The sequence below is a fragment of the Crotalus tigris genome, unplaced genomic scaffold (genome assembly GCF_016545835.1).
Source record: "Crotalus tigris isolate CLP2741 ecotype Arizona unplaced genomic scaffold, ASM1654583v1 scf7180000024358.1859470, whole genome shotgun sequence".
NCBI classification, from domain to species: Eukaryota; Metazoa; Chordata; class Lepidosauria; order Squamata; family Viperidae; genus Crotalus; species Crotalus tigris.
The window spans coordinates 1,336,544-1,859,470 of record NW_024100527.1 but is presented as its reverse complement, the minus strand read 5'-3'; the positions used below and the strand labels follow the sequence as shown (position 1 = coordinate 1,859,470).

The 522,927-nt window shown below is 37.5% G+C and overlaps 5 protein-coding genes and 3 non-coding genes across 13 annotated transcripts; 1 reads left to right on the top strand and 7 right to left on the bottom strand.

Moving 5' to 3' along the window:
* Positions 1-72,663: 72,663 nt before the first annotated feature.
* ST6GALNAC3 (ST6 N-acetylgalactosaminide alpha-2,6-sialyltransferase 3) lies at positions 72,664-390,266 on the bottom strand. 5 transcript variants are annotated; one of them, XM_039327182.1, is made up of 5 exons: positions 390,018-390,266; positions 254,330-254,524; positions 183,921-184,330; positions 81,904-82,011; positions 72,664-76,187 (listed from the first exon to the last, which is right to left on the bottom strand). In XM_039327182.1, exons 1-5 carry the CDS (start codon positions 390,033-390,035, stop codon positions 76,001-76,003), a joined length of 918 nt encoding a protein of 305 aa, XP_039183116.1. In that variant the 5' UTR covers positions 390,036-390,266; the 3' UTR covers positions 72,664-76,000. The 5 variants fall into 5 exon arrangements, with proteins under 5 accessions (XP_039183116.1, XP_039183120.1, XP_039183121.1 ...); XM_039327186.1 differs by lacking the exon at positions 390,018-390,266 and adding an exon at positions 216,025-216,163 and having other exon boundaries at positions 254,330-254,415; XM_039327187.1 differs by lacking the exons at positions 254,330-254,524; positions 390,018-390,266 and adding exons at positions 216,025-216,163; positions 236,816-236,858.
* On the top strand, positions 388,190-393,022 carry LOC120300757. Its single transcript, XM_039327189.1, has 2 exons — positions 388,190-389,853; positions 392,858-393,022. The coding sequence occupies exons 1-2, from the start codon at positions 389,342-389,344 to the stop codon at positions 392,982-392,984; spliced, it is 639 nt and encodes a 212-aa protein (XP_039183123.1). The 5' UTR covers positions 388,190-389,341; the 3' UTR covers positions 392,985-393,022.
* Positions 393,023-427,434: 34,412 nt separating this feature from the next.
* MSH4 (mutS homolog 4) lies at positions 427,435-486,711 on the bottom strand. Its single transcript, XM_039327190.1, has 20 exons — positions 485,967-486,711; positions 483,048-483,212; positions 474,067-474,230; positions 472,378-472,488; positions 470,379-470,494; positions 466,537-466,710; positions 457,279-457,451; positions 452,725-452,792; positions 450,727-450,801; positions 448,060-448,124; positions 447,310-447,479; positions 445,911-446,047; positions 445,115-445,218; positions 438,125-438,249; positions 436,310-436,510; positions 435,810-435,928; positions 433,320-433,448; positions 433,058-433,232; positions 431,867-431,955; positions 427,435-428,558 (listed from the first exon to the last, which is right to left on the bottom strand). The coding sequence occupies exons 1-20, from the start codon at positions 486,181-486,183 to the stop codon at positions 428,364-428,366; spliced, it is 2,772 nt and encodes a 923-aa protein (XP_039183124.1). The 5' UTR covers positions 486,184-486,711; the 3' UTR covers positions 427,435-428,363.
* A 2,137-nt stretch (positions 486,712-488,848) lies between these two features.
* On the bottom strand, positions 488,849-498,682 carry RABGGTB (Rab geranylgeranyltransferase subunit beta). 2 transcript variants are annotated; one of them, XM_039327197.1, is made up of 9 exons: positions 498,595-498,682; positions 497,123-497,230; positions 496,017-496,214; positions 494,619-494,724; positions 494,007-494,059; positions 493,275-493,385; positions 492,749-492,874; positions 491,091-491,240; positions 488,849-489,681 (listed from the first exon to the last, which is right to left on the bottom strand). In XM_039327197.1, exons 1-9 carry the CDS (start codon positions 498,595-498,597, stop codon positions 489,541-489,543), a joined length of 996 nt encoding a protein of 331 aa, XP_039183131.1. In that variant the 5' UTR covers positions 498,598-498,682; the 3' UTR covers positions 488,849-489,540. The 2 variants fall into 2 exon arrangements, with proteins under 2 accessions (XP_039183131.1, XP_039183133.1); XM_039327199.1 differs by lacking the exon at positions 498,595-498,682 and adding an exon at positions 498,096-498,586.
* Positions 494,427-494,508, bottom strand: LOC120300773. Its single transcript, XR_005554736.1, has one exon. It is a non-coding gene; the product is annotated as a small nucleolar RNA SNORD45 (small nucleolar RNA).
* Positions 495,755-495,835, bottom strand: LOC120300774. Its single transcript, XR_005554737.1, has one exon. It is a non-coding gene; the product is annotated as a small nucleolar RNA SNORD45 (small nucleolar RNA).
* Positions 496,871-496,946, bottom strand: LOC120300775. The gene has a single exon (XR_005554738.1). It is a non-coding gene; the product is annotated as a small nucleolar RNA SNORD45 (small nucleolar RNA).
* A 1,105-nt stretch (positions 498,683-499,787) lies between the features above and the next one.
* On the bottom strand, positions 499,788-516,929 carry ACADM (acyl-CoA dehydrogenase medium chain). The gene is made up of 12 exons (XM_039327196.1): positions 516,784-516,929; positions 511,486-511,582; positions 510,633-510,730; positions 510,454-510,523; positions 509,386-509,486; positions 509,205-509,285; positions 507,969-508,099; positions 506,800-506,908; positions 506,204-506,344; positions 506,029-506,124; positions 503,908-504,156; positions 499,788-502,578 (listed from the first exon to the last, which is right to left on the bottom strand). Exons 1-12 carry the CDS (start codon positions 516,805-516,807, stop codon positions 502,507-502,509), a joined length of 1,269 nt encoding a protein of 422 aa, XP_039183130.1. The 5' UTR covers positions 516,808-516,929; the 3' UTR covers positions 499,788-502,506.
* Positions 516,930-522,927: the final 5,998 nt, after the last annotated feature.

Genomic DNA, 522,927 nt, shown 5'->3' with positions numbered 1-522,927 from the left:
AAATTCCACTTAGTGTTAGGTCATCATGAACTCACAGAGGAAAATGGACATCGCCAAGAATTTCAGAGTGCTTTGGTATGCTGAGGAGGGTACTAACCTTTCTAGGCTGTGCTATCTATGTTTCCTGGTAAAATACATGGGAGAATCCCATCAGAGGAAAATCCCACTTAGGGTTAGGATTAGGTCACCATGAACTCAGAGAGCAAAATGGAGATCACCCACAAACTCAAAGTTCTTGTATAATATTAGGAGGGTACTGACATTTATATGTTGCCCTATTTATGTTTCTTGAAAAGGTACATGGGAAAATCCTATTGGAGGAAAATTCCACTTAGGGTTAGGGTTAGGTCACCATGAACTCACAGAGGAAAATGGAGATCGCCAACAATTTCAGAGTGCTTTGGTATGCTTAGGAGGGTACTGACCTTTCTAGGTTGTCCTATCTATGTTTCTTGGAAAAATATATGGGAAAATCCCATTGGAGGAAAATTCCACTTAGGGTTAGGGTTAGGTCACCATGAACTCGTAGAGTAAATTGGACATTGCCTACAAACTGGGAGTGCTTTGGTATGGTTAGGAGGGTACTGACTTTTGTAGGCCGCTCTATCTATGTTTTCTGCAAAACTACATGGGAAAATCCCATTGGAGGAAAATTCCACTTAGAGTTAGGGTTAGGTCACCATGAACTCACAGAGGAAAATGGACATCGCCAACAATGTCAGAGTGCTTTGGTATGCTTAGGAGGGTACTGACCTTTCTAGGCTATGCTATCTATGTTTCCTGGTAAAATACATGGGAAAATCCCTTTGGAGGAAAATTCCACTTAGGGTTAGAGTTAGGTCACCATAAACTCTTAGAGCAAAATGGACATTGCCAAGAAACCCGGGGTTCTTGGGTATGGTTCGGAGGGCACTGACTTTTCTAGCCTGCCCTATCTATGTTTCCTGGAAGAATACATGGGAAAATCCCATCGGAGGAAAATCCCATTTAGCGTTAGGGTTAGGTCACCATGAACTCGGATAGCAAAACGAAGATCACCCACAATCTCCAAGTTCTTGGGTACTGTTAGGAGGGAACTGACATTTGTAGGCTGCCCTATCTATGTTTCTTGAAAAGATACATGGGAAAATCCCATTGGAGGAAAATTTCACTTGGGATTAGGGTTTGGTCACCATGAACTCAGAGAGCAAAATGTACATTGCCAACAAACTCGGAAGCGTTGGATAAGGTTAGGAGAGCATTGACTTTCTAGGTTGTCCTATCTATGTTTCCTGGAAAAATATATGGGAAAATCCCATTGGAGCAAAATTCCACTTAAGGTTAGGATTAGGTCACTATGAACTCGTAGAGCAAAATCGACATCGCCAACAAACTCGGGGTTCTTGGGAATGTTTAGGAGGGTATTGACTTTTCTAACCTGACGTATCTATGTTTTCTAGAAAAATACATGGGAAAATCCCATCAGAGGAAAATCCCACTTAGGGTTAGGATTAGGTCACCATGAACTCAGAGAGCAAAATGGAGATCACCCACAAACTCAAAGTTCTTGTATAATATTAGGAGGGTACTGACATCTCTATGTTGCCCTATTTATGTTTCTTGAAAAGGTACAAGGGAAAATCCTATTGGAGGAAAATTCCACTTAGGGTTAGGGTTAGGTCACCATGAACTCACAGAGGAAAATGGAGATCGCCAACAATTTCAGAGTGCTTTGGTATGCTTAGGAGGGTACTGACCTTTCTAGGCTGCGCTATCTATATTTCCTGGTAAAATACATGGGAAAATCCCATTGGAGGAAAATTCCACTTAGGGTTAGGGTTAGGTCACCATGAACTCGTAGAGTAAATTGGACATTGCCAACAAACTTAGAGTGCTTTGGTATGGTTAGGAGAGCACTGACTTCTCTAGGCTGCTCTATGTTTCCTGGTAAAATACATGGGAAAATCCCTTTGGAGGAAAATTCCACTTAGGGAGAGGGTTAGGTCACCATGAACATGCAGAGGTTAATGGACATCGCCAGCAAATTCAGAGTGCTTTGGTATGGTTAGGAGAGTACTGGCTTTTTTAGGCTGCCCTATCTATGTGTTCTGGAAAAATACATTGGAAAATCTCATTGGAGGAAAATTACACTGGGGGTTAGGGTTAGGTCACCATGAACTCACAGAGGAAAATGGACATCACCAACAATTTCAGAGTGCTTTGGTATGCTTAGGAGGGTACTGACTTTCTAGGTTGTCCTATCTATGTTTCCTGGAAAAATATATGGGAAAATCCTATTGGAGGAAAATTCCACTTAGGGTTAGGGTTAGGTCACCATGAACTCGTAGAGTAAATTGGACATTGCCAACAAACTTGGAGTGCTTTGGTATGGTTAGGAGGGCACTGACGTTCGTAGGCTGCTCTATCTATCTTTTCTGGAAAACTACATGGGAAAACCCCATTGGAGGAAAATTCCACTTAGGGTTAGGGTTAGGTCACCATGAACTCAAAGAGGAAAATGGACATCGCCAACAATTTCAAAGTGCTTTGGTATGCTTAGGAGGGTACTGACCTTTCTAAGCTGCGCTAGCTATGTTTCCTGGAAAAATACATGGGAGAATCCCATCAGAGGAAAATCCCACTTAGGGTTAGGATTAGGTCACCATGAACTCAGAGAGCAAAATGGAGATCACCCACAAACTCAAAGTTCTTGTATAATATTAGGAGGGTACTGACATCTCTATGTTGCCCTATTTATGTTTCTTGAAAAGGTACAAGGGAAAATCATATTGGACGAAAATTCCACTTAGGGTTAGGGTTAGGTCACCATGAACTCACAGAGGAAAATGGAGATCGCCAACAATTTCAGAGTGCTTTGGTATGCTTAGGAGGGTACTGACCTTTCTAGGCTGCGCTATCTATATTTCCTGGTAAAATACATGGGAAAATCCCATTGTAGGAAAATTCCACTTAGGGTTAGGGTTAGGTCACCATGAACTCGTAGAGTAAATTGGACATTGCCAACAAACTTAGAGTGCTTTGGTATGGTTAGGAGGGTACTGACTTTTGTAGGCTGCTCTATGTTTCCTGGTAAAATACATGGGAAAATCCCTTTGGAGGAAAATTCCACTTAGGGTTAGATTTAGGTCACCATGAATTTGTAGAGCAAAATGGAAATTGCCAAGAATTTCAGAGTGCTTTGGTATGCTTAGGAGGGTACTAACCTTTCAAGGCTGCGCTATCTATGTTTCCTGGTAAAATACATGGGAAAATCCCATTGGAGTAAAATTCCACTTAGGGTTAGAGTTAGGTGACCATGAACTCACAGAGGAAAATGGACATCGCCAACAATTATAAAGTGCTTTGGTATGCTTAGGAGAGTACTGACCTTTCTTGGCTGCGCTATCTATGTTTCCTGGTAAAATACATGGGAAAATCCCATTGGAGGAAAGTTCCACTTAGGGTTAGGGTTAGGTCACCATGAACTCGTAGAGTAAATTGGACATTGCCAACAAACGTGGAGTGCTTTGGTATGGTTAGGAGGGTACTGATTTTGTAGGCTGCCCTATCTATGTTTTCTGGAAAACTACATGGGAAAACCCCATTGGAGGAAAATTCCACTTAGGGTTAGAGTTAGGTGACCATGAACTCACAGAGGAAAATGGACATCGCCAACAATTATAAAGTGCTTTGGTATGCTTAGGAGAGTACTGACCTGTCTTGGCTGCGCTATCTATGTTTCCTGGTAAAATACATGGGAAAATCCCATTGGAGGAAAGTTCCACTTAGGGTTAGGGTTAGGTCACCATGAACTCGTAGAGTAAATTGGACATTGCCAACAAACCTGGAGTGCTTTGGTATGGTTAGGAGGGTAGTGACTTTTGTAGGCTGCTCTATCTATGTTTCCTGGTAAAATACATGGGAAAATCCCATTGGAGGAAAATTCCACTTAGTGTTAGGTCATCATGAACTCACAGAGGAAAATGGACATCGCCAAGAATTTCAGAGTGCTTTGGTATGCTGAGGAGGGTACTAACCTTTCTAGGCTGTGCTATCTATGTTTCCTGGTAAAATACATGGGAAAATCCCATTGGAGGAAAATTCCACTTAGGGTTAGGGTTAGGTCACCATGAACTTGCAGAGTAAATTGGACATTGCCAAGAAACTTGGAGTGCTTTGGTATGGTTAGGAGGGTACTGACTTTTGTAGGCTGCCCTATCTATGTTTTCTGGAAAACTACATGGGAAAACCCCATTGGAGGAAAATTCCACTTAGTGTTAGGTCATCATGAACTCACAGAGGAAAATGGACATCGCCAAGAATTTCAGAGTGCTTTGGTATGCTTAGGAGGGTACTAATCTTTCTAGGCTGCGCTAGCTATGTTTCCTGGAAAAATACATGGGAGAATCCCATTGGAGGAAAATTCCACTTAGGGTTAGGGTTAGGTCACCATGAACTTGTAGAGTAAATTGGACATTGCCAACAAACCTGGAGTGCTTTGGCATGGTTAGGAGGGTAGTGACTTTTGTAGGCTGCTCTATGTTTTCTGGAAAACTACATGGGAAAATCCCATTGGAGGAAAATTCCACTTAGGGTTAGGTCACCAAGAACTCACAGAGGAAAATGGACATCGCCAATAATGTCAGAGTGCTTTGGTATGCTTAGGAGGTTACTGACCTTTCTAGGCTATACTAGCTATGTTTCCTGGTAAAATACATGGGAAAATCCCTTTGGAGGAAAATTCCACTTAGGGTTAGGGTTAGGTCACCATAAACTCATAGAGCAAAATGGACATTGCCAAGGAACCCGGGGTTCTTGGGTATGTTTCGGAGGGCACTGACTTTTCTAGCCTGCCCTATCTATGTTTCCTGAAAGAATACATGGGAAAATCCCATCGGAGGAAAATCCCATTTAGCGTTAGGGTTAGGTCACCATGAACTCGGATAGCAAAACGAAGATCACCCACAATCTCAAAGTTCTTGGGTAGTGTTAGGAGGGAACTGACATTTGTAGGCTGCCCTATCTATGTTTCTTGAAAAGATACATGGGAAAATCCCATTGGAGGAAAATTTCACTTGGGATTAGGGTCAGTTCACCATGAACCTGCAGAGGTTAATGGACATCGCCAGTAAATTCAGAGTGCTTTGGTATGGTTAGGAGAGTACTGACTTTTTTAGGCTGCCCTATCTGTATTTTCTGGAAAAATACATGGGAAAATCTCATTGGAGGAAAATTTCACTTGAGGTTAGGGTTTGGTCACCATGAACTCAGAGAGCAAAATGTACATTGCCAACAAACTCGGAATCGTTGGATAAGGTTAGGAGAGCATTGACTTTCTAGGTTGTCCTATCTATGATTCCTGGAAAAATATATGGGAAAATCCCATTGGAGCAAAATTCCACTTAAGGTTAGGATTAGGTCACTATGAACTCATAGAGCAAAATTGACATCGCCAACAAACTCGGGGTTCTTGGGAATGGTTAGGAGGGTATTGACTTTTCTAACCTGCCGTATGTATGTTTTCTAGAAAAATACATGGGGAAATCCCATCAGAGGAAAATCCCACTTAGGGTTAGGATTAGGTCACCATGAACTCGGAGAGCAAAATGGAGATCACCCACAAACTCAAAGTTCTTGTATAATATTAGGAGGGTACTGACATTTCTATGTTGCCCTATTTATGTTTCTTGAAAAGGTACATGGGAAAATCCTATTGGAGGAAAAGTCCACTTAGGGTTAGGGTTTGGTCACCATGAACTCAGAGAGCAAAATGGACATTGCCAACAAACTCGGAGTTCTTGGATATGATTAGAAGGGCACTGACTTTCATGGTTGTCCTATCTATGTTTCCTGGAAAAATATATGGGAAAATCCCATTAGAGCAAAATTCCACTTAAGGGTAAGATTAGGTCACCATGAACTCATAGAGCAAAATGGACATTGCCAAGAAACCCGTGGTTCTTGGGTATGGTTAGGAGGGCACTGACTTTTCTAGCCTGCCCTATCTATGTTTCCTGGAAAAATACGTGGGAAAATCCCATCGGAGGAAAATCCCAATTAGGGTTAGGGTTAGGTCACCATGAATTCGGATAGCAAAATGGAGATCACCCACAATCTCAAAGTTCTTGGGTACTGTTGGGAGGAAATTGACATTTGTAGGCTGCCCTATCTATGTTTCTTGAAAAGATACATGTGAAAATGCATTGGACGAAAAGTCCACTTAGGGTTAGAGTTAGGTCACCATGAACTTGTAGAGCAAAATGGAAATTGCCAACAAATTCAAAGTGCTTTGGTATGCTTAGGAGGGTACTGACCTTTCTAGGCTGCCCTATCTATGTTTTCTTGAAAACTACATGGGAAAAACTCATTGGAGGAAAATTCCACTTAGGGTTAGGGTTAGGTCACCATGAACTCGTAGAATAAATTGGACATTGCCAACAAACTTGGAGTGCTTTTGTATGGTTAGGAGGGCACTGACTTTTGTAGGCTGCCCTATCTATGTTTCTTGAAATGATACATGTGAAAATGCATTGGACGAAAATTCCACTTAGGGTTAGAGTTAGGTCACCATGAACTTGTAGAGCAAAATGGAAATTGCCAACAAATTCAAAGTGCTTTGGTATGCTTAGGAGGGTACTGACCTTTCTAGGCTGCGCTATCTATGTTTTCTGGAAAACTGCATGGGAAAACCCCATTGGAGGAAAATTCCACTTAGGGTTAGGGTTAGGTCACCATGAACTCACAGAGGAAAATGGACATCGCCAACAATTTCAAAGTGCTTTGGTATGCTTAGGAGGGTACTGACCTTTCTAGGCTGTGCTAGCTATGTTTCCTGGAAAAATACATGGGAGAATCCCATTGGAGGAAAATTCCACTTAGGGTTAGGGTTAGGTCACCATTAACTCACAGAGGAAAATGGACATTGCCAACAAACTTGGAGTGCTTTGGTATGGTTAGGAGGGCACTGACTTTTGTAGGCTGCTCTATCTATCTTTTCTGGAAAACTACATGGGAAAAACCCATTGGAGGAAAATTCCACTTAGGGTTAGGGTTAGGTCACCATGAACTCGTAGAGTAAATTGGACATTGCCAACAAACTTGGAGTGCTTTGGTATGGTTAGGAGGGCACTGACTTTTGTAGGCTGCTCTATCTATCTTTTCTGGAAAACTACATGGGAAAAACCCATTGGAGGAAAATTCCACTTAGGGTTAGGGTTAGGTCACCATGAACTCACAGAGGAAAATGGACATCGCCAACAATTTCAAAGTGCTTTGGTATGCTTAGGAGGGTACTGACCTTTCTAGGCTGCGCTAGCTATGTTTCCTGGAAAAATACATGGGAGAATCCCATTGGAGGAAAATTCCACTTGGGGTTAGGGTTAGGTCACCATGAACTCACAGAGGAAAATGGACATCGCCAACAATTTCAGAGTGCTTTGGTATGCTAAGGAGGGTACTTACCTTTCTAGGCTGCGCTATCTATGTTTCCTGGTAAAATACATGGGAAAATCCCTTTGGAGGAAAATTCCACTTAGGGTTATGGTTAGGTTATCATGAACTCGGGTAGCAAAACAAAGATCACCCACAATCTCAAAGTTCTTGGGTACTGTTAGGAGGGAACTGACATTTGTAGGCTGCCTATCTATGTTTCTTGAAAAGATACATGTGAAAATCCCATTGGAGGAAAATTCCACTTAGGTTTAGAGTTAGGTCACCATGAATTTGTAGAGCAAAATGGAAATTGCCAAGAAATTCAAAGTGCTTTGGTATGCTTAGGAGGGTACTGACCTTTCTAGGCAGCCCTATCTATGTTTCCTGGTAAAATACATGGGAAAATCCCATTGGAGGAAAATTCCACTTAGGGTTAGGGTTAGGTCACCATGAACTTTTAGAGTAAATTGGACATTGCCAACAAACTTGGAGTGCTTTGGTATGGTTAGGAGGGTACTGACTTTTGTAGGCTGCCCTATCTATGTTTTCTGGAAAACTACATGGGAAAACCCCATTGGAGGAAAATTCCACTTAGGGTTAGAGTTAGATGACCATGAACTCATAGAGGAAAATGGACATCGCCAACAATTATAAAGTGCTTTGGTATGCTTAGGAGAGTACTGACCTTTCTAGGCTGCGCTATCTATGTTTCCTGGTAAAATATATGGGAAAATCCCATTGGAGGAAAGTTCCACTTAGGGTTAGGGTTAGGTCACCATGAACTCGTAGAGTAAATTGGACATTGCCAACAAACCTGGAGTGCTTTGGTATGGTTAGGAGGGTAGTGACTTTTGTAGGCTGCTCTATCTATGTTTCCTGGTAAAATACATGGGAAAATCCCATTGGAGGTAAATTCCACTTAGTGTTAGGTCATCATGAACTCACAGAGGAAAATGGACATCGCCAAGAATTTCTGAGTGCTTTGGTATGCTTAGGAGGGTACTAACCTTTCTAGGCTGCACTATCTATGTTTCCTGGTAAAATACATGGGAAAATCCCATTGGAGGAAAATTCCACTTAGGGTTAGGGTTAGGTCACCATGAACTTGTAGAGTAAATTGGACATTGCCAACAAACTTGGAGTGCTTTGGTATGGTTAGGAGGGTACTGACTTTTGTAGGCTGCGCTATCTATGTTTTCTGGAAAACTACATGGGAAAACCCCATTGGAGGAAAATTCCACTTAGTGTTAGGTCATCATGAACTCACAGAGGAAAATGGACATCGCCAAGAATTTCAGAGTGCTTTGGTATGCTTAGGAGGGTACTAACCTTTCTAGGCTGCGCTATCTATGTTTCCTGGTAAAATACATGGGAAAATCCCATTGGAGGAAAATTCCACTTAGGGTTAGGGTTAGGTCACCATGAAATCGTAGAGTAAATTGGACATTGCCAACAAACTTTGAGTGCTTTGGTATGGTTAGGAGGGCACTGACTTTTGTAGGCTGCTCTATCTATGTTTCCTGGTAAAATACATGGTAATATCCCATTGGAGGAAAATTCCACTTAGGGTTAGAGTTAGATGACCACGAACTCACAGAGGAAAATGGAGATCACCAACAATTATAAAGTGCTTTGGTATGCTTAGGAGAGTACTGACGTTTCTAGGCTGCGCTATCTATGTTTCCTGGTAAAATACATAGGAAAATCCCATTGGAGGAAAGTTCCACTTAGGGTTAGGGTTAGGTCACCATGAACTCACAGAGGAAAATGGACATCGCCAACAATTTTAGAGTTCTTTGGTATGCTTAGGACGGTATTGACCTTTCTAGGCTACGCTATCTATGTTTCCTGGTAAAATACATGGGAAAATCCCTTTGGCGGAAAATTCCACTTAGGGTTAGGGTTAGGTCATCATGAACATGCAGAGGTTAATGGACATCGCCAACAATTTTAGAGTTCTTTGGTATGCTTAGGAGGGTATTGACCTTTCTAGGCTGCGCTAACTATGTTTCCTGGTAAAATACATGGGAAAATCCCTTTGGAGGAAAATTCCACTTAGGGTTAGGGTTAGGTCGTCATGAACATGCAGAGGTTAATGGACATCGCCAGCAAATTCAGAGTGCTTTGGTATGGTTATGAGAGTACTGACTTTTTTAGGCTGCCCTATCTATGTTTCCTGGTAAAATACATGGGAAAATTCCTTTGGAGGAAAATTCCACTTAGGGTTAGGGTTAGATCACCATGAACTCATAGAGCAAAATGGACATTGCCAAGAAACCCGGGGTTCTTTGGTATGGTTCGGAGGGCACTGACTTTTCTAGCCTGGCCTATCTATGTTTCCTGGAAGAATACATGGGAAAATCCCATCGGAGGAAAATCCCATTTAGGGTTAGGGTTAGGTCATCATGAACTCGGATAGCAAAACGAGGATCACCCACAATCTCAAAGTTCTTGGGTACTGTTAGGAGGGAACTGACATTTGTATGCTGCCCTATCTATGTTTCTTGAAAAGATACATGTGAAAATCCCTTTGGAGGAAAATTCCACTTAGGGTTAGAGTTAGGTCACCATGAACTTGTAGAGTAAATTCGACATTGCTAACAAATTCAAAGTGCTTTCGTATGCTTAGGAGGGTACTGACCTTTCTAGGCTGCCCTATCTATGTTTCCTGGTAAAATACATGGGAAAATCCCATTGGAGGAAAATTCCACTTAGTGTTAGGGTTAGGTCACCATGAACTTGTAGAGTAAATTGGACATTGCCAACAAACCTGGAGTGCTTTGGTATGGTTAGGAGTGTACTGACTTTTGTAGGCTGCTCTATCTATGTTTTCTGGAAAACTACATGGGAAAATCCCATTGGAGGAAAATTCCACTTAGTGTTAGAGTTAGTTGACCATGAACTCACAGAGGAAAATGGACATCGCCAACAATTATAAAGTGCTTTGGTATGCTTAGGAGAGTACTGACCTTTCTAGGCTGCGCTATCTATGTTTCCTGGTAAAATACATGGGAAAATCCCTTTGGAGGAAAATTCCACTTAGGGTTAGGGTTAGGTCACCATGAAGTCGTAGACTAAATTGGACATTGCCAACAAACTTGGAGTGCTTTGGTATGGTTAGGAGGGTACTGACTTTTGTAGGCTGCTCTATCTATGTTTTCTGGAAAACTACATGAGAAAATCCCTTTGGAGGAAAATTCCACTTAGGGTTAGAGTTAGGTGACCATGAACTCACAGAGGAAAATGGACATCACCAACAATTATAAAGTGCTTTGGTATGCTTAGGAGGGTACTAACCTTTCTAGGCTGCGCTATCTATGTTTCCTGGTAAAATCCATGGGAAAATCCCTTTGGAGGAAAATTCCACTTAGGGTTAGGGTTAGGTCACCATGAACTCACAGAGGAAAATGGACATCGCCAACAATTTTAGAGTGCTTTGGTATGCTTAGGAGTGTATTGACCTTTCTAGGCTGCGCTATCTATGTTTCCTGGTAAAATACATGGGAAAATCCCAATGGAGGAAAGTTCCACTTAGGGTTAGGGTTAGGTCACCATGAACATGCAGAGGTTAATTGACATCGCCAGCAAATTCAGAGTGCTTTGGTATGGTTAGGAGAGTACTGACTTTTTTAGGCTGCCCTATCTATGTTTTCTGGAAAAATACATTGGAAAATCTCATTGGAGGAAAATTACACTTGGGCTTAGGGTTAGGTCACCATGAACTCACAGAGGAAAATGGACATCACCAACAATTTCAGAGTGTTTTGGTATGCTTAGGAGGGTACTGACTTTCTAGGTTGTCCTATCTATGTTTCCTGGAAAAATATATGGGAAAATCCCATTGGAGGAAAATTCCACTTAGGGTTAGGGTTAGGTCACCATGAACTGGTAGAGTAAATTGGACATTGCCAACAAGCCTGGAGTGCTTTGGTATGGTTAGGAGGGTACTGACTTTTGTAGGCCGCTCTATCTATGTTTTCTGGAAAACTACATGGGAAAATCCCATTGGAGGAAAATTCCACTTAGAGTTAGGGTTAGGTCACCATGAACTCACAGAGGATAATGGACATCGCCAACAATGTCAGAGTGCTTTGGTATGCTTAGGAGAGTACTGACCTTTCTAGGCTGTGCTATCTATGTTTCCTGGTAAAATACATGGGAAAATCCCTTTGGAGGAAAATTCCACTTAGGGTTAGGGTTAGGTCACCATGAACTCATAGAGCAAAATGGACATTGCCAAGAAACCCGGGGTTCTTGGGTATGGTTCGGAGGGCACTGACTTTTCTAGCCTGCCCTATCTATGTTTCCTGGAAGAATACATGGGAAAATCCCATCGGACGAAAATCCCATTTAGGGTTAGGGTTAGGTCACCATGAACTCGGCTAGCAAAACGAAGATCACCCACAATCTCAAAGTTCTTGGGTACTGTTAGGAGGGAACTGACATTTGTAGGCTGCCCTGTCTATGTTTCTTGAAAAGATACATGTGAAAATCCCATTGGAGGAAAATTTCACTTGGGATTAGGGTCAGGTCACCACGAACCTGCAGAGGTTAATGGACATCGCCAGTAAATTCAGAGTTAGGAATTTAGGAGAGTACTGACTTTTTTAGGCTGCCCTATCTATATTTTCTGGGAAAATACATGGGAAAATCCCTTTGGAGGAAATTTCCACATAGGGTTAGGGTTAGGTCACCATGAACCCGGAGAGCAAAATAAACATCGCCAACAAATTTGGAGTTCTTGGGTATGGTTAGGAGAGCACTGACTTCTCTAGGCTGCCCTATCTATTTTTCCTGTAAAAATATATGGGAAAATCCCATTGGAGGAAAATTCCACTTAGGGTTAGGGTTAGGTCACCATGAACTGGGAGAGCAAAATGGACATCACCAACAAACTCTGGGTTCTTGGGTATGGTTAGGAGGGCACTGACTTTTCTAGCCTGCCGTATCTATGTTTCCTGGAAAAATACATGGGAAAATCCCACTTAGGGTTAGGATTAGGTCACCATGAATTCGGAGAGCAAAATGGAGATCACCCACAATCTCAAAGTTCTTGTATAATATTAGGAGGGTACTGACATTTCTATGCTGCCCTATTTATGTTTCTTGAAAAGGTACATGGGAAAATCCTATTGGAGGAAAATTCCACTTAGGGTTAGAGTTAGGTCACCATGAACTTGTAAAGCAAAATGGACATTGCCAAGAAATTCAAAGTGCTTTGGTATGCTTAGGAGGGTACTGACCTTTCTAAGCTGCGCTAGCTATGTTTCCTGGAAAAATACATGGGAGAATCCCATCAGAGGAAAATCCCACTTAGGGTTAGGATTAGGTCACCATGAACTCAGAGAGCAAAATGGAGATCACCCACAAACTCAAAGTTCTTGTATAATATTAGGAGGGTACTGACATCTCTATGTTGCCCTATTTATGTTTCTTGAAAAGGTACAAGGGAAAATCATATTGGACGAAAATTCCACTTAGGGTTAGGGTTAGGTCACCATGAACTCACAGAGGAAAATGGAGATCGCCAACAATTTCAGAGTGCTTTGGTATGCTTAGGAGGGTACTGACCTTTCTAGGCTGCGCTATCTATATTTCCTGGTAAAATACATGGGAAAATCCCATTGGAGGAAAATTCCACTTAGGGTTAGGGTTAGGTCACCATGAACTCGTAGAGTAAATTGGACATTGCCAACAAACTTAGAGTGCTTTGGTATGGTTAGGAGGGTACTGACTTTTGTAGGCTGCTCTATGTTTCCTGGTAAAATACATGGGAAAATCCCTTTGGAGGAAAATTCCACTTAGGGTTAGATTTAGGTCACCATGAATTTGTAGAGCAAAATGGAAATTGCCAAGAAATTCAAAGTGCTTTGGTATGCTTAGGAGGGTACTGACCTTTCTAGGCTGCCCTATCTATGTTTCCTGGTAAAATACATGGGAAAATCCAATTGTAGGAAAATTCCACTTAGGGTTAGGGTTAGGTCACCATGAACTTGTAGAGTAAATTGGACATTTCCAACAAACTTGGAGTGCTTTGGTATGGTTAGGAGGGTACTGACTTTTGTAGGCTGCGCTATCTATGTTTTCTGGAAAACTACATGGGAAAACCCCATTGGAGGAAAATTCCACTTAGTGTTAGGTCATCATGAACTCACAGAGGAAAATGGACATCGCCAAGAATTTCAGAGTGCTTTGGTATGCTTAGGAGGGTACTAACCTTTCAAGGCTGCGCTATCTATGTTTCCTGGTAAAATACATGGGAAAATCCCATTGGAGTAAAATTCCACTTAGGGTTAGGGTTAGGTCACCATGAACTCGTAGAGTAAATTGGACATTGCCAACAAACTTGGAGTGCTTTGGTATGGTTAGGAGGGTACTGATTTTGTAGGCTGCCCTATCTATGTTTTCTGGAAAACTACATGGGAAAACCCCATTGGAGGAAAATTCCACTTAGGGTTAGAGTTAGGTGACCATGAACTCACAGAGGAAAATGGACATCGCCAACAATTATAAAGTGCTTTGGTATGCTTAGGAGAGTACTGACCTTTCTAGGCTGCGCTATCTATGTTTCCTGGTAAAATATATGGGAAAATCCCATTGGAGGAAAGTTCCACTTAGGGTTAGGGTTAGGTCACCATGAACTCGTAGAGTAAATTGGACATTGCCAACAAACCTGGAGTGCTTTGGTATGGTTAGGAGGGTAGTGACTTTTGTAGGCTGCTCTATCTATGTTTCCTGGTAAAATACATGGGAAAACCCCATTGGAGGAAAATTCCACTTAGTGTTAGGTCATCATGAACTCACAGAGGAAAATGGACATCGCCAAGAATTTCAGAGTGCTTTGGTATGCTGAGGAGGGTACTAACCTTTCTAGGCTGTGCTATCTATGTTTCCTGGTAAAATACATGGGAAAATCCCATTGGAGGAAAATTCCACTTAGGGTTAGGGTTAGGTCACCATGAACTTGCAGAGTAAATTGGACATTGCCAAGAAACTTGGAGTGCTTTGGTATGGTTAGGAGGGTACTGACTTTTGTAGGCTGCCCTATCTATGTTTTCTGGAAAACTACATGGGAAAACCCCATTGGAGGAAAATTCCACTTAGTGTTAGGTCATCATGAACTCACAGAGGAAAATGGACATCGCCAAGAATTTCAGAGTGCTTTGGTATGCTTAGGAGGGTACTAATCTTTCTAGGCTGCGCTAGCTATGTTTCCTGGAAAAATACATGGGAGAATCCCATTGGAGGAAAATTCCACTTAGGGTTAGGGTTAGGTCACCATGAACTTGTAGAGTAAATTGGACATTGCCAACAAACCTGGAGTGCTTTGGCATGGTTAGGAGGGTAGTGACTTTTGTAGGCTGCTCTATGTTTTCTGGAAAACTACATGGGAAAATCCCATTGGAGGAAAATTCCACTTAGGGTTAGGTCACCAAGAACTCACAGAGGAAAATGGACATCGCCAATAATGTCAGAGTGCTTTGGTATGCTTAGGAGGGTACTGACCTTTCTAGGCTATACTAGCTATGTTTCCTGGTAAAATACATGGGAAAATCCCTTTGGAGGAAAATTCCACTTAGGGTTAGGGTTAGGTCACCATAAACTCATAGAGCAAAATGGACATTGCCAAGGAACCCGGGGTTCTTGGGTATGGTTCGGAGGGCACTGACTTTTCTAGCCTGCCCTATCTATGTTTCCTGGAAGAATACATGGGAAAATCCCATCGGAGGAAAATCCCATTTAGCGTTAGGGTTAGGTCACCATGAACTCGGATAGCAAAACGAAGATCACCCACAATCTCAAAGTTCTTGGGTACTGTTAGGAGGGAACTGACATTTGTAGGCTGCCCTATCTATGTTTCTTGAAAAGATACATGGGAAAATCCCATTGGAGGAAAATTTCACTTGGGATTAAGGTTTGGTCACCATGAACTCAGAGAGCAAAATGTACATAGCCAACAAACTTGGAATCGTTGGATAAGGTTAGGAGAGCATTGACTTTCTAGGTTGTCCTATCTATGTTTCCTGGAAAAATATATGGGAAAATCCCATTGGAGCAATATTCCACTTAAGGTTAGGATTAGGTCACTATGAACTCGTAGAGCAAAATCGACATCGCCAACAAACTCGGGGTTCTTGGGAATGGTTAGGAGGGTATTGACTTTTCTAACCTGACGTATCTATGTTTTCTAGAAAAATACATGGGAAAACCCCATTGGAGGAAAATCCCACTTAGGGTTAGGATTAGGTCACCATGAACTCGGAGAGCAAAATGGAGATCACCCACAAACTCAAAGTTCTTGTATAATATTAGGAGGGTACTGACATTTATATGTTGCCCTATTTATGTTTCTTGAAAAGGTACATGGGAAAATCCTATTGGAGGAAAATTCCACTTAGGGTTAGGGTTAGGTCACCATGAACTCACAGAGGAAAATGGAGATCGCCAACAATTTCAGAGTGCTTTGGTATGCTTAGGAGGGTACTGACCTTTCTAGGTTGTCCTATCTATGTTTCTTGGAAAAATATATGGGAAAATCCCATTGGAGGAAAAGTCCACTTAGGGTTAGGGTTAGGTCACCATGAACTCGTAGAGTAAATTGGACATTGCCTACAAACTTGGAGTGCTTTGGTATGGTTAGGAGGGTACTGACTTTTGTAGGCCGCTCTATCTATGTTTTCTGCAAAACTACATGGGAAAATCCCATTGGAGGAAAATTCCACTTAGAGTTAGGGTTAGGTCACCATGAACTCACAGAGGAAAATGGACATCGCCAACAATGTCAGAGTGCTTTGGTATGCTTAGGAGGGTACTGACCTTTCTAGGTTATGCTATCTATGTTTCCTGGTAAAATACATGGGAAAATCCCTTTGGAGGAAAATTCCACTTAGGGTTAGAGTTAGGTCACCATAAACTCTTAGAGCAAAATGGACATTGCCAAGAAACCCGGGGTTCTTGGGTATGGTTCGGAGGGCACTGACTTTTCTAGCCTGCCCTATCTATGTTTCCTGGAAGAATACATGGGAAAATCCCATCGGAGGAAAATCCCATTTAGGGTTAGGGTTAGGTCACCATGAACTCGGATAGCAAAACGAAGATCACCTACAATCTCAAAGTTCTTGGGTACTGTTAGGAGGGAACTGACATTTGTAGGCTGCCCTATCTATGTTTCTTGAAAAGATACATGGGAAAATCCCATTGGAGGAAAATTTCACTTGGGATTAGGGTCAGTTCACCATGAACCTGCAGAGGTTAATGGACATCGCCAGTAAATTCAGAGTGCTTTGGTATGGTTAGGAGAGTACTGACTTTTTTAGGCTGCCCTATCTGTATTTTCTGGAAAAATACATGGGAAAATCTCATTGGAGGAAAATTTCACTTGAGGTTAGGGTTTGGTCACCATGAACTCAGAGAGCAAAATGTACATTGCCAACAAACTCGGAATCGTTGGATAAGGTTAGGAGAGCATTGACTTTCTAGGTTGTCCTATCTATGATTCCTGGAAAAATATATGGGAAAATCCCATTGGAGCAAAATTCCACTTAAGGTTAGGATTAGGTCACTATGAACTCATAGAGCAAAATTGACATCGCCAACAAACTCGGGGTTCTTGGGAATGGTTAGGAGGGTATTGACTTTTCTAACCTGCCGTATGTATGTTTTCTAGAAAAATACATGGGGAAATCCCATCAGAGGAAAATCCCACTTAGGGTTAGGATTAGGTCACCATGAACTCGGAGAGCAAAATGGAGATCACCCACAAACTCAAAGTTCTTGTATAATATTAGGAGGGTACTGACATTTCTATGTTGCCCTATTTATGTTTCTTGAAAAGGTACATGGGAAAATCCTATTGGAGGAAAATTCCACTTAGGGTTAGGGTTTGGTCACCATGAACTCAGAGAGCAAAATGGACATTGCCAACAAACTCGGAGTTCTTGGATATGATTAGAAGGGCACTGACTTTCATGGTTGTCCTATCTATGTTTCCTGGAAAAATATATGGGAAAATCCCATTAGAGCAAAATTCCACTTAAGGGTAAGATTAGGTCACCATGAACTCATAGAGCAAAATGGACATTGCCAAGAAACCCGTGGTTCTTGGGTATGGTTAGGAGGGCACTGACTTTTCTAGCCTGCCCTATCTATGTTTCCTGGAAAAATACGTGGGAAAATCCCATCGGAGGAAAATCCCAATTAGGGTTAGGGTTAGGTCACCATGAATTCGGATAGCAAAATGGAGATCACCCACAATCTCAAAGTTCTTGGGTACTGTTGGGAGGGAACTGACATTTGTAGGCTGCCCTATCTATGTTTCTTGAAAAGATACATGTGAAAATGCATTGGACGAAAATTCCACTTAGGGTTAGAGTTAGGTCACCATGAACTTGTAGAGCAAAATGGAAATTGCCAACAAATTCAAAGTGCTTTGGTATGCTTAGGAGGGTACTGACCTTTCTAGGCTGCCCTATCTATGTTTCCTGGTAAAGTACATGGGAAAATCCCATTGGAGGAAAATTCCACTTAGGGTTAGGGTTAGGTCACCATGAACTCGTAGAATAAATTGGACATTGCCAACAAACTTGGAGTGCTTTTGTATGGTTAGGAGGGCACTGACTTTTGTAGGCTGCCCTATCTATGTTTCTTGAAATGATACATGTGAAAATGCATTGGACGAAAATTCCACTTAGGGTTAGAGTTAGGTCACCATGAACTTGTAGAGCAAAATGGAAATTGCCAACAAATTCAAAGTGCTTTGGTATGCTTAGGAGGGTACTGACCTTTCTAGGCTGCGCTATCTATGTTTTCTGGAAAACTGCATGGGAAAACCCCATTGGAGGAAAATTCCACTTAGGGTTAGGGTTAGGTCACCATGAACTCACAGAGGAAAATGGACATCGCCAACAATTTCAAAGTGCTTTGGTATGCTTAGGAGGGTACTGACCTTTCTAGGCTGTGCTAGCTATGTTTCCTGGAAAAATACATGGGAGAATCCCATTGGAGGAAAATTCCACTTAGGGTTAGGGTTAGGTCACCATTAACTCACAGAGGAAAATGGACATTGCCAACAAACTTGGAGTGCTTTGGTATGGTTAGGAGGGCACTGACTTTTGTAGGCTGCTCTATCTATCTTTTCTGGAAAACTACATGGGAAAAACCCATTGGAGGAAAATTCCACTTAGGGTTAGGGTTAGGTCACCATGAACTCGTAGAGTAAATTGGACATTGCCAACAAACTTGGAGTGCTTTGGTATGGTTAGGAGGGCACTGACTTTTGTAGGCTGCTCTATCTATCTTTTCTGGAAAACTACATGGGAAAACCCCATTGGAGGAAAATTCCACTTTGGGTTAGGGTTAGGTCACCATGAACTCACAGAGGAAAATGGACATCGCCAACAATTTCAAAGTGCTTTGGTATGCTTAGGAGGGTACTGACCTTTCTAGGCTGCGCTATCTATGTTTCCTGGAAAAATACATGGGAAAATCCCATTGGAGGAAAGTTCCACTTAGGGTTAGGGTTGGTCACCATGAACTCACAGAGGAAAATGGAGATCGCCAACAATTTCAGAGTGCTTTGGTATGATAAGGAGGGTACTGACCTTTCTAGGCTGCGCTATCTATGTTTCCTGGTAAAATACATGGGAAAATCCCTTTGGAGGAAAATTCCACTTAGGGTTAGGGTTAGGTTATCATGAACTCGGGTAGCAAAACAAAGATCACCCACAATCTCAAAGTTCTTGGGTACTGTTAGGAGGGAACTGACATTTGTAGGCTGCCTATCTATGTTTCTTGAAAAGATACATGTGAAAATCCCATTGGAGGAAAATTCCACTTAGGTTTAGAGTTAGGTCACCATGAATTTGTAGAGCAAAATGGAAATTGCCAAGAAATTCAAAGTGCTTTGGTATGCTTAGGAGGGTACTGACCTTTCTAGGCAGCCCTATCTATGTTTCCTGGTAAAATACATGGGAAAATCCCATTGGAGGAAAATTCCACTTAGGGTTAGGGTTAGGTCACCATGAACTTTTAGAGTAAATTGGACATTGCCAACAAACTTGGAGTGCTTTGGTATGGTTAGGAGGGTACTGACTTTTGTAGGCTGCCCTATCTATGTTTTCTGGAAAACTACATGGGAAAACCCCATTGGAGGAAAATTCCACTTAGGGTTAGAGTTAGATGACCATGAACTCATAGAGGAAAATGGACATCGCCAACAATTATAAAGTGCTTTGGTATGCTTAGGAGAGTACTGACCTTTCTAGGCTGCGCTATCTATGTTTCCTGGTAAAATATATGGGAAAATCCCATTGGAGGAAAGTTCCACTTAGGGTTAGGGTTAGGTCACCATGAACTCGTAGAGTAAATTGGACATTGCCAACAAACCTGGAGTGCTTTGGTATGGTTAGGAGGGTAGTGACTTTTGTAGGCTGCTCTATCTATGTTTCCTGGTAAAATACATGGGAAAATCCCATTGGAGGTAAATTCCACTTAGTGTTAGGTCATCATGAACTCACAGAGGAAAATGGACATCGCCAAGAATTTCTGAGTGCTTTGGTATGCTTAGGAGGGTACTAACCTTTCTAGGCTGCACTATCTATGTTTCCTGGTAAAATACATGGGAAAATCCCATTGGAGGAAAATTCCACTTAGGGTTAGGGTTAGGTCACCATGAACTTGTAGAGTAAATTGGACATTGCCAACAAACTTGGAGTGCTTTGGTATGGTTAGGAGGGTACTGACTTTTGTAGGCTGCCCTATCTATGTTTTCTGGAAAACTACATGGGAAAACCCCATTGGAGGAAAATTCCACTTAGTGTTAGGTCATCATGAACTCACAGAGGAAAATGGACATCGCCAAGAATTTCAGAGTGCTTTGGTATGCTTAGGAGGGTACTAACCTTTCTAGGCTGCGCTATCTATGTTTCCTGGTAAAATACATGGGAAAATCCCATTGGAGGAAAATTCCACTTAGGGTTAGGGTTAGGTCACCATGAAATCGTAGAGTAAATTGGACATTGCCAACAAACTTTGAGTGCTTTGGTATGGTTAGGAGGGCACTGACTTTTGTAGGCTGCTCTATCTATGTTTCCTGGTAAAATACATGGTAATATCCCATTGGAGGAAAATTCCACTTAGGGTTAGAGTTAGATGACCACGAACTCACAGAGGAAAATGGAGATCACCAACAATTATAAAGTGCTTTGGTATGCTTAGGAGAGTACTGACGTTTCTAGGCTGCGCTATCTATGTTTCCTGGTAAAATACATAGGAAAATCCCATTGGAGGAAAGTTCCACTTAGGGTTAGGGTTAGGTCACCATGAACTCACAGAGGAAAATGGACATCGCCAACAATTTTAGAGTTCTTTGGTATGCTTAGGACGGTATTGACCTTTCTAGGCTACGCTATCTATGTTTCCTGGTAAAATACATGGGAAAATCCCTTTGGCGGAAAATTCCACTTAGGGTTAGGGTTAGGTCATCATGAACATGCAGAGGTTAATGGACATCGCCAACAATTTTAGAGTTCTTTGGTATGCTTAGGAGGGTATTGACCTTTCTAGGCTGCGCTAACTATGTTTCCTGGTAAAATACATGGGAAAATCCCTTTGGAGGAAAATTCCACTTAGGGTTAGGGTTAGGTCGTCATGAACATGCAGAGGTTAATGGACATCGCCAGCAAATTCAGAGTGCTTTGGTATGGTTATGAGAGTACTGACTTTTTTAGGCTGCCCTATCTATGTTTCCTGGTAAAATACATGGGAAAATTCCTTTGGAGGAAAATTCCACTTAGGGTTAGGGTTAGATCACCATGAACTCATAGAGCAAAATGGACATTGCCAAGAAACCCGGGGTTCTTTGGTATGGTTCGGAGGGCACTGACTTTTCTAGCCTGGCCTATCTATGTTTCCTGGAAGAATACATGGGAAAATCCCATCGGAGGAAAATCCCATTTAGGGTTAGGGTTAGGTCATCATGAACTCGGATAGCAAAACGAGGATCACCCACAATCTCAAAGTTCTTGGGTACTGTTAGGAGGGAACTGACATTTGTATGCTGCCCTATCTATGTTTCTTGAAAAGATACATGTGAAAATCCCTTTGGAGGAAAATTCCACTTAGGGTTAGAGTTAGGTCACCATGAACTTGTAGAGTAAATTCGACATTGCTAACAAATTCAAAGTGCTTTCGTATGCTTAGGAGGGTACTGACCTTTCTAGGCTGCCCTATCTATGTTTCCTGGTAAAATACATGGGAAAATCCCATTGGAGGAAAATTCCACTTAGTGTTAGGGTTAGGTCACCATGAACTTGTAGAGTAAATTGGACATTGCCAACAAACCTGGAGTGCTTTGGTATGGTTAGGAGTGTACTGACTTTTGTAGGCTGCTCTATCTATGTTTTCTGGAAAACTACATGGGAAAATCCCATTGGAGGAAAATTCCACTTAGTGTTAGAGTTAGTTGACCATGAACTCACAGAGGAAAATGGACATCGCCAACAATTATAAAGTGCTTTGGTATGCTTAGGAGAGTACTGACCTTTCTAGGCTGCGCTATCTATGTTTCCTGGTAAAATACATGGGAAAATCCCTTTGGAGGAAAATTCCACTTAGGGTTAGGGTTAGGTCACCATGAAGTCGTAGACTAAATTGGACATTGCCAACAAACTTGGAGTGCTTTGGTATGGTTAGGAGGGTACTGACTTTTGTAGGCTGCTCTATCTATGTTTTCTGGAAAACTACATGGGAAAATCCCTTTGGAGGAAAATTCCACTTAGGGTTAGAGTTAGGTGACCATGAACTCACAGAGGAAAATGGACATCACCAACAATTATAAAGTGCTTTGGTATGCTTAGGAGGGTACTAACCTTTCTAGGCTGCGCTATTTTTGTTTCCTGGTAAAATCCATGGGAAAATCCCTTTGGAGGAAAATTCCACTTAGGGTTAGGGTTAGGTCACCATGAACTCACAGAGGAAAATGGACATCGCCAACAATTTTAGAGTGCTTTGGTTTGCTTAGGAGTGTATTGACCTTTCTAGGCTGCGCTATCTATGTTTCCTGGTAAAATACATGGGAAAATCCCAATGGAGGAAAGTTCCACTTAGGGTTAGGGTTAGGTACCATGAACATGCAGAGGTTAATTGACATCGCCAGCAAATTCAGAGTGCTTTGGTATGGTTAGGAGAGTACTGACTTTTTTAGGCTGCCCTATCTATGTTTTCTGGAAAAATACATTGGAAAATCTCATTGGAGGAAAATTACACTTGGGCTTAGGGTTAGGTCACCATGAACTCACAGAGTAAAATGGACATCACCAACAATTTCAGAGTGTTTTGGTATGCTTAGGAGGGTACTGACTTTCTAGGTTGTCCTATCTATGTTTCCTGGAAAAATATATGGGAAAATCCCATTGGAGGAAAATTCCACTTAGGGTTAGGGTTAGGTCACCATGAACTGGTAGAGTAAATTGGACATTGCCAACAAGCCTGGAGTGCTTTGGTATGGTTAGGAGGGTACTGACTTTTGTAGGCCGCTCTATCTATGTTTTCTGGAAAACTACATGGGAAAATCCCATTGGAGGAAAATTCCACTTAGAGTTAGGGTTAGGTCACCATGAACTCACAGAGGATAATGGACATCGCCAACAATGTCAGAGTGCTTTGGTATGCTTAGGAGAGTACTGACCTTTCTAGGCTGTGCTATCTATGTTTCCTGGTAAAATACATGGGAAAATCCCTTTGGAGGAAAATTCCACTTAGGGTTAGGGTTAGGTCACCATGAACTCATAGAGCAAAATGGACATTGCCAAGAAACCCGGGGTTCTTGGGTATGGTTCGGAGGGCACTGACTTTTCTAGCCTGCCCTATCTATGTTTCCTGGAAGAATACATGGGAAAATCCCATCGGACGAAAATCCCATTTAGGGTTAGGGTTAGGTCACCATGAACTCGGCTAGCAAAACGAAGATCACCCACAATCTCAAAGTTCTTGGGTACTGTTAGGAGGGAACTGACATTTGTAGGCTGCCCTGTCTATGTTTCTTGAAAAGATACATGTGAAAATCCCATTGGAGGAAAATTTCACTTGGGATTAGGGTCAGGTCACCACGAACCTGCAGAGGTTAATGGACATCGCCAGTAAATTCAGAGTTAGGAATTTAGGAGAGTACTGACTTTTTTAGGCTGCCCTATCTATATTTTCTGGGAAAATACATGGGAAAATCCCTTTGGAGGAAAATTCCACATAGGGTTAGGGTTAGGTCACCATGAACCCGGAGAGCAAAATAAACATCGCCAACAAATTTGGAGTTCTTGGGTATGGTTAGGAGAGCACTGACTTCTCTAGGCTGCCCTATCTATGTTTCCTGTAAAAATATATGGGAAAATCCCATTGGAGGAAAATTCCACTTAGGGTTAGGGTTAGGTCACCATGAACTGGGAGAGCAAAATGGACATCACCAACAAACTCTGGGTTCTTGGGTATGGTTAGGAGGGCACTGACTTTTCTAGCCTGCCGTATCTATGTTTCCTGGAAAAATACATGGGAAAATCCCACTTAGGGTTAGGATTAGGTCACCATGAATTCGGAGAGCAAAATGGAGATCACCCACAATCTCAAAGTTCTTGTATAATATTAGGAGGGTACTGACATTTCTATGCTGCCCTATTTATGTTTCTTGAAAAGGTACATGGGAAAATCCTATTGGAGGAAAATTCCACTTAGGGTTAGAGTTAGGTCACCATGAACTTGTAAAGCAAAATGGACATTGCCAAGAAATTCAAAGTGCTTTGGTATGCTTAGGAGGGTACTGACCTTTCTAAGCTGCGCTAGCTATGTTTCCTGGAAAAATACATGGGAGAATCCCATCAGAGGAAAATCCCACTTAGGGTTAGGATTAGGTCACCATGAACTCAGAGAGCAAAATGGAGATCACCCACAAACTCAAAGTTCTTGTATAATATTAGGAGGGTACTGACATCTCTATGTTGCCCTATTTATGTTTCTTGAAAAGGTACAAGGGAAAATCATATTGGACGAAAATTCCACTTAGGGTTAGGGTTAGGTCACCATGAACTCACAGAGGAAAATGGAGATCGCCAACAATTTCAGAGTGCTTTGGTATGCTTAGGAGGGTACTGACCTTTCTAGGCTGCGCTATCTATATTTCCTGGTAAAATACATGGGAAAATCCCATTGGAGGAAAATTCCACTTAGGGTTAGGGTTAGGTCACCATGAACTCGTAGAGTAAATTGGACATTGCCAACAAACTTAGAGTGCTTTGGTATGGTTAGGAGGGTACTGACTTTTGTAGGCTGCTCTATGTTTCCTGGTAAAATACATGGGAAAATCCCTTTGGAGGAAAATTCCACTTAGGGTTAGATTTAGGTCACCATGAATTTGTAGAGCAAAATGGAAATTGCCAAGAAATTCAAAGTGCTTTGGTATGCTTAGGAGGGTACTGACCTTTCTAGGCTGCCCTATCTATGTTTCCTGGTAAAATACATGGGAAAATCCGATTGTAGGAAAATTCCACTTAGGGTTAGGGTTAGGTCACCATGAACTTGTAGAGTAAATTGGACATTTCCAAGAAACTTGGAGTGCTTTGGTATGGTTAGGAGGGTACTGACTTTTGTAGGCTGCGCTATCTATGTTTTCTGGAAAACTACATGGGAAAACCCCATTGGAGGAAAATTCCACTTAGTGTTAGGTCATCATGAACTCACAGAGGAAAATGGACATCGCCAAGAATTTCAGAGTGCTTTGGTATGCTTAGGAGGGTACTAACCTTTCAAGGCTGCGCTATCTATGTTTCCTGGTAAAATACATGGGAAAATCCCATTGGAGTAAAATTCCACTTAGGGTTAGGGTTAGGTCACCATGAACTCGTAGAGTAAATTGGACATTGCCAACAAACTTGGAGTGCTTTGGTATGGTTAGGAGGGTACTGATATTGTAGGCTGCCCTATCTATGTTTTCTGGAAAACTACATGGGAAAACCCCATTGGAGGAAAATTCCACTTAGGGTTAGAGTTAGGTGACCATGAACTCACAGAGGAAAATGGACATCGCCAACAATTATAAAGTGCTTTGGTATGCTTAGGAGAGTACTGACCTTTCTTGGCTGCGCTATCTATGTTTCCTGGTAAAATACATGGGAAAATCCCATTGGAGGAAAGTTCCACTTAGGGTTAGGGTTAGGTCACCATGAACTCGTAGAGTAAATTGGACATTGCCAACAAACCTGGAGTGCTTTGGTATGGTTAGGAGGGTAGTGACTTTTGTAGGCTGCTCTATCTATGTTTCCTGGTAAAATACATGGGAAAACCCCATTGGAGGAAAATTCCACTTAGTGTTAGGTCATCATGAACTCACAGAGGAAAATGGACATCGCCAAGAATTTCAGAGTGCTTTGGTATGCTGAGGAGGGTACTAACCTTTCTAGGCTGTGCTATCTATGTTTCCTGGTAAAATACATGGGAAAATCCCATTGGAGGAAAATTCCACTTAGGGTTAGGGTTAGGTCACCATGAACTTGCAGAGTAAATTGGACATTGCCAAGAAACTTGGAGTGCTTTGGTATGGTTAGGAGGGTACTGACTTTTGTAGGCTGCCCTATCTATGTTTTCTGGAAAACTACATGGGAAAACCCCATTGGAGGAAAATTCCACTTAGTGTTAGGTCATCATGAACTCACAGAGGAAAATGGACATCGCCAAGAATTTCAGAGTGCTTTGGTATGCTTAGGAGGGTACTAATCTTTCTAGGCTGCGCTAGCTATGTTTCCTGGAAAAATACATGGGAGAATCCCATTGGAGGAAAATTCCACTTAGGGTTAGGGTTAGGTCACCATGAACTCGTAGAGTAAATTGGACATTGCCAACAAACCTGGAGTGCTTTGGCATGGTTAGGAGGGTAGTGACTTTTGTAGGCTGCTCTATGTTTTCTGGAAAACTACATGGGAAAATCCCATTGGAGGAAAATTCCACTTAGGGTTAGGTCACCAAGAACTCACAGAGGAAAATGGACATCGCCAATAATGTCAGAGTGCTTTGGTATGCTTAGGAGGTTACTGACCTTTCTAGGCTATACTAGCTATGTTTCCTGGTAAAATACATGGGAAAATCCCTTTGGAGGAAAATTCCACTTAGGGTTAGGGTTAGGTCACCATAAACTCATAGAGCAAAATGGACATTGCCAAGGAACCCGGGGTTCTTGGGTATGGTTCGGAGGGCACTGACTTTTCTAGCCTGCCCTATCTATGTTTCCTGGAAGAATACATGGGAAAATCCCATCGGAGGAAAATCCCATTTAGCGTTAGGGTTAGGTCACCATGAACTCGGATAGCAAAACGAAGATCACCCACAATCTCAAAGTTCTTGGGTACTGTTAGGAGGGAACTGACATTTGTAGGCTGCCCTATCTATGTTTCTTGAAAAGATACATGGGAAAATCCCATTGGAGGAAAATTTCACTTGGGATTAAGGTTTGGTCACCATGAACTCAGAGAGCAAAATGTACATAGCCAACAAACTTGGAATCGTTGGATAAGGTTAGGAGAGCATTGACTTTCTAGGTTGTCCTATCTATGTTTCCTGGAAAAATATATGGGAAAATCCCATTGGAGCAATATTCCACTTAAGGTTAGGATTAGGTCACTATGAACTCGTAGAGCAAAATCGACATCGCCAACAAACTCGGGGTTCTTGGGAATGGTTAGGAGGGTATTGACTTTTCTAACCTGACGTATCTATGTTTTCTAGAAAAATACATGGGAAAACCCCATTGGAGGAAAATCCCACTTAGGGTTAGGATTAGGTCACCATGAACTCGGAGAGCAAAATGGAGATCACCCACAAACTCAAAGTTCTTGTATAATATTAGGAGGGTACTGACATTTATATGTTGCCCTATTTATGTTTCTTGAAAAGGTACATGGGAAAATCCTATTGGAGGAAAATTCCACTTAGGGTTAGGGTTAGGTCACCATGAACTCACAGAGGAAAATGGAGATCGCCAACAATTTCAGAGTGCTTTGGTATGCTTAGGAGGGTACTGACCTTTCTAGGTTGTCCTATCTATGTTTCTTGGAAAAATATATGGGAAAATCCCATTGGAGGAAAAGTCCACTTAGGGTTAGGGTTAGGTCACCATGAACTCGTAGAGTAAATTGGACATTGCCTACAAACTTGGAGTGCTTTGGTATGGTTAGGAGGGTACTGACTTTTGTAGGCCGCTCTATCTATGTTTTCTGCAAAACTACATGGGAAAATCCCATTGGAGGAAAATTCCACTTAGAGTTAGGGTTAGGTCACCATGAACTCACAGAGGAAAATGGACATCGCCAACAATGTCAGAGTGCTTTGGTATGCTTAGGAGGGTACTGACCTTTCTAGGCTATGCTATCTATGTTTCCTGGTAAAATACATGGGAAAATCCCTTTGGAGGAAAATTCCACTTAGGGTTAGAGTTAGGTCACCATAAACTCTTAGAGCAAAATGGACATTGCCAAGAAACCCGGGGTTCTTGGGTATGGTTCGGAGGGCACTGACTTTTCTAGCCTGCCCTATCTATGTTTCCTGGAAGAATACATGGGAAAATCCCATCGGAGGAAAATCCCATTTAGGGTTAGGGTTAGGTCACCATGAACTCGGATAGCAAAACGAAGATCACCTACAATCTCAAAGTTCTTGGGTACTGTTAGGAGGGAACTGACATTTGTAGGCTGCCCTATCTATGTTTCTTGAAAAGATACATGGGAAAATCCCATTGGAGGAAAATTTCACTTGGGATTAGGGTCAGTTCACCATGAACCTGCAGAGGTTAATGGACATCGCCAGTAAATTCAGAGTGCTTTGGTATGGTTAGGAGAGTACTGACTTTTTTAGGCTGCCCTATCTGTATTTTCTGGAAAAATACATGGGAAAATCTCATTGGAGGAAAATTTCACTTGAGGTTAGGGTTTGGTCACCATGAACTCAGAGAGCAAAATGTACATTGCCAACAAACTCGGAATCGTTGGATAAGGTTAGGAGAGCATTGACTTTCTAGGTTGTCCTATCTATGATTCCTGGAAAAATATATGGGAAAATCCCATTGGAGCAAAATTCCACTTAAGGTTAGGATTAGGTCACTATGAACTCATAGAGCAAAATTGACATCGCCAACAAACTCGGGGTTCTTGGGAATGGTTAGGAGGGTATTGACTTTTCTAACCTGCCGTATGTATGTTTTCTAGAAAAATACATGGGGAAATCCCATCAGAGGAAAATCCCACTTAGGGTTAGGATTAGGTCACCATGAACTCGGAGAGCAAAATGGAGATCACCCACAAACTCAAAGTTCTTGTATAATATTAGGAGGGTACTGACATTTCTATGTTGCCCTATTTATGTTTCTTGAAAAGGTACATGGGAAAATCCTATTGGAGGAAAATTCCACTTAGGGTTAGGGTTTGGTCACCATGAACTCAGAGAGCAAAATGGACATTGCCAACAAACTCGGAGTTCTTGGATATGATTAGAAGGGCACTGACTTTCATGGTTGTCCTATCTATGTTTCCTGGAAAAATATATGGGAAAATCCCATTAGAGCAAAATTCCACTTAAGGGTAAGATTAGGTCACCATGAACTCATAGAGCAAAATGGACATTGCCAAGAAACCCGTGGTTCTTGGGTATGGTTAGGAGGGCACTGACTTTTCTAGCCTGCCCTATCTATGTTTCCTGGAAAAATACGTGGGAAAATCCCATCGGAGGAAAATCCCAATTAGGGTTAGGGTTAGGTCACCATGAATTCGGATAGCAAAATGGAGATCACCCACAATCTCAAAGTTCTTGGGTACTGTTGGGAGGGAACTGACATTTGTAGGCTGCCCTATCTATGTTTCTTGAAAAGATACATGTGAAAATGCATTGGACGAAAATTCCACTTAGGGTTAGAGTTAGGTCACCATGAACTTGTAGAGCAAAATGGAAATTGCCAACAAATTCAAAGTGCTTTGGTATGCTTAGGAGGGTACTGACCTTTCTAGGCTGCCCTATCTATGTTTCCTGGTAAAGTACATGGGAAAATCCCATTGGAGGAAAATTCCACTTAGGGTTAGGGTTAGGTCACCATGAACTCGTAGAATAAATTGGACATTGCCAACAAACTTGGAGTGCTTTTGTATGGTTAGGAGGGCACTGACTTTTGTAGGCTGCCCTATCTATGTTTCTTGAAATGATACATGTGAAAATGCATTGGACGAAAATTCCACTTAGGGTTAGAGTTAGGTCACCATGAACTTGTAGAGCAAAATGGAAATTGCCAACAAATTCAAAGTGCTTTGGTATGCTTAGGAGGGTACTGACCTTTCTAGGCTGCGCTATCTATGTTTTCTGGAAAACTGCATGGGAAAACCCCATTGGAGGAAAATTCCACTTAGGGTTAGGGTTAGGTCACCATGAACTCACAGAGGAAAATGGACATCGCCAACAATTTCAAAGTGCTTTGGTATGCTTAGGAGGGTACTGACCTTTCTAGGCTGTGCTAGCTATGTTTCCTGGAAAAATACATGGGAGAATCCCATTGGAGGAAAATTCCACTTAGGGTTAGGGTTAGGTCACCATTAACTCACAGAGGAAAATGGACATTGCCAACAAACTTGGAGTGCTTTGGTATGGTTAGGAGGGCACTGACTTTTGTAGGCTGCTCTATCTATCTTTTCTGGAAAACTACATGGGAAAAACCCATTGGAGGAAAATTCCACTTAGGGTTAGGGTTAGGTCACCATGAACTCGTAGAGTAAATTGGACATTGCCAACAAACTTGGAGTGCTTTGGTATGGTTAGGAGGGCACTGACTTTTGTAGGCTGCTCTATCTATCTTTTCTGGAAAACTACATGGGAAAAACCCATTGGAGGAAAATTCCACTTAGGGTTAGGGTTAGGTCACCATGAACTCACAGAGGAAAATGGACATCGCCAACAATTTCAAAGTGCTTTGGTATGCTTAGGAGGGTACTGACCTTTCTAGGCTGCGCTAGCTATGTTTCCTGGAAAAATACATGGGAGAATCCCATTGGAGGAAAATTCCACTTGGGGTTAGGGTTAGGTCACCATGAACTCACAGAGGAAAATGGACATCGCCAACAATTTCAGAGTGCTTTGGTATGCTAAGGAGGGTACTTACCTTTCTAGGCTGCGCTATCTATGTTTCCTGGTAAAATACATGGGAAAATCCCTTTGGAGGAAAATTCCACTTAGGGTTATGGTTAGGTTATCATGAACTCGGGTAGCAAAACAAAGATCACCCACAATCTCCAAGTTCTTGGGTACTGTTAGGAGGGAACTGACATTTGTAGGCTGCCTATCTATGTTTCTTGAAAAGATACATGTGAAAATCCCATTGGAGGAAAATTCCACTTAGGTTTAGAGTTAGGTCACCATGAATTTGTAGAGCAAAATGGAAATTGCCAAGAAATTCAAAGTGCTTTGGTATGCTTAGGAGGGTACTGACCTTTCTAGGCAGCCCTATCTATGTTTCCTGGTAAAATACATGGGAAAATCCCATTGGAGGAAAATTCCACTTAGGGTTAGGGTTAGGTCACCATGAACTTTTAGAGTAAATTGGACATTGCCAACAAACTTGGAGTGCTTTGGTATGGTTAGGAGGGTACTGACTTCTGTAGGCTGCCCTATCTATGTTTTCTGGAAAACTACATGGGAAAACCCCATTGGAGGAAAATTCCACTTAGGGTTAGAGTTAGATGACCATGAACTCACAGAGGAAAATGGACATCGCCAACAATTATAAAGTGCTTTGGTATGCTTAGGAGAGTACTGACCTTTCTAGGCTGCGCTATCTATGTTTCCTGGTAAAATATATGGGAAAATCCCATTGGAGGAAAGTTCCACTTAGGGTTAGGGTTAGGTCACCATGAACTCGTAGAGTAAATTGGACATTGCCAACAAACCTGGAGTGCTTTGGTATGGTTAGGAGGGTAGTGACTTTTGTAGGCTGCTCTATCTATGTTTCCTGGTAAAATACATGGGAAAATCCCATTGGAGGTAAATTCCACTTAGTGTTAGGTCATCATGAACTCACAGAGGAAAATGGACATCGCCAAGAATTTCTGAGTGCTTTGGTATGCTTAGGAGGGTACTAACCTTTCTAGGCTGCACTATCTATGTTTCCTGGTAAAATACATGGGAAAATCCCATTGGAGGAAAATTCCACTTAGGGTTAGGGTTAGGTCACCATGAACTTGTAGAGTAAATTGGACATTGCCAACAAACTTGGAGTGCTTTGGTATGGTTAGGAGGGTACTGACTTTTGTAGGCTGCCCTATCTATGTTTTCTGGAAAACTACATGGGAAAACCCCATTGGAGGAAAATTCCACTTAGTGTTAGGTCATCATGAACTCACAGAGGAAAATGGACATCGCCAAGAATTTCAGAGTGCTTTGGTATGCTTAGGAGGGTACTAACCTTTCTAGGCTGCGCTATCTATGTTTCCTGGTAAAATACATGGGAAAATCCCATTGGAGGAAAATTCCACTTAGGGTTAGGGTTAGGTCACCATGAAATCGTAGAGTAAATTGGACATTGCCAACAAACTTGAGTGCTTTGGTATGGTTAGGAGGGCACTGACTTTTGTAGGCTGCTCTATCTATGTTTCCTGGTAAAATACATGGTAATATCCCATTGGAGGAAAATTCCACTTAGGGTTAGAGTTAGATGACCACGAACTCACAGAGGAAAATGGAGATCACCAACAATTATAAAGTGCTTTGGTATGCTTAGGAGAGTACTGACGTTTCTAGGCTGCGCTATCTATGTTTCCTGGTAAAATACATAGGAAAATCCCATTGGAGGAAAGTTCCACTTAGGGTTAGGGTTAGGTCACCATGAACTCACAGAGGAAAATGGACATCGCCAACAATTTTAGAGTTCTTTGGTATGCTTAGGACGGTATTGACCTTTCTAGGCTACGCTATCTATGTTTCCTGGTAAAATACATGGGAAAATCCCTTTGGCGGAAAATTCCACTTAGGGTTAGGGTTAGGTCATCATGAACATGCAGAGGTTAATGGACATCGCCAACAATTTTAGAGTTCTTTGGTATGCTTAGGAGGGTATTGACCTTTCTAGGCTGCGCTAACTATGTTTCCTGGTAAAATACATGGGAAAATCCCTTTGGAGGAAAATTCCACTTAGGGTTAGGGTTAGGTCGTCATGAACATGCAGAGGTTAATGGACATCGCCAGCAAATTCAGAGTGCTTTGGTATGGTTATGAGAGTACTGACTTTTTTAGGCTGCCCTATCTATGTTTCCTGGTAAAATACATGGGAAAATTCCTTTGGAGGAAAATTCCACTTAGGGTTAGGGTTAGATCACCATGAACTCATAGAGCAAAATGGACATTGCCAAGAAACCCGGGGTTCTTTGGTATGGTTCGGAGGGCACTGACTTTTCTAGCCTGGCCTATCTATGTTTCCTGGAAGAATACATGGGAAAATCCCATCGGAGGAAAATCCCATTTAGGGTTAGGGTTAGGTCATCATGAACTCGGATAGCAAAACGAGGATCACCCACAATCTCAAAGTTCTTGGGTACTGTTAGGAGGGAACTGACATTTGTATGCTGCCCTATCTATGTTTCTTGAAAAGATACATGTGAAAATCCCTTTGGAGGAAAATTCCACTTAGGGTTAGAGTTAGGTCACCATGAACTTGTAGAGTAAATTCGACATTGCTAACAAATTCAAAGTGCTTTCGTATGCTTAGGAGGGTACTGACCTTTCTAGGCTGCCCTATCTATGTTTCCTGGTAAAATACATGGGAAAATCCCATTGGAGGAAAATTCCACTTAGTGTTAGGGTTAGGTCACCATGAACTTGTAGAGTAAATTGGACATTGCCAACAAACCTGGAGTGCTTTGGTATGGTTAGGAGTGTACTGACTTTTGTAGGCTGCTCTATCTATGTTTTCTGGAAAACTACATGGGAAAATCCCATTGGAGGAAAATTCCACTTAGTGTTAGAGTTAGTTGACCATGAACTCACAGAGGAAAATGGACATCGCCAACAATTATAAAGTGCTTTGGTATGCTTAGGAGAGTACTGACCTTTCTAGGCTGCGCTATCTATGTTTCCTGGTAAAATACATGGGAAAATCCCTTTGGAGGAAAATTCCACTTAGGGTTAGGGTTAGGTCACCATGAAGTCGTAGACTAAATTGGACATTGCCAACAAACTTGGAGTGCTTTGGTATGGTTAGGAGGGTACTGACTTTTGTAGGCTGCTCTATCTATGTTTTCTGGAAAACTACATGGGAAAATCCCTTTGGAGGAAAATTCCACTTAGGGTTAGAGTTAGGTGACCATGAACTCACAGAGGAAAATGGACATCACCAACAATTATAAAGTGCTTTGGTATGCTTAGGAGGGTACTAACCTTTCTAGGCTGCGCTATCTATGTTTCCTGGTAAAATCCATGGGAAAATCCCTTTGGAGGAAAATTCCACTTAGGGTTAGGGTTAGGTCACCATGAACTCGTAGAGTAAATTGGACATTGCCAACAAACTTAGAGTGCTTTGGTATGGTTAGGAGGGTACTGACTTTTGTAGGCTGCGCTATCTATGTTTCCTGGTAAAATACATGGGAAAATCCCAATGGAGGAAAGTTCCACTTAGGGTTAGGGTTAGGTCACCATGAACATGCAGAGGTTAATTGACATCGCCAGCAAATTCAGAGTGCTTTGGTATGGTTAGGAGAGTACTGACTTTTTTAGGCTGCCCTATCTATGTTTTCTGGAAAAATACATTGGAAAATCTCATTGGAGGAAAATTACACTTGGGCTTAGGGTTAGGTCACCATGAACTCACAGAGGAAAATGGACATCACCAACAATTTCAGAGTGTTTTGGTATGCTTAGGAGGGTACTGACTTTCTAGGTTGTCCTATCTATGTTTCCTGGAAAAATATATGGGAAAATCCCATTGGAGGAAAATTCCACTTAGGGTTAGGGTTAGGTCACCATGAACTGGTAGAGTAAATTGGACATTGCCAACAAGCCTGGAGTGCTTTGGTATGGTTAGGAGGGTACTGACTTTTGTAGGCCGCTCTATCTATGTTTTCTGGAAAACTACATGGGAAAATCCCATTGGAGGAAAATTCCACTTAGAGTTAGGGTTAGGTCACCATGAACTCACAGAGGATAATGGACATCGCCAACAATGTCAGAGTGCTTTGGTATGCTTAGGAGAGTACTGACCTTTCTAGGCTGTGCTATCTATGTTTCCTGGTAAAATACATGGGAAAATCCCTTTGGAGGAAAATTCCACTTAGGGTTAGGGTTAGGTCACCATGAACTCATAGAGCAAAATGGACATTGCCAAGAAACCCGGGGTTCTTGGGTATGGTTCGGAGGGCACTGACTTTTCTAGCCTGCCCTATCTATGTTTCCTGGAAGAATACATGGGAAAATCCCATCGGACGAAAATCCCATTTAGGGTTAGGGTTAGGTCACCATGAACTCGGCTAGCAAAACGAAGATCACCCACAATCTCAAAGTTCTTGGGTACTGTTAGGAGGGAACTGACATTTGTAGGCTGCCCTGTCTATGTTTCTTGAAAAGATACATGTGAAAATCCCATTGGAGGAAAATTTCACTTGGGATTAGGGTCAGGTCACCACGAACCTGCAGAGGTTAATGGACATCGCCAGTAAATTCAGAGTTAGGAATTTAGGAGAGTACTGACTTTTTTAGGCTGCCCTATCTATATTTTCTGGGAAAATACATGGGAAAATCCCTTTGGAGGAAAATTCCACATAGGGTTAGGGTTAGGTCACCATGAACCCGGAGAGCAAAATAAACATCGCCAACAAATTTGGAGTTCTTGGGTATGGTTAGGAGAGCACTGACTTCTCTAGGCTGCCCTATCTATGTTTCCTGTAAAAATATATGGGAAAATCCCATTGGAGGAAAATTCCACTTAGGGTTAGGGTTAGGTCACCATGAACTGGGAGAGCAAAATGGACATCACCAACAAACTCGGGGTTCTTGGGTATGGTTAGGAGGGCACTGACTTTTCTAGCCTGCCGTATCTATGTTTCCTGGAAAAATACATGGGAAAATCCCACTTAGGGTTAGGATTAGGTCACCATGAATTCGGAGAGCAAAATGGAGATCACCCACAATCTCAAAGTTCTTGTATAATATTAGGAGGGTACTGACATTTCTATGCTGCCCTATTTATGTTTCTTGAAAAGGTACATGGGAAAATCCTATTGGAGGAAAATTCCACTTAGGGTTAGAGTTAGGTCACCATGAACTTGTAAAGCAAAATGGACATTGCCAAGAAATTCAAAGTGCTTTGGTATGCTTAGGAGGGTGCTGACCTTTCTAGGCTGCCCTATTTATGTTTCCTGGTAAAGTACATGGGAAAATCCCATTGGAGGAAAATTCCACTTAGGGTTAGGGTTAGGTCACCATGAACTGGTAGAGTAAATTGGACATTGCCAACAAACTTGGAGTGCTTTGGTATGGTTAAGAGGGTACTGACTTTTGTAGGCTGCTCTATCTATGTTTTCTGGAAAACTACATGGGAAAATCGCTTTGGAGGAAATATCCACTTAGGGTTAGGGTTAGGTCACCATGAACTCACAGAGGAAAATGGAGATCGCCAACAATTTCAGAGTGCTTTGGTATGCTTAGGAGGATACTGACCTTTCTAGGCTACGCTATCTATGTTTCCTGGTAAACTACATGGGAAAATCCCATTGGAGGAAAATTCCACTTAGGGTTAGGGTTAGGTCACCATGAACTGCTAGAGGAAATTGGACATTGCCAACAAACCTGGAGTGCTTTGGTATGGTTAAGAGGGTACTGACTTTTGTAGGCTGCTCTATCTATGTTTTCTGGAAAACTACATGGGAAAATCGCTTTGGAGGAAATATCCACTTAGGGTAAGAGTTAGGTCACCGTGAACTTGTAGAGCAAAATGGAAATTGCCAACAAATTCAAAGTACTGTGGTATGCTTAGGAGGGTACTGACCTTTCTAGGCTGCCCTATCTATGTTTCCTGGTAAAGTACATGGGAAAATCCCATTGGAGGAAAATTCCACTTGGAGTTAGGGTTTGGTCACCATGAACTCAGAGAGCAAAATGGACATTGCCAACAAACCCGGAGTTCTTGGATACGATTAGAAGGGCACTGACTTTCTAGGTTGTCCTATATATGTTTCCTGGAAAAATATATGGGAAAATCCCATTAGAGCAAATTCCACTTAAGGTTAAGATTAGGTCACCATGAACTCATAGAGCAAAGTGGACATTGCCAACAAACCTGGAGTTCTTTGGTATGCTTAGAAGGGTACTGACCTTTCTAGGGTGCCCTATCTATGTTTCCTGTTAAAATACATGGGAAAATCCCATTGGAGGAAAATTCCACTTGGGATTAGGGTCAGGTCACCATGAACCTGCAGAGGTTAATGGACATCACCAGTAAATTCAGAGTGCTTTGGTATGGTTAGGAGAGTACTGACCTTTTTAGGCTGCCCTATCTGTATTTTCTGGAAAAATACATGGGAAAATCTCATTGGAGGAAAATTCCAGTTGAGGTTAGGGTTTGGTCACCATGAACTTAGAGAGAAAAATGGACATTGCCAACAAACTGTTAGGAGGGCCCTGACTTTTCCAGGCTGCCCTATCTATGTTTCCTGCTCTATCTATTGTTCCTGGAAAAATATATGGGAATATCCCATCAGAGATAAATCCCACATAGGGCTAGCTCACCATGAACTCGAAGAACAAAATGGACATTGCCGACAAATTCAGAGTGCTTTGGTATGGTTAGGAGGGTACTGATGTTTCTAGGCTGCTCTATGTTTTCTGGAAAAATACATGGGAAAATCCCATTGGAGGAAAATTCCACTTAGGGTTTGGGTTAGGTCACCATGAACTCGCAGAGGAAAATGGACATCGCCACCAAATTCTGAGCTTTTTGGTATGGCTAGGAGGGCACTGACTTTTCCAGGCTGCCCTATCTATGTTTCCTGGTAAAGTACATGGGAAAATCCCATTGGAGGAAAGTTCCACTTAGGGTTAGGGTTAGGTCACCATGAACTCACAGAGGAAAATGGACATCGCCAACAATTTTAGAGTTCTTTGGTATGCTTAGGAGGGTATTGACCTTTCTAGGCTGCGCTATCTATGTTTCCTGGTAAAATACATGGGAAAATCCCTTTGGCGGAAAATTCCACTTAGGGTTAGGGTTAGGTCATCATGAACATGCAGAGGTTAATGGACATCGCCAACAATTTTAGAGTTCTTTGGTATGCTTAGGAGGTTATTGACCTTTCTAGGCTGCGCTAACTATGTTTCCTGGTAAAATACATGGGAAAATCCCTTTGGAGGAAAATTCCACTTAGGGTTAGGGTTAGGTCGTCATGAACATGCAGAGGTTAATGGACATCGCCAGCAAATTCAGAGTGCTTTGGTATGGTTATGAGAGTACTGACTTTTTTAGGCTGCCCTATCTATGTTTCCTGGTAAAATACATGGGAAAATTCCTTTGGAGGAAAATTCCACTTAGGGTTAGGGTTAGATCACCATGAACTCATAGAGCAAAATGGACATTGCCAAGAAACCCGGGGTTCTTTGGTATGGTTCGGAGGGCACTGACTTTTCTAGCCTGGCCTATCTATGTTTCCTGGAAGAATACATGGGAAAATCCCATCGGAGGAAAATTCCACTTAGGGTTAGGGTTAGGTCACCATGAACTTGTAGAGTAAATTGGACATTGCCAACAAACCTGGAGTGCTTTGGTATGGTTAGGAGTGTACTGACTTTTGTAGGCTGCTCTATCTATGTTTTCTGGAAAACTACATGGGAAAATCCCATTGGAGGAAAATTCCACTTAGTGTTAGAGTTAGTTGACCATGAACTCACAGAGGAAAATGGACATCGCCAACAATTATAAAGTGCTTTGGTATGCTTAGGAGAGTACTGACCTTTCTAGGCTGCGCTATCTATGTTTCCTGGTAAAATACATGGGAAAATCCCTTTGGAGGAAAATTCCACTTAGGGTTAGGGTTAGGTCACCATGAAGTCGTAGACTAAATTGGACATTGCCAACAAACTTGGAGTGCTTTGGTATGGTTAGGAGGGTACTGACTTTTGTAGGCTGCTCTATCTATGTTTTCTGGAAAACTACATGGGAAAATCCCTTTGGAGGAAAATTCCACTTAGGGTTAGAGTTAGGTGACCATGAACTCACAGAGGAAAATGGACATGCCAACAATTATAAAGTGCTTTGGTATGCTTAGGAGGGTACTAACCTTTCTAGGCTGCGCTATCTATGTTTCCTGGTAAAATCCATGGGAAAATCCCTTTGGAGGAAAATTCCACTTAGGGTTAGGGTTAGGTCACCATGAACTCACAGAGGAAAATGGACATCGCCAACAATTTTAGAGTGCTTTGGTATGCTTAGGAGTGTATTGACCTTTCTAGGCTGCGCTATCTATGTTTCCTGGTAAAATACATGGGAAAATCCCATTGGAGGAAAGTTCCACTTAGGGTTAGGGTTAGGTCACCATGAACATGCAGAGGTTAATTGACATCGCCAGCAAATTCAGAGTGCTTTGGTATGGTTAGGAGAGTACTGACTTTTTTAGGCTGCCCTATCTATGTTTTCTGGAAAAATACATTGGAAAATCTCATTGGAGGAAAATTACACTTGGGCTTAGGGTTAGGTCACCATGAACTCACAGAGGAAAATGGACATCACCAACAATTTCAGAGTGTTTTGGTATGCTTAGGAGGGTACTGACTTTCTAGGTTGTCCTATCTATGTTTCCTGGAAAAATATATGGGAAAATCCCATTGGAGGAAAATTCCACTTAGGGTTAGGGTTAGGTCACCATGAACTGGTAGAGTAAATTGGACATTGCCAACAAGCCTGGAGTGCTTTGGTATGGTTAGGAGGGTACTGACTTTTGTAGGCCGCTCTATCTATGTTTTCTGGAAAACTACATGGGAAAATCCCATTGGAGGAAAATTCCACTTAGAGTTAGGGTTAGGTCACCATGAACTCACAGAGGATAATGGACATCGCCAACAATGTCAGAGTGCTTTGGTATGCTTAGGAGAGTACTGACCTTTCTAGGCTGTGCTATCTATGTTTCCTGGTAAAATACATGGGAAAATCCCTTTGGAGGAAAATTCCACTTAGGGTTAGGGTTAGGTCACCATGAACTCATAGAGCAAAATGGACATTGCCAAGAAACCCGGGGTTCTTGGGTATGGTTCGGAGGGCACTGACTTTTCTAGCCTGCCCTATCTATGTTTCCTGGAAGAATACATGGGAAAATCCCATCGGACGAAAATCCCATTTAGGGTTAGGGTTAGGTCACCATGAACTCGGCTAGCAAAACGAAGATCACCCACAATCTCAAAGTTCTTGGGTACTGTTAGGAGGGAACTGACATTTGTAGGCTGCCCTGTCTATGTTTCTTGAAAAGATACATGTGAAAATCCCATTGGAGGAAAATTTCACTTGGGATTAGGGTCAGGTCACCACGAACCTGCAGAGGTTAATGGACATCGCCATTAAATTCAGAGTTAGGAATTTAGGAGAGTACTGACTTTTTTAGGCTGCCCTATCTATATTTTCTGGAAAAATACATGGGAAAATCCCTTTGGAGGAAAATTCCACATAGGGTTAGGGTTAGGTCACCATGAACCCGGAGAGCAAAATAATCATCGCCAACAAATTTGGAGTTCTTGGGTATGGTTAGGAGAGCACTGACTTCTCTAGGCTGCCCTATCTATGTTTCCTGGAAAAATATATGGGAAAATCCCATTGGAGGAAAATTCCACTTAGGGTTAGGGTTAGGTCACCATGAACTGGGAGAGCAAAATGGACATCACCAACAAACTCGGGGTTCTTGGGTATGGTTAGGAGGGCACTGACTTTTCTAGCCTGCCGTATCTATGTTTCCTGGAAAAATACATGGGAAAATCCCACTTAGGGTTAGGATTAGGTCACCATGAATTCGGAGAGCAAAATGGAGATCACCCACAATCTCAAAGTTCTTGTATAATATTAGGAGGGTACTGACATTTCTATGCTGCCCTATTTATGTTTCTTGAAAAGGTACATGGGAAAATCCTATTGGAGGAAAATTCCACTTAGGGTTAGAGTTAGGTCACCATGAACTTGTAAAGCAAAATGGACATTGCCAAGAAATTCAAAGTGCTTTGGTATGCTTAGGAGGGTGCTGACCTTTCTAGGCTGCCCTATTTATGTTTCCTGGTAAAGTACATGGGAAAATCCCATTGGAGGAAAATTCCACTTAGGGTTAGGGTTAGGTCACCATGAACTGGTAGAGTAAATTGGACATTGCCAACAAACTTGGAGTGCTTTGGTATGGTTAAGAGGGTACTGACTTTTGTAGGCTGCTCTATCTATGTTTTCTGGAAAACTACATGGGAAAATCGCTTTGGAGGAAATATCCACTTAGGGTTAGGGTTAGGTCACCATGAACTCACAGAGGAAAATGGAGATCGCCAACAATTTCAGAGTGCTTTGGTATGCTTAGGAGGATACTGACCTTTCTAGGCTACGCTATCTATGTTTCCTGGTAAACTACATGGGAAAATCCCATTGGAGGAAAATTCCACTTAGGGTTAGGGTTAGGTCACCATGAACTGGTAGAGTAAATTGGACATTGCCAACAAACCTGGAGTGCTTTGGTATGGTTAAGAGGGTACTGACTTTTGTAGGCTGCTCTATCTATGTTTTCTGGAAAACTACATGGGAAAATCGCTTTGGAGGAAATATCCACTTAGGGTAAGAGTTAGGTCACCATGAACTTGTAGAGCAAAATGGAAATTGCCAACAAATTCAAAGTACTGTGGTATGCTTAGGAGGGTACTGACCTTTCTAGGCTGCCCTATCTATGTTTCCTGGTAAAGTACATGGGAAAATCCCATTGGAGGAAAATTCCACTTGGGGTTAGGGTTTGGTCACCATGAACTCAGAGAGCAAAATGGACATTGCCAACAAACCCGGAGTTCTTGGATACGATTAGAAGGGCACTGACTTTCTAGGTTGTCCTATATATGTTTCCTGGAAAAATATATGGGAAAATCCCATTAGAGCAAATTCCACTTAAGGTTAAGATTAGGTCACCATGAACTCATAGAGCAAAGTGGACATTGCCAACAAACCTGGAGTTCTTTGGTATGCTTAGAAGGGTACTGACCTTTCTAGGGTGCCCTATCTATGTTTCCTGTTAAAATACATGGGAAAATCCCATTGGAGGAAAATTCCACTTGGGATTAGGGTCAGGTCACCATGAACCTGCAGAGGTTAATGGACATCACCAGTAAATTCAGAGTGCTTTGGTATGGTTAGGAGAGTACTGACCTTTTTAGGCTGCCCTATCTGTATTTTCTGGAAAAATACATGGGAAAATCTCATTGGAGGAAAATTCCAGTTGAGGTTAGGGTTTGGTCACCATGAACTTAGAGAGAAAAATGGACATTGCCAACAAACTGTTAGGAGGGCCCTGACTTTTCCAGGCTGCCCTATCTATGTTTCCTGCTCTATCTATTGTTCCTGGAAAAATATATGGGAATATCCCATCAGAGATAAATCCCACATAGGGCTAGCTCACCATGAACTCGAAGAACAAAATGGACATTGCCGACAAATTCAGAGTGCTTTGGTATGGTTAGGAGGGTACTGATGTTTCTAGGCTGCTCTATATTTTCTGGAAAAATACATGGGAAAATCCCATTGGAGGAAAATTCCACTTAGGGTTTGGGTTAGGTCACCATGAACTCGCAGAGGAAAATGGACATCGCCACCAAATTCTGAGCTTTTTGGTATGGCTAGGAGGGCACTGACTTTTCCAGGCTGCCCTATCTATGTTTCCTGGTAAAGTACATGGGAAAATCCCATTGGTGGAAAATTCCACTTAGGGTTAGGGTTAGGTCACCATAAACTCGGAGAGCAAAATGGAGATTGCCAATAATTTCGGAGTTCTTCGGTATGGTTAGAAGGGCACTGAGTTTTCTTATCTGCCCTATCTATGTTTCCTGATAAACCACATAGGAAAATCCCATTGGAGGAAAATTCCACTTAGTGTTAGGGTTAGGTCACCTAAACCTGAAGAGCAAAATGGACATCGCGAACAAATTTGGAGTTCTTGGGTATGGTTAGGCGGGCACTGACTTTTGTAGGCTACCCTATCTATGTTTCCTGGAATGATAATTGGTAAAATCCGATTGGAGGAATATTCCACTTAGGGTTAGTGTTAGGTCACCATGAACTCGGAGAGCAAAATGGATATCACCAGTGGATTCCTAGCCGATTGATACATTTAGGAAGCTACTAAGCTTTTGAGCCCACCCTTATTTAAGCTTACTGGTAAAATATATGGGAAAATCCCATTGGAGGGCAATTCCACTTAGGGTTAGTGTTAGGACTCCGTGACATCCGTGAGCAATGTGGACATCTGCAAAGGATTCCTATCCTTATTTTATTTTTTGACAAAGTGACTAAATTAGTAGACCAGCAAAATGCTGCGGACATAGTATACTTAAACTTCAACATGGCATTCAATAAAGTATACCATAACCTACTTCTTGATAAGCTAGAAAAATATGGGATAGACAGCATCACCACCAGATGGATTTGTAACTGGCTAACAAACCATACTCAATGTGTCATTCTCAATGGTACTACATATACATGGAGGAAAGTAAACAATGAGGTACCAAAAGGTTCTGTCTTAGGCCCAGTACTCTTCAATATCTTCATAAATGGCTTAGATGAGGGAACAGAAGGAGAACTCATCAAATTTGCAGATGACACTAAGCTGGCAAGAATAGCTAACACCCCAGAAGACAAACTAGGATCCAAAAAGTTCTTGACAATGGGCCTTATTCAACAACATGAAATTTAATGTAAAGAAAAGCAAAGTTTACATTTAAGTAGGAAAAACAAAGGTTCAAGTATAGATTAGGAGAAATCTGGCTCAAAAACAGTAACTGTGAGAGGGACCTTGGTGTCCTAGTGGACAATCATTTAAATATGAGCCAGCAATGTGCAGCAGCACCCAAAAAAAGCTAATTGCAATCCTTGGTTGTATAAACAGAGGCATAGAATCAAAATCATGTAAAGTATTAGTACGACTTTATAAAGCTTTAGTAAGGCCACACCTGGAATACTGCATCCAGTTTTGGTCATCACATTACAAAAAAGCTGTTGAGACTTTAGAAAAAGTGCAAAGAAGAGCAATAAGATGATTAAAGGCCTGGAAGCTAAAACATATGAAAAACGGCTGCAGGATTTGGGCTTGGCTAGTCTAGAGAAAAGAAAGACTAGGGGGTTACATGATAGCAGTGTTCCAATATTTAAGGGGCTGCCACAAAGAGGAGGGGATCAAATTATTTTCCAAAGCACCAGAGGACAGGACAAGGAACAATGGATGGAAACTAATCAAGGAGAGAAGCAACTTGGAATTAAGGAGAAACTTTCTAACAGTGAGGACAATTAACCAGTGGAACAGCTTGCTGTCAGAAGTTGTGGGCTTTAAGAAGAGACTGGACAGCCACTTATCTGAAATGGTATAGGGCAGTGCTTTTCAATGCTTGGTACGCATACCATTGATGGTACTTCAGCACCTGGTAGGTGATGTGCATATGATGGGTTGAAAAGCAGTGTAAAAGTGTAAAAAAAAGTGTAAAAAAAGTGTAAAAGTGTAGTGGGGGGATGAGCTTAAGAGGCAGCAGCGCTGCACAAGCCTGTGGGACAGTCAGCTGGAGTTGCGGTGTTGCTGGGGGTCTGCTGAGCGCCCAGGATTTGCACGGGGCTCTAGCTGATTGGTGCTTCCAGGAGCAGCGTGCAGCTTGACGGAGAGGAATTAGCTGGAGTTGCACCAAAGAGAAAAAGTGGAGGGGGAGAGAGGAGAGGATATAAAAGGAGGAGGTTTTGATAAGAAAGGGATAGAAAAAAAAGACAAAGAGGAGGGAGAAAGAGAGACGGACGAGAGGCTTCTTTGAGCCAAGCAGTGGGAGAGAGGGGATAGAACAGTGCAAAGATTAATGTCAGAGAAACAGGCACAAGTTTCCCATTAAAAGTGTGGTAAGTGGGTGTACAGATAGTCCTCAACTTATGACCACAATTGAGCCCAAAATTTATGTTGCTAAGTAAGTTTTGTCCCATTTTATGACTTTTCTTGCCACATTTGTTAGGTGAATCACTGCAGTTGTTAAATCAGTAATATGGTTGTTAAGTGAATCTGGTTTTCCCATTGACTTTTCTTGTCAGAAAGTTGTAAAAGAGGATCACATGATCCCGAAACATTGCAACCATCATAAATATGAATCAGTTGCCAAGCTGATCCGAATGTAAGTCACGTGACCCTGGGGATGCTGCAATGGTCATAAGTGTAAAAAATAGGCATAAGTCACTTTTTTCAGTGCCATTGTAAGAGTCACTAAGCCAGGGGTGTCAAACTTGCAACATCATGTACTAGGTCTTGCAGATTCTTTCTATTTTCAGCTATCAGGGTCATATCATCAGCATGGTGCAGGTTATTGATATGTCTAACTTCCGTTTTAAAACCATGCTCATCTTTTTCCAAAGTAACTTCCCTGGTTACAGTATATATCTGGCATATGGGTTAAATAAAAATAGGAAAATATGTAGGCTTGTCGCACTCGTGTGCCAATGAGAAGCTAAGCTTTCCCCATGTTCTACTCTTACTGTGGCTTCCTGATCTGTATATAAGTTTCTCACAAGGACAATAAAATGTTCTAGATTCTTTATGTTTCTGAGCACTTTCCATAGCCTGATGTGATTGACACAGTCAAAGGTTTGTTGTTGTTATTGTTGTTGTTGTGATAATTGATGAAGTACACACCGACTTCATTTTGGTATTCTTCGGCTTTCTCCTTGTAGCTCTTGACTTCTATAAAAGTCTTTGCTTTTCTGTTGTTTGCGATTCCTTTTTTCTTACAAAGCAGACAGGCCACTAGTCACTGAATTCAAGAGCTGACAATTTCTCCTTGGTGTGCTCCTTATGTGGATTGCTTTCCACAATGGGGGAAAAAAATAAAACTGGAGCACAACACTCCTCGCTGATCTTCCACAGTGACAATACAATGTGGTTTTTTTCCCTCTCTTCATGCATTTCCCTTGGCTTTTTTTCATAGGCTACCTTACACTCCATCGACAGCCTCACATTCCCAGCAGACTCTATCTGACACCAGCATTGTTCAAATAACTGTCATGCTGAACTGTGAGCACATACTCCATCATCGCTGCTGGAGATGACATGCTGGCAAGTCCCAGTGGCAGGCTAGATACAGTGGCAGGCTAGATACATAAACATTTTCCAAGCACACAGTGAAAAAATAGTGAAGTGTGACTATTACAGATAGATGGTTAATACCCACGTGGTGTGCTCAGAATACTTAAGTGTATAACACAGAGGTGAGACTTAAGCTGCCAAAGTGAATCAAGCAACTTTCTTTCTAGAATTTCCCCCCCTCCTTTTACATATTCAGCTCAACAGCATTCGTTTAAAGGCACAACCCTGAATGCATTTAGCAGGCAGATCTTAGAAGCAGAAGCAGAAAATTCAGAGGTGAAATTAGTAAGATTAAGTGAAAAGAAAATACATTAGGAAAATATCCATTAAAGCAGGATATTGGGACTGCCCTATCCTAATCTAGGAGTAGACTTGTGTTCCAAATAGTAAATAAACATTCTGATTGGAAATAGATGTTGTTCAAACAAAATGAACATGTTAAAGTGGCTTCCAGATTTTATGATTTCTCCATCATCATGAACATGAACATTAGTTAAACTCATTCCTTGAAGAAATCATTTGTAGTATTTGGAGGAAAATATATTTTAAGACACATCTCAGATTTCCTATTCATAAATTAAGTATTTCCTCTGAAGCAGCATTGCCTTGATTGCTGTAGAATTCTACAATGGGAAAAAGAGGGTGGATATTCAGATTATTCCATTAGTTGATATTGGGGAAACAAGAGTGGGCATTGACACAGAACATATGGAAAAATTAGGAGCCAAGGAACTGTGTAAATGAGTTATCCTACTATTTTATTTAGTCTGATAACCACCTAATACTATCACAATATGATAGTTACCTAGCACTCAAGATGGCTTTTCCTGAATCTTGAAATATATGCTTGTTTTGCTTTGATTTTACATTTTTAGCAGTTTTTCTGGAGTTTTTTTTGGTTTTGTTTTGTATGCCACCCAGAGCCCACTCGAGCTGAATATCGAATAAATTTAAATCAATTAATCTTAAAACTCCTCTAAAATTCCTGCGAATTAGAAAATCAGAGTTTTAAATTATTCATTCTATACATTGTCCCAATACACATCTATGATCAGCTATATATGTCTAGGTCTCACTTACTATTAATTACCTGATTATCTGACTATTCATTATTATTTTATCTTATCTATGTGATTCTAATCAGACAATATGGTTTTTAAGTTCTACTTTGGGCTATTGTTAAATTAGTCTGACAGATCCCAAGATACTTTACAATGCAATGCTTGTTTGTGTGACTCACAAAGAAAGCTAGTTTGAACTGAGATGCTGAAGAATATTTATTAGGACTTTTATTAGCTCATCTGCAAATGCTATTATATCATAATAAGTGCTACTATCTTAGTTAATTTATCTCTGTCAATAATATGTTACATTAGACTACTCATCAAGAAATATTTTTCACTCTCCTGTGATATATATTGATTGACTTGCACAGAATTGATTTTTTCAATTAACAGTTCCAAATTATTTGAATTAAATTATTTTTAAAAGTTGCATCCATTTGTAAAACCTCTATCCCACTTTTCACTGAGAAATCAATAATAAATTGGTTTATTGAGGAACATTCCTAGTAGTTGAATTACTAGTCAATATTTTTTCTTTTACCAGACAATTGATATGTTCATATTCTCCTTATGCATCAAACTATTGCTGGCAATCAAAAGTATACAACAGTTCTGACACATACACCAATTATATTCATGTCTTTCTCTAATTTCTTAAATTTAAGCACATTTTATAGAATAAATAGATTTACTGATTAATGTTATAAGTGAGCTATAAATCAACTATAAGAGGACAACATTTCTTCAAATAGTCATTTATGGAAGAATAATAATGGAAAACCAGAAGTATAAGTAAATATCTACAGCCATTTCCCTTACTGGAGCTCACTTCTTTTACAGCAGTGAGTCTTGATACATGCTGATGCTCTGGAGATGTGAAACTTAGTCAATAAATACTGGTGGCTGACTGCATGGATAGTTTAAGAGGTAATTATAAAATCTTGGCAAAACCTTCCTACCAAGGAAGACTTTAGCCCCAAAAGTGAAAACTAATTAGCACCATGAATCCATATGGTATTTTGGTAATCAACAATGAGTGTTAGAGCAACTGTTCTGAGCACTTCTAGGATAAAACAAGATGCGGTAGTCAAATTCTCTAAGGATGACAATTGAACGGCTCACTGATAGAATGTCAATGAATATGAATGGCAGTTGCCAGCAGTGATACCTCATGCATACTTCAACACCCCATATTAGCCTTCACAATCAAGAGGAAATAAAAATTCACGTACAGCACAAAGTTTCCATCTATCAGCATTCATCTTATCTGCCCTACTTCTTTGTTTCTGAATATTTTAGAATAATACTTTGCACAGCTAGAGATAAATTGGAGCTGTCACACCCACTTTTAGAGCAGTATTAAGATCGAGCTGAAACATTTATTGAGACAAGATGGGGGGTCAAGATTCAAGCTTTGATGGCAGGTTGCTTGATGTATCACTGATAGCTTGCTCAAAGAAATACATCTGAGTTGTTAAAGGCAATTTCTATAAATTAACAACTGTTAATTTTCATGACAGATTCTGTTGTGACATTTTTGCTAACATGTATATAATTTTCCTACTTTTCACTTCCCATGTAACTAAAATGGAAATCTTGGCTTGTACAGTTAACACAAACACATCACTAAACAACTCCAGTGTAATGATAATGGTGTCCTCTAAACTCAAACACAGTAGAACTACTGTTGTAAGGAAAACTGGGACAGTTTCCAGAAATATTGAATAAATGAAATAATATCAGGACAAGAAGAAAACCAGGGCACCGAGAATTCCCTAAGTTTATAGGATGGTATATACATGTATGTATATATGTGTATAAAGCTTCTCTAAAATTCTACCCCAGGAGGAAAAGCCTATTCATTATTCCTTTTTTATTTTGCAATATTTTGCAATATTTAACCTGAAAAGCAATTTACAGAAATGTAAATTTGTGGCATAGAAACCTGAATCAACCCCAAAGTTCCCTGAATATGATACTGGAGCTATTGTCCATTTACGCTTAAAAGAACATAATCACAATGACATCTACGCACACACAAAGAGGAAGCAAGAAACACATTACTGACAGATGAAGCACCCCGAAAGAGAGATTTTTTATTTAACACACTGATCAATATACAGTAACTAATGCAAAGCAAAATGTAGGAAAGGGACCATTTTGTGAAACTCCTTCCTCAGTAAATAAAATTCAATTAGCCCCTAATGGAAAATGCAAAGAACAAATATGTTTTCATACAATACAAATGTTATGAGTATTTACTCAGTAACAGTTCCGCTGATTTGTGTTGGATGCATGTATCAAGTCAGATTCCAGTGACTCTGTTTGCATTTCTTCAAGTACTGTACATGTTCTCATTAATTTATTTATTTTTTTAAAAAAATATTTAACGCATGCTCAGAATTTTAGTTAATAAGCAGTATATAAATCTATTAGATGAATAAACACAGAGACAAACTTTTACTTCATTACTGAAACCTGCCAAGTTTGAAAAACACGGTAATAATTACAGCACATTAATATACTCAGTGGTTGTTACTGCTGTAGCACAGCTTTGTTTAGGCTACCATGCAAATACAGAATAAAAGAGGGCTGTGGCTTGAAGAGTCATATCTGCTTCATGGAGCAAATTCAATGGGGCACTACGCCTTTTTCAGGGTGGCTTTAAAGCGTGCTTTGTGTGCACTCACGTGTGCTACCAAGCATTTCTTTAGAATCATTTTCAAAGCATACTGAGGTCTCCTTGGTATCAAGTCTCACTGAATTCAGTGGGGCTTATTTCCAACTATTCAAGGGCATTGTCAGCCCTATCAAAGTTGTCCAGAAACTGGTGCACATGGATTGTCCAGTCTGTGATTCTCCTACCACCTGTTTATCAAGGGAATTTCCACGTACCATTACAGAATGCACTTATCTCCTCCTTTACTTTTACCTTCTTTAAACGGGGAGGGGTCCCTTCTCAACCTTTTCCTTCTGTGGGCTGACATATCTTTTTTGTTGTTGTCAAGGCTGCAGTTCTTCCTCCTATCTCCCAAGATCATTCCTGCATACCAGTTCAGGTATCCAGAGGGCAGTTTTAAAAAATTAACCTAATATGTACTATGGTGTGATTGAAAAACCATCCTTTTTAGCATGCACCACATCACATGTGGGGGGGGGGCTTCAGTTTGTACAGTCACCCTTGACATATTATTTATTTATTTTTATTTATAGATCAAACTTCTTAACCGCCCTTGTCCCGCATAGATCTTCATCTTGATTCTCCTGCAATTGTATCTATCTTTCTGGGTGTTTGACTAAAGGATTCCACTTTACTGGAGCCTTGCTAGTTTATATGAGTTGATAAAGTGTTTTTTATTCATCAGCAGAACTATATTAAAGTTAAAAAAAAGATTTAAAAGCCTATTATAGTTTGCTAATGTCCACTTTGAAAAAAATGCGGGCATCTAGGAGACAAGAATTCAAGTGAAATGTACTTCCTGTCAGTCTCTAAAATTTGTCTCAGTTCCCATGGACCAACAGCATGTGCATAGTTGAATGCCTTTAGCTTTGCACTGAATTCAGTATGTCTTCTCATATGCAGCCTTCTCTGGATTTGCCCAATAAAAATTATTCTAGTCTAAGATTGTAATACAAATATTCATACTAAAATTTCAGAGTGCAAAGGGCCAATTTCCTATTTAATAACATCAATGATTCATTTCAGAGCATCGCTCTGTCCCTTGGGGTATTCCTAACACCCAAAACCTCATCTTGCAACTCTTTTCTTCAAGAATCGAGTATTTAACTGGCAGAATAAATGCTCTGTCAGCTGGATATTTCTGCCAATGTGGTAATATTCAGTGCTTGATTGGAAAAGTTTTAACGCTAGATTTCATGTGGATTTCAATGAGTGCATCTCAGGCTAGTGCATTCTATACAATAAGCAGTATCCCAAATAAATCCCACCTTTTCGTTTTTTGTCATTCCACAACATCCATTCCTATCTTCCTGTTTAGATAACTTTTACTTCTGGGATTTCAAACTTTTCTCTCTCACACAACTTTCAATTTGTATGAAAAAAAACCCCACAATCATTTGTATGTGCACAAACTTGTACCACCATCACCATCACAAAGGGAAACCTGAAACAAAATATTCTGTATTTCATTCCACCTTTCTTAACATACTGTCCTTCTAATAACTTCAGGCAATACTCAAACTCTGGCATTAGTTAAATAAAGCTTGGGTGAAAGATGTTTATTTTATTTTAGTGGAATTTTAACTGCTTACCTGAAGGACTGGGATCCTAGTGTGAAAGGTTGGTGGAGAGAAGTCTTGAATCTCCACTGTGGAACCAAATTGGATTAATCATACCACACCTACACAATGAGTCTCATTAAATAACCTGTGACCTTCTGGAGGCAAAGCAGAGATATAGGAATGTAATTTTGGCTGCAAAGGAGGCTCAATAGTTAATCTCCTCCCCTTTAAACTTAAGAATCTTGTTCTGCACAGAGGTGCATGCTTCATCTTATCTTAGTTTGGTATTTATTTGTAGTTTGGCACTTATTTGTGTTGATACTACTTCAAAAACACCTGTTGAATCTGCCCTTGAGTCAATTTTATGGAGGTTACCACTAAAAAAAACTTTGTCTTTGAATAAATTTATGTAAAATCAAATCTAGCAAAGCCTCAAACCATGAGTGCAAACATAGACAGTCCACCAACTGAAAGAAGACCACTAATTTAATCAATTAGATGCCCAGAAATATTCATGAGCTTTAATTATAGAAAGAATCTTGAGTGCTTTCAATCTGAGAACTGTCTGATTTAGTTAGTGCTTTCATTGCAATATTCAAATTCATTTGTAATTGCCACTTATTGTAGCAATGGGGAGCATATGATCTTCCAAATGATATTCAGCTACAACTTCTGGTAGCTCCAACCAACATTGCTAGCAGTCAGCGATGCTGAGTATATAAGGCAGGGGTCTTCAAATTTGGCCCTTTTATGACTTGTTGACTTCAACTCCCAGAATTCCTCAGCCAGCATGGTTGATATAAGGAGTCCTTGGTGTTCTCTGTGCTTGGTTATTTGCTTGCAGACAATTCATTACCTAACTAGGTAATATCAACAATGTGAGTTAGGGTTTGTTTCTTGTTTATATACAGTAGTTTGACTTTCCAATGTTGGTGGCCTGTGATTTCTTTCTCCTTGGTAGTTCCTAGATTAAGGTATTATCTTCTGCTATACCAGTGATGGTGAACCTTTTAGAGACCAAGAACTCAAAAACTGGCCCCACCCCCGCTCCACCCCCTTGCCCGTCCCTGCTCTGCCCCCCCATTCCCTGCCCCACCTGCCCACAGGACCACTCATCGCCTCCAGGGCCTGCTGCAGATTGCCCAGGCAGCCCAGCAGCGCTATGGCGGCCACACCCTCTGCTCGCACCCTGCAGCATCAACTGCAGAGTCTTGTCTACGCTGCCTGGCTGCCATGTCCTTGGCTGCGCTGCTCCGTGTGGGCCACGCTCGAGGGCGAGTCTCCTTCAGGGGGGCTGCTGGAGAGGAGGGAGTCGCGGGGGGAGGCAAGGCTGGGGTAATGGCACGTGTGCCCACAAAGAGGGCTCTGAGTGCCGCCTCTGGCACCCGTGCCATAGGTTCGCCACTACTGTGCTATACTGTTTGCCTGCTGTTAATACCTGCTTAGCTGGATGTTGATTGTTCTTTCTTAGCTTTTTTATTGCCTCTTTTGATTGGTGTGTAAATAAGCTTTATTTCTATGTGTCTATTGATGGCTGTTCTCCAGCTTTTACAGCTTTTTCTATTTTAGAGCTACCAGTTGTGAGCCATAAAAATCTGGATGATCAAAATCCAGATCTCATTAGTCCGTTTTATTCATCTTTATGTAAATTAATTTTTCTTTTATAAAATAGAGACTAACTAGCTGTCTTTTGTCTTGACTTCATGCAGTCAGTATCAGAGGTGAGACATAGCTGTTAACTAACAATGCTCTAATTCTGCAAGAGAGCTTTACAACTAAAGACTCCTTCATTTTCTTCCAACAGTTTATGCATCCAACAACTTCTTTCACTTGGCTTTCCACATCTAGACACCCATATCTGAATGCTGTGCCCAGAATCTAATCCAAAGATCCTTAACTAGGATCTTGAAGTATTACATTGGAACCTCCAGTATCCTGATGTGGTCTTCAATGAAAAGTAGGATTAATATATAAGAAATAAAGTAGGAATTTTTTTGTTAAAAAATAATTTTAAAAATGAAAAATGTAGACTTTGGATTGGTGGTATTTATTATTTGCCTTTTGCCACTTTAAGGGTCTATTTAACTTTTGCTTCCATTAGTTAAAGACTTGCTAAGTGGAAAACTTCTCTTGATGCTCTGTGGCAATAAATTATGCATCTGAAGTCGAGAGGCAGCGAAATTTGAAATGACAACTTTAGAAAAAGTAAAATAATGCAGCTAGAAACTGCAGTGAACAAGAAGAAACCACTTTCTGGAGAGAAAGCAAAGTCTTGAGATCAGAAAATGGCGATTCAAAAGCCCTAGTAATTGGTTCAATAAAAAAAAAGAGTCACCCAACATCACAATTTTGATAAAATGAAATGACTCATTTATAAGTTATTTGTAGAAATCATTTAAATATTCTTTAGACCCCAAGGAAAGATACATATAATCTGGGGAAGAAATTAATATGAAACATCTTTTCAGTGTAACTGGAATATAGTTAGAAATAGAAGGTGAGTGTCTGTTTCCATCCAACAAAAAACTCAATCCTATTGTAATGAGATTTTTAACAGGGGATCATAACTTCCATTTATCTTGGCAAGGATAACCTTTGGAATGAGAGGCAATGAAGAGAATTATTTTTCCGTAACAAATGGTTCAAAAATGTAAACTATTTAACGAAGCTTATTTGACAAAATAAAATAAAATTCCCCATCCCCCTAAAGCATTTTTAAAGCCATAAATCTTGAGATAGGGTTTTTATTCACAAATTGCAGAAAAGCTTCAGATCATTTGAAATAAACAGTGGAGATGTATGTGAGGATATGTGTAAATGTATGTATGTATGTGTATATGTATGTACACACACACGCATACACACACACACACACACACACACACACACACACACACACCTGTATTTTCAATGCATCTCTTTTGAAAATCCTTGTAGAATTAGGTTTTTTTTTTTAAAAAAGCTTCTTTTTGTGGTTTTGGATTTGCATGTTTCTTCTTTTATCATATCTCATTTTCTTATTCAATTTTCCTCCCTCTTTTTTCTCTTTATGGTTTTTGATGTTTTCTCTTTAGCTCTTTCAAAGTTTTGTCTTAATTGCATAAAAAAATTGTTTTGTTTTGTTTTGACCTGTCAGAATACTGGTTTCCTTAGGTATTCTTTTTTTCACTTAAAATCTTTGTTTCCTGGCATGTAGACTCCTTAAATCTCCTTGTAAGTTGAGGTGGATACTTACTAAATAGAGCAATTTAAAACCAAAAGTTTGGGGGTTTGCAAGAAACACATGTCCTTCCACATAAGAAATATCTCTCATCCAGATATATGGATTAAAATATAATTCAAAATCTGCAAGAGACATGGTCAATACATTTAACAGATTTTCAAAATACATAATATATAAGACATTTTATTCATAAGAATATATTTTAATGTCAATTTAATACTTTTATAATACTAATGCATTCATTGATTATTATGGCCCTAATAAGGAACATCCAAATATTTTATATGTGTATCTTTAATTTCTTTTTATTTTAGCTGTGAAATAAATAGCTGGAGACTCTAATCAAATTTTAAATTCTTTGTTAGATGGTAAAATCTCTTGTATACTGAAAGTGCTATAAATTGATTATTACTAATAAATTAGTAAATTATATATTATAGATGACTTTTAAAACCTTTGTAGGAAGATGTACTTTTTTGGTCCCTAATTCTTGATCCTTTTGTTGGAAGTAAAACCAGTCCAGTTCTAAGCAGGGAGAAAGAAGCAGGAGGCAAGCTGCAGTTGGAAAGGAGGTCTCCATTTATTTAGGATTCAGCTGAATATGGGACAGCTGACAAAACAGTCTGGTGAGTGGATACGTTTTTATGTGGTTCTAGGGTTTTGAGATTTAGATGCCCAGATTCATTGCGAAATGTACTTTAATCGGTGCTTGAGTATGCCCTTTTAATATTTTAATTGTTGTTGTCTGACTCCTGTTGGTACTGAAAGGTTGTGCCCTTGGAGCAGGGTGGGGAATGTAGATTTTAGGTGTCTTTGTCGCTCTGCTTTTTTAATCTGATCAATTTCAGCTTTCAGTGGAGGCTGTAGCTGAAGGTATTTTGGTTATGAATGGAATAGTTTGTGAAACTAAATATCCATTCACAGAGGCTGGCTGCTTGAGTGGTTTTACTTCAAGGAAGCTTTTTCTCTTCCGGGGGTGGGACATTTCTTTGCTAATATGGGGCTTTCTTATATTAAAAAAGGGGGGGTTCTCCTTACATTTAGTTGATCAAAAATATAAAAGTATTGGTTCTATTTTTAATATATGATCATGCTCCAGTAACATTATTAATAACAGTAACAGTGTTCTGTTTTGTTCTATTTATTAGAGCAAATTTGGCCTAATAAAATAAGCAAAAATAAATTTAAGAAACCTTTGAAAATATATATCTATTGTATCCAAGATATGGAAATCATGTGATGCTTGTCTTTAAATATCTAGTTGTCTATAATATTTATAATGCTGAATTGAAAGTGATGCTATTAATCTGTTAAACCATAAATACCTAACAAGACTATATAAGGAATTATGTTATAAGGTAATTGAATTTTTAACATCTTAAGAGAGACCCTTTGAAAATATTCTGTCTATAAGAAAGCTATCTTCTGCATGTACACGAAAACGTCTTCTGCACTGTTCTTAGAGTTTAGAAAATCAGTACATATGGATTTTTTTAAATCAGTCTTCCAGCTGTTGATGATATTAAAGATCTATTTTAGTATTATATATTTGTAGCATTTAATAGTTCTTTTTATTTTATATTCTTAACAATATAAGCCATACTGTTAACTCACCATAATGAGAAAGGCTAGAAAATTTGAAAGAACCTATCAGACATTTAGCCCAACCTGTTGCTCCACATAAAAAATCCACCCAACATCTGGGAACAGTTCCAGACTGAAGGCACTCAGTAATGGCTGGTCCAACACTCCTTTAGGCTATTGATTGCACTACCCAATGTCTCCTTGCTATCTTGCAAATTCCATACCTATCACTCAGGCTCATTCTGTTTAGGCTTGTCTTGAGACAACTGAATTCAAGAGTTTGCCCTTATTAGTATAAGTAATAAGATCCAGAGAATATTTTAAAAGAAATCCTTAGGATATGTGGGGATGAAGGGGGATGAGTTGGAAATAAAATAATAAAATTGGAAGTCCTAATCTGGGTGAGAAAATGAACCTCTGGTTTTCTGTTCTCCAGGTGAAACATATTGTAGGATCAATTGGAGATAGGCCAGCTGTAGGGCAGCTACTGGAATAGGCATGATTTACCAACCTATGCAGGGAAATATTTCACACAACTTGGGTACATCTTTGTGCAGTGGCAACCTGTTTGGCTACTGTACAACTTTATTGTTTAAGGGATCCCTTTCTGACATTGCCCATCCGTGAGATGGTAGGATTGGCGCAGTAGAGCAAATTCCAGAGATAACCTTGTTCTCTGCTCCTCCCTTACTCCACTCCTGAGCTGTGTTTACAAGCTGAGCTGTGTTTACAAGCTTTTTCTTCTTTAAAAATTGTATGCTGCCCACACAACCACAGCAGCAACATGCTTGTTATTTGGAGACTCTTAGCTAATCTGAGAAATGAGGATAGCATTGTGTGCTTTGGTGAGCAGAATGTCTCTTAAGACGGAAATTAATTTTAAAGGGCTCCTGCTGTTGTTTTCATGTCTAGAAGAGAGAAGGGCAGAGCTATAGATCTCTGGAAATTGAGCTTTAACAGTGCTGGTGATAATATGTAGCTAGAGCCTCAGGCAATTTTCCTTCTGAAAACAAAATCAACACAACAAGAGTTATAATAATCTGTTATAGGCTGCTCTGTTGTTGCGGGTTGGAGCTAGACTCTACCTTTTAAATTATTCTTTTAGGATCCAGAGTTATTGTAATAAGCCAGCTGTTTTATTTCCAGCTGTAAATGGTTTAATATTTGTTACAGTATATATCCATATAATGTCCTTTCTACTGGCATGGCTATTGCACTGTGATACTAACTTACAGGAAGTTTTTCTTCTTCTAAGAAACTATTTTTAAATTAATACTTGGAATCTGCACCATTAATTTTAATCTTGAGGAGCTGCCTATTTCTCCTTTTAAGCAAGAGGTACAATAACTATAGTAGCTCCTCTGAAAAGCAAATCTACCTTTCATCTCTCAGACACTTAAATGTATGCAGTGAGAATTATATTCACCTGCTGACTTTGATTAAGACTGTATCTTGAGCCATGGTGGTGCAGTGGTTAGACTGCAGTATTGGCAGTTCGATTCTCACCAGCTCAAGGTTGACTAATTTTTCATTCTTCTGAGGTCAATAAAATGAGGACCCAGATTGTTGGGGGCCATATGCTGATGCTGTAAACCGCTTAGAGAGGGCTGTAAAGCACTATGAAGAGGTGTATAAGTCTAAGTGCTATTGCTGTTGCTATTGTTATCTTTCAGGGAGTTGAGGTAAGGCATTTTTAGTTTGGCCTTGAACAAAATCTTCAATAAGTTCTTTCTCTTCTCTTCCTCATTTAAGAGAGGCAAAAAAAAAAGATGCACATTTTAAAACATTAGAGGAGTGGGGAGGAAAGACAAGTTTAATCTTTCTTTGATGTTTTTCTTGCAGAGAAGATACCCCCACAGATGGGATTGATGGCTATTTCTCCTCTCTATATCCATTGTCCGTTCTCTGCCTACATATGCAGGTAAAGCTTTTGTGAGACATTATTCCAGACTCACACAGAGGTGTGGCACTAGGGAGATTAAACTGTTTCTGTTATGTCTGTTCAGAAAATATCTTTTATCTGGTAAGCTTCAGGCTGATTGCAAGAAGGGTTTTTTTAATACTTAGTGGTGGAGGAACACAGGGGCTTTCAGCTGCTCAGAAGAGTAGATTATGTTGAGAGAGTATGGCAGCTTAATTATGCATTTTGTTTTGTGAGGCATACAATCAGTCAACCCCTTCCAGAAATTTAAAATTTCTCCCATGGCTAAAAGTGTTAAAGACTGGATTTTTTTTTAATTGCTTCTGTTGCTTATCAAAATGGAAGCAGAGAGACAGCAGCAAATAGCCTGGGAAACATAATGGAGATCTGCACACGCTTCTGCTGAAAATGTACAGCTCCAGGTAGAAAATAGTTTACCCTAACAAATTGGCAGCAGATTTGACTACCTGATGAGTAATTCTGCATCCAAGGATAGCAGAAAAGTTCAGGGTTGGGGTTGGATGGAAAGCTTTTATGTTGATAGAGGCAGCTTTGTAATTTGGATCAGAAGGGCCTCCAATGCTGCTTGAAGAGTGTGGGGCTCAGATACATTTGTTTCTCTGCATTCACAGCTTGTCTCAATGGAATTGTAATTGTCTTTCCCGGTTGATCATCAACCCGGATCATAGCATCTCCGAAGTTACATGTTACTTTCCACGGGGGCATCTTAGTGGCCTTATTCCTGCATTTCAGAGTACTCAGAAATTTCCAGAATATTAGTGCTGTGATCACTTTATTTGTTACAAAGCGCAAATTCAATTCTTATTGCAAGTTTATAAAATACTTGATTGGGTTTTGTAGATTTATTTACTTCCTTCCTCCCTTCTTTCTCATTTCCTTCCTAATTTTAGTGCTTTGATTTTTTGCTTTAAGATTATATTTTATATGGTAAGAATCAAAACTGGGGGATAATGTGGGCTAATACTTTCAAAAGTTCTTTGATAGCGTATTTATTGGATTTGATACTGCTCGGCATTAGATTGTTCTATCCAGCTCAAATTCCCTCAACAGAGAGAATAGGTCCACTGAAATCTTCCTTGGCAACAATCAGGGCAGTCAAATCAAGCAACTGCATACATAAAATACATATGGCACTCAACTAGAATAAATAATACATGTGATAAACTGCCTTCATTAAATCTCTCTTCTCATCTGTTCAATACAGATAGTCCTTAGACCTATAACATTCGATAGGGACCATTCAAAGTTACAACAGCACTGAAAAAAAAGTGACTTATGACTATTTTTCATACAACCGTTGCAGCATCCCCGTGGTCACCTGATCAAAATTTGGATGCTTGGCAACTGGCAGGTATTTATGATGGTTGCAGTGTCCCCAGATCATGTCGGCTAACACTTTCAGAAGTTTTTGAGAGCTCAAAGTGGAGTTTTGAGTTCAGAGCAAAGTCAGTGGGGAAGCCAGATTCACTTAACAATCACATTACTATCTTAAAACATGCAGTGATTCACTTAACAACTATGGCAAGGAAGGTTGTAAAATGAAGCAAAACTCATTCAGCAGTTGCCATGCTTAGCAATAGAAATGTTGAGCTTAATTGGGATAATATATCAAGGACTAACTCTACCTAGTTCCACACCAATATTTGGCATCAGGTTATGGCAAGAAACAAAATGACAAGAAGGTCAAGTAATATTTGTAATATTTTATCCCTGTAATTTCAAACAGTTGAGTTGAAATGAATTATAAATCTGTCTTTAAGATCTAGCACAATTCTATACAAGTCTAATCATAAATATTGTAGCTTTAGGGTGACTGTCATATAGGATAGCAACCTTAATGTGATGACTGAGGTATATCATATAAAGAAATATCATTTCCACAGTGACAAGAATCTCAAATAAAACTGTACTAAAACATAGCCTAGGAACATCCTAATGCCACGACCCCATAATACAGTTCCCCATGTTGTGGTGACCCCCAACCACTTATACATCACCGGGTGCCAGGGATGTGACCAAAGAAAAGGGGAAAAAAATGGCCGACAGCCTTGTTTGGCGACCCCCGTGAAATGGTCGTTTGACCCCAAATGAGGTCCCGACCCACTGTCCTAAATCAACCCACCTTAATATTCTGATTCCATCTCACAAGTCTACACACATACAGACATACGGGGAGTGGGGGGGGGATTAATGAGTACTATTTCCTTAAAGCACATTAAATACCACTGTCAAAATGTATAATTCTTCATTAAGAATAAATGAGAGTGTTAAATATTCATGAATTGTTGCTCATGTTATATAATTAATCCCATGGTCTGTGTGTCTAAAAGCATTTAGAATACGAAGAGTTGAGAAAATGCTGTGACAGAATGATCATATTTAAAAAGATGCTTTGGAAATCAAAGAAAAAAAACATTTTAGATCTTAAACATTTGCAATGGCTTCTATTTCCCTCCCAATACTTAATGGATATGCCAAGATACATTCACAACTTTCAGTCTGTATTTCTTTCAAGGGGAGAAAAAAAAATCTTAATAGCTACAAATTTTCTACTGTTAACATGTTATGCTTATTACCAAATGGAATGCGGGAACGACCTTGGGAGACAGGGAGAAGAGATGCTGCTTAGGGAACTGTCAGATAAGAGAAGACATAGCCCATAGTTTCATAATGGGTGGAGAAAGAAGATCAAACTTCTCAGAGACGTGTAAATGAGATGGTGGCAGATTTGTATTCTCAGAGTTGCAAGATTGGTGTCAGCCTCGCCAGGTAGAGCAGACAACAAACACAAGCAGATGAGCTAATACTACTTTATTGTAAGGCTACATTAATAATATCTTGCAAGTCTGAAATTACAAATATCCTGCCATCACTTTTGCAGCCTGAGAAGTTGGGGAGGGTCCCTTCTGAATCTCTTTCTCCACCTATTAGGCAGATCCAGGTTATATATTCTTATTGGACCATTCCCTAGGTAACATCAGTTCCCCTCCGTCCCATCTCCCAAAGTCTTTTTCACATACTATTACATCAAACATGGGATTTATGGGGGAAAAACCATATATGGGTTGCAATTCTTATTGATTTTAATAGCTGAAATTTTTGCTCAGTCAGTCTTATATGTCTACTCAGAAATAAAGTGTTCTTTCATCTAAGCTTGCAGCCAACATAGTAGAATTATTCGGACATAAATCTCATAGCAGTGGTCAATGAGATTTACTTTTTAAAAGCCTGCATAAGGTGACAACCCAATTCTCCTAATGTGCCCAGAACCATTTTTCTTCAAGAACTAAAATTACAGCAGAATGTTACTGGTTTTAGTCCTTAAGCCAACTATTACAGTAACTCAGAGTTATGAAGGTACCAGCGCACCAATAAATTCTTCACTTGGGGTGGCAGAACATCCTGGGAAGAAAAAGAGGTTAGTGGGAAATGACGTTACCTGTTTGCTTTCTAGTAGGAAATGCATTCTGATTTGGATCCAAAGCCAAAAAACTGTTTTGGAGCAGAGAAGGTGCCCAATTGCCCATGTTGGTGGATACTTAAATCAAATTTTGTTGGGTTGTTCCGAAACTACATGATTCCAGGAAAATGCACATTTGAGTTAAGATGTTATGCAACTGCTAGGCTGCAAGGCACTTTGTCAAACCTGCAGTTATTTTCTCAACCCCACAATCTTGTTTTTCAATGTAAGCAACCCCAGAGAAAGTTGTAGCATCTTTAAGAAGGTTCAGAGTGGCACAGCCCACTTTGGCTTCTGATCTGAAATGCAGCATATTTCTACTTTCTAGCTAATGGATTTTTTTTTGAATGACCACATGAGCCACTTTGTAGAGCATCTGTAACCTGCTCTTGAAATGAGATCACTGGATTTTTAAAAAGGCCCCTATTTCGATAAAATAATTCTAATTTTTGAATAAGGTAAATCTGATTTCCAATCTTCACTTAGATTTGAAAGACAGTAATTACTCTCAAGAAGTGATTTTCTATCACAAAGAACGTTTGTACAAGTTTGTATTGTTCGTCAGTTGCATCAGTCCCTGTTTGTGAGGGTCTGCTCTGGTCACTTCCCAAATGGACTACTGCAAAAAAAAAAAAAAAAAATCTACATGTAGCTGCCCTTAAACAGCATCCAGAAGTTTCATCTAGTGCAAAATAGGGTGGCATAGTCAGTTATGTGTGCTCCAATGCTCGACCGCTACTCCATGAGCTACAGTTTGCTTTCCAGTCTGATCCAGGGTGATAGTTTTGACCTTTAAAGCCCTAGGAGGCATGGGCCAGTATGAGGGATCGCCTCTTCCCAATTGCATCTGTTTGTCCCATCAGGTCTGGCAAGAGAGACAAGCTCAGGTTCCATCTGCAAAGAAGTTCCAGGGGACTCAGGAGATGAATGTTTTCTACCATAGCTTCTGCTCTCTGGAACATCATCCCTCCCAAGGTGAAGTTCGCCCCAAGCCTTGTGGCCCTACAGAAAGCCTTCAAAACATGTTTCATTGACCTCCTGATAATAGAAAACACGCACACTGGCTGAATTATATGTAATATCTTCCCTCCTGTGATCTTGTTTTATCTACCTTTATTGTTTTAACTGGTTTTGTAGAATGTTTTAATTGCTGGTTTTATTGTATGCTACCCAGAGCCACTTTGTGTGAAATGGGAGGCCATGTACATCTGACAAATAAATGTGAGGCCCAGGAATATAGCTGTAAAGTTTATATTCTAATTTCAAAGCCCCTTCCCAACTCCAGTCATCTCAAGGGAAGAAAGTACAGGTTCATCATTATAAGATCAATCCTGTTTCTTTGTGCTACATCTGAGGAACTGAGCATTCAGTTATGATCCAGGGGTTCTCCTTGAATAAGACAGATTTAGGGCAAGAGGTTTGTACATTTAAGTGCCTTTGGAATGAAAAGCTGAAAATGTGGTTGGGCCCTGAAATAGCACGAACACATTCCAAACCAACCTAAAAGAATGGATGCTATAATGAGTTGTGATTGTGCATACAAAGTGAGATGTATCAGTGTTTATTCTGCTGCTGAATTGGATGTGTACAGATGAAGAAAAATATACCAGATGTATGGATAAGCATGCAACGGAGAAGATGTAATTTATCCCAAAGGTTGCGATTAGAATTCCTTTCTGATAATACACTAATGATCCTGAATAAAACTTAAAAAGAAAATTCTGAAAAAAGCAAGAGCCACTATTAATACATTCTGTATTTTATAAAATATATTTTGAAAGATCCTTTCAGCCATAGCAATATATAAGAGTGCCCAGGGACTAGTTTGCACTGATCCAGAGAAAATTGCATATACTGTTAGGTTGTATTTGTCTGGGATTTCTGAAGGAGCAGTAAAATACTTAAGAAGAAAAGGCACTCACTTAGAAAGCTGGGTTCCCTAAAACCTGCATGTTATATATTCTTTCTGAGAACTAGGGCTAATAGCCAGGCATTTATTTGAGCTGCACTGTATCTATCATGTTGTTCTTGATGGATGCTGTTCTTTTGTCAAGGACACAAACACAAGTTGTCCAAGGCTGTAGAAGTGCACGAGAAAGCCAATAACCCAATAATCAGAAGTACTGAACAGCTTTCTGATTTCAAAAGGTTGCCCGCCTCCTAGATAAAACCTAAAAATAACGTAGTCTTCCAAGAATCCTGAAGATAGTAGATCTGAGTGTGGCTTTGCAGAAAGCCTCACAAAATTGTATTGAACTGGTATAAGAGGATAGCATTTTTAATTCATTGTTACTGTTCAGATGTTGTATAAATCGTGGTCCTGGCAGCATAGTAAATGTAATAACAAAACAACAACTCTTACTCAACCTCTGGAACAAGTTGTGAGACATAAGCTTTTCCAGCTTTTGTTCATGCAATAAAACCAACTCAAGTTAATTTGCGTACAGTAAGTGTTGTGTAGTGGGTTTCATAGGTAATAACCAGACCGGCATGGTACAACAGTGTTTATTAACTCAGAACAGAACTCATTAAAACCCGGCAAAATGCCTGCTATTTATACTGTCTGCCTCTGGGGCATCAGCCAATCACATTGTTAGCTTGCTCCCACCTAAACTTGAATTCTTGAACTTCCCTCCAAAACAGTTGGAGGTTCATTAGTCCATAATACATTAAGATTAGTTCTTAATAGATAACAGTAAGACTACTGTTTTGCAAATCACCATAAACCCTTAACCTTAATGAATGATCAATAAAATACAATTGATAGATTTTATGTCATGTTGTTTAAAGAAAAGAGAAAATCTGGGGGAGGGGAAGTGTATATGTTTATTAAGTTTAAAATATTTCAGGCACATTTTTTTCAAATACAAAAAAAAATCCTTTCCAAAGCATAAAAATATTGAAATGGAAAATGAAAGGCAAAATAATTTACAGTTAGAAAACAGACAAATGGCAATGTCAAAAGTGTATTTTAAAATGCCTACAGTAAAAAGTGACTTCAGATTCTAGAGGGAAATATATTATGCACACATCTGTCAGTACTAGCCAAACTTCAAAGTAATGTAGAAACATAACTAAAATGTGTAAATAGTTTTTCTTAACAGTGGTTATTAGTAATTTAAAAAAACAGATTGCATATATAAACTGTAGAGAAAGAAATAAAAATAAATAAAATATAATTCTAGAAACTAATTATAGCTTTGGAAACAGAAAAATGAAGGCTTCTGATTTCCATGGAATATAACCCATATGAAGGCATATGAGATAGCTATAAACATAAATCAACAAAATCCCTCTTATTTGCTTGGTTACCCTCAATATTTTTTAACTCAATTTAGCTTGTCTCCTAGACATCCTCTTCCTGCTATTAAAAACAATCTTGTTTGTGCTGAAAGGTCCACCATCTATTCACAATAAGCACTATGCAGTTTGTACTATAAGCTTTATGAGCATTTGAGCAAGTATGGATGTTTGCTCAATTCTATCAGCTACCTCCTTCTCCATCTTCCTTTTCTATTATACCAGGCTCAGTACTTAGCTTTGGGACAAGAAATACTAAAGGAGATCAGGTGGAAGACAATTCCCAATGTTCTTCAGAGCATATTTTCATACCAACATAGAACCGCTTGAAAATATATGAGACATATTTTCAGAGAATGGCTATATAGATAATATGAGATGGAGCCAGCAAATCACAAGGCATTTTAAATGCAACAGATTATTCATCACTAACCTATCATTTTAGATATATTTAGAACAAAGTTGGAATATGCATCATGAATGTCAGAACTACCAGCTCACACCTGCACTCAGTGATCTGCCAGGTGCCAGTCTGCCATGAACCCTTGGGGGGTGGTGAAAGGGAGGAGGAGTACTTGGTGGAAAAGTGAAAGTTAAGAAAGTGAAAGTGCCTCTCTGAGATGGTGTTTCAAGGTCGGTGTTTCAAGGTCGCTCCGCTATGAGAAGAATGCAGCTGCCAGCCAACCATCAGAGTGACGGTTTCAAAAACATCTTCTTGGAGATTAATGGGACGCTGGGGAAGGGGAAATGCCTAAGCAGGGAAAAAAATTACTTGGGGATTTGGTGCGCCAATTTCAGTTTTGGCTTTGTTTTACTGTATTTCACTTGACCTTTAGCAAACTATACCTTTCTCAACAAATGGAACCGAGGACCGTTCTTGCTTAAAGGTTCAAGCTGAGGCAGAACTGACAATAAGATAAAGATGAAAAGAAACAAAAATGGAACAGAAAGTCATAAGTCTAATATTTATTCATCAACTTATAGTTGATGAAGCATTGAAAAGGTATATTAGCTTTGCCTGGTATTTTATTGAAATGTAGAAACCTGAGAGCAATAAAATAATCAGAACATTTCCAGTCTTGATGGCCTTCCATTATGTCATGTCCATTTTAAGTCAGGACTATTTTGATAACATTATTTGATATTTATCTTCTTGGGGATATAAACATAATTCATTGAAATCCTCCTCTGTCAACTTTTTTTCAATAAGTATATGCACTCTTATATAAAATCATCTTGCATGACTTCTAGAAAACACTCCAGTTGCAGTCCAACATTTATTGAGCTATGTTCATCAAGTTAAAATTCTAATATATGGTTTGTATGTATTGTAAAATACATTCTTCCAGATTGTCTGAAATCAACTTCCCTTCAACTAAGCTAACTTGAAACATTAACTTTCTTTCAATTGTTTCGTATCAATTCTGCTTCAATTAAATCCTTTCCAAATCAATTTTACATCGAGAATAAACCTACTTCTATTCATTTATGTCCATTTTAAAAAAAAATCCCCATTTTTAAAAATTAATACATTCCAACTCTTTCAGTAAGGCTGATTTCTATAGAGGGCTGGATAAATACCTTTTTATTTTTTAAAAAATGTTATGCAAGCCAATGTTTGCAAGGAAGCTGAGTGGAAGACCAGAAAAGTTAAAATTGTCAACTAAATAGCTAGATTGAAGAACAGTGAAAATATAACATTTTAAAATAGGTAATTAGGCAAACAGAGGTACAGATCTTAGGAAGAGATAGAAACTTTTCCTAAGAGATATGCTGATGTCTCATAGTTCAGTTAATACCAGCCCTAAAACAATGGAGGATAGGATAGAATGAAGGAAAGAAAATGAGAGGAGCTAGGAAGCTATTTAAGAAACTTAATAAATCCAACTCATGGTATGATAGATAGCAAATGAGAAAGGAAAGGAAAGGAAAGGAAGACTACTTGTGAGCAAGAGATGAAGGAGAGAACACATGAGGCATACCAGAGCAATGCTTAATAGTCCAAGCACTATGAAGAGCCCAGTAGAAGATTATGAGAAACTGGAGGTTTAAGCAAGGAGAAAAGCGCTGTGGGGGGAGGGGAGGGAGAAAGAAAGACCAAAAACTGATTGAAAAACTGACTCATGGAGGTAAGCAGCAAGCAACCAGGGCCAAGGTCAAGATGGCCTGCAGATCAGGCACCAGCACTGATTAATAAATCATGTAGTGCATGCAAATACTATTCCTTGTTCAAGTAGCCCGGATTATGCAAATCTATGTCAGCTTCATGCTAAAGATTAGCTAATTTAAATAATAGCTCTGAGTTTCATTTGTTTTCCTCTGGAAAAGCAAACAGCAATGTGATTTTTCTTTCAGCTGGGAGGCCAAGGTGCCTATGTTCATAATTTAATTGCAACTTTCCCCTTTTCTATGCAATCAGTAAAAAAAAACACACTTCCAACATCTTTAAGTAAGACTTAAAAGTGTCTTTACTTTTAGACAAAAGTATTTTCAGAAAGCTGTGGATTCGCAGGGGGAGATATCAAGTGACTCTGTGAAAGTGAAGCTGACAACCATGGCAAAGACCAAGGTAAACTGGTTCCTTGGAAACCCTCCAGTTAAGGAGAGGATGAGAAATCACCCACGTGTGCTCCAGATGGCCACTTCTTGCTAGGATATAACAGGAGAGCACATCTTTGCAGGTTTGAGCACCAGGAAATGATAGAATCAACCATCTTGCTTACAACCATAGCAGACCCTTTTAAAGAACACTAAGTTCACAAATCTCACTGTCTAATCATTTTCAGAAATGGCCTATTAACCATATTAAAGCAATTAGAGACCTCTGAAAAGAGAATTCTGAAAAGTTATTATTGGATGAGTTGAAGATAAGCTCTGAACAAACTCTGAACCAAAAAAAGAATAATTATAAGCTTAAGAACTTAAAGAATTTAAAATAAACAGCAGAAAGCTAAATAAGACTTTGATCTAATAAAATTGTAAACCTGGAAAATGGTTTTGTAATGGATCTACAAAAGAGGCTTGGTAAAGCCTTGAAGAAATCTGCTTAAAATGAGGTTTTGTTTTGCAGTGTTCTGGCAACTCTTTATGGACTTTGCTGGTACCAGGATTGAACAGTTCACATTTTATGGATTTGCTAATACTGTAGATAAAGGATAGGATATGGGTTGAAAGATCTCTGTTTAACTTTATAAGGTGTGAAGAGTTTTAAAATTTGTTTATATTTGAGATTAGGTAACTTCTTTACATATTTGTTTTCATTATAATCTTTCTTTGTGCTCTCTTTTTTCTTTTTTCTTCTCTTATCTTTCTGTAAGGTTAGCATTGTAATTAAAATTCTTAATAAAGACTATACTCAAAAAATAAGGTTGCAAATGATACAAATCATATATATATATATATATATATATATATATATATATATATATATATACGTATGTATGTATGTATGTATGTATGTATGTATTCAAATTAAAGGCTACTTAATATTTGATAGTATGTTTTCCCAATATTTTAATTAAAACATGCCACTAAATCTAAAATTTGTACTGCTTTCCATAAATCAGGATCTATGAGGAAAAGAAAAAAAAATACTTGATTTTTAAGTAATATTCTCTTCAAATTGCCCGTATTACTCTGTTTATTTTAATGTAATAACCTGCTTTTTTAATCACACAAAGCTAAAGAAAGTGCTATTGTATGTATTAGTACGTATTGGTATATATTGGTAATTTTCCAAGATAAATAATTACATAGTAGAATATAACTTGGGATGTATTTTTTTATTAGAGCTATGTTTCAGATCAGCATAAATTCTAAACTAAAGTGGATTGGGATTCATTTTTAAAGTAGCGTATTGAAGTAAAGTATTGATGATAAAATAGACAGCTCTAATTTGACTTGTTCCAATTTAAAATCTTGTATTCTGCCTTCATCATTTAGTTCAGGAGCTCTGATTCAAAGCCCTTTGGAACTTGTTTTTAGAAAGAAGACCATTATTTCTTTGTAGGGAAATGACAGAGAGTATAACTTCAAGGAGTGAGTGCTTTGAGAAGAATCACCATGTAATCAGATGATACTCAGTTATCAATGTCTTGAGTAGACACAAGGAGATTCTTTAGAGCAGTGGTTCTCAACCTGTGGGTCGTGACCCCTATTTGGGGTCAAACGACCATTTCACAGGGGTTGCCAAACAACGCACTCCACCATTTCCCCCCCTTTTCCTTAGCTGTGCTACTCCCTTTTATTCTATTGGCTTTTGAAAGCCAATAGAATAGACTCTCTTGAATAGAGTCTAATTCTATTGGCTTTCAAAAGCCAATAGGAATTGTCCAGGCTGTCTCTGCCCTGCTGAGCCCGCCAAAAGTCCCATTCTGCAAACGGTGCTGCAAGTTGTCTGCAGTGAAGGCGAGCTGTCTGGAAGTTTCTACCCCTCCCTGCTGAGCAACTACTAAAAATGTAAGTAAAAGAGGGCCAGGGATGGGAGGTGGGAGGCTGGCGGGCGCAGGGAGGGTTGCTGGCGCATGTTGGGCCCGGCGGGTGCCTTACCTCCCTTGGGCTGGGCCAGCTGGTGGCCCAGCCGGTGGTCACCCTGCGCCGTCGCTGCCCCTTGCCAGCTACGCCTCGGCCAGCGCAGGAGGCAGCACCACGCATGCGTGGTGCTCCCGGGCCGGAAACGTCCTCGACTTACGACTGGTTGGGTAGTCCTCAACTTATGACCGGTTGGGTAGTCCTCGACTTATGACCGGTTGAATAGTCCTCAACTTATGACCGGTTGGGGTCGCAGCATTAAAAAGGTTGAGAACACTGCTTTAGAGAGAATCCTTACGTTGACCATTTATTTAGCTCACAATTTTTTAATTTTTAATTTTAATTTTTAATTTTTAACCCACTGAAGATGTTTTGTTGCTGTTCTAGATATGTAGCTGGCTTAAAAATTATATTTTCTTTTACTTTTCCTCACCTTCAATTCCTCAGGGTGGTGCTTCCCAAATGTCTTCCTTTGTTATTCCAAACTGTTTATCTTGCATGCTAGATGATGAGAAAATGGAATATCATTTTTTTTGTTCTTCAATGTATAGATTTAGGATGAGTTGGAATGAATATATGGACTAATATTCTGGGCCAAGGATATAGCTGCAAAATGGTTTAGGAAACCTTCCTGGAGTTCTGTTTATGACCGTTGTTTGATAATTTATAATATCTGGAAATGTTGTCTCTCCGTGGGACATTGCTAGATACTCTCAGCATCTCTTGAGCTTGCAAAATCTAAAAATCATGTTGGTGATACCTTCAGGCAATTTTCCTTCAGAAAAAAGGTGCTATGTTTTTATAAAGGATTCACATTGTTACATATTAATTCAGCCCATTTCTTCACAGTTCTAAGTAACTGAATAAAAATTCCATTCCACCTATAATATCTATATTTTCAATGACAGCTGTATTCCTATCATCTCCATTTTTCTTACCTCTTTTGAAATTTGAATTATTTAATAGAGTTTATAGAGGCAAACTGAGGGAATTATTTAAAAAACAGTGCCTATTTATTTATCTCTAGCTTGTGCCAAAAATTAATAAATAGATAACTTGCAACCCTAATTAATCACAATTTTTGCTGATGGCAGGCAAGTTAATCAGTGTATGAAAGTTTAACTTAAAATTAAGTATTTTTTTAAATAACCCAATATTTATACTCATTTCAGTGTTCATAAAATAAGTAATAATTAACAATAAATTAATCTATTGATTCTATTTGTTTGAATTCTCTATTTGTTCTATTTGTGCAAGGAATTTTGGCTTGTTCCTTTTCTATTTTTAGACAATATTTGTGGGTTGTTATATGGATAAATGGAATGGAATGACAAATCTTGGAGTTTGAGAAAGCAAGATAGAAAGAGTATTGACACTTCTGAACTATGGTGCTGGAGAAGACTCCTGAGAATATCAACTAAGGTATTGGCCAATTAAAAAAACAAACAAATGGATTATCGAACAAACCAATCCAGAGTTTTTAACTGAGACACAAATGATTACTCAAATTATCAAAGCACTAGCTCTCTGGAGAAGACTCTAATACTAGGAAAGGTGGAGGGAAAGAAATCAATAGTAGGTGAATAGACTCAGTAACCTCAACAAATGTTGGAAGACTTGAATGACTAAGTTGGGGACAGACCATCATGGAGAAAATCTGTCTCTAAGAGTCAGCTTAGAGACAAAACCTCTAAACTGCCTCTATTTGCTAGGAGTCAACACCTCCTTGATAGCACATAACTAGTGAACCAATTACAATATGCATTCAATGTTTTGTTAATTTACTTAGTTAATTTACTTATTTATTTATTAAATTTATACACTATCCATCTTGCTGTCTTTTGAATAACCATTCTAATGTCTTTCATTTGTTTTAGTTTGTCTATAATTTTATTATTTCTCTTAATGGCGAACTCAATGGCCTCCTGAAGTAATGGCACAGAAAGATAAAAAAAAACAATTAATATACAAGTATTTGTATATTAGCTTGCCACAAATTTATCAGTTATTTTAATAGGTCTTAGGATGAGCTAAGAAATTTCCCACTGTATTTCCATATTAAAATCCTAGTAGTTATGTTTTTTTAAAAAAAATCACAGAAGACGACATTGGCAAATTACTTCAATATCATCCCTCCAAAACTGTATGCATGTGTTCATGTAAGCTCAGTCAAGATACTATCTTTCTCCTATGATTTTCTTGTTTCTATATTTCAATTTTCAATTTCTCCAATGGCATTTTTAAAATCCGAACTTGCACTCGCACTGCTAAATTGCTCTTTCAAGCATCTCAAGCTATTCACCAAATCATTTTCAGACATCTCATGAATGAAGAAGAGGCATTTCCTCATGTTCTTTTATTAGTTTGGGTTTCTTATTTGGCTAAATTATTGAGTTTTTACCTTTCTAACTTCTTAAACGTATTCTTCATCTCCATTCCAAAAAGAGAGCATAATAAGTGGACTATTAAAGCTTTCTTAATTTATTACAACCGAAGAAAAGAAGTTGCAAAGTATGGTTGAAATCTCTCTCAGTGCAACATATACCGTATTTATGTAACATGCTGCTCTGGATTGTGAAGTAGCTAATACCAAATAACTTGGCATCTAAGTTATTCTCTTAGGTCTTTCTATGATAATTGGTGATAGTTGCCATGGTTTTTAGAATCTGTTTTTCGTGTGGAATCAGATTAAATTCAGTGAAGTTATGTGCAACTTAAATATAACTTCTGTAGTATTTAACTATTGTAAGTTTCACTGAAACCTACTTTCAGTCAGGAAAGCTTACAGTTGTAAAGCTAGCTTTTGATGTAGTTACTTGGAAGTCAATTTCTATACTCAATTGGAATTAAAGTGGATTCTTAATCATTACTACCAGTTACTAAATCAATATTTTTGGCAGCTTTTATGACAGATATTATAGTCTTTAATAAACTGGATACTTTGGAGGAACAAGTTCACTCTTAGAATATGTGAGTATAAATGGCAGGTATAATTAGTTAAATTATGCTAGGAACATAATAATTTCCAGCCCCATCCTTAAATCCACACTTCAGTGGCAAAGATGTGAAAATCTAGAAAACCAACATAAGAAAATGTTCTCATTAATGGGTCCTTCAGTTATGCTGGCATATAATTGTTTAAGATGCTTAAGTTTTTTCCTTAAATTTTAAGGAAAAAATATTTTATCCAATAAAATGATTGTACCATAGTACAGAGGGTGCTAAGACAAAAGGTGAATTGAATGGTATGTGGCTATTAATGCAAATATTACTCAAATACTGTATACAGGTAGTCCTTGACTTGCAACTACAATGGAGACCAAAATGTCTATTGCTAAGCAAGACAGTTGTTTAGTGAGTTGTGCCCCATTTTTTAACTTTTTAGGCTGCTAAGTAAATTATATGGTTGTTAAGTGAATATGGCTTTTCCCATTGACTTTGCTTGTCAGAAGCCAGCTGGGAAGGTTACCAACGGTGATCACATGACCCCAGGACAGTGCAACTGTCACAAATACATGCCAGTTGCCAAGCGTCCAAATTTTGATCATGTGACCATGGGAATGCTGCAATGATTGTAAGCTGAAAACCAGTCCTAAGTCACTTTCTTCAGTGCTGTTGGTCACTAAACAAATGGTTATAAGCCGAAGACTACCTCTAATTGAATCCAAAACACTGCAGGGCATATCACTCAATTCTTAGTGTAGTGTTTATGTGGAAAATCAATTCGTATGTTGTGGGTACATTTTTATTGAAGGTTTTATTCCATCATAGATAATGTGAGCTAGCAATGGAAAAAGCAAAGGATGATGGATTATGGACCCAGGGCCAAATATGGCATGGATGCTACTTTCTTTTTCTTTGCTATGCCCCGTTATTTTATTTTATTTCTTTTTGGTCTTACCTTCTCCTGCTTTTTTTTTCCTCTTCACCTCTAAGGAATGACAAACTATTCTTTTTACAAAGCCAAAGAATTGATTGCTCAGAGAAAAGTTTGGAATTAGCTCAAGGGCAGCAAATTCAAATCGCCAACTTCTGATTTATCCCAAATGGCAAACCCGGAAACTATTAAGATCAAAGAAACCTGTACAACACAATCAAGGGAACAGTTAAACGACAACCAAGTTTCTTCTCTCTTTCATTCTTTTAGATATGCCAATGACCATACTCTTGATTTAGTATTAAAACTTTCAGCTCCCACTTTGGTTGGTTCTTCTCTTGAATATATACCCTACAGCAGAGGTCCCCAACTTTCTGAGGGAAAGGGAGGGACAGGGACCTTTATGCATGCATTTAAAAATGGGACCGGGAGCATACGAGCACCGCAAACAGGGCCGTGAGCAAGCGTACACCACAAACAGGATGTTAGTGTCCACATGATGCTTGGGACGATGCTAGTGCCCACACGATACAAACAGGGCCTCTAGTGTCTGTGTGAAGCTCCGGGCAACACTCACATGAGTGGGGGGTAGTCCGTGCACACATGCGAGTGCACTGGCCAGCCACTCATGGCCCAGTGGCCAGCAGGCCATGGCCCGGTAGTGAGCTGCACCTAACGGCTTGGGGACCCCTGCCCTACAGACTCCTCAGTGATTTAATTTGATCATGTAATTCCAAGAAATACCAAGGATGTCTAGGAATCAAGTGTTCTTGACACTGTTGAATCTAGGAGAATTTTCTGGAAGGAAACTATATTATAGAGTTAGTATAAAATGGATATATGTGGGTATTGTACATAGAGTCATAAATTCCTAAATCCCACTTTAATAACTCAATAGCATTCATATCATGCTATTCCTACCAAGTACAATGCATATGAAGTTCTATAAAGAAGAAAAATATTAGACTTTCAAAAAAGATATATACATTAGCATATGAAGGCAATTCAAACAAGTCAGAAGTAATAATATAGTCATGGGGAAAAAACTGGAATCAACAGAAGAATAGTAAAAATGCAGAGCCCTGGAATATACTGATGGTAAATGATATTTTCCATACACACATTCTGTTGTAACCTCGACTGCTGAACCATCTGACACAACTTTGTGTTTTCTTAGAGGTAGTGACAAGCTTCTAAATAAAACAGAGATTTGTGGTAACTTATTAGATGTTACCAAAATTTCCCAGAATGAGAGTGAACAATTTACCTTTGGATACTGAAGCAGAAGGTAGCTATTCTTGGCTCAAAGTACACAACCACACAATATGTAGCAGCATGGCACTTAGTAACAGTGGTAACGCGACTATATAGGACTTATAGACCTTCATATACAAATATACAATACAAAAATCAGTCCTTATACAAACGTTTTAATATGTAAAAAAATATGACTTTGCTATTGCCTTTTCATGATTCAGCAAAGCAATACAAAATGTGGGATGAATTCAATACTTAGCCTCTTGGGCATTTTATACAAAAAAAAAAGATCAATAAATCTTTTTTTTTCAAGTTTTAGCAGTATGATTACAGTATTGCAGGAAGGATATCCAAGTATTTTGCAGATTTTTAAGGAACTTTTTGAAGTGATATGGAACTTAAAGTTATTTAGACGGTTTTACACACACACACACACACACACACACACACACTTCTGATATAAATTGAAATGATTCCTCAACTTAAAAATAGAATGAAATTTTGGTATAATGTCTGTCACTGCTTTCTTTCCTTCTTTTTAGATCTCATATCTCTGTAATAAATCTTTCTAAGTAAAATGGAATTTAAATGATCGAATGCTTTGCATGGTCTCTACGGCATGGATAAAACAAGGCGTGCAGCACTTCAATTACACATGGGCAGCTATTAAGCATTCCAGGCTCTCTTACCATCAAAAGGAAAAAAAATGTATGTGAAAAAGAATCTTTTGAAGAAATTAATCCACACTGAGCTTTTGGAGTTGGAATGTCGCTGTAGAGTTTCAAAGAAATCATTTCATACACATGGGTTTAGTATTCTTAAATAGGAGATAAGGAGGAATATGTGTCAAGAATCCATGAACTTATATAAAAATATAAATAAGCATATTGATTGATTAAAAAAAATCATTGTACTGTAGTAGCCTTGATTTCTCTTCACAACACCTTGTGAGGTAGGTGTTTGAGAACTGAGAACTGCTCAAGATCACAAGAAATGTCATTGCCCAAAACTATATTACCTGGACTTAGACACCACTCTTAGTTGTGCTCCAAAAAAGCGATATAACTTAAATAAATAGATGCTGAGAAAATTGAGACCATGACAGAACACCTGGAGGTTATGGAGGCATTCTGCCATACGGATTGTCTCTGAGCTTCAGACTTACTCAGTCCTCTTCTAGAAATCAAGAGCAATCAGGATCTTCTTAGCACATCTCTAAGTGGCTCATTTGCAATAAATCTTCAGCCATGCAAACTGTATAGTTACAAGACTGATTTGTCTGGCTGTTACTGCCCCAAACGATGGGTTGCTTTAATAGTAGCATTTATCATTTAAATTCAAGTACTAGAGACATTATCCACAAAACCCAGAGCAGTGTTTTCCCCTCCTAGCAGAACTTCATCTTCTAGCACAGGGGTCTTCAAACTTGGCCCTTTTATGACTTGTGGACTTCAACTCCCAGAATTCCTCAGCCAGCATGCCTGGTTGAGGAATTCTGGGAGTTGAAGTCCACAAGTCATAAAAGGGCCAAGTTTGAAGAACCCTGCTCTAGCAAATGTTGCCATGTCAAACTTCTAAAAAAAAATCCAGTTAAAATGAGACCGAGTAAGAATCTTCCATAGCTGAGCACACACAGACACACAAACAGCACACAGCAGAACCATCACTTTCTGCATTATCACCTAAGGAGGATTGTCATTTAAATCCAGAGCCTATGTTGTGGAAGTCTGTGACAACCAGCATCAAGACAAGGTCCAATTAGGGTGTGTAAATGTTATTGTATGTTTCTTAGCCCATTCAGCAAATACTTTCTTTTCTGTGATGAACCTGTGGCCTCCATAGGGTGCATTTTCATGAAGGACGTACTCATCGCATTCACTCCTCCCAGGTTCATAGTAGTGATACGGGACTTTCCTAAAGCCTTCTGACCTAGAACAAAGCCAAAACACAGACATCCATGAAATACTCATTTTCCCCTCATGCCATAACAATAGAGACACCCTTCTCTGCTGCTGCCCCCATCCTATGGAATATTTTGTCCTCAGAGGTGAGATTGATCCATGGTCTTTTGGCCTTCTGGCATTGTTTCTGTCAATTGGCTTGGAGATTCAAGAATGGCACCCAACCTAGGGTGGTGGTGGTTGGTAATGTGAGGGTGTTCATTCTGCCTTATAACTCTCCTTTTAAACTCTAATTTTATTCTGTTCCTCACTCTAATTATGTCTCTTTTATAAGGCCTTGTGGTTTGGATTTGTAAACCGCCCAGAATCACTTGGATAGGCATTTGATCAATAAATATGCTATATACACACATCTATCTATTTATAACAGGGCTCTTCAAACTTGGCCCTTTTATGACTTGTGGACTTCAATTCCCAGAATTCCTCAGCCAGGCAAGCTGGCGGAGGAATTCTGGGAGTTGAGGTCCACAAGTCATAAAAGGGCCAAATTTGAAGACCCCTGATCTATAAGCATACAAATAGCTTTTTCTTGCCTGTAACACTCAGATATTTGGGGTAACACCCTTCAAAAGTCCAGAAAAGAATGGCCTGGGTGACTTAGAATTCTGGAAATAACAGGTCAGAACAAATGGGAAGCCCCCAGGTTAAGGAAGCCTGCTTTATCTATTAAAAAGACAAATAGGTAGACCTTGATTTACAAGCATTTATCTAGTAACTGCTTGAAGCAACAATGGCACTGAAAAAAAATGAGGTATGATCGTTTTTCACACTTGCGACTGTAATAGGTAAAGTTCTATGGCCTATGGTAAGGATGGTGGTGAGTTATGGTGGTTTCTATTTTATCATGCAGTATGGCTGCTAATCCACAGATTCTAGCTGAATTACACCTTGTAGTGTGACACAGCAAAGAGACAAGATTCTGACTCTGCAACTGCACTACAGAAAACGCCAATGCCAGTAATACTTTTCTTACAGCCTGATTCAAGGCCGGTGTGAAAACAGCTTTGGGTCTTTTATCAAAAAGGTATTCTCAAAAAGGCTATGTTTTAAAAAAAAACACAAGTCCAATTGATATATATTCTGGCTTAGCTGCAGTGTATTTGAAACCACAATAAAGTTAGTCTTTTCTTTGAAGGACTATGAGACATTATGGATGGTCGGTTTCCACACTTTTACCAACTCTGTCCCAATGAACTTCCCAGCTCTTTTTCTAAGGAATGGAAGTGAGGGAAGGCTTGGTTCTTTGAGATCTCCAGCAACTGAAGAACTGATAGCCCTCCCCCCCCCAGCATTGAGAAGTTGGCAGAAGAGAAAACTATCATTTATTATCTTCAAAATGCTCTCATGGGACTGGAGGATAGAAGCAGTGACAGTGTAGAAGTGCCTAAATCAGAAGCTAGAAATGTCTATGGAGATTCTCAGTCATCCAGGTCATGGTTGTTCCAAAGGTGCTTTTTCATGAGGCAACTGGACTTTCTTTTTTCTCTTTGAAGACGTTTTGCTTCTCTTCCAAGAAGCTTCTCCAGTTCTGACTGGATGGTGGGGAATGGAAGGATTTACACTCCTTGCAGACAGCTGGTCATTTGCATTCTTTTAGAGAGTTATTGATGCCACCTGAAGGCTTATTATCTGTGTTGTCAGGGTCACCTGAGTAGTGCAAATCACAATGGTGTCTTTGACCCACCAACAAAATCCCAACAAAACAAAACAACCACTTCATAAACGTATGGCACAATTTAGGAGAACAAACTCATCAGGACAAGATTCAGCAGTCCATCTGCATTTAAAAGAAAAAGGCCATTCTTTTGAAAACAGCAAAGTCTCCATTTTGGGCAGAGAGGACCACTGGTTTGAAAGAGGGGTCAAAGAGGCCATCTATGTCAAAATTGAACAGCCCTCTCACAACAGAGGGGGAGGGATATGACATCATCTATCTCCAGTTTACAACCCAGTTCTTTCAACAGTTCCTAGAAGGCTCCACACCCATTTGCACCACACAGATGACCCTGATGACACAGATAAGCCTCCAGGTGGCATCAACGACTGTCTAAACAAGGGGTGTCAAACTCAATTTCATTGAGGGCCGCATCAGCATTGCGGTTGCCCTCCGGGGCCCAGTGGGTGTGGCCAGGGTGGGTGCGTCCTACTGGGTGGGTGTGGCCTACTGGGTGGGCATGGCCAGCTCTACATCGTTCGCGTCAAGGGTGCCTGTGGGGGCCTGGGCAGGAGTGGGACAGATCTGAGGTCTCTGGCAGAAGAGGGTGGGACCAGGGCAAGCGCCAAGGCATGGTCCATTTCTTCATTCCTCACAAAGGGTGACACCTCCCCAGCATGCACCCAGGGGGCGGGGCCAATGTGGCAGGGGCTGGTTTCTCGCTGTTTCCAGATGGCCTTGTGGAGCTAAGACTGAATGTGTTTCAGCATAGATGGCCACCATAAAATTGTACATTGGCTCCCGGCTGGCCTGGGCCAGGGCCAAGGCAGCGGGGGCCATTCCCTCACTGTTTCCAGGATGGCTTCGCAGGCCACATGAAACTACTTCGCGGGCCGCATCCGGCCCCCGGGCCTTGCGTTTGACATGTCTGGTCTAAAAGAATACAAATGACTAGCTGTCTACAAAGAGTATAAATCCTTCCATTCCCCACCATCCAGTCAGAGCTGAAGAAAATTCTTGGATGAGAAGCAAAACGTCTTCAAAGAGAAAAAAGAAAGTCCAGTTGCCTCATGAAACAGAAGCTAGAAATGTGCTGATTAACATTTTGCACACCCTCACAACTGCTATCAAATATGGTAGAAGATCCAGAAAACCTTTGTGGGAAATAACTACATTTTGTTACTGTTCTTGAGAACAGTATCATCCTTAATACCTTTCAAATATTATACCACAGTTATAATATTCTACAATTATTATACGGGCAGTCCTTGACTTATGACCGCAATTAGGTCTGAAATCTCAGCTGTTAAGAGAAGCAGCCATTACGCAAGATGTCATGTGACTGTTTTGCTCAATGTCTGCAATCCTTGCTCACCCACATTGTTGGCATGCTCCCCACCTTTTGAACTATTCTGCAAATGGATGCTATTACCATGATCCTTAAAGCCTCCTTAAAACAGAGCCTAAAGAGTTGTGAGAATAGTGCCCACTGGCAGAATGCCACAAGATGGCCCGTGTAGTAGGGTTGTGTCTGACATGGGCTGAGTGCATCTGTCAAAAGTTGCAGATGAATGGAAAGGTACATGGTGCACTGTTGAGTCCTGGAGCTGGCTGAGGGCTCTTGTGTATGGCTCGGTGGCAGCAGGCTGAATCAGTGCAAGGTACAGCAGCTTCATTTGTCCTGGTACCCCTTGGAGGCAGTCAAGGGCTCCCATGTGTGGCTGGGTGGGCAGTTCCTGTCTATCCCATCTGCTTATGACCGACTCTGCCAGCTTCCCTGTTGACTTTCTGGGGAAGTCAACAGAGAAGATTGCAAATAGCAATCATATGACCGTGGGATACTTAGCAACCAGTAGCAAATGCTAACAGATTGCCAAGCAACTGAAATGTGTTTTTGTGTCCACAAGGAAGGGACAGTATGACATTTCAAGTGCTTTATGGGCCATAAAAGCACCCTTTCCAAGGCGGTCATAAGTCAACGACTACTTATAACATTAGAACAATAGATGAAGTGTCAGCACTAGATTTACAGAAAAAAAATATCCACAACATCTTAATTTGATCAAGCTCAACAAATTTAATGTTATTATTCCCTCTAATATTATGATGTGATGATGCAGTATACCTTTCTGAAACAAGGCCACAACAAATAGAGTTTTTATATATTTGGGACATACAGGTAAACTAGAAACAAAATTTATCCATTAAAAGAAATGAATATTCTCCTTACAAATACTTGAAAAAAGGCTTCTAAAAGCAGCTTCGACAAAATGATTTTATATCTATATCTATAGTTGTCTGTATGTCTGTCTGTCTATGAAACATGGCAATAAACAATAAGAGTTTTTATATATTTGGAATATTCAGGTCTGTGTGTGCTTTTGTGTGTGTGTGTGTGTGTGTGTGTGTGTGTGTGTGTGTGTTTAAGTCGTCCTCAACGTACGACCACAATGGAGCCTAAAATTTCTGTTGCTAAGTGAGACATTTGTTAAGTGAATTTTTCCCCATTTTACAACCTTTCTTGCCACAGTCGTTAATTGAAACACCGCAGGTATTACATTAGTAACCTGGTTGTTAAGAAAATCTCGCTTTCTCATCAACTTTGCTTGTCAGAAGGTCACAAAAGGTGATCACATGACCCCAGGCACTGCAATCATCATAAGTATGAATCAGTTGCCAAGCATCCAAATTTGATCATGTGATCGTGGGGAACCTGCAATGGTCATAAGTGTGAAAAATGGTCGTAAGTCACTTTTTTTAGGGCTGTTGTAACTTTGAACAGTCACTAAATGAACTGTTGTATGTCGAGGACTACCTGTACATCTATTACATTTAGATTTTATGTTTATAGATAAAATCTAAATGTAATAGAATATAGCATGGATGTCAAACTGCCAGCCTGTGGGTCGGATGCATCATGTCGAAACCGCGCCCACCCCATTGCCGGCAATGGAAAAAAAAAAGTTGCGATGCGTCGTGACACGTCATGTGACGTTGCGAGTTTGACACCCCTGGAATATAGTCTCAAAAAATCCATATAACTAAGCCAATGATCATAATACTTTTAGGCTCAAAAAGTAATTAGTAAAGGAAAGCAATGTTGGCTTCAATAGGGAATTATGAAAAAAATATAACATTTTGTTCATAGGCTACAACAGGCTTATAAGTGAGTTTATACTTTTTGTTCCTGCATATTAGGAAGGGTTGTTTGTGTGTCTCTCTGTGTGTGTTTATTATTTTAAAAATGTTCAGCCTTTGGGGAGATCACAAAACCGCTTTTATAAGCTTCATTCTTCAAAATGACAGGAAACTGTGTTGCTCTTTTTTGAGGCTTGTAATTGGCACGGAAGGGAGAGAAGGGGCCAAATTCCTAATTAGGGCTGAGTTCTTAATTCCTGGAACATAAGGAGACTTTGCAAAGAAGGATAAACAGCACACACAATATTTTTCCCTTTTGGACTTTCCTTAAATTGGATCTCACTTTATCACCACAAAGCACCGATTTTTGTAGCCAACTCTGAACTTGCGCTCTTTACTGTTATAACAGAATTTCCTAATGTCTACATGGTTTGTATCATAGGCTTCTAATCTGGTAGGAAATAATTGTGCACCAGGCTCTTTATTCAAGTGATGGCACCGTGAAAGATGGGAATTTGCAAAGTTTGCTCAAAATCTGCTCAAGAACAAATTTGTGCTTTCTAACCTGAACATTCCTAACTGCACAAAAATTGTGGAACACAATTATACTTTCCTATTTCCCTAGTTCAGTCCAACTTGGCAGAAAGTTCTTTGATGTTAAAAGGCCTTTGTAACATTGGTCATTACATTTTTATAAAATACTTTTATTTAATCAATACCGCATATCATACGGGGACTAAATATACTGTCAATAAAATGCCATGTCAATATAGTTTTGCTAGGCAGCAGCTGCCTAATGCATTTGTTGGGTTTATGATATTAAAATGAATTGTGAAACTTTGACAGGGCATTAGATCTGTGGGCGGATCAAAATAATGTGCTGTGATCTTACTTGCAGTATGTGTCATTTATCATTCCGTAGACATGTATTCTGTAGCAGGCATCCATCGCTAGAATTAAGGTGAACCAACCAGTGCTGAGATAGGAACCTGACTGGATTCTGTAGAAGAAACAATACAAAGAAGACTTCACTGAGAAATTGCTTATACTTCCTTAAAGACATTATTATTTGTTACATGAACAAAGACATTGATAAACTGACAAAAATGTCTAACAATTTTGACTTAGATTCTGGTGCATTTGACCTGCAAGGGTCAGCATGAAAAATAAAAGCTTCATAAACTGTAGAAATAAGATCTGGCAGCAAAAACTGTTTTTTTAAGCAAGCATAAGTTTATTTTTTTATTTCTGGAATTTGGGGATTACTACTGCTATAGTATGATAGTGGTATATAAATTGAGGATAAATGTTTAGAATGAGAATTTGGCTTCAGGACTTGGTTAACTGAACCTCCTGATTCCTTTGCATTTAAATTCTGAAATAAATAGAAACCAGTGTAATAATACAGACCAGCATAAATTAATTCTAGCTAGCTAAATCCCATTTTATTCTAGTTGATGTTGTACTTATATGTACTGGGGGTATAATGAAGCCAGCAAAAACATAAAGGCTATGCATGATCCCTTACTATTGCCAACTATGCTATTAACATAAATTTGGAGTAGACCTCCAGTGCAAATAGAATTTTCTCCATGAGAACTAGTAGCCTTGTTAATAGATTTTTTTCCCAATTATTCCTTGGTTGTTCTAAACACAGTCACACATATGGAATGCCTGAAACTGATTTTTGCCCAGACCTCAGAGAATCCTAATTGCTAATTCTATTCATGACTGATGTGCTAATTACTGCATTAAGAAATACTGCTTGTTTTTAAGGCAATCTTTTATTTTTTTTATATTCATATCTAGACTATTATCATGTATATTCTATAGGTGAATCATGCAGTACATAATGTAATAGAATTTTTGCTTCCTGTAATATGGAAGATATCCTTCTATAAAAATCTTTAATCTCAACTTTATTTGAAATGTATTTTACATATCTTGCTTGAAGAAAAAAAACCCCACTGATGTGGGTGAACTCTTGTTTTTCTTTCTTCCTCTTTCAAATCAGACCTGACTCTTACCTAAACAAATCTATCTATAATAATAATAATAATAATAATAATAATAATAATAATAATAATAATAATAATAATAATAATAATAAAGTTGGAAGAGACCTTGGAGGTCATCTAGTCCAACCCTCTATCCAGGCAGGAAATCCTATACCATTATACCTGTCTCTTCTTAAAAACTTCCAGTGTTGGAGCATTCACAGCTTCTGGAGCAGATTGTTCTACTGATTAATTGTTCTAACTGTCAGGAAATTTCTCCTTAGTTCTAGGTTGCTTCTCTCTTTGGTTAGTTTCCATCCATTGCTTCTTGTCCTGCCTTCAGGTGCTTTGGAAAATAGCTTGACTCCCTCTTTTATGTGGCAGCCCCTGAGATATTGGAACACAGCTGTCATGTCACCCCTCGTCCTTGTCTTCATTAAACTAGACATACCCAATTCCAGCAACCGTTCCTTATATGTTTTAGCCTCCAGGCACCTAATCATCTTCGTTGCTCTTCTCTGTATTCTTTCTAGAGTACTAGGCAACATCATTGGAAATGGTGTGTCCTTGCTTTCTTTCTAGGGCTGAGGGAGAGTGACTGGCCAAAGGTTACCCAGCCTGATTCTGTGCCTAAGTCATGACAAGAAGTCAGGTTTCCCACTCTTGATCTAGTGCACGGGTCTTCAAACTTGGCCCTTTTATGACTTGCGGATTTCAACTCTCAGAATTCCTCAGCCAGCGTGCCTGGCTGAGGAATTCTGGGAGTTGAAGTCCGCAAGTCATAAAAGGGCCAAGTTTGAAGACCCCTGATCTAGCACCTTAATCACTACATCTCATTTGTTTAAATGTTTAAAAGAAGAACACGCATTTCCATCACCTGGAACAAGAAGCTTTCATTGACTCACTGACACATTGTCAAATAATTCATGTAAATATAGGAGAATATACTGTAACTGTCACCGATAAACACAGATTATTATTTAAAATCCAATGCACCACATTCTCAGTAGCAGGTTAGACTTCAAATAAAAGTAACCATTAAGCATTTCCTAGAGAAGGAAAAAAAAAAAGATGACCGAGAAAGGAAATGCTGTGCTGTTTGTGCACAGCATTAACAGAGCTAGACAAGTCCATGTATCAGCAAGTTTCTCATTACAGAAAACTCTACCCAAAGCATTTACACATTACCAAGAAATACATCATTTTTTTTTGTTCAATTTCATTTCCACTGACATGATGAGGATTTTATCAAATCTGTCCTCGGTAAAGATGTTCCCTCATTACCAAATCACCACAAATATCCATTCTTATTTTAGAAGGAATTAATTCTGCTTTTGCTGAAACAAAGAAATTAATCGTACATGTTGACAATAGATCAGTTACCTATATAATTATGGTAACCATCTATAAAAAGATGGATATTGTTGTTTATGTTGTAGGAATTTATGAAAAAAACCCCTTACATTGCTTTTGTTGACAAAAAAAATTAATAGTAATTTCTTGAACACATGTAGGACACCTGTCATCTATCTAAGGCATTTATACATAAAAATTTAAGCTGACAACATGGTATTTCAATAGAATACTACAAGTGAATCCTTCTCCACTCTGATCTTGATGGTCTGTGGGGTGACAAATATTCCTGAAATGTTGATATTTTCTTTAATAAAATTGTGCATATTGATGTCTGCAATTATTCCTTCTCTGAAATAATTACTACTGCACTACTGTATTTGGTGGGAGGTGTCTTCACAATCTAGAGCAGGGGTATCCAACTTTGGCAAATTTAAGATTTGTGGACTTCAACTCCCAGAATTGGCTGGCTGGGGAATTCTGGGTGTTGAAGTCCGCAAGTCTTGAAGTTGGCAAGGTTGGGCACTCCTGCTCTAGACTCTTAAAAAAACAACCACCTACTAAGAAGTACAGTATGTCTCAGAGAGACTTACTTGGAAGAAAGAAAACCAGCAGGAAATTGGCCATAAATATAACTCAATACCAATAAAGCCATACTGAAGCCAAGCTATTTTTTTTAATGCTCACAACTGCCAGCTTTGTACCATTCTCTTTATCCTTGTCTTTATTTATCCCTTGAGTTTCTCCAGCCACTCAGAAAAGTGTTCCCTCTAGCCACTTGGACTTACTGTTAAATACATTCAGAGCTCTAATATAAAGCCTGGCAAGAGACTAGAGAACAGCTATCAAGTCTGATGCTTTGCATTTAGCTGTCTTTGTTTTAACCAGTGTCTTGTCTGTGCAATGGAAGCACCAACCTTAGGATCAGAGGATTAGGATCAGAGGATTGTGAAAAAAAGAGGATGTTTCTGATAATGAATGTTTATTGGGAAATGCAATATTGCCAGTAGCCTCTAATTTTCTGCTATAAACAGGGAAAACAAAAAGCTTTTTATGTTTTATATTGAATAAAAAAGAATTAATCAATATGTCATGTTTTATTTTAACACAATTGGACCTTTGTCTTCTCATCAATATACCCTTCTGACACAATAAGTAAAAATAACAAATTATCTGATACTTTCCCTAAGAAATGGAAAACATGACAAAATACAAATGCCATAGTTTAAAGCAAACGTCCAATTTCATTTGTTTCCGTTCTGAAGAAAGGAATATAATGAAATGAAAACAGATGGTTTGTAACACCTTACATTTCAATCTGAATTCTCTAAACGTATTTCTACCAAATGAAGAAGTTGGTATTGGAAGTGTGAAAAACAATCTTAAATTTTTCATAAAGGTCGTAAGTTCCTAGATACTATTGTCAATCTCTCCCAAAACATATTGCAAATAAAGTTACACCTCCTGTCCAAAGCTATAACAATAATATAAACAGAATATTCTACAGTTTCACTTTCATGGCTTGTAATAAAGAACCTACACTAAAATTACTTAGTGTGGGACAATTTCTTAAATGTTTCTAATATGTTTGCATGAAAAACTGCATGCTGAATTTGTGTTCACATTACATGCAAATATCATGTAACTGCTTCCCTGGAAATTTAATCATGTACATATAATGGGCCAGAAAGCATTGTTTTTGGGTAGAGTCACTATATATTCAGATTCTCCCCAGATACATCTGTGTTTTCACCTAATTGTTGTCAGGTGCAAATAACCAACAGCATTTGTTGTGTTCAAAGGACAGAAGAATTTATTATTGCTGAAGGTGGAGATTCGTTCTCTGAGCTTGTAGGTTTGTTTCCATTTTGTTACCAGTTGAATTTAGGGAACGTCAGTGTCAGTGTTCTTCTGTTTATAAGGGCTTCGTGTGGTCAGTAGGTCTTCTGATGGTGAGGTCACATTAGGTGAGGGACACATCAGGTCAGGGTCTTGTGATAGGTCTTGTGATGGGTCTAGTGATAGGTCAGGTATGGGTCTGTTAAGTGAGGATCTTGTGGTGGGTCAGGGATGGATCACCAGTTAGAATCTTGTGATGGGTCTTATGATGGAGATGTTTTCATTGGGAGGTGAAGTGCTGGTGGTGGGGGGCTTGCATGGATTGGTTGAGGGTCAGTGCTGTCTTTTGTTGGCTATGCAGTTGATTTGAATTCTGAGGGGCTTGTTGGCTAGGAATAAAAATTATCCCATTGTATCATAGCATAAAGTTTCCAATCCTGGACATTTCAAGATGGAGTGGGAGAAAGCAATATTCAACATTAAGGAGAGAATAAGATCAACCTTCTAGTTTGGTCTAATGATTAAGGCAGCAGGTAGAAACCAGGAGACAGTGAGTTCTGGTCATGAAAGCCCACTGGGTGACTTTTGGCCAATCATTCTCTCAGCCTAACCCAACTCAGAGGATAGCCGTTATAGGAAAAATTGTGGGAGGAAAGAATATTAGATATATTTGTCACCTTGAGTTATTTATAAAAATAAAGAGGGGAAACAAACAAATAATCAATCAATAAATTTTCTGATTGGTAGATGAAAGAGGGTGGCTAGAAACGTATCAGCACTGTCCGTTAGATGCTAAAAGACAAGATGCACTGTTTGGCTTTGCTTCTTTAGTTAGTTTTTTTGTTTCTTGTTTGCTTTTGCTTGAGAGAGAATTTTGCTAAGACAGGTTTAAATGTCAGTGACTTTTGACTTCAGGTAGGAAATAGTGATTTAAATGGCAGAGAGGTGTAATTTCACACCACAAACATTGCTTTAAATGACAGGTACTTTGACTTTGAAATACTGCTTCAGGCCCAGTTAGCTCTGATAGGAACCATACCTGATTTAATGAGCCACTCAAATTTCACTGTAGTAGAGGAGCATGAAAATATGTAAATAAATAAATCCAGGCTTTGTTGTTGTTTTTAACATAAACATTTCCTTCTTACAGTGTATTTTTGTTCTCTAAATATGGCAACTTGGGGAGCTGTAATCCTTTCCAACTTAAAGAAAAAGCTTGAGGAAAACAAATGTGGAAAAAGTAAACAATGGCATCCAAATTATATGAATATTGTGACTAACAATTCTAAAGGGAGAAAATCTTATCACTAGGTCTTTCCACCTATGCCAAAAGGGCCAATAACCATCCTTGAACAGAAACCAGTAATAGAGAATAAATGTACCTCAGGAATGAACTGTGGGGTTCTTGGTATTCTCTGAGCTTGGTTGTTTCCTTCAGATGTTCAATCACCATGCTAGGTAACATTATTAGTTTTCAGGGGAATGAAGTTTGCTGGTTATTTATATGGGCCTGTTTATATATAATTATTTGTCCTGCCAGTTATGGTTGAGGTGTGGTATTGTTTCTTCCCTGATAGTTTATCTGCTCTTTTCTGTTTATCTGAAAGTTGGTTGCTGATAATGATGTGCTCTGGCTGCTGGTTTTCTTTTCAGCCTTTGTTTATATCCTTTAAATGATATGTAGGTGGGTTTTTTTTCATGAAGCAAGAAACTGCACCCCAACCAAGAATAAAGGACAAACTACTGTATATAAACAACTAGCAAACTTCACTACAGTATCCCATTTGGAGATGTCTGGAAGACAGAATCCTACTTCTATTATACCAATGGAAGAGAATATTTGTAGCTCAGGGTTCAACTGTGGGGAACTTAATAATAATAATAATTACCACACTAGGTAACATTGTCCATACTCGCTCCCCCTTTAGCACTGATAATGTTAACTAGTGTGGTAAAGAAACATCTGCAAGAAAACAACCAAGCTCAGAAGAGCTAGTATCAAGGACCCTACCTACTGCCATTGGTATACTGTATAACAAAATCTTAATTCTCAGGGATCAGTTCAAGACTTCCTATTCACTCAGGTACATCCAATGTAGAAAAAATAGAGACTGGAAAAGTCACATGATACTGGTAAAGTAATTTTCAAGAGAAGGGATCTAAGACCTTCTCTGGGCTGGAAGTGAGAAAAGAGGCTGAATTGTTGCCAAGAAAATCTTCAGAAAGACCAATAAGCCCTGCTTGAACAGGGTAGAGACAAGACAGTTTGAAACACAGGGTAAGGAAAGAGCTAAAGGCCCCAGAGACTAAATAGGAACTGAGAGGAAACGTGTCTTAAATTTGGACTGGAGGTTGAAATCTGTAAGAAATATGATTTAATGGAGAATCAACCTGGGGAGAATCCCTCCTCTCCAACAGAAAGTAAAAGCTGATTGTTTTAAAGTATGCTTGTCTGTCGTGACCTTTGTCCAGCCATTTACTACTGCATGCAATGGACAAATAGAATTCACCCCAAAACAAAGGACAAAGTCTACACATGTCATTTCTGTATAATTTGCATTATTATGTAATTGACATAAATGGATATGAATGATATAAAAATGTCAATTATGTAATTTAACAAAAGATGTAAATTACATTAGTGACATGAATTGAGATTTAATGAATGCCCCTTCCTGCCAAATGGGCCGTTAAATTGAGGTTTTGCTATACTTCTATGTTGCCTTCCCTTCATGCTTTTTTTCCCTTGAACAGGCCATCTTAAGACGTGATCTAAAACTTAAATACTATGTTTTAGGTGAGAAGATGGTTTGTTATCTGGAAAGTGTCATAAATTATCTAGATGACCTGGAAATCTGACTGGTTGTCATAATGCAGATTTATACAGAGGTGAGATTAGTCTCTCCGTTGGACCTTATGTGATGTCAGTACAGAACACTCTTTTGTAAGTCCATGATAATCTAAATATCCTGTGTTGTTTTGACTCTAAAATGGTATTTGAATGTTTCTGAGTTCTGTGTGTTTCAGCTAGGAAGCACAGATATTCATAAAGTCTAACTACCTTTCTTTTTTCTATTTCTGTTTTGAAGAAAAATGTTAGCAAATGGATTTTATCTAAAATTATGTTGTATTTACATTTTATACAGAGTACTACCAGAATTTTAATCAGGTATCCCATCAGTTTTTAAATCTGCATCTACACTAACACATTTCTCTGATATAATTAAAGTCTATAATGATCATGAAAATAAATAGATGTTGCTAGTAAAATTAACGGCTTGATCATTTTTTAATTTTTTTGTGTGTAATCACAGTAGCAGTAGAGTAAAATACAGGTAAAACTGAAAACCATTAAAGGAAGAATAGAAACTTCATTGATTGAGAAATTAAGATGTGTCAAGATTAAGTTGTTCAAAAAATCTACAGGCAAAGCTTGTAACAATAACTCAAGATTCGTGAGTGGAGAAATTGTTTTCTGAAATAAATGAGATTCTATATTTATTGAAGAAACTATCTCAACACCACAAAGAAAATAGAAAAGCATACTTTAAAATGACTGGGTGTTATTTTCTTCAGATTTTAAACTCCACAAAGAAATGAATGACCAAATTCACTAGACATAATTTTTCTTCTTGCAAAATGCAAAAGCACTTCTTCAAAAGCAAACAATCTGCTTTATAGAAGCAGATCTTAGGAGCAACCTAGACAAACATTTATGGCTATATTCACAGGGCTTACTTCCATGCAGTATGCCATGGTAAATGGCCTGTCTGGAGCAAAAGATTTATAACTTGGAATAGCTCAGTATGTTTGAGAATGCTGGCCTATCTGCACAATAAGCAACCAGAATGAGATGGATTGACTTGGATCAAGTTTTGGAATGGAGAATTCAATTTTTTCCACCAATCACCTTATTTTACAAAGTTTATTTTGTTAAGTAATTCTGTGCATTTAACACCAGTCTATCACCACCAATATCTTAGGGAGGATATTTATGCATGATCTGAATACATGAATTAATTTTCCCATCTATAGTCCCATTCTGAACCAGGCTATTGTCCATTTCTTATATGTTAAGGAAAGTGGGTGTTAGTAAATAATTGCATTCATTTGATCTAGCTTGAAGAGGACTTTTAAATACTTCCATCTTGTTTGCCAAACATATCTGTGTCTGGATCAGGAAGTGTGTTCATAATCATTCATGCCTTCATCACCATTGACATCACTAAATTGGCTAGATTTCTGCAATGTAATCTACAAGAGATTATTGCCCTTGAAACAGTAGTGGGATACAGCCGGTTCGCACCAGTTCAGTAGAACCGGTAGCTAAATTTTGCTGAGTTCGGAGAACCGGCTGAATGTCTAGAATGGCATGGATGCCACTTCCGGAAGTCTGTTCTAGATCTTGGAGGCTGAGAGGAGGCTTCCCAGGTCTAGAACGGCCTTCCGGAAGTGCATGGATGCCACTTCCAGAAGTCTGTTCTAGGCCTCGGAGGCCCAGGCCTGCATTCAATAAGAGAACTGGTTGTTCAGGTATTTGAATCCCACCACTGCCTTGAAGACCATCCTGAAACCAACTGATTCAGAAAGCAAGCAGCATAGATAATAATGGGCATGTCTCAATATGTCTGAATATCACCACTACTCTTGCAAGCTTCCAAGTTCAGTTCAAGAAGCTGGTTATCTCCTATAAAGTTCTAAGTAGCACAGGGCAGGTTTTTTGTGGGACTGCCTAGCTCTGGTTATTTTTGCCTTTCCCAATAAGCGAATGTGTTCCAGCTGACCTCTGTGGGGCTGTATCATCTAACGAAACCCTTTAGAACAAACTATTACCTAATGTTTGCACAGTTCTGACCCTTATGTTAGCCCCAGTAGGTAGACCAGACCAGGAAATATATTCTAACCAGAAAAAGGTTAGAATACCTAAAATGTGCAAATCTGATTGTGTGGTATTTCTGCCTCATCTGCTTCCATATAATATCTTGTTCATCAGGACTTAAAAAAATGTTTTATTCCCTTTTGGCCCTTGAATATTTCCTTCAAAGTAATTTCCTTACTTTCCAGATACTATTAGCCTTTAATGGAAATATGCAGACTTGGCTTTTTTCACATGCATTGGACCAGGATGGTAACTGAGCCTGTCCTGTTGGGAAAATGTTTGCTATTCCCAGCTTCAGTTATGCTGTGTTCATTTGTAGTTTATATTATTTTTGTTTTGTTTGAATTTTTTAAAACTAATATATACCACCTAGGGTAATAAATTATATGTTGGGTAGCTTTATACATTTATTAAGCAAACCTAATTAATCAAACAAATAATCTTGAGATGACTGACTTTAATAGGATCTTTTTGTCATGTGACCCTAACGGTTATAATTTTAACATAAGGACTTTATTTTGGACTTTAATCAAAAATACTTTTAATTTATATTTCTCTTTAAGATACAAGTAGTCCTTGACTTATGACTGTAATTGATCCCGAAATTATGGTCAAAAGGCATTGTGGCTATTAGGCGAGCCACCAATATACACTCAAAAAGGAATGGGCAAATGTTAACTGAATAATGTTACTCAGTTGAAACAGACATGTTTTAAATGTAAGTATCAGCAACTTAAATTGAGATTAGAAGTGAATGTAACTCTTTATGATTGATATAACGTGTTCCTCTCTCACTAAAGAGAATAACAGAATATAACAAAAATTCTGGTAATACATCAATGTCTTGAAGAAATTGCATGGCTTCCTTGAAGGTTTAAGAAAGAACCTGAGGTCTATAGCAGTTAAACCAGGGGTCTTCAAAGTTTGGCTCTTTATGACTTGTGGACTTCAACTCCCAGAATTCCTCAGAATCCATTTAAGTACATTAATATTCTATTTTAGATTTGTATACTGTACGTAAGTACTGCAATTCGCATTCCCTCAGCTATTTTACTTCACGCTACTTTGTGCTGAACTTCATGCTAATTTCTTTCTACCACCACAAGATATAAGACAATAAAGGAGGACAAATAAGCAAGCCACATAATCCAGGATGACTTGACGTGTAAAGTGTCTTCATTTTTGATTATCTGACATGGAGTTTGGTACGCTCCTATTCCTAATGGAACTGAGTGTCAACAGAATATAGTTAATTTATCCATGTACACTAAAGCTGCTGGCAAAGACTGCACCGAGATGAGGAAGAAGAAAACAATGTTGTTTTGCCAAGAACAGCTGCAAATACCTGGCTTTTGAAATATAACTTTTAGGAAGGAAGACTTCAATATATTTTAGAATGGTACTGTTTCATAACATTACTGCAAAACTATACTATTATGTCAAAATTCTCAACAGAAAATTCAATTTTTTCTACTCATATACAGAAAAGGGGAAAATAAGAGGGCTGCCATAGAGATTTTCCATTTGTCTCAAGATTACTAGCGCTCAAGAACATCTATCATTCTTTTGACATTTTCACATGTAAATACCAAATACCAAACCACTCTAAGAGCAATGGAATTTCTGGATTTAGCTTTCAAAGCATGTGTTTGTTATTCCCATTAGGCAAAATATTTATGTAATTTCATACAATCTTCCCTAAACACATTCTGGGACAAACTCACCACCCAGGGCTCATATGTTTAAACTGACATAACTTTATTGAAATGAATCAAACATGTTTTTTTAGCATGTACTTCTATTTTATCTGTTACATATAATAAAGTAATAGGTATAAGAATCAGTCTTCTTCTTCTTCTTCTTCTTCTTCTTCTTCTTCTTCTTCTTCTTCTTCTTCTTCTTCTTCTTCTTCTTCTTCTTCTTCTTCTTCTTCTCCTCCTCCTCCTCCTCCTCCTCCTCCTCCTCCTCCTCCTCCTCCTCCTCCTCCTCCTCCACCTTCTTAAAATCAGTCAGCCTGGAGTTGGAATGATTTTACCAGTTTCTAGCCTCATACAGGCTTAAATAGACAGCAAATAAGGTTAATACTATCTTACCTTACAGGATTGTAAGTTTATATAATTCTTTGCAGCTCATGCCGTTTTAGAGATAACACTATCCTCAGCATCTAAAACTACTGTATCTTTTCAATTGTACAAGTTCAAGCTTTATGAATGAGAGATGTCAAGCACTAAGTAATCAATTCATGGGCATATAAGTGGAAATTAAAGAGAAAGAAAATTTAAGAAATATGTTGGATCATTTGCATGGCATATATAATAGATAATGTTGCATGCAAGTACCAGCTCAAGGACAGAATGCTACCATTTAGGGTTCATCTGGATTTTTGCAGCCTTGGATCTGACAAGGCCTACATTCCAAACAAACTTGTAATGAAAAAAAGTGTGTGTGTGTGTGTGGGGGGGGAAATACACAACATTCTTACATTATCATCTAAGTCAGTGTTTCTCAACCTTGGCAATTTTAAGGCATGTGGACTTCAACTCCCAGAATTCCACAGCCAGCATTGCTGGCTGTGGAATTCTGGGAGTTGAAGTCCACATGCCTTAAAATTGCCAAGGTTGAGAAACACTGATCTAAGTACTAGGATATTGGGTTTCCTAAGACATAGGTAGCAACATTTTCATTAAAACAACGCAACAATGAAAAATTGCGTGCATTTTAAAATCAACATATAAAAGCCAGAGCTCAAAATTATACTAAATGAAAATTACTCTAAATGTATATTCTAATCAAAGTTGGTATTTTTGTGCATTGTTGAGAAAGTAAGATAAACAAAATACAGGTGAATCCAGGACCTTACGACAAAATTAATTGGGCAGCAATTTTTTTCGGTCTTTTTTTCTCTTTAACATTATGAAGTTCATGACACTATAGCATATTTCAGTGAAATTTACAATAGATGAATACAAAAGTAATAGCCTAGTTAGCTGGTAACCATGTCAAGGACAGCTATTGAATTACTTCGTATTCTCATAGGTGAAACCTTGTAATCGTATTAATCAAGTCCCCCAACTACCATCAACATACTTTAATTAAATAAATGAACAAAGGAAAAAAAGGGGCCAAATTTCTATTGAATTCTATCTGAGATACAATTTCATTTGTATTGGCAATTAAAAAAACCCCAGAAATATCTGGATGAGTCAAAACAAGAATAAGAATGTAAGTAGCAGAAAAGGGCAGCGATCAACACTGTGACACTGTGAATTGCTTAGCCAGAGGGATGGCTGAGTATCTCAGGTCTGCAAAACAATTTTTTCCTACAGGTAGTTCTGAACCACTGCTGGGTAACAAATCTGCAAACACAAACAGCTTTCAATCTGGTTCAGAAAATACTTGTTTCTGCTATGTGTTCTTTATCTCTACAATCTTGAAGAATTTTTTTTTTAAAAAAAAAACTGAAGTACCAGTACATTTTTTAAAAAAACAGGAGGATATTTGAAATTGAAAGCTCTGATGTATATATAAAATTTGGATTTGAATGGTTCAATGCAGAGAACTGTAATGCAAATAATACCGCACGTTACTTCTTTTTGACTAGCAAGCTACTGATTTCAGCACCATAGGCATGCTTTTTTGGCTGATTCTGCTGCCGTATCTAAGTACTAGATCATGAAGCAAACATTTTTCTGGGTTTCTTGCACCCAAGAATAATATAGAAACATAAATATAATGAAAGTATATATCATCAAGTGTGCTGTCCCGCACACACACACACATACACACACACACACACACCTGTGGTTTAGTGGGTTTATTAATATTCCCCTGCAACTCTCTTCACCAAAAACCCAGAAGTGTCCCAACTGGCAGTCAGAAGACATGATGCAAATTCTTTAATTTCACAACATATAGACAGATTTAACCGTAGTTTCAATTGGAAAAATGTGACCATCCTAGACCAAGCCAAGTCCAAAAATGCCAGGGAATTTCTAGAAGCCTGGCACTCTGACAAATCGGCCATCAATAGACACGTAAACATTAACAACATCTATAAACTATGCAAAAGAGACTATCACTTAGCCCAAAAAGGTACAAAAAGACCCAAGCACCTCTGCACATGCAATCCGCACCCAGATCAGCAAGGTTAACATCAAATCAGCAATCAAGTAAACAATACCCCAATCAAGAAACTGCCAAAGAACCAAAGAATCTCTAAGACCATCCCCACCACCACTGACGGGCAAGCTACTAGAATATGTCAGTGATGAGGAAGAGGAATTGCCTTCTGCACCTGATCCAAGAACACATAGGGACGAGAAAAGCAGGAGCAGAAAAGGTCAGCCAGATTAGTCACAAAGAGAAATGTTTGCTGATTTGAGTTATTTGTGAAAATAATAAAGACAAGGATACTAACAAACAAACAAACAAACAAGCACACACATACATACATACACACGGTTGTTGCATTATTATACAGTATATTATCCCAAATCACGGAAAGAAGGTCATTAGTAAAGTAGAGATTATACAAACTTCTAGGTCTATTTCCTGATTATTATAAAAGAGGCAGCAGCTATTTAAATTTATAGAATATATATTCCATCTTTTGCAGCATAAGGTGGAAATGTTCTATTCTTCTAGGCCTCTGGAACATACTATTTTTCTCCCCCATAAGATAATACAGTACAACTACAAGTCTCTCTAGATTAGAACGAGAGAACAGAATATAACTCTATAAATCATTTGCAGTCCTAAATTTTCACAATGCTTTTGTTTATCTTTTTGGCACTTTTCCTTGTGAAGAAAATTATGTTGCTAAATCTCTCAATAAATTGCTGAATTACCTTACTGGAAGCAAATTAGATTTTTGAAGGTGGGCATTAGAATAATATATCGCTGGTATGAGATGGGGGCTATATGAATGAATGAATCTGAAAAAAATCCTTTTTCCCCCATATATTCAATCTCAAAGTACAATAGAAATACCCAGCAAGCCTGAAAAAGTAAACAAAAAAAATGCACAGATTTGTGATGCAATACATATTTTTAGTATCCCTTTGGCTGGGTCTTCACAGACGTGATCCTGTTCTAATCAGTTTTACTGATTCCTTGAATGCTAAGTTAGGATCAATGGTCCAACAACAGAAATATGCAGGAAAGTAATACAGAAGTAACTCTTGGGATCATATTTTAACTACTGTCTTAAATGAAAAGTATCAGTTCATCCAACATTTACTTGGACTTCAGTAAGGCATTTGATAAAGTAGATCACAACCTACTACTTGACAAGATAGAAAAATGTGGGGTAGACAGAACCACCACCAGATGGATCCGTAGCTGGCTGACCGGCCGTACTCAGCGAGTGGTCCTCAATGGAACTGCATCTATATGGAGGGAATTGTGTAGTGGGGTGCCCCAGGGCTCTGTTCTGGGCCCAGTACTCTTCAACATCTTCATCAATGACTTGGATGAAGGGATAGATGGGGAACTCATCAAATTTGCAGACGACACCAAGCTGGCAGGAATAGCCAACACTCCAGAAGACAGGCTTCAGATACAGAAGGATCTGGACAGACTTGAACACTGGGTACTAACTAACAAAATGAAATTCAATGGTGAAAAAAGCAAGGTTCTACATTTAGGCAAGAAAAACCAAATGCACAAGTACAGCATAGGTGGCACCATGCTCAATAATAGTAACTGTGAGAGGGACCTCGGAGTCCTAGTAGACAATCACTTAAATATGAGCCAGCAGTGTGCGGCAGCTGCCAAAAAGGCCAACACAGTACTAGGCTGCATTAACAGAGGGATAGAATCAAGATCACGCGAAGTATTAATACCACTCTTCAATGCCTTGGTAAGGCCACACTTGGAATACTGCATCCAGTTTTGGTCACCACGATGTAAAAAATATGTTGAGACTCTAGAAAGAGTACAGAGAAGAGCAACAAAGATGATTAGGGGACTGGAGGCTAAAACATATAAGGAACGGTTGCTAGAATTGGGTATGTCTAGTTTAACGAAGAGAAGGACAAGGGGGGACATGATAGCAGTATTCCAATATCTCAGGGGCTGCCATAAAGAAGAGGGAATTAAGCTATTTTCCAAAGCACCTGAAGGCAGGACAAGAAGCAACGGGTGGAAACTAATCAAGGAGAGAAGCAACCTAGAACTAAGGAGAAACTTCCTGACAGTGAGAACAATTAATCAGTGGAACAGCTTGCCTCCAGAAGCAGTAAATGCTCCAACACTGGAAGTTTTTAAGAAGAGACTGGACAGCCATTTGTCCGAAATGGTGTAGGGTTTCCTGCCCGAGCAGGGGGTTGGACTAGATGACCTCCAAGGTCCCTTCCAACTTTACTACTATTACTATTACTAACATCTGAGATAATGAGCCATATTTTGAGTAGGGATCTCTCAGTAGGTGAGACCTGCAGCAATGCCACCACAGAGACTCTGCCCATAATTTATTTAAACACAGAACCACAATATTTCTAAATCTTTTAGTGAATGTTACAGACTGACTGCTTTTGAAAGTGATTAATGAACTATACTGACAAAAATACAAGCTAGTTCCAAAAATTTTAAACAATCAAATATACAACCGGAAATTTTGTAAGGTACAAATATTGTTTGAAGTAAAGGAAAATGTGAAATATCTTTAAATGACTTTTCAGCCACAGGCAAGTATTTTTAATTCAAAACGGATAACATTGCCCCAGTAATTTATTATACAAATGTGATGCTAGGAAGCAAAAGTAAATGCTAATGGAGACACCAGATTAAATATTAACAATTCAGTCACACAGAGTACCAGCCTCAGAACTGATAGTACTAACCATATTATGCTTCTTTAGGAACCTTTTTCCTGCTTCCAAATCCTGTTTGCCCGATAAGCTTTTGGCAACAAAGAGACTGTGAAAATTACAATTTATTACATAATCTGGGGAAACTGATAACAGATTTATTGATTTCACCTTGCAAAAATAATCCTACCATTTATGGTCTTTAGCAGTCATTAAAACAAGACTAAATGAAAGATCCAGATCACTGCCCAGCTATTTCTGAACTTCCTACGAATGATATGCAGAATGATGCATTAGGATGTTGTTGTTTTTAATGAAATTTTATTGATTTTCTATTTTTACAAATCATAAATGCTTAGTAAACAAAGTGTTGTCTGGTACACATTCAGGTATTTTCTTAATCCCCTCTTCTTTGAGTAATGTTTCTTCACTTTTCAAACACTAAACAAAGAGTAATTTGAAGAGTCAAAAACATTTATTTATCTATTTAGTGTATTTTCAGTATATGACTGCTCATTGCACATAACCTGATTCTGGGCAGCATACCAACACAGCAACAATGAAAACAACCAATTTTAAACTACTGAAGCATAAATCAAAATAAAAGCATGAAAAGTCGGGGAGAAAAATTATCATCAAATATAATATCAGCTTGCAGGCAAAATATGATAAGTTGGTGATGAGAGGAGCTCTAGGATTGGTTCAGAAAATAAGTTCTTTTCAATTTGGAGAAAATAGAAGGTAGACAGAAACAAATGCAGATTTTTTTTGCCATAAATAATTTTATTTTTTATTCTAATAGGTTTTTAGCTGATACAATTTCTCTCCAAGAACTAAATGCAGTGACTTGGATTATCTGCACACTGTTCAATTCCTTCAGTGTAGTCATAATGCACCATAATGATTGTAATGATTTTAATTCCTTCTGTATTTTTCCAGATAATGAGGACTAGAAAATTATCTATTTTAAAAAAAGCAATTGCAGAATGATTGGGTACTTAAATTATTAAAAGTTCTCAGAAATCCTGAGTCACATTGAGAATTTTGAATAGGTATAAGGCAAAATTGTCTCCTAAAATCCTTTTATAGTTGTTACCTCAAGAAGCCTTTTTTAGAAGGGAAATGATAGTTAAACAAAATCAGTTAATCTATGCCTATTTGTGGAATTGTTCTCAAGGAAAATTTAACTTAAAACAAGTAAAACCTTGGAGTTAGAAGGTTTTATATGACATTGGCTTCACTACACTCAGTTAATGGAAAGATTTAAGTTGGATAAGAAGAATCAGGTCTTTTTTTCTCATAGAATGCCCAGAACGGAGTTCTGGCACCTTTTTTTGGATGGAACCTTGTAGGGTAGGCAAGGCAGGTTGTATGACGTGTGTGAGTTCCGGCACCTTTCCTTTTTTTTCTTTTTTTTTTAGAAAAAAAGCACTGAGAAGAATTATGAATTTGAAAGGGGTAAAACAGAATTTGATTTAAAGCTCTATACAAATGATGATTGTACTATTGATATAATGTATAAAAATTTACTGAAAATGGAAACAAAGGAAAATGTTAAAGATTGTATGATAACATGGGTAAAAAAATTTGGAGGAATTGGTGGAGACAGTGAAATTGACAGCCTTGATCTAAGACAGGGGTGTCAAACTGCCAGTCCGTAGGCCAGACACGTCATGCAGAAGCCGCGCCTACCCCATTGCCAGCAATGGAAAAACCGTCCCGATACGTTGCACGACGTCATGTGACGTCGCGAGTTTGACATGTCTGATCTAAGAAAAGACTTTGGCAAACTTTTTTTTTCTGTTCTCTTACTAGACATTTTTCAGGAAACTGAAAGAAATTAAAAGCTGATTTTGGAGGGGGGTGGGGGGTGGAGGGGTTGAAGTTTAAGTAGTTCAGATAAAGTAGAAATAGTCTTATTGTATATAATATTAATGTTTTAATTTTGAGAGAGGAACTGCTCGGGCATTTCCCCTGGACCGCATCAAGAGGGAGGAGAAGAAGGTGAGAAGTAAGCAGGAAGGTTGAGGTGAAGGAGGAGAGGGGGTGAGTGAAGAAAAAGAGGAAAGAAGTAAGTTGGTTTGAGGTGGGATGCGGTTTGGGGGGAAATGGGCGGGCAAGACCGAATGTGGTATATATCAATTTGTTTTATTTTTTATCTGAAGTATTTGTAAGATTGTTATGTATTGTAAAGTTGAAAATAAAAATTTTTACAAAAAAAAAAAAAGAAAAGCTGATTTTGGGATTTGATGCTTAGTGTTATATGGAATTATTGAAATAATGTAAAGTTTGATGTATTCTTATATTTATACCAAAAAAAGTTGGAAGTCATTCTTTATTTCTCTTACTTTTTTTCTTTTCTGCACTTCTATTTTTTTTCTAAGCCTTTTCCTTTCCTACTTTTCAATTTCTGTTTATCTTGTAACTAACTTTATATCTTTTTTTGAAAACCAATAAAATTATAAAAAAAGAAAATAAGAAAATCTCCACCTACATATCACTCAATAATCTAGGAAAAGAACAGCCATGTGGTGAATGTATTGAAAACGCCTCTGCCCTATTGAACCAAAAGATGAATTGGTTCTACCGTATACTGAAAGCAGTACAGGGTTGAAATGTCAGAAAACTTACCTCTTACCTATTCAATAAATCTTGTTTAAAAAGTATCTGTGGGAATCCTGTTTTTGCTTGAGTCAGCTACCAAAACTCTAACAGTAGACCTGCTTCCATTGCTGTGTATTGTGACAAACAGCTCGTTATACAAATACACATATTGACCAAGTCTTAAGATCTTTTGTGATTGACTTCAAATAGTTTCTTAACATAGGATACTTTACATAACCAAAATCATAGGACCATCACAATGATAGCCCTCTTTTAAAAACCATGTTTAGTATATAATATTCTGGGATACAGTTTTACTCACTTTAATCTAATCTCCACAACTCTTAATGTTTCCCCTTTCGTATAATTTGTATCTTTTTAAAATCATGGATATTTGATAAACTGCTTAGTTTTTTTTATATAACACTCACCTGGGATTTGATTTGATGTGGAATGGTGCACGTTTAAATTTTATAAAATAATAAGTGTCAACTAAAGGAAGTAGGTTTCTATATATTAGAAACCTTCTAGTGATAGATTTTGCAAGATACAACATTACATTCTAGTGAAATATAGGATAACAATTTTTCTGTATGGTTCACAAGCCAACGTTATTTGAGTAGGTTTCTTTCCCAAGGATTTTACAGCAATCAGGGAGAGTATAAAATATTTCTAATAATAATCTACAAGAAACATTCTCTGAATTTTCTGGTTGGCTGCATTTACCAGAAATCTTTTTTTTTCATTTTTGTGCAAAAATGTTCTTTGTTCTACAAGCTGACTGCTGGCTGACACACAATCTAACCTAAAGGCTATGGCTCAGCAAGTAAGTGCCTGAATTCTATTAGTTTTTAGATCCAGAGTTTATGCCTTTCATTTCAAATAAAATCCAAACCTTACATATAAATAGGTAAAACATGAAACATACATCTTTTCCTGAGCCATCTGATTATCTATTACTGAGTACTAACAAGAAAGCCTTTTGGAACTTAGAAGGAAGTGAAATTCCTATGCTCAATTATTCTGCCAGAGACAGCAAATAGAACTCATAAAAGAGTCCATTTGGAGGAAAAAAAATTAAAACCATGACAATTACTATCAAGGAGAGGTAGGGAAGCGAAAACTTGTAGAAGGAGAAATATACTCTATTTAAACCCCATTCCAACTCTGATCGGGTTGCTGGAACGTGCTACATTCCACCAGCTGCTGCTTAAACTGTAAGTTTTGGGAGAATCCACCAGGAAAGTAGCAAGGCCCTGATTGGATCTCCATTATATTTATAGGGTATTATACTCTATTTAAACCCCATTCCAACTCTGATCGGGTTGCTGGAACGTGCTACATTCCACCAGCTGCTGCTTAAACTGTAAGTTTTGGGAGAATCCACCAGGAAAGTAGCAAGGCCCTGATTGGATCTCCATTATATATATAGGGTATTATACTCTATTTAAACCCCATTCCAACTCTGATCGGGTTGCTGGAACGTGCTACATTCCACCAGCTGCTGCTTAAACTGTAAGTTTTGGGAGAATCCACCAGGAAAGTAGCAAGGCCCTGATTGGATCTCCATTATATTTATAGGGTATTATACTCTATTTAAACCCCATTCCAACTCTGATCGGGTTGCTGGAACGTGCTACATTCCACCAGCTGCTGCTTAAACTGTAAGTTTTGGGAGAATCCACCAGGAAAGTAGCAAGGCCCTGATTGGATCTCCATTATATTTATAGGGTATTATACTCTATTTAAACCCCATTCCAACTCTGATCGGGTTGCTGGAACGTGCTACATTCCACCAGCTGCTGCTTAAACTGTAAGTTTTGGGAGAATCCACCAGGAAAGTAGCAAGGCCCTGATTGGATCTCCATTATATTTATAGGGTATTATACTCTATTTAAACCCCATTCCAACTCTGATCGGGTTGCTGGAACGTGCTACATTCCACCAGCTGCTGCTTAAACTGTAAGTTTTGGGAGAATCCACCAGGAAAGTAGCAAGGCCCTGATTGGATCTCCATTATATTTATAGGGTATTATACTCTATTTAAACCCCATTCCAACTCTGATCGGGTTGCTGGAACGTGCTACATTCCACCAGCTGCTGCTTAAACTGTAAGTTTTGGGAGAATCCACCAGGAAAGTAGCAAGGCCCTGATTGGATCTCCATTATATTTATAGGGTATTATACTCTATTTAAACCCCATTCCAACTCTGATCGGGTTGCTGGAACGTGCTACATTCCACCAGCTGCTGCTTAAACTGTAAGTTTTGGGAGAATCCACCAGGAAAGTAGCAAGGCCCTGATTGGATCTCCATTATATTTATAGGGTATTATACTCTATTTAAACCCCATTCCAACTCTGATCGGGTTGCTGGAACGTGCTACATTCCACCAGCTGCTGCTTAAACTGTAAGTTTTGGGAGAATCCACCAGGAAAGTAGCGGCCCGCGCGCCTAACGGCGCGCGAATTATATAACTATATAACTAAAAATCACAAACAGTAGCAGTACATTCAGGGCAAGTGTGTCTGACATCCCCTGTATCTAAGATGTCCGGCTTAGTTCAGTGCAACACCTGCTTTGCAGCCGTCCTTCGCAGTACCCTTTTCAAACTTGGAAACTGTCCTATCTGTAAACAAATCACTAGCCTACAAGGACAGATCATTTACCTAGGGTCTGTAATCCGTGCTCTTCGGGCAGAAATTAGGTGTCCAGTTCAGCCCCTCTACTCTAGTAAGCCTCCCTGCTATCAGCCCCCTTTACCACAAAGATCCTGCAGGAAAAGGGCAGTGTGGACAACCGTGGGATCTGGCAGGGTGAGAGCTGTGAACCATAAACACAAAGCTTTCGCTGTGTCCCTGCACAACAGCTACAGTGCTCTTGCTGACCTTAATAGGGACATTAAGGAGACTGGTAAAGGTATTTGTGAAGATAACTCAAATAAGCAGGGGATTGTGGTCCGAGATGAAGAACTAGATTTTGATAGGGAGAAGTGTGAATCAGGTATTGCACATCAGTCATGCAAGAATAGAAAGGCTCCCAAAAAGAGAAGCTACCTTCTGGTAGGTGATTCAATTATAAGGGATGTAAATTTAGGAAAGGACACAGAGGCTTTGAAAGAGGTCAGGTGTCTTCCAGGTGCTACTGCCAGTAGGGACAAGAAGCGTATTTCTAAAATAATCAAGAATGGCAGCAAGGACTGTGATGTGGAGGCTATTGTACACCTTGGCACTAATGATCTGTCCCAAAAAGATGTACTCTCTGTGCAGAATGATTTCCAGAGCTTGGGGAAGGAACTTAGCAGAATAGGCTGTAGGCTTACTTTCTCAGAGGTTTTACCAGTGTATAAGGAGCAAAACGGAAAAGGCCAGCGCATAGCACAATTCAATATGTGGCTAAAGGAATGGTGTAAAGGGGAAGGCTTTGGATATATTAGTCACGATGTCAGTAGCTGGTCCAATCAAAAGATGTACAAAAGAGATGGTTTGCATCCATCAAAAAAAGGGACTGAGTTACTCGGCTATAAATTCACAGATTTTCTGGAGGGAAATTTAAACTAAACAGCGGGGACAGGGAGTTAATTGATACGGAACAACCCTGTCCCCGGCAATTTAAAAACTATAGGGCTATCAGTGCATGTAGCACAGATGTGTGTGTGGACAAGAATACCAACCTTGCTACCAATCAAAATGAAGCCTCTAATAGCGAGTGCCATATAAAGTGCACTAACCAAATAGGTGGTAAGACAATAGGGGAACTCAGGCACCACACAGGTTATGTAGAAAGGAAACACAGGGCCACCCACAAAGGACTCAAATGTTTATACACCAATGCACAAAGTATGAACAGCAAACAGGGTGAACTAGAAATTCAGGTTAATGAGGGCAGATACGATATTGTTGCCATTACGGAAACATGGTGGGATGAAACTCACACATGGAACACACAGCTAGAGGGATTTAAATTATTTAAAAGAAACAGACCAAATAAAAGAGGAGGTGGAGTTGCTCTCTATATAAGAAATAACTACATCTTCACAGAAATAGAGTACAACAATGATAAAAACTGTCTTGAATGCATTTGGGTCAATATAAAAGGGGGGGGAAATGACATTGCCATAGGTGTATACTACAGACCACCCAACCAAACAGAGGAAATAGATGAACTTTTTGCTAGTCAGCTAACTAAGGTATGTAGGAAGCACATCACAATAGTAATGGGGGACTTTAACTACCCTGACATCAACTGGGAGACAAACTCCGCACCAAGTGGAAGATCAAACAGGTTCCTGGCAAACCTAGCAGACAACTTTGTCTCCCAAAAAGTAGAGAATGGAACTAGGGGATTAGCCATTTTGGATCTAATTCTCACTAACAGAGATGAAATGATAGACGGTGTTGGAGCCATAGGAACCCTGGGAGGAAGTGATCATGCAATATTAGAATTCAACATTATAGAAGCACAACCAATAGAACACAGTCAAACTAGAGTCTTGGACTTCAAGAGAGCTAATTTCAATAAACTTAGAGAGGGCTTGGGAAGGATTCCATGGATGAGAATCCTCAAGGGGAAAACAACTCAAGAAGCTTGGGAAATTTTGAAAAATGAGATAATAAAAGCACAGTCTAGCACAATACCAACAAAGAGGAAAAATAACAGCTCTCAAAAGAAACCAGCATGGCTGCATAAAGAACTCTCTGACAAATTGAAAGATAAAAAGGACAAGTATAGAAAGTGGAAAGAGGGGAACATAACTAAGTCAGAATATCAGCAAATAGCCCGAGCCTGCAAAGATGAAGTGAAGAAAGCCAAGGCTCAAAATGAACTGAGGCTTGCGACCAAAGTCAAAAATAACAAAAAAAGCTTCTTTCAACATGTAAAAAACAAGAAAAAAGTGAAGGAAATGATTGGTCCATTAGTGGGTGGAAGTGGCAAGAAGGTGACAAGCAACAGGGAGAAAGCAGAACTATTTAACTCATTTTTTGCATCTGTCTTTACACAAAGGGAAAAAACAGACCAACCTATCAAAAATAGTGCCACAAAAAACAAAACAGAAACACAAGTTAAGATAGGCAAGAAAATCGTTAGTGAGCACCTGTCCAGCCTAGATGAGTTCAAATCGCCAGGACCAGACGGATTACACCCCAGAGTTCTCAAGGAACTGGCAGATGTGATATCGGAGCCACTGAACTATATTTTTCAAAGATCCTGGAACACAGGGGAACTACCAGAGGACTGGAAAAGAGCTGATGTAGTTCCCATCCTCAAAAAAGGAAAAAAAATGGATCCAGGAAATTACAGACCTATCAGCCTGACCTCAATACCTGGGAAGATCCTGGAAAAGATAATCAAACAACGAATCAACGAACACCTAGAGGCAAACAAAGTCATTACTAAAAGCCAACATGGGTTTGTCAAAAATAGATCATGCCAGACAAATCTTATTGCATTCTTTGACCAAGTGACAAAATTAGTGGATCAGAGGAATGCTGTGGACATAATTTACTTGGACTTCAGTAAGGCATTTGATAAAGTAGATCACAACCTACTACTTGACAAGATAGAAAAATGTGGGGTAGACAGAACCACCACCAGATGGATCCGTAGCTGGCTGACCGGCCGTACTCAGCGAGTGGTCCTCAATGGAACTGCATCTATATGGAGGGAAGTGTGTAGTGGGGTGCCCCAGGGCTCTGTTCTGGGCCCAGTACTCTTCAACATCTTCATCAACGATTTGGATGAAGGGATAGATGGGGAACTCATCAAATTTGCAGATGACACCAAGCTGGCAGGAATAGCCAACACTCCAGAAGACAGGCTTCAGATACAGAAGGATCTGGACAGACTTGAACACTGGGCACTAACTAACAAAATGAAATTCAATGGTGAAAAAAGCAAGGTTCTACATTTAGGCAAGAAAAACCAAATGCACAAGTACAGCATAGGTGGCACCATGCTCAATAGTAGTAACTGTGAGAGGGACCTCGGAGTCCTAGTAGACAATCACTTAAATATGAGCCAGCAGTGTGCTGCAGCTGCCAAAAAGGCCAACACAGTGCTAGGCTGCATTAACAGAGGGATAGAATCAAGATCACGTGAAGTATTAATACCACTCTTCAATGCCTTGGTAAGGCCACACTTGGAATACTGCATCCAGTTTTGGTCACCACGATGTAAAAAAGATGTTGAGACTCTAGAAAGAGTACAGAGAAGAGCAACAAAGATGATTAGGGGACTGGAGGCTAAAACATATAAGGAACGGTTGCTAGAATTGGGTATGTCTAGTTTAACGAAGAGAAGGACAAGGGGGGACATGATAGCAGTATTCCAATATCTCAGGGGCTGCCATAAAGAAGAGGGAATTAAGCTATTTTCCAAAGCACCTGAAGGCAGGACAAGAAGCAACGGGTGGAAACTAATCAAGGAGAGAAGCAACCTAGAACTAAGGAGAAACTTCCTGACAGTGAGAACAATTAATCAGTGGAACAGCTTGCCTCCAGAAGCAGTAAATGCTCCAACACTGGAAGTTTTTAAGAAGAGACTGGACAGCCATTTGTCCGAAATGGTGTAGGGTTTCCTGCCCGAGCAGGGGGTTGGACTAGATGACCTCCAAGGTCCCTTCCAACTTTACTACTATTACTATTACTACTATTACTATATATTAGAAACCTTCTAGTGATAGATTTTGCAAGATACAACATTACATTCTAGTGAAATATAGGATAACAATTTTTCTGTATGGTTCACAAGCCAACGTTATTTGAGTAGGTTTCTTTCCCAAGGATTTTACAGCAATCAGGGAGAGTATAAAATATTTCTAATAATAATCTACAAGAAACATTCTCTGAATTTTCTGGTTGGCTGCATTTACCAGAAATCTTTTTTTTTCATTTTTGTGCAAAAATGTTCTTTGTTCTACAAGCTGACTGCTGGCTGACACACAATCTAACCTAAAGGCTATGGCTCAGCAAGTAAGTGCCTGAATTCTATTAGTTTTTAGATCCAGAGTTTATGCCTTTCATTTCAAATAAAATCCAAACCTTACATATAAATAGGTAAAACATGAAACATACATCTTTTCCTGAGCCATCTGATTATCTATTACTGAGTACTAACAAGAAAGCCTTTTGGAACTTAGAAGGAAGTGAAATTCCTATGCTCAATTATTCTGCCAGAGACAGCAAATAGAACTCATAAAAGAGTCCATTTGGAGGAAAAAAAATTAAAACCATGACAATTACTATCAAGGAGAGGTAGGGAAGCGAAAACTTGTAGAAGGAGAAATGCAGAGGAACTCCAATTAAATTTTAACATTCACAGAATGCAAAGTGTGCAAAACTAAAGTCTATATGAATTTAAAGAAACAAGCAAACTTGAATTTACAGGTATGTTTTCAATTATTTCATTAAGATGTACCATGATTAATAATCCAATAGAATTTTTTTTCTATCGGTGTAAATGTTTGCTAGATTTTTTTCTATATGGTACTTATCTACATTACTATACCAGATCCATTTATGAACTGATGAATGATCCATGCACATTTTTTTACTGTTACGTCTATCTCCTGCATTGATGGCAGAACACTGTATAAGTTCAGGTAAATGTCTGAAAGTATATGTCATTGCAGGATAGATAGGCTTTGAAATATGGTTTCTGTAAAGAAAATAAACAAACTGGATTTTGGAATGCTGGCACCAATTTGTAGATAAAAAGAATTATTTTCTCACAGTCTTTTCATATCAAAGGATATCAGACATTAAAGTTCCCCCAAATTCTTTTGAACATCAAGATGTATACTCAGAACAAACATTGCTGAAGCATCCATTTTGAACTAGGCAAAGTCATGCATACTGAGGGTCACGTTCTCAGCGTGTGGTCCTCAATGGAGCTGCATCTACATGGAGGGAAGAGTATAGTGGCGTGCCCCAGTGCTCTGTTCTGGGCCCAATGCTCTTCAACATCTTCATCAATAATTTGGATGACGGGATAGATGGGCAACTCATCAAATTTGCAGAGAACACCAAGCTAGCAGGAATAGCCAACACTCCAGAAGACAGGTTTAAGATACAGAAGGATATCGACAGACTTGAACATTGGGCGCCATCTAAAAAAATGAAATTAAATGGTGAAAAAAGTAATATTCTACATTTAGGCAAGAAAAACCAAATGCACAGCTATAGTATATACCTCAATAGCAGTAACTGTGAGAGGGATCTCGGAGTCCTAGTGGACAATAACTTAAATATGAACCAGCAGCGTGCTGCAGCTGCCAAAAAAGCCAACACAGTGCTAGGCTGCATTAACAGAGGGATAGAATCAAGATCATGTGAAGTGTTGAAACACTTTACAATGCCTTGGTAAGGCCACACTTGGAATACTGCATCCAGTTTTGGTCACCATGATGTAAAAAAGATGTTGAGACTCTAGAAAGAGTATAGAGAAGAGCAACAAAGATGATTAGGAGATTGGAGGCTAAAACGTATAAGGAATGGTTGCTGGAATTGGGTATGTCTAGTTTAATGAAGAGAAAGATGTGGGGTGTTATGATAGCAGTATTCCAGTATCTCAGGGGCTGCCACAAAGAAGAGGGAGTCAAGCTATTCTCCAAAACACCTTGGAAACTAACCAAAGAAAGAAGCAACCTAGAACTAAGGAGAAATTTCCTGAAAGTTAGAACAATTAATCAGTGGAACAGCCTGCATCCAGAAACTGTGAATGCTCCAACACTGGAAGTTTTAAAGAAGAGACTGGACAGCCATTTGTCTGAAATGGTATAGGGTTTCCTGCCTGAGCAGGGTTGAACTAAATGACCAAGGTCCCTTCCAACATTATTATTATTATTATTATTATTATTATTATTATTAATCATTATAGAGCTTCCAAAATTTTAAAAATATATGTTTAAAGTAAATATTTTCATGTATGCGTGTAAAATTGAATTAGGCATCGTATAAGTCTCATGGACAAGAAGAGATTGGAAAGGTCTGCTATCACTCTGAGTGGCTCTGTTGTCACTCTGCATTATTTTTTGATTTAGATGAACAGCTTATGGGGGAAGTTGAAAACTCTCTACAGGTATTCATAGATAACAATGATGATGAAGAAATACTGACACATACAGTATATATACTGTATAGTGTGTTCTTTTCTATCTGTGTCCCAACATAGGATGCAAGTATGTTCAATCAATGCGGTTCTGATGTGATTTCATCTTGCACACACACTATTATTTCTTGCCAATAGATGTCCATAATTTTCTTTTTATCCTACCACAAGTAGGATTTAAACAACTGATTTAGACTTATCCTGTTTCGAGACAAAGTGAGTGAAAGTTCCACTGTGCTATCCTTGAAAAACTACATAGATTGTAAACTTTTCTAAATGCTCCAGTATGGAAATAATTTGATACAGCTGCTACTCATAGAAAAATGACACTAACATTTGTATTTTTTAAAATAAGGGATGGTATATTTTCTTCATTTTGGAATCTAAAGTAACGTTTCTCAAAATGTGAGTCACAACACTGGAGATGCATATGTTGTGAGTCAATGGATGGAGGGTCATTTTCCTTCCAAGTCTCTTTCAAAGAGGTTTACCTGCTTAATGCCAATTATGATGAATACAAACCAATATGATGGCTTCACGACCCTGTATGAAGCCAGGCTCTTATTTTTTAAAGCATTTTTTCAGCTCATCTTGTCGCCTTATGCCAGGCATAATCATGCTTTTATGCCAAGCTCTGACCATCTGACTCTTGCAGAGGGAATTATAACAAAGAAGAGAAAATGGAAAAAACTAAAAAAAAAAATGAATATTTACAATACAACAATATATTAGCATTAAAAGCTCTACAATTATAAAAAAGCAAAGAAAAAAAATAGAATATTGGGCGAAGAGCAGATATTAAAAACAGTGGAGCCATCCCAATATTTCACCAGTCCCCTAGGATCCTCAAGTCTTGGGCATTAAAGGTCAAGCAGGGGATTAAAGGTCAAAACCAGCACCTTGAACTGGATCCACAAACAGACTGGTAACCAATGCAGTTAGCGGAGAAGAGGTGTAACATCTGTTTTTCTAGAAACAAACATAAGGGCCCCCACTGTTGCATTCTGCATCAGTTGAAGCTTCTGCCCTACTTGTATTTTCCGAGTAAGAAAAATTAATCTATAATTTGAAACTATTAATTGAAATTAATGTGAAATGAATTACTTATATCACTTGTATTCACTCTTACTATTTCTTGTCAGGATTCACATTTGACAAAAAAGTATTTTTGAACCATTTTCTTTTTTTTCTTTCTGCCTCCTATGTACTGTATATAGTTCAAGGACAAAACAATGCAGTTATTATTCCTGGATGGGAGACCATCTGGGAATTTCAGTGCTATTGGCTAGACTAGGAGGTCAAAGAACATTCTAGAAGATGAGAATGGAAAACCAGCTCTATACTGTCATCTACCAGAAGCTCAAGATCAATTCTAGCATCTCTTTCTCTTTTATTTTTAGTACGTGGAAATGTCTGAGTGCCATGTGGTATTTTTCATTCTATAATCATATCTATAAAATATTCATGTTTTAATTTTAGACAATATGGTATGAATTATCTGTAATTTTTTTTCCAGTGCTATCCATCATATATGAAATTCCTTCAAAAGAGTAGTGACCAAATGCTTCTATTTCTAGTGCTGTTGAAGAAGAATGATTTATTGTCAGAATACCTGCAAGTTAATTTAATCATAATCCCATTACTTGGGTTTCAGACAGAAGTTCTTCAGGATCTTTACTCTTAAAACTCTTGAAACTTTACTCTTAAATCTTTCTGCAAATAATCTACAAAAGAAATGTCTTCTATTCTTCCATAAGTCTAACTTAAATAAAGTAGTACTTGGATAAATTACTCTCTCCAAGATGCATTCAATTATTATTGTTCTTGCTGTTTAAAAAGAAACAATGAATGATCATAGGAAACCTGAGAACATAGGAGAATATACAACGAATTTTAGTTATACTGAACAAGATTTTCTCTCAAGTATGATAAAGTAAGATTAGTTTGCAAATAATAACAAATATAACAATCCTCACTATTGTTGGATTCTGATGAGAGTCAAGTGAACTAGAAAACCGAGTTTGTGATCTATGACTAGGTTCTTTCCTAACAAGCCAGAGATGTAAGTCAGTAATAAATGCAGTTTATGAATTTGACTTATTTAAGAAAGCAACACACCAGGGATCATAGATAACATTAAAGAAAGCAATTAGGAAGCTTTCTGATTGGTTTAACTACTCTTGTTGGTGGGAGGAGTCAGTTGGGAGTAATTGAGTTGTTAAGTTCATAGGGCAGGAAAAACAGGCAGCTTGTTAGTGGTGCTATATTATGACAGTTCCCTGTGAGATTTAGCTTGAGTTGCATGTATTTAATATCAGGATGGGCTGGTAGATTTATTCAGGAAATGCATGCTTTCAACTGTAAACTGGTATTTCTATTAAGTCAAGGGTTGGGATGAGGGGAGAGGTTCTTGACTTTCCTGCTCCATTAATTTGATTTTAAACGGATGAAAAATTATCTTGAAATGACTAGAAGACCTTAAGACAAAAATAAACAGCAGATAGGAACAGATAAAACTGGTGCTGCCCTAGCTTTTTCTGTACCTTCCTTTCTAGGGTGGTATTTGGATCTGTAGATAATTTGAGTTCCTCACTATCAACCTAATTTATCAGCTGATAATGTTACTGTGGTTTCATTTTCAATGGGTAAAGCCATTTCTTTTATCCATCCGATACTTTTAACAAATCACCAAGTAGTAACTGAAGTCCCCTATCCACTTTCACTTTTAGGCAATGTTTAAATGGTAAAAAGAAAAGTATTTTAAAAAGAGGTAAATCAGTTTCAAACCCCCTCCCTTCAGTCCATAAGTTGTCTCCATATGCCTGTGGGCATTTGTTCTGTGTTTACAAAGCTACGTGTGTAGTGGCATGGGTAAAATGGTAGCTACTTCATATGTAGGAGATGACCAGGCTGAGCCCAAGAGAGGTGTTAAAATGCATCATCTGTCTCGAATTCCTTCGCACCCAGAAGAGATGTAAGTCCAGTCCACCTTGAATTCCATTGACTGTTATCTACCACCAATATGCTTTCACCATTAGTAGTTCAGATTCTTGTAAAGAATCTTTAGCGTATAATAAATCTATACATTAATGTGAACCGACTGGATTTCTTGTACTTGACATCAGTATGGTATATTAGTTCTCCTTTGAGGGCCTTTTCAGGTCACTAAAGGAAGGCCCAGATCCAAAGCTCCACCCTATCTATCTCTTAGAAATACCACGTTTTTCCACATGAACCACATTTCATTGACCTGGGCTTTTCCCAGTAAGGTAAAGCAAAACACGGTTTTGCAAGCATTAAGCAAAAGTTCCTTGGCAAAAAATAAAAAAAATGCTTAGATTCAATATTCTGCTGGATCCACCCAGAAAAAAAAGTATTTTCTGAGATCTGTTTATCTGTAGCCAACAAAGAATAGTTTACACCATTTAGTGACAGACCATATATTCCATTCTAAAATAACTTGTCAAGTACAACAGGCATGAAATCAATTTTTCTTTTGAGCTGTACTTCATGCTTGCCATTTTAATACGGACTTTTCCCCTCGCATTTTGCAAAAAGCATGCTTGAAAGATTACAGTGCAGTACTGATTCCTGATTTCTACTAGTTTTATCTTCCAGTAATACTCCAAAAATAAAGCTAGCTGAAATAATTTCCCGTGCTTATGCTGAAAGGGAAGAAATGTTGTAGTAGTATGTGGTATGTGACCAAAGAAGCAAGATGAGAAATTTTTAAAGTCATTTTTTTCTGGGTTTACTGTTGTTAAAATGTATAGTCACATTAACTGTTATGTTTGCTGCAGAAGACACCAAATGGAAAATTGAAATGGAAGCCTCTGTTTGATTACTGGACTTAGAAAAGACCTAATTAGAAACTGTTCAGTATCTGAAAGAACTGGGGGGAACTGAATGACAGAGCCGTAAATAGGACTCTACTAGCAGAAAATAACGTCAGTTGCGAAGCAAAATGACAACAGAACTCTTTCTTTCCGCTTGCCTTAATGCTATGGAATAAGATATTCTGAAAAACCGTGATACCAGAAGGGGAACCATAGTATGTCTCAATACAAATTGTGTGTCCTTCTGTCCTTTTCCCCAACATTTACAAATGAAATCCAACAGCATATTTCTCTATGGGAAAATACATTTTAATCGGTTGGGCAAAAAGATATTTTTAATTTGAGAAGCATCAACCTCTCTGTGAATGGGGGTGAGAGGGAGCAAGGAGATGGAGCAAGGGCAGCAAAGGAGAACTGGGAAATTAAAGACTGAGTTCTAATCCCACCTTACCATGCAAGCCAGCTGGGTTTCTTTGGGTCAGTCACTCCCTCTCAGCCCAACTCACCTCACAGAGTTGTTGTTATGTAGAAAAAAGGAGTAAGAAGGAATATTAGAAATGTTTGTCACTTTGAGTGGTTTATATAAAAAATAAAATTTCCCTTCTTACAACCCTGTAATCTCTTAATTCTGGGTAGAGTTGGGGTGACTCGATGGAGTTAAAGGCAGGATATAAATAAAACACAAAAATAAAAATATTTAATTTTAAATAGGCTATCTTTGTACGGCCAGGGAAGCCCACCTCACTCAGACAATTTATTTGTCTCTGTACCAGGCACGTCCAACCCACGGCCCATGGGCTGCATGTGGCTCGGGACAGTTAGATATGCAGTTCCACAAGATTGTAAACTTTTAACATTATTATGTGATTTATATACATTAACTATATTATATATTTTATATGTGGCCCAAGACAATTCCTCTTCAGTCAATGCAGCCCAGGGAAGCCAAAAGATTGGACATCCATGCTCTATATTGCTGTAGCCCATGAGTGGGACGACTTGGTGAATTATCTGTTAGCCTAGTGTTTCTCAACCTTGACAATTTTAAGGCATGTGGACTTCAACTCCCAGAATTCCACAGCCAGCAATGCTGTCCACATGCCTTAAAATTGTCAAGGCTGGGAAACACTGTAATAGCCAATTTATATCCTATTGTCAATGTAAAACAAATGAGACATTTCACTTTCTTTTCTATCTCTCGTTTCCCTGAATCTCCTTTATATTTATCCCTTTCTCTCCCCCCCCCCCACACACACCTGTCAATAGAAAGTGAAAATTGAAAAGGCTACAAAGAAGAAATTCCTAAAGTTGCTCTTTCAATGTCACAGAAGGCAGAGAAGATTCCGATTCAGGTGTCTTAACTAAGGAAGGTACTTAAATTTGAAATGAACCTGAGGATCAATATTGATAACCAACTTTTTTTTTATTTGCATGACACACTAATAGCCTCCCTAAGCACAACCCAGTTAAAAGTGGCATGCAAAAGGAATTTTATTCATTTATTCACCACATTTTTATAGCCAATCTTCTTACATTGAGACTCTGGACAGGTGCAAAATAAAACAATCCAAATACATTAAAAACCATTAAAATATGACAAAAATAAATTAAAAGATAAAACTGGTGAAAAAAAATCATATAAGAGAGTGAATTCCAATTAACTATCATATAACTATCTAGCAGGCTTCATTCTCAAGGGATTTATTTATTTATTTATTAAAATTTATAGGCCGCCCCACTCCCGCAGGACTCCGGGCGGCTAACAATAAAAACACAATATAACTTAACAAGGTTAAGGTGAGTTGATCAAACCATGTTTTAAAAGCCTTCTGAAAGGTCAGTAGGGTTGGAGCCAGCCTTGGGGCAGAGAGGGGAAGGGAAATGATGTCCCATTGGCCGGGGCCTAGATTCCTAGATCCCACTAGGAATCACTGCGTATTTTGAATTATGTGATTATTTGTCAGGCGCATCATATCCCTAATTACTTTATTGGTTCTACATAATGACAGTGTGAGTAGCCAAAATGCTAATCCCTGCATTTGTCAGACCTGCCCCAGTCTGATCCCTTAAGAAACTAAAACTCTCGACTCCATTTGGTTGAAGTGAAAAGGCACTTTTATTCAAACATGCTGATTGTAGTAGAGTCAAGCAGAATCTAAAATTCCCGCACACCAATACAGAACTAAAACCCCTGGTTTCCCCTAGCCCAGTGTTTCTCAACCTTGACAATTTTAAGGCATGTGGACTTCAACTCCCAGAATTCCACAGCCAGCATTGCTGGCTGTGGAATGCTGGGAGTTGAAGTCCACATGCCTTAAAATTGTCAAGGTTGAGAAACACTGCGCCTAGCCCTCCTCCACCCAGTCTATCCATGCATAGCCAATCCAGCACCACAGAGAAGTTATAAGAAACTCTGAGGTATTTAGGCAGATGAAATTCCACTGTCAGGGCAAGTGGCCCTGAAGATGCCAGGGCACCAGCACTAACTGGATTTCCAAAATGCTCTGTTCTTCTTCAACTGTCAATTCCCACCCCCCCACCCCCAATTTCCCATATTAAAAGTATACAATTTTATTGCCCATTTGTTCCTCCCTCCCTTTCCCAATTGATGACAGAACACCAGCAATGCGCCAACATTCTATGGCAATTATACATTGGATAAACTATTTTGCTTTTCAAGTCTGCTATATTTATTCTGGCCACAAAGGCTCTAGATACTTTCTTTTGAAATGATCTGCCATCCCAACTGAAAGTTTAGAAAGGTGAAACATATAGATCTAATAAACATCAATAATAAGAATGACAAAACAAAACAAAACAAAATACAGACCTCTACAGTAATTGTCTCTTGTTCAACTAGAGTTCCTTAAGTGCCTCCTCCAACACCATACTTAGGTTTTTTTAAAAGGTAAAGGTATCCCCTGTCCAGTCATGTCCCACTCTAATGTGTGGTACTCATCTGTTTCCAAGCTGAGGGAGCCAGCATTGTCCAAAGATGTTACTGTGGTCATGCGACTGATATGCCTATACACTGAGGCGCATGGAATGCTGTTACCTTCCTACCAAAGTGGTACCTATGTACTTGCATTTGCATGCTTTCGAATTGCTAGGTTAACAGGAACTGGGGCAGGAATGGGAGCTCACCCCATCCGGTGGGTTTGGGTCTTGAACTGTTGACATTCTGGTTGACAGCCCATCATCTTAACCTCACCCCCATATCTGGGTTTATAGACATCTTAAACCACAATGTGATTGGTGCTTTGTGGCTTAGTATAATGGATGAACTCAACTACTAACACTGTAGCTGTGACAGTAACTATTAAGGATATATTAGGCACACCTAAAAGAATCGAAAGACATCTTCTGTTGTTCTGGGCACAAAATTCAACCTTGTATGTGCAAAAGTCAAAAGTCTTTCTTCAGCATTGGGGAAGGGATAACATTCTCTCCTGCTGACTAGCTTAGTAAAACCCAAAATCATATAGCTTTTTTCCTGATCATCTTATTGCCTTTTGGCATTTGCTACCTCAGATTACTATCTCACTCTGCCTAACACAGGACAGCCCTTGATGCTTGCTTGCTAGCAAAGTCATTGGTTTGTATGGATAAGATCTCTGATTTAATACTGAATGCTGCAGGTGGGAGAAAAAACTGCTAAAGAAGAACATCAATCAAATCGGACTGACAGCACTGAGTTAACCACAACTAGCCCAGAAAAAGATAGCATGATAGATCTAAATGTGTTATAGCATAGAGTAAGTTGGGTGTATCTTACTTTTTGTAATTGTGTCAAATTTCCCACTTCATCAAATCCTGCAGATATCTGATAACCAAGAAGAGATAAACCTATCATGGATTAATAATTTATTCTACTGAAAAAAAATATATAAAAACCTATAATTTAAAATAGAAAGATTGCAAGTTAAGGATATTGATTTTTCATTCATCACTAAATCAATTAGAATAAGATTTACATACTTTTAATTGTTGTTCCTTGAAGACATACAACATTGTTTACAGCATTTGTTGTCATTCTACAAACAACCTAAGATATACTGCTAAAAATAGTTGATTGGGCTATTTTAGTTTGATGTCTTTAAATACATTCAACATAGTAAATTCATTAATAATTTAATAAAGTGATGAATCATAAGGTCAATCTAATAAAATGAAATTAAAATTACAGATTTAAAAGTAAACTGTATTTTGCCGATTCTTTTACCATTTTTTTAAAAAATGAAAGTCAGATATTGTTCTCCTTTAGCTTATCCAACTGTTATTTCCAAGAATTTTAGAGATATTCAAATTAGGAAGGTTTAGCCCTTAGTTGCTGGAAATATTTAGGTAGATTCTATTTCATTTCTGCTTGAATTAACTGTCTGAAATATTCATTACTCACAGTTCAAATCTTTGAGCAAATCTGTATTAACTCCAAGTTCATTTTTCTAAGGACAGAAGATCACTTTTGTACACAGTTTCATTTAAACTTAAAACTGATAAGACTGTTTTGATCTGAATGTATTACAAGCAATATCAGAAAATATCAGAAAATAGTAAGCCTTTAAAGTTTCACAAAAACAAAAATAACACCTTGATTCCTAAATTGTATATCAACCTTCCTTATTATCTTAGGATAAAGCAAAGCTTGAGGTTCCTATCTGGAGTAACAAGTTGAACCGGATAATATCATCTCTCTCAAGCTAAAATGACTTTTATGGATCCAGATTTCATTTGGACTCTATGAGAGAAAGAGATTGAAAATCACTTCAGTGTCCCTTAGCTTCCCCATGTGGTTCCTGGCAGCAGGATACCTGCATATTCTTAACAACAATTTCTCTACAATCTCCTTAATGTTGATTTTTTTATTTCAAAAAATAAAGCTAATTAAGAAGAAAGGCCTCAGGTACCAAGCACTTAAGAAATACTGCTTCATAGTTTGGGGGGGGGGGAGAAATGTTTGATGCTATGATAATTGCTGAATATAAATATTCTGACATAATTGCTGAATACTGGTCAGGGGCCATTAAAACAAAAATGAAGTCCAGAGTATGCAAGTCTTTAAAAGGCAGCAAGTCAGAAATTCAAATTAGTTAAATCAAAACATTTGGATTGAACAGCCCCAGGCTTGTAGATTCCATGGTGAGTCAGATCTTTAGATAGCTAACTGGGGCAGTTATCTCAAAATTCCATGTAGATACCAATATTGCTTGGGCTATAATCACAAAGTACAAAATTAATCCAGTCTTGAAATATTCATCCGTGTTGTCTTTTGAGTTTAACAATTCTATAATGGCAGTTCCAAGCAACATGATCATGGATGAGGGATGCTGAGAGATGATGTTCTGCAATACCTGAAGAGATACAGATTGCTTATTTCTGATTTATCTGAAAATGACAAGCTTGTGTTATTCTAATTCTTTGTATAATTTATCAACTACCTAGCAAACTGGCTCTCAAGTCAAATATGCATAAAGTTTAAAAAACAAAATTAAAGATGCATTTGTTGGTTCATGTATAAAGACAAGTCCAATAAGAACAAAGAGAGAAGTTAACTTCTTCACTTCCTTATACTACTTTTTTTAAATAAAAATTTTCTACAGTTTCCCTCCAAAATTGAATATAGGCTGATAAATAAAACAATAGAACACAGAGTGATAAGGCTTCAGGACTGCTATAGTTCTCTACAATCCTTTGAAGTTTAATTTTTAGAAGTTAATCCCAGTCTTCTCCATTAGAATAAACTAATCAGTTTAAATATACTGATCAGCACATTGATTTGACTTCTACTTCTACTATTATTTCCCCTTATACTAATATAGGATGCTTGTGTGGCAACCTTTCAGACTCTACCCAGACTCCATGCTATTGACATCAATGCAATCAATATAGCTTGAAGATGTCTGATGGTGCCACGATTTGACTGAATCTGCTGTGTTTCTAGCATAAATTATATAGATGGTAGCATTAGCCAGTACAGTACAGAAACTTTATATAGACATAGGGATGGGCCATCATTAGCATGCATAGGTGCTTGATTATCAAATTGATCCTAATTTGTATGAACACTATAGAGTCCAGCCTAATAGTATTGCAGGTCAAGAAACAGTCTTGGAGTTACTCTTGGTATGCAACCTTTTCAAAGTTACATAAGGTGAATGCCTGTCAATTATTAATGGGGAGAGATGCAGATCTATGACACATGACAATAAACCATATTAAATCTGCTCTGATAATCTGTATTGTTAGCCCAATATTTTAAATCTGGGTGACACAATGTTAATTTCACAGAGGTTGGAAAGTGGCCTATATGAAGTTAAAATTCTGCCATCCAGCATTTCTATTTTATGTTCCAAGCATAGGCTCCAAGATTAGGTTATGATCCCTCTTTCACGTTTAGCTATAGGGCTTCAGCATCTTAGTCACTGGCTGTTAAGATTGCAACCTTTAAAAAGAAAGTGCTCATTTGTGTCTGCTTTCAGGGCAGGCTACATAATCCTTCTTCTTCCAAAGAGCTCATTATTGTATAACCTCATCAGCTCTGCAGTGTCCAGTTATTTGCAGTTTCAAATGCAAACTAGATTACAGCCTTTAAAGATATGGAATATGGAGAGGAGGGGAAGACTTTAATGACAAAGCTAATAAGCACTTTTCTTATATAGGATGGCATCTAAAGAGCTGATACTGGCTTTTAGTTGAAAGCAATCGGGTCTACAGTCTCAGAAAGTCATTCTCAGAGGTTGTGCTTGTCAAAACTGACATTAAACAAAGCAGCAAAAGAAAAACAATTGGATAAAGAAGAAAATGCATTAGCATACTTTGTTTGGAACTTGTCATTTAGATTTGCATGAGAACCTCTTTTTGATGTTGAGAGATCAAGGAAGACAAGTGATCTATCCAAGTCACATTGCACCAAAAGGCCTTGCTCCTCAGCTGGCAAGTGACCTGACTTGATTTGATTATTTCACTTGTAGGCTTAATCAGTTCTAAAAGTAATAGAATGATTATTCCGTTGTCCCTTTTAGATTTCCCAATGTAAATTTAGCTTTTCAGATGCAGACCCAATGTGGAACATCAAAAGCATATAAACTTGAAAATAAATAAACTTGAAGCAAAATAACAAATAAGTAAGGGCGGGGGGAAAATGCCCTCTTGTTTCTCCCTGCTGGTTCAAATAAGTGTCTGTTTCTTTACATCCTTGAAATTGAAGAGTTTTTCATCCATTTCAGGAAAGAAGCTGTTTTAGAGATTCATTCAAACTTAAAAACCAACAACAGCAAGAGCTCTTACATGTTGCCCTCATTTCAAGAGAGCCACTGGTCTAGTGGTTACGGCACCAGGCTATAAAGTCCTGCCTTAGGCATGAAAGCCAGGTGGGTGTTCTTGGGTCAATCCTTCTCTCTTAACCCAACCCTCCCTCACAGGGTTATAGTGGGAGGGGGGGGGAGGAAAAGGAAGGTGTGTTGGATATGTTTGCTGCCTTGAGTTATTTATAAAAATAATAAAGGCAGGATACAAACAAATAAATATCAGATAGCTTAAGGAAACATCTTGTCTCCTACTGAAGCAGGCCAGTCCCCTGAAGGTTTAGACGGGGGGGGGGTCTCAAAAAACTCAATATGAAAGCCATACTAGGTGCATCATGGCATCCTTTTGAATGTATCATGTTGCATTCAATTTTGACTGTTTTTGATATTTACCCCTCCTTCCCTGCCAAATAATCATGGGTCAGACAGAAGCTCTGAGTGGAATTTTGTTAATTTGGTTTTTTGTTCTAAATGAAAAGCACAGCCATTAACATCTGAAGAAAGTCAAGGTCCTTAATAGATAAGGCAGTAATGTAAAATGGGCAGATAGTATGACCTTTTAGTGTGTCTGTGTGTACACATATATAAGGTAAAATAGAAAAGAGTCTGCAAGTGATTATATAAAAAAGAAGATAAAGACGTTATAGAGATTAAAATAAACTGACACAAAATTAAAAAATGAGTTAACTGAAAAAATCCATATAATTGACAATATACATTTGACTCAATTATTATTTTTAGATCAAATAACATTTTGTATCTTCTCATTTTTGCTTACAGAGATACTTTTGAAAGATAGGCAACAAATTCATATTGTGAATTTATTTCTTAAAATCAGAGTACTTCCCCCCCCCAATAACATGCAATCATTCTCTTTGCCATACCTCAGACTGTATAGAGCCAAAGCCCTTCATGAAATAGCAATTTTATGTTTTAGAGATATTGAAACCCCTGACTATATTTATTTCCAAGCTTGTATTAACATGCCTAGTAATTTTAAACCCAAACAAATCTCAAACATAACACAACCAAATCATACCAGTTACAGGGCCTTCATATTTCTTACATCATCAGCAAAAGAAATCTAATACCCAGCTCTTTTGAAACATTCTTTGAAAAGCCCAAAAGCTGCAAAATATTTTTTTTATTAATAAATTTCATTTTTAATTTTGGTGAACTTAAGTAATTAAGGTTATGATTGTATGACTAAGAAGACTGAAGTTCAGATCATCACTTAACCACAAACTTTACTGTGAATGAATGGGACAATCCAAATTCTTTGCTCAACTTCCTTCCCTCAGGATTTGACTGAAGGGATAGAACTACTGTTGATATGATAGCAACTATGACTAGATTATTTATTTCCAGTCCATGATAAATACAGTTGTTTATTATGCAAACATAAGTTATGAACCCACAAAACTATAATTTTTGGCAGGATAAAAATGTAATTCTTATATTTCTTACCTTCATGTATTAGAAATATGAAGACAAATAGGTTAAGTTTATAGTACTATATATACCATACATAGTAAAATACTTTGAATAGATGATGGAGTTATGGATCTCTGGCTCTAAAGATTTTTTCTTGAGCTGTGTCCTTAAAAGACATTACAATTAACTATAGTTGAATATTCCACACGGTTTGTGCTCTCAATCAGAAAATATTAAAAAGTCATAGGAATTATTCTAGATCAGAGGTCCCTAACCTTTTGGGCACCAAAGACCGGTTCCGTGGAGAGATGTTTTTCCATGGACTGGAGGGTGCATGGTTTTGTGTGCTGCCTGCACCCCATGGATGGGGCTTTGCTTGTTTGTGTGGACCGGATGCTGGCATGCCACAGCCCAGTACTGGTCCACGGACTGGGGGTTGGGGACCCCTGCTCTAGATTCTTAAGGCATTCACTAAAAGCTATTAGTGCTGGTTAATCTTTGCAAACAAATCAGCATATTAAGAAAGAAGCTGCCTCCAAAAGAGACACGTTCAATCATTTCATTTTATCCTGTTTTTTTTAAAGTAAGCACAAAGATGATTTAATTTTGTATGTCAGTAAGGTTGATTAAGCTATCTATACAATCTCAAGGGGAATGGGAGAAGACCTCCTTCTACATGTTCATCTTCTTTCTCCCCATTCACTTGACAAATAGTCCACTATTAAAACGAATGTTTTTAATCAAACCATTAATTCAGATGACACTGATTTTACCTAAAGTGATTGCTTTTTCTATTGTATGTTTTCAAAAAGAAGAAAAGGTCAGTTTCTATATTTAATTAGGCAACCAATGATTACACAAATATTAAAACATTTCTAGAAGTTTTAAAGAGGGTATTTTAATTGAAATGGAGCTGTGCACCCATGCTTGCTGTCAATGCTGCTAACAATGGATGTTCCTGCTCTGACAACTGATGAAAATGCAGCCATTTTCTCTATTCCTTTAACATGCTTTTCCTTACTTTTAGAAATCAGGTGCAGCGGGGGGGGGGGGTTTAGGATATAAGCTCAGCTAGCCATAATAATAACGCTGCTGTGGGAACTCAAGGACAAGCTGATAATGTTTGGCAGGCTGAGGAGCTTAGGAGAAAGCCCATGCTTGAAGCTAACTGGGGAATGTGTTTTATGACAGTTTATTGGGGGTGAGAATTGTTACTTTGTATCCGGGGGAAGGGAATTTAGTTTTTGGGTTCAACTATGTAGTGCCGATACTTTGTTTCCCGAATAAATGTTCTCTAAGAAAGAATTTTGCCTTGAAGTTCTTTTGATGGGTTTTATCTATCGGAACCATGACACTTGCGTGCCCACTGCTGCATGCGTAAGTAGAGCTGCACACATGTGCGTGGTCGTCCATTGCTTCTGTGACCCAGTTCTGAATGGGCAGCATCCCAGGGATTGGGGACCTCTGATCTAAGAGACCCAGAAAGTCATAGTTTCTCAAGAGGTAAGGACATAAGGGCCATGAATACCCCAGTTATCTTCAGGAAATGAATTTACTTACTGTACATTAGATCCTTTTTGTAGATGATAGGATTGAAATCCTAGGCTAGCAGTCCTCTGATGTGAAAAAAATACTTGGAACTGAAAGCAGGCTACTGACTTCTAGCTCTGTTGTTGCCTGATTACAATCTCAATGTTTGGGTGGGGATGGGGTGGAGGGGACAGGTGAAGTAGAGGCACACCTACACGTTTTTGAAAAATATGACTTTTCAGTATAGATATTTTTGCTTCCAAACTTGGTGTTGTTTGTGAAATGTCAATGTGAAGTTTGCAATCCCAAATATTTGAAATCAGCACTGGAATCTAAATGGTTACATTTCTGTCTACCTTTATAGCATTATATATGTCTGGGAAGTCACTGTGGTGCCCATAAGGGTTGTTGGACAAACATATGGAAGTATCTTTCAGTCAATTTCTTCTAACAAATCCAGGAGTATGGCAACTCTCTCTTGATCCTCTTGATCCAAGTTTCAGGAGGCACAAGATTCTTTCATGGTGGTAGACTTCTCGTCTTTTTTTTTTCTTAGTGTAGTTTCTACTCTAGATGTAAACAATCTAAAGCTGTACTAATTTTCCTATGGGGAAAATATTTCTCCTCCTCTCAGAGAAAAGAACAAGAGCGCTCTCAACAATTTATTGCTCTTCAGTTATAACTGCATGTATCTGAGAACTCTTTCTGGATATATAATTGAGAGTTTTTCTCACAAAAAAGAGCTTCATTGGATTTTGTCCTTGCACCTTCTCCCAAATATTAAGCAATCATCAATGTACTGGGACACATACCTTTATAAGTTACAATTTGCCTAAAATTTGCTCTGTGTCTTTTAAAGGGAGAATAATACAGTTATAGCATAACCAATATAATAATATTATACTTGGAAAACATTCTAAAGCTTGCCTTGTATTTGTTGTTCCTATATTTAAAACTATCTTTAAAAATCTATACCTAATTACACATGCACACACAGGCTGTTCTTATTGGATCTGAATGTTAACATTTGGTTCCCAATAAAATTGGAGATCATGACTCATCAAAAAGATTAACATGTTGTCCTGCTTCTGCCTGAGAAATATCTACAGTAGATCAATCCACTGCTAAATTCTTTGCTGAGTTATTTGAAAGAGTGCTTTAAACTGAGATAATTATATCCTTCCAACTAAAGATAACTTTATAAACCCATATAGTCTATTAAACCTGAATTAAACTGAGAAAAAATTACTTTTAATAATAATAATAATGATAAAGTTGGAAGGGATCTTGGAGGTCATCTAGTCCAACCCCCTGCTCAGGCAGGAAACCCTATACCATTTTGGACAAATGGCTGTCCAGTCTCTTCTTTAAAACTTCCAGTGTTGGAGCATTCACCGCTTATGGAGGCAGGTTGTTCCACTGGTTAATTGTTCTAACTGTCAGGAAGTTTCTCCTTAGTTCTATGTTGCTTCTCTCTTTGGTTAGTTTCCACCCGTTGCTTCTTGTCCTGCCTTCAGGTGCTTTGGAAAATAGCTTGACTCCCTCTTCTTTGTGGCAGCCCCTGAGATATTGGAACACAGCTATCATGTCCTCCCTCGTCCTTCTCTTCGTTAAACTAGACATACCCAATCCCAGCAACCGTTCCTTATTTGTTTTAGCCTCCAGTCCCCTAATCATCTTTGTTGCTCTTCTCTGTACTCTTTCTAGAGTCTCAACATCTTTTTTACATTGTGGTGATGTAAAGATACAAATTTGATCAACTAAGGTGGTTATCTCAAATTTTATTAACTAAGACCTCACAATAACAAAGGTCATGTGGTAAAATCAGAGTACAGAGGATCTCTTCAAGACCATAATGGACCTATGTCCTTATTTTATTTTATTTTAATTTTAGAATCTTGTTTGTGATTTGCTATGCTTAACATTTATAAATGATTTCTGACTTCCCACCCACAGCCTGAGGACTTCACATTCCAGATTTATATTGAACATTCCCATTGGTATACAAAGAGCAAGGGAAATATTTAAAAACAAAGACAAGAATATGCACTTATTGGTCTAATTCTGCATGTTTTTTGAAGTTCAGTTTGTACAGAAACCTGGTCTACAAAAAAGTATTGCTGAACCAGAGAAGAAATGGATTGAATTCCTATTTTGTACCCAAGTGCAAACTGGATGCTATATTATATTATTCAGGAATACTTGATAAAGATTTATTGGAATTCAGAAAGAAGACAATGTCAGTTGCTAGTCAACAATATAAGTTGTTCGGTTGGATTGAATAGGATCATATCCTGGATTACGCAAAATGTCAAAATTATGGATTCCAGTTCTTCTGTACGGTGAAGAAGAAACACTAGGATTGTTATTTAACTGATCACCAAAGATCCAGGTAGCTGAGGAGAGGTCTATTAATAGAGCACTATTTTTATTTATCTTAAATTTGCTGCTGATACTCTAGATTCTTAGCTCTCCCATACTTTTCTACTACACTTAAAATAGTAACATATACATTTGGTCAAAATTGTTGTGATGCCAGATTCCTAAAAAACTAGCTTTTTCAAAAGCAGGAGAGCCCTTGAAGTACATTTGAAGAATAACCGCTTACTTTGATCCCTGGGAAGAAAACCTGTTCAAAGCTGAAGAGAAATTTCAGGAAAAGATGGTAGGTTGTCGGTATAAATAATCATTCCATTTGGGAGCAAGTAAATCTAGGGGATATAGGTAGCATAGAAAGAGTCAAGCACTTTCTTTTCTATCCCTTCTTGTTCACTTTGCTTTCTATTCCTCAAGACTGTTTACCCAACAGGACACATTTCTACTTTAGTTTTATGTGGTTAAACAATAAACTAAATCCCAATTTAACAAAATTCCTAATTTACTATCTCCAGCTGTGTGGGAATTTCAGCTCCCAGAATATTTAGCCAGCATTGGCATTGGTTGGGTGTTCTGGGAATTGAAGGCTATCTTCCGGGTTTCCAGAGGTTTTAGAGACTACATCTCACATCTCTTAGTTTTGGCCATGCTCACCAGGGTTAGAAGAAGTTGAAGTCCAAAATGTCTGGAGGACATCTGCTTATCTAGTGCCAAATTAGATTAGAGGGAGTCCTTGAGTTACAATTTCATGTGGGACTGGAACTGCTGTTGCTAAGCATAGGTTTTGCTTGAGTTGGGGAAGAGGGCGATGCAATATGCTGCAAGCTGAGGAAGGCAGGAGAAAGAGAACACAGGATGCCTGTGTTCATGTGTGTGAGCGCAAGGAAATCAGAGAAGGGGGGTATGGGTATATGACAGTGCAGGGAGGCTGAGGGATGAGCACGTAATCACAGAGATGCTGAGAAAATTGCGTGGAGTATGTGCAAGCATATGTATAGGTACAGGGTGGCCAGGGAATGACAGCACAGGGTACATGAATGCATGTGTGCAAGTATAGAAAAGTGGGGGTGCATGCTTGTATACGAGTGTAGGGAGGCCAAGAGGAACTAAGATGATGCGATCAAAGGGGAAAAGGTATATTGTGCATGCAAACAAAGACTGGGGGGTGGAGAAGACATACTGTGGGACTTGTGGTTTTCCCTGCTGGCTTTCCCATTGACTTTACTGTGGGAAGCTTGCAAGGAATGTCACAAGTGGTGATCATGGGACTGTGAGATGCTCCAACCTGTTGTAAGTGCGAGCTAATTGCCAATGTTCGAATTTTGTTCACATGACCACAGGGGTGCTGCAATGGCCACAACTCTGAGGACCAGTTATCAGTCCCTTCATGCAACAGTATCATAACTTCAGCCATTGAACAAATGGTTATAATTTAAGGACTGCCTTATAAGTTGTTCTGCAATCAATGCCTCCATTTTGTATTGTATTTATTTTCACTAGAGATAGAACTATCATATGATCTCTCTTTCATATAGGTGGATTTGTCATTTCTTTGTTCAAATTCATTGTGAAGCCCTTGTCATATAAATACAAATGTATTTTAATAAAATGATACACATAGAATAAACACTGGTCATTTTTCTTATACTCGACAGGTTATTTTTGTTTCTCTGTACATTGACATGATTTTATCTCAGAAAATTCAACAGAATTTTGCAACCATTGGGTAATTCAGCAATTCTTAAAGGTTAGTCTTGGATCAGTCAGTAGATTGTGAGGATTTTGTTACCAGGTTTCTTGGCCACTGTAATGTAAAATATCTACAATACAGAATATTATCTCTCAGATAGGTTCAGCTGTCGAAATGCTAAACAAAGTAGGGAAGGTATGGAATTATTTCTAGCCCATTCCCCAAATTCCTCATTACATATAATATTGTAAACATCAGTACCACAGCAGGCAAAATCCCCTGGTATAATAGGGCTACGTTATGATATTGTTATTACTAAATTTCAGTTATTCATGGCTTACTTTTTTAGCTTTTGAGATAAGCACAATACTGTCTCAAAATCTTTGGCTTTGGTTTTACAGCAGACTTATAGCTTCTATCTCTTCATTTTTTAACTTTAAAGTTATTGTCCCTACAGTTTTAGAAAAATTGCTTTTTTGATACAGTACAGTGGTTCACTTCACAGATTCTATGTTTTTATTTTATGCAGGTCAAACACCAAAATGAAGATGCTGTAGTGTACAGTATTGTATTTCAAAAGGGCAAATCATCTGGCAGTAGCTCCATCCAAATATATTGGAACTGCGGTTTCCAGAATTCTCGGCTTAGTACACCTGAGATGCAGCCAAGAAAGTGGTATCTTAACTTGTTGTTGACATGTATGGAAATGAGGCTGACTCAGATCCAAACCAGTTGGCTTAAAATTCCACTTACTCACACAGACTTTAATTATTGCAATTGTACTAAGAAACAATTCCAGTTTCAACAGGATATTTTAGATGTACATTTACAGGGTCATTTTTCCTTGTTCTACTGTAATTCATAACTCCAGTATACACAAATATAAGAGGAGCTTAATCTAAATAAAAGGGCTAAAATATATATCTCTCCATTTTACCCTAGATCATTAAAAAAAACACATTTAAGAACAACAAATATTGTCTTAAAAAACACTGGAAGAACACAGATGGAGATTTTAGTTTTAAACTTATGTCTATGGAATAAATCCCAGCTGAATTCAACTGGGCTGAATAAACATGCTTTCAATCAATTGGCAAGACTTTTAGAGCTTTAATATGCATCCAGCAATATCTAGAATATATTAAAAGACTTGTAGCCCCTTAAAGCCACACATTTATTAACTTCCTGCATTGATTTTGTCAGGGGCAACCCAGCTAGTGGTTTAATACAGAGAAAACAAATTGTATTTGGTTAAGTCCCAAATGTTATGAAATGTTAATTGCAAGATGAATATAAATCACCGGGACCTGATGGTTTACATCCAAAAGTTCTGAAGGAGCTGGCAAATGTTATCTCAGAACTACTTTCAAAAATCCTGGAGCACCAGGGAACTACAAGAGGATTGGAAAAGGGAACTACTAGAGGATTGGAAAAGAGGTTCCCATCTTCAAAAACAAAAAAAACCGAAACAAAAAAACCCAAAACAGACCCAGGAAACTATAGACCAATCAGCCTAACATCAATACCTGGGAAAGTACTGGAAAAGTGAATCAAAAAACAGATCTGCGAACATCTAGAAACAAATAAAGTTATAACTAAAAGTCAGCATGGGTTTGTTAAAAACAGATCATGCCAAACCAATTTTATTTCATTCTTTGACAAAGTGACTAAATTAGTAGACCAGTGAAACGTTCTGAACATATTATATTTAGACTTCAGCAAGGCATTCAACAAAGCAGACAACAACCTACTTCTTGGTAAGCTAGAAAAATGTGGGATAGACAGCATCACCTCCAGATGGATTTTTAACTGGCTGACAAACCATACTCGACGAGTCGTCCTTAATGGTACTACATCTACATGGAGGGAAGTAAACAGTGGGGTGCCATAGGGTTCCATCTCAAGCTCAGTACTCTTCAATATCTTCATAAATGACTTAGATGAGAAAATAGAAGGGGAACGTATCAAATTTGCAGATGACATTAAGCTGGCAGGAATATCTAACAAGCTCAGGATCCAAAAATATCTTGACAGTCTTGAACAATGGGCCCTATCCAACTACATGAAATTTAATGTGGAGAAAAACAAGGTTTTACACTTAGACAGGAAAAACCAAAGGTACAAGTACAGATTAGGTAAAACCCAGCTCAAAAGCAGTAACTGTGAGACGAACTTGGAGTCCTAATGGACGATCACTTAAATATGAGCCAGCAGTGTGCCGCCACAGCCAAAAAAGCTAATACAATCCGTGGTTGTAATAACAGAGACATAGAATCAAAATCACATGAAGTATTAGTACCACTTTATAAAGTCTTAGTAAGACCACACCTGGAATACTGCATCCAGTCTTGGTCACCATATTACAAAAAAGATGTTGAGACTTTGGAAAAAGTGCAAAGAAGAGCAACTAAGATGATTAAAGCCTAAAACATATGAAGAATGGTTACAGGATTTGGGTTTGGCTAGTCTAGAGAAAAGAAAGACTAGGAGTGACATGATAGGAGCATTCCAGTATTTGAGAGGTTGCCACAAAGAGGAGGGGATCAACCTATTTACCAAAGCACCTGTAGGCAGGACAAGAAACAATGGATAGAAACTAATCAAGGAGAGAAGCAGCCTGGAACTAAGGAGAAGCTTCCTAAGAGTGAGGACAATTAACCAGTGGAACAGCTTGTCTTCAGAAATTGTGTTTCATCACTGAAGATTTTAAAGAAGAGACTGGACAATCAGTTGTCTGAAATGGTATAGGGTCTCCTGCTTGATCAGGGGGTTGGACTAGAAGACCTCCATGGTCCTTCCAACTCTATTCTGATATAGCCTAAAATCATATTCACATCTGGGACCATGCAGGTCAGTTGAGCAAGAGACCCTTTCAATAAGCCTATCAAGTAACTCAGACAAAAGAAGAGGGAATGTTCTGCTTTCTATGTTCCAATCTTCCAGTTTCATTTTTCTATAATTTGAATGAATCAAGAGCTCAGAATATGTGTTCTTTTAGATAAGAAGAAGAACCCACAATGAAAATCAACTATGATCACTACAAGCAATGAATGACAATATCATGGGCATTTTACTATTTGTTGAACCACTATGTGCCCCCCCTTCATTGCTTTCCATCTCCCACTGCCCTCTTGAACTTACCAATTCCCCCCATCCCTGAGGAAGATGTAGAGTTGTGGTTCAATTCTCACTAATACAGATCAATAATGGGAGCACAATATAAGGGTGATTTGTTCCAGGCAGGTTTAGAACAGTCTTATAATTAAGTCCCCTTATATTATCTGAACATACAGCACAGTTATTATAGGAAAGGATGAAACCTTAATAAATAATGGGTGAATTCAGGAATATTTAATTGCTTTTGCTGCATTTGAAAATGAATCTGTGCATTTGAGTACCTCATATGCCCCTATTATTTCTAGATAAGCATAGAAGCACCTATTACCTCTAGATAAGTTTGTGCAAGCAAGCCATTAAAACTTCCTTAATCCCTGTTGCTAAACATTGCCTTATATTCTCTTCCTTGGAATAAATTCCATTAAATTCAATAGTGCTTACCTCTGTGAATAACACCATATGATAAAATGAATTTCCTTACATACTCTGTGCATGGGGTTTTTTTTGAGTCCAGCTTTGTAATGTCAACTTATCTTAACTTTAAAAAAAATCCATTTGAAAAGCCTAATTAGCTCCAAAGCAGTTGAATTAAAAATGTAGGCTACTAATATATGCTGATTGAGCTAATAAAGGAAACCAACAGCTGAATACACAAACAAGCAATACAGTGTAAAACAAAAGCCAGAGATGACTGCTTTTGTTTGGAAAACACACATTAAAGCATATGCAATACATTTCATTCTCTATGCAGACTGTTCAGAGTTTAGCATCTTAACATTTTATAAGACTAGCATACTTCTATGAAAGACAACAATTTTCTCCTTGAGACGGCCATCTATAATAGTTATCTGAACCTTGACAGCAAGATCCATTGAATTAAAGGGACTTAACAGTAATTCTGTATGGGCAAAAATGTTAATGACTGACTTTTTATATTGGAGGAAAACAATTACTTATATGGCAAAGATCACTGTCACAAGTTATATTATCTCCAGAGCTATACATTATGTAGATATAAAAGTAAATAAATATAAAACATTTATCTGACCTTCTGTATATTTAATAGCATGTACTTACTTCCTCAAGTTGCCTAGCAGTTAAGGGAAATTCTGTAAATAATATTCTGAATTTGATTAACTAGATTATAGGATTATGTGCTCAGGCTAGTGATACAATTAGATTGTGATTTCTATCCTTTCTATCTGAATATCCTTGCCATCATGGCAAAGACAAAGCATTCATTATTTTCTTTTATTAACAAACAGAAAAATGATTTGACAAGCAGACTTCAGAGGGACAAGTTTAGGTAGGAAAAAAAAATTATACCAAGCAATATGCTGAAGCAAACGTTTTGAAACTGAGTAATTCTAACTCTTGGTTGCTTCATAAAATCGTTTTTTTTAAAGGCAAGGTTTTCCATAAGTCTCTTGATAGAATAATTTGCTGTTGTTCTAGCAAGCATCCATTAAGACTTATTACAATTTATTGTTCCTTCTGGAAATCAAAGTTTTAGGAAATACTGCAAGTACAAATGAAAAATGCAAGATTAATCAGCAGATATAAATTGAAATGACTTCACAGTTTTCATATAGTTCCCTCTGCTGTTGATTCAATAAGAAAATTTAAAAATAATAGGATCCGATTTAAACACAACTTCTGCTCATGAACATTGCAGAAATAGTACTTTGAGCAATAGCTTGTGTATTTTGTCCTTAGACATATCAACTATACATAGGTATTTATAATCTAGAAAAAGTAAGCAGAAATATTTTATTGTTTGCAAATTATTGTTTGTGGCCTTCTGCTTATTATTGTGACACTTGCTGTTCTCTTTCACCTTAAGAAATGAAGTAGATTTTACCACCTGCCATTCCTTAATAAAACAACCCTCCTGTGTATCTTCCATCTGAATTCTTATAAATTTACTCCTGCTACCTCAGGAAGGCAAAATACTGAATGAATAAATACCTGCAATATGAATACAGATAGGTATTTCACAAAAGGCCAAATGCATACAGTAGAACAGAAAACATTCAGTAAATACATACATACATACATACATACATACATACATACATACATACATACATATCAAAAACAATCAGCGATCAGCCTAGTCCCCATATTGTTTCAAAAAGTTTATACATTTCATTCAAAGGAGCTCTTGCGCTATGAAATGAATTGTCAATGCTGCTAACATCAGATGTTTTTGCATTGACAACAGAAGGAAATGTAGCCATCTTTTACCTTTTGCTTTTAGAGTTAGATGATGCTGGGAGAGGGGATGTGAATGAGAGTCCAGCTAGACATAACAACACTAAACCTAGTGTGAGAAACAAGGTTATTGTAACCAGAGCTGATAAGGAATTGGCGGCTGGAGAACTGGAGAGGAGGCCCCTGCTTCAAGCTAATTGGGGAATGTGATTTATGACTGTTAATTGAAGGAGGGAATTGTGCTTTGATACTATGTGCTCAGGGGAGGGGACTTCAGTTTTTGGCTTCGATTATGTAATGCCAATATTATGCTACTCAAAATAAAGATTTTTTAAGGTAAACAATGCCTCAAAGTTCTTTTGAAGAGTTTCATCTGTCGGAACCATGATATGAATGGTATTGTGTGCCATGTGCATTCAAGTTGCAGTTAGGGATATAAAATTTATTACATTCAAGAGAAAATATAGTTAGTAGGACACACTCAAATATGTTATCACTATCCACTTTTATTTATAAAATCATCTAAATATATTAGAGGTGCATTAAAAAAAACATGATCCCTATCTATAGATTCAAAGGCTAGAGGGAAGAATACTGAAGAGAGAAAACAGAAGAAGGCAAAGAAAGATTTAAATAAAGTTATTAATTCTTAACTCCAATTAAAATCATATAAAAAAATTACAGATGGAAGAAATTTCAAGACATTTTTTTATGGGGCCCTTTAAGTTTGAAAGGCTTGCATGAAAGGGTTACTGTAGCAGGAAGTTTGAAATGTAAACAACTGAGCAAACAATACAAAATATAATTACAATACAATTCTATATATTGTATTCTAAAGCTAGATATCTGTATATGGGGGAAGCAAGGGTATTTCTTTGGAAAGGAAATATGGGCTATTTTGTAGCCCTTCATATGTTTTGGCTTGTACATGCCCTAAATCATGAATGAATCCTCTCACCATGTAAAGATTTAAACAGCAATTGGTCTAGGGCAGTGGTTCTCAACCTATGGGTCGGGACCCCATTTGGGATTGAACGACCATTTCACGGGGGTCGCCAAACAACGCAGTCCGCCATTTTTCCCCCCTTTTCCTTAGCTGTGCTACTCCTTTTTATTCTATTGGCTTTTGAAAGCCAATAGAATAGACTCTCTTGAATAGAGTCTAATTCTATTGGCTTTCAAAAGCCAATAGGAATTGTCCAGGCTGTCTCTGCCCTGCTGAGCCCGCCAAAAGTCCCATTCTGCAAACGGTGCTGCACCAGTTGAGTAGTCCTCGACTTACGACTGGTTGGGGGTCGCGGCATTAAAAAGGTTGAGAACCACTGGTCTAGGGAAAGGCAATGAAGCTTGAATTTAGAATACATTGCAGATTTTGAAAATCATTTCTCAGATATTCTAAAAGCAAAACAGGGAATGTTGTACCACAGAGCAGAAACAGTTTCTGTACTTTCTTGGTAAAGAGAAATAGAAAATACCTTGACTCTCTATACTGCATAGAAAATACCTTGACTCTCTATACTGGTCTTGAACATGTTTTGGCATACAATGTCGCAACTTTGTTCCATAACCAGTGGTGGGATTCAAATATGTGAACAATCAGTTCTCTGCGTGGATGTCACTTCCGGAAGTCCACTCTGGGCCTGGGCAACAAAAAATTAGCTACTAATTCTGCCAAAGTGATGAGAACTGGCTGAATCCCACCACTGTCCATAATACATTTACTGAAAAAGTGAAATTAACTTTTAATTAACTAGTTTAATTTAATTAATTAATTAAAATTAATAGGTGATTCCATTGGGTATTCTGCATCACCTACACTATTGCATCTGGTGGCAGACTAATTCTCTGTGGAACACAATAAGAGTGAGTTATTGCATCCTGTTGCTAAAGGGATAAAGAATCAGTGTGGAGTAATAGTTCAGATTTTACATTAGGAATGTAGGAAACCCAGGTACAGCTTTAACGCATGGAGGAATTGCTGGATGACTTTGGGCCAACCTCTCTTAACGCAACCTAACTTAAAGGCTTGGTGCTATGGGGAAAAATGGAGGAATAATCATTATCGCTTCTCATAAGCGTTAGGGTTAGGGTTAGCTGAATGTTAGGGTTAGCCTAATGTTCCTCTGCTTTTGATTTACTCCCATTGAAAGGAAGAGTGTGTTTGGGGAAATATTTTTGGTATGAATACTGTTAAAGCCTCCATTTGAGTACAAACTTTGCATAATCTGAGACCACAAGCATTATGAGGATTGTAACAGCATTCATGCAAATACAGTTATACCTGTATTTATATGTTATACCTTCAATATAAAAAATCAGAAAGTGACACAAATAATGTTTCTGTCATCTTTTAGGTGTGTGGGGAATTTTTTTTAATATAGAAGGCAGACTATTTTGGGGGGGGAGGGGAAAGTTCTGAGGCAGTAGAAAGAAATTGTATGTAATGGCTATATATATATGAATTTTGTTTTAACTTACTTGTATAACACTCACATTCATGTATCATGTAGCATTTTGATTCAGATGTTACAAAATGGCACACCTCTCACAAAGTCGTTTTGGAAAGCAGGGATCCAGTTAGATCCACATTTTCAAAAGGAAAAAAACCTGACCTTAGTCTAATAGTGATGTAGTTGCCTTTTCCATAATAGGTGTAGTTACTTGGATAGAACCAAGTCCAGTCATCTTACTTTTTCCAGGGGGGGGGGGGAAATACGCTTTCCCACAAGGTTGGGATACTTTTCTCCTACTACAGGTAGTCCTCGACTTACAACAGTTCATTCAGTGACTGTTTGAAGTTACAACGGCACTGAAAAAAAGTAACTTATGACTGTTTTTCACACTTAACAACCGTTGCAGCATCCCTATGATCACGTGATCAAAATTCAGATGCTTGGCAACCGACTCAAATTTATGGTGGTTGCAGTGTCCCAGGATCATGTGACAAGCTTTTGTGACCTTCTGACAAGCAAAGTCAATGTGGAAACCAGATTCACTTAACAACTATATTACTAACTTAACAACTGCAATGATTCGCTTATCATCTTTGGCATGAAAGGTCAAAACTCACTTAATAAATGTTTCACTTAGCAACAGAAATGTTGGGCTCAATTGTGGTCATAAGTTGAGAATTATTTGTGCTGGCCAACATCACCTTTCCCAATTCTCTATCAGGACCTAGGTCGATACCTGTTCTAAAAACCGAAAAGATCACAACAAAGTGTTACATGTGCAGTATATTCATTTCCAATATTCAAATAATTCAGATATTGATGTAGCTTATTGGAAAATGGAAGACTAAATGGAAATCAAAGATATTAGAGTTTAATTTCTAGAAACGAATTTTGATAGTGGAAAGCAAAACATGTCAGTTGAACATATTTTGAGAGCAACACATTTGGTAGAAAACATCTGCTCTTACTGCCTCTTTGTTTGGCGAGATGAAGACAAGAGCTCAAAAAAGACACTACATTTACCTCTACCTCAGTGTGCATACAGCTTTCCCCAAAATTGCGGACTCTGTTATCTTATGGACTAGATAATGAGAAGAATTGCATTTGCTTACAACACAAATTTCTTCCTTTTAGAAGTTCCAGCTTGAGAGCATAATTTAGTAGGAAGTGGGGACCGCATAGCTTCAACCACTTAGAATCCTTTATGCATTCAGATGAATGCTAAAAAAAGGCCTATAGAGAAAAAAAGAAGCCTAGCTTCAATAGAACAAAATAGCATAGTGAAGGAAGAACAAAGTGATTAAAGAAAATTGCGGGAAATAGATTTGAATGCTTTGGCATAAGGAGATGAGCTATTAACTGGGAAAATTAAGTATGAATGAGAATTAAGCATTCAACATGAAGAAACAGACAAAAGAGAAACTACGGCGTTTCGTAGTTGTTTTACAAACTTCCTGAAAAAAGATGAATAGTACTGCTGAAGAAAATTGTTCTTGGCGCTGCCTTTCCAATGCATTTGTGTGTTGGTATATGAACTTATCAATTCAGTTGTGGTTCTAGAACATCTTGGAGAGGTGAACAGTTTGAGAGATGTATATTGGTAAAATACTGATTCTCCTCAACTGCCTTCACCTTTATTCTTGTGAGTGGTTCAAATATATCTTATTTAGAAGGCTCTTGTGTGGTACATTGAGCTGTGATGGAACACTGGTTAGAATGCAGTATTGCAGCCTAATTCTGCTGACTGCAAGCAGTTTGATTCTGATCAGCTTAAGGTTGACACAGCCTTCTATTTTTTCCCAGGTTGGTAAAATGAGGAATCAGATTGTTGGGGGCAATATCCTGACTCTGTAAACTGCTTAGAAAGGGCTGTAAAGCACTGTGAAGCGGTATATAAGTCTAAGTGCTATTGCTATTGGATAAATGCACACTTATTCTTATGAATGGTTCAAATGTATCTTATTTAGAAGTCTCTTGTACATGGTGGATAAATGTATGTGGGAGAATTATATTTATATCAATAAAACCCTAACCCTTACCCTTATATACCCATACCTTTATATGGGCTTCACTCATATATTACAAAGTCTACTGGAAAAGGAGTCACAGGTTTATAACTTTTTTAATGCAAAAACAGGAAATGAGTATGGCTAAAATTCCAGATGATATGGGAGTCTGAATTTGTGATCCTTTCTCCTTGCAAATATTTGAAACACTATGCATGGATGCATCCATGCAAGCTGTCAATGTTGGGAATGGCTGGCTCTTAGTTCAGTGGGATTTTCCCTATTGGACTGTATTTAGATTGGAGATGGATTTGAATGATCTCATGGGCTCCCTTCTTCTTCAGCTTTCTTCCTTATGGACTTCTTTTCTTCTCTTGCCAGAGGAAAAAAGGGAAAGTTCTTAGTCTTGCTGACAATACAAGTATCTTCTCTTGGCTCTGCTTGTTCACTTCTCTCTGCAGAGATTATCAACTTGATGACACTCACTGATCTCTGCCAGGAGGTGGAAGAATTCTGCCTGAATACCTTCTAAGATTACTACTTTCCAAAGGAAAAGAAAAACTAATCTAGCCACTGAAAAATATGCATGCGACTCTCCATTAGTAAATTGTAGGAATTTCCATATTAGATTTTTTAAATATACTTTTTTGGATTAGGTCTTAGCTGTTCTTTTATAGACATCTCCCTGTGGCCCAGTTTTGTAATCAAAATGAATCATTCTTAAGGAGCCAATTAATTTTTTTAAAAAAATACTATAGAATCAATTCATCCCCTTTTTGTGCCCCCCCCCCAAATAATGTTCCTTAGCTATAGGGAAATAATAGATGCACCTAGAATATATATTTATGTTGAAAAGAGAGCTCTGGGGCTGAAATGTTATTACAAGAGCAGCAGAGCAATGGACTTTAAATGCAATTATCTCCCAAACAGAAATATAATCGGTTCTCTGCTTATATCCAATGGATATTTATGGCTGGAATGTAAAGCTCTTATCATTTCCATTGGAAATTGCTGTAAGCTAAAGAACAAAAGAGAGGATATTAGCATGACATCAATAACTAGTTTTAATGTATGAACGTTTACAGCTGTGTGAAAGGAAGTAAAGGAGGCCACATGATACTGAAGGAGAAAATGGCCTGAAGTAAGCTAAACAGATACCTTTCCCCATCCACCTAGTCATGTTTTCCGGCCCCCCATAAAATGCCAGAACAGCCATAAACATGAATAGAAGTAAAGGAAATTGGACAGTAAAGAAAAGGGATACTAGGAAACAAAGAAAGCTAGGGGAGCAGAACCAACACAGTTTTAAAAATTGTGGGGACTTGGTGCTCTCCAAGTTCAGTTGTTTCGTTGCATATGTTTCATTACCGAACTGATGGTGTTACCTAGTTTGGTAATAAAGCAAGACAATAACCAAGTTCAGAGAGCACCCAGGACCCCACAGTTCAACCCTGAGCTACAAATATTCTCTTCTATGGTAAATATATATATATAAACAAAAGAAAAACAAATCACATAAACTAACATTAATATTTCCTCCCCCTATTGGCTGTGTCTAGATTAGAAGTGTGGCTTTCACATTATTGATTGGCTATTCAAGTGGGAAGGGTGGTCAAAGAAGTCTTGTAAAATTAATGGAGAAGTGTCTTCTAGCAAATTTAGATCTGGCTGCATGCAATTCTCACTAAGAGCAATACAGTTGCCCCCTGTATCCACATCGTCCCTTTAAAGTTCTAAATTCTCTTTAACTAGTGCAGGGGTACATCATGTATGAATTAATCTTTCCTCTTCTGCCTTTGACTTTAAAAACTCCTGATGACTTAAATCAAAGTTGTTCTGAGGGAATGCAAAAGCCACCAGAGTTTTTGTGTCCCTCAAATCACCTTTATTGCATTTCTAGGATTTTCTCTCTTGTCCGTGGGTCTGTCTTTTGCATTTTGACATTTGTCTCTACCAAGCAACCAACTCTTGTTCAAATGGACTGAATACAGAACTTTCATCTATCAATGGATGTGGGTCATCAGCATCTTTCCCAGTGAGATGCTTTATATGGAGTGGGGAGACAATACCTATTGCTATTCAAGAATGGTTTCACATTATAATCACTAAAGACCTACATAGGAGAGATTCCAAAAAGTAAGTTGTTCTCCTTAACAACATAGATAAAATAGTTAAACAGTTAGCTGACAATGTAACCTCTTTTCTTCCATTACAGCTAAGCAAGCCAGGTGGTGCTATTAATATCAACTGCTTGCAGCTGGCAATGAAGAGGTTGGCTTCAGGAAAGTTTAATAGACTCTTTAGAGAACCATCTCTTGGCACCGGTAGTTGCTATGCATAAAAGCAATTTGCTGATAGTTAAGTGCACAATCTCTTTTATTAGCAAGTTCTTTTGTTGCTAAGAATTATTAGAATCCTTTGCCATTTAGGGACTTCATTGAAAGTGAGAGGGCCTTACAATATTACATAGGTTGTTGTAATATTTAATAAATATGATCAAAATGCCTCTATTTTATCTGTTTTTGCCAAAATTGCAGTTATTTATCTAAAAAAAAGGTCTCACTGGTTGAATAGTTCATTAATGGTGCTTAGCCACAATATTGGTGGCAGTAACACTAGGAGGAATATTATTTAAACCAGTATTGTTTAAAGCATGTAGATCATCCTCATTAAAAATAGAAAGCTCAGTAATTATTACACTTTCTTGAATATCTTTTCCCACAAATACTTTTCCTTTGTACAAGTTAATGGAGAATTTAAAGAGTCATCTGTCTCTTGGGTTGTCATTTTTTTGCAGTACATTTAGCAATTGTTTTGTCTGTGGAAACTTCGGGTTGTAGAATGTCAGTAATTTTCACCTGCTATGCTGCCTTAACTGGTTTAAAGATCCAAGGCTGTCTTTTTTTTTGGGGGGGGGGCTATATAGTAATGCAGGATTAACAAAACAAATAGTATTTATCTAAGACTTGGTTTATTATCTCGGAAGACATATTCTTTCTTCCGATCCTTCAGTTGGTTGCATCTTTCATAACACTTAGAAATTACCCACCAAATATTGACCACTGTTCTAACATAGTCTCTGTATTCTTAATAATACCATTGTCTCTGTAGTCCCATCTTCATAATTTCTCTGTCTCTGACCTTTACACATATACTTTGATTTGCATAAATCCATAAAAGGGGCTTCTGTCCCAATTCCTCTTTAGGTTTGCTATTGTAGTAGTGCAGTACTTTGGTAGTGAAATAAATACAGTGTGTCCTTTTATTGATGGGTGTTTTGGTCTCTGTTATTAAAGAAAGTCATAAAGGGGAATCAGAACACTGTGAGTGGCAGTTACAAATTAAGAGCTGTTTCTCTTTGATAAACACTATTCTAAGTCTGCCTGGATTTCTTCCTCATGTTAGAGGCAAATACACACAAGTGGAAACTGTTGCTTGAGGCTGCATTTATCGCAAGGTAGCAAAGCTGCTGCAAGATGCTACCGCATATAAACTATTCCATACTGGCAACATTTACAACTCATTTACTTGAACAAAGACCAGATTCTTCCACAGGATGCTTTTTTTTTTTTTGATGCTTCTTTTTCTCTTGATGTTTTCTTGAATGCCATTTGGGAAAATGATTGAGATTTTTAAGCAGGAGGAGAAGAGTATGTCCACCTTCTTTTAAATTTTTGCTACATTTGTTATATTTTTTATTGATCCATCCTAGGATCGTCCATCAACCTCATGCACAGATGCCCAATCTGTTTTCTCCATGTATCTTGGAGGCATCGTTTCCAAAATCCACAGCTACCATACTGTGACATCTGATTATTGTAATTATAAAATATCTGGAGGGTTTCAAGCTGGGAAGCCTGCTCTTAGCACTTTAATAATACTGTACTATATATTATGGTTGCATTTCATTCTTGTTACAATTATTAAGCCTCTATGTTTCTTCCTTTATGCCATCCTAAAAAAATAGCTTTAGATGTTGGAGTTACTAGAACCTGAAAAATACTTACATAGCTCATTTTTAATCTGGCAACTATGGGAATCTCTTTTTAAAAATAATTTTCCATGAATATTTAAAAATACAAAGATAAAAACTAATACAGACTACAAAAAATGTATAAAAGAAGAGAAAAAGGCTGAGAAAAATATTACCAGAAATAACAATATATCATCTACCTGTCTGTCTGTCTATCTATCATCTATGTATGTATCATCTATCAAAGAGTTAACAAATAAATCAATTTTATATTTTTACATTTAATACAGTAATCTACCACTTTCTCTAAAAATATAACAGAAAAAAACTTCCCATATCATCTCTTAAACAATCTTTAAAAATTTGTTATTTATACCTGTAAAGAAAAGTCCCTTAATAACTACCAGAAACAATATACTAATCCCTTCAAATAGTGTCTCACAAGTTGATATTTTATCATTTTGTTTCCCATTAGAAACACATACCAAAAACATTTTATTCTTAGTCAAATAAACCAACTTTGTAAGCCTTTCCTATACTTTTACAACATAGCTTATTACTCTAAAAACAGAACAAAAATTCTTCCCATATTTTATCTATAATCAATTGTTAAAGCTTCGTTATTCTGTTATAGCTAAGAAAACCAGTAAGAGGAACTAGAAAAACATGTTTTAATCTTGATCAAATAAGCCTATTTTATATTTTTTTTCTTTTTACTTTTAAAATGTGGATTTTTTTCTATTAAATAGTTTCCCAAAAGCTGATATCATTTCATTTTCTCTGTCTTTTCTCAGCAACTGTTGGAGAGCAACTGACTAAGTTGGAAGGAGAGCTCAAGTGGCAAATTAATCTAGAGGGCAAAGTCTGATCCCGTCTTCCCAAATACTTCCGAGACTTATCTAGTATTTCCTGGGTGAAAGCTACCAGTCTGGGGGAGATTCTTGTGAAATGGCCATAGAACAATAAAGTAATCTGTTTGAAGTCTACAAGGGTGGATCTGATTGTTCACACCTGACAGGGAGTCCTTCATAAGTCTAATACATCTCTTTTGTAAGTTCAAGATAAGAAAGTTGTCCAAGTCACTTTTCTGTTTTATTATTTGTGTGTCCATTTTAGTTATTAAGACATCAACTGGTATCATTTATAAATCCAGTGTAACACTTTTTTCCATAACAGAATAACAGAGTTGGAAGATCTTGGAGGTCTTCTAGTCCAACCCCATGCTCAAGCAGGAAACCTAGATCATTTCAGACAAATGGTTTTCCAATCTCTTCTTCCAGTTTTGGAGCATCCACAATTTCTGGAGGCAAGTCGTTCCATTGATTAATTTTTTCTAACTTTCAGGAAATTTCTCCTTGGTTCTAGGTTGCTTTTCTCCTTGACTAGTTTCCATACATTGCTTCTTGTCCTGCCTTCAGGTGCTTTGGAGAACAGGTTGACTTCCTCTTCTTTGTGGCAACCCCTGAGATATTGGAACACTGCTATCATGTCACCCCTACTCTTTTTTTCATTAAAGTAGACACACACAATTCCAGCAATTATGATAATTTTTTTCTAAGTAAGTCTGTCTAAAATGTGGGCATCTTTGGGCAACTATTATCATTTGCAAACAGAAGCTCAAGGTGCTATAACTGTCCTATTCGTAGATGAAATATCCTGTGAATAGTCAGAAAAATGTTTCAAAATAGTTCTAGCTTCATCCCATCTTCTGGACTTGACTACATGTACTGATTTTGAATCACCTGTAATTGCTGCATATATCTGCAAATTATGATATCATAGCCAGAGTTATTCCATCTTACATTTAGCAAAATATAAAGGGATAGCAATAGTGGTCAACAATAGGAAAATTTTCTTTATAATTTTACTTTTTCCCTGTAAGTCTTAAGGAATGTGAGAATGATTAAAATCCATCATTCCAGTGCTTTTCCCAGAGGTGCAAGGTCCATTGGAGAATGATTAGAATACATGTCCTGAAATAATTTCTGGCACTATCCACAATTGCATCAATCGACTTTATATTAATGTTAGTTTTTCAGCTTTCAGACAAAAGTATTATTTTTCTACTTGCCCACATCCCAGGCAACAGGTGAATTCCCAATTCGATTTGCATTATGTTTTCATTTTCAGATCTATTGACCTTCCAAGAATTTGGCATGAAGCTAAGCAATTTCTAATACTAAAAATTTATTTTACTGACTTTTCTATGCTTAACGAGAGCTTGCTCCTCCAGGACTATTTACACTTTATCTAGACATCAAGTTTTTCTTCCCCTAGGTTTTTTTGAGGGGTCATGTCTCTGTGGTTTTACAAAAAATAAGTTAATGAGTATAAATTTCTTCCTTTTCTAGATCAGCAGCTTTTCTTCTATAGTTCTCTTTAATTGGTTATTGACCTGTTGCTCTGCAACTATTTATCAAAAGCGTACTTGACTATTCCCAGGCAACTGACTCTGAGATCCAGTATAACTCTACAGTTGTGTTATCTTAGGTTCACCAAAAAGAATGAGGGTTAATATTGCTGAATAAACCGTACAGAGAGGCCTGAAGTTTGCAGAATTGTTTTAATCCTAGAGCCAAGAGGTTTTGGAAAGGAAAGAAAAGGCTACGAAGGCATGTCCAAGCAGCAAAGCTAAGGTCTACCACAAATGATATTAATGGCTTTTAGCAGATATATGTCATCCTGGAAATAATTTTCATTAAGTCTTCTATTTTTGTTTTTAATAAAATGAGGATTTGAAATGTTCCTCATGTTATTTTTACGGATATTATTTTCATCACAAAATTTTATTATCTTCCTCTCTCTTAAAATTGTCTGGATATATCGGGCAACAAATACTGTCAAATACTAAAGATACAGTGTCTGGGGTTGCACTGAAATCACCCTCCAATAACTAATACAGCCAAGTTTTCGGGATGTTCCCCTCCACTCTTCCCAACGTGGTGGTAGCTTATTGAAAATATTGGTCAGGAAATTGACAGAAATTCAGAAATACAGTAGTCTCTCCCCCCCCCCCCCGAATGTCCACTTCAGACAGGGATTTTTATTTTTGAGAAATGAAAACTGCTCCTTTCATTCTCTCTGAAGGCAAACAAACAAACAAAAAAAGTATTGTATATATGTATATGGAGATGTATATGTATTTTATATGCATACATACATACATATAAAATAAACCCCCACTAGCTAAGACAACTGAACAGTTTTCAAAAGAGCAAAGGAATAATAAAAAATTAAGAATGGAAACCTATGAAGGAATACTCAAAATTAAGGCTTACTGAATTCCTAGGATTTACTTCCAATAAATGTGAAGAATAATTACAAAATTATAATTAACAATTAGGGTTCTGGAAAATGATGCATTCATTTCTTGTTCTGTTACTTGCATCAATTTCAGGAATTCTTAGTGAAAACATGATCGGTCAACAGCACATACAGATGCTTTTCCCAAATGATTCGCATTTCTAGTACAGAGAATATTTTGGCCAGTAACAATTTATCAACTGTTTTGTGGGCTGAGAACTAGGAATTCTTAATTATATTTATAAAATATTTGATAGACATCAGATTGGGGGAAGGTCCACAGAAAAGTCCTTGTGAATACTCCTTGTTATAATGACTGTTTGAAGTTATGGTGATGGCGATAAAGTAACTTTTATGACCAATCTTCACATTTATGACCTCTGCAGGTCTGTAAAGCAAAGCAAAGCTGAGATAAGCTTAGGAGCTCAATTGTGTTTCTCTTAGCAACCACTTTGCTTAAAGACAAAGTTGCTGGTTCCATTTATGGTTGTTAAATAAGGATTACCTCTTCTGAAATGGTTTTGTAGCCAGCAAAGTTTTTCACTATCACCTGGTTCTACATAAATTGGAATGTCTGTATGTTGCTTGATATGAAACATATTGGCTAAGCTATAAGGAAAAAAATAATGTATACTCCCCTTGTCCAAACTTCTTGTGTGGGCACCAGCCTTCCTTCTACTAATCTCCTATCTCACTTTGATCAGTGGAATAATAAGGGGAGCTGTGTCTGCCTTTGCCTGAACATAATAAAACTTACTTGAGTGACCAGAAATCCTGCTTTGTATTAATATTCTGTGATTACAGTTCCCTTTAGACCAGGGTCTCAAAGGTGCTTTTTCAGGCGGTAACTGGACTTTTTCGTTTTTCTTTGAAGAAGTTTCGCTTCTCATCCAAGAAGCTTCTTCAACTTTGACTAGATGGTGGGGAGTGGAAGGATTTATACTGCTTACAGACAGCTGGTCTTTTGCATTCTGCCAGCCCATGGGCAAGTTGCGTCACACGGAAGTCATGCCCACCCCAGCTCCGGCAAAGAGAAAAAAGTCACAATACATTATGACATATCATATGATGCAGCAAGTTTGACACCCCTGTTTTAGAGAGTTGTTGGGGCCATTTGGAGGTTTACCTGTGTCTTCAGGGTCACCTGAGTAGTGCAAATGTATGTGGAGCTTTCTTGGCTGCAGGATATTTTCTGCCCGGTGTCTCTTCACTGTTGAAGATAGTGCTACTTCTACTGTTGGGGATGAATCTCAAACTTAAGATGGTTCCTCTAGTCTTCAGTTTGTGCTTCAAACTGAAGGTACGCAAAGCCCCCGCACATATTCCGGAATACATGAAGTAGTTTATGGGAAACAGTGATTTCTGCCTCTTTTTCTCATCTTTCTGTGTATAAGAAAGTCAAAGAGCCATGCCAACTGATATTGTATAAACTGGGGTTAAAAATGTACCAGCCAAGTGTCTAAATTAAGATTAACCAAAGCATTTCCAGCAAAAGCACTTCAATTACTGCCTGATTTTCAGTTAAAAGACCTTGGGATTCAGCATGGCAAAGAAATTGGTTCTAGAAATAGTACAACTCAATAGATGTTCTTGCAGTGCAGAAAAGCTACTAAAATGTTTAGTTGTTTTTTTGTTTGCTTTTTTACTATTTCTTAATAATAGTTTTTAAAACCATACATTTGGGAACTTATACAACTCTCTCAGAAGTTAAAGTGATTATTCTTCATTCCATCCTCTCAGACCAGTAATGGCATCTGGAACTTTGCAGTGCACTAAAATGTAGGCTTTTGCTCCAACCATGTTTGTTCTGCATGTACTATAAGGCTTTTAAAGAAGTTATGTTTTTAAAGCCACATGGAAGGGTGAAAGATTAATAACTGTGCTATATAATTCTTTGTATCTTTAGATCCATGTCTAGAAAGTTATTAACTATTCCACAGTCTCACAACGTAATAGTAGTGTTGCAGCTGGAACAAAGCTTTGCCAAACTGGCAAGATTCACTTCTCAAGAGATGCAAGAATAATTCAGCCTCCAGATTTATAGAAGTCTCTTGGGAGCAAAACCTGCTCACGGTGCCAAAAAAACAAAAACCAAAAACCAAACATTGTGCATAGTAGATGCAGAATGCTAAACTCAGTTAACACGAGAAAGTTAACGATATATTTTAAAAGGTAATCAAACTGTATAGACTATGGGATAGCTAAAACATTTGGCTCATTCGGCATTGGCAATCGAATCCACTGAGTTTAGTGGAATCTGTCCCAGATCACTGGGATATATTTTTAAGTTAGATTTTATTGCCTATATTGTGGGATTCTGCCAGTATGGAGAGGGTGTTAAACTGCTGGAGACTCCAAGTCTATTCTTAGCCACGGGAAGGTCACTGGGTGGTTTGAAGTCTCTCAGCCAAAGCTATCTCACAGGTTACTATTGTTGGAATAAAATAAAGGGGAAATTTCTCTATAAACTATCTACAGCTGCTGTAAAAAAAAAGCAGGTTGTAAGCTAAGTAAAACAAATAATGTCTTTGAATATAGCCAAGATGGATCTGTGGCACTCCAGCTGTTGTCTCTTGACATTCCAGCTGTAGTCCTCCAATTGCAAGTCTCTTGTGCCCTTCTCCAGGAAAACAAGTGTTGAGGGATGTTTGAAACTCCAGTTCATTAACATTTGAACAATACATCTACTTGTTATATAGATGCTATTTATTATCATGAAATGGCTTTGAGATAGTGGCTTATCCCATCTGCTGCCCTCTTAAATGGGATGTAATTCTTTACTGCACAGAGCATTTCCATTCTACTACTGTAAATCATAGCACCATTCTTCGTTAGTTGTGAAATAATGTCACCAGTGTCTCAGGAATGATCAAAAGCAGCGCACAAAGGATCCATTGTTGACCTCAGATGCAACCTTCAGTTTGAAAATGCTATTGACATTTCCATTAGACATTAAGAGAACTTCTGCATGAGGCCATCAGAGGCTGTTTCTTCACATTGTAGTGAAGAATTAATATAGTGATGATATTGATCCCATTTATCATGATATAGGATGTGGCTGATAGAGCACATACCTGAAGAAAGGGCAGGAGTGGGTGCAACTAAATGCACATTTTGACACTAGCAGACAGATACATGTTACGGTTGATAAAAACATTTTTTTTCTACCTTCACATGTCAACTGCATCTAATCTTAAACCCCAAATGTACAGCCCCACCATTAACCCACGTAGCCTACTGTAGTATACAAAGCAAACTATTCAAGGTACATGGTATTCTCCTAAGATTGTTTCTGGCATGTCAGGAATAAAGTCTTATGCAGCATTTAAGTGCACTACCAATGGACAGATAAAGTCACACAACACCTTCAAGGTATCTCTATCAATGCAAAAGCGTCTGGAAGAGCACAGTTGAATTTAGAATATGGTTGTTCTCACTGGATATCGTGGTTATCCCGATCCATGGATCTCTTGTAACTGTGGTGACTCTAGATTTACTCCTCGCTGTGGAAAATAAAATCATTCATAATTACTTTCAAATGGTATCAAAGCAGGACTGATTATTTATCCCTCAACCATTCCACAAGCTGGCTTTGTTTGACACACCCAGCAATGTTTAGAATGTCAAATCTTTTAGAATTATTTGATATCTGTGCTTTTCCAGCCTGCTGAAAATGTTGTGCATTCCAAAATGTCAGCAATGCAGTGTGCTTCTTCTTCTTCTTGCTTCTTTTGCCAGAGTCTCTCATCAGTATTAGTATTAGTGCAGTGACACTACGCAACAGACATATGGAAGTGTTATTTGTTTCTCGTTTAGCAAACAGATAAGAATATGGAAATAGTTTCAGTCCATTTGTTTGATGAGCTTCCTAAGCCAGTAATAAACAAATCAATACAATTAGTTTTGGCTCATCATCATTTAGAAACCTTCACTACTGGGACACAACTTAATTATACCTCTTGCAGTATAGCAGCAGAAAACCATTGAAAATGGGCTACTTTGCCATTTATTGAACCAAGAAGAAGAAGCCCTGGGAAACATCATAGACAACATTTGTCTTTTAACTAGGGCGGGCAAGATATAAAACATATTGTGCAGCACCACTTCCCTGATTGAAATGATAACATATTCCTACCATTAAGGGAAGATCTTGATGGAAACCCAGGCATAAAGAGACAGAGCCTATGACATCTGACATGCTTCGCGTGAATGGTGCCATTAATAGAAGCTGCATCAATCTCACTGGAATTGATTGCAAAGTATACTAGTTAATGCATTAATTAAAAGCATCAGAGAGATGGGGGGGATGCTGTATTCGCAAGGTGAATTGTTTCCTTCCTGTCTTCCTCAATAAAAAATATATTTTTGATGTAAAATGGAACTACTCTTGATGAACCTCCTGAACTGCAGCCTTTTAACAGACACAGTGAGAAGCTATTATGTGCAAAGACGTCCCTCAACCAACTGCTTTCTTTCATTTATCTAAGAGAAAGAAGAAGACTGAATATGACACCTGGATATTTGCTGGATACTGATTTCATTCAAGGGGCTGTATTAGCAAGATCTACCAATAGAGGCTGGAGACGGGATAGAAAAGAAGCCAGACCTACATACCCAGCTAGTGAATGTAGATAGTGCTGTCTGTTTGTACAAGAAGATATGTGTATATCTATTCACCTACCTAGTACCGTGGTATTTAAAGGTTTGTGAAACTCTCTCTGAATGTTCAATATTTCTGCTAAATATGATCTAAAACATGATCTGTTCTCCAAGTCCAAAACTAGATAAAGTGAATCCAATTAAATGAGTCAAAAACATTTCACTGGTTTATTTCTTTGTTGAGGGAAATGATCCAAAACTATATATTATGACTTAGTATAATTATGTATTCCAATATCTTATTACTCTGAACTTAACTAGCACCATTTAATATTTGTTTTATAGTACAATATTTGCTTATAGTACAACCTGTTGTTTCCTTCTCCCATGCTACCTTTTCTACAAGCTTAGGGATGCTATCTGCTTCTCCCCTTCTTATTCTTCTGACCAGTTATCCAGTACCTGAACCACATGGAGTTTGCTCTGCCATCTTCTTGACATCTTCCTGGATTTTCTCCCTAGCCATAGAACTTCTGGTTTTTGGTCCTCCTAGCCATGCCTCCTCTGCTTCGGGCCTTGTCAAGTTGCTTCTTTTTCCAGTAGCAACTCCTGCCAAATGTAGAAGAAATCCCTTCTTCTGCCTACCTCTTCTGGCTTCTTTTATACTTCATTCTTTTTAACCCTTTTTAAGCCAACCTAGAATAGAATAGAATGGAATGGAATGGAATGGAATAGAATGCAGAGTTGGAAGGGGCCTTGGAGGTCTTTTATTTCAAACCTCCTGCTCAGGCAGGAAGCCCTATGTCATTTCAGACAAATGGCTGTCTAGTCTCTTCTTAAAAGCTTCCAATGGTGAAGCATTCACAACTTCTGGAAGCAAGTTGTTCTACTGATTAATTGTTCTTACTGTCAGGAAATTTCTGCTTAGTTCTAGGTTGCTTCTAAGGAATTGTAAATTCCGCCTCCTTTCTTTGCAGTTGTCTATGTGGCTAAGCTGGGCAGTTGCCAGACCACTTTAGAGGAAAAAAAATGGTGACCTTGATAGTTTTAGAGTTTCTCCTTCCACAGCAAGATTTTTTTTCCAGGTTTTAGTTGTTTTTAACATTTTAATAAATTTGGGCTTATAGTTTTAATGTGATTGTATGCGCCTTTTGGTCTTTGATTGGGGAGCTGCTCAGAGCTGATTAAAAGATGGGCGGCTGTGTAAATGCTTTAAATAAATAAGATACATTAACTTAAAAGTTCCAGTAGAATTACTAGTGGCATACATTGATTCTAGAAATGGTTTAAAAAGAGTAGCAGCCTCTTTGTGAATAGCCCCAGATTACTGTAAGCAGGCAGTTCATTTTTGTGGTTTCTATTTTTTACGTATTGAATTTGTATGCTAATAAATCTGTTAAGACTTGTGGCTTTTTTGTAGCCACATAAAAATGTGGCTAAAACCCAGAGTAAAAAAATATGAAACAAAACTCAAAATACAAACATATATAAAACTATATTTATCATATTTATCTCATATTTGAGATGGCACACAGTCACTCCCTATGAAGTATAATTTTCACTACCTTTGGAAAAAATCATCTGAAGGTCAGGCTACAGCAGTGGTCAAAATTGTGGAAACCTTTTGGAAAAAGTGTATTTTTGAGGTTTGATAGCTAATAACATCACTTTTGGGGGGGAGTAGTACCATAAAATTATATATCAATGGAAAGATAATTTAATCAAGAATGTAATGCAACAAAGTTTGTTCAATTATCTGTACTGTACTCTATGAAAAGTTATAGCCAAATAACCAGAAAAAGGAAGCACAACTTGCTTAGGTTGATATCAGGTAGCTTTCCTTCATCTGATTGTAGCCAATGAGCATGAGTGTTTAGAGAGCCAATCAGGTGTCATCTTGTTTTGGCAATGAGCCAATCAGATCACAGTAGGATTCAGTTATTGATGTCATGTACTGAAGCTGAGAGGAGGACATTTGTCAGTGTTTTATGTGATCGCTATCAAGTTGGTTGGGCTTTTTTGTGTTCTTTCATTTAGTGAGCTTGTAAAATGTAATAAAATTAAAGTAATGGTGCAAAGAGTTGACTAGTTGCCCAGAAAGCGATGTAAAATAGTATTATTAGGTGAACAAGGCTACAGTTATAAAGAAATTAGAAGAAAAATGGGTGGAAACTTAACCAAAGGTGGTATTTCTATTGTACACTTTTCCCAAAAGGTTTCCACCATTTTGGCCACTACTTGTAGATTCCAGAGTATAGCTGTCACGATAGAAAAAGTCAGTGCTTCTGACTTCAATCCCTCTCACTTCATAAATGAAAGAGTCATATTTGCAAACAAATGTTTATAAATGATTTAGGAGAGACTAGACGATATCAACAAATGTATAGGTGAAACCAAGTTAGGTAGATAGTGGAAATAATGAACATCTCTGAGGATAATATCATGATTCAGGAGGATTCTGACAACTTGAAAGCACAGGAAGAAGCCAGGAAGTGAAGGGACAAAACCAAGGTCTTATATTTGGGTAAGAAAAATCAAACACATGAATATAGGAGAGAGGGAAACTCAGCTGGGGTTCAGTACATGAAAAGAAGGAGTTGGTTGCCTTGGTGGATCACAGGCTGAATATGAACCAATAATATCATGCAATTTTTAAAAAAAAGCAAATACTGTCCTGGCTGCATCAACAGAAGCAGGAGATTAGGATACATTTCCTGGCTTTGTGGAGGGTTTGATAGTGGGGATAGTGAACATGTCTGAGAACAATATCATGATTTGGGAGGATTCTGACAATTTGAAAGCATAGGAAGAAGCCAGCAAAATGAGTTGAAAAGATTTTAAAGGAAAGAACAAAAGGTCCATGATTATTAAACAAGGACTACCTGTAGTTTAATGCATGAGAATTTCCATGCAAATCTCAAAAATCTTCAATAAAAAGATAGCAAAAAGAAGTTGCTAATCACTGTTCTTCTCACCCATTTAAGCTTGCTGACAACACAAATCTATCTTTTTATTTGGCTGTTCATAATTTTCTCCATCTGTAGGCATTATATTTGTTTTCCATGCATAACTACTTCTATATCTGATAGGTGAATAACTTTTATTCATTTGGTAATGTGACCTTTAATTTCAGAAAGCTGATGGCATAATCAATTATTTCAAGGGTACACAAACTGACAGAGATTAGATGTTTCAGACCACTTATGCCCCAGGAAGTGTGGCCAATGGATATTGCCAATTATATTGCATACAATGTACTGAATAAAGCTTTAGTTATCTTTATTTATAGGCAGTTAAAAATGTAAAGCTATAATGTTGCCTTTATGTAGGTTTTGCATTTAATATTTTTTGCGTTATTCAGTTTGTTGTTTGAAAAGAATGGAGATAATACAAAATGAGCTATACGTAAGAATGGCACCTAATCAAAATCACCAGTAACTATTGTAATCTTGCTTTTCCCTAAGATGACTTCCAGATATACCTCAAAATTCTGATTTTTCTCTATAAGATAGAATTCCAAATAAATCAAAATAGCAAGTCTTATGCAAATCTATTTTAGTCAGCTGCCTGAATGTTAATACTTGCTATAACGAAAAACAAACTGCCCCAATTCTTTCTACCTCCCTTCAGCTTTTAACACAAATGAGTGGCTCAAACACCCATCCTACAGCTTTGCTTTCGGGATTATTTTCTTCATTTTAATTTTAAATGTAACATTTTATCAGTGGAAACCTGACTGTGACAGTACGGTTAGTCTCTTCATTTTTTCAGACGTACAGTTGTAAAATATATGCGTGGGGTTTTTTTTGGTAAGTCTTTACATATTGATTACCAAATCCTACTGGGTGGCAGAGGAAAAGTTACCATAAATAACAGTTCCTTGTACTTCATTGTGGCAGCATAGAAAAATTGACAGCACTATGTAGAAGGTCATGAATGACCTCATATCAATGATGCTGTGATTAGTGATATATCATGAAGGCGCCCATATGTCCGTTCCATTACAGTGCTGGTATAGAAAGTAATTTGTCTCAGTTGCATTATAAGGAAAATATTTTTGGGGCTGGTAAACTTTCCATTTCAGCCAGAGTTCACAAATAGTCAAAAGTCAAATTATTCTACTTCGGATACATTATGAAAAGATATAGCAACCACACATAAACTATTCAATTCAGGATCCTTTCAATAATATTTGTGATAAAATTTACCATGAGTTTCCTGTATATAATCAGTTCAGTTACGATTGCTAGCAATTGCTAAAGCTATTATGAGTGAGAAGAGACATACAGCGATCTAGAGCAAGGGTCTTCAAACTCAGCCCTTTTATGACTCGTGGACTTCAACTCCTAGAATTCCTCAGCCAGCGTGCCTGGCTGAGGAATTCTGGGAGTTGAAGTCCATGAGTCATAAAAGAGCAGAGTTTGAGGACCCCGATCTAGAGAAAAGTCAAAGGCATTGATTTTATAAAATTTAAACATAAGGGGCATCAGCAAAAAAGCCACTACTCAATGGCAAGATAGTATGTTAGTATTACTAATCCATCATCCTGTGATTTATATATTGAAATACTGTACCTCAACTTGGCAAATAGTGGAAGACATCTATATTTCCATATGGTTATAATTATCATTCTGTTTATTTTTAGAAGTGTAACACTGGTCACTTGATAGCCAGGAGACTCAACAAAGTATCCCAGTTGACATTCAGTAGTACTCAGCTATATGATATAATAAATAGTTCATATGTTAACTTAGAAGTAAGGTATGTCAGGCCCAAGCAAGCAGAGCCACTCGTAAATAGCTAAAGTAAGCAACTTTATTGTTCCTACCTAAATTATAAGAACATCCCCTGACTGGTTACCTTCCTCTGGAAACAACAGGATAAGACTTTATGGATCCAGCTTATGCCTTTTGCAGCTGAGCAAGAACTGTAAACTAAGCCCATGCTTGACATTCCCCTTCCAGCCTAGCTGGCAATTTCCCAACAGGTATGATTAAACCAATGGAATTTAGGCCTAGATAGGTTTGTGTAGTCTTAAACGCAAGAGTTGCACAGAGGTCCAGATTTAAAAGGGAAATGTTTGATTCAGGGCATTGCTGGAGATGAATGTTATACCTATCAATCAATGCTTCTTTAAAATGTTGACTCCTAGGAAAAGAGACAGGCCCTTTAAGGAATTATGGATGGATGATTGCATCACACACCCACACACAAAATACATACACACACAATTACCTCTTCCATTTTGAAATTACCTCTTCTTCCACTGAAAAGCTCTAATGGATAACAAGATAATTAGTTAGGCTTACCATCTTACATAAGGATGATTAAATGCAAAAATGAATCTGCTTGAGTTTTTTTAGATAAAGATTATAAAAATATATTATAAGATTACATAGCATAGCTATTTGCCTTTTTGAGATGTGATCCTAGATACAGCAATGTACTATATTCAACTATACTGGTCACATTTCATCCTTAGTTTTATAAAACTAAATGTATGGTATCAAACAAACTTAACATAAAAACATAAAAATACTTAACATACTTAAAACTGAGCTTTTGTTATCAACTCCCAGAACTTCTTTGTAACTGCAATTAATTTTGAATATATTTAGAAGACAACTCAAGCAAACTCAGTACTCATACATATAATCCACTAAAGCAGTGATGGCGAACTTTTTAGAGATCAAGTGCCCAAACTGCAACTCAAAACCCACTTATTTATCGCCGGGTGCCAGGTGGATGTGTCCCACTGGATGGGCATGGCTGTGGTGGTCATGGCAGATTGGGTGGGTGTGGTCAAGGTGGGCGTGATCATCTCAATGTTGCTCATGGGGAGGGATGCCTGTGGGGGCCGGGCAGGGCTGGGGGAGATCCAGGGGGGTCTCTGGCAGGTGGGGCAGTGGGCAGGAGGCTCGTCTTGCGGGGAGAGGTGAGGCAAGGTGAGGCAGGGAGGGGATGCCATTGTCACAGGGCAAAGTGAGGCAAGGGCCGGGGTGGCTGCTGATTGACACCATCAGCCCCTGCACACAGAAGCCAGCAAGCGCATGGGTGCTGGAATGCATCCAGCCATGTGGGACCTCGGTGAGTTAGTGGGCGGCTGGTTGAAGAGGGATGGTTGCCATCTCTTGGGCATGGCACGCATGCCCACAGAGAGGACTCTGAGTGCTGCCTCTAGCATGCGTGCCATAGGTTCGCCACCACTGCACTAAAGTAGTAAGTGTTCCCAAATTACAGTACTTGAATAAATCAATTCCTTGCCTTCTCTTCCAAAACTCAGATAGTGCTCTGGGAAGATATGATTATACAATATTATTCAAATAAAGTTATACAAAAAAGTATAGAAACATTGATTGCTTAAAATAAATGCAGGCATTAAACCAGTTTCTGGAGATGCTAATTTCTGGAGTAGAATTGCTGAAAGACAGGTGGTCTTCAAAACAATGAAAGCAATGCTTAATTGTATTTTTTTTCCTGTTCCTACATAAACATTCAATCTATGTGGGAACCAGAAGCATCCTATTCATATTGACAAAAGATAAAAGTGAAGCTATAACAATCCAAATACTTGGCCACAGCATGCAGATGCTATGTATTATTTAAATTAAAAAACAATTACATTTAATTTCTTTAATTTAATTTCCAATTTAAATTAAAAACAATTTAATTTAATTTCTTTGGACTACAGCCAAAGACCAAAATGATATCGAGCTAAAGCAGAACAAAAAGCAAAACAGCACTTTTCCATTTCTCTATTAGAATGTGGCTGTTAATTAGTTATGAAGCTGAAATTTAACAATGCTTGAAATTGATTTGGTCAACTTACACTCAAACTCAAACTAAAGACCAAGGGACCAAACCTTTGTCCTTTGGACTTAAGGGAAAGAGACTGAAACATCTCAGAAAGGAGATATTTTGATAAAGGACTGCTTTTTCTCAGAAAAGGGCAATAGAGGACTGCATAATACTGTCGCTTATTAAGGTTCAGGTTAGCAAAATTTGCTGCTTCCGCCAATAAAACTTGTACAATGTGACATGAGTTATAGGTTGTCCTCAACTTACAATAGTTTGTTTATCGACCACTCGAAGTTACACCGGCTCTGAAAAAAGTAACTTATGAATGTTTTTTACACTTAACAACCATTGCAGTATTTTCATGGTTATGTGATCAAAATTCAGACGCTTAGCAACTGACTCATGACAACTGCAGTATTCTGGGAACAGGTGATCGTATTTTGCAACCTTCTGGCAAGCAAAGTCAATGGAGAAGCCAGATTCACTTAACAACCATGTTACTACCTTAAGAACTGCATGGGTTCACTTAACAAAAGTGGCAAGAAAGGTTATAAAACGGGGCAAAACTCACTTAACAAATTTTTCATTTAGTGACAGAAATTGGATAGGATAGGATAGTTTCTCCACAAGTGGTGATAATCTGCCCTACATGCATAAAAGTATGGTTATGCAGACAGAAAATTTAACTCTAATTTTCACTTTAAAATGAATAAAGACTGTAATTTCTGATGGCCCAATATCCTGTCTACATATCTATAGGTGCAGAATGTTTCTCAGAGTGGGAATCAACTAGCACACTAAACTGAAATAGAAAAGCACAGCCCTTCTTTATGCCATAGACCCAAAATGAAAGGTTGACAACATAATACCAACTTTGCCTGGAATCTCTCAGTTCTCAGCATGATTGGAAATACCATGTCTCATGAGACCTGCCACTCTTGCATAATATTCAATTTCCACTTACAAATTTCCCAAAGGCAAGTGGTTGAACACTGTGAGAAGCAGGCCAGCGATAAAGTAGAAACCTTTTTAGCTATTCATGTTGAGTTAACATTATCCAGATGTATTGGTTTTGCAAGCTTTGCTGTAACCGTCGCTCAACCTTTATGAAGTAATATATAAAATTAGGTGTTATAACTATCTGAGGATCTGCACAGTGAAACTGGATTAACTTTATTGGCATGGGGTATTTTGTTGTTGTTGTTGTTGACAGTTTCTCCCTTCGTGTGCAGAAGTTTACATAGGTATCTATACTCTATATTTGGAATGATAAATACCCGTAAATGCAGGCGTATAAGACGACTTCCGCGAGCGCTGAAATCGGCGCCAAAGACGGGGGTTGTCTTATGCGCCGAGTCGTCTTATACGCCGGAAATACTGGTAGTTTCCGGCGTATAAGATGATGTTCTAGGAATGCGGCCCAGCTATAAAGACGGGGGTCATCTTATACGTCGGGTCGCCTAATACGCTGGCATATACGGTATATTGCCCAAGTTGCTAAACTGTACTTAATTTCAATCCCACAGAAGAAGCTCTGGGTCTCAATGGCTTTAATACATTGTATGCTAATAGTCCATGTCAAAGATGCCCAACCTATGACAATAATATGGGTTTTGGATATTGTGCTACATTTTTACTCTAAATGAAGCCACTATAGTTAGCATGATTTGTTGTAATACGCTGCACCAGCATTTACCATAAAATTGATGTAAGCATCTTATATCATCTTTGGATTTGAAATATTTGTCATTATAGGTCGTCCTCAGTTTAGGACAGTTCGTTTAATATAGATTCAAAGTTCCAATGGCCTTGGGGAAAAAAATAACTGATGACCTATTTTCAAAGTCACAATAGTCACAACACTCCCACAATCACTTGATCACAATTTGGGTGCTTGGCAACTGGCTCTCATTTACATCAATTAAAGTAACATATGATTAGGTCATCACAATTAATGACCTTCCCTGTCAACTTTTGAAACAAAGTGAATTGGGGAAGCAGGATTCACTCAATGACATAACTGGTAAAACTCACTTAACAACTACATAGCTTAGCAACTGGAATTCCGGTCCAATTATGGTAGGTTGTAGATCAAGGACTACCTGTATTTTCTGAATGTTTTCATGAATCACAGAAATGCTTTTTTTGTCCCATATCCAGTGGTAGGATTCGACAGTTTGCACCAGTTTGGCAGAACAAATAGATAATTTTTTGTTGCCCAGGCCCAGAATGGACTTGTGGCGTTCACACAGAGAACCATTTATTCACATATTTGAATCCCACCACTGCCCATTTCTATATGTATATACACATACACACACAAATACATGGACATATTTAAAAATACACACATATAATCTACATCTTTAGAACCTAAAACAAATTCTTTATACCAGTGGTTGGGTATATGTGCCCATCAAGAACACCTGTGAACTTTGTTCATTTTCCCATAATAGCCAACATTCAGGTTTACTTTCTGTTGCCTATATTTCATTTTATACTTCTCCCTTCACCAGTCAAGTGCATTTAAAATGTGAAAGTTGGATTGTATAAAGATTTATATTCCTAATGTGCTTGTGCTTATGTCATGTGATACTACTTCTTCTTCAGATATTTGGACTGCGTATTTGGACAACTGCAATCTAGACCAGTGGTTCTCAACCTTTTTAATGCCGCGACCCCCAACCAGTCGTAAGTCGAGGACTACTCAACCGGTCGTAAGTCGAGGACTACTCAACTGGTGCAGCACTCTTTGCAGAATGGGACTTTTGGTGGGCTCAGCAGAGCAGAGACAGCCTGGACAATTCCTATTGGCTTTTGAAAGCCAATAGAATTAGACTCTATTCAAGAGAGTCTATTCTATTGGCTTTCAAAAGCCAATAGAATAAAAAGGAATAGCACAGCTAAGGAAAAGGGGGAAAAAATGGCGGACTGCATTGTTTGGCGACCCCCGTGAAACGGTCATTCGACCCCAAATGGGGTCCCGACCCACAGGTTGAGAACCACTGATCTAGACTGTGTTTCAACAGAGATATGTAAAGAATGTCATTTGAAAGAGTAAACTTGATGGCTTGCTAGATCATTTCAAATTTTTTATTTCCTATAGTATTAGATATTACAGAAATGTATAACAAAACCAAGTAAATTGTGTAAAGAACTGCATCTGAATTAACCCTATACCTACAGGTTAATCTGGGTGCAATTCTTATATACTATACGTATAATTATCTGGATTGGAATATGTAGAGTGCATTCTTCACTACGAATCTTCTTTTCCAATATCAATATAATTTTATACTGGAGAAAGGCCAAACATGGGGTCTATATTAATCAAAACTTAGGAAGCTGATTTAAACATATTTTTTTTGGCTTGCCTTTTGAGTTAAAATGATTATCTTCGACCTAGTGATAATTGATATGCTTTGTAATTATTTTAATAACTGTTTAGAGAAATTTGTTTTGTTCCTATTATTTTTACCTCCCATTTTATTGAAGGTTTGCATGAGTTTACTCTTACCCAGTCCATCCCTGTCTTCTATGCATTTTGGAAAAAAATCTTAATGTTATCTAAATACATTGTTCTAAATTAAAATTTCAAATCATATGGAAGACTTGGAAACTTATGACTAAAAATGTGTAGACTTCTTGTGTAGACTTTTTCAGAATGTTGACAGCGGAATTGGCAGGGGTATCATAATCATAGTTGAAATGAGAAATAATATAAATATGTCTGGCAGTAAAAAGGGGAAAAATCACAACTTTAATTTGCTAGATATTAAGTCTAGGCCTGTGTGATGATAATATATAAAGAGAAAAAGAAATGAAAGATAAGGTAAGGTAAGAATCATGTGGTGATATAAAAGAACATCCCTGTAGTATTTGTTCCTTCCCTATGTTCCACCACTGAGTTGTGGCAAAAACAGGTTGTTTTATTTCTTATATGATAGGTACATCAAAGAACCTACTGCTAGGACACCATAGAATACCCCAAAAAATCATGTCACGGTTTATCATTGCCTTTGGCACTGTTTTCAAAATGGAATCAGAGAGATATGGAAGAATACAGAGGAGAAATGTCTATTTAAGAGAAGTGAAAGTGAAGCCTGGCAATTTTGTATTTGATCTGTCTTAAAGGAAAAAAATAAATAAAGCTCAATTCTTTTTCTCAGTATGTAATACTCCTTCAGTAATAGACAGAATGGCTTTCTGAAGTGTAAACTTTAACAACAAGTTTGAGTTTAGCTGAACTGAAAAAAGCAACATTTCCTAGGTTTGGTGAAAATCAATGACTGGATATTTCAGATATTGCTTTTTTTGATCCCTTAAAATCTGACACAAAATCTCTTTCCCATGAAATTTAAGTATTGTAATCCAAAATATAATTTCAGATTCCAAAATGGTTTTTCAATTACAGATGGTGCAACAATTTGCTTGGTGAACATTAGATGTTACAATGACACTGAAAAAAAATGACTTGTGACCATTTTTTTACACCCACGACTATTGTAGCATCCACATGGTCATGTGATCAAAATGTGGGCCCTTAGCAACTGGCATGTGTTTGTGACAGTTACACTGTCCTGGGGTCATGTGATCACCATTTATAACTTTCTCAGACAGCTTTTAACAAGCAAAGTCAAGGGGGGGGGGAATCCAGATTTGCTTAGCAACCACATGACTCACTTAATAACTGAAATGATTTACTTAACAACTGTGGCAAAAGATTGTAAAATCGGGAAAACCTCACTTAACAACCGACTTGCTTAGCCATGAAAATGTTGGCTCAACTCTTGTAGTCATAGCTCAAGGACTACCTGTATTTATTTAGTTTATAAATTGATGGACTACCTGCATATTAATGGATTTCTCAATTATCCATGTATAGGATTCAGAAATGTCCACAGAGCATATATTGAGTAAATATTGTAATGCTTTCCAATGGGAAATGATCTATAAAATACCTACATCCATAAAAATTACCCTAAAATATTCATTTCACTTTGGAGCCTTTTTTCATAAAAGAATTCAGCTCAAATTCAGATTGAGTTATCTGATGGATTTAATCCATCACTACTGAAAATTTATCCACCCTATAAAGGAATATCGTAGTTTAGTCTATATAAATTCCTTATGTCGGGGGAAAAAATGGATGATAGCTTTCAGTTGAAAAACTTCTTATAATGACATACCAGTAAGAAATATATTACAGTATTGCTACGGGATTTAACTTGTGGTCAGTTATTATGTTATTGTTTCTACATAAGCCATAAATTATTACTTATTTCTGAGAACTTGAAAGATGAAAGCACTGAAGATCCATATCGATAACAGCATTTTAATGTTTAGATAGAGGCTTGATTTCCCTTTGTCTTGATGCCCCTGTCTTGCTGCAGATACGGCAACCACACTGACATAACAAAGCTTCAGTCCTATAGGCAATAGCTTTTTAGAAAATCTTTGCAGAGGTCAAGGTATACAAATCTTTAGGTCCTTGAGTCAATCCTTAGATCTAATACTGCTACAGTTAATGCAGCTTTCTCAGTGATATGTCAATCTAAAGTTTGTCAAGCTAGCTAAGTAGTAGAGCTTCCTTTCTCTGTTAGAGGAAGATAGGCTGTCCCATTCATCTTCCTGATAAGATTTGCATCTGGAAGCATGGGATGTCAATGTTAATAACAAAACTGTCCTCACATTTTCCCTCCTCCCCACTGCATCATTCTGAATTGAAAATTACTTTTGAATATATGACACTGAGGATTATGAACAAAACACTTAAACAGACAGGCCTTGAACTTTGTAGGCTGCTCCAGAGACAAAGCCCAACTATTTTTTATAATTCTCCTTAGCAGAATCTGGGCTAGACAATACACATGCAGCACGTTCCATATTCAGTACATTAAACATAGGCTGGAAGTGTGAATAGTTGCCTTGGAAACATTCTATTTTTACAGAGACCATCTAACATCTAGACCAATGTTATGGCATGGTACTCTACTGACACAAAAGAGAAAACCAGAGGAGAGACATATTTAGGATGAGATGCTTGAGGCTGGGACTATCTTATTAGTGGCCACAGCAAGCGGCTCTGAGAACATCTTTTGGGTATGAACATAGAAATGAGACGTCAGTAAGTAAATTGATAAAAGATATCAATCTCCCTTCTTTACAAAAAATGTAGATGACCTAGATATCAACTCTGAAGCCCCATTTAGAGGTTTACACCACATAAAGAAGCTGCTTTTACAACCACATTCGTGAAATTCTTGGATGGGAGTCCACATGAAAATCCCAGAGCTGAAGACTAAACTGCAAAGAAAAAAATTCCTGGAAAAGTCATTGGCAAAACATTTCCATATTGCTGCCAAGAATACTCACCAGGAATCAAGTTTAATGAAAGGAAATGTTCATAGAATGACCTATGCTTATCAGAGGCATCTGATTGTGAGAATGGAACTTTGGGATTCAACAGGAAAGACTCTATATTAAGAGATTTACAACTGGTCACAAGCAGTATATCCCAGTCTCTAAGGTAATACAAGTACTATCCTACATGCTAATTATTATTGTATGTGCACTAATGTGAAATCACAGCTGCCAGTCCTTTAGTTAGTATTGGCCTTCAGTACACATCTAGGCTGTGTTATATATCACATAGTATATATGTGCAGATTCAAGCAGTATTGCTTTTTGTAATTGACAAATGGAAATTTTGTCAATGCACATATTTTCTAAATGCCATCCAAGAGTTTTTTGGGGTTTTTTTGGTATGGTATTTCTGATAACCACTGGGATCACTACAGCTGGCTTATGCCATAATCTTTCAATTTCTTTTCTACAATTATTCTCCAATTTTTCAGCCATATGTTTGGTCTGGATTTGGTATTTATCCACCTGGCAAATCCTTCACAAGGACCTGGGATATTTCATAGTGCTAACGGTATCATCACAGAATGTTAAGCTGTTCCAAGTAAAGCTGCCTTTTGCAATTGACTGAAGGTGGATCTTGCAAATGCTGATGTGTTCAAGTGGTGCTCCAGATGTTTTGGGATAGCACCTAAGGCACCTATTACTATTGGTACTATCTTTACTTTAGCTTCCACATTTTCTATTACTTTGTCTATTTTATGGTCCACACATTCTCTATTGTTATGCTTATTATATTAAACAAAATGAATTATTTTATACCATCTTAATTCTCTTCACTGCCTTCTGGATGTAAGGTACAGAGGCAGTACATTATATATATATAATCTCATGGTTGTAATTAAACAAAGGTTTGTTGTTACAAGAATGCACTTAGACTAGCCTCTCTGAATTGCATGGGGAGAAAAGTGAGGTCATGATTCAAACCCCAAATATTATTTGCTAATTATGAAAATGATCACCAAATGCGTTTCAAACTTTCTCTTATTTTCTCTAGTAGTCCAAGAAATTCATATTTTTGACTGGGTTTTTTTTGTAGATTATGTATATTTAGAGTTACATATTTAAGATATTTTTGTCTTGTGAAAATTGAAACTTGCACTTTATTTGCATATCTTACACATATATTTTAATGTATATTAATAGTTATGTACTGCCAATTGGCTTAGAATAGTGTATCCTCTCATTGACATGTTCTTATAAGCTAAGCAAGAGATTGCTAAACTACGACTCACAACAATTAGGCAGTATCTCTTCTGTTATTGTACTACCATGGATGGTATATTACAACAAACATTTCTGCTTCTGTTTCTTTTCCTCTCCAAATATAAACTTCTTTTTCATTTTTCTTTATATTTCTGCTTCTTGGTGTGCTTAAAACATGTACTGTAAAATGAAAGGTTGTTTTAAATAGTCAAGTTATAGATTTTTAAATTTTATTTTTCCTATGAGAAAAATAATTTAAAATAAATTATTTCCTATGGGGTGGAAATAATTCAAAATAAATCAAGATGTGTACGCTGGAGAGTAGGCAACAGGCTGCAAAAGCAATTTAAAATTTCACGCTAAGTGCTTTCCTTAAAAAATTATCCTAAATTTTAAGAATGAAGAACAAAAAGTCCTCGACTTGCAACCGTTCATTTAGTGACCATTCAAAGTTAAAATGGCAAAGTTATAAAGTTACTTGCTCATTTAATAAGCATGGCAAAAAAAATCATAAAATTCGATGCAATTTATTTAACAACTGCCTTGCTCAACAAGCAAAATTCTGGTCCCAATTGGACTTGTAAATCAAGGACTATCTGTAGTTCTTTTTTAAATATAATCTCTATGGTAGCTGGGACTCAAAAACAGAACAATTGAAAAGCTTCAGCAAACTTTCAGGCATCTTATTCTTAAATCATTCAGGGTTTAATAGTTAGCATTATAGGTTCATATTATATTTACAGCCTCTTCAACAAAGGATGTATAAACTTCCTACATAGCCATTGTTAATAAAGGGATATTGCATTCTGGATTAATTATAGTCCTGAATTCTTGAAAAGCAGCCCTAACTTGATTATATTGCAATAATTTAGGAGTGATTCAAATAAGCCATGTGTCGTTTTGGTCAAACTGAAATGGTTGACATAGTATCTCAGCTGAATAAAGCATTCCGGCCCAAAGGTGAGACCTGGGCATCCAAAATCAATTTTTGATGAAGAACAATTGGATAATTTCATGAAAACTTTGTCATCCGCGAATGAGAAAGCTTTAATTTAGAATTGACCTTGTATGAAACAACGGCACTATGAGTATTCAATAAGGCGTCAGAATTATCTAGCTCAGTGGTTCTCAACCTTTTTAATGCTGCAACCCCCAACCGGTCGTAAGTCAAGGACTACTCAACCGGTCATAAGTCGAGGACTACTCAACTAGTGCAGCACCATTTGCAGAATGGGACTTTTGGCGGGCTCAGCAGGGCAGAGACAGACTGGACAATTCCTATTGGCTTTTGAAAGCCAATAGAATTAGACTTTATTCAAGAGAGTCTATTCTATTGGCTTTCAAAAGCCAATAGAATAAAAGGGAGAAGCACAGCTAAGGAAAAGGGGAAAAAAAATGTCGGACTGCATTGTTTGGCGACCCCCATGAAATGGTCATTCGACCCCAAATGGGGTGCCGACCCACAGGTTGAGAACCACTGATCTAGCTGGAAGGAAACAAAAATGAAAGTGTCTAAAATGTTTAACTGTCTGTACTTCAACAGAGGAGTGGGAAAAAGAAGTACAGTATCTGTGCACATGCATGGACATCCAAACATCAGATATATGTACTCATAATTCTTCTGCAGATGATAAGCAAGACAGAGAACTAATAGGGACAGAGAATGGATAGTTTACCTTACCTTTGTGATTATCTCAACAGACATCTTTTTTCAACTGTCCTTTCTTAAAATCGAGGGATCTTGTTTAAAAAGAAAACAATTTAAGAGATATGGGTGAAACCGTTTTAGAGATAATTTGCTCAGATAAAACAGTGGTGTGAGAAATGGAATCCTTTGCAGAGGCTGTCCTTCCAAATATGTCAATCAGTTTTCATTAATGTAGCTTTCCCAATCTGACATCCTCCAAATAAAGATTAAAACTTCCATAATCACCTGGCTGGCTGGGACTTCTAGGAGTTGGGGTTTGGGACATCTGGACAGAGCCATGTTGGAGAAAAATCCAACAGAGATGAATGTCCTTGTACAATCAGCTTTGCTAGGCTCTCTTATTTTCCAACAAATAGTAAACTCTGCCAAAGCAGGTAGTAGTAACCTCCACTCTGCAGGGAAGGCTCTTTAATATGCAGCATCCTTTATGCAGCCCAGTGATTTTAGATTAAAAAAAAAGTAAATGCATTTTCTTTTTACAATTTAATGCAGATATACAGATAATGCTCTTGATTGCACAATCAACCATTTACTGGGATAAATGCAGTTGTGATCTATCCCACAGAGGAAGAAAAATAGTTCATTTGGATCCATAATGCTATTTAAATTTATGTGTAATTAAAACTATCCATTGACTGTTACTAAAGTTTTAAAGTTTTATAAGGAAGCTTTCCAAAAATTGATGTAGTTACTCTTAATAATATGATTTTAAAAGGAAACCGTTTCAAGATTACTTACCTGCAGCATGGTTTTATTTAAATTTTAATTCAGATTCTTTTTAAAAGCAGAGAAGCAGCATGGGAAGGGTACAATAGAAATAATTTTTAATTGAATAATTAGTACTAGATAGGAGCACTGCAGTGGAAGTAAAAAAGAAGAAGAGATGAGGGCTGCAATTGTAGGATTAAAATCCAACCCCTTTTTACATGCATCATGCAACACGTTAAAAGAAAGAGTTGAGGTTTCCTTGCAGTCACCATTTTGACTTTTTTGACTTCCTCTGTGTAGTTTCCTAGTTCACAAAACTGAACACAGCTAAAGGAAAAGAAAAGATAGTGGGCAAACTATATATAATATTCTGAATAAATATCATAATGGAGCAAAAGCTGACGGCAAACTATATATAATATTTTAAATAAATCCTATAACGGATAAAATAAAAAGTTTTTCCCATTGGTTTTAGGCAAAATTTATTACATGTGCTTAGAGTTTAATAATCTTCAGTATGACCTCTAAAGCACTAGAAAAGGATAGTGCAATGTGATGATTCATGCCTGTTGTCTCATGAATCCAGTTTATACCAAACAGAGTTATAATAAGTAAGGTATGCTGGGTTTGGGACACATTCTGTCAATCCTTCCACCATAGTAAATAAATCCTGGTTTATAACATTGTGCTGTGTAAAGCCACCAATAGTTAACAAACTGTGAGTAAGCAAACCTTGACTGAACCATGGGGTGCTTTCATGAATATACATAATGTATATGGATTGCTTTTGGTTTGAGACACTGTTATAATTCACCAATATGGCTTAGTATTACCATACTTCTAGCTTGTTCAGCTAAATTTCCTGAATTAATCTTGCTTTAATATGCATAATCTCTGGAAGTAACTCTCCCTGAACTCAGCAAGTCAGTGTTGATAGTAAGAATACATTGCTATAGATTGCTAAAAGAAAAAAAAATGCACATTTTTATTCTAGTTGTTTTAAAAAAATAGCTGTAAGTACTGTTTCCCTTTCAAAACCAAAAGAGAGCCAGTTTGGTCTGGTGGCTAAGGTACCAGGCTAGAAAGTGGGAGGTTATGAGTTCAAGTCTTAACTTAGCCATGAAAGCCATCTCTGTGACTTTGGGCCAATCACTTTTTCTCTGCCCAACCCGCGTTACAGGGTTGTTGTGGGGAAAATAGGAGGAGGGGGACGAGGAGGAGGAAGACATATTGAATACGTTCGCCCCCTTGAGTTATTTGTAAAAATAATAATGGTGGGATGCAAATCAATCAATCAAACTGTATGATATCTGTTATGTCCTGGGCTGGCAGGCACAAGCTGCAGCAATTAGCCCGGGCAGACCATGTGGATGCCTGGGATAAGAAAGGCTGCTTCCAGCCTTTGCAAGGATTGGCCAGCAAGGTATTGTGCAGGGGGGTTATAAAAGGGGGCCGCACCATTTTAAAACCTGTTCTGTTGGTGTTGCAATAAAGGAGACTGTTGGAACTCGTTGCTTCATTTCAATGCCTCTTTTCCTTGAAACAGAACATTGGCGACGAAAGAACGAGTTCCAACAGTCTCCTTTATTGCAACATCAACAGAACAGGTTTGTCACAAATCTAGTTATCCATGTTGTTTTAATTTTTTAAAAGTATCAGTAGCTATTGCATGTGACAATTATAAACATTCCGTGGAAATTTGCTTTTTTCCCTCTGACAACTATGGAGAACACACCTGATTAACTGATTAATTTAAAAATCAGTTATTGATTCTGATATGTACTGTCCACTAATTGTTCGTAGATGTAACATGTTTTGCCCAATCGATTAAATAAAACCTATATAACCAGTAATAGTGATATAAGAATGAAAATGAATGCATGCCTTCTAGGCACTCTGCATCTGAAATTAGAACAGACAGCACACAGCTTTCCTATTTATTCTCTATATTTTGAAAGTGATTCCACTGGGCATAAGAGAGGTATATCAGAGGACTTTGATCATACTCACGCTGATAACCTTCCAACTAGGCTATAGAGATGCTGTCACTGCTGGGAATTGCATTCCTATGTTGATAGTCCCCCAGACTATCAAGTGTGAGAAATTCTAGAGTCCTATTTTTATTTCTCTCCTTTTTTATTAATAATTTTACTGATGTTTGTAATATAGTAAAAACTGATACAAACTAAACTAGAAGAAAAAGAGAAATCCGAATACCCAGAAGATGCAGAAAAAAGAAATAAAAAGAAAAAAGTAGAAAAAAGCAAGAGCATAATAATAAAAACGTGCTTCCAATCGCTTATCAAAGCAAGCATTAGTTATTATATTAATTTTTCATCCTCTTTTAAGATTATAGATAAAAGTTTTATCTATTTACAGTCTAGAAACCATCATCTTTTCCTTCCTGGTTTAGCAAAAAATCCATTAGGAGTTACCAGAAATATCAAACAAATAGTTTATACCTGGTGAAATGGTCCAACTTTAGATTCCCATTTTTTTTTTTTTTTTTGCTCCACACAGTCTTGACCTTTAAATCATTTCTCCAGCAATGCAGGATTTGATCTTTTATCACTCTTTGGCATTTAAAAGGCGTCTTCAAAGCTTTCACCAGCCTGTGTAAATTCCATAAAGAGGCATCGTCCAGATTTTCTTGTCTCAGCTGTTGTATGTCCAGATACTTTTCTCGATTTGTCTTTTGTACTCCCATTTTGGTAATCTCAATTTTGTTATCTTCTGTGTCTTTTAACTCTACTATGCCAGTGTGAGGTAAAAGTTTTTTAAAGTTTTTAAAATGTTTTTCTCATCATCTTCAAAAATTTAACCATTAAAATCTGTATCCTAATTCTGACATATTAGTTATTAATATTTCAGTCCATGTTTTATTTTATTTTATTTTTTTTAAAAAAACCTCTTTAAGATAATGAAAAATTATAACCTGCTTACCCATTTTAACTCTTTACTTCCTGGTCCTTTAGTTCCATCTTCATCTTCCTTTAGTTGTATCTTACAACCTTCATCAAGACTGAGTTCCTAATATGGATTTTGTTCCATTTCAGTTGTTTCTCATGAGTATATTATGTATATTCTGTTGAAGGCCAACATAACCTGAAGATTTCTCATTTTTGTGGATATACTGTAATAATCATAGTAGTATAATTTCTTATTTTTCATTTTCCCATGTACTCAACATACTTGTAAGCCCACTTAACAGATGTGTCCCGAGTGAATGCATTTCCAATTCATTTAGAACAAAAGAATTAGTCCTGGTGAATTATAAAATGGTCACATTTCTAAACAGTAGGTAGCCATGGTTCTTACAAATGCTGTGCTAAAACTCACCTTTCAGTGATAATGGTATTCAGTTTAATTAGATGTAATCTTTGTAGTCTTCATGAGCTATTAATTTATATAAAGATAAACTTAAGCATATTGTGTACTTTCATTATCATATAATTGTTATTTTAATTTTACATTATAAGCAATATAATACAGTACATATTTTTACTTCTTCACATTAGTGAGCAATTATTTCTACTGCCTCCTCTAATAATCTACCTGCCCACAGAGGCCAAATTCTTAAAGCTTTGTTATTATTACTATGGTCATGTTGTGTGTGTCAATAAAACTGGTCAGAGAAAGTGATCTGAATTCACAAGCTAAGCTATGTTGTGTAACTCAGCAAATATTATTTGAGAGCAAACTGGAGAATGGAGAATTAAATTAGGCAGATATATGACTAGTAACTTCCATTTGAATGTGAGCTTGATTTAATATAGTTTCCCCAAGTTTAGAGGGTGGGGCAGTGGTTAAGACTCTGGGCTTGTCAGTCGGAAAGCCAGTAGCCTCGATTCGAGAACTGAGTGCTACACGATGGGATGAGTTCCCATCTTCTCCCAGGTTCTGCCAACCTAGCAGTTTGAATACATGCAAATAAAAAAATAGATGGAGTAAATAAATAAGTAAGACTAGATAAATAGGTACCACTTTGGTGGGAAGGTAATAGCACTCTGTCACATCATGCTGGCCAAATGACTGCAAAAATGTCTTTGGACAGCGACACCCCCTATAGTTGGCAATGACTGGTGAAGTAAAATCTGTAGAGATTTTTAAGCGGAACAATTCCCTAAAAATTAGAAGGAAGAACATTACTAATTGTTCCTGTATGTGTATCAATTATGAGGTAGTAGAGGTTGTTCTGTAATTTCTTCTAAAACATTAATAATTTTATTTTGTCTCAAAGCTGATAAGACCTTTATTTAAATAAGCATAATAGAATGGTTAGATTTCAGTAATACTGAGAAAAATAAGCATTATTAATATAGTATCTCATGAAACTGTGCAGAATATGGTTATACAGGAATATGTAAATTAAAGTTGGATGGACAATATAGCTAATATTGTCCATCCAACTTTAATTTTACAATAATATAGTATTTTTAAGTGTCCTGTGACTTGTAGGATTCAATAACACATCAATCTTTTTTTTTATTGAAAATTTTTAAATTTTACAAAACAATATGGTTCCCTTCCCTGAGCCCCCCCCAACCCTCCCATGCCCTCCCCCAACCTTCCCAGAGCTGAATATAGGCTTAATTAATATTTGTTCAAAAAGTCTTAAAACAAATATAAACCATAAACAAATCTAAATACATTAATTAAACAAATTGTAAACTAGTTAACAATAATATATGTATAAAAAAACAAAAATACAAGGAAATACGAGAAAATAGGAAGAAAGAAAAAGGGAAAAAGTCTATAAAATATCTTAAATTTTAAGTATAAGCTATTGAAAAGCTAAATAATATTTTTTTATATCCAAATTATATTGTATAAAGTCTATCCATTTTTTCCATACCGCAAAATACTTCTCCTGCGATTGGTCTTTCAAGAAAGCCGAAATCTTTCCTATTTCCGCCAAATAAGAAACTTTAAAAAACCACTCTTGCAAGGTAGGCAAAGATTCCTTCTTCCAACATTGCCCTACTAACAATCTTGCTGCTGTGATTAAATTTAACATCAATATAGTCTCTTTAGTATCACAATCAGAAACAATGCCTAACAAAAACAGTTGTGGGGTAAATTTTACCCTTCTTCTAAAAATTCTTTGAATATTCCACCATATCTTAATCCAAAAAGCTTTTATATTTTTGCATGACCACCAGATATGATAATAAGTAGCATCCAAACATCCACATCTCCAACATTTAGGCTGTAAGTCAGGATACATACGAGACATTTTTTGTGGATCAAGGTGCCATCTATAAAACATTTTGTAAAAATTTTCCCTTAAATTTTGGGCTTGTGTAAATTTAACATTCCTCACCCAAATAATTTCCCAGGTATCTAATAGAACCGGTTCATCAAAATTTTGTGCCCATTTGACCATACATTCTTTAACTAATTCTGCTTCTGAATCCAATTCTACTAACACCCCATAAATTCTCTTAATATGGGTTCGTCTTTGATCTTTTATTTGTTTTAATAAATTCTCATCTTCTCTAAGCAAACCCACATTACGATCTATCTTCCACCTCTCCACTATTTGTCTATAATGAAACCATGAATAAATAATATTTTCTTGTATTAAATCTTCCGAAGATTTTAATTGCCAATTTTTACCATCCCATCTAAGTAGTTGTGCATAAGAAACATTATCCATCTTGACTCCTCTCCTTATCCCTTCTATCGCATGCCCTGGTATAGCCCATAGTGGAATTTTAAAATCGCTTCTATAATATTTCCTCCAAACCCGAAGTAAAGAAATCCTTATAATATGAGATTTAAAGACCCTATCAACCTTTTTATTAAAAATTAAATAGGCATGCCATCCAAAAAGTAAATCCCAACCCTCTAAGAGGAGTATTTCTACATTTGTTAAATTAACCCAATCACTTATTAATGTTAAAACCACAGCATCATAATACAATTTCAAATTTGGTACCTTGAGTCCACCTCTCTCATGAATATCCTGTATAATTTTAAGTTTTACTCTTGGTTTTTTCCCTGCCCAGATAAATTTGTTAATACCTTTCTGCCATTCATTTAAATTAACCTCATTCTTTAAAATAGGTATCATTTGAAATAAAAAAAGAAACTTTGGCAAAACATTCATTTTGATCGCCGCAATTCTTCCCAATAGCACATCAATCTTTTATCATTTCAGATCACATAGAAGTTCAGGGGCATCTTTTGAATGAACGTTTTATCCTATTGAATCTAACACAATTACAAGTATAATTTCTGGTTTTTACATTAAAATAATACCCCAAAGCCATTTTAATGTGCAATTGCATAGCTACTAGTTGTGATAACAAAATTAATGAAGATTTTCCTCAGCTCCCATCATCTGAATCAGAAAAGAGGCCTTTTATCTTTATTTCAACGTGAAATCTGGATCTACCAGCATTATGTAATCTGGAAAGTATCTTCAAAGAGTGACTTTGATGGACTTATTCAGGTGCTTTACCCTTTGCAAAAAAAATAGAACCTTACAGTTATTTAGTCATTTATATTTTGCCATCGATGTTTGTGTCACTAAGCTTTTCAGTTTCTGATGTAAAATGTTTCTTGGTACATGAAATCCCTGGATGTAGTTTTCAGTGGCAAAAATGCCAAGAATTTATCTCATACATAAATAAAATTCAAACAAAATATAAAAATTCACAGCACTGAACAAAAGATAAAAGCATGACACTGAATCTCTATAGTGCTAGCAGATATTCTTCTTGGTTTCATATTTGCTGTTAAATAAATATTTGAAATGGACATAATTTCAAGGCTACCTTTAAGTTCCTTCAGTAAGAATTGACTCATCTGAATCACTGTTCTTCACAGTCCGCGAATTTTCTCTTGGTTAAACAAGGTATGTTGCTGTTGTGTTAACTTACATAGCTACTTTTGGGGGGGGGGAGTTGTTTTTTCAGTAATATAGTGTTTAAGTTTCCTTATTTGTGACCACAGAGAAACTACCTCTTAATATGTGCACTATTGTCAAATGCTTCCCAAAATTGCCATTATTTGTACTACAACAGAGACACTGCAGATTAAGTAGATACACTTGTGTTTTTATAAAAGAAAAAAAGTATTTTGATAATCAATAAAAATAGTATGCTGTTTGAAAAAACAAATAAACCATGATGAAGGTGAAAAACCATTTATGTCAATAATGGTACTTTTCTCCCATACTAGTCACCAATACTGTTGAAGAAAACAACAGGCATATTTATTTTTGACAAATAAGAGAAAGAGAACTAGGAAGCATTCATGGTTCAGTTTATTGTGAAAAATATTCTCAAAGAGTCTGCTTTCTGGTATGTTCTACCAGAAAAAAAATTAACATGGAAACATTCTAATTTCCATACATATTCAAAGTTTAGGTATTGCTGTAGCAGCAAGTGAATTTTCTCGGTGGGTGGTGGTACATAAAGGGAATGTTATTTGAAGGAAGATGCACAATTCTTGCAGATGACTGCATCAATAAGCCAAGTAGCTTAGCTTTGCTCTAGATACATCAGGTATCCAAGTTAGTAAGCATTTCTCATACTCTAAATTTTAAATCTCCTTAATTTTCCCTTTATTGGCATCCAATCTGATGTACATGACTGATAGAATAAAAATGAGTGTATAAAGAAATGCAATGATGAAACAAACCACCATTAAGAAAATTTAAGTTTATTCAAATGGGCAAGAAAAGCATTGGGCCTTTAGATGGGGAAAAGTATGAAAGGAATGCTAAAGAGGAATAGGAGATACAGAAACCGAGTGAATTCTTCATATTATTGAATTATTGCAGGAAACAAAGTACAAATACTTAAGCCTGTACTGATTTTCTCAAGGAGACAAGTGGGACAATTAAAGTCAATTAAAGTTGCAAGAGAAGAACTTGAAAGATCACACAGGAGCAAAGAACTGGTCCTGGTGGCATCTGTCTGAGATTTTCTTAAGAACCCAAAATTGCTGACCTCCTAATAAAATTATATAACTTGTCCCTCAGTTATACTAGAAGATCAGAAAATAGCCAACACTAAACTAGGTTTTTAACATAAACACAGGGGACATCCCAGAAATTGTAGCTCAACTTCACAGGAACATCACCAAGCGCAGAGAGGAATAAGCCTTGCTAAGACAAATCAGCTTGGATTCTGCAAAGGCACCTAAATTCAGATACTTGGACTCTCAACAAGCTTTTGAGAATTTAATCAAAGATTCTTCTGCTGTTATTGGCCAAGTCATACTTAAAAAACTGAAAACAGAGTACAAATAAGTGGACAATTTTCTCAATGGAGACAGATAACAAGTTCCTCAGTGATCAGTGAGAATTTTACCCTTTTTCATAAATTATCTTAAGTTAGGGATAAGTAGTGATAGGCCAGATGATATGGACCCAGTTTCTCTACATACCACTTACAAGTTCCTCAGTGATCAGTGAGAATTTTACCCTTTTTCATAAATTATCTTAAGTTAGGGATAAGTAGTGATAGGCCAGATGATATGGCCCCAGTTTCTCTACATACCACTTACGGGGAACAACAATCAGAGAATATAAAGTAAGATATGGTTGGCCGAATGTGAGAAACAAAATGCTGATTAAAATGCTCCAACAGGACTGTTTTCATTTCCAAACTGGCTGTTTCCCATGAGGAAAATATGTTCAATTTATATTTCTGATTGATTGGCACTATGCTATTAAAAAGAGATGGGTGCCTCAACCATGAAAATATAAACATTGACAAAGAAGCAACAGGCAAAAAAAACCCCTATTGATTTGATCTAAATCTGGCAAATTTCAGAACACGACATTGATTTTTTTTTTCTCAATTTACTTTCCTCTGTTGTCTCTTGCCATATCAAGTGCTTTTCCAGAGAAACTTCCTTTGAGTCTGAGTTTCAAGATCTGGGGAAAAGCTTAATTATCTTCTTTTAGCACAAGTGGAATTCTACTGAATATAAATATAATGTAGTGGAAGCAAATAGCCTTTTTAATGTAGTAACTCAGTGACTTAAGGATTGAACAGAGTAAGTCCTCATAGCCATTTTTCAACTATAAAATGTACGTAAAAATGAATGGATATAGCCCATAACCTAGTCTCATAAGCAGTTCTCTTATAGAATATTCTACAGGACTTGTCAAATTTTGCAGATGCAAATTTAGATTTTATCCAAAGTGATATATCTTGATTAAATAAAACATTGAAGAAAACATAATAAAGACATGTAAATTGCTTAACATTAATATAACCCCACGAAACTAAACTCAGAAACACACTGTACTTTGTTCAGGGGATTTACTTCTAGGTAAAAAGTAAACACAGTATTGAATTTATCTCATACAATCCAAATATGCTCAGATATTTTGATTACAAAAATATAAATCAAATATAAATTAACTGGCTATTTTATTATTTGCACACTAAGAGCCATAATTTTCATAAAGTTGCTCCAAACTATGTTCATTTCCTAGAATGAAAAAAAAAGAAATCAGAATTCTCAGCTAATGAACATGAACGTGTTTATTCATTAAGAATGGCTTTATAAAAAAACATAAAAACATTTAATAATAGATTAGGAGAATTAAGTTTAGAACTTTAGAAGGACCACCAGTAAGTTCTTTATTAGTTAATTCCTGACTTGTAGTGGAAAGTTCTTGATTATCAGGCTCAAACTCAGAGACAATGTTATCCAATCAAGTTCAATCCTTTATTTGCTTACCCAAAATGGACTAAAGCTTCAACTTTCTCATTTACTAGGTATATCCTGAGAGGTTCTAGAGCAGGGATCTCCATATTTTTGGGCACCAGGGACCAGTTCCGTTGAGAGAGGTTTTCCGCAGACTGGAGCAAGCGTGGTTCCACATGCTCCCTGCATCCTGCAGATGGGGTTTCACTGGTTTGTGTGGCCCGGTTTCTGACATGCCGCGGACTGGTGCCAGTCCATGGACCGTGGGTTGGGGACCCCTGTTCTAGAGCATGAGTGCGCAACCTTTTGGCTTGCCTGGGCCTCAGTGAGGGAAGAGGAATTGTCTTGGGCCGCATGTAAAATATAGAATATAGTTAATATATATAAAGCACATGATAATGTTAAGAGTTTACCATCTTGTGGGACCTCTTCATTAGCTGTTCAGGGCTGTATATGGCCTGTGGACCATAGATTGGACACACCTGTTCTAGGATATGGTTACTTTGAACCTCTTCCCTTTCTCCCCATCCAGCTCCAAACTATGCAGTCTTCTAATTTGGAGCCCTCTTTGGGAAAGCTCTCTGTCACCAAAACTCTTCCCCATTGTTCATCCAAGTGCACATGAAAATCTCCCCCCCCCCCAACACACCCAAACCACCAAAAACTATCAGGCATATTGCTAGCATCTCAGAGTTTTAGAGGATGTATTTTAGCATATTATGTAGCCTTTAAAACACTTAAACTGCTTATTTAGAGGATGTAGTTTGTGTTTTATAATTAAAAAAATCTATTTAATACATTAATTTGTTGTGCTTTTGTGTTTTCTCATCAATGAAGGATTCATCTGAGCCAACAGGGCGATTAGTTATTCCATTAATGAAGATGAAAAAAAGAATTAAGGAAGTATCCTGAGAAAATGTTAAAACGTTTCTGGATACATCAAGTCTGGAATTTGAATAAATGATAAATGTAAGGAAGTACATGTTCTCACACACAAAAATACAAACCATTCAAAAGAGAATTTTATTCAGAATATTAAAAGTCTATCTAGACTAGAAGATGTGAAACAAAGTTCAACATTACCACTCCAAATGGTGACTTCTTCAAAATTGAACACCAATGGCCAAACCTATATTATTCTTTCTAATATGCACGTCTGCTAAGAAGCATTTATACAAATACAGATTTATTATTAAAAAGATCAAAACACCCTTGAGTTGAGCTCAACTTTACTAAGGAACTTGATCTGATCTCTGGAAAAGAACTCATGAAATAGTTTTACATTTTGAGGCATAAAGTTGACGTAGTTTATCTTGAAAGAAGGAATGTAACACATAACAAAATTTGGAGAGTTGCGGGTTGTTATGGTAGACTTCCCTCAGTTTGGCAGTTTCAAGTTGGTTGCAGTACAATTGTCGAATAGAATTTCTAATGAGCATAATAAGTATACTGCCCAGGAATTCTGAGGGTTGTATTTTGGAAAACATTGGATCAGAAAAGACAGACGTAGAGCTCAATCAGAAGACTTTCAAAGTAGTCTTCATGCAGAACTAAGTAGATAAGAGTCTGGTTAGCACCTGAACTCAAGATCATGATCTACCATCCTGAAATGCAAGATAGAAATGAGGTTGAAAAGTGAGATGAATATGATACACCTACTGTATACCAGATCCACTCTCAATAGCACTCAGACCCACATCTGATTGGAAAATGAATCTCAAAAAAAGATTACTTTGAACTAAACAGTTTTATGTGCTGAATTATTTCAGTCATATGGCCATATATGAATTGTTGCAGTAGTAAACCCATTGTGCCAATATATAGTAACTAACCAGGTTTCATGAGGCCAGGTCCTTGAAACTTAACGTAGAAGTCAATAAACAGCAAAAAAACAAAACAAAATCAAAACCCATTTATTTACCTTACATGATAAAACACATTTTCATATCCAAATATGCCACACTATCCGGCACATTTATTAAGGATACAAGTAAGAATACTACCCTATAAAACTCACAAACATTTTTTTTTTGGCTTTAGGAGCTAAATAAAAGACTAAATATTCAAATTAGGTAACATAGCCATAAGTTTGTTTCCAAAAGTAGAGAATAAAGAATATGTGTTATAGGATACTAATATTTCCCTGCAAATGTATTTCTTCTTGACATATTCTGAATCTAGCAAAAAGAAATATTATTCCTACGCCTGGAAAAACAGAAGCTTATCCTAAAATGGAGGTTCATGAATGGAAAGGACAGAAATGATAGAGTAGCTGGTCTATTGGAACTTATGATAATAGGATTAAACTATTTCACATAAAAGATTCACATAAAAAAGCATTTTAGGATGAATAAATTGTAAATTTCGATCCAAAAACAGAAAATAACATGTTCAAAACTAAAGAACTTGATTATATCTTTGGGATATCTTCTGTAAGGCCTGGATCAAACCAATTAGTCCAAAGTCATCTGAAACACTGAAATGAAAGCATAAAATATCTACCAAATCATAAGCCACCTTGGAATTATATATATTCTTGTATATATGAAAGATCTTCCACTAGATTAATATTCTGGCATTATTTGTACATAATTTTCAACTTGTAACAGAAAGGTTACTAGCAGAGTTATTGAGAGCCAGTTTAGTATAGTGGTCAAAGCCTAAGTCTATGAGTTCTAATCCTACCTGAGGCATAAAGCCAACTGGTTGATTTGGGGTTAGTCAGTCTCTCTCAGTCCTAGCAAGCAGGCAATGACAAATCATTTCTGAAATCCTGCCAAGAAAACTTTTAGGACCTGTTCAGGCAGTCTTTAGGAGTCAATACTGACTCAAAGGCATAATAAAGTAAAATATAAAATAAAATAAAACATAAAATAAAATAATAAAATAGAATAATAAAATAAAGCAGAGTAATGCAAAATTTTCTGAGTTCAGAATATGCCAAGCTCAGAATAAGCTGTTTCAAGTGTTCCAAGAATCCTGCATTTCAAAGTTACGTTATAAATTTCAGATGAAAAAAGGACTATTCCTGAGTCTATGTAAAGCAACATGTATTTGCTGTGATACAGAGATCTGCACTCAGAACCTGCATTATAGAGCATATCTGCAACTATATTAAAGCATATGGTTGGGAATTGGGTAGTTGAAGAAGTGTTAACACATCCACAGTGCATCAAATTAGGAAGTTGTGTCAAGTTATTGGTGTGAATGCTATCTGAGATCAGGTGACAGTCACATTTTGTAATATGTAACATGTAAATAGCTGAATAGAATAGAGACCCACTAGTCAAGGTGTTAACCATGAGAGGATACACTATTTGTTTTAGGGGCTATATAGTCAAGCGGTAAACTGTAGGATAAACAATTATAGGAAGACAAATTTCAGGTTGGCTGTGGTTGAAGCTAACTGATAGCAGCATTGTTTAGTGATATTTTTAGCATCATTTCTATGAAAATGGCTTGTTTGTAAATAGTTGCAAGCTGAATTTCCATTTAAACCACTCTCCCTTTCTACACTATTATCTGATAAGGCTACAGTACGTGGTGCATTGATCTCTTTGATTCTAACCTTCATTAATTTTAGAGATCCCAGAAGATGGAGCAACTTTGGTGCCAGCTAATTAAATGCTCTCTAGAGTTTCTCTCCATGCATTTTACTAAGCTGAAATGAACTCTTTTTCTTTCAATGCAATCTACAAAGATTTTTTCCCCTAGCTATTACTAATTAAATGATGCTGTAAGAATTTCTATTACATTTTTAAACATCAGGGAAACAAAACTGCACATCAAAATTCAGGTAAACACTCCAAAAAGGGGAGAAATCTTTTTTCACATTTTGCTACTAGCTGGCATCCTTTCACATATAGCTTAAATTCTCCTTTCATCTCAACCTGTGTATTTAATCATGCCCTGAATAATGCTAACAAAATACTGGAAGAAGCTGTCAGTTTTTGAGCACCTTCAAGACTGTACAAACTAAAAACACATTAGTATGAAAGTTTACCTGCCACAGTATAATTTTTATGCACAACAATAATTCAGAAAAGGAGAATATACTGTGACTTAAAGGACCCTTACTAATTAAAAGTATCTGAAAAGAATAAACTTGCCTTCACGTTCATATTGGAAACGAGAGCAATCACAATTTTAGCAGCCTGTTTATGAAATCTATTTTTTACTTGGTTAAGAGCTATTTGGGAACCTGGAGAGTTAATTAATGGTAAAAGAGCTTTGTGTGTGTGTGTGTGTGAGAGAGAGAGAGAGAGGGGGGGGGGGGAGAGCAATGGAGAAAATAATCTTGAGTTGCATACATGGAGGGAATCTTTCCAAACTATGATCCATTGCTGAAAGAATACCTTATCCCACCAAAATGACCAGTTAAAATATAATCTGAATAAATTAATAATTATTGTTAGGCTTCCCATTTATTGTATCTCAACATCAATGAATGAAAAATAATAGAGAAATACATAGTGGCGTAGAATGTAGTGAGAAGTGAGTGGCAGTGTAGGAACTTTGATGATATTTTGCCATCAATCCCCAAAAATTCTTATTATTGGATTCTTAAAAATGCTAGTTTGGGCTCTTCTGTCAGCATATATAAATAGAATTAGTAAATTTTTAATTTTGCTACATTTTGCATTACAGAATGTACAGACTATACTATGTACAGACTATAGTACATGCCTCTTAACTATCTCCAAGAAATATATAATATAGATTGAATTTTTTTTCAATCAATGAATGTATGAATTTATTATCAGTTCTATTTCAAAATCCTGTCTTTCCTGAGCTACATTTCCTTTCTCTTCTCCTGCTATTTCCCACTATTAACTTTCACACAATCAACTTAGGGTGTAGCGATCTTTTACGCTCTGTACAGTGCTGTGTAAGCTAGTGATACTTTACAAAAAAATATAGATACTGTAATGACAGAAGTATTTCATTTTTCAGGATCATATCACTCTGCAGAACCATCAAATGTCTGATAATGGCTCAACAAGCTAGAGTTTTGTTACTTTGCGAGACTATGATCACACATTAGCCATATACAACATTTCCACAGTTAATATTTTAAGAATAAGCCTCCCAAAATTTCCATTTCCAACACAAGCTGTGCATTTGTGTGTCCTATGAGCAGCTTTTGGCTTCCTCCTAATTTTGCTGCAAAGCCAGAGCATTGTTTAATACCACCCTAATGGAAGAAAAGTTATTTATCTGTGGAAGCAAAAAATATCTGGCTTTACTAACAAAACAAGAACTAAGGGAGAAAAATCAAGAGTGAACAAATGTTTAATGGTTTGGCAAGATGTGTGTACATTTTCTTCACACATGGAGCTCGGTTACTATTTGACAGTTCAGCAAATGGCTCACAAACAGAATAAATTTCTATGCCTGACTTTGCTGTCTCCGTGGGGCCAAGACTGAGACAGCAACATATGGAACATGGCAGAAGAGTCAACATGGCCCACAAGACATGACCGCCTTGTACTTTGATCTAAAACTCATACATTGGAGTCCTACTCTACTCTAAACTCCACTAGGTGTTTTTGGCAAATTGTTTTATATATATAGCAACTCTTTTATATAGAAATGAGGCATGGTGGCACAGTGGTTGGAATGCAGCATTGGCGGGCTAATTCTGTCGACTGCCAGTAGTTCGATTCTCACCAACTCAAGGTTGACTTCCATCCTTCCGAGGTCGGTAAAATGAGGAGCCAGATTGTTGGGGACAATAGGCTGACTCTATAAACCCACTTAGAGAGGGCTGTAAAGCACTGTGAAATGGTATATAAATCTAAGTGCTATTATCAGTCTGCTTCAGAGGTGCTGAGAAATAATACAATGGAAGACTAATCCTATATCTTTGCTGCAGGTATAAGTCAGTGTTTACAGAGTTTGCTGTGTTCTATAGAAAGCTACATATAAAAAATAGAAGACTTTTTCTATGCATCTCTACATTCAATCTTTTCTTCACTGTGGACCCCCTTTAGTGGTCATGGACTACAAAACTCAAGATTAAATCATAACATTTCTTCAAGTTTTTGACCCCCGGTGATGACATTGTGGCTCCCAAGGGGTCCACAGACCACAGGTTTAGAACCACTGGATTAGAGTGTTTGTATGATATAAGAAAATATCAGTTACAGCAGAAATGGCTAAAATTTCTGCTTATCTGAAGGATCATTCACAAGAAAGATACATTTCAGTCTGGAGAAGATGGATAGATTATATTCAGAATAAATATGGGACTAAATAGTTCCATTTAGTTTATGAGTAAATTTTAGAGTATTATTATTATTATGAGTTTATTATAGTAGAATTTCTATTAGTTTTATTATTATTTTTAGTATTAGTATTGTTTAACAATTTGGATATAGTATTGTTTAATAATTAGTATATTAACTTGTTTATATTATGTTTATTGGAATTAAAGCGCATTATGGACTTGGTTATTTATATAGTTGGTTAATGTTAGTTAGAGTATGATTATTATATTTGTAACCCTGTACTCAGCTCTGGGAAGTGGGGGATGGAGAGGTGGGGTTTAGGGTGGGTGGGTTTTGGGATGTATATTGTAACTTTTACAAAATTTTTCAATAAAAAAAAAGAAAATATCAGTTACAACTCTCTCCTTTTGTTATTAGGGCTACATTTTAACATTTTTCTTGCCTTAACATTCAGGCAACATACAAATCCATACTGTAAAAAAAAAACCTAAATTTTTTTCAGTCAATGAATGTATGAATTTATTGTCAGTTCTATTTCAAAATCCTGTCTTTTCTGAGCTACATTTCCTTTCTCTTCACCTGCTATTTCCCACTATTAACTTTCACACAATCAACTTAGGGTGTAGTGATCTTTTACGCTCTGTATAGCGCTGTGTAAACTAATGATACTTTACAAAAAAAGCTTTATTAAGCACATTTTGTCCTTTCAAATTTAATTCCTTTGGGAGCATCCAAAGACATATAACATTTATTCAAAAAGTTGTAGAAAAAGCTTCAAAATCACTTTTTTCCCCCTCACCTTTCTCTTCGTGACCAGAAAAAAAAAAAACAATCTCTGGCTAAGCCATTTAAATTTAATCATTTTTTGTTTAAATACCACCTGGGTTGTATTACTTCATTTTTTGAATCTTGTGTAGTTTGTTCCACAAAATTGGCCTAAGATGTTATAGAGCACTTTCTGTTCTCTCTTTGTAACTGACCACAACAGTGCATCCTTAAATGGCCCAACTAATTGTTCAATCTATTTTCTGCTCTTCAAATTTTATAAGGCTGCTTTAATACAAACATCTGGAGCTAAATAGAACATAAGAATAGTTTATAGCAGACATGTCAAACCCGCGATGTCACGCGACATATCGGACCTTTTCCCCCATTGCTGGAAATGGGGTGGGCGCGGTTTCCTTGTGACACATCCAGCCCCTGGGCCGGCAGTTTGACACTCCTGGTCTATAGTATCTACCTTGGGATACATTATCATCCCATGCTTATAAAACACCAAAAGGCTTGAAACTTCATAAAACCTCTAACAAGCAGTACACTAATAATGTATTTTTCTCTTGTGTTTCTTTCTGTATATGGCCAATTACAGTACCTGTATATCATTTGACAGTACCAACCTAAACACTTGAGTATGAAGCTATCCTTCCTACAAATTTTAAAGCATGGAAATTGGCACCTTAAACAAATGGAATGTTGTAAACATACAGTATTAAAATCCTTTGTATAAACATGTATGTTTGAGGATCTTAGCCAAAAAGAAAGAAAATGATGAATAGAAGATAATGGATAGGACTTTTTTCTAGTCAAGGGCAAAAACACCAGCCAAAAGAGTGTATCCTTTTAAAACACTAATTTGAGAGATTGATTTATTGGTGACATGTACAGATTTTTTAAAAAAACCAGTACTTTCTTGTTAAATTAGTGAAATAATTATTTTGGTCTGCAATGCAGGACTTACCGATCCTTCCCAGTTTCCTTTTTAAAGATCTCATCACAGTAGCTCATCCGTTTTTCAGTGGTCACATAGATTTTGGCCCCAGGATAACTGTCCACAGTCTTCTTCAGCATATTATATACAATGCCACTTCCATCTTTTCTCATATTTCGGAAAGGTCCCCAGATGACGTAAATTGTACTATTGGTTTCCTTGAAAAAATAGTCTGCATTCTTAAGCAAAAGAGGGACGCTGGTATGGGAGACGACTCTTACTGTTGTCCTTTTCCCAACATCTTCTTCATAGCCCTTGGTGGGAGCATTATTCATTCTCCATATACAGGAAGCCTGGTCAATTTCAGATCCTACTTTCTGTTCTGTCATCTGACCCGAGTTTGAAATAATGGCACAGAGATCACACTCCAGCTGCAAAGGCTGTTTAGAAAGGAAGGGGGAAAAAATAGTCAATCAATTTTGCCCGAGACTTGGAAGCAATTCGGGAGTAGGGGATCTAAAGATCTGGAATCAGGTTATATGGATCATATGCATGAATAAGTACCCACCAAAAATCTCTATCGACCACTAACAACAATTATATCAATGAGTATCAGGGACCAAACTTTTTACAGGATAACCCATGCCTTTCTAGAAGTGTTTTCTTTCACTTCTTTGTGACTTTTAGATATGTATGTATGTGTGTGTGTGTGTGTGTGTGTGTGTGTGTGTGTGTATAATTTTATTTAACTTATAAATAAGTATAATGCAAAAGCCAGCAATGGGTTTATTTTAGAGGGTACCAAGTAAACTCTGACATAAAATTCTCTTTTTCAGCATCTTTTTATCCTCAGTCAGAATCTGCTGCTTAAGGTAAGTAGCTCACTTGTCTAATTGCAGCCCTGACTGTAATGCAAAAAGGATAGGTGAAGAAAACTGCAGTGTGCAGTAAATTTAGAAAGAGCAAAACAGGAAGAAGCAACAACAGCATATTAGAGATAAAAGTTTGCCAAAGGGAATTTTGATGAAAGAAATTGCGACATGAAAGAGGCAGAATTATAGGAGATGAGCAAATGAAAAGGAAAGGCCAATAGAAAGAATTGTGGAACTATTAAGCTAGGGCATAAAAGAAGCTTTCTAGACTTCTTTCTGAAGCATATTCATTGTGCATTTAAAAAAGAAAAGCGAAGGTCAGCAGGTTGGAAGTTCAATGCAAATAAATAAGGTATCCTGAGATGATAAGCAACGTGGCCTGTGGACATTAATATATCACCAATTCAAATGTCAGCTCACTTTGAATCAGTTTGGATCACTGGTTCAATTGGAATTTCTGAACTATACTGGATTTCCAAATCAGATAATTTAAGGAAGTCACACTGATTTGGAAAGTAAATTAAAGTTAGAAAAGGACCTTTCTGCAAATAGATACCCAGCCACAGAGTCATTGGCTTAGTTTGGAAACAAGTGATTGGATGATTTAATCCAAAAAGTAAATCTGATTCAGAGGCAATCAAATAATTTTTTAACCTAAACCATCTGAATCTCAATTATTTGGACATTACTTCAATCCTGTGCAAGCTCTCTCAAAATAAATAGTCCAGATCTGGTATAATACAATTATTAGAAAACTAACCTTATTCCATATGGTATTCAGATAAATATATAGAACACAGAATAACAGGGTTGGAAGGAATCTTGGAGATCTTCTAATATAACTCTTATTCAAGCAGGAGAACCTATATCATTTTGGACAAATGGTTGTCCAACCTCTTCTTGAAAACCTCCAATGTTGGAGCACCCGTAGCTTCTGGAGGCAAACTTAATTAATTGCTTTCACTGCCAGAAAATTTCTCCTTAATTCTAGATTGGATCTCTTTAATAATCTTTGGAGAATAGGTTAACCCCTGCTTCTCTCTGGCAACCCCTCAAATGTTGGAAGACTGCTATCATTTCATCCCTTCTTAGACTAGACATACCTAGTTCCCACAACTGTTCCTCATGTGGTTTAACTTCCAGAGCCCTTATCATCCTTATTGCTCTTTTCTGCACTATATATGTCTAATTGAAAGAGGGCAGTTAAGAAAATAAAATAAGTGCAAAATGTTGAAGGGAGATAAAAATGAGTATAAATAAAATAAAACTCATTTGTTGGCATAGCTATTTAATAATAGGGTGGAAATGCCACCAGCAAAATTTCTCTCTCTTTTTATGTCATCACTGAATATTGCCTAAAATGTTTACTGCATTCTCTGTGATTTTAAGTCAGTAAGATAATTATTGCTTGTTTCAAAATCCCTTTTTCCATTCCAAAATGGACTGTAAAGAAGAGCAAATACATTCATCGATCTGCGGTCAGTACTGCTTTGACACTAAAAACATGAGATATATTAATTCACTTTTTTTTTCTAACGCATTTTTGACAAAATATTTATTAATAGAGGCATAAAGGAACCAAATATATATCCTTGATAAGATATGGGAAGTACTGAAAGTTCAAATGATCAAGATAGATCCTGTCAATCTTCTATGGTCTGTGTTATTTCTCAATATATATATATGTATATATATTATCACCATTAATATGCAGCTTTAGTGCATATTAGTATATGTAGTGCTAATACTTTGTATCAGTGTTTTTTAATATTAATACAATGCAGGTAAACACTTTGCAAGTCTTTAGATTACAGATTACAGATCCTCCTTACATCAAATAGTATGAGCATGCTTGGAGTGAAACTGAATTTCAATTATGGATGGCCAAAATATGCAAAAATTCTCTTTACTTTTAGCAGACAATGCTGCATATGGTAGAAAGGCTATTAAATCTGGTAACCTACTGTCTGTCTTACTAAAAACTATTACAGAAAAGTTTTAACTGACCAAAGAATGGATAAATAGCAGAGATCAGTATCTATGGACTCATGTAGGGATCTCAGATCTTTAAGAAACATCATTAAATGAACTTATTCTACATTATTGTAAGGCTATCTTAAAAGAATCTTGCAAGTCGGGAAGTATAAACCTACCACATTCACTTTTAACTGCTTGACCCATTATGGTCGGTGCTTCCTAAGTTTTTTTCTCTGACCATTAAGCCTCTGGGGGTTCTTGTCTGATTGTTTCCTAGGCCGCATCTCTTCCCTTCATTCCCTAAGGTCACCCACACAGTCCATTAAAGGTGGCAATGTGGCATATGGAAGTTGTATTCTAATACTAAGAAGATCTGATCAGGGAATCAACCACATGAAAGCTAAAACTCTATTATTAAGACCGACTACAATAAGTCTACAAGTTTGATTGTAGAAATGGAAGTAGTCTCTTTGAGCCACTACTGAAAGTCAACTCAATTTTCTAAATTTAATGTTCCAGCCCTTCTTGCTTAGTTAACATTCCCTGCATATCTTAGTGAAGGCCATCTTCCTTGATTACTTCCTAGAGTCACGCAAGAATAAATGGTAGAGATAATAAATTCACAAATGGAATGAATATAAGAAAAATAGATGTGATGTGTACCTGTGAAACAAGAGAAAGTAGAAAGATGTCATAATTGATATATGAATAAAAGTAGCCTTGAGGAATGGAATTGAGAGTAGATGTAAAATAGGGAAGGCATAGGTTTAATTATGAGTGAAAATGTTAAACTATGTGCAAGGGTTAGTATTTAAGTATAAATGGGTTGTTGTAGATATGTATGGAAGCATAAATCCATAAACTGAAGAAAGTCACGGGTTTTGCTCCAGTGAATTATGGTAATGGAAGAACCAGATTAGAGTTCTGATCAATATTCCACAATTTTCTGAATGAAACTGGTTCAGGGGAAAAACATTTTGCTAGGCAACATGAATAAATGGTTGGGCATGAGACCCCAGAGGGCAGGAAAAAAAATGATTGGATCATCTGTAGAGATCACAATGAATAAGAGTGTTGATTTCTGTCAAATATCTGCTCAGAAACCATTTGTTTATTCTTGTTTGGAATATATTTTGCGATTTAAGCATAAGTCGCATTGCACATATTCATGGCAAAGAAACAAATATAAATTTAAAACTTGAGGCGACCGATGAAAGACATAGGATATAAGATGATCAGAGATTTTTAAATGTGGTTCAGATTGTTTCTTAAAGTCCAAAAGGAATTTTGGAAAAAAATAGAGTTGAAAGACAATGAAAGAAGTAAAAGAAATGAGAGTGAAAATGAAATGATTGCAGAAAAAAATGTATATAAATAGTATAGGAAAAAGTAGTAGAAAAAAAGATTAATCACCCAATTGCATGAATGGAAAATGGATGTAATGAAGCAATACATGCAAGATGCCTGGGACAGAAGAAATTGTATTTATATATCTCTATCCCTGTTTCTATCAGAGTGCCACAGAAAAATGTGAGAAATATGAAAAAGAATGATTGGTGGAATTTGAAAGAAACTACAGATGAAGAAAACCACATATAAGGGAATAATCACTATAACAGATGAGAAATAGAGATTGTATAAAGAAAAAAAGATTGTTGCAAAGAATGCAGTCAAAGACAGCAGTGATTGGCTAATATTAAAATAGGCAGAGAAAATGCCAAGCAATTTTCATGGAAATAAAAAAAAAAAAAACCGTCTTGGAGGTGGGCGAAAATTGCTAAACCAGATGCTTCCGGCATGGTGAATGGACTTAAAAATAAAAGTGATGAATTGATTTGCAATGAAGCTGAAGAGAGAGAATGCTGGAAGGAGTATTTTAGACTTTGTACAGGAGTGATATTGATATGTCAATGAGTGAAACTGAAATGAAGGCAATAAATATTAGGGTCCAAGAAACCACTGATGAAAAGGAAGTAATAAATGCTGGGAGTATATTGAAAAATGCTAGAATGACAAGTATTGATGGTATAACTGGACAACTGTTAAAATAAGATGTAATTTGCTTCCATAGTTGTTCAGTGTTAGTAGGAAATAGAATAAGGAAACGTAATGAATCTATGGATAAATATATGGGGAATGTTTGTGGTGGCATGTTGGCTGGGAGGATGTGAATGTGCATTTACTTTTCTGTGAAAACAATGCTTATTGGGAGAGAATGAGAATGCTTTGCAATAAACTTCAGATAGTTTGCATGACACAATGAGCAATATAGATCTGAAAAATAATGTATCAAAGAACAAGATAGTTGTGTTTGACAGGAAAACATTTGAACATTTGCAGATCATACAACGATATAATGCGGGATTATGCAGATGAAGCAAATACATTTATATTCCTAGTAAAATGTTTAGCAAAATCTGAAAATGAATGGAGAAATTTTAAGATTTGCAAATTCTAATAGAATGTTAGTTGATTTGGATAAGATTCAGAGTTTTAAAATAAGCAACATTCCAGTTTCCTAGTGCATTCATTACTAGAGAATTTAGCAGTGAATTCATTAATTGTGAACTGCTTGAACTTGTAGATTGCTTAACTGAAGGGCTAATGGGTTTTACCAGATAAGACTAAAACATAGATTTGCTCTTCAATTGTCATGCTTTAAAATACTCCCTACCCATCCCCACCCCACTTTCTGGGGGTTTTCTTACATATGCTAGTATAAACTAGATTTATTTACATATATTACTTTTCTTTTTATCTTGTCTTGAGGGGGGAGGATTGCATACTATCTTCTCACTTAATTCAGTGCTTTGTATGACACTGCTTACCCCAAAATGGAATAATTACGATCAATTTTAAAAAAATAATTAGTACTGAGATTGTTGTTAAGATAGTACTTTTAATTGCATGACTGATCATGTTTCCTACAGTATTCCAAATTGTTCCACAAATTCTAACAGAAAACAGGAAGTAAGAAAATTATTTCCAAGTGTTACATGGACCAATGAAAAAAGCCCAATTTCCATCACAGAAAAGTAAACAATTGTTTTTCTTCCTATGCAAAACTCATAAAGCACAGGATGGAATCTCATTCATGTGTAAAATACAATCAGCATATTGAGATCACTGTGGTGAATGTCCCCATAGGGTAGGCCATTATGCACTAGTTTGCCTGATTTGTTCTTAAGAAACAAGCTTAGGTAGCTGACTGAAATACATGCAGAAATAGTAGGAAATACTACTTTATGGCCCTCTGTTCAAGTCAAAGTTACTTACTGTTCCTTCTTTTCCACCATATCAGCTAAGTTTGTCCGAGCTAAATCTTCTTTTAATTCTCCAGGGAAAAATGCTGACTGATCAACATTTATTACTCGTTTAAAATGATTTGGAGTGTCTTCTTTCTAATCATTTTACAGATAATCCTTGACTTACAATAATTCATTTAGTGACCATTTGAAGTTACACTGAAAAAAGGTGACTTATGATCATTATTCACACTTATGACTGTTACCGCATCCCCATGGACATATGATCAAAATTTGGACGTTTGACAACTATTTATGATGGTTACAGTGTCCCAGGATCATGTGATCACCTTTGGTGATCCTCTGACAAGCAAATCAATGGGAAAGCCAGATTTATTTAACATCCAATTCACTAACTTAACGACCGCAGTGATTCACTTAACAACTGTAGCCAAAAGGGCCGTGAAATAGGGCAAAACAAACTTAACAATTGTCTTGCTTAGCAACAGAAATTTCAAGTTCAATTGTGGTTGTAACTTAAGGATTACCTGATTTGCCTACATAAATACGTAGCTTAGCATGCCTTAACTCTAATCAATTCAGTGTACTATACATATCAAAGAAATCTATCCCGTATAAAACCTCACTTGTGCAAATGCAGAGGACTGTATTTTAATCAGCAAGGAACAATGCAGTATTTGACCTTTCCATTTTCCAAGAAAGCCTTTGGTCAATAGAAAGCATAATTAAATGGTGAATTAGGGCTCAAAAAAATGTGGTTACTGTAGGAAAGAAATAGTTATGTAATAAAAAGGTCACTTATTAAGCAGTCCCAATGATTAAATCTTTGCATTTGCACTGAAGTAGTTCAGAAACAATGGTTATCCCCATTAAATAATGAATACAACCAAGCCGGGAAAGGTCAAACTAACTGGTCCTTCCTAATAGTTGCTATGTATTTACTTCGCTTGTGGCTAAAGAATTGTTTTCAGCACGATTCCCAATATGTTACAGGAAAAAAAATTGATCTCAAAGTTCCTGGATAGCAGATTCTCCTTCCAACAATTTGTTCTGCATATCAAAAATAATCTCATGAAGAAATTATAATGGATATCCAGGAAAGCCAAAATTCATCAATTCACCTACTATCTTATTGATGGAGAGTGCTCTCTGCATTTGTAATTCAAAAACAGTGAAGTAATCCTTTGTTTGAAGGAACAACTTTTAACAAGTCATACCACATATTAATTGACTCCTCTAAGTTGAGCTTCTCTTGTAATTAGCCAATTTGTCTGAATTCTAATAAAGCAGGTATCAAGGCTCTAGAGATACGTATTTTATTTTAGTAATATTTATTCTTCAGCCCTTCCAGAATACCAACAGAGTTTTTTAATTTCTGGAGAATACAAGATGTTTAATGATACCAGCTGGGAATAGCATTTGCCTTGATTTTTCTTGATGTTCTTTTGAGGTCTCTTGGTTGAAAGGTACAAAAGAGTCATTAAGTGGCTGACATTACTTTCATTGTCTTCCTGTGCTTTCTAAGGAAACAAAATATGTATATTAATTTTCATGTGTTTCAGGAATAATTAACCAAGCTGCTTTGATCCAGAAATTATGGCTTTCTACAGCTAAGCCTTTACAGAGGAGAAAACCAGATGGGCCAATTTAACGCAGCTCTCAGAAGTACTATATAAAAATCTCATTGTATAAGCACCATGACACATATACTTATACACAAAAAGCTCAATCTGCTTATTTTTATGAGAGTTTTAATCCCCTGATTCCCATACATTTTCAACACACAGCAAGCGGGCTTCGTGCTGTGGGAAGAATCCCCATCTTCATAAAACCTGATATTCATTTCGAAGTTATTTAAAAATAAGAAAACCATCCGCATGGTTTTAGTTTTCAAAACAAGTTCAAGATTATAGTCTTTTGCAAGACAGTGCTCACAAAGCAAATTATTATAAAGTGCAATAGACTCCTAATAAGATGCGTATCAATAAAACAATGTGCAGTTGATCTCTGGCCAATAAGATTACTCAAAAATAGCAAATCATTCATGTAAAATAAGAAAAATTATTTTCCAAAATAAAACAATATCCCATAGGAAATGTGCATTCCACTGAAATTACTTCTTGGCTCTCTTTTTCTATTCTAACAGCACATTAGTGAATCATATAAAATGGGTCAGAATACAGGTAATCCTCAACTTACAACAGTTTGTTTAGAGACCGTTCAAAGTTACAATGACACTGAAAAAAATGACTTATGACTGTTTTTTACACTTATGGCTGTTGAAGCATCTCCATGATGATCTGGTCAAAATTCAGATGCTCGGCAATTGACTCATATTTATGACAGTTGCAGGGTCCCAGGGTCACGTGATCCCTTTTTGTGACTTTCTGACAAGCAAAATCAATGGTTAACCCAGGTTGACTTAACAACCTTGTTACTGACTTAACAACTGCGATGAATCACTTAACACCTTGGGCACGAAAGGTCATAAAATGGGGCAAAACTCACTTAATAAATGTCTCGTTTAACAACAGAAATGTTGGGCTCAGTTATGGTCCTAAGACGAGCACTACCTGTAGTGCTAAGTTAGATATGTTATATCACATATATCTTTGTGTTTAATGTTAATCAGCAAATAGCTGCCGAGAAGAGAAATAAAGATCACAGCAGATACAGGAAGCACATTTAAACCTTTTTTTTACACTCTGCAATCCTAATTAAAAAAATCAATTCAATGGAGCTATTTGCACCGAGAGGAAATTCACCGCTCTTATTTCCTCCCAATACAAACAGAAATTTGGGATGAATTCTTTTCATCTGGGCCACGGAAGGACAAAGGTTAAAACTTCCTTTCTCCATCTACTGCAATCCCAGCAATTTTATTGTGGAGTTGATCTGAAGATGGCAGGATGCCAAGGTGGGAAGAGTGATGTTTCTTTTGCACTGGGTAGGATTGTTATGTATTTCTATATTTTTATTTTATTATTTTCTGAGCCTCCCAGTTTATTGTATATAATACGGTCAGCCATTAAGTCGTATTTATAAATAAATAAATGTTTGCCTTTTCTGCAACATTCACATTTGTTCAGAGGAAGTATCCATTTACTGATATATCTATTTTGATGTTTTGTGTGCAATTAAGACAGATCATGGAAGGCTGGTCATACTAGATGAATCTACAAATCTCAATTACCCTACTTTTCTATCTTTGCTACCTCAGTAAATTAGGAAACACTATGACAATTGCATTGTTTCAATCCTCTAGATCAGGGGTCCTCAACCTTGGCAACTTTAAGACTTGGGGACTTCAACTCCCAGAATTCCTCAGCCAGCTTTGCTAGATAGTCCTATATGCCCCCATTCCATGACATCATGACATCACCCAAGGGTGACTTCTTCCCAAGGTGCACCAACATAACATCGCTTTGAATAGTGAATTTTAATTTTGTAGACTCTCCTTCTGTAGCTGTCAGGATGAGCGTGCCATTGAGAGCCAATCTGTTCCTTTCTTGACTGTTAGAAAAATCACTTTTAAGAACGCTACTCATTTCATTAGAGGCCTTGGCTAAATAGTGGAAAACAGCAAAGAGACTTTCCAATTCATTTGGAAAATACACACACACATACAGAGAAGGGGAAAGTTCAAGAACTGGGATTCATTCCAAATGAATGCTGCCTGTCGAAGCCAAGAGGCCATTTGTCTTAAAAACCACCATGCTGTTCACCTGCCCTTCATTAGTATTGCACGACAGTTTGCTTGTAGCCAACAATAATATGGCATATGAACGAGAAGCCGTTCCACCAAATTGCACTAAGTGGGCAACACAAAAAAGTAATCGGCCTTCCACGTGGGACAGAAACCATCCAATCTCCCCCTCTACCTTAAGTTTTTTAGTCATTTTCTTTAGTTTGCTTGCAAGAATATTGCTCTAAAATACTTAGTGCCTCTTAGTTGCTGCATGCTGGGTCCAGTGAGCTATTAGTAGTTCAGTTTGGAGGGTCTTTGAAGATTGCCTTATTACGAGAACATTGCCTTACAGTTTTACATGTGATTATTAGTGAGAGCATTTAATATGCTTGAGAAATCAGGCAGAGAGAAAGATTTCTTTCTGTGCCAGGCATGTTATGTTGATGAACAGCACAAAACACCAGGAGGTAGAATGTCAGATGCAGCTGAAGGGTACATGGTGAGAAAGAACATAATGTTAGTACATGGACTGAATTGTGAATGTTTCTCAACAGGAGAGACCAAAATAGTTTCTCACTTCTAGTATCTCACAGGGTAGCACAATATGTTTCTTAGACACTATGTTACACAATGAAGACCCTATGGCAGGCTGAATTCTTCTTGCCTTCAAGGAACAAGAGACAGATGGTTATAAACAACCCAGAGAATAAATACGATGTTATTACATGTAGGAAAACATCACAAATTAAAAATTCTCAATCACTATAATCTGTTTGGCATCTCCCACTTGAATTTCATGCAATACAAACTAGCGAGAGCAACGTCAACATTTGGGATGTCCAACCTACCGCTTTAAAACTAAGATTGCACTGCTAATTGGTGCTGATGTATTAGTAACTGCTGTTTAAAAGAGAGATATCAGTGTTGACTGATAGAACTGAAATTAAATCTCTCTCCCAAGAGAATAGAATTTTATATAAAAAAGGTAACAGCATAAAGGGAAGTTGGGACATAGAATGCCTATCTGATTAGAGGCAACAACATCATGTGGACTAATAATACTATAAGATATGAATAATAAGGCACAAAGTTTATGGAGATTCTCAGTCATCCAGGTCACGATTTCCCAAAGGTGCTTTTTCACAAGGCAACTGAATTTTCTTTTCTTTTTTCCAGTTGCTTTGTGAAAAAGTACCTTTGGGACAATAAGGCAGAAAATAAATTTCTGGATATTAGTCCAGGATACAGATAGTCCTCAACTTACAATGATGCTGGAAAAAAGCGACTTATGACCAGTCCTCACACTTAAATTCACACAGTGTCCCTATAGCCACATGATAAAAATTCAGGCATTTAGCAACTGGCATGTATTTATGACGATTGCAGTATCCTGGGGTTATGTAATCATCATTTACAACTTTCCCAGCTGGCTTCTGAAAAAGCAAAGTCAATGGGTGATTTGCTTAACAACTATGTGATTCACTTTACAACAATGACGTGATGATTTGCTTAATGACTTTAGCAAAATTGGTCATAAAACTCACCTAAAAACGACTTCACTTAGTGACAGAAGTTCTGATCCCAAGTGTAATTGTAAGTGTGTTTCTCACACTTATGCTTGTCTCAGGGTGGGAGGGGTGGGGGAGGTGGGGAGGGATACCAAGTAAGAGATCCAGGATTTGCGATTGTGAAGAAGAAAATCTTGAGACAGAGTGATTGGGACTGGCAGAAAATAATGGATGGAAAGGTGAAATGTTGAATGAGGTTGGATTATGACATGTGTTTTGATAGAACCAGGAAGGGAAGAATTGTACAAGGATCTTGGAGCAAAGAGAAAAATTTGGGATGGTTGGAATAAAATAAATATTACCAGGCCTTTGATAAGCCATAAGGATGTAAAAAATTCTATCGCATATTTTTCCCTAAAAATAACAAGATCATCCAAAATGTAAATCTATCTATGTTGAACTATTGTTTGGCTTTGCAGTTTCACACAAAGCTAGGAATCCCAAATGTATTCAAAACATGTATTAAATCATTTTTTTAAAATAAAAATTTGCCTCAAAGTAGGAAATTACACGTGAATAAGTGTTTATATTTAAAAAAATTGCTTATAAACACCCATATGTTAGGAAACAGATATAAAATATGTATAATTTGAGAAAAACTTGGACAGCTGTAGATTCATGTGGGTGTGTTTCTTATGGTTTACACAGTGCTTTTTTTGTTAAAAAAAAAAAAGGGTGCCGGAACTCACACACGTCATATAATCCGCCTTGTCTACCTACAAGGTTCCATCCAAAAAAGGTGCCGGAACTCTGTTCTGGGCATTCTAATGAGAAAAAAACCCCTAGGTTTACATGTTAATACGTTCTTTTGGAAGTTAACCTTTTAGTACAGAACAGACTTGATTCTCCCTCTTTATATGCATTCAGTTAATACATTTACACAGTCTTACCATTTCAAAGAATGTCATGAGCAAAAATAGGGCATTAAAGGAAAGGAGTTATTTTTTTTTCTCTGTACTCTTCTCGTGCTTCATAAAGTAAAATTTTAATTGTTTGACTCAGGGTAAGAGAATCAAAAGCAGTAACTTCAGATACATAAAACTGAGTAGAAGAGACAGTCTTCCTCATGGGATAAACCATATGTTATGGCCTGAAGCAAATACAGCAAAGAAAAAAGAGCACCTTTGCAAAAAATATGTGGCCATTTAGCTTCTTTTATGATTAAAGGATAAAAAAAGTAACTTACCAAATGTACTGGATGAGCTGTGACTCCTGCTATTTGGACAGGTTGGAGATGCATGTGATGGAAAGGCATGTTTTTATTTCCTGAAGTGCCAAAACATGTAACAAAATATATAGCTCACAATAATGGCTGTCATCGAAATGAAGGTGAAGCCTTGATCCAGTATTTATCACATCATTCATGCTTTTCATATGTTATTATTCTCTGGGCTACAAAATAATCAGTTATTTCAATGATTGAGCCCAGTGTTTCAAACACACCCTTCATACTCACACGCAGAAAGTTGTTCCCTTCAGAAAAAAGTGGCATCTTGCTTCTTATGTGTATCTCCACTAAGACGCAAAACTGACACCAACTTCTGTTGAGCTTTAGAGAGTGCTACATATGATTGACTCTGTTGCCATATTGAAGGTGAACAACAAATAAGGAAAAATTTTCTGACAGAACAATCATCTAATGCAGCGGTTCTCAACCTTCCTAATGCCGCGACCCTTTAATACAGTTCCTCATGTTGTGGTGACCCCCAACCATAAAATTATTTTCGTTGCTACTTCATAACTGTAATTTTGCTACTGTTTTGAATCATAAATATCTGATATGCAGGGTGTATTTTCATTGTTACGAATTGAACATAATTAAAGCATAGTGATTAATCACAAAAACAATATAGCAATGCTGCTTGGAGAAGCTTACTCTTCCTTGCTCAAAAATGTTGGGAGGGAGGGAAGGGGAAGGAAGGAAGGAAGATTGAAGGGGAAAGGAAAGAGATGGAGAAGGAAGGAGAAAGAGATTGAAGAGGAAGGGATGGAGATCGAGATGGAAGGAAGGAAGATTGAAGGGGAAAGGAAGGAGATGGAGAAGGAAGGAGATTGAAGGGGAAAGGAAGGAAGGAAGGAAGGAAGGAAGAAGGAAAGAAGGAAGGAAGGAGGAAGGAAGGAAGGAGAGATTGAAGGGAAAGGGAAGGAGATGGATGGATGGAAGGAAGGAAGGAAGGAAGGAAGGAAGGAATGATCTTTGGAGAGACATGTTTTCCCAGATGGTGATGAACTGCAACTCCCACCATTCCCCACTCTTCCAATGCTTTTTAGGGCTGCTGGGGATGGTAGTCTGGAGCCCCCACCCTCATCCCGGAACCTCTTGCCCTCTCCCAGCCGCCCCCCAGGACCAGCCCACCCCTCCAGCCTCCTGAGTGCCATCGCAGCGGCAGGATCATGAAAGCCCCTTTCCACGCCATGCAGCCCTTCACTGCCACAACCCTTCTCCGACTCGTCACATGCAAGAGAGGTGCGGCCGGAATGCCAACTCCTGCTCAGAAGGCACCGCTTCTCTCCTCCCGGCCCATCCGGCTGGCCTCCAATGCACATGCAGGAATCGCCCTCTTCCCCGCCACCTGGCCGCTTCTGAGGCCTGGAGCCCGGCAAGCCGGGAAGGAGTCGCTCCTGCCCGCCAGCCCCAGGGCTGCGCCTCCGACGGTGAGAGAGGTGGGCCAGGCGGTGCGGGGGAAGCTCCAGCGCAGCGCGGAGGGCAGCTGGGGGCGGAGCACGGCCGGGCAACCAGGATGAATAGGGACCGGCTCGGCGCCGCAGCTCAGCTCAGCCAGCGGCGGCGGCAGTGGCTGAGCAGCCCAGCAGAAGCACCAGCAGCGGCCCAGACCTGGCTTGGCTTGGCCACCCACGCAGCTGAGCCGGCCCGGGGCTGCGTCAGGGGCACGTGTCAAGCCCCTGGGCTTGCCATGAGTGGGGAGACGGGGAGGACACAGCCAGCCGACATCCGGATGGCCCCATGAGCACCGCCCAACTCCCGATAGTGAGCTGGGAGTTGGGTCAGCGTGCGTACGTTGCCGCTTGTCGGCCCAGCTCCTGGGAATCAGCTGGGAGTTGGCCCGGCTCTCGGCCAGCAGCCGGGAGTCAGCATGGCTGCTGCGGGATAGTGCTGCAGCGGCAGGAGCAGGCACTGTCAGAAGAGAAGGGTGCCCTGGAGGCAGAGGAGCCGGCGGAGAAGGAGGAGGGTGGCGGTGGCCAGATAGAAGAGCGGTGTCTCGGTTCCTAAGACCATCAGAAATATGTGTTTTCCAATGGTCCTAGGCGACCCCTGTGAAAGCGTCGTTCGACTCCCCCAAAAGGGTTGCGACCCACAGTTTGAGAACCGCTGATCTGATGGAACAAATTACCTTCAGAAGTAGTGGGACTTTCATCACTGGAAGCTTTCAAGAGACTGGATTGCCGTCTGTCAAAAATGGTGTAGAGCAGTGGTTCTCAACCTTCCTAATGCCGCACCCCTGCAACCAGTCGTAAGTCGAGGACTACCTGTATTTCTCTGCCCTGGAGCACCGCGCATGCGTAGTGCCACCCCCTGCACCGGCCGAAGTGTAGCTGGCAAGCGGCAGAGACAGCGCAGGCTGACCACTGGCCGGGCCACCAGCTGGCCTAGCCCAAGGCAGGTAAGGCACCCGCTGGGCCCCATGCATGCAAGCAACCCTCCTGCCGCTGCCCCACTAGCCTTACCTTGGCCACTGCCCGTTTGGGGCGGTGGCAGGCAGGCCCAGGCACTGCTGGGCGGCCATGGCAAGTGGCAGCGACGGCGCAGGCTGACCACCAGCTGGGCCACCAGCTGGCCCAGCCCAAGGCAGGTAAGGCACCTGCTGAGCCCCACGCATGCCAGCAACCTTCCCTGCACTCGCCGGCCTCCCACCTCCCACTCCTGGCCCTCTTTTACTTACTTTTAGTAGTTGTTCAGCAGGGAGGGAAGCTTTCCAGAAAGTTCGCCTTGCAGCACCGTTTGCAGACTGGGGCATTTGGTGGGCTCAGCAGGGCAGAGACAGCCTGGACAATTCCTATTGGCTTTTGAAAGCCAATAGAATTAGACTCTATTTAAGAGAGTCTATTCTATTGGCTTTCGAAAGCCAATAGATTCTACTGGCTTTCGAACGCCAATAGAATAGAGTCTCTTGAATAGAGTCTATTCTATTGGCTTTCAAAAGCCAATAGAATAAGAGGGAGTAGCACAGCTAAAGAAAAGGGGGGAAAAATGGCAGACAGCCTTGTTTGGCGACCCCCGTGAAATGGTCGTTCAGCCCCAAATGGGGTTGCGACCCACAGGTTGAGAACCGCTGGTGTAGATTCTCCTGCTTGGGTGGGGAGTTGGACTAAATGACCTGCAAGGTCCCTTCCAACTCTGTTATTCTATTCTATACATCCTTGCTGCAATGACCTCCCGGCCCTATTCTGATGGTCAGTATGCCACAAATAAATAAATAAACAGTCAGTATGCATACCATCATATACATACAATGCTTCCATGCTGGAAAGCATTCTTCACAGAGACTGTCCACCATGTATATCAAGTAAAACCCAGAACCGTAGGCAGTTTGCAACACATACCTACTCAATGAAATAACTGGCACTTGGCAAAGAGATTTGGAAGCATTATTCTAATTTAAGCATTTGCGGATAGCGTCAGCAAAAAGTAATTTCTGAACATCTCATTAAATAAACACCTGGGCAGGAAAGCCTCCAATCCAAATTAAATTGGTTAATTAGATCCTGAATATTAAGATCTATCAAACATTTCTATGGAGAATGGAATACATAAGTGCAAATGCTACCACCATGATCCCCGCAGGAAACTGGCACAGGTAGCAGAATAACAGATCAGAAAAACTATCTACCATATTCATTAGCTTTTGTGAGGCAAGACTTGGATTACAAATTTCAAATTAGCCAATCTGGGTGGTAATCATAGTGGCTTGTTTCTATACTGATGTTAATAATTCACAAAGTCTTTTAATTTTTTTTAAAAGCTGTTTATACTATTCTTTAGAAGATCATGGGAGTGGGAACTGCCCTTGCTTCAGGGATGTGACACACAAAGAATGCTTGCTGTCATATACCCTCACACTGTACTCACGATAGGAAGAAACCTTCAGCGGGTGCTGTTTAGTTGCCCAGATTTTTTTTTAAAGGTAGAATCTAGCTGGGAAAGTTAATTCTTGCAAATTCAAGCTTCAATCTACACAAAGTTTTATAGGCAGCAACCTGTATCTTGAACTGTACTCAGAAACACATTGCTAATCAGTGCAGTTTTCACAGCAGTAATATAATATGCAGGATCAACGCAGCCTAGTGTGCACATGAGCCATTGCTTTTTGAAGCAGCTAAAGCTTCGGAGTGGCCTTCAAGGGCAGCACCATGTAAAATGAATAATAGCAATCCAATGGTGAAATACCAAGGGCATTCATGACTGTTCTCAGTCCATCCTATGCCAGATAATGCTGGAACCACAGGCACAAGCCAGAGTTGTGCAAAACTCTTCCTGGTCACAATTTCTACTTGTCTTACATAGCAGGAGCTATGAAAACAGAAGGGTCCTGTCTTACAGTCTACACAGTCTGGGAAAATGCTCCTGTCAAAGTCAATAATATTCTCGAATCAGTCAGTTTATGAATTAAAGGCCACTGTGTTTTACTTGGACTGAATCTGAACATGTTCCTCCTCGTTCACGCCCTGATAGCCTCCTGCATGATTTCTACTGCATTTTCCCATCCCTTAGCTGAAGTCCAATATACCTGGAAGGAATCATACTTTTCCATACCAATATCTATTTCTGGCAATTATTTGTGAACTGTGATCCAAGCGAGCAATATTAGATTATGAAATAAAGCCTTGCGTAATTAAATTGCACAGATAGTCATTGCATCTTAAAAAATGGAAATACAGGTACGCCTCAACTTACAACCATTGTAAATACATGCCAGTTGCCAAGCGTGGGAATTTTGATCATGTGACTTTGGGGATGCTGCAACGATCATACATGCCACTATAACTTTGAAGTTGCTAAACGAATGGTTGTAAGTCAAGGACTACCTGTATATACTCAGAAGAGTTCAGGCAACCAAGTTCAAACTTTCTAATTAATTTTAACTTCACTGAAGCCATAATTTCTTATTCAACATGTCATCACTAGAAAGCCAAACAATGTATCACTTTTAATATGCAGGCAAACCCCCAATGACCTATTTTTTTTAAATGAAATTAATTTCAAAAGTAACAATAAGTATTATTGCAAAATAAATTTGCAAAAAAAAGAACAAGCAGCAGCAGCAATTCTAAATAAAATGCCAAGTTCCTGTATATTTAATGACTAGCCACTTTATCTATTAAGCCAGGGGTTTACCATCTTGGCAACTTTTACGACTTGTGGACTTCAACTCCCAGAATTCCTCAGCCAGCCAGGGCTGGCTACGGAATTCTGGGAGTTGAAGTCCACAAGTCTTAAAGTTGCCAAGTTTGAAGACCCCTATATTAAGCAAATGCATGCATCCCTCCTGCCAGATACTCTTCTATTTTATTCAGAGTCAAACTGGGACTATTTGTAGAGCTACACAATGCTTGTGAAAATTTTAAAACTCATAGCAACCTGCTGTAGGATTTAGCTGCAGGATTAATTCTTGGAGTGGATGACTGAAGCTGTTTTATAATATCCATTTGTAAAGCCTTACTGTTATTACAAAACAAACAAGAAACTGATCCATTTCTTTCTTAAGTTTGAATGTATTAACAGGCAGACAATATGAATGCAGAATGATGGATCCCCAAAGAAGTTATCTTATTTTAATTTTAGTTGTTAGAGTTGCATCTTGCCTTTCCACCAGGAGCTCAAGAACACTTACAGTACATGGGTAATTCCCCTCATTTTATCCTCAAAACGGCAATCCTATGAGGTAGAGCAGGGGTCCCCAATCCCTGATCTGTGGACCAGTACCAGACCATGGCATGCCAGCAACCTGCCCGCACAAACAAGCAAAGCCCCATCCGTGGAATGCAGGCAACACACAAAACTATGCACCCTCCAGTTCATGGAAAAAACTTTCTCCAGAGAACTGGTCCCTGATGCCCAAAAGGTTGGGGATCTTTGAGGTAGAGAACATTTTAAAATGTGTCTTGTGAACACAGCCTGCATCCCAAATTGCAGAGTTGGACTGACAGTCTAAATTCCCATGAGTGAGAGTGAGATCACATAAGTGATATCAGAATCAGATTACCTAAAGTAAACCAGGGGTAGGCAACCTTGACTCTTTTATGACTTGTGGACTTTAACTCCCAGAATTCCTGAGCCAGCCATGCTGGCTCAGGAATTCTGGGAGTTGAAGTCCACAAGTCATAAAAGAGCCAAGGTTGCCTACCCCTGCCCTAAACCTTCTCTTTGGTAGAGAAGGTGGGGGGGAGGAGAAGACGGAGAGACAGGGAGAAGGAGAAGAGGGAAAGAGATCCTTAGAGAGTTAAAGAGGACTTTTTCCATCATCTTCAACATGATTATGTGTTGTAAATCTTCTAAAAGTAGGGCAGGTCCAGGAAACTGAGGCATAGAATCATTTGCTTGAGGAATTTTTCTGCTTTTGTAGAAACAGGTAAACATGTGCAGAGCCAGGAATTTGTAGGAGATTTTTGACTATGGTACCAAGTCTCTTTTTATCTTCCTGTATAAAATTGATTGCTGAATTTCATCTATTGCCTTCTTTTTTTTTTTTTTACTTCTGGAAAATTATAACTCGACAGGAAGGATGATTTTTATCTTGTACTGTGCCACCCTAGCTACAGAACTGTCTGTAACACCAGAACTGCCTCATAGTTCAGTTATTTACTGAAATATTGATTTATGTCATTTAAGGTCGTTCATATTTAAAGCAATAACATTCTCCTCAAGTCACAAGTATTTATTTGAAACCTCTATTCCTTGCTGAAAAAAACTTATACAGCAAATTTCATATTAAGAAACAAGTCTCTGTTCTCAAACTTAGCCTTTGGAAATACCTGACACTAAAGTAAAAGAAATTGAGAGGGAAAGGGGAAAACTTACATTCCTACTGTTTATAAAAATTACATTCAGTAACTTTAAATCAAAGGTAGACAAAGTAATGCCAGTGAACACGAGTATATCCATATACTTCTTGTTTCCCAATAGAAACCTTGCCTAGTCTGAGATCTTCTTTTAAACTACTTTTTTAAATTTTAAAAACATTGGCATGCCTTTGTAGCATTCAGTATATTCTTTATTTTTATGAAGGTGGTTTGATGCCACTTGATCCTTTAAGTAGTATTAGTAGATTAATATGAAGGATGACTGCAATTCAACGCTTTGTTTGAAAATAAGTCATCCTCTCCAGAGAAAAGGACACAGGTAAGCTGAGCTACTGGGCATGGGAAGAGTGCCTGTCTCAAAATTTTTCATAAACCTTGAAAGTAAGTACAAAGTCATTTAGAACAAAAGGAAGCCAGTGAGGTAAACATACTTGTCTATTCACTCTCTCTGCTTGAACATCATCACTAATTCAAGCTATACACTTTGGGCTTCTACATTTAGATGGGAAGATTGTGGCTATACACAATGTTTTTAGTAACTGGAAATGTGCAAAAAGGGGGACAACCATGATTATAGATTTATTATAAATAATGAATCAAAAATTATTTCATCCTGAAGTTAGGCAAAATGTCAAACATATTCTATGAGATCACTTACAAAGAAAATACATAACCCAAGCTGTAGGCCCTTGAAATTTATTCTATTTTTGGTTTGTCATTATTGGTTTTTTTTTAAAGTTACAGTTGCTCTTACTTCTGTTGCTGTCTAAAAAGAAACAAGGATAAAATCCACACCATCTGATGTCTCTTGATAAGGCTCCTACAAAAATAAAATCCTAAATATAATGTCATTTATTATATGTGAAGATATAGATGTAATGGGAAGAAAAAACATGTTTGTTTTTCTTCTATAATCCTAGAAATTCTTGATATTTTATGTATTGTGACAAAACATCATTCATATGACAGTATTTATCTGCACTGGCTTTTCCAGAAAATATTTTCTTATGTTGGACAAAGGTTCCTACCATATAGTGAAGACTGCAATAGATTGCTTGGATCATAACTATTTCTCATTTGCAAACAAATTAACATTAAATTCCTCTAGTGATTATCAATATATAAGGAATTAAATAAGTGTAAGATTTAAACAGAGAGAACTACCCGAAGGACAGCCTTCCTGGTCTCTTTTGGGTTATACACGGGGCACACAGAGAATGAAATCTCTATGAAATCAAAGCAGTACCTTATAATTCTTACTTTATTATTTTAAGAATTACCAAAATCACAGTTGGAATACTGCATCCAGTTTAGTCTCTACAGTATAAAAAAAGATGTTGAGACTCTAGAAAGAGTGCAAAGAACAACAAAGAAGCAAGAAGCTGAAAACACCAGCCTGAAGATGACGAATGGGATTTCGTCGAAACGTCGCCAAGACACTTCCAATTTGACACTGGAGAAAACCCGAATAGCCAAAGACAGACAGACAGACAGACAGACAGACAGACAGACATATACATATACATATACATATACATATACATATATATATACATATATATATATATATATATATATATATATATATATATATATATATATATAGTGGCAAAGAGTTAGCGGGAGACTAGAATAGCCATTTCAAGCTCTTTAGCTCTCATCAGCTAGTTATATCCCTCTGGGATTCAAATCTGGGCAGCTTGCATGTTAGGGAGTTGTATTAACCTTCTGAGCCACAAGTTCCCCACACTCCTGTCAGCAGAAACCAGGAGGAAAGCAGTAAATGTTAGATTTTCATGTTTTAATTGTTAATAATTCTTTAAAATGATTATCTGAATTGTTCATTGGCTATTTTATTAAGGTGTGGGATTATATGTCTCTTAACTGATTTGAGTGTTCGATTATAGGCTATTTGGTTTTGTATGTATGTATGTATGTATGTATTAAGGTGACCAACTTTTTTACAATGAAAAGGAGGACACAAATAAATTGAAGAAAAAAATATCGTAAATAAAAAAACATTTTATTCATTGCAACAATAATACAGAATACACTATAATATGATAAATGCATAATAAAAAGCATTTGTAACAATAACATTTTATATTGTAATTATGCTTACATGCCGCATCCCCGCCTGCAGCCACTCCGCCAGCACTGCTGCCCCGCCGTTTAGAGCGGGCCCCATGGCTCCCAAAGTACCAGCTGCGCCGGCTCCGGCCCCGGGGGGCAGCCTGCTGTCGACACACCCCACCTGTAGCCGCCCCGCCAGCACCACCACCCACCCTGTGCAACCCCATGTAGAGCAGGCCCCGTGGCTCCCACAGCATGGAGGGCAGCTGGCCACTGCCGCCCTTTACACCCCCACCTGCAGCAGCCCCGTCACTTCTGCCTCTTGTGCCCACAGCCATTATTGCCCTAGCAGGGCTGAAGATCAAGAGAAAGTTACCGTGACGTCACCGCTCTAGTCTCCTCCAGGTATCTTCGGGATTAACTAGGAGATGGTGTAGTTGGGTAGCAGGGAGGGGTACAAAGTTCCTGCTAATTCGCCTTCGCTACAGACAACTTACAAGTTCGCTACAGACAACTTACATGCAAAGTTTGCTGGCCGGGTGTTTTGGCATGCTCAGCAGCAATTCCTATTGGCTTTCAAAAGCCAATAGGAGTAGCACAGCTCATGCAAAAGTTGAAAAAAAACCATCAAAAAAAGGTGCCAGAACGCTGTTCTGAGCGTTCTATGAGAAAAAAAGCCCTGCAGATTAGTCTTCAAATATCGAAAAGGAGGACATGTAGGAAGACACTTTTTGAGGAAGGACAGAACTCACAAAAAGAGGACTGTCCTCCCTAAAGGAGGACGATTGGTCACCTTATATGTATGTATGTATGCATGCATGCATGTATGTATGTATGTATGTATTAGTGCAGATCTGGTAGTCTCAATCTCATCTTAAAATATAAATAGTGTGATCTACATTGCTAAAGGATGAGCTACACAATATGGTTTAATATTAAGGGCAACAACAATTTCCTTATTAAATTGCAGCATGTTAAATAAAATCCAAGATCCCAATGGATATGTAAGGATTTAATTCTTACATACAAACTGCAGTTCTAACATACTCCTCCAAAACAGCTATTTTGCCTCTGGAAGAAAGCTGCTCTTGACGCCATTGTCATCAGTTCTTCTGCAATAATATGCTGTAATAGTTACAATATCATTCTTAAATTGGGATAATCTGATGCAGTGCAAAGATAAGAATTTGCAGGAGTTTTTGTTGGGATTGTTGGGAAAAGAGGTTAACACCTCAGTGTGATGGGTATTTGAACTGTGTACTTAATTGTTGCTTAACAATTATAAGTAGAATGACTGTGGCAAAATAAAGCAAAGGTAACACCAATAGTAAGTGGTGCCTTGAACAAGCAAGAACTGGTAGGACCATAAAATATACAAAATAATAGAAAATGAAGCAGCTAAAGTGCTCTGGGACTTTAGAATTCAAACAGACAGACACCTGCCACATAACACTCAAGAGTTAACAATTGTCAATAAGAAAGAGAGAGAAAACGGAATAGTGGACATTGTAATATCTGGAGACAGCAGAACAGAAGAGAAAGAACTGAGGAAAATCACAAAATACAAAAACCTGCAAATAGAAGTAGAATGACTGTGGGGAAAAGAAAGTAAATATAATATCAATAGTGATAAGTAAATAGATTTAATCTGAATTTGGTAATTCAGATTAAAGATCAGAAATATGCTCATATTAAAAGAATTTACAATGAGTTAATAAAATTGGATTCGGAAACAGTAAAAGATTGTATGATTAAATGGGCTCAGAATATTCAGGAACCGATTTTATTGGATTTATGGGAGTTAATTTGGATTAGAAATATTAAATTTACGCAGGCTCAAAATTTGAGGGAAAATTTTTATAAAATGTTTTATAGATGGCATCTGGATCCTAAAAAGTTGTCTTGTATGTACCCGAACCTGCAACCTAAATGTTGAAGATGTGGTAGCTTGGATGCAACTTATTTTCATGTTTGGTGGACTTGTAAAATATTAAAGCCTTTTGGATTATGATTTGGTGGAACATTCAAAAGGTTTTTAAGAGGAAGATTAAGTTTACTCCCCAATTGTTTCTTTTGGGTATTTTTGTGGTTTTTGATGCTAAAGAAACTATTTTAATGTTGAATTTAATAACAGCAGCAAGATTATTGGTGAGTCAATATTGGAAGAAAGACTCTGCCTTCTTTAGAAGAATGGGTATTTAAGGTTTCTAATTTAGCAGAAATGGCTAAAATTTCTGCTTATTTAAAGGATCATTCACAAGCGAGATATGTTATTATATGGAGAAGATGGATAGAATATGTTCAGAAGAAAATGGAACTACAAAATTTCATTTATTTTATGAGTAATGGATTTGTTTATAAAATTATGATGTTAAAGTTTGAAGAGTTAAGGGTTAGTATGATTTTGGTTATTGTATAATTAGTAAACTTAAGTAGATTATGTTTAATATGTTTGTATAACCCTGTACTTGGCTCTGGGAAGTTGGGGGGAAGGGGAGGGGGGTGGGGGAGGATGGGTTGGAGGTTAAATAGGTCAGATAAGTAGAAATAGTTGTTGTTTTTTTGTATATAATATTGATGTTTTAACTTGGAGAGAGGAATTGCTCGGGCATTTCCCCTGGATTGCATCCGGAGTGAGAAGATAGGAGGAAGGGGAGAAGTAAGTAGGAAGGTTGAGGAGAAGGTGGAGAGGGGGAGAGTGAGGAAGAAGAGGGAAAGAGGGAAGTGAGAGAAGAGGTTAGAGAGTGGATGCGGTTTGGGGGGAAATGGGTCAGCAATACCGAAAGTTGTGTGTATAAATTTACTTTATTCTTTATCTGAAGTATTTTTTATGAATGTAATGAAAAATTGAAAATAAAAAATCTTTTACAAAAAAAAATAGTGATAAGTAGATAGATTGCACCAATAGTTGATGCAATCTCAAAACATCTGGAGCACCTCTTGAAACACCATCAGCATTGACAAACTCACCATCAATCAATTGCAAAAGGCAGCTTTATTTGGAACAGCTTAGCTCTTGTAAGGATACCTTTATGACAATCAAACAGCCAAGTCCTTGAAAGAACTTGATAGGTGGATAAATGTCAAATCCAATCTGAACATCTGACTGACTGCATGATCAATCATCATAATAATAATCAAGAATATGAAATGAATTCCCATTATAAAATCTCATACTTGGCTGTAATAATCTCAGTGATTTACAAAGACAATAAAATTAATTTGGGAAGATAAATACAAAAGGTCAAATGATTGCTGTCTTGTGTTCTTGGTCACAAGCAAGGCTGTATAGTCAAAGAATGGATAGCTCTGTTTCTATTAATCATTCACAACTTAGTGATTTCTAAATATGACACAGAATTTCCATCATACTCAGGTGGAACATGATAGCAATTATAATCCAACACATCTGGAGGGCATCAAATGGGAGATGAGCAGTTTATACTAGAAAACCAAAGTCCATCTTCAAAGCCATCTATCATATAAGGAAACATTGGAATGAAGAGAAATATATAGTTCACACAGACCAATAAATAAGTGCGCAATTTAAAATACAGAAGTAAAAAACCCAAAACTGAAACAATTAATAATGAGAAAAAAATATTCACCAGCTTCTGCCAGCCATAGCTATCGTTAGAAACTTGGCAACCTTTATAGTGTTGTTAGGTCTTACAGAAAGAAGACTGTAATTTCTTGATCAGTAAGGAAAATAAAGCTCCTGATAATTGATGTATGAGTGACAAAACGTGATCCATAGGAGAAGGAAATGGCAACCCATTCTAGTACCTTTGCCAAAAAAACTCCATGGATTAAAAGGCTAAAAGATGAAGCTCAAATACTTTGGAAACCTAATGAGAAGAGCAGATTCATTGGAAAAGACCCTAATGTTGGGAAAGACTGAAGACAAAAAGAGAAGGGATGGTAGGCAGAGGATGCGATGGTTAGACAGTGCAATTGATGCAACAAACATGAATTTGGGCGAACTCCAGGGGACAGTGGAGGACAGGAGGGCCTGGTATGCTGCAATCTGTGCAGTTGCGAAGAATTGGACATGACTTAGCAACTGAATAACAACAACAAGTGCCAGAAACTATGGGTGATACAGTAGGCAATATAACAATACACAGGTTACTGACTCAAACTTTGCATCTGAGCAGGAATAATTCACACAAACTCCAACTATATCATAGGTTACTATGGAGGATTGTGAAAAAATAATCCTGGATGAAAATATCCTTTTCATAATGAATGAGAACCCCTTTTCTCACTCCCTTTAATGTTACAAATTCTTTACCTGCAATATTTAACTCCCCCAGTTGCTAATGTTACCTTTATTTCCTGTTCTTTCTAACCACACCTCCTGAAGTATAATAATGAAAATAAACTAATAAAAAAAATACAGTCCTGTGGTGCTTTTCCACTGTCAGGCTACTTACACATTCATAGCAGAGCATGAAGATTATTAAAATGCCGTATGTGAGAACCGTGCATAGCACAAAGAGATACGAATTGGCATTCCACAGAGATATGCTATCTAATGACCAAAACAAGCAATGTGCTTTCATTCTGATTCATAGTGCATTTGGAAAGAGCAAAGCATCCAATAGCTGTTCTTAGCTATTTGATCAGTCAAAGGTAAAGATCTTCTTTGCTCTTTCAATGCATTAAAAAGTTATCGTGCTTAATAGTGATCTAATTATACCTATGAATTGGCTGCATCTCCTTCCTACCACCTAGGTTTTGTCCAGAGTTTTGCAGTGTAGATCTGATGGTTCTAATAATCTTGCAATTCTCCTTTAACTCAGTGCACTTGAACTATGTTTTATTATAGATCTATATCAATAAACCTAAAAAGTCAACAATTGCCGGATGGATGCTGTAGAGCAAGGGTGTCCAATTCTCGGTCTGTGGACTGGCACTAGTTCCACAGCATGCCAGAAATTGGTCCACGCAAACAAGCCAAGCCGCATCCACGCGATGCAGGCAGCACCCAAAACCGCACCCCCTTCAGTCGGCGGAAAAACCTCTCTCCACGAAACCGGTCCCTGGTGCCCAAAAGGTTGAGGCCACTGCTGTAGAGAGGCATCCTTTGGGGAATATTTTGCCTGGTTTCGGTGATAGCAGTGACATGGATCTCTACCCAGGTAAAGGTATATGATTGAACTGTTTAATCTATTTGGAACATTAAGCTTTTCTCTTATCACTAAGATAAAACATCCAGTAAACCGAAGATCCAACTGAAAAGGATTAAAAGTTTTATAAACATAATCAAATTGAAAAAATAAAAATAAACAATAGAAATAAATAAAAAGGCTGTGTCATGTACATATAGCTTTACTACTAGTGTGATGATTATAAAAAATCTGTTTTCAAAAAATACAGCCTTCCTGGTTCAGTATATAAGTCCCTGTAATCCAACAACATACATGCATTCATATATAGTTCTTGACTATCTAATGCCTGAAACCCTTTAGAACAAGTGTAGTCATTTTCTTGTGTGATTTCTATTTGATTTTTTTTTTTAAATTTCAACAACTGCTTAGAAATTTCACTCTACATTAAAAATAAAAGGCTTCATCCTCCCACTCTGATGTTCTCTCTACAACTAATAGAAACAGAATATAAAACATGAGAAACCTTTTTAAAAGTTCTCTCTCTACTTCTGTTTTAATACGCAGAAAATAGTGGCCACGTGTCTCACATCATCACATGCAAAAATCAACGTGTACTTAGATATGATCAGCATGCTTTGTTCTTACACAAAAAGGCTTTTAGAAAAAAAGTTTCTTGGAGTTTTAGAAAAAATTTAATCTCTTAATTGAATTCCTGTAGGAACTAACGTTATAGTATTTGGGGGAAAGTCTTTAAAATTCGTTGAATGTTATATATCTTTCAACTAAGTTGGAATTCAACAACATCCTCATTCCCTCAATTTGATTATGGAAGGACAAAGAGGTTGAAGAAAAGGTATCCTAGATCAAAGGTCCCCAACCTTTAGGGCACCAGGGACCGGTTCCATGGAGAAAGATTTTTCCGTGGATCGGAGAAGGCGTGGTTTTGTCTGCATCCCATGGATGGGGTTTTGCTTGTTTGTGCAGACCGGTTGCTGGCATTCCGTGGCCCAGTACCGGTCCACAGACCAGGGGTTGGGGACCCCTGCCCTAGATAATAGGATAATAATATTATCTAGTGTAGATAGCAGTATTTCTAGGACAACTGGCAGAAACAAGAAAAATCCTGCTAATTATTGTAATAAAAGGCATGTTGACCTAGGTGGAATTTGCTAAATTCAATAGAACCAATCATAATGTCAATAGAAATGTTAACCCAAACAAAGTGCCTATAGTATACCCATATAAGCAACAGGCATCCAAATGCCCCATCCCAAATATTTTCTGTTTTTGAACAACCAAATTTGAGTGGTACTTTCGGCTGAGCAACACGATTTGAGTGGTTCTATTGATGTGCCCTTAAATGCCAACAGAATACATGTAGAATAGGGAGGTAACAATAGAAAAGAAGAGAGAGGTATACAGAATAGGAAGGCATGGAAATAGCAAACGGTTTTCTCAATTATTTATTTGGCACTTAATAAGCATCAACATCTGTTACAACTGTAGTCCCATTACTCATTCCCTTCCCTATATTTCTCTTTTCTCCACTGTATAGCAATTCAAAATTGTGGCAAGAACTGTTCTTGTCTTACTTCTTCATGTCAAGACAGCTGCCAGCAAAGCTGCCAGCAACAGCTGCCTCTCTGAGGTTGTGCCTCTTTGTACATGACTTCTTCCCTGAAAACCAATATATCTGAAGGGAGACAGTGCTCAAAATCTCATACCATCCCTAGATGATGCACTCAACAGTGATGAACCCGCATGTAGAATGGCCCAGTGAGAACACAAAGGGTTACGAGTTGCATGTACTGAAGAAAAACATTTCTACGTGATCAGCCGTAGAGCTTTCTACCAGAAGTAGTCATTGCTAGCAGTAAAATGCTTAAGGAAGAGCTGCTGTGCTACCAATGCAGGCTTCCTGAAAAATATGCTGTATAGACTTAATAATGGATGGTAGATGAGAGAGAAGATGGGATAAGGCAGGGGAGAAAAAAGAAAATGGGGAATATAATGGGCCCAAAAAAAAAAAAAAAAGGAAGAATAGCATCAGTTCCATGTATGTTTGGTCCCTGCCTTGCCCACTGCTGCCAAGTTTTCTCATAAACAAATGGACCGTTTCGGCTAATACAATACTCATTTACATAATTCCATAAGTAAAAATTATTCTGCCTTTGAAAGGGTTGCTTTGATAGTCTGCGGCAAAATATTTTCTCCTGAACATAAAAGACATGCCTTGTGATCGGAAAGATCTTTGCTTTACAATTTAATAAATCTTTTTTTTCATCTGTGAAAATAACATTGGCAAAATTGATCCAGTGCTATTAATTGCTAATGGAAAATAGAGTCATAAAGGTCACAACTCAACATTTTTCAACATGGTATGTCACTCTGTTCATTATAACTAGTTAGTGGTAATCTCTTATGTGAGTATGTGTAGGCTTATTAATATGCATAGTATAGGTATCTGTTGATTAGGAAATGTTATTTGACAGCTAATATATATTAGTGCGTTAGTGAACAACTCTGCCGTTTTGTACCTTTTAATATCACTGAGTAACTATGCTGCTTGACCTACAAAATGTAGATCAAATATTACATTTGCATTTCATACATTCTTTGTTTTTAGGCCGCTAATATTTGATATGCAAAATCAAACTACTGCATATATAAACAAAGATGATGCTTCAATGTATTTTAAAATGTTTGAGTGCATCAAGTAAAGAAAATAACAAGGGAATTCTGGAATATAGTAATAGTTGGGACTATATACTAGAACACTATACCCATAAGAAAATATTTGAAAGAGGTGTTTTAAGACTTCACATAAGCCTCTTGGTGTTTTTTTTCAGTCTTTCAAACATGCCTCTCCTCTAAGGAATCCACTTTCAAACCATTCATAGCCATAATATGAAATCCATCCTTGCCTTTATTACTTATTTTAGAAAATTCTTTAGAATTTAGTACTTATTTTCTAAAATTTCTTTAGAAAATGCCATGGATTTCCACATATGTTACATTTACTGTGCAATTCCTGAAATTCCTGGACTGTTGCGTTATAACACAATACAGACAGTCTTTAGTTAACAATGACAATTGAACCAGGATTTCTATTGCTAAATGATACGGTTTTAAAGTGTGACATCACATGGCCATGTTGCTTAGCAACAACTGTTCAAGCACTTCCCCATTGTTAAGTGAATCATTACAGGTTGTTAAACGAGAATGCCACATGGCTGTGATTTGCAACCTCTTGCTGCCTTCACCATTGACTGCTTCTTGGAAGCCAACAGAGAAGGTTGCAAATGGTGATTGCATGGCTGTGGGACACTGCAATTACCATGTGGGGGTGCTGCGACATCTGGAACTTTGAGGACTATTTATGAGCACACTTGTACAAAGTCGTTTGAAGTTTGGACAGTAGCTGAATAAGTGGTTGTTAAATGAAGACCACCTATATAAGCATCAAGGATTGGAGTGTTTCAATAAATTAATGCAATATAGTAAATGAAATACATGTAATATAGTATCTGCCTATTTTCTTTCCCCAGTCACATTCAACAAATCCAGCATTTGGCCACTAAACCTCACTTACTCTGTTCTATCTCCATTGTAATATAGCAGCTTTTTTCTATTTCCTGGGTGAAAATAAACAATTCTTATTGACTATAAACACTTCTATAGACATAGACTATTGTATGTCTATATAGAATAAATTTAATAAATAGAATAAAACATAGAATATAGAATAAATTTAATCAACCCACTATGAATGGAAGAAGTAAATTACTTATTAATTCACGATCTAAATAGACAAACACTCTATGATACAATAAGCCCAGTTCATACTATAACATCCTTGTTTGTTAAACTAGCATATAAACGAACTATTATCGGCAGGCAGTTCCTTTGCACTTACTTTACTGTCTTCTTTAAATAAGCAAGCATATGAGTCAGAAAGCCACCTGTAATCATAGCTGTTATGACATTTCTTTTTCTTGAACTGCAAAAATGAGAATCTTTGAGTTTGTGCATATGTTTGCATATATGAATATTTTAAGAAGTGCAAAGCTATCAGTTTAAATATTTAATATCTAATGGCTTATTGTCCATTTATACTTAGAACCCTTCACAAAATAGAATAAAGCTTACATATGCTGGAAGAAACTTTTAATATATTTTTCAAAAAGCTTGAACAGAAATTGGAAAAATTAAATCACTTCTGCCAATACTAAGTTTAATTCATTTTGGCATCAGGGGACTAATCATTGTTATCATTTATTATTGATTAAATTCCACTAGACCTACAGATAAATAAATAAAGTCCCTGCCTGCTCTTCCATTTGCTGTCTAAAGCAATTAACTACAGTAATGCTACTAGCTCATTTAAAAGTAACAACAAAAATGCAGGGAATATGACTCTGTAATGAGGGAGCAAAAGATTTCAATTTTGCTGATTGCTTAGCATCAGCATCACTGAAGAATCTAAGAATGTTTTTTGAAGCAGGCTATAATAAATGTGGGCATTTCTAAAAACAGTGACTCCCTTTGCCACTGGACAGCAAGGCACTGAATGTTTTTGTGACTGTATGAATATGTAAAAAGCACTTCCATAGGTAAAAATATCCAAATTTTCTTGTGGATTATCCCAGATAGGGATTTTACAAATTTTCTTTTGCATACACCTGTATTTCATTACAGGTAAGTGAGAATTTTGCCTGACATAGCTTTCCAGTCTGGATTGTATCAGGCAATGCTACTATATGTGCTTTGCAGGGTTTTTCTCTACAACGAAACACTTTTCACATTTGAAGTGCTACTTAAAGATAAACAGACCTTAAAGAACAGGTGCAGCTGCGTTACTTTCTTGAAATATTATACCAAAGGTGGTAATCTCCAGCCTAGCCATCTAATAATTCTTCTGTGATGGTTCACCTAATCTCCTATTTCTGAAAGAAACCTTATGTGTGTCCTAAAGTCTCCTATCTCAAGGTCTCACTCCATTTTTAATGTCATTCTCATGTTGTCTGCTTCTTAGGTCCTAAGAGCTTTTAAAATAGCTACTACTGTCATACTAAAGCAACCTCACTGCCATAGAAATTGGCATGCACTATATATGGAAGAACTGTTTGAGAGAGATCAGTCTAAAACTGCTACCTCATTCTAATCAGGTATAACCTCTTTTTTTTTTTCAACTGATACATGCGTGAAAGAGAGGCAGAGAGGGAGAGATTAAAGAGAGTAAGTGTAGAAGGAACTTCACTGGAGTGTCCCTATTGAACTTTGCACCATGGTCATATCTACTGTAATGGGCTAACCTGCAACCAGATCAAGCCCAATGTTATTTTGTTTGCATATCCTCAAAATTGAGCAGAATTCAGAGCTAAGCAAAATCAAGCTATGCATCATGTAGAAAAGAAAGTCTTTCTGTACACAGTCCATTGATTATCGTCAGGTATTTATATCACACAGGTAGTTGGTTCTGCAAGAGAATACATTTTCCTCTTCCTGTTTCAGAGAAGTCAAGGTGAAAACTGACCTTCATACATGGATTCTTGTGAAAACGGTTCTGCCTTCAATTGCTTCAGTAAGCTTTCCTACAGCGTCAGCACTATTGAAAAGTGTTTCTTTTATACAAGATGCCCTGTGACCTAAGAGAATCCCTACCGTTGTCCAATCTAAAAGCAAAAGACAAAATGAAAATGTCACTTTCTTAGCAAGGGCAGAGCACCATGCAAAAGATAAACCTTTCCTTCAACCAAGGGCATTAATGCAGTTTTCTGCAGTGGGCTGAGGTAAGATGGGAAGAGCAAAGAGATAAGCCTGGGATAAGACTAAAAGAATGATTTGTCTCTATAAATATTCAAGGTATCCCGGAAAAAGCAGTACCTGTGCTAATTTATATGCTATGTTAATTGTTATACTTTGTTGTCACAGTGGGATATAACTCAGATTCTTATGCAGAAGATCACAAGTCCCAGTTCTAGATGAGATAGGCAGCACACAATCCTAATAAATAAATAAACTTTAGGTCTCCAGTATCTCTCTGTGCAAGGGGAAAAGACTACTGTCTGAAATGCTGAACAGAGACAGTTAGTTACTACAGACAGAACTAAAAAAGGTAGACTGATTATCTGATCTGGACAAAGACAACATCCAGGTTCCTATGCATTTTTACTTTTAGGTAAGATATCCTGCCAAAATATTTCAAGAAAGAAATAACAAGTGTTAGTGCTTTATTTACTTTCCTGCCTGCCCTACTTGATTATTACAGATAGCATAAATGATCAAGTCACCTTTATCAGCCCGACTTATTCCATTTTACAATGAAAGACTCTTCAAAGTAGGGCATGTTCAGCTGTCATGGGAACCCTAATAAGTGTGTTTCCAGATGTATATATTGCATATTTTTAAGAATACACAAAAAACAACTTTGGTGACAAATCTTAAAAACACTATTTGTAAATCAGAATTCCAGTAATTAAGATGAGCCTGTGAAACCTTGAGTATTCAATAGGAATGAATACATAGCACCTTGTGCACACTTTTTCCTTAGAGGATCAAAAAAACTGCATTACTTGTATTTAATTCTATGTTACTGTAGCCATACTATAAGACTACAAAATAGGATGTCACTACTTGATACTATAATTGTTATAATTACTATTATTGCCAGGATTCAGCTTAACCCTATAATAATTTTTATTTAGGTATATGTAATATATGCTACTATATTAGTAATATAGAAGACTTAGTGAATATTTGCATATCTTGTGCACCTTCTCCATGTTATGTGCACCTTTTCCATGTTAGGTTTGTGCATTCATCAACATAGTCATGGTTATAAAGCACACATTTGTTTGACATTCAGAAAAAGCTTATTAATATGTGCAGTCTAGGATATAAATGCAGGGCAAATGTGCTTTTGTAATCTCCGCATGATGAATTTTAAAATATTTTTGAAAATACATTGAGAGTGTTTAAAAAATGAAGATGTGGAATAATTTCTGCTGACTCTCACATTAGCATACTAGGCCAAGTCCAATTGATCCTTAGGTGTTTGGTGGATGTGAAAATAACAAGTCTAAATCTTGGAAGATCATGAAATGTTCATTAAAGTCAGATACGACCCTTAAAGACAATATGACCTTTTCCGGCTCACTAAACTGCCACTCATATATCCATTGGAATACTGAGCTGAAGACATTCCAGGATGGACAAGAAAGTTTGAGTAGAGGAAACTAGAGAAACACAGTATAGCAATTGTACACTATTTGTAAATAGAATTCTTTATTGGCCAAGGATGATTGGAAACACAAGGAATTTGTCTCCTGTGCATAAGCTCTCAGTGTATATACAAGCAACAAGTGATAAATCATGATTATAATCATAAAAATACATTCATCATAAATCAGGAATTCCAGTACTTAAGATGAATGTGAAACCCTGGTATTGTAAAAGGAATGAATACATAGCACCTTGTGCAAACGGGACTGGGTCATGTGAGGAACCATCTCTTCCCAACTGCATTTATCTGTCCAGTTTAGGACATATAGGCTCATGCTCCAGGTCTCATCAACTAAGAGTGTCACCTGGTGAGACCTAGGAGGAAAGCCTAGATCATTTTCCCAGAGATTAGATTGGCCCCATTCCTGTTAGCCTTTCCTATGATCCTGGGATACTGTCCAGTACTTGCATTGGATGTTATTGTTAGATATGATTGCCTTGGCTATGAATTTTTATGATTTTAATATGCATTTATATTGTTTTCTTGTTTTTTAAATTGTTGTACTGGTGTTGTTTTTATATTTGTTTTAATTGTTATTAAGTCACCCAGAAATACATACATACATACATACATACATACATACATACATACATACATACTTAATTATTCTAAAAATGTGAATCCTGGGTAAATCCATATAATAGAAATAAAATAGTCCGAGCACCAGGATAATATTAAAACAAAAACTGTTTAATACAAAAGCTAAAGCTAAGCTTTCGTCGGCCAACACTGCTGACATCATCAAAGCACAATACAAAATTACTGGGAGTCCTTTTTATATTGCCGGATGGCTCTGCGCTTGGCTTCTCAATCTAGTCATCGGTCCGTCCGTTTTCTCTATTTGGTTTGTTCTTAAAGGGCACGCGTCTCTTGCTGTGTTGATATCTTCCGAGGTTGCTATTTTCTTTTTCTGGGGCTCAATCACTTTCTTTCTGCTAGCATATGCCAGTTGCTTTCGCTCACTTACCCTTATTCCCTTTTTATATGTAAGAGATGGGTGGCTATATAAATTTGAATGATAATAAACAAACAAACAACCAGCAAAGGAAAGTTGAGAGTTGAAAATAGAAACAAAGAGAAGACTGAGTTAGTGAGTATCTACATAAGTGAATGGAAAAGTAGCTTCACTGATAGGATTACAGGTAGTCCTTGTTTAACAATTGCCTTGTTTAGCTACTACATGTAGTTATGATGGTAATGAAAAATTAACTTTGCAACCAATCTTTGTATTGGAATGTTGAAATTAGGTCGTAAGCACCTTTGAGGTTTCATTTAATGAACATCTGACTTAACAACTGAATTGCTGGTCCCAGTTATGGTTGCCAAACAAGAACTATCTATACTTTGTTACTTAAGCAGCATCGCTGAGAACTCGGGTGAGGATTAAATTAATTCACACCTGTTATGTGTTAGAACCACAACAGACCAATCAATTTAAAATGACTGAGCACCATTAGATTAGCTGATGGGGACTGGAAAAAAAAAGCAGACAATCACTAGGTGGGCAGCAAAGTGTTATAGCTTTCTGGGTCTCTTTCCTGATACCTAGTCGTCTGGATTTTTGCATCTTAGATATGATAATTCTGTGAAAGCTGATTCCCAAATATACTTTATATAGTATATGGATGAGTAATGCCAAACCACTGCTTCCTATTAGAAGCTCCCTACCACACAGAATGCTTGGATTAGAGACACAAGCAAACCAGAATTTCTGATGATGGAATTTCTCCTTGCAAAATTTTCACTCATCTGTTATCAAGATGATAAAATACTATGGTATCACTGAATAGTTAAGGGTCACTGAGAATAGGTTATTTAAAGGGAGATTGTGTATGACAAATTTGCTGAATTTCTTGACTACACCTCTGCATTGGTCGAAGAGCTGACATAATTTATCTTGAGTTCTCAGGAAAAAATTATACTGTTTCACACACACACACACACACACACACACACACACACACACACACAACTGATTTACAGTGAAAGAAAGCATGACACTGAGGAAAAGGCTAAGCAGAACGCACTGTAAATCATCTTGCAAAATGAAGCAACTGAAGCTGCTTGAAAAAACAAAGTACTTCAAGGTTTGAGCGCAAATATGTATTATATCACAAAGATTCATCCACTGATGTTTGATTTCAAATACTGCTCTTTCAAGGGAGAAAACATGGAATTACTGCATTTGTGTATTTCAAATATAGAAACAATTGAGAATACTATGATCTTACCGTTTAGGCTTCCACAGGAAAATAATTGAGGGCTATTGATGAAATATGTAACCTGATGCATCACAACACATGTTTTGTTACCTTTGTGTCATTATAGTTTGCAGTAGGCATTTATGCTATTTTCTAATACAAAAAATAGCAACTTTTTCTGTAAAATTTAGAGGTCTGTCCTCACTCTTTTTAACTGAAATATGTTACCATTTCCAGGAAACTCTAGGTATAGTAGTTATTTAAGCAGATAACAGAGTGTTAGTCAGACAGGCAGTGTTATGGATGGAAAATAACCACGAAAAATGTGGTATTTGTGCACATTGTACAATGTGATGCAAATATAGCCTCATTAGCATCTTGAATTTTCTTGAAAGTATAGCCAATACTTTCATAGAAAGATAAATTCAAAACACCATCATGAATTCTCATTGAATAGTCACATGAAACAAATAGAAAAACTTAGTAATGTTAAAAACAAGTTAGGTAAAGATGTTGCAGAAATCTATTGAAATTAAGAGATTAATTACAATTATCTCTGAGGGGTCCTTGGTGCTCTTGTGCTGTCAGTGTTGGTGGGACTGGTCTGGTAGGTTCTTTGGCTGGGTTGTTTATTGTTAGCTTGTTTGGCAGGTATTGATTGGGGTATTATTTACTTCTTAATTATTGGCCTGATCTTAATCTTAATCAATTCTACGTGGGACAAACATCATATCAATTAAAAACCAGGATCCATGAACACTGGCTGGCAATCAAAAGCCACGATCCCAAATCCTTGATCTCTACCCACACTGACACCCAAGAGTATCAGTTCGATTGGTACTGGCCATGCTGCCACCTGCCATACTCATGAGTTTATTGAAACCAGGCACTCCACAAGCAATTCCATCAACAGACATGTCGACCTACAACCAGCTTACAAACCCATCAGAATCCAAATCAACCACACAGCCAACCAGAGAAAGCACCGAGCCTCAATCAACCCCCACAAGCCCCACCACCAGCAGTTTACCTCCCAGTGACGTTGACCGATGTAACCTTCCCATCACAAGACTCACTGATGATTCACATCTGATCCATCACAAGACCCAACACAAGGCATACTCATACCTGAAGCCCTTATAAACAGAATATTGACATGCCCTAAACTCTGCTGAAGATGTTACCTAGCTTGGTAACAAAACATTTGGAAACCAACCCACAAGCTCAGACAATGAACCTTCACTCTCAATCTGGTGTTAATCTATGCTCATCTGAATGCTGATTGCTGAAGGGGGAAGTTATTTTGGTCATTTTGTTCCCTTTCTGGCTTGTCTGCTTTGCATAATACATAGATGTTATTTATGTCTATGTGTCTACAGATGGCCGATTAGTCAGAGTCCTAGGCTTCCAGAAATTCTTTCTCTAGCAATTTTGGATTTGGCTTTGTCTAGGATGGTCCACAGTTTCCCAGTTGAAACTATGGTTAAGTCTGCTAATATGTTGTGAAATTAATGTCTTTTGACTGCTGGTTGGTGTTCATGGATGCATTCTGCTAGTCTTCTGCTTGTGTGCTTATGCAGTGGTTAGTTTAGTCTTTACTCTTTTCTCTGAGGCTACTGGGTCTTTTGGTTTACTTAAGGTGTTTTGGAGGGCTTCAGTTGGTTTATATTTATTCTCCTTTATCAGTACAGTTTCCTCTGTTTTGCTTGGAGACAAACAAAGTTGAATTATATAACAAATGATATTTTATCTGTCAAGTATTATACTGTTGCAATAATGCTCATCATGTTTATTAGTATGATATATCAAGAGCTTTTTGTATTTACAATGGGGATATAGAAATAGAAAGTTGTAGGTTTACAGAGAAGAAACTGAGACGGCATGAAATAACCTGTCTCAGGAAACGCAGAGTAGTCCATGGTTAAATTGAGAAATAACTACTTGCACAGTATCTGGTAAATGAACTGTGTTAAAAGCAAAATTTAGACTGAACAAAGTATTATTGGAGCTAACTTTGCTCTTCCATGCAAAAGAATGAGATATAGCAAAGAATTTTTTAAATAATTGTTTTGCTGATTTTTACTTTTCTATAAAACTCCCAGTGGTTACTTTCCATGCTGTTTCAGAGAACCTCTGATCCTTCAGAGCAGCTTTTCAGAAACTGCTGAGATGCAGGACTTCCGGTTAGTGTTGCACAATCGCTAATTCCAATTGGAATACCATCAATCTACTAGATTCCATAAAAATCCACAGAATCTCTAAAAATTCCTTGAGTTTCAAGAAAGTGTGCTAGAAGATCACCCATAATCCATATTTATTTATGTGCTGCTGCTGCTGATGATGATGATGACGATGATATCATCATTGGGAAGGGCTTGATAGATGGATAAAAATACCAAATCCAGTCTAAACATCGGGTAGACTTTGCAATCAACCATAAAAAAAATTCCTTTAAAAATTTGGCTTTCCAGTTTGGCATCTATTAAAGCTTGTAAACCTTTATTTTTATTTTAAAAAATAAATAAGTATGCATAGGAGATCACTGATAGTGTGCTTCAAGTTCCTTCAGTCAAACAGTGCCATCTGTTAGGACCTTCTCTGACATAGTGACTGCCTTCTGGCATGGTATCTCTTTGGCTCACATCCTAATGATGTTCTAGATGTCTTTAAAAACTTGGCTGTTCTCCTAGGGCTTGAGTGATGGTGCAGAGATAGTCATTTGTTGTGTTTTGTGTTAAATGAAATCTGATTTATCTGGACCCGCCAAATTCTTTTTATTATTTTCTATTTTTTAAAAAAATGCAAGCTGCCTAGAGATGTTTTGAAGGTCAAATGGACTCTAATTCTAAGTAAATATATAAATAATATTGCAGTGTGATATTTATTTCACTAGCCAATTACTTCTTCAACGTGGGCACATATCAGGAGAAAGTCTTAAGTCAATGAAGCACTATGGTTCAACATCCTATTAGAGATTTTTCTCAAACGAACACAAATAGCTACAGGTATTTTTCATGTGCTTTACTGACCTAATCTTAAAATTAAAATTTGCACAATAATACTGTATAGAACTTACAATAATAAAACTTTCCATTAATACATTTCAACCTGCAGCCTTCCTTCTAAAATCCAATATGTAAAACGTCCTTCTTACATAGAATTAATTCCCAAATTACATATGTCAATGGCTCCCAATGTTTTGGGCAAAAGGGACCCGTTCCATGGAGAGAGGTTTTTCCGTGGACTGGAGGGGGCATAATTTTGGGTGCTGCCTGCATCCCACGAATGGAGCCTTGCTAGTTTGTGTGGATCGGTTTCTGGCATGCCATGGACCAGTTCCAGTCCTCGGACTGGAGGTTGGGGACCTCTGACATATGTCAAACTGGGATACAGCAAAGCATAGCTCTTTGTTACACATAACTCATACCTTAATAAATGAGTTTTCTGGAACAATAGAGAAGATAGTAAGCAAAGCACAGGGACAATAACAATAACTTAAGCTAAAACACAAAAGAAAGATGAACAATAGGGTACTCTTCACAGTTGGAAGATTCAAGAATAATTATGAGTTATACATCAAACCTTCTTACAATGCTTTACGTGCTTAAAAAATATATAAAAATATACAGGAACTGAAATCTGATTTTCAAACTCATGATTGGGAACTTCATATACTGTAGATTAGTGTCATATGTAATTTTATTCTATCATTAAACAGAGAAAAATCAACCAAAATATTATAGGAGTTTTGTTTAGAAGTATGTATAATGAAAGAGAACTAAAGATTTCTCCTGTCTCCTAAGTTATCTGATTGCAGAATCCCATATGAACAATAGGTTCTCAGTACAGGATACCTCAAGTTGGATAGCCTTTCAGCACACTATACTACACCACACCTCAAGATAATGGAAAGAAAAACATAATTGCAAATGTACTTTGTCTATTCTAAATGTGTGAAGCAGTCACCAAGTGTATATGAGGACGAAATTCATTTGGCTTGAATATCTAATTTAACATTTTAAACTATTATGGAGATTGAGGCTTGGTTATCCTACAAATATTCAAAATATTACAATTCAGTATACATTTGTGTATATCAAAAATGCGGACTTCCGGTGGCGCTCAGCTACGCCGATGGCGGCTTTCTTTGAGCCATCTGTCCTGGGATTGCGTAAAAGCCGGGGGGGGGGGACAGTGAAGATCAGCTGTTCCGCGGCTTAAAACCTCTTTCCTTGGGAGAAGAGGAAGAGGAGAGCTTCTTGGGTAAAGGTAGAGCTCCCCGAGACCCCTATATTTTTAGGGAAGTCGGAGGGTAGAGTTCCCTTGTAGCCCGAGTTTTACTCCGCATTCCAGGTCGCCTTTGTTCCGAATTATTGGAACAAAGCTAAACGCCACTTCCACATCTGCCTTTTAAAGTGAGATCATGAGTACTTAAAAGCAAATGGAGCTGACCAGGAGAAATTAGATTTGGGAGTATTTAAGACTTTAACTCCTGAGGAAACAACATCTTCTTCTTTTTTTAAAAAAAAGATTCTTTGTTTGAAGAAAGAAAGGGAAAGTGATGGAAGTTAAAGATGGCATTTGGCTATTTCTACTTATTGCAACAAAGTTAATAGAACTTTCGATTTCTAAGGCAAGAACTTTCTTCTTTTGGGGGGGGATTTTTTTCTTATTATCTATATTATAAGACTGTTAATTCAACATTATAAGATTGTAATTTTATTGATATTGCTTCAAAAATGGCTTCAAAAAGATTTGTGTCTTCGGTCTCAAAAGCTTCTATTTCCTCCCCGATGACACAAACTGTCTCTCAAACTAAGCCCAAATCGCCCCCTCCTTCTCCTCCTCCACCTGCTTTTTCACTTAAAGATATACAAGATGTTTTAAAACAAACTGCTTCAGATATTAAAGAAGAGATGGCTGATCTTTTGGATATTAAATTGGCTTCGGAGAGGGCTGCAATGGCAGAATTATTGGAGGAGAAGAATAAAGAGATGAGGGATGATATTGTGTTTGCTTTTCAAGGTCTTGCTGTGCATATTGAGAGAATTGACGATAGACTGGACGAAGTGACGGAAAATGCAGAGAAATTGGAATGCAGAGATGATGAAGTAGAGCACAAGATAGAGATGACACAGGATGATTTACTCATTTCACAGTATAGGGATATGGAATTAGCTCTGCGTATTAGGGGTTTGAAAGAAAACCCACAAGAAGATTTAATTGAGTTGGTGGTTAAGGATATTGCTTTTAATTTGGGATGGAAACCGGAAGAGATCTGGGATGGGATTGAAAATTTTTTTAGAGTGAACTCATGGATTGCCAGACAAAGAAATTTACCAAGAGATGTGGTTATATATTTTTCCAGAAGATTGATTCGCAATGAAATTATACAAGCTTTTTACAAACAGAGATTCCAAATTGCAAATCAAGATGTTATAACTTTAAAAGAAATACCTTTTCTTTTAAGAAAAAGAAAAGATTTTACTTTTTTATCGGAGGAGCTTAAATGTCGTCAAATCCAGTTTAGATGGGAAATTCCAGCTGGGATAGTGGTGAACTACCTAGGAACGTGTTACAGATTAAATACAGTGTTAAAGGCAAAAGATTTTTATTCTACCGTTCTGAAGGCTGTTTCGCCCGTATCCCCTCAAGCTAGCAAAACTGGAGACGAACAAGTAATTGGAGGTGCTATTGCCAGTGATTTGCAAGCGGAGCCTGCTTTACAGGTTTCAGAGATAAAAGAACAAAGGATGACTCGGGCTGCGCATAGGCGCAGGGAAAAAGAACAGAAGCAAAAGGCCAGTGAAAAAATAGAAAGAACTATTGTTACAGAGCCTGTGGGAGGAGCAAGACCAAAGAGATCTTCTACAGCTGATCTACAAGTTACGCTTCAAAGGCTTCAAGGGGCTTCTGATGTCAAAGTTTCTGACATGGAATGTTAATGGCTTGAATTTACCACAGAAGAGGAACAAAGTATTTCATTATTTGAAACAACATAACAATGACGTTATATGTTTGCAAGAAACTCATATAACTTTGAAAGACTCTAAATATTTGATAAATTCTCATTTAGGTTTGCATTTTATAGCTCCTGCCCTGGGAAAAAAAGGGGGATTTGTAATTTATGTTAAAAAAAAAACCTATTGGCTAAACTAATTGACTCTGATTCTCAAGGAAGATATGTTATTATTGAGTTGGTATCACAAGGCAAGAAATTCCTTATTGTTGAATTATATGCTCTAAATCAACAACAGAAACAATTTTATAAGTTTTTGCATGGCAAAATAAATCAGTTGGATTATAAATTGGTGATTTTGATGGGTGATTGGAATGGAGTTTTGGACACAAGGAAGGATAAGAAGGGATCTTTTAAAACTTTTAATCAAACTAGATTGCCAAAAGCCTTTTTTGATATGAAAGATGATTTGGAACTTACTGATATTTGGCGAGAGAGGAATTTAAATGGAAAAGATTTTACTTTTTATTCTGATAGACACCAATCATTCTCCAGGATTGATTTTTTTCTTGATTACTACTGATTTTCTTTCTAGGGTTAAAAAAGTAAAGATTTTTCCTAGGATTTTATCTGATCATAGTCCAGTTTGGTTGGAGTTATTTATGGAAGATGGGAATAGAAGATCTTTATTGGCATTACAAAAAGTGTTATGAATGAAAATTTATTTACACGCAAGGAACTGGTGCAGAAATGCAGAGAACATTTGAAGGAGTTTTTTGTTTTAAATATGAATAAGGGCACCTCAATGTCTATGGTGTGGGACGCCAGTAAAGCTTACATGAGGGGGGTTTTGATTCATATGAATAATGCTTTTAGGTCTAAATGGATTCAAAAACGTAAAGAAATTGAAGAAGAGATTAAATCTAAAAAAAAGAGTCTTGCTTTAAATCCAATGGATAATAAGTTAAAGGTTTCTATAAATTTGCTTAGGGAGCAATTTAATATGTTAATAGCAGATCAGGTTGCAACTAATTTGCATTATATGAAACATAACACTTTTTGTAATGCCAATAAGCCAGGGAGGTGGTTGGCTTATCAATTACATAAAAAACAGAAGGCTAGAATTATAGAGAAAGTAAAATATAAAGATAGTGAAGTTTATCAACAAGATTTGATTAAAAAGTATTTTTTAGATTTTTATACAAAATTATATGCTAGTAATAATATACAGGCTTTAGATGTAGAGAAGTATTTATAATCAGTACATTTTCCTAAACTTTCTATTGAACAACAAAATGTGATGAATAGTTCAATTACTTCAGAGGAAATTGGTTTTGCTATTAAACAGTTAAAGATTGGAAAGGCTCCTGGCACAGATGGATTAACGGCCAAGTATTATAAAATGTTAGGTCAAGAAATGATAGAGCCATTAAAAGAACTTTTTAATGGTATATTGTTGGGAGCTTCGATTCCTCCTTCTTGGCGGAGGGCTTTTATATCATTAATTCCTAAGGAGGATCAGGATCTTACTGAACCTAAAAATTATAGACCTATATCTCTTTTAAATGTAGATTATAAGATTTTTTCTAAAATTTTAGCAAATAGATTAATGCAGGTTGTGAAGGATTTAGTTCATAGTGATCAATCAGGATTTATAACAGGAAGGTATATGAAGTATAATACAAGACAAATTATTAATTTAATTGAGTATTTGGATAAGAATAATCAGATTCCTGCAGCTTTTATATTTTTGGATGCTGAGAAAGCTTTTGATCAATTAGATTGGAAATTTTTGTTTTCATTAATTGAAAAAATGAATTTTGGAAATAAGTTTTTACATGGTCTCAAGGCTAAATATCATCAGCAGTCTGCTCAAATTATTATTAATGAGGGATTGACAGAGACTTTTAATATCGAAAAGGGTACAAGACAAGGTTATCCATTATCTCCCTTGTTATTTGTGTTGACAATGGAGATTTTGTTAATTCAAATTCGAGAGTCTACACTACTTAAGGGAATAAAAATAAATAATAATGATTATACATTGAGAGCTTTTGCAGATGATTTGGTTTTAATTTTACAACAACCAATTCAATCGGTTAGTTATCTATTGGAACTTATAACTCAATATGGAAAAGTTTCTGGTTTTAAAGTTAATAACAATAAGACTAAGATATTATCTAAGAATATGACTGAGAAGGATAATGAAACTTTAGTTAGATTTACAGGTTTTCAGATAGTGAAGAAGGTTAAATATTTGGGAGTGTTTATAACTGCTTCTAATGGAAAATTATATAAGAATAATTATGGAGCATTATGGATAAAAGTACAAAAGGATTTAAACAATTGGAAAAAATTGCAATTGTCATTGTTGGGGAGAATATCAGCTGTTAAAATGAATGTTCTACCAAAGTTTCTCTTTTTGTTTCAAATGATACCTATTTTAAAAAAAGATGCTAATTTGGATGAGTGGCAGAAGGGTATCAATAAATTTATATGGTCTGGGAAGAAACCAAGGGTGAAGTTTAAGATTTTGTAAGATGCTCGTGAAAGAGGAGGGCTTAAAGCACCTAATTTGAAATTATATTATGATGCAGCTGCTTTAACTTTGATAAGTGATTGGCTCAATTTAACAAATAAAAATATTCTTTCTCTCGAAGGGTGGGATTTATTATATGGTTGGCATGCATACTTAATTTTTAATAAGAAAGTTGATTGGGCTTTTAAATCACATATTTTAAGAAGTGCCCTACTTCGAGTTTGGAAGAAGTATTATTATAGGTTAAATTACAAAATACCTATTTGGGGGATTCCTGGACATGCAATAGAGGGGATATCGAAGGGGATGAATTTTGGAAAAATTTCATATGAAGAATTACTTATATGGTCAGGTAATGATTAGCAATTAAAGTCTTTGGAGGTATTAAGACAAGAGAACATTTTACAGTCATGGTTTCAATATTTACAAATAGTGGACAGTTGGAATTTAGACAAGAGAGTGGGGATAACATTAGGAGATGAAAATCTGATAATACAGATTAAAAATCAGAACAAGGCTCATATAAGAAGAATTTATAATATCTTAATAGAATTGGATTCGGAAATGGAATTGGTTAAAGATTGTATGGTGAAATGGGCTCAGAATATTCAGGATCCAATCCCATTGGATTTATGGGAGATAATTTGGATTAGAAATGTTAAATTTACACAGGCTCAAAATTTAAGAGAAAATTTTTATAAAATGTTTTATAGGTGGCATTTGGATCCTAAAAAGTTATCTTGTATGTATCCTAATTTACAGCCCAAATGTGGGAGATGTGGTAGTTCTGATGCAACTTATTTTCATATTTGGTGGACTTGTAAAAATATTAAGGCTTTTTGGATTATGATTTGGTGGAACATTCAAAATATTTTTAAAAGGAAGATAAAGTTTATTCCTCAACTATTTCTATTAGGGATTTTTGAGGATTTTGATGTTAAAGAAACTATTTTAATGTTGAATTTAATTACAGCGGTAAGGTTATTGATAGGTCAATATTGGAAGAAAGATTCGTTGCTTACATTAGAAGAATGGACATTTAAGGTTTCCAATTTAACAGAAATGGCTAAAATTTCTGCTTATTTAAAGGATCATACACAAGAAAGATATATTATGGTATGGAGAAAATGGATAGATTATATTCAGATTAAATATGGAACTGAAAAGTTCCACTTATTTTATGATTAAAAAATAAGTATTATTAATAATAAGGTTTAAAGAGAGTTAAGGATTAAGTATGATAATAATTGTTGTATAAATTGTTAAACTTGCTTAGCTTATGATTAATATATTTGTTAACTTAATTAGATTATGTTTAATATGTTTGATATACCCTGTATTTGGTTCCGGGAAGTGGGGGGTGGGGGGTAGGGGGGTTATTGGGTTTATTATGTAATTATTAATAAAACTTTTTAATAAAAAAATGCATATAAACCTATACTGATGCACATATTACTGAAAATAGTTAAAAGAATCAGACAAAAATCATTTTGTAAATGTAGAGTAAATAACACTGGATTCACTACACAAAAGACATACAATTTTAATACATAATGCATTTAAGATAAAAAATATATATAGTTAATATAGAAAGACCACAACAAACAGATTATCATCTAAGGCTCTTTAACCTACTGCAAACCAGATTACATGATAATAGTCCTGACCTATGTAAGATCAAAAGCTAGCTCTAATTAATGAATGTGAGACATACTGCATGGGTGAAGAAAGCTTTGCGCTTCTGAAGAACTACTGTATTTTTATATTTCCGCATGTGTAAATTTTGTGACCTGGGAGTGACCTCTGGATGAGGCTGCTATGTCACTGAGTAGGCCAGAAACCAGTTTTGCTTCTCTGCATTGGGCCAAAGACAGATGTGGTTGCCTTGGTTACAGTTGCTATGGAAGAGAGGCTTGAGGAGTGTCAACAAATTTGGAATGATAGTTAGAAGGCCCACATGATGCATAATTGATTAAAACTTCTGGCTGGGATTTTTAAAAAAGTGAGAAAGAAAAGGTCATTTGGAAAATAATAGGCAATCTGTAAATTACAGTGATTACAGTAAATGGAAGTTGCCGATTGTTGAATTGATTGAAGTCTTCCAGCCTGAACATGGTAACAAACAAAACAGTATTGTGCTTCACACCAGATTTGGTGGCTGAAGTGATAGAACTTGTGCTTTAAGATAATGGAGAACCTCTAAGAATGCAAGATAATGCAGTAGGAGATGGTTTCAGGAAATGTTTTGATCAGAGGCAACTAAAGGAAGAAAGGAAAGATAAAGTAAAACTAAATCTCCCTGAAAATTGGAGGAAATAAAATGATTTGAAAGCAGGGAAAGTCTATTAAATTGTATGCATTATTTGCATTTGCACTGGTGGAAAGTTTAGAAAGAGCTGGCTGAAGGTTTCTGTATAAGTTTACTAGAACAAGAAAATGGTCTCAAGTAATAAAAACAGCAATCAATAATTAAAATCTAACTACAGTTGAGTTAGTCTAATTTACTATTTAAAAATGTTTTAAGTCCCCATGTAAACAATTAACTTCTTAAATGCTGTAATTTTGTTAATTTATAAAGTGTGTCCAACAGCAGTTTTATGCCTTTGCCATATTACAACATTGCCAAAATATAAAGCTCAGTGATTTATTTTATGCTGGGGGGGGGTGAAAAATGGTCTCATCGAGACCTTTATCAAAACTGGGTATGTTGAAATTCTATGTTCAAATAACCTGTGACATCACTTAACAACTGCAGCAGAAAGTGTTGGGATTGTGGTGATTGGATACGTGGGCATATCGCTCAAAAACTGTTTCACTCAATGACTGAGACTCTGGTCCCAATTATGATAGTGATTAACCACAAGACCACTTTTAGAATAGACAAGTCAAGTAAAGATTTGTACAAAGAAGAACATTTTTGCAAAAGAAATGAAAGCAATCAGTAAAATATCTGAAAAACTGGACTTGGGGCTATAGTGAACAGCTCAATAAAATCCCTGCTCTGTAGATGTTCCATGCTATCTACAGTTAGTTGTAATATTAGATGAAGTTCTGATCAATAGTATCAAAAAGGATACTGTGGAGCTGAAAAAAAAACCCCAAAAGGATTATGCAAAATTATTAGGGAATTACAACTTTCCTGTCATGGCCCTATTGGAGCCCAGGTCCGAGGAGGAGGAGGAGGAGGAGATGGAGCTGGGGCCGATGGAGGGGGATGGCGCAGTCCCTCTGGTCCATTAGGAATGACCTGGGGATGAGGACAAGGTACTTCTGGATCCCTTGGGCCTTGGAAGAGTAGGCTAGGAGGAAAAAAGGGTGCAGGCTGACTGAGGAAGGGGGAAGAGATAGTAAGGGCAGGCAGCAGAGGAGTGACGGAGCTCTTGAGATGAGCAAACGCCTCCCCCGCCTGATCCCCGAGTGCGGAGAATGGAGAAGAGGAAGAGTCAGCGCACCATAACTCGACTACTCAGAAGAATGGGTGCCCCATCCCTCCTCACAAGGATCACCTGGAGAGTAGCAGTTAAGGAAATGCCATGAGGAGGGGCTTTTGTCAGGAACAAGTATTGTATTTCACAGCAACACTCTCCACAGCTCCGAGAAGAACTTTGCTCCAGAATCCTTGCTGTTGTGGACTCATGTTTGATTCTTTGTCTTGATGTCTGGGGGCTAGCAGTAATGCAGCTCTGTTCCGGGTTTTTGCTGCGTTCTCAGTGGACTCTCCATGCCGTGAAGTTCCAAATCATACGTCATGAACTTTGACGAAGTTGAGATTATCCCTTGCTCCTGGAGCGTAGCTGCTCCCTTGGAGTTCCATTGCTGGGAAGTTGCACAGTGTGTGTGTGTGTGTGTGTGTGTGTGTGTGTGTGTGTGTGTTTGAGCCTTGCTCTTGGACTGTAGGTGTAAATTGTGTGTAGAGACTTTGGGAATGGACCTGGAATTGCTGGATTCTGGGGATTCTGGAGGATGATGATAGAATAAATGCTGACAAACCACCGCCTAGCATGTCTTGCTTGCGCGCCAACCTTGCATCATAACATTTCTCTTTACAACAGAGTTTCCCAACCTTTCTGGCTTTGCAGACTGGGGGGGGGGAGATGGTTCTGTGTGAATGGCAGGCAAGCGTGCATTCAGCTCCATTTGTGTAAGTGGCAGGCACATGTATCACTGCTCATGCAAATGTCGCACACCCACAAGCTTGCCTGCAGGCCGGTAGTGGGCTGTGGCTCGGGGGTTGGGCATTCCTGCCTTACAAGGAAAGCATAAAGCAATTAAGGCTTGTCAACTAAAAGCAAAAGGAAGATAGGAGAAACACAATAGAGGAATATAAAATTTTGGATGGTGTATAAAATGTGGATGGGAAGACAGAACCCATAATCATCCATTCAAATTAACAGCGGAAGTATTTCTTCACATATGGAATTGCTGCAGTCTGTGCTATAATAGACGCTATTGGTATATTTCCCTGATCACAAGCAACATACTTTAAATAATATGAAGCAACAACAGCAAATGGATACTGGCCTCTTTTTTTCTTATTTTTTGTTATTCCTGCTCAGAATACTGCAGCCATTTTGAGCACTTTGTCAAGTGTGTGTCACTGTCTTGAAAAATTCTGGCGGAGAGATCTACTCGCTGAAGAAGGCACATAATCTTATATTCATGTTGCTGCCTTTAAAAATGATGCAATACTTTATTTAAAAAGACTTCTAGGAACATTTAATATGAATATAACAGAAGAAGCTTGATCAGGGGGCACATAATGGCACTCTTAATTTCAGAAAGGCAATGAATGTAACATCTTTTCAGAATTCTCTGTGCTGGTTGAGATTTAGTTCTTGTACCTGTTGATACAAAATATTGTTGATATCTGCACAAACTGTTCCCTTCGTGGTGTGACTCAGTGATGTTCTTCATGATTCACTTAGAACTGGTTGCTTAGGCTGCTGAGCTTTTTCTTTTGACCTTCGGTAGTTGAAAGATATGGTCCTGAGCTACAAAGTCTTCATGTATTGATGATCTTTTTTCTGCTTCTTTGCCTTCTTAACATTTTAGGATATAAAACCAAGGAGTATTTTCCAATTAAGTCTGAATATAGTAATGTATTGTGCAATTTTTGCTATAATTTCTTTAATTTATTTTTGCCAGAGTTAAGCAGCAGCTGGGTATGGTCTAAACATGACATGCTTCTGCAATTTATTAAATAGTGATAGTCCATGCTTATAGAAATCTATTATGCAAACTACAGAAAAACTGGGAATGGAGGAATATTCATTAAAATAATGAAATCTCAGTGCATTTATAAAATTACAATTTCTCTGACATTGCACGGACATTTAGTTGGTAATTGAAAACATGCTGATGACATGACTTTGTTCTTCTCTGTCTTAAAGTCTGAATTGCCTCAGGGTGTATTTTAAAAAGTGACACATTTAAATAAAAGATTCCAGTATTTAAATGTAGGATAACAATTATTTCCATCATATCTTATGAGGATTCTTTTTTATGTTTTCAAAAATCCTCTCTGCGAACTTTTCTGCAGTCTGGCTACACATAAGCGGTCACCTTGGATAACCATCCACATATTTTTTTGGCTCAAAGAGTCAAACAATGGAGTGAGAATCTTGTTCTGAATAAGAACTCCTTCTTATTAGTTATAGTTAGAGCATTTGAGTTTTGAGTTTTGCCCTAACAGAAACCAGAATATTATTCAACCTTTAGAGCTTTGTCTATTTGGAATGTACCCAACAGAGAATATTCTGATGGAACATTTTGAATACAGTTCCTTTATGCCATTCTTTCATTATCTGCACACCACTCCTGCTACCTGTGTGGGAGGTCCTACCTTATTTAAAGCAGGGGTCCCCAATCCCTGGGCTGCGGCCCGCTACTGGGCCATGGATTAGTTGGAACTGGGCCACGGGAGAGGCAGGCCGGTACACACACCTTACAGGAGCGGCACCCCAAAGGCTTCTCTTCTCTCTTATGTGAATGGAACTGCATGCACACTCATGCATGCCTGCCTGCTGCTTGCAGGACCTGGTTCCCCTCTCCCTCCCACCAGCCTGCTCCCAATGCTTCAAAAACAGGGCAGTGATAGCAGAACCTGAGTGGGATGAGCGCACCCTACTCAGCTTTGCTGATTCACTGAGGCTGCCTGTGCAGGACACCCAATCTGCTTTTGAAGCATTTGCAAAAGCTTTTGGCTTGGAGAAGCTTGAAGGAGTACGAAACCGCACCCCAAAGTCTTCTTTTCTCTCTTGCATGAGTGTAGCTGTGTGTGCACACCAGCCTATCACTCACGTGGTCCAGTTCCCCTCTCCCCCCTCCCACAGCTGGGCTGTCAAACCGCAAAGGTTGGGTACCACTGATTTAAAGAACAGAATTCTAGCATTCACTATCAAAGGCTGATTTTCACAACATGGTGTTTGGAAACATGTTATGATGAACATAAAGGAAATTTCTGAGGATTTCTGAAAAATAGTTATTGATGTTCAACAGACAGAAAAAGGTGACAAAACTATTTCCAAAATTTTAGAGTCCACCAGTCTATTATCAGGCAGATCATGAAGAAATGGAGGCAATTTAACACCACTGTTACCCATCCTAGGAGTAGTTACCAGGAAGACACCAAGAGCAATGTGTATAATACTCCTGGAGGTCTCAACAAAGCCCAGAATAATGTTCAAGGAACTAAAAGTCTCTCTTTCATTGGCAAATGTCATTGTTCATGAGACCACTGTCAGTAACACTGAACAACAATGGTGTGTGTGGACTGCAAGGAGAAAGAACTGCTCTCCAAAAAGAACATTGCTGCCCATCTACAGATTGTGAAAGACCACATGGGCAAGCCAGAAAGCAGAAGAATGCTCCATGGATGGATGAAACCAAAATGGGATTTTTGGGCTTGAATGAAAATGTTACGTTTGGCAAAAGGCAAATGCTCCATTCCTGTATAAGAAAACTGTAAGGTGTGAAAGACCAAGTTCACACATGAAGATTCAGTGTCACTGATTTATTGCTAAAAGCCTATGCACAGGAATCTTCTGAAGTACTGGTCAGCACCTGGTTATAGTGTGATAAGGGTAATGGTAATCGGGGGGGGGGGGGTTGGACCTTCTTTGTGGCCATCTAAAGATTCTAGGCTGATACCTCTTTTTATTCTTTCCCTTAGCTCTGCCAATCCTTCTCCCACAAAATCCCAATTTGTGAAAGATGGAAGTGGCATAATGGTTTGGGCCTGCTTTGCTGCCTTTGAACGAGGGCAGTTTGCCCACATTGAGGGAATTGTGACTTCTGAATTGTACCAGCAAATTTTACAAGAAAATGTCACAATAATTGTCTATGAACTGAAGTGCAAGACAAAATGGGTCATGTACCAAGACCAACCATCCAAAATATACAAAATTGTATGGCAGGAAAATGGTTAAAGCAAAAGAAAGATAATAGATTGGAATGACCAAATCAAAAGATCTTATATTTAATCTTACAGAAATGTAAATACAAGGACCTGAAGTAGGCAGTTCATGTGAGGAAGCTCAGCAATATCTCTAAATTGAAGGAGGACTGGCTAAAATTCCTTCAAGTCAGTGATGGGATTCAGCCAGTTCGCACCACTTCAGCAGAACCGGTAGCTAATTTTTTGTTGCCCAGGCCCAGAATGGACTTCTGGAAGCGGCATCCACACAGAGAACCAGTTGTTCACATATTTTAATCTGCTTCAAGTCATTGTGTAGGACTGATCAACAGTTATTGGAAGAATGGAATGGAATGGAATGGAATAGAATAGAAGCTGGAAAGGACCTTGGAGGTCTTCTAGTCCAGCCCCCTGCTCAAGCAAGAGAACCTATACCGCCTCAGATAGGTGAATGTCTAATCTCTTCTTAAAAATCTTCAGCGATGGAGCACCCATGGTTTCTGGGGGTAAGCTGTTCCATTGGTCAGGAAGTTTCTACTTATTCCAGGTTGCTTCTCTCTTTGATTAGTTTCCAATCATTGTTTCTCATCCTTCCATCTGGTGCTTTGGTGAACAACCTGGCCCCCTCTGCCTTGTGGTAGCCCCTCAGACACTGGAACACTGCTATCATGTCTCCCCTGTTTCTTCTTTTCTTTAGACTAGCCCACAGGTCGGCAACCTGCGGCTCCGGAGCCGCATGCGGCTCTTTGAGCCTTCACCCGTGGCTCCCAGCCTCCTCTGCCTTTGCAGAGAGAGACAGAGACAGAGAGAGGCAATTGTGCTTCCCTGCTTCTCTCTCTCTCTCTCTCTCTGTGTGTGTGTGTGTGTGTGTGTGTTTGTGTGTGTGTGTGTGTGTGTCTGTGTGTATGTGTAAAAGAGAGTGCACTCACAGTATTCTCCGAGGAGCTGAAAAGCTTACTGGGCGGAGCTCCTCCCTTTGCTGCATCTCTGCAGGAAGCAGGAAGCAGGAAGGGCAGGAGAGAGCTAGCTAGCCCAGCTAGGCTGACTCAGGAATTCTGGGAGTTGAAGTCCATGAGTCATAAAAGAGAGAGGTTGCTTATTGGACAACAGCTTGAAGCTTGCCAGGTGAGCAGCAGATAGGAGGGGGGGGAGAAAGAGAGAGAGAGAAAGAGAGAGAGAGGGAGGTAGAGAGAGAGGAAAGAGAGAGAGAGAGAAAGAAAGAGAGCGGGGGAAGAGGAGTGGCAGACCAAGGGCAGATAGAGAGGGAGGGACAGAGAGACAGAGAGAGAGAGAGACCCTTTTGACATCTAAAATGAAGATAACACTGCATATATCCTTTTTTTATGTGTGTGTGTGTGTGTGTGTGTGTGTGTGTATACACGTTCATATATACATATACATATACATATATACACACACACACATACATACACACACACACACCTATAATAAAGGTAAAAAAGGATATATGCAGTGTTATCTTCATTTTAGATATCAAAAGGGTTTTGCGGCTCCCAGTGTTTTGTTTTTGGTGGGAAACGGGTCCAAGTGGCTCTTTAAGTGTTTTGGGTTGCCTACCCCTGGACTAGCCAAACCCAAGTCCCGTAGCCATTCTTCATATATTTTAGTCTCCAGGCCCCTGATCATCTTAGTTGCTCTTCTCTGAATTTTTTCCAAACTCTCAACATCTTTTTTGTGATATGTTGCAGGTTTTGCTATCCAAGAGGACCCACCTTTCTGAAAGCAAAGGTTAATATGCTTTTGCCAAACACAAATATGCATGTTTGGATAATTTTCATAAATAAATCAACAAATATAATGTTTTTCTCTCCTTTGTTTAATCAGGGTTTCTTTATCTAGTTGTAGGATGAATGGAGATCACATATCATATTTATGCAGAAATATTGTAAATTCAAAAGAGTTCACAAACTTTTAATCACCACCCTCTGTATGTAATCATGTCAGGTTTATAATGTGTAACAACTCCCAGATTTATAGTAAGTTTTTGTGGCAGACAGAAGATATATAAATGGGAATTAAAAATAAAGCTCTAGAACCATATATTAACGTGCTTCTCCTTACAACTGGGAAGTAGAAAATAAGATGAAGCCACCCTAGACATTTAGTTTTGAAATGATTTATTGAATCATCAAATATTTTCTGATACCAGTATACTAGTTAAAGAGCTTAAAACTTTCTTCTATGCTCTTTTGTTCATTTACTACAGAGAATGCTGCCAGTTAGACATCTCTACATGTTATTTAAAAATGTTTCCAATCCTAATTCACATGAACAGCATGTTACATAAATATGTGAACTCATAAATCCCTCACAGTGAGGAAAGTGAGAAAAAAAATGAGCCCAAAATAACACAGCCATCTATATATCAAAATAATAGAACAAGTGAAGCTTCTGAAACTACATTTCACTCCAAGACTGTCAGATCCTCTATCAAGGCAATTCTAGAAATAACAAACTGGAAGGTACTAAAGTTTCATACTTTATGAAAGATAAAACAATAATTTGAGATATGCCATAATGCAATTCACTGTCAAATGATTTTAATCCAGTGGCAGGCCATTTCTAAAGGGAAAAGCATACTGTACTTTTTAAAGAGCATACTGTAACAGAGGACGGAGGAAAATGGATAAAATAACTCTATAGAACTATATTTTAAACCTTTTGTGGCCTAAAATATATTTTTATAGATATGTAAGGTTCAGATTAGTGGAAAGAATGTGGCTGTTAAACGGTGAATAATGTGAGAAAGGGAAAGAGATCCAAAGATATTTAAAATTAATTATGTGAAATTGGCAGGTGCTCTTCATTAAGAAATTAAGTCATCCTTAATTGATTAAATATGCAACAAAAATGTAATCCAGTTAATCTGAGGCATTGCTTTATTCTAAAAAAAATGTAATTTAACAATCTTAAACCTATGTTTGTTTTACCCAGAATGCATTGCATGGTATTTGTGTACATCAAACCATGTGACTTTCTGCCAATCATTGTCTTTTTGGCCAAGCTATACCCTATAGCAGTGGTGGCGAACCTATGGCACTGGTGCCAGAGGTGGCATTCAGAGCCCACTCTGTGGGCACACGAGCCGTTGCCCCAGTTCTAGGCCTTCAGCTGGGTTTTATAAAACCTTTTTGCTTTAGGCCTCCGCTTCCATGTGCAAAAAAAAAAAAAAAAGGTTCAATCAATCAGTCAATTTCAATTTCTCGCAGAAAAAAAAGATCTTGCAAAGTTGGAATTGATTGATTGAACTTTTAGTCCCACCCAGTCTGCCGTTACCACTGCAGCAATGCCCACGCAATGGGCCATGCCCATCCGGCACCTGGCGATGCATAAGTGGGTTTTGGGTTGCAATTTGGGCACTCAGTCTCTAAAAGGTTCGCCATATAGTTCTAGTTAATCTTCTTTAGCAGTTTATTTTCAGCCCTTCCAGGTAAATCAAACAAGGTATACAATCAGGTGAGCTACTTGTACTTTCTTTTAAGGCAGGGATCTTCAAACCTGACCCTTTTATGACTTGTGGACTTCAACTCCCAGAATTCTGGGAGTTGAAGTCCACAAGTCATAAAAGGGCCAAGTGCAAGCCTGCCAGAATCTTTCAAATCCCCCCCCCCCTCAAGTATAGAAACAAAGCAAACAAGGAATAGCCTGTTCCATTAGGGTAGGTCCTCCCTACGTTTCTTTCTCAGACTATTAAGCACTAGGGGCTCTTGCCTCTCTTCTCTGACCAATCCTTAGCCGTATCTCTTTTTCTTGTCCCTCAAGGTCATTCCCACTTATCATTCTGTTTATGTAGAGGTAGAAAACCATGGGAAGATAAAACACAACCTGCAGGATAGAAGTCAGTGGCCCTAGATGATGAACGGAGTCCCCTAATACCACCTTCTGGACCCAACCAGACAGGAATGACTGCAAGCATTGTAAAGCACTACTCCTGAAAGCCTTTCAGGATGTCTATAAAGATATTATAAGTGATAATCTCAAAAGCAGTTAATAGGCTCTAGAGGAAGAGCAAGATCACACATTTTCTAGCATCCATCAAAGACATGATCCGTATAGGGAAAATAGACCTAAAAGTATCTGTAATAGTGAAATAGAAGTGTAAGTTTTAAAATCGGATTAATATAATATTATTAGGTTTAATAGATAAATATTATTAAGATAATAAAAGTTAATTAAACATTTAAGATAATAAGAGATCATCTTAACATAATTTTAAGACAGATTTAAAAAGCTTAATATTAATTTTCTTAGAAACTATGCATTGTGTAAAATGTGACCATCCATGCAACTATGTATTGTATGAAATGTGACCAACCATGCAACCTTGACTCTGATACACATACACTTCCTATACACAGCATCTCATCCACACAGTGTCTACCAGTTGGTAGAGATCTTTGGCTGAGGCTTCCCCATTCATCCCGCCAATCACCACCCAGCAATTTCCTTCCAATACTACCACATTCTCTCTTCCAAATCCCATGGAAGGCAGTATTAATAATTATGTTGAAGCAAAACAAAATGTGAAAGGAGATGACTGACAGGACTATAGATGAAATCACCAGGAAAAAAAATCTGACATTGTACTTATAAAGTACAGATAGTTTTAGACCAGTGGTTCTCAACCTGTGGGTCGGGACCCCATTTGGGGTCGAATGACCATTTCACAGGAGTCGCCAAACAAGGCTGTCCACCATTTTTCCCCCTTTTCTTTGGCCACGCCCCTGGCAACTGGTGATGTATAAGTGGTTGGGGGTCACCACAACATGGGGAACTGTATTATGGGGTCGCGGCATTAGAAAGGTTGAGAACCACTATTTTAGACTTAAAACCACAATTGAACTCAGAAGTGAGAAATTTGTTCAGTGAGCTTTGTCCCATTTTACAACTTTTCTTGCCACATTTGTTAAAGTGAATCACTACAGTTGTTAAATTAGTAACACGGTTCTTAAGTGAATCTGGCTTCCCCATTGACATCATAAAGATGAACACATTGTCAAGCATCCAAATGTAAATCACATAATCATGGGGATGCTCTCCCAGTCATAAGTGGGAAAAATGGTCAGTGCTGCTGTAACTTTGAATGGTCACTAAACAAACTGTTGTAAGTCCAGGACCACCTGTACATGCAAAATTAAATTCTTTTTAAACAGATGCATTTTTGAGGTGCTTTTTTCAATTCCCTGTCCATAATATACCAATAAGGAAAATAGTTGATATGGTTTTATGCAAATATTGCCTAGGACATATGGAAAATTTAGGGCCTGATTTGATTCAGAGGGTTATAAATATCATTACTGTTCCAACTTTCTCTGGAAACCAATCCATTTCCAGGATTATCATTCCCCGTTAACCTCCAAAAAACAAGAACTCTGATTAGTAAATTTATTAGAAGGAAGACAAAAGTCACAACACAGGAATTTGTTCTTCTGCTTCAAATGAGAAACCAATAATATAGGCAATGTAAGCCATAAAGATTGGAGTCTTTTCTTATACTTTGTAGAGCAAGTGAGTGGAAACCTATTTCTCTTGTGAAGATTAAGCTGCTAGAAATATTAACAGTGTGAGAAAGTATTCTTATAATTATATTACAATTGGTGCCAGGTTTCCAGGAAAATATTTATATTCTGTATTTTCCCTGACAGTTTGAGGAAGCATAGATAAAAGTTTCTCTTTCATCCTTACAATATTCTTGTGGTGTAGCTTATGTTGAAAGAGAATGGTTGGTTTAAGATCACAGAGTGTTGTTGTTTAGTGGGGATTTAAAGCAAGGTTTCACTGGTCCAGTCCAGTACTTTATTTATACAACTAATTTGGAAACAAAAGACTTCATGCACATTGTTTTAATTTCATTTTATAAACTGAAAATGCAATAGTAAAGATATATTTTAATCAGCTAAATCTTCTTCTGATGTCAGGCTATTTTCTCCATTTATGTTGCAGAATGTATTAATCCTAGAGGGGTGATATTTCCTTTTAGCTTTGCATAGCAGCATGTACAAATAAAAATGTTAACTGCCAACACATAATTTTCAGCCTGCTTGTCTTACTCGAGATGTGTGTTTTCTGTTAGCAGCACAGCTGCTCATGTTTCTGAACACGAGCTGGTAGTGTTGTAAATATCTTCTCCACTGAGATCTAGATATTTTAATCACTACACAGAGGGCAACATGTAGAATTTGTGTTCATACTGATATGCTTTTCTGGATATTGAACTATATTTATACCAGTGAAAACGCATGAATGTGTTTTTGCTTAAAATTATTTTAATGTACCGACTTCTGGGGTAGGTAATATACCCCAGATAAGGAGAGGATAGGCAATTGCCCACATATGCTCTATCATTACAAGGAGACAGCAGCTTTCCACAAATCTGAGCACTGGGAAATGATGGGATTAGCCATTCTACTTGCAACTCATCATTTCTGAATTCCAAAATACTTGATGAATGTCATCAGCCAAGAGATGCACCTGTCATGGCTCAGGTTCAGGACTCAGCCTCAGAAATCACATGAGGTTGATCAAATACAGGCACCACCAGAACAGCTGGAAAAGCCAGGTGAAGGTGATATAAGGTCTCCCAGCCATCACAGAGAAATCTGATCTCTGGCTCATGAAGGACACTTGTATGTAGATTCTATTCTTGAACCTCTGACAATTGGATTGCCTGACAAACTTGACTTAGCTCTCTGAAACTTGGACTAACTTGGATGATTCTTCCGCATGTTTCTATTCCAAAGCAATAGGTATACATTTGTGGGTAGACCTTTGCTTATTTACATTCCTTTGCTTCATTATTAACTCTTAAGTAGTATATATCTATGGAGATTTTCAATAATTCAAGTTGCCCCAAAGGTATTTTTTCCAAAAGGCAAGTGTTATTTTTCCTTTGAAAAAATAACACTTCTTCTCATACAAGAAGCTTCTTCCGTTCAGAACTGTAAGTTAAGTTCATATTTAAAAATTCAGTGCTGAAAGTAGGGATTGTCCTTTTTAGATTTTCAACCAGTGTTCTTTCAAGAAATCAAGGAGGTTACTTTCTGTTGTCCAGTCAGTTTTAAGTCTGAACTGCAAAACTGGGCCTGCAATTCTGCAAAGAAAGGTACGCAGGTAGACTGTTGGGTGAAAGTGGGAGGAGTCTGAGTTAAGTTACTCTTTTCCTCAGAAAATTAAACTTGTGTGTCTGGGATAAGCTTAGAGCATATTTTAAGAGAACGACCTGTAAAACCCAGGAAGGGCTGTGTGATAAATTCAGTACAGATTTGACAAGAACAATCTTGTCATATTAATCTTCATTTTTTTTCATTGAGTATTTCCTTAGTGCATTGTGATAAATCCTGCTGATTTAATGTACTTTGATTTTAGCAAAGCAATTGACATTTAGGCCTGGATGGCATAATTAAGTTGCTACACTGGTTGTGTGAAAATTGTACTCAAAGTTTCTTTATATCAATCTGCAAACTGGAAAGAGGTACGAAGTAGGGATGCTGCAGGATTCATTCCTCATTCTTCCTGTATACGTTGATGATTAGCGATTTGGATGACAAAGTAAGGGAATGCTTATCAAATCTGCAAATGATACATAATTAGGTGTCATGGCTAATACCCCATTAGAAAGAAGTAACACTCAAAACAATCCCAAGAGTTAGAAAAATGGACAAAAAAATATCACAATGATATTTAACACATTAAAATGCTAAATTCTTAATTTATGAAATAAAAATCACATGCTTAGCAAGATACAATAGTTGGAAAAAATGTGGAAAAAAGATATTGGAGCAGTGGATGATTATGAACAAAATGTGAATCAGCAGTGTAATATGACTGCCAAAAATACAATTTGAATCGACCAAAAAATGGTTTCCAAATCACAAGTAACAATTCAATTTTGAGTTAGTCAGACCCCAAGCCTAGTTTTTTGTGAAGTTGTTCCAGATGGTTTTAGAAAAATGGAACTATTCACACATGGGTAAAAAGAATGAACTTGTGAAAAGGAATTAGAATTTGTGGAAGGAATTAGAAGAAACAAGCCTCCAATATCTGAAATAATGTCACATGGAAGAAGGTTAGGACTTGCTCTTCACCATTCATTGTGCAGAATATAGCACAACAGATTCAGATTGTGGGAAGAGAGATTCTGACTGAATTTTATAAAAAAAACTTCCAAACAGTAAAAGCAATTTGACAGTGGAACCAATTATAAAGGGAACTGGTGAGTTCTCTTAAATTGGCTATGTTCAATGAAAGGCTAGACAGCCATCTGTCTGGACTGACTTAATTTGGATTCCCACAGTGAGCAAGGGATTGAATTAATGGCTCCTTCTCATTCCATGATTCTATTATTCCAACTGAGTAAGATTCTGAAATATGATATGTACGTACATATCTGTATACAGAAGTATATACATACACACAGATATGGGAATGAATAATACGTAAGTAGTAATATAAATACATTCCCCCCCCCCAGAAAAAGGTTTGCTAAAACATACAGGCATAAAAATAAAGAAATCACACCGAGACACTGAACACATTTCTATCAGGTATCAATTAGAGATGAAAATATGAGTTATGTACCCCACAAGATTAAAGGATGTTGCTGCAAATCAGATCATTAATGCTGCTATTATCTTGAATCATAAAAAACAGCAAATGTTATATTTCAGAGACATAATTCTTTCCAAAAGCATTCTTCTTAATGGTATGGAAAGATTCAACTGCAAAGTTATTCAGTGAGATGTTAACGTGTCTCATAATAAAACTATTCAATAGCCTTCAGATATGTTAAGATCAAACACGTCTTTGCAAGCCACTCTGGATTTCTTAATATCTCTCAGTATGCCAGTTTCTCATATAAAAATCATTGGAAAGATTAAGTCTTTAGGAAAGTATTGCACATGTTCAAGGCTCAGGCCATGTTGAGGCTTAAAATTAAACTGGGCATCAAATAGTACTTGAGATTAATATTACTGATTATCTTGAATAATCAGGAGATAGAAATGTTCAAAGACAACACATTCAGTCATAAACAGGAACACCCATCAATATATGCTATTTTAGGTTGCTAAAACTAATACATCCATAATCACAATCCTAAAGAATAGGCACCCATTAAATTACATTAATAAAAATTAAAACATGCAATAGAGAAACTCACCGTTTTAATCTCATTCATAAATTGTAAAATGTGTAATTTCCCAACTAAATCCAATACCTGTAGCTGCTTCAGTGTCCTCCCAATGAGGTGTTGGAGGAGGAGTGGGGTTCCATTTCCTAAGCTTTTTATCCTTGACAACCAGTGCTTTTTTTGTTAAAAAAAAAAAGGTGCGTTCTCTGACCAAAAGAGCCATGTTGACAACTATATCTATCTCTTTATCTGTCCATCCATCTATCTTCTATCTTCTGTCATCTATATATGATCTACATACCATCTAGCATTTCAACATCATATATTAAAATATCAACTAACATAAAAAGGAAACAGAATAACAAAACAAATTAAAAGTGACAAAAATATACATCAAACAAATATAACAAAAGTGACCTGACTTTCTTTCAGTAGAAATACAACTACTTCTGTTTAAGTTTAAAGTAGTAACACTGATCTATAGAATATTTCAAAATACTAAGTCAACTTACTAAAAGCTAGTATTCATAAAATGTTGTCTTAATTTCATCTAAAAGATAACAAGTTATCAAATATAAATAACCTTATGTTTAAAAAACTACAATATTTCTCAAGTGAAATTCAATCTAATCTTCAAAACTCAAGATCAAAAGCTTTATCTTGTAAGAAATCTATCAATGGCCTCCATCCAGATTACATGAAATTTATTGTCTCTGACAATTAATTGAGTTAGCCAAATCAGCCTATTTGGCTAGCTCAATTAATTTCAAAGTCTATTTTTTCAATATGGGTATATATTTTTCTTTCCTTCCATCTTAATAACATAATATTTGTTATATTATAATAGCATATAACAATCGTGTCACTATAGTAATAATAAAAACAAAGTCCCATGTTTTTTCTCCACTTGTTTATCCCCATCCCTAAACGGAAAGCTTCAGGTTTCAGTATTACACCCATTTTCCAAATTTTCTAAACTAACAACAATATCTGATTCCAAAATTTCTTAGCATTATTACAATATCCACCTAAGATGAGAAACCATATCTACTAACTATATTTAAGTAAATAAAGTAGAACTATATGTAGAGACAGAGCTACTTTCTTATGTTTTTTAGGATCAAAATGCATTTAGTTGGAAAATATCACCTTGTACAAAATGGAATGCTGCTGTTGTTGAACTAGCAAATTATAGATATTATTTCAAGCACCAGGTGAAAATCAATTAGAGAACACTGAAACAGAGAAATCATAAGCCAACAAAATGTCTGGAAAAAACAGAATTGAAAAGCATGTTTCCAACTGGCTCAGTTATCCTCCATATAAGCACATGTTCTGTAATGCTCCGCCCAATGATTGCCAAATACGTCCAAATCAAGGAAGCTTGCCAAAATCCTCAACAATAGAAATTACATCTTTGATAACAACCATCAAGCCTTACAAAATAACCTTTTGGTTTTGAAATCCAGAAACAGAAATCCCACCACATCAATCTAACCCAATCTGATATTCACCAAACGTCTTTGAACAATGACTCTCAAAATTTTCAGTCAATGTAACTCTTCAGCATGCTTGTTTGAAAGTAAGGAACTGTGGTCTCAACACATGTGGAGAAAGCTCCAAATTGCAAAAAGCTGCTACATTTAATACCAGTATAAATGGGCATGGTGTGTGTGTGTCATACAAAGTGCGTACTTTGTGCCTGAATGTACAACACAATAGATGTCCAGGCAAGATAAAATGAGATTTAGCTTTTTATATTCATAGCTTATTTCCTTAACTAGAAAAAGATGATAAACCTTCTCTTTGCTGGCCTGTTTCTTTTCAGCTGAACTACTTTTAAAGCAAATTGATGCTAATTATAGTTTCCCACATAAGCAGTCTTCATTTACAGTTGCTTCTATTGAATCATCATCAATTTTGCTCTCTCTAGGCATTAAACTTTGTCTCACCATCCAGAAACTGCCTCTTAGGGGAATCAAATGCATCAAGTGACATCAGCCACCATTTTCACCTTCATCCTTCTCTCCCAGAAATAAAGGTGGAAAAAAATAGGAAAGAAAAATTATAGGTGGTGGGAGCAATTTTCTCCCTTGAGGTGTTAGGTTATTAACTGATTTTTACCAGCAGTTATATTTCACAGTGCCAACATTGCCTAAGTACTAGCTCATTCTCCTTTGTGTCTGCAGTTGTTTGGAGGCTATTGTAGTACTGCATTTTCCATGGAGCAAGACTGCATGTAGAAGCAAACTTTAAAAAAAAAAGAGAGGAAAAACTCAGTGAATGCTGTTATTCATTCAGAATTGGGCACTATTGGAAATATATTGTGAATCTATCTTGTTCTCAAGGCTCTTTTTATAAAGGCTCTCTCTAAACTGAGTGACCTTCTATAAAGTCATTCTTTCCCTAGCAAGTGAAAATAAGAGTACCACTTAACCGGAATAAGTAAAACACAGGTAATAGCAGTCTGAAGGAGAACTGTGATGTTAGTTCCTAGATTATAATGAATCAGCTACACAATGTGCTGTATTGTGTATGTGAATACACAATATGCAAACCTTTGCTGACATACTGTTCTGCTATGCAGCGAGACCCATTATTTTGGGAGTAGTAGAGTATAATTTTTAGCAACTAAGAATAAGCCTCAAAGTGCTTTTGTTATGACATTTCTTCATGCTATTTTTTTTTTTTTTTTTGATATCACTGGGCTGTTTCTATCAAAGGTTGTCTCCTCCCCAGTTTAGCATGATAATTCTACTCTAGCTGAACTTTATTTGTGAAACAGGTAGGTGTTATGCACTGAATAGTATTGGGGCTACATAAATGGAACCAAGGGAATTTCAAAGTATGTAGATAACACTAATAGGACAGGGGTTTTTTCTCATCATGAATCACATATACATTTATGGCATCCTGTGTGTATAAAATATCCTACATTGGGATAACTTCCACAGTTTTCTGCCTAAAAGGCAGAGGTACACTTAGGCTACTCAGAGACCAAATGTTTGTTCTTGATCTGAGGAAAACTGAACATATAATTCCATAACACATGCTGTGTAAAGGACCGAGCAATTTCCAGATAGGCACTGAAAAGTATAAACCCTGACTAGACCAACCTTTGCCTCTATCAGATCTTATTTTGTGACTGACTTTGCCTCTGTATTGCCACTTACCAGTAGTATGTCTTAGTTCTCTTAAGTGAATCCTGCGAGTGGAGAAATTGAGAAGAGCTGTGCCCTGACATACACAATAGCCCAGCTATTGATGGTCTACTCGGTGTCAGGTAATGAACATTAAGCCATTAAGGGCATTTCTTCTGGCTGTACTTTCTTTTGGCATGCTGAGGACAGAATGCTTAGGAATCAGAAGAAAACAACAACAGTCACACTACCAACACCACACTGAAGATTTTTTAATTCTCAAGATATTTTATTTTTTTCTTTGGGGAAGATTTTTCAGGCATCATTTGTAAATTTTCCAAATAAAGGAATCTGCCCAGTTCTAACATTATTCTTTTTGTACTCAGATTAATAACTGTGATTAGGAGGATTAACTACAATGTGTCATTATTTGGTTCTTATGTTTGCCTAATAGATGTAAACTGCTGTTGAGAACGAGAAACAAAGTATGTACTAAGAAAAGTCAATATTTACTAATGATTGCAGATGATTTATATAGCTGCTGTTCTTTGTTCCTTTTTATATGGCCATTATTACATTTTTACTTTTACTGTTATGGTCCTGATCTAAAGTCTTGTATTCCAGTCTCAAAATGGAAGCAATTACACTGGATCAGGTTTATCACTTGATGGAATTGCCCAAACATACTGCAGAGTGGCTTGAATTTCACTCAACTTGAGAGCCAATTTGGTCCAAATACAAACATTGCCAGGGTTATTTATTAAGAATTGCTATGAAACATGTTATGCTATCCTCACACAGTCAATATAATTCATGAAGTATTCACTGGCTATATTAGATGGAATGTTGTACAATGTATTGTCTCAATGACAAAAATCCAAGGATTTTAGAAAGTAAAGAATTGTGATAAGTAAACAACGCAACTAGTGATAGATTGGGGAACTCATGAATTATAATTGATAATAAGTTATGGAAAATAATTTTCCACTTTAGAAAATAATATGTGAGAGTACTTAAAGAGCAAAGAGATAAAAAAATGATAAGAAGAAGAGTGACTGAAGTCAGCAAAGATATTAGCATTCAGTCCGGCTTCTGTAAGAACAAGCTAAGCTTATATTTGTATTGATTATATGAAATGTCTCAGTTACACAACTGCATTCAAGAAGTTGTTCCAATGAAGTCACCTTGAGATACATATAAGACAGACATTATTTTAGCTTAATCAGTTAGATTTTTTACTATATACATTGCACGCAGATGCTCCTTTGCATCACAAATCATTATTTGTATCAATAGGAGTCCTTTGCCATTCCAGAATTTAACATGATGACTATAAGCAATCTTTTGAGTTAAAAACTTTAAATTTAAGATCACTTGCTAGGAACAGCAAGATAAGTAGAAGACATGTTTTCATCACTGCATATTGACTTCCAAATATTCTTAGTTGGTCACTGTGGGAGGCAAGATCAGGGACTAGCTGAATGTTTAGTTTTATAACAATAAGGGGTCTTTTCATTCTTTCATCAACCCATCTTTTCAAAGATGTTGTGATGGAATGATATAAGTGTATATCCACTATCCTTTATCACTGCAGATGTTTCTTTCATGACTTGTTCTCATTTAATGTAGAGTAGATGGCTCGGTCAAAAGCAGAATATGAGTTTTTTTGTATGTTAGTTTTCAGCCTGATGCTGCTTTAATTAGCCAATTTCATGAAGTAGCAAGACAACCCCAAATGCAAAATACAATTGTGGCCCAATCGAAACAATGGACATAAAAAACCACCAGTGTTCTGTGTCCTCCTGGTTGCCCTGATCTTATTATTTATGGATGATGGAAAAGTTAACGTAAGCTACTGTTTTATATTTATTGGTCTCGTCATGTGGTTCTGGAACACATTTGTTTACCATTGGCCATGCAAATTTTGAGTTTTTGAACCTTATCATCTAAGTTTCCTAGGTTTTAGCACAGCATGCAATTAATATTCTTCATTTTACCAAAACAAGTCTATTACACTTCTCTAATAATTTATGTATCATGTGGCCAGATATTTTGACATTTTCTTCCTTCTCAAATCTTAAAATATTCTTGGGTCAAACATTTTATCAATGTATAATTCTTGAGGGAGAATATAACTTTCTGTAAACTATTTTCTATAGCTCTTTTTTTACAAATTTGAGAAGGCTGGTAATTAAGAAAAATATGCATAAAACTATTGACTTCAGCATTACATGTTTTATGTTTCTTTTTTAGCTTTTGATTCACTTGCATGGTACTATCACACACAACAACAGGTAACTGTGGATGCTTTTTGTTACTTGGGCACTGCAACATCCCCATGGTGTGTTGTAAGGATATGAATAAGGGGTGTTGCAGTTGTCATAACTTTGAAATAGAGTCATATGTGGTTTTGGGGTGTCTAACGTAATTTTGAATATTTTTTTAAGTGACCTGTCCTATCTCGAGAAATACATACGTTTCGTTTATATTCATTAAGTGAACTATCATATCTCGAGGACTAGCTGCATATGTTTTGCTTATGTGTAAAACAAAATTCAACAAGTACTTATTGTCCTAAATTAGTTGTTGACTGTGAACAGACCAGTCACAGCTATAAAGTGCTATTCAGAAAGAAAATGTTATTATTGTATGTGTTCCTTATGTAATCATGTACTTTTTAGAAAGCACAATCAGATATACACCATAAATATTTTTTTCTCTTTCAAAACATACAGTATATTTTGATCTTCCTAATGGGATACATATCTATATGACTGTCCATCTCATGAAAGAGTGACTCTGTTTGGCACATAACAAAACTATAAAACAGCATATAATATCATATCATACCAATACAATTCCTATCCAGAAAGACCATTTTTTTTATTAAGTCCATCTTGTAATAAAAATTATGCTGGCCACTGCCATCTGTCTAATGATGAAATAATAATGGAAACAAAAGAGCATAAAGCAAAGAAGAACACAGCAATCTGGTATTGATTCAATATTTTACGTTTTTTTTCAAATGTTTTAAATTAAATGTTGCTTTCAGTAAACAAAATAAAGAGTTATGTTCAGGGTAGATTCAAAATGTCAAGATAGAAAACGAAGGCAACAAATTAGTCTTATGACATCTTTGCTTCCATAAAATAGAAGCAAGAAATAAATCTGATGAAATACTTCTTTTTTCTACCCAACAGTTCCTGGCAAATAAGGTTCAGAAAGTCTTGATAGGTTTTAAAGAAGCAGCATTGTCCCATTATTCATTTTCCTGTCATGGTGGTTCACAGTGAACATCCACATAAAGGGATGTTTTTCCAAAGAAATAATTGCAGGAGAAAACAGAGTTAGTTCTGCTCTCATCCCCACATTAGAGAAATTTCAACTGCTTTGTATTGTCCCTACTAGGGAAACACAGCTAATCTAATTAGCTTTCCAGCTAACCTAGTTTTGCCAATTTCAACAATCTGCTTGTAGTGCTAAACCTGCTATGTAGGATGCTAAGACAGGAGTGCTATAGGTTATATTAAGCCTGTAAACCTGAGGCTCTCTATTTCTATTAAAGTAATTAAACACAAGACAATTAAAAACTAAACTTACTTTTCTAAATGTAATCCTCTATCTACCAATTTTGGCAATATTTTTTTAAAAAAACAAAAGAAACAAAAGACATTTGTTAGTTTCATTTCACAAGATACTGATTTCATTTCTGCTCCCAAATTTATGCAGTTATAATGATGTTAATTTCAATTTTCCATAAAAAAATTCATGTTAGATATCAGAATTTTCTCTGTATCTACTGCATAGGGAGAAAATAAGGGCAGAGAAAGATCAATGAAAATGGCTTTTTTTTTCAAATTGAGAAAATAAAATTAAATGCAAAATAAATGTGGAAAGTCAAACAAAGGGGGTATATTTGTAAATTTTAGAAAGCCCAAGAAAGGACAGAATAATAATTAAAACAGATGATACGGTAAAATTAAATAAGACAAGATAATATATTTGTTCAACTTTCCTTTGTGAATAGGGTATACAATAACGTAATTAAATTGCATATTTATACTTTTTAAACAAATATTACAAACCTACTGTCTTTGCTAAATAAATAATTTTGAATGCAGCTTTAGTTTAGATATTGACACTTCTTCCACAATTTAAAAATAAAGAGGCATCTTAATCATTCTTATCTAACTATATGCACACATTTCTGAAATCCACATTAATTTGAGATGTACTGGATCAGGATTATTACATGTGACTTATGGCATAATTTTGGATTTGCCATTTTGGCCTGGGACTGTTCAGTTCCTAACTCAAGACCACTTTGTAATCTTGTACTCTGAGTTCCGTGAGATAAAAATGTACTTACATAATAAATTATTTCCAAACATTTCCAAAATTCAAAATGTTGTTCCCTTGTGAGAGTTACGTCTGAGCATTAAGTACATTCCTAAGACAAGGATACACATAACCAAACAATAACAATAGCACTTTTTAGTGGGAGCCCAAATCTGCCAGTCTCACCAGGGTATATATATCTGTGTGTATGTGTTTGTATATATTGACTCTACTTACTAGGTGATCACATGACCCCCGGGACACTCTAACCATCATAAATACATGCCAGTTGCCAAGTGCCCTAGATCTGATCATGTGACCACAGGGCTGTTGCAACAGTCATAAGTGTGAAAACGATTGTAAGTCACTTTTTTCAGTGGCACTGTAAATTCAAATGGTCACTAAATGAACGGTTATAAGTCAAGGGCTACCGGTTTGTCGTTTATATCCACAGCCGCTCCACTTTTTCCTCTATGGATGCTCTCATGTAACATAAAAAGAATAACAATTCTGTTTGAGCTTTTAAAATATTTTAGAGAAGTGCAAATGTAATTTCCTAGAAAGCATTTTTTTAAAAAGAAATCTTAAAAACAATAATAGCATTGGGGGAAAAAACCTTTTCTCTTCCTTCTCTTTATTATACACATTTAATCTATTGAATCTAAGAGAATTAATAGAGTATTAATTCCAGCTCATCAATTAAAATCGTATCATTAGAGCAAAAATATTCTCAGAGGGGGAAAAAAAACCCAGCATTCTTAATTTACAGACTAATTCTTTTAAAGTCTGTAATAGCTATTTTTCAGAAGAGCTTAGAAAATTATATACAATGAGTGAATTCACCTTGGATTCCCACATACGTTATCCCAAAGTCAGAGATTATTCAGACTGTAAACAGTTCTATAAGTATCTTTGGGTAAATCATTTCTGATCGCTGTTGCTATAGCTACGGCACCAGTACAGCGTTCCAATGGCACCACATCAGGAAGAACTTTAATCAAAAGTTAGCCAAGGCGCGCCTTTTCCCTGTAGTTAATGAATGAGGATATTTTAATTATACCTCATGATGAAGACACTGTGCTTAAATGAAAAATCTTCACAGAACAAAGAGACAGTCTAATTGAAATATTATTTATCTCTTCAAAACAAAACTAGTTATTTTACTTTTTTAACAGCACTTGAGGGTCTTGATTCAAGGCTGAAATCCCAATTCCACTTACCAGATAACAAATCCTGTTCCATACATACAGATAGTCCTCAACTTACAACCATTCATTTAGTGACTGTTCGAAGTTACAATGGCACTGAAAAAAATGACTCTTGACCGTTTTTCACACAACCATTGCAGCATCCCCAGTCAAGTGATCAAAATATAGCTGCTTGGCAACTGGCATGTATTGATGATGGTTGCACTGTCCTGGGGTCATGTGATCAACTTTTCTGGCCTTCCCAGCTAGCCTCCGACAAGCAAACTCAAAGACAGATTAGTTGAATGACCCCATGGGGTCACTTAATAACTGTGGCAAAAAAAAATTCATAAAATGGAGCAAACACACTTAAAAACCGCCTTGCTTAGAAATGGAAATTGTAGGCTTAATTGTGGTTGTAAATTGAAGACTACCTGTATCTTATTTGATTTAAAACCATGTAAAAAGAGTTAATATAAATAATTACTGCTAATGAATTTTAAACCATTTTTTAAAAATATTAATAACATTACCATTTTCAGTTAAGAGGTCCATTTAGCCAGATAAAAGAAAGAATACTTAAAATTATCTTTATAAAAGAACATCATATCACTCCATGGGAATCCTTACCTCTTGGTTTTTCACATTAAGATATCCATAGTGAGCCCTTCGATGTCGTTTTTGCGTATAGGAAAATGGCATCCACTGGACACTGGATTGTCCGAAGCAGCTGAGCATGAGGGGAAAGCTGACTTCATTTGTAAGGCGGGCAATGATGAGGATTAGAAAAGCAGCTATACAGCCAATTACAACAACGGCCTTGCGCTGCAAATGGGATAGGGAAAAAAATAATTAACAAAAAAAAACAGACGGGTTCATTTTCTTAACCTAAGCGAGAAAAACATCTACAGGTAGTCCTTGACTTATGTATGGCCACAAGTGAGCCCAAGATTTCCGCTGCTAAGCAAGACAGCTTTTAAGTGAGCTTTGCCCCTTTTTACAACCTTTCTCACCACAGTTATTCAGTAAGTCACTGCAGTTGTTGAGTTAGTTAACATGGCTGTTAAGTGAATCTGGCTTCTCCATTGACTTTGACCCTGGAACACTGCAACCGTCATAAGTACAAGCCAGTTGCCAAGTGTCCAAATTTTGATCATGTGACTATGGGGATGTTGAAATGGTTGTGTGGAAAAACAGTCATAAATCACTTTTTTCAGTGCCGTTGTTAACTTCGAACAGTCGCTAAAGTCAAGGACTATCTGTAAATATAACTTCATATGTTTCATATGTCCTTCCATATTCATTACAGAAGCATATGCAAAGATCCCAAGTCCCTGTTCATTAAAGCAGAAGAGGCTAGCTTGCTCATAATGCAAATAGATGTTCAGTTAGTCCTCGAGTTACATCCACAATGGAGCTCAAAATTTCTGTTCCTAAGTGAGACATTTGTAAAGTGAGCTTGCCACACTTGTTAAGTGAATCACCGCAGCTATTCAGTTAGTAACATGATGGTTATTAAGTGAATCAGGCTTTCCCATTGACTTTGCCTGTCAGAAGATCACAAAAGGTCCCAGGGCACTGCAACTGTCATAAATACAAGTCAGTTGCCAAGCAACTGAATTTTGATCACGTGACCACGGGGATGCTGCAATGGTCATAAGTGTGAAAAACAGTCACAAGTCATTTTTTCAGGGTCATTGTAACTTTGAACGGTCACTAAATGAACTGTTGTAAGTCGAGGATCACCTGTAGTTGCATCATACACATACATATTCATCATACATACAAAATACTTAAACACCCACACTGTATAGAGAAGAGCATAAGATAGGCTGCTCTAGACAAGAGAAATTTCATGCTTGGGCACTAAATGAAAGCACTAAATTCTCTTTCCTAAAGTTAAAACGGAGTTGCAATTTCTAAAATTCAACGGTTACATAGATAACATCAAATTAATGTCCCATTAAGAAAATTCTCCCAATAATTTTTTTTCGAGAGAGAAGAGCAAAGTTCAAAAATAATTGGTCATTTTGCTTTTTTTAACATTAATTAGGAAAAGTATAATATTTTAGGGCACCGGTGTCAAACTCGCCGCGTCTTGTGATGTGTTGCGATATATCACGATTTTTTTTCACATTGCTGGAGCTGAGTTGGACACGGCCTCCACATGATGCAACCGGCAACTGGCAGTTTGACACCCCTGTTTCAAGGTGTGGATTGCTGAAATGGAGGGTTTCCTTTACAGTTTTCAAATCCATTCTGACCAGGCAGACTATATTATGAATGCAGAAATGGCTCATGTTTTAAAAATTAACACCCCAAACAATGTTTATTTTTAAAACTAGCTGCAATGGTCTCCACATTCATTTTCTGACATTTTTAAGGCTCCACTAGGAGAATCACAAATTAAGAGTAAGCATCTTTTTCTTCTAAATGAGTCTTCTTCTAAGACTAAATGAGTCTTCTTCTAAGACTAAAGCAGGGGTGTCTAACAGTGCCAACTTTAAGAGTTGAAGACTTCAACTTCCAGAATTCCGCAGCCAGTATGGGTTTATTCTGGGGAATTCTGGGATTTAAAGTCCACAGGTCTTAAAGTTGCCAAGTTGGACACCCCTAACCTAAGGGATCTTTGGACTGCTCACTGACAACTACTCATTCTTTTCTCCAGACTAAAGGGAAGTGAAGTGGCTTATAGGAAGACAGCAAGCAAAATATATGATATCTCAAGATAATAATGGTAAGAACACTGGGACTGCACCATGTTTGGGTTGACTTTGGGATAAAACTAAGCTGAATGAGAAGTAAAAATTATGTATCTGTTTTCAAGTTTATATTTCTTAACATCTCCCTATTAAAATGCTATGTGCAGCTATTTAATCACTTTACAGTGTCAGGTGCAAAGAATCAGACTCATCTGTTAGGTTGCAGCATAGAAGATTTATTCGAGTCTACACACAAGAATCTAGTCAATTAAAATTCTGTATTAAATTGGTGCCAGATATGGCTCAGTGGAATTCTGGAGAGGTTCGACTTGGACCATTTGTGGCAACATAACGACTCTAGGCTGACATTTAACTCCATCCCCCAGCTCTGTCTGCTCTTCTTACAAACACAAAGGAATTGAATGATTCTAAAATGGCAAGGAAAATAAATTAATGAGTTTGAATTGTATCTTATGTCTTCAATGATTGTTTTTTAAACATGATCTCTAGTTGCTATAGGCAGTTACTATAACATTTTTTAACATTTGTAATTTTTTTTTCAAAAATTAGACAATCTATTAATCTATTGGGTCACTCTCTGACAGAAAGATAGTGTAGTCTGGTATGAATGGAATGAACATTAAATTTCTTATTCTCTCCTTGTTGTTTCCCAATGCCTTTTGGTGTAAATTCTCGACTGTGATGCCTTCCCCAATCTTTCCACATGGCATAATTAAGCTGGTCATATATTTTTTTACCCTAATCTGAACATTCCCGTCATCATGTCAGAATTTATTTTACAAAAAGGTACCAGTAAAATGGCTTGCTACTACCAAGAACATTTTTCTAGGGATTATAATCATATTTTAAAAATTATAAATGCTAAAAAGACTCAGTAAATCCTTAATAGCAAATTATAATAATTGTAATGTGCTCTAATCCTTTCATACACTTCACTATTCAAATATTAAAAAGAAAATTACATTCTTAAGTTCTTTTTGCTGATCTTTACTAAGTGAAACATGCACTAATTTAGTATTGCTATGACAAATCTGCTGTATAGAGTAAAACTGGATGAATACAACCTCTTCACGCTCCTAATATACCCAAGCGATCCATGAGTTTTGCCATCCTCTTCTAGCAATTCTAAAAATTCAATCTCAATTATAAGATAACTCTGATCCTTGTCTCACTTAAAGCAATCAGAATTATTCTCTCTATATCAAAATCAATAAGCAGAAGACATGATGAAAGACATCACTCTTTTTAGAATTAAATTTATGACTGCTGAAGAGAAAGGACAAGTCAATTTAAAATTTGACCTATGTTTTTTCTAGTACTACTTTCAATAAAAATGAATAAAAGTCTAGTTCAATGAAATTTCAGACATATATGTGTGCATTTGTGTCTACACACACACACACACACACACACACACACACACACAATCTCAGATGTTCAAGCTAGAAAATCTCAAATTGTGCTGACCAGAAAAGGAATGCAGCTCCTTCCTTTTACCTTTTCCTTTTCCCCTAAAGCAACAAATTGAAACTATTGGCAATCTTCATATAAAGCATGGGCAGAATCATGGCCAAATATCTATGATTATGCAGTGTATTTATCATGCCTTTTGAGCCATATGTTATTTTTCTTAAGTAAAGAGCATATTTTCAATAACCAAATGATTCTCCAATCATACTTTTCTCCATTATTCTATAACTAAATCTACATATTACAGCTAGCAACTGAATATGCCACTGTATATCTTTCCCCCAATAATCACATGTGAGTTAATTTAACAGTATGTACATATATGCACATATGCATAGTCATCATATTATTTCCTTTTGGGATAAGCAACATTATGCAAATCACAAGAAAAGAATTAGAATATTGAGTTGAGAATTTAAAGGTATGAGTTTGAAAAAAAATAAAGGGATCTGGTTTACACAAAAACCAGTAATAGTACCTCTCCATAACTTACAACCTATCTTTCTTTCCATCATTTCTACATATTGTTTCATATATTGCATTTCATTCTTTAAACTACTCATTTTTTTTCTTTTGAGGTTCTCTTCAATTCCATCAATCTATGCTCCTTCTTCATATTCCCTCTTCTTCTCCATCACTCACTCTTCTTCATGAATTTGAGTTTTGATTTTGATGAGATAGCCCAAGCCCTGTTGAGTTACCATTTCAAAAATATTTTCTTATCTAAACAGAGAAACAGAACGATCAAGGAAAGCTGAGAGCCCAGGTTCAAGACCCAAGCACTATGAAAAGGGTGAGCTCCCGTTACTTGCCCAGCTCCTGCCCACCCAGGAGTTTGAAACCATGCAAATGCGAGTAGATAAATAGGTACCACTTCAGTGGGAAGATAACAGCAATCTGTGCTACTTTGGAATACAGCCATGCTGACCACAGGATCACGGAAAATGTCTTTGGAAAACGTCTGCTCTCTGGCCAAGAAATGAAGATGAGCATTGTGTCCTAGAGTCAGACACAACTGGACAAAGAAACCTTTTATCTTTTGATTGCAATACATATATTGCAATCAATTTATATTTATATATAAAATTTCAAATAGATTTACTAATTTAAAAATTTGGGGGGAGGCTGTTTTGCAAGAGGTGAGAACCAATATTGTAGTAATGTATTAATCAGTATTCAATTAGGGGGATATATGTTGGGGTTATTTCTTTTCAATGCACTTTTTAAATGTCTAGATTATTTTGTTTGTTTTTTTGTGGGTCTTTTTGAGTTTTGTATTTTAACTTCCCTATGAATAAAATAAAAAATAGAGAAAGACAAAAGGTATTTTCATTCATTCTTTCTGCTTATTCTTTTAAACAGGGGAATATTAACAGCATTGTTCCATTCATCAGTTTTCCCAGTCTCCAAACACATTTATTTATTTATTTATTTATTTATTTATTTATTTATTTATTTGTGAGACTTATATACCGCTTTAAGTGCAAGCACTCTCTAAGCGGTGTACACCAGTAAGCAATGGATATATATATTTACATTGCCCCCAACAATCTGGGTCCTCATTTTACCTACATATTAAACAAGCTTCACAGATACTCCATGAGAAAAACCACATCCATATTTTAACATTTGTCAAATTATATTCCCTACATTTGTAATCATACCGTCAGAATTTTTCATCATTCTGACATTTATGACTTCCTTTTCATCATTTAAAATTTATTTTTAATTCAATTATTTGACATATTACTACTATTCTCATACTGATCTCTAAAATACTGCTTTTAGCATTCTCTCATTCGAGTTTCATCCCAGATCACATCTTAGTTTTGATTGATTCTAATCTCTCTACTATATGGCTCTTCATTTAGCATTTTTTCCCACCTCCATTTTTTTTTCATTTCATCAAAATCGTTCTGCATTTTCTTTATCTCTTTTAACCTTAACAGTTCTTTGCTTTCTTTTATATTCTTTATAACTTCTACATACATTGTGCAATATATTTTTCTTACTATTTTTTTGCAGCATCCTCTGATAAGCACTTTTTCTTAACTAGAAACTCTTTCATTTCATTATGCCACATCACTTTTGTGGTGTGAAAAGTATTTCACTCCATCCCAAATAGACTATTTTCCCCCTAAACCCACTTCCCATTCCTTCTGTTGGAATATTAATTTATATTCTAATACTCATTCATACAGAAGCCATAATTTCTGTTTTCCCCTCATTTTCCCCATATCTAGTTTTCTTCATTCAAGTTTAATTCCTGACATTCAGTATCAAGATGATTTTAACAGAGATATGAAGGCACCATTATCTGGGTAAGAAGTACTGAAGCATTTTTAAAGTCCAGAATGAGATAAAATTAGGCAGGAGCTCAGTCAGTCACCCCATAATTCACTGAATTACAGAAAGGAGAAAAAGTATAGCATAATCAGACTTGCAAGAATTTCTAATTATAGCACATCACAATAAAAGTAGCATCAATCTTCCAAAGGAGATGATTTTCCTGGTCCGGTCTACCAAATGGGACTGATCATATTCAAAGTCTCTCATTATTCTTGTATCCTTCACAAACTCAATCTTCCCAACTATACAGTCAAATCACCCATCCTTTTTTATTATTTTTCTATGTATGTACAGATTTTTTGTAAGCTAATACTAATAATCGCAATTATCTTTCATTTTGGGATCTTGGAATTACATTGGTGTATATTCTTTATCACATTCTCATAAATATATTAATTAATATATTAATGTGACCTAACTATTATTTGTTTTATTTTATTTATTTGTTTTGGTTCTGGACCACCTAAATTTAAATCAGTTTTTTCTACAAACTACTGAAATGTAATATGCAGCTATCAGAAACACGTGAATTTGCTTCTTTAGATGCACCCATAATAGCTTAGGTACTAGTTCATAATTTCTGACATCCATTTTAGCCATTTTATTCATAATTAAACCTACACCTTCACTTCCCTGCATATATTCATCAACTTCACTCACCAAATTAGCCCATCTTCATTCAAATCTATTTTTTCCTTTCTCTGTCTTAGTTTCACAAATACAACATGGCTATTTTTTTTTAATATCATCTGTTAATTCATTCACTCTTTTTACATTCCAAGACACAGTCTTCCATTTTCTATTGTTGTCAGTGATGGGACCTTGATGGGAGAATGACTACCTATCATGCATTTTTTCACTCAAGGCTTTCAAATAATGCTATTTTTGTATTGTAGAGAAAGTATAGACTAGATTATGATCCTTAGTCATATCCACTTTTTGCTCATTTATTTATTTGGGCATGTTTGGGCCGGTACTGCAAACATGTTTATGCTATTCTATACACCATAGTTCTCTAATCTGGACATCGTCACGTAAGACAATATGCTATTGCCCACATATCAACAATTAGGATATACGTAAATATGTAATATTCCTGAAAAAGAAAAATAATGCATAATTGTGTCATTTCCATTTTCTGTTAAATATAAGGCTCAATTGTTCAATTCCCTTTTAACTGAACTATTCATTCGTTCATGTCTAGAATGGAAATAGTTATATTTTTTACTAATTACTATATTACATGTCTTTCAAAACTTGATACACTATAAATGATAGTATTATTTTTCAGTGTTAGGCTTAATTTCAAATTTAATTAGTATTTCTTCAGCATTTATTGAATTATCTCTTTATACTTAAAAATTTAGTACAGCTGGTTGTATCTGGATGCTAAGTGCTATGATATTTAAAAGTTATTGCTTTAAATCTTACTTGTGGAATAAATTCAAATGACATTTTAAAAAATCCATGCGTGTTCTTTAAGTTTCTTATCCTGCCTACAGGTGCTTTGGTAAATAAGTTGACCTCCTCCTGTTTGTGGCAGCCTCTCAAATAGTGGAATACTGCTATCATGTCTAATCAAGCAGAGAAGCAACCTGGAGAAACTTCTTAACAGTGATGACAATTAACCAGTGGAACAACTTGCCTTCAGATATTGTTGGTGCTTCATCACTGGAGGTTTTTAAGAAGAGACTGGACAGTCACTTGTCGGAAATGGTATAGGCCGGGCCTCCTGCTTGAGCAGGGGGTTGGACTAGAAGACCTCCAAGATCCTTTCCAGCTCTATTCTGTTTGATTGATTGAAATTGCCAGTGGCCTCGCTCCCCTTTTCTACAGATCCTGCAAGATTTTGGCAATTCATCTCTGTGACTTCTTGTGAGAACACTAAAATGTGCAACAATAGGTAATTTCCCCAAAATTCTGTCATGTCCTCTTTTTTAAAGTTAATATTTACTTATTTGATTACTATGAGTGTCATAAGAAACGTTGCAGATGCATTTGTCCCTATAAATGCTCCATTCTTAATTTCTGGCATGAGCCATGGTTTCCATAACCATGGGTTGATTGAATAACTCAAAATTAATTTGGTTAGTCATTCCATTAAACCATAAACCAGGGGAAAGCCACTTGTAATCTACATGTTGTTTATAGTCTGTATGTCTGTCTCCTCGCATACACATACACATACAGAGAGAGAGAGAGAGAGAGAGAGAGAGAGAGAGAGAGAGAGAGAGAGATTGATTTCCCCTTTTTCCGACTACGCCCCCCCCCCAAATTACTGTATTTGTCTGAGGTACTTTAAGAGCCTCGATGAATGGAAAACTACTATTGGCTGAAAATTTCACCTTGACCCTCTTTATGACTTTGTTATTCTTCATTATCTGAAGTCCTCCAAGGGCAATAAAAGACAGTGCGGGATGATAAGGTTTATTCCCCAGAACCTCTTCTATGTTGATCCACTGAAATATTTAGATGTTAAAGCTGTCCTTTTTTTCTTTGATTTATTGGGAAATCTATTCTCTGATAGCAAAAATACCCTTTCTTTTTGTTGTAAGATAATATCAGTAATAAAAAAGAATGAGAAAGTTAGAGGCATGATACGATATTAGAATATTAAGAATGGTCTCCAAGCGCTAGGGTTAATAATCTGTTTACTTACAAATGTCGGGCATGACCTGGATATAAAGTGCAAAATGTAGCCAAATGGATAATACAAATATTTATAGCAGTGAGAACATGCCTACACACACACTGGTATTGTGATAGTGGTTTACCTAGAAGACCCATTTAAAAGTAAAGATTAATATAAATACCCAGAGTATCTTAGATGATGTAATAATGTGTAATACTGCCCTTGATCTATTGGTACTTATTTCTACAGCTGTAATAAATTCAATTGTACAGTACATTGTAGCAATTTATTATCAAATTGGTACCAGCTCTCAGGCTTCATTTGATTTCATGTGTTATGCATTTGAAAACAATAATGACTGCAATTAATAAACTGCTTTTATTTTAACAACTACTGGAGTGAAACTTGCTTTATTTAATACTCCCTGTTAGAATTATTTCATTGAAGTGTGGGAAAGGAAGGGGAAGGAGTCCTATTGCATTTTAATACAATAAATGAAAAGAGACCTTGATCAAACCATTTATACACAATTAATAAATGACATAATTATGTGGCAAAAAAAATCATAATCCTGTTTTACGTAAGCAACCTCAACAGTATATTAAGCATTTTATATTTTTTCCTTCCATCAGTCTTGGTTCATGGTTGCTATTTTTTAATTGTGAAAGAAAAATAAGAAAAACAAGCATTCCCAACCTGGTAGTATCTAAATGCCCTGGACTCCACATTTTCCAGAAAATATGTCATACGTTAGAAAAGACTGTTGCAGAATAGGATGAAAAAAACTGAATCCTGTTATCTTTTTCATTCAGCTATGGACCCTGAAAACATTTGTGGCTACGAAAGGACTTTAAAATGAAGGGAATCATAACTATCACTGGTTGGACAAAATTGCTTTTCCTTTAAATAGATACGCTTTCTAGCCAGCCTGTCTGATTGCCAGCTAAGTACAGAAACGAGCTTCTCATCTCATTTTCCTTTTAAAAGCCACTCAAGTATTAGAAGGATTTTCACAGTCTGTTGTTCTGCAAAATACTTACATTGTATATGCCGCTCTTTGTGTACAGAGAAAGCAAAAATCACAATGCCCATCCTACTAGAAGCGTTTACAAATTAATGCCCAGTTAATATAACCAACAAAGAAAAATCCGGAGTGAGCAGTCTCTGAAGTTTTATGCAATATTAGAATATTAATGTTAATATTGTCTACATGTACCGTTTTCTTCTTTTAGCACAAAATGTAGATATTGTCCTATCTATTGCTTTAGAATATTGATGTAACATTCAAAAGTATCTGAAATCTCACTCTTCTTTTCCCTTACATAGGATGGAAAGTTCACAAATCTGAGAGAACACACATATTTCTATATATTACACAGTTTATATGGGATATGAGTGGGCACAGAAGGTTGGTACAGATAGTCCTTGTTTAATGGCTTGTTGCCATTTGAAGTTATGAGAGACTCCAGAAAAGATTCTTATGACTTGGATTTGAAGTTCTAATGTCCTTCCCTCATGGTCACATGATCACATTTTTGGAACTTGGCAAGCAGCCTATATTTACAACCATTTGAGGTGCCCCACAGTCATTGATCACAATTTATAACATTTTGGGGGGGGGCAGAAACTGGCATTTACTTCCCGTTTGCAGCAAAAGTTACCCTCGTGAACAATGAATTTATTTAATGACTGCAACATTCACCTCATGACTCCATGAGTGTTTCATTTAGCGGTAGTCCATGACTTACAATCATTTGTTCAGTGACTGTTGACAGTTACAATAGCAACGAAAAAAGTGACTTATGATCATTTTTCACACTTACAACTGTTGCAACATCTCCACGGTCATGTGATCAAAATTCAGATGCTTGGCAACTGGTAGGGCTTTTTTTGTCATAGAACACACCAGAATGGAGTTCCGGCACCTTTTTCCGATGGATTTTCCAGAGTTGCATTGAACAAAATCCTAGTCTTTTAGATACACTAAAATTTGAAGGTTTTTTTTTCAACTACAAAGGTAAACCTTGTAGGGTAGGCAAGGCGGGTTGTATGACGTGTGTGAGTTCTGGAACTTTTTTTTTTTTTTTTTTTACAAAAATAAGCATTGACAACTGGCATGGATTTATGATGGTTGCAGAGTCCCGGAGTTATGTGATTGCTTCTAATAAGCAAAGAAAATGGCGAAACCAGATTCACTTAACAACTATGTCACTAACTTAACAACTGTAGTGATTCATTTAACAACTATGGCTAGAAATGTCACAAAATGGGACAAAACTCACTTAACAACTGTCTTGCTTAGCATAGTAATTTTGGGGTCAATTGTGGTTGTACATTCGCTACAAAAAATGTCATAAAATTGGTTGGGTCCCATGATGACCTGCTTAACAACCAGTACAACTTATAACTGTAAATCTGTGCCAAAATTATGGTGTAAGTTAAGGACTACCCATAAAAACTTTTTTCGTAAAGCTGTCCTGTGGAATAGGGTTTCATATATGCTTTTCATAAAACTTTGTATCCTTCAGACCACACCCAAATAACCAAGGATTTCAAGTTCCATCGGAATAGCAATTTGCTCTCAAAGCAAAAAGGGAGAAAGAGGTCATTCTGCATTGACTTGAAAGAAGAAATAAAACAAAAAGATTATTATGGCTTCAAAAAGAATTGGCAAAGTCATATTTCTCTGACAGGCAACCAGATTTAGTAGACATTTGAGGATAAAAGCTGCCATATTTCCCTTGAAATATAGATACATTTCTTTGATTCACTTTCGCTCTCCTTCTCTCTATGGATATACATTCATATACACATGCAGACATACAAACATCCAAGGACATACCTGCTAGTCATAGTTTGCAGCCTCCACAAAGTGAGTGTTTATAGCAAATGTGTAAGCGAGATTGATGCTCATTTGAAATGTTAATTTTTTTTATGCTGTGTCTGTCCAAAAATTAGCAGATAACAATTTAGAATGCTGTCTGTAATGTAAACATGTTATGCTCCCGTGCCCATTCCAGATTTTTTCCCCAAAAAATTAATGCAGCAGTTGTCTGAATTCTCTTACATTATCTCTGTATGCATGCTGGTATGTAGTTGAATTTAAAAAGATCCTTTACACTAACTTTCTCCAGCCGGGATAGGGAGCCACACATTTTAAAGTTGCCAAATTTGAAAAATAGTACCTTAGATCCGTGGACTAGTACTGGGTCGCCAGCATGCCCACAACTGGTCCTCACAAACAAGCAAAGTCCCATCTGTGGGATACAGGCAGCACACAAAACCACGCCCCCTCTGGTCTACAGAAAAACCTTTCTCCACAGAACCAGTCCCTGGTGCCCAAAAGGTTGGGGAACTCTGTCTTAGACGGAAGACAGAACCATTTCCCACTTAAAAATCCCATTAAAAATCAACACAAATCAATTCCCACTTTGTTTTTTATACCTTTTTTGCAGCGTTTTGTATGTTTCAAAAATGTGCACCACTAACAGTAGTCATTCTTGGGCTTAATAAATGTGTTTGTACTATGAAGACAACTTTTTCTCTCCAAAACCATGTATTGTTGTATGTGGTTTGTTTTGTGTATATAATATCACCTATCTGATTCCATAAGGTTATTACTTTGGGATTACTTGGCTTCACAATGACACCATACTGATAACAATGATAAGGCCCTATGAAAAAGTTCCCACAGAAATCTATTTTTTCCAGTCCTCGACTTACAATCACAATTAAGCCCAAAATTTCTATTGCTAGGCAAGACAGTCATTAAATGAGTTTTGTTCCATTTTACAACCTTTGTTGCCAGAGTTGATCAGTGAATCATTGCAGTTGTTAAGTTAGTAACACAGTTGTTAAGTGAATCTGGCTTCCTCATAGATTTTGTTTGCAAGAGGGTCACAAAAGGGGATCACATGACCCTGGGACACTGCAACCATCATAAATTGCATGCCAGATGCCAAGCATCTAAATTTTGATCCTGTGATCCTTTTGATACTGTAACAGTCAAATGTGAAAAATAGTCACAACTCATTTTTTTCATGCCATTGGTCACTAAACGAATGGGTGTAAGTTGAGGACTACCTGTAGACTGGCACAATAATCATGCTGTTCTCTTCCATGGTAAACAGTGTTAGGCAAAGAACTGAAAAGGATCACAAAAATTACCAAAGCGAAAGCATTAAATACAGGTAATTATCAACTTACAACTGCAATGGAATCCGGTATTTTCATTGTATGTCAGGATGATTGTAAGTCAAGGCAACCACTAACCGACTGATTTTACAACACTTTTTATGATGGTCATTAAGCAATTGTTAAGCCAACCCAATAAACAATGAGCGTTTTTTTTTCTATTGGAAACTAGAATTAAACACCAGTTTCCAGCAAAAACATTGTAAATGTGACAATATGACTGTGGGATACTGCAAACAGCTGTAACTGTGGATCAGCTTCTAAGCATTCAAAATCGGTCACGTGACCACAGGGGCAAGTGGGTGTCCAGCTGTCAGAACTTTGAATTGGGGTCATAAGTAGGGGAGTCCATCATAACTTAAAGGGTCACTAAGCTATATGACCAGTCATAAGTGGAGGACTACCTGTAAGGGGAAAATGATGAAAATGAAACCTAGCTAAAACTATAGTAACCAACTACACTCAGTACACTTCATTGCCTTTTTCTACCCTTGCTGGACCAATACTGTCTTTTGATCTTTACATTTCTAATTTATTTTTAAATCCCTGAAATCATTTCATGAAATAGAGCTATATCTTAAGATGTTTGCTGACATAAATAGCATTAGCAATTAGCATCTTTCCTCTATGCTATCTCCTACATTTTAACCTGCAGAAAAAAATGAGGGGAATGGTCATAAACAAAGTAGAAACGATTTCGTACAATGTTATTAGGCAAAGTGTTTTCATATGCTTTCTGTTCGAAAAGAACTGAATAAATAATTGTCTACAATAAATGCCACAGTGCTCTTAGGCTAGAGGTGGGCAACCCAGCTCTAGCCACCACTCAGTTTGAAATCATCAGAGCTCCTTTAAATGGACTGAACTCTTGACTTCTCTTGACAGTATTAAAAGAATGTAAATCTTTGGTTAAAAAACAACAAGAGATGAAGTTATTATAAAATAATTCCGATGACTGCTATGTATCAAATGAAAGTCCTATTCACAATAAAACTGAAGTTTAAATTTTGGTGTAATTGGTATGAAGTACCTGAAGTGAGTCACTTTTGGAAGGGAAGAATTGCTCCCTCCTGTTCCTTATTTTAGTACAGATAGTCCTTATTAAGTGACTGCCTTGTTTAGCGACTGCCTTGTTTAGCATCGTTTACAGTGACATTGGAAAAATAACTTTGCCATCAACCCTCCCATTTATGACCTTCATAGTTCTGAAAGCAAAGAAAAGTTGAAGTTAGATCACAACTTGGGTCACGGATTCACTTAGCAATTGCTTTGCTTAACGACCGAGTTGCCAGTCCCAATTGTGGTCAATAAATTAGGACTATGTGTAATGGCCTTTTTTTTCAGGTTGTTTGTTGCTGACTTTTTGCAAACTGGCTCTCTTAGCATAGCTGACATTTTTGAGCACACTTGTTTTGCCTGTGATATGTCTGCTATTTCTATTTCTTGTAAATCATAAAGATTGCATTCAGGCCTTGTGGAAGCAGGGTGGGGAGATTTTAAGGGCGTAATTTTCTACAGGATGCTTAAGGCATCCATTTTGGCCTTAATTTCTCCAGTCACTGAAAAATGCCAAAAGGAATAATAATAATAAAAAACAGCCCTACTCACTACAGCCAGGGCCCAGAGGCAACCTCTTTCTACCCCAATTAAGTGCACAATCAGTCTGAAAGAAGGACACTCCAAAAGTAAAATATGTGCATACGTGTCCAGAATCACACTATATAGCAGGTGTGCAGTGAACAATTTATTAGAACTGTGAGGGTTCCAAACTTTACTACAGATTAGTAAATTGGTAAATTCTTAGGATGAATATATGAACGTGTACATGTTTAAGGGTATTCATATCTATTGAATATGCACATCTAAACCCCTGAAATAATGAATTTTTAAAATATTATTTATTGTTTTATCATAATAAGTAAAATACAAAACAGAAAAACAAACCAAATGAAACAAAAGCATACATTCAACCCTAACAACAACAAAAAGGGGGAAAATGGTGTACAAAAAAAGAGGGGAAAAATGACCAAATAAATTTAACATTTAGCATGTAGGATACACCGTGACTGGGTAAATTCTCCTCCCATTTTATAATTATAAATATATAGTTTGAGGCTTTCAGTTAAGTTGCCTCTCCAAGCAAGCATATCTGTTGCTAAATTAATTAGAAAATTATTATTGAATCATCCTTACCTGCTGCTTACACAAATTCCCTGGAGGTTAACATGGCCTAACCCCCTTAACTTGTATTACCTGAGATAATTGCCACAGCAACAAGCCTTAATGTTAAGAGTACAGCAGTGTCTTTTCTTGCAATGTGCAACATTTAAAATTCTCTCATTATTCATTCTCCAGGAATTTAATCTTTCTAAAGGTTATCACCAGATGCCTCAGGAAAGGCTCACCACAAATGGAGAAAGAAAGCACAGTGTTATGGCATCTTAATGTGATATTCTACCTTGAGTCATTTTATCTGTTTTGTGAGCATACGGGGTCAATCAAAACCTTTTGAAGCCCAAGTGACTTCTGTCCAAACCACATCCTGTTCCTATTCCTACCTGAAAAGGTCAGATTCTAATATTTTTTTATTTTTATTTCTTATTCATTTTATTTATTCAACTTTAAATCCATCTCCTCTATAAGGTGACTCTGGGCAGATTAGATACAAAGCCAATATGAAACTATATGCAGTCAAATAATTTTTGCTAGAACTTGGGACTAGTAGGAATGCATCCTATCTATTAAGTCACTAAAACCACTGAGAGCAAGTGAAAAAAATGATAGGAAAAAAATCAGTCTAGAGATGATATTCATATTATGTTCATAAATAGAAATAAGTTCTACATTGGTTTTATCAGCCTGGATACAGTCACTTCGGGATGTATAGCACTTAGTTTAGAACAAGATGCTCAGAGATATATTCTTTACCATTTTTCTTTATTAGATTTATTATGCTGTATTTGAAACAATGGCTACAGCTCAAAGGCCCAAATCATATTCATGAAACCACCACATTAAAGAAAGTGCAAACATGATTTCATTATTTCTGATAATGATTTCTGCAGAACAAGAGAAAATTCAACATTTAATTGAGTTTTTCCAGAAAATCACCTTTACATAATGAAGCCTAATCCCTCAATGTTCATGATAAAGAAGCAGGGAGGTAGTAACTTATATGTATATATTCCAACTAAACACATATTTGATCATCATACCACCGACCAACTGAATTGAACTTAACCTTCAGTGACTTTAGAATGTAACAAAACATCTCTGTTTCCTAACATTTATTGGTGGCTTTTCTGCATGGTTGGCTTTATTGCTTTAAAAGTAAAGGTGAGAGCCGTGTAAAAACCTACCATAAACTCTGACAAATCACACAAACAGAAGACAGATTTAGTTTGTGTGGGTTGCTGAAAAGCTAATCTAATCAGATACAAGATTTACATTTCCTTTTTCCAAAGAAAGCTTCTGCCTCCTGGACTTCTTTTCCTGCTATCATGCAACTCAGTGATCTGAAGTATGTATACCTAGATATCTGTAACTACTGCAACACTTCCTTAAATCCCCTTTTCCTGAAGTGGGACATAAACCCAGGAAACAAATGCAGTGTGAACTTATGGGTACTCTTTGAATCTAGCATGATACACAACTGTTATAATTTAGTGCAGCGGTTCTCAACCTGTGGGTCGCGACCCCATTTGGGGTCGAACGACCATTTCACAGGGGTCGCCAAACAATGCAGTCCGCCATTTTTTCCCTTTTCTTTAGCTGTGCTACTCCCTTTTATTCTATTGGCTTTGGAAAGCCAATAGACTCTCTTGAATAGAGTCTAATTCTATTGGCTTTCAAAAGCCAATAGGAATTGTCCAGGCTGTCTCTGCCCTGCTGAGCCCGCCAAAAGTCCCATTTTGCAAACGGTGCTGCAAGTTCTCTGCAGTGAAGGCGAGCTATCTGGAAGTTTCCACCCCTCCCTGCTGAGCAACTATTAAAAATGTAAGTAAAAGAGGGCCAGGGGTGGGAGGTGGGAGGCCGGCGGGCACAGGGAGGGTTGCTGACGCGCGTGGGGCCCGGCGGGTGCCTTACCTCCTTTGGGCTGGGCCAGATGGTGACCCAGCTGTTGGTCAGCCTGCTCCGTCTCTGCTGGCTGCCAGCAACGCCTCGGCTGGCGCAGGGGGCGGCACCACACATGCGCGGTGCTCCCGGGCAGGGAAAGTCCTCGACTTACAACCGGTTGGGTAGTCCTCAACTTACGACCGGTTGGGTAGTCCTTGACTTACGACCGGTTGGGGGTCGCGGCATTAAAAAGGTTGAGAACCACTGATTTAGTGGACTTGCCTGAGAGTACTGTAATCTTAACTGAACTTCCAACAATAAAAAGAAATTAATTCCACCAAAGGATCTATCATCACCTTAATGTGGAATGATGAACAATCACTAGAATAATGAAAGTATAAAACTGAAATCTGAACCCGCCCTTGGGGTTCAGAATTGTTTGTGGCTATTGCTTCTGAACCTGCGCAATAAATCTCTCTGCTAAAACCCTCTGGAATTTGTAAGAGTCCTTTCGTTTTCCAAAAAGAACCTCATCCTGCTGCCATCGGCCTTCTCCAATCCTCTTACAAACAGAGCTTTATTTGTAACTTTGTCTGAAGCCAAATCTAAAATAAATTGAATGGTTTCTCTTTAGGAAAAGTATCTCTGAGGAAATAATACAAGTTTGCCCCAAATCATGAAATTTGAATACATTTACATACACTTCCGACCTAGTTTATATTTAGGGTTTGGATAAAGGTACTAAGATCTTTTCAGTTTTGGAGGAAGCTGCACCACTTAATTGTCTCATTACTTTTTCTGTGAACATGTATGCCATTGAGAGACTCCATGCAGTTTTCTGGGCAATGTTTGTTTAAGTTAGGAAGTGATTTTTCACTGTCCTCTTCCTAAGGCTGAAATTATCCACTTGGTTTTGTGCTTAAGGCAGGATTAGAACTCTAGCCCAGTGCCTTTAACCAGTATACTAAGTTGGCTCTCATCTTATTACTTTATTTATAGGTTACTCCTAGGTCAGGAAGCAGATCCCCACCCCAGTTACCTTACAGCAGTCTTTCATCTGTGACCCAGTAAAATATTTCAGATTGTTACGACACTGCTATTGCCTATTGACTAATGCTGGCTGAAGTTGTAGATCAGAAAAAATAAGAAGGCCTATGTAGCTCCTGTTAAATGCCGGGAGTTCGATCCTGAATGGGTCAAGGTTGACTCAGCCTTCCCTCCTTCTGAGATTGGTAAAAGGAAGACTCAGATTGTTGGGGGAAATATGCTGATTCTGTAAACCACTTAGACAGTGCTATAAAGCACTATAAAGTGTGATATACGTCTAAATGCTATTGCTATTTTGCTATATAATAAAAAGAACAGGACAAGATAGAGGGAAAAGAAGAGGCTGGAGGTTAGGACAATGGAACACTGGGAGATACAGAGCAGAGAGAGGGAGTGATGCACACTAACCTTGTCATAGTCATCCATCTACCTCATCTATAACAAACGCCAATTTGGCTTGTTGGAGAAACTAAAAGTATTCTGTGATTTGTTTCTGCCAAACAGTGTTGACCTGAAATGGTCTGAGAGAACATACAAAATGTGATGGTCGGTGCTATATCAAATGTTACAAGGAAGTGTGTGATTTTGACCTTCATTCTCCTTGCCCCCATGAATCAAAGATTTAGAATTTTCTCTAAATTCTTATTCTCTAATAAGAATTTACAATTTATAGTTATGCTGTGCTGCGTGGTGCTTTGCTAAGCATACTTGGCTTAAAAATAAACCAGAAAAAGAGCCAGGTTATGTTTAATAAATTCACCAAAGAAAGAAAGAAAAATATATCTGGAGAAGAACTATATATAGTAGACCAGCGGTTCTCAACCTGTGGGTCGGGACCCCATTTGGGGTCGAACGACCATTTCACGGGGGTCGTCAAACAACGCAGTCTGCCATTTTTTCTCCCTTTTCCTTAGCTGTGCTACTCCCTTTTATTCTATTGGCTTCTGAAAGCCAATAGAATAGACTCTCTTGAATAGAGTCTAATTCTATTGGCTTTCAAAAGCCAATAGGAATTGTCCAGGCTGTCTCTGCCCTGCTGAGCCCACCAAAAGTCCCATTCTGCAAATGGTGCTGCAAGTTGTCTGCAGCAAAGATGAGCTGTCTGGAAGCTTCCACCCCTCCCTGCTGAGCAACTACTAAAAATGTAAGTAAAGGAGAGCCAGGGATGGGAGATGGGAGGCCGGGTTGCTGGCGCGCATGGGGCCCGGCGGGTGCCTTACCTCCCTTGGGCTGGGCCAGCTGGTGGCCCAGCCAGTGGTCGGCCTGCTCTGTCTCTGCTGCTTGCCAGCTACGCCTCGGCCGGCACAGGAGACGGCACCACGCATGCGCGGCACTCCCAGGCAGGGAAAGTCCTCGACTTACAACCGGTTGGTGGTCACAGCATTAAAAAGGTTGAGAACCACTGTAGTAGACCATTATATATTCCTTGGCTAACGGATCTCAATGGAAGGTGATACAATAAAGGAAATTGAACAGCGTGTTAAATGTGGTTGGCAGGCATTTCTTCGAGATCAACCTTGCCCAATGCCTGAAGAGAAAAGTTTTCAATCAATGTGTGTTGCTCTAACATATGCCGGTGAAACATGGACACTAATCTCACGATCGATACAAAAGCTACGAGTGACACAGATCAATGAATGACTAGTAGGAAGCTCTACTTCTCACCCTTGGTTGGTCTCCTCCACTTCACTTCTTTTAGTGCAGTGGTCTTCACATTTAAGATCACAAAGGAACTCTTCTCAATGTGAAATATCAATGCAGACCTCATTCAAAAACATATATATTTATTTGAACAAAATGTTAAGTGAATGTTGCAATAACACAGTGTAAACTGAAACTGTGATGCTCAACCCCTCTTAGATAATTCTCATGGAACCCTGGCATGCTGGTAAACAAAGTTTGAATACCATAACTGTAATCCATTAGGCAGAAAGGCAGCTGAGTGATTTTGGGCCAGTCACTTTGTCTCAGTTGTAGGAAGAAGGCAATGACAAACCACTTCTGAAAAACCTTGCCAAGAAAACTTAACAACCAGAATCAGATTGAAAAGAAGTAAAACAAACAAACAAAAAAAAAACATTAGAGAAATGCATCAGAGGAAACTGTAGCTGCTTCCTATATTAATTTCAACATGGCTTAGTCCTACATAAATCAGTATAAACTCGTGGCCTCAGTAAATTCCAGTTGCTTCCTTTTATGTCAATTTTTTAACCAAATGTCTTCATTTATTATCTGATTATTATCTTTATATAATGATTGTAAAGCCATTCTACTATTGAGGTGCAAGTTACAGATAAGGGAAATAAATCTTTACCCAAAAACAGTCTCTTAAAACTCCTATAAATACAAGCATTGGCAATGAACTTGGTTGTCAAATTAAGATTTCAAATGAACTTGCATACTCAGTACCAGAGAGATGAATGTTTAATGGTCAGGCTGTATAGCTATAAATCTTGAAAAAATTATCCCTTGGGTCTAGAAAAATAACAATGGAGACTTCCTTAGAAAATCTGGAACATTTTTCTTAGCTATAAATCCAGACAAATAAGGCTATTTATTTAATTTAAGACTATTCATCTGAGACAGATTAATGAGTCAAGTTGTCCAATACTAAAGGGAAAACACACAAGATCTTTCTGATCTTATTTCATTTTCAGGATTAATCACTTTAACTGTTATGTACTGTGACATTCACACATTATTAAAGAAGTTAGAGAACAAATTGCATATCACTCATCAGCTGATCATTTTTAATTTGATTTCAGACTTCCCAAATTAATGGGGCCCTTCCTTTTTCATTAGATCTATTTTTATAGCTTTGAATAGAATATGTTGCCAATCATACCCTCTTTTTAGTTTTTTGCTTGCATACATGAATGAACTTTAAAGGAAAGAGAAGATAATCATCCATTTTTCACCCAAAGTCTTCATTTTCAACTTTTAAAATACCATTTAACATAGTTAAAAAAACAGAATAGATGCTAAACTACTAATATTTATTTGATTCCTAATTATGAATTTATTTTTTATCTTCTAAGTGTCAACACTGCTAATATTGAATATTCTTGCTTTGACAAAATATGCAGAACTGTCTGGTATTTTTAGAGTTAATTCAGATGAGACTGAGAGAAGGAGGGAAAAGAGCGCAGAAAGGGAAGTGAATCTTTGCCCTCCAGGTTAATTGGAAGATGTGAATCATGACCCCAAAATAGGAGAGGGAAAATGCCTGGAAGGTTATGTGCAAAGGAAGGGAAATGCAGATCTTGGCATCCCTTCATACTGTGCTGACACTCCATTACACAAATAAAGGCTTTTTAGGTTAAACAATTCCTGAAAGTTCTTTGAAGTGTTTCATTAGTCAGACACATGACACCAAGGTTCACAGTTCACCCAGATTTAGTCCTATTGATTTGCACAAAAAACAATCAACTTTGATTAATTTTTGTATACCCTAGCCTAGGATGATCAGAATAAAGAAATCATGTATAAGTCGTAAGTCTATCTTGTTTTGCTTAGAGATCAATGTGATATGGTAAGATCATTCATAGAGGCTCCTGTTAGATAGCTAGCTCATATCAGACAAAGTCAGTTTCAAAATAAGAGAACTTATTTTGTATCTCCGGGAGCACAATGCAGACTATTATTCTCTAGTCTAAACAAAAGGTGAAGAAACAAACCCTATTGTCCCAACAGCAAATTGAAACAATTAGACCTATGGGATTTGAGGAAGAGCAGAGCAGGTGACACTAGCTGGAATACCCACTCATTTAAAAAATTCTCATGAAAACACTGCAGGCAACCCAGTCCATAAGAATACTGATGGAGCCTATCATGAAACAACTCCAATGCTATGGATATTTATTATAGTTCTTAAAAGGCATATGACTATTTGTCTACACTAATTTGTTTTGATGCAGTTGAGAGGCAGAAGAAGCTATGAAGGAGTCATCAAAAACTGAGCTTGACAGTAGGGCTGTGCTGGTTCATTAGGCTGAAGAGAGTAGGGTTTGTGATTCATCAAGCTGAAGAATTTTCTCCAGAATGATATGGGGTCTTCATAATCAGGGATATGACCAGCACTGTTTGCCATTTTGAAAAATTCATAACCATTTTATCAGGAAGGAAAACGTGCCTACACTGTAGATCAGCTGCCACTTTTCAAGTGGCTAATCTGTGAAAAGCAGAATGAATGAGTACAAAAGAGGCTCATGAGCATGAAATAGTTTTGATTTACATTACAAGCAGAAAACCATTTTCGAAAGCATAGGAACCGATTCATATATTGCAAGCTGGGTAAATTGACAACTGAACCTCAGTATATTTTCACGGCTGAACAACCTCACTACCCCATCATATACGGAAGGCTAATTCTGAAACTGGGATTAAAATTTAACCAAGACGAAGCAGAAATTGCCTCATGACTTTCTTAAGTTTGGAAAACTATAAAGCTCGTTTCAGCTAACCAATGTAAAGAACCCACTGATCATAGTAAGAAAAAAGGTCTTCTAAATATATCAGAGAGGATCAGCTGATTATTTGAGCCAGGTATATCTTTTTTATAGATAAACACAGAACATGTAAAAATAACTACAAATAAAATAGGGGTTTTTTTGAAGTATATGCTATCGACAATCTAAGCTGCAAACAGTTTGGGTATTCAAAATATTGATAAAAGCAGATATTTCACTGGCAGAAAAAGTCAAAAGAGCAGTCCACTGACAGAGGAACACAGGAAGTTCTGGCTTCTCCTCCAGGAATCTATGAATACAAGTAGTCCTTGACTTACAACCATTAGTGACCACTCAAAGTTATAACGGCATTGAAAACAGTGACTTATGATCGTTTTTCACACTAAAGACAATAGGAGCATTTCCAGGGTCATGTGATCAAAATTCAGATGCTTGGCAACTGGCATGTATTTATAGCACAGGTTCAAGTCAAATTACCGTCTGCATTTCAGTCACAGTGCAGTCTGTAAATAACTTATACCTACTTTGTCTATCCGAAGATCATTGTAATGTTGCTTTTTGAGGTTAAAGAAGTTTGCAAAGTGTCCCAAGGGATATTCACATCTAGTCTGAATAACAGGAACCAGTTCCTTAAACTCACTGTTGTGTAATATAATAGGAAAATAACCCCTGGTTTTCTCCATTTGTTTTGTGAACAAGATGGAGAAAGCTCTGAGATACATACAAAGAGTCACAATGATCATTCATCCAAGCACTAAACCAGGGGTCCCCAACTCCCGGTCCATGGACCCAACCGGTCCGCACAAACAAGCAAAGCCCTATCCATGGGATACAGGCAGCACACAAAACCACACCCTCTCCGGTCCGTGGGAAAACCTTTCTCCATGGAACTGGTCCCTGGTACCCAAAAGGTTGTGGACCTCTGCACTAAACAATCCAAACAAATTAGATACATCAACAGATGAAAAAAACATGACTCATGGAACAGAATAGTCTTTCACAAAGATCTCAAATAATCCCTTTTGACATAGGAAGGCTTGTAGTTTAATATACTTTCCACGGCCACTCCTCACTCCCCACCCCGGTTATTATCATGCATACATCCAGATGTCATTTAAATTCATTCTTTGTGAACAGAGTCCAGGCAGATTTTTCTTATTAAGGCTTTTAGGTCTGAACAGTGGTGAACTGAGCTAAGGCCTGCATATTAAAACATTCTTTCTTCACTGTTATCTAAATTTCGACATGATTAACTTTTAGAACAGGCAAGGCCATGACTCCATAAACCAGTGGTCTCCAACCTTTTTCATTTGGCAGACCAGAGGGAACGGGAGGGGAATCATTTTACATGCGTGCATACACACACACACACACACACACAAACGGGGTCGCAAACATGCACGATGCAAATAGGGAGGTGCTAGCGCCTATGCAGCAAAAATGAGGCAGTGATAGTGAGTGTCACGTGGGTGCTAGCACCTCCCTATTTGCATCGTGCATGCTTGCAACCCTGTTTTGCCGCATGGTGCCATGTTTTTCCCATGCGGCACTAGCGCAAGTGAGGGTGACCCTGTTCTAAACTACATACAGCCCTGAGCGCAAGTTGGGGACCCCTGTTCTAAACTACATACAGCCCTTAGGCTCCACATGCAGGCCTGCAGAACTTCTGATTAGGACTCTTGAAACTTATTAGTTCAATCTTCCACCATTTTCAAGCAAGAAACAAAGCAAAGGAAGCATTTTGACACACCCATACTTTTTGCAGAATGTACCTCTCACCTTACTTATGTACTAGGTGAGTCAATCAGTGGATGAGAGGGACACAAGGAATGTGGATGTTCGATATAGAAACACACTGTGTACTATTCTATCTCTGATTCTATAACTGAGTAAAAATGTAAGCAGGGTCATACCTGAACTTGCCTATGGTTATTATTTTATATTTTCCCTTACATCATGAAAGGCCGAATTAACACAATAACCAGATATATACTTCTGAAAAGGGATAGTTATTCAAGCGAGTAGGAAATTCCACCAGAGTGAATGGCTGATACAGGTGAGATAGCCCATGTCTTCTCCTAAACTTCAAAAGATGCAATGGGGAATTCTCATCTTTTTATTAACAAACCTGAAGCACTTCATCTGGTTATATTTTTGCCTGTCAGGCAGATGTTAATTCCTACCAGGAAGAGAAAGATTGGCAATACCTTCCACTTTTATTTTCAAGGCTGAGGTATGAACAATGCTTTAATTATGATATTCTCTGATAATTAATGGCATGGGAGCCGTTCATCTTTAATGTCTCTTCCCTAAATATAAACCATCCAACTTCACCGGAATGAGATTTTAAAGTAATTACCATTCCATCAAAGTAGGTTTTAATACCCATCTGAGATTTAATTTGAAAAGGCTCCTCTCACCAGAATTATGTTATATAAAGTCAGACAATATTATAATGTATTGTCAGCTCTAACTCACTTTTATAGAGACAAAAAAATATCTATAGAACTCAAGTCAGAATAAAAAGGGAAATGTCTTTGATTCATACTTGCACAAGCTGGTTTTGATCCTTTTACATCCAGAAAATCTGCACAAGAAAACAACCTGAAAGGGCAGCAGGATTCTACTGCAGAGAAGGTTCAAAGACCAAGATGGCTAGACTCAGGTGTAATTTCTCTACTAAAATCTTTTGGATATTTCTTTCCATATATGTTGGAAAATACCCATCCAGACAGGGAGGAGAGCTCAAGCAGGCAATTAGCCTTGATAGAGAATGGACTGACAACCCCCCACACACAAGCACCACAAAACCTCATCTATTCTGTATTTATTTATTTGTATCCCACTTTTACTATTTTTACAAATAACTCAAGGCAGTGAATATGTCCAACACATCTTCCTCTTATTTTACTCATAACAACTCCCAGGAGGCTTGGGTTGAGAAAAGAGTGATTGGCTCAAAGTCAACTTTCTTGGCCAAGACAGGAATTGAACTCACAATCTCCCACTTTCTGGTCTGGTGCTTAACCAATAGATCAAAGTGGCTTTCCGGTATTATAGGCAGAATGTAATAAAGTAGTTAGCTTGATTTCAGTGTATATGGATCTGGTTACCTGGGCCCAGCAATGTACAATCTTTCCTCTTTATTGAATATTTGCACTAATGTGTCCTTAAGATATATTAAGATATTTTTAATATGATAAAAATAAAAATGGGATTTTCAAAATAATACATACATTACAGTCTTGGTTCATCCATGTGATGTGGCTCAATCTATATAGTAGAGGAACAGATACTATTTCTTCCTGCCATGGGACTAATGAAGTAGCGGATTCTTGACATGGCAGAATTTCACCAATTTTAACAAAGGATGTCTCCACCTTGCCCCACCATAAATCCAGTTCTAAGACCTAGAGACTAAGTAGAACTTATTCTAGCACTATTCATATGTACTCATTTGGATCAAAGAGTGTTGTATAAAATAAATTTGAAGTGAAAATTTAGCAGGTGGGATAGCAATTTAAAGTGCATTCATCATCAGATTATCTTTCCTTACCTGGAAAGCATTAGCAGTTGAGAAGTCATAATTTTCAAGATAACTCTGTCTGCCTTCTTATTAAAATATTATTTTTCTTTATGGTGGTGATTTACCCTGTAGGCTGATAACCTGAAGGTTTTTACATAAAGTACAATAAAAACAGAGTAAATAAATTCTGAGATATGAACAGAACAAAAATTAAAATAATTAAAATTGTAACAGTAAAAGAAATGAACATTTTTACTTTCCTATGAAACTATAATTGTGCTTCACATTCTCTTTCTCATCTTTATAGGATTGGCTTTGCATTGCCAAGGGTGAAGATGACAAATGGTAGGCAACTTTATGTTCTCACCAGTTAATTTAAGTATGGGTGGAGATTACTAATAGTCAAAACACATGGCTGTACCAGCAAACCCCTTTGATGAGTATATTATTGTCTTACCCCTTTTTAGGATTGCATGTCTGGACTTTATAAACTTACACAACTGGAAAATCCATAAAGAGAGACTGAACATAATTTAAAACAGATGTATGATCTCCACTGTTTCAAATACTAAAGGAAATCAGCCTCTGAATTACAATACTTTTTTTTTTTATGAAGCATTTTCAACAGGATTCATTTTTCTGTGAAGTCACAAAAATCTATCTTGTATAAGCGCTTTAAACCTCTGAAAAAAATTTGATTTGCCTTTGGCCACTAGGGCCTCTGTTGTGACCCAAAGAAACAAGGGGTAGCAAAAGAAAATGAGTAACATGTACAGGAGCTCAAGAGCAGCATGAGTTCAATCCATCAAACTGTTGCTCGTCCCATTTTCTGGTGACCCAATTCAGGGTTACAGTGCAGAGCTCAAAAATCTTGGCTCAAACTGTGTTTCAATTCCATCCCCCAGGAGAGTGTGATATACAGTCCATTAACTATTTCAATTTCCATTAGACTTGGAAAGAATGGAGGAAAGCTGCACAGATTCTTATCTTTGAAATAACCTTTCCCCCCCTCTCAAAAATATCTAGGGTTGCAAATAATGAATTTTATAAGTCCATAAATTATTACACCATATATTTCCAACTAAATAGTTATATAATGTCAGTCACAGTGTAGATAGAACTATATATACAACTATGCTATGAGTTAACAAATTGATCCATGATCTGTATTTATATTTCAGTTGGAATTAGTGACCAAGATTGTATCGCTAGTTGTTTAATCTTTATTAGTACCATATTTAGTTACCAGAGACTGTGCTGGACCAGATTGTAGCCAGCTAGAACTGTGTTAGAGTATTTAGCATTTATAGGGTTAATGTTGTTTTATTGAGAGAACTATATGTAAGAATATGTAGCATTTAAAGGGTTAAACACCGTTTCCTTAAGAGATGGCTTCTGGGAAATGTAGTCCAAATGTTAGTTAATTCTATAGCTTATCTAGACAGTGGAAGGAGTTAAAAGGTTTATTGCAGGACATCCTGGTTACGGTGCCAGGTTGTAAAAAAACTTTGTCTATTCAACCATGCTGCACCCACCAACTAGCAGCTGTAACCACGCATAGCTGAGATGGGGAATTATCCCTTTTTACCTATGAAAAATGGACAGATATGGTTAAGATCGGATGAATCTACAGCAAAGTAAGTCTCTACTTAGAGTTCCTGGACAATAAATATTTGTGTAAACCCATTTCGTTGATTTATACTTTCTGGATTCTGGAGCTACAAAAGCATCTTGGTTCTGGGAGCCAGAACAGAGACTGAATCTGTGATCTTCTCAAGGCAAGGTAGCTGCTCTAGGAGGCCTAGCCTTTCCATTAGTTAATGATTTTGTATGAAGTATACTACTTTGTAAAGGTATCCATCAATGGAAGAGAATTTGACAGGTATATTTCTGTAAAACTCTGAAAAATCACATTTTGTTTCCAATCTTCAAGTTGGGTCCAAACAGAATATACTAATTGAACACATTGCTTTGATATTCCATGAAGGTTCCAAATGCATTTGCAAACCAATAACACATTTACAAATGCCTTGAGCATTAAAACACTTTGAGAATGTTTGCTAATCCCGTTCAAACAAGGAAATGCTAACACTATTGCCAACTGAATTAAATGAAAGAAAAACAAAAACAGTGCTGCTATTATTACCTAGCCTTGACTAGTAGGGTTTTTTTTTTTTAAAAAAAAATTAAAACTAATTTAAAGAGAATGAAATAGGAGAACAGTTGATGTTTGTTGCTCAATTAAGATTTTGGTATAAAATATTTACAGCAATGATCAAAATGCCAGGTCTTCAATTGTATGCAGCACAAGGCACACTTACAATAGCTTTGCCATGTTCACAAAAGTCCAGCTGATTACACCTGTGCCCAGAAGATTATGAAAGCTGTCTTAAAGGATTACAGCCTGCTAGCTTCCATTTCTGATTTGTAAAACTGCTGGCATCAAGGAAAAAATATTTTCAGAAGACACAGAGCAATATATGGATCCAAATCATACAGTAGACGTGCAAACTGGCTGTGATGTATACCAAATAAGGAAAAAGATCCTTTTAAGAAAATAAAACCCTTTTTTACACTTTAGCTAAAGGCAAAACACCAAACACCCACCATGCTTCAGAAATTAAAACACTTGCTTTGATAAAAGAAATTGATTGAACCTATGTTGGTTTTCAAAGACCGTAACATCAAGGTTGTGAAGACAACTTCAAAAAAAAAAAAAAAAAATAGTGAAAAGATTTTTTTTTCCTTCCGTAGAAAATTGTATAACAATTCTTGATTGTATTTGTGTTACTTCAAGAATACAGAACTATTTTGCTTTGGGGGGTCTGGATGTTTTCATTTGGAAAAATGTTCATGCTGTTTAATAAAATCCCACGCTTCGTCAATGAGAGGTTCATGTGATATGAATGTAAAGAGGAAAATGATTTAAAATAGTATGTGGTTTACTACTGGCCAAAATCAGGACTCTATACTAGTAATTCAGTGTAAATACCAGTAATATATTTTGAAGTTATCTAGTTTCATTTAGACCATGTAATTTACTGCCAAACAAAATAACTGAAATTAACTGTTTTCACAATAAATTCCAGAAAGTAGATATCCATTATACCTAGTAGAATAATTTATATATTGCCATAGTAAATTATTAGACAAACACATCGATATTATTATTGTGCCCATAACTTTAAAAATAATTTAAAAAATAATATATTGAGATGATTTTCTAAGTCATTTCTATTTTAAAGCTCTGCATTTAGAAATCCAGTAGTTTTACCCATGAAACAAGCACCACTTTTACTTCTGAATTTTCAGAAAGACAATAATGACAGTCAAACTTGTCAAAGTAATCATAACTTCTGTCAACTGTATAAAACTGTGCACATAAATTTCCTTCCCTTGTCCCTCCGTGCAGTAAAGCATGTCGACCCAATCAGTCCCATCAATCAAAGGATTAACATGAAATAAATTATAGGCATGTGTGTGAATATGTGCCAAGAATGAGAATGAACATCAGACATATAATGAAAAAAAAAAGTATGGGGTTGTTTTTTTTTTATGTCCAGCACATCAGAAATTCGAAGAAATCTGGTAGGGCAGTAAAGGAACCCAATTGCTGGGTAGATAGTTTTTCAAGCTGACCCAATACCTAATCAATCTATCTGTGTTCTAGGACTAAGGCAGTGGTTCTCAACCTGTGGGTCGGGACCCCATTTGGGGTCGAATGACCATTTCATGGGGGTCGCCAAACAATGCAGTCCGCCATTTTTTCCCCTTTTCCTTAGCTGTGCTACTCCCTTTTATTCTATTGGCTTTTGAAAGCCAATAGGAATTGTCCAGGCTGTCTCTGCCCTGCTGAGCCCGCCAAAAGTCCCATTCTGCAAAGGGTGCTGCACCAGTTGAGTAGTCCTCGACTTACGACCGGTTGAGTAGTCCTCGACTTACGACCAGTTGGGGGTCGCAGCATTAAAAAGGTTGAGAACCACTGGACTAAGGCATATTTTGTAGAATTCCATATCTTTTCTTCATAAGCTGCCAGCGATAATACTATGGGGCTTTCATATAGGACTGTAAGTCTTTCATAACTTGGTGTCCTTAAAATGGGTTGGGCATCAGATCTTGCCTTAGTGCTTCCAACTACCATAGTGTTTTACCATGGTTGTACTTGTGGTTTTTAAAGACTTCTGGATTTCCTTCCCAAAAACATAGAATAATAGAGGGGGAAGGGACCCTGGAGGTCTTCTACTCCAACCCCCTGCTCGAGTAGGAGACCCTATACCATTTCAGATAAATGACTGTACGGTCTCTTTTTGAAAGCCTCCAGTGATGGAGCAAGGCATTGGTTGATGGGTCACACCATTAGGAAATTTCTCCTTAGTTTTATTTTTTATTTTTTAATATCACAAATGGTTTATGTTATTTTTAAAAAATGTTGGTGTCAGCAAACAACTTTCTTTGCAGCCGCAAAGCATTTATTCGTTTTCACTAAATAAGAACAATGAATGTTTTCTTCTGTCCAGCATTTGTTCAGTACAGAGAAATAATAATAATAATAATAATAATAATAATAATAATAATAATAATAACAATAATAATAATAATAATTATTATTATTATTATTATTATTATTACTATTATTATTATTTTCCAAAGCCAATCCTCTTAAAACATAGTGTCCCTTGCTTCTTTTAACTAAGGCAGATAGCAAAGCCAAAACTATATTTTAGGTTTTGTTTTTCAATAAATTTTATTTTTTAAAACAACAAAACATAACACACATACACACACAGTGTATACTCCTCTTTTTTTTTTAACAGCAATTTTGTAACGGTAATCTTCTATTATTTACATTTCCCCCCTTATTCTTCTTTAAACGTATTTGTCCTTGTTGTCCCATTGTTTCTTGTTTGCATTTTTCTTCCTTCATACTATACTTCATACTAAAAATAATACATATTATTATTACTATACATTATTATATACACATTTTCCATTTTTGACCTTTCCACATTTATTCTCATTTATTATTTCTAATCTCCAACCAGTCATACCACTTATTCCATATTAGATAGTACTCTGTGTCTTCCTTTTTTTTTTATCTCTTTTGTTAATTTGTCTATCTCAGCACAGTCCAGGATTTTTCTTATCACTTCTTCCTCTAATGGTATATTCTCATTTTTCCAGAGCTGTGCATATACTATTCTTGCTGCCGTTGTTATATGTAGAATTAAGTATCGTATTTTTTTATTATATTTTGTTTCAAATACCCAGTGTCAAGCCCTACGGGGCTTGCCAATCACTGGTGGGGGGAATTTGGAGGACAACCCACCGCCGCCGTACCCAGCTGCGATGCTGCACGGCCCCTTGCTTCAGCTGGCAGCAGAGCAACCCAAGCTGCGCCGCCCCGCCAACCAGCTGGGTGTCGGAAACCGGCAAGACAGCACTGAACCCGGCCGGTCGGCACCCGGAAACCCCAAGCCTCGCCAGCTCACCACTCAGCTGACCGTCGGATGAAGGCAGGCCATTGCAAATACCGAGCGACATGCGCAGGCTAGCGAGAAGCCAAAACCAGGTGAGGGGGTCTTTCCAATGGCATGGACGCTCCGTGCAGCAGCTGGACAGGGGGGGTGTGAGCCAGCTGGGAAGCTGAACCAAGGGCTGCCCAACGCAGAACGCTGCGAGGCACAAGCATACTCACTGTTACCGGAGGAGCCTGAAAGCTGCGTCTCAGCAGAAGGCTCCATCTTGAACGGATAGGAAGCAGGGCAGAGGAGTGGGGTTCAGCTGGGGGAGGGCCAGGGCCGGACAAACGGACTTTTGAAGACAGCTGGGCGGATGGTGGTTACTGGTTGGAGGGTGGGGTTTGGGTGTGGCACTGTTATATGAAACACTGGGTGCAAACTACTCCCATTGCTGACTTTGTTTGTTAAGGATTAAAATACCTGACTTGCACTTCGTTCCTGCATTCCTGCATTTATTTCATCGGGACAACGACAGACAGCGTGACATCCAGCAGAAAGATCTCTGGTTTCCAGTCTATGGGTTGGTCTATTATTTCTTCCATCCATCTTCTTATTTTAGTCCAGTATTTTTTCGCAACTGGGCATGTCCATCATATACGATAATATGTTCCATGTACTTTTTTACATTTACAATATGTTGGCAAATTGTTCTGGAACAATTAGTTTTAAGTTGTTTCTCTCCTTGATTAGTTTTCATCCATTGTTTCTCGTCTTGCCTTTTGGGGCTTTGCAAAATAGTTTTGACCCCTCATCCTTCTAGGAGCTCCTCAAATAAGTACGTATGGTGCAATGCATACTTTAGTAATTTTAGCTGCAGGAAGATTTTCAAAATTGTATTATTATAACTAAAACTGAAATTTTTGAAATTCATCTTCAAACTTAACTCTTTTTCCTTGCCTTTTCTATCACTGCCGGATATTTGCTTTCAAATTGTACTTACATGCATATATAGTCCTATAATGAAATGCTCGTGAGATGGCCCTGCTAGCCATAAACATTTCACTGCAGAGAAACATGATGTGATGATGATGATGTGCAGAGAAATAGATGATGTGAAACGGATCCACAGTTAGATTAGGCAGTCAAGATAAGACTCTTTTATTCAGCATTTCAATCTTGTATATTATTCATTATTACCGTAAAAACAATAAATCCTTGAGATATGATTCTCTATGCATTCTCCTTATCCTCTCTGGAAGCAGGTAGCATCCCGAATAGCTTGATTCTACATCTTTAAAACTTCATTTCCAAATGTGACACTTATCATCCTGGGACCAAAGGTTTACATTCTACAATGGCTTTTTAATTTTGCTTCTTGTAGGAGAGAGGTGTTAAGGGGTCATTTGTTCTGAAGAGGGGGAAAACTTTATTTTAAGCTGGAAGCAAATCTCTTTTGGTCTCACAGCTAAAATACTGAATATATCTGCATTTCTGGCCTTGTGAGATGACTGTATTTCTGAATTCTACATGACTACATGCTTCTACTACATGCACACATACATGCACACACACACACAAACACGTAATATGGCTAGAAAGTTGCTTATTTTTATAGAGCAAAGCCTAGTTTCTAAAAAGAAATCCCAGTATTAATATATGAAATTTTCACTTCTGAATTTTTTTGCTATCACATTGAGTGTTCTGGTCATTTACATCAATAATTTACTGGCAATTAGATGCCTTTCCATCCTGTTCTTAAGATTTACCAACTGATATACAAAATTTAAAAAGAAAAATCAAATGGAAGTAATGGATTGCATAAACAACCACAAAGATCACACTTATTCAATTGATCTTGTATTGGCCAAGTATGGATTAGCCCAGTCAGGTATTGGGATTGTTATTACCTGGTGCAAAGAATCAATTATCCCACTAGGCCATGATTGCAACCTGTTTATTCTCTACAGCAATAAAGAAGAGCTCTCTGGAACCCATCTCACAAATTGAGAAAGCCTCTAACACACAAATGAGCATGGTCTCTATACACTTCTAAGAAGAAAGAGACATGATCATTAGCAAGCAATAGGCAGGACTAGGCAGTAAATTATTCATCCCCCCCCAATCCCCCCCAATTCACCCGAAGGTGGATACTTAGCTAAAATATTGTAGGCCCCTTCCCTCCTGTTCTAACTGCTAATCTGAAAGGCTGAGTACAAAACCCAAAGATGCTTTTTCATGAGACAAGTGGACTTTCTTGTTTTTCTTTGAAGACGTTTCGCTTCTCATCCAAGAGGCTTCTTCAGCTCTGACTGGATGGTTGGGAAAGTCAGAGTTGAAGAAGCTTCTTGGATGAGAAGCGAAACATCTTCAAAGAAAAACAAGGAAATCCAGTTGCCTTATGAAAAAGTATCTTTGGGACAACTATGACCCGGATGACTTGCTCAGGAATTCTGGGAGTTGAAGTCCACGAGTCATAAAAGAGCCAAGGTTGCCTACCTCTGCCATAGACTGAGTATAAAACATTTTCTAAATAACTTATCTACAATAAGAAAACTACAACAAGAAGATGGGGAGTTGGCCTTGAATTTGCTGCTTCTCTGGGACAGGTTGGTACAAATTCTTTGATAACACCAACAAGGTAATCCTTCCAGAAATTTGCAGGGCTGGGTAAGGGGACACATAAGAGGAAATGAGACAAATATAGAAATTTAAACAAAAATGGATTTTCTCTGGATCAAGACAGCCACATTAGCCCTTCACTTGGCACTATCCTGAAGGTCTTTAAGGACCATATTTCACGCTCTGCGGCCATCACTGAAAATATTCCCTGTACCTTATTTGACAGCAGACAACTTTAAGGAACTATGATTGGATACCAAGTTCCAACATCTAATAACACTTTTTTTAAAAAAAGGGTAAGTGCAACAGAAACATCATGCTTAATTATGCAGTTTGTTAATTTATACCAAGTTAAGTGAAAAGGTAGCTTAGCCTCCAAGCAGAACCACTTGAGAACTGCCTGTCATTTTGTAAACCATCTGATTTTTGCAGTCTGTACTGTAACACATAACTATGAGCATAGTGAACCTACCTTTAGGTACAACAACATGACAAAAAGGGAACAAATAGGAGTTGTTCTTCCGTTTCTACCATCCTGGAGCCAGTGAATAAATACAATTTAAGGTCTGCAATCATCATCTATATCCATAACTGCTTCACTAGTTGCAACTTTGGATGATGTAGGAAAGTGTGATTTATTGGCTTATTTTTGTGCAGTAAATTATTCATGCCCCCCCTCAAAGATTCTAAGTCGTTCAAGAAGTACAAGACAAAAAAAAAAAATTAGAAATTGTTCAAGCAAATCTTGATTAATTTACTCATCCACAAATTTGATTCTGTGTAGTTCAACAAAGCTGGTTAAAAGAAATTGGGATTTAGTATTCTGCATAACTAAGCATTTTTCTGAATAGTTCTATAAAAAATGATAATCCAAGTTTCAGTATTTTAATGCCAAAGTATCAGCAGTTCACCTGTTGCATAGATGAATGTATTCATGAATATATGAAAAATTTGCCTGGCTATTTTATCTTCCAAGATAATCCTTCTTTCTTAAACCTTACATCCTGACATTCCTTTTGATAATTTTCGGACTTTAAAAGAGATGCAATCTTTACTTTTCCAAGCTCTTTATTTTTCATTTTGGCTTGGCTCATTATATACCTGACAGTTCCTTTATTACAGGATTTCATTCTGAATCTGGTTTTCTCCCTATCCTATTACAGTATGTGCTATTTCAAGCTCATGTTTGTCTTGTCTGACAATTCCCTTATTAGTAGATTTGATTCTGCTTTTGTTATATGATATCTAACCTCAATCCCTAGCAATACTTTTTGATCTCTTTTTTTTCTTCCTCATTTTCTTCCCCAGAATTTATTGGTGCACCCTGTCATTCTACAGGAGAAGGTGATTAGATAAACAGTAGTGAATGTCTGGATTTGATTCTAGGAATCCTTACCATCAATCAATTGTAAATAATGTGGGGTTTCCAAATTCTTAACACATCAAACATCTCCTGGGACAAAACACTGTTTGCTCTTTTACTGAACAGTGAAATACTTAAAAATAATAAAAGGAAAAAAATCCACAACAGAGTTGCAAAGTGCAGCATTTCAAACCCCTTTCTTGTTCTTCTTTTTTTTATTTTTCTAAATTTGAAATAAACAATCTGGCGCTCCTCAACTATGTGGAACTAAAATTCCTATTAGCCTCATCTAGCATGGACAGTGATCACATCTTGCAAATTATAAATACTTGGAGAATACACATTATCTGCTTCTACCCTAAACAAAGATCTATATATCATGTCACACAACTATATGATTTATTTATTTTTATCATAGCTTGATGCAAACCTTCCATTGTGGCTTAGCATGGTACACAAGCAAGCTTACTACAAATTGTTCAACCAAATATTGTTTTTGGAACAATAGTTTAAAATATCTAAAGGGAATACTGCTCTAATCCATAGTTAGCTAACTTTCTACAGCAGCAATTATTATAGCTTGGAGCTTTCATGTTAAGAAAAATATAAACCACAAGAACGGTAATTGGGGAAACAATCAAAACACTAAGTGAAAACCCTTTGCTTCATGTTTGTGAGCTCCCAGGATATCGTGCTGCCGGCTAACAAATATTTAAGCAGTAAAAATAAGCAAGGAAGATAAATAAATCAGTTAAGGAGAACTAATTATAGAGAGACAAAATATGCAGGTAGGTGACACTTAGAAAAAAAGTTGCCAATATGATAAATATTACTTAATATTTTTTAATTTTAAAGTAAAATGTAAAATAAATTTTGAAAATGTCCTTTTCTATTGATACCAAAATCCATCAGTTTGTAGACTGATGAAAAATGGAGTAAAACAGATTTTGTGGTAACTACATTCAAATCACAGATTAAAAATTACCTATCATTAATTCAAGGGTGAAGTTCCTCTAGTGCATGGGTGTCAAACTCACCGTGTCACGTGATGTGTTGTGATGTATTATGACTTTTTTCACTTTGCCGGAGCTGGGGTGGGCGCAGCCTCTGCATGATGCAACCGGCCTGCGGGCTAGCAGTTTGACACCTCTGCTCTAGTACATATGATATTATTGTCTTTTTGACCTTTAAGATTAAGACATTTCACCTTCTTCCAGACCTTTTGAATGTTGCTCCTTCATTTTGTATTGTAACTGCCTGCACTATACTGAGATAGCTGGTTTTATATGTTTTATTTACTCAGGTCCTAATTTTTTTTACTGTTTTCAAATTCCTTACAGATTCTTTAATCTGCCCATCTGTCCAGCAAACACTAATCATTGCATGCATTAAAAATATAAATTAATATAATAAAAAATAATAATAAACTGAATAAATAATCAGTTTGTACTCAAGCTGCAACCATTTTTAAATTATTTTCACTTTTCTAGGTATTTACTCAAAATAAAAAAAGAGAACTTATAAGAATTTCCGTCTGTAATGACCAAGAATTGCTGTTTTTATGGTGACATCACTGACCTGTGAACAACCAATTAAGAAAAAATAGGTGGAATATCTATCATGCAGGGAATTATTCCTGTTATAAATATTTAAGATACACTCAACCACTAAGTAAGAAGCATCCAAGGATGTTAGAAGATCACTTGTGAAGCAGCACTGGATATGACTGTCAAGTTAAAGAATTCAGATATGGGAAAGCAGCTTCTTTTGTTAATATACAGAACCTGAGTCTCACAGATAGTGCTTCTCAAGACATGCCATGCTAAAACATATAAGGAACGGTTGCTGGAATTGGGTATGTCTAGTTTAATAAAGAGAAGGACAAGGGGTGACATGATAGCAGTGATCCAATATCTCAGGGGTTGCCACAAAAGAAGAGGGAGTCAAGCTATTTTCCAAAGCACCTGAACGCAAAAAGCAACGGATGGAAACTAACCAAAGAGAGAAGCAACCTAGAACTAAGGAGAAATTTCCTGACAGAACAATTAATCAGTGGAACAACCTCCAGAAGCTGTGAATGCTCCAACACTGGAAGTTTTTAAGAAGAGACTGGACAGCCATTTGTCCGAAATGGTATAGGGTTTCCTGCCTGAGCAGGGGGTTGGACTAGATGACCTTCAAGGTCTCTTCCAACATTATTATTATTATTATTATTATTCGCACAGCCAGATGTTCAGACTGAATTTGGCATTTTTGTCTACCTATCGAGTTCTTACCTAGGACCTGAGATAGGCAGATGTGGATGTTTGATGGTATTACAGGTATTGTCGCAGGATGGAAGCAGTTCATAGTAAGGCCGCCTTTTGCAATTGACTAATGGTGAATTTATCAATGCCAATGGCGTTCAAGTGGTGCTCTAGTTGTTTTGGGGTTGCACCCAAGGCGCCTATTACTATTGGTACTACCCTTGTTGTTGTTGTTGTTATTATTATTATTATTATCATTATTTGTGTACTGTAATTTTAGCCTCTAAGCAAGGTTGGATTCTCACATCACATTAAAATCTTCCCCCAAATAAGTAGTTCAAAATATTTCAAAGTAATACTGATTTGTCTTCAAGCACATCTTTGGATTAGTCTAAAGCAGGGGTGTCAAACTCGCAACATCACATGACGTGTCGTGACGTATCGTGACTTTTTTCCCATTGCCGGCAATGGGGTGTTCGCAGTTTCAGCAAGACGCATCCGGCCCATGGGCTGGCAGTTTGACACCCCTGGTCTAAAGGTTATGCTATTCAAACTTCATTGGAAAAGCATGCTTAAACTACTCTCTTATATTGAGAAAAAAAAAAGATTATGAACCCAATTGCATTTTGGCATCTGTTTATTTACCTATACAGCACTTTTGCGGGGATGAATACAGGCCCTTCAAGGACAAAGAGTGAGAAAGAGAAGTATTTTTCACAAAAATATAGTATGATGCTCAGTCAGAATTGTAAGCATATTCCAGATGCCTGAGGCTTCTTTTCCTAAAAAAAAAAAAAAAAGCCTACTTTAAACTTATGGTTTGCATTATTAATTAACTAATTAACATAGTATACAACTTTTCCCCTGGAGAGAGATGACCAGATGACTGTTACTATGGATGAACTTCCCCCCAGAATTATGTCTAGAGGTGTGATGCCAGTAGGGAAATATCTTTGATAAGTCACTCATCTCTCTGAGCAGTATCAGATGTGGTATCAGTATCAGGATAGTACACATTATTTGAGTTAATGGTCCCAGAACAAGTTGAAGATTCATGTTAAAATGATTACACCATGATACTATCCAGACACAGGATTTTTTTCATATCAGTTTGCAGAAAATGTGTGATCACAAAGTACATGTACTGAAGAAAAAAAAAAGCCCCCCAAAATAGAATGTGCCAGTCTGCACAATAAACTTGTATCGCTCTTCCCTATGCATTAATTTAGTGTTTTTCATACAATTTTTTTATCTAGCGCAAGGATATAGTTTAATATTCACTTTCATCTGATAGGACACATTAATTATAGTAGGTTTTGTCTATTTGTATCATTGCCCAAATATGCTTTTAATGAATTGGGCTCCCATGAATTCTTTCGAATCATAAATGTATGATTGACATGACATTATGACATACATTAATTCCATTTTCACAAGGCTTTCGGGATTAAGGGATTTAAGGTTTTTTTCTTAATAGATGGATCTCCTGAAAGATATATTATGCCCAGCTAAATCTGCTCTTTGAAAGTGCAAATGAAGCGATTCCGTCACACAAAGACATACTTGCCAGAAATTCAATACACATTTCATTTATTGGTTACAGAAAATTACATGTTTGAAGCAGCAGCACCAGTAAGGCACCTCTAAAAGGCAGGAGAAATACACAGAATAAAGCCATAATGTTTATAAAACTAATTTTATTTTACTTGAGCAATAGCTAACAGTAGATGTAACCAAAGGTTATAAAAGGGGCAGTAATTCATTAGTTTGCTATTTCCTGTGCTCACAATGGAACTGATTTTTTAGCAAATACGGACAATAAGAAAGCCTTCTCCAAAAGAAAATCATCTTCCAGCTACTCTCACCTTATTTCATAAATTCACTTATTATCACTAATATATAATGTTGCAATTACCAGCAGCTGAATGAAAAGCAGCCATCTTTCTAATATGGGATGTTGAAAAAAACATGTACATTATGAGTAGTGATAATTCTAATTAAGGTTCTAATAGGATGCCTAAATTGGAAAAGGGAACAATACTAAACTGTACACCAGATATTTTCCAGATTACTCAACTAAGTAAAGTTGGAATCTATTTTGTCAGATCCATTTCAGCTAGGTCCTATGCTACCTGAGTAGAAAATGGAAGCCAGTATTATTTTATTTTACAAATTAAGACCAATAATCATATACATAAGGGGTGTCAAACTGCCAGCCCACGGGCCGGACATGTCACTGGGAAACCACACCCACCCCATTACCGGCAATGGGGAAAAAGCTCCGATACATTGTGTGACGTCACGTGATGTTGCGAGTTTGACATGTCTGATATACATACTCTGTAAGCTACTCTGTACATTTGCAAACAATCTAGCTGCCAATGCATATTAATTCACAGTCATCAGCCATTTTGCAAAATTAACAGATAAAGCAACATCAATATTCTAAATGTAAATTCAATTAAGAATGATAGCTTTATATACTAAGTTATAGTTTTAAAACATTGCTTTAGATCAAATCTGTTACCTAATTCTAACTGAATGTATATTTTACATTAGGGTCTGTCGGAAGCTCTTCATTATCATGGATCAGATCACAAAGTCACAGACTCTGGGACAGGTAAACTGGTGGGATTAAATTGTCTTCCAAATCAGCCGTGGAAAACTGTGTTTCCTTAGATGTTCAGAGCATAAATTTTTTTTTGCCGACATCTTTCTGACAAGTTGAACCAGGCCCAAAAATTTCAAGAAAAGAACTACAATGGAGCCAATGGCTGGACCCAACCGTTGCTGAAACAGGCAAGGTTTCTTCAGCTACAAATATATTTTCTCATGAGAGGCCCTCTAGAAGTCTCCACTTGAAATGTCTGCTGCAGAAAGAACATCCCTGCTTACAGAAGCCTGAACATCACTTGGAGCTGTCCAACTTGCTACTTTGATCACAATTACAGAAGAAAAAAAGGCTAATTCTTGGCTTCTACTGGCACCAACTGAATTCTTCCTTCCATTACAGAGCTTAAAAGATTCCAGTTGGGAATATGGTGGGAGTTAAAGTGCTCCGTCCCCTTATATTATAACCCTAAGCCTATTCAGGTACTGTCTGCTGCCGATGTATGATGTAGTGTTTTTGGTTCATTGGTTTTACTAATAAAGGAGGATCTTTCTAGATCAGGGTTGGAATGAGGGGTCCTTGGTACTCTCTGATGAGCACAGATTTAACTCCAAGGGTTAACATCAGACCAACTATCAAAAAAGTAAACAATACCCCAATCAAGGAACTGCCAAACAAATATACTATTTTAATTGTTTGGTTTATCATAAATACAAACTGCAGTCTTCCTTGTCTCTCTGAAAAAGAATAAAATTTAATGTGAGTTTTTTTTTATTGTGACTATTCACAAGGCAGCTACCAGTTTTAGGTTTTTTAAAATTATAGATAAGCCTGTATTCAGTTCTGGGAAGCTCGGGGAGGGGGGGTTGGGAGGGATGGGTGAGGGTTGGTTGTTTATTTGTAAAACTTTTAAAAACTTTTCAATAAAAAAAGAATAAAATTTAATGTGAGTTTTTTTTTATTGTGACATATTCACAAGGCAGCTACCAGTTCTGATTTAAATCCAACATCCAATCGAAAATACTAAAACAATTTCATTTCAAAGTATGGCTTAGCTTTCATATGTTTAATGTTTTATATAGGGTATTTAGTATTATTCTAATGGAATGTAAAAGCAAAGGAAATATTTGAGTCTCTATCCTCTTGACATGCAGAGAATGCTAATTAAAATGCACTTTGAGCAATTTTAAATTGCCATGTACTAAGCTTACACAGTTCAGATCATCTCACCAATCAGAAGAGAATTTGCATATTTTGCTTTAAACACAATCACATTTATAATTGCTTGTTTGCTATTAGCTTAATGTCCATGATAATAGTTGAATTCTCCTGTTTTAGTTCTTTTGTTCTAATTTAATGGAATACCTTCCATACACTCTGGTTATTCCTGGTTAAAGGTAATAAATGGAACATACTGACCTCTCAATTAAATCTATAAAATATGTCCAGTAAGCACTTTGGCTATTTAAATTGTGGCTAAGTTGGTTACAACTGGCTCTGGGGCTGCTTGCCATACTGCAGGTCAGGTGCTTCTTGGCACCCCATTGCTCTGGGGTACAAGCAGCCCCTGAGCCACAATAGAGCATGAACATCCAGCTACCCAAGAAGTCCAAGCAACATGTGAGCAAAGCCACAGATCAGAAGGGAGGTGCAAAGCCCAAGGCACACTAGAAAACCCCAACAGTGTAGCATAAAGCGACAGCCATCCTAGGAAATGCTAATAGTGTGGTGCAAAGTCACAACCCAGCAGCATAGAATGAAGCCACAGTTATTCCAGGAAGCCACAGCCAACCCAGCCAGCCACCCTTGCCATCCTGCAGACCTAGACCCCACTCCACCACCCTAGGTGACCGTTGTCATTTTCTTGTTCCCACTGCTAACAAGGCTGCTCTGCCCTGGCCCTTCGCAAGGCAGCAACTTCTCCAAGTCTACCAAGAAAACCACAGTGTATGATTTGGGGAAGACAGCCTCATGTGGCCAGCAGATGCCTTACAAAGGCTGGACATGCTTGGTCAGCAGCAAGAGCAAGAAGATGTCAAAAGTCAACTAGGGTGGCAAGGGCCAAAGAGTGCAGAGGACCAAAAGGACCTATATAGGGAGTGAGATGGATTGAACCTCCTTGCGGTGGTAAGTCCAGGTGGGCTACCAAGGGCCTGAATTTTGATCACATGACAGCAGGGGCACTAAATCAGCCATAATTTTTAAGTCCTTTTATTCAGCACCTTTCTTGTAAGTGAAATATTCAAACAATCACTAAATGAATGGTTGTAAGTCGAGGATTACCTATATATGGATGAGATACTGTTTACTTAATACTAGCACAAAATGCTGCATTCTCAATTTCCCCAAGTCTGTTTTCTGAACAACTCTAACTCATTGTACTACCCATGTTGTGTGCTATTCTGACTGTGCTTCAGATACATAAAGATGGTCCTACGGCTCTGGTTCATATTTTTTTTTTGTTTGCTTTGTTCCTTTACTGGCATTCATTTGGGTGGGAATGTAAAATGTGTTCCTCACAACAGGCAGTCTCCGTTTGGCAAGGCAAAAAAGTAGGTTTATCAATCCATAAAAAATGATTTTCCTTACTGGTGCCAACTGGGAAGATACTTCTCAGTTTATTGCTTGTGAAAGTGAGAATGTTTGTTTTGAATACAGTATTACAAACAAAGCCCCAATGATATATCAATACCCAAAAGCACTTCATGAATCAGTATAGATGCACTACACATCCCACAAAGAAAGAAAACAAAGCAGATCCCACATTATTAGGTAGCTGTTTGATGCACATTCCTGAAACTATTGAAAACTATTTTCTGCAAAGGGATCTACCAGGTTTTCAATATTATGAATTTAAGTAAAACGTTTGCCACACTGATCTTAATCTTATAGCAAATTCACATGTCATTTCTTTTATCTAAAGAAAGATAGTGAGGAAGGGTGGAGAAGGAAACTTTTTCTGAATTTTAATGTCTTAATGTATTCACTGACATTTAGTAAAGTGCTTTACTACTTTGGCCTTTGTTCCTCCCTTTTCCTACCCCTTTTATAATTTCAACTGACTGGTCATCTTTTCTGTTTCTTATAGGTCAACAATGTTGCATATGAGGAGACTGTCAAGTTGTTTCCTGAACTGAAATTATCTTGTCCAATTTTCTTACTGTTAATTCTTCAAAAAGGACTTGTGGACAATGTAAAAAAAAAAGGCCTATATATGTTTCATGGATTAACATTATTTGCGATAAATATGGATGATTTGGAACCTAATTTAAGGGTGGGCTTTGAGATCCCTATAAAATAAGAAATGTTTTTTTGTTCAGATCAAAGAAACATATAACCCAGTAAGAGCATCTACCCAACTCTCTTTAAGTAATGCTCAAAAGGAGTACTCTCTCTTAGTTTGTTTTAACTTCTGTTACTTTGAACTATATATGGCAATCCTATTTAGTTATGATAGCTAGTAACTTAAAACCTAAAGAGATCAAATTATAGTTATCAAAGATTGTGACAATCACTATCACTTGAAAACCATGAGCTAATTATGTATTATCTCTTGCCTTTTTAAAATTTATTTCCAATTACCGTATATGCCAGCGTATAAGACGACTTCCGGAAGCGCTAAACTCGGCACCAAAGACGGGGGTCGTCTTATACGCTGAGTCGTCTTATATGCTGGAAATACTGGTAGTTTCCAGCGTATAAGACGACGTTCTAGGAAGGCGACTCGGCGATAAAGACGGGGGTCGTCTTATACGCCGGGTCACCTAATACGCCGGCATATACGGGTAGTTCAAATATGCGCTTGTGTTCTGCAAAGCTCTATGTGAGCCCACCAAATCAGATACTGTCTACATTTACTACCACAAGGTATGGAAAGGAACAGTCAGTGCAATGGGGTAGGTATATCAGCTCTGCTTTCTTTGGCCTCCATGGTTAAGGTACATGGGTAACCTAATGGTTTAGCATTAAACAAATTAATATAGTAGCCAGTAGTGCGTTAACTAATTTAGATACTGGAAGCTTTGAAGCGCTATGAAGTTTTAGGTACTGAAACACAATCTATCACTTGATGTACCATTAAGACTAACATAGCTGCTTTGTGGTAACAGGAATGGGTATTTTTTCACATCACAAAATCAGTTCAAAATAATTCATTAAATGAAACTATGATGAGTAATTTATGAAGCCACCTACCCCACTGAAAGTGGCTCTGGTCAGTGTACAACAATCAAGTAAATACTAGCTTCATGAGAACTTTTATCCTTTTGAACATTACTGCAGTTGATCAGAAAATGGACAGATAACCAAAGACTTCCCAATCTCCATTCGTTGTACAGGTGAAGAGGTCAAAGAATAAAATCATAGTGCCCCATTAAACTATCCTTGGCAAATTGCACACCTAGCAGCTGGAGAGAACGTAACAGCCCAAGGAAGGTACTCATTCTGAATATAATACTTGCTAAGTATCATCTCTTTTCTAGAAACTGCTTCTCCTCAGAACATATTTTACACAAGGACTTAAACTTTTGTTGCGGGTCTTTTGGAAGAGAAGATACCTGTAACTGAGAAGATACCTACCATTTTCTTCAGGGAAAATATAAAAAATATCTCTGAAATATCAGGCACTAGTGGAACAAATACTTTGGAATAATGACATTAAAACCAGCTTTGTATAATAAGAAAAATAAATTTAAACTGCTTTCCTCAACTGTTTTACTAGCAATAGGATTTCTCCATGTCTGCTAAGCATCAAAATCAAGGTTATCACCAGGATCTTTGACAGTAATGTTGAATTATTCTCTTATTTTATAAGTGTCCTTAATGAAAGAGGTATATTACTATGCATGAAGATAGAATTTTCAATAAAGTTCAATGGTTTCAAATTGTATGATACTGCTAATTGTAAATCTCTATATGAGTTCACTGATTTTTATTGGAGACTTCCTGTTAATATTGTTTTTTTAGAAAGTTGTATCTTAAAAATTACAATCCATCTATTACTAGCATGTAGTTCCTAGAATCAATTCTTCTAACATTAAAAATAACATTTTAGCAAACATAAATACAATTTATATGACAACATTCACAGCACAGACTGTCTTCGATGTACAACCTATTGTTTAATGATTATTCAAAGTTATGGCTGCCTCAGAAAGGGTGCTTTACAGTCAATAAAGCGCTTCCAGTCATCATAAAACATTGCACCGCTGTTCTCCATGATCACATAACTACATTTAGGGCATTTGGCAACCTGTTCACACTTAAAACCAGTGGTGGGATTTATCCAGTTTGCACCAGGTCGGCAGAACCGGTAGCTAATTTTTTGTTGCCCAGGCCCAGAATGGACTTCCGGAAGCGGCATCCACACAGAGAACCAGTTGTTCACATATTTGAATCCCACCACTGCTTAAAACCATTTGCCAAACACCCTGTGGTCATGAGATTGCCATTTTCAATCTTCTCTGCTGGCCTACCCTTAAAATCAATGGGAAAGCCAGCAGGAAAGGTTTCTGCAGTTTGGCAGATATTCTCTTCTCCACATGGAGATTTCTAGTCTTCAGAATGATCATGTTCACTAGCTTTCTAGTCTTCTTAGGTCAGGAGGCTAGTCAATGCTAGTTTGAAAAGCCCCTTCTCCAAATCATACAATTTCCAATGATCACAACAATGGGCCTGCCGGCAGAAAAAGGCAAAAGAACCAGGTATTATGGGAAAAGAGCCTGGACCCCACTAAGCATGGTGGGACAGGGAGAGGGTCTATCTCCAGCACTCCACTTGACAATCCATGCAAATGCTTAATGACCGCAACTGGGACAAGCCAGGATTGCAGCCATTAAGCAAAGCAGTGACATCTGCTTCACTCAGTGATTAAGATTCTGTAATTTAACTCAATTAATATTGTAGTTTTAAGCATTACTTGACTTAATTATTCATTATTTCAGTTAAACATAGCTTCTAATGGGGCATTCAAATATAATTTTTTTCAACAAAATAAGCTGGAAGATATTTCTGGAAAGATTATATAATGAAGGGACTCTTAGGAACAACTCAAAGATGGACACGATGTCAAATTTTAATTTTCCATATGTTAAAATAAAATAAAAACTTAAATGACTGAAGAATAGTACTGATGATATTTAATTCTGATAAAGGGTACACGGTTTTGGGGTACGTGGCCTCAGCATGCTAGGTTCAAGTTGCTCTCAGATCATAAAGTTGAACAAAACTGTTGTAAGCAAACCTTATAGCATTTTCACTGAATATCTAAATTTCCCAGCTGTCACAAAAAATGTTTGTATTTGAACCTAAGGTTAATGCTTCTTGGAAACCAAGTGGGAGAAAGCCTATTAACTTAAATTTAAAACTATTTTAAAGTCTCCACTGCCTACAAGAAAGGGAGTAAATAAGCTATTGTGGTTTTACACCATTAGTCTTGTGTACATGATTTACATCTATTGAAATAATTCAGCAATCACAGTTGAAAACATAAATGTCAGGGCAGGCATAATATATTTGCACCAATAAAGTAATCTGTTCTGCTTTTATACCAGCAAACAGAAAAGGAACTTGATTAGCCTTTCACAAGAAATAAATATAGATGCTCAGGAACTGAGATAATTAGATGCACATTGTATGGCTTACTTGGAGAACTTGAAGAAAAAAACAAAACTATGCAAAATACTTTAAAACAATGAACTTTTCCCCATTCTTCTCAGTTGGGACTGTAGTACTTTTAAAAAATCCTTTACTGAATTGCAGTAATTGTGATATTGGAACAGAATGTTTTGAAGATGAATACTGCAATGATTTATTTATTGGCAGAATGGTGCTCTATTCACCACCTGAAAATCAAAAGGCAATACCTGCCCAACAAAAGAAATCGTGGCAAGAATGTACAATGTACCAAACGATAAATTTTTCACTGCTCATTTTTAATGTTTTATTTTGCAATCTGTATTTTCTTTGAGAGAAGTAACAACTTAAGAAAGAAAAAAAATAGCATGTCAAAAAGAGGCATCTAAACAAAATATGTTTGCAAATACCTTCTCTGCCCCACTTACAGAGCATACCAAGAGAACTTTAGACTTTTTTTCTCAAGCAAAGAAGTATTTCAAAATATGCACTAAATTGGCCCATACTAAATAAACCAACCCTAATAAAAATTATACTATACAGATAAGAACTGTCTCATTTCTTCTTGCCACGAAATAAAAACAATTTTTTATCCTTTTGTGATTTGCCCACCATTTGAAATTACGGGGGATGCTATCTACTGTTGTTTACATAAGACAATTTCCTATCTGTACAATGCAAATAAGGAATCTCATTCAAGGATGCTGGTCTTTACTCCTTAAAAAATAAAGTCCTTCTATGATGGTCTATGGTTGAACTAGCCAGCTCTTATGTAGAAGAAGCTAGTGACTTAATATTTGCAATGGAAAAGTGAGAGAAAATTGCAGGTTATCTCCTATGGAACTGGTAGGATTTTGGTTTAAGGCTTGGTTCTGCAGCCTGATTATCTCATTGCTAGAAAGAACCTATATACAGATAGTCCTTGACCAACAACCACAACTGAGCCCCCAATTTCCAATTGCTAAGGAAGACAGTTGTTAAGTGAGTTTTGCTCCATGTTACGAACTTTCTTGCGGTAGTTGTTAAATGAATTACTGCAGTTGTTAAGTTCGTAACACAATTGTTAAGTGCATCTGGCTTCCCCATTGACATTGCTTGCCAGGAAGTCACAAAAGGGATCATATGACCCCGGGACACTGCTACCGACATAAATACATGACAGTTGCCAAGCATTTGATGTTTGATCATGTGCTCACAGGCATTCTGCAGCATTTGTCAGGATGTAGAAAATGGTCACTTTTTTCAGTGGCGTAACTTCAAACGGCCACTAAATGAATGTCTGTAAGTTGAGCACTATCTGTAGTGACATGTGTTGTCATGGTTCTGGTCTCTTCCATCTATGGATTGTTGCTTTTACAACCCAACCGCCTTCTGAAACTTTCTCCTGTAACCCTGCCAACTGAAGGAAGGAAGAGGAATTGCAAAAATTCATTTCTCTATTTGGAACCAGGCCAATGTTCTGAAGAAAAGAAACAAAATTAAAATTAAACCAGAGTTCGTACTTAAAGTGAAAAGTTCCATAAACCTTTAAATACGTAAAGCAAGTTTCCAGTAACTTGACTTGCTTTTTATTTGGGCTGTGGAAATCCTGGTCCTGGTAAAAACAATTGGTGCAACAGTGTTATGAGACAAATCCTCTACAGGTAGTCCTCGACGTACGACCACAATTGAGCCCAAAATTTCTGTTGTTAAGTAAGACAAGTATTAAGTGACCTTTGCCCCATTTTACAACCTTTCTTGCCACAGTTGTTTAGTGAATCACTGCAGTTGTTAAGTTAGTAATCTGGTTGTTAAGTGAATCTGGCTTGTCCATTGACTTTGCCTATCAGAAGGTCACAAAAGGGGATCACATGATCTTGGGACACATCGTCCATTGCAAGTTTGAAGCAGTTGCCAATTATCTGGATTTTGATCACATGATCGTGGGGATGCTACAAAGGTTGTAACTATGAAAAATGGTCATATGTCACTTTTTACAGTGCTATTGTAACTTTGAAAGGTCACTAAATGAACTATTGTAAATTGAGGACTACCTTGTATTCACACTAAAATAATCTTTCTTCGTTTGGAATCAATCGGAGCATTGTCACTGATTTTAACGGAGGCAGTTAAAAAGAGCCAAGGTGGCATAGCAGTTAGAGTGAAGTACTGCAGGCCACTTTAGCTGACTGTGTTCAGCAGGTCAGCAGTTCAAATCTCACTGGCTCAAGGTTGACTCAGCCTTCCATCCTTCCGAGGTAGGTAAAATGAGGACCCAGACTGTTGGGGGCAATGTAAAATATATATATATACATTGTTTACAGGTGTACACCGCTTAGAGAGTGCTTGCACTTAAAGCGGTATATAAGTCTCATAAATAAATAAACAAACATAAGTTTCTTTTCTCTAGAATGCTATCAATCATTTCTGACAGGAAATGTTCAGGAAAGTCTTCATCAAAAGTTTGATTTATATGAAATGACTGACATTTGGATGAGAAGGAAGAAAAAATCCGAGGGAAGAGATTGTTGTTAATGACAATTCACAATGAATACAGTATATTTTTAGTTTTTAAAAAAACTTCTTGAAAACATGCACATACGTGCTGTACTCATGCTATTATTTGCTCTTGAGGAGGAGGAGATGGAGAGGATTTCATTCTAGCTGAGGCATTTCTTTTCTAAGTCATATTCTAATGGGAAGAGGAAGAAGGGGTTGTTTTTTTTTTTCATTTTTAAAACAGTGCTGGGCAGAGTGCAGAAAAGGAATAACAAACATTCAGCCAAAGAATCAAAACAAAATATTTTAACATTTAGTTGTACCCCCAACACCATTCAGAATAACTCTATAATTACTTAACAATTGCAATTCCTACCCTTCATACCTACATGTGACATAACGGCACATGTACAAAGGGGTGGAATTTGTGAACATTTCTTTTGTCAGCTGACGCTTTTCTACTCTTCCTGGTAACAACCATTCATTTAGCAACCGTATGAAGTTATGACGGTGCTGAACAAATAGTTGCTATGAACAATCCTTGAGTTTTAGCCATTCAAGCGACCGTGAAATCTCATGATCAAATTCCTATATCCACCAATCTGTACCCATTTTGTTGCCCTACACTCCGCCACCTTCCCTGCTGCCCCCTGCCAGCACTGTCCCTAGCTGACCTTGGCTGTCTACTTCTCCGGTTAGTAGACCAAGATGCATGTGCAGGGCAAGGGCGCAGCCCTAGGATGTACGTAGCAAGCACACCAGTATGGCGAAGCCCCCGTTTGCTGAAGGTAGCTCGCTGAGCCTGGCCAGGGAAGAATCAGCAGGACAGAGTTGGCGAAGGAGACAGGGCACCAGTGAGACCCTGGGAGCCCTGCTGCCAATCTGAGCAACAATACCCCACAGACAGTGGAAGCGCACAGCTTATTGGGCTGATGATATGCACTTTATCGCTGGGCAAGAGAGGAAAGGCAGCAGTGGTGGCTCCTCAGGTGAAAGCAGCAAGTGTGGGTGAAGTGCTGTTCGGGGTGTTGGCAGGATTGGAGGAAGAGGAGGGAAAAGGTCTTCCCAGAGGCACAGCACACACTCTGCATTTCACATTGGAAGCTACTGGCTCTTTGCTAGGCCTTGCAGGAGGAAGGCTTGGCTGAGTGAGCGGAGTTTCTTTTCCCCCTGGGCTCACCTCCACTGTCCCTCTGTTTACTCAGCCCAGCCTTCCTCCTGCAAGGCCTCTCAAACAGCCAGCTGAAGCCCTCAGTTATACATTTATAACACTGAATGCATATATTCCCTTTAGTATTGAGGTGTTTCCATACAAATCTCTGAAATCCTTCTTCCTGCATTCAGTTTCATCCTAATAATTCAATTTTAATTCTATTCATTCTACGGGAAGCTCATTTAGCCTCTTCACCTCTACAAAATATTTTCTTTCCATCAAAATCATTTTTATATTTTATAGTAGAGCTTTCATCTTAATTGCTCCTTGTTCTCTTTGGTATGGTCTTTGCAGGTATCTTTTTCTCTACACATACATTATAGAATAACTTCCTCTCAGCCTCATTGTAATCATTCTCTTATATGCATTTTTTTCTTGTAATGTTTTCATTTCATTATTCCATCAAGCCTCCTTTATTATACTTCTGTTATTGTAATTCTGAGACATTTTGTAACATAATTATTTTCATTGTATTCTGAACAACTTCTACATCCTCTTTCCATTCCTCATTTTGTTAAAAGATTAATCTGTTTTCTAATGCTCTTGCCTTACAGGACTTGCAGTTCCTCTTGTTGCAATCATTCCATTTTCACTACAATTTCTGTTATATCTTCCCTTTTTTCCGTATTCATTTTTCTCCACAAACTTAGCAGAATAACACCACCACCACCCCGGATTAAATTACATTTAGAATTCTGAACATTTTCGTCCCAAACTCCCATCTTCCATCAACGATGTCTATGGGAATGTAGTTTGAATCTATTACTAGTCTAGAGTCATATTTTATTTGGACCCATAACAAGATGGATGAACCCCAATTCATATTTTCTGACATAAATTTCAGTCCTTGCATTCATATGGAATCTTATGCTCTCGTTTCCCTGCATGTGTTCATTTTCTCTTTTTACTTCCTTTTTTACCGCTACAAGCACGTATGGCCCAACTCCACAAAATTAGGCAACCTTCCTTAGACCAATCCTGGCCTTCCTTTTCTCTTAGTTTCACCAACAGGCATCTGTTCTTCTTTTATTAATATTATTTCTTTATTCACTCTCTTTACCATGTAATCTTCGTGCACTCTAAATTACAATCTCTCACATGTTTATCTCTACCACCCACCATACCTTTGGTCAGTAATGGATTTTATGCAATATCTTTTAGCTTTGGACAGTAATGGCTTTCACATAATATGTTTTAGAATATAGAGAAAATTAAGACTAAGTTATCAACTCCAGCAATATGTATGCTAACATCTCTTGCTAATGCTAAGAAGTTTAGATCAGTTGGGCACATTTGATCAATTTGCCACAAACACAATGAAATCCTAGAGCTGGGATCCCTAATTTTAGAATATTTTGCAAGCCAACATATTGCTGCCCACATCTTATCAAAACAGAAATGCAATGCCCATAATCAGAATTAATATTAGTTTTGTGTTGGTAATCTACAGTTAAATTTATAGTCCAAGACTGGTGGAATCACTTAGTGATTCAAGTCCTAACCAAGGATCTAAGAAAGATTAACACAGCTTCTAAGAATATAGATAGTTCCAAGCAGGGTAGTTTGTAAAATTAGGGTGTTCAGGTCTGATAAATTCAGTATTTCCAGATATCAAGGAAGTCCTTTAGGTATTGGTCTGAGACTTCCAAACAAGATTGATATAACAACTTATTTTTTTCCATAAATATTTAACTTCAATCTGCAAGTCCTGGTATTTCATAATTTTTTCCAATTGTTTTTCATCAGTCCTATCATCCTATCATCCCCGGAATAGCAACATCATTGAACTGTTCTATCAAGCGTGTATGAACAAGATGCTTGCCTATTTGGATCTTAAAGTCCCATAAGATCTTATCCCATTCATTTTCCAAAACCTTCTCAACTTGATGGTCCCAGTAGTTTTTATGACATTCAAACTTCTGGCAAAGTTTCCAAAGAATAATTCTGATAACTCAGTCACGTCCCTGCTTGTAGTCAGTTTATACAATTTTGCTGCAGTCGTTGATCAAAAGGCCAATTGTTTCATTCTTTTTACAACAAAGGTGACATTTACTGTTGCTTGTAACATGTTTGCCTTCATGCAATTGGTTGGAAAAGCTTTTTCTTGAGCCACTAAATAAAGTCTTCAGTTTTTTTCTTTAATACTCTTGATCTTCCATGTGTTTTTGCTTATCAGCTTTTCCTTCTATATCCTCCAGATATTGATCATGCATTGGTTTGTTCTTCCAATTAGCAAATTGGTTTTCAATTGTTTATTTTTTATATTCAGCCTTCATCTTTGTTGTGAAAGTCAGGAGCTTTCCTTTGATTGACTTTCTTCAGCAAGGATTGTTGGCTTTTCTAACATCCCACCATATACCACCATTTTGGATTTTTTATGCTTTTAAAATGAACATTGAAATATTTGGGGGGGGGGACTAAGAAGTTTTGAACGACATTAAAACACGAGAATACTGAAGTTCTAATCAAATCTCATACAGGTCTCTAAAGATAAATTCCTGAAGTATCAGCTTCCTAGGTAGAAAGATGTCCTTCAAGAGCTTCCAGTGTGTTCACCACACATTGGGAATAAGACAACAATGATAAAGAGAGGGCTTTTAAGCCTGTAAACATTCTGACTATGGAATATTTTATCCAAGAAAGCTCATATAGAAATAAATTCTATTTTATTTTCAATCCCCTACTGAATATATTATTTATCAAAACTCTTTAGAATCTATTTTAATGTTGATTTAAAGCCTAGCAGTCTTTAGCTCTGTTTTTAAACTGTTTTACTGATTTTATGCAAGCTGTTTTAGTGTCTAGAGGAAAGCAGGATGTAAATATCTACATTTTAAAAAAATCAATATAAATATTGTATAATCTTTTATCAGGCCTAAAAAGATCCAATAAGCAGTCCCACGTACAAGAGAATATTAAGTCTGTGTTTCACAAATGGTTTGCCCTCACCCCAGTGGCAGAAAAGTATTTCCTTCATTAAATGTATATTTTGCCTTTCCTAAAGAAACTTAAGATAGTAAACATTTCATTTTTTCCAACTGCATTTCCCTAAAATAGGTTGTGACTGAGCCAGAGGTCTTCAGTTTGCATTCCTAGATAGATTTAAAGCTACCTCTCTCTATTCCTTACCCTATATCTTACCACTAACCAATAATGGGAACACATAATAATAAGATGGTTTGAAAAAGCAAAATACTCTTCTCCCAAAGAAGGAAAAATAAATATGTCCCTGTTCATATAGGATGAACAGACATATTCATATCATCATCCTCTTCATCCCTTGTTGAAGAACCATATTATCTAATAATGATCAAAAATGAAAGAATCTAGCAGCTCCATTTAAATCTAAAAGATTTTATGATAAGCGCCTACGCTACATAAGCTTCCCCTCTTTTCATCAAATGTACAGCCTGGCTTTAAGTGATGTAGAACTTAAATACCCAGGGATGGAGAAAGAGAACATTTATATGTGAGCCAGATTACGTTATCAATTTACAACTGTAATGGGTTAAACACTCCACTGAGATTGCCTGTAACTTACAGATGTATGAACTTACCTTCTCAAGCTCAATTGTGTTGACACGGAAATGTGTTGTTGTTACTCTAAAACTGCTATTTTGACATTTGTAATGGAATGTCCTGGGAAGTTAAAATGTTTTGCATGTCTCTCTTTTTGAGCCCTCTCAAATTTGGCTCCATTAAACCTTTTGCAAAAGTGTGGCCTATTTGTTCTCTATAAAATCCAGAAGAATTGGCAGATAGCCCATTAAAGTAAGATCATGGAAAGACACCTATCGATTTGTGTGTAAAGTTGATGCTGTTGGTGTAAATGAGAGATAAACTTGACATCTGAATTCATTCCAGGGTCTGGTCCTCACTTCTTCTGGTTCTTGCTGTTCCCATCTCCTCTGCACAAAATATTGAGTAGCCCCCAATGGTAAGATCTCTCCCAATTCTAGCTTATAGTAGCTTTTTATATTCCTGTCCAGAATCTTCAGCACATTCCTATCCTACTCAGAATGCACTATTATTGCTTTATGGATATTACAGAAGAATTTCTTATATTACATAAACTAGCCTTCCCCGTGTTAGGAACCCTTCAGATGTTTGGGGTCAACTTCAAGCATTTCAGGTCTATATTCTTGGGAATTGTTATAATTTATATTTAGAAAGTTGAAGATGTTCAGGTTAGACAAACTGAAATATACAAAATGGAAAAGGAAATTTTGATCAATATGCATAGTTTTATTTCTCAATTTTCTCCGTTAATGGCCCAGAATCAGAAACTACATTTTAAAAAACATGGATCAGAACTAGACACGGATTTATTTTAATCACTTATTTTTTAACAACACACAATGGCTTGATTCAATCTGAGCTACAGAGCAAATTAATAAAGTCTGATGTCTGGGTTTACATATCATGCTTAACAAACCGTTTTAGGATTGGTGCATTATGCATTATGGAATCATGCAATAGATATAGCAATCCAATAAATCAAATTTATCTTCTGAATTCAAACCAACTTAGTGGCACTTAGATAATTTACTATCAATTTTTCAAATCTGTTATAACTTATTCTGGGATCTATTCTGGTGTTCCCATCTAAACCACCTAAAATTGTGAAGGGCTGTCTAATGTAAAGGATGCCAAAGTAACACCTATCATCCAAAGCTCTGAAAAGATATCTGAAAACTGAGCTCTTATCTTACACTTAGAATCTTATTTTTTCTAATTCTTTGCCTAAAGCACAAAACTTTAAACCAACATTAGCGTCTAGCAATAATGTTTCATTGTATCTATCTCTGATCAGACTTTCCAGGCAACCAATAATGAGTCTTCTGCTAGTAATTAGCTATGGTATTGTGGAACAACAAAATATTTGCATAGCCAATGTCATTATCATAGAAGCTAAACTCGCCAGAGGCAAGAGATAAGCTATTATAAAATCATAAACCTAAAGAAAAAGTCATTAAATTAGAGGGAAGAAATAAATAATTGGACATGAGCTACCAAGAGAAGCAGTTGCTGAACATATAACAGCTTATTATAACACAGATTAACTTTTAGAATAACAGTATAGTAACAACATTTTAAAGGCCTTCTTGTTTCAGTAAATAGTTCCTATCATGAAATTCATTAGCTCGGCTCACACCTACATCAACTATAGCAATAGAATTGAGCTTTACCCTCCCTAAAGCTGTAGTTCTGATGACTGAAGTTTGTTAAAATAATAAAAAAAAAACTTGGGGAATTATTTCCAAATCAATATGTAAATTAATTGATACTGCCAACCAACTTTTTTTTCATCCAAGTGTGAATAAGAATCCTATCCCAACATCAGAACTAAACTGTATTTTCCTTTCCCCACTTTAACTGAATACTTTACTGAAAGAAATATTACAATTGCAGCCTCAATTGTCACAAATGAAATATTTATTACGACTTGTTTATTCACTGTCACAGTCTCAGAAAAGTAGGCTTTTAACTCAAACCTCCTCCCACATTGCTCTCACACCATCTAATTTTTGCAAAAGCCTCTTTTAAGCAACTATAAATTGTATCTAAGATAAAGCAAACAATTACCTTTCCTCTCCTCCCTTTTGATGGCTATGGACAAGCCAGACATTTATTTTTTTCTTGCTGTGATGTGGCTGGTAAGGTGAAAGGGTAGGATAATATGGACAGAAAGCGGTAAATACAATAAGGAACTTTACTTCCAATTTTTTTCCCAGTTCTATTACGCGCTCAATCAAATTACTTTTCTTATTGATCTTTCCATCAACCGGGGAAAGCTAGGCTTCAACCTATACATCAACCGTGGTGATTTCAAGCCTATATTTGCACTCTATTTTATTCTAAATCAAATGCTATGGGAAATTTTCAAAATGCTGAGCACTTCAAGTGATAAACTGCATTGGTGAAATCCAATCATGAGAAAGGGAGAAACTACCAACTTTATTTCTGGAATTGTCTGAAAATAACTTCTTTCAGCCAAAAGACTTTTAAAAATGAATTCTTCATTGATTTACTGTTTTCATTCTGTTGCTGGTGTCCCCCACTCTTGCTTTGTGATCAAACTGAGTTACTGACTTTTCTTCATCAATCACCAGAGAGCTAGAAAGAACCTTGGAGGTCTTCTAGTCCAGGCCCCTGTTTAAGCAGGAGATCCTATATCATTTCAGACAAGTGACTATCCAATCTCTTCTTAAAAACCTTCAGTGATGAAGCACCCACAACTTCCCATGGCAAGCTGTTCCACTGGTTAATTGTCCTCACTGTTAGGAAGTTTATTCTTTATTCCAGCTTGCTTCTCTCTTTGATTAGTTTCCATCGTTTCTTGTCCTGCCCTCATATTCTCACAATCTCTGAGATCCGTTGAAAATAAAATATTAAAAGGAACCACTCCTTCTACTAACGCTAAAAATTATGGATGTATTTAAAAGGCACAGGTGCCCCATAGGTTTTTTATTGTTATTTCCAAGAGCTGCTGCTGGATTTTGGTTGTAATAAAGATATCTATTTTCAAGACAGATGTATTTTCTTAATGCATAAAAATACATATCACACATTTTCTTGTTTTACGGCTGTAAAAGCCTCCCTACTTTGTTTGGCTCCTTGTTCCTTTCAGACTGCCGAAGGGGGGGGGGGAATCTATCTTCTCACTAAAGGCTGAAAGTTCCATTACAACAGCAACAAGGTCCCTTACCTCCCAAAAGTTAATCACGTCTTCACTCAGCTCCTTTGTACTTGCTTGGCAATAGGAAAAAAAGAGCTTCTACCAACATTTTTCACCACGGTCATAAAAGGCATTGATAGGGACAAGAACTCCCAAGGAACCATGATTCGTAAGATAGAATCCCCATTGTTAATCAGGATCTCACACTGTTTAGCTCAAGGGCTGTAAATACTGGAGTAACAGCATGGGAACCAAGAAAGAAATGGGAGATACATCTACCCATTCTTTACAATGGAACACAATATGTTTCTGAGGGACTTTTCCATTTCCCTTATTTCTATCTCCGTATAACTGGCTCGGCTTACCACACAAAAACAAGGCTCATTCTGGTGCTCTTCAAATTAGCAGTTGTTCGGAACAGCTTTAAAGGTCAGCAAAAGCAGAGCATTTATCTCAGAGGGTCAGTTTTATGAATCAAAAAGGTACAGCTTTGTTCCTGGATTCTTAACAACTTCAAAACATTGTGACATATAAATCACGATCGAATTTATCCTTGCATATCATCACCAGCCACATTAGGTTCTGCAAGCACGCTGGCTCCAAGCCAGAGATTCTGAAGTGCAGTTACAAGCTGCAGGAATGCTGATAAGTGCAAGAAGGACCTTCCCTGCTAAACAAATCACGGAAACTGTCAGCTTTGACACTGCCTGGTCCTTATTAGAAAGGAGGAGATGGTCTCGTCTCTCCAAATAGGCATCTTCCTGCATTATCAGAATTCAGCACGTGAAAAATGGTCCTTTCTGCATGTGTATGTGCATGGGTATAATATATGTGTATTTATTCCATGACAAAGCACTCAAAAGATTTATTTATTTATTTATCTATCTATTTAGCAAACGTACTATATATAGCCACCCAGCTCACAAAAGAGTGACTCTGCCTGACTTGCAAACGTAGTAAGAATAAAAAAAAAAATTCCAACTATTAAAAAAGATCAGACACGAATAACACAAATAAAAAGATAAAAGAATAAAAGAATCCCAATATAGCGAGAAGACAACTATCATTTAGGCCTGATTCAACCACTTTGCAAGCCTGCCATGGGATCCCCAGGGTTGATGGAAGAACCACGTTTCCAAGGCTTTCCTGAAGGCTGGGTTCAGGGGGAATGAGGTTACACACAGGGGCGGCTAAAGCAGAAAAGCCATGTTTCCTGGGTCCCACCCGATGGAGCTCCCTAGCAGAGTGATCCAGAGCATGCCTCTTCTGCTGGACCTGATGGGATGGGTAACAGCCCCTCAAATAACCTGATCCCATGTTATGGAGAGCTTTAAAGGTCAAAACCAGCATCTTGACTTACACCGAGAAGCCAACTAGCAGCAAATGCAGCTCATGGAACAGAGATGTGCTATGTGCCATCCTATAGGTACATATAATTGTTCACACACTCTATATGTGTTTGTGTGTTTTGCATATATATTGTGTATGTGTGTACACACACACACACACACAAAGAAACAAAAATTTCAAACTTCCTCAGTGTCAAAGGTCGTTATACTAGTGCCTTCACCATGCATCCAACTGGCAATCCCTTCAGTGCCAAATAATTCTGGATTCATATCATCTACAACAGGCTACTCTTGCAAAACAACTCAACAACTGCTTATATATGTCAAATATACAGCACATTTGGTAGGTGACATATGCACACAAACAATGACCATCAGATGGTTTGAGAAGAGCTGCTTTGCTGTATTGTGCTTGACAACTCAATAATTAAAATGGATTCTAGCCACACAGTACAAAGCACCGGATTCATAAATTCTGCAATACTTATTGTAAATTTTATATCACTTGATACTTGTTAGTAGCTTAATGTGTTTTTATTGGTATGTTTGGTTTTAAACTGCCATATTTGTTTCATGTTTTTAATTGTCTCTCTGATACTGTAACACATCCAGAGTCTTCTGGATTGAGTGGCTATATTAAATTTGTTTAAATAAATAATGTCATGTTAATACCTAAGTTACTAATCACCCATTTTCTTTGAACTGAAAGAAATATTATATCACAAAATAACCTAAATTAGACAATATTAAGAAGAACTTTTTCCTTAAGATAAGAAGTTGGCTAACTCAAGAATCTGAGAAAAGAATAAATTAGTATAATTATTATGGTTGGTCATACAGTCAGGTGTTGTTTAGACTGGATTTGACATTTTTATGCACCTATTCCCAAGGACATGGGATAGACAGATGTTGTTTGAATTGTTATTAATAATAATAAAAATAAAAGGCCTTTCTACCAATGGTATTGTAGGATGTAAATGAAGGTTATTTATTTATTTAGCATATGGCTTCTAAGGTCATGAAATCACCGATATACACATTTAGTTTAAATAAAATCAGTAAATATATGTGTGTATCTATGTGTAAGATATGTGGACAATACCGTACAGGAGATAATATATTAAATTAAGACAAACCCATAATAAAATCACCATAATATGGAGCCATAGAATTGCAACTGGTTAGATGTTATAATTTGGTATCTAAGGAAGCTAACTATCTAACTACTCCTGGTGTGGCTGTAGTGAGATCATCCTAGAAGTCTTGAAATTTCCTGATGGGATATTCTTGAACTATATGAGTTATCGTTTATTCCAGTGCACCACAAACATATAGTGAATGAAGGTGAATGGGCAGAAATCTCAGTTGTGATATATAATGTTAATGGCATGTTTATCTTCTTGTTGAAAACAACTTAGCATATATTTTCAGCTAATGCAAGCTTGTAGAAGTCCTTGGGAAAAAAAATCAATGTATTGGAACAGTGAATGATCATCTGATGAGAAGAAAACAAGGATTCGTTAGTTCAAAATAAGGCAGCACAAACTGTCAATGGTAAAAGCTTCCACAAAGTCTGACAAATGGGAGTAACAACTAGAATCCAGAAAAACAGAAGTTATTCCTCACTGCTGAAAGTCAGAAATAGTTTCCAGAGCTTTCTGAATGAAAGGGGAAGAAAAAGAAGCACTGCAGAATGGGAGAGGAGATGGTCGATCCCTAAAAAAAACCAGAGCAAAATGTATTTCTGTCATAAAACAGACAAAGAGAAGAGTTAGTCATTTCTAGGAAGAAAGGAAAAATCTCATCCATGTCCGTCAGCTCTTGAAGTGTTCTATATATATCAGAAACAAGGATCAGAGACATGAGAATTACCAAATCCACTGATTTGATACTGTAAAGGCCAGTTACCCACATGTTAAAATCAGAAGACTTAAGACACTGAGATACCAAGTGATATTTTTATCCATCCCTCCAGTCCAGGGGGGGGGGGGAGTAAAAAGTTAAAAAATCATGACCGATTGTACAAATGATGAAGATAGGAGAGATGTGGATTATGGGACTGTGGCCTGCGTTATTTAGATGATGCACTGACGGCTTTTATGTATATGAAAGACCAAATAGGATGGCTCTTATGACTACGTCTATTAAAGCATACTGTTTATTCAAAACGAACTATGCAGCAAAAAGCCTAGAGGAGTTGCCCAACATATTAAAAGCATCAATGCTTGCTCAGAAATCCAAATGAAATAATGTTGCAATGTTATAAAGTATTTGAGGTAAAACAAATGGAGTAACAAATAAAAGAAGGGCTGCTATTTGTGTCTACTATCATCTGCTCAACCAAGGGAAATATGTTAATAATGCCTTTCAGAAATAAACTGCAGATTTTCCAAAGAAGCTTGAAATCATAGTGACTTTAATTATTTCAACACCTGTCGGGAGACAAATTCTGCCAAACATGGTACTTCCAGGAAATCCTTGAGTTGCCTTGCTGACAACTTTCTTCAGAGGATAGAAGGCAGCCATCTTTGATAGCTGACACAAATCAATAGGAAATCCTTAGTTGAATAGGTAGAAGTAGAGAAACACTGAAACAAAGTTTTTCCCATAAAATAAAGAGCTTCAGAAACACATGGAACAAAGTTACCATGTGTTTCTGAAGCTCTTTATTTTATGGGAAACTTAACACCGAGCATAGTCATTAAATCTGCTTCTTAGATCTCAAAAAAGTGGGTTTAATGAACCCAGAATGATAAGAATTAGTATCATCCTATGCAAAAGAAGCTAAAAGGGTGAAGGAACTTAAGTGCAAATAATTCTAATGGCAGGAAAGAATAAAGAAAAATGCCAGTGACTAAAATGAAAGTCTTTATGGAAACAAACAAACAAAAAAAATATAGGAAATGAAAAGATCACAAAGGAAAAATATGAACAAGTAGAGCAAAACTGTAGAAATAATGTCAGCAAGGTAAAGAATGAATTCAAGAATATATTTTTAGGAATAAGTATAAGAAAAAAGAGAATATATTCTAATTAAAAGGAAAGAAAAAACAGTAGACCAAATAAATGTTGAATCATAATGGCAAAATGATTTATTAACAAGTAATAAAGTCCAAAACTATTTAAATCATATTTTGATGTAATCTTTTCCATCAAAAACAATGGAAGGGTAGAACTGAAGTTTGGTAGTACTATGGTCAGGGAATTTATCTTTTCTTCAGGACTAAACAAACTTTATCCTAGGGTTCTAAAAGAACTAGCTGCCCAAATCATATGGATTGTCTTTGAAAAGTCCTAAAGAAGTGCCCCCCAAGGGGCACCAGGGACCGGTTGAGCACCAGGGACCGGTTCCAAGGAAAGAGGGTGTGTGGTTTCGTGTGCTTCCTGCATCCCATGGACGGGGCTTCAATTGTTTGCATGGACCAGTTTCTGGCACGTTGCAGAGCAGTGCTGGTCCACGGATCTGCGATTAGGAATTCCTGTCCTAGAAAATTGTTGAAAAGCCAAATGACTAAAGGTGAGAGCAAAAAAAATAAAATAAAAAGAAAATCTAGCAGATTGCAGAGCATCAATCTGCTGTCAATACTATGAAGATTCTAGAGTAAAGAGATCAGCTGCTAAGGTAACAAAATAGAAGTACGGTTCTTTAAGCATATATCAAATTGTTAAAGGAATAATATTTGATTTCTGGTTGATGTTGCGTTTCCTTTTCCATGTATGTATGTGTTTATAAATCTAAAGCCATAGAAAGGGGGAAATTAAAACATAAACTTTCATTATTCAAAGATTGGTTTGAAAGTGTAGGGAAACAGTGTGATGGCTTAAAGAAAATAATTTGCTATATTCAAAGATATACTTTATTCTAGACAAGAATTAGAAAAAAGCATTCATGTTAATTTACTTGAGAGTGGTTACTTACTGAGGGCCATTCTGGGCAAGGGAGATATAAATAGTCCTCAATTTATGACTGTAAATGAACCTGGAATTATGGTCATAACTTGTTCTGATTGTTAAATGAGTCAACATGTGACCATGTCCGATTTTGCAACCTTTTTTTGTGACAATTGTTAAGTGAACACACTGGAAGTAAAGCAAATGTGCAACATGGTGTTTGATATTTGAACCCACTATCTGCAAAGGGTGTTTTTTGACAGAAAATGGAATACTGGGTTCCAGCAAAGCAACATTGCAAATCACAGTCTGGTGACCATGGGAGGCTGCAAATGGTTGTAAATGCAGACTGCTTACCAAGCACCCAAAATGAGATCATGTGACCATAGGGTGAGATGGAGGTGGGGAATAAGCCATCAGAACTTTGAATCTGGGTGACAAATACCTTTTTTGGAGTCTTCAAACCATCACTAAGCTACCAATTGATAACTCAAGGGCTGCCTGTAATCCATGCTTATAAATGTTCACCCTAGGTTGTGCAAATATACATGTGTACAGATACCTGAGTATTTATTAAGAAAGGAGTTAGGAAATATATTAGATTTCTGCAGGCTATGCAGGAGGGACTTGATCACTACCTAATCACACGTTCACAAGTAAGCTGCTTTTTGTAGCATTATGTGATTTCGTATTACCACATCATTACTATTTTATAATCTTATTTATCAAATTTAGAAACTACCCATCTCTCACACAGAGGGGGTATAGGGCTAAAACAGTGGTTCTCAACCTGTGGGTTGGAACCCCATTTGGGGTCGAACGACCATTTCACGGGGGTCGCCAAACAACTCAGTCCGCCATTTTTTCCCCCTTTTCCTTAGCTGTGCTACTCCCTTTTATTCTATTGGCTTTGGAAAGCCAATAGAATAGACTCTTTTGAATAGAGTCTAATTCTATTGGCTTTCAAAAGCCAATAGGAATTGTCCAGGCTGTCTCTGCCCTGCTGAGCCTGCCAAAAGTCCCATTCTGCAAATGGTGCTGCACCAGTTGAGTAGTCCTCGACTTACGACCGGTTGAGTAGTCCTCGACTTACGATCGGTTGGGGGTCGCGGCATTAAAAAGGTTGAGAACCACTGGGCTAAAAGGACTGTCAAAGGAGAGGAAAAGCCTTCTAGAAATGAAGTGATTCACTTAATATGGACCAATGACAGAACAGCCAAGAGTGACTTATATATAACATAATCAGCTCTTTTCTTACATGAGGCATAACTTCATTCAGAACTCTGATGAGAAATAGACATTTATGATTCTAATCTATTTTAGAATCCCTTGAGTTTAATCTGTCACTCAACCTATATAGATTGAGGTTTTACTGCCAACACGAATTATCAATTCATTCAAGCATAAAATATATCATGATTGGACATATTTACCAGAGAAAAATCTGTTTCCACTGGGATATAATTTTTTTTTTAAATTTTATTCATAATACAATTAAAACAACAATGGACAAACATGACATTCCAGAGTGAATTTTTCTATCAGTTCCTATCATAGTACAAAAATTTTATACATTGTTCTTAACCTCTATATAAACCTCATCTTTTATACAATACAATTATATATACAATTATATGTACAGTTATGTATATCTTTTAATTCTACCATTAGTTTGAAGTCCGAGCAGTTCTTAATTCATACCAGCGGTAAAATTTGCCCCAGATTTCGAAGTATTCGTGTTCCGTTTTGTCTTTCATAATCATTGTAAGCCTGTCCATCTCAGCACATATTAGAATTTTATGCAGGATCTCTTCTTCCGTTGGGGTTTCCTTGTTCCTCCAATTTTGAGCAAAAACCAGCCTGGAGGCCGTTAAAATGTGTAGCATTAAATAAAATACGCCTTTGTCATGTTTTTGCGTAGTTAAACCTAATAGAAAGAGTTCTGGTTTTGGTTCTACCGCTTGCTCTAATATTTCCTCCAACCATGTTTTAATCCTGTTCCAAAAATCACAAGCTCGCGTGCATTCCCACCACATATGATAGTAAGTTCCACTTTTCAAATTACATTTCCAACATTTAGGGGAGACATTGGTATACATTTTAGACAATCTTGTGGGTGGGAGATGCCATCTATGAAACATTTTGTAAAGGTTCTCTTTGTAAGAAGTGGCCAAAGTAAGCTTCTTATTTCTTGCCCATAGTTCTTGCCATATATGCAGATCAAAATTAAGACCAAAATCCTTACTCCAATTCAACATAGTCACTTTTACTTGTTCCTCGTACGTTGCCTGATCTAGCAAATAGTAGTATAATTTTTTAATCATTTTATCCTCCGACCCCAAAATTATTTTATCCAATTCTATTGGTTCTAATTTAATGCCTAACTCTTTTTTGTCTTTCCGATATCTTGCCTGCAGTTGCAGGTATGCCCACCATTCTAATTCTATCCCTTCATCGTGGATGGTTTTCCTGGATTTCAATTCCCCTCTTTCATCTAAGATATTTTTATATGTTATGATCTTGTCTAATTGAGTAAATCTTGTCTAATTGAGTGTACATATATTTCTAACGGTGAGATCCAACTAGGTACTTGGGTATAATTTGGTTGCCAAATTTTTGTCCATACATCAATAAGAGCTTGCCTAATATAGTGACTTCGAAAATATTTATGTACTTTATATTTATGATCCCATAATATGGCATGCCATCCTATTTGTAGGTCATGGCCCTCCAGACACAATAGTCTCCTATTTTTTAGTAATATCCAATCTCTTACCCATACTAATGCTGCGGCCTGGTAATATTTCTCCAAGTCTGGAAGACCAAATCCCCCCCTTTCCTTTAAGTCCTGTAGTAATTTTAATTTAATCCTTGCTCTTTTTCCTTGCCAGATGAATTTACACATCATTTTGTTCAAATTTTGAAAAAATTTCTTGTCTAATTTTATAGGTATACATTGGAACAAAAATAAGATTTTTGGCAACACATTCATTTTAATCACCGCAATTCTGCCCATAAAAGAGAGCTGTAGGTTAGTCCAAATGTCAAAGTCTTTTTGAATCTGTTCTATTAACTTATCATAGTTATCCCTTTTAAGCGTAGCGCATTTGGCAGTCAGTTGTATCCCTAAATATCTAATTTTATTTGTAATTTGAACACCAATTCTGTCAACCAATTCATTTTTCTGTGTTTTAGTCATATTTTTGACAAGCATTTTAGTTTTTTCTTTATTTATTTTTAAACCTGCTATTTCCCCGTATCTATTCAATGTTTCCATCAGTCTAATCCCTGATTGTAGTGGTTCTTCAATAATAAAAACTAAATCATCTGCAAAGGCTTGTATTTTAAATGTCTCTTTCTTGATTTCTAGACCTTGGATCTGTTCATCTTGCCGGATTGCTCTAGTTAATACCTCAAGAGATAATATAAATAACAATGGTGATAGTGGGCAGCCTTGCCTTGTGCCTTTTTGCATTTGGAAACTCTCAGTCAGTTCTCCATTGATTATTACTTTGGCCACCTGCTTAGAGTAAACTGATTTAAACATATTTAAGAAATTTTCCCCAAAGTCCATATACAATAATTGATTAAACATAAAATCCCATTTTACATTGTCGAATGCTTTTTGGGCATCAAGAAAAATTAAACACATTTGCTTTTCATTATGTACTTCATAATATTCCAATATGTCCAAAACAGTCCTAATATTGTTTCTTATATATCTTTTAGATAGAAAGCCGTTTTGATCAATATGTATAAAATCCACTAAGAACCTTTCCAATCTTTGTGCCATTATTGCCATGAAAATTTTGTAATCTGAATTCAAAAGAGAAATGGGTCTATAGTTCTTAATTTGTGTCAGATTGGTGTTTTCTTTAGGAATCAATGTGAGGAAGGCTTCTTCCCATGAAGCTGGTATTTTAGCTTGGGTTAAAACCTCGTTAAATAAGTCCAACAGCATTGGGCTTAAAGATTCTTGTGCAATTTTATACATTTCTGCAGGTATACCATCTGGCCCAGGTGTTTTATTATTCTTCTGTTTCTTAATTGCGACCGAGAGTTCTAAATGTGTTATCTCTTTATTTAGGAGAGTTTTAAATTCTTCTGGCACCTTGGGTAAATCGACTAGTTGTAAATACTGTACTATGTCATGGTTATTTCTCTTTTCGTCGTCTTTATATAAATTCTTGTAAAACTCATATGCCACTAGCTTTTTTCCTTCGTTCTGGCACATCATATCACCTTTGGCGTTATAAAGGTTGGTAACTCTCTGCTTATTATTGTGTTTTTTGATTTTATAAGCCAACCATCTCCCTGGTTTATTGGCATTTTCAAAGAAATTTTGTTTAGTACGTTTTATCTGCTGTCCTAGATCTTCCTTCGTAATAATATCCATCTTATGTTTAATTAAATCAATCTGTTGTTTCAAATCACATCTTTGTGGTTCATTTTGCAAGTTATCCTCAACTTTACGTAGTTCTTCTTCCAGTTGTCTTTGGCGTTGTGTTTTGATTTTGTGTTGCCTAGCCATATAAGAAATTACAACGTCTCTCATGTAGGCTTTGGTTGTATCCCATAAATTTTGGCAGTTTGTATCCTCCTTCTTGTTTGACTTAAAAAACAGATCCAATTGTTCTTCTAATTTTAATTTGAATTCTTTATGATTTAAGATTGCCCTTTTTAGAGTCCATCTCCTCGTATTTTTTTGCCCCTTCCATTTAATTCTAATCGGATTGTGATCAGCCCAGGTATTTGTATCAATCATAATCTCCTCTACTTCTAAATTTAAGTCAGCTGACATCCACACCATATCAATTCTGGACCAAGATTGATGACGTCCAGAATAAAAAGTAAACTGTTTTTTCCCAGGATTCCTTTCTCTCCAAATATCCTGTATATTAAACTCATCTACCATTTTAAAGAAAATATCAGATATTGTTCCTCTAATTCTTTTTCTATTCTTTCCACATTTATAATCTAGATTATTATCCACAATTGCATTATAGTCACCCATTATACAAATGCTATCATGTTCCAATTGGCTAATAATATTGTAGAGTTTTTTATAGAAACGTTTTTGCCCCTCGTTCGGGGCATAAATTCCAACCAAAAGAATTTTGGTTTTATTCAAAATTACTTCCACAATTAGAATTCTGCCATCTTCGTCCTTGTAAATTTGCTTAGCCACAATTTCTTGTTTAATATATACTACCACACCTCCTTTCTTATATTGCGAAAGTGCTGCGAACATATTCCCCAGTTTAGGACAATTTAATAAATATTGATGTTGTTTTTTAATGTGGACTTCTTGTAACATTATTATATCTAAATTCATCTTATTGAGCCTATTGAAAAACTTCTTCCTTTTTGTTGGAGAGTTGAGGCCATTAACGTTGATAGATATAGATTCAACACATTTCTTCCCCTCCTTATCTATGTTTAGATCTAGTTACTATTGCTGGTCTAGACTCTTGAGTTTGTAAATCCTTCCCTCTTTCCACTGTTGATCTTATCGGTCTAGCCTCTTTAATTTCCTTAAACCTACTCTCCTCCTGCTTTTCTTCATTTTTCCCTTCATCAGTGTCCTCTCGAAGCTCAACTCTTTTACCTCTAGCTTCAATGGCTTGCACCAGTGTCTCTCCTTCCTCTCTTGCTTCTCTTTCAACTAAATCTTCCTTGCTACCAAAGTTTTCCCTGTAGAATTCCTCTGCTTTTTCTATTGAGTCTAGGCGAAACTTTTTCTCCTGCCATGTTACCAGAATTCCTTCCGGAGTTAGCCATCTAAAATTAATATTTTTCCTTATCAGTTTGGAAGTTATGTATTGGTAAGGCCTTCGCAGGTCTCTCACTCTTTTGGGCACTTGTTTAAGTACAATCAGCTGTTTACCTCGATATTCCAGTGTATCATCTCTGAATCTGAAAAGAATTTCATCCCTAACTGATTTCTTAATAAACCTAATGTGCACTTCTCTGGGAAGATTGTGTCGTCTTGCGTAATTTGTGTGTATTCTATAGGTTTCATCTATCTCATTGGCCATCTCCTCTCTTGTAGACCCCAACGCTCCTGCTAGAATATCTGACATTATTACTGGGAGGTCTTCACCCTTCATCTCTCCTACATTTTGAAACCGTAGATAATGAGCAGCCTTCTCAAGTTCCAAAGAAATAACTGTGGTTTCTAATTCTTTATTGGCTTGAACTAGCCTTTCATTCATTTCATCCACTCTCTGCTCTTCTTTATCCATCCTTTCCTCCATTTCTACTAGTTTTTGTTCATTTTTCATAAGTTGGTGGTGGAAGGATTCAAATTTCCCATCCATAGATTTAATTTTATCTTTAAGTTCACCTGTATCATTCCTTATTTCACCTATTTCTTTTTTCAGATCTTCATGGTTTTTACACATTAACTCTTGCATTGATTGCAGCATTTGTTGCAAGTCTTTAAGTGGGTTTGCCCTATCTTTTTGAGCCATTTCTTCTAGTGATCTTTGCCTAACAGAACCTGGTTCTAGCAATGTAGTTTGAAATGTCTGCTTTCTCCCTATTCCAGCCCTTGTAAGATTTGGAGTACTAGACATTTTTTTCAATTTTCCAAACCAACCTCCCCACTTATTTACAATTGTTAAAATGTTTTCCAGAGTGTCAAAGTTGTTACTAAGAATCAAGAAGTTCTTAACATTACAAGGCAAGGGCAAATTTGCTACACAGCCTCTTTCCCTAGTAGTTTTTCCCTTCAGCAATTCTCGATTTAACCAGCAGGTGTCACTCTAATATTGTCTCTGGTATTAATATTGTCTCTGGTATTAAATTTGTCTATTCATTCCAAAATGTCTACCTCCGTTTTTTTTCTTCCAAGCGATCTCCCTTGTGCCTTAGAGTAGCTAGCCTTCCAGGGCTAGGTTTCAGTCTCTGGAGTAGGGGAAGAAGGAGGACGCCCCCTTTCTCTTTTCCACAAATCCAGCCAACGTAGCAAGTAAGCAGGCAAGCCTTTTTAGCCAAACCTTCCTTTTCGCCGCTTTTCCAGGAGCGAGGGAAATCCCTCCTCCCCTCTTGTAGGCTACTAAAGTCAGTAAGTTTCAAGCGAAATCCTCCAGTACGATCTCACACCGGATCCCTTCTAGTCAGAATCTCTGCTCAGATGAATTTGACTGGAACTGTCATGTCACCGTCCAGCTTTTCCACCGCTAAGCTTCGGCCAGCTGACTGCTGTCATTTCTTCACTGCCGCCATTGTCGGCCGTTTCCCCTTCTCCGCTTGACTTGTCAAAGCTTCTCCTGGGTTCGTGGCTCCTGGCTGCCGCCTGAATCCACTCCCCAGGGCGCCTTGTTGTTCCCAGTCCCCCTCCAGGGAACTAGGGACCCCAAAGGATCTGTCAAACAGTCGGGAACGGGGTTAGATGCTTCAGAGAATCATCCAACACACCCGTTCTTCCTGGCAGCTGGCCCCGCCCCCCCACTGGGATATAATTTGAAATTTACACTAATGACTTTGTTTCTATCCATCAAATAAAATGTTTCTGTTTTAAATATTTACAACTTATGTGAATAATATATTCTACTTTTCAGGAAAAAAAAAAAACCTTTCTGATGTCTAGTGATATTGAATAACCTGACCTAAAGGCATTAATTAATTAAAAATCTCTAAAGAGTGAAGGCAATACTATCTATATATATATTATGTTTTTGTTCTAGAAGCTCAAAACAATATACACACTAGGTTCCTTTATTATTTGTCAAAATAAACCTATAAATTAAATTGTATTGAGAGCATAACTGGCCTGAAGTCACCCAGTGAGCTACTATAACTGGGTATGAATGTCAATTTGGCCTCTCCCAATCCAGTCCAGGATCTTAATGACAACACTCAGATTAAATTTCACAATGTTTATTTCTACACTGTTTATACTCCTTTAATCTTTCCTGACCATAGCCAAAATTAATCAATTGTGTTTCATCGTAACAGTCTACCATGAAGAATTTAGATAGTTCTCTAACCTGATGCCCTTCCAAGTTCTTGGGATATGTAGAACGTGGAAGTGAAAATAAAAAAGGAATGTTTCTTTAGACTGACAGACCAAATGTTATCCAATGAAGATCATCTTTTGTGGTAAAGTTTTGGGTTTCATGCCTAAACCTTGGATCATAAACAAAAAACAGAATACTTGAGGTTAGAAGGAATCATGTGGCCTTTCACAAAGCAAAAATAACTAAAGTATTATTATTTATCAAATGTCTATGCCGCTCATCTCCCATACAAGGTTCCTTTGAGCAGCTTACAATTATACCAACTGATATCTTTAATGCTGCTGACTATATATTGATTAAACCTCAAACAAACTATTTAGTCTAACAGCCATAGAGACTGAGCTAGCTTAGGTCCAATGTTCCTTGTTATGGGTTCTCAAATCCTGTTTTGAAGTAGGCTTACAGCAGTAAGGTTGATAACCACTGGAGCTTCATTAGACACCTGGAGATAGGAGTACTATTAAAGTACAAACTAGTTTCTGATGAGATCTTGTGTTCCTGGAAAAAATTCAAAAGTCAGGCACTGAAGAACAGCAGGCGGCTTATGAGTAAAGAAATGGGCTAGCATTCTGGATCTGTTTATCAGTTCGGACAGTTCTATAAACTGATTAGCATCAAATTATCATTTTAATTACTATCACAGCTTTCTCAGCACAGCATGGGCACCCATTAATTGGAAGAGCTAAAATTGTGTGTGTGTGTGTGTGTGTGTGTGTGTTATAACTGATAATTGTTTCTGATAACTATACCCCAATTGGAGTTCTGTATATGACTCTGCTATGTACTGTAACAGAATAAAGGCAGCTTACTAAAGTTTATGATTATAGGAGTATGAATCAGCAAGTACAATCAGTTGATAGCAATCAATCTGGTAGAATCTGGGAAAAACAGTCCAGCCTATACCTTGGGAAAAATTCTCCATCTCACTATTTTTCTGCTTTACTCTACAGTCCTGGCAATCATAACATTTAAAGGTGACAGAGAGCTTGGCCAGTCAGGAAGCATAGTATGTGTATACTTCACAGCTGAAAAGGCATATGGTAATGTTCATTTAAAGGGATGTAGAACATCACTAAGTCTAGTGGATAAAAACACCAATAGGTCAGGTGAAAACAATCACTGTAGTCTTGGAAGACAAGTAGAATGCTATTATGATAATATCAATTAAAGGTACCTGAATAATCCAATCATCCAAAATACTTTTTGATGTAATAATGCTTGTCAGATTGTTTTGTCCCCTATCAAATAATAAACATTTTTGCAGCAGCCGAGGAAGAAATCCACTAAAAAAAAAATGAAAATCTAACTATGCAAAGCAAAGACTTAGGGTTCCATTCTGTCTGTATGTGAAAAATCCATCTTACTCATTACTTTTTTAAAAAAATCACCTAGACATGAGTTTAAATGATAGGAAAAAAAGAGTCTGCTTTAGCAAAATCTTCTGGTTAGAATAAGATCCCACTGACTGTGTTGCAATTCTAGAGCTAAAGTAATTTCATTCTTTTATGTTCTGTTTCTCCTGCTTGGCTCAGGGATTTAATTAAACAGCTTGCAAATTAGAAAATGAACAATTATTGTAAGGTTTATTTTGACATAATGAACTGATTGTTCCATTTTGAAGGTCATGACCTGCAATCAATCAATCTCAAAAATAAAGAACTTTTCCCACCAAACTTTAAAGGAGAAACTTGAACGGTATGAGCAATATTAAAACATGAGTGCAACTGTCTATATCAAAAGAACCATTTAGATAGATAGATAGATAGATAGATAGATAGATAGATAGATAGATAGATAGATAGATAGATAGATAGATAGATATAAAATTTTTATAGGATTAGGAATAGGGTGGGATCGGGGTTAAGGGTTAGAGGTTAGATTTTTTTTAAATAACATTCTTAATATTTAGCAAACAGCATGTTGTCTGGTTTCATGTATTTTAAAAAAATGAATAATTATCATAAACAATATGTTAATTAATCGCTCAATAGTCTTCTTCTTACTAGTATATATTCAATGTTACATATCACATTCCTTTCTCTTTAACTCATTTTTATAACCATTAATAAAAAATCCCATGTTCTAAAATACACTAAATCTTCTTTCTCTTTTATCTTTAAAGCCAGTCTGATGGGATGTTCAGTCACTTCCATCTGGTTTAGGATTTCTGGAATTCTGCTCACAGCCTTGATAGATGATTGAGGAAAAATTGCTGCTTGGATTTACGAAGAGACAAAGTATTAGTTTTTCAAAGCTTATAAGCCCTGTCTTTAGTCTTGTTACAAAAGCTTTCTACACATAAAATAAGAATACTGTAAGTGACAAACTGCAAATCCTCAATTTAATAGACCAGTAACAAGAAGGGTTTCCATTACACTTGAACCTCTATTACCCAGCAAATGGAATTTTACATGTGCATAAAATGGCATTATGTAATTATATAATAGTGAACAAATTTTGTCTCTGGCACCAAAAAAACCCTACTAAACTGAGGGACAATAGATCAAAGATACAAAGGGTATGCCATATTTGAAAACATGCCTCTGTCTGAAAGAAGGCATATAGTGACAGATGGAAAATTATACTTAGAAATCTTGGTGTGAAGGTCATCACTAATTGGGACATACCAAAGCCGCTCATGTCCCTATAGGGAGGGAGTCTAGGCCTGTGACCCCTAAGAACCCACTATTTGCTGTAGGACTCTCCTACCGAAAGCAGCCTCAGCTGCTGCAAATTGATCTATCCTATAATGTTTTATGAATGAGGAAGGAGAGGACCATGTCGCAGCCCTGCAAATCTCCTCGAGTGATGCCTGGGTAGACCAAGCCGCTGAGACAGCAGCACTACGTGTAGAGTGAGCAGTAATATGTGAAGGTACCGGAAGGGACTGGGAAATATAAGCCCTGGAAATACACATCCTTATCCACCGACCAATGGTGGAAGAAGAGACCTTCCGACCCATAGTTGAGGGTTGAAAGGACACGAATAATGCCTCGGACTTCCTGAAGGTCGAGGTTCGTTTAATGTAATGGCGCAGAGCCCTGCGCACATCCAACATATGCCACCGTCTCTCCAGATGATGGGAAGGGTTAGGACAGAAGTTAGGAAGGACTAGTTCCTGCGAGCGGTGAAACCCTGTATTGATCTTTGGAACAAATGCAGGATCCAACCTGAGGACCACTCTATCCTCATGGAACATGCACAAGTCCTCCCTGACCGACAGGGCCGCCAATTCTGAAATCCTCCTGGCCGACGTGATGGCCACTAGGAAGGCTACCTTCAATGTAAGGAAGTGAAGGGAGCAAACTTTCAGAGGTTCAAATGGAGAGGACGTTAAAGCCTGTAACACCTTAGAGAGGTCCCAGGATGGATAACGATGAACCGTGGGGGGCCCTACATTGGCCGCACCCTTGAGAAAGGCACTGACTGCTGGGTGTTGGGACAGGGAAACCTGGTTGTCACAGGTGAGAACTGTCGACAAGGCTGCTATCTGCCTACGTATGGTGCTGGTTGACAGACCTCTAGTTAACCCCTCAAGTAAGTAATCTAATATGTCTGGGATGGAGACAGCAAGCGGTGAAAGCCGCTTTTTGGTACACCAAGAGCAAAAACTTCTCCAAGTGGCGTCATAGATTCTGTTGGTCGAGGGACGCCTCGAGGCCTGGATGACGGAAATAACCCCAGAGGAGAAAGACTGTTTGGTCAGACTCTCCCGCTCAAGTGCCAAGCGGCTAATTGGAGCCACTGTGGATCCGGATGTTGGAGGTTCCCCTGGCTGAGAGCTACTCGGTCCGGGGGAATCTTCCATGGAGGTGAAATTGACAGGTCCACCAGGTCGGCAAACCACGGGCGTCTTGGCCAAAATGGAGCCACTAAGATTAGCTCTGCCTGTTCCTGGATGAGCTTGCGAATGGTCGCTTGTATTAGTGGAAGAGGAGGGAATGCATAAAGTACGCCCTCCGGCCATCTGCTCCGGAGGGCGTCCGTTCCCTCCGCCCCCCTCGCCGGAAACCTGGTAAAAAATCTGGGGAGCTGTGCATTGATCGGAGAGGCAAAGAGATCTAGGATGGGCTGTCTGAACCTGCATGATATTTCCTGGAATAGGATTGAGTCTAGCTTCCACTCTGAGTGATCCACTGCACTGCTCAAGGAGTCTGCCTGTTGATTCGCCTCCCCTGATATGTGCTCTGCCCTGATGGACCTCAGGTTGGACTCTGCCCACAGCCCTATGGCCTGGGCTTCCTGCATGAGTGTCCAAGAGTGGGTGCCCCCTTGTTTGTTTACGTGAGCTTTGGCCGCAATGTTGTCTGTCAGGATTAATACGTGTTTCCCTGATACAAGGGGGGAGAATCTTTGGAGAGCCAGGTGGATGGCCCTGAGCTCCAGCCAATTTATATTGTGAGCCAGGTCTGAACTGGACCACTGACCCTGGGCTAAGTGGTTCAGAATATGACCGCCCCAACCGAACAGACTGGCGTCTGTGGTGAGGGTGATCCTGGTGGGTTCCTTGAACAGAGTGCCCTTGGACAAGGCGGACGAGGTCCACCATAGGAGGGAGGACAGAGTGTGATGGGGAACCCTGACCTTCCTGTTGGAGGCGCTGATGTTGCGTTTCTGAAAAGGAAGAAGGAACCACTGGAGGTTCCTGGAGTGCAATCTGGCCCAAGGAACGATGCCCAGGCAAGAGACCATCTTCCCCAGGAGTTGGGATAATTGTACCAGGGGTACTCTTTTTTCCCCTCGGATCTGCAGTGTCAGCTTCCGGATGCTGACTTGTCGCTCCTGGGAGAGATATACCTTGCATAGGCTGGAATCTATCAGAGCTCCTAGATGGAGCAGACGTCTTGTGGGTGTGATGTGACTCTTTTTGAAATTCACGGAGAACCCGTGATCCTGAAGTGTTTGAATAGTGATTGCCAGGTCCGACTGCCCTGATTGGAAAGATTTGGACTGTATCAGTATGTCGTCCAGGTAGCACTGTACCCGTACGGGTATCATCCTTAGATGAGCCGCCAGCACGGCCAAGATTTTTGTGAAGACCCTCGGGGCCGAGGATAGGCCGAAGGGAAGAGCCCGGTACTGGTAGTGTTTGTGTGCGTAACAGAACCGCAGGAACCTGCGGTGTTCCTGGATGATCGGAATGTGTAAGTAAGCCTCTGTCAGGTCGATGGAGGAAAGGAAATCCCCCTTCCTGATACTTGCCAAGATGGACTTTAGGGTCTGCATCTTGAACCTCCTGTAAATGAGGAAGTAATTTAGACCCTTTAGGTCCAGTATCGCCCTCCAACCGCCTGAGGCTTTGGGAACTACAAACAGGATGGAGTAGAACCCTTCCCCGATCTGTTCCTGAGGAACCCTTTCTATGGCTCTGATCTCTAATAAATGAGCGATGGCTGTTGTGATTAGTTGTGTTTTTGATGTATTGTTTGAAACCAGGCACTGTATAAAACGATCTGGGGAAGAAGATCGAAACTCTAGGGAGAGACCCTGTCTTATGGTCTCTGTGACCCAGACGTCTGTGGTTGTGTTTTCCCAAACATCGTAAAACAGTGCCAGTCGACCCCCAATGGGGTAGTCCTCCTTGGCGTCACTTGGACCGCCTGTAAGGATGACTGCCTGATCCCCTGAAGGGACGCTTGGTCTGGAACTGACCCCTGGCTGCACTACTCTGGCGGTCCTGTTGCCGATCTTGTCTGAAAGAATAGGATCGCGAGCCTCTGGGCCAATCCCAGGACTGCCCTGCCCGAAAGGGCTGTCTCCAATCCCAGGAACCGCTGGGACGGAATGATGGCCTACGGAAGTCCTGTTGGGGCCGTCTATCTGGTTTTTTAGAGGGATGGGCCAGCGCCTTGAGCTTGTCCTTGCCCTCAATGATGTGAGACTCTAGGACCGGACCAAAAAGGTGGGTGCCACTGTACCTAGATGTTGCTAAGCGCCACTTTGCCTTTAAATCCGTGCGCCATTGCTTCAACCAGAGCAGCCTACGTGACGCCACTGAGGCTGCAATGGATCTGGCTGAACATCTAGCCGAGTGTAAGGATGCATCCGCAATGTATTCGGATGCTGCCACTATTTTCCCTATTGTTTGGTGCGCTCTGACCTGATCCGGCGGAATGAGCGTCTGGAGTTCCTGCAACCACATAATTGCCGAGCGTGCAAAGAAGGAGGATGAGGTTGCCGCCCTTATGGCCCAAGCCGAAGATTGGTGAGCTCTACGAAAAGAGAACTCGAACTTTTTGTCCTCTGCCTTCAAGAATTCAGCCATGTCCCCCGGGACGGCGGTATTGGAGAACAGAGAGGTCAGCGGAGCGTCTACAGATGGGACTTCTAGAAGAGAAGCGAAAGAAGAAGAGACATTGTAAAGTTTCTTGTCTAAACTGCTCTGTGAAGGAGTGGTAGCAAGGGATGCCCACTGCTTTTCCACCGTAGACCTGAAGACTAGTGGGCATGGAATCTGCGGTTCCTCCTTGACCTTTTCCGCAAACAGAGGGTTGGCTTCCCGGTTGGATGAGGAAGAAGGAGTCTCCTCCTGGGCTGAGGTAAGTTTTACCGTGTCAATAGCCCTTACGAGGAGTGATCGAAAAATGGCCGGATCGAAAAGCCCGGAAGAGGTCACCTGTTCAGGAGCTGGATCCTCCTCCTCAGACAAGGGAGTGTCTGCAACTCCCAGTTCCACTGATCCCTCCTCCCCTAATTGTGAGGATGTCTCCGAAACAGCAGAGCTAGGTCTAGTATCACGCTCCACCAGAGGTGGGGGAATAGATGCGGGAGGAGTAGGATGGGACTGCACCTGGCTACTCTCAGTTGATGACATAAACTGCCTGAATGCTTGGTGCATGAAGGCCTGGAATTGAGCCTGGGACCACATTTCCCCTTGGTCCCTGGAACTGACCCCAACCTCCGTTGAGGCACACCTGGTCTCAGGTGGTTGGTGTGCTGATGAAGGAGAGGAGCGAGGAGGACCTACCTGCTCGGTTTCCCCCCGAGGAGACCAAGGTCTTGGGGCATCCTGAGATGATTCAAATTGAGGTTCTGTCAAAGGAGTATCCAGTGGGGCGGGGGAAACCGTTTCAGTCCCACTGGATCTGAGCCTTTGTGCCTTGGAGAATTCTCTCTCCAATGCTAAGTGTCTCCTTGTGGCCTCTCGCCCGGCTGATTTGGAAGTATCTTTGGAAGACAGATGTTTGGTTTTAGCTTTTTTCTTCCCCCCCATGTCCAATTCTTCAGATCTGCGCTTTGCTTGAGCGGGGGGGACACTAGATTGAGAAGCCTGGGGCGAGGAGCTGTCTGCCATTGCTGTCTAGGTATTCCTGGACAGTAGTACCTAGAAATGGGGGGAGGAACCCAACACGCAGATCACAGTCAGAGATGGAAAACCGATCCTCGCTCTGAACAGAAGGCAATGGCAAGAACAGCCAGACAGTGTTCTAATGCTGTCTATACAGGCCTTATGACAAAAGGTCACGGGCTAAACTGAGAAACAGGTGGACAATAAAAGAATCTCTTCGCTCTTCTCTTCTAGGCCTTAGGACCAGTTAATAACACCTTGGTCTGCTCAAATGCAGCCAAGGCCCACACCTGGAGTAGCCCCCTCAAGTTTGACCACAACTCCTGTGGATACAAAAATATCTCCCCCCCTGAACAGGTCTGCTCACAGACCAAGTGACACAGGCAACAACTATGCGTCCGCAATAATGCAGGAATAACTGCCAATGATTATGCAAAAATTTCAATTAGGCCTCCAAAATGGCGTCCGCCACGTGGGACCTCTAGAAGCAGCCGCGCTAGACCATGTGGTCAAAATGGCGGCCGCCAGGCCTTAAGGCCTGGAGAAGCAAAACCCTGTCGTATTTTAAACAGGAGAATCAATTACACAGCAGGGAAATACAAGGCTGATTTGTGATTCCTCCCCCAGTCCCCAAGCACTTGCGATTAGTAGCACAGCCCCTGCTGCGATCCAGATAAAGCTGCAGTCAGGAATTCTCCCTCAAGGCCTCGAGGCAAGTAAATCACTCAGGAGGTCTCCGAGTTGAAAGGCCGACCTCCGCTACCCAGCTGAATTGGCGGAATCGCAAAGAGGCTACAGATCGTCGGAACGAGAGCTCCCTAACGAACGAAGCCTGCAGCCTCCTTTTCAAAGCCCAAAGGGCTGCAGGGGAGGGAGGACAGAGTCCCTATCCCCCCCAACGCAATCCTCTTAATTTGGAAGTGAAAGCTGAATTAATCTAATTGTTAATCAATTTGAATTTAAAGTATCCAATTTTAATTGAATAGCCTAAAAGAAAAAAGGAAAGAATCAAACTTAGCTAGGAGCCTTCTGAAAAGCGTCTTGCTGAGCACGAGACTAAGACAAAAACTGGGAAGTCACACCCAGAAGGAGGCGTGGCAGAGTTTTTTTGTCTTAGTCTGAGCAGGTGGGATTAAATTACCCAATCAGTGGAGTCTACATCCATCCTGATGGAGAAGACTGCAACATCCTGAAAAAAGTGAGGTTAAATCTAAGAGGAAATTAAAGCCAATCAAAGAAACAGAATAAGAAGCGCAATAATTTAAAATTACAGATTTATTTAATTACGTGCTATATTTAGATGTCTGCCCGTTCACCAAAGAAATATAAATTGCTGAAGAGAAGAAATTGGAGAAACGAAAGTAAGATTATTTCTACAAATGGGGGGGGGAGATGAAATTCTTGGTACTGCAAAGAAATCTAACTTCTGTTATATTTTTATCATGAAAATCCAATTTAATGGAAATTGTGGATCTCGACAGTGCTGTTCCTGAAACCAGATATATAACAATGGACATCTCTGAATATTAGTAGGTCCTCTGCATCCTGGGCTAAAGAATGCATGAGACACTGTAAAAAGAGAAGACAGGACACCTACCCCTTCTACTAGCTGAAAAAAATAACTTGTGGGAAAAATAAATGAAATCTCCCTCTGTGCTTGCTCCCTGTTTTCAAAAGCATCTGAGCAGCTGCTGCCACAAGCAAGTTAAGATGAAGATGTTTGTACCTGAGGCAGATTAGCATCAGATTCCTGACATTCTGGTCTACTGAGCCCATCTTACATCTGAAAAAAGACTTTGTAATTAAATTAATTCCCTCAGAGTCAAATCTGGACAAAGGGTCTGATTTTGGTGGAAACTGGCAGCAGCAGAGCCCTGCCATGAGAGCCTGTGGGAAGCAGGCAAGAGCTGACCAGTGGCTACGAGAAGGGACAGCCTAGGCCAGATAAGGAGGCTGTGGGAAAGAAATGTTTCAAAAGCACCCTGCTTTAATTCGCCTGCCAAATATCTGCCTGGGTGTCAACTCCTGTAGTTTTCAAGATCACGTGTTTTACCCCTGGCTAGTATCAAAGATGCTTTCTGAAACCTGTGCGGATCCTGCTTCTTGAGTTTGCCAGCCATAACACCTGCAAAAGGCTGACCACTTGGGTTTAACTATTATTTCTCTTTTGAACAATGATTTTGAAAGAGATTCAGCCTAGTGTGTTGTGAACGTACAGGAATTAATAAGTTAAGAGCACACAACACAGGAACTATCCGTATATATGCAGCATGGATATTTCCCCTCTGTTTCCATTATCTCACCTTACCTAAGTATTTACTGCTATGAATGCTTGAATTCTCCACTTGTCTGTCTACTCTGCTGCCAACAATCATATAAGTGCCAACAATTATAACAGCAAAGCTGTCTTTAGCTACTGCTTTTTTATTCTGTCATTAGCCTAGAGATGCTATTACAGCACACACATAGAGATACTGGACAAATAATAGTTCCTGGTTACCGGTGGCATTTTGAAAGTAACTCTACTTCAATTTCCTTTCCTCAGAACAGAATGAAACAAAAAAGGATGTAGGAAACTAAGAAACAAAGAAGTACAAAAAGAGGAATCAGAAATTCTGCAGGAAATTTCTCTCCATCCCCTGTTCTGCACTGTAGTGAAAGACTTGCACTTTGGAAGCATTTCTCTCCAGAAAGCATCCTGTCCCAGGCAATCGTATAGATTTTCTTCTTCCTTACTTGTCTTATCTGTATTGATCCTTCCATCCTCTTGCTCAGAAAACCAGGAATTAGCATAAGTGATCGACGGGTACCGTAAGCATGGTGGAGATCAAAAAGGTTGAATTAAAAATGCTTAGTTGCTTCAAAAATGTGCAGGCTGAAGAAATAGGGGTGACATATTCATTTTCTTTTGCATTTAGCGTCTGATACACAAAGCGCTGCAGTGAAATATATGCAGTGAGTTAGCAGTTGGGACTTTACACACATGCACACACACACACTCACACACACACACACACAATATCAGAGATGAATTCCTTACACTTTCCTAATTAACACATAATGCCAGCTATATAATTGTAAGTAGCACTGTAAAGATCTTCCCACAGAATTTCTCCAGACTGGGGCTCCTGTCACATGTGACAATCTCAGTGGCATATCTTCCTAAATTTAAATCAATTGTTTAATTTTGGTATCAATGCTCCAAACAAAACAGCTATTAAGAGCCTTTTACCTAGGAGGTGACACGAAAGAAAAGAGAGATGGCGTTCAAATTTTGTTTTATTTTTGTTGACATTGTCACATAAAGAAGATCTAATGAAATCTCCTTTGAGATGTCTCATAGATCAGATCAAGAGCTATATTTCAACCCAAGCTTATTAAGGGTAGCATGACTTATCATCCAGAGTATTTATTGCCTGATGTATGGTAGCGGAGTAATCACACTAAGTACACCAAGAATGGTTGTGTCACCATCGTAAAATATGCCACAATTTCAAATGCTTTGGATTTTTTGGGTTTTTTAGTAATGAACCAAGGCTAAGGTTTAGTTGAACCTTAATGCCACAGAAAATTGTGCACCTCAGGTAGAAAACAAGAACTGAAACATTTAATCTGTTTCCTTACCCACATTAACCAATTTAAAGGTTGGCAATCTTTCTTTTACAGAATCAACGTTAAACTGAAAAAAATATATTGTTACTGACACATTAAAAAAATGCTTACCAAAATAACATTATTATGGCCCATGTATCATAAAAGCATCAAAAATGAGTTAATTAAAAGTAACATGCATCCCCGTAGATCCACTAAATTGTGCTAGTTCAATTCCATTTGGACATTCATTTTTCTTGCAGCAACTCTATATATTACAGGCGATAAATTCATTCTTTTCATTACAGTGATGGTAGTATAGTGATGTTCCTCCCAAGGCCTTCAGGAAAGATCATGCTCTTGTGCCACTGCAGGAAATGTAGGTGACTGAAGCCAAGATGAAAATATCACAGAGTATAAATCTTCCTGTCCATAGAGATCAAGTACTCTCAGGGAACCAATCCCACAGAACAGACAGCGTGGCCTATGGTTCATAGGTCAGCTGTATGCCTTCTTCCATAGTTTCACTTCTTGTTAAAGAAAACCATGAGATTAGTCCTCCAAGTTTCTAGGATGGCTCCTCTCCCCATGATATGACTTACTTCTCTTGCTCATTTCTTGGTTCTTTAATTCAGTGTAGGTTTGAAACAGGACTATCATATACAGGCTGCAAAAAATCTAAATGACCACTAAATATCAGTGGAGGTACAGAAAAATCGAGCTCAATTTTGTCATCTATTGATGGTCTGGATTCTACAGTCCCAGTTACATATGCATCATTTAGCAATTATACTGGTGGCTTTGTGTCTTATCTTGATATTGTATTTTATTCCATCTACCTTTCTATGCTTCCAGAGTTTTCTTAATTTACATAGGTAGGAAGGAAAGAAACGTGTTTTTTTTTACATTGCAGTATATTTAATATTGAATTTTAATATTACATTATTAATAAGATTAATTCTACAAAGTGTTGTTCTGTGCTAAACCATCACAAAGATATCTTGAAAGAGTACATCCTTGAAAGAGAACATCCTTTATGTATGCAACTATTACTAATATGACCCTGAATTTATGTCATTCATTCCAACCTAAGAGATTTTTTTTTTCGTCCCTGCTAAGCAAGCCCTGAATGGAACAAAGCTTTTAATGCTCAAAATTCTATTCAGTAACCAAGGTGGTTTTCAGATTTCAAAAGTTAATTTTCATTTCCTATATATATATTAAGTGATTGACATTTCAGCTTCCAAAATAATAGCACTTCATGCATTCAAAGTACTGTTCAGAATTTAACTAATCAGCCCACACAATGATGATAGAATGCAACATTGAACTTCCTTTTAAAAACATACATTGTGGGGCAAATTAGGAATAAATGAACTATTCAAGGTCATACAGCAACTAGAAAAGGCCATGTTATTATTCACAATGAACAACTTTTGCTGCTTTTGGTTCACTGTACAGAAAGGACTATCTACTTCAAACAAATTTCAATAGCAAATAAAGGAGGATGATAGATTTGTGCAAATGATTTCAAATTGTGGACACCCTATATAAGAACAATACAAACAAAACCCTAAACCAACAACCTAAAGTGGTTATGGTCATTTGTGACATAGGTCATGGCATCCTCCAGACTTAGTCCTATATTCCTAATAGGCATTCCAAAAAAACATCAGACCTGCTCTGAAAATAGGGTGGGAGGGCAAAAAGTCTTGATCCAAATTTGCTGGTTTAATGCTTAAATCAACAGCTTCCTTGTTTGACATTAGTACTAGTCCTGGATTTAACTGAAATACCACCTGCTACTTTACTGACTGAAATGTACACTAGATATTTTTGTTTCGAGAGAGACTGGCCAAATGCTATCTAAAGAGGCTAAAAATACAATCTTCCAAGTTGATAGGTAAATATTGCATTTTTCCATGTTTTGGAACAGATCTCTTTCAGCCTATGAAAGGGCCAAATTTATCACAAGCAGAGTAGCTTTGATTAATATCAATTCCAATTTATCCACCTCGATGGGAAAAGCAACCTTTCTTTTATAATAAACTGTAACTCATCCTGGGAGATTTGCGCAGATGAATCAAACAGGATTCCATGGTTGAGTCTGCATAATATGCTTAAGGAAGCCAATTAAAGACCTAATGGCCTTTATTCATATTACACACCTGGATTGTTTGAAGTTGGGTTAGAGTTGGGGTATTTTTGTGTGTTTGTGTATTTTATTATGCAAATCTAGCCTATTCAGTCTAGATCAGTAGTGGCGAACCTAAGGCACGCGTTCCAGAGGTGGCATGCAAAGCCCTCTCTGTGGGCATGCGCCATCGCCCTAGCACACGTGGTCTCTAAAAGTTCGCCATCACTGGTCTAAGGCCAGCCAGCCTGGAGCCGCCATTGGGGAGCCCACCATCCCACCCACCAGAGACCACCTGGATCTCCCCCAACCCTGCCCAGCTCCCACAGGTGTCCCTCCCCATAAGCAACATCGAGATAGCCACGCCCACCCAGTCTGCCATGACTACTGCAGCCACACCCATCCAGTGGCCATGCCCACCCAGTCTGCCATGCCCACTGTAGCTGTGCCCACCAAATGGGCCACACCCATCTGGCACCCGGCAATACGTAAGTGGGTTTTGGGCTGCAGTTTGGGCACTCGTACTCTAAAAGGTTCGCCATCATTGGTCTAGATCCAATTTAGAAAAAAGAGTAATCCAGTAACCAAGTTAAAAGCCACAGAATACTTTCTTCCTGTATTTCTAAAAACAGTACTTCTGACATGTGTCTCTATGACTATATACAGACTTGAAAATGCTGTGTGGCTGTTTAATAAGTCATACATTTAACAAACTTGTACAATTAAGAATTAATGAAGAATACGTAGCATAGACCCAAATAGGATGGCCCTGTATGTTTTAACATTTTTATTCACTTCAAGGAAAAGAGTGTCTTTTCAGGATTGCTCCAGCCACTGAAGAAAGGAGAAAGTGTTCATGGATTGATGCTCTAAAAGCTTGGAATTAGGTTGCAAAATATTCTGACCACCCTTCAAGAAAAAAACTTAACAGTGTTTAGTGAAGAATCTAAATATTTAACAATTCCCACACAGCAGCAGCAGGGGGAGGAGGAGGAGGAGGAGGAGGAGGAAAAACCTATTTTTCTAACATTCGAATGTATCACAGCTACACCCAAGAGATCCAAAGAATTCTAGCAATTTGGCTATTTCCTTAGAACTTATATCTGGCTCCCTGCTCAAGAGGCGTCCAACTACAACTGAGTTAAAGAGGTTGTGTTGTATCAGTAACTATTTTACTGCCCAAGGTTTAAGTAATATATGCCCTATAGAAAGTGGGGAGAATGTTACAAGTAGATCTTACTTTTCAATCCCAGTTGGGATTGGAATTTTGGCCGTAACTCACTGCAGTTGTAGGTTGAGACACCACTGGTCTAGATTCAACTTTATGATCGGTTTTCTGATGGTCGCAAACCAAGGCACCGTAGTCATTAAGTGAATCACATGGCCATTAAGTAAATCGTGGGGTCGTTAAGCAAATTTATTTTCTGAGAGGGCTTTTGGGGCTAGAAACAGGTGCCTTAAACCATGCTCCTTGAAATTATTTGCCAGCCTACGATAAAAAATAATAATACAGTGTTGAAATCCCATCAAATAATTGTGAGAAGCAGTAGCAGAATGCATTAATTTTAATTTTGAATATAGTAAATATCAGTTCATATAACTCACACAAACTAAAACTCTTTTTGGAGCCCTCCATATTTTTTTTTAAAGTGAGGAGGGGTCCCAAGAGAAAAAGTTTAAAACTAGTTTAAACAAGCTTTCAAAAAATGCCTAGTATAACGATTCTTAAAAAATCTCTTAGAAGGACAAGAAATGACAGTATCTGCAAAAGTACATGAGAGAGAAGTAGACCCCCAAGAGACACCATGCACAGAAAGAGAATGGTGTGACCCCATTTAGTTCTTCAGACAGCTGAAGAAAGCCTTACAATCCTGGATGGCCCAACAAATGCAGCACAGACTCCTATTAAAATAAAAGGAACTATTAAGGAAACTTCCTGCATCGGCATTAATCTTTCTGAAACATAATTTAGTCTCCCCTCTACCCCACCCAGTAGCAAAGTATCATCTCTTCTCTAGTCATTAGCAGTGGCATAAATAGCTGACAGAATTATAAATGAAGGTGCCAACAGTTCACCAGACAGAGCCAATATTTCAACCACAGGAGTGAACTTTTCTTTCCAAGCAAAGGGGGGGGGGAGATGATTTTAATCAGTGCCTATCTGCTTTTATGACCAACATTTATATTTCTTGTAATCTTTTTATTAAAGGGAAAAAAAGTTTTAAAAAAGGAGCTGTAAAATTCAAGCCATGTTAAAAAATAGTGAAGCGAGATAGACAGTGGTGGGATTCAAATATGTGAACAACCAGTTCTCTGTGTGGATACCGCTTCCGGAAGTCCATTCTGGGCCTGGGCAACAAAAAATTAGCTCCCAGTTCTGCCGAAGTGGTGAGAATCGGCTGAATCCCACCACTGGAGATAGATATATTCAGTGAGAATAGCAGTTCCTCAGCGATGAACCACTGATGTGTCGATGCCTTTAGAAATAATGTGGGCAGAGATAATATTATTTTAGCTTAGCCCACATCACTTATTTAGTCTGTTTCTCTGTTCAAGTATTTCTGCTGAAAAAGGAAACGTACAAAGACTTCAAGAAAATATTCTAAAGATATACTCACCTGTAGTTGGAACCAATATAAAATTATGTTTTTTAAGATAATGTTATTAGATTTTTTTTTTACACTAAAAAGATAAAAACTAACAGAAACTAATAGTAAAGGTATGAGGAAGAAAACAGAGAAGGCAGAAAGCCAAAAAGTGCAGAAGGAAAGAAAAATATATAGAATTGACTTCCAATTTTCTTTCACAATTGTAGCATACAGTATAAATTTAAATTGACCTCTTATTCTAAGGTTACATCATTACTCTCATTTTTTTCAACTTACTATTCTTTCTAATCATCAAACTCATACTGCATAATTCCATGTTTCATGCAAAAAAGGATTTCCAAAGAGCATTCAAATTAATCAGTGTGTCTTTCCTCTAATCCAGGGGTCTTCAAACTTGGCCCTTTTTATGACTTGTGGACTTCAACTCCCAGAATTCCTCAGCAGCGTGCCAGGCTGAGGAATTCTGGGAGTTAAAGTCCATAAGTCATAAAAGGACCACATTTGAAGACCCCTGCTCTAATCAAAGCTGTCAATTTCACCATCTCAGCCAGATCCATCAACATAACCATTCATTTTTCCATTGTAGGTAACAGATATAAAATTTAGTTTCTAGGCACATGACATAAATTGCCACAGTGACATTCCTTCCAGTGTAAGAATGGGAGTAACTGACCACATCCCCCGTGCAACTGGTCCATCAAATCAAGCTTTTATCTGAAAGAAGTCTTCCTCTTATCTCAATAAAGATATACAAAGCAAACTAGAGGTAAGCTAATAGTCAACCCAAGATTTCCAGCAATAGTGGGGAAAACAAGTAGAAGTGATGTTGCAATGACATTTCCTGTTAGGGTCCTGGGTATTTGGAGTTCAGCCCTAGAGGCAAAAAGAGCTTGACTTCTCCTAATCTCATTGGGGGAGGGGGATCTGTAGCCAGAAGCAAAGGAGACAAATGACAAAATGTATGTCACAGCCTGAGCCACTTATGTGCTTGCATGCAACATCAAGGTGCTTGTACAAGGTATGTCATTATGTCACCACATTTCATTTTTTTTTATCATTGTGGTTTGTATTGACTAATTGTGATGGAATCTCCAGCTAGACTGAAGGAAGGTGTTAAGCGGGGGGGGGGGGGGAGGTAAAAACCAGCACCAGTCTGACCTCCCCTAGAATCCCTGAAGCCTTATCGTACTATTCCTAAGTCTTGCGAAATTCTTTTTTAACATAGGTAACTAACAATAAATCTTTTGCTTGAATCTATCCGTGAGTGCTTCTCATTGCTTGCGCATGACACTAATCCATCCCAAAATGAAAATTTTTCCAGAGTTAAGAAGAAACTGCAGAATAGGAGACTGACATCTTCAAAAAGGCCTCAAGAACACGCCCTTAAAATATGAAAGAAGCAACCCTTTTGGAAAACCCTCTTAATCTAGTATCTGCTGGGACTACAACTTCCAAAAAGAAGCTAAGAATGTTGGGTATTGCAGTCTCAATTTCAGATACCAAAGGTATATATATAAAAAAGGCTGATTTATGATGTTCAAACATCAGACACATTCAAAAGTGTAAGAGATTTTCAGGGAAATCTATCTGATCATCCCCAGAGTCTGAAACCAGACATTTATTAATCCGTTTACAACACTGTCATGAAGAGTGTTTCCTGGCTTCTCTGAAGCTCTAGTCTAGAGCAGGGATCTTCAAACTTGGCCCTTTTATGACTTGTGGACTTCAACTACCAGAATTCCTCAGCTGGCTGAGGAATTCTGGGAGTTGAAGTCCACAAGTCATAAAAGGGCCAGGTTTGAAGACCCCTGCTCTAGAGATCTAAATCAAATATACTGACCAGTTCCAATTCACTAAAAGGTTCGTTTTGTAATCAGTGCTGCAAGTTTTCAAAAATAAATAAATAAATAAAAATAAAAAAGAGCTGCTAAACATTTTCTCTAGTGCAAAAAAAATGCAAGCAATGTCTAATCTGATTAGCCTATAGCAGTGGTTCTCAACCTATGGGTCGGGACCCCATTTGGGGTCGAACGACCATTTCACGGGGGTCGCCAAACAACACAGTCCGCCATTTTTTTTCCCCTTTCAGAACGGCCTAAAAGGCCATCAATGTGCTGCTCTTGTTTAGAATAACCATTTTATAGCTGGATGAGAATATTTGCTCAGTCCTTTGTGGATGGTCCGTCTGGGGAACAGTGCAGAAAGTGAAATCTTGGGACAGCAAGTACTGAAACAAAAGTTCACTTCCTGATTTCATGGTTCAAAATTGAGAGGCTCGGAGAAGTAACTTGTGCAGCTAACCGATGACAGATATCATTCAGATGCATCTCACCAGCAGTTGATCAATTACTTTCATGATGTCAGTTTACTGTTCAGGAGAAGACAGTCCTAAAAAGCAGCTTAGCAGCTGCTCAGGCAAGCCCATTGTAGGCAACAAATTGTCACAGCAATAACAAATACCGGTACTCAGCTAACTTCAACACATATTCCTTTCTGAAATACCTGAAGGGTTTTCTCAATTCAAACGTGGTGCAGGCTTTGCGCTTCATTACTAATACTACATACTTCATTTAGAGAAATAAAGAGAAGATAAGAAGGCCTACAATTTCCAGGAAATGTACAGGGATTGCCTCATAAGCAATGCCTAAAGAATCTAATCAGCCTGCCTCCACCATGTTGAGGAAATCTCAATGCAGTAAATCTAAATTAGTTCGGCTTAATCTTTCATTTAAAGTTCCAAGAGCTCCCTCTTGTGGAAGCAAATTCAGAATAGGTCACCTACAAGGATGCCCATCTCCTTTAATACAATACTTGCAGAAAAAATAATTAACATTCTTTCCCATGCATCACATCTGGTTTCATATTTTCACTTATTCCTAGCATGCAAGTCGGAGTTCCTGAACTTCTCCCAACCCCTGCCCAAGTTGTATTTTTACAACTCCACAAATGTGAGTGAATTGCGAGGAGAAGTCAGGGGAAATAATTTGCAATCATTTTGTTCTGTAAGATTTCTCTTCCTGGACAACCAACAACTTCGTCAACTGTCTCCCATCAAATGCAGCATGGTGAAGTTATCCTTCTCATACATCCAAACAGCGTGATTTCCCAGCTCTCAGAAGAAAGCAAAGGGTTTTTTGGGGTTTTTTTTTTTTTTTTTGTCTGAACAGGAAATATGTTAGACAAGAGAAATAAACTGAAAAGCTTCCCTAGCCCTTTGCTGCCTATCTTTGTCTCAAGCAGGTTCAGCGCACAATTTCCAGGGGATAATGGCCTATTTACTCAGAGATGTCTGAAGGGAGCATCATTTGGCACAAAAGAAAATGAAAACTGAAAGGCTTGCAGCGATAGCCGGAGGTAACATATTGACTAATGCCATGGATTTTGAAGCTGCAGGTGCTCATTAGCCCGCACAACTGTTCCCAGCAAAAGCAATGCCAGATTTGCAGAGGCAGGTGCACACGTATTTCAGCAGAAGCTATCATAATTACCCACGCAATATGATCGAAGGGAAAAATTCCTGGGAAAACTCTTCTTGAAACTCTCAAGGGCCATATGGTGAAAGAAAACAGAATCTAAACAAAGACTCTAAATCAGAATCTCAAGGAACATAAGATTGCATTTACTTCATATTTAGAATCACATGCAAGGAGTACTAGAATACACAGATTAGTAAGAGGCATTTGCCGTCTTTCTTTTTTTTTAATTTTTATTAAGTACAAAGAAAAAAAGGATTAAAAACATTGAACGTGGTAAATCATCTTTGACTGACATCTCAGTCCATATTATACATTAATTACATATAATATACCTATATACAACTATACATTTCTAGTCTCTATCTCAGCTTATCTCTTTACTGTGACCTCCATTTTTTTTCCCTCCATCTATAAAATTTATTCCATATTCGATAAAGACCAGAAACGGGGCTAGATGACTAAATGTTTGAAGAACTGGGCAATAAATTAGCTGAATCAACTGACAATAAATTGACAAAATCACTGGATACTAAATTGACAGCTTTTGAAAAAACAGTCTATGGAAGATTTGTAAAGATGACAGAAGAGATGAAAGAAAAAGTCAAGAATGTGGATTTGGTCTGGACAAAAGACAAGGTGCTTCTGAGAAATAGAAGGCTTTTGGAATTAGAAACTCATGACCTGAGATTTAGATAATATGGGTATCTGTGGTATTACAAAGTCAAAGTTAATGTGAATCTTAAAAATTATGTTAGCCATAAAAATAAAAATGTCAACTTCTGAAACTAACCTGGCTGAAGCCATCTTTTTCATTCTAAGTTGCCACATAGATGGGGAAAAGAGGGGGGGAGAAGTAGTATTGCTATTTGTATCACTAGACAAAACACCGAGCGATTCTGTGGGAACCAAGGTCATTCCCGCAGGTACTGGAAGGAGGAGCAAAGACGATTTGAGAAGCCCGCCAATTGCTTTTACTTGGCAGTGTGTTTTGTAGCATAGCAGAGGAGAGAGGAGTGTTACTTTTAGTGACTTTGAATCTCTAGGGAATTTTCAGAGTTGATTTCATTTTTGACCATGCCAATATTATATATCCAATAAACATGTACTTTGAGGAAACTTAAAACTTGGAGTTCTGCTTTTCGTGGTTTCATTAGTCGGAACCTTGACAAAAAATTATTTGGTAGGTTTTTATGTTAGGCATGCCATATTGAGAATATGGAATAGGTATAATCCAGATTATACCTAAAAACACTTTTATGGCTCTCTGGACAAGAAGCATTTTACAGATGAGAAATAAGAGGCAGACACAAATGGCTAAATTATTTTAAGATACTAGAATTTTATCAAGGAGAAACAAAATAAAATCAAGAGAAGAACTGATGGCAGAGGGACATAATTGCCAATGGTTTTCCTATAAACATTTATTGGAAAGGTTTAAAGTAGACATAAGGGTTTATGGTTTTAAACTTTGTAAGAATGAGAAGAAGGAGTGAAAAAATATAAAAATAAAGTGGAATAAAAAAGAGCATTGTCTTACCTGAACGCTTTTTCTCAGCAGGATGGTGTAGACTCCACTGATTGGGTAATTTAATCCCACCTGCTCAGACTAAGACAAAAAACTCTGCCACACTTCCTTCTGGGTCTGGCTTCCCAGTTTTGTCGAGGCGAAGCTCCCAGACACAAGGCTCCAAACAAAAAAGAAAGACACAGGCCTAGACTAACACTAACAGGGTGGGTGTGGAGTCTACACCATCCTGCTGAGAAAAAGCGTTCAGGTAAGACAACGCTCTTTTCTCCATCAGGATGGATGTAGACTCCACTAATTGGGACATACCAAAGCCGCTCATGTCCCTATAGGGAGGGAGTCTAGGCCTGTGACCCCTAAGAACCCACTATTTGCTGTAGGACTCTCCTACCGAAAGCAGCGTCAGCTGCTGCAAATTGATCTATCCTATAATGTTTTATGAATGAGGAAGGAGAGGACCATGTCGCTGCCCTGCAAATCTCCTCGAGTGATGCCTGGGTAGACCAAGCCGCTGAGACAGCGGCACTACGTGTAGAGTGAGCGGTAATATGTGAAGGTACCGGAAGGGACTGGGAAATATAAGCCCTGGAAATACATGTCCTAATCCAACGACCAATGGTGGAAGAAGAGACCTTCCGACCCATAGTGGAGAGTTGAAAGGACACGAATAAGGCCTCGGACTTCCTGAAGGCCGAGGTTCGTTTAATGTAATGGCGCAGAGCCCTGCGCACATCCAACATATGCCACCGTCTCTCCAGATGATGGGAAGGGTTAGGACAGAAGTTAGGAAGGACTAGTTCCTGAGAGCGGTGAAACCCCATATTGACCTTTGGAACAAATGCAGGATCCAACCTGAGGACCACTCTATCCTCATGGAATGTGCACAAGTCCTCCCTGACCGACAAGGCTGCCAATTCTGAAATCCTCCTGGCCGACGTGATGGCCACTAGGAAGGCCACCTTCAATGTAAGGAAATGAAGGGAGCAAACTTTCAGAGGTTCAAATGGAGAGGACGTTAAAGCTTGTAACACCTTAGACAGGTCCCAGGATGGATAACGATGAACCGTGGGTGGCCCTACATTGGCCGCACCCTTGAGAAAGGCACTGACTGCTGGATGTTGGGACAGGGAAACCTGGTTGTCAGAGGTGAGAACCATCGACAAGGCTGCTATCTGCCTACGTACGGTGCTGGTTGACAGACCTCTAGTTAACCCCTCAAGTAAGTAATCTAATATGTCTGGGATGGAGACAGCAAGCGGTGAAAGCCGCTTTTTAGTACACCAAGAGCAAAAACTTCTCCAAGTGGCGTCATAGGTCCTATTGGTCGAGGGACGCCTCGAGGCCTGGATGACGGAAATAACCCCAGAGGAGAAAGACTGTTTGGTCAGACTCTCCCGCTCAAGTGCCAAGCGGCTAATTGGAGCCACTGTGGATCCGGATGTTGGAGGTTCCCCTGGCTGAGAGCTACTCAGTCCGGGGGAATCTTCCATGGAGGTGAAAGTGACAGGTCCAACAGGTCGGCAAACCACGGGCGTCTTGGCCAATATGGAGCCACTAAAATGAGCTCTGCCTGTTCCTGGATGAGCTTGCGAATCGTCGCTTGTATTAGTGGAAGAGGAGGGAATGCATAAAGTACGCCCTCCGGCCATCTGCTCCGGAGGGCGTCCGTTCCCTCCGCCCCCCTTGTCGGAAACCTGGAAAAAAATCTGGGGAACTGTGTGTTGTTCGGAGAGGCAAAGAGATCTAGGATGGGCTGTCTGAACCTGCATGATATTTCCTGGAACAGGACTGAGTCTAGTTTCCACTCTGAGTGATCCACTGTAACCCTGCTCAGGGAGTCTGCCTGTTGATTCGCCTCCCCTGATATGTGCTCTGCCCTGATGGACCTCAGGTTGGACTCTGCCCACAGCCCTATGGCCTGGGCTTCCTGCATGAGTGTCCAAGAATGGGTGCCCCCTTGTTTGTTTATGTGAGCCTTGGCCGCGATGTTGTCTGTCAGGATTAATACGTGTTTCCCTGATACAAGGGGGGAGAATCTTTGGAGAGCCAGGTGGATGGCCCTGAGCTCCAGCCAATTTATATTGTGAGCCAGGTCTGAACTGGACCACTGACCCTGGGCTAAGTGGTTCAGAAGATGGGAGCCCCAACCGAACAGACTGGTATCTGTGGTGAGGGTGATCCTGGTGGGTTCCTTGAACAGAGTGCCTTGGACAAGGCGGATGAGGTCCACCATAGGAGGGAGGACAGAGTGTGATGGGGAACCCTGACCTTCCTGTTGGAGGCGCTGATGTTGCGTTTCTGAAAAGGAAGAAGGAACCACTGGAGGTTCCTGGAGTGCAGTCTGGCCCAAGGAACGATGCCCAAGCAAGAGAACATCTTCCCCAGGAGTTGGGATAATTGTACCAGGGGTACTCTTTTTTCCCTTCGGATCTGCAGTGTCAGCTTCCGGATGCTGACTTGGCGCTCCTGGGAGAGATATACTTTGCATAGGCTGGAATCTATCAGAGCTCCTAGATGGAGAAGACGTCTTGTGGGTGTGATGTGACTCTTTTTGAAATTCACGGAGAACCCGTGATCCTGAAGTGTTTGAATAGTGATTGCCAGGTCCGACTGCCCTGATTGGAAAGATTTGGACTGTATCAGTATGTCATCCAGGTAGCACTGTACCCGTACGGGTATCATCCTTAGATGAGCCGCCAGCGCGGCCAAGATTTTTGTGAAGACCCTCGGGGCCGAGGATAGGCCGAAGGGAAGAGCCCGGTACTGGTAGTGTTTGTGTGCGTAACAGAACCGCAGAAACCTGCGGTGTTCCTGGATAATCGGAATGTGTAAATAAGCCTTTGTCAGGTCGATGGAGGAAAAGAAATCCCCCTTCCTGATACTTGCCAAGATGGACTTTAGGGTCTGCATCTTGAACCTCCTGTAAATAAGGAAGTAATTTAGAACCTTTAGGTCCAGTATCACCCTCCAACCGCCTGAGGCTTTGGGAACTACAAACAGTATGGAGTAGAACCCTTTCCCGATCTGTTCCTGAGGCACCCTTTCTATGGCTCTGATCTCTAATAAATGAGCGATGGCTGTTGTGATTAGTTGGACTTTTGATGCATTGTTTGAAACCGGGCACTGTATAAAACGATCTGGGGGAGAAGATCGAAACTCTAGGGAGAGACCCTGTCTTATGGTCTCTCTGACCCAGGCGTCTGTGGTTGTGTTCTCCCAGACGTCGTAAAACAGTGCCAGTCGACCCCCAATGGGGTAGTCCTCCTTGGCGTCACTTGGACCGCCTGTAAGTACGACTGCCCGACCCCCTGAAGGGGTGCTTGGATTGGGACTGACCCCTGGCTCCACTACTCTGGCGGTCCTGTTGCCGATCCTGTCTGAAAGAATAGGATCGCGAGCCTCTGGGCCAATCCCAGGACTGCCCTGCCCGAAAGGGCTGTCTCCAATCCCAGGAACCGCTGGGACGGAATGACGGCCTACGGAAATCCTATTGGGACCGTCTATCTGGTTTTTTAGAGGGAATGGGCCAACACCTTGCGCTTGTCCTTGCCCTCAATGATATGAGGCTCTAGGACTGGACCAAAAAGGTGGGTGCCACTGTACCTGGATGTTGCTAAGCACCACTTTGCTTTTAAATCTGTGCGCCATTGCCTCAACCAGAGCAGCCTATGTGAAGCCACTGAGGCTGCAATAGATCTGGCCGAACATCTAGCCGAGTGCAAGGATGCGTCCGCAATATATTCGGATGCTGCCACTACTTTCCCTATTGTTTGGTGCGCTCTGACCTGATCCGGCGGAATGAGCGCCTGGAGTTCTTGCAACCACATTATCGCTGAACGTGCAAAGAAGGAGGATGAGGTTGCCGCCCTTATGGCCCAAGCCGAAGATTGGTGAGCTCTACGAAAGGAGAACTCGAACTTTTTGTCCTCTGCCTTCAGGAATTCAGCCATGTCCCCCGGAACAGCGGTATTGGAGAACAGAGTGGTCAACGGAACGTCTACTGATGGAACTTCTAGAAGAGAAGCGAAAGAAGAAGAAACATTGTAAAGTTTCTTATCTAAACTGCTCTGTGAAGGAGTGGTGGCTAGGGATGCCCACTGCTTCTCCACCATAGACCTGAAGACTAGTGGGCATGGAATCTGTGGTTCCTCCTTGACCTTTTCTGCAAACAGAGGGTTGGCTTCCCGGCTTGTTGAGGAAGAAGATGTCTTCTCCTGGGCCGAGGTAAGTTTTACCGTGTCAATGGCCCTTATGAGGAGTGACCGAAAAATAGACGGATCAAAAAGACCGGAAGAGGTCCCCTGCTCAGGAGCTGGATCCTCCTCCTCTGACAAGGTAGTGTCTGCTACTCCGAGTTCCACTGATCCCTCCTCCCCTAATTGTGAGAATGTCTCTGAAACAGCAGAGCTAGGTCTAGTGTCACGCTCCACCTGAGGTGGGGGAATAGATGCGGGAGGAGTAGGATGGGACTGCACCTGGCTACTCTCAGTTGATGACATAAACTGCCTGAAAGCATGGTGCATGAATGCCTGAAATTGAGCCTGGGACCACATTTCCCTTTGGTCCCTGGAACTGGCCCCAACCTCTGTTGAGGCACACCTGGTCTCAGGTGGTTGGTGTGCTGATGAAGGAGAGGAGCGAGGAGGACCAACCTGCTCGGTTTCCCCCCGAGGAGACCAAGGCCTTGGGGCATCTTGAGATGATTCAAATTGAGATTCTGACAAAGAAGTATCCAGTGGGGCGGGGGAAACCACTTCAGTCCCACTGGATCTAAGTCTTTGTGCCCTGGAGAATTCTCTCTCCAATGCTAAGTGTCTCCTTGTGGCCTCTCGCTCGGCTGATTTGGAAGTCTCTTTGGAAGACAGATGTTTGGTTTTAGCTTTTTTCTTCCCCCCCCCCCACGTCCAATTCTTCTGATCTGCACTTTGCTTGAGCGGGGGGGGGACACTGGACTGAGAAGCCTGGGGCGAGGAGCTGTCTGCCATTGCAGTCTAGGTATTCCTGGACAGTTGTACCTAGAAATGGGGGGAGGAACCCAACACGCAGATCACAGTCAGAGATGGAAAACCGATCCTCGCTCTGAACAGAAGGCAATAGCAAGAACAGCCAGACAGAGTTCTAATACTGTCTGTACAGGCCTTGTGACAAAAGGTCACTGGCTAAACTGAGAAACAGGTGGTTAACAAAGGAATCTCTTTGCTCCTCTTTCTAGGCCTTAGGGCCAGTTAATAACACCTTGGTCTGCTCAATGCATCCAAGGCCCACACCTGGAGTAGCCCCCACAAGTTTCACCACAACCACTGTGGATGCAACAATATCTTCCCCCCTGGACAGGTCTGCTCACAGACCAATTGACACAGGCCACAACTATGAGTCTGCAATAATGCAGGAATAACTGCCAAGGTTTTTAGTTAGGCCTCCAAAATGGTGCCCACCACGTGGGCCCTCCTAGTAGCAGCCGCGCTAAACCATGCGGTCAAAATGGCGGCCGCCCGGCCTTAAGGCCTGCAGAAGCAAAGGAAAGCCTTGGCGTCCACTTAAAAACAGGAGAATAATAGCACAGCAGGGAAACACGAAGGGGCTTTGACTGAAAATTCCTCCCCTGGTCTCCAAGCACTTGCAATTAGAAGCGCAGCTTCCGCTGTGAAGCTGCAGTCAGGAATTCTCCCTCAAGGCCTTGAGGCGAGCAAATGGTCTCCGAGCCGAAAGCTGATCTCCGTGCTCAGCTGATCGTCGGAGTTGCAAAGAGGCTACAGATCGGCAGAACGGGAGCTCCCCTCTGAACGAAGTCTGCAGCCTCCCCTTTTCAAAGCCCAAAGGGCTGCAGAGGAGGAAGGGCAGAGACCCTATCCCCCCCCCAACGCAAACTCCAAGGATTCCTAATTTGGAAGTGAAAGCCAAATTATTCTAATTTAAAGGTAACCAATTTTAATTTGAATAGTCTAAGAAGACAAAAGGAAGAATCAAGCTAAACTGGGAGCCTTCTAAAAAGCGTCTGTCTGAGCACGAGACTAAGACAAAACTGGGAAGTCATACCCAGAAGGAGGCGTGGCAGAGTTTTTTGTCTTAGTCTGAGCAGGTGGGATTAAATTACCCAATCAGTGGAGTCTAAATCCATCCTGATGGAGAAAGTGTAGTTATAATATTAATATGAAACAATGGGAAAATATGTGGTTGAAAAAACAGAAACTATTATATTTCTAAAGAAAATATTTATAAAGAATATATATCATTGGTACAGGTCACCAGAGAAATTGTCTTGAATGTATAAAGACACTTCAAATTCATGTTGGAAATGAGAAAAACAGGAACTGACATTTTATCATGCTTAGTGGATGCGTAAAAAAGCCAGAAAATTTTGAATTCAAATACGTACACCGATTGAAAGGATCTTAAAGATTAATATACCGCATAGATCAGAGGTCTTTCCTCTGAGACCGATGGACAAACAGTTGGAAAAAAATCATGGAATTTTATTTTTCGTAAAAAACTGCAGCAAGAGTATTGTATGCAGAAAGATGGAATGATTTGGCAAATATCTACAGTGAAAAAGAATGGCTGGAGATGATGGAATTTGCTGAGATGGCCAAAATGACTTCTATCATTAAAGAAAAGACAATACCCCTTACAGCAGGCATTCAAACTCGTGATGTCACATGATGTGACATATCGGGACTTTTTCTCCATTGCCGGCAATGGGGCGGGCATGATTTCAGAGTGACACATCTGGACTGCGGGCCGGCAGTTTGACATGCCTGCCTTATAGGTATTAGGAAACCTCTTATGTACTTCCCAAAGGTCCTTTTTCAAGAGGGAGCTGGGCTTTCTTGTTTTGCTTCTCATCCAAGAAACTTGTTCAGTTCTCTTCTTGGATGAAGCTTCTTGGAGCAGAAGCAAAACGTCTTCAAGGAAAACGCAAGAAAGTCCAGTTGCTCCTTGAAAAAACACCTTTGGGACACCCATGACCTGGATGACTGAGAATTTCCATAGACTCTTATGGACCTTTTCCAGAGAACAAAAAATAATGAACTTATGATTTATGATTTGGATGATTAACTGATACGAAGAAAAGAGACATGCTGTAATTTTAGAAAGAGGTAAATTTATAATTGCACTTATACCTGCTGTAAAAAAAGATCAGAAGCCATGTCTTTGTGTCTTTTTTCTTTCTTTTCTTTTTTACTTTTTCTATCCTCTCTTGCACATTTAGCTTTCTTTTTGTTTTTTGTTTTTTCTTCCTTACCTTAGTTTATATTAGCTTTTATCTTCCTTTTTAATTTTTTTAATAAAATTTAATAAAATCATTTAACTTTTTTCAAAAAAGAAAAGATCTCAGCAACTACATTTTATTTTAAAATTAGGTCCTATCGTAATGAGCAAGAACAAATCAATCTTTCCTGAAGAATTATTCCTTGTGGACAGGTCCTTAATCCTCAAAGTTGCAAGAGCTTGGATTCAGATAAAACGAATACTGCAAAACTCTTGGACAAAGTTACAACAAACACATCTCAAAATCCCATTTCAGTAGACAAAATAATCCTGACCCACCAACTCCTTTTCATACAACTGTGGAATTTTCATCATGGAACGCTCTGGCAGCATCCTAAAAGCTACTAAAATGCGTTTCTTCCAAAAGCATCTTAGAAATACTTCTGCTGTGTTCAAAAGATTGGAAACATAACTGACAAGCGGACTGTACATACTTTAAACAAACAATGAATTTAGAGCTTTTTGCAGAGAAACTGATGGGATGAGATCGAAATCTCCAATACACAATGTACATTACTGCCAGAAGGACATCTTCGAAATGATCTGAGCTCTGTAGATGTTTCATTTTCAGCATCTTTCCCCATCAGTTTTCTGCACTTCATCATCATACAGATTGCCCTGCTTCTGATCTATTGCTGAATGAATCCTCAAATGTCCTTCATTCTTTAATTTAATGCAAATCCCGTTTGTAGCATTCCTGTGGCTTGGGGATGATTAAACACCTGGATCTATGAACAAGAACTATTTCCAGCCGTTTGTCTTTCAGAAATGCAGCCCTATGTTGCAAGACAATACACAACAATTATTTTTGTAATGCCAAATACATACTTTTAGTTTACAGGGGACTCAGACAAAAACCAGTGTTTTGTACAGTCCTAGAGGAGATCAACCCTGACTACTCTTTAGAAAGCCAGATTCTGAAGTTGAAACTCAAGTACTTTGGCTACCTAATGAGAAGGAAGGACTCACTGGAGGTTAGAAGACCTTCAAGGTCCCTTCCAGCTCCAGTCTATTCTAATTCCATGGAACTAGATAGAAGATCACAGCAATAGCACTTTGCCAACCCTGAAGGAGAACACATGGTATATAGAATCTTCCTTTGACAACTGGTGATTTTTTTTCCCATTTGCTCTTCTGGCTTGGTTTATTCCAAATGCTAGCATTATCAAAATTTCAATTCCATCCAAACCACTATTTTCACACATTATAACTTTCTTACACCAAAATTCACTCTCATACATCTAAGGATGTACAGTAAAAGAATTGCAATTATCTTTATAAACAACCTTTTTCACTTAAAAGAAAGTGTGATTATATTGATAAAGGTTTTGCTATCAGCTATGAAAAAAAGCAAATTAGAGAGTTCCTTAAGCTTGCCTGGTTCTGATTCTTAGGACCAAAAAACCCACAACAAGGAAAAAAACAATGATCATTTACCATAAAGGGGAAGGGAAACCCCTCAAATCTAGTGAAGAACTTAGTTCACCCACTTATTACCTTCTGCCAGAAAACCTAGATCAGTACAAGCATGTGGGATGTTGAAGAGTCAGAAAATAAAAATATGTGGCCTTTAAAGCTTAAAGAAACACTGAAGACAGGTTAGAAGCAAAGGTCATATTACAGCTAACAACCATTTTTACGCCACAGTTATAAAAAGGGATGCCCACACAGCCTGTGTTTTATCAGGCCAGTACATATTTCAACAAAGTGGGAGAATATAAGTAAAAGAACAAATGTGCTATTTTGCATCACTTTTAAAATGTAGTTTGTGTTCACTCATTAATTCATTAAATAACAATCACCGACAAAGAGGGCCTAGACGTTCACATAACCAAACCGGATTTTGAAATCATTTTTATGATAATCATTAATCAAATCACACGGCTGAAAGTCCATTAGAGGAAATCCATTCTCCTAAATGGACATATTTTTTTTTTGCTGGAAAACAACAAAAACATCAATAACAGGAAAAAAAACCATTGCAAATTGCTGTCACGTGACTGTGGGATACTAGTTATAAATGGAAGCTGGTTGCCAAGCATTTAAAAGGTGATCATGTGACCAGGGGAGATGGTGCAACATTTTATGAAGGCTGGAGGCCCTTTCCAAGGTAGTCATAACTTCAAACGGTCGGTAAATGATTTTGTCATGATACAAGGACAGCCTGTAAAGCTTTGTTATTTGTATCTTTTATAGATCCTTCAAGTCCAATTAGAAAAAGTCTATTAAGGATTACCAGAAATAATCATAATCTATTTGAAACTTGATCAAATAAATCCAATATATCTTCCTTTTAGCAAGCTTGATATTTAATTCAACATGTTCAATGCTAATAGTAGTTTGTTCCATTATGTATAAGTCAAATTTAAGTGCTCTTCTCTTTAATTGTAATCTTCAATTTCTTCTGCTTCCCACTAATGTCCAACTTTCAAATTCTTAACCTATCATGTTTTCTTTTATAAATTCAAAACAGCAGTATTTTCCTATGTGAAGAATTCTTATGATTAATTTCAAAATCTTATTTTGACTCCATCTGGACTCTTAGTTCATTTATAACTTTCCCAAATCAACATTCTAATCACTCTTCTGGTTTATTTTAAAAAAAAACAAACCAAAACTGTCCTTAAATGTATATTTAAAACTTCTTTCACTATGGAAGTAAATAAAATTTATCTGATGCGTATTGTAAAACTAGCAAATCGAAAAGCTCTTACTAGTTGAAAAGCAGTTAATGGGCTATTTCCAAAAGTGATAAAGAAATTGGGTTTGGCAAAACTTTATGTTCATAAGGCTATACAGCAGCAATAAATTTAGTGTTAATTGCACTGGTCGCTCAACTTCTAGTGAGGATTCATAGCAAACTAGACATCTCTGAGGGAGCAAAGATGTCATTGCAGCAAGACTGGCAACCAGATGGCAATTTGTGCCAGCCAAGTCTCTCTGAATAAAGGAGAGAGCATGAGGTTGCTCACTTATACTCTGGATAGCTGCTTCTCATGAATAAACAGCAGGAACTGATTTTTCTACAGTCAGCTCATGATAGCTTCTACCTTTCAGGACTACTCGCAGCAAAGGAACTAGCAGTCAAGAAACATGCCATAGTCTGGCAACTGGTAGTCAAGTAAAGAAGACCTTGGAAAGGATATTCCAATGCCATACAGCAGGGGAACCCAACCTCCGGTCGGTGGACCACTACTGGGTCACAGCATGCCAGCAACCGGTCCACACAAACAAGCAAAGCTCCATCTGTGGGATGCAGGCAGTTCACAAAACCACACACTGTCCGGTCCACAGAAAAAACTATCTCCATGGAACCAGTCCCTGGTGTCCAAAAGGTTGGGGACTCTGCCATACAAGGTTTACATATCTAAAAATACCAGGATCATGCAGGCAACAGTTTTCTATGTGTAACCCTATGGAAATGAAAATTAAACCCTAAAGATGTAGGATAGTGTATAGATGCTTTTGAACTTTGGTATTGAAAACTCTTGATAGTATTAGTGATAGCTAAAAAACACACATAAACAAATGGACCACAGAACAAATTAATTCAGGTTCTCATGAGGCATAAAACTCCATGCTCAAATTATCCTACTTTAAACACATTATCCTTAAGGTCCATTTCCCTTGATAAATCCATGATGCTGGCAATATCAGAGCAAGGTGGCCTGACCTGATTATAGCAGTGATGGGATTCATTGCAGGGAGAACTGATGGGCCAGACTCGGCACAGATCATTCAGGAAAAAGTCTATGTGTGTGGTCATTAAGAATCAACACTTTGCAGAATCCAATCTGGGTTGGTCACTGGAACAAGAGGCTTTGTCTTCTGAGCTTTCAGACTCATGCTGGACCCATCTTCAGGGACCTTCTCTCTAGCAGAGTGTGTGCTGTTCTGCGTGTGGCTTTTTAGTTGTTGGTAAGCCTGTTGTATGTGGCTCTTTAGTTGTTGATTGGAGTGTGTTGATGGCTGGCTTTTAAGTTATTGGCTATCATTTGCTTGTGCTGCCCAGCCTTTGCCTTCTAAGTACTCAATAGGCTGGTGGTAAATCAGAATTCCTGTTGACTGATGAGGCTGTTTTTGTGCCTGCTCATCCAACAATCTTAGTAGCTGCAAAGTTGAATGTGTGTCCTAGTTCATTGCAGTGTGAGGCTACCAATGAATTCAGGTCTCCTCATCTGATCACTTGCTTGTGTTCCTAGGAGACTAATTTACCACCAGCCTATCAAGTACTTAGAAGGTGAGGATGGGCAGCACAAGTAAAGACAACCAATGACTTAAAAGCCAGCCATCAACATACTCAAATCAACATCTAAAAAGCTACATATAACAGGCAGTATAAATACCACACACAGAACAGCACACACTCTGCTAGAGGGAAGTTCCCTAAAGATGGGCCCCAGCACAAGTCCAAAAGCTCGGAAAACAAAACCTCTTGTCTTAGTGACCAACCCAGATTAAATCCAGCAATATTACCTCGGTACACACATATTCACCTTCATTTGTGAATGAACTTTTTTTTTCATAGTACATAATCAAATCAAATAAAAGCAAACTTTGTTCTCTATTTACACAAAGCTTCTGCAAATAACTACAGGTAGTCCTTGACTCACAATGACAATTGGGATCAGAAATCCAGTCATAAGTCCTTCTAGTCATAAACTGAGCCACCAACATGACTGGATTCACTTTTCTGATATTTTTGTGGTAGTTGTTAAGAGAATCGCTGCAGTCATTAAGCTGAGATTCACTACTAATTTACTTCAAGCATAGAGAAAATATAGAGACTGTGTTAAAGCTGGACAAATGTTTTGATAGACTTTCTGCATTGGAATAGCAAGGACTATGGCTTACTGGCATAAAAATAATAAATGGGCAGACATGAAGATATTTTATACGAAGTGGTAGATTGATCAATTTGCTGATTATGTGCCATCAAGACATTTTCAACTCCAAGTGACTACATAGATGGGATTTTCTCCATGACTAAAATGGTTATGCATTTTACATTATGGATTATATTTACATGTGTTCTTGGTTTATTATTTTCATTTCAATAACACTTCCAAATAGGCAACCTAACAAAATGCCTCTGCTATTTTTCTAAACGTTTCTATTTCGTAAATCTTCATGGTGGGCTTGAAACTTTAGCCTTGTAAATTTTCTAGAAAATTGTACAGATGGTGCTGCAGTTCCCGGATCATTTGATTAGCAGGTTACAAAGCTGAACAACATGCCGAGACTCACTTTCTTTCCTCCCCCCCCCCCCCGACACCCTGGAGTGAATATAGCCAGACACCATCTACAGCTTCCTGTTGTTTCAAGAATCAATTGAGAGTCAACATACCTCAGTTAAGAGGCTACAGGAGCCAAATACTATTTGTTCATGGAGGTAAAAGTCTGGATGTTACCCGACTGATTCCTAAAGACCCATGACCATTAAGAAACACAACAGGGGGTTGAAGATTTCAGTGTTATTCTTCAGACCTTATTTTCATGGAAGCAGCAACTTGCTTCAAAATAGGCCAGGCAGTGCAGCACAATCCTTGCATTAAAAAACACATTTCCCAACTCAGAAAGTGCAGCATACATACAGCGTAACGTTTACCAAGATCATTTGAAGGATAAAAAAAAAATAACTATTCAATTGTCTGCAGGAAACTCTTGTCTTTTCCTTGTTTCTTTTCCACTATACTGTACTAAATTAAAATTAAACTAAACTGCAAAGTGGATCTCTAAATGAGTATGTGCAAAAATGAAAATCGTTTTAAAGAACAAGGTCTGGAACCTCAACATCAACAATATGTATTTTTTAATATAATCCCATAAAAATAACGTCATGAAAAGGCTCCAAGATGTTTCTTAGATGCTGTCAAGAGGAAGAGATTGAAGCTCTTGCTTCAATTCTGAAAATTAGGAAACTCAATACTTGTACAAAGATTCTTGTACTGGTCTAATCGCAAACATCATATTTTAACGAAACATTATGAAATCAAACATTGTGTGTAGGTGTGCAATATTCTGAATATTCTGATGAAATTTCTACTTTCAGTCTGAAAGTGTCCAGAAAGCCCAGGAATTCTATAGATTTATGTTATAAATCTGTATAAGAACTTCCATTAGATTCTAATGTAGCTGTTAATACCATTTTATAACTCCTTGGTAAGACCACACTTGGAATATTGCATATGGTTTTGGTCACCACAATATAAGAAAAAGATATTGAGGGTCAAGAAAGAGTGCAGAGAAGAGCAACAAAGATGATTAGAGGGCTGGAGGCTAAAACATATGAAGAACGGTTGCAGGAATTGGGTATGTTAGTTTAATGAAAAGAAGGACGAGGGGTGACATGATAGCAGGTGTTCCAATATCACAGGGGCTGCCACAAAGAAGGGGGAGTCAAGCTATTCTCCAGAGCACCTGAAGGCAGGACAAGAAGCAACTGATGGAAACTAACCTAGAGAGCCAACCTAGAACTAAGGAGAAATTGCCTGACAGAACAATTAATCAGTGGAACAACCATCTGAAATTGTGCAGCCAACATCTGGTAGCCCCAGTTGTGCATTCTTTGAAAATGATTCAAAAGGACAGTTATAGAATGCACATGAGACATCATCATAGCTGCTACCAGATACAACTGGCATCATGTAACTAATATCTAATTCAAATAAAAATTAGGTCTTGCTACCCCATTCAAGAAGCCAGGGATTACTGGATTCCAAATCTCAAGATCTGTATAGGGCAACATAGATTCAAGGCAATGAAGATCACGCTAAACATTCAAAACTAAGTATTGTCAGAATTGCAGCCATCTATACTTTCAAGGATTACCTTGAAAATAACAAGTGTTAAAGAGCTGTCCCAAAAAAAGGCGATACACTTTGCTAGATATTTGGAAAAATATCTGTAACATACAAATACATTATTTAAAGGCACCATATCCCTCTAAAATGGCTTCAGGGCATCTCAGTAAGTTATTTATAATGACACGGACAGCCCTTAGGATTTTCATGAATAGTCTAAATCAGTGGTTCTCAACCTTTTTAATGCCGTGACCCCCAACCGTAAGTTGAGGACTACTCAGCTGGTGCAGCACCGTTTGCAGAATGGGACTTTTGGTGGGCTCAGCAGGGCAGAGACAGCCTGGACAATTCCTATTGGCTTTTGAAAGCCAATAGAATTAGACTCTATTCAAGAGAGTCTATTCCAGTGTTTCTCAACCTTGACAATTTTAAGGCCTGTGGACTTCAACTCCCAGAATTCCACAGCCAGCATTGCTGGCTGTGGAATTCTGGGAGTTGAAGTCCACAGGCCTTAAAATTGTCAAGGTTGAGAAACACTGGTCTATTCTATTGGCTTTCAAAAGCCAATAGAATAAAAGGGAGTAGCACAGCTAAGGAAAAGGGAAAAAATGGTGGACTGCGTTGTTTGGCGACCCCTGTGAAATGGTCGTTCGACCCCAAATGGGGTCCCGACCCACAGGTTGAGAACCACTGGTCTAAATACATGTTTAAAGTGTTTATTGATCAACACTTTAATGAAACACTAAAATAAGTATACTTTTCTATTCTTAGGTAGTTGTTTACTATAGAAATAAATAGCTTTTCAATTGAAGAAAAAACATTGAAGGCAATCCCCTAAATATATATTAATGACACATAGCCTAAAAATGTAATTTAGAGTTAAATATTTATCATGAAATACACATAAACAAGTATAATGATATTAAGGATTTTTCCCCTTCTCTTCTTCTTTCTGCACCACAAATACTTTATGTGGGCAATGACCTGTCATTACAATGTTCATTTCTCCTAAACTTTGGAGCATTTAGTTACTCCATTAATTGTTGGACAACTATTTAGCCTCCTCATTTCGTAGTCCATAGCTGCTTTGTCCATTTCCTTTGATCCTTTTTGTTTCTATAGTAGTAAAACTGCAGCTAGTGTAACAATTTGTGTAGCTTCACATTCACTGAAGCTACACTGAAATCTTGTAAAAGGCTCTGTTTGTAACCATTTTTACAATATTGAAATATGTTCCCCTTTGTAGCCATTTCCCAGACTTTTTGCAAAATGTTCCAGGGAAATACCACTCCAGTTTGTGCATTTCCTCTTTACGGTCATCTTTTGTTTTTATTTATATTGGATTTTTGTGTTCTTTCACTTAGAGGAAATTATATTTTAACAAGAAACAGAGAGAGACATCAAATACCCCTACCCTTTCTGGGTTGGTACAATACATGATAGCCAAATGTTTTCGGACTGGGCTCATCAATTTGATTCATGTAATGGCTGAGGGTCTTCCCAAAGCACTACAATCCTTGCTCAAGGATAATTTTGCACAGCTATTTCCAGTTATTGTAGCATCTGTCTCCTTTATTATACGTACAATTATTATTTTTAATAGAAAGAGGAAAATATTCTGTACAAAGCTCCAGACAGGAAAATAACATTTATTCTTTGAAGGATAAATATTGGGAAGCAACATCTCTTTTATATCTGGGGAAATGAGAGTCTTGCAGAATTTACCCATTCATTCCATGTGAACCAAGACAAAGCCACCCTGGACAAATGAATCACATAGCTATATGAATCTGCACACTCACACAAACAGACCTCATTCTGAAGACAAGTGCAGCAGTATGCACTCTTATGAACTTAAAAATAATAATTGTGGATCATTAAAAAAAGAATGCCGAAACTTCAGAAACATTCTTAAAATTTAGCAAGAGGAATTGTTATGGATTAAAACTTTAATGTAGTCAGGTATAATATTGTCAGGAAATAGTTCTGCTTAAGATTTTACAGCTGTTGTTAGTTAGAAAGAACAATAGTCTTGTTGTGGAAAACCACAATACTTACATCAGAAGACAAGACCACGAAGGGCTGGAGAAAACAGGTTTTATTTGTGCACAATGGTTCAGAGCATTAGCATGACAGATTCTGAACCCTGAGTTACTCCCAGGGTGTCAATTTTATACAGTTTGCCGCCCATGCTTAACCTAATGGATGACTTCTTATCTACCTTTAACACACTAAAGCAGAGAAGTTTATATCTTGAGGCTACACAAGGAAAAAGGAGAAGTTCACACAAACGGTTGTCTTACCACACCTCTCTACACGGGTAATATCTTACACCATCTGTGACTTTCAGTTGACTTTTCTTGTAAAATAGTTTCTACATAGCATGAACACATCTTTATAATAATGACACACAGGTTATATTATTTAGGTTACATTACACAGCCAAGCTTAATATTATCTATTACCAGCATCCAGCATTCCTATTAAGATATAGATATATATTTTTATGAACTTTTTCCTGCCCGCCTCATTCCTCCCCTTGAAACTTCACTAAAATCGTGAGATTATTGAGGAGTTTCATACCTTGGAGGATCACATAATGTAGCATATTCCCCTTCATCTGTGAGGGCCATGACATGGACTATGACCCGTTTCTCGACAAGCATAGAAAGGCTCTTGGAAATAGTGCGGGTAACAATGGGTAAAATACAAGGTAAAATTAGACAACCAAGTGCAATTATTCCTATAAGAGCCACGATGGCTTACAAGCCAGGCAGCTTTGGAAACCAAGACGTAAACACTTGGGTGAAGTCAAAACCTTTCCATTCTTGGTCAGCATTATGGGTAAGTTGCCTCATTTCAGTGGTTAACTGCTTAATGACCTTTCCTGTCTCATCAATTTGCAAACAACAATTTGAAAGGTTGAATTTACCACAAATGCCTCCTTCCTTTGCCAAGATGTAATCTAGGGCCAACCTATTCTGATACACTGCTCTTCGAATCTTATCAGTAGCATCAGACAATATATTGAGAGCTTTATCCAAACATTGGCCTGCTAGATCCAAGACAGCCTGAAGTCGGATAATCCTGTTTAACATATAGATAGGTGTTCTGTAGCCATATGACCCATCTTCAGCCCACATAGCCTGTCCATAGGAGCACACTATTCTCTCAGAATTCCAGATACAGGGTTCTCCCATTCAAAGGCAAACAAGTGCTGGCTCTTCTTATGTATAGGTATTGTGAAAAAGACATCCTTTAAGTCAATTACTGAGAACCACTTGGCTGTGGGGGGGATTAGGCCTAAAATGACATAAGGATTTGGGACCACTGGATGGATAGTGACTGTAGCCTCGTTCACGACCCGCAAATCCTGGAATGGACGAAACTTCCCTTCCCCCTTAGGTATTGGGGTGTTCCATTTTGATTCTATAGGGACTAGAATGTGATGAGCTAGATAGAGGTTTATTACCTCCTGGATAGCTTGTGCTATAGCCCTGGGATACGAGCGTTGCCTAATTCTGATGGGTACTTTGGTTGGTATTTCTTCCAGTATAATTGGAGGATGATGTTTTGCAAAACCAAGGGGGGTTGTCTTCAGCCCACAGGTGTGGCACATTGAACTCTTTCCACTTGATATTTGCTTCTACTGCTTGTGCCAGCATCACCATTCTCCATTCCTCTGCACGGGGTACTTCCATGGTTATTTTTCCGTATTTTATGGCCATTGTGCCATCCTCTTCAAAGGAGATCTGCGCCCTTAGTTTACAAAGCAGATCCCTTCCCAATAGAAGAATTGGCATATATACAAACTGATGGGTTATAGTTTTTCCTCCCATAGTGAAACTTAAGGGCTCCAAAAAGGGTCACTGCAATATCTTTCCTGTTGCTCCTTGTATGTTGATAGAGTGAGGGGAGGCTTGGCTTAGGGGTTGGGTTAGGACTGGTCGGGTGGCTCCAGTATCCACAAGGAAGGGAATAGGTTTGCCTCCTACTGTTAAACTGACCACAGGTTTTGGGAGGCGGGCTGAACCCAGTCAGTCTCAGTCCCATTCCTCTGTTTCTGCCAGGCCTATGAGGGGGGTCCTTGAAAATCCTTCTCTTCTTCCTCTCCCTCCCTGGCTTCTTCTTGGGTCACCTCTGAAGTTTCTTACAAACCTTGCAAATCTTCCTCTTCCCTTTCTCTTTCTGGACATTCACCCTTCCAGTGTCCTTCCTTCTTACATATGGCACACTGGTTTCGTCCTAACACCATTCCCCTTCCTCTACCTCTTCCACCTCCCCTCGACATCCCCATCATAGCAACTGCCAGCAAGTCAGCTTTCCTTTGCATTTTCTGATCCCTTTTCTTTTCCTCCTCCTTCTCTCTATTCACAAAAGTCTTTCGGGCCACTTCCATCAGTTCACTCATAGGCTTTCCCAGGGCTCCTTCCAGCCTTTGCAGCTTTCTTCGAATATCAGGGGCACTTTGCAAGATAAAGGCCATGGCAAGCATCCGAGCATTGTCAGGCTCTGTTGGATCAATAAGTCTACACATTTGGTAGGCTTCAAGCAACCGAGCGTAAAATGCTTCCAGATTCTCTGTGGCTTCCTGTACTACCAGGGATGGTTCAGACATATTAACAGATGGTTTTCCTGCTGCACGAACTGCCTGCACTCTAACTGTTGATAAGCCTGCAAGTCTCAGAGCACACGATATGGATTCCATTTAGGATCTTTAGAAGGGAACTTAAGCTCGACATAATCTTCAAGGGTGCAAAGCAAAGGCAAATCGGGCTTCAAAATTTTTGCCACTGCTATTCTAATCTTTTCCCTTTCCTCCGGATTGAACAATGTTCCCATAAGCTGCTATATATCCATCCAATTAGGGTTGTGGGTGTCTACAGTGGTCTTTATCAAGTCTGCAACTTCATTTGGCTTTTCACTGAAGGGGCCGTAATGAAATTTCCAATTAAGAAGATCTGAAGTAGTGAAGAGCACATGTTGGAATAGAGGAGCAGTTGCTGTGTCTGTGGGATCGTCTTTACTAACAACCAATTGATCCACTTGCCGGAGGGGGGCATTCAGGGAGGCTAGCTCCGTCCTTGCCCTGGTCCTTTCAGCTATTGGTTCCTCTTCCTCCCTTCCCTCCGTTTGCTCTTCCTTCTCCTCAGTCCCGGAGGCCCCCCCCCCCCGCTGCCTGAGACGAAGGTCCTGCTTGGGCTTCTTGATCCTGGACTTCTACTTGAGCTATTGTTCATCACTGACTTCTCCTTTCCTCAAAGTGGGGGCTTTTTAGCATTGGGGACAGCATGTCCAAGCGCCACATAGATCCTGATGCTGATGATGACCCTGGGGTTCCCCTCAATCCATGTGGAGGGATGTATGGTGGTGGATGTGGCAGTTCTTCTGGGCAACTTGGTAGAACTGGGATGGACTTCTTAGCCTTCAGGAGTGGCAACGTACGAGATACTAGGAGTCTACACTGCTCTTTGTTACACTTTTGGATCCACAGTGGAGGTCTTTGCAACAAGCCAAGCCACACATCAATATAGGGTGCCTGGTCTGGGTGCCCTAACGTGGGATGGAACACTAGCTGATGTACTTTTAGAGCAATCTAAAGGGATCTAGCGTCCCTCTGCTTGGCCAGCCTATGTTAAAGCTGGGCCAATCTACCTCACAAAAGGTCCTCAACTTATGCCTGCTCCACTTAATACCATAATCCTGAGCCCCATAGGCAGACTTAAAATGCTTTAACATACACCCCAATGGAGTAAGGGGTACACTTTCACCACCCCCATGAGCCTCCCAGGGCCCCAGACAAGACAAATGAGGAAAGGGGATGAGAGGAAGGTAAGGGGTCCTTCCACTTGGGATGACACTGAGGGTTTCACTTATACGCGCTAGACCCAGGGAGCCGGACACTCACGGTCACCGATGGGAAATTCGAGCACCACTCACTCATTGCAAACACACACAACAATCCTCCTACCTTATCCTAAAGAGAGGGTGATCAGTCCTCTCCTCCGTCCCTGTTTACAGGGAGGGATTCCCTATTTCCCTCAATACTTGCCTGCAGGCGAATCCTTTGTCCTCTAGCCGGCTGGAAAGTTGCCTGGTCTCCTTACCCTTCACCTGTGGTTCTTGGAGTGGCCGACCGCCGATATCAGAGCCCTGTGACACAGGGAAGTCCCTCGGAAAAAAGGTCCGATGGCGCCTGGGATGTTCCCCCTAACACTACAGGCCCCTGGCACCAGGGTGTGCCCTCCAGAGAGCCCCAAGACTCCTTGCCGTCCTGCCGTGGTCGCCAGATAAATGTTGTGGAAAACCACAATACTTACATCAGAAGACAAGACCACGAAGGGCTGGAGAAAACAGGTTTTATTTGTGCACAATGGTTCAGAGCATTAGCATGACAGATTCTGAACCCTGAGTTACTCCCAGGGTGTCAATTTTATACAGTTTTCCGCCCACGCTTAACCTAATGGATGACTTCTTATCTACCTTTAACACACTAAAGCAGAGAAGTTTATATCTTGAGGCTACACAAGGAAAAAGGAGAAGTTCACACAAACGGTTGTCTTACCACACCTCTCTACATAGGTAATATCTTACACCATCTGTGACTTTCAGTTGACTCTTCTTGTAAAATATTTTCTACATAGCATGAACACATCTTTATAATAATGACACACAGGTTATATTATTTAGATTACATTACACAGCCAAGCTTAATATTATCTATTACCAGCATCCAGCATTCCTATTAAGATATAGATATATATATATTATGAACTTTTTCCTGCCCATCTCATTCTGACACAATTAATACTTGTTTTGCTACAGTATAATATTCTGCAACAGTCATTTGAAACAGCAAAAGGCCATTTTTTATAAAAGCTAGAGGTGCAATCAAAAAGATCAGGACAACCTCAGGTCTCGCATGACTACAATGCTCCTATACTGACCCTGGCCCATCCCCAAGTGCTGCTATGATATTTTCTACTGGTGGGAAGTGGGGTGTTCTTGGGAGGGTTGAACAAAGAAAGCTCGGAATGCACACCAAGAGTACAGCAATAGCAATATTACTTAGACTTATATATCGCTTCATTGTGATTCACAGAGAAAGCATATTGCCCCCAACAATCTGGGTCCCCATTTTATTGACCTTGGAAGGATGGAAGGCTGAGTCAACCTTGAGCTGGTATGGATTGAAGGAATCAAATGCCTGGCAATGTGAGCACAGTTAGCTGCAATGCTGCATTCAAAGCACTGCACCATCACGTATCAAGTTCTCAGTTCAAGTGTAAGTTCCCAGGAAGGTCATTCAACATGAAGGTCATCTCAGCTACCCAGTGAAAGCAAGCAGTCATCTGTATTGGGCAACAGTAATGTAGTAAGATGCTGGAGATGAAAGAACAACAGCAAATGGATAAATTTGTACTGCACAGGATAAGACAATGGAAAAGTACTCCTGTGTTTTTAATCTATGGGCAGATAATATGCAATGATTGACAATACAGGGCCAGATGACAGGCCCTATAGGTTGAACATATATATTAAGGGAGGTTGGATTAGAAAACATTGAGCATGGAGAAAAAAACATCAATAACGTGTCCTACTCTGATGAAAATGAAAATAACCTGAAAACCCTAGTAATGAAAGGCAGAGTGAAAAAGAGACTATGATTAAATGTAAAGGAGACTAGACTAATGATAACAAATATAACAACCAGTCTTGGAACTGGCAATGAGGACACTGAGATAATAGATATCTTCTGCCTTTTTGGACTGAGTACTCATAGAAAAGGAACCAACAGTAAAGAAATTTGCTACAGACTAGCATTTCATAGACCTTTAATGAAGGCCTTGGAAAAGGTATTAAGATGTCACTATATGTCTATAAAGATCAGAATCATGTGATATTCTATGAAGGTGAAGATTGAACTTTGAAAAAATAGGATATAGAGTGTGTTGATGTTTTGAACTTTGATATTGGAGAAGACTCTTGAGAATATCATAAAAAAACAAGCAAAAAGATGGATCATTGAATAAACCAATCCAAAGTTTTCACTCAGGCACAAATAACCAGACTCAAATTACCAGATTTGGAAACATTATGCAAAGAACCAGTTTCTTTGAAAAATTCATAATGCTGGGAACAGTGAACAGAGAAGTGGAGTTCTCGTGTGTAAATCCAAAGCACCTCTTCTGAACCTTTTCAAAATGTGCAAAACCTTAGTTTCTACATTTACCATTTAAAGACTATATAATGTCTAGATTAGTCTTACCTAATCTGATGCTATGCTATGCTACTATTTCTAGAATTCAATTGGTTATTCCTGCTGGGAATTTTGGAAGTTCTTATCCTTGCCCATCTAAAAGTATAGGCAAACCTATTCTAGACAGAACTTTTCCAAGGATTATCTATATCTTATGTACAGACTGAAAGTGTCAAGATTGTTTTCTTTATTTTATGCACCATAAGCAATTAGAACATTGTCATCCTAAAAAGTGATAAATTGCAAACCTATGTTGAGCTATGCATAAATGAAATTTGCTGGGCCATGTACCATCCCAATTTTGTTTTCCAATTCTTTCGCCCACATTACATAAACCTTGTGCTGTAAGTAAGATCTGTGATAAGCCTTTAATTAAATCTTGCTATAATCTTTTTATGGTACACATGTAGCAGCAGGTGACCATGAACTGATTCCTTTTAATTTAACTTTATTACTAAATACATTCCGTTATGTATTAGAATGGAGAAACTATTGAATTCAAGGGGAATAAAAATATTAAATTTTCCAATTAAATTATTTTTAATGTAATCCAATGTAGTTTCACCCTTATTTTGCCCATCTTTCAACACCTGGCCTGGTTTCTGTTGAAATGAACTCTCAACATTCCACTATAAGCATCAGAACTGTGTACTTCTAAGATAATGGAGCAATACTTCTAATTAAAATGGAAGAAAATGGATCATCCATTTAAATGTATTTATTAATTCAGTGAATTAGTTCCAACTCCAGTTGGCGTTTCCTGCATTTTCTCTGGCACACTAATGGAACGAAAGAGGCTACTAGAGGTATAGTTAAAATACACCATGAATTTCTTTTTAGATAATACTAGCAGTTAGGAGAAAAGAAAGGAGGAAAGTGGAAAATGAAATAAATTTTAATTATGTGTGTATGTGTGCATGGCACTGATCTCTTTAAGGTTGCTGTGCAACAGAATAAGATCACTAGTTGGCAAGCTGAAAATGAAGACAAGTATTTTGTGCTTTGAGGTAAATAGTTACAAAATTTAAACAAATATGACACTGATTAAGCAAGTAAAATAACGTATATTCCATTTATGTAACTGCATGAAGAGATTTATCAATTTAGCTATTTAAAATAGATAACAAAACCTAAAGGTGCTTTCCACCTTATTCTAACTGAAACAGAATGAAAAGGCTCCTTTCAAAGCATTTTCACGCACTTTTCTATACATACAGGAATATAAAAACTCAAGGGATTGTGAACATTGGAGAGAGCCCTCATATCAAAAATCTGATTGGCCTTAAAATACATCTCTGCTACTATTGGAGATGTTTCATAGTTCACATTGTTTTTATAGAAAGATTAACTTGATGCAGAAAGATGACCTAACAGCCATGAAACTTCAAGCATTTTAAACCCGGCTTCCATTTCTACTGTCACTCTGTTCTACGAACCTGGATTAGCTGAAGAAACGCTTAGTACAGACATTATTATTAGTTGGCAGCTGTAAATCATTCTACCAGCTCAATTATTTTCAAAAATTATCAGTATTCAACTGGCTTCAGTAAATATTAATCAAAGAAAACCCAGAAGAAGAAAGAACTAGACAAAAATGCAATAACCATACTCCCATAGATTATAAGAAATACAAATCTATTTCAACTTTTCAGCATGCAAGTTACTTTAATATGCTGTAATTTATATAGAGATGGGGCTTAGCTTTTACTGGCTGGATATCCTTCCTGAGGCCTATGTGGAGTTCACAGCAGATATTTTCCCTTTGTGCCCTGAGAGAGAAACATCTGTCAATGCTCAGGATTGAACTCTCAACCTTTCAGGTGGGAGGAGAGCTTCTTCACCACTAGACCATCATGCAGCTTCTGTCTCTCTCTCTCCCCCCCCCCACATACACGCATACATGCACACATGCATAGTTGCCAAATGCAAAAAATATGATCACATGACCACAGCTGTCATTCCCCCCATCAGAACTTTAATCACAAATACCATTTACGATTACCATGCTGTAACTTCAAATGGTTGCTAAGTGACCAGTTGTAAGTCAAGGACTACCTGTATCCTGCTATAACTTATCTTACTGGAAAAATTCACTTATTTACAAAAGATGATTTTAGGAAGGAAAAAAGGATGCAATCCCTCCAACTTCATCACATTCTCATTTCTAATAAAAAATACCTTATTCGTAAACTATTCCCTCGTCCATTGACTTCTATTATGGTGGAAATAGTCTATTGTTAATGAGCTGTACACATCTCCCGCATTCGAAGTTGCTGTTCTACAATCTCACAAAGCCACACATTCTCTGTACGAAAATGTTAATCAACCCGAATATGAGCTTTCAATGGGGCTCTTGGGAGAATCAACACTGTTGCTAGCTACAAATCAGTGAGCCCATCTCCAAAATGAAAAAAAAGCAAAGCAAAGCGGAGTCTCACGACTCTCAAGCAACCATGGCTTAAAGTTGGCTTCCAGCCACAGCAAACAAAGCTGCATGTTAATTCAAAGATCTGAACTGATAAACTGTAGCATCTTTTCCCTTGTTCTGAAATAATCACATGTATTCAGAAAGGTGGAACAGAAAATGGGCTGCAATTTGATTCCAAAAAAGCATACAGAGTTATACTGGCAAAGAACAAAGCTGCTATACGGAGTGAAGCTACTGTTTTTCTTTTTAATGCAATCTGCCTGATACCAAGACATAAATACTAGTTCTTTTTAATGAATTCTTCTGCGGATTTTCTTCCTTACCTATTCTAAGGATTAGGAGGAGATTATAATACCTAAATTCATTTGATCCTCTGAACCACCATATAAAAAATAAGTCAAGTAACTGCCTCCAATTATTTGCTTGGGAAGATCTGATCTTACTGATATCCAAGCTCAGACCTACGTCCTGCAATGATGTTGGCTTCCTATATACCAGCGTTTCTCAACGTTTGTGTGACGGCGACCCCCGTCACACAAACGCTATGTGCATGCGCGGCGCGCATGGGGGCGCCCCCGTGCGCGGTGGCGCCCCTGGGAGGCGCAGTGCCGCCCCCGTGCGCCGCTGCCCCCGTGCGCAGCACGCATGCGTGGTGCCGCCCCCCGGAGGCGCAGCACCACCCCCGTGCGCGGCGTGCATGCGCGACACCGCCCCTGGAGGGGACAAAATGGCAGATCGTCGCCTTTGGCGACCCCCGAAAAGTGGTCGATCGACCCCAAATGGGGTCGTGACCCATAGGTTGAGAACCGCTGCTATATACTCTCTTCAGGGACACTACCATAACAGAGTTATTTCTTGCATTCATATATATTCTTGCAAACATATATATGTGAAAATGTTAGTAATTCTCAGGATATCGCCAACACACTTGTGAAGAGTAGTCTAAAGAGCTTAAATATGTTAAAAATGCAGTACATTAGGACCACCAGATCTCAACATCTAGTGTTCAGGCAGCTTTCTATAACATGGTGTAATTTTTTTCATTTTTTTTCATTTTTTGCACTTTGTTTTTTAATGCATTTTTGTGTTAGCTTTTTTTGTTTAAGTTTTATCTGTTTAATATAATCCTCAATAAAAATTATTAGGAAAAAAACAGAGTAAGAGAATGAGAACCAATGTACCTTGCAGAATATTTTTGTTCACCCATTCCTTCTCAAGTATTTAGGTAACTCATTTGAAATCTTACAATAACCTCATATACATTAGCTCAGTAATGCATTAGCTCAATCCGCTCAAAGCAATAATTTGTATATTGTCAGAAGAGATCTTTTCTTGCAATAGAGTCCTGAGAATTTTTACTCAGGTAGGTGATAACGTGGTGAGAGAAAACAATACCTGTGGAGAAAATACTAGGGATGATTAGCTTGGAGAAGAGAAAATTAAAATGTGACATAATAGCTCTTTTCAAACATCTGAAGAGCTATCACAAAGAAGATGGAGAAGAACTGTTCTCTCTTGGTCCAGAAGGCAGAATAATAAAAAATAGGTAGAAATTAAAGGAAAGCAAAGTTCAGCTAAATGTTTGAAGAAATGTCTAACAATGGCGCACACAGCCTCAGGAGAAAATAGTTGTTGTGGCCTTTCAGCAGAGGCTACCCAGTCATTCCTTGGTGGTATAAATAATGTACTGAACAGATTTATTTAATTTATTTGTTTAAAATACTTGTACAGTTGCCCATCCTAAACTCAAATTCTGGACAGCTCCCAACATTAATATAATAACAATATCAAACAAAAAATAAGTTCTGAGAGCCAGCAGAAATATGATGCAAATATTAAGCATGCCTCATTTTCGTTGTATAAAACAAACAAAAGAAAATCAGACCATTTTTTTCTGTGCTGCAGAATTAGTTTAGGCTCTTCACGCAAGTTCTGAAATCTCTTGGCATTTTGATAAGCATACAGTCTCTACACCTGTCAAGTTTGTGAGTTTGTGAATAACTGTGATTTAATTTCTTCCTAATTAGTGCAGTTTCTGCAGCCTTCTAAATGTAAAAACTGATAAGACTCCAGATGCTAAAGATGTTCCATATAATAAGATCCTTTATAGGAGAGCATCTCCAGGAGGACATTATTCAGGCTCCTAATTCTGAAATAGATGACTGGGAACAAAATCATTGCAATGATTATTTATATGTGTTGCCATCCTGACATAAAAATACGCAATAACTCAGAAAAATCAAAGTAGTGGATGAAGCCAATTATAAGCATAACCCTAGAGAGTTCATGGGGACTAGTTAAAGAATTCTAGTAGTTAAAAATATAAATTAAACCCAAGCTTTGAACCTCGTTATTTCTTCTTTCAGGGAATACAAGAAGAAAGTTTTAGCCATAAGCTACTTTTTTAAAAAAATAAAAAATAAAATATGTTATTAATTATGGATTTCTGAAGCCAGAGCTTCAAAACATATGTTGCTTTAAAACTTGCTTTGCTACAGTGCTTTGAACCTGCCATCGTGCATCAAAGAAAATGAGCTAAATTAAATTAATTTTCTTGGATTTTCCAACAGAGACTGACATCTGTTATATTTAATTGCTTTCTTTTGTGACTTACATGGAAAATGTTGAGCTTACAAGAAGTCCAGTTAGAAAGAGAACAGCTACTAAGCCCATGCTCCCAGAAATTACTTTCAGGATTAAATAAGCAGCTCTCCTTTGCATACCCAAACAGTAGCTCCTTTGAAAAAGGAAGGAAGGCCAAGGAGGACTGTATTTTATTTCCTAATGGTGAATTAACAACTATACACCTGTATTGTTTCCCTTCTATGTTCAAAACCACAACAATGAATTGCAAGCTCTAGGTAACACACCTGTTGCAATTACTACAAAACCAACAATTATGGATCCCACAAGCATACAGTTCAAAGAAGGGAAAAAAGTATGAAAAGCAATAGGAAAAAAAACAACCACGCTTTCAATCCTTTAAAAGCAGTCTTCTCCCCTTCCTCCTTCTATTCAGCAAGATATTATTTTAGCTAAGAAGGAACGCAAACATATTCTGGATCAAAGCAATTACTTTTCTTCCTGGACTTACCATAGGAATTCCATCAGCCATTTGAACTCTGCAGCATGTACCGATCCTTGCAAAACTGTGTGGATTGAAACAACTGAACAGCTGAACTGCATTGATAAAAACTGAGAAAATTAACATCAAGAGTATGCTAATCCATGAAGTAACATGAACATGCCTTTCATAGCCAACCAAAGTAGCTTACGTTCTAGCTAATTTACGCAATTACATTTATTTAGGCCAGCGGTTCTCAACCTTTTTAATGCCGCAACCCCCAACCGGTCATAAGTTGAGGACTACTCAACCGGTCGTAAGTTGAGGACTACTCAACTGGTGCAGCACCGTTTGTAGAATGGGACTTTTGGCAGGCTCAGCAGGGCAGAGACAGCCTGGACAATTCCTATTGGCTTTTGAAAGCCAATAGAATTAGACTTTATTCAAGAGTGTCTATTCTATTGGCTTTCAAAAGCTAATAGAATAAAAGGGAGTAGCACAGCTAAGGAAAAGGGGAAAAAAATGGCGGACTGCGTTGTTTGGCGACCCCCGTGAAATGGTCGTTTGACCCCAAATGGGGTCCCGACCCACAAGAGAACCACTGATTTAGGCACACATCATAATATATTCTATCCTTCCTGGTCATGAAAATAGGGAAAGAAATGTCGTGCATTGTCATCCTTTTTAAGACTAACTATCCAGCATTAACTGAACGGTCTTTTTTTTTTTTCTTTTCAATGGTATTGGATTTTTGGAGACAACCTGGTCAAGTCCCTGCAGTTTTCTTGGCAAGGTTTTTCATAAGCGGCATGGCATTGCCTCCTTCCTAGGGGAGAGACAAAGTGAATGGCTGCATGTGATCCAGCTGGCTTTGTGTTTAAGGCAGGATCAGACATCATAGTCTCTTGGTTTCTAGTCTGATGACTTAACCACTACATCAAACTGGCTATCTCAGTCTGTACTCCCAGTCTAACCCCAACTGCAGTTCAGAGGTCTTTATAGATCCTTTCCGTTATCAACTGCTGATCGTGATGGACACGTCTGACATTTTCAGTTTTAATGACAGTCACCCCTTTGCTCTTTTTCTTTAGTAAAAGAAAGCCTGACCTGAGTATCCCATTCCGATTTTTACACTGCCAACTGAAAAACCTTTAGCCCTACTCAGGCATCACTAAACTCTCCGTGCAAATAGCTGTAAGCACCCCATCTCTTTTTGAGGTTGTGCTCCTGATGTCAATTACTAACCTCCCTCTGCAAGTATAATAAGGAAGGTCATACTCCAGAAGTCTTTCACACATGCACTGTATACTCCTTGGCTTTCATATGACACCAGATTCTGTGCAGTCAGCTGTATGTGGGGAGGTCTACACACCCTATGACAGACATAATATGCATACCTATGACATAGAGACCTTTCTTAACTGATATCAGAGGCACAATGTTGCTTTCTACTGCTTGTATTTTACTAATTTTCCTAAGAGTTTATTAAATGTTGAAATCACATTCCCCTGAAGTCTGTTTGGCCATAAACTTGCTATCAATTAAGGAAGTTTTTAAAACTCACACCTTAGACCTCTGCAAAACCTCTTGTGCCCTTTTCCACTTACCTGCTTGCCAACTTGCCTGTAAGTTGAGGCTTGCAATTTCCTGCCTGTTTCCCCTTTCACTTGGTTGTGAAAAACCAGCAGAAGGTTAACAATTGTGGGATTCAGTTAATGATGGCAACTGGGATTTCTGGTATTGTCATAGCTAAGTGATGCCTTACAACCACATTGCTTAGCTACAGAAATCCCAATCGCTGCCATCAGTCAAGGACCACCTGCATAGCCATATAGGCAGACTCATTTCCTTTCTCAGAGGCCTACCTGATTCCATGCAGACAATGACGGCAGAAAGTAAAGAAGATTCTGAGGGTTTTGGAAACAGAAAAAGTGAAAAAAGCAACAATAATTGATTTCCGTTTCCATTTTCCCATCAATAGGTTCACGCTGTTCTCAAAAGAAGCTACAATCTTTTTCCTGATGGAGACAGCTAACTGGGCACACCAGGTGATAAGGAAAAGAAATTTCTTATTAACTGTAGAAGTATTTTATGGTCTTGTTGTAAGACTTTGGAAAGGGGAATACGAGATTGGTTGACAGCTCCTGCTATCAGTGCTGAATGGACCTGCTGAAGCCCTATAGACAAAGCTTAACTTGTGCACATGTGCTCTTTGTAGAAGAGATAGAGGTTTAGGAAAACAAACAAGTACACTGTTCACACAACGAAAAATAACACACTTTAAACATTATTATCAAGCTGATCAGCACAAATAACAAGTAACAATTAACAATTAAAAGTTTGAAACAACAAGCAATTGAACATATCTTGTGATGTACCAGATTTACTGCCTGCTGTGGAAAACCAATTCTTGATTTTACAAATGAATTATTGTATCTTGCCCAGAGATCCAAATACTCCAAAACTGCTAGCAGTTGCAGTACATCTTCATTTTACAAAATTTAGTGAACTTTGAATGCAACCAACAAAATTTCCATCCAGACTTCTCCTGAAATAACAAGTTGGTTGCATCACAGACAAAACACTTAAATTTATGCTAAATTATATTCAAGCCATTTCAGTCAGTTTGTGCCATTATGTAACAGTTTAAATATTAATGTAGTCCACATCTATAAATGTCTGAGCCCATGCAAATCCCACATTTAATTTTTAATGAGATGAAAGATAAAAAGGTATAAAATGGAAAGCGAACATAATAAAGGAACTTGAAAGCTTCTACATTCTTTCCCAAGGATGCAAAGCTGATTAAAAACAGCCAGCCAGTATTGCATCTCATATGCAATTATATCATATGCTAATCTGGCAACAGCACAAGAAACAACACACTCCACCAAATAAACCTTCAACATCAGTTTTCCACACAATGTTTCGTTTCCTTTTATAGTTCATTAAGTTTTCCAGCCCAGACATACAGGCTTCATGTTAAAAAGCTAGGCACGAAATACCATGATTTCACAGAAATAAAAAACAAACTTGTTAGTGGTTAATTCTAACTTAGGCTACATTGTTGCCCAAATAAGTTCTGTATCAACAACATTTTATGATTATTTTAAATCATATTCAGAATGATGATGTACAGAATAAATGCAACAAAGACACAATCCACTTGATACCTGTTAACTTCTGCAAGACAACATAAAGCATACTCCTATATATATTAAGATATATGTCCCAGATAGAAAAGTTGAGAAATAAAACTTTATGTATTTATTTGTGTGTGTGAGTGAGTGTGTGTGAGGGAGGGAGGGGGGAGGGGAGGGGGGAGGGGAGAGAGAGAGAGAGAGAGAGAGAGAGAGAGAGAGAGAGAGAGAGAGAGAGAGAGAGATTATTTTCAGGTTTTACTGTAGATGGGAATAGTGCACAACTAATAATCAAGCCATGCAATATTACTGATAGAGTTATAAAGTGCAGAAAGTCTTATAAAGTGAGATCTTGAGTCTGACCTGGACATAGGAGGTATTTTATTGCACAGATAAAACTGACAAGACCTGGAATCTATAAATGGAACGCCTAGGTCAGTGATGGCGAACCTTTTAGAGACCAAGTGCCCCAAAACTGGCCCTGCCCCTGCTCCGCCCCCACCCTGTCCCCCGCCCTGCCTGCCTGCAGGGACACTCACCACTTCCAGGGCCCGACACAGACCTCCCAGGCAGCCGAGCAGCGCCATGGAGGCCACGACCTCTGTCCGCACCCCGCAGCATCAACTGTGCACGATGAGATGTGAGGGCAGAGTCTTGTCTACACTGCCTGGCTGCCATGTCCTTGGCTGCGTTGTGGGCCATGCTCAGGGGCGACTCCTCCAGGGGGGCTGCTAGTGAGGGGGTCGGGGGAAACAAGGCTGCCGCAATGGCACATGTGCCCACAGAGAGGGCTCTGAGTGCCGCCTCTGGCACGCGTGCCACAAGTTTGCCACCACTGACCTAGGTACTACATTACTTCTTTATGTAATGTTATACATGATCACTCAAAACTAAACCCACTGAATGTAACAGGGCAAGATGTAAATACTTCCAAAGAGGTTCATTGGGAAACTTTTCACAAATGTATTGTGTTGGCTCAGATGATACATTCAAAAATGTCTGTTAGTCTTTCGCCAAGGTGGCTGGGATTTCTAGATCCTGCAATTCAGACACATACCAAGTTAGGGAAAGTAGGCATAATAGGGAAAGAAGGCACAAGAAGATAAAGCCTAAGACATTCAGTTGAAATGGAGAATTATATTGTTTCTTTGCTTTTCTTTGCTATTTTTCTTGGGCCTCTACAAGGTAAGGAAAAGTTTGTCAAATCAAGCACAACTCTCTATGCATCAGTGTGTGGAGACAGCCAGGAATAGCTCAGAAAGCAGCTGTGCAACTCTAGAGGAAGAAAGTGGTTGCTTTAATACAAAATATATGTTTGTCTCCATGTTGTGAAGCATCTTCTTCTAAGCTTTTCTTCAATAGCAATAGCAACAGCACTTAGACTTACATACCGCTTTACAGCCCTCTCTAAGCGGTTTACAAAGTCAGCATATTGCCCCCAACAATCTGGATCCTCATTTTATTGACCTCAGAAGGATGGACGCCTGAGCCGGTGAGAATTGAACTGCCAAACTGCAGGCAGCTGGCCATCAACAGAAGTAGCTTGCAGTACTGCATACTAACCACTGTGTCACCACGGGTCATCAATCCCTTGGCTTAATTTTCAAGGTCACCCATGGACAATGCAATATACAAAATACCTCTGTTTAGTTGCATCTGCATTTCAGAGGTCTTATAGATTAGTTTCCTCCATTCTTTCCACTGTTTTTACAACTGAGTTTGATATTTCTAGGTTTAAAACAGCATTTTTCTGATGGTATCTACCCAGTGTGTTCTTTTCTAGATTTATTTTCTAGTACCTCCAACCATTGCTGGCATAATTGATTTTTCTAAGGAATCTGAATACGCGATACAATCAAAATAAGACAGCTTTAGCTTGGTAATCTTATCTTCCAGTAATATTTCTGGCTTGATACATCCTAAATCCTCTAGCTTGTTTCTTTTTACTATTCAAAGATACCAGGGATTTTTTTTCTATTTGCTTTTTTAAATAAATAAATAAATCACAACTTAGAATGCATGATCCTGAGGAGCCAGAAGTCCCCAATGGCTTAACAGTCAGAGAAAAAAACGTATGAAGGACCCGCCTTAATTATCAAGTAGCTAAAAGGGGTGGCAGAATTTTGTACTTACAGACTTCTTTGCAAGATTCTGTTAATGTAGCCTTACAAAGTAGAATTAGTTTATCTGGTTGTGCTCATTATTTGATTTACTTGGAAGGGTTGACATCATTCTTGCAAGTCTGAAAGTACAGATTTCCACTCTCACCAGTTATAAGTTACAACTTGGAAAGCAGTCCAACATGTGTTAAGGAGAAAACTTTAGGCAGGAAAATTGCCATCACCTAGGCTGGGGTTAGTTATTCCGTCTGGACATTGATACCGGTACTATTCTGGGCTGCTAACCTGCAAAACCACTCCACCCAACTTGCTGCTAACCTCAAAACTGTCTGAGCTCAAATAACAGCAAGGCAATGGCGACGGTAGAAAAATTTCAAGCCAGTGAATCTTTTTGATACTCAAGGAATTTTGGACATTGTCCTTGAAGAATGATTGAAAGAATTTAACACAAAATTCCATTATTTTCCCAATCGGCCCCACTATTATTAAACATAAGCCTTCTATCATAGAACCATTTTATGCTAACAATCTAGAAATGCTACCACAAGTGTCCATAAGAAATATAGGGAGATTTAAACACTAAAATTGATAACAAAGAAGTAGAAAATTGTTGGCTGGAGAAAGAAATGCTGCAGTTTTATCAAGAAAATTGGATGAGGGCATCATGGTGTGTTCAACCCAAATGCTACTTGGGCATATACATTACCAAATGGATTATACAGTAGCCACATCAATTATATCATAAGCAGTATATTAATAGAAAAACACAGATATTCCCATTAAGACTTTACCTGTTAAGACTTTACCGATTAGCTGTAATTTGGATAATTAATTACTTGTAGCCAGGGTGCAGTTTTAGTGTTGAAATCTCCCCACATGGGCATTTATAGTAGCACTTCTTGAATGTTCGCATAAAACTTTTCTTTTTTTGCTTGAGATGCATCTGTTATAGTTGTATTAAATACATAATTCTTTTGTGGACCTATTCGTGGAATAGGTCTATTGCGCTATTACAATATAATAATTTTAATTTAATTTTAAAAGCATTTCATGACAAGCATCATATGATAATGCTTGTAACGAAATGCTTTTAAAGCTAAATATACTGCAAAGACGATTATGTGGAGAAGTATTACTTACAATTGATTGGTTACAGACAAAAAGGAAGATGTTGACTTCTGATTTTGTTTTTGACCTATTGTATCAGGTAGAGAATCACCTGCAAGCAGCACACAAGAGACTTCACTTAATTGACTGAAATCTGAAAGACTTCTGGAGAAAGACATGGTCAGCAAGTACATTTCTTGGAGATCCCTTTTGGGGGTTAAGTCAGCAATCTATAGACTTACCGTATCTTCTTTATCCCTCTGTCAACAATGAAAAATACTAGGACTCCACTGAATATTTCCCACATAATTGATTTACAGCACATTCATAGGAAACATAAAAATATAAAAGCAGGCTGGTGAACTCCTCTTGATTTTAGGAGACATTTTAATAATCAGAAATAGCCGCTCCATTAGAAAACATTTTTAGCTAGTTAATTAATTAGCATTTATAAAGTTCATGGGATATTGAATCCTGGATAGGATAGCCATGGATATTCAAATGACACTTTATGGTGGATTTAAAAAAATGGTTTCTATCACCTCCAATCACTGTAGATATAATTGATTTTTCTAGGGAATCTGAATACACAATACGATCAAAATAAGACAGCTTTAGCTTGGTAATCTTAGCTTCTAGTGATAAGTCATCCCACCCCAAAACTAGTCTACCTGAGAGTTACTGATCTCAATAATCTTTATTTGGACTCATGGCCAAGAAGCTTTGACAAAGTTCAATCAAGATTTAATAACTCTCTCAATATCCGACTCTAGAATACTCCATAAAGTTGGCTAATTTTCTGGAGACTGTAATAAAACAAGGCAAGTGGCATTTAAAGTCCTTCAATACAGTCATATACACTTAAGATACTTAAATCAGGCATTTCTCAAACTGCAATCACCACCCAATAAACTTTAAAATCAGATCAACAGAGCCACTAAGATTTCCACGACAAATATATTATAGGAAAAAGCAAAATAAGTAACAACAGATCACCTTTGTAGTTCTCCATACAAGAATTCCAAGTTATACTCAGTAATTGATCTTGGACAGTAAGGTTTCCCTGTCATACCACACTTCCTTGATTGGTAAGTCTTCATTTATTTACAGTGCCCAAACCTAAAGGAGATATTACGAAGGCCACATCATGATCAAACCAGGCAGATGCAAGATGCCAACTCTACTACCTTATCTTTTGTGGCAACAGTTTTATAATCCAGTGATATATATCCATAACATCAGGAGACAAAGACATTCTTCCATATAATCTACTTTATGTTATCTGTCAACAATGTTTTGTTATTTTTTACATTGGACATAGTGTCCATTTGCTATACAAATGATTAAGCCAACAGAGATCTTTTCAAAGATGTCATTTTTAGAAATATCAGAAATAACAAAATTCTGAAACATTTCCCCTTCCTGTTTCTATTTTTTTAACCTTCCAGAACACTCTATGACTGAATTTAAGATAGTTGTAAAAGTTATATAGTTTTATAAGAAGTTGGAAAAAATTGTTTTCATTGATTCAAAATGATTTCTTGGAATGAAAATTGTTTAAGAGTTATTATCTTAAGAAGCTATAAAATATAATATTATACCCAATACACTGTGTCACACTTTAGTGCTTATTGTATTTGTGCATATGCATGCATCTATGTATGTTTGTATGCAGGCCAACATATTTCTCTTTCAAGACTATGTTAAGGCAACTGATGAAGGTGACTATTTAATCCATACAACTGTATGATAATGTTTTGTTTTGTATTTTGTTTTGTTTTCTTCTACTTTTTGTTTTCTTTTGTTGGGGGGATTGCTACAAAAGCTATCACAATTATAAACATTTATATTAAAATATTTTTAAAGGAAAAATATATAATGGGGGAAATTTTTCAAAATTATTCACTGGCTTTTAACTGTTTCTTGGATGAAATCCCTTCCTTTCCTCTATATTACAGCAGAAGAAAATATTTATTACCCCTGGTGTTGATATGGTTTTGTGTGAGTGTCTGTGTGTGAGAGAGAAAAGAAAGCGGGGGAGGAAGAGTTTATTGGAGGAAGACATTTGGGCTTTGAACACTCACCTTCAATCAAAATCGAGAAAAATCCAGATCGATCAGCTTGAAAACTATAGTCCTTGCAGCCAGATCTAATTTGGTGACAAGGCTGGCGGTGGTACAGTATTTGTTCTACATGGATCTTCTAAAGTAGGACCCTTAGTGTCAATCAATGTCACTGCTGATTTTTTATGTAGAAACCAAGCAATTTTCATTCCAAGCAGCTCGGTTTCTGCATGAATCTGGAAAATATCCTCAGTATGTACCCGCCTCATGAAAATGTTTTGTTCTTTCTGCTTTTTAAAAATGGAGTTGAGCAAATTTTGCTGCTACTGCTAAATTCTTTGACACTCAATTTTATGCTCCCGAATTCATATTAAGATAATAGTTTTATTAGGTCAGCTGAAGGTCTACACTTTTTACATTTGCAAGCTTTCAAGTGTCAAAACTGTTCAGTAGGCAAAAAAAAAAGTTAAAACCTAGAGAGAAGGAAATGAGGGGAAGAGAGGGGAAATGTTGCTGATATTCAACCCATAATAGGTTCCTACCTTAAAATTATACTTCAGAAAAATAGTAGATATGCAAATAGAGTTATTAGATTGCATAAGATTGTCCAAGATTTGGGGAAAAGAATCCAGCAAGCAGTCTCAAAATATAAAATCAGCTTCTACTCAAAAATATATTTTTAAAATCTTTGTAATCAACAGAATTACAAAGTAGGTGGTAGATGGAAAAGAGAACAATTAAGCAATATTTCTTTTAATAAAGCTGCAGATAACATAAGCTATCTGTGCCAGATAATTTCAGAATATTTTTCCCTACACAGGTAATCCTCAACTTATGACCACAACTGAGCCCAAAATTTCTGTTGTTAAGTGAGACATTTGTTAAGTGAATCTTGCTCCATTTTACAACCTTTCTTGCCACAGTTGTTAAGTGAATCGCTGCAGTGGTTAAGTTAGTGACACTGTTCTTAAGTGAATCCACATGACCCCGGGGATACTGCAACTATCATAAATATGAGTCAGTTGCCAAGAAACTGAATTTTGATCAGGGGGATACGGCAACAGTTGTAAATGTGAAAAATGGTCATAAGTAACTTTTTTCAGTGCTGTTGTAACTTTGAACGGTCACTAAATAAAGTGTGGTAAGTTAAGGCCTATCTATAATAACAACCCTGGACCTGAGAGAGAGAGAGAGAGAGAGAGAGAGAGAGCGCCAAAGTCACCCAGTATGAACCTTCATGGCCGAAGCTGGACCGGGATAGGTCTCTCCAGTCCTACTCCAAACCGCTAATGAATTCCCTGTTCTGACTACGCATAGATCCTCTGCATTGTTCTATCTGGATAATATATATTATATTATACTCATATGCGGTATATGTAGCAGTCAGATGTAGCTTTGAAAAATTATGCTGTAGTCCAGGGGTCCCCAACTCCCGGTCTGTGGACCAGTACCAGGCCATGGCATGCCACCAACTGGTCCGCACAAACAAGCAAAGCCCAATCCGCGGGATACAGGCAGCACACAAAACCACGCTCACTCCGGTCCATGGAAAAATCTCTCTCCACGGAACTGGTCCCTGGTGTCCAAAAGGTTGGGGACCTCTGCAACATGTCTTTAGGAGCTGCAACATGCAACACAGATCTTGCAACAGTTGCAAATAAAACAGCTATCTTACTGTAAAACAATTATTCTTTTATTTGGATTAAGTTCATAACGTCCAAAAGAAATATTAATGAGCTCATAATAGAAATATATTTTACGGCTACGGCTGCCAGATATGGAGTGCAAATATCTAGTGGACCAGGAAAATGATGGCAAAGAACTTTTTGCTGCCATCTAACAGTTGTTCAAACTTTGCAACCCAAATCTGGGAGGCCTGTTCTGGATTCTTAAATTTAGTTCCTGCATGTGTATAAATTTAAAATAAAAAACTAATTTCACATAATAACTTGTGTGTTGTATTTATGAAAGACTGACATCTCGGGAACAAAACAAGCAATGCTATCTTGGACCAAGAAGTCTACAAAAAGTGCCAGCTGGGTTTCATTATGATAGTGTCATGGATTACTTTTGTTTTGACTCATTTATTTTCAGAGCAATTCACACGATACAAGTGTTTAATCAACATTTCCTTCTTTCCTTATTGTGACCAGGTTCCAAGAATGGAAAGCATCAGTGCTAATTTAAAAAACAAAATGAGAAGCTAAATCATATTCCGATAGATAGATAGATAGATAGATAGATAGATAGATAGATAGATAGATAGATAGATAGATAGATAGATAGATAGATAGATTCTTCGCAAAAGAAAAATATATACAATCAGATCAAGATAATTTATGTAAAAAGTAGCAAGAAATATTCAAGAAGCAATACTGTAACTTCATATCCACCACTTCACATCATCTCCAGACCACTGGCAAAGGATTATGGAAGCCTCAAACACCTTCTCAAGCAGAATCTCATTTACCACCCACATACGATAGCTTTTCAAAGCTGGGGCTAGGGATTTGTAAATACTTGGAAGGCATGCCTAATACAATTTGTCACATTTACAATATTTGTGCTCCATGCACGCACTAATTGTTAGCCTAGTGAGTTGAAGAGGCAAACCTTTCCACCAATAGAATATCTGATGGAAACACAGCCCTTGAGAAGTTAGTATGAACTTGCACCATACTTCATAAACTAATAATGCAGAAATAAATTCAGATTCCTTTAAAAAGATTCATAGTTGGGAAACCACCATAATAAACTATGGTATGCAAAACAGTCTACAGCCATTTCCTCATCTCTCATCACATATCAGTTTCAGATTTGACAAGCAAATGGCTAATGGGGCACACATAAAGAAAACACCATCACTTTACTGTCATACAACTCTTTCCTCATTTTGCATGTATATTATGATGTCGTACATACATTGAAAATGGACAAAGTTCAAAGTACAACAGTTTTCATCCTTTTGATAAAGGCATCATAGCTTGTGCACATTTCTGCAAGTAACTTGCTTTCCCTAAAGCAACATAGCCAAACTGGGAATTTCTAGCTTGCTGACTCTTACTTTCTACCATAGTAATGTCTGCTGCATTCTTTTCTAAGTGCTTATCAGTTTGAATTCAAACCATGTAATAACCATCATGCTTTTATAGCCTTATTTTGCAATACCTTTTCAGGCACATACTCCCAATATTTGAAATTTGAAATATGTCTGTCATTTAGTAAGCCAGAATGTGAATGTATTCCTCTGTCCTCATCTCAACAGGGTTGGGTCACAAATTCTTTTTTGATTCAGGTGGCTTTATTACAAGGCAGTATTTTTTTAAAAAATGACACAATAACATAACATGAGACAGCAGTCAAATATAGAAATTTCTATATTTCTATATAGAAATATAGAAAGAGAGAACTTATATCACTTTTGCCAGTCAGAGACATCCAGAAAAATGAAGCACCCTACCAGTTAGGTCTGGATTGATGTTCCATTCCACGGGGTGAGATACCTTATACAGGTTTAGCTCACTGAAGATAGGCCAGGACAAGTCTATCTTATCTTGAATTTGGAATGCTTTATTTGGTCATCCCAAGAATGAGAGCATCATAGTTAAGAAGTATTTGTTTATGTCAAGTAGTAATGAATCCATATCAGAATGAAGGAGTTTCTATTTCCCAAGAGTTTTTTTGACTGATAATGAGAAAGATCACTGTTTGAATCATTACTATCTTTTCACTTCCCTAAATGCTCAAACAATAGTTACAGATAAGTATTCATACAAGAAGATCTAGAGGGTGATATGGCTCTTTTTCTGATTTCAAGAGCCATAAGAACTAGTTCCACAAACTGAATGCAACAAGAAAATCTATATTCCTTTATTTCTATTTATACCATCTTCACATTAGCCATGGGGGAAAATAATACATTGAGCAGTACAATGTATTCAGACTCAGATTTTGTCTAATCTCTTTATATCTTATGCAGTCTGTCTCATGTTAAGGGTCAAATTTGCCATTCATTCTTTTCTTGCATTTAAAACAATGAATTTAACATACTGGTGATATATATGTATACATTTATAATGAGAGGTCAAATTATTTGCTTACAAATAATTTGTCTGACAAAATAATTCAAATCAGGGACCAATATTTGTAGTGTGGGCCTTCAATTAAAGGAGTGTATACTGATTTGGCAAGGCTTTGTTGCAAGGATCTCCATCACTGATGACAATGAACAAGCAAATGCAGTGACCTTTGCAAACATTTGCCTATAAATATGCAAGTTAAGAAACATAACACTGGAATTGGCCAATTGGCTTCTGAATTTACAGGAATGAAGTCCGGTAAACAATATACATGCTATCATCATCCTGAATTATGTACATTATGTACATAATGATGTACATAACCAGCATTCACATGAAATTATAAAGTCGTGGTGCAATTTTGATTGGCCACCCACAAATTCAAGGTCAAGGATCCTTTGTGACAAATATTTTATTGCGATCATAGGTTAAAGGGGAATTTGCTGAAAATTACTCCCTCCACACTTGTCAACTCACTGGTCACAATTCAGAGATGGGGCAGATATAAAATAAGCAAATTGTAACTATACAGCAGCATGTTTCAGTACCGTTTAGTTAACTGGCAAGTGGTGTTTAATTTATTTTGCAGAAAATTGTCATTAGCGTTTGTCTTGGTTTTGCTTTGTATTCTGAAACTGTTATCTTCTCAGTTTTCGGTATTAATTTTTAGTTTCCTTGAATACTTAAACTGAGTAAAAAGTTATGAGAGAAATTAAAGTGAGCCAATCATTGACCCAATTCATAGAGAGTGAATACAGTATCTACAAAGTATAGGTAATCTTCAGTGTATAACTACAATGGGACCTGAATTTCCATTACTAAGCATTAATTGAGTTAACTTATGATTGTGCCCAATGTTATGACTTTTTTTTTTCCTGCGGTTCTTGAGAAAATCACAGGGTCATGAAATGAATCTGGCTTCCCTCAATTGTTGTAAATCAAGGACTGCCTGTAGCTGGTTATTTCTCAGATTTGTCATGTAGGGTTAGGAACAAAAGTTCGGTATTTCGGTAACACATAACTGTTACCAAGAAAATTTCACAGGGATCATGAGGAGTTAAGCTCAAAATAAGACAAATTTTACTTAGCTTCAAAGAAAGGTTTTAGACAGATCATCCGGACTCTCCTCTCCTTCCAGTAACAATGTCTAATGGGAATTACAATCACTAGCCTGTAAGAGGTGGGCCTGACTAGAACTTCCTATCCCAAAGGGAGCACTATTTGTCTCACTGAAGTAAAGAAGTTACACAATTTGATCTGAAAAGGTATTTTATGCTACATTTCCAGCCTGCATCAGCCTGTCCAGTAGCTCCTGGTGGAGAAGACAACTGGAGTGGCATGCAACATTAAGGCAGCTTTGCTGTGAACTTTAAGAGGACCTCACTCAAAGAATCATCAAAGTCAGCCACTCCTTTGATCCTCTTCAGAACCTTAATATTTATAGCTAAACATTTCCTTTCCTTTCATCGCTGCTTATTAATAATGTTAATTCCTTCAACTGGCTTGTCTAATTGGAAAGTTTTAAAGGAACTTAAGAGTAACCAAGCATAGCTTAGTTCTATTCACGCTCAACATTCACATGTGAACTCAAATTGGAGGCCAAAATTTCAGTTAGGTCAAAGCTGACATACATATGTAATACAGTACATTTATTGGGTGCCTTTGAGTCAGTGTTGATTCCTGGTCATTTTCTGCACTAATCCCTGCAGTTTTCATGGGAAGATTTTGGAAGTGAGTTGCCATTACTTCTTTTGTCGGCTGAGAGAAATAATAAGGGGTTCTGTTGCAAAAATCCATTCATGAAAACTTAAAATAAAGATTAGATTATCAGAACATCTTGATATAAATAAAACTTATCTAGTTACTGAATTTCATTCCTGTGTAAGAAGTTTTGCTGGACCTGTGAAAATTGCTTTATGATAAAACTGATCACCCAGTATCTCTTCTTTTTAAAATGTTATACCTTTCTGCATTAATAAAATTATTGGTAGCTAACTAATATATTTGGTTATTGTCTTGTTTGTCTTCCTTTTCTTTTATAATATAGAAAAGAAATGGACACAACATTCGGGAAAAGCTATATCTCAGTAGTAGGAGGTAGACTAATTTATAATTAAGTCTGCGAACAGGCTTTATATTTTAAAATCCAAATGTAATATATAAGAATTAAGAAATATATGCAATTAGTGAAATGCTTTTTATCTTTAAAAAATAGTTGTCTCTAGTTTTTATTATGTTTAAAAGTTCTCAAAGTATTGACACTGAGATTCCCATCACACCTTTCATCTAGGCCAGGGGTTCCCAACCGGAGGTGCCCCCTGGGGGTGGCACCCCTTGGAGGTGGAAGACGATATTCCAGGGGGTTCAAAAACGTGGGTTTAGAAGTTTCAAAATTATAGTGTATATGCATAATTCGAACTTTTGTAAGGGGTGCGAGAATATATCAGAAGCGTTCTAGGGGTGTGGTATATAGAAAAGGTTGGAAACTGCTTATCTAGGCAATATTAATCACATCAAAGCATAAATGGTTTAAACATGGAATCTGAACACAACCTGGAGAGAGGTGGAGGGTAAAAGAACTAAACAAAATGTTCCCTAAATGTTTGAAAACATTTTTTTAATAATGGTATCAGTATGTTCCTGACCTGGTTGTAAATAATATTAATTGGATATCTGGATACAGCATAAGATTTCATATTACTGAATCCAAGAACAAAACAATATGCTTAAGTATATGAATACAAGATGTTTAAAACTCTGAGTGGCCTAGGACTGCCCATTTTCTATCCTCCTTTCCTTCCCATTTTCTCTTATTATAGTGTATTTTTTTCTTAGTGGGCAGGGGGTTGTCCAGTGAAATCATTGGCTTAATAAAAGTTAAGTCTCTGTGGATGCTGAAATAATGCACTGGTCTTAGATTAAGACTACCACACTTGAGATTATATCTGTATTGATTAGTTTTATCATTCTAACACAACCTCTCCCAACACAGCAGAATCAGTAACTTGCAAACAAGGGGAACCAATAATAAAATTGGAGTCGCTAGATGATATTTTGTTGCAGATTAGTTTTATTTTGCTAAACAGGATTGCAATAAAGTAAGCCTCTCCTAACTCCCTGATGGCCTGTGAAAACAAGATGCTGCATTTATCATATGAATCTAGTGGCTAACAAAACTTTTATGGTATTAAAATATTTCCATATCTGGACGAAGGCCTTCTGAACTTCAACCTATGTTTATTCAACCTAAATTTATTTCAACCAACAATTCTGCTGAGTGGAACCCAAAGCTTTGTGTAGGAAATTCCAAGGACCGATCAAGAAATTTGCTTGTAAATCCACCTCAGCTCAGTGGACTATTGGCGTGGATTTGGGAGTAAAGCAAAGGTAGGAAAGAAAAGGCCAAAAAGTACAGGATTCAAATCCTTTTAACCCTAACAGGTATGGAGAGATTGAGCACTTCCAATGCTGATTTTATTTATATTATTTCTTTTTTTTTAATGTAAATGTTTGCCCTTCCTTTCTTCCTCCTCAGTTTCCTTCTACTGGATTCAACTCCTTCTTGGGTGTCAACCTACTTCTGATCTAAAAACTAGTCCAAAAGCAAGAGGCGACGGAAACAAAGGGATGATAGTGAAGCAGAAAGGATTTGGTTATGGTTCCTTTCTCTCCTTCTGGAGGGAGAAGGGCAGAAGAAACCAGAGGCTGTGGAGGGCGCCTGCCTCCGATGAGTAAGGGACACGTTTTTGGTTCTGCTGAAATCGAGACAAGAGGAGGGACGGGGGAAATGTGCGTTATGTGCGCGCTTCTGGAGCAACTTGTACATCTGAAAACAGCGCGAGATTCGCGCCATAGATTCCCAAAAGGAGGAGAAAGGACGGATCCTCTCCCCGCCGCGGATCCTACAGGCGCCCGGCGGTGTAAGGTTAATGTCTGGATGGAATCGGCCAGCGGTTTTCCCTCCCCGTCCCTTGCCTTGTCTCCACTGCCGCATTCGGCGCCGCTTCTTTTTCCTTCTTCCTTCCCATCCCCACTAGCTTTGAGAGATGGCAGTAGCGACGGCGCAAGGAAGAGAACAAGAGCAGCAGAGGAGAGGATCGGCGGCGCGACTGAAAATCTCTCGGCATTCCGTTTTCCAGCGGAGATTGCTGGCCGGGGAGAAGAGAGGTACCGAGAAAAAAATAATAATCAGATTTTTTTTTCCAATTAAAATGCAGCCGGGGGTGGTGGTAGGGGGGGCTTCTCGGAGCAGCGAACGGGACTCGTTCGCGTTATTTATTTCTCAACCTCTCCTTTCTTTGGAACCATCCAAGCAACAGATAGAGATTTACCTTCAAAATGCAGGCCATGTTCTATCCTTCCTTAACCCTTCCCCAAAGCAGCAGAGCTCTGCTTTGGGAGTCACAGATCCACTCGGAGGCAGGAGACTGAAAAGAGCCGCCGGGTTGCCTCCTCTTACATTCCGGGAGATCCAAGCACATAAGGACTCACACCATTCCGCGATCCGTTAGTCATGTTGGCTTTTTGCACGCTCCGTTGGTTCCTCCCATCAGCTTCTGCCACTGGCTGGGAGCCAGGTCCGTACCACCCCCCTCCCCTTCGTCACGTGACTGAGCTGGGTTCTTTCCACCACCCCCCACCCCTCCCTCGGCTTTTTTCTTTTCTTAAGAAGTTTAGTTTTTTTTTTAAGAAGGAAGCGGTGGGCTGTTGCTGCGGCTTCTCCTTCTCGTGACGGTTTGCGAAAGAAAACTTTTACGCGTGATGATGATGTGCCGTGGTTTGGAAGAGACTCCGGGGGGGGGGAGTGAGAGAAACTTCGCACGACTTTTCCTACCATTCCAATTCTTAAAAGAAAACTAATCGGGAATCTCGCGGGCAGAAAGGCCGGATGAGAGTTGTTAAGAAAAGGTTTTCCTTCCAAGCCCTTCCCCCGCCACGCTTATCTACCAATATTAATAACAGACTGAAAGATCTCAGATGCCCCGCTGTAGGCTCGAAGACTGGAAAACAAGTTTCCATTCCCCCCCACACACACCCTTTTGTCTGAAATTTAGAAGCAGGCTGAGGTGAAAAGAGCGACCCACGTTGCACATAATCCACAGGATCGCATTTGCGACTTTGTCAACTTGTTGCTCTCCTTAGGACCTTTACCTCTTTGCATCTAATCTCAGTACAAGTGATGCCTTCGCAGTATTTCCCTTCTCTCTCCCCTCCCCCCCCCATGCTGCCTTGATATGACTTTCACCTGGTCCCCAAATTGTGATAGAGACTGATCAGTGGGTCTTAAGTATATTAGTCAGGATCTTTTTGATTCAAAGTTTAGTGCTCTTGGCAATGCTACCAAATCCATGTTCAGCTTCCCTTTGGATGCAAGCTTAGTATTCTTCTGGAATACAGGTAGTCCTAGATTTACAATCATTCATTTAGTGACCATTCAGTGTTACAACAGCACTTTAAAAAGTGACCCCTGACCATTTTTCACACTTACCACCGATGCAGCGGGCCCTTGGTCACATGACCAAAATTCAAGTGTTTTTGGAAACTGGCATGTATTTATGATAGTTGCACTCTCCCAGGTCAGGTGATCACCATTTGGAAACTTTCCAGCCTGCTTTTGACAGGCAAAGTCAATAGGGAAAACCAGATATGCTTAATGATTGCATGATTTGCTTAATAACTGCAGAGATTAACTTAAGTACTCTGACAAAACCTAATTCCTCCTCTTATTCACACACCAGCAGTCCCATTAGTTGGGCTGAGGGAAAGAGTGACTGACCCAAAATCACTCAACTGGTTTTCTTGCCTAAGGCAGGATTAGAACTTGCAGTCTCTGAACCTGGTGCCTTAACCACTAAACCAGGGGTCTTCAGACTTGGCCCTTTTATGACTTGTGGACTTCAACTCCCAGAATTCATGCTGGCTGAGGAATTCTGGGAGTTGAAGGCCACAAGTCATAAAAGGGCCAAGTTTGAAGACCCCTGCACTACACTAAACGCCATATAATCACTCTTCTCACAAGAAAGTTAATCTAGGTGTGGTGTACAACATACAGTTATCAGAATAAGAGAATACATTCCTTTAATGCCAGTATACCTAAGGACAATTTAATCCTGTCTCTCTCCAATGCAGAGGATAAAATGAGAGGAGAGGAAACATCAGGGGGTCACAAAAAAATAAATATCTTCAGGATATGATTGTCTCTAGGTCATTGCAAGTACAACTAATTTTCAGTTTAAGAATACAATTGAGCCCAAAATTTCTGCTGCTAAGCAAGACAGTTGTTGAGTTGAGTTTTGCCCCATTTTACAACTGTCCTGTAATTGTTAAGTTAGTAACACAGTTGTAAACTGACTCTGGCTTCCCCATTGACTTTGCTTGCCAAGGTCACCAAAGGTGATCACATGACCCTGGGACCCTGCAACTGTCATATATTACATGCCAGTTGCCAAGTGTCTGGATTTTGATCACATGGCCATGAGGGTACTGCAACTGTCATACGTGTGAAAAATGGTCATAACTCACTTTTTTCAAAATGCTGTCTTAACTTTGAATGGTCACTAAATGAAGGGTTATAAGTTGAGGATTACCTGCATGGAAAATCCCTCCATCTAAATTCCTGATGCCTCTCGGACACCCTTTGTTCTGCAGTGGGGCCTTTAAATTCCAGTTTAAAATAAAATGTATTTGGAAACCTGCAGACTGCTCTCTCCATCCATAATTGATGGGTTTGTTTTTCAGATGCCAATGTATACTTCATTGTTTTGACTGCAACAAACAAACATTGAAAAAAAAAAACTCTTGAGTCCTCCATTTAATTGGTGAGAGGGGAAACCACAGCAAATGATTAAGAAGACATCCTGAAAGGCATATAACATTTGTGGTTTTGTAACTCCTTCCATCCATGAGGGAGAGGGGATTTACATAGCAAGTAGGGAAGGAATTATTTTACAGGACCAGCCTATTATTGTAAGAATAGCATCTAGCATTTAAATCTTGACATATCCATAGAGCAGAGATTTCAAAACAGCTTAATTTCTTAATAGCTTCCGGAAAAGCTGTTTCCTGACAATATTAAGGTCCCAATGCATGTTATGCCATTCACACTTTTTTTTAAAAAAGGCATGCCTTTTAATTTTATTTTTCCTATTATTTTATTTAATTTCACTTTGAGAACAAGCCATCCAGAACAGAGGCCTGTCCCAGCTTCCTGCAGAAAACGTTTGCAATTCTTCCTGCTTAAATTTCTAGAAAAATCCACCACTCTCACCACTGGACAACACCTGAAACTAGGAACATAGTCTCGCTCTGGATTAAGTTACTTGTCATCCTAGCTGAAGGTGAGCAATTTTCTGGATCTGGAGGCTGCAATTTCGCTTCCAATTGCCTTAAAGGCAGCAAGTGACATCAGTGGAGGGGTCATCATTCCCCAGCAAAATTTGGATGCTTCCCCTGTTTGGGAGGTTGGATTGGGAGAGGGAAGCCTTTAGAACAGGGGTGTCAAGAATGCAATGTCACATGACATGTTGCAACATATCGCAACTTTTTTGCCATTGCCAGCAATGGGAAGGATGCGGTTTCGCTATGATGCATCCAGTCCATGCGCCGGCAGTTTCACACCCCTGCTTTAGAAGCAAGATTCCTCAAAATGGCTTGTAATTCACACTACCAACACTAGGGAGAAGGGGAATGATTGGATTTTTCTCATGATAGTTTACATACTATTTGAGCAGCTGAAAGATTTTAAGAATGGAAATTAGAGTAATTTGCATTGTATTCCTGTTCATTAAAAATTTTAAAGAAATATCTTTTTGAGCAGAAAAATAAATGAAAAATCACAAGCCAAGAGGTAAATATCTTTAAAGCCTAGAAAACCACTTGTTCCTGCTCTTAGGATAGGCAGGAGAAAACAGGAAAAAAAACCAGAAGTCCTTGGTGGCACGCGCACCGTTGCCCCAGTCCTAGGCCTTCAGCTGGGTTTTATAAAACCTTTTGCTTTAGGCCTCCGTCAACGTGCGCCAAAAAAAAAAAAGGTTCAATCAATCAATTTCAACTTCTTGTAGGAAAAAAAAGATTTCGCAAAGTTAGAATTCATTGATTGAACTTTTTAGTCCCACCCAGTCTGCTGTTACCACTAAAGCCACACCCACCCAATGGGCCATGCCCACCCTATGGGCCACACCTACCCAATGGCCCACGCCCAACCCAGCACCCAACGATACAAAAGTGGGTTTTGGGTTGCAGTTTGGGCACTCGGTCTCTAAAAGGTTCGCCATCACTGGTATAGGTTTTGCATATTAGATTTCTATGAAAACTGGGCTTAATAGTACTTTATGTTTTAGCCTTTTTCACACACACAAGCACAAAGAGGAGGGATTTCCTTCTTTCTCAGAATGCCAATGTCAGTCCTTCCAGATTAATCATAACCTATACAGAGCGAAGTGTTTATACTTAAAGTATGTATTATGTGCAGGATCTTTGTCTGCACTGGGTACTACACTCCTCAGAAAATATATGTGTCATGTTGAACATATACAGATAGTCCTCATTTAGCAACTACAAATGAGACCAGCAACTCAGTTGTTGACAAAGTGGTCACTAAGTGGAACTTCCTCATTTTATTATCTTACTTCAGCTGTCCTTTGCATTACAGATTTGCAAATGTTGTAAATGTTGCAAAATTATTATTTCCCACTACCTGCGAATGGTCGCTAAACAAGGCAGTCACTCATACTCTACAGTAAATTTTCCCAAGCTTTTTCCTTCAACTGTATTAGGTTTTCTTCTTCCATGAATCCCAAAGAAATGATTTCCAGTTACAACTAGCAGGTATAGGTTCTCATCTCCCACTCCAATGTCATGGTTTGTTATTGAGAAAATTAGTTATTTAAAATTCCTTTTAAATTGGAAATTATCAAATGTTAAGTTCAACATTACTCTGACATTTATGTAGGCACTGAAGCATAGCTAAAGAGCTGCTTTTATTATTTCTGAAGCTTCCCAGTTATTTCACCTCCTGATAACCTGCCAGTAGTATTTTATCCTTCTGTACTTCTTGATCAATGAAATTGCTGTGCTATTAAAAATGTTTTTGAAATGATTGTTTTAAGTACCATTTGGAAAAGCTTGACCTCTCTAAAACTTCCATCCTTATTAGAAATTAATTTTTGCTGAATCATGCAGAGTTCTTATCTTCAGCTTTAAATCTCTGGGAACTGAAACACGCTGGAGCATTCTCTCCATTGTGCTAAGAAAATATGTACCTTTGTGCTAAGACCGGGATAGGTAACCTCGGCTCTTTTATGAGTCGTGGATTTCAACTCCCAGAATTCCTGAGCCGGCTGGCTCAGGAATTCTGGGAGTTGAAGTCCACGAGTCATAAAAGAGCTGAGGTTGCCTATCCCTGTGCTAAGAAAATATGTACCTTCCATCTGAAGCCACCCATTTGAGAGGTATGTGCACTATTTGAAGCAAACATAGCTAGGACCGTTCTATATCTTAGATAGATCCAGAGATCAGAAAATTCATTTTGACCAACTTATTATTTTCTTTCCAGGACATTCTTTGCCAACACAAACTTCTTCTCCACTGATTTTAAAAGCAACACTGTTTGTTGTTGCTTTTAAAATCAGTGAAACGTGTGGTCCACTAAAGAGAAATGTACAGGAAAATCCAAAATATTGAAATACCTCTTGGATTCTGCTGATTTACTTCTTCAAATGAAAAAAAAAAAGATAGAATGGTATTTTTATAGTGCCCTCTCTAGGCAATTTCTCTTACCTACCTAGATGGTATCGGTGTAGCTCCATGATGGAAAACACATTTTACACTGCCAAGTAAGTACGAAAAAGTCTAGCATTCTTTAAAAAGTTCCCTGATGCTTAGGGGAACTGGTGTGAAAAAAAAAATCAAAAGACAAAATCAACATTAAATAAATGGTATCTCTTAGTCAATGCTTTTTTTGTAAAAAAAAAAAAAAAAGGTGTCAGAACTCACACATGTCATACAACCTGCCTTGTCTACCCTACAAGGTTCCATCCAAAAAAGGTGCCGGAACTCCGTTCTGGGCGTTCTATGACAAAAAAAGCCCTGCTCTTAGTAATTAACTAACCTGAGAATAGAATAGAATAGAATAGAATAGAATAGAATAGAATAGAATAGAATAGAATAGAATAGAATAGAATAGAATAGATCTGAAAGGGACTTTGGAGGTCTTCTAGTCCAGCCCCCCGTTCAAGCAGGAGAAGCTATACCATCTCAGAAAAGTGACTGTCCGTTTATTCTCAAGCTGCTTCTATTACCTCATCCTCAGACATCTGGCAGTTTACAAACAATAAAACATTGGAAGATGATGGGAATAATCCATTTTTTTTAAACAACATTAAAATTGTAACATGAAGTTGAATATAACAGTGCAAAGATCAATTTCTCCCATTCCAACAGAAAATAAACCAGGCTAGCACTGATATCTTGAAGAAACAAAACCAGGATGTTCAGCATGAACCCATATGTTGAAATTCTACCCATCTGTATGAATGTATAAACGGATGGCATTTCTGTTGCAGACCTAGTGACCCTGCCCTCTTCCCAATACCTTTACCAACAAACTAAACCAACTTCATTTTGATTATCTTTCTGAAGACCATCAGTCTGGAAGTTAAGGACCAATGAAAGCGTAGCCATGGAGAAAACATAGGCTCCTGACCCTATAGTAGTAATTTTTACTAGTAGTTTTATTTAATGCACACAATACAGATAAAACTCATATCCTACAGGTTAGGGATCAGAACCATCAGTTCTTAGAGAAAACATGTAGGATGAACACATTGTGTTGGAAGTCAGTTCCAACAATTAAAGAGGAGCCAGGCCATATTGGACTTTATAGGTTAACAAGGGTATTTTGAATTGAACTTGGAAATATTCTGGCATCCAACTGATATTATACTTCTTATCACTGCAAGTCAGCAGACCATTGCTTTCTGTTCTTGAACTCTTGCACAACTACTGTATATTCCTGCAGAGACTAGAGAAGTCATTGCTAGGGATAATTTGAGTATGATCGTTTGTGCCTCAAATGTGTATTGGATATGTTCATTGCCTTGACTTATTTGTAAAAATAATAAAGACAAGACATAAACAACCAAATGAATGTCTGAACAAGTCCTTAAACAAAAGGATGAAATCTTGCTGTTCTGAGAAAAAATGCAAGGTAGTAGCAATACAAGCAAGATTTGAAAAAGCATAATAAAAAAAATAAGATAACAAGAAGACAAGTGAGAACACAGCATTTCCTTTTAGGAAGCTGGATAATACTATTCTGTCCCTTGTAACTGGGTGGAAAACTATTATTTCTGAAATAACATTATTGTACTGTTAACTAGACAATCTTCAGGTAATTTATTTATTTATTTATTTATTTATTTATGAGACTTATATATCGCTTTAAGTGCAAGCACTCTCTAATCGGTGTACACCAGTAAGCAATGTATATATATATTTACATTGCCCCCAACAATCTGGGTCCTCATTTTACCTACCCCGGAAGGATGGAAGGCTGAGTCAACCTTGAGCCGGTGAGATTTGAACCGCTGACCTGCTGAACACCGTCAGCTAAAGTGGCCTGCAGTACTGCACTCTAACTGCTACACCACCTCGGCTCAGAGTTTCATCAGTGGGAACCTTGGACGCATTCCTGCAGATATTTATGATTTGCAAACTTGAATTCTGATTTGCGCAGCAATAAAGAGTTTTAACAAACATCACAACTTCAAGGAATAACAAGCGGCAATGGGCTTATCTAGTGTGACCTTGTGACTTCTGCATTGCAGAATGTGAAATGTCTATAACAGAAAACAACATGGAAAAGTCTTTGGTAAGTTTGAACTAGGCTTGCTATCTTGACTTGTGGACTTCCCACAATTGTTAAAAACATAATCAGCCCACTGTAGATAAAGTTTGCCAGCAAACTGAAAAAGGAAGGAGAAACTAGACTTTAAGTGGAATAATAATGAAGAGAGCATATGGTTAATTCATACTGTGCTTTCTCCTGGCAATATAAAAGAACCCACTTTGGATGGGCTAATGCAAAGAGTTTCAAACATTTTCAAGCTGTTTGTTAAAAGAATTCCAGAATCCCTAATCAAAAAGCCAAGTTCTAGTGATAGAAAATTGGCTGTATTTGAGTGAATTATTTTTTTAAAAAAATATATTTTATTTTACTATTTTGACCTTAAAACCCATCAACTTCTTGTGAAACCATAGTTTCCACAGGCCACAGTTTAGAATGCACTAACTTTCAAAAATCTAGAAAACAATCCTGCCTTGTTATTCTAGTGCAGGTAGGTGGTGGGATCCAAATTCCATAACTTGTATTAGGATCAGTAACACAACAGAACTGGCACTTTTGGAATTCTCAAATTCATGCACTCCACTCCTCCCCTCCCCTCAGGTCAGTTTTTTTTTTTAATTCTGTGTCTGCCTGGACCAGCGGTAGGCAACCTTGGCTCTTTTATGACTCGTGGACTTCAACTCCCAGAATTCATGGCTGGCTCAGGAATTCTGGGAGTTGAAGTCCACGAGTCATAAAAGAGCCAAGGTTGCCTACCCCTGGCCTAGACTCATCCCAGCATCTTTCTTGGCAAAGTTTTTCAGAAATGGTTTCCTTTTGTCTTCCTTGGGGTGAGAGAAAGTGATTGGCCCAAGGTCAGCCAGCTGGATTCATGCCTAAGGCGAGACTAGAACTCACAGTCTATGGTTTCTAGCCCTGGATCTTAACCAGTATGCCAAACTAGTTGTCTGAATGTTGTCAATTGTTACAAAATACAATAAAATCAAACAAGTTAGGGGGATTGGGGGGAATCAAGGTAATCTTTCCTTTCTCCAACAAAGGCTTTATTGAGCAAATGACTTTACAGAGTGTTGAAAGAAAAGTCTTCATCGTGGTTCAGTCCAAGCCAGGGATAAACAACATGATGACTGCTTTAGAAAGAAGATTACAGTTTATTGAAGAGGAGAGCCAGACAGAAAGATGGGTCTGGCAGAAAGAGAAAAAAGGCTGAACATAAGTAGGGAGTAGGTTTTTATACCCTCTGGAGCCTTTTATTTGGAGTTGTTCCTGTGGCATGAACTTTGACCTGAGTCTGAGTGTGCCTTTTTGGTATTCTGTAGTGATGGGTCAATCTTATTATGTCCAAAGGTCATATCCTGCTTCCCTGGGGCTGATGACTCTTAGAGTTTGGATGGGGTATGTAGATTTTAGGTCTTTGTCTTCTTAATCTCCTAGCTTCCTGGATTTACATCTGCATCTCTATAGAGCTGGTTTCAGCTTGGGGAAGGGAGACCTGGGGCTATTAAGAAAACTGGGCATGCTTTCCTGCCTCTTTAAGATCCTTGGAGGAAATATATTTTTCTGCCCTTTTAATATTTCCTTCTCTGGGGGGCTGACTTTCCACAAGAGAATGATGACCATATAGAATATTTAAGCATAGACTTGTGTTGTTTATATCCTGTTGAGCACACACATTCACACCTATTCCGAGTCCACCTCAGCAGTCAACAGTTTCTTCTGCTGGAGCAGCTGCTTTCCAGACAGAGAGGTAAATACCGCAGCCTAGTTGACTGACATTTCATTTAACCAGAATGGCATCAGAGTGAAATTGGTAAATAGAAAGTCACACATTTCTGTCCAGTCACATTTGCAAATGGAGACAGAAATAGGAGCATTACCCTAAAGTGCAGCAGGGCTGTTTTAATTTTAATGCCAGCTCCAGAAAAAGTGCCCAAGGAAGGTGAACGCAATCTGTGAAATTGCTGAGCTGTCTCATTGACCCGTGAGTGACTTCACTGACATTGACATTTCTGTAATGGTCCTCCTTTATTTCTGTTTCCAAGAATGAATTTCTTGCACTGTTGCGAACATTACATCTGGGTGATATAAACACCATTATCTACTTGGAAAAAGAAGACAGGAGGAAAGCTAACATTAATCCTGCCTTTATTCCTTTGTTTGAGGCAATAATAGCTTTCAACTTAAGGTGGATCATCTTGAAAGGTGACTATCAGGGGTGGGGGGCAGGAGGGAAGGCAGCAGCTTTAGAGAATGAAATCTACTGATATTCAAACTTCATGTCAGCCGTATGATTGGTCAAGAGCAGAAGGCATGATGAGGGAAGTCAAATTCCATTTTCATCAAACAAGGAGCTAACAAAAAGAGGGAAATGTGGAGTAGAGGAGTGTGAAAGCAAATCTAGAAGACATCTTGTGTTTAGCCAAACAAATCCCTTTTAAAACCCAGCCTTTGTTTTATACACACACACACACACACACACACATACATACATACATACATACATACATACATATTGTGAAAATGATAAATAAATCCGACAGTTTTTGTTTATATTTTATCTTGGTGTTCAGATTTACTTATCATTTTCATTAAGTATATATATATATATATATATATATATATATATATATATATATATATATATATATATATAAAATAGAGCTCTTGGATTTAAAAGTTGAAGAAGGTTCTTCACATTCCCTTCTGCATTTTCTGAAGCAACTCTTCTGAAGCAGTACAAGCTAAAACCTAAAAAATATAGCAAGGATAATGTAATGAGAAACCCCAATATAAAAACAATCATACGGCTGATATACTAGAGGCATCTCAGATTATTTGACTAAGCTATTAAACCTGAAACTTCTTGAAAGAAGCAACTTGTGGTAACCTAATGGTTTTAATTTCTTGAAGTGGGAAACAGATGAGACTAAGCACCATGAATGAGATGAATTGTCCCTTTAACCAGCTGCCAAACTTTATAGGATAAAAATGATCTGAAGAAGGACCTCTGTTTAAAAAAAAGCCAAGTCTTCTGGCATAAATGAGTACATTTTCATTTAGCAAAAAGGAATGCATCTTTTGTTGTTTGTTTTTCAGACCAAGGGCTGCTCTTAGCTTCTGGGTCGAGCAAGAACAAAAGCTCAACTTGACAGAGCTTTAAAGGCAAATAAAATCCAGTTCTGATAATTAAAACAGGATGACTACTCAGTATGAATGTTAAAACCTTCCCCTTCTGTGACTTTAAAAATCAACTTGGCAATAATTTTGAGAGCATCTCTTGGAACTGTATTCAAGACTTTTATGGACAGCTGAGGTCCTGGAGGTCTCAAGTTGTGCAGATGTTGTGCTCTAGTGACAGAGATGGTATGACAAGTCTAGATTCTAAGGTGAACTGATTCTTCTTGAGTTGTCTGTTTCCTGTTTTTCTTATTGACATCTAAGAGGACACTTGAATATGAAAACTCAGGTCAGTCAGTCCACCTTATGCTGGTTGGAAAAAATAAATCACTGGAGCTTTGTTGATAGCTCCTGGTTTATTTCCTTGTGTTAACTTATGCGTTGCTGTGAAATCAAAGCTCCCACACCAACACATGTAAAAATTGATTAGGCCTGCCATATTAGGCCACAAAAATCTAGACAACCAATAGATGGCCTCATAATATTACAGCTTTCTATAGCTATTGCTCCTATATCACTTTGTTGCCAATTAGCAACCCAATTATGATATCCTGTTTGATATACATACCACAGCAATGCCATAATCCAATTCTGATAGCCTAAATATAGTACCTCTACATCAGGGATGTCAAACTGCCGGCCCGCGAGCCAGATGCGTCATGCCAAAACCGCAGCCACCCCATTGCCGGCAATGGAAAAAAAGTCACGATACGTCGCGACACGTCACGTGACATTGTGAGCTTGACACCTCTGCTCTACATCAACCATAAACCATAACTCAAAAGTTGCCCATTATATCCTCAAAATTCTAAGAAATATTAATCCAGAAGAAAAACAGTTCTGAAATATAACTGAAAAATAGAAAACAAACATCCTGAGCCTAAGGCCCAAAAGTTAACAAAGGAATGTTACTGTTACTCTATGCAGTGCAAAGAGGTATGCTGTTGGGACTAAATCACAAATTGAGAACCCCTAATACCCTTTGGAAAACAAAGACACATGATCATTAGCAAGCAATAAACAACAAGCAATAAAATACTCACAACCCTAATAGAAGATGGCCCTGAAAGAAGATGAGTTCATTATTACAACATTACAACCCTCCCACTTCACCTCTGTCGCCAGCTGATAAGGCTGATAATGAAATATGCAAAACTTTCTAGCTAATTTATCTGCATCCAGAAAAGGGTGCAGTTAGCATGTTCTAACTAATCTTCCTACAATAGGAAATAACGTCAGGATAAATACATCTATAATTTGTATCTTTTGTTTCGTGTTGCCCTTCAAACCACACTTTCTCAGCCTTACAAGGTAGGCTGAGAAAGAAACGGGGCCAAATGAACTAATTCGACTTTATTGTAATATTACATTAACAGAATCATGAAAATCAGAAAGTTTATCTCTCTCCCCACCCCAGTTTTCTTTACAGTCTAAGAAAGTAGAGAGGGTCTTTTCTGAGCTTCTTGCCCCACCCATTTTCCTACTGCAGATTCAACTGCCTTTATCTCACTGTTTGCATGGTTGCCCTTGTTTAGAGAGAGATCCCCATTTTAATAAAACGTGTCCATAAGTAGTCCCTTTTAAAAAGCATGCCCATCAAGCTAACTCTTCTCAGTTTTCATTAACTCATTATAAACTAAACCGGATCCCATTAAGAAGACACAATTCACAGTAAAAGTTTTGTTTAGAAGGTTCTTCGTTTTCAGTCTTGGTTAACTGATTGCACAGCTGGTCACATCCTTCAGCACAGCCGCTGGGACACTGCAGGAAAGCTTCATTTACAGTGGGGGGGAAGAGGGAAGGAAAACTGCTCAAATCCAAACAGCAAAAGGATTCGGAATTAGCATGTGGCTTTCCTTCTAGCAGTACAGTACCAATTCCCAGGGCGTTTAGCTACTATGACTGAAAATCTTATTGCAGATGCTCTTTGAAAGCCAATTCAGGGTGGTGGGAGGGGGGTGCTGTTTGTTTAAGAAACACCGGGAATTATTTGGTTGGCTTTTCACAGTTAAGGTTGTGCCCAAGGATGAGAATATCAGCCAATTTATTTTAATGAGGACAGAGGAGTTTTGACCTAAATAACATTTGAGCTGATCTCTCTCTAAACAAGAGCAGAAGATGGAATTATTCAAAATATATTACACCTTATATAACCCTGCTGTTAGCAATGCTCTGGATTTAAACGTTGGCATCATCGACCTCAACTTTGAATGAATTAAACTATGATATAACACTCTACACCTTTCTATTCCCTGCAGAATAAAGCTTGTTGTGAGAAGTGTCTCCAGAGTCTATATAAAGGACAGTGAGTCAGACTACTGGTATTAAGAAATAGCACTTTCAGAAAAGTTCATGATTTTGTCTGTGCCAAACCAATTCTTTTCTTTTTAAAAAAAAAAAAATTCAAAAAAGCTGGATTTTCTGTAGTTCACAAGTCATACTAAGCCAAATATGTGAACCCATCCACAGGGCCAGTTCTAGGTCTAAGCAACCTAAGCAAGCACCTAGCATGCCAAATTTTAGGGGGTGCCAAAATTAAAGGGGAAAAAAAAACCTTCCAAAGAAACAATTTCTTTTTCTTCCTACTGTTTTCCTGTTCTACTTTTTTGTTTTTTTTTTCTGGATCGACTGTTTGTCACTTGAGCTTGCTGTCATGAAACAGTTATTGGCCCAAAGTCACCCAGCCAGCTTTCATGCCTGCAGTGTCTCCTCACAGAGTCCTTGTAATTTTCCTTCAGCCTCATGAAGGAAGCAATGGCAAACCACTTTGGAAAAACCTTGTTAAGAAAACTTAAGGGACTTTTTCAGGCAATCCTGAGAATCAAACATGATTGAACAGATTTTTTTAAAAAAATCATAGCAGAGTGCATTTTTACAAGCTGTTTCATTTGAGCACCCGAGGCAGGCAGATGGTGCATTCTCCAAAGAGTTGTAGCTTTTTCTTGCTGCTGTTAGGACTAAAGGAGGGGCTGGAGACAGAATATAACCAGAGTTTTAAGCAAATTGATCAGTTCAGAGGCAACGGAGACATAGTAATGGCCTTTGACCCTAGTTTTTCAACACTTCTTTCCAAACCAAGCAAAATCTCTGATTAAAAGCAAACACAAAAGCAAAGGAATAATTGAAAACCATCAAAGTAGAGACTTCAGAAAGACTTAAAAACAAAAAACTCTTTTAAACATGAAACAGAATCAGACTTTAGTTTCCAGGACACTTTTTTTGGCCACCAAATAAGGTTGTGGCAAAGAAAAATTTTGTCAGCTCATATATTTTAATTTATTTATTCTAGTTCAGAGGCAGCCCGACTCTAAATGATTCTGAGTGGTTTGCATTTTTTTTTTAAAAAGGAACAATAACATAAAATAAAAATAAAATAAAGTACTGTGTACTTCCAGAAAAAAAATATTTGACCCACAAAAGAAAAATTAAAAGGGTCCATCAATCACCCTATCCAAAGCCTTGGGAAAGTGAGTTTTTAGGGATTCACAGGACATCAACAGGATGAGAACCATATAAATCTAGTGGGGATATTGTTCCAGAAGGCAAACACTGTAACAGATAAATGCTTTAACTGGGCATGCAACCTTACCTCACTTTCTTCCAACCTGACCTTTGCTACAGTCCTGGTGGCTTATTACATGGATCATAGCTTAAGAACAGCAACTTGGGGAATATTCAAATATAAGGGAGTTATTGCTACAGTTGAAAAATCACCTCATTTTCATCGGAAGGCTGAAATTCCGTGTTGTTGCTGTTTATAGCAGGGGCCACAACCTTCCTCTGTAGCTGAAAACTAGGGAGAGGCTAAAGGAAATGCTTACACAATTGCCTAGTGCTTAAAAGTCCAGTCAATTGTTTTGTTGCCAGGGAGCTGAGACATTGATTTCAGTTGTCCAGGTCAACACAATTCTCTGTTCCTTACCTATTTCCCTGAAGAAAGGGAAAATCTTTTTTTTCAGTTCCAAACATGGAGTGAAACACTACACAAAGTGCGGTATGGTTTTTGTAGTTTCTAAAAGCTGTCCTATATTTTAGTAAATTTATTCAACAAATTAGAGTTCAGAACTTTACAGCTTAGAAAGCGAGGTTATGACACACGCCTGGCCTATTAACTAACTGGAAAAAGAATGAAGTATAAATAGAAATAACAGATTGCTGAGAAAGCATTCTTGATTGGTTACTAAAATTTGAATGGCTGAACTGAACATTATTTTCAAAATATTGGCAAGTATTGGCCATAAGGCAATAAACAGCTATATAAGCTTCAACTTATGTGCTTATGTTATGCTATACTTGTAAACCACTGCATCTTTAGAGTTACTGTTTTTTAAAAAATAGTAATATGCAATAAATTAGGAGCTTCTGGCCTTTGGGCATTAGTTGGCATATTTGGAGTTTTAGGAGCATGTTGTAAGCACTCTTAACAAAATGATTGTCATGGTGGAAAAACCAGTCTGCAGCTATTTACACTTTAAGTTTTTGTAAAAATGCCTCTGAGCTTCAGTTAAGGGCTTGAGGAATTACAAGATACAAATTATGATTTGAAGTTGGTAGTTTGCTGATACTAGCTTCCTATTCTTTATTTTATTATTACTAAAAGCATCTGACACATAGAATTGAAAGACAGCAAGAAATATGTTGTTGGGCATTTTGATAGTCCTGAGCATAATGATGGGGATGGATGGTGTAGCTTCTTGTTCTATGTATCACTGAGGCTCACTTCATACAATATGCTATGTTTTGGCTTATTTGGCTACTATTTATTGAATTACCAACATCTAAACTAGTTTTGCCTTAGTGTAAGTTTGCTTTTTAATTATGTATTATTGAAAGATATGAGTTGAAGTAATCTAGCAAATCTTTTGCTTTTCACTGTGATCGTAGAGAAGAAGCATATGGATGACTGATAAAGAATCATGAATAGAAATTGGAATTGTTATTCGTGAGCAACCAAAATCAGGTTGGACTTCCATTTTCTGAGCTTGTACAGTAGTTTTTTTCTTGGAGTTCACCATGGTCTTTCTCCTCTCACATGAACAAAATGGAGGGTAGTATTTCTAAATATATCTAACATTCCCAATCTCTCTTGAATTTTAAAATTTTGATCCTCCTATTCCATCAGATTCCAGAATAGCAATATTTTATTTCTTGCCAAAGGTTCCTGTTGGTTTTCTGATGTGTTCCCTCAACTCCTCTAAGTAGTCTTGTGTGAGGTCCTGTCCTCTATCAAGATTGTCTCATCCTCTGCATAAATCCACAACACAGCTTGTTCTACAAATCATAAATAGGAACTGATAAAACACTGGGTGGGTTTTAGAGCGAGGTTATTTTCTCATTAATGATTTATACTATCATTCAGTATAAATGATGTAATCATTGTATGCTCAATGGCATCCAAGAGGTTACCAAAATCAGCAAGGTGGCAAATGTTACAATGAAAGCCCTACTTTTTTTGTATGTGTGTTCCACTCAGGTTCAAAGGCTTGTATCACAATGCAGGGCTTGTATCACAATGCTCTGTGCACCTTTTTGCTAATAATGACAACCATGCAGTGGTTCCTGCTAATTGTGCTAATAAAATAGCAATAAGGGCAAGTTTTAAATGGCTTCAACAATGGCTGGATGTGATAAAGATGTTGTAAGATGTTCCTGTTGAGGAAGAAAATCAAGGTGGTTAAACTTAGTTCTCTTGAAATCAATGGCATTCAAGCAATTGGATGCAATTCAAGTTCAATTAAATACAATGAATTGTACTCTACTCTAATTACATTTATGGTTATAGCTAACATAATTAATTGTATTCTAATCCAATTGCAGTCTAATACAATTAAAACTGCCTAGATCCAACTCATTGTATTTCACCTAGTACACACCAATGCTACATTATTAAGTTCTATTTATAGAAAGGTTTTTCTGTTCAGGAAATTATCAGAATATTTGAGCAGTCTGTGTGATTCACACCAGCAAAGGAGGATAAGAAGTCCTTTTTTGCTTTAAATTGATTAAGATTGGTTAATTCTCCAAAGCACCTGAAGGCAGGACAAGAAGCAATGGGTGGAAACTAATCAAGGAGAGAAGCAACCTAGAACTAAGGAGAAACTTCCTGACAGTTAGAACAATTAATCAGTGGAACAGCTTGCCTCCAGAAGCAGTAAATGCTCCAACACTGGAAGTTTTTAAGAAGAGACTGGACAGCCATTTGTCCGAAATGGTGTAGGGTTTCCTGCCTGAGCAGGGGGTTGGACTAGATGACCTCCAAGGTCCCTTCCAACTTTACTATTATTATTATTATTAAATGAGCTTTCATAGTGTCTGGTCTTAAATTCACGCAGGTCTGTTCAATGGGAGTCTCACTAAACAAACATTTGCAGAAGGCAATCAAAACATCTTAAGTAACTGAATGGTAGGGCCTTATGTTACTTCATACTAATTAAATGCTTACTAGTGTAAATGGGAAGCTAAAATCATGTTAGCAATGTAGTGATACAAGTAGCGGTGAGTTGCATATTATCTCCCCATCTACACTATAGAGCAAGTGCACATTAATAGGTTCAAGAAAATTAATAAGCAGGAGAAACATTCAGATCAACCTTTACAAAGAATGGAATCACGCAGTCACTTTTATAAGTTTTTGTTAATCACTGGCAGTAATTGACACTTAAAGTTTTTCATCCTTCCGAGGTCGGTAAAATGAGGACCCAGGCGGTTGGGGGCAATATGCTGACTCTGTAAACTGCTTAGAGAGGACTGGAAGGCACTGTGAAGCGGTATATATAAGTCTAAGTGCTATTGCTATTTTATTATAAAGCTATTTTGATAGAATCGTGCAAATATGAAAGTACAATTCTCCCCTTCCCCCACATCTCTTTTATAACCCAAGAAAGTAGACAGAGACTCTTCTGAGCCTCTTGCCCCACCCATTATCCATTTGTGGGCTATTGTATCTCTTATCTATTCCCTTGGGAACATCTCTTTGCCTAGTCTCCCAAGGTCTTTCTCACATAACTGTCACAGGAAGTGAAAGCAATGTGTTTTTCAAATCCAGTGATATTTGTACACAATGGACCAACTGACCACCTCTCCATTGAAAGATCTTCATGGCCACCAAATAGTAGCAAAAAAATTTACAAAATCTCTGCTACAACCTAAAGACCACTTGGAATTTAACAGCCTAGATAGGATGTAAGAGGGACTTACAGTCAAACAGTCCTCTTCCAAGAGTGAAGCAATATGATAGATAGACTATAAATATATTTTAAAATATGTATTTATTACACTAACACTACTAAACTATTACACTACATACATACACTCATATTGGATCAAGTAACAAAGATATGAGAAGTTATGAGATGCAATTCCTATTTTTGGTTCTTCCCATCTCAACTGTGCTCTAGAATGCTAATTTTAGAAGATTAATTAGTGCTATTATCCCCATATTGTATGTGGGATCAAAGAGATGGAAATCAACAATTGACTAATTTTAATCTAATTATATTAATTTAAATCCTTCCCTTCTTGCCATTCTATTTAATAGCTTGTTTAAGGCTATTCATAGCTGAGGCAAATTCTTCTGGGTATAGAACGATCAGAAATATATAGTTATGTTTGCATTACATGCTCCTCTGTGTTCAAATGAATAGTAGTTACAGGATTAGCCTAATTTTCTGGGCTTATCTAATACACTGAGCCATAAATTAAGCACATGGGCTGGGTTCATACAATTTGTTGTTGGCTGGCATGTCATTCAGGGTGGTCATTTGAACATAGTTTGTACTCGGAAGTCACTTGATTTAGAAGTTTTAAATCTCAAGATGTGTCCTCAGGTTTGTGGCAGTGGTCATTGCACCATAACAAATATAGTTGTAAAAGGTTGGTAGGGAGCTGTTGAAGAGATCAAAATCCATGTGGAGTATTGGGAGCACAGCAGATGCAGGCACAGTGTTGACAATGGGCACCTGCATTTTTGAAGAGCTTTGTGACATTTTAAGGTTGACATTGGTATCATTCCTTAAACCTTTGTAGATTACAATCCACTTCATCTGATGCCTGAGTACAGTTCTTTATACAGGTAGTCCTTGACTTACGACCATAATTGAGCCCAAAGTTTCTGTACCTAAACTGGACAGTTCTTAAGTGAGTTTTGCCCCATTTTACGACCTTTTTTGCCACAATTGTTAAGTGAATCACTGCAGTTGTTAACTTAGTAAATGGCTGTAAAGGTTTCCCATTGCCTTTGCTTGTCAGAAAGTCGCAAAAGGTGATCACACACGGCCCCAGGAAAATGCAACGGTCATAAATATGAGCCAGTTACCGAGAATCCAAATTCTGATCGTGCCAAAATGGTTGTATGAAAAATGGCCATAAGTCACTTTTTTTCAATGCCGTTGTAACTTTGAATGGTCACTTAACAAACAGTTGTAAGTCAAGGACTACCTGTGTACATCTGCAGGTATTGTTTGGGGAGGAAGAAGAAAAGGGGGAAATGATGGCTTACAGTCAAAGACAAATTGGAATTTAGGTGTGATGCCATCGTTATTGTATTTGAATAGCTAAGGAACGCCTTTAGATTGACAAGCAACTTGCTCTCTAATTGAACCTTTCCGTGAACTAAAGTTCAGCTGTTTTGCAGTGGAGCCCTCTTTCTCATTATTTTGTTCAAGGGTGACCATTTTGAAAGAAGCACAAAAACGTTTGACAATTGAAATGTTCTCCTACTGAGTTTTGGATACTGCCTTTTCTGACTGTATGTCAGTGAATCATTTTATATCCAACATGGCAATTTGTCCAACTAAAATATTGCCAGTCACATTAGAGGATCAACACAAATAGTTTTCTATGCACAGCAACCCTCATTCATGTTATCTTTTTTTTCATTTATTAATACCAGCATGTTGCAAAATGAAGGCAGGACTTGCTTCTAAGCAGCTGGGTTTCTACTTGTTTGTAGCCATTTCAGTATTTGGACTACAAATAGTAAGTAGTTTTGGTCCGTCTCATTTTTTAATTATTTTTGCAATCCTGCTCATTTTTTTCCAGTTTTATATTATAAACGATTATCATATCAGGAGTCAGGAGTTGTTCACAAATGAGTGAACATTGTGCTTCAGAAGCCAACATGGGAAGCAGCTGGTTATCGCTGTTGCTTACATGGTATCTGCTCATAATTCACATAAATTTTCTTTATGGGGAGAGAGAAAAATAATCTTATACCACCCACATGGAGGCTTGCATTGTCGTGCAAACTGTCCAGTAATAATCACAGTTTTATAAGCAAATATTGGCTTCTTTTACAATCCTCTTATGGAAGTCTTCTTTCAGAATTTATTGCAAGAATATCTAAATAATCTCAATTGCAGTGGACATCATTACTGGACACCACAAAACTTTTGTTCTGGCAAAGCAAATTATTCTCTTTATTTACAAAATAATAACAGGGCTATGTTAATTCTAGAATTGATTCATTATCGTGTAGTGCATATGTATGATTGTAAAAATAAATCAAAGGAAAAGATCTGAATTGGACAATGGAGACAATAGGTTTTCAAGCTAATTGATTACTTGTGACACTTTTTTCTAGGAATTTTATGAAGATTTTTTTTTCAGGGGTCCTGGATAAGATCTCCCATCAATGATGTCTCCCATTAATGGATGGTTTCTTTGCCATTATCTTTACTTTTATTCAGCTCATTTTCTGGGTTAATGCAGCATCTCTTCCAAGAAAAATAAAAGGACCTTCAGGTTAATTCCTATGGTTCTTGTTCCTCACATCATACCACAATGGCCTTTTCGCACTGCCAAGTTATATAATGCTAACCACCATAACTAACTCCCCAGAAAACTATATTGCATGAAATTTGCTGCCCCAGCGACGATTTTTCCACTGTCTCTATTTCATACTACTGCAGCCACCTGACTTCCCTCCAGTAGTGAGAAAGGCTAGCAGTTTTATACAGTATATCTTGATGCAAACTTATTTTAATAAAGATGCTTGAAACTAAGGAAGTTTCAAACATATCTAATCCATCAGCTGGAGACAGGACATCATTTGGTTCCCAGAAATAGATTAAATATGTTGAGAGAACTGAAGCTCTGGAACTTCACTTAGTGACATTTAGATGTCAAAATGAAAAGGGGGGAGTGGGGGGGGAGAAAGGGAGAGAGGGAGGGAGGGAGAGAGAGAGAGAGAGAGAGAGAGAGAGAGAGAGAGAGAGAGAGAGAGAGAGAGAGAAGATAAGCTGGTTCTAGATAGAACAAAAGAATATTTGGGTCTTTTTCAGTGGAAAACATTAATAATTGTTATTGGGTAAGAAACAATGTTTTCCATGGATAAATAAGTAATAATATAAAACACATAAATATCTAGAAAAAAATCATTTGTGCTGCAATTTTTTGTAATAATAAAGTTCTTTCACAGTAGGTGGCAACATCTAGTTGACCATAAAAAACACTAATCTGGTCAGGGAAATTTGCTTGAGAAGGAAGGATGGGAGGGAGGGAGGAAGGAAGGAAAAAAAGAAAGAAGGAAGCAAGAAAGAAAAGAAAGAAGGACAATTCTGGAAGAAGATAATAGGAAACACGTTTGAGTGTGACACGAGGGAGACTTTTTAAACTAATTAAACTGTAGATGTCTGGATCTTGGCATTGGTGCCCAGCCAAGCCAAGAGGTTCTTTTAGAATTCAGAGACAATGCAAAGCAATAAAAATTTATTTGTTATATGATTTAAATTACTGAGAAAAGCTTAATGATCAAAAGCATGCTTCTCTGCTGCCAGATGCTCCTTCAACACCACAGACACATCCCAGCCAATCCAGTGAATAGCATACACTATTCATATGATTTACACCGAAGCCCACAAAATTGCAAGTGTCTATGACTGCTTTTATGCTTAAATCTCACTTTGTTCTGACCATAGACTTGTCATTGGACTAGTGCCAAGGACATCCTTATCTGAGTACATCTGGGTCTCTTCAAGTGTACTTATTAGGGAAGAACCCTGTGCTAGTCAGAAGACTCAACTACATAACTTTGTGTCAGTTTTTCTGCACTGAGAGAAGCCAAGTACAAGTAGATTTGGGAAAAGCAGTGCTAAGAGCAGGCTTTAAAATCCTACAACTTTGTAATGGATTAACATTTTTTGGATGCTGTTAGAATATATTTTCCCTTTGGGATTATGTCACTTGTCTAATTTTGGGCGTTTTAATTCTACCATCATTTTTCTACCAACCTTAACATGCTATCCAACAATTCTTGGGCCAGCGTAACATTTTGTTTGGAAGTGCACTCATCTTCTCCTTGAAAAGAACAAAATGAGCAAAAATAGCAACCAAGGCCAGACATGTTAGAATAGACTGCAGATTGCATTCTAATAAAGCGATGCAGTTGTGTGGACAGACAAGCCCACTTCCACAGCTATTTAATGAGATCACATGTTTTCAGGATTCCAGATGTGCCCATCGATAAAGAAAATGGGTTGGAGCCCTGAACTGTAACTTCAGAAAGCAAATAAGAATTTAAGCTTTTAGGCTCTTTCCTAATAAGGGTGGGGATTTTTGAAAGCAGATGAATCGATGATTTGAAAAGCTTAAATAGGCAATCTGTTCGCCCTTACCAAGCTTGTGGGAAATTTCAGATTGTGCTTATGTTTTTCTATTTAACACTGTGCCTTTCTACTTGGCCATTTACATATGGTGATTAACAACAGCAATAAAAAGAAAATATTTTTTTAAAATAAAAATAACTCTAAAATTAATTAAAGATTAAACACATATATGTTCAGTTTAAGACTGGTTAATGTTGCTGTGTGCAAACATTATGAAAGCAGATTGTTTATTTTACTATTCCTATTAATAACTGCCTTTCTATCTGAAGATACAGGAGACCTAGCAACTTAGGGCAGAAAATACTGCCATAATGGTTACTACACCTGGGGATATTCCTAGGCTTCTCTTATTCATTTTAACAAGCAGACAGATTTGAGTTGAGACAGAGAATCAGTTCCCAAGTTATTTAGAAGTTTAAGGGCTGATGTCATTACCTTAAATCAGGGATGTCCAATTTTGGCCTCCTTAAGATTTGTGGACTTCAGTTCCCAGAATTCTTCCCAGCCAGTTTGGGATTTGAAGTCCACAAGTGTTAAAGTGGCCAAGGCTAGACACCCTGGCTTTAAATTGTATCTAAAACAGTGGTTCTCAACCTGTGGGTCGGGACCCCATTTGGGGTCGAACGACCATTTCACGGGGGTCGCCAAACAACGAAGTCCGCCATTCTTTTTCCCCTTTTCTTTAGCTGTACTACTCCCTTTTATTCTATTGGCTTTTGAAAGCCAATAGAATAGACTCTCTTGAATAGAGTCTAATTCTTTTGGCTTTCAAAAGCCAATAGGAATTGTCCAGGCTGTCTCTGCCCTGCTGAGCCCGCCAAAAGTCCCATTCTGCAAACGGTGCTGCAAGTTGTCTGCAGCGAAGGCGAGCTGTCTGGAAGTTTCCACCCCTCCCTGCTGAGCAATTACTAAAAATGTAAGTAAAAGAGGGCCAGGGGTGGGAGGTGGGAGGCTGGCGGGCGCACAGAGGGTTGCTGGCGTGCGTGGGGCCCGGTGGGTGCCTTACCTCCCTTGGGCTGGGCCAGCTGGTGGCCCAGCCAGTGGTCGGCCTGCGCCAGGTACGCCTCGGCTGGCACAGGGGGCGGCACCACCCATGCGCGGCGTTCCCGGGCAGGGAAAGTCCTCAACTTACGACTGGTTGGGTAGTCCTCAACTTACGACCGGTTGGGGGTCGCGGCATTAAAAAGATGAGAACCACTCATCTAAAAGGAACTGGGAACTGGTATAGATTTTTTTTAGCCTAGGCATTCTATAATTCCTCTACCTTGCTACAATTAACAGCTAGTATTTGAATTTTATACAATCTGCAGGACCTGGAACATTTTAAGAGTGCATGGAAATAACAAGCATGAGTACAACTAAGGCATTGCAGATATTACTATGGACTGCAGCAGAGATTTCCAACTGAGTTTTACTGTATCAATTACCTTTGTAAAAAAATAATAATAGAGGATCCTATTACCCATTCCAGGACAAAGCTGCATCTTCAGTTAAACTCAATCATTAATGCTTTTAATTTGTTCTGAAACAATTTCCATTAGATGTGGTTTCACATATTATACAATATAATTTACACATGGTAAATGCTTTCTTTGGCAAAGCAGACATGTTCCTTCTTTTATACCTGCTGAGTCAACCTCAGCTCTTTCATACAAAGAATATGCATTTTTCTAGAAAAAGTGTGGGGGGAAAGCAGATCAAGATGTTTCACGCTATTTTTTTTTAAGTATTATCTTTGCTGTTGGAAAAATAGTACAATTGTAAAAATGCTCACAAAGAACTCCAATGTCTTCTTGCTGGGTTTTTTTTTTTAATTTGAAGATAAATAATTTGAATTATGAGAACTCTGTGGAAGTATTCTTCTTCTGCACATTAAGCAGCTAAGGGATAAATTGCTTTTGTCTGAACTTGCCCACGTATCAAGGAATTTCATTACACCATAATAACTCTGACTAGAGGACATAGGACTATTTCTGCAGAGCATCACAAGAAAATAAACGGAATGTTCCTTAGAGTTCATAAATCTGGAAAACAAAACCTTGAATTGTCCGATTTAAGTGGCCATATGATTTTAACCATTCTTGTGACTTTAAAGATTTTGTAGCCAGCTGTTGTATCAAAGTACACATTGGTAAACCATATTGGCAGCACATCTTCTGAATGTCAGTCAAGAAGAAGGGTTTGCATTATGAATATAAAGTAAGAAACAAGTTTATATTCTGATTAAAGCTAGTAGTAAGGCAGAAGCCCTTTGCAGGACTTCCGGCCTTGCGCAGTAGCGCAGCAGCCAAGAGATTTCAGGGCTCCAAGCCCTTTGGCTGAATTTCTTCCTGTTAGGGGATCCTAAATGGGCCAGAAGCAAAGAAGGAAGTCCCGTGGACCATGGAGAGATGGTGGTTGACCCAATTGGTCCAGGAGAAGACTTCCAGAAACCAGCAGGAGAAAGGCTAGCCTAACTTCAGATCTAGCCCAAGCTACAAGCAACAGAAGTCAAAAAGCACTATTTTAAGCTGATTGTAAACAGCATGTTTGAATCTGGGTAAGATCATCGATTTTCTCTATCCTACTTATTAACTTACCTGGGAAAAAAAATTCCCAAGAAGCAAAAAACCTCTGAATGTGAAGGAGGGGGGGGGTTGCCCCACCCTTTTACTAACGGAAGTGGCGAATTAAACCTTTTATGGAGGATCAAAACATACAGAAATGAAATGAAATGAATATAAAATCTAAAAATTTGGTAAGTTTGGAATTTTTGAATGGTTAAGATTCTCATTTTAAAGGCAATTTTCTATTTTGATAATTTGAAAAATAAACTGGTGCTGATATCTAGTGGTGGATAAAAACTATGACAGCTATGGCTTTTATATAGTACTTGGCAAAATCTGGAAATAATCTGTGCTTGTGACCTTCAAACCTATAACAATAGGAACAGCTGTGACAAAAAAAGAAAACAACTTGGATTGCAGACAAAGAGAGGATTATAAACTTCAGGAAACTTTTTTGAACCTTTTTGGATTATAAATATCTACTAAACTGTGACTAAAGCTATTTGCAGAGAAAAGAAAACCTAAATTCTTGACCACTATGGAAAATCAGAAACTTGCAGAAAGAACTTATCAAGAAAAATAAATACCTTTCAAGAGGAGACATATGAGATGCTGCAACTAATTCAAACAACAATGATTTCAAACCACAAAGAAATCCAAAATAACTTTGAAAACATGAACCAATTCATATACAATTTACCTTTACAACAACAACAAAAAAATCCCAGGAAATAACAATGGAGAAGGAGAGATAAAACAGATAATTGAACACAAATTCGAGGATAAAGACTCAAAGATGGAGCTTAACACATTTTCAACAAACATGAAAGAGCAAATGCCTCTTACAAAGATATTGTACTTGACTTATTTTTTTATATCTACAGTGACACCTACAAGATATGGAAAGACACTTTGATCCAGCAGAATATATTGATTAAAGATATTGGACAAAAGAAGAAGGCCAAAGTGAAAATTAAGAAAATAGATGATAGGACTTATCAGAGACAATATTTAAAAAAAGAAACACCTCTTTGAATATGGTTAATGTAATAGAAAGATTTTGGATATGAATTTTACTTTAAGAGAGAGGAGTCCCTCAAATAACATAATACTCTCTCTTTCTTTTCTTCTCTTATTTCTTGATATGAGTAATATAAAGGAGTTAGAATGGCTTATGTATAAGGACATATTTTAGATATTTAAATGTGATTGATTTTAAGGAAATTACAATGGATTGAAAAACAATGTTTTGAATAAGAGTTAAAAGACCAGATGACTAGATTTATTAAATGGAATACTTAAAGATTAAATATATTCTTAATTATGCCAAAAAAAAGAATGGAAAAGGTTTGGAAATAAATATGTATTAGCTTAGGGGAAACATGGACTTTCAATAGTATACTATTTTTTTATCCCTCTTTACTCTTGTTCTTTTTTTCTCTTTTTTAGTCTTATTTATTCGTTAAGTAAGGTAAAAGTTATGGGATGGTTTACATGAGAAAAAATAGAATCAAACATCTAAATGTAATATGAAATTACAGCCTGCATATCAGATATTTACATTACGATTCATAACAGTAGCAAAATTACAGTTATGAAGTAGCAACAAAAATAATTTTATGGTGGGGGAGTCACCACAACATGAGGAAATGTATTAAAGGATCGCGGCATTAGGAAGGTTGAGAACCATTGGTCTAAACATTTGGACATATCCTCAAGTAAAATGAAAAAAAAAAAAAGCTCCCAACCCAATAAACTACATGGGGGAATAAATATGTCTTTTCTTGGTGTTGGAAAGAAACTAAGATAAGTACTGAGTCATCTGTGAACTTGTTTTCATGGGGAGCATATTAACAATGCACTCACATAATTTTTCTCATTTAAATAATAACATCAGTTCATGTAACATTATGGAAATTATGTAATTTTCATAATTTGCGAAATGGCATCATTACATAAATGATGCTTAGGATGTGATTTACATCATTCACATACTTTACTTTATTACTCACTGACTGAATTGATGTAAAAGCCACCATTCATTGTATCTCAGTCTATACCAGACTTTAGATGATGACCTTAGGGAAGATGTGTTCTTCAGATACTGTGGTCCTAGGCCATGGACTCTTTAGGAGGTTAATACGAGCACCTTAATTTAGGAAAAACAATGAAATGGAATCTGGCAAAGATCATATAAAATTGGCACAATAGCTTGCTTTATGTGGAATGTGAAATGGGGACCCACAAATTTACCAAAAGTCAAGGCAACATGAAGTTAAACTCTTAGCACATTACTAACCTTTGCAAGGAGGTATAATAAATACCACCCTGCATTTATGTCATCATAAATTAATTATATATATTATGTTGTAAGATCAGCAACATAGGATACCCTACCAGAACAAAATATCCAGACCATAATATAATGCATGATAAAACATGTTTATTTATTTGTCAAATTTAGGTACTACCCATGTCATTCACAAGAGTGATCCTGTGATGGTGTAACAATTAAAAGATAAAATCTAAAAACCTAAAAATACAATACCCTAAAGAGTGCCATATAAAAACAGCAATAAAATACGTTAAAAATTTAAAGGTGGGGAGAAAGGCTGTCAAGGCACTAGGCATGCCAAGGATTGTGTGCTGCTTGGCGAGGTCCTGGACAGTTGCCAGAGCTAGGTCTTCAGGCTCCTACAAAAAGCCAGGAGAGTGGGGGGGCCACCTCACTTCTGGGGGGGGGAGATTGTTGTTGTTGTTATTATTATTATGGTTAATTGCACAGTCAGTCAAATGTCCAGACTGGATTTAGCATTTTTATTCACCTGTAGAGACTTTCCCAAGGACCTGGGATAGCAGATGTTGAAGCTTAATGGTGTTAGAGGTATCATCAAAGGACATAAGCTATTGAGATTAAAGGTACTTTTTGCAATTGATTGATGGTGAATTTGTCAATGCCAATGGTGTTCAAGTGGCACTCCAGTTGTTTTGGAATTATTATTTATTAAATTGATATGCTGACCCTTTCACTGATAAGGCAACCCTGGGAAGCTTACAAACAGTAAAAATACACATTTTTACAATTACAATGATATATAAAAACTAAAACCAAAAAGACGGATGGCATGGGGATGAGATCTTCTTCCAATAAACACTTCCACTGGTGAGCACTCTTCTTTGTCCCCAAGTCAAGTGGCAAAATCAGGTTGTCAACTCTACAACGAACCTGGCTGTAGCCATTTTGCTTGTTCTAGGTTGCCACATGAATGGGAGGGGGTGCAGAGAACTTTTGCTAGTCTAAACAATTCTGTGTCCCATGGGAACCAAGGTCATTCTGTCGGTTATGCTAGGGGGTTGGACGGGGTTAGAAAGCCCGCCAAACTATTCTATTGGGAAACCTAGTTGATTGCATAGCACTGGAGTGGGAAGTTTGACTTTGTAATATTGTAACTCTTTGAATTTTAGACTTGATTTCATTTTGACCATGCCGATACTTTGTATCCAATAAACATGTTCTTTGAGGAAGTCTCTAGCTTCAGAGTTCTGATTTATTTGACTCTATCTATTGGAACGATGGCATAGGTTTGATGTCCTCTTTTCTGGTGCTAGAATGTTCCATATGGATGATGCTACAGCAGAAAAGGCTCTTCTTGACCCCACCAGATTATTCCAGAAAGAAGCTATGACAGAGAAAGCTCTTTTCCTGGACCCTTCCAGTCAAAATTCTTTAACCTAGCATACCTTCCCTATCTGACCCAATGGGACAGACTGACATGATGGGGATGAAACAGCATAAAACAATAGATTATGTATTACAGTTGGATGCAGTTTTGCAAGTATCTCATTACTTATTCTTGCACTAGCCACTATCATGCCCTCAATATTAGTTCCTTATAGATATTTTGTATAAATAAATAAAAAAATATTGATAATGTTCCTATGGCAAGACAAGGACTTCCAGTTTTCTATGGCTCAATGGAGCTTGTCTGGTGCAGTTGGTGGTGTTAATCTCCCAACCTGTTAACTTTATCTCTAGACTTTTATAAAAACAATTACATTGATGTTGAATGAGTTTTTTTAAAAAAAATCTGCCTTTGGGCTTGCTCAGAGAATCAATATGTGACTGCTTTGAAATCCTGCAAATCAACTCAGTATAGATGCTAACTTTCCCATCTTTGAAGCTGCTGGACAAAGTTGAACCTTATTAGGGAAATGGCTGAATTTCGACTTGTTATCATGTAAGAAATTCATGTGATAAAGTAATCCCAATTTGAAAAAAGAATGGGAAAATGTTTTCTTGAAAGATTTCAACTAAGCAAGGGATCAATGCTTTGAATCCATTGATTAGTTAATGGTTATTTTAAGCATTTTGAAAGGTTACTTTTGAATACAACTTATCTGAATCATATGCCTGGCACAATATACAATTAAAACATAACTCAGATGTATTGGCAGCTGCAGAAGTAAATAAAATATATGGATATTTAAGAAACGTTGCATTTGAAGCAAAATTAACTTTTACATGACATTAAATAAAAATATGAAGGTTAACATTAATAATATATATGGTATATGGAATAAGACATTAAATCACCCAAATCTGGAAAATTAATGGGCCCAAGTTAATACATATATTAATACAATCTTGAGGAACATATTCTCTTTATAGCATAGCAATAAAGTTAATTCAGAAAATTTTTATTCCAATTTATTGGACTCTTCAAAGAATTTTCTTAAAAGGTTGGATATTAGAATTTTTGTGCTGAATTTGTAAGAAGAGTAGGGTTCTTTGATTCTATAATTTGGATGTGTACCTTCATGTCCTGTTTTGGGTCCCAAGTTAATGCATATATTAATACAAATTTGAGGAAAAACACAGTAGTTAAAGAAATAGATGGGATACTGAATTATATTCCAAAACTATGAAATGTGATATTTTATGAAGAACTCTAACCTTATCAAATCTGGCATTCAACCAATGTGGAAAGAACTCCTACTATTAAAGATCTATTGATCCATTTCCTTACATATACTTATTCTAAAAGTGGGTATAATGGTTAATCTAAGATCTTAAGATCTAAATCTGAAAGAAAAATATAAATTCAGATTTTCCAATTCTAATAAACTGTTAAGCGGTGATCCCAAACTTAAGATTTGAGTCTGAAAAAGGAGCAAAAGCTAACATCTAAGCAGACCTGGTCAACTTTGGCTATCTTGAAAAATGTAGCAGGGTTTTATAACTGCTTGATATTTATTTATTTATTTATTTATTTATGAGACTTATATACTGCTTTAAGTGCAAGCACTCTCTAAGCGGTGTACACCAGTAAGCAATGTATATATATATTTACATTGCCCCCAACAATCTGGGTCCTCATTTTACCTACCCCGGAAGGATGGAAGGCTGAGTCAACCTTGAGCCGGTGAGATTTGAACCGCTGACCTGCTGAACACAGTCAGCTAAAGTGGCCTGAAGTACTGCACCCTAACTGCTTTGCCACCTCGGCTCATTTGGATGAGAGAGCACACTTGATGATCCTAGAACTGAAAACTGGACCTGGAAGTTAAAATAATTTCCAAAGTAGGCAAAGGTAAAAAAAACTCTCCATATCACTATCATGGAAACTGCATGGCGGTGTCTATATTGTCACCAAGAACTGAGCTGAACTGAACTCAAGGGAATCCTAGAAATAGCCTCATTCTCATTGATGGCAATAAAGATCTACTTCACACACACACACACACACACACACACACCACTGATCTTTTTTTAAAAAAATGCAATGTAATGTAGCAGTAGCTCTCCAATAGCCCTCTCATACTGCCACCACCCCTTTCTCTTCAGCAGTTATTATAAACCACACCAGAGCCAGAAAATGGCCTATTCCTATGTGACAAATGCATTTCAATGATGGAATGATATGATTTTAAGAAGTTCAACACCTCTAGCTATTAAATAAGCAAATAAGGAAGCTCTCCAATAGTCCTCTTATACCACCACCACCCCTTTCTCTTCAGCAGTTATTATGAAACCACACTAGAGTCAGAAAATGGCCTATTCTTATCTGACAAATGTATTTCAGTGATGAAATGATATGATTGTAAGAAGTTCAACATCTGTAGCTATTAAACAAGCAGATAAGGAAACCAGGGCAACCAGTAATTTTTTCCTTATTAAGCCCTGCTCAAAGTGCCATAGGTAGAACAACAGTACACATTGCAATGCAATGCAAGATGCCATAAGCTTCTAATCTCCAGAAGTAGCTTCTTCACATAGTATATCATTACATCATGGAATCTATTATCATATGTCTTTATGTACAGGGAATACAACCAGATAAGCTAATACTACTTTATTGTAAAGATTCATTAACAGAATCCTGCAAGTCTGAAGCTACGTCTTCCCCCCATTTCCTTTATAATCTAAGAAACTTTGAGAGTTTCTTCTGTGCCTCTTGCCCTCAACCTCTGCTTCTGCTAGGGGCTCAAATGTCTTTTATATGACCCTTCCCTTGGCTGTTTCCCAAAGCCATTCCCACATACATTACATCACAGAAGAGGAACAGGACCAACCTGGACAAAGTATGAAAATATATAGCCCTTATGATTATTATTATTGTTATTGATTATAAGGGCTACCTATTGATTGCCATTCCTACATTACTCATCGTGAAATAATCAGTATGAGTCACAGAAGAATAAAAGCAAAATTTGAGTTCATTCTAAGTGGACAGCTCAAAACCTGGCAAAGTCAAAATCCACTCTAGTGACAACTAATGCGTAGAGGATAAAGGGACAGAGTAGAACCAACTTCAAAACCTGCAATACATTGACTTAAACCATTTTTTTCAGGTTTCTTTGTTTTAACCTGAAAAAAAGATGGTAATGTAAACCAGCAGTTAATGTTAATTTTATGGGGTGCAGTGGCCTAGCATTTAGAAGGTTGGCAGTTCAAGATCTAAGCCCTGTGTGACAGGGTGAGATCCCATTCTTGTCCAGCTCCTGCCAATCCAGCAATTCAAAAGCATGCAAATGCAAGTAGATAAATAGGTACCACTTTGGTGGGAAGGTAACACATTCTGTGCACCTCGGTGCATAGACATGCGGGCCACGTGACCATGGAAGCATCTTCAGACAACACTGGCTCCTTTGGCTAGGAAACAGAGATGAGCTGAATCAGACATGACTGAACAGGGAAAACATTTTTACTTTTTAATGTTAATTTTGCCACAGTAAAGCTAGCATAAAGTCCAAATCCATTTTTTCCTAATCATTTTCAAAGTGTGAACATACATGCATACATTCATGAAAAAAATATAGATACAGCATTTTAAGAAGAGATTGGAAAAATGGCTTGCTAGGAAAGATGGAACCCATATGTACAAATGCAAACTTTGTAAAAGGAGAACATTCCAGTCAAATAACTAGAATGTGAATAGCTCCATGGCTGATATAAATGCTAGTTAATCAAGGTTAGCTATTTCTGTACTTACTTAAATGCCATAAAAGAGGTTACCATTAATGATTTTCAATTTAGCAACCATAAATATTGCAGAATATTTAAAAGTCTTGATTAGATAGCCTGTATATAATGTGAATTAATTATGATGTGTCTATCAATGATAAGAGCTTAGTAAAGCAAATTACACTTATATCAACACCATTGCCTGAGGTTTATTTACCAGTACCATATTTTTGTGTTTAAAACTGACATATATTTTTTGAGATACATAGAAAAAAGACTTATTTAGATCTCTTCTATGCAGAAAATTACAAATGAAGTAGCCCAACTGCAGTCCTGGTGGAATGGGAGGTTCATTTTTCTGAGAATTATTGTGTGCTTTTGGGGAAGTGGATGGCTTGTGGATCTACAAATCTACTAACTTAATTAATTAATTTTCTTAGTACAATGTTTTGTTTTTCAAAGACCCACTATATATTATCCACACAAATTAGCAAATTGTAATTGTTTCAGGTGCAAAGAATCTGGACCATTTGTAAGGTTGCAGCATAAAAGATTTATTCCACCTATATACAAGTATCTGGTCAATTAAAGCTCAACACTAAATTGGTTCCAGGTAAGAATCAACAGAATTCAGGAGGAGTTGGACTTGGAGAATGCAACAACTCTAACCTGATGACGTGCTTAACTCCGCCCCCCCCAGCTCTGCCTGTTCTTCGCCTACTGATTGCTTGTATATGCACTTCTACAGATTTAATCCACACATTCACCTCTCTTATCTCCCATCACATACCCGCTATTTTTACTTACATTTAAAAAAAAAACTGGAATTCTCACCCTGAGAATGATTGGATACATAGTTTGCAGAAAAGACAGGCAATTTTCTCTGTTTTTAGGTCGTTTATGTACTATACTTCTGCTCATGTACAGCAAAATACTTCTTTCTGAAAATACAAAGTAGAAAGTTAAGTGCAATGCGACTAATTTGTTGTTGTTGTTGTACTGTGAAATTTCAGTATAAAGAAACAAAAATTGAAGGTTTGTGCACACATATGTAACTCCTGCATAAATGCTCTGCATAAATGCTCTCAATCAACCAGAACATTTCATGGGAATGAATGGAGGATTGGCTAGGATTATCACAACTGACATTCAAACTTCTTTCCTCTACCCCCCTTAAAAGGCTATGGGAGCAAAACAGAATGGAAATCCATGTTTTTTTAATATTCACACTCCACTTCCATTATGGATTAGTCACACTTGAAAAAAAATGGATGAAAGGTAGAAAAACAAAACGACTACATGATATTATCTGGATGCTCAATGAAATAGGGCTTATGAACTGGGCATTCTGACCATTAGAAAGTCATTTTAAATCTTCATTGTCATACAGTATTTGGAATAGGGCTTTATTTAGGATTAAATAAAGATTAAGAAGCAGTAAAAACTAGTAGAGTATTTCTTGGAAATGTAAATCACAGAAATATTGGTGAAAGAGACTGAATGCACTTGCTAGTTCAAGATGATTTTGAAAGTGTCATCCAGCAAGTATTACTTAGACAAGTCCCTGCAGTTTCTTTCACAGAGTTTCCATGAATTTCCATTCTTTTCAGAATGAAAAGAAATATGGCTGATAGCAATAGAGGCTTTCTTAAGTTTAAGAAAGTTTTGTTTAGGAAAAACAAAATTACTCAAACAGGATATTCTGTAACAATTTTTTATATTGCTTATAGATCTTAAATAGTAATAGTTTCAAGCAGTGTGTTTTATTCAAGGAATCAGTTTTTGAGATTTACATCTGAATAAAAGTGGTCAGAGAACATAAAACAGAAGGAAATCTGAGATCAGTATCGACTATATCAGATCTCTGTCTGTTTTTAAAATCAATTTGTATTACTCTAGTATCACTAGCATGAAATTTGGGAATGACTGATCTGGATCTGATCTCACCAAACTATCTTTTCTTTGCGTCAGGCTATTTGTCCCATGATTAGCCTTTGCAGCCTTTTGTAAGTATTAAACCATGATTACATCTTTGATCTTTTTCTTGAATGTTTTTGACCAGTGTTACTTCTTAGGCAAGCCATGGAGAATATTTGAAGGACAAAGACTTAAAAGTTGCATTCTCATTTCTTCCGACACTATTTTTAGTTAAACACGTTAGAGGAAAGTAACCAAGATAGACCATTTTTTATAGTTTGGGTGACCTTGCCATGTTTATGACTTTATTGGAACAAGGTGTATTGAATAGATTTGCTGTCAAAAGTAATATATTCCTTCCTAACAAAAGATAGTATCGAACTAGTTTGCCCCTTGGATAATTATATCCTTGTAACTAGAAAGAGCATGGATGGTATTTGTCAAAACCATTCTCTTTTGAAGCTGTAAATATCTGCTAGGCAACAGCAAGGCAACTTTGCATATGTTGAAGAAGTCATTTCATAAACTTTCCATTTTATGAACTACAACCTATATACGAATGTCATTCACAACTAGGGAAACATATGGATCTACCCCGTTAACTCCCTTTTTACAACCTTGTAATCCCTTAATTCAGGGTACAATTGGAGTGACTGAATGGAGCTGAATATTTACTAGCTAGATGTCTTTCCAGACACTTACGCAGAGTTAACAGTAGACATTTTTTTCTTTGTACCCTAGGAGAGAAACATCTGCCGCTAGCTAGGATTGAACTCTCAACCTTCTGAATGGCAGGCTAGCGTCTTCACCACTAGGCCACCACACTGCTTACATCTACCCTGTTACACTTTTACAATTTTTTTAAAATATGGAAGCCAACTGATTTTTATCTAGGTAAGTGTCAACTTTTCTTAAGAACAAGGAAACAAGATGAAACATCATCACAGTCCCACCCATTGAAAGGAATATTTATGTTTATAATATACAAGCTTCTATACACTGATCGATCAATCAATCAATCAATCAATCAAATCTTTATTAGAGTCATAGACCAGCATAAGAATGGTGAAATAAAAGCAATGAATAATTTTAAAAGCTAAAAAAATACACAAATTAAACAATGTTTTAAATACACACACACATCCACACACAACCTAAAAACTATAAGAAAAATATTGAGTAAATAGAAAAAAACCCATACAAGTTAATATATGGCTAACTAAATTGATCATAACACAAAACATCTTAACTAACAAGTTAAAAATACTCCCTAAGGCTGGTTTGAAGTGCAGGTCATGCACCCAAATCCTTCCAGCTTGAGAATTGTGTTTGCCAGTGGAGACTGTATTTGGTCTACTTGTGAAATAATATCTGGAACATAGAGATTGAAGTTAATATCTACTGGTAGCCATGCTTGACATTGGTACCGTCAATGATACATTTATGTGGTTGTTGTCGTTTTTTTACAGTCTTATGGAAATGATTTACCATTGTCTTATTTTGGATTATTTTCCCTCCAATTTCCCAATCTAACCTATTGCATTGAAATTCTATGAAAATCTGCCATCTCATCCAAGAACTAACCAGCAAGGCTGCTTAGTTTCCAAACAAATACAGTATTAACCATGAGTTTGCCACTTTCTGAGACACCTCAGTGGATACAGCAATAAATGTTATTGTAATCTAGATATGTATTCTAGTTTTATCTTATGTTCTAGGTCAGTGATGGCGAACCTTTTAGAGACCGAGTGCCCAAACTGCAACCCAAAACCTACTTATGCATCGTCGGGTGCCGCGTGGGTGTGGCCACCGAGTGGGCATGGCCACTGAGCTGTCGGCTCATGCTTGCTCGCTCACTGTCTGCTCCGACTTGTGCTCGCTCTCTCGCTGTCTGCAGCAAATGCTGCTTCCGCCAAAAGTTGCTCCTTTTATAGCCTCTCGCCTATTCCCAGCCTGCGCATGCGCAGAGCTGCGCATGCGTGGAGAGGAGGGAACAGCTCGGCCCAGCAATTACTTGCGTGCCACCACAGACGGCTCCGTGTGCCGTCTGTGGCATGCGTGCCATAGGTTCGCCACCACGGTTCTAGGTTTATAGCAGCCAACAAAATGTCTAAGAGAAGTCTGTAAATGATCCATAAATTGGAACCATTTTTTTACTACATTTATAGATGGAAGTGGGTTTGTTTTTAATAATTGGAAACAGTATTGTCAAGATGGTAAGAACATATATTGTGAAGAAGACTGTTCCAATTATCTTGCATACCAAGGCCCAGAACATGGTTTTCAAGCACATGATATCCACACTCTTCTCAAGTTACAGAGATGTCTTTTTGGTATTTGCTAGGGGAGAATTTAGTTAAGGACGTTTACATGTGTTTTAAATTAGGATGCAGACATTGCACGTGCAATGTGTGAATTGATGATCTCATTTTGAAAACTGTATTTGGATCATGATCATGTAAAATTTAATTCTTTTCTTAATTATTGCACTCTTGATCCCATTCTTAGTTGCTTCTGACTGTTGGACTGTTCCAATCTAAGCTATAAATTAAGGTATATTTTCTTCATTTGTAATAACAATTTATTCTAACAGTGACATCTGTTCTAATTCTAAGCAGATGACACATTGCCCTGCATGTCCTCTTGGTGCTGTATTCCCTTAATCTTTCATGTTTCCTGCTTTATGACAGTTTTCCAGCTTCTATGTGTTATCAAGTAAAATGTGCTTCGCTCTTAAAATATTATAATTCTTCCTATTTACAATTAATGAAGTGTAATACCTGCTCACAGTAGCAAACATATTCTACAATCACACAGCTTTGTTGTAAAAAAAAGAGACGAATTTTAACACTTCCAATTTTTCTTGTATTACTGTGCTTCATATTCACATTTAAAAACAGTTGATGCTGCACAATTTTCTTTGCATGCACTTAATATACGATAATTGTATTTCAAAGAAATACTGCTATTATGATACTTCAGTATGAAAAGAGCTTATTTTAATCCTGTCACAAACATTTGTTAAACATAACAAAATGTATTACTGCTTCTTGTACAATCTGCTTCCTAGAAGACCACCCTCTATCTATGTATCTACATAATACATTTTTATAAAATTGTTTAATGTTTTAAATTATTTTTCTAATATCCACCACAAGACTCACTTGTTGAGATGGGTAGGTACAGAAATCAATCAAATAAACATTGGGCCCTGAACTTAGTGGTTTTCTTGCAGATGTTTCCTTACCAAGCTAGGTAATATCATAACTACAAAGTACAAATATTCTCTTCTATTGAAATAAACAAATAACTTCAAATGAAGCCTTCAATATGTGCTGATGAATGTCTATCATTAATGCCATTAATGCAATACATTCAGTAAATACTTTCTAAATATATTATTTTGAACAATATATTGTTAACCTGTATATGTGTGTGGGGGCAAATGCAACGAACCATAATACAAAATTTGGAGCAAAGATGTAAAAAAGTTGATTTATACAGAATAATGAAGCTCATACAATCAAACTTAAATAAAAGTATATAATATAACATTATATAAATGTTTAGATTTGTTTGCATTTTTCTTTTCTTTTAACGTAAACTGTAATAATCATTAATATAAGAAAATAAAAGAAAAACATTAAAAAGAAAAAACAACAGAAATATATTTATTAAGCCAATGCATCTAGCTAGCCAAAAATGGATTTCTTTAAGTCTCTAATAAAGTGATTAGCAAATTGTTGTTGCTTTGTTTTCTTTCTCTCTCAGTCTACTTTTGGACAAAGGACAGTTCATTTGTGTGTATAGTACTATATATTTTATAAGTGACATTAATGAATGAATCAATACATGTTTTTTTTAAATGAGACCTTTTGTAAATAAAAGCTTTCAGTTAATCTTAATTTTGTGGCTTTTTAAAAAGTAATAATTTCATTACATGTTCTTGTTAATATTTCCAGTTTAATTAAGAATGCATTTACTGTACAATTAAAATATGATAACTATATATTACAAAGAAATACTCCAGAAATGTAGTGATTTATAAAAAAATAATGTTCACATTAAAATAATTTTCAACTGTATCTGCATTAGTTAATCCTGCAGAAAGGAGTGTACATGATTTATGGACATCTGACATCTGCAGTTATTTGTTCAGAGGCAATGCAATCAGTTTCATACTTTTTCTTCAAACCTTTCAAGTATATTCGCAAGCTGTCTGGATCCAACTGAGAGTTGCGAGCAGTCTGAATCAATCTATTTGCTAAGTGATACATAGCCTTCTCCTTTAACATTTCAGGATCTGTTCTTTGCTGTTGCTGTTCATTTAAAAGGACACACACATATTAAAATCTGAATGTTTAGGATGCTCACAATGTCAGTTATCCAAGTTGATTAATGTATTCTCATGTTAATCATTTAAATCACTGTAGAAGATGAGAATGCAAAGCTACATATAGTGCAGACCTATACTTGCCACTAAACTTTAGAGTAAGAGTTTGTAGGAACAAGACATGATCTGAAGTGAAACAGCTGGGATGAAAACCCTCCTGCTCATTACTCCAAATTGTTTATGTTTCCAGCCAGATCCTATACCTGTTTGCTCATAGCACTTGGCAAATCTATAGGACAGTGGTGGCAAACCTATGGCATGTGTGCCAGAGGTGGCACGCAGAGCCCTCTCTGTGGACACGCGCGCTGTTGCCCCAGCCCTGCCTCCCCCCATGGCCCCCTCCTCACCAACAGCCCCCCGGAGGAGAGTTGCCCCCGGGTGCAGCCTGCACAGAGCAGCGCAGCCAAAGACATAGCAGCAGGACAGCAGGGACAAGACTCCACCCTCATGCCCCATTGCGTGCAGATGATGCTGCGGGGTGCGGACAGAGGGCGTGACTGCTGTGACGCTGCAGGGTTTCCTGGGCGATCTGCTGTAGGGAATGGGGGGGCATGGGCAGGCAGGGGTGGAGCAGGGGCAGGGGGGGCGGTTTTTGGGTACTCGGTGTCTAAAAGGTTCACCATCACTGCTATAGGACATTAGTTGATTGGAGCACCTTTATCCCTTTTCTGAATATAGGTAGTCCTAGACTTATGACCACAATTAAGCCCAAATTTTTGTTGCTAAGCAAGACAGCTATTAAGTAGTTTTGCCCTATTTCATGACTTTTCTGGCCACAGTTAAGTGAATCGCTGCAGTTGTTAGAAACATGGTTGTTAATTGCATATGGCTTCCCCACTGACTTTGCTTATCAGAAGGTTGCACAATGATGATCACATGACCCTGGGACAATGCAACCATCATAAATATGAACCAGTTGCCAAAGCATCCAAATTTTGATGACGTGGCCGTGGCAATATCGCAACTGCCCTAAGTCTGAAAAACATTCATAAGTTATTTTTTTTTGTGCCGTTGTGACTTTGAATGGTCACTAAACAAATGGTTGTAAGCTAAGGATCACCTGTATGGCATACAAGTGGCAGTACCCCATTCCTGGAAACTGTGATGCATGTGATCTATATAGGAAAAAGACAACACCAGAATTATCCTTCAGCACTCTAGTTGAATAGAATTGCCACTAGGAATGGTAACAGATAATTGGAAGATTGACTGACTTAGGCATCCATTTTTCTTTTATTCCTTATAAGCATCTCCAATTTCTGTACTACATTGGAAAACTTTCATGGGAGAACAATTTGTAGATAATAACTAGAATATGGGAGGAGAAAGGAAAAGCCAGCTTGCTTTCTCCCCTGCAAATACTCCGGATGCTGCAATAATGCTGGAAATAATCAATTGGGAATTCTCCAGTTTTTGTTATATAATACAGTTTGGTCTGTAAAGTATGTCATGATGTCCACCTTTTTTTACTGAGCTTCAGTTTTCACTGAAAAGTAAACACATTCTGTCAAAATATGAAGGGTGATTACTTGATATAACTACCAAAATTTTGCCATGCTAACAGTAAGAGGCCCTTGCATTCTCATAGAAAAGTTTAACAGTTTCTTTAAAAACATTATATGGGGTGTGGGTGATTGGTTAATTTAAAAAAAGCTTGAAATATTAGACTGTTCTGTCTGGTAGGGATAGTTTGTAAAATAAAAAGAAAAAATACTAGCCAATTATCAGTAAACAATCAAAATAACTTTTCTGCTAGAAGATTGTGCTGCAAGGTTTTTGCGATGTAGTCTTCTGCCTGTTACTTCTTGAGTAAACAGAGAAATGTGGATTTGAAGCTCTGTGCTGCCACATTTATGACAAAGATTTATGTCATTTTCATGAGGCATAGGAGAAATATTTAATCCAGTATACATGGCACTACTGACTGTAGACTAACCATTTGAAATTTAATGCAGACAAGGTAATGATGAAGGATTAGTCTAGAGAATATTTAAATTTATCTGCTTATAAATGGATGTTGCCAGCCTGGGTGAATATCTAAATGGAAGATTGTAAGACTGTGCTTGACAATATTTTTATAAAGACCTGAAAGAGGGGCTGTTTGTCAGAACTTCAGATAAAACAAAAGTAGGAAGTAATAGCATTCAAAATGATCTTGGGATCCTTGAACATTGATTGAAAATCAAAAAATAAAAATAAAACAAAACAAAATATAAATAAAATTTAAATCTTGAATATAAGCTATTGCATTTTGATATGAAAAAACAAAATGTGAGAACTTTGATGAATTGGAAGCAGTACACGAGAAAAGGCAGCAGCTGCTAAAAATGTTAACACATAAACAAAATACAAAACATTCAGATCATAGAAAATGATGTCTCTTCTGCTCTGTTCTCCATCAATTAGCTGCTCTGATGTACTCTTTACAAGACAGACATTGACAACCTGGGAAACATCAGAAGAATGGACAGAACGGTAAAGAAGATTGGAAAACAAGTCCTATGAAAAAAGATTTAAAGTGCTTGGTAGATTTAGCCTGAATAGATAAGGAAAATATGATAGCAGTCTTAAAACCTGAAAGGCTGAAATGCAGAAGCCAAAGCATAACTAATCTTCTGTTGATCCTGTGGGTAGGACTTAAACTATAGGACTGAAGCTACAAGAAAGCAGTTTTCAGTGAAACATTGGAAAAAGCTTTCTAATAGGAATCATTAGCTTTGCCTGTGAGGTGTTGGGCTTTATAGAGCCATCTGTCAGAGATGCTGTCATGCCATCCTAAAATGCCAATATAATACTGAATTGGATTGGATAAGAACCAACATATTCCTTCAACTCTCTGCCTTTATTGTATTGAAAAATAATATGATTTGTTGAATTGAGTGAATTCAGCCTTTGATCTGCAAACTGTATTATGCTTATTGCAATGGGGAAACATGATTAAACAAATCAAAGTGTAGTGCAGGTTAGGATTTAAACCTATGGCTTTTATACATACATACATACATACATACATAGTCATTTTTCTTTTATTGCCATAGTTACTGATATTTCTATGGCTTCTGTGGTTTAATCATATTGTATATTTCTTCACGTGTCACTACAAAAAAAAGTAGAGTGCACATCTCAAAGTATTTTTTCAATAAAATTCAATAAAAAGTAAGCATGTCAATAATAGCATATAACATTAAAAACTGCATTGTATATTCTGAAGTTATGTGCTAATATAATACATACCATCATTTGTTTATCAATAAGAATAACTAGCTTCTTGGCCTCCAATATTATTGATAATGGAAGAGAGGAAACCTCTGCAGCTTTCAAGCCTAAATGTAAAAAAAAACGAAGCCATTTTTTTAATGTGAAAGATAATGCTGTTTAATAAAAGTGTCTGACTTGCCAAATGCCGGATGAAAAGCAGTTCAAACTCTTTCCTTCCTATTATTAATATTAACCATGAGCCAGTGTTACCTTGGCACATTTCCTTTTTAAACAGGATTTAAAGTAAGCTTGCCGATCAGAACAATGTTCAGAGAACATTTAAAAAAAATCAAAATGAGAATTCAAGTAGATGTGATGCTAAATTGGGAAGACAATATGACTAAACAACGTAACATACTTTTATGGGTCTATTTCTTAATCATGTTTACAACATCAAAAGCACAATGTTGACACCAGATTTCTATATTTTTAAAAACAAATTTATGTATCATTCTTTTCCCCCATTCTCTATTCCAAATATTGTCATCTGCCAAGAACCCATCGATATCACAATTGTCATATTGTCATATAATGTCACATATGATATTATATTCTGAATCCTACAGAGTAACTACCTAGGCTCAAAGATATCAAACATTACAGCAATTTCCAGATCAACAGTCTTTCGACAACTTAAACTGTAGACACTATTATGGATTTGAGAAACACCTATTTTATTGAGGCCGAGACAAGAAAATGAACACAGCATGCACAGCGTAATTATTACAGCTTGTATTACATGCATTTCATTTCTTTCCTAATCTCAATGCTAACAAATTTGACTCTTGTATAATATGTGTCAACTCAAAACAGAATGATGGAACTAGATCCTGGTCCATGAAAACTTACGGAACCCTAATATAAATTCATCTATTCCTAGTAGTATTTCAAATGCCACAATGAGAAAAATACTGATTAGTGACAAGAAATAAAACATCTTGCAAAATGGAGAGGCTAATAAAAGTAACTAGACTCAATAAGGAACACATCATAAAATATTAATAGTCTTGTTTTTTAAAAAATAAATAAAAGGCATACTGTTCCATACTGTAACTAAAATTGCATGTGCAAACTATTGTGCTAGATTATCCTCTCCGCATATGCAGATCATATACTGAAACCTACTTGTTTCTGTTGTCATAAGCCTTAATGAATCAGGACTATTACCATAATTTTTTTCCTCTGTGCATCCTTTAGAAAGAATGTAAGTATAAGCAATTTTCTCCCTAATTTCACAATTGCTTCTTACATGCTGCACTTCAAAGTAATTGTTTTCCACATTGGGATATAAGTTATCAATTTGACATAATTCCAAGAAATGAGTAGCAAAGAGTGTAAATGCCTGCAAAAGGAAACAACAATTGAATTGTTGAAATGAGAAAAAAAATAAAAGAAGGTATAAGAAAAAGGATTTAAAAATTAATATTACTTTTAAATTTAGAAGATATTCACAGACTGCATAACATATGCCAATGCCTTCCTCAGGACTGGTACCTCTGCCAAGCTCATCAATTATGATAAGTGATCTGTCATTAGCATTTTGTATGATGTATGTTACCTAATGAAAGAGACATCAAATTTCATTATTAATATTCCACGTGTGGATAAATCCCACTAATAGATATTTTCATTTCCTACTCAAAATCCAGACAGGAAATTTAGTTTAGTAACAGTCAACCAGCTGCCACATAAAAACAAATCATTAATCAGCACCAATAGCCCAATTCAAGAATTTTCTGCATTCACAATTGTTTCAATTTTCACAAAAGCAAATGCATGCATAACTTTATGCTGTAAGCTGATCTTTCGCGGTGCTTGAGTAATTGAAAAGAAATGCTTGTACAGCAATCATCTTTGATTAATTTTTTGCATGTAAGTAATTGGTTCAGCAGGGCCTGTGTTTGATCTAAATTTCTAAATTCATAACACATCTTTAAAAAGAGACATCAGTGTAGAAATAATGATAATCATATATTCCATTCATATCTACACAAGAAGCAACTTTCAGCAAGTTAGATCACTATTCAAATAATAAGACTGAAGTAAAAATTTAGGATTCAATCCTGTATGTATTAAACCTGTTAGTAGTTTGAATGCAAATAAGGTTTAGCTGAACCTTTAAACCCTGCTTGAAAAGAAAGTAACTACCTTGCAGGCTTGCCCAGCAAATGACCTCTTCCAGTGTTATGATGGATAATGAACTTAATGAATTACATGATAAAATATTCAATCTAATAAAGTGCATATAATCAATGCAAATGTCTCAGTGAATGGATTAAAGGGGACTCTGTATGCTTGAGTGGACTAGAACAATGATACGTCGAAGATCAGGAGAAGATCAAAGTATGGCTGATGGATAAAAGTGCTAAGAATCGGACATGAACTTCCATGATGTAAAATTGCTCAAGAACACCTAGACTCCTTCACAAATCATAACAAAATTGCATACCAAGATTGATGAAAACTGGCTTGTCAGAATCCAATACTGCTCAGAGTAGCCGTGAACGGAGATATAGGCAGCAAATATTTTATTTGATAAATAAAACAAATGGATACCTTTAGGCCAGTGGTGGCAAACCTATGGCACGGGTGCCAGAGGCGGCACTCAGAGCCCTCTCTGTGGGCACACATGCCGTCGCCCCAGTCCTTGGCCTTCAGCCGGGTTTTATAAAACCTTTTCGCTTTAGACCTCCGATGCCATGTGCAAAAAAAAAAAGGTTCAATCGATCAGTCAATTTCAACTATTCACGGGAAAAAAAGGGTCTTGCAAAGTTGGAATTGATTGATTGAACTTTTTAGTCCCACCAGTCTGCCGTTACCACTGCAGCCACGCCCACCCAATGGGCCACACCCTTCCAATTGGACACACCCAGCCTATGGGCCACACCCACCCAGCACCCGACGATGCATAAGTGGGTTTAGGGTTACAGTTTGGGCACTCGGTCTCTAAAAGGTTCGCCATCACTGCTTTAGGCTATTAAACAGGAGGCAAAGAGGAATGCTGACAGAAGTTTAACATATCTGTGTAGTAGGTAAGAATGCTCCATTTTGATTGCTATTTTGATTTCTGTTTTTTGCTTACTATTACTTTCTTTATTGTATCTTTTTCACAAGACAACTGATTGTATGCATGGAAACTCTTTTGGACTATAACTTAACGCATGGATTTATACCCCTTACAAAATTTGGGGATTTTATGTCTGTTTAAACATTTTTCCTAAAAGAATAAATACATATAATTAAATATATATAATTAACTGAAAAAGAGTTATTTTCAAGTGATCTAAGGGTGCAGATAAGGGACTATAGGTAAGGAAAGTAAGTAGGTCATAAAGCTGTCTATGTCAAGATGTCACTACACCAGTATGACACAAAACAATACAATTCATTACACCAATTTATTTGTTTGTTTGTTTAATTTATGTGCCACCCATCCTGTCCAGAGATGACTCTGGATGGTTTACAAACATTAGAACCCATTAAAATAATAAAGCAAAAAATAACAACAGTAATAAATACTGTTAGAAGATATTTGCATTGTTTTATGTTGCAGGATCCAATTTAGGTTAGTCACTGGGACCAGAGATTTCATCTTCTGAGTGTTTGGACTCCTGCTGCAACCCATCTTCAGGGAACTTTTCTCCAGCAGAGTGTGTGCTATGACTGATCCAGATTGGATCCTGCAACATTATCCTGAGACAAATATATATGCATTCATTCAATGTTTTGAATCCTACGAAGCAAAAAGACACAGACATGACATTTGCCTCATTTATATGGTGACATCATGACACACCTGGTATCATTTTGATCTAATAACTGCATCTAACATCTGTTTATGAATATAACCTATGAATCAATTAAATCTGAATCAAGGCCATTTATTAACTAACAATCTCTAACTCAATTAAATAAATACCTCTTTCATTTCTTTCATGAATGTTGATGAATTTGTTTCTATATCATCATCCATACCTATTCTGGTAAATATTTGTTCAGCAATTCTAAAAGCAGAATATTCTGCTGGGACGAAAGAACCTGCAGATTAAAGAAAGAAACAAAACAAATGCCAGATGTTCATAGGTTTACTGCATTTGAACTAATTTTAGCTTTGTCAAATTTGTGAAACAGTAAAAAAAATGTACATAATTTTTAAACACTATGATATCCTTTTATTTGTAAATCATAATTGGTACATGTACGTACACACACACACACACACACACACACACACACACACACACATATCTTGAGTGTTTTTTTGATACCCATCGGCCCAAATATGGGAGGAAGAAATCTTTTGCTGTATCAGCTCAATCTAGAGCTATCCACAGGCAGCAGTCGCTACTGCGATATCATTTGTATTTGCAATCCAAAAATTTAGCGAACACATACACATTCAGAGAAGCTATTGTTTACCCATTTGTGCCATAATCTGAGAAAGAGCTATCTGTTTTAAGTAGGTTGATTTTCCACTCATATTTGGTCCTGTAATTATTATAAAATTACTTCCTTCTGTGATATAGGTATCATTGGGAACAGGTTTTTCAAAATGTACTTTTTCAAGAACTGGATGCCATCCTTGCTTTATTGCTAATGTATCTGTAAACTCAGGACGTACTAAAAGGAAAAAAAATAATAAAATATTTTAATATTCATTTGTTATTGTCAAGTATATTGTAACACAAGCTACTTACACCTTGGTTTATGAACCATCCAGAAATGTATACGTTATGTAATGTATACAATGTGTAAAACTGCATTATTCCTAAATTTTTATATTACTATTTGCAGAACATGTAAAAATTGAGAAATAATGCAATCCTACATATAAATAAGTAAGTTCCAAATTTCATTAAAGCTTATTCTCATAAACCCGTACAGCCCTTCCAGCCAGTGGTGTGACAAGGAGGGCTGTGTGTGTGTGGTCCACTCTGAATGCAGGGAATAAAGGGAATGCTGTTTAAAACATAAGGAGGCTAACAGCGGGTGTGGAGTTGTTACTGCCTTCATGCCAATCTGCTGTTTGGCGGTGGGTGGTAGCACAGCAGTGATGAAGGGGAGAAAAAGTGCTTTCAAGTCACAATTGGCAACTACTCCCTGCAGTTTTCCTGGCAGCATTTTTCAGAAATGGCTTGCCAGTTTCTTTTCCATAAGACTGAGAGAAGAGACTGGTCCAAGATCACCCTGGAGGCTTTGTAACTAAGGTAGGGTAAGAATTTATAGTCTCCTGGTTTTTAGTCTGAAACCTTAGCTAGTACACCAAACTGGCTCTCAGCAATAAAGGAAGGGGCTGTTAAAAATGATCCAGTCCAGATATCAAATACATTAGGAATGCCACTACCAGCAGCCTAAATTAAACAAAGTGAAACTTAACATATATGCAAAATCTTCCAATTTAAACCTTAATTAATTCAATAAGTCTAACTTGCCAGTTGCATATTTATTTTAGAAATCAGAAGCAATGGCAGGAATGGAATAGAATCAAAGAAAGTAATTGTAAATTGCTATTTTTGAAATATGTTTCATTTGAGATACAATATTCCAAGAGACTTCCAATGTCAGAATTGTGGAATAGCTGGAGGGCAACATGTTTATACCCCAATCTTTATCAACAATATTAATAAGATGCTGCCCAAAAGGTTTTCAAATATTATATTTTCTATCTTTAACTTTATTATAAAAGAATAGCATTTTACCCAAATATTAATCTGTGTGCCAAAAAATCACTATAGCTAAGGTATGGGCTGTCATAATAAGATAGCACTGTAAAATACATCTTAATGCAATCTTTGAATGAGGCTGTTAAATTATTGCCGATGCTATTGTTTAATTTTTTTAACCTTACTGAAGTATTCTTTTGCATTATGTTAGGTGTCACTACAAGTACTTCTCATTTAGCAACCACAACAGGGACTAGCAACTTGATTGTTAAGCATAGTGATTGCCATGTGAAACTGCAACTGAGCTTATGATCTCACTTCAAGCTTTTCTTTGTTTTATAGGGCCATAAATGTGAGGATTGATCTTAAAAATAACTTTACAACTTTACTACCATTGTAACTGTGCACTGTCACTAAGCAAGGCAGTTGCTAAACAAGAACTACCTGTAATTAATTATTTTTTGTAGATATGGTTAAAAAAAATAAGTGGACTACCTGTAGTTAATGATTTTGTACGTATGGTTATAAAAAAGAGGGTATAAGTTTCAGTATAAGAAACAAAATTACTTACCATAGTCAGACAGTGTGCAAGCATGGGCAAATGACTGCAACATATCTAGCATAGAGACAGTGTCAGAGAGTTTGTACAAGCAATGGATATGCTCATAGATTTCACTCAATAGTTTGCACACTATCCTGTAAATAAGGATAAGTACAGTTTATTTTACTATTCAAAGTAATTTACACTATTAGTAAATGTATCACTATATTCTAAATAAAATTCCTTTACATAACTGAAAAAAATTACATATTTAAAAAAAATGTTAATAGAATTTATGTGACACAAAATGACTACATTATTATATTATACCTTATCAGAACTGAATAACAATTAGAGCTGGAAACATTTTACAAATATTAGAAATAAACCAGTATAAAAGGGGTTTGGTTATCTTATGAAAATACACTTTATTATCAGAGATTTTCAGATTCAAAAATCTGAAATGCAAAATGCATTTTTAAGGTTCATGGGTTAATGTGCCAAAGAATATATTCTGAAATCATAAAGAAGGCCCTAACCTTAACATTCTTTTTTTCTGAAAGGGGAAAAAGTGGAAATATTAGAAACCTGACATAGGCCGATCAAAACAGGTTTTGGATCTTCAGGATCCAAATCTCTGAATTTACTTATCTCCATTTTAAGCAGCAAAAATGAATCCAGTCTTGGTGCCTACCATAAGCAGGACTTTTAAATTTCTGAAGTAGCAGTCTCTGAACAATGCTTTGCTTTAGGAATGCTTGGCCCAGATATGTTTTTTATTAATGTATATTTCTAATTTAAGGGAAACACACTTGTTATGTCCCGAGCCTTGCAAACGGCTCGGGCGTTTGCAGGCAGTCCCGGGCAGGTGCAAAGCTGCCCGGGACCAGACAGGCTGTCGCCAGCGCCGTGCGCATGCGCGGGTGCTGGCGCGGGAAAAGTAACCCATTTACCCGGGAGTTGCCTATATAAGAGGCTGCGAGGCGTTTGGGCGAGGCTGAAGCCATCTTCCTGTAAGCTGAACGCTGAATAAAAGAAACTGAGAACTCCAGCTGCTTCTCGTGTCTATTTTCCCGCCACGGACTCAACACTGGCGACGAGGATGGGATGCCTTGCACTACCTGGAAAGGAAAAAGTGTAAGCTTACCCAAGGAGTCCTGAGCGGCAGAAGAGGAACGGCGTCGACTCGGCAGCTGCCCGCCAATCCGGTGCGCATTCGGCGGTAGGCTGGCTGATAGACCCGTCTCCTGAAGATCCGAAGATGGCGAAAATTGGAAGGCTTTCGGAATTCGATGTCTCACATCCAGAGCGGTGGGAGTCCTACGTATCCAGAATGGAGAACTACTTCAAGGCAAACCAAGTGACGGAAGATAGCTTGAAGGCTGCCACCCTGCTTTGCGTTTGCGGCCAAGACGCCTTCGAAATCGCAGAAAACCTTGCAGCACCTGTCCCAGTAGAGTCTGTAAGCTACGCAGACCTGAAGAAGCTGCTGAAGGAGCACTTCCACCCCAAGGTGTCCGTTATCTCATGGCGCCACACCTTCGAACAGAGGGATCAACGGTCCGGTGAGTCAGCCAAGGAATACATCGCCGCGTTACGGAAGGCCGCCAAGCCCTGCGAGTTCAAGGACCTCGAGGAACGACTGAGGGACCGATTCGTGTGCGGGTTAAGGCATCGAGAGCTACAACAGAGACTTTTCGCTAAGGAAGAATTATCCTTCCAAGACGCCTTAAGGGAAGTCACCGCAGAAGAAGCAGCAGGCGGCGCCGTCAAGAACATGCGGCCGATCAGAAGCAGTGTGCAGAGGGTGCGTCCGTGCACCAGGAAGACGTCCAACGAAACTCCGAGGAGGATCCGGACGAGGAAGTCGACCGTCTACACCCCGCGAAGGAAGGAACCAGAAGGGAAGCTCTTCGGCTCCGCTCAAGTGCATCGGCTGTGGAGGTCGCCACAGGAGAACCGACTGCAAGTTCCGCTCCGCTACCTGCCGGGCATGCGGCAAACTAGGGCACATTGCAGCTGTGTGTCTGGGCCGACGAAAGGCACAACCCCAAGAAGAACGCCTGAAGGGTACCAGACTCCCCAGCCAGAATAGGGTAGGTTTTTGCGCTTCGCGAAGAAGCATCTGTAGGACAGGCACACACAAGCCCATGAAGAAAAAGCTGTCACTCAACGTGAAGCTACAAGGGGTTCCATTATCTATGGAACTAGACACAGGGGTCTGCCCCTACTTTGACGATGTCTTGATTGCAGGAGACTCCACACACATTCTAGCTGAAAGGCTTAGGGCTGTCCTGTTAAGATTCAGGAAATCAGGCCTCAAGCTCAGAAAAGACAAATGCAAGATTGGGGTGCCTTCTACTGAATTTCTGGGATTCAAAATTGATGCTGCTGGGATTCATCCTGCTGAATCCAAACTAACTGCTATTTTAGAAGCACCCAGGCCAAAGTCTAAGGCCGAACTTCAGGCCTTCTTAGGCCTCCTGAATTTCTACAATTCTTTTCTTCCACATAAAGCTAGTGTAGCTGAGCCTCTTCACAGGCTACTAGACAAACAAGCTGTGTGGCTGTGGTCACAAGCACATGAGGCTTGCTTTAAAGAAGTCAAGGCCTTGCTCACTTCTAACAGTGTTCTTGCACATTTCAACGAGTCTCTTCCTGTGTGCATCGCTTGTGATGCGTCCCCCTACGGGGTTGGAGCTGTCCTGAGTCACCTCAGGTCTGATGGAACTCAGGTTCCTATTGCATACTACTCCAGAACACTGTCTTCTGCCGAGCGCAACTACGCTCAGATAGACAGGGAGGCTCTGGCTGTTGTTGCTGGAATTAAAAAATTCCACGATTTTCTATATGGCAGGCATTTCACGGTCTTCACTGACCATAAGCCTCTGCTGGGACTGTTTACCACACGTAAGCAGACTCCCCACATCATTTCCCCTAGAATGCTTAGGTGGTCTATTTTTTTGTCTGCATATGATTTTTCATTACTCCACAAGCCTGGGAAAGAAATGGGCCATGCTGATGGCCTCAGTAGGTTGCCTCTGCCAGTAGTAGAAGCTGACCCCGCGCCAGCTGTCAACATTCTATCAATCCAAGCCTTGCCCGAGCTCCCTCTTAGTGCCAGGGATGTTACCGCTGAAACAGGTACAGATCACACACTTTCACGTGTCCGCTCCTGGGTCCTGTCCGGGTGGCCTGAGCACTGCCCTAGTCCTGAGTTTCAGAGTTTCTGGTCCAAAAGGAACGAACTGTCCCTTTCTCAGGGTTGTCTGCTTTGGGGAAACAGAGTTGTCATTCCCACCTCAATGAGGATTAGGGTCTTAGAATCCCTCCACGAGGGTCATCCTGGCATTGTTCGTATGAAGGCTCTTGCACGAAGCCACTTGTGGTGGCCTGGTTTAGATAAAGGTATTGAGGCTAAGGTACACGCATGCCACCTGTGCCAACGATCTCGCCCAGAGATGCCCCAAGCTCCTGTGCATAGATGGGAGGAAACACAGTCCCCATGGTCTAGGGTGCACATTGACTACGCTGGGCCCTTTCAGGGCCAGTTCTTCTTGGTCCTTGTTGACAGCCATTCAAAATGGCTTGAGGTTGTGCCTGTCTCATCCACCACCACTGCAAAGACTATTCAGGTACTGAGGGGGATTTTTGCTGCACACGGGCTGCCAGATGTCATTGTGTCCGACAACGGCCCTCAATTCACCTCCTCCGAATTCCAAGCTTTCTTACAGGCAAACCTGATTCGTCATGCCACGTCTGCGCCTTTTCACCCGTCCACCAACGGTATGGCTGAACGCATGGTGCGCATCGCAAAGGACGCCTTGAAGAGACTCACCTACGGGGACTGGCATCACAGGTTGGCTGACTTTCTCCTTTCTTATCGCACCACACCGTCCACTTCTACAGGGAGAAGTCCAGCTGAACTTCGTTGGGGGCGCCAACTTACTACTAGACTTGACCGGTTGCATCCGGACAGACTGCCTTCATCTACCTCACATCCTAGGGCACCTAGACAACTACTTGTGGGTGCCCCGGTTTGGGCTCGCAATTACGGGCCTGGTCATACATGGGTCCCCGCTTCTGTGTCCAGGATCACAGGCCCTCTCTCCTACGAGGTTGCCCTGGACAACGGTCGTGTCCTGCGTCGGCACATCGACCAACTTCGCCCTAGGCGAGACTTTTCTGCTGAGACTCCTGGGTCTTTTCCAGGGGGGAGGGGGACCCTTTGGAGCAAAGGGAAGGGCAAGAGCTACTGCCCATCTCCACTGAGGGAGCCACAAACGGCCCGTCCCAGGTTCCGCAATTGCTCCGAAAAGAAAGTCATGGAGCTTACCCACACAACAGGCACTCACGCCTACTCCAGCCAGGGAGTCACCCCGGGGGCATACTCACTTTCCACACACATCACACAGCACTCCAGCAACGGAGGATACCCGGGGGCATCCCAACAAATCATTCCCTGCAAGAGAGCTGGCACACAATTCCCAAGGTTGGCCTGACCTTACCCCAAATCCTACAGGGGGTCAAACATACACAGAGCTAGTCGAGGAACCAAGTCCCGACTACAACACCCCTAGCACAAATCAGGGAACACCTGAGTTTTGGGAAAGTACAGAAACCCACACGAGCCCGAGCACAGAATGGGGTTCAGGGAATGGACAGCCTCCTGACAGGTCTTGGACTGACCTAGGAGGTTCTACAGAGACGCCCAGCAGCGGCTATCACTTCAAGGGGCCTGAGGGTCTACAGCTAGGTAGGTCAACCAGGTCACAAAGTAACAGAAGCCCTGGCCTGACGAGCCCGGTGGGCAAGCAAGCAGGCCAGGCATCGGGGCACAGTCCTTGGAAGACACCAGGGCACAATAGAGAGAACAGGCTCACGCCTCCCTCCAGTCAGGGAACTTATGCCAGTAATCCAGAGCTAAGAAGGTCACAGAGAGCAAAGAAATCTCCTAAGTACCTAGAAGATTACATAACATTGCTGGCAAGGCAAAAGCCAGTAAACAGTGGGAGCACTGGGGAGCAAATTGTCGTATAAAATAAATGTTGTATGTTGGTAGTAGTTTTAGCCCGGGGGAAAGGGGTGTTATGTCCCGAGCCTTGCAAATGGCTCGGGCGTTTGCAGGCAGTCCCGGGCAGGTGCAAAGCTGCCCGGGACCAGACAGGCTGTCGCCAGCGCCGTGCGCATGCGCGGGTGCTGGCGCGGGAAAAGTAACCCATTTACCCGGGAGTTGCCTATATAAGAGGCTGCGAGGCGTTTGGGCGAGGCTGAAGCCATCTTCCTGTAAGCTGAACGCTGAATAAAAGAAACTGAGAACTCCAGCTGCTTCTCGTGTCTATTTTCCCGCCACGGACTCAACAATACTCATCTACCGATTGCCCTGTTTTAAAGAAATGACTTAATTTCTTTAATACCAGATGATACATTTAATGATTAACAAGTTCAGTATGACCTTCAAGGGTTCCTGTCGTTCTCTGAGAAAGCCCATTTTAAAGCCTTAGGTTTCTAGAAGACCTTTGAATGACTGGAATCTTGAAATTAAGTTAGTTCAATGAAACCAAAATTTGGGAGGCATCAATGTTGAAAGAGAAATATTTTGGGTGTGAGGCTAATAATAAATGAGCTAAAATAAATCTACTACTGCAATTTGACTTCATATAAACTAGTATAGTTTTTACCCTGGTTCTTTAGTGGGATTTTAAATAAAATTTACCCATTTAAAAATACAGCAGCTTTAAAGGTTAAAGACACTGTTCTGTGAGATCCGTGTGGTCCTTTGAATTTTAAAAGAATAAAGAAAATGCCCATATAAGAAGGGTATTAAAAACACTACAATTTTTAATTTTATGAAACTCTCATACAGTCACTCTATAAAATTTATTAGCATTTGATGTAGAGCATAAGGATGTTTTTATGTTTCTTCATATAATGCATAATTAATTTATAGAAATCAATTGCTGAAAAATGTAAATGATAAATAATATTTTCAATGGCTTTATTAGATAGACAAATTCGACAAATTCAAAGACAAATGGCATAATTAATAACTATTAAGCCTGATTATATGCCACAGAATATTAGTCATTCGAGGGCTCACACTGAGGCTACTGTCTTTAAACTTTGTTTGTAGTGTCTCTGGAGACATTCTAGATAATAAACCTACGTGCAGCCTCCTTTCTGAAATTTTTTACTCAATATCCTTAGTGAGTCAGTTTGTGACTTGAATTGAGATGCTCACTTCTGGGTCCATAGTGAAAAGGTTGATTTTAGCTTTTTTTCCTCTTTCATGAACAGAAGAGAATACAACTCAGGAGAATTAGTCTGCAGATTGATTTACTTAATCAAGCTCTAATCACCTTCTTACAAAATGTAGGACAGAAAAATAAAAAGCTTAGCAAATGACTTCTTTTTTATGTCTTCAGTTGTCTTGCCCCTTAACTATATCACTAAGTGTGTCATACATTCTTTAATTACCTCATTAGGTATGCTCACTAGTCTGGTCATCAGGCATGTTCTTTGAACCTATTCAAAGCTAATGCCAGAGTTGAAAAGTTCATGGTGAACAAAAAGTTCAATTGCACATGACTCTTCATTTAATACACTAAGATTGCCCTAATTATAATTATCAAAGAAAATGTTTCATTCAAAAAGGGAAAACTAAATTTACAAAACTTCTATTTTTATTGCTTCTGGTTTGTGTTAAACACATACATATCCAGTCACACCCAAGCATATAATAAATGATATATCAAATATAAATCACTTGTGTGTCTGTTATATAGTTTGCCACAAGACCAGTGACACAAGGTGACTTTAAGAGACTTCTTGCCTTCAAAGTTTTCCGTAATATTTGATTTCTTTGGTGGAGGCTGCTGATAAGCACCAGAGTCGCTCTTTCAGGGAAATGGCCAGTCCAAAAATGCAAAACATAAATAAATAAAAATATTTTTTTCTGGGAAGACCAGACAAAACACAATCAAGATTCTACTTAGAATAACCAACATAATTCTTACTTACAAGTAAGTCATGTGATAGATTTCTCTCAAGGATTCCTGGCATCTTTCATTCATTTTCATTAAATCAGGTGAAGTAAAACTATATACATTTTTCATTTTAGTAATCTGTCGGAAATGTTCAAACTGAACATTAAAATATATTAAATATAAGTAGTCATATTCCTAATTCTAGAAGATCAATCAAAAATGTAAAGTGTGTGCTAAAATGTCTTTTTTTTTTGTAACTTTCAACTACTGGTAATTATATCAGTAACAGAGCAAGGTCACAAAATTAAAACATTAGTAAATTATGATGGTAACACTGTTTGTTATTAACAGATAACTAGCGATAAATGACATAAGATTTTTTTTATCCCCGTCCTGATATACAAAGGCAGCAATATTCAGTCAGTATCCTCTATTAAACTGTGCTACAACATTACACAAATACTGAAAACAGACTACAAAGGAAATTCAGTCTACACAAATTACTCTGGTTATGGAAATAATAAAATAAAAATACAATGCATTGTATTATAGATTTTATTATATTTATTAAAATCAGCAGTATTCTTTAGTGAAAAAGTACATTACTTAGTTATAATTTTCATGCCGTAGGCATAAAAGCCAGCTGGGTGAGTTTGGGCCAGTCACTCTCTCAGCTAACCCAACTCATAGGTTTGTTGTGGCAATAAAAGGAGGAAGAAGGATAATTATGTATATCTGCTATCTTGAGTTACTTATAAAGTACTAAACACAGGATGAAAATCAAATAAATAAAAATAAAATAATAGATTTGAAATCCAACATTTTCAAACCTTGGTAAATTCTGAAGGAAGCTGACCATTGTGTATTGCTGCACAATCAGCGCTCATCTGGATAAAAAATCCTCGCGCTGAACTAAAGCTGGTTTTCAAAGGAAGGTTATATTTTTCTGCGAGTTGTATTATCATTCCTTAATTGCAAGGTATAAATATTTTGGTTATGACAGTCAACCACATTGTTTGGTCACTAAAATTAATCAGTGTGGTAAAAATCTTGACATTTTTATACATCAATAAGACAGAAAATAATTTAATCTTTTAAAAAAAGCAAAATAGTATTGTATTAGTATTGTGTCCCTATAAAAATGAGTGGAAAGTAATTTTAAAAATTAGTAATAAAGACATAACTTCTTTCATCTGAAATTTTAGAACTATCCCTGGATCAATTAATAAATGTGATTCAAGAAGAAATTCATGAGTTATTCCTCTTTAGAATTCCACAGCCTGTAAACAGCTTACTTCTTAAAAATGTTAAATCCTGAAAAGTCTAAATAGTGTTTTCTATTTTGTTCTCCACATAAGGCAAATTCATATGACAACCCTTTCATACAAATAAATTCAAAATACAGGAAGGGAGGGAGGGAGGGAGGGAGGGAGGGAAGGAAGGAAGGAAGGAAGGAAGGAAGGAAGGAAGGAAGGAAGGAAGGAAGGAAGGAAGGAAGGAAGGAAGGAAGGAAGGACGGACCCATACAATATGACCACAAGCAGAGATCCTTGTTCCATACACTAGCTATGTCATGATACATAAATTTATCTCACATGTAACTCTCCTGCCTATTCTATTCTAATATATGCCTACCTATCACCTACTCCAGTGGTCCTCAACCTCTGGGCTGTGGCCCACTACTGGGCTGTGAGCCATTTGGAATTGGGCCACGGAAGCGAGGGGCAAGCACGTACATGCACATCTCCACTTGTGTGAGCAGCAGGTGAACATGTGCATGCACACTCCATTTGTGCAAGTTGCATAGGACCAATGACACAATTCCCATTTATTTCAAAATAGTCATAGCAGAAGAACATTCCAGGAGATGTTGCCCAATGTGAATAACATTTCAGAATTTTTAAACAATGTTCTTATTTGACATAAACACTTAAAATTTAAGACTGCATTTAATACCTACATATATTTATTTGTAAATATTACTGAACTCTATGGAACATATACCTGAATGCACTCTGCATTATATTGTAAATGTTATTAAAGAGTGTATATTGCTGTGCTTTCATTATTCATTTTTATTGTTTCATTGTTATTTTTACATGTTTTATAATTTTATGTTCTATTGTTGTAAGCCAGCCCCATGGTGAGATGTGGCAAGTAGATTTAATAATAAATAAATAAACAAATTTATATTCTGGTAAATTATTATTCTAAATTGTCTTCCCATACCAGCTATATCATCCACAATTTCAGTGTAAGTTCTTCGTGCTATATCAAGAAATTCATTAATATTAGGTTTCACCGCATAGCACTTTTGAGTTCTCATATTCAAACATCCTTTTGTGTATCTTGTATCATCATTAATAACAGTTTTAATCTTTTCAAGAATGATCCCAAACCTAGAGAAATTATACACAATTGTGGAAATGACTGTTATATTTTACAAATGTATTAACTACTTAAAAATATTTTTATCCCAACTCAGATAATATATTTTCATAATTTCACTACATTCATATATGTTGAATTGCCTTATGCAATATTTATTTTTCATTATTATCTGAGAAACTATTTATCTTCAAACAATACTATTTCTGTCAGGATTCTTTAGTTAGTTACATTTTCGTTGTGATAGATATGTTTAAAACAAGTTAATAATGACTTACTTAAATCTAAATACTAAGAGCCTAATGCTGAGAAAAATTGAGGGCAATAGAGAAAGGGGACAACAGAGAATGAGGTGGCTGGATGGAGTCACTGAAACAGTAGGCGTGAGCTTAAATGGACTCCAGAAGATGGTAGAGGACAGGAAGGCCTGGAGAAACGTTGTCCATGGGGTCGCGATGGGTCGGACACAACTTCGCAACTAACAACAACAACATGACATGAATAATACCAATAATTACAATGAGAAGTAACTTTAACTTTTATTGTCTAATGTAAAATGTTAGATATAAAACTGTATTTATAATATAGTACCTGCTATCTTCCAAAGAGCTATAGTAAGCTTTTAACAGTGGAGTCTTATAGCTTTTTAAGGCTTCCTGTTTAAATAAAATGAAAATCTACATGAACAAGAGTAAAGGAACATTAATGGACTTCTATCTTACTTCACTAAGGTTTGGATGGAAAAAATACAACTTTATGTTTTAAAATTATTTAAAATATAAGTAAATCAACAATTACAGTATAATAAATATATGCACAAAAGAATTGGCTTCAAATAGTATCAATCAAGTAATTTAAAAAGTACTCACTTTTAAAAATTGATTCATGCCAACTTAACTACAAAAATGATTATCTAAACCAAAACATTACTAATAATATTTTTGTATCAATATAATAATATATATTAAAGAAAATATATCTGTAAATTAATAATATGTCAAAGAAAACAGTATTTAATTGCTTAAAATCTTCCTGTTATTGGAAATGCAACTCAAGTGTTAGAACATTAAGACATATGATTTAGATTTGACTTAGTATTTGTTTATATAAGGTAGATGTCAACTGAATTAATAAAATGACTCTGAATCATATTAAAGATGCATATATTTTTAGCTACGTCATAAAATATACCACCAACTGTATTGGTATTTGAAATTTATCAAGGCAGGGGCTCAGGAGCTGACAAACAAAATAATCATACAAATGTCAGAGGCAAAATCTGCACCTGATGTACAGAAAATAACTGGCATTTATCTTCTGTCAATTTTTGTTTAGAAGAGCTATTTTTTTGATAAAGGGGGAAGGAAGAAGACTTTTGAGCAATATATCAATTTTTCTGAATTTTCCAGGACACTTTCTTCTTTTTTCTTCGTAAATTATCACATTATTAGCTATTATTAGTTAGATTATTCCTGTTGTTTGTATTACTGTTGTGTCAGTCATACCTTCAGTTTATTATTTAGTTTATTCTAATGAAATTTAAAAGCTTTCATGTGTTAAAATGAGAAAAATAACACTGATTCCTGGTAAACAGGCAGAAGAAGTGAGTGTCATGACAAGGCATCCTGACTCATAAGCCTTGATAGTTGTTATTATCTAGTTTATTTCAGAACATGGAGGCCCTCCAAGCAGGTACTCTAAAAGATAGTTTTGATATATATCATAGTTTAATAGATGTATTAATTGCCTGATAGGTATGTACACACAATGATAGTGGATTCAAACTTATTTAGAGTTTTAAAGGTTAAAATCAGTTCTGTGAATTCTCATAGGAGCAAACTATCAAATGACTGCAGTAGCTCTATCTATATGTTATTAGGACATGGGTAATTGGCTAAGGATACATTTTTGCATGAGCAAATAAAAGTATAATCAAAAAAATCCCACATCTGATGTTCTTCTGGCAAAGATATTCCACAAGAGTGATCAGGACTACAGCAGTTATAAAGAGACTATTCCTTTCCTGAAGGAGCTACTAATTATTTACCAGATAATATTTCCCCCAAGTATGAACTTTCAAGTAAGCATGAATGACAAGAATCAAGCATAAAGGTTATAGAACATATTGATTCTAAAGGTTAGAGAATCTCAATCAGAGATTTTCTATATACAGCCAGGCCACTTTCTCTCAGCTTCTAAGGAAAACGTATGAACTATATTATCTGTCAAATCCTTTCGAAGCATCATAAGACTTCTCTATATGATCATTTTAAGGAAAAGAGCCTTCTTGCCATCTAAAAGAGTTCAGTTTGACAGCCTGGAAAAGATACATTTGTAATGAAGAGGTATTTTCAGTCCAAGAGAGTAGGTAGGTTCCTTGGTATGTTCTAGACCAGGGGTCCTCAACCTTGGCAACTTTAAGACTTGTGGACTTCAACTCAACAAGTCTTAACATTGCCAAGGTTGAGGAGTCCTGGTCTAGACCAGGGGTCCCCAACCCCTGGTCATGGACCAGTACCAGTCCATGGCATGCCAGCAACTGGTCCGTACAAACAAGGAAAGCTCCATCCGTGGGATGCAGGCAGCACACAAAACCACACCCCCTCTGGTCCGCGTAAAAACCTCTCTCCGTGGGAACCTCTGGTCTAGACAACCTTTAAGTATGTTCAGTTTGAATTTCCTTCCACCTATCTTTATCTGCCTTCTTTCACGCACATACATGAACACGTGGTTATCAGATAGTGGTGAGTAGACAGCCCAGCAGGTAAATATAGGGGATTGGACAATCTGAGAGTTCAGTGTGTGACTATATACAGGGATATATTTAGGTATATAGACATTTGTCACATTTAAGTATCAGGTGATATCCTAATGCAGCGGTAGGCAACCTTGGCTCTTTTATGACTTCAACTCCCAGAATTCCTGAGCCAGCCATGCTGACGGGAAAGGGAGAGGTTTCCAAGCTGAGCCATGCTGGCTCAGGAATTCTGGGAGTTGAAGTTCACGAGTCATAAAAGAGCCAAGGTTGCCTATCCCTGTCCTAGTGTATCCATTATCTACTGTTTAGCTTAGCTGTATCACATTCTGGGTAGTTTGATAATATTTTAAATAGGAGAAAAGCAATCCCTCCCATTGGTAAAATAACATGATAGGATAGAGTGCAAAGTCCTGGTTTAATAGAGTATAAATTCCTTCATTTGAGAATTAAATGAAATGAGCACCATAATTGGCATTACATAGTATTTTAGGATATGATACCTTCAAAGGCTCCACAAGTTCCAAAGTATGCTTCAGATAAATTAAATTGGTTATTTTTGATTCAGATGCATTAACCTGTTTTAAAAATATATCATGTTATTGTTGGTACAATATAAAATAGCCTAAATACCATTTATTGTAATTAGTTATTTGTGTTAACTGACATTACTATTTTCCCTGTAAGCACAATAACTAGAGTTGGCATATTAGAAATATACCTTAAACCAGTGGTTCTCAACCTTTTTAATGCCGCAACCCTCAACCGATCGTAAGCCGAGGACTACTCAACTGGTGCAGCACCGTTTGCAGAATGGGTCTTTTGGCGGGCTCAGCAGGGCAGAGACAGCCTGGACAATTCCTATTGGCTTTCAAAAGCCAATAGAATAAAAGGGAGTAGCACAGCTAAGGAAAAGGGGAAAAAAATGGTGGACTGCGTTGTTTGGCGACCCCCGTGAAATGGTCGTTCGACCCCAAATGGGGTCCCGACCTACAGGTTGAGAACCACTGCCTTAAACGATATCTCCTTTATCCAATAAACTGTGCATTCTTAGAGCCTTTAGTTTGGCAGTGTTAAACCACAGTGCGTCCCTCTACTATTAACCTCTAGTATTAACAGTAGGTAATCTCATACTTTCTAATATTAATTTGATTAATTAATCTGCTATTAACATTGGGTAATCTCATACTTTCAAGGTTTGAAGAACAAAGGAAATAAGGGGAAGGAAAAAAAAATAAATTTCCTACTAATTATTCATAGAGAATTTTACAGTCACCTAGTATAATACTAAATCATTAACCATTTGATTACCTATAAAAAACAAACAACAAATCTTAAAAAGTTTAATTTTATGTAATTAAAACTAAATCATATATGAAACAACTAAGTATAAATTCTATTGTGCATTATTAGAAAATATCAATATCAATATCTGTCAAGCTAAATTTGTTTATGAATAAATTAAAATATAGAAAACCCATCATTTCTAGTACAACGCAAAGGATAAAAATACCATCTCTGCATATATGCATGGCTGTGTATTCATATCTAAAAATCTTTTTAGAAAGTGGTTTTTATTCATATTCTCTATGAGAACAGAATTCTCTAAAATAGACAAGCAGTAGAGATAATCGATTGCCGGGAGAAATATCAACAACCTAAGATATGCAGATGATACCACTCTAATGGCAGAAAGTGAAGAGGAACTAAAGAGCCTCTTGATGCGGGTGAAGAAGGAGAGTGCAAAAGTTGGCTTGAAACTCAACATTAAGAAAACCAAAATCATGGCATCCGGCCCTCTCAATTCCTGGCAAATAGATGGGGAAGAAATGGAGGTAGTGACAGATTTTATTTTTCTGGGCTCCAAGATCACCTCAGATGGAGACTGCAGCCAAGAAATTAAAAGACGCTTGCTCCTGGGGAGGAAAGCTATGGCAAATCTAGACAGCATTCTAAAAAGCAGAGACATCACCCTGCCAACAAAAGTGCGCATAGTCCAGGCCATGATTTTCCCAGTTGCAATGTATGGCTGTGAAAGTTGGACCATAAGAAAGGCTGAGCGCAAAAGAATTGAGGCCTTTGAACTGTGGTGCTGGAGAAGACTCCTGCGAGTCCCTTGGACTGCAAGGCGTTCAAACCGGTCGGTCCTAGAAGAGATCAACCCCGACTGCTCTTTAGAAGGCCAGATCCTGAAGTTGAAACTCAAGTACTTTGGCCACCTAATGAGAAGGAAGGATTCACTGGAGAAGAGCCTAATGCTGGGAAAGATTGAGGGCAATAGAAGAAGGGGACGACAGAGAATGAGATGGCTGGATGGAGTCACTGAAGCAGTAGTTGTGAATTTAAATGGACTCCAGAAGATGGTAGAGGACAGGAAGACCTGGAGGAATGTTGTCCATGGGGTCGCGATGGGTCGGACACGACTTCGCAATTAACAACAACAACAAGAGATAATCGATAGATATTTATAATGTATTCCGTAAAAATATTTATAAACATACCGTATCCTGCTTTGGAATTTGTACTAAAACTGAAAGTAATTGTTCAGTGTCCAAAAATCTTGCTATAACTGGAGGGAAAAAAATCAAACAAAATTTTTAATTTGATCACAAACCAGTTAAACTTAAATTCTAGGGTTTATTTCTACACATGTACAAAATTATTCAAATTCAAAACGTTTTGATTTCAAGATATGTTATTTCAAGTTTCATGTTTTTATTAAAAGGATAGAAATTAGATTTGTGATATCATAATCAATATTGAGATCGAAGCCTGTTTCTGCTAAATGTGGAAATTATGCTATATTTGCTGGAATTTAAAATTATCTGCCTCTATTCCCTTTCCCTTTTTCTTTTTACATGAAATAACTATATCTTATAAACATGGTGTTGGGTTAAGGAATAATGGCAACCAAGAAAATGGACATAGATACTATTGTGAGGTGATTGTTTAAGTGCTATTGCTGTGTTCTGCTCCTAATTTCCCACCCTCTAATCCAGGCATGTCAAACTACTGGCCCATGGGCCAGATGCGTCACGATGAAACCGTGCCCACCCCATTGCCGGCAATGGGGAAAAAGTCACAATATGTTGCACAACATCACGTGATGTCACGAGTTTGACATGCCTGCATCTAATCTATTATGCTCAGCATGGATTGCCTTATACATGCTAATGGTTGTCACTAGTCATTTCACAGCCACTTAAATCCCTAAAATTCTATCACAATTAGTCAAGCTTTGAAGCCACCTGATTTCTAGGAAATCTCTGGATGCTTTGCTTGTACCGGCCATCTTGGGATCCTGCATTATTAGGAAATAATTGCCAACAGCAGCTATACTAAAATTTCTGTTACCAGTTCATTCTTTACAGTACGTGCAATCTAACATTTTACCATCATCTCTCCTCAACTATAATTCTACTTCAATTTGGCAGGATCTTAATTTAAATTTCTGCTGTGGTGTGATTCAACCCCTACAACTTGTACTTGCGCTATAACAATACAGTCATTTGTGGCTAAGAATATTCTTTAACAGTAAGAGTTTGTCCTATCTGACAAGTGATAAATTGACATTAAGATCCATATCACGATATCAGAATAGATCGTCACCCTCAGCTGAAATCAATTCCTACATGAACACTTGGGAAAAGTCCAATCTGGAGTGAAAGAATTTACAAAAGATAAAGTATGAAGAATTTAAGGTAGGAACTAGAAGAAGTTTCATCAAACTTTGGGCATTCAGTAGATAATAGATCTAAACTCTATGTCGTGAATAGAGGGAATTCTTCCATATTCAGTTTCAATCTACTGTATGCCCCCCAACCAATAAATATTCTTAAATAAAACATACATACTAAATTGGTCATCTATAACTGTAACCTGCAACTGATAATAATACTGGTGTTCCGACAATGAATGTTCTGTATGTTTACCCTTTTATTTCGCCACTCCTCCCATTACCTCCCCCCTTTTCTAGTTATAATTATTTTTATGGACATTTTTGTTGTTAATTGTCTAATACTTTCATACACAAGATTCATCATATGTTTACGAAAACGTAAGTTTGTCAATAGGAATTATTGCAGGAATCTAGTTGAAAACTACAATAATATGGGAGTAATTCATGTTTTGATTATATCCTAACTGGGCAATAGGGACAGTTGTACTGCCCCACCCTATAAAGTTTCTACCAACTTAGGAGAGAGCAAGCCATTGATAGTCTAGACTTACAGGTATCAATCATTATTCTAAATAAAAATCTATAAGAGAACTTTTAAGGCAGGCTCTCAGTGAGTAATATATGTGAGTCCCAATAACTTATCCTGTTTCAAAATCTGAACACTTCTTAAATGGTCAGAATTGCTACTTGCAACTCATAACAGTATTTGAACTTGAAACAAGTGCAATAATTTGAATAATTTAAAAATATGACTATATTAAGTAAAATGCTTATATATATTTTACTGTATTCATAAGTTCAACAAGATATACATAATTTTTAGATATGTAATGTATTTTATTGGTTTTCAGCATGAATTCTCATATACTTTCTAATATTTATCTTTATAACATTTAATAGAAGATAATTAATAACATTTATATGTCTGCATGATTTATTTATAGAAATCTTTACACATTACTTTAATTCTCATGAGTCCAAGAGCCAAAAAAAGAGATAGATTTCTAAGATTATATATTAAAAAAATTATGTAACAGATAAAACTCAACATAGGAGATTCTTTATTGGATATCTTTTATTTTAGCGAAGTCTGAAATTTGATCAGAGTGACAACACTACCAGAATTAGACAATCTTCAAGCTATATTGAATGAGGAGAAAAGTATTATTAAACTCCTTTTTCTCCAGCATTACTTTTCCAATTATATTTGGAAAATATAATTGTATATTGATATACAATTTATATATAAATATAACATATTGCAGCTGTTAACAAAAAAGACTATAGCTATAGGTTATGCTTTAAAAGTTGATCAAACCAATTTAGTCCTGATAATATATACAAATAATGGATGTCTTTGCCTTTGATTTAATTGAACCAAGCTACTCAAGACCATTCAATGATTCAGCTCCTCGGACAGGAAACAGACCAATTTGGATTAGTAGACTGTCTATGGCATTTTTTCTATTTTTTGCTGCCCCATTAGCTACTCTCCTGAAACAATCCATGTGCAGTCAGTCAACCCCCATGAAGTAATCTCTACTTATCAAAGAATCATCAACCTTGTCCAGAAGCATACTCAGCCTGCTCAGCAATCTTCTTCACATCAGTTTAACAATTGATCCAAATCTTGACTCAACATGTAATTCTAGCTTATAAAAACGCCTTACAGTATATTCATTTTATATTCTAGCTTATAAAATGCCCTAACATGAAACATTTTAATCCTTTAAAAAGGCTATAAGAAGCTTTTAAAGAAAAAAAAAACCCAAATTCGAAAAATGGGCTGTGATAAATACAAATTATTCTCGGTTTTGGAGTCTTGTTTCTCAACTTTCAGCCAGAGTTAACTCTGAAAATAATAACAAATCTCGAGAGACTTGGACTGCATACTTTCTTGGTAATTTACTATGTCCCAAGGCAACAAAGCACATGTCCAGTTTGTTGATGAATCTTTCTCTGAATGACCTCCACTTTCACCTTCTGAGGTTCAAAAATTAATTTCTCAATTGACAAACTGCAAAAGCCTGGGTAAACATTTAATTTTGTCAAAAAAATTAAAATTAAATTCAGTATGTGGGTCACTGTGCTATTTCCTCCCCCTTTTACAGATATAAATAATTCCCTTTGATCATGCACATAATGGTCCAATTTGACTGACAAAAATTTTGGCTAATGGAAGTATTTGAGTGAATCTCACATCACCAGATAGGTTTAGATCTACCCTAAGGAGACAGATTAACAATGATTTGGTGTATCGCAGCTCTTACTTGTCACCACTCTCTGCTCCTGGCTTTGATTAAACTCTGGCTGAACTGAAGCAGAGAATTTGGGATTTAGATATTCAGACTGATAGAGCTAGTATTTTCCATATTTTTCTACAGTGCAATCACTCCCTTGTTCCTGTCTAAATTTTTAGAAATATATTTCATGCTTTTAATTGGAGATATTTTACTTGGACATGAACTGGGGCACTACCAATTAGGATGACAATTAGTCAGATAGATTAAATTCCTGCACTTGCTTGTGCTCAGAAAGAGAAGTTGAATCTATATCATATTAAAATGTGCTATTAAAATATTTGTTATATACCCAATGGCAATTGAAAATGGCGAGTAATTTTCATTGGTCCTGTGTTATGCAATAACTGCTTTTCTTTTATGTAATCAATTGTCCAAGAAGGTTGTAAAATCCTTTCTGAGATTCTCTGATACCTTCTTTTCATTTATTGTCTCTGGATTTTTTTTCATAATTTTATCCTTTTATTTACTGAGCCTCTTGTTTGACTGTTCTTAAACTATAATTAAACACAGGTAAAATAATTTTGGAAATGCCTGTCCTATAATAAAACTTGCTAACTTACTATATTTGGGTAACTTATTTACAATACTAACTTATTAATGGTATAAACTAATACATTCAGAAGATTTGAAAATTAAAATATAGTACAAGTAGTCCTCAATTTACGACCACAACTGAGACCAATGTTTCTGTCATTTAAGTGAGTTAAGTGAATTTTTGTCCATTTTACTTTCTTGTCACAGTTGTTAAATTACTAACATGGTTGTTAACGTGAATCTTGTTTCCCATTGACTTCACATATCAGAAGGTCATAAAGGGTGATCAATATGACCTCGAGACATTGCAACTGTCAAAAATAAGAGTCAGTTGCAAGTGCTTGAATTTTGATCATGTGACTAGGGAGAATGCTGCAACAGTCGTAAGTGTGAAAAATGGTCATAAGTCACTTTTTCAGTGCTGTTGTAACTTCGAACAGTCACTAAATGAACTGTTATACGTCAAGGACTACCTGTACACTGTGCCAATCTAACTATAAACTATTTTATTCCTTATTTACAAAGCAGAATATATGTACCTGACTGAAGACCAAAAAAGCATTCCTCATCCTGAAGGAGCTCTTGAACAGAATCCAATCTTGTGTTGATACTATCAGCATCAATCAAGGGTTCCAGGATATTAGACCTAAGTCTTCGACTTCCCCCTGGTGTCTTAGTATAATTTAGAATACCAAAAAGAGTATGGCCTTTCCTTTGAAAACAATGCAAATTTGGAAAATAATCTCATTAAATAAATTTAATGCAAATGTAAGTGTACATTTATATACTAATAGTTTGGTTTTCAAAACTGGCAACACTATATGTGCACAAATCACAAAGCCTTTCCAAGGGCAGAGAACACAGTATGGAAAATCCCCTACCAAGGTTGCATAAAGTCAATACTATGTTCTCTTTTTTTTAAATGAGTGGCAGAAGGGTCTCAATAAATTTATTTGGGCAGGTAAAAAACCAAGGGTTAAGTTCAAAATTATGCAAGACTTCCGTGAGAGGGGTGGACTCAAGGTACCAAATTTGAAATTATATTATGATGCGGTGGTTTTAACATTAATTAGTGACTGGGTAAATTTGACAAACTCTGAGATACTTTATCTAGAGGGATGGGATTTACTTTATGGGTGGCATGCCTATTTAATATTTAATAAAAAAATAGATTGGGCTTTTAAATCTCATATTTTAAGAATTTCTTTACTTAGGATCTGGAGAAAATATTATAAAAGTGATTTTAAAGTACCATTATGGGCTATACCTTGGCATGCGATAGAAGGAATAAAAAGAGGGGTTAAAATGGATATGGTGACTTATAGACAGTTACTTAAATGGGATGGACAAAACTGGCAATTAAAATCACGGGAAGAATTAGCACAAGAAAATTTTACTTATTCTTGGTTCCAATATAGGCAACTACTAGATAGATGGAAGATGGATTGTAAGGTGGGTTTTCTTAGAGAAGATGAAAATCTTATTAAGCAACTGAAGGATCAAAGACAAACCCACATTAAGAGAATTTATGGGGTTTTAGTTGAATTGGACTCAGAAACGGAACTAATTAAAGATTGTATGATTAGATGGGCGCAGAACTTTGGTGAGCCAGTTTCATTGGACACCTGGGAAACTATTTGGGTGAGAAATGTCAAATTTACTCAAGCACAGAATTTAAGGGAGAATTTTTATAAAATGTTTTATAGATGGCACCTTGATCCACAAAAAATGTCTTACATGTACCCTGACGTGCAACCTAAATGCTGGAGATGTGGTTATAAGGAGGCTTCCTATTATCATATTTGGTGGTCATGCAGAGAGATAAAAGCATTTTGGATCAAAATATGGTGGAATATCCAGAGAATTTTTAGAAGGAGGGTAAAATTTACTCCGCAATTATTTTTGTTAGGTATTGTTACAGATTGTGATACAAAGGAGGTTGTATTGATGTTAAATTTGATCACAGCCGCGAGGCTGTTAGTTGGACAATATTGGAAGAAGGAATCTTTGCCTACATTGCAGGAATGGTTTTTTAAAGTAGCTTATCTGGCGGAAATGGCAAAGATTTCGGCTTTCTTAAAGCAACAAACGCAAGAGAAGTTTTTTGCTATCTGGGACAAATGGATAAAATTTATACAATTTAGATTGGGTATACAAAAATATCATATAGCTTTTTCATAAGTTTTATTTTTATATATATTATAGATATCTTTTTTATATATATAAACATAAAGTTTTTAATTTAATTTTTATTTTTTTTTATTTCTCAAGCCTATATTCTGCTCTGGGAAGCTCAGGGGGGGGGAAGGGAGGGTTTTTGGGAGGGGTGTGGGGTGGGGTTTTTTTTTTTTTATATGTATTGTTTAATTTTTTTTTCTTTTGTATATGTTGTTTTTTGTTCTGTATTGTTCTTGTTTTTCTTGTAAAATTTATAAAACTTTTAATAAAAAAAAAAAAAAAAAAGAAAGAAAAGAAATACTATGTTCTTTTTTATTGGTTATTTTAAAAATCATATCACCTAAATCAGGGGTCCCCAACCCCCAGTCCTTGGACCAGTACCGGGCCGCAGCATGCTAGCAACATGTCCGCACAAAGAAAGCCCCATCCGCAGGATGCAGGCAGCACACAAAACCAGGCCCCCTCCGGTCTGCGGAAAAACCTCTCTCCATGTAACTAGTCCCAAAAGGTTGGGGACCTCTGACCTAAATTGCTTTAACATTAGATCCAGTATTTATTCATTAGTTATGGTGAATTTGTAAAATATTATCAATTATCCAATCAATTATTTTTTATTTTCCCCTGATGTAAAATTTAATAATGTTTTGTTATTGCTTCCTGCTGACGAGAGATAGATTCAATGGTTAGTTTACTTTCATTTGCATCTCTTTGTTTTCAGATATGATGTTATAGCTCTGGCTAAGAAGTCCCCCTTAGATGCTATACATTCAATATCTAGATACAAAAAGCTGAAACACAAAAAATGGCAGAATTGTAGTAGCAGATCCTCCTCTGGCCCTTGATCATACGGTAGCTCACTTGATTCAGGCTTCCAACCAGCAAATAACATTGTAACCACATTTTGTTATAGCCTTACATTTGTACTTGAACTACTTTGGCAATGCTGTCTCCTTGTCTCTTGCCTATGCTGAGTAGAGGTAATCACTGACTTATGAGCACAATTGAGTCCAAAATTTCTGTTGCTGAGTGAATCATTTATTAAGTGAGTTTTGCCTCATTTTATGACCTTTCTTGCCACACATGTGGAGTGAACCACTGGAGTTGTTAAATTAGTAACTCAGTTCCCCCATTGACTTTGCTTGTGAGAAGATTGCAAAAGGTGATGACATGGCCCTGGGACACTGTAACCATCATGAGACAGTTGCCAGCGTCTGAATTTAGATCACGTGACCAGGAAGATGCTGCAATAGTCAAAAGTGTGAAAAATGTTCATAAGTCACTTTTTTCAGTGCTGTTGTAACTTCGAATGGTCACTGAGTGAATTGTTTTACTGTAAGTCGAGAACTATCTGTATTCTTTTTTTAACTTAGGCTGCATTTTACTTGTAGCCAACTCCAGCCAGAAGAGTTATATTTGTACTAGAGGAAAAAAAATACTCTATCGGTTTCATAGATAAATTCTTCACAACATAAACCAGGGTAGAAAATTCTAGAAATTGAACTTTTAAATAACATGGGAAAGAAGTATTAATAAATAGGACTTGATTATAAGTAAAACAGAAGAACTGTATTGCTGAAACATACAAATAGTAAAATTCTATGTGTTTACACTAAAGTAAATCTAATTATGTTAAATGACTATTTCCATTTATAATTGGAAAATATGTATCTTGTCTTTTTATTTCACGTCTAGATAGGAAAAGCAGTGCTAATTTAAAGTTGAAATATCTACCAATCTCTTCCCTTCTAGTCCCCAGTTTAGGAGAGAAAGTAGTTTGTGCTTTAGAGAAATAAAGTATTGGACCTGCAGCAAATTGTGTTTTATATCACAGCACATCTATTTGTGAGGCAGCAAAAGCTTATGCAAGTGGCTTATGAGGAACTTTGCATAGAGGAAGATAGAATTTCAGATGGTAATTATGCAATACATTAAAGCAGGTTTGAGACTGATGGCAGCCAAATTGAGTGAATAAATTAATGCAAAAAATATGCACTAATGATCCATGTATATATTTTGTCTGTTAATGTCTGACTAAACAGATCAAAAACCTCCTTTAGAAAAAAAATGTTGTTTCTTGGTGAAAGAGAAATAATTTATTCAATCTGTCAAATTAATGCTGTGATTAGAACACATAAGAGAAAATGTTAAATATTTATTTATAGAGATCTTATTAAGGACTGAAACTACACAAAACATGTATGCTCTGTCAAGGAAAATAAGGACTGCCTTCACAAGAATTTATGTCAGCCATATATTGACATTAATACAACATTTAAAATTTGTGCCTATGGCGAGAACAAGATAAGCACTTTGTGCAAACTGCATGAAGAAAATGGAGACCCAGGAGTAGTAAGCCTTTTTATTTAATACAATCATACAATCATCACTTTGTCAACATCAAGGCTTCTCTGAAGGGCCACAGCAGTTCAATTCTCCTAAAGGGGATCTGGTCAATAAACTTTAAGTCAATAAAGGCAACATAAACAAAACTTCCTGGAGTAATGTATTTTTCTATAATACGATGAAGAGTAAGTCATTTCCATTTCCTGAAACTGGGACAATTTTCTTCCCCTGTATTATCCAATCTACATGTTAGAAATTAGTTGGGTGCTTTCATATCCCCCTTTTTTGTATGCTTGGATTATGATGAATCTATGTCATAATAGACTCACAAAGGGGAATCACAAAGGAAGAATCCCAATTTGTGAACAGGATACCAGGACTAAAGCTGACCCATCCAACTTTAGAAATTCTGTTAGTATCAGATTATCTATGACTGTTTTGCCATCTTAAAGTTGTAAAATGAATTTAGAAGGCTCCAGCAAAATCATCAGGGATCAATTTGCTACAGCAGTGGTTCTCAACCTTTTTAATGCCGCGACCCCCAATCAGTCGTAAGTCGAGGACTACTCAACCGGTTGTAAGTCGAGGACTACTCAATTGGTGCAGCACCGTTTGCAGAATGGGATTTTTGACGGGCTCAGCAGGGCAGAGACAGCCTGGACAATTCCTATTGGCTTTTGAAAGCCAACAGAATTAGACTCTATTCAAGAGAGTCTATTCTATTGGTTTTCAAAAGCCAATAGAATAAAAGGGAGTAGCACAGCTAAGGAAAAGGGGGAAAAAAATGGCGGACTGCGTTGTTTGGCGACCCCCTGAAATGGTCGTTCGACCCCAAATGGGGTCCCGACCCACAGGTTGAGAACCACCGTGCTACAGCATCAGGGAAAAGACCCAAAAATGGCATTTGGTCTTTGATGCATTGCTGAACAGAGTATGAAGACATTTAACCTACATCTCAGGAATAATGAGGTGGTGAGACTCAACGGGGGCTTTGTGGAAAAAGGAAGGGGAGGGATTGCAAGAAATCATCAGAAATCAATAGAGTTCTTTTCCTCACTAATCTAGAAGAATGTCTGCCAATTACCTTTCCAGGTCTCTATTTACTTCCTTTCTAAACAGAGCTTTTTGCTTTTTTCTTCAAAATTCATGTTTTGAACTGGGAATTCTGTATTTTCTAAAAACCGGTCCTAGCTTAAATGCACTCATAGTCAAACCAAAAATTTGATAAAGACTTGGGTCCCTGGATTTGGGCCAATAGTACCTCATGCACATAACTACTTAGTATTTAAAAAATTATATGAGGCAGCTATGATAGGCTGCTTGGTACAAATATAAGAGTCACCATGGAGGAGTGAAAACTGAGTTTAAGAAGTGCAAAAACATTCTCTACTTCCTAGATGTAGCAAGTAATCAAAACCCTTTCCCTGGAAGGATTATCCAAGTGGTCTGTGTCTTGTTTGTAAATCTGAGCATTTCTGACTGATTTAGAACATAGAATAACAGAGTTGGAAGGGATCTTCTAATCCAGGGGTAGGAAACCTCGGCTCTTTTATGACTCATGGCCTCCCAGAATTCCTAAGTCAGCATGAAGTCCATGAGTCATAAAAGAGCTGAAGTTGCCTACCCCTGTTCTAAGCCAACCCCTGCTCAAGCAGGAGACCCTATATCATTTCTGACAAATGGTTTTCCAGTCTTTTTTTTTTTTTTTTGAAAGCCTTCAGTGATGGAGCATTCACAATTTCTGAAGGCAAGTATTCCATCAGTTAATTGCTCTCACCATTAGGAAATTTGCCCTTAGTTCTAGGTTGTTTCTCTCCTTGATTAGTTTCTAACCATTGTTTTGTGTCTTGGCTTTTGGTGCTTTGGAAAATAGTTTGATCCTTTCATCTTTCTAGGAGCCCTCAAATATCGAAGCAGTGCTATCATATCCTTCCAGTCTTCCTTTTCATTAGACTAGACATACCCAATTCCTGTTACCCTTCTTTGTACGTTTTAGCATCCGGCCCCCTAATCATTTTTGTTGCTCTTCTCTGCACTCTTTCCAGAGTCTCAGCATCTTTTTTTATTGTGGTCATCAGAACTGGATGCAGTATTTGAAGTGTGGTCTTACCAAGGTTTTGTAAAGTGGTACTTTCAACATACCACAATACTTGTTCCAAACACAAAACTCGGGACTTGTTCCAAACACAAAACTTTCAGACTGTAAAGAAGCAAGATTTCTCTTGACAACAGTTTATATCTGGAAGCCTATAAATTTAGCATTTAACAACATAGAGATCAATCCATCATTAGCAGAAATAGCCCTGTCAACTATTTGTGCAAAGCAGTTCACAGAAGATCGTATTTCATCTTATGTGTCCTTAATGGCAAATAGTTCCTGAAAGATCAAAGCCATTGTTTACATTGTTAAAAAGGAACAATTTTACCATTAAATGAACAATGTTACATTGGCTAGTTTAAATATAGACCACTTTATTGGCATATTTATTCAGCTGGTGGTATAGAAAAGCCAAGCTGTGTTGCAGTATAGTATTGTGAGGATGGGAGATACCGTATATACAATCCTCCAATTCTTCTGACTCAAGTTACTCTGAAGAGTCTTTGGTGCTCTCTGAGCCTGGTGCTTTTCTTGCAGACGTTTCATTACCAAAATAGGTAATATCAGTGCTAGTGGTCTTACTAGATCACTTACAATGCTAGTGATTATCTAGTTTGGGTAATGATACGTCTGCAAGAAAAGCACCAAGGACCTCTCATTTCAACCTGAGTTACAAATATTCTCCTTTACTGGTACCAAAAAACTGCTGCATGTTGACTTGTTGCTTAATAGGGGAGGAAGAAAGTCACTTTTATAGAACCATTTGCTGGTAAGAAACTCTCTACCCTTGATTATTTACAGGCTTTCAATGGGCTCAACTGAGACAGTTTCTTCTCATTTTCAGGTAACGAGGAAGCTGAAAAGGCAGAAATCCCAACTCAATAAACGACTGATTGAGCTGAATGCACAATTCCTTCCGCATTCACTAAAAGCTGGGTGTCCTGAATTGTACTCAGATGAATAATTAAAGCAGCTAAACAGTTTAAATAGTTACTTAAATGTTTAACTTTAGATAGCTATTATAGACTGACTAGGCAGAGGAAAAGAAAACCAAGAACCATCCAACCACCTTCTTGAGAAAAAAAAACATGATACTAGAATAAAACTGGCCAGTTGCTGATCATCATTACCCCTAGGAAGTCTAACTCTAATCACAAATGGTTGATCCTGATGGTTCAGAACCGAAAAAGTTTTATGAGTAAGACTACAGTTCCTAAAATCTTGATAAACCCTGCAGGCAATATCCAATGCAAGCTATTTGTGGAATAAAATAAACCAAATGCAGGGACAGAGTAGGGAAAGATGTTACCCAACTCTATTATACCAATGTCCATTCTTTACAGGCATCACTAAAACTAAACAATTGGTTTTAAAGACAATAATAAAAAACTAATTGCTTTTAAAACCTTTAACAAACATTGTATTTTTAAAAATCCCTAAAAACAATTGGTTATATAAATGTGACTCAGGTGGTCATTTATGAATCCAAACAAATGCATTCTACATTGGTGCTGTAACAGAGGTGCAGCATTCTAGAGTATCAAGAGCTTCTTAAAGGAAATATACATGTGTAAGCAGAGCTCCTGCTATTTTCCTTAGTTCTGAAGATCAAGAGGGTAGTCTTAAGTTGAAGCATGGCATCTGTGAGCCCAAAGCGGGAAAACATTTAGGCGTTAATGAATTCACAAGTTATGCTTAAAGAATCAATTACAGGTAGGCAATCTTTTTTTAAGATTGTACGTGAGATTCACACAAACAGATGAATAGAAGGCTAACTCATTGGGAGTTGGATAGGCATTTAACTATCAGTAAAAACAAAAGTGTGTTAACAAAAAGCAGCTTTTTGCCATGACCAGAGATCCATTGTGTAGTATTGTATAAATGAGGGAGGTTCTAACTACATGGCAGCCTGCTAGATATCAGGGAGAAAATTCAGAAAGATTGCAGATGTAGCTACTGAGCTAACTGAATGGTCTCTGAATCGGTCTGATTTCAGCAATAATTCAGTTGGCAAATTAGTGCACCAGCTGTAGATTAGGATGCCCTGATCACCACCCAGTTGGATTACTCCAGTAAGATCTACTTGGGGCTGCTAATGGAGATGATTCAGAAGGTGAAGCTTGGTGTAAAATGCATCAGCTAAACTGTATGTGGGACAATCCCCTCCAGTGGGACTTCATTTTTTTTGGCTCTTGTTTTTCTCTTGTATGTTTTTTATTTGCCATATTGAATTTTTTTGTGTGGGGGGGGGAGCAGGATACCAAGAGAGCATGACTTCTACTTTTGCCTTAGGCACAAAGCCAGCTGTATGATCTTGGACCAGTTATTCTCTCTTAGCCATAGAAAGGTGCAATGACAAAGCAATTCCAGTTTAGTCTGAGCCTCGGTTCTAGTCCTACCTAAGTCACAAAATCAATAGATGATCTTGGAGCAGTCACTTTGACTCAGCTCTAGAAATGCACAATGACAAACCAAGGTTTTGCCGCTACTGAAATGCCTATCCATCTGTGATTGACATACACTCATCTGTGTAAGTCAATCAAACAATCAATGATGAAAATCTGGTTACCTGCCTTAACTGATTCTTTAAGCATCATTTGTGAATATGTGTATGTTTTCATTCTTTGGATTCAAAGATATTTCTGCTTAGAGCTCTACCTTTTGATCTTCAGTGCTGAGGAAAATAGTTGGAGACCTTATACACAGACACATGCTACAAGATTTCCCTAATAAATTAATGCTTATATTTTAGACCTGAGCTCCATGCAATGGGGTGAGCTCCCGTTACTTGCCCCAGCTCCTGTCCCACCTAGCAGTTTTAAAACATGCAAACTCAAGCAGATTATTAGGTACCACTTCAGTGGAAAGCAACAGCGTTCCATGAACCTTTGGCGAATGGCCACACAACCATGGAAATTGTCTTCAGACAATGCTGGCTCCCTTGGTCAAGAAATGGAGATCAACATCGCTCCCTAGAGTGAAACATGACTGACAGGGAAAACTTTACCTTTTTTAATGATCTATCATTTTCCTTCAAACATTTTAATGACTGAAATTGTATGTTCACTTGAAAAATATTATTTTTAAAGCACAGATTCGTATCCAACATTTTATCATAATTGTAAATATAACTATCATATCTTTTTCATAGTTTAGAATTTGAAACAAAATATCTTACCTAGGATCTCTATTGTTAGTAATTAATTCAAGATTTAGGGCTGATGTTGAATCAATCATTGCTGTTTGCTCACTTCCATGGAAACGAATCTTAAGTGACTTAGGCGCATAAACTGAATTTTGAATGAATTCAACGTATTTCAACAAGGCAGCAACAGCTGCGAGACAGTAATACCTATGAAATGATAATCAAATGAACAAAAATACTATTTAAATAATGCGTAATATTACTGTAGTTTTTAAGAATTAGGATTACCAATTTTGCTGGGAGTAACACTGAAAATATCACATGAATACTTTGTTTTATCCATTTATTAGATGCATATTTCGGCTTTTCTTCAGGACCTTAAAATAATTACACTCTTTCTACAACTTTTTATTCACAACCACAACCCTGCAAGATAGGTTGATCTGAGAGACTGATTGGTCCAAGGTCACTCATTGAGCTTCCACCACTGAGAGTGAACCTGAAATGGACTCTCTTCAGTGCTGGTCCACCTTAATCACTACATAACACTAGCTCTCCCCTGATATAGAAGCTTTTTGTAGATTCACTCAAAAAGAGTTATTGACTTCTGGAAAAAAAAAGGTTTCCCATTTTAAAAGACAGTAAACACATAAAATCTGAAGGAAAGGAAGCTGCATATAAACTTCCATGGTTGTTAACAATTTCCACCCAGGCTGGGTCTTCCCCAAGGTTACTACTTGAATAAACAGAGAACTTTCCAGAAATCCTGACTGGAATCTTGATGTTGATCTTCAAAAGCAAATATGACAAAAGACCTAATAAATAATTTCTATTTAGCAAAGAAAGTTGTAATGTTTCTCCATTCTACAGTAATCTTACAATTTCCTTGTGGACAACCCGATAATTTTCAAAGAAGCATCTGTCACCACAAATATAATAAATAAAATAAATAGTATCAGGCTTTCAGTAAAGAGAGGTGGAAACAATTTGGACAGTCTCCAAATGGATTTTCTCCCCTAATTTAGAAAATTTATGCATACATTAAAGTCTTGTATGAACTGCAAATTTTTCTAGAATGTCGCACTTAGCTGTGAAAAGGTCAATTCAAATTCATATCCAGTCGTGAATTTTACTGAGTAGGCATAGCAATTTAATCTTATTTGGTGCAATTTATGGTCAGGAATCCTAAATCGTACTCTAAATGTCTAAAAGAGGAGATAAAATTGAAATAAATACTTTTAAGGCAGAAAATTGTGGATATAGTCCAGAATCTTTCTAATTAGCTCAACTCTCCACAGAGGTGAATAAAAACTAATAGATATTAGGTAAATAGTCTTTTTGTCAAGCTGCTAAGTTTATCCTTGTTGGAAAATTAATTTTATTTATAAATTTATTTATAAATCCTATTTATATGATCACCCATTTCATAGAATGTAACTATAGGTGGCATAGAATAAAACCATAAAATTACAATATCAAAACAGAATGCTCTTAAAAACATTGATGCTATTATTTCAAAAAGCGTATTGGATGTTATGAACAGTAATAGGAAATTAATATAGGTAATTTCCAGTTTTGTTTCCACCCAGCACATTCCTAATCAATTGCTACATTTGAATCAGAACAAGCATACACATCACTGAGTTCAGTTAGCAAAAATATAGTTTGACATTTATTCATAACATATCAGCAAACATTAATGATTGAGGTAGAGGAGGACAACAGATCCAAATTGGCTCTCAAAGGAAAAGTAGAAGCCATAAGCCAGTGAGATGTCCAGTAACTCCAGATCTCTCTTCTGCAAAACCAGCCACAAGGCGTTCCAGCCCTGATACCTTCTGCTCACAGATGCCCTGACCCTACTCCTAAGCCCTTCTGGTCTTGGATCCAGCTCTGCTACACCTTTTCATCCATCTTTATGGCCCTGTAACCCATGCAGCCCATTGCACCCCTTGTAGACTAATTATGGCTTTGTGATCTCCCTCTAGACTCACCCATAGTTCTAGAATCCTTGCTTTATATTATGGCTTTTCATTTGAGAGAAATAATATTGCCTCTACTGAAAAAAAAAAACCCCAGATAGACACGTTAAAACTCAACATAAGACCACAATTCTTAGTTCTTAAGAAAATGAGGTAGCAGACTGAAACTTAATTTTCTGGGTTTTTATCATGAATACAACCATTAGGGAAAATTACATGGAAATTAATAGTTTTTTTTTATGTTACTGCAGTTATTTAAGATCTAACCAGAGATCACTTGAGAGTTCAGTATACCTGAGGTTTTAAAATCAAATTTAGTCCCACTGAAGTTAGTTTAACATTGAAATTGATACTTATAAATCCTACCCAGTTATTCAGAATAAGGGTTTATTAAGCTAATAATAAGCCTTTTGCAGAATTGATGTAGGAGATGATCAGGCTGAGCCTGAGGAAGGGGATCAAGTGCATCTTTCATTTGGAATCCCTTTTCACGCACAAGAGATCCAAGACCAGGCCCTCTTGAACTCCACTGACTTTTATCTAACCCCAATCTTCCTTGACTGCTAGTAATTCAGATTCTTGCTTAGGAATAGCATGGAATAAACTTGCACTCATCTGAACAACCCTTGCTCCTGATTTCTTGCACCAGACAATGATCTAAGACAGGGCTTTTCAACCAGTGGTACAGGTACCACCTGTGATACATTGGCACCTGGCAGGTGGTATGCGACCATCCTAGAAAAGTGGTAGCAGGGGAGGGGAAGGAGCTGAACCGGTGGCAGCACTGCACAAGCCTGGGCGTGAGATGGCTGGAGCTGCAAGGCTGTCAGGGCTCAGCGGAAGCGCCAGGATCAGTGCCGCTTTCTAGCTGATTGGCACTTTTGGGGGGCTGTCAGGGCTCAGTGGTAGTGCCAGGATTAGTGCCAGGCTCCAGCTGGAGCTTGGCACTGATCCTGGAGCTTCTGCTGAGCCCAGAAGAAGCACCGACAGCTGGAATGTTGCAGCATCTCCAGGGTCTTATGATTTACATTCAGATGCTTAGCAACTGATTCATATTTATGACAGTCACAGTGTCCCAGGGTCATGTGAAGTGACCAAAACCTGCTGCAATCACCCAGCAGATGGGGGGAATAAAAACCAAACACCCCCCACTCCACCCCTGCTGCCAATCCTCCACAGAAATGCTCACAACAATGAAAACCTCGGAAAGAAGGAAGAGCGCCGCCGGGTGGGCAGGCAGGTGTCTTGCTCGGCTGTGGCTTGAGGGGCACTTTTTTCAGTGACATTGTAACTTCGAACAGTCACTAAGTGAACTGTTGTAAGTCGAAGACTACCTGTACTTTATCACTTTTTTCCTTTTTTTTTTTTTTTTTGGTCATCAAGTTTTTGACACCTTGCTAGGCGACTGGTGGTACTCAGATGTTGCCATATCCTAAAAGTGGTACAATGGGAGAAAAGGTTGAAAAGCCCTAATCTAAGACACAGTCATGATAACAACAAAAAGGCGAGGAGAATAATTCATAAATGAATCATCTACTAGGAAAATAATTACAAAATAACAGGCTGAATCCAAACTAAACTAGGAAATATAGAAGCTTTCATTTGTTGATTACCCACCACGTTCCCTGTATGTATGTATGTCACATGACATGTTTTTTCATGGACCCAAGAAAGGCAACTACTGGAACTTTTATTCATGTCCTTTGGAATCATTTCAGTATAAAACACAACTTGGGTCAAAATTAATACCTGTAACGTTATATTTTCAAAATACTTACTGAGTCAGATTGAAGGCAAAGAAGACTTACAGCTAGCATTCCCGGGTTACTGACTGAAAAACAATTAACAATACAGCACACTAAAGTGAATGAATTATTTTTGGGACATACATACTTGGACTGAACTTCCATTAAAACAGTGCTGAATTCTGGTGTACATAATTGTTCAATGTATTCCAAACCTTTGGTTTCATTAAAATATTTTCTCTGGACTGTGGTAAAAGTCACATTCTGAAAAGGAAGCAAAGGCATGACTACAAAAAAACAGTTCTAGTGTATTGTTGTTGTTAATTGCAAAGTTGTGTCTGACCCATCGCAACCCCATGGACAATGTTCCTCCAGGTCTTCCTGTCCTCTATCCTCTTCTGGAATCCATTTAAGTTCACGCCTACGGCTTCAATGATTCCATCCAGCCACCTTATTCTCTGTCGTCCCATTCTTCTATTGCCCTCAATCTTTCCCAGCATTAGGCCCTTCTCCAGTGAATTCTCTAGTGTATTACCAATATTTAAAAGTAATAAAAACTGAGTTATTTAGGTTCAAATACTGACAAAAGATAAATTAGGAATTTGCTATCGGACAGATTCAGATGTACATATTACCTTTGCTGACTTCTAGTGATTATCCACACTTGGATAACTATCATAAATGATAGTTCTAGCATGCATGTATAATTAATTTTTTTTTAAGAGAAATTATTATTGTACGAACACTGTTAAGTTGAGGCAGAGCACAAGATTATCTTGCCTGGGCATAGGAAAAGATGAGAACAATTCCACATCTTATTTTCTACTTTAATGCTACTCTTGCTTACAATTCCCAAGAGAATCATGATATCTCTGATGCTAAAGCTCTTTGCAGGACCCACATTCTTGACACTGCCCTGACCCATGACTTCCAAATCTGAGGCTTTTTATATTTATACATATCTGTACAGACAGTTCCCAACTTATGACCAGTTGCTTAGTGACTGTTTGAAGTTATAGTAGAACTTCCCAGGACTATTCATGACCAGGTTTCAAAGTTCTGATGGTCATCTCATTTCCTGCAACCATGCAATAATATTTTGGACTTTGACAACTGGTCTACATTTTATGGCCATTTGCAGCATCCTGAAGTTATGACCACGATCTGTGACATTTTTTTTTGCCAGAAACCACTGTTCTAGTTTCTAGCATAAAAATACCCATTGCGGACAATGGATTCCTTAATAATTGTTGCATTCCCCTCACACTCACAGTGCTAATGAACACAGTGATTCATTTAAAAGCCACTGGAAAAAAAGATTGTAAAATTGGTCATGGTCATGTGGTGACCTGCTTAACAATTGTCACAACTTACAGTTACAGTTGTGAGTCGAGAAATACCTGGACCAGAATGTGTGGGATTTTTAATGGGGAAAGAAGTTGAATTGCTAGTTAGATAAAGACTTAAGATATGCATCATGCAGATTGGAAAGAACAGGGAAATTCTGAAGAAATAACAGAGAGAGGAGAAACACTGTGATTTTGTCATTGCCCAGAAAAATAGAGCACTCTTTGATATCCTTTCTTTTCATTTTATAACGTAAATCAAAAATGAAAGGAAGGTGACCTATGAAATTAAAATGTCTTGTTCTTCAGTACAAGGTCAGTATGCTTGTAAAACATTTATTATCTAGGATATGATCCCAAATAAAAGCATTGATCTGGCATATCATAGATAAATGACCGAGAGAAAAAGGAGCTTCATCTTTATTACATCTAGCCATTTGATTATAATCTTATTTCTATTCACACAGAGTCAATATTATATTATAGCCCTTGGAAAGGTACTTCAGAAGCCATAAGATTATCAGCTTCTCTTTCTAAATTAGAGAAAGGACTTCAGTCACAGAAGACTAGATGCAAGCTCAGATATATCCAAATTAATGCAGAACTGCTACCCTTGAGATACAATTATTTGTATCTTTTCATATCATGTGTTAAAAGAATAAATGACAGTGAATTTTATCCTTGCTTTACTTCTATCTTCTAGCAGGAGTTCCTCCAGTTCTGAATATAACCAAATGTTCTATAAAATTAGGAAATAATTATAATGTTTAAAAATAAACTAATAAGGATTTTTAAACATACCTTGAAATTTTCTGCTATCAATGTGTACAGTTTTGTTGCATTTCCCGAATCACAGGCAGTGTTTGACATTATAATTTCTAAGGGTGTTAAAATTCTGAGTTTGGTGATAACCTAGAAAATGTACAACACAATTTAGTAAAAAAAAAAAAAGTCTGTTTGAACTGTGTTCAGAATACTACAGCTTTAAAAAAAAACCACATATTGTATTTACTTAAATAATGCCAGTAAAATAAAGACATTTCTGCATTTAGAGCTAGATACTGGAAGCAATACATACAAGAATGACTGAGGCAATTACATATATATAAACTATGTTTTCCTTAGTAGATGGGAGCATTCAGCCAAGTTTGGCCAGTCACCAAATGCTAAGCAAGGTTTCTGGATAACAGATCATCAGAAATTCTAGGACTGGAGGCTAAACTAGAAACAATTATTTTGGAAGAAAGCAACAGAAAACATTTCCATGTGATGAACACTAGATTTCTACCAAAACTGTTCATAAAATGTGATTGTTGTGCTTTTATTGCCTACAACCCCAGATCAATGTTTCAGCATTCTCTGTTAGGCTGCCCTGCAGTAAATATGTCTTCCATAAGTCTCATTTATTACCGAGACAAGCAGCAAGAAAAGGTCTGGTCCCATCCATCAGATGTACGAAAAACTTCTCTTGCTCTGGACTGTAGATTTCAAGTAGTGGGAGATTTCAACCCTCCATGCCAGAATGCTGTTACTACTGTTTTTCTAGTCTTTCTAGAGGCTGCTGTTGCCAGCTATCTACAATGTCCTCCTTCAATACACAGCGGGCTCTGGTTTCGTGCATTGTTGGCTCTGCCCTGATAAGTTTCCATAGTGCCTGGAACCCCAAATGTTCTCATTCTTTCTTTCTTTCTTTGTCTATAGCAGGGATAGGCAACCTTGGCTCTTTTATGATTCGTGGACTTCAACTCCCAGAATTCCTGAGCCAGAATGGCTCAGCTTGGAAACCTCTCTCTTTCCCCTCAGCATGGCTGGCTCTGGAATTCTGGGAGTTGAAGTCCACCAGCCATAAAAGAGCCAAGGTTGCCTACCCCTGGTCTATAGCAACATACATCCCACCTCCTAAGTCCTATTAAAACAATGCAATAAAAAACAAAACATTTAACTGATATCTTAACCAATACATATAACATGAATTATATTAACTTGCCTGTTCTTTAACTAAAATAAATCTTTCATTGCCAGTCATAAGTTCACAGCATTCAGGCTTTCAAGGCTGGATGGCAGGACCATGTTACAATGGTCTTCCTAAACAGTTGTAGGGGCTATTCGGATAACTGGGAAGAAGCAGTTACTGTATATAGAAAGGGTGCAGCAACTGAGGAGACTAATTTTGTGGTCTCTGTAAATGGCCTTTCCTGAACAAAAGAATACGGAGGATGAGCAGGTGCTGTGGAGCCACTATCTTCTATGACTATGATTTATTGTTATTGCTACTGGTAAACCATTATATATAAATATAATAATATGTTCATTTGGATTTGGCACATACAGCAATGATTTTGCAATCAACCACATTCAATCCCAATGTCAATAAAAAGTAATCAGAAAAAATTAGAATGCTAACGCAACTGGCCAGAACTATGGAAGTACATAATTCTGCTGATTCATTGCATTTATTTCACAAAGAAGATTACGGTATTCAGATTTTACCTTGGTATATGTTGTGTTATCAGCAAACTGGGATAGAACTACTTCTGGATTTTTTAGGTCGATACTTGCCATTCCCACTTCACCTCTAGCAAACCCTCTCCCTTCTATTATGGCCACAATAACAGAGGCAATACTGTGAGTTGAGACTGCTGAAGATGACGTAACTGTGAAAGATGCATTTAGAATAAGGATTTAGTCTGCCAAGACCTGCTCTGAAAAAGTCTTAGAAAAAGCAATAAAGGATATTTGTAGCTCAGGGTTGAAATGAAGGATCCTTGGTGCTCTCTGAGTTTGTTGTTTTCTTGCAGACGTTTCATTACCCAAACCAGGCTACATCATCAGTATGGCATCATCTAGCGCCACCCAGCACCGATGAGGTTGCCTAGTTTGGATAATGAAACGTCTGCAAGAAAACAACCAAGCTCGGAGAGCACCAAGCACCCCTCGTACAAAAATGGATGACATTTATGGTGAGAGGTAGATGGGTGATTGTCACTGTATTTAAAGTAATTGTCCTAAAAACACTACAACTCTTAACCATTTTGGCATACTAGTCAAAATGTACCACTATGCAAACGTATAAAAATCAACATACCCAACTGCAACTTGATTTTTTAAAAAAATCAACTACATTTTCAAAAGTTGAACAAATAAATGACTAGGAAACAACTGAATATGAATTCTATTTTCCCTTGATAGATTCCAGACTAAATTTATATTTAATACTTTGAGGGTCTTTTTCCTCTTGTTTGAAGAATGCAATCTTTATGTCTGGAACATGCTTATATCTTCCTCATTGTTTCATCAGGCTATTATGACTTTATGAAAAACAAATATACCTCCAAAATTATATTCTTCATGCTGTTGCTTTCTGAATTACTATGCAGGATTAGAGTATGTTTTTCAACACATCTTCATTTATTTTTCCAGTGCTCTTTAAACATTGTTCTTTATATTGAGCTATTAACTTCCTGTCAATTCCTTTCACAGTTTTTGCTAGGTTTGGGTCTAGCAACTTAATTGTCTGTTTATGTTGCTACAGTCATCAGGACACAAGGGGTTTTTTGATGTATTTTTTTGAGATTTCCTTCAATTGGGATTTAAATATAAACATTTCCATTTGCTTAAAAATACAATATCTCAGGTTTCAGAAACTTTTGTGTAATAATTGTTTTATAACTCAGACTATCTCTAACATGAAAATTAATGTTAGTAAAATATGTTCACACCTATTCATTTTGCACATAATACATATAATTATCTAGCTGTGCTTAAAAAGGAGGGACTAAGTGGAAGCAAACTGGATTGTTCTGCACTCTTAGCTAATTAAATATTATCTTCATGGGAAATGTTCCCATCCCAGAATCAGAGAGAAAAAAATTATAGCATCCCACTCATTTACTGAAACCCCGTTGCCTATTGGTGTACTTTGCAAAGAGGTTGGCAAATGGAGCAGCAACCCAACACATTTCATTACACAAGGGGTGGGCAAACCATATGCCTCAGCCCACCATTTGCAGCCTCACAAATATCTGATAGCTGCTGTTAAATGGCAAAGTGACTTCTTTTCAGTAGTGTGCTTCTTTAAAAAGTTTTTTAAATAAAAAGAAAGTAAACTACTTCCATCTCAATCCTCTCCCTTCATACCTATAGATTATGTTGCTGAAAGGTGGTTACCGAAAGGATTTTGAGGTAATTTGGGAAATGGTAAGGATGGAAATGGGAACATCTTGCTACCAGATGCATGTTCTAAAGATCTCCCATTCCAATTCATATAATTAAAATTCCCCCAAATAGCTAAAAAAAAAAAACTATCACCAGAAGGTCTCAGGGGAAAGTATCCACTCAGGCATTACACTGGTTATTTTGGAAGTTAGTGAAACAAAGTTACTGAAAATAAACACACACACACACACACACACACACACACACACACTCACTAATCTCCCCAGAAAACCAAATATGCATTAGTTTTTAAATTGAAATAAAAATATTATACACACTGTAAGATAATTTAGGTCAAAGAAATTCATAGAAAATAAGAATAAATAGTCAAATATATTCATGTGGGAAAAAGCCTCTTTTATTAATCTTTCTCAATAACTAATATTCAGAGGGATGCTGGCTCTTATCCACTCTATAATATACAATGATCATTACTAGTATTCCTAGCTAGCCTTATTTTAGATATATATTTTTGCAGTCCAGAAATTATAGCTCTACCTACTAGAGCTATCTCTAGCTTCAATTGTTCCTTTGTGTTCAGTTTTCCTGACTGTTGTGGTGCTTTATCTCTACAACCTGCTTTTCTCTGTTGTGTCAATGTACAAAGAGATATGCAAGTGACAGCTCTTGGAAAAATGTCAGATAGAAATTTATTCACTTATTTAATGCATTAACCTTTTGCTTCATATACCGAACCACCTTCAGATAGCAATCAAAGTGCCTCACAAATTTCGCACAGCAAACCTTTGAGGGTTCTGGAACTGGTTTTCAAGGCAGACATAGACAACGGCTTTACCATTCAGAAGAAATCTAATGAATGACTATTTGAGGATATACAGATGCTACAAAGTAAGCCTTTAGCAAGCCTTCTTTCACTACACAATAGATAAGATTTTTTAAAATAAAATATTGAATTATTAAACTTCTCTGCCACCCATCTCACTGAGGCGACTCTAGGCGGCTTACAGTCATATAATTAAAATACAATATAAAATCTTATAATAAATAAAAACCAACCATTTAAAATTCAGTTATATGTTTTAAGGTATGTCCAATAAGCCAGAGGTCCCCAACCTTTTGGGCATCAGGTACTGGTTTTTCCATGGCCCGGAGAGTGTGTGGTTTTGTGTGCTACCTGCATCTTGCAGATGGGGCTTTGCTTGTTTGTGTGGCCTGGTTGCTGGCATGCCGTGGCCCGGTACTGGTCCACGGACCAAGGATTGGGGACCCCTGCAATAAGCCACCTGGATGTTTGACACCACTTCATCTCTAACTGTCTCTTGGCTTGTAGCCCTGCATTAAGATCCTAAAGAATCAAGATTAGGGTAGGATAATTTAAGATGGTCATGCTGACATTTGAATAAATATCATAAAAAGATCACCCTATAACCATCTTTTCAGACTAACGTCATCCTTATTTTGTCTTCCTTAATGAATTATATCTTCCTTGATAGATTTGGGGAAAGTTTTGGAAATAATATATGATAATATATATGTCAACAAAGTGTTTGTAATAGTACTCATAGTATGCTTATTTGCAAGATTAAATGGGCTGGCTGTAAGTATTAAGCGAGGTTAGACTATAATCAATCTGGAATATTTTAAGTTGTATTCCTGTAGTGAGCAGAAATTGGACTTAATCTAAACAATACCTTTCATATCTATGATTCTACATAGGTATTTGTGGAATCTGAACATGGAATGTGTACAAATTATATCTGGAATAGCATAAGCATTTTTAAAAAATAATCACCTAATATTTCCAGGATTATATACCAGAGAAGTCTCTAACATTTTACTTCAGAAAAAAAAACTGGCTGGAATCCCAGCATAAAATAGTTTATTTCAATTTCTTCTCCTTTCCTGCAGATGCTATCCAATTATAGTTATTTTATACCATAACTTTCTATGGTAGATTTCTAGCTCTTTCAATAAAAATAATTTTAAAATTCTAATGCAATTTTATACTGCCCTCTGCTGTCCAGATAAACAACTACATAAAAGAGAAATACCACATCAATTATCAAAATCAAATGCCATGCAAACTATTAACATCACTAGGCTTTTGTAAATTATCTCCAAGATTATGAATATGTGCTTCCTTCATTGTCCAAAATAACAGAAAACAAGGAGGTTTTTTCCTTTTATTTAACATTTTATTTTTAAGCGGGAATTTGTAAATTCCATGGGTTATTATTTAATGATTGTCTTAAAACTATCCTTCTCCATGCTACTGACATTGCTATTTAGGCTGAACATAGTGGGAATTGCAATTCACACATCTGGAGAGCAGAAGTTAAGGAAGGCTGCTTTATTTAGCAAAGTCAGTTTGAAAGCCTTTCTCTGTATTTTTCTCCATTTGAACTGGCAAGCATATGTCAAGTGGTTATTTCAAATAGTAATTTGACAACTGGACCACACTTCAGTGCCTCTTAAAATCAAGGAAACGTCTGGAAAAAAATCTTCAATCCTAGGTAAGAATATAACAAGAAAGTTTGGATCAATTATTATAGCCTCTAATACAGTGATTCTCAACCTTTCTAATGCCATGACCCCATAATACAGTTCCCCATGTTGTGGTGACCCCCAAGTGGGTGTGGCCACCAATAAGAGGGAGTAGGACAGCTAGGGAAAAGGGAAAAAATGGCGGACAGCATGGTTTGGCAACCCCCGTGAAATGGTCATTCGACCCCAAATGGGGTCCCGACCCACAGGTTGAGAACCACTGCTCTAATAGGTTATATAACAGCCTCAGTGAATTATAGTTCAGCATATCTGAGGGGCACCAGATTGTTCTCAACTTTATGGGAACACTGATATTTCAATTTCTTAACAAGGGCATTCGGTTTAAGCTGGAATCTTCAGCAGCATGCTTTATATAGACTGAAATGGGCTCTTGGCAAAGAAAGCAAAATGACATCATACTGTGTAGTCTGACACCACAGAGTGGTGAACAAATATAGAGAATGCAGTCATAAACAATTCAAAGTTCAGCAGTAAACCAAATCCAATTGGTTTTCAATTTTTTTTTTAAATGCAAACTTGAGACTCAGCGTGCACCGAGTACAATGATAGTAAGTAAAACATGTCAGTAAGTCAAGCCAAATCTTGATAAATTAGAAACAGCAACAGTAGTAGGTTCCCTTCTATGCAGGCATGGCAATGGTGTACAGTTCTCCTTCCTTTTCTTCTGTTTGTGAGGTTTGCTAGTCAGAGCATCCACACTGCATAGGAATGTTGTGTGGTCTTGGATACAGCACAACTTTGTACAAACCATATGGATCAGTTATCAGGACCCAGCAACGTTATCCTTGTTGTTTGCAAGTGGGGATCATGGGAGTGGAGTTGTATAGGGTGACTCAAAAAAACAATCAAGCAAAAACAACTGCTATGTCTTTTACTCTGCAAAAATAGTGACTATCTCCAGAGTGTCCTGTTTTCTGGCATGCTCATAATTGAAAGTACCAATCAGCTTATTCTTATTCTTGTGGTATGTTGCCTTGCGTTGTTTTCTACAAGTTAAGTTTAAAGAATTACCTATCTGCAGTTGCCATTGTAATAGGTATGGTGTTTTTGTTTTTAAAATCAGACTTTCAGGGCAAACTTGAATAACATTTGATGACCGAGTATGGTTTTCTATCCAAAGACATTCTACTGTTTCCCCTATTTATGATTTTTAAAGTAGTATCAAATGGCAGTAATGATCTGAACGAGAACAATTTCCATGGAAGTGTATCCAATGTCAGGACTATATTTCTTAAGTTCTCCAGATATACAAGATAGTGACCTCAGTTGCTCATATTATGATTGATGACAATAGAATATAGCATTCAGAAACTATTTTATTCAAGCAGGTAAGGCTATGCCAACTGATGTACGGTATACGTTCTCTGCAGTTGTTGATATTTGATCCTCACAAAGGACATCTTCTTCGCCCATGACACCCATGAATCTTGACATTTCTGAGATACGTTCCCAAGACTGGGCCATTGCCAAAGCACAATCCTGCACCATACAGTATTGATCTCTGGCATCTTGCAATTTATTGAAAAGCTCTGTAGCTTTGCTTAGGTCAGTTGGTAGTCAGGTTACAATTTTGAATAGGATTGTAATATAAAAGTTTAGAACCTGTTTTGTGTTTTACATTTCTCTTTTGCGGTATTCAGAAGAGTTTGATCAAAAATACAAACTGGAATTACTCCATTTACATTTCATAGATCTTGATTTATTAACCAATTTCTCTTTCCCATGAGAACGAAGACCCTTGTTAGGATCTGATGGAGAAATGAATGGCTACAAGAGCTTTCAGAGGAATGCTGACTATCTTATTAATAATACTGCCTTCAGCATAATTTTCTGCTATGGTATCGTATTACAGAGGAGCACAGAGATAACCTTGAATGAGACATGCAGGAACAGTTTAGGAAAAATCAAACAGAACTCAGTCCTGTGAAAGGAGCTGTGAAGGGGAAGAAAACCAAAAACCTAGATAGTTTTATTTGCTATAAACAGGAGACTGAAAGAAATACTGACAGGTATTCAACATCCTTTTATTATACCTTACACCAGTGTTTCCCAAACTTGACAATTTTAAGGCATGTGGAATTCTGGGAGTTGAAGTCCTCATGCCTTAAAATTGTCAAGTTTTGGAAACACTGCCTTACACTAAAGTAGCATTCCTACAATCCTCGGGATGCCTGTTTCCTGATCTGGCTACCATAAAGAGTTAACACCAGGGTTCGGATGGATAACTTCTAGTGAACCCCACTGACTGATTCATCCCCTTTGTTTAGGAATGACAGATAGCTGCATCACAACAGCAATTTATATGTTTCCCTTCCTATAGTAGAAGAAATATTGCAACCATGCCACCACAATAGAATTACTATACACGGGAGAATTAAAATCTTGCTTTATGTTTCTCCAGAGACTTCTAATGCTGAGAGTGAGAACAGATGTCGAGGACTATGTTTCATCCTGCCGTGCCTGTCACTGAGCAAAACACAGCAAAGTGACTGTGTTTATTCCTTGCACGGACTTTTCATTGGCTGAGAGTGAGAACACATTTTTTTTTTCTAAACCACTATCAGACATTCAAATTAATGTCAACTTTGGATCTTCCGACCTAGAAAACATAGTCAGATAGAGCAAATAAATTATTTGACCAATACTTAAGATGGCATGTCTCTTAAAATAGGACAACTGAACTTAATTGTTGTTTCTTGCAGAATTCACCTACAAGTTAGTACAGGTCCTCCTATCAGACAGTCTGTAACTAGCTCATCTCCAGAACTCAGGCACATGGGCAAGAGAGTGCCAAGACTGAGTTGGGGTAATTAGTTTGGCTTTCCATTGTTTATACCTTCTTGTGAGAAAGGAACTCCTTCCTCAAATCTGTTTGGTATAAGAGAGGGTAGAGGGAAACTCTGGCAAGTATTTAAGATTAGGCTATTAGGTTATAATAACAAATAAAGTAGCATTCATACAATCCTTTCCCTACCTGGCCTATTGATACATACAATAGTGAATGCCATAATTTGATACTGCGTGAAAAATTGTAAATACAATTTATTTTTATCTATTTATAAAATGTATAGGCCAACCATCTTACCTCAAGGTAACTCTGGGCAACTTTAGAGCGTACATTATATGCTTTAAAAATTATTCTTAGTTCTTAGAATATAGCATCAGTCGCTAAATAGTGGAAATATGTAGTTTTTGCTGTTATGCTAGATTTTTACTTTAAAGACTAGCTTACAATCCCATTCATATTTGCAGCTCCATCATAGGCTTGTCCTTAACGTTTTGACTTGTTCAGTCCATTACCTTCAATGATGCTTAAAATGTTATGCATTAAACCTACTGTACCATTGAATGATCTTCTACTCTGGAAAAGCCCTGAAAGAATTCTTGTAATTTTGTACTCAGACATAAATCTATAGCGAACCACTCGGCTAAGCTGATGTTTCTTATCAATATCTTGGATTAGATTTATAATTACAGAGAGAAATTGAGTTTTCTGTGTATCTTTTATAATTTGATGCTCGACAGAGTTAGAACAAGTGTGAACTTGGTAGGCTGGACTCAGGCATTTACTTCATTGGTCTATCTTCCGTACTGAAATGGTATAAGTCCTCCTGCTCGAGCAGGGGGCTGGACTAGAAGACCTCCAATGTCCCTTCCAGCTTTGCTCTGCTCTGCTCTGCTCTATTCTATTCTATTCTGGAATGGATGCCGGGCTCAGCGTCAGGGCCCTCTGAAAGCTCCGACAAAGGAATGGGGCTGTCACAGCCAGGAACAGAGGCGGAGCCTGGGCCGTCCACCAGCCTCAGATGGAAAGGTTGAGACCTCCGTGCCTTGAGGCAAGTGAGCCAGGAGGATCACATGGGGCCAGTAATTGATGCGCAGGCATGGCAGAAGCTGAAAAGAAGAGAACAGTGAGAGGCTATGGGGTGGTCTTTGGGGCGGAAGAGTCACCGCTAACGTAGCCCCACTCTCAGTTGTGCATTAAAGGCAGGGGCAGAGTCGAATAGTTGTGTCAGACAACTATTCGTCTTCCTGCTGGTCAGCCACTTGTGTCTGACACTTCTCCTTGGAATTTTGCCAGAGTTTTTTCTGCAAATCCTGTGGCGCTGGAAGTCGGAGCGTCTTCTGAGCGTGGGTGTGTCTTATGTTAAACAATAGCCAGCTTGCTTGAAGGACTTTGGGCTGCAAGCGTGGTGAGACTGAGAGTAACTTTGGATATTGGAAGATCCCTATAGGGGAAAAGGGAGCTAGCTCCGTTGTTGGAGGCTTTGTGAAACTGCTGGTGTTCCTGAAATAAAGGAACGCTAGAGGCTATTTGGCGTGTCTGTTGTGTTTGGGGAGCCAGATCAGAATAGAAGATCACAAAAGGGATTACATGACTCCCAGATACTGCAACCATCATAACCAGTTGCCAAGCATCCAAATTTTGATCACGCGACCATGGAAATGCTGCAGTGGTCCTAAGTGTAAAAAACAGCTATAAGTCGCTTTTTTCAGTGCTATTGTAGCTTCGAATGGTCACTAAATGAATGGTTGTAAGTTGAGGACTTCGTGTACGTAAATTGCTCTATATTAGCAACTTGATTGACTATTTACCCAGTTAAAAAAGATTGTAAAGATCTATACAATCACTTTGTAACATACAAATAAGTTAGCGGAAATAAAGGAACAAGTAGTTTTCTATTTAGTATGCATATTTCTTTTGAAATGAAGCAAGCCAGCTTCTTTACCTGAATATCCCATGAAAGGAGTCCAGTTTCTACATCCTGGTCGGTTGGAGGAGAGAGGTGTTTTCCGAATTCTAGAAATCTTTAGATCTTTGGTGGAAGAAGGGCTTGTCAGATTTACTGTGCTAATGTTTTCTGCATAAGAACTCTTGTCTCCAAAATATGAATCTAATAAATACAAAAAAATGTTCTTTGAAAGTAATTAATATAAAGTGATTGCAATTTTTTATTTGTAAGGCAAGTATTAGAAATACTATTTAGTAATAAAAAATTCAATTCTTTTAAAGAAGATTTTTGGAAATTCTGTGCCTGTGAGTACCATAGTATTCCCACCCTTAGATGCTCTGGGATATCCAATATTAAAATATATCTTAAATATAGTAAAAAATGAAAATCTTCTACCTCTCATGAGAGCTCTAAACCAGGGGTCCCCAACCTGTGGGCCACGGCCTGGTAATGGGCCTGGCCTGCTGGCCACTGGGCCGCATGACAGACTGGCCAGTGTACGTGCGTCTACACCCCCTCAATTGTGCTAGCGTCATGGCCATGGGGCACAAAAATAGGATGCTGCATCACAGGGCACAAAAACGGGCTGCCACTGTGTCTCAGGGTGCAAAAATGGACTGTCATGCTGCAAGGCGCAAAAATGGATGCCACCATACCACGGGGTGCAGAAACAAGGCACTGTGCCACACAAAAATGGGGCAGGGCTAGGGAGTATCACACGAGTGCTAGCCCTGCCCCCTTTGCGGTATGAGCATGCTCATGGCCCCATGCGCACGCATTCCTATAAATTGCTTTCCCTCCCTTTTCCTCTGGTCCGCTAACCATCAAAGGTTGATGACCTCTGCTCTAACTTTTCAAGGTAATTTTTCCCTATATTTTTTAAAATTGGGGACATCTATGATACTGCAGAAAACTAGCTAATGACATTTTCAGACTACTGACATCCACACTGGAGATGAAATGGAGCCAATCCATTAATCAATTTCTAAGTATTCCTAGTCAAAGTCACAAAGTGTAGAAGTCTATTTCCTAAATTACTAGGTTTTGCTCACCTCAAAAATGATCTCCTTTTTGATTACACAGAACAGATATATAAAATTCATAGGTCCATTAAATAAAAAAGAAAACATGGTTTCGCTGACCAAATAGAACAAGTTAATAACTTAATCCCATTATTTTCAATGGATCTAAACTATAACTAAGTTAACCTGAATGCTACCCAAATTTAGCCTGAAATCTTAGAAAGCAAAGCTACAAATAGTGACTTCTCTACTAGCTACAAATAGCAATACCTCTCCATAATACATTTAAGATCCATTTTACATTTTTCAATAAAATTGCAGAAAATGTACTTTTCTTTGTTTTGTGGGATAATTCTATGCATGCTTATTTAGAAGTTGTGTACCATACATTTATATTAAGTGTTACATTAAGATTAAGACTAGATATGACATTTGTGTGAGAGAACAAATTTCCATTAGTCATAAAAATTTTATGCTAGTAAAATATCATCATCGGTTATAATCCTACAAAACCCAAACAAAATAAACAAACAGATAAGCTAATTTAAACTACAGTAATCAATATTCAGAAATCTATGTATTTTATCTTAACACCACATACAAACTATAATGCCACTTATAAAAATACATGCTTTGAATGAGTCAATAACTGTAATTTAATATAACTGAGCAGAATCTTCGTGCTTTCTAACTGCTTAATCATTTTCAAGTTTGTTAGAAAAAAACCAAGCCCGTTTAGTTTTAATGTCCTAGTTTAGAATTTCCTTTGAATTCCACCTTTTATTTTCTACCTATCAGATCCACAATTAGTCATTCATTTAAAGTGTGTACATATTTATATATTCTCAAATTATGTATGTTTAATAAATTATTTATTCGATATTTAATATGGTTTAGTTTATTTCAGAAATTTAACACCACCAAGTAGTGTTACAAGTTGTCCAACACATCACCCAATAATTATATATTTTATCCGTGTTTGAAAAAAAATGTTGTTTCCCTCATATAGGGCATATGTTCTCTTAATATATATGCTGTATATATTTACTCATAATTAAAAATAGAAAAAGCTAATTTGTGAATAATTTTGCCAAGATAAAATTCATCATTCCAATATTCAGCTTTCAAGGATTAATGTCAGATGTGTGATCAGATCAATATAGAGAGCCAGCAGAATGTGTTTAAGTGATAGGATTGCCATAAACAAACCCCCTCCTCAGCCATAAAATGTCACTAAGTGATTCCAGCACACCTCCTAAGGCTGTTTTTGCAGAAAAAGGAGGAAAAGCTATGAACTCTTTGAGCTTCTGACCAAAAGGCAGAATATGAATGTAATAAAATGCTTAATAGCTAGAGAGGAGTCAGAAGAAGCCTAAAATCCCACTGGATGACTTTTGGCCATTTGCTCTCTCAGCCAACGAATTGTTGATGTTGTGGAGAATATTTGTAGCTCAGTTTTGAAATGAGGGTCCTTGGTGCTCTCTGAGCTTGCTTGTTTGCTTGTAGATGTTTCATTACCCTAAGTAGGTAACATCATCAGTGCTCTAGTTAGGGTAATGAAACGTCTGCAAGAAAACAAGCAAGCTCAGAGAGCACCAAGGACCCCTCAATATTATGTATTTTGGCCAAGTTGAGTTACTTATGTAGTAATAAAGGTGGGATAGAAATCTAATCAACAGACAATTGAAGTTTTACAGCTTTATCCATTCAAGAACTGGATAAAGAAATGGTTATAAAGTGATATAAACTTTGAGAAGACAGCATGTTAGTTGCTGCTAATGCTTCCACTTCACTTAGAAGTCCTTATTAGAGAAGCTTTGAAATTGTAAGTTGGGGATTTAGGTTTTCCCGCTATTCAGGGGCTGCGATCGGACCTTCTGAGGGCAATGCCCACCTTCCAACCCTCTCCGAAAGAAAGCCACGGCGCCATTGGGGCCCCCGACGGCCGTTTTCCCCCGCTGAGGGTGAGAAGACTCATCGGTCAACCCCGCGTCTCCGCCGCTCCCCGGCGTCTCTTGAAGACCAAACTGGTAACGGGGCTGGCGCTCGGGGCGAGGGGACGACGAGCAGCGGCCCGAATAAGAGGTGGAAGCGGCCGACGCCTCCTCCATGATCCAGGGACCGCTTCCTGGAAACCCGACCCGAGGCAGGATTAAGACACCCTCCGCCCCCGTTTGCTCCGAAGGCGCCTCAAAAGTGAGCCCGCGCCTCGGCTGCAGAGAACGGACTGTACTATTTAAAGCAGCGAAGAGGGGTGTCTCATTTAATTGATTTCGCTAAGTGACAAATTAATTCTCATCGGAGCTCCTTCCACCTTGGGGGGGGGGGAGGAACTTTCTTACACAGGTGAACATTAGAAAGTATGATTTAAGTATAGCACCCCTAAACGTTTTCAACCCTATCTCAAAAATGTACAACCCACCAGAAAAAGCACCTTTTAACTGTGGACGCTTCAGCAGATCCACTCTTTTCTGACAGATCTTTTCTCCCAACAGATGCAACGTATCGACACTTTCAGATGGGAATTGCAGTCCGCACAGTTTACAGGGCTTTTGGGTAAGGAATACTAGCCCAGAGTTGTACCTTTTAAAGGTACTTTTTTTTTCTTAAAGGAACTTCCTAGACCAGGGGTAGTCAACCTTGGCTCTTTTATGACTCGTGGACTTCAACTCCCAGAATTCCTGAGCCAGCTAGCTGGCTCAGGAATTCTGGGAGTTGAAGTCCACGAGTCATAAAAGAGCCAAGGTTGACTACCCGTCCTAGACAGTAACACTGCAGTTACATTTATAGCAAGGATGCGATTTAGAACTAAGGGAAATAACATGCATAATTTTATATTGTTTCGTCTTCGTCAGTAGCCTGTTTGCATTATTGGGGATGAAGACTGCATATCCTTAGTTCAGCCATTTTTTGATGAAGTAAACCAAAAGTACAATATTAATCATAAGGCCTATTGAAAAACTGGGATAATTAAGCCTGAACTGAATGTTTGGTTTACAAATGAGTAAGTGATGGGACACTTGAAACCAATAAATCCTGCAATTTGGCGTTCTGGCTTAAACCAAAGATTGTTTCAATGCTGTTCTGAGAAGCTATATATCGTATCCATCTTGAGCTTTACTTTGTATTCAGCCAGACTACCAAAACACACTGCATTTTTATTTAGCAATCTAAATACTTATCTTTATGCAATAGGGTAACATTTCCTTGCATATATCCTTTTCTGGCACTTATAGGGGAAATACAATTTCTAATTCTTACTTGCAACTTCAGGCTATTCTAATTCAGCAAGATGTAGATAAAATTAAAGAGAGGAAAAATGAGATGGGTGGAACATCTTTCCAAATACATTGATAAAGAAAACCAAAATTTAAAAATGCAGCAGTTGCCAATTGACCGATAATGGACAATGGATAATTTTGTTCAGTACAAATGGGTGGTGATATTCTTTGAAGCCAGTTTAGCAGCAGTGTACTTTAGTCATTAGTACCAGAAATTCTGATTTTCAGTAAGGCAAATTAAAAATATACATTATTTATAAGATTATTGGTTCAGAAAAGTAATGTGCACGTTTGCATGACTCATCCTTGTTTGACCAGAAGACCTAATACAATTCAGTTTCACTGGAAGCAGCCATCTTGATTGGTGTTAGGCCACACTTGAAGTAACTGGGTATAGTTCTTTAAAAATTAAAATTTAGAAATTGACTGACTACTGCAGAAAAGATTGGCAAAGACTGGTTTTGTTTTTTAGCACCATTTTACTTTCTCCTTCCATATGGCACAGAATGAAAAATAGAAAGAAATTGTATGGCTGGGAATAGTGTAATTTGAGCCATTTTAATATTCCACCTTTGTCCACAGACTGAAAGCAAACGATAACCTTCCATCAGTAAAGGTGAAAGTTGACATGGACCTGAATATTTAATTTTGTAGTTGAACATGGCACAAGCACAGATTCCACTGTGCTAAAAATCCACTTCCCCATCTCATTATGCTTTTAGCTATTGGAAAAAAAGTTATCAAATACAACTTTGAAAATATATAGCTAGTGCTCAGTTTACAGCAATTGGGACTGGAATTGCAGTCACTAAGTGATGTGGTTGCAAAGCTATGTCATGTGACCATGCTGCTTACCAACAGCAGTTCTGAGTTGCCATAATTAAGCAAGGATCTCACATGATCATAACTTCCGACTTCATGTTAGCTTCTCCACTGACTTGGTGGAAGCTGGCAGGGAATGTTGGAAATCATGATTCATGTGACTAAGGTTTGCAGTGACATGATCATGAGCCTGTTACCAAGGATCCAGATTGTGATCACATAACTGTGATACACTGCAGTAGCCAGAAATCTGAAGATCGGTTATAACTACTTGTTCATGATGTCACGAGTCTGAATTGTTGCTGAACAAGTGATTGTAACCAAAGGACCACCTGTACAGATGTGCTTTTACATAGCATGAACAATTCTGGTTTAACAATTGTTGCCTTTCTAGGTCTAATGTGCATGAGTCATATAGAGCATAAAGCCTAGAACCTAAATATTTGATTTAAAAAAAAATCTGTGTGTTACTGTAACTTTTTTTAAAACAAAAATGAAAGCCTGAAAATTTCTCATTTTCAGTGGACCATGGACAAATATGTCTATAATTATAATGAACTTTAATCTGTTTTAAGCAGAAACTTGTTTTTTTTACTTTGATTTCAGTCAAATTTTGTGACACATGAAGTGGAGGTTCTTCTAGAACTCTAGTGGAAACAAATATTTTCTCTTGCAGAAAACAATCTTATACAACTTTATTCTTGAATATATACAATTATTCCGTGTCTACTAAACTTGGGATTCAAGCCACGTTGTACAATAAATATTTTAGAGCAAAGAAAACAAGTTGTACAATTCAGCAAGGCCATTAATTAAACCAGGTTACATTATAATTGTATTATTAGTTTTCATTAAATAATGTCACTAATAGAGAGTAACTATATGGATACCATTGTATTTCTACTATTATGGTTTGACAAATAAATTAAACTGGATTTTTAAAATTATCGCATATCCTGAAGGGGCATTCAAGTGCATGGTGTGTCACTGGCAAAATAAACAAGTAAATTTCAATCAATAGAAAGAATGCCCAGGACAATTTACTAACTAGTACTTGTTGCCTGTCACCCAGATGGATGAATGATTGTATCATAATCATAATTCAAGTATTTATCTACTGCACCTAACACAGTATGTTATTTTGAAAGTGAAGCAGCACTGGAGGCCAAATACTTAAATACATACATCTGTTACTGAAAACCTCAAGTACATGTTACACTTAGTTTATTTACTTTGTTTACAGTACACATGTACAAAATGATAGTGCTTACAGTAAAGTGGCAATTTATAATGTAAACACATTTAGAAATGCCTTGATGGAAAAATTCAAAGCTGCTGATTAAAGTATTTTATATATACTGTACCCTAGCTAATAAGTTCAGGCTGTACATTTATTCTTTGAAGGACCTCTTCAGGCATACAAAACACTGGATTTACAGGCTTAATTTGTTCTTCACCCAATAATGATAGTCCAGCGATACCAAACAAGGTGTGAAATGGATCCACCTAGAACATATTAAGGTATATTCATTGAAAATATTATTTTCCATGGGGTAATATATTTTAAAAGATTAGGCGGCTTTCTACACCAAATAAATTTGAAGATTCAAATTAAAACAGAGAGCAGTGGTAATACACATCTTATTAACTACACGATTTTAGAAAGCCAGGAAGAGATTAAAGTATTTTAACCAAAGGAAATGCAAATTAATTAGCCAGAATACAATATATCAACAATATCTTTAAGCTATATCTGGGACTAAAAAAATTAGCTTTTTTAAATTCCCAAATATATACTTTAAAATGTGGAAGATAAGGAACAAGGCACCTTTATTTGTGGTGTGATAATGCTAAAATTCAGAGAAGTCTATACATGACATAGGTTGAAATTACTATATTCCAATCTTATGGTTGGGAATGTCTTCATCATGTTATTTTATCTATCCCTCTAAATTTCAAATTCAGTGCAGCTATGGGATCCTAGACTGGTGGGAGTACTTTTAATGCTGGGAAGTATAATGTTCCATGCATGATATACCTTGGTTTTGGCAATGGCTGTAACTTTAGGCACAGATCTTAAGTGCCTTCTTTCAGCACCATTGTAGCTCTGAATGCTTGCTGAACAAATGGTTGTAGGCTGAGGACTATTTGCAGTTTATTTTGGGACTTGGAATGAAATGTATTTTCCATTTCATGTATACATTTTAATGTTGTGGCAGTACTGGCTATTTATAACATGGCTCAAGGGCTTAGTCATTCACAAAATGTCTGCAATGCCAGCAAAGCACTATTCCCTGCTAGCCATGTACTCCAAAAGGAGATTTCTTAGTCATCTAACCTATATTTGTACTTTTTCTGGACAGGAAGATGTACTTCTACAATAAATGTGAAGCTAAACCTGTTCATCATTTTTATTAACCTTAGAAGGGCCCCACATATTTTGACAATATATAGTAGTTTTCCTTGCAGTATCCCCACTTCTCATTCTGAATTAAAATAATATGTAAAATTAGATTAGGATAAAATCTTGGCAAGGATTAAAGATTATATTTATTGGCATTCATTTGGAAGCCTTTGTGTTACATCTTCAAGAGATACATTATTCAGAAGTTTTATAAAGTTATATACAGAGATTTCCTCTAACTGGTTCAAGATTTCCAAAGTATTTGATTAGCTATACCCTTGATTCTGGTAACAAATCTCCCTAGTAGTTACTATTTATAATTAGAAACAAAATGTAATCATAGTCATCTTCAGATCATCCGCTGAAGTGGAACTAATCTAATTTGAAAAAAAATCCCTTGTTACATCATTATTTATTATAGATTTCTAGATATGAAATAAATGTACATCTGTTTTTAAGCATCAAACACCGGTATGATTTAGTAAAATCAAAACTATTTGAGACTACTTACCATATCTCCCGGTCTGTCAGCAAATCCTCCAGTTTCCTCATCCTGGCAAGCCAAGATAAAATTGCATAATTTCTCTCTGTCAATCCAGTGCAATCTTCCAATTATCTTCAGAGATGCTAATACCCACCATGAATAACATACATCTGGTAACTTGATAAATAAAATGACAGCAGAGTATGTTAGGGCAATTGTGATTGTTAAGAGCAAGAATAATGTGATTTATGTCAAAATAAGATATTTTCCCTGAATAAAAATAACACAAGACAGGGGAAGTCTGTTTCTTATGCCACTGAGCAGAAAAATTTTGAGTATTTGTTTTACCAAACATGCACAATTAAATTTAAGCTATACAAAGCTTCCTTAAAATTAATTTATTATGCTTGCTATTTTTCACCTATCAGAAAATTTTGGTAGTAATCCTCCATATAATATTGACCTATGGCTATAATATATCCATAGCTAACAAGATGACTACAAATGGATAGATTACAACAAAGTCTTAAAAAAACATAACATCATAAATTTACAGTGAATCTTGAAATGTTCTTGCTGCCTTACTATTTTCTAAATGCTTAATTAGAATTACAAATGTTTCACAATGACTATGTTTGAATGAAGTCATAATGTAGTTGCTTTGCAGCTTAGTGCTCTGTGTAATTCAGCCATTATTTTAACTAGTATCTTATGCCTTAGCAGGGTGAGAAGGGATTTTATTGTGGTATGTGAATGCATTAAAATATACACGCATGCATGGACTTGCAATTTCCTAAAAAGTATGGATTGGATTGTTTCTGTTTAAAGAAAAAGAGCATCACATTGCAAATGCCTGGAAAAATCACAAATGATTTTCGCAATTGCCTGTACAATTAGTAAAAAGAGTATCTAGTAATAAACAGGATACTACATTTGAGAAAGATAAAAGGGGATTTCTACAAAAGGTAGAAATATTGGATTAATGGAAGTGTAATAAACCAATATATAGTATTAGTAAGACATAGGGAAGCTTCCCAGTCACAGCACATTGATAAAGTAGACCTGTAAGTGTCTTTGATAAATTTGATACATAAGAAATAGTTTATATGTCAGATCTATTTCTAAAACCAATGAATAGATACACCATCCAAGCGTTACCTCATGGACAAAGGCAGGAGAAAATTACTTTACTGTTATTCACTTATGCTGAATGTCTAGAAGAGACCCAATACTGCTTGATGGATTGTATGTTGTGTAGGTCTAGTCTAGACCAGGGGTCCCCAACTCGTGGTCCATGTACCAGTACCGGGCTGTGGCATATCAGCAACTGGTCCTCACAAACAAGCGAAGCCCCATTTGCAGGCAGCACAAAAAAACCACACACTCTCTGGTCCGTGGAAAAACCTTTCTCCACAGAACTGATCCCTGGTGCCCAAAAGGTTGGGGACCTCTGGTCTACACTAATGTTTCAAGGTTATTTACAAATGCATAAAGAAAATAACCAACTCTATGGAATCGAGAATCTTTGCTAAAAATAGAAAGTGTTCATGGAAGAATTAATGAATTTCAAATACTGTCTTACAACAATTTTACACATATCGAGAATCAATCAGTCACTTTTCACAAAATTGTCCTTACTCCCAAACTACGAAATTCTGAAAAACAAAATTCACATAAATTTATACCTTTTCTGGTCTTCCATTAAGGCCACCAGATGGCAATTGACGTTCACAAAGCCACCATCCTAGAAGATCAGCATTTATTTGGTGTAACTGGCCAGCTATAGCCAGAAATCCTGTGCAACAATAGATCTAAAATTACAGATATAAAGTTCATGTCTATTTTAGAAAACAATGGAAAAATATAATGTGGGATATCAATTATTTATATAATAAATGCAGCAAATTAAATCTCCAACTTCTAGCTATCATACTTTCAATTAAGTATTAAAATATGAAATTGATTTAACTAGTAATATTTAAAAATAAAAAAATGGAACTTAAATTTATTGATAGAGATGCACAGGGTCAATGGATGTTATTAATATCATATCCTTACTTTTCTTCTTAGAATAATTTCCCTTGCCTAGATTTTTAATAACAATATGCAGAAGGTTTTAGAATGTCTAATACTTAGAAGAGTAATGAATACATTTAAAGAAACATTAAAAGCAAAGACAATTAATTTAGCATGTAATTGCTAAGCTTTTACCTGTCCTGCATGAGATTCAGATCCCGGTCTACAACCAAATCCTCCATCAAAATTCATACAAGATAACACAAAATCTACCGCTTTGTCCATATCAATTGCATCCAACTTCCCCTGAAAAGCAGGAAAATTTAAAATTACTTCTTTGACAAAACCCAACTAAGCACTGACGTCACTCAACTTGGCAGAAGAAAATACAACTGTTCTCTGCAGAGTACAATAGAGAAGTGTTTCTTCTTCAATGACTTTCTACTCAATTTGACACATCTAAAATTAGAGAAATATTCCAAAGTGAACTCAATTAATTTCCATTATTCATTGCTCTACAATTTAGAAAATTCATAATTTCCAGTGCGTGAATGAACAAGGAGCTCTGAATGCAGAACAAAAACACAGCATTTGTCAAAATTAATTAATGTTAATAATATACTCAAAGGACTGAAGACATCTACTGAATACTATAGGATTTTTTTTGTGGTAGAAAGATAACCTTTTTTCATTTACTATAATTATTCTTTTTCCTTCAATCTAAAGATAATACCATTTTCAAACTTGAAATCTTTTAATTTTATTGAGCTTCAGTTCCTGGCGTATTCTATTCTAGGAATATTTTAAAATGTTACATTTCTAATAATATTATGGGAAGTTTTTTTAAAATGTCCAGTAAAACAAAATACATATTATTTGAAAGCATATCTTGACTATTTCAGTGTATATTTGTTTCAAACCACTTACCAGAAGGGCTAGGGTTGCTACTGCACAAAATGAAAACCTAGTATCAATTTCTCCTAGAGGAAGAAATAAAAGAAGCTATAAACATTACATGAAAAAATTTTACAATTTAAGTTAAGCTCAGAAATACAAAAATAAAACATTTATTTATGTATCAAATCAATCACAGACAAGGATAGCTTGTTTATATGAATATTCCCAAATAAGAACATGCTTTTAAGCAATAATTGTATTTAAAGGTAAATTTTCAACAAATTAAAGTTTCAATCCTATATATACAAAGTCCTATTTAAACACAAGTCTTACTGCTGTTAAATTTACATAGAATTGCACAGCCAAAACTATATTTTCACCATAGGAGTGTGATAAAAAGTAATTGTGCTGATGCAAAAATGGTAGTCATTAGTTTTAAGCATTATTTCTCAGATCTCAGAGTAATTCTAGAGCTAAAATGTGATACACATCACATTTACATTCAGATGTATATGAAATCTCATCATAGATCTAAGTAACTACAATTCAGAAAAAATATGTGGAAATACCATCACATATTTCTTGAATTTTAATTTTTAAATCTTTCATCAGAATGGAAATCAATATACTTTTAAAAATTACCCCAGATGTCTCCAGCAAATGATCCATCTTCCTTCTGTAAGCTTTTTACATAACTAACAATTTTATTTACATCAAGAACATCCAAACTGTCATACAGAGTTAGAATCTAGAAAATAAAGTCATATCAAAATTTTAGAATATAAAAATACCCAAGAACATATTTATATATTTGAAAATGATCCAACTATTTTAATTAGAATTTTATTTTACATTAGCCTGAAATGTTACAAAAAATTCCAATCCTGTTTTCCCTATTTTTTTACTACCCCCAATATAAAATATTTACAGATACATTCAAGTTTAACATATTATGCCCAAAATATGATGAGTTATAACCCATATTTAATTTCAATTAAAGATTTATGTAAATCAATGGAAAGTTAGTCATGACTAATAGGTTTTACTGTTTTCAATGACTTTACATATGACAGATTGTACCCAACCTGTGTCTTTTGAATTAAAAACTCAAGTATTTCATAATTCCAAACCACTAAATCAGGGTGTTAAACTGCTGGCCTGTGGGCCAGTTGCATCATATGGAGGCCGTACCCACCCCACTTCCGGCACTGCAAAAAGTCAAGATACGTTGCGACACGTCACATGACACGGTGAATTTGATACCCTTGAACTAAATGATCATTGATATGCAAGTAGAATTATTTTCATAATATTTTTTTCAAACTGTCTATAGTAACTGTTTCCACTAATATAATTTAAGGGAATTCAAAAGGCCACTATAAATGTTTATCCAGATTATCAAGAACATTTACAGCATTAATTTTAATTATACAGCTAAAAGTTATATGACATTACTCCATGTTTTTATGCTTGTGTACATGAGCAACAATTAGTATAAAATAAAATTTATTAACAAACATAAGAATTTTTGAAACATGGGATTTCATTTGATCATAGCTGATTAACCTAATGGAAGGAAGGTGATCTAATATGATTTAAATGTACTTTAGTATAGTTTGTGTTGGTTAATATGATGTGAGATATAATCTGAAGGTAGCAGATTTATTTATCCAGGTCTAAGATATCCTAGTATTTTGAATTAAGATTTAAGATTTAAGTTGCCCTGACAAAATCCAGAAATCTAACGCATAAATTATTAATTTTTTTAAAAAAATTCTCAGGTCTCAGAGTAATTCTAGAGCTGAGTGTTAAACCACATCAACTGCAGATTCAGATAAAACATTGTTTCATCACTGACCTAAGAAACTATAATGCTGTGTTAGAAGCATTAGTGCTCTCAGTTATGGGGAGTTATCTATAAATGTAAGGAATCTTTTTTTAAAAAGAAAATTGGATCTTAGAGCCTTGAAAATAAATTACTTAGGCATTACACTATGGATAAGCCACTAGTGAATCTATATAAATAATATATGTGTTTACCTGAACAGCACTTAACGTATATAAAAGATGAGGATCGTGGCCTATGCTGGCACTTATTCCACCACATTCATGTTGGCAAGATTTGATAAAAGCCAGAATTTCTTCTTTGTTCATATGATGAAGTTGCCCCATGAGATCCATTACTGTCAATCCCCAATAGACACCACTCATTCTTAAGTATTCTGACATACAGTATTCCTGAAATAAGTATATCACATTTAAATTAGTTTCTAATCTAAAAAGGCATAAAAGGGAGCATGAACATTTACTTAGATGATTAGGGGAAGAATTCTCAACAAAGGGATTTTTATTTCTTTAGCAAGCATACCCTATAATAGCCTAAACAAGTATGATTTCACTCAGTACAGAATGCCTAAAATTAGTTGTTTCATGCATGAAACAGTTTGTATCTAGAATGTCTTGCAAATTGCTAAGAAGTTCCAAATTATACATTCTTTGTCTAAACTAACAGTTGTGAACGTACAAATCCTTAAAACTGACAGTTGTTAAATGATAAATACTGGTGGTCTGTCTCATATCTCCATAACCATCTTGTCTTTCCCTCCTCACACATATCCTATCTTATCCAATTTAAATCTACATCAGCTTAATTACTCCATGAATCTGATTGTAGTTCCCCAAAGCTTATGCATTTTAATAAAATCTTGGAAAGGTGCTATCAGATTCCTTTGGATTTTGGCTATCATCAGCTAACATTGCCTATAATTAACCCTTATAATGGGCTAAAGTAGCATATTATTTCATTTCAAATTTTTAAACAAAGCAACATTTGAAAAGCAGAGCTAAGTATTAAACATACAAATATGTTCAAATTAACATAAAAATAGGCTTTTTAGGTCTCAGTGTCATTCTAAAGAGACTTCTACAGCTCTGAAGTCAGATAATACATGCCAGATTACATCACTGACCTAAAGAAACCATCTGCAATTTTTATAAGAGTTGCCTCATAGCGTAAATGGGCAGCATAAACATTTAACAAATTAACCAATAAAAACCCTATTATATTCGATATATACACATACACACTCATTCACTCTAAAGAGCGCTAAATACTATTTCTGTTAATGTGTTAACAGAATACTCACATAATCATCTTTCTTCATTCCATAAGCAGCTATATAGTCTGCATGCTTCTTTAACAGTAATGTTGATGGAGCATCATTTTTTATTATGACATCTTTTTGTGGTGTTCCCTTAAAAATGTTATAGTAAAACTCATCAAAAAGTTGTTCCAATCAAATATATAATGCAGTTTTCCAACTTATGTCCAAACAATGGATTACATATATTTATTGTAGTCAGTAAACTAAATGTAAAAATGCTAACATTCATAGAAGTAGAAAAAAATCTGGATACAGTAATAATGTATGTTTTACTACTATGTACTTTTTATATTTTTCTACAGGTAGAAAAAAATAGGCATTTTATCTTGAGCTATTTAACAACGTTAGTAAAAAATGGAGAAAATATTAATATTAATGACACTAGTAGAGCACATTTTAAAGCCAGAAAAAAACCCTCTAAAGGTATAAGTATAAATCTGTCAGCAACAGAAAACTATACCATGGCTAAATTGATTTTTCCCCCCAAGATGGCCACCTAGCTAATGAGAGCATGTGGTTAGCCATTAGTTGCTTCTTTTATTTTCTAAAATTTGCTATCTTGCTCAGAATTAAAAAATTTCTTAAGGGACACGCAATTTAGACATCTCATTCTAGTTCTTGCTCTTAATGCTGTTTGTCTCATGGTAAAACTTCTTTGAGTCTTGCAGTTTTAAATTCTGAAATTAAAGCACATGGTGCTCCACTTTCCCCTTACGATTTTGTGGGTGGAGGCGGCAGGGGAAAACAAAACAAAACTTGCACGGCAAATTGAGAAGCTTAAAGTTTAATCTGCAGATCACCAAGAGTTTTCTTTTTAAACCAGAATAAAAAGCACAGTTATAAAAGCAATTGCTTAAGCTAGATCCTACATTTTGGCTTTTGCACAACCTGAACGTTCACATGCTATATAGTTCGAACAGACAGGAATTCCTGCCCTAAACATCGCTATACTCACCCAGCAAGAAATTCACGGTATAAGTTTCCACGGTGTCTCTCGCAAATAGCTGGGGGGAGAGGGGGGGCGACTTGGACTATAAAGGAAAACGCGCTGCAATCGCTCTCAATTATTACCATTATGGATCGCCTTTTTCAGCAGGTTACGTACAGAGGGGGAGGAAAAAAACCCGACTCTTGGGGAAATGGGAAGCTCGGGAAACGTGGATCGCCTAAGCAGCCATGATCAATTTCTCGCTTGACAGCAAACACAAATCCCGCCCCAGTAGCCAAAAAACCACGGAAAGGACTGCCTTCCCCCCCCCCCCCATGCTGCTTCCCCCTTCCTATCATCTCGGCCTCAGCCTCAAACACCCGCGGAATGGCCGACAGGGCTAACACGGGGGCTGCACCGACTATTTTCCCTCCCCGAGGAAAGCCGCAGAGGGGGAGGGGAGAGGCGGGACTAGCAGCGAGGGCGCGAAAAGCTGCAAGAGCGGCAAAAGGAAGCAGGCACTCACCATAATGGTACATCAGCGATATCTTCTCACGTGCCTCTGCAACGCAGGCGCATCGCTCACCGGAAATCGGAAAAGGAGTCGATTTCCGTCTCGTGTCCCGAATGGATCCGGGGAGGCTGTCTTAAGAATTGCCTGTACGGGAAAAAAAATGTTTCTGCGGCGCTTTTTAATTCTTTAAAAAAAAAAAAAAAAAAAAAACAGCTGTACCGCAGAAATTGCTTATTGAAGTCGAGGAGGGAGGATTTGGGTGCTTGTTTTCATTTAAAGAAAACATTCCGAGACATTCGGTTTTATACTTGGAGAACACTAAATTGGAAGTTATCAATTTCATTTAATAATAATCAATCTGGTTCATAGGTTAATAGAAAACAGATATTGGTGTGTGGGAGGGTGCCGTCTTTACAGGTAGTCCAAGACAATCCAACCCCAAATTTCTGTTTGAGAAATTGAGACATTTGTTAAGTGACTTTTGCCCAATTTTTTCTTGTCACAGTTGTTAACTGAATCACTGCAGTTGTTAAGTTAGTAACATCGTTATTAAGTGAATCCAGGTTCCCCACTGATTTTGCTTGTCAGAAGAGTGGAAAAGTTGATCACATGACCCAGGATACTGCAACCATATGAACCAGTTGCCAAGCATCCGAAATTTGTTCACATGATCATGGGATGCTGCAATGGTTGTAAGTGTGAAAAATGGCCATGTCACTTTTTCCAGTTGTTATAAACATCACTAAATGAAACTTGTGAGTAATGTATTACCTGTATTTGCTTTTCCTCGCTTCCCAACTTCCACCCCCTCGCCTTTGTGGTTTTCAGATTGATCCAAGGAACTGATTGTTGTAGTTATCTAAAGTTCTATAATCTTATATTGACTTCAAAAAGTTAACAATTTAAACCTACTGTAAAAGACTTAATTAGTTCCTTTGCTAATATACCTTAAGACACAGTTTGGGGATATCACATTGGACATTAAATTCGAATTGTGTAAGATCATTTTCTTTTAAAAAATGCCAAAGGAAACGAAAGCGATATTACCTATTCACTATACTGGATCATTTACAAAGTCCCCAGTATATATACTAGTAAATCCTTTCTAATTTTCACCATTTCTACATAAATATAACTTAACATTTGATCTGTTCCCCATAGAAGTCCTACAATTAGAAAAGCAAATTAAACAAAGGAGTCAAAAGCACACTTGTTAATTTATTGAGGAAAATGATCCAAAGATACATATTTCTGTGTGGCACAAGTATATGAATCTCACCCTCATTTGATGGTGAAATTAGTTAGGTGTTTCAATTAACGGGATGATAATCAGGTGTGAATGCGGGAGGTCCTGCCTTAGTTCAAGAACAGATTCAAGTTCTTCATTATCAGTGAGATATTCACAAGGCAGATATATGAAAGTGTGTAACAGCTGGAAAAAAATTCTGAGGATCTTTGAAAACAACTGCTAATAGTCATCAGCCTGGAAAAGGTGACAAAATTATTTTTTGAAGCACTTGGACTCCACTGTATCTTCCTCCTACTCTGGAAAGGGAGAAAAGTATATCATCTGAAAATGACTTGACTCTGTCCCTTATTTTGGCTCCACAACAAGGTCTTCAGTGTTGCTGTCCTCACAACAATAGTTGCTGCTATTGGGGTACGAATGATGGCTTTGTTGGTAGTACAGACATAACCAATAAAAAGAGGGAAGCTGAAGATCTGCATTTAGCCTGGGTGCTTCTCAGATCTGGGTGACAATCTGTGTTGTGTGCTGCATTTTGATCAAAATAATGAGGTATTCCACAAGGTTCATATTCCCCAGACTGAACCCCCACCAACGGAAGGAAAAGCTAAACAAAAGAGGTGTCTGACCCTTTCAGCAACAGTTACTTCTCCAGGTAGACAACCCTATGGCTAAATGCAATAGGTGAGAGGTAGTACTGCACAAAAATTATTCAGACAGGAGGTTTTCTTGCATTTTCCAAAAGAAAACAATGGCAGTCTTCTTCAAAATAACCTTAACCCAGTGATAGATTGCTGTGCTAATGTACTCAATGAACAGTAAGCAGGCAGTTCCAGACTAGAGGTAAAGACGTTATGTGGGTAAATCCTTTCCGTGCTTGTATAGTTCTGCAAGCATAACTTACACATACAAACATTAATCTTTCTGTTATAAATCTAATATTATTTTAGCAGATTTTCCCTGCTATGATGGGGGTTCCTGTCACTTTTGTCAAAAGTAAATGAAGACCCTTAAAGTAGATCTAGAGTAGGCATGTCAAACTGCCAGCCCACGGGTCAGATGCATCATACTGAAACTGCACCCACCCCAGTGCTGGCAATGGGGAAAAAGTCACGATACGTCGCAAGTTTGACATGCCTGATCTAGGGGGTGTGCAAGGTGCGAGAGAAGAAAAAAACATTTCATTAGCAAATAATGTTTTATTGGGGAAATAAAATCAGGAACATGACCTAAAGGTGTTTTTTTTTTTTTAACTTTTCCATTTGGTTTTGCTATTTAAATAAACTCAGACTCTTTGGGGTAAGACAGTTTAACATATTTCAGTGCAGATAAGGATTAATGTGAATCAGCTGTCTCAGTTTCAATACCAAAATAACTATATACATCCATTATAAAAAAAAGTTCCCATTTAAGCATATAGAATTTTGTACTAGTAATTTGAATTACCGCTCATTAGAATATTGCAAATATAATAAAATTATTAGGGGAAAAATTGGATTGCATGGCTGTTTATCATATCTGACCACAAATAGTCCTTACAACAGGAATTGTGACAGGAATTTGCATTCTCAAATGATGCGATGTAAAGGGGTGCTTGAAGAATGCTGCATGGGTCAGGAAAAAGTATGTGAGAGATGCTGTGAGGATTGGTGAGAATGCACAAAGTGCCATGCAGGTCAGTAATGTGTGCGTAGATCTGAAGGCTGAGTGCTAATGCAAAGTGAGTGCATAGAGGCTAGGAGACGGTATGTGATAGGAAACACTTGCCCCAGCAACTTGCAATCTTTTCTCCTAGCTTCCCCACTGGCCTTCTGGGAAAGTTGGCAGGGAAGACTGCAGGTGGCAATCATGTGATTGTGGGATGCATATCAATTAGCTGTTAAGTGTGAATTGGTTGTCAAGCACCCAGATTGTAATCACATGACTACCGGGAACCTGGGATGGCCAGAATTCCAAGAACTGGTTGTAACCACCACTCATTCAGTGCCAGTGTAACTTGGAATTGTTGATTGAATGGTCATAGGTCAAGGAGTACCTATCAAGGAATACCATAACATTTAAGGCACCATTGCCATATATGTCTCTCTTCTTCCTTGACAACATGCTCAAAAATTTATCATAGAGTGTTGAAGTGCATTCCAATCAGTGGAGTTAAGGCATGGGAAAGGAAATTGGGATACTTTTTTGGGGGGGCATCTTTCAGCAAGGAGCTTTCATTAAATTTCATTCTGCTCTGTAAAACAAAAGTAACTCTTCTATATTCTTTATGAATCCAACTGCAGGCAAAATAATTTATCTACAAAACTATTTTAAATCTTGTAATCAATATATAATATGTAGTAATTGTTGCAATGCAAACCTAACAACATCTAATTTACACATGGCTCCCAGGTTTCAATTTTATATTGAATTCTTCATGTCAGGGACCTGTTCAATTACAGAAATCCAAGGCACTTAAATATACTACAGAGATTTCAGACAACAGAGACAAACATGTCATGATAAAGTTGAACAAAAATATAAAATATCTTGAATAGTTCCAGAAATTAAGTGGCTGGCTTTTTCATGTATTAGGTTTTGACAATATTACTATTGATGCCATTTTCGTTCAACATGAAAAGTAAAGCACCAGGAAAAAAAAAAAGCCCAACATTTGTAAATCAAGCTAATGTACATTCTCAAGCTTTAAACCTGCCAATATGTTCACGAACTATAATTATTCTCTGAATTTGAGCTGTTCCTTCATAAATCTGAAAAAAAGAAAATATATGATACACAAAATGTTCATGAAAACAATATAGCTTAAATTATCGTGGGTAATATGTAAAAATATTGTAAATGCATAATTGTGATAATAAAATACAATGATATAACAAAAATATAAACTTAATTGATAATCCAAAGAGCTACTTTTAATTAAACCTGAACTTAGGTCTACTGGGATGTTTGTCTTTTTCTTCTGAATAATACCACGGCACATCACACTCAAAATCTCTACCGTATATAAAACTAATGAAGTTTAATTATACATAGTGTGATGTGAAAATATGTAAGAAGCAGGTATGATGAAATCTGCACCTGTATATTTAAAAACTGAATTGCTGCACATTATAGAAACTAAACAAAACACTGCAACGTCTCAGCAAAGCAAAACACAAGAAGAAACATAGTCACCAAAAAGTGGTGTATTTAAGTCAAAAACAGCAGTGTTCCAACTTGGAAATACATACGGGTAGTCCTTGGTCAACGAATGCCCTTTTTAATGACTGTCTAAAGTTATGATGGCACTTAAAAAGTAATTTTACAATTGGTCCTTGAACTTGCAACTGTCATTGTATCCCCTCACCCCAGTCAATACTTGACTGCTTTGCAACTGGTGCACTTTTTACAATCACTGCAGTGTTTCATAGTTATGCGATCGCTATTTGCGTGCTTCACAACAAGGAGAATCGATGCAGAAGTCGGCAGTAAAACCACAATTCATGATAATGGGATGTGTTGCTTAACAACCACAGTGGTTTACTTTATGACTGCAACGGAATTGATGTCATAAAAGCAACACAGTCATAGAATACTTCACTTAACAGCCATACTGCTTAGTGATGGAGTTGCCAGTCTCAATTGTGGTCATTAGGTGATGGCTACCTATACTACTGAATGAGATAAGATTACTTTCCAGTAACTTTTACGGGACCGGAAGTGAATACAACAAAGGGGACATATTTTCAAACTATGCTCTTTACATTTTTCTCCATGTAAAACGTGTCTTTTCTTTGTTCGGTGCTATGGTAAAATCTGTTGTATTACTAAATCTACAATTAGTTAATAGACAAAAAGAAAAACACTCTGAGTAATTAAAAAGAATATAAAGAGCATATTAAACATTGCATTAAAAGTAATACTACATTCTTTCAGAGGGCAATAGAAGAGCTGCCATGAATCCTGATGATAGAGAGTGCCTACATGCGCACCGGCCAAAAAAGGCACATTTTCTTTAGAATTATATGAATGTAAATTTATCTTAAATATACTAAGGATATTGACAATTGACTAATGATATTGACAATCAGATTACTTACCTGGTATATTTTTGCGTCTCTCATTAGTTTCTCTACTGGATATTCACTATTGAATCCATTTCCTCCGAAAATCTGGACAGCATCAGAAGCTACTTGATTTGCAATGTCTCCAGCATATGCCTTTGCTATAGAGGCAAAATAGGTATTTCTACGACCAGCATCTATCTCCCATGCTGCCCTCTGGTAGGCCAGGCGAGACAGTTCCACTTTCAGTGCCATTTCAGCCAACATGAAGGACACTGCTTGGTGCTGGGATTGTTTGAGGGAGAGGTGAAAGTAAGTGTTGAAAAGTTAATTTCCAGATATGCAATGGTAGTGTGTATTTAAGCAGTATGCAGAATTTAATCTTATTTATTACCGTATATGCCGCCGTACTAGGCGACCCGGCGTATAAGACGACCCCCGTCTTTATAGCCGGGCCGCATTCCTAGAACATCGTCTTATACGCCGGAAACTACCAGTATTTCCGGCGTATAAGACGACTCGGCGTATAAGACGACCCCCGTCTTTGGCGCCGATTTCAGCGCTCGCGGAAGTCGTCTTATACGCCGGCATTTACGGTATATGTCACTCTGTGACTCTGGGCAGTAAATTTCATATGTTCTGGATAAACAGGAAGCTCCTTGCTGATAGAAGAAAATATGTGTAGGTTGATGCTCTCTGAGCTTGGTTGTTTTCTTGCAGATATTTCATTCCCAACTAGGCTAAGCTAGCACTGATGTTACTTAGCTGGGTAATGAAATGTCTGCAAGAAAACAACCAAGCTCAGAGAACATTAAGGGCTCCACAAGAAAGTCCTCAAATGGCTTTTTGTCAAGTATGCCTAAAACGTGTGTTAGTACAGACAGTCCTTGACTTACAACAGTTCATTTACTGACCGAATGGTATTGAAAAAAAGTGACTTATGACTGTTTACAATTGTTATAGTATCCCCACAGTCACATTATCAAAATTCAGATGCTTGGCAACTGACTCCTATTTATGATGGTTGCAGTGTCCCGGGGTCATGCAGTCACCTTTTGTAACCTTCTGACAAGCAAAGTCAATGGGGAAGTTAGATTCATTTAACAACCTTATTACTAGCTTAACAACTGCAATGATTCACTTAACCACTGTGGAAAAAAGGTTATAAATGGGACAAAACTCACTTAACAAATGTTTCTCTTAGCAATAAAATGTTACGCTCCATTGTGGTCATAAGTCAAGGACTACTGTATACAGCGAGCACAAAACAAATATATATGACTCTGTAAAGGGGTAGTAGTCTGTGTCCTTCTGGGATGTTGTATTGCAACTCTCACCATCTTTAATCATTGGCCACAGTTGCTGAAGACCACAATTTACCTACCATCATTTCAGATGGAACATATGATGTAACATACGACAGTATCAACAGTAGGTATACAATACATTGGCCTAGTACAAGGGTAGGCAACCTCGGCTCTTTTATGACTCATGGACTTCAACTCCCAGAATTCCTGAGTCAGCTAAGCTAAGCTGACTCAGCTGAGTCAGCTAAGTCAGCTAAGCTGACTCAGGAATTCTGGGAGTTGAAGTCCATGAGTCATAAAAGAGCCGAGGTTGCCTATCCCTGGCCTAGTATCTTAGGTAACAACTGGAGCCATTTTTAAATTTCTTATGCCAAACAAGAGTCTCTTCATTTACAGTAAGTGGAGTCTGGTAAGATCAACAGAATATTTTGTTATTGTGACTTTAATATGACTTTTGTTTTATTGAAAATTTTCAAATACAGGGCTCTATAAGCATTCTGTGAAAGATTTTTTTTTTTAAAACATACTTCCTACAAATTACGAACATTCAAATATGTGCTTCCATTAGCAGGAACAATTTCACTCTCTACACCAGTATTTCCCAACTTTGGCAATTTTAGCTTCATTTCCTAGACTTCCTAATGCTGGCTGGGGAATTCTGGGAGTTGAAACCTCCATAGCTTAAAGTTGCCAAGGTTGAAAAATATTGCTCTACCTATACTCAAAATCTGCAAGATGATACAGGGTCAGAAACGGGCAAGAAAAAAACGAAAGTCTAATTGAGCTTAAATTTAGTAATGAAGTATTTGATTTCAAACCATATTACATCTGTAGTTGGAATTTCACATACCTCTGCAATGACCTTCCCAAAGGTTTTTCTTTCCATAGCATATTTTGTAGCTTCATCCAAAGCTCTCTGTGCTAATCCAACAGCACCAGCTGCTACCTGTAGATCAGTAATAAATATTACTAAGCAAAAATTCTACAATTAGAATTCATCTTTCAAATGTACTTTGAATACTTACTGGAGGCCTTGTTTTATCAAATGCTCCCATGGCAATTTTAAAGCCAGCTCCTTCACCCATAAGTACATTTTCTTTGGGTATTCTTACATCCTCAAAAACAATCCCTCTCGTATCTGAACAGCGCTGGCCCATGTTAAGCTCCTGAAAAAGAATTTAATTTGATCAATAATTACTATTGATATTATATTTTTAATTCAACAATACTAAAGTAGGTTCATCAGAAAAGTAAGATTAAAACCTGTTCCACCTACAGCGTATTATTTCTTGCACACATATGAAAAATAAATTTAATAAAAAATTTTAGAAATCAGTTTTGGCCTATATTTGGTGGCAATGTCACAAAGCTCAGCAATTTAGAAAAATGATTTATAACAGAATGGAACAAATTCCAAAAGCTTAATGTTCTTTCCAACTATTATTTTTATTACATTTCACTAAACCTTATATTCCCACAAATAATACTCTTTAGCTTTATAAAAGTTAACTACTGCAAGAATACTTTATACTTTTTATTATATATATTTTATAGCCCATGATTTCTTAACTACTAAGAAGAGCCAATACCAAATCTTTAAATTAGCATTAAAATGTTCTACCTTTCTTCCAATCTGTATTCCAGGGCTGTCAGCTTCCACAATAAATCCTGTAAAAGCTTTACTTGCAGGAGCTTTTGGATCAGGATCGGAACGTGCCAATAAAAAATACCTAGTTGGAACATACCCAAACCACAATATTAGCTTTTCAAATTTTCTCCCAGGCTATCAGAAACTATTAACTGTCTCGTAGCTTTCTTATAACATATAAAATACCAATCACACATTTCTCATGAGGAGATAGAACAGTCTTATAGCATAATTCTTTGTTTTTATTTGGACCTTAACATGATTTTGATTCTAAATTTCAATTCACACATAAAACTAGATATATCAATATTATACACTGATTCTGGATGAAAGATTGATTTCACCTCTACAAATTTATCTTCTTTTTTAGATGGACAGATTATATTCAGATTAAATATGGAACTAAAAAGTTCCATTTATTTTATGATTAAATTTTAAATAATAATTATTATTAATAGTATTTTATAAGGGAAATTATTTAGTTTATTTACTGTTATTATGGTTCTTTATAATAATTGTTTTAAAATGGATTTGTTTATAATATTATGCTATTAAGCTTTAAAAGGAGTTAAGGGTTAAGTATGAATTTAGTTATTGTATAATTTGTTAAATTTAATTAGATTTTGTTTAATATGTTTGTAATGATCCTGTACTCGGCTCTGGGAAGTGGGGGGGGGGTAGGGGGTGGATGTGGGTGGGTTTGTGGGTTTAAATTTTTTTTTGTTAATTGTCAATAAAACTTTTTCAATAAAAAAAAAAATTATCTTCTTTTTAGGCCACACTCATTTACTGAATTCTTCTCTTCTTTTTTCCTAAAGAAATTAATGACTTATGATCTAGAATGAGGGAAATGCGGTAGTACTATTGGCCAAATGAATGGGATAAAAATTGGTATCTAATAATACCACACCATTCAGGTTCAAACCTTCTATTGCTTGGTTATAGAATGATACAAGTGTGATATAAGAATGAAAATACTATTCAAAAATTGTTTTTGCACATTTAAATTATGTAAATTATGACCACTACTATACTGAAAATATAAAGATATAGTAGGATCTTCTACACATCTCCTGAAAAAAATGTTAGGGACATATTATACAACTGAGCCTTATTTAAATAGCTTAAATAAATTGCTATACCAATTAGCCTTGCCACCATTGGTGATCCACATTTTTTGTCCATTAATAATATATTCATCTCCTTTCCTTTCAGCTCTTGTCTTTATACCTGCTACATCAGAGCCTGCACCAGGTTCTGTTACACAATATGCCTTAAAAAAGAAAATGCAAAACATCAAATTACAAACTATACAATACTGCACATACTAAAATGTAATGAAATGAAGATTAAATCCAGCCATTCCACGTGAACATGATACAAAATCATCAGTAAGTTAGTTAACTTTCATTATAACTTTTATTGATAAAGAAATGAATAACTTAAAATTATGAAAAGTATGTTGTCTTTTAAATTGTGGAAAACTACTGAGAATATGAAGAGATCTTAATGAAACATCACTGTTTTATTGGTAAGTGTTTATATTGCTTCATTCATCAAAAAGGTAGATACCAATTCATATTTACATTCTTGCAAATATGCAGAACCATCATATGAATTCTATACCCTGAAACCATTAAAACTATATATCAGTGATGGCGAACCTTTTAGAGACCGAGTGCCCAAACTGTAACCCAAAACCCAAAGGGCCAGGGCTGCATCACCATTGTGGTGCCCTCAGGTGGGGCAGGGGGCGTGGCTCACTGGGTGGGTGTGGCTGCAGTGGTCAAAGCAGACTGTGAGCGTGGCCGGGGCCAGTCCCTTACCATCTCCGGGGCATCCCCAGGGGGGCCCAACACCACTTGCTCGCTCACTTCCTACTCTGTCACTTCCAAACGCCACATGCTCGCAACTCTGAACTCTGCTGGGACAATGGTGCGTGTGCCCACAGAGAGAGCTCTGAGTGCCGCCTCTGGCACCTGTGCCATAGGTTCGCCACCACTGCTATATATATAGTTTATATATATAAAACTATACTGAACCAAGATCACAAAGTGCCTATTTTATCACTGACTCATCTAATTTTAGACATTACTGAGCCTAAATGAACAATTGCTGTTTCTACTTTGTGTAAACACAATAGCTGTTCATTTAAGTTGAGTACTCTAGTTATTATAGCAAAATATGACTTCATGCTCACATAAATATTTTTATTACTATTAAATTATGTTGTTAAAGTTCAATGTATTACTCTGTTTATTATATGATAATATAATTAATATATAATAAAATTAATATAATATAATAATATAGATTTGCAGATTTCTATCACAAAGGAAATCAAAATACCACTTTATCAATATTGCAAAAATACTTACACACATTAAGGGCTCTTCAGTCATTCTTCCTAAATATTTTTTTTGCTGTTGCTCATTTCCTGCAATTATGACTGGCATTTGCTGTAACAAAAAAGTTTATTTTTAATACACGGGATGACATAGCTTAATGCCAATGTTAAAATAATGTAAATAATGAGTAAAATTAAAGCAAAACACTTACACCTAGGGAATTTGCCTCAATAGCTGTCTGAACTCCTGTACATCCATAAGCCAATTCTTCAGTAATAAGGCAGGTATCAAAAGTACCAAGGTTAAGACCACCTACAAAAATTGTTTTGGACAACAAATAATTCCACACAAATAAATGTTATGTCACAAAGTTATTTTATGTTCTATTGCACCATCTCCTATTTAGTGATGCAAGCCATTCCAGCAACTTAAACAAAATTGGCTGCTGAGTGAACAAGTGAGAGAGAAAACTGAAAAATTCCTGGTTGCTGCTGGTTAGTCAGATAAAGTTACTCTGTGTTTGATCCATATTTTTCTCCTTTTTTTTTGCCCCCTTGCAGAGTGGGGCAATTGCTTAACCAAGCTATCTTTTCCTGAGCTGCTTTTCCTTGCAGCCCAGAACTTCCCTAAAATGTGTTAACAAGCTCAACTCTGACTTTAATTAGGTGATTAGAACTCTTACTGCTGCCTGAAACTCACTAGACATTAATCAGTTTCACACTGAAGCCTTTTGTTGTCAGGCCATGAAATTTGACCATAAAGGCGTACCTTGAGCAGAAAATGATTTTTATTACTGTTTATGTATTTGCAAACTGTATTTGTAAATGGTCATTAGTCACTAAACAAGGAGCGGCTGCACACTAACTGCACAGATATGCTAATTTGATGTATTCTAAATATTGTCGTCCACACACACACAAGATAAGATTTAATTCTATTTAATTTGGATTTAAAAAAAGATTTATTATATACTATCTTTTAATTGCAAATCTTTCCAGCTTAAATACAGTATCAAGGAATATCATGAATACTTTTCTATAGAAAATCTAGTGAAAATAATTTTAGCAGGAGAGAAACAGTTTGAGCTCAACAGAATATCATTCAGTGAGGTCGATGCACATGTTTACATATCATCTATATATGACTTATTTCTTCAAGATATGTTCTTATCTCATACATTTAAAATCAGATTGGATTGTAATATCCTTAGTGTTGTTATTGCTTGTAAATATATTTCATTGTTTATTTGGTTTTATAGCTTACAAAGTACTTTACTTACCACAACTTTCTGGTATGTGTGAATTCATCAAACCAAGCTCCCATGCCCTTTTAATGATAGGAACAGGATACTAAAAAAGGAAATAGATACGAAAAGCATTATGTATAGAGCCTCTGTTTAGAGAGTCTTATTCATTGAAATTTTAAAGATGGTATTTCCCTACAATTTATTGTATCTACCTCTCCAGTTCTGTCATAGTGAGAAGCAACAGGTATGATTTCTTCTCTAGCAAATTTACGAGCTGTAGCTTGAAATTCTTTCTGTTCATCAGTAAGTTCTAGAAAACAAGATTTCAAGCCCCCAGACATGCATAAAAAATTAGTAGGACATGACATATTTATTTCATTTTTTTAAAAAAAATCCTACCTTTCATGCCTAAGGCAGGACTAGAATTGGGAAAATGTGCAGACTAATCTACATTAAATTCTTTCTTCACTGTCACCCTTAACTATATGCATCTGTATCCCACCTACCAAATATACATTAACTATTTTTCTTCACCCATAATATCGATGCAAAAGTCATGTGCAAAACAGTTACACATATATGGACATATGTGTGCTCCAATGTTAAACTTTAAAGAAACATGTGTTAGGATTTTGCCTCACAAAGCAATTGTCCAAAAACGAAGTATAATTTTGAAAGATTTCAAGTAATTCAGGAAATGTATAATAATCTTTCATTACAAATGGTTCCACTCTATCTAGAAACTGCAAATGCTTAACAAGCTGCAGTAGATAATGCACATTAGGGAGTGCAGGTGAATAAAATGTCCAGAAAGGAATATATTTGATCTTTATGTCTTCACAGTTTATCTTATCTAAATATTCTAATCTTTTCTTCCTAGACTGAGGTATGTTTTGTAAGAAAAACGTGGATGTATCTGAATGTGCCTGCATATGCTCATATACTATACAGCAAATATGCTGACATACCATATAGAAAATAATAACAAATCCATTTAGATTTATAATACTATAATCTGCCATTTCAGGGCCTTTACGAGAAGCATTATGGAGTATTTTTACATACCAAAGCTATAACCAGCAGCAGATTTGCTTTTTGGTGATGTTGCAGCAGCATGACTGGATTGTGCTTTCAAGCCACAAGCAACGATGCTTCGCACAGCCTGAAATTTAATTTAGAAAAAGAACCAAGTGTCACAGAAGCTTTCAATAAATGTTCCAAACTTTATTACCAATGCATAAACATTGCAAGGATGTAGAGCCCAACACATTTTACGAAGTACAATTTTTGCCCAGAGATGGTTAAAAATCTCATGTGTCAATTATTATTAAATTTATAAATAATATAAATATAATCTAAAGTAAAAAAAGAATATAAAAAGTGTTGGAATATTCATGAGCAGGAAGAGTCATGTGGTAACTCAGTCAGCCAATGTGAAGAAAGTGCTACTGAGTCTGTGCAAAAGGAGTTAGGAGCTGGATTTTCAGTCTCAGGTTTGTCTCTGTATCTCTCTGTAAGAAGTCTTCATTGAGTTATGTTGCTGTAAAGAAGAATGTATGGTATTGTAAATATTTTGATATGAATATAAAAAGGTTATTTGAATCAGCTAAATGCAGTCAACTGTGAGAGCTTCTGATTTATTTTTCACCAACAGAGAAATTAAAATTCTCTAACAAAAAGTATTTTGTTTTAATGTTAAAAAGAGTACAAAACATTACTGTTTCGACTACTGTCTAAAAAGATGAAGTATTCATTCTTTAAAATACAGTGGTTTCTTTATCTACAACTTACAGTATAATGACTGTAACAGCAACTATGTAGGCCAAACAGGCAGAAGCTAACAGACAGCATTCCCGAATATCAATTGGCAGTTAGAAGACATGATGCAAAGTCCTTAATCGAAAAATGCCAGGGAATTCTTGGAAACTTGGCATATAAACAAATCAGCCATCAATACAGGTAGTTCTCAGCTTACAACCATTTATTTAGCAATTATTCAAAGTTATGACAATGCTGAAAGAAGTAATTTACGACCAGTCTTTGAACATATGATTATCACGGTGTCCCTGCAATCACATGATCATGATTTGGAGGCTTGGCAACAAAATACAAATGAAATATAAGATATAGGAGCTGTGGTGGCACAGTGGTTAGAATGCAGTATTGCAGGCTGACTCTGCCCACTGCCAGGAGTTCGGTCATGACTGGCTCAAAGTTGACTCTGCCTTCCATCCTTCTGAGGTCGGTAAAATGAGGATCCAGATTGTTGGGGGAAAAATGTTATCTTGTAAACTGCTTACAGCAGGGATATCATGCCAAAACCGCGCCCACCCCATTGCCGGGAATGGAAAAGAGTCGTGATACGTCACGACACGTCACATGACATTGCGAGTTTAACACCCCTGGCTTAGAGAATGCTATAAAGCAGCGTTCCCCAACCTTTCCGGCTCCGTGGACCAGCAGAAACATTGGGGGCAGCAATGGGTGAGGGCAGGGGATGATTGTGCATGTTCACCACTTTCACAAATGCAGCTATGCATGCACATATGTGCACATGCTCAGCCAACACTTCTGTAGTCCTGTTCTGAATGGGCTGCAGCTCAGTACAGGGCCATAAACCGGGGATCGGGGACCATTGCTTTAAAGCAGCAGTTCCCAACCTGGGGTGCTTGCACCCTCTGGGGGTGCGAGACAGTATTTCAGGAGGTGTAAAAATTATAGTGTATATGCATAATTCTTTGCCATTAGTTCGAACTTTTGTAAGGTGTGTGAGAATATATTAGAAACGTTCTAGGGGTGCGGGGTATAGAAAAGGTTGGGAGCCGCTGCTGAAAACCATTATGAAGCAATATGTAAGTGTAAGTGCTATTCGTATACAAATAAACCAAAAGCAAAAATAATAATTTAATGAGCAAAAAATTAAATACATTAAATACATCAACTCACAATAAAGACTGCAAAACGATGCCAGCATTTGAGATGAGCAAGATAATTTGAGGGAAAATAATTATTACCCCTTACATATTAAATATGAAATAATAATTTTATGTATCTGAATTGTTAATAAGGATGAAAGAACTCAACAGAAAGTCAAATGCATTATTTTAGACCAGATATCTTTTCATATCAGCAACCAAAGCCTCATTTTGCATTTTGACAGCTTGGGAGTAATCAATTTCATCCCCTAAGGCTACAAAACTTTTCCCAAAATTGGCCTCGGCTTAATTATTTTTCTATGGATAGACAGCTACGCAGAAATATGCACGCCTGCGTGAATTTCAATTTATATCTTTTTTTTATTAAAAATGTTTTATTTTCCATTTATTCATACAAAATACAATTAAATTCCTAACAATTGATACCGCCTGCCCATTCCTCCCAGGCTGCGTCCACCCTCTCTAATCCTTCCCTACTTCCCTCCTCTTTCTCTCCTCCCCTACTCTCTTCCCCTTCCCTTCTCCTCTAACCATCCTACTTCCTCCCTACTCCTACCTCCCCTGTCATCCCTCTCACACACATGAACGCAGCATAGGGGAAATGCCCAAGCGTTTACCATGACTATATTATCATTACCCACCCACTCACCCACCCACCCTCAACCCTCCCTCCCTCGCTTCCCAGAGCAGAGTACAGGGTTATTAATAAGAAAGTTAACAATAATAAAAGAAAAAAGAAAAAAAGAAAAAAAAATCATACTTAACCTTTAACTCCCCTTAAATTAAGTCATATAAACAAATCTCTACAACAGTTACTATAAAATTTACTCATAAAATAAATGAAACTTTATAGTCCCATATTTTTTCTGAATATAATCTATCCATCTTCTCCATACAATAATATATCTTTCTTGTGTATGATCCTTCAAATAAGCAGAAATTTTTGCCATTTCTGCAAAGTTAGAAACTTTAAATATCCATTCTTCTAAAGTAGGCAACAAATCCTTCTTCCAATACGAGCCTACTAATAACCTTGATGCAGTTAATAAATTCAACATTAAAGTAGTTACTTTGTCATTTAAATCCACAAAGAATAGGAATAACTGAGGGGTGAACTTTATCTTCCTTTTAAAAATCTTTTGAATGTTCCACCAAATCATAATCCAAAAAGCCTTTACCTTTTTACAATTCCACCAAACATGAAAATATGTCGCATCCATATTACCACATCTCCAACATTTGGGTTGTAAATTTGGATACATACAAGATAATTTTTTAGGATCTAAATGCCATCTGTAAAACATTTTATAAAAATTTTCCCTCAAATTTTGAGCTTGTGTAAATCTAACATTTCTAATCCAAATTGTCTCCCATAAGTCCAATGGGATCGGATCCTGGATATTCTGAGCCCATTTAATCATACAGTCTTTAACCAATTCTGTTTCAGAGTCTAATTCTATTAAAGCATTGTAAATTCTTTTTATATGGGCCTGACTCTGATCTTTAATCTGAATAACCAGATTTCCATCTTCTAGTGTTATTCCTTCTTTTTTTATCTACAGTCCACCTGTCCACTATTTGTAAATATTGAAACCATGACTGTAGAATATTTTCTTGACTTAATACATCTAGAGATTTTAAATGCCAATCCGAACCTGACCAAGTTAATAATTGTTTATACAAAATTTTATCAAAGTTCATCCCCTTAGAAATCCCCTCAATTGCATGTCTAGGAATCCCCCAGATAGGTATTTTATAGTTTAACTTATAATAATACTTTTTCCAAACTCGAAGTAAGGCACCCCTCAAAATATGTGATTTGAAAGCCCGGTGAATGAATACATAGAAGCAAAGAGACTGTGAAAAAGAACAAAAATAGGTCTTACGAGAGTTGCAAATGAGTTGCTGGAACCTCTAAAGTACAATATTAACTAGAAAGCAAAAACTTTTTATTAATGCTTGTTACTGGTTACAAAAACCATTTATATTTGTAATTTGACATTTATATAGCAGACCTTTGATATCTTGTTTTGCAAGATTTGGAATGATTTCTTGTGGCACATTTTTTTTTTTAAAAAAAAAACCCAGATTGCTCATAAGTATCACAAGATTCCATTACTAGCACAGTAGTTTGTTTGGACCATTCTACTGTGCCTTATTCCATGTTCCAGTTTTCCTTGTGTAAATAATTATTTTTTCAAATTCACAATAATTGTTTTGTTTTCTAAAGCTTTGCACATGAAGACAAAAATCTAATTTCCTGAGATTTCCTAAGAGAAAATTAAATCATGCAACAGGAATGCTGACAGTATTACACTGATTAAATTATGTTCTACTTTCACAACATTGATATATTGTTCAGAACATTTTAACCTACATTTAACAAGTATAACATCATGCAAAATGATTGATGATTCTTCATATTATATTAGCATCAGTACTGACTACCACAAATCCTAAGAACTTTCAAATTATATATAAGTATTTCAAATAATTTCTACAGAAATATTTTTATATAAGTTTGCAGTTATTTATTTTGAATAATGGTCTCCCTTGTTATAATATATACTTGTCATTTACATTTTTAAACTCCACAAAAAGACTCCCAGATCCTGTGACCACCTGAATGAAATAAAATAATGCAGCATTGCTGCTATGCACAAGAAAAACTTTGTACAACATACAACCAATGCCAATTGACAAAAATTAGCTTTTAAAATAAAATCTTAAAATTTTAAGATTTAATTTTACCCGGAACCAGGTAATTTTTCGATGTAGAAATATAGTTTTAGATAAAAGCTTTGCTTAGATAAAGTAAGACATCTTTACAATTCAGAAACTAAGATAGTTTCTGACGTGGATTAATTTCACATATACTAGGAAGTAACAGAAGCGATGGCAAGTTGGCGATGGCAAACAGTACTATTATTTTTGCTGTGCCAACAGACTTGGCCTATCTGCTTCGAGAAGTCCATCCCAGATGTTCAGGTTTAAAAGGGGGCGGGGGGGGGGAAGAAGCAAAAAAAACGGTAGTGTTTTTGGAAACGCTTTACCCGAGTGGACAGAACGGGGGCGACAGATAGGCGACCTTTGACATACTTGGCTACGATATCCCGTAATTTTGCAAAAAACAAAGCAAAACAAAAAAATCCCCGATCTTTCCTCCCGCAATTTATGATTGTCATTTTGCGGGCTGCAGTCGAGATCCTTCCTTTGGCGACTCTCCTCTTCAATCCCTGAACTTTTCCTCTGGCAGAGACAACCCAAGCCTGTTCCACCCCAGCATTAATCCAGGCGGCTGTCCCCAAATCCTGCAAACGGAGGGACCCTCCAGCAAAGCAGGGGCGTGCCAGAAAGGCCGGCCGAAGTCCCCCCCCCCGATGGCTTCCGCGGCCCCCGTTCCCGCCTTGGCCAGCTTTCTTCTCACCCGAGAGGCTCTCAATGCAGCCATGACAAAGCCTTTCCTGTTCTCTTCCTCAGCGAACGCGACGGGCCGTGACTGAAATTCGCACGGATGAAACGCCAAAGCCTAGGCCCGCCTCCAGCGGGGGGCGGGAGAGGGGCGGGTGAAGTTGGCATTTCCGACACCTCGGACGCTGAAGCGAAGGAGTAGGAAGGTTTGGTGGGACGGGCGGGGCAATGCTATTGAATTGCTTGCCGTGTTGATGAACTGCGAGGGAGTCGGCCTCGTTTTTAGCGCCGCGGGATGTGCGGATCCAAGCGTGAGGGGTTAGTTTGTGGTTCGGTGCGCTGGGCAGACCGAATGATTAAAGCACAACGAAGCTTTAATCTAGGAACCCGGCTTAGTCTGGTTTTTAGTTTCACGGCAACACCGGGATGCATTCGAACGGCGATCGGAAGGAAGGAAGGAAGGATTTGATGCATTAGGAGTGTGAAGTTCTTTCATCTGGACTGACTACATTTTATGCCAATCCGCGATCATTTGTTTTAAATGGATTCCCATCGCTGCAGTTTTGCTGAAGCAGCCCAAAGGCTTCCTTCTGCCACCGGGCTAAGGTACAGTAAACATGTAGTTTGGGTTGGGATTTATTTTGGGAACCTAGTCAATAAATTGGGTCTTAGGCCGCAAAGAATTGAACCTAGTTAGTTGGTTCTTACTCAATAAACCATGTTGGAATCTTGTACCTAAAAGTGGAAGACAGACACTTACTATTTTATTTATTTAATTTAAATAGCTGCCCATGGCACTTGCATGTGACTCTTTCATGGCATACGCGACTAAAAAGCATAAAATGATCAGTGTACTTTTCCATTAAACAGTAAACCACAATTACAAAAGAAAAGAGTGCAACCTTATACCAGCCATTTAAAGGGCTTCATGCTTCCATGGGATGCCCAGGCCTAATAGCAAAGCCATGTTTTGAAGGCCTTCCCAAAGACCAAAAAGATTTGGGCCAACCTCAGGGATGTGTGTGAGTGTGTCCTAAGGAGCAAGGCCATGGCAGAAAAAACTCTCAACTTGGGCATGAAGCTCCTTTGCTGATGCGATCTGACATATACCTCTCCTGCAGGATCTGATGGGATGGGTGAATGTAGCTGGGGCAAGGAGATCCTTCAAATGTAACAAATATAACAAGTATTTATCAATTATGGGCAGCTCCGTGCAGATGCTAAAATGGTACATCTCAAAGTAGATATAATCCACATAGATTTTGTCATAATACCAGTGTTTGTACAACATGTTTACAAATGCTTCATGATTTATTGTTCTCTGTATTGTGGATTTCTGGGAACAGAGGCACTCTGTTTCTGTCTTGACATACTGAACCATAAGAGTTACTACAGGTAGCCATCAGATTACATCTACTCATTAAGAGTTACAGCAACACTGAAAAAAATGGACATATGACCAATCCTCAAAGCTCCAGCCACAGTACCCATGTAGTCATGTGACACAATTTGATGCAGGGAACTATGATTATGATTGTCATATGCAACTTTCCCTTCCTGCTTCTACAAGCAAAGTCAAAGTCCTGTATGGCATTGTGCTCCCAACTCTATGGCCTTCTCACATATGTTGGAATGGCCAACCACCATTGTAAGCCATGATGTAACAATACATGTGGTAACAAAAGTCTATTATTTTGTCGCGGGCTACCATATTTGAACTGGAGAAATCTTAACCACCACTATATGGAAGGAAAGCCTTATCATCTAGTCAAGATTTACATAAGCCAGATATGGTAGCTCTAATTTTGTTAACTTTAGCAATGCTAAGGACATACATTATTTTCAGGATTTGGGCTTCCAGATCCTTTATGAATATAGCAGTGCTCAGGGGACTGAAAAGATCATATAAATTCTGAACAGTGCTAAAAAAATATATTCAAAATACTGCTTCAAATGCTGGTAAGGTGATGCTTAAAATTTTGTTAGTCCAGACTTCAGCAGCACTTGAAATGAAAACCACCAGATGTATAAGCTGAATTCCAAAGTGGCAAGGTCATCTAATATCACATTGCTACTATCCAGTGGATAATGGAAAAAGCAAATTCCAAAACGATGGCTATTTTTTGTTACATTGATTATAAAACTGCTTTTGATTTTGTACACTACAATTAATTATGAATAGGTTTTAAAACATGGTTACACTCTTGTCTGCCTATTCAAGAATTTTTGGGATGACTAGGAAGCAAAAGTTAGAGTAGAATATGGGAAAACTAAATGCTTCATAATTGGGTGAGCCAAATTGTAAACTGTTATTTATTTATTTAACTTAAATGGAGAACATATCTCAAGAAATGTTAGATTAGATCAGAAAAGACAGAAATTGGTATTCAATTTTCCAAGAAAAACATCAAAAACTTCAGATATGCTGATGATACTTTTTTAATGGTTGGAAATGAGGAAGACCTAAGAACTTCTTGTTGCAAGTAAATTAAAGAATGTAAATCTATTCTGCTACAGTACTCAATACTAAAACAAAAATCTAAGATGATATCAACAGCTAATACCAACCCAATACAACTAGGGAGTGAATAAGTTGAATTAGACTAGATATATTCTTCCTAAGCTCAACAATTCACAGATGGAAAATGTAGACATAAAATAAAGAAATATCTGGTACTTCAGGAAAAAACAGTGACAAGTCTGGACAAAATGTTGAAGTGCAAAGACATCAGATTGACAACAAGGTATATTTTTTGAAACTGATTTATCAAATAGTAATATACAGCTGTGAACTGGACCATCAAAAGCAGAATGAAAAAAAAAACATATTTTTGCACTGTGGTGTTGCAAAAAGTGTTTGAGAATACCTTGGACTGCAAGAAGTAATTCAACAGTACCTGAAATAAAATCTGACTGCTTACTGAAAGCACAAATAATGAAGCTTTTAAATATTTTCAAGATATTAAAAAATGCAGGATCCTTCATAGAAGACCCTGATGCTTAGAAAAAAGGCAATAAAAAGGAGGCCTACTGAAGAGAAAGCAGTTAAATTCTATCATCAGCGACTCCAGAATGACCTTACAAGAACTCAACCAATTACTGACAGACAATCCTAAGAGTTGGGAGCAGCTAAACAAGTACAACAACTAATTTCTTGAGGCAGATCAAACAGACCCTTATTCAAAGTTATATAATGGAGAAAAGCAGTAAATCTGTGCCCTGAAAGCTTCTTTATTTGAAAAATTATTGCTTCTTTATCTGTCTTGGCTTTATTGAAATCTAAGGCAGGGGTGTCAAACTTGCTGGGTGGGCGTGACTTCTTCGCGATGCATCCAGCATGGGCTGGCAGTTTGACACCCCTGATCTAAGGCCATGGAAAGGACTGTGAACTAATAGGGATATTTATTGTGGATTGATTCTTATTTGTGTCAGAGAAACAAAGGAATGGAATGAAAGATGAAGGGAACCAAAGAAATTACCGGTTATTGAAGGTAACATTAGATATAAATTAGCCAAGGGGGGGGGGGGAATGGGAAGAAGAAATTTGACAAATTAATGCTCCAGGAAAATATAAAAAAGAAGAGAAAAAAGAATTAAGATATTTCAGTAACACATCCAATTTATAGGCATTTGCAATTTTCTCTTAGTACACAACATGTTAACGTGTTTTTTTAAAGTAATGCTTCTTGAATAAGAAAAATGTAATGTCATCCCCTTTTCCTTCCATTAAGTTACTTTGGCAACATTCATAGCAATAACAACAACAATAATAATAATGTTGGAAGAGACATTGGAGGTCATCTAGTCCAACCCCCTGCTCAGACAGGAACCCTATACCAGTGATAGCAAACCTTTTAGAGACCGAGTGCCCAAACTGCAACCCAAAACCCACTTATGTATTGTCGGTGCTGGGTGGGTGTGACTCATTGGGTGGGATGGCCCATTGGGTGGGCGTGGCTGCAATGGTAACAGCAGACTGGGTGGACTAAAAAGTTCATGCGAGATCTTTTTTTTCCCACAAGAAGTTGAAATTGATTTCATTGAACCTTTTTTTTTTTTGCACACGGCAGAGGCCTAAAGCAGGGCTCTGCATGTCATCTGTGGCATGTGTGCCATAGGTTTGCCACCACGGCCCTATACCATTTCAGACAAATAGTTGTCCAGTGTCTTCTTAAAAACTTCCAGTGTTGGAGCATTCACTGCTTCTGGAGGCAGGTTGTTCCACTGGTTAATTGTTCTAACTGTCAGGAAGTTTCTCCTTAGTTCTAGGTTGCTTCTATCTTGATTAGTTTCCATCTGTTGCTTCTTGTCCTGCCTTCAAGCACTTTGGAGAATAGCTTGACTTCCTCTTCTTTGTGGCAGCCTCTGAGATATTGGAACACTGCTATCATACCCCTTCTCTTCATTAAACTAGACATACCCAATAGTAATTATTAAAATATAAATTAAGTGTAAAAAGTTTACAGGATCTCAATGTCATGTATATATTAATGCTGTACAGAGTAATTATCCATTGAATTCAATAACTCTTATTTCCAAGTATGTATGTATAGAATCCACAGTTTCAAAATGTAATATAGTTTACTTTATTCAAAATATCGAATTGAATATTGAACCAGTTAGATTTTAAATAAATGTTTGTTTAAAGCATGCCTCCTGCCTGTATCTATTTTTTTCTTAAACTGGTAATAAAAATAATTTATCTTTTTAAGATTTCTAGTTATTAACTTGACATTATTTTTCTTTTCCTTTACTTTAGATTCTGTATAGAAATGCATATGACTAGCAGAACATATAATGTCTATTCTTGTATTTTCATTTTGGTTATGAATAACATAAAACCTGAAACACAAATTTGATTATTTATTATTTAACTCTTTCATGAAATATTTAAATTATATTTCTGTGGAAATAATTATAAAGATCATTGACATAACTTCCCAACAAGCCTTTCTTTCGAGTCAAGTTAAATTCACTTGAATATTGAAAAATTATGTGTCTACTTTTCATTATCTCAGGATTGCACAGGAATCCAGAAAACCCTCCACTCTAACCTTCCCACATCCTTGTCCTCTCACTGACCCTGAATTTGAGTTAGTAGCCAATCTGTTGTGGCTATTTCTGCTTCCTTTTCCTTCTACCAGTATCTTTGTTTCAAATTTTACTGCTCCTTTGATTTATTAATTTATTAAATTTATATACTGGCAATCTCAGTTTCTAGCAAACCTGGGCTTTTTTTTTTATAGTTGCAAGTTGTTGCTCCTCAACAGGTGCTTTCTGTTCCAGAATCCTTAATCTTCATCTGTTTCCCAATTTGTTTTGAGTGTAGGACCATGCTCACTGATGATAAAGATATCCACATGCAAAACAAGCCCATCAAACATCCTCTTTTATTGAGAGGATTGTGTGATTAAGCAGAAAGGTGTTGCAAGATCCTAAAAAAATTTTCTGCTTTCCCATGTGTCTGTTTGTTTTGAGTAATAAGCTAAACTTGCAGTTAAAACAAGTTTGGTGGCCAGCTTTTCAGCAGGCATGATAAAGCAAGAGAATCCCCAAAAGGGGAAAACATGCCAACAGAAGACAACATCCAGCATCTTAAAGGGGAAATGTGCCCACACTGATTTGTGAGGAATACAGGTAGTCCTTGACTTACGACCAGAATGGAGCCCAAAATTTCCATTGCTGAATGAGACATTTATTAAGTGCATTTTGTCCCACTTCCTCGCCACAGTTGTTAAGTGAATCACTGAAGTACTTTAGTTATATGGGTTTGTTAAGTGAATCTGGTTTCGCCATTGACTTTGCTTGCCAGAAAGGGGACAAGACCTTGCCACATTGCAACTGTCATAAATACAGTTGCCAAACGCTGAATTTTGATCACGTAACCTGGGGATGCTGCAACAGTCATAAGTGTAAAAAACGGTCATAAGTCACTTTTTCAGTGCCGTTGTAACTTTGAATGGTCACTAAATGAGCTGTTGTAAGCTGAGGACTACCTGTACCAGATTTTACACACTTTGAAACCACTACGAGATCCTTCCAGCATAAGTGGAAAACCTTCCTTAAACACAAGCACAACTAGCCACAAGTTAAGATAATAATGCTCTGCAGAGACTGACGATGAAGCAAAAACCATTGTCAGGAAGATGTAGCTGAATCA

What these genes read in the sequence shown, in the direction of transcription:
- LOC120300757 (XM_039327189.1), top strand. Translation starts at nt 389,342, where the DNA reads ATGGTTCCTTTCTCTCCTTCTGGAGGGAGAAGGGCAGAAGAAACCAGA. An exon ending in GCTGGCCGGGGAGAAGAGAG is followed by an intron (nt 389,854 to 392,857) that starts GTACCGAGAAAA and finishes TTTCACTTTGAG; the next exon opens with AACAAGCCATCCAGAACAGA.
- ST6GALNAC3 (XM_039327182.1), bottom strand. An exon ending in AAGGAAACTGGGAAGGATCG is followed by an intron (nt 82,012 to 183,920) that starts GTAAGTCCTGCA and finishes TTTCTTCTACAG; the next exon opens with AATCCAGTCAGGTTCCTATC. An exon ending in ATAAATGACACATACTGCAA is followed by an intron (nt 76,188 to 81,903) that starts GTAAGATCACAG and finishes GCTTTGTTCTAG; the next exon opens with GTCAGAAGGCTTTAGGAAAG.
- MSH4 (XM_039327190.1), bottom strand. Translation starts at nt 486,183, where the DNA reads ATGGAGGAGGCGTCGGCCGCTTCCACCTCTTATTCGGGCCGCTGCTCG. An exon ending in TCCTTTCATGGGATATTCAG is followed by an intron (nt 474,231 to 483,047) that starts GTAAAGAAGCTG and finishes CATCTTTCACAG; the next exon opens with TTACGTCATCTTCAGCAGTC. An exon ending in CTTTTTTGGTCTTCAGTCAG is followed by an intron (nt 452,793 to 457,278) that starts GTACATATATTC and finishes TTTTCCCTCCAG; the next exon opens with TTATAGCAAGATTTTTGGAC.
- RABGGTB (XM_039327197.1), bottom strand. An exon ending in GAATGAAGAAAGATGATTAT is followed by an intron (nt 496,215 to 497,122) that starts GTGAGTATTCTG and finishes TACTTATTTCAG; the next exon opens with GAATACTGTATGTCAGAATA. An exon ending in CTGAATCTCATGCAGGACAG is followed by an intron (nt 492,875 to 493,274) that starts GTAAAAGCTTAG and finishes CTGTAATTTTAG; the next exon opens with ATCTATTGTTGCACAGGATT.
- ACADM (XM_039327196.1), bottom strand. Translation starts at nt 516,807, where the DNA reads ATGGCTGCATTGAGAGCCTCTCGG. An exon ending in TGCTGCTGGTTATAGCTTTG is followed by an intron (nt 510,731 to 511,485) that starts GTATGTAAAAAT and finishes CTTGTTTTCTAG; the next exon opens with AACTTACTGATGAACAGAAA. An exon ending in GAGACGCAAAAATATACCAG is followed by an intron (nt 502,579 to 503,907) that starts GTAAGTAATCTG and finishes TCTTTTTTTCAG; the next exon opens with ATTTATGAAGGAACAGCTCA.